This window comes from Anolis sagrei, chromosome 2, assembly GCF_037176765.1.
Source record: "Anolis sagrei isolate rAnoSag1 chromosome 2, rAnoSag1.mat, whole genome shotgun sequence".
In the NCBI taxonomy this organism is placed as follows: Eukaryota; Metazoa; Chordata; class Lepidosauria; order Squamata; family Dactyloidae; genus Anolis; species Anolis sagrei.
In genome coordinates, this window is record NC_090022.1 from 222,421,944 (window position 1) to 222,988,515 (window position 566,572).

Here is a 566,572-nt window from a genome sequence, read left to right on the forward strand (position 1 = left end):
GAGCAAAATTTGCACAGAAACTTTATTTGCTCTGCTGTCTACTATGGAACCGCAAGATAGTGTGATGGAAGAGAAGGAAAAATCTATATTAATTAAAAAGGATACTTTATTGGTGGAACATTGACGGGGGAATTCACAAAGGCATGGAACTCAGAAAAGTGACTGTTTTGTATTATAACTCTAGCCAAGATTTGAGAATTCAAATATAAAAGTAACTTTCCCAAGCTATGGATGATGGAAGGGAAGAAATGGGATTTCCAAACTATTTAAACTATGTTTAAAAATGTATTGCCATCTTATGCGGCTACTGTATTTATTATTGTATTTAATATGGAGGCAGCAAGACTGGAATGAAATGGAAATCCATGCAAACCTGCAAATACTTCTTGGTAGGTTTCCCTGTTGTAGTCTTATCTAAATGAGGTCTGACTGTGATTGGCAGCATTCTGGATATTCATGATAAGAGTCCTCTGTCCTGACATAATCGGATGGCAATTTGAGGCAAAAATGATTGTTTCACTCTTCTGTCTCCTTCTTCCCTTTCTCCAGTAGGACCAAAACAGCTTGTATTTCTTACTTTTTGTTCGTAGGTACAAATTGCATACAAAAAGATGAGCTAGGAAGTGTCTATAGCGTGTCTCAAAATAAAGTGATTTCCCCTCTCACTTGCTATGGGAGTCCAGATGATGGATGGATGGGTTCACAGCAGAAGCACTGTATCTAGCTGTTAATGCAGCTCAAGAGGAAACCAGATATATTCAGGAGCTTCCTCATGAAAAGTGTGGCCAGTCACAGCTCAACAGTGGCAGACAAAACAGTTATAGCATTTCATCCCTTTAATATTGCCCTGACACGACAAATAAATATCCCTGTAATATTGAATTTACTTACACATAGCTGCCATAATCGAATATAATATATAATATATTGTATATACATATAATATTAATAATATTATAATGTAATACAATACAATACTACTAATAATATGATATTATAATTATATATATTTATATTACATGTAATATTACTAATAATACACAGTATAATGGTATAGTGCAATATAGTAATATATAATACTAATATTGTACTACGGTAATAATATAATATACTGTATTTATTTACATATTACTTGCAAGCTACTCTGAATCCCCTTCAGGGTGAGAAGGGCGGCATATAAATGTCGTAAATAAATAAATAATCTGCAGCATTTTAAGAATTAATACACAAAGATTATATGCATATCTGTTCTACCTTAAAGTAACTATTAGGCATGTGCAATCCAAAAAAATTGGTTCTTAACCATGCTCTGGTGCTTCACTTCTAAAGTCCTTTCTGAATTTTGGGGGTAAAAATTTCAAAACTTTATGAAAATTCTGAATCTTTGTACATACCTCATTAACAGTGGTTGCGCATGCACATTAAGGAAAACATTATTGTCAGTGGGGAAACTTGAGGGACTTCTCTCCCCCTCATTTTTGAGCCATCCTGAACACATTTACTACAGTTAGCTCATCAAATTTCAGAATGCTTGATTTATCTACAGATTTTTGATGAATTTTTGAAGTTTTTATAAAAAACAATTTTTAATAATAAAGAAAATTTGTTCCTGGTTTGAAAGTGTTATTTCCTGTTTCATTGTGTGGTCTTTACTTTGAAAGTAGTTGTTCTACTCCAGAAACTTGGTTTTTGTGGCAGAAACTGTGCTAAATTGGTGGAGCCTCAACAAAGCAAAATGTGCGGCTTTGTTCCTTGAGCAAAGACAAAATTTTTCCAGTCTAATAAACTTTCACCATGTTTTTATGACAGAACCAATTAGAAAATGACATTTACAGTCCAGGAACAGAAATCATACTACAGACACCATCAAGGGACATCTAGACCAGGAATGGGCAAACGTCAGCCCTCCAGGTGTTTTGTGGAGTTGAAGTCCAAAACACCAGGAGGGCAAATTCTTAATATATTTTTTTTGGGGGGGGGGGGGGCAGTAAGCAGGCATGTTGGAATTCGCTTCAAAATTGATAAATATCCAAACTAGATCTGAATCAAGGATATTTCCATATCAAACACACAAGTCTAGTAACCATGCCCCCTTCCACACAGATGAATGAAATCCCACCTTATTTGCTTTGAACTGGACTATATAGCACTGTGGACTCAGATAACCCAGTTCAAAGCAGATATTATGGGGTTTTCTGCCTTGAGATTCTGAGATATAGGGCTGTGTGGAAGGGCTCTATCTTTCAGTTGTTGTAGAAACTTTGGCTGAGCATCAGTGTGAGTTAAACCGGATCACAGAAAAGTTTGGAAATTTCCTAACTGTGTAAATTAAACCAGTTTGACTATCAAAAAGTAACCTTTTAAAACTTTAAAACATTCCTGTAACCCTTGGCATACAGTGCTTCTGCTTGCCTCTAAAGGTACAGCTCATAGGAAAGATGCCTGCCACGAAAAGGAGTTGGTTGGTTAGATATGTATTTATTTTTCTTTTTTCTCACTCTAGCATCTAAATTAGCTTACTCTTTGTTTCCTACCTTTGGGCAAAATCTTACAAAAGCATCTGAGTAATTAATGTCAGGCTATTCTGAACAATAAAAGTCAAGAAGATGTGGGAGTTCATAGGTTGAATTTTCTAGATCAAACTTAGAAGGAACAACAGAATACCGTTATTAAAGCTGGAAGCTTCTGGTTACCCAGAACATTAGCTGGATAAAATCTTTGGCTGAATGTATCATGTGGAATCCTACTGAAATCTGCTGGATTAAGGCTGCAAAAGCATTTTCTGAATCCAAGCATCCAGGGACCAGTGAGTCAAAAATATCAAAACACTTCTAACAACCTTTGTCCAAGCTCGTGTGTGGGTATTATGACTGGGGAGAGTATTGTTCCCTTAGACTTCCCTTTGCTATAATTAAACTGACGGAGAAGTAAGGGAGTGGGGGTGGGGGTGCTTTCAAGTGGAGAATAGCAATTCTGCTCCTAGGGCAAAAAGTCAGCTAATTCGCTGACCTTGATCTCACATCCATGCGCACCCATGTGTGTGTATTTTTCTAATGTAGATATAGCAGCCTTTTGACTAGTTCGGGGACTGAGAGTGTCTCTATTGTAGAGTTGCTGCTGCTGAGCTCATGTTGTTGATCTTGTTTTACAGCTGGCCTGCCTGTTGTGCAGAGAACAGAATGTTCTCTTCAGTGAACTGAGGTTGAACTTCTCCAGCCCACTTTGTCTCAGGAACCACACAGTTACAGGGAAAAGGAAAGAGACACACAGAGAAAGATTGATTATTGGGGGTTCCTTTTTAAAAGAGAGCCGTATAGGATTTGATCCCAGCCACTTAGCATCATTTCTGCATCCTTTACAAGGAAACGCAAATACACATTTGCCATACAGGCAAACGTAATGCTTCACAGTCATGCAAGCTGCTAACGTAACCTACTTGCGGCACAGAAATGGAATTGGGCGTTTGCTTTGCTTCTTTCCCACATTCAGGCAGAGCTGAGCACTGCACATTTCTTTTATTTTCTCACATTTTCCCACTAGGTCAACTGTTTTGTAGCCAAAGCTAGGATTTCAAAGGAAAGTCAAATTCATAAGTAAATGGCACCAGAAGAGGGGGAGCTTAACCTCTCCCTCTGAGCCATATCGGAGTGCAAAGACAGCAACAGTGGGATAAAGGGATTCGAGTCGTTGTAGCTCTATTTTGGGATCATCAAAACAAACTTACAGAAGTGGTTTGCAGCATAGGCGTTTCCTTTTGCCGGCATACCCATCTTGTGCCGAAACAGTGACTGGTGCACAGTTGCTGTTTTCGCCAATTCGCTGGTGCAGCAAGTTGCTAGGGAAGCAGGAGGATTTTGGGGGCAGTACTAAAATCTTAAAGATGTGCTTCTATGGGCCAGGATATTTTTCACTGTATTGGAAGCTGAGAGAATACAGTAACATTTTATAAGCATTATAAAAAGAACTTGAGAAATCAAAGAGGCATGCTACAGAAATACAGGACATAATAATAAAGGGCAGAGTCCATGATCCCTTGAATTGGCCAGATAAATATTGGCTCAGATTATGACAACAAAATCAATAAGGCTTTCTCAAGAAGAAGAGCAGTTAACAGTGGAATCTACAAGGAGGAAGCAATCTATTTAAGCCCAAAAGATGCTCATGATCTAGCAGAATGCTCACTTTATTACAGGGTTTGGTTATATGCTCTTGGTTAATTCAGACAAGTGCTCAACACCACTTTTGTGGTTTCATCTCTATGAGAATAAAACATAAAAAAGCCACCACAGAATGGCTGAGTCAGGTGCAACATGAGCTCCAATGGCCAACGTGTCATATACAAATATGTGTAGCTCACTCCGACAGAGCTTGGAAGAAATTCCTTTTTTCTAGACTACAACTCCTAGAATCCTCCAGCCAGTGTATAATTATTTCCACACCTTTTTCCTACAGCCTTTCTTTTGGAAAAAGCAGCTGGGGGGGGGGGGGGAATGATGTGATGCGTATAAATGGCACTGTATGCCTGGCTGAAACCTTTCCTCACATTTTCTTTGCTCCAAATTGCCAACCCCTCCAAGCTATTATGAGCAAATCCAGTGTGGTTCTAAATGACTGTCTGCAAGCAGATGAGACCCTCCCTCTATTCCTTTTATAAGGATGTCCATGCTTGTATCTTTGTTATTTGATTTTCATTTACCAGGAATTAACCTTCATTGAAATGAACAGGATTCCTGGGCTGACATGTGCAGGACTGCATTGTTAAAGTATGCCTAGATCTTATCCACTTGTTCTATTATTTTCAGGCCTTGGGAGCAATTAATGTTTACCAGCAGAGTTTCTCACTTAAAATTAAATGTAATGGGACCTGCAGTGGAAGATTCAGCCATTCAGTGTAGACCACTGTGAAGAATTTTTCTTCTTCCTCTCCCATGCCATATCAAGGAGTAGTGGTGGTGCAATGGGTTAAACCCTTGTGCTGGCTGAACTGCTGACTTGAAGGTCAGTGATTCGAATCCACGAGATGGAGTGAGCGCCCATCTGTCAGCTCCAGCTTCTCATGCAGGGACACGAGAGAAGCCTCCCACAGGATGGTAAAACATCTGGACGTCCCCTGGGCAATGTCCTCGCAGACGGCCAATTCTCTCACACCAGAAGTGACTTGCAGTTTCTCAAGTCGCTCCTGATACACACATACAAAAAAGGCCATATCACTAAATTTGGAATTATTTTTCCATATAGGAAAATGGAAGTTTTTTTTCTTCCTCTCATGGTGCAAATAATAGTTTCTGGCAGTTGTAACTGGGAAGCTAATACTAGTTGAGATCCTGCATTGCACTGGCAAAGTGTAATGTTCTGCCACCACAGTTCTTCTGGGCTTTGCCCAGCATGGGGTTGAATTTGCTACAGTCATTTAGCAGCCAATGAATGATGGGTATGTGAGTGCTTAGAGCCATCGTGCTGTAGTTCTTTAACTTGGTGGGGGAGGGATCGTGGATGATAAAAGGTCTGAGAACCAAGCCTCATGAGGAATGACCGAGGAGACTGAGTGAGAGCAGACATGATAGCTATCTTTAGACAGCTAAAGGGATGTCATGTAGAAGATGGAGCCAGCTTGTTTTCTGGTGCTCCAGAGAGTAGAACACAAATCAAGGGCCTCAGATTACAAGAAAAGATATTCCACTGAAACATTATGAAGAACCTTTTAGTGTAAGAGAGTTTGACAGAAGAGTAGATTATCTCGGAGGGTGGTGAATTCTTCGTCTTTGGAGGTCTTTAAACAGCAGTTGGATGGTCATTTTTTACAAGTGCTTTAATTGTGTACTCCTACATGGCAGGAGCTTGGACTAATGGCACTTGCAATCCAACCCTAAGATTCTATTATTCTATAACACCTTTCTCTGAAATCTCCAGAGGGTATTCTGGGCATGATCTTTCCCTCTTCCTCAAACTCTCCCTCTCTTGATTTGAATCATTCCTTCCCATGGGTACTCTTTACATTTTAAAAAAGAGAGTAGTGGAATTGCCACATTAAATCTACTCTGGCCCTTCACATTTTGGGTCATGTGAAAACATAATTCTATGGTTTTCACTGATTTGTTTTAACAGCCATTTTAATTTAAATGCACAGGTTATGGCTATTATATTGTGCTGAACTGAACTATGCACCTGGATATTAGCTTTTCAGCCATTTATTTCCATGGTTACAAACCCTGCATGGTAGAATTAGGATGTGTATGAAGAGGTAAATACTATTTAACTGAATCAGGAATGTAAAGAACTTTGCCTTCCAGCAACATCTCTAACACTGCTTTGGTTTTGTATTTTTGTGTATTAACTGTATGCTAATATTATTTTTATGTTGTTTACTTCTATAGAGAAATCATGGACTCCACAAAAATACAGTAAAATGTTCCTTATACTAACAAGTGCTGTCGAAATGGTTGATGGTTAAATCCTCCTAAAAGTCTGATGATTTGGAGAATAGTTACTTTCACATGACACCCACTTTTTTTTGTGTCACAACCACCTTTTTGCCACATGTCTCTTCTTGCTTATGTCATTTATTGGCCTTTCAATTCTCTCATCGCTTGGCATCTGTGGACACATATACTCACTGAGAGTGTGCTTGTGCTGGCAATTTATCAGGGCTTTGGCACACAGCTTATCTACAGGATGCTTCTGCTGTCTAACTGTAGCTTTCCATAAGATCATAAGATGGATCAACCCAAATGCCAGCCACTCCTGCATTCTGTTCCCACAAAAAGAGAATGACCAATGCCCACAGGTTGTCTACAAGCAAGAAATAAATCCTACAATGCCCATTTTCTCATGCTCACTCAGTATTAGTGTAGAAACACGTATTGTCTCTAGTATGGGAGGTAATAAACAGCCATTATTAACTAGTACCTATTCATAGTCACTACCTCCATGAATTTGTCAAATTATCTTGACATCCAAGTTGGTAACCATCATGAAATCTTGAGGGAATGAATTTTAGAACTTATCTAAGTACTGAATGAACAAATATTTCTTTTCATGGATGGGGACTCTGCTGATGCTAAGTTTCATTCAATGTTTGGTTACATTTCTTTCCGGGCCAGTCATCACTGGATCACATCAACATAGAGAACAGTACCTATATTTGCAGGCAATATGTTCCTGAACTTCACATGGATAGAAGAAATTACGGAAAACTATTAACTCTATTGAAATGAAGAGTAGGATTACCACAGAGTCACACTGGGAGGACAGTTGTGGATAAATGGAACCATAGATATGCATCCACAGATATGGGAGCCATACCATATATGCAACATTGGGATTTGTTTTTCCAAATATACATTTTTTCAGACCTGTTTACGGTGATTAGCATTTTCTATTTTCATGTCCATATACCCAGAAGGAGCTCTTGTGGAACCCTTCACTGTCCAAGTTTGTCTTAACTGACCTAAATAATTATGTGTCACTGGTAAACAAAGCCTTATGCATTCTAATAGGAAATTAATTAGCTCATAAGCAACAAGAGAGTATTATGCATAATGGACATTAAAAGCCACATAATCAAAGGAATGCAATAAAAATCTTCAAATCAGACTTCAGTAAGTGGAAATCAGATTTGACAGCACAATAATTTATAGGGAAACAGACTGGAGAAGGTTGTGCTTCAGATTCAGAGGAAGACCTAGGTCAGGACTAAGCATGCTAAGGCCTTTGGAAGAAGTAAAGAAAAAGCAGAGGAGTGTGGATAAAAGGATTTCACAGTGCTTTGTCTGCATCCTGAGTCAAGTCGCAGTATCAAATACTGTGTCTGGGGCAAAAGGGACAGCTAAGCTAAGCACACACCCACACCCAGTTTCCAGAGCTTAGTGTTGTGCTTGGCTCCTTGGACACAATGTTCTTGTTTTCCTCTCTTCCACTGAAACCTAAGACTCTAGATTTGTGATATGACAATGTCTTCTAAAAGAGTTTGACTTGACAACATGGACCTGGAATGGAATGTTGGAGTGATTTCCCAATTATGGAAAGCTTGGATCCAAATCTTTTTTTAAAAAACCAAACAGCAATAGGAGTAATGACCACAACAATGACACATCTCTTCAAATCCTCATTTGGACAAAAGAGTGAGCAAACTAATGGGTCCTTATGTATACAGAAGCAGCTTCCTGAAGATAGAAAGGACAAAGCTGCAAGATACCTTTCCTGCCATTTCATTAGGTCCCTTCTGAACACATGGCTGAAGTGTGAGAAACCTCTTATAAATACAGAAGGTAATGAGAGCCAGCATGGTTTAGTGGTTTGAATGTTGGAGATCTGGAGATCAGGGATCGAATCCCTGCTCAGCCATGGAAACCTGATCCTAACCAACACTGAGGATCTGGTCAATGGAGTGGAAGTGATGGGATCCTTAGGTGGGAATAACCATGTGCTCCTAGAATTTGTGATACAAAAGAAGGGTGAAATTAAGAGAAGTCAAACATGCATTTTAGACCTCTGGAAATTTAAGGAAATACTGAGTTTGATTCCTTGGACAGGGATACTAAAAGGGAAGGGAATTAATGATGAATGGGAGTTTCTTAAAAGTGAGATACTGAAGGGACAATTGCAAACAGTGCTAGCAAGGAGGAAAAAAAAAAAACCAGAGAGGCGTAAAACAACCAGAATGGATGGCCAAATAACTTTTAACTAAGCTAAAATTTAAAAGAGACATGCACAAGAAATGAAAATAGGGGTGAGGGAATCACCAAAGAGACATAGTAGAAATTGGGGACTTCAACTACTCTGATATTTGTTGGAAAACAAACTTTGCCAAGAGTACAAAGTCCAACAAATTCCTCACATGCCTATGTCTCTTCTTTCTGCAGGTTGATCATCTGGTCAAGGAAGGCTTCACCCATTTCTTCCGCCTGGCTTGGAGGTCTGTAGTAAAACTCCACAACTACATCTATAACAGTCCTTGTTCCCTTAATTCTTACCCATATGAGTTCAACCTGGTTTCTAGGACTGAGGTCTTGCATCTCTTTACAGGTGCAAATATTTTTGACATATAATGTTACTCCACCCCCTCTCACCAATGGTATATTTTCATTCTGGAAATAAGTGACTAGTGGAGTGCCATAGGGTTCAGTCCTAGGCCCAGTTCTGTTCAACATCTTTATTAATGACTTGGATGAAGGTTTAGCAGGCATGCTTATCAGGTTTGCAGATGACATCAAATTAGGAGGGATAGCTCCAAATTAGGAGGACAGAATCAGAATTCAAAATGATCATAACAGATTAGAGAGCTGGGCCACAACTAACAAAATGAATTTCAACAAGAACAATGTAAGATACAACACATAGGAAGAAAAAAGGAAATGCAGAGATACAGGATGGGTGATGCCTGGCTCAACAACAATCCATGTGAGAAAGATCTTGAAGTCTTTGTGGACAACAAGTTGAACATGAGTCAACAGTGTGATGCAGTAGCTAAAAAAGCCAATGCGATTTTGGCCTGCATCAAAAGTAGTGTCTAGATTGAGGGAAGTCATGGTGCCTTTGTATTCTGCAGGCTAAATATACCCAGACCTCACCTGGAATACTGTGTCCAATTCTGAGCACCACAGTTCAAAAGAGATATTGACAAGCTGGAAGGTGTTCAGAGGAGGGTGACTAAAATGACCAAAGGTCTGGAGACTATGCCCTATGAGGAGCGTCTTAAAAAACAGTGTATGTTTAGCCTGCAGAAGAGAAGGTTGAGAGGAGACATAATAGCCATGTATAAATATGTGAAAAGGCATCATAAGGAAGAGGGAGCAGACTTGTTTTCTATTGCCATTGAAACTATGACTCGGGGCAATGGGTTCAAATTGCAGGAAAGGAGATTCCATCTGAACATTAAAAAGAACTTCCTGACCATATGAGCTGTTCAACAGTGGAACCCTCTGCCTCTGAGTATGGTGGAAGCTCCTTCCTTGGAAACTTTTAAACAGAGGCTGGATGGCCATCTGTCAGGGATACTTTGATGGTGTTTTCCTGCATGGCAGGGGTTTGGACTAGATGGCCCATGTGCTTTCTTCCAACTCTATTATTCTGTGATTCTATGATTTTATTTAGAAAAGTAAGGAGCAGTAGGCATTCATCACTGCAACCGTCTTAAAAGAACCTACACTGCCATAAGTAGACATTATGCAGGTATAGGGCATCTATAGGATTCTTTGTTGAATTTCCAAAAAAGATAAAATAGTCAGGGTGAGTGACATGGCTTATATAGTAAAGTGGATAACATTAATGGGAATCTGAAAAGAGGGACAAGGGACTTTAAAAAGAAAAAAAATAATATTTTGCACTATTTGCTGACAACATTCAAAATAAAACTTGATTTTAAAAATAAATGTTTGACTGCAGTGTAAACTACTTGGAAACAATGGGCAAAACTTATTTGTTTGCTTATATAGTACAACCCCTGTATCTGTGGGAGATAAGTTACTGGGTTTTTGAATATGTGAAACTATGTATAATAGCAAACCCTATTCTCATAGAGACCCTTGGGCCCAAGGATACCGTAGAATTGCACTGGGAGAACCAGAAAATACCTAGAGAGGCCATATTTTGTCAGAGGTGGATAAATTAAACCACAAGTACTGATCCTGTGGGTACAGTGGTCATACTGTCTGTCAAGATCAATTACAATGCATTAAAATATTTAGAAAAGTAGCAGAAGATATTTACCATTGCTTTGGTAAAGTAGTGTTCTCACTAGCAATGTTATTTTTGAAATGTGACTTTGTTATACCTTTTGTTATCATGAAAAGTGCTTGTTAGAAGTAACTGTGTTGGCATGTAACTTGTTATATGCAAGCTGGGTGAAGAGCAATCTTTAAGAGGCTCTTTGGCAAACATCCCAGGTTCTGTGGTAGAATTCAGGAAAGCAAATCATTTCAGTGGTTTCATAGTAATTTCAGCTAAGATTTGGTGCTAGGTGCGGGCACCTTGGGCTTTGGACAGGCTTGGCAAAACACAGTAGAACAGGATCATCAAAACCAGGCCCTTGGAGAGCAGCCAAAATAATTAAACCAAAGTTGAGTGATATTACTATACATCAACATGCTATTAAATAGGAGCCCCTAGTGGCGCAGTGGGTTAAACCCTTGAGCTGGCAGGACTGAAGGCCAACAGGTCAGAGGTTCGAATCCGGGGAGAGTGCAGATGAGCTCCCTCTATCAGCTCCAGCTCTCCATGTGGGGGCATGAGAGAAGTTTCCCACAAGGGTGGTAAAACATCAAAACATCCAGGCATCCCCTGGGCAATGTCCTTGCAGACAGCCGATTCTCTCACACCAGAAGCAACTTGCAGTTTCTCAAGTTGCTCCTAACACGACAAAAAATGCTATTAAATAAGCTCAACACTGTGAACCAAGAAATAAATATATATCCAGAAAGGACACAAACTATCTGGTACAATCAATGGACAACCCACCTATATTCTGGAGGAACAGGCTGGATGGCCAAGGCTGCAGGTGTGAGCAGAATGCTGGGCAGAATGGCAACAAGAGATCAATCACTGGGCAGCTGAAGCCCTTGACTTTAAAGTGATTTTTGACTAAAGCAGACAGGCTTCAGAAATATTAACTTTCTAAAGGAGATTTTGATTTTACTAAAGCAAAATGTGTCTTGCTGGAGACCCCTAGATGGGGTGGTGTGTGGTTTGCCACTGTTGCATAGAGCATCCAAAAGATTATATAGGCACAAGGATTGAGGAGGAAGACAATCCCTATCCTGGTCACTCTCCCAGTTATGTCATCCTGAAGGCAGGAACGGTGGAAAGAGAAACAGTAGAAAGGGAGTTACAGGGATTTAGTGCGATGCTGGCTGGGAACCAGAAAGGAGATGTGATGAACTGGTCAATAGAACCCTCATGGGGCTGGTGTATTGACCCATTTTATAATGTATATTCTACCAGAAAACCATTGTCTCTGTTCAGCCCTCTATTGATGAAATAATTTGTGGATATATTCCAATTACCATTCATATGGTTACCTACTCACTTTGGCTTTAGGAAACATCTTTCCTCCTGCCTTTGTCCCCTAACTTTGTTGCCTCATTACCATATTCACAAGTTTAAGATTTCTATTGCACTGGGACAAACTATTCCCTTCCCTTGCACTGATCATGGTGAGGGAATAGAGTTTATTGCAAACCCTGGAGCACACCCCAAATTTGCCAAAAGTGGGGCAAAATTGTGTTAAAGCCTGAGAACCGAGGATGCTCACCTGAAGTCTCCCTGCATTAGAGAGACAGCCAGCGGTGGATCTGAGGTGAGTCTATTATTTTTATTACTGTAGAAAATCCCGCAGTCTGCAAAAACATATGGACCTAATTTTGCTAGTCTTCAACGTGCTACAAGATCCTTTTGCATACTGATATCCCAGATTAATATGGCTATGTCTTTGAATTCTAACCACATCCTGAAGGGACAAATCCTCATGGGATTTACATAAGGTGTACAAAGGGAAAGAGACACACCTCGTTTTGGTGGGGCAACCAGAGTTATAGCATAATGTCTTTGGGAGACTATCCCTTGAGAGATAGGTGCATTCTTACTGAATGCCTGAAGTACGTATTCCTTATGGTGTTTAATTAGCATTATATTGCTGAAACTTATTGTATGTAAACATTTTAACTGTGTTGATCTTTCAGATACAAAACAACAAGAAGCATCATGGCATCTTATAGGCTAGCAAGAAATCAGAAGAAAACGAAGACTTGGAAGGGCAACCATGAAGGAAGTAGATAAGGTAAATCCCCAAAGGTAAACCACATATCATTAAACACTAAAGTCAAATTTGTCCATGACATAATATTTCTGATTTCCGTTAATGGTTGCAAAGGCTAGACAATGAAGAAGGCAGACAGGAAAAAGATCAACTCTTCTGAAATGTGATGTAGGAGGAGATACTGTGGATCACTAGAAAGAGAAATAAGTGGGCCCTTGAGCAAACCAAGCCTAAATAAGCTAAGATGACTAATCTTGGGACGTATTATGAAAAGAGATGACTCACTGGAAAAGACAATAGTGCTTGGCAAGGTAGAAGGCAGCAGGAAAGACCTCATTACAGGTGGATTGATTCAATCAAGGAAATCATAGCCCCAACTTTGCAAGACCCGAGCAAGACAATTGATTCTGAGCAAAGCGGGGCTCCTGGACTTTGTTAATTAAAAAACTCAACGCAAGTTGACTGGTCAGCAAATAACACATTTTGTATTATTTGGTATGCATTTTTAAAAAAAGATTACAACCCACTTTATCAGGTGTATGGAGTGTAACCTTTATAGGTGGATCATTTTATAAAAATGCAGGGGTGGGTGAGTGGATCGAAGACAGAATCAGTGGAATTAGAGGGATTAGAAATGCAAAAAAGTTGCAATTAAAAATGATAATACAGAATTTCTGTCAAAGGCAAAGTAGTTAACACATATGTTGTGATTAAAAGCCCTTGTCCCTATGAAAGTCACAAGGGATAGAGTTGATTAGTTCATGGAGATATATGAATTGTAATCAGTCAATCAAGGGACAATCGTAAGGCAACAAACTAAGTGATAACTGAGTTGCCGTGAGTTTTCCGGGCTGTATGGCCATGTTCCAGAAGCATTCTTTCCTGACTTTATAACTACTTTATAGTGATATATAAGTGATATAGAAATTATAACTACTTTAGTTGTGGCCTACAAATTGTCGATGTAAATGCAGGGATCTCTGTGTTGTTGAGCTCATTAATAAACCACAGCTAAGAATATATCACCAACAGAATTATAGTTATAGGAGATAAGAAGACTTTGTCAATAATCAAGCCTCAGGACATGGAGTTGAATCCTGATGACTTCTTGTTTGTTGGCTTCTCAGCTCCACCCCAAAATTGTCCTTAATGGAAAATAGCTGCACAGTAGTTCACCAAGAGGTTAAACTCTATTAATTGTGGCTTAATTCAATGTGATTTCAAAGGATTCTCAATTCAACAAAGGCTACCCTCATTGTCATACTTGCTTGAGACACCATGCTGCGTAGATTGCGCTGCTCTTCTGGATTTATTTATTTACTTTACTTTACTTATATACCGCTGTTCTCAGCCCGAAGGCTGATGTCCTAAACCAGAGTTTCTCAAATTCTGCTCCTCCAGATATTTTGGACTTCAGCTCCCACAATTCCCAACAGCTGGGAAAAAGGCTGGGATTTCTGGGGGCTGAAGTCCAAAAGTCACACATCTAAAAAAAGCTGCATCAGATACACAAATAGTTATATCTGAAATATAACAGTAGTATCTTCAGCGTCATGTGATCTCTCTGTACTATATACCAGTTTAATTTCAAGATTAGAAAAAATTAAATACACACATATTAATGTACATTTAATTTTAATTTTAATGTTTAACTTAAGTGTATTTCAACTGTTTGTTGTCCAAAGGCATTGAATAATTGCCACATGTAAAGCCACCTTGAGTCCCCTTTGGGATACAAATAGAGTAAACAAATAAATAAAACACCTAGAGGAGCACAGTTTGAGAAACACTGTCCTAAACCAAAACTGATGTGCTTTAGATTTCCCATGGCCAGAAGGTAGAAGTTCTTCAAAACTTTTGCAAAGCGTTAATTCCTTTTACAATGTCAGATTAATTTGCTACAGTGAATGGTTTTGACCTGTTTACTTCCTTATAACTCAGATCAATTATATTATAATTTTATATGTTTGTTAAATACACCGATATTGCCAAATGAAATATTTTACTATTTATTTATTTACAGTATTTATATTCCGCCCTTCTCACCCTGCAGGGGACTCAGGGCATATTGCAATGCACATATATATATGGCAAACATTCAATGCCATTAGACATACAACATATATAGACAGACACAGAGGCAATTTAACATTCCAGCTTTCCAGTTTCATGAGGGTATGCTCGATTCCAGCCACAGGGGGAGCTGCCACTTCAGCGTCCACTTGTGACATCAAGTTCTCCATGGAGTACTTCCTCATTCTTATGCACACTGCTGGAAGGTTTTATGGTGTTGTAAATTAGTTAAATTAATCTCCTCGCATGAAGTGGTACCTAAATTTCCTACTTGACAGATGCAACTGTCTTTTGGGCTGCATAGGTCAACAGCAAGCTAGACTATTAATGGTTGGGAGCTCACCCCAACCCAGGTTGGTTTCGAACTCATGACCTCTCAGTCAATAATCCAGCTGGCTACTAACTAGCTGCGCCACAGCCTGGTCTTACTAGGTATTTAAAAAAGTTACAGGGAAACATTTTCCCCATATAAAAGCTTGGTATGGGATAGATTCTTGACTGTTGTGTCAGCAAGACAGTCTCCAAATTCACAAGAAAATTCAATCTATTTAAAATGTATTATTAATTTGTAAAGCACATAAGATTGCCTTATAATGGGAAGTAAATCAATTATTAGACTTCAATTAATTCAACAAAAGCTGGGAAGAACAGCTAACTTTCTCAAGCCTGACAAAACTGGTTTTGTTTCCCAAACTTTCACTAAGAATGCAGTGTCATTCTGAAATCACCTAGCAACAGCATGTCACACATGACACCAATAGGTTATGAAACGTTGTCCGCACTGTTGTCCCAGGGCCACAACATTCCCCAGTTTGCCATCAAACGGGAGCTCTAAGATGGACATGTGTGTGTTTTACTTGTTTTGTTGGAATCCATAACAACCAAATCAGTTTAATCAAAAATACACTTTCACTTTGATTGTTGCTATGGTGATCATAAGCTGATCATGTCACTGGAAGAATGGTTAAGAGTTGAGATGTGTGTTGCCACTTGTTAAAACGATTCATTGTAAAGCCACTGCCTGATTCACAAACTTGAAAGCAGGGGTGGGTGATGTGTGGGCCTCTCTGCATTGCTGGAGTGCTATTGGCCACGCAACTCTCATAATCATAGCCAAAGGTGAGAAATCATAGGAGCTGCAGTCCAGCAACACATGGAAAGCTCCATATTCTCTATCCCTGAAAACGAATCTTACAATACCCACCTGCTGCTCTGTTCACTTTACATAAGTTTTTTTTAATTGTTGGAATCCAATTGCTAACATACACTGGTACAAGGATCCTTATATGCCCATCATTCAACTTTTTGGCTTGTGGCACAATGGACATAGTCTATTCCTGGTTGAGCGAGAAGAATTTTGCTGACCTAACTGTTAAGTATGTTTTTTAAATGGTTACGCAACTGTGTCTCCTAGTGTAAATGGAAAATTTATGCTGTGTCATCTCTCTGTAATAGGGCCTAATTACCCAAAGGCATCAGACCTTGTCTGGTATTTGAAGTTAAGCAGGGGCAGCACTGGCTTGTACTTGGATGGGGGGCTGTCAATGAATGCCAGTGCTGTGGGAAGGAACTGGCAAATCCACCTCTGAGTATTTCTTGTTGAAGAAAACCCCACTTAATTCATAGGGTCTCCATAGGTGAACTGAAGGCACATTACACAAACACATATTTCTAGTAAAGCATGCATAGCCATGGTTCAGGACATGTGACTGAACATGCAGCTGGTGTGTATAGGAACAATGAAATCTGAGCTATATAGAATCATAGAATCCTAGAGTTGGAAGAAACCTCATGGGCCATCCAGTCCAACCCTCTGCCAAGAGGCAGGAAAATTGCATTCAAAGCACCCTCGAAAGCCTATGTTTAAAAGCTTCCAAAGAAAGAGCCTCCACCACACTCCGGGGCAGAGAGTTCCACTGCTGAACAGCTCTCACAGTCAGGAAGCTGTTCCTAATGTTCAGATGAAATCTCCTTTCTTGTAGTTTGAAGCCATTGTACCGCATCCTAGTCTCCGGGGCAGCAGAAAAAAAGGTTGCTCCCTCCTCCCTACGACTTCCTCTCACATACTTATACATGGCTATCATGTCTCCTCTCAGTCTTCTCTTCTTCAGGCTAAACATGCCCAGCTCTTCTCATAGGGCTTGTTCTCCAGATCCTTGGTCATTTTAGTTGCCCTCCTTTGGACACAATCCAGCTTGTAAACATCTCCCTTCAATTGTGGTGCCCAGAATTGGACTCAGTATTCCAGGTGTGGTCTAACTAAGGCAGAATAGAGGGGTAGCATGACTCCCCTGGATCTAGACACTATACTCCTATTTATGCATGCCAAAATCCCATTTTTAAAAATAATTGCACTTTTTAAAATAATTGCACCACTGTAAATTTATGGTATTCCTTTGCTCTTTTGGCTCTCTTGGGAAGAAATAAAGTTCAGGGCTGCAACATATGGGAAAGAGGGCTCCTCCCACACAACGGTCCTGACAAATATCACCCTGCAGAGTCGTTATTATTCCACACGGGAGAGGTTTTCAATAATGGCAATGGCAGAGTGGTTTGTTGAGAGGATGCCATATTTTTAAAAGTCTCATCTTTATTGGATCCTCAAACACAGTGCCTGTTTTTAAGGGAAAACATAGTTTCACAAGTGCAAGCACACCTTTCTGGGGCTGGCGGGGTGATGGGCAGGGCATGGTAGCTATCTTAGCCTGTTGTTTCAAAAACAATTTATTGGCATTACATTGACATAGGCTTTTATTGACAGACGCATAGGTATCCATGGACTGCAGTCCTTCAGATACTGGTATTGTTTACACTTGTCCTATCCTCAGGGTCTAAAAAAGATGTAATGGCTGTACAATCAGCCCTCAAAAGGCGAGGCAAGGCGACATGATAGCCATGTATAAATATCTGAGGGGAAGTCATAGGGAGGAGGGAGCAGGCTTGTATTCTGCTGGTCTGGAGACTAGGACGTGGAACAATGGCTTCAAACTGCAAGAATGGAGATTCCATCTGAACATTAGGAAAAGCTTCCTGACTGTGAGAGCTGTTCAGCAGTGAAACTCTCTGCCTCAGAGTGTGGTGGAGGCGCCTTCTTTGGAGGCTTTTAAACAGAGGCTGGATGGCTATCTGGCAGGGGTGCTTTGAATGCAATTTTTCTGCTTCTTGGCAGGGGGTTTGACTGGATGGCCCATGAGGTCTCTACCAACTCTGTGATTCTATGATTCTATGAATCCTGCTGTCACCTTTGATTGCAACATCGACAATCCATACTTTGTTTTTTAACACAGTCGTGAGGTCAGGAGTGTTGTTTTCCAAAACTCTGTCTGAATTCGGAAGTCCCAGAGTAGCTTGACGTGTTCATTTTCTGTAACCTTTTCAGGCTTGTGATTCCACCAGTTCTTTGTCACAGGCAGATGGTATTTGTGGCATAAGTTCCAATGAATCATCTGAGCAATGGTATTATGCCTCTGCTTGTAGTCTGTCTGCGCAATCTTCTTGCAGCAGCTGAGGACGTGATCTATTGTTTCATCCCCTTCCTTGCAGAGTCTACATTTGGGATCTGTCGTCAACTTTTCAATTCTGGCTTTGATGGCATTTCTTCTAATGGCTTGTTCTTGGGCTGCAAGAATCAGGCCCTTCGTCTCCTTTTTCAAAGTTCCATTTGTGAGCCACAGCCATATTTTTTCTTTATCAATTTGGCTCTCAATTTTTCCCAGGAACTGTCCATGGAGAGCCTTCTTTCGACAGTTTTCTCTTCTGCTCTGGATTGTGTTTTTACGGTATTATTATTATTGCAAAGGCTAGATGGCCCCTGGGGTCTTCCACTGAAATACTGTTAAGTTTATGTTAGTTAAAATTGTTTTTCATGTTAAATATGTATTGTTCTTTCTTTCTTTCTTTTTGCACTTCAAACAAGCTATGTGCAGTGTGCACAGGGACTGGTTTATGTTTCTTTCAATTAGTTCACAGAAACATTCTCCATCTATCTGCCACTGGCCCGGTCCATCTGTGAAATTTTAAAATGCAATGTGACTGCTGTGTCCACAAGTTTCTTGTGGCTCCACGAAAAACTTGTCCTTCAAAAAGGGCTCTGTGACTTTAAAAGTTTGAGAACCCCTGTTGTAATGTAAGCACACCTGTTGGGTAAGTGAATTTGTTGCTCTAATGTACCCTTTGTATTTTCATTCAGCACTGAATAACAGAACATTTGTAAAGGGCCTATTACAATCAAATACTTTAGGTAACTTATTGATAAAGTGGCATCAAGGACAATCCTATTATTGGGCAGAGTGAAGCAGCTGATTTAAACCAACACATGGTTAGTTGCTTACTTTATTATTGCTCTGTTTTCTCTCTCCCCCAGGAATGGTGAAATGTAAATCTAGGAGTTTCTGCTTCTGGTGCCAAAATAACTGAAGTGATTCCTGAATTCTCAGTGTCTTGATAAGCTGGCAGTCATAGTAGCCTGCCAACTGGTCAAAAACTTTGTTGGGCCACCCCTGAAGAAGAACATGTTTCAGCTAGTTTCCACAAGGTCTCCCTTTTTATCACTCAAAGCAGCTGTTAGTGGCTTCTGATAAGAGTGGGAGCTCAGCAAAGGGGGTGGAGTAGGGAAAGGGCTGTTAAACTCACTTGCTAGCAGACATGGGTCCAAGATTGCCTCAGCTGTTTCTCTCTCTGAGACAAAAGATACGGAGACACGTTGTTCCACCCAGTGCAGTGCACAGAACTCAGGCCAATTCACCCAGAGTCTGCTTTGAGAGATTATGCAAATACGGGTAATACTGCGCCACACCTTTGCTCCACCGTGGCCTGAGTGACCTACCTGAGAAGAAAAATGGTGAAAATGAAAAGCCTACATGCGTAATGCAATTATGAGTGACTAGCTTCCATAACACCATTTCAGACAAAACAAAAATCGCTCTGCAAGGTATTTTCAGAACTTGGAGTATAATGTGATAGCAACACTAAGGATACACTAAGGATACAGAATTAGTTCCCAGTGGTATTTTCTGTTATTTCTTTCAGCTGTTATTTTCTGTGGATAGGTCCTATATACAGACAGGTTCATCTGCCTCACTCTCAGAGACGTCTATGAGTCTGGGTTTAAATCTCCCGTGACTAAACTTTGCTGCTACAATCTCTTCAATACTTTTTTAAAAGTCATGTTTCCCAGTGGCCGCACACTCCATCAATGGAACATGAACATGCCTTTATTGTTAGGTTTACTCATTTTACTTAGCTTTATCTCAAAGTTATAGGACAAAGGCCAGACAAGTCATGCCTCTGTATGGATGTCAATGTATAGGTTGAGCATCCCTTATTCAGAATTCTGAAATCCAAAAGGCTCCAAAATTGTCCATATGGGTGACTGAGATAGTGCACCTTTGCTTTCTGATGGTTGAATGTACAGTTTGTTTCATGTGCAGATTAGTAAAAATATTCTATAATCTTTCCTTCAGGCTGTATGTATAGGATATATATAAAACAAACATGAATTTTGTGTTTAGACTTGCATCCCATCTTAAAGATGTGCACAAATACAGGCATTCCAAGATCTGAGATAATTTGAAATCCTAACGAACTCTGGGCCCAAGCATTTAGGATTAGGAGTGTTCTACCTGTGTGTACTAGATTGTAAAAAGAGAGCCTTTCTCAACAGGGAGTTGGGACCTGGGGGGGGGGGGGGCAGATTGCGAGGGGGTGTCAGAGGGGTTGTCAAAGGCCATCAGAAAACACAGTATTTTCTATTGGTCATGGGGGTTCTGTGTGGGAAGTTTGACCCTATTCTGTTGATGGGATTCAGAATGCTCTTTGATTATAGATGAACTATAAATTCTAGCAACTACAACTCAAGGTTTATTTCCCCCAAACTCCACCAGTGTTCACATTTGGTCATACTGAGGTTTTGTGCCAGATCCATCATTGTTTGAGTCCACAGTGATCTCTGGATATAGGTGAATTACAACCCCTAAATTCAAGGTCAATGCCCACCAAACCCTTCAAGTATTTTCTGTTGTTCATGGGAGTTCTGTGTGCCAAGATTGGTTCAGTTCTATCATTGGTGAAGTTCAAAATGCTCTTTGATTGTAGGTGGACTATAAATCCCAGCAACTACAACTCCCAAATGACAAAATCAATCCCCCCCAACATCACCAGTACTCAAATTTGGTCATATCGGGTATTTGTGCCAAATTTGATCCAGTGAATGAAAATACATCCTGCATGTCGAATATTTACATTATGATTCATAACAGTAGCAAAATTACAGTTATGAAGTAAAAACAAAAATTATTTTATGGCTGGGGGTCACCACAACACGAGGAACTGTATTAAGTGGTCGTGGCATTAGGAGGGTTGAGAACCACTGCTGTACCGTGTTTTAAAATCTGTTAATCGGTCTCTATGTCTTTTTCCTACCTCTAGTTTAAGTCCACCAGTAAGGAGTTGCTGTCTGTGTATTATCTGATATTTCACAGATGAAAAAGAGGACACATTTGTCCACCTAATATTAGTGTGTGGTCAAGATTGCAATGGTTCTTAATGAAGAACAGACAAACTGGGAGATGTTGCAGCAGTTTGCTTTTGTTGAAGCTTCAGGGAAAGCCAAGATTCAGTCCCATCCTACTCTTGAGGAACTGAATCTTGGCTCCTCTTCTCTATAGCTTAAGTCAATTGAATGAGAACAAATTTGTGCTTTGAACTCAAGTTTACAGTAACTACTGAAATCAGCTGATCACAAAGAGGGAAAGTAGAAGCAGGAGAGATAAACTGGGATGTTTTAAAAGGATATGAAAACATAGGATGACAAGATTAATTGGTATTATCCCTGCCAAACTTGGACAGTTGAAAGGTATGTGGAAATAATGGTTGAAGGCATGTGGGGAGTGAATGCACCTCAGGAAAACAACAGCCACCTTTCCTTTTTTTGTTATTTCTTCTGTAGCCCTTCCAGTGAACTGTTCACTGGACTGGCAGGCCTCCATCTCTTGACTTCTGTGGCCTGTGATTCAATTTCTTGTAAAGTGAATTTACCATCAGAATCCCTTCCCCCTTTGGACCAGGGCATGAGAAACAGCAATACACACACAGTACAACTCCCATATCTGTGGGGGATATGTTCCCAGACTTTGTGTGGATACACAATAGTGAACCCTATTATTTTCAATGGGGCAAATACCAGGGGTATCAGGAAGAAGGTGTACTTTGTACAGGAGGCTCTAACTGAATAACCGAAATCATGGATAAGTAAAACTGCATTACATCAGTTCCACAGATATCTGGGTTGTACTCTGTGCGTGTGCACATGTGCGCGTGTGTACACACACATGATTTAAAAGCATTTTCTCATTGCTCTCCCACTCTGAATGTGCCTTTGGACTGCTATTTCCCCAACATAACATGGGCGTATGGGGGCAGAGGGAGGGAAGGAAGGAAGAAAGGGCAAATGCTGGAATTCCATACTCTCCAACTGCCTAAATTAACAGAAACAGTCCTTGTATTGTCAAAGGCTTTCATGGCCCGTATCACTAGGCTACTGTGAGTTTTCCAGGCTGTATGACCATGTTCCAGAAGCATTTTCTCCTGACGTTTCACCCACATCTGTGGCAGGCATCCTCAAAAGTTGTGAAATCTGACCTCACAACCTCTGAGGATGCCTGCCATAGATGTGGGTGAAACGTCAGGGGAGAATACTTCTGGAACATGATCATACAGCCAGGAAAACTCAAAGCAACCCAGAAACAGTTCTGATTAGTCTTTTACCATTTGTATCGCATAGGTAAAAGGGAAAGGTTTTCCCTGACATTAAGCCCAGTCATGTCTGACTCTGGGGGTTGGTGTTCATCTCCATTTCTAAGCCAAAGAGCCAGCGTTGATCGTAGACACCTCCAAGGTCATGTGGCCGGCATGACTGCATGGGGCACTGTTACCTTCCCAACAGAGCGGTACCTATTGATCTACTCACATTTTTATGTTTGGGAACTGCTAGGTTGGCAGAAGCTGGGGCTGACAGTGGAAGCTCATGCCACTCCCCGCATTTGAACCTGCGATCTTTCAGTCAACAAGCTCAGCGGTTTAACTCACTGCACCACCAGGGGCTCCATAACGCATAATGTCTTTGTAAACATGAGCGGGTTGTCATACCTTCAAGTGCTATGATTTAATAAGTGGGAATAATTCCTCAATTTATGCAGACTACAAGTATTTTGTTCATAGTTGCAGAGGTGAATCTTCAGGTGATGAATCTCTCTAGTTAGGTAGATTGGACCATGCATGGAGGACTGAATCTTTCACCAGGGCAGCACTCAAAAACTTGGTCAAACTTGCCAGAGCTTATACTGCCCTCGCATTACCTTTCAGCTCCCGAAGTTGTGTCCACACCATGACACAGGGGAGTAGGACATTATGGAATGATATATAGCTCAGAAAATCTTTTAGTCTCTATTTTATTGTGTTTTCTAAATCCCATTTGCTTCCTTGTTTCGACTTTGATTTGTATCCATTTATAAAACATTGTTTTTTCTTCTTGCAAGGCAATTTAGTTCTTTTTTTAAAAAAAGTATGCATTGAAATACTTCTGCCCCATTTCTGCAGATTTTACAGTTCTATATTATTTTTGGATATTCTCATTTCCAAAATGTGTTTTATTTCTTTGAAACTTGCTGTAAATCTCATAAGCATGCGAATTTCAGAGGCAATACTTCCCTGTGCCTCTGGAAATGTGGAATGAATACTTCTCCATAGAGAAGTAAATTATTTTCCACCCCTAGTTACAATATGGGGTGGAGGGAAGGGCATATTCCATGTGCAGAAAATTTCAACCTCTCTTCAAGGGCTGAAGATGCCAGCCTGACTGGGACAAAAGCCTTTATCTTAAGAGAGCAGCTAAAGCAACTTGACCTGAGGCCTACTTGATAAGCCCATAACTTATGGAGGTCTAGGCAGGAGAGAGGCCTTCGGGCTGAGTATTATTGAAGGAAAGATTCCAGCTGAAAGAAGACACAGCAGCTGCAAGGAAGCGGCTCAGGGACATCATCATCCCGGGTGGAATTCAGTGAAGAAGAAAGCCTTGACTGTGCCGAATAGTCTTTCTCCTTAGTGTTTTTCTACACTCCATTGGAAGAATGTTTTCCCATTTTACATACTTTTGTTTGAATGTTTATGTGAAAACCACTGCTTTCAATCTAAAAGACTGCAAATCTGTCAGTTTGTTATTAAAAATGCTAATCTAGCAAATGCTATCACATGAAAGTAGAAAACTGATACAGAACAGAACCATCACCTATGGTGACGATGCTGTGTGCAACCTATTTCCAGTCTGTCACTTTCCTGCAACAATATATCCCCCTGCTATTGACAGGAAAAAACTCATCAATAGCCCCTCATCGTGTGCCATGATGCCACAATTTACCTGGTGCAATAATAATAATAGTAATAATAATAATAATACACATTTTTAAAAACCCCTTCAAAGCAGTGGAACTGTTGCTGTCTGGGAGTGTGGCCACAGGATAACAGATCTACATAATTCAGCAGCACAAAGCTTTCAAAATTTTATGTCGCGACACAATAGTATCATGGTATCATTTTAGGTGTGTTGCTTTCAGTCTGAGGAGTGGTTGGGGTTCCAGGGTGGTGGTGGGCGCATCTGCTGAGGCATCTGCTGAGCCTGGGAGGCATCCCTCCTTCCCTGAATAAGGCACAGCATTTCTTCACTCGTGCCTTCCTGCTCAATTCAGTGTCTCTTCCATCCCCTTCCACTTGTAGCCCTGCTCTTTGCCTTCTTTGGTTATGGGTTTGCATGCCCATCATGCTTGCCCCTTTCTCCCTAAGCGATATGCCCCAGAAAGTTTGCATGTTGGGACTAATTCAACAAAGGTAGAGCCTCTCGCAATGGTCTGAACTGTGTGCCCGCCACCCAGTCCTTTCTTGCTGTTGGGTTTGCCGGAACGGGATGACTGGGCCAGGCAAGCTGGAAGCATCTCCCCATCTGGCAAAGTTTGAACCCACTTCTGTGCCCCCTTTTCCCAATGAGCCTAGCTTTCGCCCCTCCTGAGAGGCTTATGGGGTCTGTTGCCCATTGCTATGGAAATACAGAAGGGATGCCCTGGAGGGGGCTCACAATGGACATATTTTAAGCCGGGGGGGGGGGCAGGGAGGGAATGAGTTTTTACCAAGTATTTGGTTTGAGAGAGAAAGGCTTGCTAATAAAACCAAATCACTGTGTCACAAAATGCCGAATGTGTTAAAGCTGCTGTTATACCTAGTTCTGGAAATGCCATGAGATAGCCTCTTCATCCAATAGTGTCTTAGAATGTGTGTGTGTGTGTCTTTAAGTCACCTGTTGACTTACAGTGACTCTGTGCATTTCACAGGTTTTTCTTAGACAAGGCACTGCAGAGCTGGTTTTGCCAGTTACTTTCTCTGAAATATAGCCTAAAGCTTACTTACTTAGGTGATCCCTCATTGTCAGGGCATGATGGCCTTCCAAGTGTAGAATCTTGGTGGTGGATACATAGGTGACTGGAGCCACTTGCATGTTCTTCCGCAGTGAGGGCATCAGTTTCCAGGTGGAAGGCAGTCTCTGTCAGGGTTGGCTTGAAGTGCCTTCCTCTTGGCACGTTTCTCCCTTTCGCCCTCCATTCGTGCCTCTTTCAATTCTGCAGCACTGCTGGTCACAACTGACCTCCAGTTAGAATGCTCAAGTGCCAGGGCTTCCGAGTTCTTGGTGTCTATGCCACAGTTTTTAGGGTTCGTTTTAAGCACCTGACACTTGTTGAAGGTCTACCATCCAAGTACTCACCAGGGCTGACCCGTCTTCATTTCCAAGATTGGATGAGACCTGGTGCCACTTAGGTATTCAGGCCTTATACTATCCCTGATCCAGAGCTTGGAAAAATTACTTTTTGTTTTAACCATAGTTCCCTGAATCACCTTTAGGGACTTCTACAGTAACTTATCCAAATTCAGCTCTAGATGCATTGTATGGAAGGTGTTCTTAAGTAACCTCCTTCTATCCAAGAATGATATTACACTAGGAACTATTTTGAACGGACAGAGAATCAGGTAAAGTGAATTTCACAGAGGAAATAGTGACATCTTGTGGACAGATTTATGCAACACCATACGATTTAAAACAAAACTTTCAAAAGTTAACTTGAGACAGAAGAGGGACACAACCAATGCAAATGGGTAACACAGGATTTTCCCCTTGTGGACAGGCACTGAAATGCAGGTACAAAGACTAGTGCCAGTTAAAGATCACAAATACATGTTCTTCAATGAACCTATAATTATATAATTCTAGCCACTGCAATCTATATAAAAGGTCCACGATAAAGTTCAATTCATTACAGAGAAGATACAGATCTGAACTACTGAAAATAAGAGATTGAAAATACAGTTCTGAGAATATTTGTTTTAAATGGTGACCAAAGTGTGTGGTTTTTAGCTGTCTCCACAGGGAGAAAGGCAGGAAATAAATAAATAAATAAATAAATAATAGAAAGTATTTCAAAGTAAAGATGCTAATACATTTCTTTATAATGGTTGAACATCCTTGGGTACCTTCCTCAATGTTAGACTGGCAATCTGATGTCAAAATGGAATATATATAGGCCTTGACTGAGTAACATAGATGGTCAGGTGATGTTATGATGTTTTATAGAAGGAAGAGATTTGTGGTTGAAAATTTAGTGTTATGGAGGCCACTGAAAATAATTAATTGTACTGGGATCACCCACAAGTATGAGTAAAGTCTGTCATATATGCATCTGTATACAATGCTTGGAAGTGCTTACCATGTAGAATTGTCTTATGGGAAAATATTCTCCCTATCAGTGCCTCTGGAATGTATAGGAGAGGTGCAGAGACTTTCGATAAGGGTTGACCTATTCCCCAACCACACTGCAGGGTTATAACAATTTGATAACATGTTTACTATCATAGCTCCATTCTATAGATTCTTGTACAGTGCTTTGTCGTGTGAACATAGCTCATCAATTGAAAAGGCCAACTATTTAACAAAACTACAAATCCCAGAATTCCATCACATTGAGCCATGACAGTTAATGTGATACCAAATTTCTATAATTCTGCAGTGTGGATGCAGCCTGAGTCAGTTAATAAGTCCTTGACAATAGACACAGAACAAGTTTGCTGGCTTCCATCTGACATTACTTGTCTTCAGGGAATGAATGGATATGAGCAAGCACATTAAGGCTTATTTGAAGAAAATGAAGGTAGTGTTGGACAGCCGAGAATTCAAATGTGGGGATGGTAAAACTTTTGTCACTGGAACAGCACACAATAAAAGATCAGTTCTGCAGCTCAAGAGTTTTCCTTCATCTGATGCTGTTTCTGGCAGTTCAGGTGTCAGCAGTATTCAGAAGTGTCCTCTGCTCAGCTTTACTTGGAATGGCAGCTGTATCCTTTCATTATGGAAGAGGCTTTGACTGTAGTGGCCCAAATCTCTATTGCTTGTCACTCCTCTGCTAGAATATATCAATAGCCTTTGCGCAAGTGTTGACTCACCATTCAGCAATTGATGCAGTAGGTCTACTCTAGGAGAGACTATCTATAGGATGTAGGCCAATGACTCAGCTCTCATTTAATCAGCTCTCATTGATATTATTTTAATATGTTCTATGTAGTGTTTGAGAAAGGTTAAGAAATTATACTTACTGCAGAGTGCAGTGGTTATACTGTAGTAAGGGCAGCACTTTTCAAAATATATAACATTGGTGTTTGACCTACTTCACTGGCTTCAGAAATCTGTAGAAGACTAGGGACACATCTATAAGGAGACTTTATACTAAAGAGGGGGCAAATCAACTACGTGACACATACAGCTGATTTGGATTAATGCGGGACAAGGCAATTAACACAGCCTTGAACCATGTTAACAAAAGTTACAGGTAGCACTAAATTTCCCTCTAGAATTGGGAGCAAACTGTAACTTTGGGCCTATGTAAACAATTGTGGTGGTTCTGAGATGGATTCGGTTGCAACTGTTTACATGGCTATACGATATTCCCCAGCTTGGGCAGCCTGAGGACATGGGATGGCACTTACTGTCCCCTTGCTGTACCCATCGTAGTAGTGGCCTCTGGGTGCAACATGTGTTGGCTTCTTGTTGCTTGGAGTCATGGGGTCATGGGGGCGATTGGAGAAGAAAGGGGGGAAAGGAGGGGGCATCTCCAACTTTTCCCCTTTCCACATTGATTTGGTGCCCCGGCTGATGTCACTCTAGGCCAGTGGTTCTCAACCTTCCTAATACCGTGACCCCTTAATACAGTTCCTTGTATTGTGGTGACCCCCAACCATAACATTATTTTTGTTGCTACTTCTTAACAGTAATTTTGCCACTGTTATGAATCGTAATGTAAATATCCAATATGAAGGATGTATTTTCATTCACTGGATGAGATTTGGTACAAATACCCGATACCCGGGTTTGGTAGGCATTGACCTTGAGTTTTGGAGTTGTAGTTCACCTGCATGCAGAGAGCACTGTGGACTCAAACAATGGTGGATCTGGACCAAACTTGGCAGAAATGCTCAATATGCCCAAATGTGAGCACCGGTGGAGTTTGGGGAAAATAGACTTTGACACTTGGGAGTTGTAGTTGCTGGGATTTATAGTTCACCTACAATCAAGAGCATTTTGAACCCCACCAATGATAGAATTGGGCCAAACCTTCCACACAGAACCCACATGACCAACAGAAAGGACTGTGTTTCTGATTATCTTTTCTGACCCCTCTGACACCCCTTCATGACCCTCCCAGTGGTCCCGACTCCCAGGTTGAGAAACGCTGCTCTAGGCAATGAGTGAAGACACCAGCCAAGTTGCTCCCACAGGTGGCTGCTATGATAAAAACAGGAGAGGTTGGTAAGGATTCAGCAACTGGGTTTGGCATTACTGGACTGTGAGGGTTTTATCCTCCCTCCGTAACAGCCCGAGGGCTCAGAAATGAATAAATCAACGAAGATTATCCTTTCAGCTAGTAATCACTATCCCTTAATGATTACAAACATGGTATCAGTTCAGTTCCAAACATATCTGAACCATGGCTTCCCTTTCAGTTCTGATCTTGTTGATGTTATGTGCCTTCAAGTTATATGGTGATGCTGTCATTGTTTTTTCTGAGGCAGAGAATGTATGATTTACTGAGGAAAACCCAATGGGTTTCCATGACCGAGCAGGGATTTGAACCCTGGTCTCCATAGTTGTAGTCCAATGTTCATGCTAAAACTATTTTATAATCATTAGGAGCCCTTCAGTTGATTAATAATGGGAAATATTACCTTATTAGAATTAATGGACTTCTTAGGGGGAACATGTCACCTTCTGGTATTGCTGGACTGCAGTTTCCATTATCCCTCAACAGTAGCTATACTAGCAGGGCTCATGGGAGCTGCAATCCAACAATACCAGCAATCCAACAATATCAGCATTGTGTACCCTTGACTTATATAAATACTATATAGGAGAAAGAAGCCTGAAATTACAATGCCATATCTACTTAAGCTCAGTGTGACTTTCCTTTTGAATCATCATGCATAGGGTTTCATTGCCCACCCCTGTATAGAGCAACATATATTGCAGAATGTGCAGTGGTGGGGGTATGTAACCCTGAAGTGTCTCCAAGTACCTTCATGTTATTTTGGTCTGCAACTCCTGCCACTTTCTGGAATGACCATTTGTCACCATGGAGAAAAGCTGGTTCGTTGTATTCCCAGCCCTGGAAATAACAGTAACTTAAAGATACCCTGTGAAAGGATGTCAATACGGTCTTCAGTAAGAATAACGGAGTTCACCCTCTAGCAATCTACAACAGACAGATTTTGTGACATGAATCCCTAGGAAATTTGTACTGGGTTTTAAAACTATAATCGCATAACATCAAAATGGAATTTAGAGGTAATATTGTCAAAAGAAAAGAAAAGGCACCAAATCTTTGTGTGAATATGTTATAATAGAATCCGTTGTTGTACGGTCCCAGACAGTTGAACAAATGTCCTTTCTCATAACGCTGCTCATCTTTCCACTGGCATCACTAGCACCACTAACCACAGGAAAATGAACTGTTTATTGTTCATACGAGGCTGAGCAGTGTCTCAGCTTATAAAGAACACTGGAGCAATAGGTCCTCTTCAGTATTCCCCTAGTGAGGCATTCATTCAAGGCCTTTAAACACATTCTGTGAATAGCCTTCTTTACTGGCTATATCCTATTTTGAATTTTGTAAAAAGAAGAGTTAACTACCATTTTTAATTTTTCAAAAAAACAGTTTTTCACACTGGATCAATTTCTGAGCATTTGAGCTTTTCTCCCACCTTCTGCTTAATCACAGATCCTTAATTTATGTGGCTGTTCTTGTTGGTGGTGGTTCTCTATCACTTTTCTTGAGTGTCAAGCCATTGTTGTTGCACAAAGAAATATGGGAATATAGTTTACTGGTTGAGTAGGCCTGACTGTCTCACTGTTAAGATGGAGAGGAGAAAAAAATGAAGAATACAGAAGAAACAAATTACTTGTTTTTCTCAAAAGTAAAAAAAATCAAATGGAAAGATGTGGAAGTATGTGTGTGTATGTGCCTTCAAGTTCTCTGCTGATGACATGAATTTTATAGGGTTTTCTTAGGCAAGACATATTCAGAGGGGATTTTGCAGTAGCATGATGCTCTGAGAGGTGCAATAGTGAGGATCATCATATCAGTAAATTATCACTGTCCATGATTGCGGGAATGCCATGGGCTAGTGGCTTCATGTGATAAAGAGCTTTATCACATAGCCCAGGTGAAGCATCCTGTTTCATCTGCTTTCACCAAAAAAAGGAGGGGCAGCTGGGCGAATATGTCGCCCTGCATGCAGCTTCCTTTTAGTCACACATGAGGAGTATTGCTTGAGCCCCAAGGATCCGTGCTGGCTCTATAGGAACCAGCACAACATAGGCACATTCCTATATTGGGAGGGAAGCGTTGTATGATGCTTTCACTCTGCTTGTGGGTGGGGCCATCACAGGAAGTCCAGTGATGTCTTGGGATGGGTAATGTGCCCATCTGTTGCTGGACTGCGGGTGAAATGTCCTACAACACTTAAAAAGCCCCACATGATGAGATTGAGTCTTTGAATTACTGTGTCATGAAATGATGAATGTGTAAAAGGCTGCTGCTGTACCTAGTTATGAGAATGCCATGGGACAGCTGCTTCATGCAATAAAGTCTTAGAACATGTGTGTATATATGCCTTCAAGTCACCTCTCAACTTATGATGACCCCATGAATTTCATAGGGCTTTCTTAGGCAAGGAAGACTCAGAGGTTGTTTTCCCAGTTCCTTCCTCTGAAATATAACCTACAGCACCAGCACTCATTGGTGGTCTACCATCCAAGTACTCACCAGGGCTCCGATCATTTCCAAGATAAGATTTGACTGATTATGACTCCATGAATTTCATAGGTTTTTCTTAGGCAAGGCAGTTTGGCTAGTTCTTTCTTCTGAAGTATAATTCAGAGAACTCGTTTCTCATTGGCAGTCTCCCATTCCAGCACTATCCAGTATGATCCTACTTAGCTTCCAAGATTAGACAGGATGTGCAGCCTAGGGTATTTAAACTAGGGCTTCTTAAACTTTTCCATCCGCAACCCCTTTGGCCTGAGATGTTTGCATGATCCCGGATATATAGATACATAAAATAGGTATAAAAATCAAACTAACTGATGACAAAACATCATTTGCAAAGCTTGCTAAATAGGCCAATTTCCCCCTTTTTTGAAGCATTTTTGGAAGAGCCTTGGATATCGTTGCTAACAGATTTGTGTAAACCTTTTATTGTTGCCAAATTTTTCATGATCTCAACATTGAGCTAAACCCGCATTTGGAGTTGGGACCCACAGTTTAGGGAAGTAGTGACTTAGACAGTGCAGGCTGTGAAATTTTTACATGGGGTGGATTTATATGAGGAGAAACAGACTTGGGGAGGACAGTAAAATACATATCTTGCCTGATGGAAAGTAGACCAAGGCTGTGAACCAATAATACCCTATTGGAGTATACAGCTTTATCAGTGAACCAACGTTAAGTTCTAGTTTCCATATCTAGCAGAACATAATTTTGTGGTGCTGCGGGTGAAGGGATTGCTATGACCAGGGGCATGACCAAGGAAGTTTGGGGTGGAGTGGTGCCTGGAATTAGGGTATTTAACCAGTAGAAAGGGATACTGAGATATTGTATTTCTGACAAAGGGAAAGGAAAATTGGAACAGCAGTGTTAAGCATTGTGAAACTCTAAATTGGAGAACAAAATGAGGCAAAGAACAATAACCTCTTACCTTTTAAATGGATAAGCAGGGCTTCATTTATGCAAGAGTTTCTCACACCTTAAAATAGCTTCTTATCTTCACCCACTGATTGGAGATAACAATAGAAGCAATCTGTGAGCCAGAGAGTGATCCCCTGACAACCACACGCTTGCCATCATTGTTTCAATCTAGGGTTAGGAATTGTGTAGCTGTGTATTATCCTTTGGCGTGTCAAATGCAGCCCTAGGACCCCCCCCCCCCAAAAAAAAACAACAAACCAAAACCTCATGTTGCCTTCTGTTTCAAAAGAGCTGGAAATGCAGTTTCAGGAGTCTGTTCTGAACCTCAGGAACCCCCTTAAGACTCCAAATGCCACCTCCAAACACAGAGGTAAAATGGCGTGGAGTTCCAGAGTTCTGGAGGCACCCAAAATGGCGCAATGCCTGTAGCCAGGCTCCAGAGCATGCCACCCTTATTTCACAGGGTGGCTATTCTATTTTAGTCTTTGTGAGAGGGAAAATATCTTTCATGAAAACTAACTTGGAGTCTGATCCCACGTGTTACCTGTAGGTGTGTTGAGATGTGGACCTGCTCAGATAATCACTTATTTCCTGTATTGCTCCCATGGCCACACTCAGCTTTTAGGAAGAGACATGATGGAAAAGGACCGAGAGCTGAATGCTGTCATATGTTTATATTTCGGTTCAAGGATGTTCAAGCTTACTTTGGTAAAAAAAATCAATTGGAGTATAAATTGGCTTGAGATGGAATGTAGAACACCGAAACACAGATCTTTCCCTTATTTTACATTTGAGTAGACCAAGCCATGAACCACTAGTACCCTAGTACATCTTTGTCAGTGAATTTATGCTGGGTTCCAGTTTCCATATCCAACACTACATATATTTATGGTGCCGGGGGGGGGGGGGGGGTTCTGTAATCAATTAGTGGTTGAACAAGAAAAGATGGAATATCTGCAAAATGCCTTTAAGACTGGAGAGCCCCCCATCTCGAGTGCTTCATCAATGCCAGCTCTTCAGAAAACCAAGGAGTTGGATTGACTCTGCACAGCGAGAGGGGACGTTCAGGGGCAATCATGTGTTATAGAGATCCACCAGGGATTCGACAGGATTACCAGCTATCATGACAGACAGATTCACAAGAGACACCAGGAGTCCTTCTGGATCCATAAGTCTCCTGGGGCGGACCATCTTAATAGGTTCTCCACCACTGCGGAGGTTAGAGATAACAGATAGTCCAAAACTGACCAGATAATGGTTGGTCCATGACAATGGAATTTTTTTTTGCTCTTCCACACTGTTATCTCAGTTCATCACAAATACTAGGTTTAAAGTATGCCCTGCCTGATGAGTAGGCCGCGATATCATTTGGGACAGGTCCGTGGTCATCATGGTAACCTTGAAGTCCTGAGCTGCACCAGACAAGGTGGCCTTAGCATAAATGTTGAAATCTCCCAAGACCACCAATAGAGACCACCTCAACAAGCTCAGGCAGAGAGACTGCCATGTCGTGGGGCGATTGAGACAGGAGCAGAATCCCCAACCTGTCCTGGTTAGCCACTTTCATGGCATCAATCCTATCTCATCAGCCAAAAGCAGGCCCACACTTCCCGTTGAAATACTAATAGGTTTATATTTGTTAAAATTGTTCTTCATTTTAATTATTGTATTTTAAGTGTTTTTGCATTACAAATAAGATATGTGCAATGTGCATAGGAATTCATTCATTTTTTTTCCAAATTATAATCTGGCACTTCAACAGTTTGAGGGACTGTGACCTGGCCCTCTGTTTAAAATGTTTGTGGACCCCTGATCTACTGTATCTGCATTACCGTATATTCTGGCATATAAGACTACATTTTAATCCAAGAAAATCTTCTCAAAAGTCAGGGGTCGTCTTATATGCGGGAGTCGTCTTATACACTGGAGTCGTCTTATACACTGGAGTAGCCTTATGCATGGGAGTTGTCTTATACGCCGGGAGTCATCTTATATGCCGGGAGTCGTCTTATAGAGCAGGTGCTGAAACTTCCAATCCGGATTGGAGAATCTGTGGTTGCTGCATATTGTGGGGGGAACTAAAAAATGGCAGTAGCCGTGTCCCTGCCGTATGCAGCAACTGTATGAAAGCATTAAGGGTGATGCTGTACAAGTACTGTAGAAGAAAATCCATTCATCAGGATTCGTGGACTTAATGCAATTCCAATGGTGAGGTGAAGGGGCACCTCACTGGGAAGGTGTAAGTGAAGGGCGGAGCAAGCTGCAGGCATCCAGGGTGCCCGGAGTATGGAAAAAAGAGGTAGAGTGGCTCTGGGCCCAGAAAACACAAGACTTTTACCTGTCTGGCCCGCCCTTGTATCCTATTACCGTACCCCCTCCTCTGCCTCTCAGATCTCGCTCCTCAAGACTGCAGTGAAGTGGTGCAGGTGCGCATGTGCGAGATCTGAGAGGCAGAGGAGGTACAGTAATAGGAAAATTACCATATTGAAATCAAATCTGATGCTTTTAAAATTTTTATTTGATGTGCGTTGGAAGAGGGGTAGTCTTATACGGTGAGTATATCCCAAACTCCATATTTTAACTGGAAAAGTTGGATGTCGTCTTATACGCACAGTTATCTTATATGCCGGAATATACAGTAATTGGAAATACTCCACAGAGTGAGCTTGAGCAATTCCCACTGTCCTGATCGACATAACAGTTTTGCCCTTTGTTAGTGAGCACCATTATTTGGTAATTATTTGAAACATGATAAGACAAAATGCAAGGGCAACTTAATGTCATGCTTAATGGAGAAATATCAATTTTAATTTTTAAAATTTCAATGTATTTTTTCTTGAACACCTGGTGAGATCAGCTGTTTTGTGTAACTCAGCTCAGAATGACAGTGTGAGTATAATTATTAGCAACCATTTCACAACTGTGTGAATGAGAAGAAATGGGGATTGTCAATTGCAGTACTGGATAGAAATTTTCAAATGCAGACCATGTATCCATACGAATTAATAATGCTAGGGGCAATCACAAATAAATTAAGAGTGGCAGTGTGGGATTGATAGAAATAGTAACATGCATGGTTGATTTGGACATTGAAAGCTGACTGCAAATAAAGGTACCAGGGATCTGTAGGCATGTTTTCAACTACATCCCTTTTTATTGCAAAACATTGGTTACAGAAATTTCAAAAGTCCTACTGCAGCAATTGCCAACTTCTGTTTTTTCTTACATTGCTAAGTATACAGTCTAAAAGTGCATTGTGAATCCAGTCAAACTTGAAAGGACATTCCTCTAGGTATTTATTTATCTATATATTTTATGGGTGAACAAATAAATATTTCCAGGAAGTTATTCAGAAATCACATTTTTATTTGTTGATTTTAAATAGGTTTTTTAAAAGGTAATGTTCGCAAATCATAATCTTTCTAATACATAATCTATAATGTTTGGGATATGTTCCAACATATTGTTCCAGACAGCAATAGCAGCATCAACATTCCCCTTCAAGAGGATTGCTACAATGATGAAAGAAAAACATTCCTTTAATGCCTCTCACTGTTGAATACACATACTCAATGTATTTCAGTTACGGAGTATTGCTAACATCTAAAATAAAATATTGTATTTTGACAGTTCTTCCAATGTTTATACACAATTCTTTTCAAGGGATAAGATTTTTTTTTTGTCCTGCTATCAAGCACATGCACATGTCTTCCCTTTCAATTTGTTGGACAGGTCTAACATGGAGGCTTCTAATGCTGATCTCAGTTGAATAAAGCTGGTTTTATTCAAATGGCTAATTCCATAAGGTGCCTTTCCAGATTCAGTTATAGGTGCAATCTTCTGCATGTTTTGGAAGAAAAGGTTCCAACGTGCTCAATAAAATGGGATTTACTTCCATGTCATTGTGCACAAAATGTCAACTTCTCTTTATCTAAGAGTACATGCTCCCATTTTCACACCATTAAAGCCGGGCAGAGCTGAACAGTTGGGTTCTAGAAGGAGAGTTTGGAAACATTTTGGGACAACAGTGTCCAGAACCTCACTACCTCTGAGGATGCTTGCCATAGATGCAGGCGAAACGTCAGGGGGAAAATTGCCTCCAGAACATGGCGATATAGCCCGGAAAAACCTACAACAACCCAGTGATTCCAGCCATGAAAGCCTTCAACAATACAGTGTCCAGAATGCAATTGTGTTTCTGCAAGTAACTTCTCCAAGCTCTGCCCCAAAGTTTTGCAACTCTACTGAAGGGCATTCAAATTATTGACCATGATCAGCTATGTGCTTCAACTGGAGAACACACAGATACTGTATTTCACTGAGCCTAAGGCCCAAATCTAAGGCGCACCTTTTCTTTTTGGCAAAAAGTATTTTTTTAGAATATCTTTTAGATTTTTTCTCTGCATGCACAATACCTTTTTTGTTTCAGTGTGGTTTGCAGTACAATATTTCCTGTGGGATGAGGAGGGAGTGTGAAGAAGCCTGCAAGTCATTTGTCTGCATGAGTCCATATTATTAAGTCTTTGACCCTATTGGTGAGGCAGTGGGAAGAGGAAGCAGAGGACAATATGGGTGGGGGCATGAAGAGCCATTGCAACTGGGGTTCTTCCTCCTCTCTCTCAGAGGTATTTATTTGTCGTGTCAGGGCAACCAGTCTCTCAGAGGTAAAACAGTTTTACAAAAAAACCAAAACCCAGTGAATCTAAGGTGCCATCAAATCTAAGACGCACCACATTTTTGAAACCACTGAAACAGGAAAAGTGCACCTTAGAATCAGTGAAATACGGTATTTCCATAACCCAACAGGGCTGCCCTAAGACATTTTGTTGCCTGAAGTGGAGCACCACATGATGCCCCGCACTTCAGTATGCCCCAATCATGCTGCCCAGTACTCGGGCTACTAATGTTACTTTGACACATGAGCAGAAATCCCCAAAAGCATTTCTGACAATAAAACAGCAACAAATGAATTCATTATATCTTGCCTTTTAATGAGGAAGTGACGGCTCACTATATTGAGTTGTGGGACCTGTCCTGAGCTACACTAATTTTTGTTCATATTGATAGCTGCACATATAAAAGGAAATCTGTATTGGGGTATATATCTTTTAAAGATGTTGAACTTGTTGTACTTGGACACCTAAAGAAAATTATTCTTCCAGAGAAATAAAAGACAGGCACAGACTGATTTCCAGAATGCTCTTATGAAAAAGTAAAAAATCAGAAAACTAAACCAAACATGTCACAAAAGCAGACCTCAATATAGTCATGCTTTTGGTAGGTATGAAAAGTTTGAACATTGTGATTTCTAATGAAGAGGAAGAAGATAAGGGATAGTTAAGACTCATGACATATTACTTCATTGTCATCTACATATTTTTTTTGAGATGGAGAATCAGTAATGCCAGGAAAAATACATTAATTTAAAAGAAAAATAAGCTAAGGGACACTTTGTAGCTTTGGATTATTTTCTTTGGAGTGTTTTGTGAGGTGTGATGTATCGGGGCTTCAACGGCCCTATTAATTTAAGGGCACCTGAAAGCTTGGGCTTCCAAAATTGATCCTGTGTGGATGCTTTAGAAGAGTTCAGAGCTTTCTGTAAATTAGATTAATACCAGAGCTTTTGAACATTTCATTTTTTGAACTACAACTATTAGAAATTAGAATGAGGGATATTGAATGGTGAAATTACAGAAATTACTGTTTCCAAGATCTGATATTAAATGGTAATATAATCTTTAGATTAAAAGTATATATTTCTCTGTTTTCAAATGAGTGTGTTTGTGCAAATATGCCCCCCCCCACCCACCAAATATTAGATTTGTTAGAGATTACTAAACCCTTTCACTCCAAAAACCTGGCATCATAACTATTAGAAACCAAGAAGGCATTTGCCATTTTCTTGTTCCGATTTCTGAATCACTGAAAGCAATAACCTGAGAATATAGAATACACGTGTATTTTGCTCACCCAAAAGCTTGCATTGTTTCCATAACATTTTTATTCTTTCTCACTGGGCTGTATTCAACTTCACAGGCTGTTCATCTTTCATTTGGGGAGACAGATGGGTAAATGTGAATGGAAACCTCATCCTCTCTTTCCAGATGCAGGAATGAGATGTCTTTATCTTCAACCATCTTCTCCCAGAACAGTTCCCTTAATATTTTTTTTGGGGGGGGGGGGGGAGGGGGAGGAGGAGGATCTCTCTCTAAAATTATTATTCTGGAGATCCCATCCATGCTGTGATCCTAACAATTTGTACCAACACTGATCCCTGTAAAGCCATTGTGCTCTTCCTCTGTCCTTGATACAACATTGGGTTTTCTTGATGTAGACAATGTTAGGATCAGTTTTTAAGGCTCTGTGTGGTGCAAGTGCCCACTTTACTACATGAACACTGGCTTGCAAAGTTGAGTTACATCAAGAAATGGGTAGCTGCACAATCTAAAGTACTATCTTGCTTTCTCTCCTACAATTATGTTCCCTAAGCCACTTAAACCCTGAGAAAGAAGCACTTATCCCAATACCCAGATACAAAGATGCATCCCCAAATGCCAAAAATCATATGAAAGTTTACTTTCCAGACTCTTCAGCAATTTTGCTTATATGGATTTATGGGTTTTATTTTCTTACTGACAATTCTTATAACTTCAGCGATTTGCAACTTGCTGTTACTTGTTAACAGACCTTGGCTAAAACCAGTAATAAAGTACCTTATTTCCAATATATATATATATTATTTCAGTTAGAAATGCTATAGGTTCAAGACCTATGTTGTTCAGTACTTCATTCCATGTAATATTAAAGTGCTTTTAAAAATCAATTTCATTAAAACGAACACATTGGAAAAGAATGTACAAGTCCAAAATTGTTAATTCATTCTAACTGGATTCATTGTAACAGGCAGGCAATATTGAAATGTTAAACTCCATAATAGTCCAAAGGAATTAATGGAACAATGCATGCATTTTTATCGGCACAAAATAAGACTGAACTTTAAGAAAGAAGAAACTATTTCAACCATTATCACACTATTACTGTGAAATAATAATGTGCTATCATTCCATATTAAGGACATGTATATACCCAAGTATAGAGTAGCATCACTTAAACTGGAAACAACAGAATGAATCACTATATGAAAATATTTTAAAAATACTGTACACTGCTTCCTTAATTGTCCAGCATATGTAAACAAACAGCTAACTCAACTGAGTTTTAAAATATTACTTTGAAGTTAATTATCTTATCTTTTGCATAACATGCCAGTTTTTTCTTTCACACTATCACAACGCACCTATCACAGCTCACAGTGGCTCATTAGAGATTTATATGCCAGTTCACAGACATTGACAGTGGAGCTATATGGAAAAAAGTGAAACATACAGCAGCTACATACTGATGGTGACTCCTTGCCCAAGGAATGCATATTATTTTATATCTATATATCTATAGGCTGGCAATGTAGCTGCCAAAGCCTATTGTTCAGTGTAACATGTGCTGTATTATTGAACGTTATACACCGTATAAACATTTGACTAGATTGTGCCAAGTCAGATGCTATTCTATAACATTCACTAATACAATCACATATCATTACGATATTGGATTATGCACGGGATGTAATATTTTTATAATATAGCACTCAATACATACAATAGTGGGACTCCCCATCAAGAAGTAGAAAAACCTGATTATTCAAACTTATTTGTGCTCTTCCATTTCTTCTCATGATAGTGTGGCTTTTCTGTTAATTTGAATGTTGGATCAGTAATTATAAAGCCCATATTGTAATGGTTTAAGATTATAGGCAATAAATCAAAATTGATTCGTCTAGATGTTTAGAATCTTTCCCTAATTGACTATATAAAGTTGTACTTGTGTAGAAGAAGCTATGGTGAGATAAATGTGTGCCATCATTTGGAAAGCAAATACAGTGTTCCCTCACTACTTCGCGGTTCACTTTTAGCGGACTCGCTGTTTCGTGGGTTTTTGAAAATATTAATAAAAATTATAAAATATTAAATATTTACATCCAGTGGTGGCCTGAGGCACGGCAGGGAAGGCCTGCCTCCCTGGCCTCCACAGACACCGGAAGTGCAGTGGTCTGAGGCGCGGTGGGGAAGGCCTGCTTTCCTGGCCTGCTGCTGCCTGCGTGGCTCTGGAGGCTCTGCAGAGGCCAGGGAGGCAGGCAGGTGCCCTTGGGATGGGCTGGGAAGCGGGTAAGGAAGCGCAGGTAAGAAAATAATATATATAAAATAATGTATAAATATTAAAATTAATATGGTGTCCCTACTTCACAGATTTTTACTTATCACGGGAGGTCCTCATATGGAACCCCCATGATAAGTGAGGGAACACTGTACAGTGGATTGCCTCAAATAACCAAAATGATTTGTCATAGATAGCAAAATTTGAAGTACAGGATGTGTTCCTAACAGGCATCAGAGAGGCAGCATGGTGTCAAGAAAACCAAAGTAGTTCCTGGAAATTTGTGTTTCATAAACACATAACTGCTTTCAAAAATATATTTTCTGTGTGCTCAAGTACTTATCACCATCTCAGATTTTTTTTAAAAAGTGTACTTCTACTTCTATACTCCCCAAAGAAGTTTACTCACTTTATTTACTCCCTAATGCCGGCAATATGGACAAAAAATATATTAATTGCTTAACCACTGCCTCAATTAATTACCGCTGTTTGATATTACAGAGAAGAATAAACCCAAAATTTTCTGCTCTGTGTAACGGGAGTTCAAGATCAAGTTTATTAAGTGGCTATATTTGAATTATTATAGGGCTTCAGAGTCTGGTAATATTTTAAGAATTGGTGGATGGACTCACTGCATACTGTACTTTTTCTGTAATGAAGAGTCAAGGGGAAATGACAGAAGGTCCATTTGCAGTTGTGCTGATTGAAGTGTGTACCCACATTGGGTGTTAAAACGGTTTCAAAAGTGATATGAATATAATTTTGTCCCCAACATTTTGAAACATGTATACAGGGTTGATATTATATGTAAAAATGAGCAAGACTAATTTTTAAGTTGGCTAATAATTACTAGAAAGGAATTATCTAGGGAATGCCAGTTTTCTTGTTCCTGTACAAATTGAGACCAGACAGATACTAAACTACATATAGCAAAGGTGTTAAGGAACTACAGCTAAAGAATTGTGAAGATGTGTAATGGGACACTGGCAATGGTGTCCTGTTGTGTATTGGTTCCTTTGTGCATCGGTCCATTTGCTAGATTCCCAATGTAGCAATGGAATTATTGCTCCTTGATTTATATGGATATTATGAAACCGCTTAATTCCTGTGGTGCTGACTTCCAGTGGGATGAGATGTTCAGACATTTTGAGCATGTGATCGATTCCAGAAATGACTTAAGCAGTGATAATTGAGCAGGAGTGAGCCATGACTGTGGAAATTTCATTCTGAACAGAGGAGGAAATGTGGGATCAGCCAAATCAGCCAAACTAAGGTCTTCATAAGGAGATCACCAGAAGGGGCAATTGGCAATAAAAAATGTTGCCCAGCTGTGAGAAAGAAGTTGTTTTTTAAATGGACTGTAGGATAATTTGCTTCATCTCTTAAACTTTCTTTTTAATTATCTGGATTAATTAAGCAAGCTATTTTTTCCTTGGAATGAAAAGAAGCCCAGGTAAGTCCCCTGATTCTATTAACAAGACCGAGTATCCTGGAGAGGAGGAAAAGAGGGGACAAATATGCCGTGATTTCAAAAAAAATAAAATAAAAATTAAAAGAGTTGTTTTTAATAATTTTTATTGGGAGTCAAAGGGGATATAAGATTAATGACTTGGCAGATTTTTTGGAGAAAGAAATAGGGGAAATGTGTTATAAAACATACACTGTTTATAGAATAGAGTATATTGGCTAAGGCAATAAACTTGCCAAGAGATGTAATTGTTTTTTCCCTCAAAAAGACTATGATGGATTCAATCTTCACAAAATTGAAGGTGAATGGAAGAGAGATAATAGGTTTGAAGAGGATTCTAACAAGAATTTTAGGCAAGAGAAAAGATTCTGGGGGTTTTTGACAGCAAAAGCAGAGGATGGAAAAACCTTGAAGGGCTGAGTTTTAAAATCTTTACATTTCTAAGATCTGTTGAAAAAAACAAACAAGCTATTTAGTGAGAAAATATAAAAATGTAAGGGAACTAAGAAGATAAGAAGGATTTGATGTTTAAAGAATAGAAGCACAGAGAAGAGCAGGAGAAGCAGATGTCTTCAGATGTTGGAGACCCAGGACTTTAGTATATCCCCCCCCATCCCATTTTGTCAGCAAGTGTGGCGAACAGGCAGCCATCTGAGGTAATGTCGCTTCCCTCATCAATCAGGGGAAATGTTGCCCAACTGGGGCAGAAGTGTGTTGGCTCCATTGGAGCCAGCACAACACAGGAGCCTTCCTGTGTTGATAAGGAAGTGTTCCAAGATGCTTCCACACTGGTTGGAGGCAGTGCCTCCATTGGAAGTTGTGGGATGTCATGTGATGGGCTGTATGCCCATCCGTCCCTCAACTGGCTGACAGGCATTTTAGGATGCTTAAATTGGTAAGTGCTATGAGGTCTCCAATACTGCATAAACAACATCCATCAGACACTGAAGAGGATTTTGTGACACCAGGCACCAATAATGGGGACTCACCTGACTAAATTGCATAAAATGGGATAAAAATGTTTTTCTAGGAACATAAATGGAGCCAGCACTCCACAGAAGAGATCTTTTTTTTACTCTTAAGACAATTTAATTTGGATATAATTGATCTACAAGAGATCCACAAAAGTATGATATAAAACATTTGGCACATAAAGAATTGAGACAAGAATAAATTTTCTCAGGCCAGAAGAAAAGAAAATTGGTTGGTGTTGTATATTAATCCTATTTTGGGTTGAGAACTAGTATTAGCAAGTGAGAAAAATTGGTATGCGGGGAACCAGAGTAATTTACCAGGGATTGAAACTTTGGTAGTGGGGGTGTGTACTCTGAGTAAAGGTAGGGTATCCTTTCTTTTAAAAAATGTTGGGGATTAATTATTAGCTCTGTAATATAACAGTTGGTGCTTATTCTATTTTCCCCAAAGATAGAACCTCAGATAAAAGATTATTTTTTTCAAGATAAATTACAAAAGTATTAAGCGTTCCAATTTAATGGTCACTCTGGAACTAATCATTGAGATATAAAAATAGAGAGATAAAGGATTACACTTACTTCTCTGAAAGACAGAGCTGATTTGGGGTTTCAAACCTTTAAAGACACTAGTACAAAAAAGTCGAGCTATTATCAAAGACTTTGGCATAGCAAAACCATGTGTTACTCATTCTTAAAAGAATAAGGGAAAATTTAGATGGGGACTGAATGAGCAGCTATAGCAATTGTTAGAGAGCTGTCTAAACCATGTGTGATACAAAAAGGAATTAGACAAGGATGTCTGTTGTCACCATTGCTGTTTATTTTAGCACTTAAAGTTTTGAACAGAGACATTATTTAAACTGAAAAGATTACAGGCATTAAGATTAAAAAGGAATTGTACAAACTGAGGGCATTTGCAGATGATCTGATGATTACCCTGATAAATCCACTCAAAAGCATGGAAAGGCTGATGGTAGCATTAAAAAAATTGGGGGTTGGAATATTTTAAAATTAACAAACAAAAGTCTGTAATATTGACTGTAAATATGAAGATGAAAGATCAAACAGAATTGATGGAAAAAACTGGCTACAGAATCAGAAAAAAGTGAAATATCTAGATATTACAATGACTATTTCAAATTTTATGTAATATTTATTTATTTATTTACTTACTTACTGTATTTGTATACCTCCTTTCTCAGTCATATCGGTGACTCAAGGCAATATTAACATTCTTATGTTAAGATGTGGAATAAAATCAAGGATGTTCAGAGATGGAAGAATTGAAACCTATCCTTACTGAGGAGAATTTTAGTAGTAAAAATTAACATGTTAACTAGAATGCTGTTTTTGTTTCAAACAGTAATATTTTAAAAGATATATTTTAAAACACTTGCTGGAGGATTTGTCAAGTTTTTTTTGGCAAATGACAAAATATTGCAAGGAGGTCAATATGAAATTCTATTTTGTGGCATATTGCTTCGTGTGGGTAAAGGAATGGATATTGTTGACTTTTTAGAAATGGAAGGTAATGACCTTAAGAAGATATTTATTGTGCTATATGATTAAAGTGAATGTAGATTTTAATAATTGTTATGTGAGATGTGTTCTACTGGGAATATGGATGGAATTCAAACCTTTAATATGTTTAGATGAAGGTGAGGAGGGGGGTAGAATAGTGATTGTTTTGTTTTGTGTTTGAGGGATTAGAATTTTCTGTATTTTTTTCTTTTTCCTTTCCTAATGCTCCTCGCGGAGGTACCAAACCCAGGTTAGAGCTATCTTACAATATTATACTGTAGTCTTAATACTGCTTAGTGTGGAATGATTGTTGTAAATATGAAAGTAGGCTTTAGAAGTGGCATTATCAGTTAAAACGTACTGGAGAATTCCTAGATACAAGAGTTAACTATATTGCATGCTAATAAACAAGGCTGAATTTGGGGATTGCTAAGCTTAGTTTTGATTTTTTTTTAAAAAAAGAATGCATCATGAAATACATATCTGAAATTCCCTGGGCAGTGTGTGTGTGTCTTTGTGTGTATATGTGAAAGAAATTTGTTGGGCAAGTTGGAGTGGAAAAAGTGTACCACTCTGAAATGTTCTTCCTCTTCCTAAAGGAGCTCTTCTAAAATCCACAACAAAATTTTGAAGCGAAGCAGACTGGCAAAGAAAATTTGCTTTTTTCTTGGTATTCATAAAAACAACACATCTTAAGACACAGGTACATACATTCAAACAAGTCAACACACTACTGAACAGCTGGGTAAACTGTTAGAAGAATAGTTGGGTTGATAGAAGGGATGGAATGTACAACAGAATCAAATGATTGTGTAATTGAAATCAGCACAGTGTTTTTTCTTTGCCCCTACTTTATTAGGACCTCATAAGATGGTTTTTGAGCTCTGATTCAATGTGCTATGGAAACAGTCACATGGAGGCCATCAGACAATGTAAGGGCACTTCTGGTGGGACTCCGTGGGGCTCCGTTTCCGCAGCTTGTGGAAATGGAGCCCAAAAACAGCTACCTGACTCCTGAATGCAGGGGAAAGTGGGGAAAAGACGGGGAAGATGCAAAAAGAACACGGGCCATCCCACAAAACAGGGAAAGATAGGAGGGAATAGGGTAACATGGTTCCCTATGCTCTCCCCCTCTTAATGTGATGAGGTCCTTAGTATCAGATAAAACTAAATTCACATTGATTATGAGTGCTGTGTACTTATACCAGTGTTCCTTGTGCCTTCTCTGAGAGCCTCAGTAACACCTGACAATTAGCCCTATCAGCTGAGCCTGTTGGAAGCTGTAGCCCAAAATTTCTGGATAGGATCAGGTTAGACCTTCTTGCCCTTCGATCTTTGTGCTTGCATGTAAATGTTCGGGCTGAGATGGTTAAAACTTTCAAAAGGGATTGTGACCATTTGAGAGTGCAGAATTTTTTTAAAAAAGGAAATGTACCCTATATATTATCAGCAACAAAGGACAGTGATGCATATATTACTATATATCTAGCTATCCCATATGATTAAGTAAGGATTAATTATTTCTCTAAAATGTTCCACGATAAGATTTCCTTCTTCTGGGGGACACTGTGACTTATCTGCTATATTATCCTATTGTTAGTGTGAACCACCTTCAGAGTAATAGTGTGAAATACTTCGAGTTCTTGCAACCCTCAAGAGTTCCTGCAAACACTGATGTATCGTAGGCTTGCAGAGTAGTGAGATGGAGCTGGCTCTTACATTCCAGGGCACAGTATTAATGTCTCACTATTTTGAATCTCTATACAATGGAAGCATAGTTAAAAGAATGGCTTTTGCAATGATCATGATCCTAATTTCACTTTGGCAGTTTAAGTCTTTGTTTTGTCAGAGAACATCATTCAGCATCTTCTGTTCTGTACTCCTTCAATATCAGACCATATAATAAACATACAGTACTATAAATATTGTAATGTTCTGGTACAATATGTTCTAAAATAAAATGATGGTGGCTAAATGAAGGAACAGTTATAAGAACATGGCAAAGACAAAAAGAAGTAAAGCTGCAGTAGATGCAAATACTAAAAAATAATGAAATGAAAACATAGCACGGAACAGAGCACATAATATCAGTTCTGCTCTTATTTGCACCCTCTCACCAGGATATTTTAACAGAGTTCCACAACATACCTTCTAAACCGATGACGTGTGTGCTTAAAAAAATAAATATTTACTATTCCACTTAATTACATTCATCCTGAGCTTGCTCAACTGTGCTAAAAAGCCTGTTTAATAACAGGAAACCATGTGACTACTTATTAAATAAATTGTTCCCTTTTCCTCATGCTGCTATACAAAAGGCATCTCTTTTCTTCCCTTCTTGAAAATATAAACATTTGTGGCACTATAAGTTAATACAAAAAAGAGACCGGTGAACTGTGAGAGTATTCAGCTAATTTCTCCTTACCATGATTAAAGAGAAATACAGAGATGTGAACAGGCTGGGGAAAGTTAAGGACTGGTTTGCTTTTGGTTTCCATATAATAATACAAAGGTGTATTTCATCAGCCATCACAAAGATGGCACTGGTGCAAAAGCCAACGAAATCAAAATTCAAATACCATCTTTGTATGCAAGTGATTTTGTTTCCCTTTAAAAAACCCACAATCTATCCTTATGTCAAAGGCAGATTTCTTAATCTATTCACCCATTTATGCATTATATCATAAAGGTTTTTAAAAAATAACATCTCTATCATTTTTCCGCCCACCCCCTACCCCCATTAAGTGCAATTGTCAACTAGGTCAAGATACAGAAGCCCAGTGCTTGACACTGAGATTACAAAGTGCTAACTTGACGGGTGGCAGATGCCAGCTGTTGCTGACATATCACGGTCTGAGGTTACTTCATTCTGCTAAAGAAAAGAGCTGGAGAGCAGACAATTCTCAGACATATCTTGTCATATGCTTGCTATCTCTAACTGTGCTTGCTCTCAAAGCTATGGAAGGCACCTGTTCTAGAGAGTTTTCTCATTGACAAGGTGTCCCCTCTGTTCTCTGGTTTCGATGACTTGCTCCTCTGGAACGTATTTCGGAGGCTTGCCGCATTGCGTTGTCTATCAAGTTTATCACTGATGGAGAAACTTTTCCTGGTGTGTGCATACAGTGAGTTGGATTCATCTGCTGAATAACTGTTGGCCCGTTCAATTTTGGGAAGAGGGATATTGTTAGGCAGTGTTCTAGATGTATTGCTATCTTGAGATGATAAGGAAACCACTTTCTTGTCTTTGGCTTCAGCATCCTCATTATCAGAGCTTGGGTGACTAAGTTCTGCCTCCCTTTCAGGGTGGCAGCATCCTATGTCCTCCATTTTCTCTCCATGGATCCCAGGAAAGCTGGATCTTTCTTCAATGGTTTGAGGAGCACTGACACACCTTGTGTCTATGCAGTCTGTGATACTCGTGTACTCTGCTGTTTTCACTGGCACGCCAAGGCTGCTGAAGTAGCTCCGAGAAGGCGAGAACATGAAACTGTGAGATTTGACAATGGGTGCTTCATCCAAAAGAAATGGAGATGTAGCCAGATATCGACTGCTTTTAGACCGCTCTAAGGTTTGGTACAAGGGAGGGTCAGATTCCCATGGGTTTTGGCTTTCTGTGAGTTGTGAGTAGTCTGAAGAAAACACCCTTGTTTCTATTGAAGAGGGGTCTTCATAATCAATACTCCTACCTGAAATTCTGTCAGCAGGAGAACCACTGATGTAAGCACTACTTGAGAGGATGCTGGAAGCCATCTGACCTTGGAGAGCTGGGTCTCCTGTCCCCAGGATATTTATTGAACTGTCAAGGGGTTCTATTACAGACTCCAGCTCATCCATGGCAGAGACATAAATGTCTATGCAAGAGGAAGGCCTTCTGGAGTCTGGGGCAATAGACAGAGCACTTGTAGGCACTAAAGGTACTTTTTGCTCTTTTGAGACAGAATGGGAACTACTTGCACGATGGAGGCTGAGAGACCTTTCTTTAAAAATGCTTTCAAGTTTGTCAAACCCACACTTGTCCTTCATATTCACTGCATAAAAGGAGTGACTTCGCAAGCGGGGTGTTATCGTTGGAGAGGTTGGTGACATTGACTCCTCCCCTGTGGGATCAATACTCTCTTGAAGTTTGTAAGTGTTTCCTTCTTGGCTGTTGAAGCTACTCTGTCTCACAATGTAGGCTGTGTCAGTACAATCAGAGGATGTTCGAGAGCGTACCTTAGTGATCTCTCCTCTGTCTAGGCCAGTTAGCTTATCTAATGCTGTAGCCATTCTCCCTATCATATCTTCCAGTTGAGCAAGACGGATGTCTACAGTCTGAAGTGATGCCTTCATACAATGTTCCCGTTCATTTACTTCTTCTAATCGCATGGCCATATTCTCTACCCTATTAAAGGAAAGAGAAACAAGAGAAAAGTGGAATTAGTTTTACACATGGCAAACAGGTTAATTAGATGTTTTGCTAATCAAGCCCACTAACTGTGAACTGTTGGTAATCTAGGAGTTGTACTTGTCATACCAATGATAATCAAGGTACATGTGTGTGTGAAAGACACAAACTAACATGTTTCTTTAGTTTTGAATGATCTCTGCAGAGATTATCAGCCTACTCGAATAATATAGCCACTTAGTGGAAATATCTCAGGCTACCTCATAACAACATTTTTTTAAAAAAAATGGATTGTGCTCCTAATAATTAATATTTTTCTATAGAATTCTGCAAATGTTCTGCTATACTGGCACACACACACACACACACTATCTTTGCAGTGTATGGAAATACATTTTTTTTAAAAAAGAACACAGATAATATAGAAAAAAATCAGTAGATTTATCTTGGTTTATGAAATAGCTTTTTTATTTAGATGTATGTGTTTTTATTTTTGGAAAAAATATGTCTTCTAAGAAACATATCTGAATTATATTGGAAAAAAATTAAATTGTACTTTCACATTTAGATTCTGAATATAAGCATTTCTGAAGCTTTTAGGTGTAAATGATACAAGTATTGTTTTCTCTATTTTTATGGATTAAAACAAGGGGTCTTCCAGATGTTGCATGAGGTCTGAGAGAAGCTGTAGTCTGACATCTGGAGAGATAGTTATCACTCCTTGAAAAGGTCAGATCTGTGAAAGGCAATAGTAACTTGCTTAATTAAAGTATATTCTGTTAGCTGCCTTGGATCCCATATTGGAAGAAAGATGAGGTATAAAATAAATACATAAAACCTATAATTTTATACGATTGCACAGCTATCTAATATCTCATTGTTTAACAGCCCCAAACCAAACATTAGCCACTGAGGGCAATAAGAAAGCTCACTCAACGTTTGTCCTCCTTTGACAGCAGTCTCCCTCCAGGACTTCCACCATCCATGGTGGAAATCATGTATAGTTACATGAGCAGAACCTAATGATTTGCAAGCATCAAAGAGATGCTTGGTCTAAATTTGCAAGTCATATTGAAGTGTTGAGATATATGTAAAGGCAAAGGAGATGTTTACTCACAAGGTAGCATAACATGGATTTAGTTTTCCCTTTCATAATTACAGCTGTGTTGGGAGGTGGGGTGGAGACTTACAAAGAGAGATGGGGTGGAGACTTACAAAGAGTAGCCATATCTCATTTTTCCCTTGGGCAATCAGAGCAAGCTGCATCACCACTCCTATAAGACTGAAATGCTTAGGAAAAAAAGTCTTCATTGGCACTAATGGGAAAAATTCCCCTAAGTTTGCTAGCTGTGGGCACAGGGGAGATTTTAGCTGTAATCACACTAGAGGTGAGAAGGTAATCCTTCTGTCACCAAAAGTCTTTGTTCCTAAATGACCCAACCATTAAATGTGGAAAAATGGGATACTACATTAAACAAACATCTAGTTTGTCTCTGGAACATGCTTTGTAGAATTATATCCTAAAACTTTTATTTCGACACGTATTAGTTAAAAATATCCATCCTTTAATGATATAAGTAATGTAGCTTTTGTAACATTTTCATGGAATGGCTACCAACATTTGATTACTTCTAGACAATACTGTATAATTTGTGGGCAGTCAATAACTGGGGCTCATTATCAAGAGAGGTCTACCCCTCTGTTTAAGGAGCTCCACTGGCTGCCATTTATTTTCCGAGCCCAATTCAAGGTGCAGGTGCTTACCTACAAAGCCCTAAACGGTTTGGGACCATCCTACCTGCGCGACCGCATCTCCATCTACGAACCCTCACGTTCACTTCGATCATCTGGGGAGGCCCTGCTCGTGATCCCACCTACGTCACAAGCGCGCTTGGTGGGGACACGGGACAGGGCTTTCTCTGTGGTGGCCCCCCGACTTTGGAATGCCCTCCCAAGAGATCTCCGACAGGCCCCTACCTCAGCAGTTTTCAGGAGGAATTTAAAAACTTGGCTGTTCCGCTGTGCCTTCCCAGAATAGGAATCCCCATCCCAAGCCTTAGTAGCACTTTAATCACAACTAATGTTGTTGCACACTGCACTTTTATCCTACGTTCCTCCTACCACTTCAGCACTTTTAACCCTGTACCCCATCGCACCGGCCGAACCAGTTTTAATATTGTCTTGATGTATTGCCATTGTTGTTGTTTTGCTTAACTGTTTTGATTTGCTTGTTTATTGTTGTGTTATGTTTTTATTGTATTGTTTTGAGGCCTCGGCCTGTGTAAGCCGCATCGAGTCCTTCGGGAGATGCTAGCGGGGTACAAATAAAGTTAATAATAATAATAATAATAATAATATATTTTACTGTCTAGTTTCTACATAGTACAATGTTATCTTCATATCATTATCCATTAGCTGTCATCATAATTGACTGTTTTATCTAGTCTGTAGACAGTAATAAATTAGAGGACATTTTAAAAGCTTTCTCCTCACAGAATGAAAGATACAGATATTCTAAGACAGACAGGACTCAAAACATATATATGTCTAAGAAACCAAAGGCTGACCACCTTTCAGAGGTAACGCGGATTCTTTCATCATTGGAAGAATTGAATCTATCCTCTTTTTCTCTGAAATATTCTTCTATGCATTGTTCTTCAAAATCATGAACCTTCTTCAGTTCATCATCTGTTATAAAAAGCTCTATACAAGACATATGAGAAAATGACAAAGAAGCAGTTAAAAACAATTAACTATCTTTTAAAAGAACTGCCAATTTTGTGAGTTTAAAATGCATCACCCATCCCTCATCTGATAGGGTCATTTCAATTATTTCCATATTTATAGCCACACACATACATAAGGGTTATGTTATATGCATGAAACTATGGCTTTCATTTTATGTTACACTCTGAAAAACAGGTTTTTATCAACTGTTTGGGTTTCTGTTCCATACTCTGTTTGAGATGGTGAATTAAGAATTCTTTGGGGGTCATTTGAAATCACTAACAGCTAATGTTTCCCAATTGGTCTTGGATTTGTTATCTTTTAAATGAATGTTTTAATCTTTTGTTTAGTTAATGTTTAATTGTGATTTTATTGCTACTGTTTGTGTGGCATCTAATGATTGCTGGTTGTAAGCTGCCCTGTGTCCCCCATCGAGGGTAAGAAGAGCAGGATATAAATGTTCAAAATAAATAAATAAATATTTATTTAACAACTGCAGTTGTTGTGATTTTATTTATGCTGTCATTTTATAGCTATTTTGATGTTCTTTTTAATTTCATTGAAGAGGGTTCAGTGTTAGAGTATATGTCTTGAATGCAGAAGATCCTTTCCATCATGACACAACTCTCTTTCACATTATCCAGTTGTAGCACTCTGATAAAAATTTAACTCCTAAGATCCCATCCTATGGACTCCTGGAATGTGTAGTTTCTTGAGGTATTTAGAATTCTCTTCCAGAGAGTCCTAGTACCTTGGGTGTGTATGTAACTTCAAGTTGCCTGCCTATTTATGATGACCCCCATGAATTTCATAGGGTATTTAAAGGCAAGGAATGTCCAGATATGGTTTTTCACAGTTTTTTTCTGGTATTCATTAATGATCTCTGATAGAAATACTAGCCAGGGTAGACCCTATTTTGTTTCCAAGATCTGATGGCATCTGGTGCCTTTAGGGCATGTAGGTCCCACCTTATGAAGTCACAAATCTCGAGATTTCATAAGATACAGCCATGGCAGTTAAAGGGCATCAAAATGCTGTAGTTGTATAATGTGAATGTGATCATAGAAGGGTCAGGTGATAGGTAAATATTTTCTTGTGAGATCCCAGAGGTAGCTGAAGTCAGTCAAAGTAGTGGATATCAATCCAGAGTGAGAATTAATCTAACTTGCCATGAAGCAGCTTTCTTGGGGTCTTGATAAATGTCTAAATCAGAGGAAACTTACTCAACCCATAGTCTGTCTCATCTGGGTCACTGTCGTGTTTCCGCCATCTGCAGCATATGTGTTGAAATATCATTGTCATGTGACTGAAGATGATGAGTGGAGGCGGCAAGACTGGTCTTTCATGGAAAGTCATGATGAGCTGATACCTCTGAAACTTCCAAACTTGGTTAGATATTGATTTAACTTCAAAGAAGGTGTTGCTGAAACAGGAAAAGAGGAAGAAATTGACATCTGATTTTAGGTATCATTTGTCTGCAATACTAAAACCATTGCTTCCATTACACAGAAGCAAACCTAAGTGTGTATGTAGTATGGAATAGCAACCAGTCTGCCTCTGAGAGATATTCAAATACTTCTTTGTATCATTCATGAGTTACATCTTTAATTGAAAACTTAAACACTAAGGGATGCATCTAAAAATATGATACAATGGGTCTTTGGTATCTGCTGCAGCTTGGTTTGAGGAAACCTCATGTGGATATCAAAATCCATGGATGCTGATGTCCCATTATATACAGTGATGTGTATTAGTATCAGAATAAATGAATCAGAAGAACAAGAAGAATTCATTTTTTTCAAATGTAACTATCTACCCTCAAATACATTACGGTAATTTATCAATTCACATTTTCTTATTAATATGGGAGTTAGAACAGGACTGCTCCCTGCCATGTCAATAAGGGCTCTTTTACAAGATTCAGTTATAGAAACATGATTCCACTTTAACTTTGCAACAATTTAATGGAATCTGGAATTTGTCATTTGGTGAGACAATACAGGCCTCTGGCTGAGAACTAAGTATACCTATTCCTAAACTACAGGTTCCAGGATCCCATAGGATGGAACTGTGGTGATCAAAGTGGTATCATCGTGCTATATCTTTGTAGTGTGAAAAGGCACTAAAGTAGCATGTGTCTTCTGGAGTATGTAAGACAAACAGAGAACTTGGAAAAAGCATGTTAGAGCTAGTCTTAGGAAAAGCTCAAGTCTTAGATCTATCATGCCACAAATAACAGTTTTACAGTACTTAAAACAAGTTACTGTTTTGATATAATAAGAAAATGTAGATATTCCTGCTGCAAAGCGATATCATTATTATAAGCATCATTTTTGGGATAATGTTTATGTACTACATGACAAATGACTGTTATCAGTAATCACATTACATTTGCTTATTATAGCATTACCTTGTCTTGTTGCTTATTACTTGGGAATGCATTGTGTTACACATTAGTAACTTGCTGCTAACATGTTTTTAGATCTTTTTATAAAAAAATCAGAAGATATAAAAGAGTTTCAATCTCCCAAAGTACATTCAAATATAAATACAATCATGATTTAAATTGGGTGATAGTTAATCAGTTTCCTAGATCAAACCTATGTCTACCTACAGTAAGAAGAATTGGACAGAGTACTTTCTGAATTATTCAGAAACAAACAAACAAACAAAAACCAACCAGCCCTCCACAGTTGCTGGGGTTAGGGACTCACGATAAGTTTGAGAGTGAAAAAACTAAATTAAAAGGCCTCCCACTTTATATGTGCAACAACATCTCTCCAGGAATCTTTAGGTCTTTCAGTACAATGGGCTGAAGAACATAGAGAGACCTTAATTTATGAATAATCAAATTTGCAAATATGGAGAGTTGACTGCAATCCCATTTTTATCGATTCACGTGTTTCTTTCCTGAATGAGCCCAGAATAAATCTGGGCTGTTGTAAGTCATGCCAATGGGTCACTAACCCAGAAGGCTTACTTGGCAGGGACTTAATACTAGATATGAAAAGGTATCACTTACCTCTTCTTTGAAGCCTCCCAGTGTTTCTGTAGTTATTGATATTTTGTCAGGTAAAATAGTAACTGACCAAAAATGCATGGGCTCGGATTGCTAATCTTATCAGAGTGGTTCACACAAGGAAAAAGCAACAATTCTTGTGCTGTTATTTATATTATGACACTTAATTTCTATGCTATTCTATGCCAAGTCCACACACAAAGGACTTCATCACATGATGCAGGGCTCCTTCTGGCGGGGATTTGTCTTGGAAATGTCCTAGGATGGAGCTCAGAGAACACAGGAGGCTTCCCATGTTCTCACTGCTTATAATGGGGCTAGTGCAGGGGGAAGCCTGGCGGGGATGCTTTCCCGCATGTGATGGGGAAAGCAGCGATGCAGGTGATGTTGGGCATGGAGTGACGGTTTCTCCTGCTGCCCCCATGGATTTGCCATGCTGCCCACTTTCACCCGCATATTGGACCTCAGTGTGATGAAGTTCAAAGAGGCCCTATTATGAGAACTGCTCCCAAACATTACCATCTCAATCTTCATTATTCATTATCGTTACTGAATTTTTATACAAACAGATATACATATAAAGTTATGAAACTCACTTAAACACAGCAATCAGCAAATTCACCAGAAGGATGTTTGCAACCAACAAGTAGCAAGCCATTATGGCTGGAACAATCCATGCTCCTGTTTTGCAGGGAGGCAGCTGGATTATTTTACCATCCTCTCTAGTTTCATTTTGACCACAAGGAGCTAGAGAGAAACAAGAAATAAGAAGGAAAAATTATTTCTAATTTTTTAAATCTTTAATAGAGATTATTAAATATTTAAGAATATAATCTATTTCAGAAGTTTAATAACCCCTAAGGGAGTTACTCATTACACCTCCCTGCACAAAACATTTGATCACCAAGATCAAGCACTTTGAAATTCTTTGACACAATTCCTATTCCTTTGGGTACTGAATCATAGTTCTTTATGTAGTTATTTAAACCAGTTTGCTGAGTAATATATAGATGTCTTCAGAACGAATGTCATCACAAAGGTCAGGTGAAGTGTTCTGCTTTGGCTGGCACTGAGGCGAAAAGAGAGGGGCAGTGGAGCAGATCTGTGGCCCTATGCACAGCTCCCTCTTGGCTACACTTTCCCTACCACATGGAGAAAGTGTTGCCCTCCCAGCGAGGCCCCATTCTGGCTCCATTGGAGCTAGCACAACACAGGAAGTCACCCCGGTTGGAGGTGGGGCCTCTGCTGGAAGTCACATGATGTTGTGAGATGGCGGTGTGAGGGTCCATACATTAGATGGAGTGAAAGATTCCTGGGATGCTAAGGCCTTCCCATCTGATGAGGGTATCAATGTGCATTTCTGTTTTTAGATATTTATTGCAAATTATCAAAGTGCCTTCAACAAAACATAACATGAATTGATTAAAACACTTGTGAAAAATGTATTTGCTGTGTTAATGTTTGTGGTTTTGATAACAAGTAGTTAGTGCAGGGGATACCATCAAACATGTACAGTATAGAAAAAGAGGGTATCATTTCAGTATGCAACAGTAAGATTTATAGAAGCATTGCATAATTTTATTGCCATACTATTTCCATACTGTTAAAGAATTTTGTCAATGAAAAAATGTTAGGCCAAGGATGATACAATAAGATATTTATAGAATTTGTTTCATGTAGATATTTGACTTTATTTTGCATTGGTGTATTCATTTGGAAGGGATAATTGACGAACACGGCAAGGCTATAGAGTTCTCCATTTCACTGGTTTATTTTAATGAAGTACATCTTCCTTTCAGCTGAAATCTTATATAATGAACCCCACCATCATCATAGAGTGCAAGCAGATCAAACGAATAAGGAAACTAGTGCTTAAGATACTTGTAAAACACAGAACCCATTTGATAAAACCCAGCTGTTGGAGCAGGCATGCTACATGAAAGGAAGTACAACTTCCTCCTGAATAGACGATAATATCAACTCTACCCTCCAGTTTGGAGGAATCTCCTTGGTATAGATATAAAATCACAATTAAGCCAAACAGTCCTCTCCACAAGCCAGATAGCATTAAAATAAACAAAGAAATAGGTGCCACACCAAGGAATGATCGGAAAAGTATGCGATATGCAAGGAAAGACAGGCACACTGATCAGGTCTTAAAGTCAAATCTGCAGTACAATGCAAAATTATTATTATTATTTAATTACATTTTTATTATAGTTTCCGATAGATAAGATAAAAAGTCATGAAGTAATGAGTATCACTAATAGAAAAAAAAGAAAAAGAAAAGAGAGAAAGAAAGAAAGAAAGAAGAGTGGTAATAAAAATGATAAAAGTAATAACAAACCAAAACAAAAAAAGTACTTCCAATCTTTTCCCTTGCTGGATTTAACTGTAATCTTCAAAAGTCTTTGATTTTATCATTTTATCCTCATGTTTATGTCCTGTTAGCGTGGACATCTAATAATTGAATTGGCTATATTATTAATGTTCTCTTCTCTTTTTGCATATAAGTTCTAAATGGTTGCCAGTCTGTCTTTTTTATTTTATTTTCCTTAATGTTTTGTTAAGAGTTGGGTCAATTACGTTCATCATTTTAATTATTAATTGCTCCTTTGTAGGGATTTCATTTTGTCTTTGCATCTTGGAGTATATTATTCTCGCTGCCCTAATTATGTAGTTCAGAAGCACTTCTTTATTAAAGTCCATCTTCACATCTATTAATCCTAGTAAAAAGTATTCAGGCTTTATTTCTAATTTGATATCTAAGATTTTCTGTAATTCTTCATGAATTATTTTCCCTTTTTCTGCTTTGTTACACAACCACCACATATGATAAAAAGTTCCTTCTTGGTGTTCACATTTCCAGTAATTATTATTTAAATTTTTGTAATATATTCATAATTTATATGGGGTGATATACCACCGATGCATCATTTCAAGCCAATTTTCTTTTAGATCATATGAATATGTTTGTTTCAGTTTATTATTCCAAATATTTTCCCACTCCTCCAATCTAATTTATGGCCCATTTTATCAGACATTCTTTGATCTGTTCACTCTCTGTCGACCATTCTAGGAGCTTCTTGTATATTTTGGTAATTATCTTCTTGTTTGATTTCAGTATTTTATCCCAGAAGGTTTCTTCATCTGAAAACCCGTTTGATTTATCCTTATTATAATATTCCTTTAGCTGCCTGTATTGGAACCAGGAAATATTTCCAAATCTTTTCTTAATTTCTTCTTGTGATTTCATCTCAAAAATATTGTTTTTCTTCATCAAAATGTTTCGATAAGTTGGCCATTCTTTCCAACCTAACAATCTTCTCTGGCCTGCTTCTAATGGTGATATCCAAAGGGTGTTTTGGTATTTATATTTATCCCAAATTTTTATTAAATAATTTCTGAAATTCTTCTTTGTTGTAGATTTCTCATACGAAATATATCCATGCAAGTTGACTTAAGAGTACAATGCAAAATTATTAAATCTGCTTTAGAAAAGGGGTTAATAGAGTGTTATTTTCCCTGTTTCCTCTTTACTATGTTTTTTTAATTTGATTTTTTATTGATCAGATGTAAGCCATTTTGGGAGCTTTTTAGCTGAAGACTAGATTAGAAAGACGCTGAATGACTAAAAAAATAAGTAAAGCAAGTCTGAAGCAAGAACAAACCTAGCAGAACATCATGTAATTAAAACAAATAAACTCCCATCAGGGGAAATCTTTACTTCTGCACTGGAGGCATATCAAAATCAAATAGAGGGGAATTTTTGACTCCATACATTTGTCTATTAGTCTTTGCCATAGCTCCCAGAAAATAAAGCCTAGCCAATTCCTATTTCCAATTATTGTACAGATACTGAATTAGTGGGAATTTGATTAGCAACCTCTTCACATGTCCGGTGGCAGGAGGCAGCGGTGCTCAACTTTGCTGCGAGGCTTGGGGAATCTGGCGCCCCATGCCTCGCCTGCTTCGCTCACTGGCAGGATGGTCACATGGGGGAAGTGTGGAGTGTGCGTGGTGTGTGCAACTTCCCCTCCTCCTCCATAGATTGGGCAACACAGAAAGCCTCTTATGTTGCCTAGGTAGTGGTGGCATGCCAGTTCTGCCTTTCTGCATACATAGAGCTGGCACGACGTCATGTGAACAGAGGTGGCCAGATCCGTGGGTGACCAGGGCTAGATTGGTGCTTGCCACCAAATCTAGCCCCATATGATGAGGTCATAAATCACTACGATTCTAAGGATCTCATAGCATTGATGAGGTCTGGCATCATGGTTCATCACCCTTCATGGCGAATCTGGGTGGCATTGGGGTGGCATCAGGGCAATCCCAGTGTTCCAGCCACCAGTTGACGCTTTCCCATTCTACGCTGAAAAGTGTCACCACTATGCCAAAGCCCTGCTGTTCCTAATGGAAAATGGGGTGGTTTCTGTGTTGGTGGTGGCAGTGTCCCACCAGTTCACCCACGAAGCCCTACGGGAACTCATCCTGGGTTGTATGATGGGCGGAATGGGACTTCATGGGTGAACTGGGACAGAAGCATCCTAGGATGCTTCTTCTACCAATACAGAGCATGATTCTGGCTAATGGCTGAAACAAAGTCATTGTAACTAAATGGCATTTTGTCTCTTATAGGCAAACCCATGGTAAAGCAATTCATTCAAGCAGTATCACACTAACAACGCTATCACACCAGGGCTTTAAATTGGGAAGCCCCACATTTCTGCCACCTGCAAAATTCTGAGAAATGTAGTTTAAGACAGGGCCTTTTGTATTCTCAGCTGTAAGGAGTTCTTGCTTTCCCAAACTACATTTCCCAGGATTCTGCAGGTGGCAGAAATGTGGGGCTGCTCATTTTAAAGCCCTGACGTATGAATGATAGCATCAGTATAGATGATGCCACCTGAAAGCAGTAAATTAACTCATCTGCAGAGATGGTCTTACCATTAGACAAAGTAAGGCTTCCACTTCAGGCAGTAGCAGATTTGAGGCAGCTACCTCAGTGAATAGCAGGGTTGCCAAAATTCTTTACCATATATATCCATGTATAGGTTGAGGGCTTATTTTGGGGCCAAAATTATGGATTTTAATATGGCTCATATTTGTCAAGGATCATACTGTGGAGTTGGGGAAGAGCCATTGTTGGCCTAATGGGCTAGCTGCTCCTGGTTGTCATTGTCATTTCCCTGCCCAGGCATTTTTTAAAAAAAAACAGAAGTGGCACCATGTTGGAGAAATTAGAGGGGGTCAGTGCTCTTGTATTTTACCATTCTACTCAGAGAAGGGGATGGTTTTTCCCCCGATAAGAGCTAAGGTACAGTACTCTAAGTGACCCATGGATAAGTCGGCCCAGGGTTTTTGGATTGATTTATTTTGGCCAAATGTTAGGAAGTCTGGGTGAGCATGGAGATACCTGTGAAGTTTTTATTTTATTTTATTGCCTATGGTGCAAAAATAACTTGGTTAGCACATGTTACCGGGCATCTTGACTTGATGGCTGCAGAGGCTGAGAAGGGGAGGCAACATTCTTTTAGCTGTTCTATCTCAGGCGGCAGAAAGCTTGTCATCCAGTCTGCCCTTATATATCAGGTAGAGGAGCCTGTGATCGATGTGTGTGGAAGAAAATGTACTTGCTAACTTTAACATGCCCCACAAGAAAATTAAGGAAATTCTCTATAGAGATGCAATTCTTCAAATGGCATTTTATTGCACATTAGTTGAATTAGTTTCCTATTTCAGATTGCTTTAGTGTTTCAAAGTGTAGTTTCATTTTGGGAATCCAAGTCTCTGGTCTTATGATCAGCCTAATAAACCATGGGAAGGTGTTTAGTCAGCCTTCAAATTAACAATTTTTGAGGAGGTATCGTATTTCACAAGATACATCCGTATTAGAATTATTTTTCTTGAATACACTATGTGGAAAAATCCCAATTTTGTTGTAGTTTAGTGTTTTTCAGTCATAGTAGTCAATATTTCTGAATCACAGACAATACAACCTTTTTTTTTTTTAAAAAAAACCCCAATGGGAGCAAAAAGATTAAAAGGAAAGGCTGACTTTCCATACTGTGACAGAGTAAGAACATTATTGAAATGTATTTATTACATTAAAATCCTGGCTTTCCTCCAAGGATCTCACTTAAGGCATTCCTGTCACCACAGTTGTATTCTTACATGAAACCTACAGAGAATATATGAGAAACAGTGAGTAACTTATGGTCACCCACTTGGCTTTAGGGTTGAAGTGCCTTATTTGAACATAGATTGCTTGGTCATAGTTAAAACATGCTAACTCTTTGAACACTATGATGCTCAAAGAAGCCCATCTTCCGATGTTCTGAGCAACTCAATTGCCTACCTTGGTTGTATCTCTGCACTGGAAAAGATTATGAGAATTGTCTCAACTCAAGACCAGTGATGGTTGATAGACCCCTCCCCTCCAGTAGCATGATGAATCCATTCTGGGTTTAGGAGAACTTTAAAAGAACCAAACTAAAACTATTTGGAGAGGATTCCTTTAAATCCTCAGGCTATTATCATAAAGCAAAGACAGACCTTTAGAATTGGGCTCTTCATTGTAAAGGATATAAAGAATAGTCACAACTTGCATTGACCCTTTGGAAAAAAATTCCAAATATCTTTATCATTCTTCAATAAGAGTATGGAAAAACACTTTCTTGATTTCAATTTCAATGGGTTTTTTGCCTCTCTTCCCGGGTTCTTACAAGGAAACCACTGGTTTTTGTCCCAGGACACTACTTTGGCACAAACACACAAAACCAACAATGTATTTCAATACAATAATGGTTTATAATGGGAAAATGTACAGTAAACTTTTAATTTTGCACATGGGAGTAAAGTAGCCAAAATGTTCATCTCTGCTGGATAACAAGGGAGGCTGTCAAACATGGTAGGTCTCTGATCTGGAAGGGGATTCTTTGGGATCACATATATCTTCATTTTTAAAATTCCTCATGGAAATTCGCCCTTTCATGGTGTTTAGTATGCACCAGCAAAACAGAGCTTGGCATCTGCTGAAACAGACCATTGGAATTTTGCACATGAAACACAAAACAAAAGCATAGTATTTTGACTCAGCCCAAACTTTGGCGTTTCCTCCCTTAAAACGATAAAAAGCAGAATAGCTACAGCAATTAATCAAAAGCACATTTTTGGATATGGAACAGGATCACGAATCACTTTCACCCATCTACTTTCTCACTTTTTAAGGATTTGAAATTCTACTAGAAATGATTGCTAGCCGAGGAGGATTCAGCGTTCATTTGAATAGATAGCCTCTCACAAAAGAATCAAAATGGAATTATTTCAGGTTCTTTGATGAACACAGTGCACTAGCATGGAAATAATTTCTCAACCCTTCTATCCAAAACTGTTAATAAGCCTTTGGCAACTCCCATCCCAATCCTGATCTTGTTCAGATTTCATCAGCTATCCTATTCCTTCTCTCATGATTCCTTTAGTGTTTCAACTGCTGATATATACATGGAATGTTATGTATTACACTGCTTGCCAATGTAATTATTTAAACTTTGTTACATTTAAAAGTTATGGGGCTCTGGTGTTTTGTTAAAAATTATAGCAGAATTTATAATTTGTCAGTGCTTTAAAACTTACAATTATTTTAATGAGTTTTTTATTGGCTAGTTAAAAATTATATATCCCATCTACATTTCCAAATTGTGTGGATTACATAGAGTATAACCTGTTGCCTGACCAGCTGATTGGAACAGGAAAATCAAAGGTTATGCTCGCCCAGTGCAGGCAATGACCATGGTTTCTTAAACAAATAATGAATGTTTATTCCACATAAACAGTTGTTCTTTCTCCCCCAACAATTGAATACATAACTTTGTTGTCAGTATGTTGATGATACTCAGCTCTATTAACCCTTTACACCTACAGCGTCATCAGAAAGGCTAAGTGAAGTGCCCTGCTTTGCCTGACTTCCACGAGAAAAGAGAGGGGCAGCGAGGTGAATCTGTCATCCTGCATATAGCTCTATCTTGGTGACCCTTGTTGGGAAGAGCGGGGAAACTATCTTACCCCGTTATCTCCTGGCAAGGTCTGTTTTTTGGGGATGGCCAGCCATCTCATGACCTTTCCCCATCTTCTTTTTGCTTTCCCTTCCCCTCCACTTCTTGGAATCAGGAGTCAGGTAACACCCAACTCCTGAGAATAGAATCTTCTCTCCCTTGTAGCATCCTGGCAAGATGGAGTCCCACAGGCAGCCACCAGAAGGGGCTATGCATCATGGAAAGGCCTCCATGGGACTCCATTTTCCCAGTGTGCAAACACAGAGAAAAAGGGGAGGATCCATGTGATGGGGTCCTTACACTTGTATTGAATATTTTGCATAGTTTATGTTTTATATAGGTTTAAATATACTGTTAGCTGCCTCAAATCTCATTATTGAGAAAAAGGCAGAATCTAAATTGAGAGAAAAGCAGAATCAAATTCTGGGGTGTGTAAAATTGAAGGAATGATGTGGCTTTCCAGATGTTGGTAAGGAGCTGTTGTGGTATAGTGCTTTGAGTATTGGGCTGTGATTCTGGAGCCCAGGGCTCGAATACCTACTTGGCCATGGAAACCCATTGGGTGACCATAGGTAAGTTAAACTCTCTCATCCTCAGATAAGCCAAAGGTTAACCCCTCTTGCCATGGAAATCCTATAATAGTTTTTATCATAGAATTGCCACAAATAAAAAATGTCTTGAAGACACAAAACACACCTGATGCTGACTATAATCTTCAGCATTTTTCACTATTGTGTGTTATGACTATAGCTACTAGAACTACCATCCAATACCATTTGTAAGACCACAGGATTCTCAGCCTTGGGATAAATCCAATTGCTAGACTCAATTTGATTAGAACCCCTGAATCATTGGGGGTTACCTAAGTGTTGAATTACTGTGTAGCTATTGATTCAACAGGACTACTCAGCTTATAGCTAATAATTTAATTTAGCCCTATCTCTGATTACAAACCAGATTATCAGGTTTTTAAGTGGAATAAATCACAATGTGTTAGTTTGAACATAATGGGAATTGGCAACTAAAAACTCTAAACATTTGTATTATACAAAATAAGGAAAGAAGAGAAAATGGGAAAGATCGAATATAAAGATTCAGTGCCTGCTTTTCACTAATAAATGTGGTTTACTAGAACAAACTAGTAACATCTAAACTAGGTCATAGAAAAGAAGCTATGTACTAAAGATCATGTTAAGGGCCAGTCTTAAACCAGTGGAATTACTGACTTTCCTTTGAAGAGCAGATTGGCATGCCGATCACCAGCTGCTTTGACCATGTGGCACGAAGGGTTACACTCTGAGAAAAATACATCTAAAATCCTTTTGCCCTCATACAACTGATTTGTGTTCCGAGCCACTGTTTATAGGTAAAACCAATAGATTGTCTAGAAGGGATGTTTGGACACTACTTTTGTATCTACGTGTAGAAAAGCCTCTAGAATCTTATTATAGAGTCTGTTAGTATGAAGAAGGAACAATAGCTTAAAAACTGACTTCTGTATCTTTCCTCCCTCTACAGTCGGTATAGCATGTTGTTCTACAATCTATAGGCACAGTGCTGTTGTAATAAGCAAATGTGAAAGAGACATGAACAGGAACAATGGAAAACATGGTTTCTATCCAATTCTTCTCCGTTTCACCTTTGTTTCCATGTGGGGACTAGGGAGAGAGAGTAAAAAAAAATCAACCCCACTGACAATAGAAAGGTATTGTCGAAGGCTTTCATGGCCGGAATCACTGGGTTGTTGTAGGTTTTTTCGGGCTGTATGGCCATGGTCTAGAGGCATTCTCTCCTGACGTTTCACCTGCATCTATGGCAAGCATCCTCAGAGGTAGTGAGGTCTATTGGAACTAGGAAAAAGGGTTTATATATCTGTGGAATGACCAGGATGAGACAAAGGACTCTTGTCTGCTGGAGCTAGGTGTGAATGTTTCAACTGACCACCTTGATTAGCATACAATGGGCTGACTGTGCCTGGAGGAAATTTTTGTTGAGAGGTAATTAGATGTCCCTGCCTGCTTCCTCTCTGTTGTTGTTGTATTGCAATTTTAGAGTTTTTTAATACTGGTAGCCAGATTTTATTCATTTTCATGGTTTCATCCTTACTGTTGAAATTGTCCACATGAAATGATCAATAGAAAAGTAATCTCAGTTGAGATCCTGGCTGATCCATAAGATCTAGGGATATTCTGGATCTCAAGGGAAGTTACTCTTCTGTTGCTAATGTTATTGCCCATCTCTTATTGCCCTATGTCTACAGTCTCTGGGTGGCCAAGAAGGGGTGATTGTGGCCACTGCCCGCACTGAGATCCTTCCAGACTATCTTAACTGTCAACAGAAGTAACCTGAGACAAAATGTAGGCCTGTGATTCTAACACTATTATTTTTCTTCTGCATTATTTCAACATCTTTGCCTGATGAAGAAGCCAATTAAGCTTTGAGAACTTGCATGGTGTATTTTGGTTGGCCAACAAAGTATCATTGTAATTTTGTTGTATTTTGCTCCATGTTCAACATGGCTGAATATATTTCATGGGTAAACGAGTATGTGAAGTGCTAATGAGAATGAACTGTTGTAGCTTCAGCCATTTTCAATGTTGTCTACCAACCCTACAGTTTATGTCCTCAACGGGTTTCCATGAAGGCAATGTAACCCTGTATTGTGGACTAAAGAGGGATAAAAGCTTTGTAGTAATTTAGCAGCATAAGTATAGCCAACTAGGCTGAGGTGCCAAAGAAGAAACCATAGGTAGGCCCCAAGAAGAACTGTAATGTTGAATGATAAACACACTGAAACCCTGCTCCCTTTGTCAGAGGGGTGCTACACTAAATTAAAGAAGATAATAAGAAAATGTGAAATGATCATTGTTTTTGTGACTCTTGACAACATTAGATGCACTTCAGTCAGCACAGGCTAGGTAATTCATTGTGTGAACCAACATTTCATATTATATTAAATATCTATGGAAGGTGATATGGGTAGATGATGCGTAAAAGACTTGCAACACCAATTCTGACTGGCAGCACCAATTTAAGATGTCAATCATTGACTTTTCCCAAAGTATCTTCACTACCTAAAGACCCTTCTAGCTATAGATACCAGGAACTGAACCTGGTCATTCTGTATATAATGCAGATGATCTACCACTAAACTATAGTTTCTTCCAAAGCCAGGCCAGAAGCATAGAATAATAAAACACCACTTATTTCAAATAATTATGAATGTACACTTTCTATAATAAATTACATTCCTTAAACCAAATCTATAGTATAAAGAATATTCATGCATATACAATTTTCTCCAATCAGAAAGAATTCAGGCATATATTTACTGACACCCAACCACAACCAGAATTACACAATGAACATGCAGTAGCTTGGGGATCATCTTTGTTTTAGGTAGGTTAAACTCGACAAGAAATACATACATTGATTGGAGAGGCTGCCAGTTGATGGAGGTGGACAGTTAACTTGGGCAGCCTATTGTCATGCACAGTAACAAAACAAAATAAAACTAAAACAACTGAAACAACCCTTTTATTTTAAACATGCGTACAGTATTTGTCAATTTCTCAAATTCAGTAAAGCATTTTATAACATTTAGATCTGATACATACTGAGTGACATGTGGGGTTTTTTTTTTAAAAAAAAAGATCCAGAATTTGTTGCTAGCAAGATGTTGTATAAATAATTGGAACTAAGAACAAAAGAACACTAAAACAGCCCGTTGTCTAATTAATTTAAAATAATTAACATATGCTTCTTTAATGTATCGACTGATATTTGAGAAAGTACAAATACTCCAGAGTACACTGAACAATAAATTGTGGCTGATTTTGCTTAGGCCAGTGAGGAGATATAGGGTCATACATTTCAGAATTGTGTCAAAATGAACAGTGCCAAAAATTAATATATACAGTGTTCAGTTTAACAGATCTATGTGAGTTTTCTTTGGGGTGTGGTTCACCAATGACATTGTTTAATATTTTTGAGACATTTTACTTTTCCATCGTTTGAGGACTCATATCCAGTTTAATAATTCAATAAGAAAATGCTAGACTTAAAATTCCCAACATAAACATAGTATTAGAAGGATTTTCATAAAGAACTTCATCTATTTAACTTCTGCTTTCTCAAGGCAATTCCAGACTTTCCCTTCCAGTATACAAAAGTATGCTGTGAACAGTCAGATGCCTGCTCTACATGTATCACAAACATGACAACATGGTTGTTCTGCCAAGTAATTAGCCAAAAATCATGGCAATTTAATAAATCCTTCCAAAATTTGCATAACAGAATTGCTGGCAAACTCTGTGTAAAATGGTGACATTTAAAACAGCATAGGGACTCTTTAATCTCCGACAAACATCAAGTTTGCTTACAACTTCATTAGCCATAATACAATGACCTGGTTATACAATAATTCCTTTTTGCAGATGAATGCGAAGTTCAGTCATTAATAATAATGATCAGTAACAATGATAAAAGTGGTAACTCTTTCCTGTGTTGGGCAATCGCATCTGACACCATGTAAAAAGGCATGAGCAGCCGCATTCATTGTTCAACCCTTTCTCTTCACTTGTATGGTTCTAAACTTCAATCAGCACACCACAAGAAATAAAAAAGCAATCTTCCCCCAAATTGCCATGGGATGCGTTGCACTATGGCAAATTCTTAGTACAACATCAATAAATGGCCACTTGTAGAGGAACAGACATATATGAAAGGAAGCCCTAACTTTGGTGACTTTCCTCTTTCCCCACCCTTCCTTTCAGTATTCTAGCTATGATCCTCCTGTACCCCCAAAAGGATTTTGAAATACAGAAAAAAAGATGGAACAAAGCAGAAAGCTAAACTCAGGAACAAAATTCAATGATAGCCAGTTTTTGTATGTTTGCTTGCACGTAAACCCTGCTATCGTTGAGAACAGAAAGGAAGGCTAATCTTCAACAAATACAGGTTGAGTATCCTTTATCTTATGGGACCAGAGGTTTTTTAGATTTTGGAATGCCTATATTTGCATACATGTGCATAATGAAGATCTTGGAGATGGAATCCTAGTCTAATCATAAAAGTTATTTTTCACATATACCATCTTGTACACATATTTTTTCATAATTTTGTGCATGAAACCATCAGAAAACAGAAGTGTCACTATAACAGCCAACTATGTTGACAATCTTAAATTTTGGAGTATTGTGGATTTCAGAATTTATGGTAAGAGAGGCTCAACCTGCATCTTTTCTAAGAGTAGTATGCTTTTGTAAAAAGCATCCATATGGAGTTTTAGTACATTTCTGTCAATGGGAGAATATTAAGCAGAAGGTTCAAGTGAACACTAGTGAAAACGAATTCATGATGATGCCGATGTGAACAACTGGGAGGACCAAACTGTCTCTCTTTTTTACATTCATCTCTTTGAATTCTGTATAAGGATGGGTTGTGCCACTGATGTAGACATTCCTTGAGGATGCACCTAATGCCACGTTGCATCTACAAGTATGGATGGAATGGTTTCTTTCTAACCAACATGGGAAGAACTTCTCTCTTTTAAATGCCACCCATATACATTGAAGTAAAACCATGAGCTAACAAAAAAATCCTCCTGCCCGCCCCTCTGTATTAAGGATGGCATTCTCACTCTCATTGTTGCTTTTCTGCAACTGCCTGACTTCATACTAGCAGTGATTTACTCTGAGTAGCACCAGAAGGATTCGTTAAAATAAAACACTGATGTTTGCAGGTGGCCAGGCACATGAATTCTTAGGACAACATATATGGAAACAGGTGTTAGATTTGGAGCAGTTAGTAATACAATTTTACAATATTACAATATTCCTAGGTGCCCAAAGCACTTAGCATATACCAGCTGGTGATAATTCTTACAAGATCCCTGCTATATCAATTAGGAGCATTATCCACTCTATTGCAGACTGAGTAACTGAGAATGGGAGAAATGGTTGCCTACCCAGAACCCTTAGTGCATTAATGACAGAGGTGAGATTTGAACCAGTGACTTTCTGAGTTACAACTGAGTATTTTGGCCAGCACCCTGTAGCAGCAATGAACAATCTAAAATGAGATCTACAGTTGGTCTTTCACATTTGCAGGGTTGACTTTTACAGTTTTGATTATTCAGGGATTCAATTCAAATGCTCTCTCTAGGAATTTGTAGCTCTTCCAGCATAGCAATATGATCAATTACTGTTGGAAGTTCGCCACAGAGTCATAGTGGAAGACCTAGAGATTTCTAGAGAAGTATTATCTCAGGTAAAATCATTGCCTTTAAAAATAGTTTTTTACACCGTCATAAGCATCCTATGCCATAACCCCAGTAAATGTGTGTGGTTGACTGTATTCTTCTTACATTACTACTTAAAATGGATCATGATCTTTGAATGACTTTTATTTCACCAGTGTACCACTAGTAACAACCAATATGTGCCAATTGCAGTAAACAATCAGGAAATTTATTAATTTCACAACAATTATGGTATCACTGGCATATCCAGTTCAGTCATTTTGAGAATTGAATACTTAGTAGCAGACTGGCTTTGATGTGTATGTCCCAAAATCAAACTAATGGATGGTAAAAATGAAGCACTGGTATAATCTACACTAGAAGGTGACATTTAACGGCCATCCCCTCTTTCCAGGAAATCACAGTTCTGGGGGGAGTGCTTGGGGACTCAAAACATTATAAGCACCCACACAAAAACTATAATTCCCAAGATTTTTTGGGGGTGATCATTATGACAGTAAAACTGATAGCAGAAAAAATACCAAATAAATATTTAACGTGTAGATATACCTTATATTTTGATGTGCAATTGAACACAATGTGGATATCTTAGATAATCTTCATAATGGAAATAATAAATGTCCCAGTGTTAATGTGATTTATATGTACCGCAAAGAAAAAAATAGCTAGGTAAGGGCATGATTCTTTTCATTAGGAAATGCTGTTGATATTACCTGCTAAGACAGTTTAAGTGGCAAAAATTAACAGATTTTGTTTCACCGTTATACTTCCCTGTGATGTTTGAGCCTCTATCCTGAGCCATTTATTGAGAGTGTCAAAAATGATCTTGTAAGACATCACCTGATCAAAGTTTGATACCTGACTTTGGAGTATGAGAATCATAAACTTGCTTACGGTCTATCTGGTCTGCAAACACTTCCCCATAGATCATCCAATATGGCATGTAAAAAATATTTTTTGCCAGTTTCCATGAGGGCTCTTCATTGGGAAAGAGTATTGCCTGCCTTGCAACACCAAAGCTCATCAGAACAACCAACATAATTATGACAAAATACATCATGTCTATCATCTGAAAGAAAAGAAAAGAAGAGAGAGACAGAGATAGAGAAGAATATCTACTTTGTCCTGTAAAATCAGTGAAAATGTAAAACATAAGAATCAAATTATTAAAACATGTTCATCTCAACCTGTCACAGCCACTTGCAGTCAAAACATGTTTAGGATATTTACATTAACCTCTCCTTGATTATACCAGACTTTGGCTGTGAAAGTATTATAAAATGTCTTCATCTTTTAATATCAATTTGTTTATATCCCATTTGGACTGCTTAAATGACTATTTCTCCTATTTTCTTAGGAGAGCATTTTCCTTTCTTCGTCTAAGTCCCTTCCATGCTAATCTATACTATCTCCTTTCCATCCCTACACCCTTCTACAAAATTAGTGCAATAGTTCTCAGATCTATCTGAATATTGTATATTGTTTATATTTAGCAATGTTCTATGAGCTATATTCTAATGTTGGGCTCTGTTTTTGTTACTGATCTCCTGTTGTAAAAAAAAACAACAAAAACCCAGGTTTAAGGTCTATTGTTTTGCCTCACTTGGGAATCCTGGATCTAGACCAGTGGTTCTCAACCTGTGGGTTCCCAGATGCTTTGGCCTTCAGCTCACAGAAATCCTAACAGCTGGTAAACTGACTGAGATATCTGCGAGTTGTAAGTCAAAACATTTGGGGACCCATAGATTGAGAACCACTGATCTAGACTAAGAAACCTAATGACATATATTCCTTTTGTTCATATGAACATTGCATATGTTCATGAATGAGGACATGTATGAAGACATGCATGAAGACATATCGTAACAAATGTGGATGAAAGATTAAAATATGATGGCTTATTCATAGCTATAAAGCAAGCGCTGCACATTATGTTTGTCGACTGTCATCTAAGCCACCCAATAAGAGTTGGTCTAATAGTTGAAGACATGTTAAACTTTGCACCCCATTCCATACTACATATTACGGCTGATGGAAAGGGCTCAATTTGATATACAAATTGTTTAATTACTAGACATCAGTAAGTAGAGCCGATTTTACCAAGCATTTTCTGTTTTCTTTAGGGCTACTCCACTGTCCTTGACAGCTACTTCCTTCCAGTTCCAAGCTCAAAATAGAATGTGACTGTTACCATTTCATTCACAATGTCTCAAGGTGTGAATGGAACATAAAAATATACATAGAATGATCTGAGTTCTTTTTACAGAGTCACAAACAACTTCTGCCTATAGTCTTTCATCAGACAATTTAAATGTATTAGTTATTTTTACCCTTTGCTTTAGTATTATTTTTGACTGCATCGAGGACTTCATCTTAAATAAATAAATAACAGAAACCCCCAAAACCTTGGAACAGAACATTTCTGTGAAGATGCTGGTGGTGAAGCATAAAATTCTGCTATAAGGAAGTGGAGAGACATAGTACAGAGGAGGACAGATGAAAGGCATGTGTATTGATAGATAGGTGCAAGGGTTTTGAGTTGCCTATAGCCAGGTTTAGCATCAGATTCAGAAGTTGCAAGAAACAAGTGTCACTTTCTATTCAACAGAATAGAACATTGTTTCAGTTATAACATGCAAAACAGAAAAGAAAGATGGGAAACTCTTTCTTACCATTTTCCCAATCATCATTACATATGGCCCCAAATATTTGTTCACCCCGAAGATATCAAGCAATCGGATATACCAGTAAATGATGTTGACACAGTATATAACACGGCCATCACTCCTGAGTGGCAGATCCTGAAGGCGAAGTATCATACCCACAGAAAACAGGAGAATAGCAATGAGATCGGTAACATTCCAGTATTCTTGAAGCCATACTTTGACCTTCTGCAGCAGCTTCCCAGGTTCTGACATTAATATCTAGGGAACATGAAAAAAGGATACACCATAGATGGAGGAAACATATAAACCAACAGTGGTGGAAAGCATATAAGATACAGATTAAAAAATCCCCGCATAAACTCTTTTCAGTTTAGGCATGATTCAGCAATTCAACATATGGACTGGGAATCAGAAGTGCCCACTCACATGCTGACTTCTGCAACATCACAAAGCAAGTCATGTATAGAACTGTAAGAATGAAAAACAGGTCAGCTCCTGTACCTTTAATGATTGTATAGAAAAGGGAATTTTAATAAATGTTGTTTATTACCCAATGGCTCGACAAGCAGCATCTGCTGAAACTCAGTCTTCAATATAACCAGCAAAGATACAACATTAGACATATCTTGGCCTTATGTGGCTCAACAACTTACCCAACCAGCCTACATTTTATAGAGTACGACAGAATTGTAAGGGCTAGGTCATGCTGTTCACAGTGGCATCAATAACTTTTAAATAGTTTCAGGCTCCTGGGTTATAGAGATCCAGCTGGCCACTTTTAGCCCATGGGATCTCTAAATCAACTATGACAGTGGGATAGGCTGCAGCACAGTGGGAGAGAACAGGCTTTGCAAGCAGAAGTTCCTTGTTCGATTTTTTACATCTCCACATCTCCAGATAGGACTAGAAAAGAAATCCTGCTGCCAGTCAGTCTACAATACCACGCTACCCTGACTGCCTCAGTGGTCAAACTCAGTGTAGGACAATTTCTGACAACATTTTCTGTTAGTCTATGACAGTGATTCCATAGTCACGATAATCATGGACAATATCTGAGATGTGATGTGTGTCTCAGATATGAAATCTCACAGGACCTTCCTTGCAACATTGTTTTGTCTAGATCTTCCCTACAGACAGTGCCTAGAGTTTGGGATATCTGCATGAGGTAAGGGAGTAATAACGTAGCATGACGAATCCCTCTTTGAAGGTGAGAGGGTCGGTATATAAAACCTCGAAATAAATAAATAAATAAATAAATAGTGGCAAGTATGTTCTGTGTAGTTCACATCTTTGAGAGTGACATCTGGCAAATAAAGCACCTGAAGATGCAATGGGCTTGGTTACGTCACCACACTGTAACATTTCAATGAACTTTATGGGCCTGGATCATCTTCTTATTCCTACTTTGCTGAATATATTGACTTAGTTTTAGTATTTTCCAAAAAATCACCCAATTCAGCAAGTGAATATCTCCTATCACAATATGCAAATATGCTTTTAAATGTATGAAATTGGGTTTGTACTTCTGTTTTGATTTAATTTTGAATGCAGTTTCCAAATATTGAATTCTGAAGCTGCAAAATATATTAATTAAGCAACTTTTTTGGCTTTCATATTACCCCAGGAAGAAGTTTATAACATTAACTGCAATTTTCAAATAATGTATAGTTATGATTTCTATTTTTTTAAAATGGTGGGTATCCATTATTTATATCATATTCAATGTTAAGTTTTATAATATTGATTTTTTTACAGGATTTATATTACATGTGTTCACCTGGATTCCAGAAATGCAAAATGCCTACACGATTACTTTTAGAGTTATATTCTGTGAATATACTTAGATAGGCACTGTCAATATAAAATTACTTCCAGGCGGAATACAATAAACTATAAGGAAGGCAATAATACATGGAATAAAGTAGTTCTTTGAAAAAAAGCAGAATCTCTTATCACATTCAATAATGAGCTCAACTTCATGGAATCCTTTAGTGATGCTGAAGAGCCCTCTTGTGGTTGTAGGAAATATATTTCCTTCAGTGTTCATCGCTATCTTCACATCATTTTGATTAAGTGTGATTATAGAATGACTTGGAGAGGCCAGAGAACTGGACGAGGACTCTAGCGACACCAGGTTTGAATCCCAGCTATGCTATGGAAACCCACTGGGTGACTTTGAGCAAGGAAGGAAAGCCAAATCGCCTCTGAACAAAACTTGCCAAGAAAAAACTGGTGACAGAATTGCACTACAGTTGCCATAAGTTGGAAACAACCCAAAGAAACACTACAGCAATATCATGATTTCAGCAGTTACAAGTAAAATACTTCCGAAAAAAACATTTTTGATCAATGTCTTAAGATTACATTTTTATTTTCAATCATTGTTTTCTGCAGGAAGCTGTAGACTCACAGAGTCAAAGAGTTTGAAGAGACCACAAGAGCCATTCAGTTCAATGAATTTACACCAGCAATGGGAAAGGGCAACTGTGACCTACAAACATTCCGAAGCTGTTTTTGGGGCCCTCAGATCCCCCACTAAAACTGCTAGAGATGGAGGGGATGTTGTGGCCTGGTCAGATTCTGAGTGCTTAGATGAGGAGGAAGGGAATTCTGGGAGAGATTAAGAGGGCCCAGAGGAGGCTGGAAGCAGCCCAGAGTAGGATGTTTTGGAATATCCTGACAGTTCCCAAGAGAAAGATGAAGGCAGTCTCCATACTCATGGGAATCTGCCAGAAGTGCAGACTGAGGGAAATGTGGGAGACTAATGTTTGTCAAGATCAAAGAGATTGGAGTTGAGGAAACAGGACCTGCAATTAAGACAGGATCACTTTTCTAAGGTAAGGAACAGGAGGCAGGTGCAAGAGAAATAATCTCATGGGAGGGATTCTGGCTTTTAAAAAGAGGTTCATGCTGGCATAATCGTTGTGAGATCAACTCTGCATTCAGGTGAAAAGCTCCCAGTTTCATGGGCCCTGTGATTCATGTATTCAAGTTTTCAACCTGTTGTTGTGTTCCAGTCTTGTGAGGAATAGTTTTGCCTGCCTTGGATATATGTAACTTCTGGAATATTTCAGTGGAATTGTTTTATAGACTTTAGTTGAATGGAATTTTGGACCTTTGGCTTTTATGGATTCCCTTTTTTATATGTGCTTGCTTTTCATATATTTAGCTTTTATTATACTTAGTTTTCAATAAACTCTTACATTGGATCAACTGGACTATGTGTGGTTTGTGGTGAAAAGAGGCTTCAGGGCTTTGGTGCAACAGGAGGGTACGCAGGTCCACTAGAATTAAAAATCAAGGGGTCCTATGTAATCTCCTCATCTCTAGCAGTTGGTTGACCCTGAGTTACATGTTTAACATATGAGCCTTGAGGAAATGAAGGGCCACCCCTACCTCATCTTTGAGGCACTGCCAGCCTGGATCACCATCATTTGGAATGATGTGTACCTCAAGTTGGAGAAAAGTGTTGATTTCAACATTGTCAAGACTGGCCAAAAATGAAGAGGAAACTATTTGAAGCAACAAGGTAGGGTGGGTGTATAAGAATACAGAACAGTGAAGGAATGGCAAGGGTCTAGTTAAGACTGACACAATGACCGGATCTTCCTGGAGAGTTTTACCCACACTTTTGGATTTGCCTCCCTTTTAGAACAGATGCAGCAATAAAAGCCTGACATAAGTAAATTCCTCAAGTCAGGGATTTGGGACATACCTGTCTGTGTTTATGTGCATCTATGAGCAGATGTTACTTCATCAAGTATCATTCATGATAATACTGTGGATTTACACTTAGAAATAAGTAAGAATTGCGTTTGTGCAGTAATATCTGTGATCTCATGATACAGCTGGTCTTGTGAGGCAGGGAGCCTGTACTGAGGAGTTTCTATTATGTTTAAGAGCATCGTATGAAATCAGGATGACAGTACTGGGGAATATTAAGTGCCCAAACTGCAATTTTCCTGATTAAATTTGCCCTGATTAAATTTGCCCAAAACTATTATTTGCCCAGTGAAATAAACATACATGTACTGTATAGAAATGTGGGGATTTTTAAAAAAATGTATATAAATATTTCTTTACAATGTATAAATGTTGTTTTATATATAAAAAGAAAAAAGTCTTTTTTTAAATCATAAATGTCCTTACCACAAGCAAAAAAGTTTTCATTCTGAAACAGGTTCTTGTAAGTGAACAGGGGAAGCAATTCTAACCATTTCCCCTCTCTTGTAATTTTACCATAAAGTTGGATTAAATGTATGGAGAAATGAAAGACCTTCAAGAATCCCCAAGAGCAAAGCATGTTTACACTAAAGTGCAGCTTTTTCATAAATTCAAGACCCTTGATTTTATGAGTGGCCTAAGAAACTTAAGGAAAAAGGGGAATTCAGCAGTCCTGATGTATGGACACTCTTAGTTCAGTCAGCAAAGGAAGGGGACAGGATTCAAGCCGTTATTAATAGCCCTATCAATAGCACATTGAACTTAAGCCGCAGACAGAACTACATAAAAAGTCATTCCTTTACTAGATAATTCCAAAAAATATTACCTCTCTCATTTTCTCTATTCCCATTGTAAAAATATAAGCGATAACTATCCATTCTTGCGTGGAAGGCCAGCGTTCCATCTTCACCAATACAATATAATTGAATAACATCAGGTATCCAACATATGCCATCTGTGTTTTGAAAAAAATGTAAAAATATTCAGGATGCATGTAATACTTAATTCAGTTGCAATTTGGTGTTTATCAATAAAAAAACCCATTCTTCTCGGTCATGCAATATTTGGATAAACTATCACAAAATACCACTACACCTTTCCACATTTATTTCAGTAATGTAGACCATTCTTTTTGTAAGGTGAAGCAAGGAGGTTCCCAATTTCTTGAGGTGGTTTTCAAAATGCCAGTTCATACTACAGTTCACGACCAAGTTTATTTATTTATTTATTATCAGAGTGCATCTATATAATAGCATTTATATTATTTTGCTTTCACTAACAGTCACCGAAATCCAACTTATGTTTTAAAACTTGCTATAAACATTTTGGAAATGCAAAGACCATCAATTGGACTACTCCATTTGTGTGAACAGGGTGAAAATGTTAGAACCACCCCTTAGTTGCTCCCACTAAGTTAGCATTTTTTTTAAAAAAAAAATGGCCACTGAATTCTAGATATTATTAAATTGCATATATATAGACTCAAGTACTTATCTTCATATAAATTATGTATGATTTTATTTGCATGGTCATCTATACTTATCCAAACTTAGTGATAAAATGGGCCTTTTCAAATTTTTATCATTAGAAAAAGATCGCAAAATGATAGTTGCTTCTTACAGTATAGAACCAAAATTTAACAATTGGGGCATTGTAGAATTCATAGATCTTGCGTCCAAAGGGAATCCATCTGTGTCTAGTCTGAACTTCTTCCTCCTCCTTCTTTCGTGATGACGACTCTCCATTGCTACGTCCCAACATTGCCTACAGTGGGAAAGAATGAGTGAAAAAGCAAACACAATCAGATATGTTCCCTCAACCTCCAGATGCCAAATCTACCTTCACATGACTATTGGATGGGACAACATTCAATAAAATTATAGGCATTGACTTTTCCATCCAACAACAACAATCTAGAGACCTTTGTCCAGTAAAGTTCTAAGAAAACAGTAACACTTTCAAATGTCAAATTGCTGTTTGTAATAAAGATTTTATCACTGCTACTTCAATAGATACTGTAATTATAAATGTAATTCATGTATAAGTGTTTTTTAATTATTATGACACATGTGGCCTACATGACTATTTTGAATTCCCTGTTGCACTCCATTTTCCCCATTAAACTTGAATAAATTTATCATGCCTCACTAGTGTTAGGTGGAGCAATTCTGTCTCTGTTTTCACCACCTAGGCATTTAGATGTTTTTTTTTTAAAAAAAACAAATTGGAAGTTGACTGCTGGACAGCGGATGCTTCCCTCCATAGGATGGGGGAAAGGGGAAGCCGGGTGTGAGGGATGTCGGCCAACAAGTTCCCCCCACTCCCAATCAGGCCACAATGGATTTGCCATAATGCATGGCAAATCCCATAAGCAATGTGATGTCGTTGCAAATGTCCTACTGATTTAATCCTAGGCAAATGAGTATATAGCCTCAGCCTTCTTTTAAGAAGACTTTTTTTTAGACATTTAAATCAATATATTAAATATACAATATATTAAATATACTAAATATACAATATATTAAATATACAATTCAAAATTATGAATACTGGTTAGGAGCCAGACGTAAGCACATGGCCTATTTATTTATTTATATTTATTTTCCAGCCTTTCTCCTGACATAGGGACTCAAGGCAGCTAACATCAAATATGACACAATATAAATTAAAATCAAAACAAATGAATGTAGGTATGATTTGGCCCAATTCGAGGCTTGTGACCCATGTAGATAGGGCAATAGAATAATGACCAACTTTATTTATTTATTTATTTTATTATTTATTTACAGTATTTATATTCCACCCTTCTCACCTCAAAGAGGACTCAGGGCAGATCACAATGCACACATAAATGGCAAACATTCAATGTCATTTTCTAGTCAGGCTGACAGACAGAGGAATTTTTGGCATTTCCACTTTGGTGCCTGGAGGTTTGCTCGATTCCAACCACCTGGGGGACGGGGCGGGGCGGGGGAGTTGACACTTCATCCACTATGACACTGAGTCATTTTGATCATATTTCTTTCTTGCTCTTTGACCGCTGGCATTTTTATGGTGTCGTACCTCCTGCTTTAAGTGGTCCCTAACTTCTCTACTCATAGCTCAGCTGTTCTCAAACTGCTTAAGTGGGCGGTAAGCTAGGCTGAACAGTGGGTTCTCAATCTGACTCGGTCTTTGAGCATGTCACCTTCTGGTTGGCAGTAATCAATTGCAGCTGGTGATTAACCAGCTGTGCTAATGTCTGGCTCTTTTGTCCTATTGATTTCAGTGGGTTTTTAAAAGTATATCTGAGACCGCATCTACACTGACTATTTAATGTGGCTTGGAGATGAGTTGAAACTGCTTCAAAACGCATGCTGCCAATGTGCACTGCAGGGTAGAACAAAGTGGGAGGGAAGTCCACAATAAGCGCTTTAATGTGCTGTAGGAGATCCCAGATTGTAGGACAAATTTGGCTCCGTAAATTGCAGAGCACATTGTAGACACCTGGCCTTACTGAAGTGCTTTGTAGGATTTGGAATGTGGAATGAGGGGCTGCTGGAAAAATGGTTCAAGGGCATGGCTGACTAGCAGCAGGCTAATTGGTCCCTGGGAGGTGTAATTGATTACCATCAGTCCTAATGGTGATTCCTTTTTCCTACCTTCTATTTCTCTGGAGCACCAATGCACATCTTTCCTAGAAATTGGAAAAAAACCCCAATATAGCAGGAAAATGGCAATATCCTGTCCCTGATATAGAGAGAATACAATGAAAGATGGCAGATGGAATAGGAAAGGAGCTGAATTATTATTTATTTTATTTATTTACAGTATTTGTATACCGCTTTTCTCACCCCGAGGGGGACTGAAGGCTCAGAATGATGTAATGTGGGATGGGACCTCATGCTTATGTAGCCACATTTGGATTTTTAAAATGTACATGCTAACTATGTTAATCTGTCAATAACTTCAATTAGGATGATTGATAAAAGAACATATAAAGCACCTATCAATAGTGATTTATGGAAAGACCAATCTTCTTTCTGGAAGGCCTACCTGACATTTTGTTTGGGTCTTGGTACAATAATCCTGATGAAAGTACACAAGCCTATTTACAACATGGAAAGAGGCAATGCTGAAGGAATACTGTACAAATCCTGTCTACTCGTTACATCTTTCTTGTCGGTCTACTCTTTCCTGCTTCCTTTATAGCCTGCCTCTCAGCCTCCACGGTTGCTTAGCAAATGTTTCTCCCCACTTTCCCCTTCTTCCTATCCATTTCTCCTTTTCTTCTCAAGTATGTCAACTTTTAATAAATTGTTAGAATAGGAAAATCATTTATACCTCTGTAGGCTGTGAAACAGTAACATCACAACATCTAAAAGTACTACACTTTTTTCCTGCTACGGTTCCCCAAGGTCCCTTCTCTGTCAACTGCATAAAGCTTGCTCACATCCAGGATACTTTGGGACATAAACCTTTTTTTGTTTAAAAGCTTAACATTTGGTAGAGGGAAAAGACCACAGGAAGACACAAAGGACACTGTCAGAGGATAGAGAAGAGGGGCCATGGAAAACTATGTTATTACTGTATACACAAGACCAGGCATCACTGCAGCCTGTGCTTCTACATTGTAAAACCAGGAGAAAACATGGTATTTGGGGAAAAACGGAAAGGGGCTGGACAATCACACAGGGCAATTACGATTCACTGCACGGTCACCCCATGAAACAAGCTGTGCTTATTAGATCTGAATAAGCACTTCATTTATTGATCAGAAGCCAGCAATAATTAACTATACTTAAAGCGGAACAAGCTTGTTTCAGAGGAAAGCAACCTGTCAGTCTTATGCTGGCTTAAGGTATTTTCTTCTTTTTCCCCCAGTGTCCAGTCTTGCCTGTATATGGCTCTTGTAAGTTGATCTCGTGCCTAGGGTCTTCTGCTTCCCTGATTTTAGGTTCTTGTAGGCAGTGCCTTCTTCTTGCGCACAGGCAAGATCATGGGGGCAGCTTTTGCTGAGGGCCTGCAGGAAACAGCCTCATTTTTGACAAAATGTAATAACGCAAAGCTACTTAAAAAAATGTATTTCAAAATTGTATATGGACACTTCGAGACCTGTCCATAGCAGTGGTGCTTTAAGTGGCTATAAAGTCTTAGGCAGCAGTGAAATGGGAGGATATTTTTTTTAGTACCAAAGACTTTTAAATGGCCTGATTTTCTCTTTTGCATCCCATATATTCATTTAAAATTAGCATTTAAATTAGTTTGGCAAAGTCTCAAAGAGACTTCTCATTGATGTTAAAGTGTTTGCCATCATCGGCAATTGTCAAAGAATGTGTATTCTAATGCTGTAAAGGGAATGGGGTGTGGGAGAATCAATCAGCAGTGATACTAAAAGGAGCCAACTTAATATTGTAAATTGATCTCTAGGTACCAAAAGTAAGTACAAGTTTCAATAGACTCTGAAAGATTTCAAAAGAGTCACTTTCCAGCTTCCAACCAAAATCCTGATTATCTTAAAGCTAGCCTAACAAGTAGTTCCTTAATCTATCTGCAAAACCCACATAGAAATAGTTTCCACGTTGTTTCATGGCCACTTTTGATACTATACATATTTTTAAGATTTTTAAATAATCAATTTCTGAAATAATACATTCACAGCTATTATAAACTGAAATGCTTTGTATTGGTACCTCGCAACAATTTACATTTTTTCCAGTATAATTAATTTGAGATAACTTCCTGGAGACTTGAAAAAGCCTGAGGCCAAGAACGTCTCATCTGAGCAATTTTAGGGGCTTCTCCGTGTGTGGCTAGAAATAAATGATCAATGGTCAAGAATATAATCACATAATATTTCAGTCTGATTTTATTTGGAGATGATATGTTTTATGAGATATATGGATCAGAATGCTTGGATGGGAATGAAATGCAAAATACGATGTGTTTGGAATAAAAGCTGTAACTGGAGTTCTGTTTCCTACACTCATCGACTAAATTGAATGGAATATTATACACTCTTTTTTACTATGTTATGACAGTAGGCATATTTAAGAGACTAATGCGATAAGCACTTTTTCATTACTAATCATTTTACTGATGATAAATGACATATAAATTATTATTTTGACATCACTCTGAGTATTTGATCACTCATATACTATGCCCAAGCTTACATTTCAGTTAGATACTAAGGTATTAATAACAAGTAATCTTGTGTTTTGTTACAGCCTGGACTTTCCATAATTCTCCTTTCCTTGATTTTTTTTCTTCGTATCAGGAGCAACTTGAGAAACTGTTTCTTGTGTGAGAAAATTGGCTATCTGCAAGGGCATTGCCAAGGGGATGCCTGGATGTTTTACCATCCTGTGGGAGGCTTCTTTCATGTCTACTCACGAGAAGCTGGAGCTGACAAACAGAAGCTCACCCTGCTCCCCAGATTCGAACCACTGACCTTTCGGTCAACAGTCCTGCCGGAGCAAGGGTTTAACCCATTGCACCACTGGGGGTGCCTTTCCTTTCCCTGATCACAAAATATGTATCCATTATACAAGTACAATACACCATTAAAGCATACACATGCATTATTCTGAATTCATTACTAATTTATTATTATTATTTATTTAATATCCTATATTGTAATACCTTTCACCAGTTTACAAAAATCTCTTTAATTTTAAACCATAAAAATAATGTAAACTTTCCAAAAACAAACAAAACAATTTCAACTCTTTTTACTTTTTAAACCATTAAAACAATTTGAAATCACATATGTGTGCATATTGGCATAAAATCATCAGGCTCTCTAAAGATCTCTTCTTATGCTGTAATAATACATCAATATCATGCTGCCTTTTTAAAAATTAAACAAGCAACAGTTTTTGGATGAATTACAAATTAGACTTAACCTATCACAGCATGGCTATTGGGGTATTGTAAAGGTCAGAAGAACCAAAATACTTCCACAACATCTCACTTTTTCTCAGTTGCAGTTTTTCAAAGCCAGCCATTTCCTGGTCAGTGGAGAGCAGAGGGAGCATCAGATAAATGTCCAACTTTTTCCTAGGTCTCCAAGGGATCTCTAGGGGTACTTCTTGCAGACACGTATATCATTACTGCTCTCAGCTATAGAAAAATAGAAGGACCTTGTCTGCTGCTCACCTGTCACTTTCCATTGACTAGAAGATGGCTAGGTTTTGGAGGGCAGGCAGCTGACAGAAGTTTGGTTGGATGGATGGGGTTGATGGGATGTTAGAGTAGATTTGGCTTGTAGCTACATCTCCTGGTGCAGAATCATAACCCCAAATTTTATCTTGGATGTATCCAGTGACTGAATCAAGTGAGCCTGAAAATATAATTATTGTATGACCACTTCATACCCTCATACCCATGGGACCCGCTTCTTTTGGAAGTTATTATAGAGTCGTGCAGACAAATTCCTAGAAAGAATATATCTCTAGGAATTTTCTAGGTCCTCCAGTGTGACTCAGTGGTAACTACTGGTCCATTTCAATAGGGTTTGCTATTATCCATTATGTCTTGTGTCCACAGTAAGTAATTTCAGGAACAGATCCCCCATGGACACAAGGGTTGTATTATATAAATTATAAATTAATGAAGATAGCTACCATATATACTCATGTTTATGTTGATGTTGTGTGTAAATTAAGGGCAGATTTTGAAGCAAAAGTTATGGACTTTTATATGAACCATGGCTAAGTCGACAGTCATTCCGCAGAGAGGACAAAGCACCAACGCTGCCTCAGGAAGCTGGCTACCCCTGGTTGCTGCCATTTTCCCATTCAGTCATTCAAAAAGACCAGAAGTAGTGCTATAGTGGAGAGAGTAGAAGGGATCAGGGCTACTTTTAGGTACTCTCAGGATGAACTAAGCTCTTGCCTTTCACCACTTTACTCAGATAAGGGGATGGTTCCTTTTTTTGACAAGAGTTAAGGTACCGTACTCACATTGATTTGAGAGTAAATCTACCCAGGTTCTTTTGGGCTGATTTCTAACACAAATTTCTAGACTTATACACAAGTACATAATATATACACGCTTTCTCAAAATGGGAGTGCTGTAAGTAGAAGCGAATTGAAATTCCGAAATTCCAACTGAGCCACTGAACGTTGTTTATTTTAATCGATAGATAACTTCTGTAGTGGGTGCCAGGAGAAGTATTTGAAGGGTAGTGCTCCTTTAATGCATTGTGCTCCCTTATACATACAGACATGGCAACAGGAAAAAGGAATAATAATAACTCTTCCACTACTGTTTTCTCCTTACTGTGAGTTCCATGTCTTCCTCTTCCTTTTCTTTCACTGGTTTTTCGGGTTCTTCTGGCTCTTTCTCTTGAACTTGGACCTCCTGAGCTTGGGACATGTAAGGCATGTCATCTTTGTTTTTGAACTCCAAGCTGAGAATTGAAGGAGGAAGTAGAATTCCTAGAATTACCTAAAGCAATAATAATGATACAATAATCATCACAATTAACAGGTTAGGGTTATGCCAATTGCTCATTTAGATCCAAATTACACATGCTCTTTTGAACCATTCAGAAACTTGATATTTGTGCACATGAGTTTCAAAATGACTAGCACAGCCAATGTATGGACAATGAGAGGGATGGAAGAGGCAGGAACTGGTCATATAGTGCTCCCTACAAACCGAGTCACTCTTTAAGATGGAAAATATACAGTGCATCAGTTCTTACTAGTAACAAGACATAATCAAGACTTTACTAAACCATGTTATACTTATGTGGTGCAATCTTTTCCTCAAGTACAAACATTAATTCAATTTTAAAACAGCCCTGACCTTTAGACTTGAGTTTTTACGCATCCGGAGCCTCCCCATCCACATATCTGTGAGCAGCATTTGGCTGCAAGTGTGGGCAATGAAATCTCGATGCTTGGCTGCCACTGCCAGTTGTAGGCACGTGGCATTGCTCCAGTTCTTCAGCTCATAGGTCAACAGTTTCATTGCCAGTTGTTCATCCTGCTTGTAAGACTGGTCCAGCAGCTCCACTGCCAGCTGGCCAAAATCTCTGCAATACAGGGTGGTTTGGTTAGCTTGTAGAATCTGTTACATAGAAGGTAAATGTCTGATAACAGCTTCTCCTGAGGCTAGGACACTCTCCGACACATTTGACCTGAGAGGAATTTCAAATACTTGCTGTGTTTTCTGTGTAACTTATGGAGGCCCCAGGGTGAAGCGATCATGGGATTTTCTGAGGCTGAGCATGTGAATTGCCCAAAGACACCCAGTTTGTTTCCATGGCAGAAAGGGAAATCAAACTCTGGTCTCCAGAGACAGATCAATGCTCCAACCACTACAGCATGCTGGGGATTCAGTTTTAGGACCTCTTCACTAATCGCCAGTGAAAGGGAAGGCGTGCAGGGCGGCACGTGGAGCCCTCTGCATTCTCCTTCCTCCCCTCATCACAAAGTCATTTTGAAATAGTCTGAGGAATAAGATTGGTTCCACCTCTAAAGATTATAACTCTTGTGAACCATTATGGTGTACTGACTAAAACACGAGGTTTGACTGTGGGTGAGTAGTCTTTAATATCTTTCCGAGTTAAGTCCACCAAAGTGATGAATCTTTTCCTGGGTGATGCCAATTCAGTCTGGAGGTGGGAAACTTATCAGAGAAAATCCAAAAGAGAACAAAGTGGAAGAAATATGGCCAAATAAAATTAGCATCTCAGGGAGTCTAGGGACCTCTTCACATGGCCCTTTGGGGCTGTGCTGTTGTGCCAGCAATCACTGGTGAAAGGAAAGGCGTGCAGGGTGTCTTGTGGTGTCCGGCGCGCCCTCCATCCTCTCCTCATCACATGGAGGGGACGGGAGAGGGTGCTTTGGCACCCTTTCCATTCCCTCACCAGGTGGCAGAAAGGGCAGCAACACACATTGCCCTGCCACCCTTTCTGCCATCACATGGGGAAATTGAAGAGAAAGTCGGATCTACCCAAATGACACATTTCTCCACTTGGGAGGAAAGTGGTCAGGGCCTGCTGCGCATCGTGTGATGGTGCATAGCACACCCTGTCCTTGCTGTGATTAAAAGTGGCAAAATAGGCCAAAATGCCCTGTGTGAAGAGGTCCTTAAATACCTACATACATTTCTTTTTTTCTTTAACAACATTTTTTTTTGCTAAGCATTAGCTTTCACTGTCTTCTTTCTTCTCCTTACTATGTGCCTGCCATTATTATACCTGAACTAACCTGTTTCATATTACATTCTTGTGAGAGAATCAAATTCAGTAAGCTGTAACATGTAATTTTTAAATGGGCAATATGACCATATAAAGCTGCAGAATTCAATGTTAATAGCATTCTTTCTCTTTTTTATTTAACCTAGGCGAAATGCAGTGTTTGGTTGTGATGGGGGGGACTTAACTCAGATGAACTGACTGAGCAATTTTAGGGGCAAAAATTACATCCTAGTATGGGTAGCCCACAAAGAGCACATTATACCCACACTATATCATCTGCAGTGACTTTCTGGTGCTTTCTGGGCAGAAATTAAGATGCTATTTTCTGCCAATAAATCTCTGGTCTTTTACAAAAACCTAAAAGTCACAATTTCTTTCATATATACAAGGACAAACCTTCTCTTCTGTACCACCTAGGTATCACATTCTGACAGCAGGCACACAGGAGTGTCCCTGATGGTTATCTTATGGCTATAGAAATCCTTAACCTATTGAGGTAAATGGATTACTTCTTTTGGGAAGCATGCTAAGATCTATTGTTTAGCTTGGTTTTTAACAGAGTAGTTTTAGAAATCTTTTAGATCTGAATAGGGTTGCTTCTCCATATCCACAGATCCTATATCCATGGATTCAACTATTCATAGCTTGAAAATATCACATACACATACCCCAAAACTTCACAAAAGGAAGCCTTGGTTTTGCCATATTATACAAGGGACCCCATTTTAGCATGACATTATACATAATAGGACTTGGGAGGGAGGGGATCCTGCAACCAAACTCTAGCAGCAATCAAGAGTCTACTTCGGGTTATATAAACTGTAATATCAAGTTATAAATGATTAAACCTGGAGTTGTGATTTAGTTCCTGAGATATGTCATCCACCATATCATTCTCAGATGCTTCGTGGGCCATGGCTTTGCAGAGTTTACAGGCCACCAGAGCCTTAGCCATGGCTTCCTCTCCATGCTGCCAGAAGAAGAGGGCCATCTTCTGTCGCTTCATCAATACAGCCCACACCATTAACTCATGAAAGGGGAAAGGAAAATGATTAATCTCAGGATCATCCAAATCAATATCCACTTCCTCCTCTCGCTTCGTGGTGGTTTTTCTTCCCCTTCGCATTGGAACGTCTTCCTGTTAAACATGGGAAAATGCCATTAGACCAAAACAGCTTCAATCACATCTTCTTTTACTCAAAAGACATGAAACTGCCATGCCACAGCAATACTTGTTCCTTATCAGCTTATTTCTTTTAGTTTACCCCAATCTAACCAGTCTGATCCATTGCCTAAGAGTTAGATTTTGTCATAATGATAATTCAGATTTCTGTATTTAGTAAAAGGATCAGCATCTTAATCGTGTCCTGAGAGAAGGGTGTGATAATACTTACTGAATTATTGGATACCACCAAAGCCCCAAGTTTGGAAAACTTGGCCATACTGATTGAAATTATACTTCAATTTATCTGAACAATAATTAGAGGCATATAAACATCAGTTTGACACTAAAAATGAAATAGAATATTGATGGACAAGCATTTCTAACATTCTCAGTGCCTGCTACACGAATACTACATGCTCTATATTTACTTATAAATATAGAAATCTCAATGAAGTAAATTAGGCCACAAGGCTGCCAAAAAATTGAAAAAGGTTTCACAAGAAAGACCTCAATTGTTTATCTCCTTCCTTTCCTCCCCCTTCTTGCCTTTTTCTCCCCTCCCCCTTTAAACATCTTTCTTTCTTTCTTTCTTTCTTTCTTTCTCTGACTTGTTTCTTTTGGATTTCTGTTATGTATTCCAACATTAGAGCTTGCAATGAAATGCAGAATTTAATGAGGGGTCTTCTACTTGTAAATTTGCCATGATTTTGCTACCGCTTCTATCTTTTTCCTCAGCACAAATCTCTTCTAAAAACAAAGAGCAGCCACTTAGGATCCTTTGACTGTTACTCCCGGGTGTCCTATGCCTGGAAGCACACTGTATGTTCCTTCTGATCTCTGCTTTTCTCCAAATATTGTTATTTCACATGCCATTTTTGTATGCTCTATCAACAGATCTTTAGCCATTCCACTCCAGTGCTGGTTTCATTACTTTCCCACACATAGTAGGTGGAAAGTTTATAAGGGAGAGCCTCTGCTGTCCATGGATATTCTTCATGTGAGTTTGACTCTTAGTCCATGGATAGTGGGGATTCTTTGTCTTGAGATGTGTGCTTCGTGTGCATGCCAATAATAATATGAGATAAGTTCAGGGTCATTCTGTGGACAGGGGAAAGTACAAGTGCTACTGACACCACCCTTTCCCCACCCAAGCACCCCAAAAGGCCAGAAGCAATGTCATAAGACTGGGTGGAGAAGGAGTCAATTCTTCTTTTAGGTTCTCTTGAATGGATTAAGCCAGGGGTGTCAAAAGCATTTTCACTGAGGGCCTCATGGTTGCCTTCAAAGGGCAATTTGTAATTGTAAGACTGTATAAATGTAACTAAACATAGTTACATATATGATAAAATATCAATTAAAATAAGTAAAATCAAATTAATGGAGTTTTTGGATTAATGAATTTTATTATGAAATACAGTCAGTCATAAAATATTTGTAGGTAAAAGCTTATGAAAATGGTTTGAAGGCACTTACCTCCATCCCCAGAAGTTTCAGTGCCTTAGGCTGGAGACAGAAAGGGAAAAAGAAAAATTATATATAGTCATAGAGATAGATAGATAGATAAACACACACACACACACCCAGAGCCAAACCATTCTCTAACTGTATTAAAACAAAACAACTAATAAAAATAGTATTATTGTTTATGAAATAATGAAATCACAGCACATTGGTCAGAGAAGCTTCTGGATACTGCTAGCTCATCCTAAATGACCACGGTCATATGCAGTTGAGTCTAAAAAAGGAATTCTTCTTTTCATGTGCTCTCGTTTTTGATGTTATCTTTGAAAATTGTGGCACCCTTGGAAGAAGTTTTTTCTGTGCCTTTATATCAGGGTAGTACCCTAAAGGCACCCAATCCCTTCTGATCCTGGGAGTTAAGCAGAGTCAGCACTGGTTAGTACTTGTATGGGAAACTTCCAATGAACACCAGGTACTATAGTTATATTTCAGGGGAAGGATCTGGCAAACCATTTTTGAGCATTCCTTGCCTAATAAAGCCCTATAAAAGTCTTGGGGTCACCATAAGTGTGTGCTTTTATGAAACAGTTTTTTAAAAAATGAACAGAAACCATTCTTACTCTCTTGGGACCAAACAGGTTGTGATAGAGAGTTCGGAAGCGTTTTCGAGTATAATTACAGCGATAAGCTCCTCCCATCAGGTATTCAATCACGAGGCCAATATCAATGAGGCTTATCCTATAGTCTGGTGGTAGATTTCCCTATTTTTTCCCCAGTGGAAAAAAGAGACATATAGAACAAGGGTTTGGGGGTGGGGAAGAAAGAAAGATAAAGCTGATTATCATGCCTATGAAACTCTTACATAACTATGAGAGGTTTAAAAAACATTAAGAAAACATAAGAATATATTATTATGCTGGTTAATTAATTCACCTTAAAATAGATCCAACCGAAACCTGGATATTCACGCTTGGAGAGAAGACATAAATTAAATAAGAAGTTGCATTAAAAAGTCACAGTAACAGAAGACAACAAAGTCTCAGAACACAGGATTCAGACTCTTCTGAGCTGGAAAACGGGAGACACCGCTGCAGAACAAAAAAAGCATGAGGGCAAAGCATTTTCTAAAGTGTTTTCAGAACATAGACAAAGTGTTTCCTATGTCAGCCTATACCAGGTTTGTTTCCCTTTGAATGTGTGTAGACTCTAACAAGGGTTTCATCTCTCCCCGCCCCTCGTCAAACCATTAGGATTATTTCCCCATTATTTATTCCTTAGGAAGAAGAAGGTAATTCATATAATCTGCTAAGCACCTTAAATTCATGCTCTGCACTTTGAGTGCATATAATTCTCAAGTGCTCCTGAGCTTGTAAAGTCAAGAACTGGAAAGTTCTCTCTCTGTTCCTGCCTAAATGTAGGTTCTACTTTTACTTCTTGGAGGGATGACGGTGTTTAAAAAAATAATAATAATCAAAGAACTAGCAATAAACTAGCAGTCAACAGTGAGCAAAGGAAAGCTTTTTGCTATTCATGGTCATTGCAGATCATCCACTTATAAAACTGGGGTGGTCACCAGGTGGTTCTGGGATGTAGTCAGTTATGGAGTTGTGAAAAAGAAAATTAAAAACAAACCCTGTATACCTTCCTACACCCACAGCTCATGTCAATTCCACTTTAAATAATAATTTATTTCTAGTGCCAAATTGTATTAACATTTTAACTTACTATAAAGTACTAGCTGAGCCAAAACAAATTACCACTGATTCACTTCTGAGAACATGTCCCAATCTCTCTGACCTCTCCTAAGACTGAAGTTGTCATGTTTCCATGTTGTCTTTGCAACAGAAACTCACTTGAAAGAAAAAAATGGCTCAAATGTACAGAGATCTTTAACTATCTTCCTATTGACCCATGTGTGTGACTTTAACTATGTTACTACAACATACCCACTGGAGCAGCTTATACACCTTTCAGGCAGTAGATTGTTTCTGGCCCATTTTCATGGCTCACAAGCATTTCTGAGCCACTCTGTTTCCATTTCCATAAAAAAACAATTCCTTGTAACCCTGGCAGCCTCCACATGCCAGTCTTGTGTTCTAGCAAATTGTAGGCACCCCAATACCCTCCTCACTTAAGGGCAAAATTAGAGGGCGACTTCCAGTCACTTCCCCTCGATCTGGCCTGGATATGTAAGGCTTCTGATTCTAAACAAAAGGGAATGCATGTGTATAATCTGATATACTCTCACCTAACCTTGGTATTTGAGATATATTGGACTGCAGTCCCCATGTTTTCTAGCTGACATGCTGGAGATGGCACCTTACTGAGAAAGAGTGGCACATGCCTCTAATTAAAATATTTGGAAAAGATTTATCAGGGCAACCTCCTGTTCCAAGTTTTACTTGTGTGCAGTTGATAGACCTATTGTGAAATAGAGTCAGAACCAGCCTTTAGACCAGGCATGCACAAACTTTGGACCTCCAGGTGTTTTGGACTTCAACTCCCACAATTAATAACTGTTAAGGAATGGTGGGAGTTGAAGTCCAAAACACCTGGAGGGCCCAAGTTTGTCCATGCCCGCTTTAGACTGATTACTTTTTACTTTTTATAATAGTCATTTTAGTTTCAAAAATGTTGGATCCACCATTGAAGCAAATACACTGTATATTTCTTCTTAACCAGAAGATCTACATATCCCTATTACCTAGTTTTCCTTTGACACACACAATAGATACCCACACCCATCCAATTTCCAGCATTTGCTGGACTACGGTTTTAAATTATAGCTACATTTTGTTGATGTTGCTCCCACTGTAATTCTAAAACATACTATTTGGAAAGCAATTCCTGCTAAAATCACTTTGCATACTGAAGATAGAGGACCAAAATTAAATATGTCAACAGTAGTATTGGTGCTAAGTTGTTAAACACTCAGAAATACAGTGCCTTGCAACTAGATAGTGGACAAAAGATTATCTACGTTCTAGTCATCTCCAGATGACTGAAACAAAACAAAAAACAAGAAGCTGAAATATTTGTTATATGAACATTAGAGGGCACTCTTTATCCATCAAACTCTCAATTTCTTTTTCCTTTTGTTTAGTTTGAGTGATCATTAAAATGATGATATGGGTTCTCATTACAGGTCAAATACTTTCCCAACATAATAATTTGAGGCCACCAATATTCATATATGAGGAGGATTGTCTTTATTAAGTAAATTGGGGGGGGGGGGGGTGGGGTTAAAAGGGGAATTGCTATTCTGTCATATAAACTAATTAGAATAACCTACGACTGATAATGGATGTAGATTGAATCCAAGGTCTACCCCAGAAAAATTAGTAAGTGACAAACTCTGTCAAGGTTAGTCACTTGCTTTTTCTTTCTCCTTGTAGAGGAATATTTTCTGGGGCTCCCTTTTTATTTAGTTATTTGAATGTTGCACATTTTCAATATCTATAAGTGGAGCATATAAAAAAGGGAAACAAGATTGCCATCTATTCAGTTAGAAAATATGTGGGGCAAGTGTGACTTGTGAACAGCATATATTACCCAAAGACCATTTTTGAGACTCCCAATTTTTGTGAAAAATAATGGGAGGAAGTTGGCTAAAACTTTCTTCCCTACAACTTCCTCATGTTTTTGTCTTTCACTGTCCCCCAATTTTTTTAGACCACAGAAACCTAAATAAATAAATAAATAAGTAAATAAGTAAAGAAATAAATGTCTATTATGCTTTACAGCAAAATATTTCAGGATTATATCCAAGGAATCAATGTACGCAAATTAAAATAGCCATATGGCAGTGCCCATTGAAGAACTGAGGTCCTGAGTCATTTATCTAACCCAGAAGGAAAGCAAAAATTCTAATTTACTTCTTTGTTAAAGGTTGACCTTTCATAGATCCAAAACAGCCAAATGAGGCCAAAAGGCTGGTGTGGGATGTTTACATTCAAACACATACACATACTATTTTGATACTAAAGTATGAAAAATTTTGAATTGTTCAAAAGTCTTTGTTTTGAGCTTCTTGAAGCTTCATGGGGTTTTTGTGTGTGTCAGGAGCAATTTGAGAAATTGCAAGTCACTTCTGGACTGAGAGAATTGGCTGTCTGCAAGGATGTTGTCCAGGGGACACCTGGATGTTTTACCATTCTGTGGAAGGCTTCTCTCATGTCCCTGCATGAGAAGCTGGAGCTGACAGATGGGAGCTCACCCTGCTTCCTGGACTTGAATTGCCAATCTTTTGGTTAGCAGTTTTGCCAGCACAAGGATTTAACCAATTGTACACTGGGGACTCCTCAGCTTCACAGGTGCCACTTAAATAGTTTATGCTTTCAATTTTTGACAGCTGTATTTGCAAGTATTGCAAAATTCCACAAAGAGGGACATATTCTAAACTTCAGGTTTAATGTGTGAGCTACTGTTCAGTGAAATTAAGGAGAGAGTAACATTTTATGCCTATTGAATAGGTAATACTTCAGGCTTGGCATCCTTGGTCCCAGGTGATTACCGTAAAATTGAAAATGTGCCTATCAGGCTCTGAAATGCATGTGAATTAGAGTGCCTGCTTCAGAACAGTCATCTATCTCTGTCATGCACAGTGAACCATTTGACTGTCACAATAATGGTATGTACTATTAAGAGGTTATTTTCTAGATGCCATGTCATTTAAATCAATGTCAAGCTCTCTGATGGATTGACTGAGGAGGAACATATTTCATTCTCAGTATGGGACTGCTATAAGTGATCCAATATATTGTAGCCCAGCAGTCTTCTCCCTCACTATTTATAAAATGAAAACCATGGTTCTTGATGTGGAGCCATGGGAATAAGACAAAGGGAATACTGTTCTTATTACTGAATTTGAAGATGTCTTCTTTGAAGCTGGCAGAGTGCTAAGTTCCATTAGCATACTTACATGGAGGTCTGGGATGGAACTGTAGCAGGCAAATAAAAGTTACTGGCTTTGTAAGTCATGAACCCTTCCGGACTGGCCTCATATCCCAGGGTCTGGTCACAGGTTTTCTGTTTATCCCAGATTATCTGGCAATGTGGACTCATATAATCCAGTTTTAAGCAGAAAACTTGGGATCAGATCCTGGGATATAGAGCCTGTCTGGAAGGGCCCATGGTTGTGGAGCATTTCACAGTGAGTTGGTCCATTAACTTGGCAGGAGAAGGCAGATATTATGTCGCGAAGGCAACTACTGGGTGGTAGGTACTGCAAGGGAACTTCTCAAGTGCTCTCTCCGTATGGCTAGTAAGTGCTATTTGAATCAAGTTGCTTCTGAATGCCATTCAGCCACTATTTCACCCTTGGTGGCAGCAGGGGACGTGCTGCCCAAGGAAATATTGGTGAGTTCTTTGCAAAATTTAAGAAAAATATTAGCTATGCTAGCATAAGTTCAAGATCCAGTAGTTTAAAAAGGTTCCATTCACACCTTCAAGGATCCCATTACTACTAAATATATATATAAAGGTATATATAGAAAAGCTTCTAATAACAACTTTAAGAAACATATCTTGCATGGAAAGATGTATTTGTAGTCTATAGGATGCCTGAAAATTATCTTTGTGAAGATACTTTTGGGCACTTTGTACTTTAGTTTCATTGCTATTGTCTCATTAGCTGATCTGGAACAAAAGGGATTTGACATATTTTTTTTAAAAGGCGTTCTCCTCAAACAGAATAGAAATAGAAAATAATGATGTTGCCAAAATAATAAATGGCAAAAAATGTTCATGTACTTATTCTTTTTACAAAAAATGTACTACTTCTTTGCAGCTCACAGAGAAAGAAAAAAGAAGCAGCAGAAAGCATTATGCCTGAGTAATGGTATATGTCCAAAGAATTTATATTCACACACAATTGTGGGATACAAAGAAACTTTCCAACTTTCCACTTGATATTCTAGTTAATTTTTAAAACTTCATATGTGATAGCATAAAGGTAGCTCTCAACAAATCCATTTTACCTTATCATATTTAAATATTTTTCACCACCTTCCTCACCAATACCTGAATGGGTTCTTCTGTACCTATATACCTGTCCTTCCTCTTTTTAAATATAATTCAGATTTTACTTAAGAAAAGAACAGTATTGTGTTTGGTTTGTTGTTCTGTATGATTCTGTGTAAGTTTTCAGATAAAAGTGTACCCAAATTGAAAACTAGAGTTATGGAGAGATCTGAATATTTGGTGCATGTTTTCAGGATGCAAACCTTATTCTGTTATATAGAAGCATGGTCAGATGTAGAAGGACAACAATAAGATGCCAAATACCACCACCACTGTTTTTACAACTCTTTTTAGAGTTTTATTGCCCTCACATTGTTGTGTGTTGTCATATATGGCTGGATGTTTGTGCCTTCTTGTTTTTTTTTTAGGGTGGGGGGGTGGGGAAGAACAGATTCCATTTAATTTTAACTTCAATAAGGATTTGACCTATTACATTGTCCTCACCCCCTGATCTCATTATTCCTACATGAAGCAAAGATAAGCCCATCCGGATCATTGTCTCGCATGTGTTCCCATCCCCATCCTTCCACATATTGGGAGGGGGGGGGTGTACTTTTGCAGTGAATAAGTTTTTTTGTACTTTCCTTCTATTCAAGTAGGTTTGCCCCATAGCTTAGAACCTTAATCTTCCTGGGATTTTAAACTGTATGTGGAACATATTCATGTAGAAAATGCTCACAGCTACAGTACATGTAGCTGTGAGCATAGAAGGATGGCTAAAGGAATGGAGGTGGGCCTCCTCTTTGTGGAGGAGGAGAGATTGAGGTGGGCCACCATGTTCATCAGTGCTGTCCCTTCATGGGATGGGGATAGGGGAAAGTCAAAGTTTTACCTATCCTGTACGGGATACAACTTTTTCCTTAACTCATCTTTAAAAACTGGCTTTCTTTTGCAACTCATATTTTAAATTGTTCCTTCATCTACAAACTCAAGTTTTGAATTCTGATACTAGGACGGAGACAAAAGTGCGTCCTTATTAAACTATACTGATTGTTTTCTAAATGGACGTGAGGATTTTTGATACACACAGAACATAATGAAACTGATAATATTGATATGAGTCAAGATCCAGCATTATATAATTTGCATTGTTCAGGACTGGCCCACAATATGGAAATCGGCATCCAAAACAGTGGTGGGAATTAAAAAAAAAGAGAAGCTAATAGCATAAGTCCACACTGCATGAAAAACACCTACAATTCTGCTAGCGAAGCACTCTACCCAAAGCATCTAAAATCACTGAGAGAGCAGCCCAGTAAGTAGTGAACTACATTGTACACAGAAAGTTGAGAGTCAATACAAGCACACATTGCACAAGTGAAACGGCAGAAGACAGGAGAAGGCTCTTACTGAAAGCTCATGCAAAACAAGGGCTGCCTCTAATGACAAGAAGCTGCCACAACATTACCTTCAGGCTACTGTCCATCTGTTGGACTCATACCTTTTTGACGTCTCTGACAAGATGATACAAAGTGTTGGATGGTCCATGTCTCTGAAAATGATCAAAAACAGAAAAAAATCAAAATGTTTTGAACTTTCTCAAGAAGTCAAAAACATAGTCATGTTATTCTGGAATATCACTAAAAAAGGTTCTTGTAGTACTTTAAAAACTAACTGAGGCTTCATCTACATAGGCACTATAATCCACGATGAAGCTAGTTTGGGGTTGGGGTGTCTGAGAAATGTACACCCCATCCGACTTCCAATACACATCCAGCCAGAAGTAGTGTATTAAAAACTCACTGGAAAGTTTGAAATGACCAAGAAAAGCCCACTGAAGCCAAGCAGTGTTATGGCTGCTGCAGAGCAGGCATTCAGGATCAATATGCACAGGGTTAGTGCTAGAACATTTGGATGCAGGAACCAGATACACAGCTCAGCCAGAAGGTAAACAAAACCTTCCCCTCAAAGAGGAAACCACTTTTCTCTTCCTGTTTTGCCTTAAATTGCTGTATGCTGATCCTTATTAGATAGGCTGCCTCTTTGCAGTGCATCTTGCCAGAAGAGGTAGGAAACAATATTTCTTGCATCAGATTAATATACAATCTATGGATCTGTATGGACTCTGTCCCAGCTTCCAGCCAATTTCCAGGGTGCCTGTGTAGGCCCTCTGGAGTGAACTGGATCTCTTTGATCGACATCCTGACTTCAATTAAATGGTTGTGTGGAAGCAGTGTAAAATAATGGAATTGGTAGAATGAGCTTTCATAGACTAAGGGTGCATATATACAGTCGAATTAATGCACCTTGACACCACTTTAACTGCCATGGCTGAATGCTATGGCATTTTGAGTAGAGTGTGGAGAACATGACTGGCTCTAATGCAAACTGGTCCGTTATCCACACTAGTTGATTCCATAGGGAAAGGGGATGGATCAGATCTGTATCAGCCACATATCTTTCCCTCCTTCTAGCTGGTAACATGGGCACCTTTCCTAATGGCCAGGAGCTCTCTAGGAGCTGTACAGGTCTTTGGCAATGGGGAAAGAGACAGGAAAAGGAAAATAGCAGCTGAACTGGTTTCAGCCTGGCTGGACCATGTAGATTCCACCACATCAGTGCTGTTACTGCTGGGTGGCCATTTTCTAAGATCAGATTGGAGTACAGTATTGCTGCTCTGGACTGGATACAGAGTAAGTAGCCTGTATAGCCTAAAGTGGAGTCAAACTGCATTAATTTTACAATGTAGATGCATCTTCTGTCTACTTCCCTCGATGCATCTATGAAAACTTATGTCACCAACTCCATTGTCTCACTTTAGTCTCTAAGGTGCTACAAGATTCCTTTGCACATTACCTCAAGCAAGTTCTTCAAAACCAAGCACAGGATATGTTAAACACCTCAAATCTTAGTGCATGGCTCCTTAGCACCCCATTTTCCAACAAGCAAACCATTGATACCATGACAACTGCTTATTTCAGCTGTCTTTTACAACAAGATCAGTTTTTCCCCTTATTACATGCCACCATTTTTTCTAATATGACACCACTGTTATTCTTAAGTAAATCAATTTGAATACTGTCACACAGTCTAGTTTTAGAGGTCATGGTCTAAAGCAACATTAGCCAAAGGGAAGAGACATTGAGGGTGCATCTACACTGTTTTGCACCACTTTAACATCCATGGCTCAATGCTATACAATCATAGGATCTGTAGTTTGGTGAGGCACCAGCACTACAACTTCTATGATTTCATAGCATTGATCTGTGATAATCAGAATCAGAAAGTCATGGTTCAGTTTACCAGGTGCCCAAAGTATCTTCATAATTGTGAAGCAATATAGATCAGTGGTTCGCAACCTGTGGGTCCCTAAGTATTTTGGCCTACAACTCCCAGAAATCTCAGCGAGTTTGCCAGCTGTTAAGTTTTCTGGGAGTTGAAGGCCAAAACATCTGGGGACCCACAGATTGAGAACCACACGTATAGATGTTCCTTCCTTCATAATGTTTAATTAGTATATGTTACAGATGAATCACAAAGTGGCAAGTTACTGCAAACGTTAATAATAGGATACAAGTTTTCATGTGTAAAATGTCTACATAATTTATTTCTCTCTCTTTCTAGAGACCTCCAGCAATGATGGTTTTATAACTGAATAAAGCACACAGACTCTCAACCATCCCAAGCATCGAAACTAGAAGTAGAAATACAGTCATCAAAGTTTCAGATATTTAATTATTTTTCTTCCATTATTCTACTTGGCTTCATAGTGGGTTCTTGCCCCCTAGATCAACTGAAGTTGCCCCACTCTGCTACACAGACAATGCCCTTACTTACATGATTCTTTTTTTTAAGGGTGTACGTATTTGTGTATGCACATTGTCAGAGTTTTATGTTATGTAGATCATTTCTTAAGTGAAAAATGGATAAGTGGTTGCAGGAATCATGTCCAGTCATTGTATGACCAGCACCTGTGAGAGCTTAGCTACTACAAATTGAGAGAAGAAACAGAGTAGAGTGGAGACGAGACGAGAGTGGAGAGGGGAAAGAGAAGAGCATGAGCAGAGAATGCTGATGATGGTGATGAGAGCAAGGAAAAGGAATAGATTCCTGTAAAAGCTCAAGGAAGGTTTGCTGGAGTATTGGGATGGACTGAAACTGTTATTTGTTACTGTGGCATAAACATTTACTTTATTTGAAGAAAGTTTGTCTTCTGTGGATTGCATTATTTTCTCAACGGGGCGCAGCTTCCAAGAAGGTGGTTTGAATGTTTGAATACAACTCCAGCTATAAAGCAGCAACACCATAGCTGCGACATACATGCATATGAATAGGTTGGTGAAAATACTACCTCTATATTACTCTGCGCATGTTGCACTGTTCCCTTCCTTACCAGTGGCAAACATTTATGCCATTTTCAAAAAACCATAATTGCAACTTGAAAGGGACTTCTTCCACTAAAACAAGGCACCATTCAACATGAGTATTTACTTTTATCCTACAAAACGACAGAAGTACTAGGAAGTATTGTCATACTGTTAACTTTCAAACAGACTACTTTAAGAGCAGAAAATTAATGGTGACATTTTAATAACAGAAATTACAAAGGGCAGTGTTACAATTTGCACTGGGAGCAAATAATTAACAGTAGTCTAACTATAAAACTATGCAGCTGATAGGTCCTGGAACTTTTTTAATGCTGAAAATTGCATTTTCATAACTCTTATAGGATGCAGACAAAGATTAACTAGGTGATTCATAGTGAGCTTTTCCTAAATAATGCTTTAAGGCAATCATAACACTAACTTATTTTAGTAAAAGTTTTGTTGGGTGAATTTCTGTGCACCATTCTAATGGCTGAAGGAAGGTGAAACAAACAAACATAAAATTTATTTTAGCTTGGCCCTACCGTATTGTACAATTCCTCTAGTCTGGAGATGGTGAGAAAACGATGCATGCTTACTCCATTCTCTATGAGTAATTTCACAAAATCCACTCTGTCCAATACCAAGGCATCCAACATTGCTTGTTCAAGGGATCCCACCTGACAAGAAAAAAAGGTAGTTAGATTGTAATCATGGCTCCATATGATTTCCTCCATAACTGCAGGAAAACTGAGCTTTAGTACCTTTACCTAATGGCATAACGGAGGGAGATGCCATTTAAAAAGTAATAATACTAATAATAATAATAGAAATAAAACTTTATTTCTAGACTGCCATCTCTCCCCGATGGGACTTAGGGTGGTTTACACACACACACAAAGGCAAGCATTCAATCACTCAGGTGAACACAATCGTATAAAAATAATACATAAGAAAGCACAGTAATGATGAAGAATTAAGCATTATGATGAAAAATAAACCAATCCAATAAGACATAGTTAACTAAACCATAAGTGGACATTACAACAAATATCCTAAAAGGCAATTTGAAATACAATTATATTAAAAATGGCTGGTGCCAGTGTTCATTTTAAAATGTATCATGGTAATAATACAAGTGGGACTAGCCAGCATCCCAAGTAGTTAAAGTGCCTTAGTCCCCCTACCCTCCATACGCTAAAGTGCATAGGTGCATTTTTAGAAGTTTCTTAAAGGAGAGGAGGGTGGGGGTGTTTTTTCTTCTTTAGGGAGGGAGTTCAAGAGATGGGGAGCAATCACAGAGAAGGCTCCTCTCTCCTTCCCACCAGCCGAGCTTGTGACGGAGGTGGGGCCAAGACAAGGGCCTCCTCCATTGACCATAGTGCACTGGATGGTCTCTACAGGGAGATGCAATTCGACAAATAGCCTGGATCCAAACCATTTAGGGCTTTACAGGTAAGGAAAAGCACTTTGTATTTAGCCTGGAAGAGGACCAGCAACCAGTGGAACTATTGCGGCATGGGAGTCATCCTCTCACTATACGGTGCTCCAGTTAGCAATCTGGCCACTGTTTTCTGCACTAATTGAAGTTTCTGAACTATCCTCAAAGGCAGCCCCATGTAGAGAGCCAGTGGCAGCGAGAGGAGCTGACGTAACAGGCTGTTGTATGCTCTCTATACGCCACTCCAGTGAGCAATCTGGCTCCCACCCACTGTACCACTTGGAGCTTCCGAACACTCTTCAAAGGCAGCCCCATGTGGAGTGCATTGAAGTAGCCTACTCAAGATGTAACAAGAGTGTGGACTATTATGGCCAAGTCTGCACTGATTATTTTATGCTGTTCAAAGCTAGTTTCCAACTGTGGCAGCCAGACAACAAACTCCCACAAAAGGGCACAATAGAAAAATCTTAATGTGCATCCAGTGCTTTGTGGTTTGTGTAATCGCCACCTGAGCCTCAAACTGGTTCCAGGATTTCCTATGTAATCATCTGCACAGTGAAACCACTTTCTTCAATATCGGATTGAAACTGCATTAAATGGTCAGTGTAGATGGGGTCTCCAGTGAAGACTGCCACAAAGAATTCATAGAGTTTCAATGATCTCTTCCTATCTCTGTAATTCCACAACACATCACTCTGGCTTGTTTCCTGCTTCCAACCACTATGCAGTTCTCACTAATTTTAAGCATTACAAAATGTATTTGGAGTTATTTCAAACTTCAGTTCCTTATCTCATGCATCCTCTTTTACAAGCCACCATTGACCTTCCTAAAGGGTCATCTCACCTGATACATTATCTACAATATTTTTTCAGTCTCTTCATCTTTTACCTTATCCTGGAATTTCTACCATGGTTTTACATCTAGCCAAATTGTGAGTATTTTTCCTTTCCCAGAAATGGGGATGGAAACTGTTTTGGCTTCTGAGTAACTGACCCTGATCTGTTAACAGTGTAAAGTGTGCACTGTTGAAATACAGTTTGCTACACAAAAGCTTCTGTCATAACAATTTCTCTAGTTTCTCCACAAAACTTTGTTTTCTACAAAGGAAAGCAGATTCCTGACCTGTTATGATGAACTTTCTTGAGGCCACTAGATGGCAATATTTCCTTTAAGAACACTGACATTAAAACTTGTTTACCTCACTTGACTCAGTATGTGGAAAACCCTCTTTCATGATTATGAAATACCTTCCTTTCCACAATATATTGAACATTATGCTTGAAGTGGTGTGGATACAGTACCGGCCATTGTTGCCCATAAATAAAAATCTGGCTGCGTGCGATGTCTACTCTGTTCCAGGCTAATGCCAGACTCAGTTGATCCGGAGCAGAAGCATTCGCTCCTGTGCAGAGAGATAGGAAGTAATAAAAACATTTTATTAAGTAATAGGCAGTGAAATACATACTCAGGAGAAATGGTGGAGGGAAGGTAAATACATAATGCTTATAAAAAAATCACAATATTTGTGGCTTTAAAAACATAACTAAATGAAATGTGAATAAATCTGGACTCTTAATATCTAAATGTTTCTTTTGGAAGTCTCATTTTGGAATGAGAAGTATTATTAGACACAAGTTAAACCATTGTGCCAGCAGGACTGCAGCCCAAAAGGCCAGTGGTTTGAATCCGGGGAGCTGGGTGAGCTCCCATCTGTCAGCTCCAGCTTCTCATGCGGGGACATGAGAGAAGCCTCCCACTGGATGGTAAAACATCCAGGTGTCCTCTGGCCAATTTTCTAACACCAGAAGTGACTTGTAGTATCTCAAGTTGCTCTGACACCCCCCCCCCCCCCACAAACGCACACACCCAGAATAGTGCCTAATATATATACCTTTCAAGCATTTTCTTTAGATAATACATATTTATGTTATTTTCACATTTTACTTTGTACTTTACTCATCATGGAAATATTTCTTTGCCTGGAGCATTACCCAGGAAATTTAAAGAAGCATGATGCTCAAAGGTAGCAGTGGCAGTTCACTTTATATATTAGTTTTGAAAGTCTGAATTGCATAGGCTCACACCAAAATGTGAACCATGTTCCTCTTATTCCCTAACTCTGTGAGTTTAAACTAGACTGAGAATCAGGACTTTTAGAGTGCCTCACTCCTCTGTTTATTCCTTCTCAAGATAACAAGTGTATGGCAGATGGGTGAAAGCTGAAATAAATAGTGTCTTCCTTTCTAAAAATGAAAAACCATGTTTCCACTCTCTTTTCTTTCACCATCAGAAATTCTTAAACACATGTGTGCACGTATGCATGTGAACCATTCTACTTTTATATCTAAATATCATACTAATTACCTTCACTAAATTCCAAACTAAATGTTTGGATCGCAGAAATTGGCCACATCATCAAATGTAGACATTGGAACCTCCCCCTTTTACTTGCCTAACATAATGAAAAACCTACTATAAGCTGCACATGTGCAGACATGCCCAAACAGCTTCATTATGATACTTCTTTTGGTTTATGACTCCCAGCATCTCTGGCTGCTAGGGAGTTCTAGGGGCTAATAGTCTAACTGGCTAAAAAAGTCACATTTCCAAACTCTGTACAAGCCCTGGGCTTGAGGATCCAGAAGGAGAAGCCGATGGGAAACATGGAAAGATTATTTCAGGCCAACAAGGGATCAAAAAGTGAAATCAAATGAAAGATGACAAGAGTGTTGATGTGGATAGAGTATCAGTCATTGCACTATAAAGAGACGATGTCAAATGTCCAGTATTTCTAAAATAATTACATTTCTTCAATGGGCTGTATAAAAGAGTTGAACTTCCAAGACACAAAATATGTGTTTTTAGATAACTATAGTAAAAAACAACAACAAATAAACAGAACTTGAGAGAAATAAGCAAGGAAATAAAGGAATAGCCTACTTTGCCTGCTACAGCGGAATAATAATGAAATGGTAAAAGTACAGCCTCAATCTGTTAAGTCTTCAAGAATCAAATTGAGCATTGTTATAAAGGAAGAAAAAGCACTGAAAAAAATATTGCGAGAAAAAAAAGCTAATTTATTTATTTATTTATTTATTTACTTTATTTGTATACTGCACTCTCTCAGCCCGTAGGCGACTCAGTGCGGTTTACAACCAGGAGCTAAATTACAAAGGTTACTTGGATTACTTTTTAGACTATAGCTCTCAAAATCAAAATGCAATTCTTTCAGGTTCTTTTAAATTGTAACAAAGAATCCTTTATTAATCCATTTTTTATATAAGAAATATTGTTTCAGAAGTGATCCATGACTCAAGACCTAGAAGCTAGGCAAACATTTAGGGGGAGATAAACAACAGGGGTGTTATTGTGGAGTCTGTTACAGACCCTCATGCCACACTGAAGATCCGGATGATGCCTCCAAGAACAGATGATCAAATATTCAGAAAGGAGATATATAGTAATGAGAGATTTTAACTATTTTGATATTCAGCCAAGAATATATGGTACAGCAAATTACTCCCTTGCCTTGCAGACAATTTCATTGTCCAGAAGATAGAAAAAGCAACAAGGGGATCAGCTATTTTACAATTCATCCTAATCAACAGTTTATTTCCGTGTCAGGAGCAACTTGAGAAACTGCAAGTTGCTTCTGGTGTGAGAGAATTGGCTGTCTGCGAGGATGTTGTCCAGAGGATGCCTGGATGTTTTGATGTTTTACCATCCTTGTGGGAGGCTTCTCTCATGTCCACCCAAGGGGAGCTGGAGCTGACAGAGAGTGCTCATCCATGCTGTCCCTGGATTCGAACCTCCAACCTGTTGGTTTTCAGTCCTGCTGGCACAACCAACAGTGACATCCTGGTAAATGAGATGAAAGTGCTGGGTTCTTTAGGTGGCAGTGACCATGCTCTTCTATAGCTTATTATATAGAAAAGGGAAGCTAAGCACAGTCAGACATGTATTCTACATTTTAAGAAAATTTATTTCACTCAACTTAGAGAAACACTGGTTGTGATCCCATAGCCATGAATACTAAAAGTGAAGGGAGTTCATGATGGATTGGAGTTTCTTAAAATGAGATAAGAAATATTGTTCCAGAAGCAGAGGTGGCCCTAGGTAATTTTCAACGGTAACCAAAAAGTATTTTGGTGCCCCTCCCCAACCAATCATTGATATATATTTTCTGTTCATCGTGGGAGTTCTGTGTGCCATATTTGGTTCAATTCCATCATTGGTGGAGTTCAGAATGCTCTTTGATTGTAGGTGAACTATACATCCCAGTAACTACACTTGCCGCACTTGCTCCCTTGCCTGACCCGCTTTGGGTCCGGAGGCGTGCCTGAAGAACGCGGCGTGTGCACCAAAAGTCACCTCTTCTCCTGACTTTCTCCTCAGCCATTGGGAAAAAGAGAGAAAGAGACAGAGGTGGAGATGCCCACCTTTCCTGAAGGTAGGCGCAATAACAAAGGAGGGAGCGGAGGTGGGAGATACCTCCAGCCGGAGGGGTTCTCTCTCTCTCTTGGTCCCAATGGCTGAAGAGAAAGTCAGGAGAAGAGGCAACTTTTGGTGCGCATGCTGGGCTCTTCAGACATGCCTCTGGACCCGAAGCGGGCCAGGAGTGGTGGCTCCGCCCCTTGGCCCACCCGCGGATTGGGGACAGGAGAGGAGGTGGGTGGAGCGCCGGGGGATTGGGGAGGGGGGCTGGTCGTGGGGAAGGGATTGAATGCGGAGAACGATTGAGTGCCGGCTCTGCTCGTGCACCCGGTGGCCGGGTGGAGCAGGAACGAGAGGGGCTAGGCGAGGCTCAAGGGCCCGGCCCCTTTGGGAAGAGGATCGCCCGGCACCAAGGCAAGAAAGCCGAGGCTCCCCCGGACTGCTAGGGCTGTTGTGAGCTGAGGGGGCGCTCCTCAAGTGACGGTCGAGGGGCATTTACAGAGGCGCCTCTGCGCCCCTGGCAAAAAAAAGTGTTCTGCGACTGCTTACTTCGCGTAATGGACGAGCCGTCCAGAAGTCAAAGTCAAGAAGTATTTTTCCATTATATGTCAAGGATGTTTACACCTGTGAAGGCACAGAAGGCACGACTGCATGGAGTGCCGTTACCTTCCCGCTGAAGCGATATCTATTGATCTACTCATACTTCCATGTTTTTGAACTGCAAGGTTGGCAGAAGCTGGCCTTAACAGCAGGAGCTCATCCTGCTCCCTGGATTTGAAGTGCCACCTTTTCAGTCAATAAATTCAGCAGCTCAGCAGTTTAACCCGCTGTGCCACCATGGGTCCCTAAGCAGAGAGATAGTGACTTAATATTTGTACTGAAGAAGGTTTTCATGCCCAGAATCACTGGGTTGTTGTAGATTTTTCAGGCTATATGGCCATGTTCTAGAAGCATTCTCTCTTGGCGTTTCACCTGCATCTATGGCAGGCATCCTCAGAGGTTGTGAAGTCTGTTGGAAATTAGGAAAATTGGGTTTATATATCTGTGGAAAGTCCAGGGTGGGAGAAAGAACTCTTGTCTGTTGGAGGTAGGTGTGTATGTTGCAATTAGCCCCCTTGATTAGCATTTGATGGCCAGGCAGTTTTTAGGTGTGGCTTGTTGCTGCCTGGGGAAATCCTTTGTTAAGAGGTGATTAGCTGTTCCTGATTGTTTCTTGTCTGGAGTTCCCCTGTGTTTGAGAAAATATTTAAATATTTTTAAATATTTGCTCAACCACTTCATGGCTGAGTGGGGATGTGAACGTAGCTTTTCTGATTCCTAGTCCAGCGCTTATAGAAACCTGATTGGTTCCTAGAACAGCTGAAATCTAAATATTTCTTTCGCTGTCCTGGTCTCTGTGTGTCAGAGAGAATATCTGAAGCAATCACATTAATAACCTGAAGGGGAATGCCAAGAAATTAATACAGAACATCATTGAAATTAAAAGAAAGAAATGTCCATCAACTGACATTTGAATGCGCAATTTATGTTGCAAAACTAAATTCCTCTACCTATTTTTATCTAAAATTGGTTGTCCAAACAAACAAATAAACAAACCAGCAAAGCAAGCTACTAAAGACTTGCTATAGAAATGTAGCATGTGGCAGCAGAGCACGTATGTCTTCTTCAATGTATTGCATATGCTACTCTATGATATCTAGTTTAAAGCAGGATTTTTACAGATATCATTTCTACTTCATTTTGCCTCTTCTTATTTAAATGAATCAATCAGCTATGAATTCGGGTGGACAGGAGGCCTTTTGGTATCCTCGTCTATGTTCCCTTTAGATTTCAAGATTAAGGCAGAAGAGCTGCTCTGAGAACTATCACATGGTTTCTGTGTTGTTGCTAGGATACTCGGTTCATTTGTCTATCTGAGTTAGAAAGCTGCCTTTCCTATCCTGTAACTCCTGGATGGATTTACATCACACTACTTTTACATCACAGAAAAGCAAATTTTGCTGCATTTTTTTCAAATGGGTACATTTGAGCTCAGTTGCTGGCTTAACCCACACCTACAGTCAAAGAGCATTCTGAACCCCACCAATGATGGAATTGAACCAAATATGGCACACAGAACTTCCACAATGAACAGAAAATATATATCAGTGATTGGTTGGGGTAGGGGGGAATACTATTTGCTTACCATTGAAAATTACCTAGGGCCGCCTCTGTGTATATGTTTAGGTTGGAGAAAAGAAGGCTGAGAGGGGACATGATAGCCATGCTTAAATATTTAAAAGGATTTCTGCTACTCTGGAGACTTGGGCATGAAGCAGTAGATTAAAATTGCAAAAGAAGATTCCACCTCAACCATAAGAGCTCTTTGGTAGTGGAACATGCTGCATCAGAGCATGGTGGAGTCCCCTTCTCTGGACGTTTTTAAGCAGATGCTGGATTGCCATCTGTCAGGGGTGCTTTGATAGTGTGTTCCTGCATGGCAGGGGGTTGGACTGAATGGCCTTTGGGGTCTTTTCCAACTCTGATTCTATGATAGGTTCAATTTAGTGATTCTATGATAGGTTCAATTTAGTTTTATCTAGGATATAAGATGGAAAATATAATCTGCCTACCCCCTTACTAGTGACCAGCATCTATGTAGAGTGAGAAGATATATAAGTGCAGCACAGAGTATCTACTTCAATATTCTATTAGGCTAGCTTAAAAACAAACAGTGAAAGAAACTAATATTGAAAATGCCTATCAAACAGCTTCCACACCTGCTAGTATCCATCTGCCAGATAATTTCTTTGCCAGTTTCTCTAGATTTAATCCTTCCACCTGTTTCCCCCCTGTGCAATGTAATGGTATGTGGGTGGGAGAAGGCCTGATGTCTTTCCTGCTTCAGGCAAGTTTAACAGAACTTGCATTCACAAAGTGTCCACCTCTTAGTGAAACATAATACATTATGCTATATTCCCACATTTTCATTTCAAACCGAATGTAACAACCATTTCATGGTTGACACTCACTGCCCTATGCACTGGAGGACAGGAGCAACATTGTTCAGCAGCTGCTGGACGAATGCTTGCTGAGCATGAGTCACGCCACATTTACAAGCTAGAAGGAACTCTGAGGCATCCGGCTCAGGTAAGCTTAGCAATATGCTTCATTGAATGCAACGATGGCTTAGGAAGCAGCAATGGAAGTGGATATATATCGCCCGCCATGCTTCATTCAAGAGATTAAGTGCATAGACACACTACAAGGGATTTTAGCAGCTCTTCAAGTCCTATTTGGACTGAAAAATAAATAGGTCACCTGGAATGGCAGCCTCTTTGTGAATCAGCTGGCTTTAACATCCACTACCCACTGAACCTAAAATCTTGGTATGTACGAGTCTACATATTGTGGGTCCCCAGATGTTTTGACCTTCAACTCCCAGAAATCCTAACAGCTGGTAAACTGGCTGGGATTTCTGGGAGTTATAGGCCAAAACACCTGGGGACCCACAGGTTGAGAACCACAGGTATACATCCTCCCATCATCTGGCCACAGTAAAGACCTGGGATGGTGTCCTACTATTCTCATTTACTGATGGAGAAATGAGACAAGGAAAGCAATTGAGATAATTGAGAAGCAGCTGATTTTGATCTGGTTGTGGGGAACAGAAATGATAATATGCTATCAAATAAAGTGTACCTGCCTTTTCCTTCTCCAAGTTACTCAGATCTTTATGCTTTGAACTTTTCTCCCACAACATCTCCATGTTTAAGCAAAAGCTGCAGGGGTTCCTCATGAGGCTTTGAGAGCTGTAGGCTGTGAAAGGCTTTGACTGGAATGCAAGGGCAAGTGAGTAGCCCTCTGTGTCCTCTCCAAAAAAAAGACTGACATATGTGTAATTTACTAACAGGATGCAAGCTCCATATTATGTTGTGAAGACCAAAAGGTCTCACATTATGCACTAATAGCACAATCCCATACAAACCTCTTAAACAGTAAACACTATAAATTTCAGTGGATATACAACATCGAGGTAAGGGTCATGCTAATAGGACTGTAGGGAATTCCAAGAGATTTTTCCTTTGAGACCAATAATTCTTGGTAGTTATGAGCTAAGATACTAAAAATCAAAGCAATAAAAACCTCAGGGATAAAGATACTATCAGTTGGTTAATAAACCAGTCAGTGACTTTATTTATGCCCACCTTTCCTTTCCAAGACCCAGACACAAAGTCTCCTATGTATAAAAGAAATACAAGTAAATCTTAAAACTTTTAATAATTAAAAATATTTGAAAATTAAAATAGTATTAATAACTGTAGAGTAGCAACCATTGAAAACATTAAAACCATAGAATCAAAGTACTGCACACAATTTTTTTTAGAAAGGTCTGTAACAATCAGTTTTCTAACACTTACAGGACTTGGGCTATCCTCAAGAGCTGATCAGGATAGGGTGACTTAAAAGTCTGTCATTCATAGAGGCACCATAAGTTGAAGTCAACTTACAGGCTTCGACTTATAGTGACTTATGGCAACTTAAACTGGAAGATTAAAAAATAGAGATAGCGGGTAACTGGCCTAACTTTTCTTGGAAGGAATTCCCACAGTCTGAGAGTAGCCACAGACATCTTATTTTGGTCACATATCAAGTGTGCCTATGAAGTAGTGGGATAAAGAGAAGCATCTCTCTTTGAAGATCACAGCTCTTGGGAAGACTTGGCTAGGAAGCTACAGGATGCAAACAGATCTTATAGCACACTTGAGAATAACAGAAAATGAAATTGGTACCATATTTTTTCATAGACTAACTCTACTTTGGATTGCATCTGAGGAAACTGACTTAGGTCCCATATACACTACCTATTTAGGTCAGTGTGATGTCAGCTCAGCCCTCAAGTAGCTATATAATGCATGGGGTTGATCCAGCTTAAACCGAGGAGGCCGGGTTATGTTAATACAGGGGAAAATCTAACTCCTGAAGCAGGAGTTGGGTTCTCTTTTTGGGGAGATGGGCGGGATGTAAATAAAGCTATTATTATTATAAAACTATTATTATTCTCTTCCAAGTTAGGACCTATCCTAAGCAGAACTGGTGGCTGCAGCTGTCCTGAAATATACTCCATGCTCCATGGGCTCAGATGACCCAGGAACGTGGGATGTCTGTCCCCTCTGCCCACTCCCCTTGTATCACTGCTGATAACAGTACCGAGAAGGATGCCTATGTGATGCTTGCCCCCCCCCCCCTTCCTTCTTCCACATTACTTGACTCATGAAGAAAGTTGGGAGGAAGGAAAGGAAGATTCGCCCTCCCTCCTCCTTCCAGCCACGTTAGTGGGTCACTTGATATGGAAGAAGGAAGACAGGCCACTTACGATCACATAGGTGAAATGTCTTGTTGATGTAGCTAGTAGTAACATGGGGAGAGATGTGTGTGGGAGGTGGGCACCTGCCCAGCAGTGTTGGATTGGGTTCAGTGCAGCTGGGCAAAGGGAACTCCCTGCAACTGCCAAGACAGCTTGGGTAGTCTCTGTTGGTCACAAAGCAGTCTGGAACTGGCATCTCAGATACCATTTCCAGACTGCTTTGTTTGTCTATGGATATGAAAGTTTAAGCCTTGTCTTACACACCTGTGTTTTTGAATTCTATCCCCATGGGTAACGATAGTTCATCAATATACTGGACTAGACTGGATCCTTTTCTCCCCCTGGGAGAGACATATTAGAAAGTCTCTGTTTGGGATCAGAATTTGTTTTGGAAGGGGAATTTTGGGTGGAAAATGAATGATAGATAAGCGGTTAATTCATCCCCATTCATGCTTTGAAGCTGATTTTGGCTTATATAAAACACATGTCAGCACAACCAAGAGGGAAGTCCATTTAATATGTAGCTTGAGCTGAAGACATCAAATGAAGCCTTTAATTTTCCTGACACATGGATCATGTCTAACAAAATATTATTTACACCTGCAATAACATTTTTTCTACCTCTGCTTTCAAAGATAGGAGAATGGAGGTTGCAGTATAGCATAGCTACTAACTAGATTTTATTTATTTATTTACCCTATTTATATCCTGCCTTTCTCAACCCAGAAGGGGACTCAGGGTGGCTTTACATATAGGCAACTATTCAATGCCTTGAAACAACATACAATTAAAATAAACACATTAGTTAAACATTTAAATTAATGCACATTAACATTGCATTCACTATTAAAAATTAGATTACTTGCCACACTGCTTTGCGAGAGCCTGTGTTTGATATAGTAGTGTTGTGCTTGAAAACAGAAAACTATTAAGTTATTGTACTCACTCCCTATTGTTCAAACAGTGGGTACTTTTGAAAAAAAAACCTTTCATTTAAAAAGCCTTTAATATGCAGGTTGAGAAAATATTCTATGGTCAGCATATAGAAAGAAAAGGAGAAATATTCAGGTTCAGGAAATAAAGGGAAACTTTGGTGGGTCAGAAATGACTAGGTGTCTTGCATTGTCTATTCCACTTCTCATAGGTTAAACTGACAATAAAAAATGACAACGTACCTAAAATAGCAAGTTCTATGTCATCTTGTCTTAATGTTGAAAAGAGAAACCTTAGATCTTTCATTATCATGATGGCACATGATTGACATGATTATGAGTCAGGTTCTGCAAAGCAGCTACCCCCATTGTCCAGGGAATGTTTAATGGAGGATTGGCTGCTCTAGATATCCAAAATGTGAGTCAGACCCATCTTCTAAGTATAACACTGAAACCATTCCCCTGGATAAAGATCATATGGTTCTCGAATGGAAAGACATGTTAGGTTGTTGCCGTAAAAGCAGAAAAACACCTGTTGCAGTTTAAAGATTGCCACTTTCACAGAATATACCCCACTTCATTAGTACTCATACTCACAAATTTTGTAATCTGCTTGTTTGTTTTGCTCTGTTAGAAATGTAATATAATTTCACTGGTTGTTCTGACACGACAAATAAATAAATAAATATTAGTAGTAGTAAGTATGTAAGCATACTTATTAGAAAGCAGACATATTAGAAAGTCGCTGTTTGGGATCAGAATATGGAAATAGGAGGTATCTCAATTATTATTGCTATAGATATGTTTCTTGTAAATTCATAACGCGCAAATGAACAATTTTGGCTTTAGAAAGTTAAAGAGGAATGTCTGAAGTCTTGAGAAAGACATTAACATTATTGTCAGCATGCTTCAATTTAAGGAGGTCAGCAACACTGAGATGAAGATAACAATTCTGCATCCAGAGAATAGATATCTTGAGACTTTTTCAGTTAATAAAACATATTCTTGTTGTGAATTATTATCTACTACAAGGGAGTTAAGGCATCTGATTTATTGGGACAAATAGTAATAAAAGAACATTGTGAACCAAGGGAGCATAGAATACTGGATATGTTGTCCTTGTTCGCTACAACTCAAAAATACTTCATACGTTTAGATAAATATACAAGGAAAGATATTGAATGATGTTATGGGAAGTACATAGGGATACAAAATCTGAATCTGTCTTTTATATATATCTGAACTGAATTAATTAGTTGATAATCTACTAAAACTGGATCAAAAGGTAAAGAATAAAACCTTTTTCTAACAATGTAATGAAGAAATGTTTGTCCTGCTTGTCTAGTGCTGATGGATTTGTACATTTTCCATTTGTACACCCCAAGGATGTGAACAGAATCCTTGCAGAGCTGAGAACTACCACATGTCTTCTAGATCCTTGCCCCTCTTGGCTGATCAAACAGACTACAGGGAACTGTTGAAGGGGTGAAGGGTGTGGTCAGTGCTTTCTTAGAATGTCCTAAAGGAGGCAGTTGTGAGGCTACTTGACAGACCATATCTCCCAGTACAAACCTGCCCAGGTCCTGATAGCCTCAGGAGAGGCCCTCCTCTTAGTCTCACATCCATCTCAAGCATGGTTGGTGGGGACGCAAGAGATGGTCTTCTTGGTGGCTGTCCCTAATCATTGGAACTCTTTGCCATCATAAGTCATTTTTTATTTATGACGATCCTAATCGAAACCACCATAGGGTTTTCTTTGAAATATTTGTTCTGAGCAGGATTACCTTTGTCCTCCTATGAAACTATGACTGTGTGACTTGCCCAAGGTCACCCAGTGGTTTTCCATGGCTAAATGGTCTGCAGGTCCATAGCCAGGATTTTGATTCGAGGGGGGGGGGGTGTGAGTTTGTTTCGGGGGGGGGGGCTGAGTTTGAGTGAAAGAGGGTCTACCCTAGCAAACCTTTTGTATCATTACCCCAATACCCCCATGCATATGGGATATATTGAGTAGGGTGATCAGATCATGATATGAATAAACATAACAGTTTAAATAATGCACCAGTAAGGCCAAGGCCTTTTCGCGAACCACCATGAGAATTTCGGGGGGGGGGGGTGAAGCCCCCCAAGCCCCCCCCCCCCCCCCGGCTACATGCCTGATGGTCTGTATTCTTATCGGCAGCCTCCAGTCCACTGTAGAACCAAGAGAGAGTCCCAACCATACAGCGTCACTGAACCCCTTACTTTGATGGGGCAGAAGGGAGCAGGAAGGAAGGCATTGCCCCTTCCTTTCCCCATCCCTTCTCCCCTATTGCTCCACTGCCTCAGCTAACATCATGTGTATCACCAAGGGAGGACCACCATCCATTTCAAGGCTGGGGGCACAGCACTAGATTGGTTGGCTGGAGGAAGCTAAGAGTGGTCATCCAGTGTTTCCCTTCTCCCTCTGCAATGTCCTAGGCAGTATTCTGTGTCCCTGGGCCAAACTGCCAGGGAACAAGGGATGGCTATGAAAACAGCTGTGGCTGGTTCCTTCTTGGAACTGACCCAACTGTTTACATGGCCCTGAAGTCATGGTTTGCTTCAGCGTCTCCAGAGCAATCTAGAACATTTCTTAATGTGGTTCATGGCCACGCTGATCCAAATGAGCTCCATTCGTCATATTGCTGCCATGTAGCTGATTCCCCGCCCTCCCCACAGCCCTCTTGGGGATAAGATGTGCCCATTATCTTCTGGGAAACAATCTGTAACAATAGAGCATTTAGTGGGGTAATAGTTCTATTATGACTCTTTGCTAGTAACAATAGGTCATGTCACATTTGGTCCAGAACTGAAAAATACAGGATGGGAATGTATGAAAGAGAGGGAGAGAAATTAACCCAAATTCATACAGGCTTCCTAGACAGAAAATTACCTTTCAGCAATGCTGTCAAAATAGCCAGATCAATGTCTTGATGTCCTTCTGATCCCATGCGAAACACTGTAATCTGAAATACAAAAATCAATTATATTTTTGGAGACAGTTTTCCTCACAGTATAGTACTTAAAATATAAGCACAATGCCATTGGATCAGTGAAGAAAATACAGCCAGCCCTTCACATTTGCAGGTTTGGCTTCGGTAGATTTGACTATAATGTTTTCTCTAGAAATCTCTAGGTCTTCCAGATGAAGTTGAGTGCAAAGCCATGCAGGAGGACCTAGAGATTCTTAGGGAGGTGTTCGCTCACATTAAAAAAAGCTTTTTTAATCATGGTTTTTCCACATCCACGTCGGTCCTAAATTCCTAATCCAAGGGATTACAAAGAGCTAAATGCATAGTCATTTCGGTATAATCCAGAAGTTATTTTTGGACTTTTTTTGTCATGTCAGGAGCAACTTGAGAAACTGCAAGTCGCTTCTGGTGTGAGAGAATTGGCTGTCTGCAAGGATGTTGCCCAGGGGATGCCCGGAAATTTTTGATGTTTTTAAATCATTCTTGTGGGAGGCTTCGCTCATGTCCCCACATGAGGAGCTGGAGCTGATAGAGCATGGGTCCTCAAACTTTTTAAACAGAGGGCCAGGTCACAGTCCCTCAAATGGTTGGAGGGCCGAATTATAATTTGAAAAAATCATAAATTAATTCCTATGCACATTGCATATATCTTATTTGTAGTGCAAAAAAACCCCCCTAGTTTAAAACAATACAATAATTAAAATGAAGAACAAGTTTAACAAATATAAACTTATTAGTATTTCAATGGGAAGTGTGGGCCTGCTTTTGGCTGATGAGATAGGATTGTTGTTGTCCTTGTTGTGTGCTTTCAAGTCCTTTCAGACTTAGGTTGACCTTGAGTGAGGGCCGGGTAAATGACCTTAGGGGGCCATATCCGGCCCCCGGGCCTTAGTTTGAGGACCCCTGTGATAGAGGGAGCTCATCCGAGCTCTCCCTGGATTTGAACCTGTGACCTGTTGGTCTTCAGTCCTGCCGGCACAGGGGTTTAATCCTCTGCACCACCGGGGGAGGGGGGGCCGCTCCTATTTTTGGGACTGCAAATAAGGGAATCCTGCAACAGATCAGGGCAATTACCATGCTGACTGTGTGATCCCTGAAGTGGCAAAGTAACTTTTCTAATCTCTGATGCAATGTCGAGGCTTGAAGGGTGCTTAAACAGGGACATGTTGAGGACAAACAGAATTGTGTAGAATTAACGTAACTTAGAATTTCAAGGCTGGATATTGCAGCAAGGATGGGAGAAGCAAGCAGACCAGGAATAAAGATACAATGGAGCCAGAGGAGTTTGAAGTTTCAGAACTGAAAAGGAATATTTATTTGTCTATTTTCAGTCCTGCTTTCCTACCGCAATAAGGAATAAACTATTATGGTGCTTAACTCAGAGGGATTCCCTTTCCTTAGCAATTCTAGAGAGCAAGTGGTTAAAAAACAGTGCATTCCGTCTCAGGAAGCCACTAACAGGGCAGTGACCTAATTTTGCTGTGAAAATGTCATCATGATTTGCATCCCTTGTTGCCAATTAGGAAATAATTTATTGCTGCTGCCCATCTCTTCCAACACTATAAAAGTAACATTTTCCATTTGAAAAAATGCATTATTTAAGCCTCTGTAAAGAACAATAGAATTGCAACTGATGACAAAAAACTGGAAAGCTATGGGAAAAATTATCAGGTACATATTGTTCTGTCATTGCTGAACAAATGAATATATGCCAAATAATCCCCTAAGGAGACAGCATGCATCTTTGAGTCGGAGGCTGCCAAGCCTGAAAACACAGGATAATTATTACCTAGTACGATAACAGGAATGAAATATTGGAATTGTATGTTACTATAAACCGCTTTGGTGATGGTTAGCAGCCACCTAGAATTAAGCCTGTTCACACAGGATCAACAGAATTGCCATGGCAACCAGCCTGATATTAATATTTTCTGCTTTGTCATCAACCAGCTCAAAACTGGCAAGGGATTTGCAAGATATGCAGATAAAAGACATGGTCTCCCTGACAAAAGCCTCCAGCCCCTCTTTCTTGTTGGTGTTTGTGTTACAGCAGGAAAAGTTTAGTGAATGGCTGACCTCAATAACCATTTATCAATCATCTGTATAAACAGATAATCATACTCTATACACACTGTACATAAAAGGAAAAGATCTTAAACCAAGTTTCATTATTCTGATACAGCTTTTTTTTTTGCTGGAAGACATTCGATAGCCAAACAAGCTGTCAGAATTTAAAATAGAATTAAAAACCTATCTCTTCTGACAAGCCTATCCAGTCAATTTTAAACTATGAATTTTAAATGCACATTTATGGGTATGCATTATTATAATGTTTTAAAATCTTATGTCTTTTAATATATGCATTTCAATAGTTGTGCACGCGCACGTGTGTGTATGAATATACGAAGGTCTAGTCATGTCCAACTAGACCTTCGTGGTGCTCATCTCCATTACTAAGCCGAAGAGCCGGCATTGTCCATAGACACCTCCAAGATTATATGACTGCATGGAGCACTGCTACTGTCCCACAGAAGCGTTGCCTATTGATCTATTCACATTTGCATGTTTTCAAACTGCTAGGCTGGGAGAAGCTGGGACTCACAATGGGAGCTCACTCCTGCTCCCAGATTCGAACCACCAACCTTTTGGTCAGCAAGTTCAGCAGCTCAGTGGTTTAACTGTGCCACCAGGGGGGCTACATTATAGTTAGATAGATAGATAGATAGATAGGTAAAACATGCCATTTATTATTATTATTATTTTACTGACACAGAAACACAGTATGACACAGCAAATGATATATATATGCTGGATTTTGTATCACAAAATCACAAGTCAAACACTTCCCAAGCATTTAGGACTGTGTGATGCTGCCGCTGCTGCTGCTGCTGCTGCTGATGATGATGATTATTATTGATATTTAGTTTTGTAGTAGTAAGGGATTGAGATGGGGGGAATACCGGATTAAATGTACCGAACAGCATGCAAAAATAAGTTATGGACTGGGGTGAAAGTTGATCTCCCTGATGAATGTATCAAGAGCTTCACTATATATATGCATCCCTCCTCTTTTTAGATCTAAAAAGGACTTTAAATGGCATTTCCAGGACCTTATAACTGTATTATATTATTTTGTATGGTGCTCTGGTCAGCAGTTCAGCTGTTGCATTTTGCATTAACTATAGTTTTTCAGATGTCTTAAAGGCCAGTCCTACATAAAATTTACTATGGTAGTTTGAGAAGTTACCAATACATTTCAATGGAATCATGGAACACACACACATCCTGAAAGACAACATAATAATTTACTGTACCATAAGTGAATTAGAGGTTGCACTGAATTGCAAGTTTCTCTCCCCCCCCCCCCCCCCCGGTACAATTTATACCAAAGAGCAGATGATAATTCAAATATAATTTCATTTTATACTCTTTTACAGCTGATATCCTTTGTTACAGTAAGCCAATCGATATTTAATTGTGGATTAAACGACTGAAAGATAAATAATGGTTCATAACAGTAGGAAACAATATTATTCAGTCATATTCAGATGGATCTGGACACTATTGTACAACTATATTAACATGGATCCTCAACAAAAATAATACATTGGATTGATTGTGCTTGTAATAATGTGGCTTGAGCTGCAGATTATATATCTATATCTGTATCTATATCTATATCTGTGTGTGTGTGTATAAACAGTAGTATAATTTCATTTGGCAACCAGAAGTTCATCCACAGGAGATGTTTGCATTGGTTTGGTGCTACTTAATTAACTGTATTTTTTCCTATTGATTCTAAGGGCAGATCCACACAGCATGCAGAGCGCGCATACTCCTGGATATTCGTAAAGGGCATCCAAATGATGACCCACGAAATCCTCAGTACTTTTGCCACAAAACAGAAAAACTCTGCTTTGTGGTGAGATTACTTGTCAGTGGGTTTATTCCGCGCCTTCTTGGAAGGTACAGGGTAAACCCACTATGGCCGCTGTCTGGACTGGACAATCAGAAGTCCTGGGACTTCTGAAGGGCCCATTTGCACAGCCGTCTCACATTTTCCAGGCTGAATCAGACCCAGGAAATGTGAGAGGGCTCTAACTCCCTCCTCAAACACCTTTAAAAAGCGTTAAAAAAAATCAAAATTACTTACGGGGCTGACATTTCCCTTCTGGCATCTTGTCTCTCTCCTGGTGTTTAGGAATGATGCGCCAGGAGAAGGGGAGGAGGAGGAAGATCACTCTTGCCCCCCCCCCCCTTTTCTGGTACTTCATTTCTAAGCACCAGGAGAAGAATGGGCAGAAGGGAAATGTTGGCCCCATAAGTGATTTTCTTTTTTAAATGCTTTAAAAAGGTGTTTGGGGAGGGAGTGGGGGTTGTCTCCCTGTTCTCCTGGTAAAGGTAAAGGTAGTCCCCTGACATTAAGTCCAGTCATGTCTGACTCTGGGGTGTGGTGCTCATCTCCATTTCTAAGCCGAAGAGCCAGCGTTGTCCATAGACACCTCCAGGTCATGTGGCCGGCATGACTGCATGGAGCGCCGTTATCTTCCCGCCGGAGCGGTACCTATTGATCTACTCACATTTTTGCATGTTTTCGAACTGCTAGGTTGGCAGAAGCTAGGGCTGACAGTGGAAGCTCACGCCGCTCCCCGGAATCTAACCTGCGACCTTTCGATCAACAAGCTCAGCAGCTCAGTGCTTTAACCCACTGCGCCACCGGGGGCTCCTCTGTAGGTACCAGGAAAACATGTAGAAAATGCCCTGGGTTGGCGCAGACTTTCCCGCTGTGTGGAACCGTCCTCAGTCACCTTGAGTGTTATTCTTGGGAGAAAGTTGGGATTTTGTTATATTATATTGCCTTCTTCTATTCTAAACAATACTCAATACAGCACAATTCCATAAGAACCAGTTTCCTTGAGCAGTCAGTTTTGAAAGGTCTACCAGAAGAAACAAGTTTTAACCGGGATGATTCAATATAAAAGTCTTAACCTGCCAGATATACATTCAGTACAGAATGAAAGAATCAAATGTGTGTTCCAGCTTGATCTCCACAAACAACTTGCTTGTAAGCTTAGATGGAACATGAAAAAATATAGAAGCTGATTGTTTTTTGTTCCTTTCATTCTAACTCTATGAATTTTTATTTCCACTTTTAATGTAATTTCTCAAAGGATTAGAGTGAGTGAACACCCAGAGAAATAATTAGCTACTTATTCAAACACTTTTCTTGTGTTTACTGAAGCTTCAATGCAATACTTAGGGTGAGTTACTTAAGAAATTTGGCCTAAATCCAATAGCTGGAATATAAAATAAACACAGAGAATTGTCTCCCATTTCTACTGTGTAGTATCCTGCCCCAATTTACTGCCACGTGCACCTCCATCAGTTTTGAAAGCCACATGGACCTCCATTAAGTAATTACATGATAGTGGGTTGCTGTGAGTTTTTTGGGCCTTATGGCCATACAGCCTGAATAACTCACAGCAACCCAACCATTCAGGCCATGAAAGCCTTTTACAACACATAGTTACATGATATCATCCTATGGAAAAGGGGAGAGAGCAAGGAGGGAAAAGTCCTAATTCCCCTTTAGGAACCTGTCTCCTACCACAAGCTGAAGCAAAGGGGACTGTTGGGGTGCAAAGCAAACTGAAAAAGCCTGCAGATCTGCCCCTGTCAACTGCCCCACCAAGTCTGCTCTCCTTCATGAGGGCCTTCAAATTTCCCCCTGCACCTTAGGTTTTGTCTTCCAGTTGCAGGTAGGCCAGCTTGGTTGCTTTCACTATATCGGCTAGTGCTACTATTGCAATGTAAATTGGTGGCAATAGCAGTGTGAATAAATCGTCAAGGTAGGCAATAGCAGTGTGAATAAACTGTCAAGATTTGGTTGAGATAGTGCTTGCAGTTCTGGAGGGACTCTTAATTTTTACTTCTCATAGACTTAGTATGGGGATTTGAGTAACCAGTTAAAATTCTTGAGTAAACCAGGTTTTTTAAAAAACTTGAGAAAAATTCGGTAGTGGTTTGAACACCTCAACACCCCCCCCCCCCGGGCTACAGATCTGCTCATAAGTAAATCCCACTGAGTTCAATAATGTTTACTCCCAGAAAAGTATTCATAAGCAAGTTCTAGCACATTCCATAGTGCCCAGGTAAGTAGGCATAGGACTGAAGACATTGGGTACTTCCCGGGACATGTCTACTCATAGGCAAGTCCCACTGGGTTCAATAGGGCCTATTTCTAGGAAAATTGTATAGTGATTGCTTCATATGTATCATGTTACTACCATACTACTCAAAACGAGATCTAAAGACAAGCAAAGTTTCCAATTTCAGAGTGGAAAATAACAACAACAACATCAACATCATCATAATGGTGCTGTCTTTCTTGGCTTCCATGTAGTGCAGATGGGTCTCCTGATACTTGCAGTCCCCACTCTGCCCCAATTTTCTCCCATCCCAATTCTGTCTGCAAGACACACCAGAAAAAAAAGTTCAGACATTTAAAAGATCGGATTACATGGTAGGCCAAGACTGAGATGGGTAAAACTGGATTATCTCCTTGTGTTGATTCAGCCTGATTTAACTGGTGAATCTAAAAATGCAAAATGAACATGTGTGTAAATCCCATTTATTCAATGGCTCTGAAATTAGACCTCAGCCAATATGTTTAATGAGGCTTAATCCTAGATAAGCTCGTCCAGGATTGCAGTCTTTACTATGTTTTCCTGTCTCTCTCTTTCCCCACGTCCACCTGTTGATTAACTTTCTGAAATGCTGCTTCCCAAATCCCCAGGTAATGGCAGACCATTGTGTTCAAGGCAAAAGCGTCTTTAGAAAGCAATCAGAAATGATTCATTGATGGAGGAAAAGTGATCTGTAAATGTAACTTAATATGCTGAACTCTTCAAGAACAAGTCATATGCACACACCTGTACACTGGCAGCATCTGTCTCTACACAGTCTAAACTAAGAATTTATGTGGAGGAGGAAAATCAGCAAAAAATACAAACTATCATAATTTAGGGAGCAAAACCAAGGGTACAACTTGATGTTCCATTTTCTGAGCAGGGGTGCAAGATCAGATCCATGGTCAGTATATGAGGCATGGAGTTGATCTGGGTTAACATGGACCAATGCCTCTTAATAATGCCTTGACCTGCATTACCTGAAGTCACTGGAAAATCCAGAGCTTTGCCAAAACTCCAGATTATCCAGCAACTATGGGACTGTGTAATGAATTGTGCTGCATCCTATGATTCTATGCCATCCAGCTTTCCGTGGGCTAAGTGCAAAGGGATGGTATCTATCTTGCTCCCTTCAAACATATCTTAGTGGTGCCCATCAGATAGCAAAATGAAAAAAGGTAGCACTTCTTGAAACATGGAATGACAATATCCAGTGCACTGACATTGGGAGAGGAGAGGTGGATTCCTCTTCTTACCACTCCCCTGACTACTCAGTGTACTGGATATCATCTTTCCAGGTGCCAAACCATTGTGCGACACCATCTTGGTGCCTGGTGGGCATCGCTAAGATAAGTTAGAGAGGGGCAAAGTCTCCTGCCTCAAAAGAAATCCAAAGGCTTTGTAGCCTTAACATAGCAATTTTCCCATTTAATTTTCTTTTTCCAACAGTTTGCTCATAAAAGGAGTAGATATGAATTACATTCCGATGTCTTTCTGAAAGGACAAGGAGTGATAATGTATCATGGTAAAGCATACAAGTACACTACAAGGCATTTTCTTCTATTTGTCCCAAGAGGGCAAGCCTAAAGGAAACAAATTAATTCTTCAAGACCAAGATGGATGGAGTCTGCTGTCAACAAAACAGCAATCTAAAGACTCGGGATAAGGCACAGAAGCAATGGCAATCAGGCAAAACTACTGCCTGTTCAAAGAGTGAATCTTAAGGCACTGCAGGTGCTCTATCAGCCCCTTTGGCGTATCTTTTGCTATTGCTTCCTCACTCCACTTTAGAAAAGCTAGAGGCATTTAGAATGAACAAATGCTTGACTCAGAATTATAATTGTTCATGTTTATTTAACATCTGTTGATTATTTTGCAGGTGTCTCATCAATGTAAAACTGCTTTTACATTACCAATAGAAACTGCTCATGCAGGGTAAGTATCTTCTGTTCTTGGGCAGACTTATTAATACATTATGGTTCTCTTAGCAGAAGAGCTTCTACTCCAGAATGCCTTAACATTTATAATTCAGCTGCGTATGGCTGAATATTTTAGTGAAAAAATTTCCCCTGGCACCCAAATAAAAAAGAGAATGAGAATGTGAGCGAAAAAGAGATGACAGAGAGAAGAGAAGAGAGGGAATGTCTGCGCATCAAATGATGAAGGATGATCTGTTTATAAGGAAAATGTAGTACATAGACATTTGATTGCAGAACATTATGCAGATGTTATGAGTACATTTATTATTTTCACCAGGAATGAGAACTCCAGTGGCCACACTGAAGCACTTTGTTTCTTTTGGATAGGAAGACAATGGAAACTTATGGCATACATCCCAGGATACAGCCTGCACATGTTGGTGAAATATCCTGAAACATCAGAATTAACAGACTGGAATTACAATGAAAACAAACTGGGATTATTCAATAGCATGTGAGGGCTAAATATACCAAACATACAGCATTTTAAACATTTGCTTGGAATTTTTCCAGTTTGTACAATTTTGTTTCATTATATTCAGAAGGCAGCTACAAATGGATTTCTCCAACTCATTTTGATAATGGTCATACAATGAGTATGTTTTGCCCAAGGTCAGCCAGTTGCAATGACATTTTTGCTCTTTTGGAGTGTAGCTTATGTGGATATGGGCAGTGGGGATTTCCTGGCAGGTCAGAGAAACCTTATTATACTGTCAAACAGACCCAATCAGTTGTCCAGGACACCAGATTGACTCTGCTTCACTTGTGCAACTGTCCAGGAAACAAAATCTCTAGACAGACCTACACATGTGACTAAGGTGATGAACACACGATCTTATATAAAGTCATGCTTTAAATACACATTTGTATGACCACTTAAACTGATTGAACATAAAAATGAACAAAATCTGGCTACCAGTATTAAAAAAAAACCCTCTAAAATCAGGACAGTAAATAAAGAGGAACACTCCAAAATCAGGGAAATTCCAGAGAAGAATAAATCAGGGCCAGCTAACACCTCCCAACAAGGATCCCCAGGAAGCAATCAGCCAGGCTTTGAAGTTACAAGGCCATTAAATACTAATCAAGATGGCCAATTGCAACATTCACGCTTGCCTCAAGCAGATAAGAGTTCTTTCTCCCACCCTGGACATTCCACAGATATATAAACCTCACTTGCTCAGTTTGCAACAGACCTCACAACCTCCGAGGATGCCTGCTCATAGATGTGGGTGAAATGTCAGGAGAGAATGCTTCTGGAACATGGTCAAACAGCCCAGAAAACTCACAGCAACCCACTGATTGAACCTGGCTATATGCTTCTATGCTTTTCCATTTTGTCCAGCTGATCTACCATACATTTACAGGTTGTTTGAAAAAGATGGACCTGATTTGAAATCAGAATATCTCTGCAACCACAAACAAACCATGAATGAAACTTTTACTGCTTCAAAGATTGGGGCATCGAGTTTCAAAGGAATACTGGTAGATGCCTCTCCCAGAGCACAAACAGCTGCTAGCCTGTGGTTGAGAACACTCTGGTCGAATCCCATTGTGGTAGTCTTCATTGCCACAGCAGAATGCAAAGCTCAAGGTACACCACCAGCCAGCATCATATGATTTTTGGCCATTTAGCAAGACCACATCCTACAAAAGTAATTTTTAAACCATGCAGATACGCTGCAAAAAAAAAAAAAAAAGGCTGATCATTGTGATGTGTTTGTCTTTATTATGGGAAGGGGAAAATAAGTAGTTAAGACTAATTACTGCCAAGCTTTGCCAAAATGTCACATCAGTGGAAGAATTCTAGTGCTTCTAAGGCAGGCATGGGCAAACTTTCTAACTTGGGGGCTGCACGCTACTCTCCCTGCTAGGCTTCCCGGTGATGATAAGAAATAAGGGAAGGACAAAGGAAAGAGAGAAGGAAGGAAGGACCAAAAGGAGGAAATGAAGGATGGGAGGAGAAAGAGGGAGAGAGGGAAGGAGGGAGGAAAGAGGGAAGGAAAGAGAAGGAAGGAAGGACAAAAAAGAGGGAAGGAGGAAAGGCTGGAAGGGAAGGATGTAAGGAGAAAGAGGGAGAGAGGGAGGAAGGAGGGAAGGAATGAAGGACAAAAGGGTGGAAGGGAAGGATGGAAGGAGAAAGGGAGGGGAAGGGAGGAAGGGAAGGAGGAAGGAAAGAGAGAAGGAAGGAAGGAAGGACGAAAAGGTGGCAGGTAGGAAAGAGAGAAGGAAGGAAAGAAAAAAGGGAAGGAAGGAAGGAGAAAGAGGGAGAAAAGGAAGGAAGGACGAAATGGTGGAAGGGAAGAAAGGATGGAAGGGAAAGAAGGAGGTAAGGAAGGGACAGAGGGAGGGGAGGAAGAAGGAAAAGGAGACAGGAAGGAAGAATGAAAGGGTGGAAGGGAAGGAGAAAGAGGGAGGGAAGGAAAGAGGGAAGGAAGGATAGGATGGTGAGAGAGAGGATGGCTTGAGAAAAGAGCCTGAGGGGCCATATCTGGCCCCTGGGCCTGGGTTTGCCCATACCTGTTCTAAGGTGTGGGGCAGGAATCCCTAAACAGCCTTTAATGCGGCTTCTTTACAAATGTGCTGGCAGCAATTACAGGGATGTTTCTCTTTCTAGAATAAGCGTTGCAACAGGTGGTCTCCAGAGAGTTAGTAATCTGCAATGTTTTTACCTAGAATCCAGGTTGACATTCAAAAGGTACTGATTCAATGTTTTATTCAATATGCCACTCAGTTTCTCTTTTGCTATTAACCTACTTAAGTCAGTTTTTGTGTGAAGGGAGAAGTGCAAAGGAAGCTCGATCCTACAGTGAAAACATCTAAGACACTCTGTTTATTTCAAACGTAGTAGCTTTGTTCTGCATTTAAAATATTCAGTGAGGCCACATTTATTAGTCACATTCCTCTTAGTGAATTAATCTGAAACCTTATCAGTATTTCACATCCATCCAAGTGGTTCTGAGGATGAAGGACCACGTTCTCACTGTTATCTTTCCCAAACACCAACAGCTTCATCTGTGTCAAGATGCTTTAACCTTATCACCACAAGTCAGCTCACGTGATTTGCCTTCCTTTCCTTGTGGATCCATTTATAGGGTGCATTTCTTGTCAGATGCCCAGGGGACATAGACTCATTTATACTGCTAAATTGCTACTTTGAGCCCTCAGGAAAAAAGTGGAAGAGAAATAGACATAATAAATAAATAACATGCATATATTCTAGGGTAAATTCAGGTTAACTCCAAAATGAAGTGATAAGAAATGGCAGCTAGTAAAGAATAAAATTATTCTCTGCCACAGAAAAAGCTACATGGCTCTGTGTGCAAGTAGCAGATTGAAAGCACACATGATACTCCTGAGCAAATAGAGATTTTGCTACCGACTGTGGAGAACAGTGAGTGATCACTGTATCACAAAACCATGCGTTTGAATAACTATGGTTGGTTCTACACTGTCATATAATCCAGTACCTAATCCTAGGACTGGATCTACACTGTCATATAATTCTGATTATCAAAGCAGATAATCAAGGTTATCTGCTTTGAACTGGGTTACAGGATATGAGTTTACACTACTATATAATTCAGTTCAAAGCACATAATCTAGATTTTTATATGGCAGAGTAGAGGAGGTCTGAGTTATTTTCTTTGAACTGGATTAATTGTATCTTCACTGCCATATAATCCAGTTCAAAGCAGATAATCCAGGATCAGATACTGGATTATATGGTGGTATAGAAGGAGCCCAAGAAGCTACCTCTTATGCAATTGAGATTCCACGAAAATTTGCAACCAGGCTAACTATAACCAGAATAATATGTTGTAGTTATCTTCACAAAGAACATGAGAGTTCCTCAGAAGCTTATCAGAGTGTTCTCGTGACTCTTTGTTTACTTATATATTTTGATTTGCCTCCTGTGTCTCTTCCAGAAATAAGATCCAGGGCAGATGGTTCCCAACATGGTTTTAAAAAATGTTCAAATATGAATGTGATATATTATTAAAAGCATAAAAGGAAATAGGGAGGGGAAAGGGGAATTGAGTAGAACTTTATTTAATTGGTTAATTTCAGTGGTTCCCAATTGTTTATTGACCAGGGACCACTTGACCAGGGACCATTTGAGCAGGAACCACTTTGACCAGAGACACCACTGACCAGGGACCACTTTGACCAAGGACCACTCTCCAACTTTAGTACCAAAAGGGTTAAAAATCAGTTTTTGGTCAACTTTAGATTTGGTTTGGTTATTTGGGGTGCTGATTCAGAAAATTGCATTGGAGTGACCACATCAGCTCTAGTTTCTGATACAGAATGTATGCCATCCAGTAGTCACCATCTGCTCACTCACAAAAAACCATATTTAATAATCTTCGGCACTATAAAAGGGTTTTGCAAGACCAGTCACTATTGTTGCAATGGTGCAGTAATGGTGAGGTTGCGGACCATATTTTAGTTCTTGTGGACCACTGGTTGGGAACCACTGGTTTATTTTAACATGAGCTTTTGTGTTTCTCATAAGGTATTCAAATTCTCATGATTTTGTTCATCTACATCCCTACACGTTTACAAAGAAACAGAGAAGAAATGTGAATAATGAGTGGAGTGACCTCTTGATACATAATTAGAGAAATCTATTTTATGCTATCTATTTTGAAATGACTTAGCAGTAGGTCTTCCAAATATTGAACCAGAAGCTCTCTCAGTTTGGTAGGAGATGCAAAAACTAAGCCTGGGGCATTTTGTTCTGTCAATGAGCAGTGTCCCTCCCCTTGATTATAAAATACATTTTTACATAAGAGAGGGTTATTAACTATAAAATTTTATTTTCAAAAACAGTCACTTCCATTAAGCATGGTTATGTGAATAATGGCAATAGGACAGCTTGGCTGTGGGTCTGCTTCAGGAAATCAATTCAGTAGGTTACATTTTATATTGAAGGACACACTATTTGAGGAAAAACCTTCCTGAATTGGGTTGTCATTTGTGTCTCATTAAGCGCATTCAGCATCCTTAAAATCTGATTATGTAGGGGTTATTTACTACATCAATTATCCTGGGAAAATAGCCATTTTAACTTCATGGCAGGCTCTTATTTGCTTACACACTGAAGAGATGAATCACAGTTTGAAGTCAAGTAAAAGAGGAAAAGGAGTTATTGTAAAACCATCACTGTACAACTAACCAAAAAAGCAATAACAATGAATAGAATGTAGGACTTTCTGTAAACTAAATTGAAAAGCAGTAGATTTGAAATTGTGCACTGTTTTCCAGGTCAAGCATAGTGTGTGATAATTGCTGGAAAGACAACAAAAACTGTGTTTTCCAGGACACTCATGCCCAGTGTTGTGTGGTTTAACCAAAGGGATCATAAAGTTATCTTCTAGACCAGAGGTTCTCAAACTTTTCCACCACAAAGCCCTTTCTGAAGCAGAAGTTTATTGTGGAGCCATACAAAGTTTAGTATATTATATTATATGCATATATATCAGACATGGGCAAAGTTTTTGACCAACATAAACTTAACTGTATTTCAGTGGAAGACCTCAGGGGCCATCTAGTCCAACCCCCTTCTGCCATGCAGGAAAAGCATAATCAAAGCACCCCCAAAAGATGGCCATCCAGCCTTTGTAGTAATAACAATAATAATAAAAATACTTACTTACTTACTTACTTACTGAGGCGATCCCTCGCTTTCCGAGGATGATTGTCTTCCAATATTCTTGTGGGTCTGTATGTGGCTGTGGAGCCCTATTCTTGCTCTGCATCTTCTTCCGCAGTGAGGGCATTGGTTTCCAGGTGGAAGGCGGTCTCGGCCGGGGTTGGCTTGACGCGCCTTCCTCTTGGCACATTTCTCTTTTTCACCCTCCACTCGTGCCTCCTCAAATTCTGCAGCACTGCTGGTCACAGCTGACCTCCAGCTGGAGCGGTCAAGGGCCAGGGCTTCCCAGTTCTCAGTGTCTATGCCAGAGTTTTTAAGGTTGGCTTTGAGCCCATCTTTAAATCTCTTTTCTTGCCCTCCAACATTCCGTTTTCCATTCTTGAGTTCGGAGTAGAGCAGCTGTTTTGGGAGACGGTGGTCGGGCATCCGGACAACATGGCCGGTCCAGCGGAGTTGGTGGCGGAGGACCATCGCTTCAATGCTGGTGGTCTTTGCTTCTTCCAGCACGCTGACGTTTGTCCGCTTGTCTTCCCAAGAGATTTGCAGGATTTTCCAGAGGCAGCGCTGATGGAATCGTTCCAGGAGTTGCATGTGACGTCTGTAGACAGTCCACGTCTCACAGGCATGGAGCAGGGTTGGGAGGACAATAACAATTTATCTATATGGGCTTATATATCAGTTACTCTTAATCAGAAACATCACTTGCTTAAAATAGCAGTTCTTTCTTTTCTGACTTCATTATCTTATCATAGTCTCTTCACAAGCACAATAATCCTCTTATGTTCCTATAATAAAAAAGAAGCACTGAATTTCTTGGAGGTCTTATCTTCAATTGACAAAACCCAGTCATTTTTCAAATCCTGGTTTCTTTGAATGTTGACATCTAAATAAATGTTCAAATAGTTGAAAAGATTTCAGCATGTCGAAAGGAGAAACAAACTAATCAGGTTCTTCTAGCAAAAATAATGCAGTCTTTCTTTCCACAGGTCTCTCTCACTCATCTTGTTGCCTACATGGGCCAAATAAAATGTATTTAGCTTGAATCCGCAGCAGCCAGTCCATATGATATATGTTTGGTTCTGCAGCAGAAGTGTTGCTTCTAGATATTAATTTGGAGAAGAAAAACCACAGGTTACCCCAGAGCTTCCCAGAAACTCCAGAGTGTTTGCATGTTTAAGGTATGAATTGGGCTGGATCTGGGGCAATCCAGTGTACACAAGTCAAAAAGACTTGTGGCTGTTTTGCCAGTCAGAAGAGCTCCCCAGAAGAACCTTGCTGGCAACAACATTTCTGGTGGGTGCCCTGTTGTGACCTCACCACAAGTAAAGTCACCACAAGGTCTCTGGTCCTGTGGGTGATGACCAATGCCAATGCACTGTTAGCTTGGTCAACTGTGTGAATTCCAAAAGGGCTTTGGGAAGCATCCATGTCAGTATGTGTGGGCCCTCCACACTGTATCTAGGATAGCTTTGGAGCAGACTACTTCACAGACTACTGGTGTAGATGCAGCCTCTGTCTCTCCCCCTTTAAAAAATAAGGGGTTATTATTGAATGTATGTGACATTTCACTTGAAAAAAATCTCCTCTCCATGGAAATTAGGGTTATTCACCATCCTCAAAAAGGTTTCTTGGACTACGATAAGATCTGGTGTATTGATCCAATGGAAACATCTGAACAAGGTATGATTTGTAGATAGCCATAGAGGATGACAGAAGGACATGGGAAGGGATGGGAGTGAAAAGAGAAATAACTTGGATCTACAACCTGCTTATAATCTTTTGTTTCATTAGCAAATGTGAGCAGAGAATGAAGCAGATTATCATCTCTGATGTGTGTTTTCAATATGTCAGAATCCTCAAAGACAGAAGTACTATTTCTATAGGCTTGAGACACATTTCTAACAGGGAGCCCATCTCTTTTTCTCCAGTACCCTTGTCTGTTTTGAAAGACTAACAAGAAAGAACTTACCTGTTTTGAAAAAAAAGAAACAAAGAATTGATTGGTTTTTCTCCCTCCCACCCCCTGTTGTTTTTAGCTTCCACTGTTTTTGCTCCTTAGACTTCTCACTTTGTGATTTGAGTTTATAGCCAGACATAAAATTATGAATGCATATATATTAATATTAATAATTTTCTACCTAGAGAAAGGTGGGGTATTAAGTAAATAAATATTCTGTGTATAAAGTGTGGTTTTCTGTACACCTTGTATCTGAAGCTTAATTTTGTTGTTATGTGCCTTCAAGTCATTTTCACCCTATGGTGACCTTATCACAGAGTTTTCTTGGCAAGGTTTGTTCAGAAGAAGATTGCCATTGCTCTCCTCTGATGTTCAGACAGTGTATCTTGCTCAAGGTGGGTCTCATGGTTGAGTGGGAATCTGAACCCTAGTCTCCACAGTCACAGTTCAGTGCTCAATCTCCTAAACCACACTGGCCTCAGATTTCTCGCCACGTCCCCTAGGACCTATAATCCCTACTGGCAGTGCTGATTCCCATTGATCTGATATCTCAATGACTCTGATGTGAGCCATTGATGAGGATAATATACTCTTTGCTGGCATGGGAACTCCGTGAGGCATTTTTCATACTTATCAACCTGATATTCTATGAACTAGAGATAATGCATGACTGTTTCTGGAGGGAGAGGATGATTTTGGGGGGGGGGGGGGGGACAATGGAAAAGGAAATAGGGGATGAGGGCAATTACTTATAAAATCCTCTGCTCTCTTTTTTGAGAAATTGTAAAAATATACATACTGTATTAACTCTCTCAGGAGGAAATGTGACTATGTTATACTCTACTTGTTTGATCCTAATAAAAAGAAAAATCCCCCCCCCCCCCCGAGCTACCAGGGACTACAGCTCAAACAGTCTGCACAAAAGGCATATACTCTGCCATCTCTTTGCAGATGGCACACAACTCTACTACTCTTTTCCACCGTAATCCAAGGAAGCTCTCTGGATTCTGGATTGGTGCCTGGTAGCTGTGATGGACTGGATGAGGGCCAACAAGCTGAGACTCAATCCAGACAAGACTGAGGTCTTCCTGGTCAGTCGTGAAGCCAATCAGGGTATAGGGTGGCAACCTGTGCTCAATGAGGACACAGGTCTGCAATTTAGGTGTCCTTCTGGACTCATAGTTAACACCTGAAGCTCAGGTGGAGGCAGTGATTGACAGGACCTTCACACAGTTAAAACTTGTGCGCCAGCTGCGCCCATACCTCGAAAAGCCTGATTTGGCCGCAGTGGTCTATGCCTTAGTTATATCCAGAATGGACTACTGTAATGCACTCTATGTGGGGCTGCCTTTGAAGATGGTTCAGAAACTACCGTTAATGCAAAGGTTGGTTGCCAGATTACTAACTGAGGCTAGCTATAGGGAACATAGTATCCCCCTACTAAAATAGCTCCATTGATTTGTGACAAGTTTTCAGGCTCAATTCAAAGTGCAGGTAATTATATGCTCCAGGTCCAACTTATCTTTGAGACTGCATCTCTTTCTATGAATTGGCACGGGCTTTGAGATCAGCAGGGGAGGCCCTTCTTTTGCTCCCACCACTGTCTTGAGGGCAATTGGTGGGGATGAGAGAGAGGACCTTCTCTGTGGTGGTTCTCTGGCTCTGGAATACCCTCCAAAAAGAGATTAGATTAGCCCCCACCCTTGAATCCTTTCAAGTTAGCCTAAAAACATGAATTTTAAAGCAGGCTTTTGATCTTGAGTAGGCTGAAATGGGCCTACATGAGGTTGACACTCTGGTACTTTAGTTGTGAATTGATGGCAGCTAGTTTTAATTACAGATGGTCTGCGTTTTTAAAATTGTGTTATCTTATTTTTATGTGTTGATAGTGGTTGTTTTTTTTAATATAATTTTATGTGATATTATTTTATTCTCATGTACCGGCTATGTTGTGCTGAACCTCTGAGTACCTTGTCAGTCACCCCGAGTCCCTTTTAGAAGATGGTGCCAGGATATTAATAAAGTTTATTCTTTTGTATTATTATTCATGAAGCAATGGCCCACTCCAATTAAAATAGTAATTGTCACTCCTTCTTGTTATTAGTCCTCAGTGTCCCACTTATTATGCCACATGTCCTTCTCTCTGGAGTGGTGATTTTTCCTTTGGATTATGGTTGGAGTAAGAAGGGTTATACCTTCCTTCTTACATGCGGAGATCCCAATGGAATTCAGCCTGTCTTGTGCTGCTGTTAATTACAACAAGCTATTTCCCCTACATTTACTAGAGGCTTCCAAGTGACACATTTAACATCATGTTTAGTATGCCCTTGAGTTTCAGACACCTTGGGGTCAAATGAGAAAAATCAATACAAATAAAACAAAAGTCTCTTGTCCCTTTTCTCATGTCTTCTTGATCAGTATAGCTATACTCCTGGAACAACTACAGGAACGCATGAGCACGTTTTCATTTTGGAGTGGGTTTATGTAACAAGACCACATAAATCTCTACCATCAAAATATTCTAATGTAAACACACCACTATCAACTAGATTTTCTCAGCAAAGAGAGTAAATAAAAAGCTAGCAGGCAGAGGGGGTGGGGGACTGCTTTGTTTCTATCATGCATGCCAAACAGAGATGGGATTTTCTTGTATCCTTTTAGCTACAACTAATTAAACGTTTTTCCTTGCTTCTTTAATATGGAACATGGGCTCCCGGGATTCAATAGTCATCTTTCATGGAGCAGTAGTTTGCACCCATCTGCCATCTAAATTCCCGTCCTTATATGACCATAACTAACGTAGCAGAATAGTCTTCCTAAAGCCACTGGCACTATAGTAAAAAGAACACATAACCACTACTTAAGGTCTGGTCATGTTTATTTTGAGAGTGCTTAGGCATGTTTACCTAACCCCCCTCGATGGACTGTCACCTTGTCGTGGTGAGGGGGCTTGCGTGTTCCGATGAACCTGTAGGCACAACAACTGGAGTCGTGCACTCCCAGGAGTGGCTGCGGGGGAAGTTCCAGACCAAGCACAGTCTGAAGACCCAAAGACCTCAACGGCGGAGCAGGCGGAGGATAACATGGTACATGTTACAACGGCTGCGAAGGCGGAAGAAGGCTGCAACAGACTGAGAAGCCACGGTCATTGTGTTAAACTACATCACCAGTGGAACCTCACTCTGTGAAGTCTGTGTGTTGATCAGTTGTGCACTGACCTCCACACATTAAAAAAATCCACGCACAGGCGTCTTCCAAAGAAAATAAAAACCAACCAACCAAAGTCCCATGGCGATCAGCGAGTGGCGACGGGGGCAGGACTGTGAAATCTGGAAGCCCCTAGTCACAGACTGGCACATGGGCGGTGGGTACGGACTCAGTCGTTCTACCTCAAGGTCCGAGGCAGTTGAGTAGTTCGGCAGCTGTATCCGCGACTGAGCAGCCCTTTTTAGGACCCACTCTGCTCACCCCACACGGGGAGGGGGCTAGAAAAGGTGCCCTAAACATAGTCTGCCTCACTTATCCCTGACTGGACTGCCGCGTCCAGTGGGGTCACCATCCTGCGGCCAAAAAAGAAAAATGAACTTCGGTACGTGGAACGTACGGACTCTGATGGACAACAGTGGCAGTGAACGCCCCGAACGCAGAACTGCCATCATTGCAAGGGAGCTGGGACGCTTCAACATCGACATAGCAGCCCTTCAGGAGACCCGGAGAGCAGGAGAGGGACAGCTGAAGGAAGAAAAAGGAGGCTACACCTTCTTCTGGAAGGGACTGCCCGAAAAAGACCAAAGAATGCACGGAGTTGGCTTCGCCATCAGAAATGATCTGATGAAACATCTGTCCGAAGCACCCACTGGCATCAACGAACGACTCTCAACCCTCCGAATCGATCTTGCCAAAAACCAACGGGCAACCATCATAAGTGCCTATGCACCAACACTAGATGCTGACGAAGACATCAAGGAGAAATTCTACTGTCAGCTGGACACCGTCCTATCGGGGATACCTAAGGAGGACAAAATCATCCTCCTGGGGGACTTCAATGCAAGAGTCGGGTGAGACTTCGACCTGTGGCCAGGGACCATTGGAAAAGACGGGGTTGGAAACAGCAACTCAAATGGCATCCTGCTTCTCACCAAATGTGCGGAGCACAACCTTGTCATCACCAACACGCTCTTCCGCCAGAAAAACAAGTTCAAGACATCATGGAAGCACCCCCGGTCAAAGCATTGGCACCTCTTAGACTATGTAATCACACGCGCCAGAGACCGCCGTGACGTGCTCCTCACAAGAGCCATGATAGGTGCTGACGACTGCTGGACTGACCACAGGCTAATTCGATCCTCGATGGCTATCAAGATCGCCCCCAAGCGCAGACTCCAAGGAAGGAAGACAAGGCGCAAAATGAACACCCAAGCCCTTCAGGAGCCCTCCAGGTGAGCCCATCTCCAAACAGCACTCAAGGACCATCTACCCACAGAACACCCCGAAAATGTTGAGGAACATTGGAACAAACTGAAGACCTCCATCATCCAAGCCTGCGAAGAAACTATTGGATACCAAACCAAGAAACATCAAGACTGGTTTGATGAAAATGACATCGAGATCCAACAGCTAATTGACAAGAAAAGGAAAGCCTTCCAAGCATGGCAGAGAGACATCAACTGTGCTGCTAAGAAAAAGATCTATGCTAGTGCAAAAGCTGAGGTCCAAAGAAGGACAAGAGAACTCAAGAACATCTGGTGGACAAAGAAGGCCAAAGAAATCCAACACCTGGCAGATACCCATAATGCTCAGGGATTCTTCAAAGCCACAAAGGTAATCTATGGACCAAGAAACCATGGCATACAGCCTCTACGCTCATCAGATGGAACCAAACTCCTGAAGGACCAAAACTCAATCGCACTACGTTGGAAAGAACACTACCAAAGCCTCCTGAACCGCAGCTCCAATGTGGCCGAAGAGGTCCTCTCACAAATCCCACAACAACAAACCAGGGATGAGCTTGCAGCACTGCCTAGTTTGGAAGAAGTCAGCAATGCCATCAGCCAACAGAGGAATAACAAAGCCAGTGGACCAGATGGGATCCCTGCTGAAATCTTTAAAGAGGGAGGACCTGAGCTAACACACCAACTCCACCAGCTCGTAGAAAAAGTGTGGGTGACCGAGAAAATCCCAGCAGATTTCAAGGATGCCACCATCATCACCCTCTTCAAAAAAGGGGAAAGAACAGACTGCGGAAACTATCGAGGTATCTCCCTTCTAACCTCCGCTGGGAAAATCCTCGCAAGAATCCTTGCAAACCGCCTTCTGCCCCTCTCAGAAGACACCCTCCCAGAATCCCAGAACGGCTTCCGCCCCTCCAGAGGAACTGCGGACATGATCTTCACTGCACGACAACTCCAAGAAAAATGCAGGGAACAAAACCAACCCCTGTACATGGCATTCATCGACCTTGCAAAGGCATTTGACACAGTGAATCGCAGCGCTCTCTGGACCATCCTCCACAAAATCGGGTGCCCTAACAAATTTGTGAACATCCTGCGGCTCCTCCATGATGACATGATGGCAACAGTTTTGGACAGCAGTGGCTCCCAAAGTGACCCATTTAAGGTGGAATCCGGTGTCAAACAGGGATGTGTTATCGCCCCAACTCTATTCTCCATCTTCATCGCTATGATACTTCACCTTGTTGATGGGAAGCTTCCCACCGGAGTGGAAATAATCTATCGGACAGATGGCAAGCTATTCAACCTCAGCAGACTGAAAGCCAAAACCAAGGTTACAACAACATCTGTTATAGAACTCCAGTATGCTGATGACAATGTCGTCTGTGCGCATTCAGAAGAAGATCTACAAGCCACTCTAAACACCTTCGCAGAAGCATACGAGAAGCTCGGCCTGTCACTGAACATTGAGAAAACCAAGGTGCTGTTCCAGCAGTCACAAGCCAATCCCTCTCCAATGCCAGTAATACAGCTTAATGGTGTAACATTAGAAAATGTGGACCATTTCCGCTACCTTGGCAGCCACCTCTCCACCAAAGTCAACATCGACGTCGAAATACAACACCGCCTGAGCTCTGCAAGTGCAGCATTTTCCAGAATGAAGCAGAGAGTGTTTGAGGACCGGGACATCCGTAGGGAGACCAAGGGGCTTGTCTATAAAGCCATTGTCCTCCCAACCCTGCTATATGCCTGTGAGACGTGGACAGTCTACAGACGTCATATGCAACTCCTGGAACGATTCCATCAGCGCTGCCTCCGGAAAATCCTGCAAATCTCCTGGGAAGACAAGCGGACAAACGTCAGTGTGCTGGAAGAAGCAAAGACCACCAGCATTGAAGCGATGGTCCTCCAACATCAACTCCGCTGGGCCGGCCACGTTGTCCGGATGCCTGACCACCGTCTCCCAAAGCAGTTGCTCTACTCCGAACTTAAGAACGGAAAACGGAACGTTGGTGAACAGGAAAAGAGATTTAAAGATGGGCTGAAAGCCAACCTTAAAAACTCTGGCATAGACACTGAGAACTGGGAAGCCCTGGCCCTTGAGCGCTCCAGCTGGAGGACAGCTGTGACCAGCAGTGCTGCAGAATTCGAGGAGGCACGAGTGGAGGGTGAAAGAGAGAAACGTGCCAGGAGGAAGGCGCGTCAAGCCAACCCCGACCGGGAACGCCTTCCACCTGGAAACCAATGCCCTCACTGCGGAAGAAGATGCAGAGCAAGAATAGGGCTCCACAGCCACATACGGACCCACAAGGAAATCCATAATGGAAGACCATCTTACTCGTCCAACGAGGGATCGCCTAAGTAAGTAAGTAAGTAAGTTTACCTAACAGCTTTATCACACTAGCTCATTGTCCTGCAGTAATTATGTTATTTAAGCAAATTGGAACATGTTGTTGTTTATTCATTCAGTTGCTTCCGACTCTTCGTGACCTCATGGACCAGCCCATGCCAGAGCTGGTCCATGTTATGGAAACATAACAGTATGGAAACAATCAGTTTCACACCTTTTCTCCAATAGTGCTAGCGTAGTGCTTTGGTGAGATATGTTCCTCCAATCAGTCTTCTGCACTACTTCACTGCACCCTGCCATTCTATTCATGTTTGCCTTGCATAGTACATGCTCACTGTTTAATTTTAATTTTTATGCCATAATTGCAAAATGGTACAGTTTTGCAAATGAACTGTACTACAATTTTTTCAAATAATTTGCCTAATTGCAGCATACTGCTGATCCCCTTCCCCCGGGCAGTAAAAGTTTGCATTTATAACAAAACAATTTTTAAAAGATACAATAATTCCCAGGGAACAGAGTGACATCACGCTGCCGAGAGACAGAGAAGAAGAGACCTAGGCCCATTCATACCACATGATTCCTGGAATAGCTGTATGGTAGTGGAATAAAATTGTCACATCAGAAACAATAGTTGAACACCAGCGATATTGGAGCCATTGAAAAGTTCATCCTGCCAATGAAAAGATGAGATCCAATAGAGATAGAAATGCAATTTAACCATGGGAGGGTCATGATGTCCTAGGATAAGGAGCTAACCAAGTGCAATCAGACAAGAAATCTATTACGTGATAAACTCCTAAATGTCAAGTAAGTAACTTTTGATGATTTGAAGTTCTGGGTTTTTAATCTCACTTACAACAGTTGCTTAATAGTATTTTGGTATTGTGGCCATTTATTGAAACCAAATATATTTCTTTTAGTCACTCAGTGGTTGCTTTGACAGAATCATTGGAAGCTGATGGCTGTCAGAAATGGCAGCTCCCTCCCCTCCTCATATTGGCACTTACGTATCATTTTATGAGCCCTGACCAATTAATTTTGTAATGGACCTTTTCAAAAGAGTGGATAAAAAGAAATTAAGCATCTAATCATCTTAAATTGACTCTAATATTGCAGAAGGTTATTGGGACTTGCTAACTAATGGTGGCTTTGGTGACTCAAACTGTATCCTGCTGCTTTTCTTACCATTTCAGCTTTCATCATGTGTACGTTACATAATCAGCAACCTTTCATATACTGCAGCTTCCCAAGTTAATTATGATAGCTTTCTCTTTCTTACTGTCACCCCTTAAAAGAAATTCTGCAACAGTCTAAAAACTTATCCATGCTGAAATATTTTTAAAAGGCATTTACTTTAGACCTTTGCTTTCACCTTTCAACTTTTGTTCACTGCAAGAACAAATTGGTTGAATTAATTAGGATGCCTGTATGAAAGTATTGTTTAAAGTGCTAACCTCATTTATTGTGGCAGTGGTTGTAAATTCTTGGGTACATCTTCGTTTCGCTTCTTTTTGTTGTACAGAGCATTACTGTACACCTGTTGTTGTTAAATAAATGCTTACTTACTCATTTAACAAACAACCAAAACCTTTTAAATTCATTTTAGCAGGAAGAAGATATTCCTGCAAATGAAACTTGCAACCTGGGTTGGACTACAGGAGTCTCTGAGTTAAATTATCCCATGATGTTGGCTATAAAAATGCCACCTTTTATGGTCACAACTATCATTTCCTTGCCTTCTGCTATGTTGCTTCCTGTAATAAAAAATGTCACACTCCATGTCAGGTCACCCCTCAATATATTTTTGACCAATCTGAAGTTTTTCCTGAACTACTTTCAGGTTTATCTTACCTGTTACGAGGCTTGCCTCTCATTATCAATCCCCCATGCATATGGGATATATTAAGTATGGTGATCAGATCATGATAGAATAAACACAACAGTTTAAATAATGCACCAGTAAGGCCTTTTCGCGAACCACCATGAGAATTTTTTTGGGGGGGGGCGCTGAAGCCCCTCAAGCCCCCCCCCCCCCCCGGCTACATACCTGCTAAGTAGACAGACACTGATAGAGATAGACATGTCACAACAGCATGGTTGATAAATAGGATTTCCTAGAGCTTTCATTTTAAGGCTCTTTTCTTGTTAATATTTGAGCCCCTAGTGGTGCACTGAGCTGCTGAATTTGCTGACTGAAATGTCAGTGGTTCAAATCCAGGGAGCAGGAAGAGCTCCTGCTGTTAGCCCCAGCTTCTGCCAACCTAGCAGTTCAAAAACATGCAAATGTGAGTTGATCAATAGTTATTGCTTCGGCGGGAAGGTAATGGTGCTCCATGCAGTCATGCCGGTCACATGACCATGGAGGTGTCTATGGACAATGCTGGCTCTTTGTCTTAGTGTCTCATCAAACTACAAATTCCAAGATCCTGTAGGATAAAACAGCGGTTGTTAAAGAGGTATCAAATAGCTGTAATTATGTATTGTGCTTCAGCGGAAAGAACAGACAATGTGCTGGCCCTGAGCTGATTTCAGCAATACAAACATTTCATAGTGAAATTCATTCTAAATATATTGAAAAAGAGGAGTAAACAATTCGATTTTTTTTAAAAAAAATCTGTTTGTTGCTACATTTAACATATTGTTGCACTGCAAAGTGAACAGAATTTTTCAGAGCTCTTAGGCATATAGAAATTGTTAAACTATTTGGAAAATGTCACTTTGGATTGTGAGTCCAGCAGAGACATAACATTTTTAATTGTCATTTCCTCCTCCTGTGGATGGATTTCCTGTCACTTCTATGGCTTGCTCTTGTATACTACGTAACAATTTTTTAAAAAAAATCTGTTCCTAGTTTGAAAGTGTTATTCTAATTGTGCGGTACTTACTTTGAAAGTAGCTGTTATACTCCAGAAACTTTGTTTTTGTGACTGCCACAAACTATGTTGAATTGGCTGAGTCTCATTTAGGTATTTATTGAAAAACTATAACAAAATGTGCTGCAGGATGCCCCACAAAAACAAGGTTTTTCTGATTTAATAAACTTTTCTCATGCTTTTATGATAGAACCAATTAGAAAATGACATTTATAACCCAGAAACAAAAATAGTGTTACATAGCGTTATCATTACATTGGTACTGATACTAAATTTGGGCAAGCCATACTGGCATTGGCTAAAACTAGTTTGTAAGCTCATTTTAGACCTATATTTCCAATAATTAATTTGAGCCAATCTAAGTTAGCTTGATGCATGGATTGTGTGAAGCAGTCTCAAGGAATAACATCTGGAAAGGAGGAAGAGGAGAAAATACAAGATGCAAACTGAGGTCACAATACTACTTATGCACCAGATCAATACAGCATCGTCCCCTTAGTTTTGTGTCTAGTGAATATTTTTGCATACCAGTTCTTTCTTCTTCATGCATTCCATGAGGATTATGAAGAGATGCTGTGCCTGAGTCCTGGTGTAGGTGAAAGTCTTCTGGATTGTGACAAGCAATTGATCCCTCAGAGATTCATTGATAAGTCTGAAATGCAAAGTGAAAAAAGTTTAAAGAAACTAGGATCACAAAAATGTCTGTTATGGAACAATGTTCAGACACGAGATATCCTAAACATTTTACCATACAAATATATATATACAAAGAACTGTGTTCACCACAAAATAAATACAGGGTTTGTTTTTCCTTGCATACTAGATTCTTTAATATTTCTTTCTTTGCCTGATTCAGTCTGTTCCTTCAGCTGTGGGAAGGGAGGAGGGGGGAGGAAAAGAAGTCACTGAATACCCATCAGTGGGTTACTAATGGGAATTACTTTCACTACTTCTGGAGATCTTTGTTTCGGCCAATTCCCAGGATCCTGCAGTCAGTGTGATAATGACTTCATTTGGTTGTTTATGGGATTATAGGGCACCCCCTACCCCAATATATAAATCACTCGAACTCTCTGAGACTTTACTATCAAATATGGCCCATGTCCTTTCTGCATCAAAGTAAATTTCAGTAAATTGCAAGTTGGTCTATTAGAGAAACAAAAGGCAAGGATTTATCCAGGCCTAAAATGCAGTGCTTGAAAAAACGAGATCCTGTTTCATAGAGAATCGGTGTTAAATTTCAGCATTATCGCTTGCAAGCATACGACTACTAGGTGGTTCTCAATTAATTTAGCCTCCAGTTGACAATGTATTCTTTACAACACTTCTATGTGCTGAGCACCAACTCCTAGAGGCAGGTAATTAGGATGAATGGAGGGGTTCATTTATTGTGGAGACATTGCAGCTTATGCGTATTTGATTTTAATTGGCAGGCTTGCTAATGCTTTTAACAATTAATTAGTTACCCCATCCATCCCTAAAAAGTTAATTAAACCAATGCAGAAATTATTTTCAGACAGTGCGTTTTTCTGATGTTGCCACATTTTTAGAAATTTAAAAAAATCTCGCTTGCAGTGCCAGAAATTTATCTTGCACAAGATTCTTATAGACCATCTCATATGTGTAGAAAATTATATATAAAATGTTAAAAGCAGCAGAATCACACAATTTCCTCAAACACAACACCACCAAAGCAGCAGAATGAAACCAGTTTCAAACATGTTTTAATAATAATAATAATAATAATAATAATAATAAATGTTCTTCACATGACACCCAACACATGGGAGCAAGTGGACAGCAAGCACCATAAGCCAGTGAATTCCAAAGGAAGGTCACCACAACAAACAAAGTACTCTCACCAATTATGACTTCATCATCTGGGGCTTTTCCCTATTCTAGGATGTTGCCAGGATGTAGCCAGGACTACTTCTGGAAGGGCTCCATCCTGATGGGGTGTTCAGAGGCTGTCCTGAGAAAATGAGTGACAACCCTTGTTCTTGTTCAAGAAGCTGGGACAGTGTGGGATGAAACCGGGGGCAGAAGGGAAATCCCATGTGATGGTAAGGGGGCAATGCGGGGTGCTGCCAGAGGCGGCCGTAGGTAATTTTCAACGGTAAGCAAACAGTATTTTGCCCCCCCCCCCAAACCAATCATTGATATATATTTTCTGTTAGTCATGGGAGTTCTGTGTGCCATATTTGGTTCAATTCCATCATCGGTGGAGTTCAGAATGCTCTTTGATTTTAGGTGAACTATACATCCCAGTAACTACAACTCGCATATGTCAAGGTCTATTTTCCCCCAAGAGCGTCTCAAGAGCGCCCCTGGGCAAAATCAACTATACTGCAAATGCTTACTTTGCATAATGGGTTGAGCCACCCCTAGGTGCTGCTCAATGGCTTCTTCCACTGCCCCATGGATTCCCCCACGGTCCCCTGTCTATGGACCTCCATCTTATATAAGGTCCCTGTGAAAAAAACAACTGTTCTAGATTCATCCTGGCCAAGGGCTGCAGATGCCCTAGAAATGGATTGTGATGGAAAGTGCAGATGGACCCATTGGCCAGCACCTATTTCTGGGCCAGAGAGAATAGAAAAGATCTATGGGGGATAACTGGGAGCACCTCTCTCTCCAGCCACTTTACTAAAAAATGTAAAGTGTGCCGATAGCTAGAAAAGCATTCGGGATATCTGCTTTTACAGGGGTCTTGTGTAAGCAGATTTCTCCCTCTCTTTTCCCTCTTCTCTTTTTCCTGTGAAATTTCTGACAGCAGTGCAGGGAAGGATGCTTGAGGAAAAACTCAGTGGGTGCTGAGCATATGACCAGCCTTCATTTCTCTTTTTCTGATGAACTTTGTATATGCAAATGTAAGCATTCCAAAATAAAGAAAAAAATAAATCCAAAATCCAAAAAACATCTGGCCTCAAACATTTTAGATAAGGGAAACTCGATTGTCCTATCTACAAGTATTGTTGCATTTTAAACATTTCAGAAATTGCTGAATTTCAACATTTTTGGTTTATGTGATGTGATGGAATACAGGTTATATGGCAGGGCATCACTTCAGCGATAGAAACTACGAAGAGCAGTCTAACATGTTGCACTCAACTTTTCATATATATACAAAATAATACAACCAGATCAGGTAAGCCTTGCATAAGTAAGCATAAACAATAAATAAATAAAATAAAATAACATTTATATTCTTCTAGAGATTTCTTGAATGCTGGTTCCAAAATGGATCCTGGGATGATTTTATTCTCCAACAGCCACTACATTCCTTACATTCTCCATTTTGGTGGCAAAATTGGTAGATCTATGCCTTTTCATCATTCTAGCTGGCAAGGCAGGCTACTCTGCTTTCTCCTTTACTTTATGTTTGTTCTTCACACAATAAATGATTCTGGATGCAGCTGTTTAGCTTCCCTGTTGTAGGTAAGCACAGCCAGAGTATAGTTCTTTCCCAGGTTAATAAGCATTGCTCACTGCAGACATGCAGCTGAGATCCAACACTAAAGGTCTGTATTTCTCCATCATCTTTTCAGTTTTGGTGCAGATGTGGCCTATGTGATAAATGATCTCCTTAGATTGCCAACTTAAAACTGCATCATGCAACAAGGACTTTAAAGATGATGTTTTATATTTGTCTCGTATAATGTTCCTAAGGTTTTGATTTATCTAAAATTGTTATCACATAGGTTGCCAAATACATGCACCACCACTTGTGTGTCACATTGTGTTTGCCAAGCATAAGTAACATCTTGGTCTACCAACTTCAGACATTTCTTAATGTTAACATTAACAATGATTACTCGTTGACAAAATGACAAAACATCCCTTTTTTATCAGTTGCAAAATTTACATTTAAGACAGATTTTTCCTGGAATATGCTTTTTGTATGAGAATATCCAGTGAAAATATTGAATTTTGAAAGGAAACCATTCAAAATTTGGAAGTCCACTTCATTGTTTGATTTATTCAAGAGTTTCAATACATATTTATTTGAATGAAGAGTTTTCCTCCACAGAACAAAATATTTAACAAAGTATCCAATTTGGTTCCTGATTTCCAGACAGTGGAATGACCAGTCACTGAAACTACCCATTTATATGCCTCAGCACAGCAATGCAATTCAGAAGGCATTATGTTGGATTTAACAATTTAGATAAATATGCATCCTTTCAAGTATGAAAGCTTTCATACTGTGATAGTTGTTTTCTCATCTAAAATAAACTTAGCATAGGTTTGCTTAAATGAATCACATTTTAAAAAGGAAGACAAGGTAATCAAATATGGAATATAATCCACTCTAGCTGTTAAGAAAAGATTCTCATCCTGACAAAAACTATGTCTGGTATTAACTTTCCTGCCAGGTGCATTTCTCCTTTTTTTCTCAAAAGATCTTGTAAACCACCACAAACAAAGTTTAACTCAAACTCTTCAAACATAGTCTTAATATTATCTTTCATAAGGTAAACATTAGATTAATGTGACAATAAGAAATCCATTAGAAAACCACCAGTCATTTTGGCAATCAAAATATCTCTTTCATGGCTTTCCAACTAACAGGGGCGAGACAAGGGCCTACATTTCCATCCAGAATAGTATGTGAGGAAAAGGATAAACAATTGTCCCTAGGAGCAATGCTGAAATAAATTATATTTCATTATCCTTATTTTTAAAAAGATATGTGAGATAATAATCCCTGCAGCTACCGTCAGCTCTAGCCAGTTAGCTAATAGTGATCGCCGATGGGAAATGTAGTTCAGCAATTGGAAGGCCATATGGTTCCCAACACTATAGCAACTTTTCTCTGTTTGCAAGACAGGTGAAACACATTGTTTCACCTGTCTTGCAAACACCCACAATGATTTGTAAACTGACCAAGAATTCATGTTGCCATTTCAAACTCTTGTCAGGATCATTGGGGTTCTTCATAAGCTTAGCATCTTCATTGGCCATGAAACAATGAGACATGGCACACATGTTGACTGAAAGAAAGCTTGTCTACTAGTGTTAATCTCCCCTTGCTGAACACAGCCATAGGGGACTGTTGGGGTCATCTGGGGATGCATTTGAGGACACTCTATCAGTTTGCACATGGGGATTGCTGCATGCAACAGCCCTGTTCTGTGTCCTCATACAGACTGCAGCTGTTCATCAGCAGACAATTGCAGGACATTTGTAAAACTACCAATTTAATGGAATGCCATGGTGATAAATTTTGAAGGGCAGGCACTCATCAGAATAACCTCTAGAAATGTTCTCAAGGAGAATCTTAAAATGCAGGCAGATATGTTAAGCCATCTCCCCCTCTCCCTGCCTTTTTGTTTTACACACAGCAGCAGGACATAGCATAGTACCCAATATCCAGTGACTTACTAGCATTGACTGATAATAATAAAATAATGATCCGGAAAAAGGGAGTGTAGTGTACTGATTGGTATATTGGACTCTGGTTGGGTTCACAACAAAAGCCAGCTACTTCTGGCAGCTTATTCCATTAGCCCACTTCAGTTGAGATTGAATGTTTACTTTTAAACTTTTTATTGAATTTATATTTGAATTGTTCAATTGATATGGCATGTTTATTATTGTATGTTTAAATTAATATGTCATGTTTATTATTGTATGTTTAAATTAATATGTCATGTTTATTATTATATAATGCGGCATTGTATGCCATGGTCTGTAAGCTGCCCTGAGTCTCCTACTGGGTGAGAAAGGCGGGGTATAAATGTAGTATAATAATAATAATAATAATAATAATAATAATAATAATAATAGATAAAGAGTATGTAATATCATTTCCACAGTAAAGTGATAGTTTGTCATCTTTTATGTGTGGATAGGATGTCTCCTGATTCTTGATGGGTTGACATAGGATTGTATCTTGGAAACAATAGGATGAACTTTCTCTTTTGAATATTCATGATCTAGAGAACAACATACTGTATACAGAATCATATCTAGTTACATGATCCATCAACTCACCACCAACCAAGACATAGCCATATTCATGTGTGTGCATTTGCAGCTGTAAAATTTGGTCTGGAGAATATTTTGGTTATTGCATGGTTGGTAGAGTACTCCAAGCTTCGCAATGACCAAAAATACAAGTCACAATGCTCTAAATCCAATTTAAGACATTATAGTTCACCAACAGGATGCTAGCTAAAGCAGCCTCGTTTTAATTGGGATTGGCACCTGATTGGACATCCACAATCTGCCACAGTTAAGCATCTGCGACTGGATGATGAAACATCTACTTGGTAAAGGGATTCTTTCCCCCGACTCACAAAAATAGGCTGTGATTAGTTTTGCACTCTTTGGCAGATGCATGAAAAAACAAAACAAACAAAACAAAACAAATCACAAACAATATTCAGAGGCAGAGAAAATATTTGTGGAACATGTCTATCTATTTGAATTCAATGCTACTTTTAATCAAGTATATGGAGCGTTAAAATATATTAGGCTGGAAACCTTCACTCCTGAGGGAAGCTTTGACAGATAAGATTCTATAATATAGACAATTTAAAAATTAAAACATTACAAAATGTCCAGAAGGCTGGAAATGCAGAGAAGGCAGTAATAAAAAATGTGTTTGAAAAATATGAAATGTTCTTTAAGCACCACTGCATTTTAGTACATGGTGAGGAAGCTGGATGTGACAGGCTTGTTCTTCTGTTATGCAAATGGTTGCTTCTAGATTTCTTGGTCCTTCTTGATGTTGGAAAATGGGCCACTTGAATTGGTCTTTTGCCTCAAAGGCCACTTTAAAAAGTATGCCCCTTGACTGACTGAGTTCTTAATATGCTAATTTACAACACACAGAAGAGGAGACATCATGCTTGAATTTGACCTGTGATGGGGTTTGGGGAATTGATGATTTGGGCCTCTTATAGTGCAACAATGAAACTGTCACTCAAGCTGTATTGCTAACAAGCAACTTTGCCTATCTGCTTTTATGCTATCTGCTAAGCTTTTATTTAGACAGATTCCATAAGGTCTCCTATGCATCTTCTTCCAAAGAAAATGACCCATAAAGACACCCTAGAACTTGTGCTGCTTGGTGAAGGGACAAATGTAAAACAAATTGTGGTATGCTATGCTGACCGAAAGGTTGCAGGTTCAAATCCAGGGAGCAGCGTGAGCTCCTGTGGTTAGGCCCAGCTTCTGTCAACCTAGCAGTTTGAAAACACGCATATGTGAGTAGATCAATAGCTACAGCTCTGGTGGGAAGGTAACGGCGCTCCATGTAGTCGTGCCAGCCACATGACCTTGGAGGTGTCTACGGGCCACACCAGCTTTTTTGACTTAGAAATGGAGATGAGCACCAACCCCAAGAGTCGGACATGACTGGACTTAATGTCAGGGGAAAACCTTTACCTTTCCTATGGAATCAAGCAACAGAGACATCTATAATCCAGTGGTCTTCAGACTGTTTCTTCTATCACACCGGTCTATTGGCCTCTTTGGATAGTGATTATGGGAACAGTAGTTCATAACATCTAGTCTCTCTCTTTCTGCATTTGTGTAAGATGTTCAGGAAGATAACTGAGGTACATTTTGAAGATATGACATTTCAGTGATGAATCATGTTCCATTAAAGAGTTAAATATGATTCTTCAAAGCAATATTCATTGTGCAGTCATTCTATAGTGAATCTAAGGTCATGCCAGGTAATTTTTATTTTTGCTCTACCTTTCCCCTTTGATTAATTGGAGATTCCTGTTAATAAAATTGCATTGCATAGAGAGAGAGCTGCTTTCCCGTAAGCAGGTCATTTGCATAATTTGTTATGTGACTTGTCACTTAGTTTTTAGCCTTCATGAAATACAGTCAGTTTATAATGTGATGCTTCTAAGCCACTGGCAAGACCTGGTATTTTTCAGTGCCATTTCTTGGTGATTCAATATAGCAGAAATATTTGTAACCAGAACAGAATGGCAAATAACCTGTGTTATTAAAAAATTAAAATAAAACACGCTTAACAAATGCACAATGCTTCTAATCATTGACCATGAGATCCAGGGGTAAGTCAGCACCCCACAAAAAAAATCATTGCAAGGGGGAGATGCACAGAACCATTGGCAAAATAAGTAGCAGCTACAAGAAGATGGCTTCCCTTATCCTGGCAGAAAGAGCACTTATCCAAGTGCCAATTACACTGGGATTTCTGGCAAGGATTTTTCTGGCTTCTGTCATTAGACAGGAGACAGAAATAAATTGCATTCTGTATTTGCTTTCTTCCCTCCTTTTGTCAGACTTGGAACGCAAGGAATTTTACCAAAAAGATCTAAAATATACAAATAACTATTCCAGTCAGTTATTCTCCTGACTGCAGAAAACTATTTTAAATTCCCACCTTTGGCACAGTTCAGTTTTTTAATAGTCAGTATGGAATGATCCCCATCCAAAACCATTATGTTATGATGCTTATTTATTTATTTAAAGCATTTATATTCCGTCCTTCTCACCCCAAAGGGGACTCAGGGCGGAGCACAACATATAAACGACAAACATTCAATGCCGAAACATATTAGACCATACACATACAAAAGCATTAAAATCACATATCCCGACATTAAAATCCACTAGTTAAAACTGTCTCAACAACCATATCGAATTTAGTTGGCATACTAAGGGTTCCTATAGTTGCCTCATTGCACAGTCCCAAAGGCTCGGTCCCACAGCCATGTTTTTATCATCCTTCTAAAGGACATGAGGGAGGGGGCTGACCTGATCTCATTAGGAAGGGAGTTCCATAGCTGAGGGGCAATTACTGAGAAGGTCCTGTCTCTTGTCCCCGCCAAACACGTCTGTGATGGTGGTGGGACTGAGAGCAGGGCCTCCCCAGAAGATCTTAATCTCCACGGTGGTTCATAGGGGGAAGATGCGTTTGGACAGATAAATTGGGCTGGGGCCGTTTGGGGCTTTATAGGCCAAAGCCAGCACTTTGAATTGTGCCTGGTAGCAAACTGGCAGCCAGTGGAGCTGGCGTAATTGATTCTTACCTATGTTAAACCAGCACAGAGATGTTAAAGAAGGAGAAAGCAGGTTGCTACAGGGATATGTTGCCAGTAAAGCAATTCTCTCTCTCCCCCCCAATCCCTCCCTCCTCTTTTTCTCTTTCTCTCTCTGTATGAATACATTCTCTTGGCAGGTGCATCAGCAAAGTGATGATCAAATCAACAATTATTTTTTGAAGTGTTTAATTTGACATTTCCCCATTATAACAATTATGGTTGAGGGGCAGAGAAGTGTACTGGTTTAAGTGTTGGACTTCAGATTTTGAGATGAGGGTTCAAATCCCTACCCAACCAAGGAAATCTTCTGGTGAACCCTCTCACATTCTGTCAGCCTCAGAGGAAGGTAAAACGCCAATCTTGAGCCAATTCTTCCATGAAAATCGAGTGATAGAGTTGCTTTAAGGTTGCCATAAGATTGAAATGGATTGAAGGTACACAATAACATCAATTACAAAGGCTATTGGTGATCTAATACTTTGCATCCCATGAAATAGCGCACTGGAGAAAAACATGGAGATGTGCCCATCCATCAGAACAACAGAATTTAGGAAATGCCTTGTTGGATCAAAGCAAGATGCGTATATTACATTCTTTGTTTCCCCAGAATGTTCCGCAAAACACATCTAGATACTTGTACACAGGAAACAAAGGCAGTCAGCATCTCGTGCTCTCCGTTTCCAGCCTATGAAATGCAGAGATATTCATTGAATGCATTTGTCCAGTCTGGCCGAGTCTTGAAAAATCTTGTTGTAATTGTAGAACAGGCTGCATGTTATACTCATTGCTGATTCAATGGATGGTATTTATGTGGGAAACAGGTAGTAGTTCTGGATGATGGCATGGTGGGCATGATTATGTATCTGTTCAGAAGTGCTACCACAGTAGGAAAGGTTTTTATAATGACAAATCTCTGGCAAAATAGTACACAATTCTCAAACTTTGGAAGCTTCTATTTATGTGCAAGCAATTTATTGAGTTTTTGCTATTTTGTACACCGAACTGGGCAATTTATTTACTGCTACATGCAACGTGAAGCTTCCATCTCACATTTAATCTCAAGTGTTTAAGAGATTTATGGCCACTTTATTGGCTGCATGGGCACATTTTAATACTCCTCCTCTGATATAATGTGACGACTACAATATAATACTAAAAGAAAAGGTACTTTAAATACTAAAAGATGATTTGAGTCCTGGGAAGAAAATACACTGAACTAAATCAAAGAAAGTGAAGAGTCATACATTAATTCTTTGTAATAAAGAAATAGTTACTTCATTTTTAATGTTATGCAAGATGCCCCTATGTGAAACACTAGCCACCTAATAATGATACTAACATTTCCTTCATTTCTTCGGCCCATTTCTTCAGGCCCATAAGCTTCCCACTTTTCTAGGATTTTTCAAGTTTTCCTCACAATGGCCAGAATTCACTTAGAGACATGGTAGTCAAGGGTTACCTCCCCCCCCCCAATAAAAGATAGTTTATAATCAGGGAATTCACATTTTTGCCAAGGACACCAGTCTGGAATGATATAATAAGAGTTACGTTTTGGCCAGTCTGTAAAGGGGCCATCAACCACATCCAGAAATTTTTCTCATATTAAATCTGTATAAATTTGACCAAGGTTCTATATTCTATTGTTATTGTTCATTCGTTCAGTCATTTCCGGCTCTTTGTGATCTCATGGACCAGTCCACATCAGAGCTCCCTGTCGGCCATCACCAGGGCCGTAGCCAGAAAAAAATTTCGGGAGGGGTTGAAATTTTTTTTGGGGGGGGGTTTAAATTTTCGGGGGGGGGGGGGGGGTTGAAACCTGCCTTCTAGCTCACGCTGAAGCAAAGAGCACAGCAGGGGGCAGAGCAGCCTTCCATAGCCAGCAGCTCCTCCCCTGTCAACCACCTCCACCAAGTCTAGCCTCCTTAATGAGAGCATTCAACACACACACACCCAACTTGGCTGCTTCACTACATCGGCTATTGCTGCAAGTAATGACAGTGTGAATAAATTGTCAATATTTAAGGCCTTGCATGGTCTGGGGCCGATGTACCTGAGGGACCGCCTCACCCCCTACGAACCCCAGAGATCCCTTCGTTCTGAGGAACAAGATCTATTGGAAATTCCCAGTGTCAAGACCTTGCGTCTAACAGCAACCAGACGCAGAGCCTTTACAGCAGTGGCACCATCACTCTGGAATACTCTGCCACCTGAAGTCCGTGCCTTGCGGGACTTATCAGCTTCCCGCAGGGCATGTACGACATATCTGTTTCGATGGGATTTTGATCTCTGATATTGCTGTTTTTAAATTGTTTTAAATTGTTTTAAAATTTTAGCCTGTTCTTGTAAGTTGCTCCAAGCCCCAGGGGAGTGGCAGCATATAAGTTCGAATCATTAATAAATAAATAAATAAATAAATATTTGCTTGAGATAGTGTTTGCAGTTCTGGAGGGACTCTTAATTTTTTGCATCTCATAGACTTAGCATGGGGATTTGGTTAACCAGTTCAAATTCATGAGTAAACTGGGTTTTTTTAAAAAAATCTGAAACATTTCGGGGGGGGGGTTGAACCCCTAACCCCCCCTCGCTACAGGCCTGCCCATCACCACCCCCAGCTCCTTCAAGGTCAATCCAGTCACTTCAAGGATCCCATCCATCCATCTTGCCCTTGGTCGACCACTCTTCCTTTTTCCTTCCATTTTCCGCAGCAGAATTGTCTTCTCTAAGCTTCTCTAAACCATATCCTACCAAAATACACATAAACACATGGTCTTTCAAAAAATATCCCAAGCCCCATTTTGCTTCTGTTTCCCTTTGCCATTTATTTCCACTCTCTTCCATCAAGTAACTACCTAACCCACAATTCCCTATCAATTCCCATGGTGTTGATCCTAACTGTGATGTTTGGACCCCAGGTTGGGTCATGGGATCCCTGGGATCCCCAGCTACCCACTGATCCCCTGTGTATGTTCCCCAGAGCCCATGGGCCTAACAGAACCCATTCCACCCTTGTGTTTATGTCCCCACTTCCCCTATTTCCCATACTTTCAGCTTATTCCCCCCCCCCCATGGGTAGTGTGAGGGAGGTTGGAGCCCCTCGAGAACCCATGGATTCCAATCTGTGTGTATGCCCTCCAACTTGAGGGGGCCAAGCCTCCAGAACTGGGTACCACTGCAACCACAGCCCTTCATGTGTGTATCTGTATAATCTTTGTATCACTTTATGAAATTATTGGAGAAGTCACCAGCTGAAGTCTTGCGATGACCTTTTGCCTGCACTTCCTTGTCCTGGAATTTTTTTTTCAATATCTTGCCAGGCTGCATTTGCATTTGATTGAATCCATCAGCTACCTCAATGGAACCCATACAACTTGAGGCAACACAAAGGATAGCAGGAGCCGGATGGTCCACCCTTCTTTTTTCTCACTGCTTGGGCAATACATGACATTTGCCACCCCAGCATGAGGTTTTCAGCCAAGGGATAATCATGCCACTGTCTTTGGAAAGGCTATTCTCCTCCTTTGTTATTCCCAGCCATTGGACATTTCTATGGACAATATTTTCTTTTGGAATTCTGGTGGTCAGGCCATTGGGCCTAATCAGGAGCTGGAATCAAAAGGGGCAATAAAAGTATTGGGAAACCCATCAGGGTAATTGTGCCCACATATAAGGGATATTTAATCCCACCATCAGTCATAATTTCATCCATTGTTATAAGACCTGCCAGCCCCTCTGCAACCATTGGACAAAGGGAAATTTACATCAAAGGCAGGCCCTGCTCTCCCATTGATTGGGCTGTGCTGGACTCCCACCTCCACTATGAGACCTCATTGACATTATTCAGGCTTGGCCAACCACAACCAAGCCAGGTCCAGCTGGGGGGTGGTGGGAATGTTGAACCTGAAGAGTGTATAAAAGTGCATGTTTTACTGTGTTATGTATCTCAGCTTATTTTGGTGGCGGATTACTGCAACCTGGCATCATTTTCAGCTGAAATTAAATAGATACCTCGGTGGCTTCTGCTTTAACTTGGTGAGATTTATTCTAGAATATTGCCTTCTCTTTCTCACCAGGATAAACCCATAGCAGCTTGGATCTCACTATCCACTGCCATTCTAAATTGCTTGATAACAACATATGCAAGAATTAGCCATGCTGTGAAGAAAGAGTCGAAAAGTCACAATTGCCCAATGGATGTATTCTTCTGATAGTAGTGGAAGTGGAGATGAATGAGATGCATGTTTGCCCATGCTTTGCCTTTGCAAATTACACAACATGCTTCTGTTTGTGCTTTCTATGCTTTGCATTGTGACTGAGCATTCTCAACTTTACACTGAGATTGTGCATCGTGTATTGTCCATTGCACAATGGCACCCAGCCACTAACATATGTTATACAATCTTCCCATTGTGCATAAGGATTGTGTAGTGGTGCTGTGGTGTATATCCACATGTAAAACTAAAGAAATGTTGGATTGCATCCCATGTGAGATTATATTTCTAGATGTGTGTATTTGGACAGAGGTGATGGCATCTGTTTGCAACAAAAATGCATTATTTTGGTAGAAACAGTAAACTTAGATCACAAATGATGCCTGGATAAGCAGAAGGGATTTCATGCCACATTGGTTCCAGGGGGTCATATACAATTATATATGAGTTCACAGAGTTGGAGGGGCACATTAGTTGTAAACAAGGATAGGACATGAAAAGCATTTTCTGTTTATAAGTAAAATGAATGTTATTAAAGTGTTCTTGGAACCAGCAATATAATGAATCAGGGAGTCTTTGGAACATACTAAGGCTCCTTCTACACTGCCATATAATCCAGATTATCAAAGCAGATAATCCACATTACCTGCTTTGAACTGGATTAGATGAATATACACTGCCATGTAATCCAGTTCAAAGCAGATAATCTGGATTTTATATGGCAGTGTAGAAGGGACATAAATGAAATCCTCAGGTGGTGATTCTAGCTGTTACTGAAACAGATACTGACATACTTAGAAGTTTGTTCCAACAAAGTCACTTTCCAGCACAAACAATATTTGTAGAACTGGTGCCCAAATGAGTTCATTCTCTCATTTGGCAGTCTCCTTGCATGCCAAACACACCAGAGACCAAAATTCCCAGCAGAATGACTTCTTTCTTTGCTCTGGCAGGTCCAGTAGAGACAGATGACAGGGTCTTGGCATTCCCTGCCTGACATGGAAATCTCTTTTGAACTGATGCCCTGTGTCAGAGAGGATAATGCACACAGTGCTAAATTGCATTGCGGTCTTTCAGCTGTGAAGCCTGTTACACTGCACTGAACAGATGAGTTCCAGGATCTGGTCCGTAGCCAAGTCTAAATTATTGAGTGGGTTGTCAACAGATCACTTCTGTTTTGTTTGATAAAGTTTGGGGGTAAATACTAGCTAAAACCAGTGCTAACCAGCTATTCACAGTTCTTTTGATACCACTTCCCCATGTCTCTCTATCCTGCTGTTATTTATCTGCACCTCTGTAACGAATCCTTTAAATCCACCACATGAACCCTTTCTTCAAAAACCTCAGGAGCTGAATTGCTTGCACTGAAATAGAAACTATATAACTATGAGTTTCCTTTGTTATTTTGGTACTATAACAAAGGGAAATGTTATAAGAAAATTAGCCGAAAGGGGACATAATAACTGAAACTAAACTGTGCATGTAGACTGAGCTCTTCCTCTCCCCGATCTTCATTTAAAATACTGCATTACAAATATATTGGTGGAAATGTACACATTTTTAATTTTCTCCTTCATATTTTGCTTAATTGTTCCTTTAGGATTCTTTGAAGAGTTAGAATGTATTTTTTAAAAATGAGGATTGGAAAAAAGCCAAACCACACATGAGTTCAGCCGTCTTCCCTTAGCTAAAGGGCTGCATTTCGTATCAGAGAAGCGCTTGTGTGTGTGTATGTTGTAGTGTTGGGTGAATTCCAAAGAAGAAATGATGGAACTAAAATCACCAGAATACTTTAGATCACTTCTCTTAGGGCCAGTAATGAAAGCCTTTAATTCTTTAGAAAGGAAAAGCCACCAATGCCAGGAAATGACCTAATGATGGTGTCATGGAAAGGGCGCTAATGTGATTTCGAAACACCCAAAAGGTTGCCCTGAAATTCAAGGAAAACAGGAGCCTAGAGCAGCAGTTCCCAAAGTGGTTCTGAGAACTGTAGGGTTCTAGAAAAGCATTGTTGGGATTCCTAATCTTAAAAATGAAATTTAATATAGATTTTAAAATAAAGCCATATGAGGCCAAAAATTTGATTTATAGTCTCCTTTATAGCTATTTTTGTGCTACAACTATTGCTATCATGTATTTATGGCTACACATCTCAACATTTTACAATAAGAGTGATTCACATGTAGCTGATTTTTCACTCTGATTTCACATTTCATTTCTCTCTCTCTATTGTACAGCTTTTGAGATGAAAAACATATGGAATACTGGAACATTATTCATAAAATATCAAGAGAAAAAACTAGACATTATATAGGAAATTGAGGGACACATCTGAATTACTGTATAATGATCCAAACTATATCGGAGTGTGGTAGAGTTACCTTCTTTTAACAGAAGCTGGATGTCCAACTGCGAGGAGGATTTAGATAGTGTTTTCTTGCATGGCTAAATGGAGTTTGGCTGGATAGCCTTTGAGGGCACCTTCCAACTCCAAGATTTTATGATATTTTGATTAAACAAATCAGGAATAGAGAAAACAAATGATCAAAAAAGTTTGGGAACCCCTGGCCTAGAGTTCCCCAGTCTTGCTTACCTGGATCATAAAATCTAATATGTCAACAGTGCCATAAGCCTACTGGCATATGTTCAACACATCCCCATGCTATTCACAACTGACTATTGTGAGGTAGCTATCACAAGAAGCAAATGCTGGGGTGTGGAAGGAAGATTCAGCAAGATACAATTGTCTGGTACCCCTCCATACAGTATAAGATGGCGTCTCAAACTCCAAAGATCTTCAGTGACCAGTAAATATGCAACTGCTGGTCCAGTTGGCTTCTGGAAATGGGAGGAAGCATGATAGTGCTGATAATTTCTTTCTTTCTTTTTTTACCCTATTTATGCCCCACTTTTCTGTACCCTGAAGAAGACTCAAGGCAGCTTACATATAGGCAATTATTTAATGCCTAACAACGCATACAAAACATTAAGCTTAAAATAAATTAAAATTAATACACATTAAACATTTAAAAACAATACATTCAATATTAAAATCACGCTATCCAGAAATCATAGTCCAACCCATTCCATGGTCATTACACATATTCCAAATTTGTTATTGCACCGCATTATTCTCAGAAAACCTGATCCCAAAGCCAAATTTTTACTTTTCTTCTGAAGGCTAGGACAACATTGTCAGGAGATGAAAATGGCAATGGCTGCCCTTGCATGCTGGGGTATCTCAGTATAGTTGTAGGCCTAGCATTAGTCTGAGCCACCATCATAGCAATCATCCCTTTAAAGACATTTCCTCACAATACAAGCTCTATTCTTATTTAACTATAGGCCCTGCGTGGCTGTATTTTGTTCCAAGAAGTCATTTAAGGTATTGAAATGAACAGCTTGAGTTTATCGATTCTAAGCAGAGAAACCACTATTGCTGCTGTGAACACACTGTACTCTGAACAGACAACCAGTGCATGTCAATTAGAAAATGGGAGTTGTCTTGGTGGTGTCTTAAAAACGAAATACCTGTAGAATTTTCCTTTACAAAAATGAGTCAAGAGATAATGCCCAGATCTATACATTTATCAGAATTCAGCAATGAAACAGCATGATGAAGAAGCATTACTATCCGAAAACTCCCTTCCTCTCTCTAAATAATGAAATGCCAGTTAATAGATTAAAAAAAGGTGAACTGATGTCTTATTTCAGGCAGGCACCTTTACAAATGTTAGTAAAAATCTCTGCAATATCTATAAGAATGTGTTAACTCATATGACATTATGCTGTGATTAAGGTGGCTTGAACCATCATAGCCAATAACTACGTGGTGTGCAAATGACATGAAAGAAGCACAGAAAGAAAAAGGCTATCTTTAATCATAATATTTTTGCCAATCTGTGTTTAAATGTTTGGTTTCTTTGTGGATAACTCAATAGTTCATTTCCTTTTATGCCTATATGATCTGTTTTTCTAACTTATAAACATGTCAAAGGAATAGACATACATTCTTGAATTTTCAAATATTTAGATGCAGCAAATGGCAATGAAGATGAGCCAGACTATAGAAGTAAGCATTTTGCACAATTGGGACTTGTGCGCCAACTGTGACCGTACCTCACAAAGGCTGATCTGGCTGGGGTGGTCCATGCCTTGGTCACCTCTAGACTGGACTACTGTAATGCGCTCTACGTGGGGCTGCCCTTGAAAACGGCTCAGAAGTTTCAACTGGTTCAACGGCCAGCGGCCAGGATGTTATCTGGAGCTCCCTACAGAGAGAGGTCAACCCTCCTGTTCAAGGAGCTCCACTGGCTGCCGTTTATTTTCCGAGCCCAATTTAAGGTGCAGGTGCTTACCTACAAAGCCCTAAACGGTTTGGGACCATCCTACCTACGTGACCGCATCTCCGTGTATGAACCCACGCGCTCACTTCGTTCATCCGGAGAGGCCCTGCTTGCGATCCTGCCAGCGTTGCAGGCGCGTCTGGTGGGGACGCAAGACAGGGCCTTTTCTGTGGTGGCCCCCCAACTCTGGAACACCCTCTCCAAAGATCTGAGACAGGCCCCTACGTTGGCAGTCTTTAGGAAGAACTTGAAGACCTGGCTGTTCCGATGTGCCTTTCCAGAATAGGAAAACTCCAACAACAAGTCCCATAAGCACTTTATTAGAAATTAAGATTGTTGGCACATTGCACATTGCACTTACCCTATAATCCCACATATCACCTGTCACATCAGCACTTTTAATCTGTACCCATTACTCTGGCCGGCCCAGTTTTATTGTGTCTTGGTGTATTTTTTTATTGCTGTTGTTTAATATTGCTTTAACTGTTTTTAATTTGCTTTAGGTTATGTACTATTACATTGTGTTTTGAGACCTTGGCCTTTGAGTCCTTCGGGAGATGCTAGCAGGGTACAAATAAAGTTAATAATAATAATAATAATAATAATAATAGTAATAATAGTATTAATAGTAATAATAGACTGACAAAAAGGAATAGAAGGGGGATGACTTGAACTCTGTTTTGTGCCAACAACTAGAATCATAGAATCATAGAATCATAGAGTTGGAAGAGACCTCGTGGCCATCCAGTCCAACCCCCTGCCAAGAAGCAGGAAAATCACATTCAAAGCACCCCCGACAGATGCCCTTCCAGCCTCTGTTTAAAAGCCTCCAAAGAAGGAGCATCCACCACACTTGGGAAGAGTTCCATTCCTGAACAGCTCTCACAGTCAGGAAGTTCTTCCTAATGTTCAGGTGGAATCTCCTTACCTGTAGTTTGAAGCCATTGCTCTGCGTCCTAGTCTCCAGGGCAGCAGAAAACAAGCGTGCTCCATCCTCCCTATGACTTCCCCTCACAGGGAGGAGGGATCAAGCTTGTTTTCTGCTGCTCTGGGCACTAGGAAGGTATTTAAGTAGAATTTTGTTATTTCAGGGATTATAGTATCCAGTGTTTACTAGCATAAATCTTTAGGCTCTCTCAAAACCAGAACCTGGAGGCAACCAGCTAAAAACCAGTTAAAACCAGAAAAAGAGGTACTTCTTCATATGGTGCATCATTAAAGTGTGGGCAACATTAAAAGGGGATTAGATAAATTCATAGAGGTTAGGACCATGATTACAAGTCAGGACAACTGTGTAGCATCTCTCATACTACAGGCAATATGCTTCAATTGGTTGAAAAAACAAGGCGATATTGCTTCAATGAAGTTCTACTGTTGGGCTTCCCAGAGGCTTCTATGAAAAGAACACTGGGCTAGACAGATACTTTTTCACTAGTTGGCTCTTCTACTCTTTTACAGTATCTACAGGTCTTTGGTGACATTTTAGTACAACCTTTCCATGTGTGTGTGTGTGTGTGTGTGTGTGTGTGTTCTTACTTTAGAAATTAGACATTCAGAGAGATCTTGAAAGTACAAATTAAATCATGCAGAAAAAATGCAGTATTCATTAGTAAACAGAGCAAGATGTAGCATTTGTTCAAACAAAGCCGCAATGTGATACTATCATGGCAGTAAGCTACAGGAGCATCATATAGCCTACACAGTTTGATCATGTACTAACTATGTCCTTCAGTTAACAAAGCTGTATTAGCAACATGTAGTAGTCTTTGGATATGAGACAAATAAGACAAAATATGAAAGGATTTTTAAAAGCAGGATTTTTTGTGTGAGAACTGCCTTGAGCCAGGAAAACGATGATCTGTATTCAGTTTCATTGCTGCATTCTCTGCTTAGGAATACAGTGAAAGTGTTAAGCACTTTCAACTGAGAAATGTGGTACAAGCCATTCTCTTATTGTTTTTTTATTATTCATATTTACTCAAAGCATTTCCTTCCACACACCATCATCACAGGTAAAGGAAGTCCTGAAGATAGCCTTGGTAGCCATGGGTACTCTTTTTGAAAAAAGCAACAACATGGGAATCACAGTTAAACTCCCCAGTCCAAAAACATTTCCAAGCTCTGCCATATTCCCAGAGTCCATGCTGTATAGTACAATCCCCAAATATTGAATGCTATTCTGTTTCCTTATAAATACATACATACACTAAAGGGCACCAGTGTGCAACAGGTCACTTTATAAAGAAAACAAGATCATCTATCAATTATGAAACAGTGAGCTGGCAAGGGATACTGCATTGGTTACCATATTGAGGTACAGCTTGAGATATGCGTGCTATGATTCACAAGGTTTACTGGGTGGATCCAGACTATTCAATGCCCATGCTTTCTAACAGAAGGATCACCCACTAGGCCAAACCTGGCCTTCAAAATCTGTGCTTGTAGATGATGTTCTTGGTCCCTCATGTTTCGGTCCTGCTGCACTTCTGGCCCCTTATGATGTCCTCAGGGATTCAATTCAACTCAAGAAATGCACGTATGGGATTAACTCTTTCAATAAGAATGCTGTGGAGTCTTGTTCATGACCAAACTCCATATATAGTGGCAACTGTGGAATCTTGATTGCTATTCGCAGTAATGGTTATAATTACTGCAGCACAGTTCTACTTGTGTCTGAAATGAGCAAATATTGAATGGCAAAGCTTGCAAAGAAGGACTAATCTCAACAAATGATTCTGTCAATAGACTCACCCTCCTTCTTCTGAATATTTGTGACCAAATGCAAGGATGTCTGATGCCCGGCCGCTGCCATCACACACTACAACAGGAACTGGCGGAGTGTCACGTAAATATTCCAAGACAATAGAAATTACATTGGGTCCTCCTTCCACAATGAGAGCCACCACTGGCACTCCTTGCCCGATTCCTAGAGTGAAACATATAAAAGAAAAAAGAAAGAAAAGAGAAAGAGGCCAGCAAATCAAACAAAAACACACAAGAAGGAGGAAACACACTGAAATTTTGGTACACACTCTTTGGTTAAACCAGTAAGAAAAGACCATTTTGTAAATGCTATGATCCACCTCAAGCCATGAGGACAGGCAGGAAATAAATAATAATTTTCTATATCTCAAAAAATCTCCTGCAGAGGATATAGCCTGTACCCACATGAAGAATAATTGGTTAACTAAGTAAAACAAAAATAGTAATTTCCATATTTTTAAGGGGCATTTAAAAACACACAAGATGAAGCAAATCGTGACTAAAAATAGATGCCGGTATATGCCACCTACATAGTAGCAGGATATGTTAGAGCAGTGAAAGATGATGTCAGCTATATTACAGCAAAGCCCTAGCAAATTATTTCTTCTACTTTAAGACTGCAATACAGTGCAATTTTTAAAATCCTTGTACTGTTTTAATTGCTTCCATTTGTTTAATACTTCAGGAGCCCCCACGGACTGGGAAGCAATATAGAGAGATTAATAAACAAATAGCTTCATTTCTGTTATGTATCCCAATTCAGTACCAATTTGTCACCTAATGCAGGAACCCCAAGATGTATATGGAATTCTCATCAGCATAATGGCTTCTATTCATTTCAGTGGGATGACCATTTTAGGACATAGGATAAATAGGAAAGCGCCTTTTCTACCAAATACTTTTCCAACATTAACTACTAACTAGTTATTTCTAATAACGGCAATATATCAAAGGATGCATATACACTTTAGAATTGAAGCAGTTTGGCAGTAATTTTAACTGCCATGGTTAAATGCTGTGGAATCCTCGAAGTTTTAGGTGTGGTGAGTCACCGTCACTCTTTGGAAGAGAATGCTAAAGATTTTACAAAACTATAACTCCCATGATTGCAGAGGATTGAGTCGTGGCAGAAAAATGCAGTGACATCCAACTGCATTATTTCTACAGTGTAGATACAACCAAAATTTGTCTTAAGTTTTTATTATGTACAACACTACCTGCAAGTGTGTTGTATAGGATCCACAGGCAAAAGAAGAAACAGGGTTTCACATGCTTAATAATAGTTGGATTTCATTCATGAAACACTTTTTTGTTATGCTGTTTTATAAAAATACCAACTCCAGAAATTTCTGTTGTTAGATTGAATGTGTAGCCCCTGAAGTCCAATCCATAAACTAAGGACCAAAACACACTGAGCTTTTTATAAAAATGGAAGACAAACAAACCGAAGAAGAAGAAGAAGAAGAAAATAATAATAATAATAATAATAATAATAATAATAATATGTACAGCCATCAATAAGCACATGATGGCCTTTCCCTGTGAAATCTGAAAGGAAACCATATCTGGACAAAATCTTCTTCTTGGGAAAGTCTGTGTTCCTTCAACCTCATGTCACTATCTTTATCTGAAATCAAAAACGCATTTCCCCATCATCTACTTTAATGACTGTCAATCTACTGTCACAGGGCATCTCTCACTCTGAGGTAGCATCAAGCAATATGACATTCCCAGAATGACTTTCCTATGATCACTTTTTTTATTCTGTAATATGCACTAATGGAGTGCCATAACACTACACATCTTATTGTGTTGCCCTATATTGCGCTACTGGGTGCTGGCTGTGAATCCTAAGGGCTGCTACATTAGTAGAAAATATAATTATTCATAACACAGGGGCAACTGCTGCATGTTATAGAGGAAAAAGCAGAGATGCTCTTTCCAGCAGTGAACTACTGTCCTCTTAGTGCAGCTGTGCCTTCATTAGCAATCTATGAAGTAAAAATTTCATTGTAGCACATAAAGTAACGTTTCTGAATTTTCCCATATTATAGCAATATATATGAAGATGTGTTTGTGTGAGTTGAGTGCCTTCAAGTCATTTCCAGCTTATGGTCACCCCATCATGGTTTTCTTGATAAGATTTGCTCAGAAAGAATTTGTCTTTGTCTTCTTCCAAGGTTGAAAGAGCATCCAGTGGGTTTCCTTATCTGTTCAAGGCACTGGTCTCCAGGGTCACAGTCCAGCACTCACACTGGTTCTCTATGAAGCTGGGAATAGTGAACTATGATTTTGATTATGTTCATGGCTTTTAAACAATAAGGCAACTCTTACTAGAAAGCACAAGGTGAATGGAAATATTTTTCTGTTATATAAAAGCATTACATAACACCAGCTTCTCTTTATTCATATATTCTGTAATGTCAAAAGTGCCACTTGAAGGGAGGAACTGTAATTCAATATTGTGAAGACTTTTTTTCTCCATATTTTTTCTCACTATCCACTTCTAGTATTATTAAATCCCTTCTGACCTTTGGTTTTATGCCTTTTGCCTATCTGTTAATCTCTGCAAAGACAGCTTTTGCATGCATTTTATTAGCATCCTTAAAACATGGTCAGCAGTTGGAACAAGACAGTTCCCTTTCCTCATCCACGAGTCATTTGCAATTAAGTGTCCTGCACTGAGGCTGCCTATTCCACGATATGCTTCAGCTCCCAGGTATTCAATCTACACCTCTGCAATGCGAATTAATTGCAATGTTGACAGCAGGATTGGCTGGGTTTTTGCCCCACTGGGCTTTTGGAAACTTGGCCCCACGGCCAATGCTCAGAATGAAAAACCAGGCATAAATGAGTTTGAGAGTTTGTGGCTCTGTGCCTTTTAACAATGAGCCATTTGTTTGCAGAACTCGCAAAGGCAAAATTTGTTTATCCACTCTGCTATTAGACAACTGCATGAGTCCCCAGGAAAACATGGATGTGAAAAAGGGAGGCATGCAGGAGCCTCGGGTAGCCTTGATCTCACAGGAAACTTAAGCCTGTTTCCAAGATGAATCAGGATGCTTAAGGGAAGATGTTTCCATGTTCTGAATTCCTGATATTTATTTGTTTTACAGCAGCATATTTTGCTGAATGACTGCCCTTTATTGTGCTGTAAGAAAGAAACGTTGTGGCTAAAGGTTGTTGTTTTGCAATTGTCCTTGAGATAAAATAGAACTGAACGTCTCATACCAATGACACTGCAGAGGACACAAACAAATTCATCACATATTTTAGTTGTTACATCTGGCACAGCATTAAATCAGCAATGAGTTGGAAGATGTCTCTGAAGGGCAGAGTTCTAGGATGCTATATGGAGTAGGATGAAATGTCTGAGATAATTCTTTTGTACAAAAGGTTTGCCTTGAATGCCTAGCTGTTTGCTCGCTAGAGTTCAAATCCTTTTGGATTGCAGGCAGAGTGGGTCAAAATGTCCAGGAACAAGAAAATTTAAATTTGGCAACCTTGAAACATTAGGAAATTTGCTATTTAAAAGAAAAGTCTCATGGGCATTTCCTTGACTGCCACAGATGCAATACATTTCTTGAATAACATTAGAGATATATGTCAAAACAAATTCTTTGGTAAATTATTTGACCACACCCTGCAGAAAAAGCTGATCAAAATTTTATCTGTTTATTCTTCTATCAAAATGCTAGAACATTCTTTCAATGGTCATATTAAAGTGAGGAGGAATGAGACAAATTAACAAGTGCAAATATTTTTTTACCTAGATTCTTGAATTTAATTATTTACCTTTTTTCCGGATTTCATTATTTAACACCCAAACATCAAGCCCAAAATTACAATATGATCCCTGTATCTATTTCAATGGATTCTTGGAACTGTGGATAATAGCAAACATGATACTTTGACTACTTGGGTTAGAAGCACACCATTGAACTGTACTGGGGTTTTCTTCTATTTATTATTATTATTATTATTATTATTATTATTATTATTTTATTATTATTATTATGCCAAGGCTGGATCTGTTGGAGGTGCTTTGATTATGTTTTTCCTGTATGGCAAAAGGGGGTTGGACTGTATGTCCCCAGGGGTCTTCCACTGAAATACTGTTAGGTTTATGTTGGCTTAAATTGTTCTTCATTTTAAATATTGTAATTTTTTTGTACTCTCCATCCATCTGCCACTGGCCTGGCCCATGCCGGATATATAAAGGTTATACATACTATAGTATGTAATATAATACATAAACATTTTTGGGGCTTCATGAGAAACTTTTGCTTCAAGGGCTTTACAGCTGAAAAAGTTTGAGAACCCCTATTTTGGAGTGTAGGTGAATGAAATTGTTGATATCAAGTTTATGGATAAGCGTGGTTGTACAGAGCAGCATAATAGGCAAATGATAAAAAGTGGGCAGAGAGAAAAAAAGAGAATACTCACCCAGTGTCTTTGATTTCATAAAGGTACTGATATAAGTTACTGAAATAGCTTAAATACCGTACTTGCAAATATTCTGGCTTGATTCCAGATTTTTATTTTCTCAATGAGAGCATCTATGAGTGAAATTCTAACCAGGAAATTGCCACAATAGAAAGAAGGAGAGGCAACAAATTTTGAAAATTTTCCCTGCCTCTGCAGCCCCCCGCTTCACCTCCTTTGATGTTGTGGGGAACATCCTCACAACCTTCTACAGCAGGGGTCCTCAAATGTTTTAAACAGAGGGCCAGGTCACAGTCCCTCAAACCGTTGGAGGGCCGGATTATAATTTGAAAAAAGAATGAATGAATTCCTATGCACACTGCACATATCTTATTTGTAGTGGAAAAAACACTTAAAAACAATAAAATGAAGAAAATTTTAACAAATATAAACTTATTAGTATTTCAATGGGAAATGTGGGCGTGCTTTTGGCTGATGAGTCAGGATTGTTGTTGTTGTTGTTGTTGTTGTTGTGTGCTTTCAAGTCATTTCAGACTTAGGTTGACCCTGAGCGAGGGCTGGGTAAATGACCTTGGAGAGCCGTATTCGGCCCTCGGGCCTTAGTTTGTATAGCATTTGTTCAAAGAACATTGGTAATCATAGAAATCAGCAAAGATTACTGTCTCCATTCAGCCAGTAGATGATCTTCTTTGGCTCAAAAGCCTACCACTGATGGAAGGAAGAAACTCTTTCGTTTGTAGAAGGACATTGCTTAAGCCACCCCATTGTATAAATAACCTATACATACAATTAATTGTAAAACAAAAAGCCCATGGTACACAATTATATTGGAATTGTATTTAAGAGTTCCAGATTCAGCAATCATGCTGGGAATAGCAGAAATTTAATATTTTCTACAAAGCAGAAGTGCCTAAAGCAAAATGAACTCAAGAGTAGCAATGCCTTATTACTGTAAGGTGACCTAACCAACTTGCTTGTCACGACTTACGTTGTCTCTAGATTCAGCTTGGTTACCCATATTCTGCTCCTGCTACAATCAGAAACCAAGGAATTGCCACAGAGTATAGAAATGCATTAATTACAGAGCACAATGTGAAAGGAAGATCAGGACATAAGTAAATGAGCATTCCAATGCATTTGATGATGGTGCAATGATCAGAGAAGATGCTGATGATGACAACTGAACGTCCCTTTGCCTTCCCAGCCCCCTTCATATATTCTCAGGCATAGGATGACAAAGGGAAGTCCACAGGTCACATGAATAGGTACTGCAGACGCTTCGCAACATTAGAATTTGTCACTCAACTTCAGCCTTCCCTACATTCTTCTCCAGTTCATTTTTACCTTTCTGGAAGAATAAATTTAGCTCTGAAAATCTAAGATGGAGTATAAAGTCTATATATTCTATACTAAAATCATATCAAAGACATAGCTCTTATTCCCAAATTCATAAAGGTTGACTATCCTGAAGTTCACTTGACTTTGGGAAACTAACACCAGCTATTTAATTCAGTGCACATACTTACATACTTACATGACTGAGAAAGACTGTTCAGAAAAAAGGCATGGGGTGGTCTATATATTTTTAGATGAATCAGTAGGCATCTAACCCCCCCTGCTAATAGGTAGTAGCCTGAATAATTCAATCTACAATCTGGAACTTTTTAAAAGAGTAAATCAATCATGTGACTGCAATTTCAATGTGTGGAAATATCAGAAAGAAAGCAAAATACCCTGAACAATACAGAACGGTAGAATACAATTACAAATACTGCTTCTTAGAAGTTGTTTTGTGACTCAATCCATTGTTTTAAAACAGATGGGAGAAATTTCTGAGCATGTCTTCCTGAATGCCTAGAGGGCTTCATCCCTTGCTATCAACAGGTTTGCTGCCAAACCTCTGCCTTTCACCACCACCTCAGCAACACAGTAACTACAAACCCTTGATTGTTTCATTAAAACAAAGTGCGTAGTGAGCATAACCCTGTGTTAGGGATTATTCATATTATTGGCAGTATACAGGTATAATTGGTGGGAGATTTGGGTAGCTGCATAAGACTAGAAATGGAACCATATGTGGCTAGCAGATCTGTGGTGCCTATTCCTGTTTGAAAGTGGTAGTGAAATATTTTTTACTTCAAGAATAATTTCAAAGGAAGACTGAAGCTTATTGCAGTACTATAGTAGAAATATATGCACCTGAAAGATCTGTATTGGAACAATCTGGGCTTTTCTTGCATGACCTATGTAAATGTGTGCCCTGTAAAATATATGTACTTTGTCTCCAAAAGTACACTGTTTATTCTCTTTTTATTTTCTTTCTGCCAATTTCAATAAAGGACAACTTGTACTTCTGACTTCTAAGGTTGTAAGCATTCCTCACAAACTTCTGAATCTTAAGAATGAGAGATTTGAAATAGAAGTTGATGTTTCCAGATCTTGAAGCCTGAGCCCAGTACCAAATTCTGCAGTCATGCAGTGAGTGATGTAGATTATGGAGTTATGGAATTAACACATTCCTGGTTAAAAGTAACATATTCTGTTATTTTAGGAGAATCTTCTAGCCATGAAATGGCACCATGCAGATTTGTTAGAAATGATCAGGATTTGACGAAGTTATACTGCAAAAAACAGAACAAAAACAAAACAACAAAAACAAAATACCACCCCTCCTCATGCATCCCTGCTAGGCCCAGAGCCAGAAAAAATGGCGAGGGGTGGGGTGAGATTGGAGACATTTTTTAAAGCAAATTATGAAGAGTAGGTCCACAACACAACATAATTTAAATTCTATGACTCATTCTATATTTTTATAGAGACTTAATCAAATTGAATTTCTATTTTAGCGACTAAGTTTCAAGTCTAACCCCCCAAATGACTTTTAATTGGTAATTTAGTGGTTAGAAAAGAATACCATGTTGGAAACACTTGAAAACTGTGTCAATACACTTTGACAGAAATCAGGCTCTATCGATAAGCTTAGGTGAACACTCAAGAGTACAGGTCCACTCAGTCTTTCTTGACCAGCTGTGGCTTTTTTGTATGTTTTCAAACATTTAAGAGTTGAAAATGACTTTTCATTTGTAGCTTTTGACACTGGCAATGTTACAAAAATCTGAAGAGGCTTTTTCACATTCAGAAAAAACTGTCTACCACAGACAAGATATGCTTCCAGTGTGCTTGATGGTTTTTCTGCATGTGCAATCTTTCCCCATTTTCTACACCACAGGTCAAACTCTTCCATCAGTGTGTCAGTATCTTGAAAGCATTAATTGTAAAGTTCTGTGCTCTTGTTCAAGTTGCATGTGTAAATGATCACAATTAATAAGGAGGAACACTTGCACTTCTTGAACTACTTCCCTGTGCCTTGTAAATTTTTCTTGAAGCTGACTGCAGAAAAAGTCCTGAAATGGGATGTTCAGATGTGAGGCATCCTAACTTCTCCACTCATAGACTCCACACTGATTTTGCGGTGCCAAATATCTCCTGAAATTCTTTCACAGATTATGTGCGCATCTCCCTGGCATCATGTCACTCTATCCAACAGATTGTTTGCTCTTCATTCAGGGAAACAGTCCTTTATATTTTTCTTCAACAGTTGCAGTCTGATGGACAATGTTCTGAAGAAATTGCACACATATGAGATTGTTCCATGTAATTTCTGACAGGTGGAATGATGTGAGTCTTTGCTAAAGCTAGATTAAGTGAGTGAGCACTGGATACTTCTGGAACATAATTGCCCATGCACCATTAATATGACCACTCATATTAGCACCTCCATCATAACCCTCTTCATACAAGTATTGCAAGTTCAGCCCATTTTTCCAATGTTTTCAAAATAATGCCTCTACTTATCATATCACTTATCTTCACAAAGCCTATAAAGTCTTCCCTTATTCCTGAAGCTTCGACATCAACATACCTTATCAAGAGTGATAACTGTTATGAGGTACTCACATCCAAAGTTTCCTCTGCCAAAACAGAGAAACACTGTGATGTATTGCATCTTTCAACAACTTCTGGATTATCTTGTTACCACAAATGCCTTTTTGTTCATTCTGTACTTGAGGACTACTACACTGGGCATTCATAGCTGCATTTTTAGATGACTTTTCAGGTCAGTGTCTCCTGATCTAGCACGAGATCTCAAAAAGGTCCTGAAAGGTTTTTCACAGGTAATAGGTAATCATTGCTCCCTCTTAAAGCCAGTTCTTGTTAGCCATAAAGACAATGGTTTCCACAATTGACAGAAGTTTATTTCTGTTTTCTTCTGCTTTCTTCTTATCTCCTTTATCATAATGATGGGTTACATTATGATATTTTCCACTCTGAATTAGCAAGAAGTTTTCAGTCAAGCACAAGTTATTTTGATGGTACTGTTTTTTATATCCATAGAAGACTTGTATTGCATCTTTAAATTGCAGAAATGCTTTAGCAACCAATGCTCCATGCTGCTGATGACCACCTTTCTCCCCAACTTCTCTAAACACCATGCTTACTTACAGAGTGCACCTTGTACATGAAATGAGGAGGCTAACCAGGGAAATCTGTTGAACCATTTGGGTTGCAAACTTAGAAGCCTCTTCTTATCCACAGGAAATACATATTCTGGTAGTGGATTTTGCACTAATAGAGCTTTCACTTGGTCATCAGAAACAGTCTTGTTCATATAAAATCCAAGGTCTAACAATGGCACAGCTTCTTGTCTTTGCAACTGTTCCTTGGTTTCTTTTGTAGGACTTCAATTAGATGAACCAGTGGCAGATACTTAAGTTTCTACAGTTTCTTCAGTTTTTACTTGCAATCCAGGTGTGCATGTTCTGGGGTAGTCACCAATACCAGCTATTGCAATGGTTCTCAACCTGCTACCTTTTTAGTCTTCAATATTTGGGTTTTTCTTTTTTGCCATGAACTAAAAAATGCTCTATTGCTTTGATAAACAATTAGGCATCTTCTGGAGTCAGGTGGATGAAAGGAAATATTAACAACAACTAACAGGGCTTTAGCAGATGTAAGAGAGAGCTCTGAAAGGGGAAGAGCAAGAGATCAGTGACTTGACTACTTTCAGTTGTTTTTTTAAAAAAGATTTCAAAAACTATTAAAGATAATGACATGGGGTAAAAGGAAAATAGAATGACATGATAAAGTCCACAATTGTGTTCAAATTTTTACGAAAAATGTTGATTAGAACCAGAGCTACAGCATTCTAAAAGTTCTCTTATTCAAATATTTTCACTTTAAATTGGAATATCTAAAAATCAAGATGTGTGACCCAAACATATTATTACATTTTTAGAAACTATATAAAATACCTTTAATCCGGTACCTAATTATTAAAAAACTCGATAGTTTAAGAGAAATTAGAGTATAAACTTTTAAAGCAAGCACAAAATATCATAGTTGTTATATACCTGGAAAAATCATAAAATGCATTTAAACTTAAGTTTTTCTTATGGAGTTTAACCTGGGGAGTCCAATTCTGATATCCATTTCAGTGGATTACATTGTTTTCATGTCAAAAATGTTGGTTAAACATCCACAATTCCACTATGTTGGCTATTGCAGATATTGCAATGTAAATTGTTGGAAAGGTAAGTAATGATAATGTGAATAAATTATCAAAATTGATTGAGATAGTTCTCGCAGTTCTGGAGAAACTCTATTTTTTGCTTCTCAAATATCATGAGGATTTGGTTAACCAGTTAAAATTCATGAGTAAACCAGTTTTTTTTTTAAAAAAAACTTGAAATATTTCAGGGTGGATGGGTAGGGTTGAACCCGTAACCCCCTTCCCCTTGGCCATGGCTTGATCCCCACTACAAATACCTTCATTTGGGGGATTTTAGGAAAAGAAGATTTCAAGGACAAAGGGTTTCTTGATAGAGTGTGTAATTGCTCATCTTAGACATTTTCAAAACTGACTGGGCATTCATCAGGCATGTCTGAGATCAAGACATCAAAAACTCTGAAATCCATGACTGTGAATCACCTGGAGACTTAGTGGCAGAAGTTGTGGAAGCCAATTAGCAATAACCAACTGGACAGTTTGACACTATCCAGTTGCAGATGGATGTGCTTTGATTTCTCATAGAGCACTTTGACAATGGCACATGCTTTTTCAAGGTTACTTTGTTCCCTTCTTTCAATTTATGCCACAACTGTATGAAGACATCACTTTTTTAAAAAAGTACTATTTGTTCTTTATTTTCTCAGTGGGCTTACTGTGTTCTACCAGCTGTTCTAAAGAGTCCCATAATAGCTACTTTCTACTGAGAACAAAGAATAGCATTCACATAAGAAAACAGCAAGACTTAAACAACAGTTTGATTCTTAGCTATGGTGATTAGAGTTAGATACTAGAAATATACGATCCACAAATTTAGCCCCCCGGGATTGTGAGACATACATATAGTTCCTCTATACAGGCTCCTATATTTTTACTCTTGCTACAGAGGAAGAAATCAATGCATATATAAATTATTATATATTTAATGGATCAATCCTATGAAGTATTGAGCTACTGAAACAAAGTTTTTCTTCCCAGGAGGAAGAGGATGTGTTAACCAGTAGACAAGGGGAAAAATACTATGCCAATTTTATGTCACCCTGCAAGCCTCATCACCCTCCAATGAGACTACTGTGAGAACATATTTAGGATCATGTTTTATTGGACCCTGAAATGACTGAACCCATCCTACTAATAAATTGCCATGTCAGATCTAAATGCCAAAGAGCAGCTGTCCAGCCTAATTTAAACACTGTATCCCTAATGATTTGATTCCACATTATGCAAAGAAGTCAAGTTTCAAGCAGTACAGGCTGGACATTATGTAACTAGGATTCCAATACTGATTTGCAAAACAACAAAAGGCAATTCAAGTGAGCATTAATTTTTTTTAAAAAAGACTGATACAATCATAAATATTGGAAACATTATATGTATGCCTCACAGGCACGCCTGGCGGGGACAAGAGAGCGGGCCTTCTCGGTGGTGGCCCCCCGGCTGTGGAACTCCCTCCCTGCTGAAATCAGACAGGCGCCTTCCCTCATGGCCTTCCGCAAGGGCCTGAAAACCTGGCTCTTTGAGAAGGCCTTCAACTAAGTGCTATGTTTTTGGAATGACCACCGGAATGGACCATGACTACGAGATTGATTATGACCCTAAACAAGACGAAGCGGATTTTTAGTTAAGTAGCTGTGTATTAGTAATATGTGTGTTGTGGTCCTGATTTATTGTAACCTGTTGTCCTTTGTGTTCTATGTTCTGTACACCGCCACGAGTCGCCTTCGGGCTTGAGAGTGGCGGTTAACAAGTGCAAATAATAAATAAATAAATAAATAATATGCTGTATTTTGTGGTTGTCTTGAAAATTTTAAGTCAGTATTATTTCTATAACTTTTGATACTGTGTGCCATTTACAACTTATTGTGACCCTAATGCAGCCCCTGTCACTTGATTTTCTTGTCAAGACTTGTTCAGAGAGGGTTTGCCATTGTCCTTCTCTGATCCTGCAAGAATGCGACTTGCCCAAAACTGTCCAGTAGATTGCCTTGGAACCAGAGTCACATTCAAACTCTGGCTCTCTATAAACCTATTATATATAGTATATATTTTATATTACATGTATATCCTTACTGTAGGAGAAGTTGCATGGCTATTCATATGTTAGAAGGACGATGTTGTGCCATGAGCCATGGGGAATCAGATCCTTAAGAATGTCCAGGAAAGAAACAAACAGTTGTAGTTGGTGGCAACAAATATTATGCCTGTGCCTGGCACCCGAGGGAAGAAAACCCTCCTGGTCCCCTATTTCATATATCTCAAGAAGTGCTGCTTTTATTCTATATAATTATAAGGTTGTATTCCACTTTGAATGCCATGGCAACATCTCATGGGACCCTGGGGTTTTAGTCTGTTGAGACAGTAGAGCTTTCTCACTAAAAATTATCCATTCACTTTCCTAAACTACAACTCTCATGATACCAGAGGATGGAAACATGGCAGTTAAAGTGGAATCATAGTTCTATAGTTGTGTAGTGTGAAAGGGGCCCTGGATAAGGAGGCCGCTGACATCTCTTAGAATAAACTGTGAGTCTTCACTATTCTTTGTTCCGGGTGGGCACAACTCTGACCCACTACATGATATGAGGCAGCAACTGGTCAGGGGCTAACATTTATCTAGCTTGCTTAGCAGATGGCGGAACTATTCAGAACTGGTTTTGCTTTTGTTATCCAGTGATCTGAAGTAAACCTTGTGTGGCCTCATTGTTGTACTAGCAGAAATCCATACTAGTTGGATTGCTCATTCCAAAGTTTCATGTATGTTTTGAGCTAGAACTTGGAAAAGTTACGCCTTTGGAAAAATTACTGGAATCCTCCAACTAGCCTTTGGCCCATTTACCTACCTCCACAGAAATCAGTTAAAATTATTATGAGTCTAGCTGCTGGGCAAACCAAACCATGGAGGCCAAATACAATGTGAGAACTACAGGGGATCCTGCCCAAAATCTGGAGCTGTTGTCATCATCTTACCAAACAATCAAGAGACATGTTTGGTTGTGAGATTATGCAATGTTACAGTGAAATTATTTTTGCACTGGTGCAGTTACACTACTATTTGTATCAGATTGCTTATTTGCTTTCTGATATTGTGAACCTTTTCATATTTTGCTAGAAATGTTAGGAGATTTGATTTTAAAGAGTCCTTTTCAATAAACAAACAAACAAATAAATAACTTGGGGGGGGGGGAGAAATACCACTCAAAACTAGAAAAATGCCTTCTATCTAAGCAGGACAGTGTTGTTAAAATTGTAATTTTATGACGGTCATGCATTCATTCACTTGTTTTTATAATAATGCCAAAAGAAAAACTTGAAAATAAAAATGATCACTAAGTGAAATCTCAACTACATTTATATTTAAACAACAATGGTTGGGTGGCTATATTTCCTACTTGTTTCAGAGATATAATTCCATAATTAAGATAAGATTAATATTTTCTAGCCAAGTCTCTAGAGTCTAGCATGATCATTCAGAATGAAATAAATGTATAGACTGAAAAGATTTGGTTCTGACTTTAAAAAGGAAATGTGACTAGCAAGCACAATATAGAAACATATGGTCCTTATAATTACACCAAGCTTGTTCCCATACAACATTTAATAATAAAAGTAATGTTCTTAGCAGAATAACAGTAATGTATCTGATAGATGAGTGGCATGACCACACTTCAAGTTTCTTGAATTATACAGCTTGATGCCACATTATTGGACTTTAGCAATTGCCACAAGCATATATTTTACTAAGGTAAAGTACTAATAGAATGTATACTGTTAGCATTTCTTTACTCAACTGATTTCCTCATTGATGTGACACACAGAGTCTTTTCTTTGTCTTAATGTTTTCACTATGTTCAACTATATTTATTTTTAAATCTGTTTATATATATATATATATATACACACACACACACATTCAAGCTGTAGAAAGACAGTTGAGAGTGTTAGCATTAATGTAATTCTGAAGGCTATTAGTCAAGACTAGACAATCCTTTCAGCGACACTTGGCTGATTTAAGTTATAACAATAGAATTTTCTACCATGGTCCATTGATGATATATGTATTTAGCTGTGAAATGGTCTGCAAAATTAGGCATCTCAAGCTGAGCCAGGAAATATACTTGAACTTTATAGTATTATCATCTTTCAAGAGCAAATGCAGTATAATCTAAACTCAGCCAATTTGTTTCTAGAACTGTGAGGAGAATGATGAATCAACAGTGTCATACTTTGGGAACTGAAATAAGGGGATTTGTTTTCAACAGTTTGGAGTGTGGTAGATGCCAAAAAGCAACCTACAGTGATATCATGTTCACTCTTGGCAATAGGTCCCCAGCTGTACACTATTCAAATCTTCTGAATCAAAACATACAGCAATTTTATCTAGTGAAGCAATATCCTTTTATAGTGACAACTAGAGATTACATAATAATTAAATGGTACAGACTCAGTGAGGTCATTTTGAGGCACCCCAGACATGAATGGAAGTGCTTATCACTGCACTATATCATTGTAGAGTCACTCCAAACCAGTCCAATTCATATTGAAGGAATACTTTTCAAAAAAAACAGGGAACTCTCATTTCTAGGCAGCTGAAAGCACTTTGAATCTTTGTTGAAAGCACTTTGAATTATGCTCAAAGTGATTTCTAGTTGTGTGGTAATCCAAAAGCACTTCTGCAATGCATTTGGGCACAGTGACATTTCAAGATGGGTTTGCAACACCAGGATACAGTTTTGAAGTCTTGGCAGTAACGTCCTAAAATGAAAATGAACTAAAATAGAGAAGATATTATTATACTTCAACAGTATACTTCATTACTGAAAGGCAAGACAACCATGAGTTCAGATCCTGATAACTCTGGTTATAGTTCTTTACAGTGCCAGTACCATGGCAGTGGTTCCCAACCTTTGGTCCTCCAGGTGTTTTGGATTTCAACTTCCAGAAATCCCAGCCAACTTGCAAGCTGTTAGGAATTGTGGGAGCTGAAGTAGAAAACACCTGGAGGTCCAAAGGTTGGGAACTACTGCAGAGGGTTTGTCAACCCCTGGGACATGGTTTAGGATACAATGGCAGCTACAGAAAGGAGATGGACTGTTGATTCCGGTGGAAGTAGAACTAAGCAGCTGTAGCACACCACTGAATGTTGGCAAGAGACTAGCAAAAGACTGTGATGAACACAGTGTTGGGGAAACTTTTCTGTAATTTGCTAAAAAGCTTTGCCGCTGTCTTTCAAAACTGCAGGAAAGAGACAAAGCTATAGAACTCTCCAAACATCATCTTTGATGTAGTCATTATGTGGCAACCTTTTTCCAATTTTTGTTTGTGTGCATACATGGTAAACTGCTGTTTCGATTATGCCTTCTTGACTCTGTTTTCCCAAAGTGGAGCCAATGCTGCAGTTATTAGAGCACCTGCAGGAGATAAATTCCTTGTCACAATTTGCTGAAAGTGATAGGCTCCATTAAACATGTTTAGGATAGTTCCACTGAAACAAACAGCACAATCTAGACTAACCGAAGCCCTAATGATTTCAGGGGGATAAATTCAATGACAGCCCCCAATTAGAGCAGACTCACTGAAATGAATTAGACTTATTAGTCACAAACCATGTAATTGATTTGAAGGAGTCTGTTCCTAATGGGGCAAACATTGGATTTATCTCAATGGGTCTGCACTAAGAAAGATTCCAGGTTGAATATCTGGATCTAACCCAGAACCCATTTCTCTCTTTCTCCCCTTAATTCCTGCATGAAGAGTATAATAACTCTCACATAAATTACAGGAAACTGGCAAATTTATACTGCTATACTATAAATGTATATTCTATAACTGAATTACCAAGCTAATAAAGTGTCATGCAAAATGTAATCTACCCATAAAATCCTCCCTGGTTTCTCTTTTCTTTTTTATAGTAAGTTAGTTTTACTAAATACATCACACATCTAACGTAATATATGCCATTATTGCTAACGATGTGAATTGTTTCAAGCTGCTTAGTGTGCACATGACAATCTTAAATCAATTGGGTTTTTAAAAGCATTTTGTTTTACATCATTGTTGGGAGAAAAAAAGCTGGTATCATTGACAGTGTGGAACAGCGGGAAAGAGGGGAGGAAATGAAAGGGGTTAGCCCTGTGTGAACTGGCTTTCCAGCTAATTTAAAATCCCCTTTTTAAAAAAAGCACTAACGGAATGCATAAGTCCTTCAAAAGATCAAGATTACAATGAAGGAGGCCTCTGCTGGAGAATCCACTTTGTAGATCTCCACATGAATCTTGACAAATCAGCCCCTAAGCAATGGGGAACCTCACAACTGACTCATGATGCAGCAGGAGGAGTTGATGGAAAGGAAGAACAGGAAGGACACAGAGAGCACAGACAGTTTGCGCATTTCTACAGTTCTTGTTTTGCATCTTGGCCACTGTCATTCAAAGTCAGTTGCTTCAACAGAATTTGACTCAGTTTTCCATCAAATATACTTTGGTCTGCCATCTAGCCTTAACATACATATTACATCGCTTTCTACCCCATCTCGAAAGCTAGTGGCCTTCTGCCTGTTTTCCCTGGCTCTTGGGACTCTTTAGAATTCTCATTATGAACTTTCTCCCTTCCAGGTGTGCAAGGCAATTTGTGGACGGATTATTTAATGTGGCCAGCTCTTCACTGGTATATACAGATGTACAACAAATTAATGTAATTTAAACAATGGTATTAAATGATTGTGTATTTGATAATGGATAAATCCATGGGATCTGAAGTAAACTGACTGCAAATTGTACATACCCTGGAGCACATCACCTAATGTTTGCATCCATCCCTCCCTCCCTTATACTTTTCCCCCCCTATCATCTCATAACTGGGAAAAGGAAATCTTTCTTAAAGCAGCGTTTCAATCTGGACTTTTCTAAAAAGCATATTGCGCATTTACTAAGACCATTATTTAGTTTTGCAGCTATAATTCTAGAAAGACATAGAGTGTAAACCGCTCACGTGTATTTATCTTCTGGAGTGAGATGTGCTTTTCCAACTGTCTGCGAAGTTTAACTTCTGCACCATATTTTCCTGTGGTCCCATTATCAGCCAAGATAAAATGAGAATGCATGCTGTTGAGTACTGTCAGTTTACTCATTGGGTTGGACATGGTTTGGTACGGCCGGACCACCTGCATAAGAGAGAAAAGTAAAGAATGCCACCATAGGGAAAAACAGTGTGGAATAGCTAATAAAAGACTAGAGATAATAAGCTGATAGCAAGGTGTCAAAATTGTTCTTACTTGCTAAATCCAAGTACTACTGGGAAGTTTCAAATACAAATAAATCTGTAAGTCAAATTCCAGTTTCCTTTTTTCGCATTTCAAAGGGAAGAATATTTATATTAACTCCTTCACTACATATATATATGTATGTATGTTTGTATATGTATATATATTTGTTTGGAAATCAGTAAATGAGCACAGAATTATGTTTATAATAGTACACTATGCATTCTAAATGCATTTTTAGCATTGGTAAAAAACCCCTCAACATTTGGAGGCCTTTCTATTTAAATCTCCCCCACTCACTAGGTTACATACTTTACTCCCCATTAATCTTACTCCTGGTGTGCCAATTTAGTCGAGCAGAAAAGTATTGATTGATTATGTTTTTTGATAATGTTGAATTTTGGATTATTTTATACTGTGTCTTATATTTTGCACCTTGTTTTTTGCTATGTTGTACACCGCAGTGAGTCGCCCCTGGGTTGAGAACTGCGGTATATAAGCGAAGTAAATAAATAAATAAATAAATAAATAAATAAAGGAATAGCAACAGAATATGCATCATTTCCTCTTTAGGAGTCCCATTTTGGTTGAAAAAGTTAGAGCTGTTTACTCTGCCCCATCTAGTTTTATTTTGGACTTTTTTTTAGCATGCCAGGGAAAGCATTCTATTATTCGCATACATGTGTAAGTATGGATTATGTGCATGTATGTATTTCTTTGAATCAGGTGTATGGAGATATTCTATAGACCTTTGTGCTTCATCAAAAATCACCTCTCAGGGGCTGTTAAGTTTTGGGAAGGGTGCTCTGATTGCTTATTGATGTTGGATACTGTTTATGACAAGACTATAATACAGATGGGGGGTGGTTACAAAAACTTTGCAAAATAGATTTTCTTATATTTCATCCAAAAGTTGCTCTTTTTAAGACAGTATGAATGTAGCAATACAAGGAACAGCAACATCCTTTTTGCATTACTAATTTGGACATCCTTTTAAGAATTGATGAAAGCAGTCAGTAGAAAACAACTTTAAAAAAATGGAACTTTGTTTTTGTGTTAAATCAAAAGAACATATATCTATTTAAAAAGCACTTGTTTGCAAATATAATCGCTTGGCAAAAATTCCATAACGCTGAACCATCTTTCTTTGTTCTTTAGATGTCAGCACTTGCTGAGCATTTGTTTGTCCTTTATAGATAAAACAAAACTTTCACATTCTTCTGTTTTTCTTGAAATATGCCATCATACAGGGCAGAACAAAAAGACTTAAACATTTGCCAGAAAAAGAGAATAATCAACTTTGAAAATAATAAGCAGACAACTTGCAAAAACTCTGTAATGGCAGTACTGGCCAGTACTGCAGAAACAAGACTGGATGTAGCAAAAGTAAGTTCATTCTCTATTATGTTAGCAAAATGTAAATATTAATAAAGAATTATTTTATATGGGAAAATTCATAGTAGCTGCTGGTTTCTTCACTGTTTTCCATGTCTAGCTGTTGGATATGTGTACTGAATTCCATTATGTGAATCTGTGGTGAGATGACTTAGTGCCAATTAGTTGTCTGCAATGTGAAAGAATCCACTCTTTTCCTTATCATTGGTGATTGCCTTGGAAGATGTGAGGTGGTTTTTGTCTCAAGATCACTTCCTCAGTAAAGAGTGCTAAAACACCTTGTGATCCCTCCAAGAGATCAGTCTAGGACAGTGGTTCTTAACCTGTGAGTCCCCAGATGTTTTGGCCTTCAACTCCAGAGATCCTAACAGCTGGTAAACTGGCTGGGATTTCTGGGAGTTGTAGGCCAAAACACCTGAGAACCCACAGGTTGAGAACCACTGGTCTACGCTGAACTGCAGAGTCCTATAATGAGGTTCCGAGTCTAGAAGTCAACCAGTTGGAAGACCTGGCTTACATAGGTTGACAAATCCAATCTGTGCCTGCATGTCCACGTTGTTTGCAGATTCCTGTAGTTAATAAAGTTGTGGCAAGATTCATTTCTGACATTGGTTTCTCACACTTATTGAAGCACCCAGAAACAGGCAACTGTCAGGTACTTTATTTCCAGGAACAGTATGAGATTGAATGAGAAGGTTGTTGTGGTCCTTGTTTACAAGACAAATTTAGCTGCTGGCAGATCTAGTCATTTTCTATACTGTATTGAAAACCTACATGTCAGTTTCACTTTCTAACTGAAAGGTAATGTTCCTTCCAATTATTATCCTCAGACAAGAAAACCACAGAAGAAAGGAGTTATAGTTCATTATACAGACATGACTGTTACAATGTCAAATACATTTTAAACATTGTGTCTGGAGGTTCAGTACTGATTTTAATTTTTAAGGATACATGCTTCCAGCACAGTCTATGGGACATTCCACACTGCCATATAACCCAGAATATCAAGGCAGAGTATCAAGGCAGAAAATCCCACAATATCTGCTTTGAACTGGGTTATCTGAGTCCACACTGCCATACATTCCAGTTCAAAGCAGAAAATGTGGGATTTTATTCAGCTGTGTGGATCAAGCCTTAGTTAGTGAGATATAACATACAGCTTAACACATATGTGTGCCTGTATGACAGGGAGTCAATTAGATATGGGTCTCAGAATGTAAACATGTTAGAACATTGTTCTTCATGGTTCTAAAAAGTAAAGGCTAAATGACCCTATGATTAAAAGAGAGCTGGTACCACCATATCTATAGGTCACTACCTCTCACTAAATCCACATTGCACATGGACATTTCACTAACACTTTCTCCTCTCCATGACATGACCCCCAACTTATACACAGGTCATACCAAAATTCATAAATATGGCCTCAAGACCTGACCTCTATGCATGAGGTCAATATATACAGAGTACTTATTTAAAAAGTGGTTTATGATCTGACAGTGAGTACCACAGCAACACTACCACCCCAGCCATTTTATATATATGCATACACACAAATATTTTGTACAGTTTTACAAAATATCAATCTGTTGTACAAAACAGCCTTAACAGTTCTTTATGTGTTATTTGATATTTGATTTTTTTAATGTAAAAATTTTACATTTCTTCATAACTAGCTGAAAATGGAAATCTGGGCAATCACACCCCTAAATAAAAAGCACAAGGTTCTCTACCTTCAGAAGGCTATCTAGGAAAACTCGGTTTAGGAAGTTAAAGAAAGGTCATTGGTGAAAAAGCAAGAATGGGGAAGCTGACAAGTGGAGATCGAATAGTAAGTAAGTATTGTACTAAATTTCTGTGTCTCTTAGAGTACAAATATACTTCCAATTGGGTGAAGCTGGAGCAGGGGAGAAAGCTATCTGCACACCTGTTTATTACATTTTTATTACAGCTGGGCTTGTGTGATGCAAGATGGATAATAAATAACATAATTCAATTAATTTAAAATAAATAATTACCTATTCTGTATTGTATTTATTTATAAACCCTTTCCTATTGGAGGGGTCTATGAAACTTTGCTTCAGATAGCACTCTCTTCCATGTGTTATCGAAGGCTTTCATGGCCGGAATCACTGGGTTGTTGTAGGTTTTTCAGGCTGTATGGCCATGTTCTAGAAGTATTCTCTCCTGACGTTTTGCCTGCATCTATGGCAGGCATCCTCAGAAGTAGTGAGGTCAGAACTAACAATCTCTGAGGATGGCTGCCATAGATGCAGGCAAAACATCAGGAGAGAATACTTCTAGAACATGGCCATACAGCCCGAAAAACCTACAACAATCCAGTCTCTCTTCCCTTTCATCAGCATGTTTTTATTGCACCTTCATTGTTAATCTTAAAGTATTTTATAACTTGATAGAGTAGTACTGGTTGAATATTCCTTATCTGGGATGATCTGGATCATCCCTTATCTGGGATGATCTGGACTGATCTGTATTTCAGATTTAAAAAAAAATGAAATATTTGTATATACGTAATGAGATACCATGGAAGCAGTACCCAAATTTAAACTTGTAATTTGTTTATCTTTCCTATACACCTTATAACACAGAGCCTGGTGATAATTCTAGGCCCACTATTTTGAATAAAATTTGTACATGGAACAAAATTTGTGTGTATTGAACAATTGCAAAGCAAAGGTGTCACTATTTCAGGCTTCAGTGTACTTTGGTTTTTGGAATTCCAGATAAGAGGTACTTAAATATCTTCCGTCAGTTTTAGAAATGTATCCATAGCAGGCATAACACTCACACCTGTTTTGAATGCTTGCACTTAGTTCTGTGCCACATATAGAAAAAAAACCATAGTCTGAACATTAGATGAACTAAGGAAATGCAGGAAATGAAGCCTGAAGTCTTACTAGAAGCTGACTAAACAGAAATTTCCATACTTCAATATTTAATATTTCCATACATATTGTGAGACTCACTGGAAAGAACAATAAGGTTGGAAAAAGTAGAAGGCAGTAGAAAAAAAAGGAAGATTGCATTTAAAGTGGAGAATTCAAAGAAAGCAATGTACAACAAGATCTTATGGCACTTTAGAGACTACAGATGAAGTTTGTAGCATAAACTTTCATATACTACCTACTTCCCCAGATGCATGGATGAGCAGGATAGTTGATGACCTTGCAGATCTCTCAGTCATAGAGTTACCATAATAACAGCAACGACCCACTCACAAGCTATAGTAGGGTCCCTTAGCTTCCCTTTCCTGAAGTGTGACAGTTTCTGGAGATTTGTCAACATTCTTTCTAAGTGTCCACAAGAATTCTTAAGACTTTGAAAGTCACCCAAAAGCAAATGACTGCAAAATTATTGTTGCTGAACACAGATGTAGAACTAATCAGTTACACTGTAGAACATAAATAGATACAGGCAGAAACAGAGCAGGAGTCTCATCTCTGGAATTGCCATTGTGAGGCATTGGTGAGTCCTTTGGGCTGAAAGCAATGAGAGATTCCTAGTCAACTATGCATTTCACTTGGTTATCTTTGGTCATTCACCACCTCATCTTAACCTACCTCAAAGGGCCACTCTGAGAATAAAGGAGAGAAATTATGCATACTGCCCAGAGATAGGTGAAGGAAGGACAAGATAAATATGTAACAAAAATACATTCTGCACACAAAGGGAATGTTTTGACAGTTTTTCTGTTTTGATGGTAACTTAACTAGACACTCAGAGCCCACTTATGGTGTTACAAGAGTGATCTGAATTTGAGAAGTCTTTTACTGTACTTTGTTTTAATCCAAAAAATTCATTTTTGCACAGGCACTTCTTTCACTGTATGCTTGGTCACTGCTTTTCAACTGAATTAATTTATTTGTTACTATAACACAGAGGTCCCAACCTTTGGGCTGCAAGGTGTTTTGGACTTCAACTCCCAGAAATCCCAGCCAGTTTACCAGCTATTAGGAACTGTGGGAGCTAACATCCAAAACACCTAGAGACCCAAAGGTTGGGAACCACTGCATAACATAATGTCTCTTCTTGTTTCCTATTTTGCAAATAGCAGAAAATTTACCAAATGCAGAATTAAATCTATTGAACATTTGCAAAAATATTATATTTAAATACTGAAAACAAATGAGACCTAGGAGAAAATTTTAAAGACCTAAGTTCCATAAACTGTTTTTATGCCACCCTAAAATGATCTAAGGTGGCACAGGACTTGCATTTTGATTTGGTATAATCAACTGTTGCTGCTGCTACTATTGTGCACCTTCAGGTCATGTCTAACTTATGGCAACCCAAACATGTGATTTTCTGAGGCTAAGAGTTTGATTTGCCCAAGGTCACCTAGTGGATTTTCATGTCCAAGTGGTATTTGAATGCTGTTCTCTATAGTATATTGCTCAAGCTTCTATGCCACACTGGCTCTGAAGTAACATGGTTAATTCCTTGAAATTTCTCACCACAAAGTAATATGTGGGTGTGTTTTCTAGGAATAGTTTTAAAAGCAATAAAAAACCTTTATGCAAACTTCACAATATAGTTGTTACAAATGTAAAATGCACCAGCTCAGTCTTTGTCACCAAGGAAGTACAAGTGACTCATTACAAAAGGCTGCCAGGAAAAATTAATGTTACTGTTGAGATCACTTCTACTCCTTTTCATAAAACTGAGCTTGTGTTGTGATGACACCATCTCACAAAGTTTCCTGCTCTTGGTTTACAGCCATTGACAGTGCTGTTGCTGACATGAGTAAGGAATTCTACAAGGTGACATGAGATGTGTCCAATATGTTGTGTTTCAAGAAAATGCAAAATAATAGTGTCACACATAGATAGGAAATGTGCAGGGCAGAGGTATGAGGAAAGACAATAATTAGATTATATGCTGTGAAGCTATCCTTAAATGTTGTTATTCTTAATTTCCTTGCATTTCATAATTTTCACAAAGCCAAAGTCACTGTTCTGTATTGCTCTGCATATTATAATCTGTTTTAATCTTGCCTATTATTCCTGAAAAGATCAACACCAAGAAAATATTGACAAAACAATATGTTGTAGATAAGCCAGAGACTTACATCTTTTCCAACCAGATCCTCTTGGTTTTCTACAATTCCCCAGGGAGCTATTCCAATAGTGCAGATCTTCCCTCTAGACTTTGAGGCATGGTCTTTCAGTGCATCCCCAACATGACGAATGACTCCTGGATGGAAAAAAAAGACATCCAAGGACATGGTAGTGCCTAAGATGTCAAATATACAATACCTGTTGCAGTTTCCTCTTTTACACAACAATTAAAGGGACAATGACCTCAATCCTGGATTTCACCTGGTGATCCTAATTCAGTCAATGCTGCTTTAATTTACATACCTCCCAAAAATGAATAATTAAATTCTGTTTTGTATCTGAATCCAAAGTATATCCTTATTCAAGCCTACTTTTGCCCATAGAGACAACATCTGTGGCATGGTTTTCTTTTTAAAAGAATAAGATGTGACTTCTGGATTATTTCCTGTTGTAAAAATGCCCCTTTTTGAGTGTTGCAGGGCATTTGGGATCAGTGTATCCCAGTTTTCCTGTTGTGACAGTGCAACAAGGGGACTTCTATCCTTTAAGGCAAAGCTTTCTGAACATTAATGTTGTTGACTCACCCTTTTAGATATGCATCATTTTGCGACACAGTAATTGAGTTTTACTAGCAACCCCTTGTAAGAGATACACACACACACTGTAATAATGAAATGTATGGGAACAAAACATATCTCATGAAAACCTTTCATTTTTTAAAAAATATGATTGATTGCTTATTTCATATAGACTCACAGGTTTCTCCTTACATCCACATGATGCACCTACACACTTGAGTTGACACATTAATGTGTCATGACACACAGTTTGGAAAGCTCTGCTCTAGGCAGGGGAGTTATGTGAGTTCATAAACCCCAGTAGTTGTTCACTTCTGATTGTGTAGAAGAACGTATTTAAGCAGGTTGTGCTTGCAGACTTTTTAATTAGTCCCTCTGTATATTCTACAATCACCTAGGGCTGCATTAAACCAACCTCATATTCACAGCTTCCTGCTCTTTCCAGCAACTCTCTATAGCTCCAACCAGAGAATAATCAAACAAATCAGATGTGTATCAGTTCTGTACTGAGAGTATAAACCTTTGTACTGAGATTGGAGACTATGTCATTGATGCCACTTTCTTCTGAGTAAAATTACACATTGTTCAATGCATTTTTGCATTCAACATGCACATTTTTAAATATTCAGATAGGCATGGTGGTAAGACTGAACAGAATTCGAACAATGACAAGCAGTTTAACACCTCTCCATTCTATCAATATTGCTACTAGGAGCTTTCCCCCCCAATGCAAACACAAACCTTTCAAAAGGTTACCACTACCTTTACCTGCTGTGGTTAGCTTTTTATAAAATTATGCATATCAAATGAAAAGCTTAATAAAACATTTAGACTGAAAGGTCAGGACAGAAATATAATATGCAGCTATAATGTCACTGATTTCCTTGAATGCAAGTTCTATCACGGATCTTGTAAACATCTATACAAATACTGCAAGAATATCTCCCGCCAGACTGCTGTTACCTGTGTTTACTCCTCCAGTGAATATCCACGCTCCTGTTGTCATGGCTGCTTTAATGAGGCCTTTCCCAAAGACTTGCTTGAGTTTTGGCTGAAGTTCAAAATTCTGGAGCCCTCCATGCACAGAGATGAGGAGTTTGGGAAGTTCAAGCTGCCATTCCTTGGTCATCAAGTGTAGAAGAAGATCAGGTTTTGTGTCAAAAGACACACGCACATACTACAGGAAGAACATGGTAGTTCAAAACAAATGGAAGAAAAAGTGAAGAAAAGGGTAATAAAAATTATTCCCATCTTCTCTAACTCTTAGCAACATTGGTGCATTTTTGCTTGTATTTTTGCTGTCAACAGCCTTACCTAAAATTATGTTTTCTAACTTTACTAAATTTTTGTACAACAGATCTTGTTCAGAAGCTAATATAGAACTACAGCTCAGATATATTAGTATGAACGACACATCAGCAAATATATAGTCTGCCAGCAGAGGAAAGTGAACAAATTAAAATAGAAATGTTGATTTAAAGAGAGTAGGATGCTTTTACAATCTGATTTTCTATGAAATTGTTACATAATATGGCAACCAAAGAACTTCAAAACTAACTCAACTGTCAGCAAAATTTGAATCACTCATTTTAAAATGGCACCCACACAGCAAACTGGTGTTGAACTCTCGAAAAATTGCAAGGCTATGGAATCGGTATCTTGTTGTGATGAGTTGCCTTAAGCAAGTCATTGGTTGCATATGAATACAAATATAAAATAAAGTACCATTTTATGAAGTGTTATAATTGAGCCTTGCATTCATTTCCTACCCCTACCCTCTTGCTCATTTCTGTGGAGAAGATAAGAAGACTTTGTTCTGGTTTTCAATATTTATTTATTTATTGATTGCATTTCTATGTTGCCTTTCTCAGCCTGAAGGTGACTCAAGGCGATTTACACTGGGACAATTAGATTTCACAATGAACATAAACAAAATTGGGTTCTTGTAGGTTTTTTTGGGCTATATGGCCCGAAAAAAAATAAACAAAATTAAAACAAAATTTAAAACGATTAACACACATTATAAAAACGCTGTAAAACATTAAAAGCACAAAACACCAGTAACTTCCTATTAGCTCATCTTCCAAATACATTGTCAAGCTGTTCCATGCTCATTGTTTCCTGGGTTCCATATTCATTCATATTCACCCATTACACTGTGTTTTCCAAGGCTTGTTCAAAAAGCCAGGTTTTTAATTTTTTTGGAATGTCAGTAGGGAGGGGGGCAATCTAATATCCCTAGGGAGGGAGTTCCATAGCTGAGGAGCCATCACTGAAAAGGCCCTGGGACATGGCCTTCTCAGTGGTGGCTCCTCGGCTATGGAACTCCCTCCCTAGGAATATATCCAAATCCAAACTATGGCAAGTCTTAGCCAAATTTTGTTAAAACAGGAAAATTCAAATACTGGTTTAGGGAGTTGCCTTGTTTCAATTCAGATGCATCTATACTGCAGAATTAATACCATTTGATACCATTTTAACTGCTATGGCTCAATGCAATGGAATTGAAGGGCCCTTCCAGAAAGGTCCTATATCTCAGTATTTGATGCCAGGTTTTTTGCTTGAAACTGGATTATATGAGTCTGCACTGGCAGATAATCTGGGATAAACAGAAAACCTGGGATCAGATCCTGGGATATAGAGCCTGTCTGGAAGGGACCTTAGTGTAGTTTGGTGAAGTACCAGTACTCTAAATAGTGAATACCATGTAAAATTACAACTCACATGATTCCATAGCTTTGAGCTATAGCAGTTAAAGTGCTGTTAAACTGCAGTCATTCATGAATTGTACACTCATGTCCTGTGTTTTGGTCTCTGTCCTGTTTGATCAATGTGTATTTTATAGAAATGCTTTGATATGTAGGTTGTTTATGACCTATGGCAATCCTAAAGCTATCTGAAGATTTTCTTGGCAAAATTGATTCAGAAACAGATTGCTGTTTGCCATCCTTTGAAGCTGAAAAGTGTGGCTTTTCCCAAGGTCACCCAGGGGGTTTTGTGGCCAAGGAGGGATTCAATCCCTAGTCTCCAGAGTCACAGCCCAGTGCAGAAACCACAACACCATGCTGGCTCCTTCTTAATGTCTGCAGGACTTCAATTAAAAGCGATAGGTAGTTGGAGACGCTGGCATAGAATTATCAAGTTGAATAAATTTCATTAGAATCAAAGGGTTGCTGTATAGTTTTGACATGTAAGAAAACCATGTTTCTTATTATTGTAGTATTTCATGACAAACTTTTGACTTTGAGGAATTTGGATTTTTAAAGCTCAAGTATAATTTTATAATTTTGGAATTGAAAGAAAGACTTTTGAGAGTGGTAATACAGTACTTGGGCAAATCCCAGTTACCTTTCTAGTTCAATATTTACCTTATAAGTAGTTGACATCAAATTCTTGTTTAAGTCAACATATTTATGGACATTAAAGGGGCTCATTACTTTAATCAATTAACAAAGCATCACAAGCATTGTTTTAATGCCAAGAAAATCTGAGCAGAAAGTTGTAGTGTGGTGATAAAACTACTGTATAGGAAAATACAGTGTGTTTATTATGCGTTCAATTTATTAATGTATATAAAATATATTTATGATGCTCTCAAGTAAAGCTATCACAGCAGTGTGGTGAAGAATGTCATTGATATAGGACTACAATTAAATAGAGCACAGAGAAGGTCCACAGCTTAAACATACAGAACAGCAGACTTTTTCAAGCAGCCAGTTTTCAAAATATGCAGTTCTAAGTTACTTTAACATTTTACAGTTGTAAAAAGATGCCCTGATTTTTGTCCCCAGATAGAAGTGGGCAGATGCTTAAAACTGGCAAGATACATTCCAGGTATGTTAATTTTGCAATATAATCTAACTATAGACTTTATGACTATATCATTGGTATGATATTTATTAGGCTTGTGCACAGATTCAATTTGGCTGGTTCCTTTCAGCTAATTCGGCTGGTCCAGCTTGTTTGGATGGCCATAATGGCAAAGGCTCAGCCTTCATGTCTTTTTGGCTGCAATAGAACAGTGGCTGTTGAAAACCAGCTGCCTTCGGTTACAAGTAGAGTGCGGGAGGAAGGAAACCACTAGAAGGAAAAGTGCAAAGGGGGGGGGGGGAGGCACCACTTCAGGGCCTGCAAATCAAGAGAAAGGGGAGGGCTTTTAAAAGGAAACTCAGGGTAGGATAGATCGAGATTGATCACCCTTCCTTCCCTAGGAAGTGGGGAAGCCTCCTTAAAATGCCTTGGAAAGCTGTGTGGAGAGAACACTACACGCACCTGCAGTGACTGTCTCCTCTAGAGTAGAGACAGCTTTAACTGAGCATTAAACCCAGTCTCCTCTACAGACAAAAGGGAAAGGATCACAGAAAGAGTGATATCTTAACTTTGATGCTTTTAATCCAGGTCTTAATGAAGGATATAAGGACAAACAATGCCTAAAATGAAGGGAAGGGGAACTTGGAAAGTCTCCCCATAATGGGCCAGATAGAAAATGAATCTTTCAACTCTCCTCCCGAATTTGGTAGGCTCCTGAAAAATGGATTGGGACTCCCACCAAAGTCAGGACCCCAAAACAGATCTCAGTTTACCGTGATTGCATAAGCCAAATATTTATTACTTTTTTGTTCTCCGTTTTTTCTCCAACCCTCCTTTTAACAAAGATTCTAATTATGAGGAATTCAGAATCTTGCACATTGCAAACTAATTGGGATGTTTTGTTTTAACATAATGAAGTGAATACTCAACTGTGAATTTTGTAATTTTGTCTTATGAACCAAGTTGTCCTTGTTTGCTCTGTGTATGGAAGAAAAGTGCCTCTAATAATTAAACAACATGCAGGAAACAGAATGTTATGTGCAGAAAATAACATTATCTGGGTGGAAAATAGTATTTCAACACAGAAGTATAAACTCGTTTTCAGAAAATGCTATAATTTCAGATTTGTACTGCATAAAATTTGCACATGGTTAATTGGCACAGAAAACTCAATTTTCTGCACAGAAAACTGTTTATTTTTCAGCAGGAATTAATATTTCTGTGTCAAATTATTTAATGCAGATTTTATTTTCTGTGGAAACAACCACAAGTCATTTTTCAAATGGAAAACAACTACATGCCTGGTTTTCAAACATGTTTTTACAATGGGAAGAAAATTTATGAAGTTAATTGTCACTACTTTTGAGAAGAAACTTAGTTTACATTCACAGTGTTGTAAGCTACTGACATCCTTATTACAATCGTGCTATAGATATATTCACTCTGCAGTATTTTATGTTCAGTTTAATTCTGGATTCAGTGACAATCTGTTTCCTATTTACTTACATCTCCAACCAAATGTTTGCAAGATCAGAAATGGTTAAAGGTTATGGAGAGCTAGTTATACACAATATTATACACAGGGATGTGCAGGTATTTGCATTTTACATGATCTATAAGTCTAAAAGGTATGGCCTTCCTCAATAAAAAAAGTCAAGAGTTACTTCACATGCTTAGGAATCCCACAGTTTGTACTTTTGTGAGGCATTAGTGGAGAATCCTAAATATCAATCCATAAACTGCAAATAGAGAAACAGTGTGACATAGTAGCTTCAATTCTCTACTCAGACACTGAAACTACTGGGTGACTTTGGGCACGTTACATGCTCCTAGCCTCAAAGAACGGCAAAGGCAAACCCCTTCTAAATAAATTTTGTCAAGAAAAACTCATGAAAGGGTCAGAAAGGTCATGAACACACACAAAAACAACAAATAGCAAACTCCAGGGTTCTGAGGGATGGAATCTGACAAAGTGGAATCATGGAATTATAATTATATTATATAGCTTCAGTTCTACTATCTATGACACAACTTTCACCTGCTGTTGATGCTATTCCCAGCAACACAGCCCAAGTCCATCTGTTTCTACTATTCATGAAGCACTGTGTCCCTCTTCTCCCGAGCTGGTCATTGACTGTAATAAAGTGAACTTGAACTTAAACTTGAACTACTATTCATGAATGACAAGGGATGACATGTTTATTTCCAGTTATATTCCCCCACCCCTCAAAAGTTGGCATATTTTGTTAGAATGTGTCTGAGAGGAAGTTAGAAAGGATGTAAAGAACACAGTTGACTTGCTGGGCTAAGGTAGCTAGGTAAAAGGTATGATGTTTGCTGACATATACCGTGTTCAGGGAAAGCAATGTGCTGGAGAGCCTTAAACTGGGCCAAACATAACAAAAGGGAAAGGGTCACTAGGCTTGAGGAAGTGTGGCATTTTACTGTCAACACTAAATCGACTTTTTTGGCTCTGTAGAAGGGTTCCCTGCAGCAGAAATATGCTTCATTGAAAAAGGACTGATGCATTGTATTTTGGAATCAGACAATTAAATTGTATCAGTTCATGTATGCATTTTGTTGAATAAGCAAACTGGTTGTGCTGATAAAAAATATAATTCAATCTTCTCAAAACAGTGTATCTTTCTGTGGCAAGAATAAATTACTTTTTCTATGATAAGCAGAAAGTCTCAGAAATCACACATGGAAAACCACATTCATTTTCAAAGTTACATCAGTATCTAATAGAGCATGGTTTTTTTTTCTTGGATGCTTGACAGGCTGAAGTCTTTCCTTCTCCTTTAATAAATACAAAACACTGCATTGCAGAAAGAACTTGGTTGTTTTATATTAAAGAACATATATTCAATAAAGAGTTTTGTTACATTTCCCTCCTTTTGCCTGTGGAAAGCAGTGGGGGTTGATCTGCCTAGTCAACTCTCATGAAATGAACAAAACATATTAGAGGATTTTTATCTGCAGTGAGTTTCATTTTTGCAGTAATATCTGTATCTCACTCTCTTTGGCCACATTATTTCCTGGCACCAGGCTCAAACTGATTGAAGAAAAGGTTCATTTACAATGAGCAATACACTCTAATATTTAGCAAGGGCATGAACATGGAGCTAAATGTAAAATGGAGCAGATTCCCTTCTGCGCTATTAGCACTTGCCTTACAATTTTAGAAAATATTGGAAACAGGGTGAATGGCTCATTTGAGGTGAACAGATCAGAAGGCAGAAACAATGCAATGCTGCCAAAAATACTAACTATGCAGATTTCTGTTGTCCCTTTATTCTAAAATATACATAGTATAACTTACCTCATACCCAGGTATTATGATAACCAATCCCATCTTCCCATCTACAATTGCTCTCATTATCACTTCAACCAACTATGAAGTACATTGAGAAAGCATCCAACAATGTCACCAGGCTTCTGTAATTGCTAAAGGCAATCCCTCCATTTTCTACAGCTCTCCCATGGGGCAAGTGCCCCCCAAAGGGCTCCTGATTTGGGAAAAGAGTGGAGAGGCCAAAAACGAACCAATGTTTCTGGAAACAATGCACTGGATTGAGGAAGTTCTCTAATATCAAGTCAGACCACTAGCCAACTTATCTCAGTACTGTTGACACTACTGTCAATGGCTCTCAGGCAATTCAGGCTAGAACCTTTTCTTGACCTACATGGAATTTGTGGATATTTAGCCTGCAGTCATTTGCATACGACGCACAACCTTTATGTATTTTATGGTCTTGGTGCCAACTGTAAACCATCCCGAGTTGCCTGCGGGCTGAGAGGGACGGTATATAAATGCAGTAAATAATTAAATAAATAAATTTATTTCTCATATTTTTCTTGCTACACCTGTTGTTTTCCACATTAGCTATTGCAGGTTAAGCTCCTTGGATTCAAGAATTATCAACATTGCCCATGTAAGACATCATATTGAATAGTGTTCTGTGGAATAACCATGATAGTTGTAAATAAAATAAGAGTTTTTGGAAAATGTGTCAAATACTAATGCATTTATTACCATGTACCATGAGGTTTCCCACTTCATCTACAGCATGGATTGTTGCTCTAACCATTAACAAAATTGCAGGAAGAGTATTGTGAATAACTATTGTTAATAGTGTAATTGTCACTGTCAGTTTTTTATGCATTTAGTTTTCCCCTGGCTTCATTGTCCATACATTCATCCCAGAAAACTATAATAACACACATATACAGAAGATGATGGAGAAAAGTTATATTCTGACACAATATATTTAATTACCATGGCTTTATTCGAGTGACCTCCACCTTGAAACTCAATGGTTCCGAAGGCATCAGTGGGGCTGAGTTGTGTGTGCTTGCTGATTGACCACTTCTCTGACTGGACATCATTCCGAGAGAGCCGTCCTTCATTTTTCTCATTCTGAATGATGGTGATACTTGGGGTGAGCCCCACATGTTGACCTATTAGTCGTCCACAGCAACACCTATGAAATTAAGCACAATCACTTGAATTTCTAGGCATAATAGAAGCCTAAACTAGATTTTGCCAAACCTTGTAGGCAATAATTTCAGCCTCTAAATTATTATTTTTACCTATAAACTAAGGTATATTTATAAATCCAATATATGGGCCACATATGAAGGTGTGGGCCCTTGCTAATGTAACAGAGAAGCCTTTAGAACTCATTTTCCAGACATCTTGCTTAACCCTTGTATGCCAGGGTTAAAACACAATAATAATGATAAATGTTTTGTGACTTGTGAAGTATTTTCTGATCCCAGTGATAATTCCAGCATGTTTCATATTTGGGCTAGGATTTAAAGGATGCCTCATTCCCAAAGAGAATGCCAGTGTCTTCCCAATGAAGGATATTTCTCCTGAAATGGCTTAATTGAATGACAACCAGATGACTTCTTTTTTGGGACTCCTGTGGAGAAATGCAGGCTCCAAGACACAAATTCACCCGCAGGCTGGGCCTTGTTTAGACCAAAATAAGCACAAAAGGCAATCAGGATTGAACCCAGAAATGATATAACCATGTGCTTCAGGTTGAGAATAAGCCAGAATGTAGTGTCAAACAGAACTATCTTACGTCTATATCTCCTAGATATTAGATACCTAGGAGGCACTTGCTGCATGGTTGGCTACTAATAGACCGCATCTTCTTAGGTCTGTGTTTAAAATTTGGGGAAACTGTTTAGAACTATTGGGGTAACAACACCACAGAATACCTGTACTGCAGATCTAATTCTGTGTGAATTCTGCAACAAAACACTACTGAAATATCCTATCCTGGGAAATGAGGGTTAAAGAAAGCTGCATGTCCTGCAACTCTCTGGAATTTAGGATCCAGACGATGAGTCTGTTTTCCACAGTTCTGTTTTGTCCTGGTGGTAAGTTATTATTACAAGCAATCAGCCATATGAAATACACTCAAAGCCAATCAGGGTGCACAATAGCCAACAGGAGAAGATTTTGCATGTCAGCTCACATTTAACTGACTTGAAATCACGGCACTATAGCCTTTTCATGTCTTCTTAGAGTTGATGTGAAAAGACAATATTGCTGTGACTTCCAGCAGGTCAAATGTGAGCGGACACATCCAAACTCACTGATAATAGCAGCTGGTTGTGTTATATCAGGATGACAGATTTCTAAAGTATTTCCAATTCCATGAGAGTTTTTTTTAAAAACCCTTTGTTTTTCAATAGAAAACAGTAATAAAAGGTAATTTCAACATTGCCTCATGTTGTGCTCAAAGGCTATATTAAACTAAACATATTGGGTTGTATCCAGCTGTGTCTACCTGCCAGTGGAATGAACAGTGGATAAAATTGGTGGAATAAATTCCCTTCCCCATCTGCAGTTCCTGCTGACAAATCTGTTCCAGAGACTACAGATAAGATTTTGCTTGTACAGGAGGAGTGTGGAGGGCATCCTTTGCCTCATACAGAAGTCTTCATATGTTTGATATCACTGATTCATCTTGAAATGAAATTATTGAACTCATTATGCAGAGTAAATTCAAATAATTGAAATGAAGCTGTCATTTTAATATCAGATTTTAGGAGAATAGAAGACCTTTCATATTAAATGCTGAAGCTGCAAAAAGGTTAAGCACAGCCCAATATCACTGACAAAAACCAATGCCATTACCTATGGGGGTCTTTGGTGCTGGGTATGATGTGAACACACTCCCTTTTGCAAAATGCCCTTTCTATCCATGACTTCTGAGCCTGAAAAAGAAAAAAGTAGAACATGAATAAAATAAATTCTACAACATAACTTAACTGTTCAATCCTAGTTTTTAAAGAACCATGAAGCATTTTAACAAAAGACATCCTGGTGCTGCAGAACTCAGGGACGATGTTCTCTTCTAGTCGGCACTTCTGGGAGTTCCTGCCAGGTTTGATGGATGACCTATAGCATTCATATTAACAAAATCAATAAAATATAACAAATGGAAAGAGGTAATACACCAAGTTTCTTAAAATGGTAGGGGAAATCCTTGGCGATACTATTCTTTTTTCTACTTCTTATGAAATTGCTTTTGATCATGTTGTATATTGATCACTACACACTTCTGATTTTTATTTTTAAGTCAAGGCCTCACAAAATTAGGTCTGATGCATTATTTCTAACACGAAGCAGGAAAGTATAAGGTATCACACACAATTCAAAACTTCTGAAAATGAGGAGTGCAGTTATATGGAGGAGTGATAAAGGCAGAGCAAGAACAGCTGTACTTTTTTTTTTGTAAAGGTAGAGAAAGGATTCTAGTGCTTGGCAACCAGATTTTTTTTACCATGTTTTCTCAAAAGGTTCAATTTTTTTTTAAAAAAAATACTGGACACAGCTTTTAAAAATCTAGAGTAGGTATTATGCATTCTGATAACTTCTTCAAACTTGAGTTTGATGAGACATTACAATTCTAACCCGTAAGATGGAATAAAAATGTGTGAAAAGAAGATTCACCTGCTAGAGATGATGTTTATTATCTTTGTCCAATTCTTGGGCCTAAATACAACCAGTAGTTCAAACTAAAGTAGAGCTGTTGAACCAGTCAGATTGATAAGTCAACACTGACATAATTCCCATTGATTGTAAGCCTCCCTGAGTCCTTTTGTGGAGATGGGGAGGGATACAAATAAAGTTTTTTCGAAGGCTTTCATGGCCGGAATCACTGGGTTGTTGTAGGTATTTTTTGGGCTATATGGCCATGTTCTAGAACATGGCCACATAGCCCAAAAAAACCCTACAACAACCCACAAATGAAGTTGTTGTTGTTGTTATTATTATTATTATTATTATTATTATTATTATTGAATAGGACTATTCTGAGACTAACATTTGGAGTTAAGCCTTACCCGATTGTGGCAGGGTCTACACTGCCATATAATGCAGTTTTAACTGTATTACTTGGCAGAATAGATCCAGCCTGAGATACAGAATGTAGTGGATTGTATGTTGGACTATGACACTGGAGACCAGGGTTTGATTCCCTGCTCAGGCATGGAAATCAATGAGTAAGTTGCATATTCTCAGCCCCAGAAAATCCTGAGAGAAAACCGTAGGGTTGCTGTAAGTTTTTTGGGCTGTATGGCCATGTTCCAGTAGCATTCTCTCCTGATGTTTCACCTGTATCTATGGCAGGCATCCTCAGAGGTTGTGAGGTCTGTTGGAAACTAGGAAAATAGGGTTTATATACCTGTGGAATGTCCAGGGTGAGAGAAAGAATTCTTGTCCATTGGAGGTAGCTGTGAATGTTTCAATTGGCCAATTGGGGTTTCCGTAAGACAGAAACAACTTAAGGTACGCATCATTATCAACAACACCAACAATGGCAACAACCTGCCTGCCTGCTTGTCTCCCCTCTATCCCTATATTCTATTCATTTCCAATAAAAATATAATAATGATAAAAAAATAACTGCTATCTTTGAATGTTAGCTGCCCTGTTAGTTTGATGTTAGCTGCCCTGAGTCCCTATGTCAGGAGAAAAGCATAATAAAAATAAATAAAATAAGTAAATATTTACATCAGTATTAACAGTGGCATTATAAAGAGGAAGTGACATATGAATCACCACACTAGAGCAGGTACATACATCTTAATAGAAGTCTAATTGCGCCTCAAATATAATAATGTGCAAAATGCATTGAGTATCAGTGACCTTAAACTAGATTGCCTTTTGAACTTTGTAATAGTGCGTGTGTGTCTTTCTTGAAACACTATAAAATTATTTAAAGTAAACTCTCCATTAGATTAATGTGCGAGAAACAGAAAACAGTTATTACCTCTTATTCCACATTAAAGAATTATTCAAGCAAAATTGTAGCTGGCTTTCCATCTCTATAAGCCAAGAACTGTTGGACAAACTGCAGCCATTCTGAGCAGACTGATTGCTAACAAAGGCACGGATTTCCAAGTACAATGGAGACAGGCTGAGATGGGTGAGGGGTGAATAGTGAATATGCCATCTTTAGAATTTGGTGTAACATTATTAGCTTTATAATTAGCTAATTTAGAGTCAGGCTCTCCCTCTCTCAGATTACATAGAGCACAAAAATGAGATCAACTTTAGCCATTAGAGGTGCATTTTTTCTATTGTCCTTTCTGCTTGTGGCTAGAATGAAAAATAAATTGCTAAGTGAGAGACAGAAAAGAAAAATAAAACAGTATGCATTTAACACAATCACAATTAAAATTGCTAAAATTTAGGAATCATGTACTAGTGTAAGCCTCTCTGAACACAGTTTTTTTATTATGTCAGAAGCAAATTGAGGATATACTGCAAGTTGCTTCTGGTGTGAGAGAATTGGCCATCTGCAAAGATGTTGCTCAGGGGATGACTGGGTGTGTTACTATTCTGTGGGAGGCTTCGCTCATGTCCCCGCATGGGAAGCAGGGGCTGACAGATGGGAGCTCACCCCATCTTGTGGATTCAAACTGCCAGCCTTCAGGTCCACAGTTCAGCCGGCACAAGTTCAGCCATTGCAACACTGCAGCTCCCATTCTGATCACAGTGGGATATAGTTTATGGGAAATAGGATTGTATTGTGTTTTGTACCATCAATATATTTTAAAAATTCACTAGATTGCTAGAGAAATTAAATTAAATACTATTTATAAATCACACATCCCCTTATTCTTCCTGTCGCTTTATACCACTTTGCATCATTTCCTGAAACATCTGTGTTTTTGAAATTAACTGCCATGCTCATTTCCTTCACTTGAAGGAACACTTTTTGTGTGTGCATAAAAGTACTTCAGGCTATATATGAATTTTTTACAGGGTTTTCAAATGTACTTTTCTCCTTAAATATTAGCGGAACTCTGGAGATAACAAAATTGTTTTAGAACTGACATATTTTAACATTCCCTCTTGACTGGAATCCAGTGGTGCAACTCTGATGGATCTAATGGAATCATCAAGAATGGTCAGCCTAGAAAAAGGGTTTTGCCACCAGAGTGGGGTAGAGGGTGTACGTGTCCTTTTACTGCTCATACTGGATTCTGACTTATAAGACTGTATTTTGATGGATGGATTGATTGATTCATTCATTTGTGTAACTAGAAAACCAAAGATAAGTAGCCATGACATAGATGACTCTCTGTAAGTCAAATCACAAGTCAAAATATAATTTCAAAATTAATTATCAGCAAAATTCTACTATGAAATTTGTATGCTTTGTAGCATTGTTTAACACAAAAGTAAACTCTGAATTTGTGGAATCTTGTAAGAACTATTTAACAAGTATTTAAAATGGCAAACTAAATGTAATGAGAACCAGCATAGTATTGGACTATGATTCTGGAGACCATGTTTCAAATCCTCACTTGACCATGGAAACCCATTGGGTGACCTTCGGCAAGTCACATTCTCTCAGCCTCAGAGTACACAAAAGCAACCTCCCTTCCCTCCAAAAATTCTGCCAAGAAAACCCCGTGATAGGTTAGCCTTAGGGATGCCATAGGTCAGAAACGACTTGTAGTCGCACAATAACAACAAAAATGCATGATATTATACTTCGCATTTGGTCATATATCTGAGTATTCTTCACCCAGAAAATAACATTATCAAACTTTAATTAATATCTAGGTTTGCCTCCAACTGGCCTATCTTATAATGTATTACATTTTGTGAAGTTCTGTAAGCTCTGAAGATCCTAGAAACATTAATTGTATTCACTATGAAAAATACTTATTTTAGCTCAGTGGGATTTTATTCCAAACTAAAGGAAGAAACACACAGGATTGCTCATTTATAGAGAATATGTCATGGGAACCATTACATAGTATTAGTTGATAGCATTTAAAATGACATAATAAATATAATAATAATAATAATAATATCACATAATAAATAGCAGTTGACAAACATTTTGGTTTCCGCAGTGGGTTTTTACAAAAATCACTTAAGATCTACATTATTTAGGATTAAGTCTAATTGATCACACACTAAGTGTGACTTACGGTGCATCTACATTGTAGAATTAATGCTGTTTGACACCACTTTAACTACCATGGCTCAATACTATAATGGGATTTGTAGTTTGTTGAGGCACCAGCACTCTTTGGCAGAAAAGGCTAAGTACTCTTAGTCTGAATTTAACTCATACTGTGCTATTACTATATTACAGTACAAATAAGTGATAGCTGGGATTCTTAAAAACATGTATTGCTCGTTCTCATTGGGTGAATAGTCCTATGAAAGGATTAACACTAATGATTATTCACTTAAAAATTCTTAAAATGTAAAGATCCTCTTGTTTTATTGAATATTATCTGTTCACTCATATAGTTTAATATTTAGTTGGCTGAAATGTTTAGAGCTGTTTTCCCCTCCATAAACACAAAATTACATTTGTTAGTTAAATTTCCTTGGATATATGCCTAAACAATTTTCGAGGTACTCAGAAGCTGTTACCTTATCTAAACTGACGGATCCTCCTAAATTCATTTTAGTGCACATATGAGATTTTATGGAAATTACTTTAAGTTGTCTGTGGTGAATTTGCTGATTAGATATTCTTGGAGAACTGCCTGTAAAATGGAATGTAGATGAATTTATTTGTTGGGCTAGGAAAACTAAATTTAAAAGTAAAATATGAAATGCTGTTGTAAGAAGAAATGGCTGGTTAGTTCAAACAGCGATCTTACAGAGCCGAGTTTTTGTTTCTAATACAGATTGATGCCCCCTAGGACTTCAAAATGTGACTTATGTAAAATCTATGAAACTTTCAAAAAGAAAGAGAGAGAAATATGTTTAAAAATCCACTGAGAAGTAAATAACCCTTTGTACCGCCTCCATTTGAAATTAGTAAGTACTTTGGGCATTAGTTCAAAAGAATAAAAGGGAATGGTATTGACATAGAAATACTAATAATTAAATTTGATTGCACTGTTTCTTTAAATGTTAATTGAATGAAAAAGGCAAATCAGAGAAATCTGACACAGTCTTTGTTGCTATAAGAATGCATGTTAAAAATTCAGATGTATAATTTAATTCAGTCCCAAATTGTAACATTGTACAACCTACCTTGTTTTTAGATTGTGGTACTTATCTTTTTATCCTCAAATGTATTTCTACTGGCATATTAATTATTCCAATTTCAGCTTTCACAATAATCTACTATATGAGCTAAACAAGCAGTTAACTCATATAGTAGATTATAAGTTATAAGGACCATTTGGAATGAAATACAGCATATGGACACTAACTTAGTTTGAAATCATCAGACCCTATTGAATGAAGGCGTAAGAATAAAAAACATTATGGCTTAATGACATTGACATAATAAAATATTTCAGGCTGGATACAAGCAATTCCTGTGAGTAATGTTGTATTAAGCTGTTCTCTTATGCATTTCATATTTGCTTTTCATTATTCCATGTTGCATTCTTATGTTATGTTGTTTGCCAGTAATGTTTAACCCAAAGAAAGTTACATCCAATACATACATCATTACTGACTGCACATTTGCTTTAAAATTAATTTCCAGAAATAAATATTTACTCATACACATCTTCAACAATTACTATTACAGTTATTATTTACCTGAGCATCCGCATGTGAATCTGTCTAATGCTCTCTGTGGTCAGTTTGTGCTGTCCACCGCTGATCAGTCACTCTAACTAAGCACAATGCACTCATGACTGACCATCAGACAAGTCATTCATTCCATTTTTGACCAGGAGATGTTAAAGTAAGCAATGAACTTGCGCCCATTAGCTACTTGGAATGTGCTGCCATGGGATTAGCCTCATTAAGAGTTCTATAGACATTCACTCCCAGCCCCAAAACACTACTTCATTTGAACATCTAATCTGACGCCAAAAGAAAAACAAATCCCCTGAGAGCTTGGATTTAATTGGCACAAGCCCTGACAGGCTGTGGATTTTTTTTTATGTTTTTACAAAAAAAATAATGTCTGAAAAGAAGGTCTTGTGAAAGTGTGATAAGGTGTTCTGAGCTCCGAAAGTTCAACTCGGGAAATGAAATCCTTCAAAAGAAACAGTGTATTAAAGCGGCAAAGGCCCGAACACACATGAGATATTTTTAATCTCCAAAGAATGAAAGCAGTGTGTTTGTCCGACAACCGCTGGGAATTTGTACGCACTTAAATATATATTTTACCATTCCTCAACAATAGCATATATCAAAAGTCCTACATTTGCAATATGATCTTTAAATACAATCTTGACATCTAATAAATGTATTAACTGGCAAGACAGAACTGGAAACTTTTGATGTACAAACACAGAGCCCATAGGAAGCTGGAAGTTACGAGTTGCCTAGCTGAGTGCAACTTGGGTCACAAAGTGGTGGAGATGTGAGCATCACAAATAGTCAGACACAAACGGATGAGACATAGGGCCACCTTCTGCACAACGTTTTGTGGATTCAAACACCTAGAAAATAGTAGGAATAAACTTCCTTTGGTAAGTGCCTGGTGCTAGCAGAAAGTTCTGCTCTTATGAAACTTAAAATCCTTTCACCCCTTGACAATGTTTGCCAGTTCTAACTCTCTGACACATGGACAACATTTTTTCCAGAAGACCCCCCCCCCCCCCCAGTTCTTAAGAGAGTAGCTTTTCAGATGGCATGGGGAGCTACACCAAGTGGGACTGGAGAGAACTTGCTCCTTTGCCCAAGTCGAAAGTTTTTCTGCTGGTGCGAAGACATCACTGGATATAACACAGTGATTTTCTTAGTGCACCCATTTTGGAAAACCTTTGCCTTACTCTTGATCTCGATAATACTCACCACATATTTTAGAACATGGAAAACAAAACTTCACATGACATCTTCAAAGAAAAGTTAGATGTTAAAATCTCCTGGAACTACAGAGAACCATGTTACTTTAAAGAAACATTAACTACTTAACCGATACAGGGCTAACACTGTTTTCTTGTTCTCTGGAGAGAAAATTTAGGAAGGCTCAACTGCTCCTTCTATCATTTTCCACAACATGATGTCTTTTGCGATCTGCTCAAACTGAGCCCTATCTCTTAAAGGCATCAAACAAAACATGGATAAACCCATCCCATGTTTTTTTTTTCAAACCAAGAACCTTGCAGATTTGTGTTCAAATGTTCCAGCGTATTGCTGTGCCTATATCTGGTGTGTGTGTGTATTATGCATTTCATTCATTTCATGTTTTCTTCTAGTGATGCTCTCATATAATGAATAGTGTGTTTGTGTGTCTCTATCTATCTATCTATCTATCTATCTATCTATCTATCTATCTATCATCTATGCCACATGTCAAACTCAAGGCCTGTGGGCAGAATCTGGCTTGCTGTGTTACTTTATGTGGCCTTCCAGATACTGGACTACAACTTCTGTATTCCTCATTATTAGACACAATGACTAGAGCTGATGGGAGTTGTGATACAGTAACATCTGGAAGGCTGCAATTTGTTTTGTTTAGTCAGGATAGCGGGGTTTGAATTTAGATATAAAGCTTGTTGATATGATGTCTGAGTTTAAAATTTCCTTTCACTTTTTCCCAACCTCAGAGTCACAAGGGCTGTTGAGCTACAATTCCCCTAATCCCCAGTCTGCATGGAGGATAATCAAAAGTGATGGGAGTTGTTGTTCAATAACTTTCGGGGAACCAAATTGGGTAAAAACTAAACAGCACCAACCACTATATAAAAATATAGTTGATACCCTCTATCCATGAATTCAACAGCCTTTTGAAGGCAACAATGAGGCTGATGTGGCAATTGGTGAAAGTGAGTTTGGCATCCCTGATCTAGATAGATAGATAGGCAGATACATACATATATATAGTAATACCCCATAACTGCAAGACCCATATTCACAGTTTTACTTAATCACACCCAAGGGATGCATCCAAATCAACTCCATGAAATGCTGGGACTGGGAATCAGGTAATTTAACAGCGTCTGATCATGTCTACAGTTTTAGGTAACCACAATTTGCCCAGGAATGTATCCCACATGGATACAGGGCTTTTATATATCAATTACACTATTTAATCTTTGGGAGCATCACTTGAAGAAATCACAAAATACATTAAAATTATGCACAGTGTACAAACACTTGTGTGTTTATAGCAGAAGGTAATAATCAGTAGACAATGTTGTGTCAGAACAACAATTAAGAAAATGCCTCTAAATTATGTTGAGAGTAAATCAAAGTTGTTTGTTGACAACATGTCTAACAGTTGGGATTTTGCAGTGCTTCTGTGATAATAGGTACCTCCTGGCAGCACCTTTTAACTTGAAGATTTTCAATTTACATAAAAAGGACAGCAATTGCATATAGCTAAACAGTGGGTTTGTTGTTGCACTCAGTGACTAGAACAAGGTGTATTTAAAAAAGGCGATAGAACATGGAAACAACCTGGATAAGCTGTTTATTTTCATGCAGGACATGTACAGGATAATGCCACACAAAATTGGTGAAAGGATAACATGATTCTCATGTCAGTAACAACTATAACAAAAGCCACATAGTTTTCCAAGAGGAAAATATCAAAGTACATCTAAAAATGAGAAACTAGGACAACAACAAAGACAAGAGGCTTCACACAATTGAGGTTATGTATGAAGAAAGCAGTGTGAATGAAATTAGACGTTTATGACGGGTGTCACTGATTGTTCTTATTACTCCTTTCCCTGTTCCTCCAGTGCTTTCTCACATGGGGATCCAATGTTCCAATTTTGTTTTTGTAAAGAGTGTCAGTCATTGTTTAGCAATGTGCTGCTAGATATATAAAATGTTGAGAATTGCAGTCTTGTGCAATTTATTTAATAGAGAGAAGGACTAGGTGTGCAGCAAGGAGTTGATCATGGCTACCCCAAATATCTGTCCTTGGGTGCATCCACATTAGAGCATTAAATTTGACACCGTTTCAATGGCCATGGCTCAATGCAATTGAGTCATGAGATTTGTAGTTGGTAAAGATGGTGAAAGACCTTGTAAAACTACAATTCCCATTATTCAATAGCATCAAGCCATGGCAGTTAAAGTGGCATCAAACTGCCTTAATTCTACATGTAGATGTGACCCTAGTCCTCTAATGCTAGAATGTTAAGATTGCACATGAATTATTCTCATAATTGCCAGGTTGTCTGGCATTTGTTGGGGGTGCTTTGAGTCTGTTTTTCTGCATTGGACTGGATGGGCCTTGTGATCTATTTCAACTCTATGAATCTTTGACAGTATTTCCTATTTAAAGTTTATGTTTTGAAGTAAAAAAGAGAAATACAGCACTTTTATCTTTCTGTAAAGGGGTTATTCTCTCCTCCACTCCACTGCAACATCATTTCACAAAAACAAAGGCTTTGCTATAGGAGACGGACATCTTCTCTCACAGTCCGGTCTTCCCAGAACACATAGGTTTAATCTGAGCCAAGTCTAAATTCCATAGTGATGTGATTTCAATGCCAAATTGAGTCCCTAGTAATAAAATATCTCAGAGCTCTCTAAGTGAGGAATGGAAATCACGTGCCCCGTGGGTTGCATGAAATTTCCTCTACGCATTCTTTCATTCCTTTGCTTCTCCTACTCTGAACACATTTAGAACTCAGCCTCCCTGACTCTTGAGTAAATTGATATGGACCTAAACATTAGGTCAAATTAAATAGTATAGTTTCCAGGACAGATACTTTGATAATTCCAGCCTATGAAATATGCACGATTTCTTTCCTTATACAGGGAGATTATGTTTATAGGTTTCTCTGGAAAAAATGGTTTGAAAAGACCTTAAGAATTATTTATTGTGCCAATTCCATACCTATGGTTAATGTTTCAGTTCCTTCCAATTTAAATTTGTGTTCTTGTTGCTGTTTTTATTAAATTGTATATATTCACCTGCCTCCTCTGAAAGAATGGGTGCACATTTGAACACACAAATTTGGCTAATTGTAGAAATCAGTACAATGGATGTTTGGGTTATTGAGTCCAGACACTGGATAAAACCCAGCTGATTAGGTAATGAGCAGCCCAGAATCAAGTGGAAAAGGTTGGGAGAGAGAAAAATATGCACCCCATAGCAGTGCTTCTTAGAACTTGCATCTCATTTGGACTTATCGACCACGCACGTGAGTTTTCTCAGGCTCATCAATACTTCTGGGGATAGTGGAAGTCTATGGAGAATATTTTCTTAGGTCCTGCAGTCCTCTTACAAAGGCTGGTGCAAAAAATAAGCTTATGGTGCAAAGACTGGCATTCTATGCTTGGCCTTCCTCTCGGCTGTGGAACTCCCTCCCTAATGAGGATAGATCTGCCCCCTCTCTCCTGACCTTTCGGAAGAAACTTAAATCCTGGTTTGTAGAATAGGCTGTCTTACTGAAGAAAATATTTTATTGAAATGCATTTGGACTGATTTGGATGATGATTTTAACCTGGGGGACTGTTTTAATGTATATTTATAATTATTTGAATGTATATGGCTGTATTTTATTACGTGTTTGGTGTTGTCTTGGCATTGAATTGTTGCCGGTTTGGAAGCCATCCTGAATCCCTCCTCGGAAGTTGAGAAGGACGGGGGACAAATGTTCTAAATAAATAAATAAATAAATAAATAAATAGCACACTTAGCCATCATGCACCCCCTCTCTAATTCCACCCCTTACCTCTCTTGAAGGGTGTGTGCACATGGCCATTGGCTGAATAAATACAGCCAACCTCTTTGTTCTGGTCTAGACAGCCATGGTGTAAATGGGCATTAGTTGAAATGGGTACCCAAATTTTGACCCTATTACATAGCTTGCTTTGCAAAATTTGTTCAGAGAGTTTTTGACCTTGCCTTCCACTCAGAGCAACTTGCCCAAGATCATCCAATAGTTTTTCTTTTGAACCCTGGTCATCAAAGTCATAATGGAACGCTCAAATCACTACATAATTTTTAGTAAGCATGCATGTACTGTTTCAGTGTGCCAAGCTTAGGTTGCTTGGTGAAGTTTCAAGGAACTACTGTGATTCTCTGGATTTTCAGGCAGGGAGACAAATCTCAGGATAAGCAGAGGAGAAGGAAGAGGTGTGACTTTATATGTGAAGTGCCTTCAAGGCCAAAACAATTGAGTTTAGGTGTTTTGAGCAACATGTGGGTGGCTAGGGTAGCTAAATGAAATATAAGTGTGTTTGTGTGTGTATGTCCTTCCCAATCACTTGTTGACTTATGAAAACCCCATGAATTTCATAGGGTTTTCTTAGGCAGTACCCAGAGATGGTTTTCCAGTTTCTTCCTCTGAAATAGAGTCTATGGCACTTTATACTTGTTGATGATTCCCCTTGCCATTCAATGGATTCAAATATACAACCAGGAAATCAATATGTTTGGAGATAAGGCGAGTAGAAATTTAGAAGATAACTGTCCTGTGAGATGTGCTATATTTCTATTCCATAATTCTACCAATAGGTGTTCCAATGACCAATGTGACTGCAAAAAAATATGAGGTACATGAAGAAGAAACACTTTGAACATTCAGACCTGCAATCTGTAGCATCTACTTTTGATACATCAGCACCTACTTCAGTTGTGAACATATATGTTGCTGCAAAGACAACGGTACTTGTAATGTTAAATAAAATGTCTTGGATTCATCAGCTTTGAATCTAATAAAGAAGAAAAGATAGTCGAAATCCCAACTGGTAGTTTAGAGTATCATAAAATGCCCCTGGATTGTAAAGATCAAGAACTTGATAACAGCTCTTAGTATATCAGGAAAAATGAAAGGTGCTCAGGCCTTCATCATGCCACAAAATGAATGAATGCTGTGCATTCTCCATGTGGCTACTAATCACTGTTTTTTGTGGGGTTCATGTTGCTGCAACCTGTATGGAAACATACATTTTTATTGTGTTCACTAAGTTTTGTGTTTTGCAGGGCTACTCCTATGAGATGGAAGGTTATAAGAAAGAGGATATGCTGCCCACTCCATTCTCAAGTCAGCCATATACAGGAGGATTCATGCTGCGGCTGCCTATTCACTCACAAAGCATCTCCCAGGGATTCTCAAAACACTTGAATGTGCTCTTGATTTAAACTTGACACAAGGAATACAGTCACAACTACAAGCACTAAAAAGATACTTCAGTTCATTTGTATGCTTTTCGATAGCTATCTTCTGATACAAAGTTGTTTCGGATATTGAAGGCAGAAACATGAGTATAAAGCCAGATAAATGTCTCTTAAATGAAAGGCATCTCTCACTGCTGACATGATGGAAGAAATATAACAGCTTCAAGATCAGTGGCCCCAAATTCTACAGAAGCCTATTTTGTTGTAGAAGTCATGGGGATTTGGGGCTCAATTGCACATGAAGAGAGGAATTAAATGTAAACTACCTCCTTTTATGACAAGATTTCTGAGATGGAGGCATCACAGCTCCGATGACCCCGAGACTTTATTCAGAACTATGCTTTGATACATTTATGCTGTGTGTAATATTGTCCACAAAGCAACCAACAACATTTGTTTTATGCATTATTCCAGCGTTTCTCAACCTGGGGGTCGGTACCCCTGGGCGGGTCATGAGGTGGTGTCAGAGGGGTCAGCAAAGACCATCTGAAAATACAGTATTTTCTGTTGGTCATGGGGATTCTGTGTGGAAAGTTTGGCCCATTTGTATCATTGATGGGGTTCAGAATGTCTTTGATTGTAGGTGAACTATAAATCCCAGCAAGGACAACTCCCAAATATCAAGGTCTATTTTCCCCAAACTCCATCAGTGTTTATATTTGGGCATGTTGAGTATTCATACCAAATTTGGTCCAGATGCATCACTGTCTGAGTCCGCAGTGCTCTCTGGATGTAGGTGAACGACAACTCCAAAACTCAAAGTCAATGGCCATCAAACCATTCCAGTATTTTCTGTTGGTCATGGGAGTTCTGTGTGCCAAGATTGGTTCAATTCCATCATTGGTGGAGTTCAGAATGCTCTTTGATTGCGGTTTAACTTTATATCCCACCAACTACAACTCCCAAATGACAAAATCAATCCCTCACAAGCCCACCAGTATTCAAATTTGGGCATATCAAATATTTGTGCCAAATTTGGTCCAGTGAATGAAAATACATAACAGGAGCAAAATTACAGTTATGAAGTAGCAGCAGAAATAATTTTATGGTTGGGGGTCACCACAACATGAGGAGCTGTAGTAAGGGGTCACAGCATCAGGAAGGTTAAGAATCATTGCACTATTCAGTCCTAAACAAATGTGAGACTAGAGGCTAAGGGGTGCTTGAAGAAGCTTCTAAAACCTTCTTGGACTTCACAAGTACCCCACAGTGCTTTCTGAGATTTTTTTCCCTTATGAATGTTGCACCTAAAAAAAAAATCTTGAAAAAGGTCAAGTAAACAACTCAAATTAAATGTGATTTACAAGAAACAAGAATTGCAGTTTTGGCTCTGAAGCAGAAAAAGGGTGATCAGAGCCAAGTCAACGACAAGAGTTCCTTGGGAAATTTTCCTTGCTATTTATCAGTAGATCTTAAGTCCTCAAGGAGATAGAAACTCAGGTGGGTTCAAATCACACTTCGACCTTAATAAGTCAAGCACTGAATTCTTGGGTGGTTGTATTAAGAATTAATAATGCTGGAAGTGATCACCTTTTGTAGTCAGAGCTGTGGGAAGGCTAGATTTAACTAACAGTGTCATAACCTTACTAATCTCTTCAGTACAAAGATTAACTTCATTGTGAAGGGGGAAAAAACAGGGTTAGGCTGTTCTTTTCTGAATAATAGAACAGTATAGATAAAAGAATGTTTCCCAAGTGACATGAATTGTATGTCTTTTATTAGAAGCAGAATAGTATTTCTGGTTATGGTTTCTGGAGAAAAAAAAGACAAATACTGTGAATGATATCAACTGAACAATGCAGAAACATTCCCTTTCGTCATCTCAATAAAATTTGTACAGGTGCTCGACACACTTCATCTTATGATTTTCCAAGCGATGTCTCTACAATATTTTTTGAAGCAGGTGCTTGACTCCAGGCAATAATGTATCTAAGGACACATCCAGAGAAAGTGACTCTCCTTTGTTGGAGATTGTTAAACAGAAGCAGGGTGGCTGTCTGTTAGAAATGCTTCAGATATGAAATTCATGCTTTACTGTCAAGGGACTGGATGAGATGTTCTTTGGGAATATGTGCTGACTCTAGGCTTCTATTATTTTATCTCTGTATAAAAAGGACTTTAAAAAAGGAAAAGGGCTATCAAACATTTAGTTTTCCATTGTTTTCTAAATAAAGAATATAACAGATGTAAGAATAAAACAATGACTTTAATCCCTATAAGAAAAATAAGACTTCACCATGCAACTAGGAATCCTTAGTCCCTTCCTATTAAGCTACATGTGCCCAACAAAAACCACTTCTGAGGGTCAAGGAAGCTTGTAAAATAGTGTGGAAGAAGTCATAGAGAATTGTATTATGACAGAATTCAGTGGGGCTGTAATGCACAACTACAAGGACCTTTCAAAACCTGATTGAGCCAGATGATATTAACAATATCCCCAAGAACCTTTAGAGCTTGTGTCAAACTCGATGCCTGTGGGCTGAATCCAGCTTGCCATGCCATTTTATGTGCCCCTCCAGATGCTGGACTACAACTTCTGTATTCCTCATTAGACATCATGGCTACAGCTGATGGGACCTGTGATACAGTAACAACTGGAAGGCTGCAGCTTCTTCTGTTTAGTCAGGATAGTGGGGTCTGGATTTAGACGCAAGGCTTGTGAATATGATGTCTGAATTTAAAATGTCCTTTAACTTTTCCTTATGCTCAGAACTACAAGGGCTGTTGGGCTGCAGTTTCTGTTATTTCTAGTTCACATGATGGGTAATCAAAAGTGATGGGAGTTGTTGCTTATTAACATCTAGGGACCCAAAATGGATCAAAAGTAAAGAGCACCAAGCACAATGTTAAAAAAATTATATGTATAGTTGGTCATCTGTCTCCACGGATTCTTTGTTCATGGATTCAACAGCACTTTGATGGCAACCATAAGGCTGATGTGGCTCTCGATGATAAAGGACTTAATCCTAGAGGATATTAACATAGAATTTGCCAAATATTCTCTGCTTTCAAACTGCATGTTTGTAATAAAGAATTTCAGTGTGACCCTATCTAGCACAGGCTGAATCTCTATTCCCTGATCGGTCTCCTAACTAACCAGTATCAGCTCTTTCCTGTCTGGGTTAAGTTCCAATTTGTTCACTCCTAACCAGTCCACTACAGACAGCAGACACTAGTTTGGTATGATCAGTGGTATCAAAAGCTCATGATAGTTCCAGAAGAATCAAAAGGAACATATTTGTCCAATACAGGGGATCCACCAAGGTGATCCAAACTGTCTAAGGACCTCATCACATTGAGGACAGTAAGTAAGATGATAATTCACTATGGATCATGGTAAATCTGGTGTGGGGTGTGGGAAACCAGCTTCTCCTTGTTATTCTCACGACAGTTTCACCTCAGTTCAGGGATGGGGGGTTGCGTCCCTGAACTGAGGTGAAACTGAGTGATGAAGTCATAAGTTCCATAGCCAGTCTGAAGCCAGAATGAAATGTATCAGCACTATAAGAACAATATAATAATTACTATTTGATTATTATTACAATCTTTTCCATCAGTGAAACACATTTAAAATGATTAAATAAAATATATAGTTGTCTGGTTATACAGCAAAAGGCTATAGCTATGATACAGCTGTAGTAGCATGTACACACAGTGTTAATGCACAGCTAGTTTTAATAGAGTGCTAACATAATGCCCATTCAAATATACCGTATATTCCGGGGTATTACACAACTGGGGCTATAAGACGATCCCCCAACTTTAGCACACAAAATAGAGAGTTGGGGATATACTCGTCATTTAAGACGACTCCGCATTTTCTGTTCTCTATGCCAGGTGGTTTCTGTCCTCTACACCTGGTGTGCAGTTGCCCTTGGGCCTCTGGGCGGCTTCCTGCGCCGCCTCCAGTCTCCCGCGCTACTCAGGCCGCTCTCCTTTCTGCCGCAATGACATCTCTGTCTCCCAGCCCCGTCAAGCCTCATGAGAAGTGCCTCTTCTCCTGCGAGACAAAGTTGTCTCGTGGGTGAAGAGGCACGTCTCGCGAGGCCTGGCCAGGAAGAAGGAGAGTGGCCTGAGCAGAAGGGCCTCCCGCGCTGGTCAGGCCGCTCTCCTTCTTCCTGACTAGGACTCGCGAGAAGCTCCTCTTCTCCCGTGAGACAATGTTGTCTTGAGGGAGAAGAAGCGCTTCTCGTGAGGCCTGGCCAGAAAGAAGGAGAGCGGCCTGACCCGTGCGGCAGCCAGGAAGACGGGAAGGACAGGGAGCCTGCCCGGAAGGCTGCCATGAGCCAAAGCAGCAGAGGAGGAGGGGAGCCCATGACCAAGGCCCTCCACACCAAGAGGCTCTACTGGTAATTTTATTCTTATTTTAATTTTATATCTGGGGTACTAGACAACCTCCCAAATTTTATAATGTTTTACATGCCTAAAAAGTCATCTAGTACCCTGGAATATACAGTACATTAGAATGTGCAAATATGCTGTGTATCTGAACACAAAGCATTTTCAGGCTCTTGGGTACTGATTTAACAAGTAAGAATCAGTGAGAAATAGTAGTTTATGCTGAATGGGATGATAAGGAATGTGCGTTTGAATCCACTCAGTCATGTAAACTGACAATGACTGGCCTTGAACAAATCACATTCTTTCAGCCATAGAAGAAGGCAATGGCAAACCTCCTCTGAATAAACTTGCCAATAAAAACTTATGATGGGTTTGCCATAGTCAACCTGAAGGAACATATGGACAACAAAGAATATGTATATCTCTATAGGTATTAGCTGGATCCATGAGCAGGTTAGCTATTCATAGTTGACATCTCCAGAAAAAACACTGACTCATACAATCATTCTACCAGATGGGACAGATCAAGATGGATACTTCAACATTTAATATACCTTTGCAGCTGATGACTAATATATACATATGTCTGTTTGCCCATTGCAGTTCCTCCTGGAGATGTGGTACTGAAGGCAACGGAAAAACATTCAATAGAAACTGGAAAATATCCTTGTATTTTCTTGGCACTATAATGCTTAAATATTACAGCAGCAAAAAGAATCAAACCTTTATCCCTTATCATTGACATTTCTGAAGCATTCTGTTCATTCTGTATTATTTGATACTATGAAAAGAAAACATTTGAGCCCTTCCAGAAACAATCTTCAATTGTTATCTGTATCCAAATGCATAACAGGAAGAAATGATATGTAATACTTTATTATCGTTCTACATTATTTCAGAAAGAGGAACATAGCTTATTTGATACAACTTGCTGAATTGCCTGAAAAACAAGAAGCAAATTATAAACAACCTGAAACAAGATTCACAAGATTCTTCAGTTGTGAATAACCCTGTATCCATTTTCCTGCCTGAGATTCAGTGATGACATTTTCAGTTTGACAATGCCAGTGTGAAAATTCTAGTACTGCTATTGCAAAGTCATTTTATCCATATGAGGTGAGTGCAAAGATGTCAAAATACTGTGCAAGCTTCCAAGTATGTCATATTTTTCCCTTATTCAAGTTGATGGAATCTCCATTTTTCAAAATATTAAACCCAGCTCTTACTAGGAAACTTCTCCATCCTTTAAAGATAGACAGATTCGCTGGTTAGTGGAAAACAGAACAGAGAGAAACTAGACATTGTGTATGTGTGTATTTGTATGAAACCAATTTGCTTAACTTGATATATATTATTGAATATATACACAACTGTAGTTAATTTTAGAGGATGCATAAAGGGGATCAAAAGAATTTAAGAGAAATCATTCTGGATCAGACCAAAACACCCATCTAAACCAACATCCTGTTCAATCAGTTGCCTACGGGAGCAGGAGTGCAATAGCACTCTCCCATTTCTGTTTTCCAACAGAAAACAATATTGCAGTTAATCCACAGCTATTATAATTGCTAGCCTTATCCATCTCATTTTAAAGCCATCCACATTGGCAACAATCTCTACATTATATGGCAGTGGTGTTTTGTAGTCAAGTCATCACCAGCTTGGATTCCCAACATCATGAAGTTTGTAATTATTTGCCTTAATATGCATCACTTGACACGTGCATAAAAAGAAACCACTTTAACGTCAGTTCTTCTAGTATGAAATGATTGTTTTGAAACCTGGTCCTTTCCAACCATTCTGAATAACTTAATATCATCATAATATATAACACATCCTTTCTTTTGAGATAATTGGTTATTCCTATTTTCTGCTCTAAAGATCTGACCTATTGACTTTCTACAATTATGTGAATGTGTAATTTTGTTTACAAACAATTGGCTCTTTAATAATTTATAGGTTCCTTAAAAAGTTCTCTTCTTATTTTATGATTACTATGTTTGTCAAAGTTTTTTAAAATTTTTAAAATCACCTACTCTGTTTTGTCACAAAATGGATTTTGAAATCTGCATCATGACCAGAATGGCTACCTCTATTTTTTGCATAACTTGGAAAATACCAAATTTGACAGATCAGAAATGGGACTCTACACTGGAAGAAGAGTGCTTTATATTACATGAATCTGGAGGTTCAAATATTGCTCAAATAAGTAAACTTATCCAGTTTAGTTACAAATCAAGTTTCTTACTCTAATCCATTTTCTAAAATAATTTCCATTCTTGTATAAAAGCTACCTAAAGATCTTTTTTTGTATGTACATAAAATAAAAAATGTATGTGTGGTATTTTCAATATGTGGACTTTATTTCCAAAATGTACCAAATCCAAAAAGGGGAAAAATGAATTATAGGTAGCAGTACATTGTTGGCTAGGAGTAGAATACAGGGTTAGTCAAAATGCATAGGCCAATAAGCCATTCAATTGAATGGCTTATTGGCCTATGCATTTTGACTAACCCTGTATTATGTGCAGATCAAAACTATCAACATGCAACAAGTCACTTCAGTGTAGGATTTGGAAAGTTGCATTTTATACCAAAAGAATGCATATTCTAAGCATGTTTCCTCCCTGATTCCTGTAAAAATTTGTTCAGATGGATTTGGTACCTTTTGGAAATTAGCTCCACAAACGAGGAACCAGCTTTAACCTTTATTTTCCCGACTCCCAGCAAAAACAGGGTTCTTTGGTGCACTTTTCAATTAACCCAGCTTCACAGTCTCCAGACCCATTCTCACATGGCATGCAGACATCTCCCCCTTTCCTGTATGATGAAGGTTTCTGGAAGTCTTGGCCATTTGTACAAATGTTGATGCCTTTTTGGTTGGCTTAATAAAGATATTATCACAGTGTGGATCATGCAAACAATGGCAACCAGATTATTCCTCTCCACATGCTTACTGGCACTCTCAAAGAGCTCTAGAAGATTAACGGGACAGGAATTACCTTTGCAGAAGCCACATTTATACTTCTCCAGCAGGGATTGCCCCCTATAGGCTTGACCGTTTTGTCTAGCATAACACCTGTCCTCCCAGTTTAACTGAAACAGGTGCTAAAATTGCTCGCCTGTCATTTCCTGGATCCCCCTAGGATCCCTTTTTGAAAAACTGATGTTACATTGGCCACCTGCCAGTCCTCTGATACAGAGTCTGCTATAAGGGACACAGTGCATATTTATGTTAGAAGACCTGCAATTTCACATCTAAGACCATAAAAAACCCTCTCAAACAGATATTATCTCGATTGGGTGAATTGTTTCTCTTTATTTTGGGAGGTTTAACTCAATTTCTTGTGAACACTATTTAACTTCCCACGTTATCTTCCTGAAAATATCTGCCATGAAGATCTGATTGACATCTTTTGTAGTGAAAACAGGTGAAAATAATTCATTTGTCATATTTGCATATATTCCCTTCTTCATCCAGTGTTCTGACTGCCTCATTTGTTATTTCTTGATGTAGTTAAATAATTATTTATTATTGATCCTATTACTATTACAGATATAGTCCTCAAATTCCTTTTAAGCCTACCTTGTTGACTTTTCTCAGTTAGATGAATTAGTATTGGTGTTTATCATCGTATGCTCACACACAGTTTGAAATCACGTATATGTTCAAACATTTCCACACACTTGTGAATTTGATTTTTTAAAATATTGATCAATCTGAGATTTTAATACTCTGTATGGAATAGACAGTGTCAAACTTGACATTTACAACACAAAACTAATTTCATCTCTCACCCTTCAAAAGTCAATATTATTAATGTCTTCAGCAGAGGAGCAAAGTTGTGATTATTCATGTCTTGGTGTTTATCTACACATAATAGTAAATGCTTCTTTGTTTTTCCTGTGTGCCTTCAAGTTGATTCTGACTTATAGTGATTCTGTCTTGGGCTTTCTTAGCAATATTTGTTTATATGTTTTCTATTACTTAACTATTGGTTTTTTGTTTTTGTTTTTGTCATGTCAGGAGCGACCTGAGAAACTGCAAGTCGCTCCTGTTGTGAGAGAATTGGCCATCTGCAAAGACGTTGCCCAGAGGACGCCCAGATGATTTTGATGTTTTATCATCCTTGTGGGAGGCTTCTCTCATGTCCCCGCATGAGGAGCTGGAGCTGGAGCTGATAGAGGGAGCTTATCTGCCTCTCCCCGGATTCGAACCTGTGACCTGTCGGTCTTCAGTCCTGCCGGCACAGGGCTTTAACCCACTGCACCACCGGCCGCACTATTGGTTGAGAGTGTGTGACATGCCCATTGAGTTTCCATGGCTGAACCTTGTTCTTCCAGAGTTCCTGTTCAATATCCAAACTACTATACTACATTGGCTGTATGATGATAAACAATGATTGTTAAATCCATGTAATGATCAATAAATAATTGTAATCAGTGATGGTTATGATAGTTATATAGTTAAAAATTGTTCCTGACCCGTCTTAATTTTTATCAAGATTTTTCTTCACTAGATTTTAACATGGACATTCACATATTTTCCTTCCTTCCTCATTTAAAATAAAGGTTGAGTCACTAGGAAACAGATTTGTTTTGCTTGTTGAAACATTATCAAAATCAAGATCATACACTAGGCTAACATATGGTATTTTAAATGGCATATGGTAAGCAAAGGAGCAATGTGACCATGACTACTCTGTGTGCCTTAAATAAGATCCTTCTTCGTATGAAACAGAATCTACAAAGTTGTTCATTTCTATACAATCTATATGGGAGCCATGCTAAACCATAGTTATTGCATAGAATTGAAATCTATGCCAAAAATGCTTTTTCTTTTTTTACAGCTTTTTGGTTTTTTTGTACAACTGTATATACTGACTGCTCTCTAGATGTGATCATCCTTCCCTGTCTATGTGTATTAAGTTTACAAAATGAATGACTGACATGGGAGTCTGATGTAAATAATCCACATAATTCATTTTTACTGCCTCCAGTAGAAATGAATTAATTTGGAATATTTCGTTATTCTGAACTAATTAAATGCCCCATTAGATACGGGCGTTCCTGAAAGGCCTGGGTCTAATGGTGTATTGGGCCTCTGTGAACTCACTCCCAGGTAGTTCTAGTACCAGCTGGAACTAACCAGGAGTGAGTCCTCACAGCCATTTTGTACCCTTTGGGCTCCTGGAGTCTAAAGGTGTGGGATGGCACCCACTCCCTCCCCCCAAGCCCCTCAAAACAACCTCCCCGCCCCCTATCTGAAAGACCTCTTCAATGGCAGTCTGGTGAGGTTTTTTTTAATTATAAGGTTTTTTTGGGGGGTGGGGTAGAGCTGGCTGGATGCCAACCCGGTAGTTAATGGAATCTAGATGCCCCCCCCCCGAAAGCCTGGGTTTTTTTTGGGTGGAGTGGGCATTTAAATGGGTGCCAAAATGGGTTTTTTAAACCTGCTTTGGCTGCGTTTATGTGTAGTGTAGAAGCGCCATGAGATTCTGTGGGAAAACATGATATAGAATTTCCTCCAAAAGACCTAAATGGTTTTGCATCACATTTCTTGAAAGCATATCCCAGTGCAAGGAATGGTTTTGGGGTGGCTGGGTCCCAGGTTTTTTGGGGCTGGGGATGGAGACTTAAATGCGTGCTGAAGTGGGTTTTTGAAGTGTAGTGTGGAAATGCCCTGAGATTCTGTTGTAAAACATGATATAGTTTTTCTTCCAAAAGACTTAAATAGTTTTGCATTACATTTGTTGAAAGCATATTCCAGTGCAAGGGGTGGTAGCCTTAAGATCTTGGGTTATTGATCTCTACAAAGTTTTGAGGGTTTTTTTTTCTGGCATTGATTTACTACCTAATATTGTGATTGCTCTGGTTATTAAATTGTATTCATTTTCATTGCTGTTAAGAAATGCTTATTTTTCTCTATTATGTCAAAGTTAACCAATTAAGGATATGTTGCTCAGGCTAAAAGAATTTATTAATAAAATGATAGTCACATACACTGATGCAGCTGTGATTTTGGCAACTGACTTTAAAACCACACTGGGGACAAATGGCAAAGTGATTTTGGAAAATATCCCACAAGCAGAAAGCAAGACATCTGAGATGTGTTAGGCAATACAAGGATAAGATATGTAATTTTTCTGGTTTGTGCCTTTTACAAATTATAAATAACTTAGATTCAATTATATTCAATGACGAGGATTTGGGAGATAAATATGGTTAATTTGCATTCACATCTGGCACCGGGGCATCAACAACTGATTACAGTTTCTTGAATTTGGTGTTAAGTTTCAGGGTTGCTGCACATACTTAAGTGATTATTTTCCTTTAATTGCAATTTTAAATCTTGAGACACAAGGTTTCAATGCTGAATTTGGGTTAAAATTAGAAGCCCCTTTAAGGTTTCCTTGTGTTAAATGGACTGTAAAATTAGAACAGGCCTCAATCAATCTGCTACACTCAGAAAGCTGCCTTAGATTAAGAGATTCCCTAAATATCTATAAAATCATCAGAAAAATGTTTTATGCTCGTGTCAGCATCTAATTGTATATTTGCAAAATTGTGTACTAGACAACATACTCGATGTTTAAAGCTTGTTTTGACCAAGAATTCTTAAATAGGAAGAAATCTCTTGTTGAGAAATATAATTCATACAGGAAGTATGATACGACATTTTGCCTGTAGAATGGCTGTTGCTAAAGAAGAAATATAAAAAATAATTAAGAAATAAAGCATGCAGGTACTGAGAATGAACTGTCAGAAGTTATTTGCCTCATCCAGGACTGATGATTTAGCTACTTTCTGGAAAATAGTGTCTAGAAGTTGGCAATAAAATTTACGCAGATTAGATTGTCATATGAATAACTTGTCAGCACTATATATGTAAGGATATCATCACATTGCTAAATTTCTCCATCCTATAGCAGTTTGCAGATGCAGCCAGCACAGAGCCGGCTGGATCACATTACATAATGCACAGCTACTTCTGGTGGGGCTCCATGCTGGCTGCATCAGTGAACTGTTCTAAGATGAGGGACTCTGAACATGGGAGACTACCCATGTTCAGATTGAAAATGTTGGGGATAGCACAGGAACAAGCCAGAAAGGTACACTTTCTGGTGTGCGATGTGCAAGTGAGTGATGTGGGAGATGTGGGGTGCTAGAAAATGGATTCACCCTGCTGCACCACATTTTACCCTGCTGCCCTATGGATTCCCTTGCATTAATGACCTCCATGTGATGAGGTCCTAAGTAGACAACCTAAGTACGTCTTTCTGATTGTTTCCCTGTTGTATCATCTGAAATTGGCAATCTCATATCTGAACCCAGGAAATAATTACATACCTTCTCCCAACAGCTTCAGTTAAATTTAGAATGCTGGTCACCAGTTTTAGCAGCTTGGTTTAAAAGTATTGATCAGCAATAATAATCCCAAGCTACAAAAAAGGGAGATCAGATCTTGCCATGTACAGACCAATTAATCTTTTAAGTGTCATCAGAAAGTTGTATGCTAGTAATCTTCTAGAGACACTACCATGTTGGATAAATGAGTGAAATTTCCAGGAGGAAGAGCAGGTAGTTTTTAGGTTTGAGTACACGTATGTTGACCAAGGATTATTACCATAATGGGAGGAATATAACATAGCTTTTATAGACTTTAAGACTGCTTCTGACATGGCCCCAAGAGATAGAGTATGACATAAACCTGAGGCCATCAACACTGACAGCTGCCTGCTGAGTTTTATTTGCAGTATTTAAAATGAAATGTATTTGTAAATGAGATGTCATTTGTCTAGAGACTCTAGACTAATACCAATACATACTGGAGTGAAACAAGTGTTTTTGCCTCTGCTTTGTTCAAAATTTATATTAATTACTTGGTTAAGACACTTTCTGAAATAAATTGCCATCCACCTTAAGATTAATATCCATTTTTCTGTATGCAGCTGATACAGTGCTTCTGTCAATGTCTTGTGTAAGTTTGAGACAGCTATTAAAACAGTGTTGAAAGACAAATCTTCCAGAACAATTAGACACAATTTTATTGTATTTTAAACAATCAAAAAAGTATTGGGTCTTAACAGGTATTGACAATTAAAATAAACCCCTTTTTATATTTCTGCTTGAGTTTGGAAAATTAACAATATAAGTGGAAAATGTCAAATAAAACAAAAAAATATATATTTAAGGATGTTTTCTAATTTTTAATTGGTTATCCTGGAGTCAGTGAAACAGAATGTATCAAAGAATAAAGTACAGTCACAAGAGTTGTAAATTTAAGCATTATATATGTTTATCTAATTGTTAAGGTCAATATTCAAGAATATGGCTATGTGATGCCTATTTATGTGTATATGCACCAGATGGAATCAATTGTAAATAATATAACTAAAAGTTGAAATAAAAGTTAAATAAAAAGAGAAGGTTTTTTTAAACACAGATTACACTTTATCTAACAAGATAACTAGTTTTTGTTGAGTAGAAATAGCTTGTTAGCATAGGATACTGTCTTAGTATTAAAAGTATTACCACATTATGTTTTCCCCCTGTAAAATACTTTAATTTTAACCTAGTTTTTAATTATATGGTTAATATTATATTCTAATGCACTACACTGGATTTCTCATATTTTATCTTGTTCCTTTTTTCTCCTACTGGTCATTAAATGAAATGAAGACACACACACAAAAGCTATAACACAGTTCCTCTAATTCTACAGAGCCTGTCCAATAAATACCAGGCTCAATGGCATTAAAAACTATTGAGAGATCAAGCAAAAGTCTTTCCTATGGAGTAGGTTGTCTGTCAGAAAACTGTAGGCTGTTTTATCAGTATACCATCATCAGAAATTTGATTTAAATTGTCCAGATAACCTGTTTCCTCCAGAAACATCTGAAGTACCAGTTACTATACACTTGCGCAGAAAGAGGACATTAAGCAGTCAATAGGTTTTACATATGTCTACGTCAAGTGAGGGCACAACACTATTCAATGTGGCAGTCACCTCCCCGTGACTGAATGGGGAAGTTACCATCTTCACCCAAGCTACACTACTCTTAATAATAAAATTTAGCTCTTCTTAGTATTTATCTTGTATTTTGTCTCTATACTAGAGTACAAAATACAAGATAAATACTGTATATTATATTGTAATAAAATTAATGGATGCATAATTTGTTATGTATATGAGCTGGGCTTTAGCACAGCTGGTAAATCACCAGCAATAAGATCTACCAACCATCACCTCCCAACTGTCTGCCCAGCTTACTGTTCACCTAAGCAGTTTGAAAACTGCTTGAGCATTAAGTAGAGAAATTAAGTATCGCTAAAGAAACAGATCATAAGAAACAGATTAGAAAATGCCTGGTGACCAAAAGGAAGAAGGAAGTCCTAATGGCTCTTCATCATAGAGGATGGAGTGTGAACACCCCCCGTGGCTGGATTTGAGCACAACCTCCAAGACGACAAAAATGCTGGATGTCGACACAACATACCTCTTTTCTGTTCTGTCTGTCTTAGTCCAAAATGGCATTGAATGTTTGCCATGTATGTGTACTATGATCCACTCTGAGTCACCTTGGGGAGATAGGGGGGAATATAAATAAAGTGTTATTATTATGTTAATGTGTGTTTTTGAGGTGGAAGTCTATAGCCTTTATTTCAAAAGGGTTCAATAGTCCAGAAAGCTTGAGAACCAAGAGTCTATGGCAATGTAAGACTGTTACAGATACTAAATTTAGGAATACAATCTGCAGAGATGTCTTCAACTTGACTACAGAAATGGTTTTCACAAAAGTCAGAGAGGAGCCAAACAGATGCCTTACAGACTTCAAAAAATCACATGAACTACTTTGATGGTTTCTTTATCAAACATTCAACACTAGGAGTTGGCACTCTAGATCTTCCCGCCCATTATGTTATTCTTTTGTCCAAGCATGCCTGGTGTGTCCAATTTCTTCTCCCAGCACTACCTTGCCTCTCTTGGCAGAATTTGCCACACCATCTAATTTGATAAACTGTTGTTATAATTGTTCTGTCTAACTAGAGTCCTACAACATTTCTCATATTAGGCACCTTATTTAGGCACCTTAAACATTGTTACAGGCACATATTTCTGGCGGCACAAAAATATTCACACTGCTGGGTATTATAATGAAGGGATAAAGTATGAAGATTAGTAATATGAAAATGCTTTGATCTGATACTCATTTTTCTTGATTTTCGAATCATGTGCTCTGAATATTAAGGAGAAAGCAAAGCCATACTCTATATGGTTGCTGTGTGATATGCAGGCCAGGTTTGACATTATTGGGGCTATTCAAGGTTATTAGAAACAGATTGGGTCTGCCTGCCAAAAATGCTCATTTTCTGCTTTAGCATGCAAGTTTGCATATTAATGGATCTTTCACAGAAGAAATAGCCATACAGAGATTTCTATAACATATTTCTACTACAGAAAAATGCTTCAAAACTGAATTTTTAAAGAACTTTGTACACACACTGGGGTCTTAAAACTTGATAAAAGACCAAATTAAGCATGAAACAAAAAAACCTGGGAAAGAGAAAGGAAGAAAGAGCATTATAAAATACTGCCCTCAGCATACCTACAGGGCATCATCCTACAAAGAAAACCGAAGCAAATGTCAGCTGCTAGAATATGTTCTTGCCAAAGCTCTGAAATAATCCCTTTGGCTTGAAATGATCCAGAAAATGTAGAGTAATAGTTGCAATGCTTAAACTGATTTTTGTTCTCCTCAGCTGAATGTAAGAAAAAAAATATTAAAAGCTACCAATTTCCAAACTACCAGATGTATTCATATAGAAGTCAATCTCATATATAAATTGAGGACAGGTTTTGGGGCCAAAATTATGAATTTTGATGTGACTTGTGGCTAAATTGAGGGTCATTTTACATAGAGGGGAAAGGACCGAGACCGTCTCGATAGGGCAGTTTGGGAGTCCTCCTGGTCTCAGCTCTGATCCTGGAGGCCCAGGTTTCTACAGTGTCCATGAGTGCCTTTCCACAATTAAAACTTGTGCACCAACTGTTCCTGTTCCTTATCACATTGGACCTGGCCATGGTGATACATGCCTTAGGACCTCATCACGAACACCAATTTAAGCATCCTAGAACGCTTGCCAGCCAGTTGGAAGATGGGTAGGTACACAATCCATCACATGACATCCCTCAACTTGGGATGGATTGGATGTTTTGAAATCCATTTTAATATTTGTGGTATTTTAACTGTATTTTGTAACCTAATATAGACAATACTGTTTAAATTGTAATTTTTATTTGCTTTGTTTTAAAATTGATTGAAGTTTGTGACTGTTAGGTGCCTTGTGTCCGCTTGGGGAGGAAGGCGGGATAAAAATAAAGTAAGTAAGTAAATCAATAAATCTACATTTAATTCTCTTGTAATGTTTATAGTCTTTAGGTTTTAAACTGTATATTGTATTGTTTTTATCACTGTTCACTGCTTTGTATCTCTGTAAGAGAGAAAAAGTAGTTTATAAATAAGACTGAGTGAATCTTATACAGAAATTATGAACCCTATGTATACCTTATACTCATGTATAAATCTAGAAAGTAAAATATTTCAAACCCCCCAAAACTGAATCAATGTATTTTGAGTACTGTACCTTAATTCCTATCAAAAAGTGAACCATCCCCTTCTCTGAGTACAGTGTTAAAAGGTGTTTAGTTTTCCTTGCTATGGGATTTACAAAGAATTATATGGAGGCTGTCACCATTGACTCCTTATGGTACATGTTAATATTGGCTCTTTAAAACATATAATTTTTCTTATTTCAGAGTTGTCTTTAACCAACCTAGATCTTTTCCTCAGATGGACTATAATGCCCCTTACAGAATTATTCTGCTGGGATGGTGAGAGTCCAACACATTGGAAACTGTGGCTGGAGCTACACTGACATATAAGTCAGTTTCTGATCCCAGATTATCTGCTTTGAACTGGATGAGGGGTTAACCATACCTCCTCCTCCTCTGAGATGGGGATGAGAAATTAGTTGTGAAAGGATGATGAAACAAGCACCAGCTGAGACTTAAGACAAAGTGCCCTGAGAAGAGTGTTCTTGGTGACAACCAACATTGTATTCTTGTTCTGGACCCTGGTTCTGCTGCCACTTAGTTTGTTTTCAAGACCTTCTGGTGCTTGACTTCCAAGCAGATGGTATTTCTGACTTTTGGACCCTGAAATTGGCTTTGTTGTTACCCTTGTATTGAAAATTAGCCCTGCTGCTTTTCCGACTACTATTCCTGACTCCGGATTGTGACCTTAGCAAATGTCATTGTATCTTGGCTTGGAACTTGACTCTGCTGCTTTTTAGACTGCTGGCATTTCTGACCCTGGAGTATGACCTTGGCTTTGTCTGCTCCTGGCTTGACTTTGTTGCTTCTCTGACCTGACTGAGCCTAATTGGACATTGGAACTTGGCATTGGCTCACCCTTATCGGCTTACAGCTTGTACCTTTGTTATTCTGGCTGGACTTTCAAACCAGAAAAGAGAGAAAGAAAATTAAAGTAGAGAATGCTTCTGGAACATGGCCATACACCCTGGAAAACTCACAGCAACCCAAAATTAAACTTATTTGCCAGAAAGATTCCAGCAATTTCCACACAAGGCAATTGATGGGAAGACATGAGCCTTCAGCTGTAAAGGTGTGAACATACTGAATGGGCCATGGTTACCCCCCCCCCCCCCCGCAACTTATTCAATCTCTTCATTCAAGAAAAAGACTATGCAATAAATTTCTTCTAATTCCAAGCCTTTTTTTCTGGTACAGAGAGAGCCCTCTATCACCAAGGAATTACAAAGGCTTGGACAATTAGTTTATCAAAATATAGAGTTAACTATGAGGTTAATTAGAAAATGTAAGCAGAACACAATAATAACAACAATATTTTTTTGTGTGTGTCAGGAGCGACTTGAGAAACTGTAAGTTGCTTTTAGTATGAGAGAATTGGCTGTCTGCAAGGATGTTGCCCAGGGGACACCCAGATGTGTTACCATCCTGTAGGAGGCTTCTCTCATTTTCCCATATGGGAAGCTAGAGCTGACATACAGGAGCTCATTCTGCTCCCCAAATTCAAACCACTGACCTTTCAGTCAGCAGTCCTGCCAGCACAAGGGTTTAACTCACTGCATCACTGGGAGCTCCAATAACAACAACAACAACAACAACAAGATTTATTTTTATCCTATCCTCTCTCCTTGGAGTGGCTTACAACAAAACAAAACAAAACAAAAACAAAAAACAAATGAAATAAATAATATAACCCAATAAGACAATAATCATACATCACTAATAAAACACTATAACTCCATACTGTAAAACATAAATAAGTAAGCAATTTAAAATACAGTGAGGTCCTCTAATGGCCATATTAGGAGAGAAACCTAGCAAATTAATCATTTATAAATTAATAAATGATATTCCCCAGGTTCTGTTCTGTTGTTCTGGAAAACATTTTGAGAGTCTGGAAGAGCTGCCACATAGAAGTCATTTTCTATTAGCTGCATTTCATGTGCTTACCTCTGGACTGAATTCAGCTTAGAGTGACTATGTAGTGGCCAAGGACATAAATAGTCAAATTTAACTTGTCAAAAGTCACTTCACAATTATGTTTGAAGAGGCAACTGAAGAGGTCACTGCTTTTCATCACTCACTGAAAGACGAGGTGGTAATTTAAGCTCTTCTGAACCAAAGTTTCTCTCTTCATCTCCATTTATAATTGCTGAAGTACACGACAGTGACAGTGTAGTGTTACAATATGCCAACCATGATTTTATTTTCCATCCTATCCTGTGACATATACTTTTGAACAGTAAAGTTGTTAAAACAAGGCTTTCTCATCTTGGTGTACATAGTCTTTTTGATCCATGTGTTGGTAAGAAAGTATACTTGCTGGATCGAACCAATCTCTTATTAAAGCTCTTGAAGTTTTGCCATGCCTTTAACAGAGAAAGTTGTACATTTTATTTTTTTGTAAAGAATATCATATTCACTACCATGCATTTTCAATGGAAAGACAACCAACGTATTCAGTTTGCATTCATAGTTTGAAGGCTGGCTCCTGTTTGTTAGCTTATATTGGAAATTCCACAATGTATTGGAATTAATCATAACCTTATTGAAAAGGTAAAAATGATGTCTCTTCTGTTTGGCAAATGTGAATCACCATGAACATGTGGAGACCACCTTTTGAAAACCACTTGTCAAGAAAAGCATGACCTTGTTAGAAGTCAACTCTTTGAACAAGTGATATTCATAAGCATTCATGTAATGTCACACAGGTAACTCAGCTGTTAAACTGAGGAACCATGTCTTTAAACTGCCAAGGATAAAGCCATGCCACTACAAAAATATATTGGGTTAACAGAGGATAGTTGTTTCTTTGAAGCTGAAATTTGCAGTTGTAATTGCCCAAAAGATATACACTCCCTTGAAAAATCTTAGTTAAAATATGCACTCAGAGATAAAAAAACAAAGTAGTCTTCTTTAAAAATAACATCTCAGGTTTACTAACAAACTACTTGTATTATTTAGCATACAGGCAGATTTCTTATAATCCAGTTATAGATACGTTTTTTAGTTTCACTGTGTTGTGAACACAGGGCTTCACTCTTAATACCAATAGTCCATAGTCCAAACTGTATAACTGTACTCACTGAAGTCTGAAAGGAGACAATCTACATCCACCTCCATTGAAGTCTATCCATTAAAGTCCAAACAGCAACATGCATCTGATGCAAACTAAACACAAAAAGGAGTCCTGTGTCTGAAGCCCCTCCCACACCAAAGAGGTACAGTAAAAATGACAAACCAAAATGCACATACAATATAGGTTAACAATTATACACATTTACAGTTAGTGGAGGCTTGGAAGGTTGCTATTTCCAAAAGCTTCAGGCTTAAATGATGTGTAGTGTACCATTAGAAAAATTTTAAAAAAAATTCTGTACATGACTGTTGTATACTAAATTGTGCCCATTGTTGTCTTATTGCTTGGAATATTCTATAGCATTTTATAGAATATACTAGCTGTACCTGCCACGTGTTGCTATGGCCAACCTTCCCTCCCTCTTTCTCTCTTTCTTTCCTTCTTTCTCTCCTTCCTTCCCTCCCTCTTTTTCTTTCCCTTCTTCTTTCTTCCTTCTCTGTTTTTTTCCTTGCTTCTTTCGCTCTTTGGTTCCATCCTTCCTTGTCTCTTTCCTTCCCTCACTCTTTCTCTTTCGTTCCTTCTCTCCTTCCTTCCTTCCTTCCCTCTCTCTTTCCTTCCTTCTTTCACTTTTTTCCTTCTCTCCTTCCTTCCTTCTCTACCTTTCTTTCCTTCTTTCCCTCTTTCTCTCCCCCTTCTCTTCTCTTCTCTTCTCTTCTCTTCTCTTCTCTTCTCTTCTCTTCTCTTCTCTTCTCTCCTCTCCTCTCCTCTCCTCTCCTCTCCTCTCCTCTCCTTCCTTCCTTCCTTCCTTCCCTCCCCCTTTCTGTGTATGTGTTGTGTGTGTGTATATATGCATATATGTGTATATATATTTGTGTATATGTATATATATGTATGCTTGTGTATATATGTGGTTTTGCTCATGTGTTGTAATGTATTTTTTGGGTTTCTTTTTGCTTTTTAAGTCTCTTCTTCTGCTGTTTTTCAGTGTTTTTATGAGTGATGGTCACTTGTTGGCCTGACAGGTGTATTGTGTCCAAATTTGGTGTCAATTCATTCAGTGGTTTTTGAGTTATCTTAATCCCACAAATGAAAATTACATTTTTATTTATATAGATATGCATTTCCTTTGGATTAAATTCAGAATTCAACTGATGAACATCTGCATACTATGGTGCTTGAAAGCTGCTTTGGAGGTCCAGCTCTCCAGAGTGGCGTTTTGTGGGGCGTGGGGACAGGGACAATTTTCTCTTCCCAGTTCTGCTGGATTCTGCATTCTGATCAGCAACCCCCAATTGCCATTTCTCAATAAGAGGTTTTCTTTTAATATGCAATTTATATAAAATAGAAATAGATATCCATATGCATACAATATCTCACAGCAAAATAATAGGGCTATTCGTACTATTTTAAAAAAGAATTTGCATTGCATTGGTATTTGAAAGTAGAGTGCTTAAAAAAGCTTAAAATAACTTGCATGATTTAACTTGTTTTGGAGTACCGATTTAACTGCTTTGGTGTATTATAAACCTTACATATGCAGGATCTTTCTCATTCAGCTATGAGAAAAAACAACTTATAAAAGCCTCAAACATGTTCTGATATTTATTTGCTCTAAATCTTGGTGGAATTTGATTATCCAATGCATTCCACCTATTTGCCACAATAAGGCCCTGTTTTCAAATTGCTGATTATTACTTAAACATTGTTTCAGTGTGATTTGTTGAAGGATTTCATTAATACAGATTAGTACCTTTATTAAGCTGTGGTTAATTGAAGTCTCTGAGCTGCGTTAAGTACTTTCAGTGAAGTGGATTAGTTGGTTTAATTTTATGTTCCCTCACAGGAGAAAAAAAAAAGGCTGAGCAAAGTAATTACTTTTCCCTGTTGGACTAAACGGGGGAAAAGATGAGTGCATGGTTTTTACTTATATAAAGTATATGTATCTGGCAAAGTATCTTCTAGATCAAAGCCTCTAAAGTAATTCTTGTCATTGGTTCCAAAATGATTGCAAGCTCTAGGTTTGGACAGATGATGAACTATAGGAATATAGTTCATCTTGCTGCTCTATGTGCATTCTATAAATTGATAGACCACATGCGCTCAAAACAAAATGTGTTTATAGGATTGGCCCAATCATTAGATAGAATGATGCAGCTGCCTCGGATTTAGTTACACACACACACACACACACACACACACAAAAGCTTTTGTCTGTACTAGAAAGGCTATTGCCAGGCCAAGTGGCCCTTTGTGATGTTACTGGATTTGCTGTTGCTAGGGGAGTAGTTGGTTGTTGCTAGGTAAAGTGGTCCTCTGTAATGTCATTAGAAAAGAAAAGTAACATGTATGAAGGAAGAAAAAGAAGTGAGGTAGGGAGGGAGGGAGGGAAGAAAGAAAGAAAGAAAGAAAGAAAGAAAGAAAGAAAAAGGAAGGAAGGAAGGTAAAGGAAAGGGGAAAATGTATGAGATGAGGGAGGGGAGGGCAGAAGGAGAAAGAAGGGATGAAAGCAGGGAGCAGCAACCCCTCCGATACCAGGGCAATGTCGGGTATGCATGCTAGTTCAGGTCTGCACAACCTATGGCCCTCCAGAGGTTCAGGACTCCAACTCTCAGAAGCCCTAGAGAGCTTGGCCAATGGTCAAGAATTCTGGAAGCTGAAGTCCAAAACACATGGAGGGCCACAAGTTGTGCAAGCCTGCACTAATTTATTATAACAGTTCAATGAAGGTGAAGAGATGTGTGCGAGATTTTCCACATCAAGGGCCAGAAGAGGAACATAAAGGATCACAGAGTTGGATGAGAACTCGTGGGCTATCCAGTGCAACCCACTGCCAAGAAGTGGTTAAGTTCAAAACTCTCCTGAGATAAGAGTGACTTAGCAGTAACTTATCAGTCTGTTGTTAGTATTCCTCCCTGATTGTGCTGCTCAGAAGATTAGGGAGAAGATTAGGCCACCATCTTCCCTCCATTAGATAATTCTGCCAAGAAGCAGGAAAATCGCATTCAAAGCACCCCTGACAGATGGCCATCCAGGCTCTGTTTAAAAGCTTCCGAAGAAGGAGCCTCCACCATACTCCAGGGCAGAGAGTTCCACTGCTGAACAGCTCTCACAGACAGGAAGTTCTTCCTAATGTTCAGGTGGAATCTCCTTTCCTGTAATTTGAAGCCATTGTTCCACATCCTAGTCTTCAGGGCAGCAGAAAACAAGCTTGGTCCCTCCTTCCTATGATTTCACCTCACATATTTATACACAGCCCTCATTATGTCTCCTCTCAGCCTTCTCTTCTGCAGGCTAAACATGCTCAGCTCTTTAAGCTGCTCCTCACAGGGCTTGTTCTTCAGACCCCCAATCATTTTAGTTGCCCTCTTCTTGACACATTCCAGTTTGTCCTCAAATTTCATGTTGTGGTCTAGGCAGCAAAATTTTGTCCCAGCCCTCTGTATCAGTTTCGGTTCCAAACTGTTTTTGTTAAAGTTACCTTTCCACATTCTAAGTATACCACTGTCAAAACTAGATGGAGAATTCTGAAAGCTGCAATCCAAAAAAGATAACGTTTCCAAATTCTGAACAAAATATCTTTTTTTTTCTCAACAAACAAAAGGAAAACATGATCAGTACTCCAACAATATCTTTCATTGTTTAAACCAAAACATTAAAAAAATATTCTAATCTTGACTGGCTGACTATTGGAAGTCAATGCTATGGAGCTGTAGGAATTGTAATTTTATAATATCCTTAGCCCTCTCTACCAAAGAAAGCTGGCGCCTCACCACACTACAACTCCCAGTATTCCATAACATTGATCCATGGCAGTTCAAGTGGTCTCAAACCACATTAATTCTACAGTGTAGATGCACCCTAGGATTCTGTGAAATACACAACAGTAGACTATTATAACTGAGATACAGTTTTGAAGTGATGGCTGATCAGTAATTGCCCTTAAAAATACAAGTCAGTTAATACAGTAGAGTCTCATCCAACCTGTGCTCATCCAATGTTCTGTATTATCCAACACAGTCTGCCTCCTGTCTGAATCCACAGCTGTTTCAATACATTGCAATGTTTTGGTGCTAAATTCGTAAATACAGTAATTACTACATGACATTGCCTGCCCATCCCCGAAATAAAGAGACAACACACCATAATTTGGATTAAATTATGGGCAACTTTATTTAAATGTTACCTATTTAATTTTTGCCTTAACCTAAATTAACAGGGGTAATGAACTTGAGTACGAAGCCGAAGAGATATCCCAGCCGGGTATACCCCTCGGCTAACCGGGGCGAAAACCTAGGTCCCTGGTAACCATACCCGGGCAACCTCTAAGGGAAACGTGAAAGGGGTCTTTCTCAAACTTGTTGAGACCAGACTCTCCCATTTCTGTGCCATCCAATTTCACCTCACCGAATAACTTAACTTTCAGGTGAGTGTTTTAGCAAATGGCCCACACCCCTAAAAGGAGGGTGCCTTGTGTGAACCGAAACTTTTGTGTTTCCCTAACTATTTTTCACTAAGCCTATTTATAGACAAAACCCAACCATACTATCTAGCCCCTAAACAGTATAGGGTAGGCAAAAATCCCTCCCAGAACATGAGAGGGGTAAAAATTCCTACCTGGTCCCAAAAAGGCAACCAGTGAATATACTGTTAATGGGCGGGTGTGGTGAGTCGACGCTCAGGTCCTGAGTGAGGACCACGAGGCAGGCCAGGCCTATTGCTGGCCATGCCCCCTTTTCTGGATGGTTCCATTTGGAACCATCCATTCTTTTCTTCGGGGGAGGTGAGGCAAATTCCTCTCTCTCCCTCACTTTGTTAGGGAGAGAAATTATCTTACCATGTATTAAACTGCTTTTTCTGTTGTAAAACATGATGTTTTGGAGCTTAATTTGTAAAATCATAACATAATTTGATGTTTTATAGGTTTTTCCTTAATTCCTCCTTATTATCCAACATTTTCACTTATCCAACATTCTGCCCTCCCGTTTATGTTTCACTTATCCAACATTCTGCCCTCCCGTTTATGTTTCACTTATCCAACATTCTGCCCTCCCGTTTATATTATAGAGTGAGACTCTATAATATACTTAATGAAGTACTTTAGCTCGTGTTATCCAAAAGAAAAACACTGTGAACAGATGGCAAAGGCATCTAAATGTATCTTTTGCTCAAGTCTCTGAATCAGTCTCTGAATTCACTGAAAATATTATACCTGCAACATATTCTGTTGCCAGAACAGAACTATCACCCATGCTGTGAAAACATATTTGTGTACTTTAGCTGTCATATTTGCTAGAGTCAATCACCATTAGGGTACATTTTTTTACTGTTCTGCAATCTCCAAAAGGGAAGGAAAAGGACATTCTTCTAAATGGGAAACATAACAGATTTCAAGAACATCATAGATTTCACAGCAGGAGAAGAGGATCTAACACCAACAAGCAAAGAAATCACAGCTATAACCTTGTAGAAGAAATTCAGAATTTTAAATCATATGCTGTATGGCTCTTTACTCTTTTCATGCCATTTGCTGTGACTTTGCATTTGCAGCAGCAAGTGTGAAGGAACTGTTACTTCCTGTATTCAGCAGGGTACAGGAAAAAAGAGAGGATAAAGCCAATATACAGTTTGCCAAGGCAAGACATTTTGGTGCCTGAAATAGAGCACCGTATGGACTTCCTTCTAGCAATGACAGCCCACACTTTCAAGTTTGCTTTATATTCTTCCACTGGATAGGTAGTCTGCAAGTCACTGCTGGCACTCATTGCCAGCCACACAACAGCCTAAGAGTACCTGGACATAATAGTCATTGTCTGCTGAGGTCAGAATAGGGAAACTGCACAATCAGCAAGAAGAAAGGGTTCTCTATGCTCCCACCTTGCTGGTCATGCAAAGATGCCCCATTACGACCTCAGCAGATATGTTAGATAGTGGCCAAGGGCTTGCAGGGGACTCTGTGGCTGGTGAGAAGTGCATCAGCAACAGGTGGATAAGAGAATGGGCCAATAAGAAGACAGGCTGGACTCTCTGAACACATGACTCCAGATAAAGCACAAGTACATGCTTGATCTGAGATAGCCCCAGGGCATAAATTATCCGGATTAACCAGCCCTGTGTAGACACATCCACAATCTCTCACTTCCTTCCGTTTCCCCTTTTCATCCTCCATTCATTTATTTCTTTTATTATTTCTTTCCTTTATTTATACCCTGCCTTTCTCCCAGAGGGGACTCAATTGTTAACAAACAACCAGACACAATGATCAATTTAAAATCCAGTGAATACAAACGTTAGAAAACAATTAAATAGTATTGTATGTGTCAGGCTAAAATACAGTTTAAATATAATAACAATGCATTTTAAAACACCCCCCCCCCCAAAAAAAATCAGCATGCCCCTTATTCTTCTCCAAATGCCTGCTGGAAGACAGTCTTTACCTGCTTGTGGAAGGCCTTCCTCGCTTAAACTGATGCAAACTGAGTTCCTTATGCATGAACTTCCCAGTCAACTCACGCAAAAGTCTGAAATACTTAGTTATCTCACACCCTCATACAATAACCATTGGAATGACTTAACTCTTAATCACATACATTCATTATGTAGAGGAAAGTAGTATTTACTTTCTTCTTCATGCACTATCAATATGTGCATGGGGCCTATATGAATAAAAACCTCATTAGAATCACAAAATAATAGAGTTGGAAGATACCACATGGAGAAATTCTGGGAAATGTAGTTTGGGAAGGAAAGGACCCCTATGCCAAAGAATTCAAAAGGGCCCACCCTAAGCTACATTTCCCAGAATTCAGCTTGTTTTAGAATACTGGGGGTGCTCACATCAAAGCCTCAATGTGATGGCCTCTGCCTGTCACTCTATGGGTTGGCAATGTGCCGGAGGGGCTTCTTCCTTGCCTGGCCACCTAGCCAAGCATACTTCCCCTCCTCCTGCTTATCCAGGTTCCCTTCACTGCCTCCTTTGGGGAATAAGTGGGGCTTCTCCCTCCACTCCGAGCCTTGCCATCCTCCTTGGGGCCGTTTGGGGGAACCAAACCCAGCCCTTTTGGGGGAGAAGTGACACCTGTGACCCACTTATGAGCCTTACATAACTCTTCCAAAAAGTCTACTTTCGTTAACGTATGTGTGCAGAAGTCATTGATACTATGTATATGTTTAACTGTTAGAGTATATGTTTGTGTGGTAACAGTAGCTAAAAGAGTTAACTGGTTTGAATCTACAGTGAGCGTTGCCAAGGAGACCAGGCAGGAGAGTGAGAAGTGGGCGGAGCCAAGCAAGAAGAAGTTATGTGGGGCAGTTGGCAGTTGAGGGGCAGTTGGCAGTTGGCAGTTGGCAGTGGAGAGTGGAGAGTTGAGAGTTAGTTGAGAGTGGAGGCTTGAAAAGCCTGAGAGAGCAGTGTGTGTGAATAGCTGAAGGTTTTTCAGTCTAGGAGGGTTGAAGGGAGAAACCTAACCAGTTTCTTTAGTCAGAGAAGACTAAAGGAAGCTTGTTAAGATCACTAGTCAGGGAAGGACTAGAGATCAGATATTTGATCAAGGAAAGATCAAATTGGAAGGCTATTCATATTAGGAAACATCGTTCATTAAAGTGCTTCACCTCAGTAAAAGTTAATCACGAGTTGTGTCATCTAGAAGAGTGGACTGTATTACAAACCGAGTTACATTCAAAGTTCTATAAGTTATTCAAAGTTATTTAACAGCCTGCAACCATACGCTTTGTACATAATAAACTTGTTAACTTTTGTTGAAGACCATCTCATCTCCATTAATCTGCGTCTGTAGAGCCAGATCTCATCGGTGGTACCTCCAATACCTCACGTTGGTGGCAGTTACCTTAATTTACAAGTAATAACTGGCCTCCCCTATAATGAATTCTTATATACAATTGAGGCCTGAGATTAATTCCCTCCATAGTTATCCACACCTGTACAATTGGTGGCAGAATTTAGAAACGTCTCTACAGTATGATATAATCATTAATGACCATACAACACCACACTATAATTCTTGTAATCATAGGACAATAAGCTGGTTTGGTTTTGTTGGTATATAAAAAGACAAACTAATAAAGTGCATACAACTATAATAGTCTTCCGGTTTTGCCAAAAACGAATTCATTGTAGCAGAAAAGATTTGGAATGTCTGTCACAATACTTTGAAAGGTCCCTGTGATGATAATATAGGTTTCTGGATTTCTGCATTATATAACACAAACACCCTGTACAACACAGAGTACTACTACATGCACAATAGCAACTGTTAGCTTCAAGGATAAGCCTCCTGGGATCTGCAGGTATATGGGGAAAAATCCTCCATATGCCAACCATTCATGTTGAGTAACAGCAGCAGAAGGTTTAGAGAGGTAAGATATAAATACAGAACAGGAAGCAATGCAAAATGTGTTAAATCAAGTTAGGTATATTGTAATATGACTCTTACAAAATGGATCTTTGTTATTAATACATTCAAAACTTCAGCTGTACTACCCCTGTATAGAATACAAAATCGGGACAGCAGCAATAACACAATAGAGTTTTAAAAACAATGTGTTCATGCTTGGTGGACTCTCTGAAACAGATGAGGAGAGTAACAGAATCGAAACAGTCCATTAAATTTGAAGGCAGTAGAGTACTGCACCATAACTGCTCTAATGTAAATGTGCCCAGAGATGAATGTATGTGTGTCTGTGCATATTCGTGTATTCTGGATGTCTGTTTCTTAATCCTCATATTGGCAGATGTCACATTTTGGTCCCCAAGATTCACATATTTTTGTTGAATTGATACAGAAGAAGTTCTACAAAGTTGATATCTTATAACCTGAAGGTCTAAACAATTTCCTACCTTTCAGCAATCTGTCTTGTACAGAAGTTTTTGTTTTCTGCTGTACCGTCAAAAGCAGCATTCTTTTAAAACTCAGAAGCTGTTTGAGTTACTTTAAAAAAAAGTCTGACAACAACTTAAAACAAGTTTTCTACTAAACACTTCTGATTTTGCTTGTTTGAGCATTATGGGATAACCTTGATTCTGACCCCACAAATATCCTCTGTTGTTTATCCCCTGCTGTACATTGGGGATCTTCTTAGCTTAAGTCACTCAGGGGTTGTGTTTATATTGGCATGGATGAAGATTTGAGAAGGTATTTTTACAAGTAAGTATTCTCCACAAATGAAAAAAAAAATTCTTCCATGTGTGGAAGGTTTAGATATCATACAATCTTTTACAGAACATCTGTTAGCAAAAGATCTCACCCTTTGGTCTACTAACCAAAGGTCTTATTGAAAATGGTCTTACACAACATCTCACTGTGTGTGTTTGTACAATGTTCACATTATACAAAGACTTCTTGAGTATCAGGTTGAGAATCAGTATCATCAAATATTTCAGCCACATCTTTGTTATCTACTTAGATTTTTTCATACTTTTGTCATATTGCTGCCCCCAATCAAATAACAATAACAAAATATTACCCGCCCCACCTTGCAGCTCGAGGCAGGGCACAACAGGATTGAAACAGAGTAATAAAACGCAACACTATTAAACTACATATAAAAATACACACAAGACCACAGCAACAACTTGTAGATTAACATTCACAAGTTAAAATGGACTAGGTAGGACTGCTAGAAGATATAGATCTTGAATTCTGAGAGCTGATTCAGCTGTTGAAACTCGTTCATCCCACAGTGATGGGGTGGCCGATGAAAAGGTCATCTGGGTGATGGTTGCCCGTTAGGTTCAGGCTGGCTGGAGTAGCCATCCCTCAGAGGATCTAAGTGTCCAGGGCAGACTATACAGAAGTAGGTGATCTTGTAGGTAATGTGGGCCCAAAGCATGTAGGGCTTTAAAGGTAAAAAAAAACAACACTTTGCCTGGAAACTAATTGGCAATCAATGGAGTGACTTAAGTATAGGAGTGATGTGTTCACCCTTAAATGTTCTTGTAGTTAGCCTGGCTGCTGTGTTTTGAACTAATTGGGCTTTCTGAACTTGGTACAGAGGTAGCCCAATGTAAAGTGCATTGCAGAAGTCCAACCTTGAGGTTACCAGTGCATTCAGTCAAAGCTCTGGGGGACATTTCATAACTGTGGTAGGTTGCAAGGACAGCACTATTCCTTGTAAATAACTGTTGATGTTATTATTTAAAGGCAACAATGTCAAACTTAACTTTAGCACTAGGAATGAACTAATTGTGTTTCACTGATCTCACTGAGAATTATAGTATGGTTCAGGTTAAAAAATGCCCCTAAAGAATGTTTATGTGTGCAGAATCAAGGGTATTCTGCCAAGAGATGAAAATAAATTAGAAAAAAAAAGGTAAAATTGCATTTTGGAGATATTTCCTCATTTCAGTAAGAATTTCCAATATATAACATTGACTGGGATAAAGAAGTACTAGATTCCTTGAGGCTTTTAGTTTCTTTACTTGCCTGTGGAGGACAGAGGGGCAAGTGGCCAAAAATGGGGTGGGATGTTATAAACATGGGCCCATCTACATGGGCACATAAATCCAGGATCGGTCTGGAACATTGCTGCTTAGGAATAGCCTCAAATTCTGCTAAAATGTTTGCATGTTCAGCTCCCAAACTCTGGCAGCGATGGGAGAACAGTCCTGAGTACAACTTCTAAACTCAGGCAGTGGTGGGAGTTAGGCTGAACACCTTATCTTTGTTCTTTGTCACTGCAGCAGTGGCCATAGAGCTCCAGCTGTTGCTGGGCAATTCTGCTGATTTCAGCAAAGGGGCCTGTAATACCTGGGGAAAGAGAGGCAAAAGAGAAAGAAGAAACACAGAGAAAATGGGATGGTGGCACTCGCCCATGTGAATAATTTGACTGGTTCAAATCAGAAGCAGCCAACCTGAAAGTGCAGGGCTGTTCCAGAATTTCTGAGAAGCTCTGAAGTGGTTCCCAACCTTTGGGCCTCCAGGTGTTTTGGACTTCAAGTCCCAGAAACCCCAGCCAGCTTACCCGCTGTTAGGGACTGTGGGACCTGAAGACCAAAACACCCGGAGGCTCAAAGGTTGGGAACCATTGTGAACATTCCTTGACTTTTGCTAATGTAGGATAAAATTTGGGTAACCAGAATTATCCTATGATAGGGGCTAGGATTCCATAGACATCATGTGGATGTCCAGGAGCAGCTTTTGGCATGATTTAGGGTTTGTGTACTATGCAGTTCCTAGAGGGAAGAAAGATTTGAGATGAGGGGTTCTTCCTAAGAGAATGACTGCAAGATCTACAGGCAGCTGCCTGTCATCCTCTCTGCTTTCTCAACAAGGCAGTTCAAGAGAAGGCGATAGGAGACCAACTTGCAGACTGGCTTTCCCTTGGCTCATTTAACTTGTCACGGCTATGTTGCCACGTTCCACTGAAATGTTTACAGAGGAGCTCTTACAGTAAAAGCTTGCTTTCAGCAGTTAATGTGTCACACATTGGGCAATTTCAGTAATTTACTCAAATTAACTTGTCTCCATTCACCTCCACAGCTACTTGCTTTTTCGCCATGTTATACAACATCTATTATGTCTGCTATTAATCTTAACCCAATACACACACCGAGAACAGAAAGTCTGTGCAGCTGCTTCCCAACAACACCTCTGCAGCAGCTGCAAATGACATTTGCATTAGTATGATTTACAACCTGCAATACTAGATATAGAGAACTAAGTTGCTGAAAATCATTAGGAACATTAAAAGAGAAGTTGTTTCTCTTCAGAAGTGCCACATAATGAAGACTGGAGACAGATGTAAGATGAAAGAGAACACCACCATGCTTTGATATCACTTTAACTACCAGAACTATGGAATCCCAAGACTGGGGCATTTGGAATTCTCTGCAAAATTGCTAATCTTAACCCAAGGAATCCTTAAGATGCTACCGTGGAATTTAAAATGCTATCAAAGTGCTATAGTTTGTGTTGTGTAAAAGATTTTGTTTCACATGTGTCCCTTTGCAGACTTTTGCCTTTTTATGTGAAAGTCAAAGGGAAGGGCCAACCATATTGCCTCTCATCCTTTTTCTCCATATTTTACTATATATCTGCAGAATGCCTGAACTTTCTACAGAAACAGAGTAAACTTTCATTACACTTTGACTCATATAAATAACACGATGGGCAGTTATGTGCCAGACCTCGTACTAAATGGGATGGTTATGGCACTCCATTTTTAGAAAATGGAGTGACATAACCTATGCCTTGCTGGAGTTAAATGTGTAGTTTGCTAAGGGTAAGTATGAGAAGGGATGGGCCATATCACAAGCTGTTAGAGATGTAACAGTTGTTATATTCAGAACACTTCCAAGCATAGTGACAGTCTCAGTGACTCTATAAAAGCTGATACACAAGAAAAGAGTGAAGTGTTCCAATGCTAAGGAGCAAAGCAACAAAGTTGACAAATCTGATTACTTTATCTTGAAATCATCATAATCCCACACACACCCATCATCACTGTGTATGTATGTGCTTTCAAGTTGCCTGTGAACTTATGATGACCCCATTAATTTCACAGAGTTTTCTTATGCAATGAAAATTCCAAGGCAGTTTTGCTAGTTTTTCCCTCTGAAATATAGCTCACAGCAACTGGTATTCATTGGCAGTGTCTTATCCAGGTACTAAGAAGAGGTAACACTGATTAGTTTTGAGGGTCAGATGGGATCTGATGTTTTTAGGGCATAACAGCCTAACACTACAAGTGACAAACCCCCTACAACTGTTGAACTGTGTTGATTAATTGGGAGATTTAATAGTGTGTGTGTTTTAAAGTTGGCTATATGTTTGAAAAGCTATCCAGCATGTGTGGAGTTAAAAGATCACAGAAGTTTAAACGGACTTGTATCATCACATTGGAATTTTCGAGGTGTGCCTTTCACTGATAAGGGAGACTGTAATCACCTTTACGGAGATGTTCCTGAATGAGTACGGACGTGTTCATTTAAGCTGTGTGCTATGTTGTTTCTTGTGTATATAGTGTAAATAAACTACTTAATGGCTGCAATAAACCTTTATTGCATTGATAACAACACCAATAGTCCCTAATCAATGCTACCAATGCAATTCCACAACTTTTCTTTTGCAGTTTGTTCAGCTGTTGAGAACTAGAAGTTTTCTTTTGTTAACAAGCCACAATGGGCTATGAACTAAAGCCACTCCTAGTAAATAATTTCCACCATAATTTTCACACAGTTTTTTTTTCTGATGAAGGGTGCACTGCAAAATGAATGTAGTTGGACACTACTTTAACTGTCATAGGTCAATGGAATGGAATTGTTCTGCCCCCACACTATCTCAACTACTTGGAAGGTGAACTGGCTGCACAGGGAACAGATCAGAGACTATATAGTTGAATCAAACAAGAATTTATTAACTTACAAGAATTTTAGACTTTCTCTCCTTCTGAGTCTCACTACAAAGTCTTTATGAGGAAAGGTAAAGTCTTTGAGAGACAGACACAGTTCTGGTCGAACTGAGGCTCTTGAATCTTTATTTCTTCCTATTGTCTCTTTCTTGTATGGTATTCAACTGTCTCTAAGATGGTCCCAATATTTAACTCTGACTGAACTTGAATACAACTCATACAGCTCCAACTGGACGTACTATTTATAGACCTTCACCTTCCATTCATAAAAAGGCTGACTCTTCCAAGAACCAGAAGTGTCTTGCCAGAAGCTCCATCCCTGAGGGGATTCTTAAAGGAGCGGGGCAACAGAGGCTTCAAATGCAACAAGGCTATCTAGACTGACCCCCCAGAAACTGTACATAAAATATTAATCCCTCTAACTAAAAAGGTTGACTAGGGATAAACGGTGAGGGTCTTCGTGGGCACATCAGTAATCCTTGCAGCACATTAAAAAACTGGGCTGCAAATTTTCTCTAAGGATGCATACGAGATGGAGGTAGACAGAACTATAATAGAAATGGTTTTCATGGCAAAGAAATATGTTGTCAATTAAAATATTCTTTTACAGTCACATATTATGGGATCATAACTTCTAAGCATCTCTCAGAAGATATTCTTAAATATAGGAATATGAATGATTGACAACTGAGGGAGAAACCGTGGAGGCTGTGACAGACTTTGTATTTCTAGGTGCAAAGATTACTGCAGATGCAGACTGTGGCCAGGAAATCAGAAGACGCTTACTTCTTGGGAGGAGAGCAATGTCCAGTCTCGATAAAATAGTGAAGAGTAGAGACATCAGACTGGCAACAAAGATCCGCCTAGTCAAAGCCATGGTATTCCCTGTAGTCACCTACGGATGTGAGAGCTGGACCTTAGGGAAGGCTGAGCGAAGGAAGATCGATGCTTTTGAGCTGTGGTGTTGGAGGAAAGTGCTGAGAGTGCCTTGGACTGCGAGAGGATCCAACCAGTCCATCCTCCAGGAAATAAAACCCGACTGTTCACTGGAGGGAAAGATACTAGAGACAAAGTTGAAGTACTTTGGCCACATCATGAGGAGACAGGAAAGCCTAGAGAAGACAATTATGCTGGGGAAAGTGGAAGGCAAAAGGAAGAGGGGCCGACCAAGGGCAAGATGGATGGATGGCATCCTTGAAGTGACTGGACTGACCTTGAGGGAGCTGGGGGTGGTAACGGCCGACAGGGAGCTCTGGCGTGGGCTGGTCCATGAGGTCACGAAGAGTCGGAGACGACTGAACGAATGAACAACAACAACAAGGAATATGAACAAAGAATTTTGATTGTAGCTTAGTACTATATATCAAGAGGGCAAAGTCTCCAACTACAGTACTTCTTGAAATGGGAAAATTACCAGCTAAGATTATTATTATTATATTTATTAACTTTACTTATATTTTCATTTTCAGCCAGAATTGTGACTCAGCTAACAACATTCAATTAAATATAATAAAAATAAAAGCATACAAAATACTTGCATTCAAATTATCAATAACATTAAAGACAATTTAAGACAGATTAAAATCTTATTATGTATGCTATTATACTTTTAATCTCCTAGACAGTTATGTTCTTGCAGTGATGAATGGTCTCATTACTGACACAATTTTCTTCTTAAGCTCAGCTATAGCACTGCTATTCAACAAGGTGCCCATTGACTGTCAGTCCCTGGTAAATTTCCAAGAAAGGAAGGAAGGAATTAAAACAATGTTGGTCAATGGGAACAAAATGGTACGTTCACTGCAAAGATTTTTTTTGTGCTGGTCCTCCATATCGGGTAGTTTGAGGAGTACTGAGCAAAAATACATTATCAATGTATGAATCCTTTGGCATTCTGCCCCCACAACCCAAAGTGGTTACAGTTGAACATCCTTTATGTGGAATTCTGAAATCCTAAATAATCCAAAACGGTTTATGTGAATGACTGGGATAGTGACATTTTTGCTTTCTGATGGTTTAAACACAATCTTTATTTCACACACAAAATTATTAAGATTATAAAAATATTGTACATAAACATACCCTTAGGTTAAGTGTATATGAAACATAAGTGAATTTTCTATTCACCTTTGGACCCTATCTCCAAGATATCTCATGTTTGTAGCTATATCCTAATGTATAAATCTAGACATTTTAGTCAAAAATCAACCTCTCCAAAAGTAGGTTGACTTATCCATGGGTCATCTCAAAATCCATACTTTTAGCCCCAAACAAGGTGCTAATGGGCACCTTTGTTTAGTGATTTATATATGAGATTGACTTAAAAAAATCTTCTGGCTCTAAGGTTGTATTAAAAGATTATATTTTACACAGCATTATGGCTTTTTTCTTTGAGTCAAGATAATAAAAAACAGTCTGAAATTTTTTGCAATCACTGAATCGAACATGAATCCTAATTGAGATACTGGAGCAGTGGGATGAGCCCAGGGTTTTGTAACAGCGTACATCATGACAATACAAAACATTCAATTGTTTCCTATACATTGCCTTACAGATGGCTATATAAAATTACCTCTGGCACAGATTTCAAGTTCCATGCCCCAAATGTAATGATGCTAATTTCATTTGAGTATAAAAATGTTTGCGACTGATTTCCCCCCCATAAATTTTAATGAGACTTTCAAGGCATATTTAGTGCACATTAAGGACTTAATAGTGTTTGATTTAAAATGGATGAATGGCTATACTTCTGTGAGTTTTCAGTATGTGCTTACCACTAAAGTCAACAAAAATGGGAAACCAATATTTCAGATTTCTTATCATATGAGGAATTTTATTGGTATAACAATTTGGAGCTTTTGGCATTTAAAGTGCTAATGTTGTCAACCAGTTTTCCCATCTAGAACTACTTTAAATCCTGAATAAATCCTGCCCTATGTTCACAAACCATGAGTGAAAGGAAATCCTTCCGCTCATTTAAATAAAGCACATTTATACATTAATAACTCTAAAGGCCTCTCTGTCTCATCCTTGAGGTACAGGGCAGAGAACAGAAAGATTAAATTGCAGGACAGTTCGCAAAGTGGGAACCTATAATTCACCAACAGAAACTGATGAGATTTAGTTCCAAGAGGAAGCTAACAGCCAAGAGGAATTTCAGTTGAGAAACCCTATTGGGAAGTACAACAGGTCACCAAGACAAATAAGTACATGTATGTATGTGTATATGTGTGTGCATGTGTGTGTGCACATGTATGTTATGCAGTTTTCTCCAGGCATTCCTGTACTGAAATGTTGAAGAATTATCCTGTTGAGAAAAAATGGGCTTTTTGTGCAACCCCATTTCTCTGTCCAGAAAAAAGTTTGTGTACAGAAAACATTGTTTCCTGTTTTGTGCACATACTAACCCCTTATTCCCTTCAGAATAATTCCTTCAAAACTATATTGGATAGTCAAATATGAGGAGAACACTGTACAGGGATCTGCATTTTATCCCAAAGCAATAAGAAAATGTCCTTAATTGTTTGTCTCCACAAACAAGAACTGAATAGTTGAGTATTTACATCCGTATTTGCCAATGTGCCTGAAATACCTGTGTCACTTTCAGAATTGGACACATTACTTTTTCAGATGTCTTTTGTAGCATGACATTAAAATTAAATGTATAGCTAGTACTGCCAGAATTTGGAGAATTGTAGTAGAACCCCCAGTGGTGCAGTGGGTTACACCACTGAGCTGCTAAACTTGCTGTCCAAAAGATTGGTGGTTCGAATCTGCGGAGCAGGATGAGCTCCGACTGTTAGCCCCAGCTTCTGCCAACTTAGCAGTTTGAAAACATGCAAATGTGAGTAGATGAATAGGTACAACTCTGAAAGGAAGGTAATGATGCTCCATGAACTCATGCCAGCCACATGACCTTGGAAGTGTCTACAGGCAACATCGGCTCTTCTGCTTAGAAATGGAGATGAGCACCAACCCCCAGATGGGACACGACTAGACCTAATGTCAGGGAATAACCTTTACCTGTTACCTAATAGAGTTGAACTGTGATGCTAGCTGGGAACTGTAATTCAGAGCACTACTTTTTCTTAACCTTGGCAACATAGTAATCTCATGAATTTTCTTTAGATAGAAAAGCAGTCTGTCAGACGTGAATGCAGTGACTACTGACAAAATATTGCTGTTTTTGCTGTCAGGAAAAAACCATGTTGGTGTTCTGGGGAAAACTTAGGTTGACACGATATGTGGTGTTGTGTACTTCGAACTTCTTATTTCCAGTTATTTCTACTTGAGAACGTTTCTTTTGTCATACAACCTCATCACACTCACCAAAAAAAAAGCATCCTAGGACACTTTCACCCTGGACGGAGCCCCACACCAGCTATCACATGATGCTGTGTGACTTCCAGCAGGAGTCCTGCTCCCAACCAGAGTGAAAGCATCACTGAAGGCTTCCCTCACAACATGGGAAGCTTCCGCAAAATGATGACGCTTCCCCTGTTTGATGGGGAAAGGGTAACCAAGAGGAGGCTGTGCGCAGGGTGACAAATTCACTCCACTGTTCCTCTCCTTTCTCCCTGAAGTCAGGTGAAACAGGATGCTTTGCTTGGCCTTTGTGATGAGGCCCTAAGTCTCCCTATTCAGGGGCTTTCCCAACCAGTGCAATTTCTTCTTGGACCGTGCTTAACTTTTAACTTTATTTTTGTTTTTCAAAAATGATTACTTTACTTTAAAATTAATAGTATTTTAATATGATGTTTATTTGTATCTTAATATGTACTTATTTTATTAACAATAACCTTTTAAAAGATATATATTTTTTAGCTTTTGTAAGAATCCTGGTGTTCCAATTCAGGAGAAAGGTCACATAAAATAAATAAATAAGTATTTTAAATCTGTCTTTGTCTTGTACAGTGCATTAAAATCTCCATGTCTATTTAAGAAGACAGGCTAGAATATTCTTAACACCACATAAACAACAGATACAAAAATTCTTCAAGGAATGCCTTAAGTGTTCAGAATGCCTCAAGCCTGATTACAAGCTTTTGTAGTTGAAATGCCTTCAGGGAAGTTAAGAGTCATCTTTTCCTACTCTCAAGCACCTTCTTCTTAGGGAGCCCAAGTCTTACAAGCCATATTTGTCAGTACTTTACTGTATATGACATGAAAATCTGAATATTAGTGGCATAAACAGAGAAAATAAGATCAGGAGTTTTTTGCTGCCCTCTTGATTACAGTGTCTCCATGGAGTTTTCAGTTTTGTAACTCAAAATGTGGTCTCTTGATGCAGAAACACTTGGTGCAGAAATTGATGGCTTTGGAGTCACTGCACTGTTAGCTTCACATAGATAAGCACCTGTGAATGCAGACCTTGACTCTATAGGTGTGGCTACAACATCCATCCAGCTCATATAAAACTATGGGTGTCATTCTGTTGATTAGTCCTAAATACTGTAGATCTATTCAATGAATTGCTGAATGCAGTCAACTTATAGATAAATCTAATTGATTGCATGGGTCTAATTTATTCAGAAAGAAAGAATATTTAGGTCTTATTAGATTATTATAGAGGTAAATGAAAAGTATGGAACCAATGAACTCAGCACTTCAATGCTACTAGACAATGGGGCTGTTCCGTTGAAAAATGTCCCTGTTTAACTTCTAGTAGTAACATCAGCAACCTAGATACTGAGCATATAACAAATAAAAGCACATCCATTGCATATATGCCTGAACATACCTAAGGTGCATCTACATTGCAGAATTAATGCAGTTTTAACTGTCATAGGTCTATGCTATGGAATCCTGGGGACTGCCAAAGAGTGCTAGTGCCTCACAAAACGACACGCTCCAGGATCCCATAAACTTGAGTCATAGCAGCTAAAGTGGTGTCAAATAATATAGAAGCACCCCTAGTTTTTAATTAATGATCTTTACAGAATATATACTATGCTCTTCAAAAACTTCAGTCATTTTATTCATTCATTCATTCATTTGCAGTATTTATATTTCATTCTTCTCACCCCGAAAGGGACTCAGGGCAGAATACATATACGGCAAACATTCAATGCCAATTATACAATGACAAAACACACAACAGATAGAGGTATATATAGGCTTTTCCCCATCTTTTGGTATCTTTGGAGGCTGTGCTTGGTTCCAGTCACAGGGGGTGCTATCACTCTATCTCCTTGCTAAAGAGCTTTCTTTGCTTGTAAAATTTCCTCCTTTTTCTGATCGGAACATCGTGCCTAAAATACCTCCCTGCTTAATGCAGTTCCTATTTAACTACTCACATTCCTGTTTTCGATTCGCTAGGTGGGAGGGAAGCTGGGTTGAAGGTCAGGAGGTCACCCTGACCGGCTTCAAACTGTCAACCCTTCAGATGCCAAGATTTACTGCAGCTCCAGCTGCAGCTGCTGAGCTAAAGCTGGCCCTTACTATAAAGCACTGGCCTGGTACTATCTTTATAATTACATTCCTCCCACTTCTATTGAACTCATTCTCAAGGTATTTTACAACCATGTAAATAATGGAAGGGGGAAACTGGGAAGTCTAAGGATCTTTTGCACCCCCCCCCCCCATCCCCGGCACTTGAATATAATATCAAAAGCAAGTATTTCCCCTACATCGGGATATCCAATATGCACTGCATTGGGTCCCATGTTGCATCTTAAACCATTGTGTGAAAAAATGGAAAGAAATGGTTCCTCACTAATGGAACATTTATAAATGTTGAGGTGCCATCACTGCCTCACTCCCTGGCCACCTACCCAGTTATCCTATAAAACAGAGCTTTTTGAACTTCTTTGGATTAGCATCAAATCTTTGACAGAATGGCTAGTAATTACCTTCTGACCTCTATGCTTTAATAAGATGAAAACTGGAAACCTTTTCTAGATAATGCCACAATAGTTTTAATGCCAGGAATGTAGGACAGCAAAGAGCTATTTACCACAGGAAATACAATCATATCTCTAAATGGATGAGAAATCTCAGATGTGACTTTTTCTTCCCCTCCATATACATAAGAAATGCATACTCTTCTCTTAAAAATAAATGGAAGAAGGACAGTAGGAAGAAGGAGCTATGCCTGCCAAAGGACATTTTCTTGCTTTCCCCAGACATGCATTAGCATATGCAATGTATTAGATGAAAACTTATGAACATTGATGGGATTTTTCTTGCTTTAGAGCAAAGACCTTCATCTAAAGCAATTGCTTGGGATTTAAGATGTCCAGACACATACTTTTAACATAGCCCTCATGGCCCCCACAGCCTTGTGATGAGAGTACTTCAACGGCCTAATTGCCCGTTGCCAGCCATAGCAGCACTCCTGGGCGGGGTGACTCCATGGCCCCCACAGCCTCGCTGTGAGAATACTTCAATGGCCTAATTGCCCACTGCCAGCCGTAGCAATACCTGCACGAAGCCAATGCAATGCATCTTTGGCCCTGCTGCCTTACAACAGTTTCATTGTACTTATATTTTAACTGTTCAAATTGATATGTTGTATTTATTGTTGTATAAGTATTTATTTATTTATTTATTTATTTATTTATTTATTTATTTATTTGTAGCTTTTATAACCCGGTCTTCTCAACCTCTGAAGAGGGACTCAGGCCAGCTAACAACAGAAAACCCATATACAATAAACTAGTAACATAATAACATCATAATACATTAAAATGCATTAAAATACAAACCAAATAAATACATAAAGCCAAATCATCAAGATAATGTAATGTAGCTTTGAATTTGATATGGTCTGTAAGCCACCCCTAGGGGTGAGAAGGGTGGGGTATAAATGTAGTATAATAATAATAATAATAATAATAATAATATCTGTGAGTGGGAAGCAGGATTGTGCCTGCTGGCCATTTCCCTAATCACTGTTCATTTGCTGGTAAGACAGAGGACAACTACACAACTAAATTACATTTTCAAACCTTTCCGAGGCATGTAGAAAGAAGAACCTATGGTGGGATGTCCCTCAGAATATGTGAAGTATGATGAAATTTCTCTCTGAATATATGAAGCTGGGGTGATGAAACTGACCACAATTCTGACCCCCCCTCCCTGGTCTTGTGTTAATAGATTTCTCAACCTCTGAAGAGGTCTTGTGTCATTTAAAAGACTACTTTCTTTATATACCGCTCTAAGTTTCAAACCCTCTAGCAATCACCAGAGATCCATATTTTAAGTTGTAGCTAAACGTCAATTGGGAAAAGGGAATAAAATGAGCAGCAAGGAGTCTCATGTAAAAATGAAAGCATGTTAACAGAGATAAGTATCTAAATGTGAAATATTTTGAGTTTATTACTCATTCATCAGCTGAGTCATTATGTCTTGCTAAGAGAAAAGCAGGTTGCACTTTTTTCTGTAGTGAACGCTTAACCCTTACATTGAAAATGATACAGAATCCATGTAATCTGTGATAAGTTTTAAAGTTCCAATGTTGGCTTAGTAGTTTCGTTTCTACCTCCAGAGATAACTGTTCATGTGCTACGTAAGTAAGGCAATGCATCTGTACAAAGCTAGTGCAAATGGCAAAGATGAATCCCTCAAACAGTTTTCCAATATAAAACCATGAAGCTGAGGGAGTCACAAAAATTCATGTGAGAGTTAAAAAAAAAGAAGAAGTAAAAAGAAGAGTTCCAAATCATTGAGATGCATGACAGTAACCCCCTCCAACCTGTTACATTCACCAGTTGACAAATCCTATCCTTCTTAGATCAGGAACTTGCAAAAGCTCTGTTCTATGTATTGATGAATATACCTCAATGTGCCTTATCTATAAAGGTATTCCCTTAGCATTAGAATTTGAATTCAATATCTGGCATCCACATTACCAGACAAGATATTAAGGATAAAAGAAAGCAAATCACAATGGTATTTCTGTATTTCTGGCATCCCTCTGCAATATTTTCCTATCTCTGTATTTCTGGCATCCCTCAGCAATGCTAGAAATACAGCTTAATGGTGTAACATTAGAAAATGTTGACCATTTCCGCTACCCTGGCAGCTGCCTCTCTACAAAAGTCAACATTGACACTGAAATAACACTGCCAGAGCTCTGCGAGTGCAGCATTCCTCTGAATGAAGCAGAGAGTGTTTGAGGACTGGGACATCCGTAGGAAGACCAAGGTGCTTGTTTGCAAAGCCATTGTCCTCCCAACCCTGCTATACGTCAGCAAAACATGGACTGTCTACAGATGTCACACGCAACTCCTGGAGCAATTCCATCATTGTTGCCTCTGAAAAATCCTGCAAATCTATTGGGAAGAGAGGCAAACAAATGTAAGCGTGGTGGAAGGCAAAGGCCATCAGCACTGAAGCAATACTCCAACGTCATCAACTCCGCTGAACTGGCCATATTGTCACAATGCCCAATCACCATCTCCCAAAGCAGTTACTATACTCCCAATTCAAGAACAGGAAATGGAATGTTGGTGGACAGGAAAATAAATTTAAAGATGGGCTTAAAGCTAACCTTAAAAACTGTGGCATAGACACTGAGAACTAGGAAGCTTTGGCCCTTGACTGCTCTAACTGGAGGTCAGCTGTGACCAGCAGTGCTGCAGAATTTGAAGAGGCATGAATGGAGGGTGAAAGAGATAAATGTGCCAAGAAGAAGGCGCATCAAGCCAACCCTGACTGGGACTGTCTTCCACCTGGAAACCGATGTCCTCACTGCCACCTATGTACCCACCACCAAGACAATACACTTGGAGGACTATCATCCTTGGGCTACCAGTGATTGCCTAAACAGAATAAGCTGATACTGTACTGGCATGGTACAATTATATTCCACCACTTCCATGGATAAGAATTCATACGATGGAAGCCTTATTTTCTTAAAACACTAAATGACTTCATTCAGATTCTAAACCAAATACTGGACATACTGTGATATCATATTTTGATCAGTTTCCTGCATGGAAAATCCGACCCTTTCATGTCTTTGTTTAAGTATGTAATGTTGCTGTCACCACTTGCAAAACAATGGGAAAGGCATGAATGCCGTCTGTAGCAGAGCTGAGCTTTGCTCTTGACAACATTTTTCCAAGACCCTTTTGGCTGTGTGAATGGTGTCCATTTGTTATCAGACTGGCTTAATTCTCCTTCCATTAATACAAAGAAAAATGATTGATGCATCTAGTTATTGGGATTATAGCCATTGTATGTACCTGACAATTCAGCACCATCATAGAAAGTCCAATAAAATAAACACTCTGCTGAAATAGTACTAGCACCCCAACAAGTGCTGGTTTGTTTTTCTTTTCCTAGCCACACTGCCTAGATAGAAAAATATGAATTACTAACAATTCATGTGGTTTTTAGCAAAGTAAAAGCAAGACTAACGCCAGTCAGTGCTGCACAGTTCTAGACAGGGATGTCCAAAAGCTTTCCATGTTTGTCTTGGGGATTATTTCTATCTAAACTCTTCTTTTAAAAATGAAGCCATTTGGATAACCAGCTGCTCAGAGGAATCATATCACTGAAAGCATGCCTCAACAACATTTCAGTCATTAGGTGGCACTCCCGCAACTATATTTTCTGCAACCATTGGGTGACAAACCATTTTCAAGTCACAGAAAAAGAAAGGAAAGGTTTATTTTGCTGCAGATCACTACTGTATTTACAAACATGGGTTGCAAAGTATGATATTTTCAGAATGGTACAGTATGTGCACCATTGCTTAATATGACTGAAAAGAAAGAGAACTAATGAAATGAATTTCATGGAAGAAAAATTCAAATGTATGTACATCTGTGTCATTATGGAAAAAACTGTTACGGGTGCTAATGAACTTTGCTATGTTGGAGGATTCTAAGAAGACCTGCATGTGAACATTGAACCACTATTGCCAAACCTAAATTGAGGAGGAGGTTAGACTAGGTTACCCTAGATCAATGCTTCTTAAACTGTTGGGGATCCAAATTTCTTTTTCCTGAACATCATTTAATGGCCGTTTTAGACATTTATATGAAACTGTTGTGTAGTGTGTACAGCAGACTCTGCAGAAGGTGATTCAGCCATACTTCATAAAAAGGAAGATCAATCTATTTAGTAAGCTTTGCAAATGCTGATTTATTTTAAATGCTTGTTTTTTATACTACACACACACACACACACACACACAGGGTCATGTAAAAAAAATTCAGGTCATAAATGCAAAAGTTTAAGAAGCTATACCCTTAATTATTCTAAAATACCATGCCATAAAATCTTCCAATACTGTTACCTATCTACAATATGTAGTGAGTTTTTGTAAAATTCAAACCCTTCCTTTCCTGCAATACATTTTATGGAAGAAAAAGCATGGAAATGGTGGACCACATTGATTTTTTTCCATATCAAGAGCGACTTGAGAAACTGCAAGTCGCTTCTGGTGTGAGAGAATTGGCTATCTGCAAGGATGCTGTTCAGGGACCACCATGATGTTTTGATGTTTTACTATCCTTTTGGGAGACTTCTCTCATGTCCTTGCATGAGAAGCTGGAGCTGACAGAGGGAGCTCATCAATGCTGTCCCTGGATCCATACCTCTGACCTGTTGGTCTTCAGTCCTGCTGGCACAAGGGTTTAACCCATTGCGCCATCCGGGGCTCTGGACTGCATATGATAATCCAAGCCAAACCTAAACAGAAGCAAGTCACCCTGAGTCACCCTAGAGTAAGTATGCATAGGTCGGAATCCTTGGTGAACAACAAACTCATTGTGTAGTACATTCCTCAGTAACTGTTGCATTAAAGAAAGAAAAGATGAAGCAAAAGACAAATTGCTGTTAATTTTTTTATTTTGAAATTATGGTATTTATATGTTGCATGTTAGAGTAGCAGGGGTGTCCCCACCGAAAAAACATTGCATTTTCTTCATAGTTTTGAAAACTGAACAATGCACTGTGGCTTAGACAGCTGTTGAGCTGCTACAGCAGCACTATAACAATGTATAATTCATTTATTGGGAATGTGGGACTTTCTCCCAACACGTTGTTGGGTTCCAATTATTTTTCAGCAGGTGGCACTAGAGTCTCAGTGTTGCAATTTGCAGGAAAACAATTTTCAATCAAACATGAGACAATGCTACCAGGAAACACTGATATTTTCTGATTCTTCATAATGCACAGCAGAAGATACTACAATGTTCTTGATGTTACTCAGGCAAGATGGATTTTTTTCCTTGTTGATCCTGATCAGACTGATATATTGCAAAGGACATTACAATTTCTGATCAAGCTATCTCAGTTCCATGGGACAAAGATTTGCTTTGAATTTCTATAGAAATATTAAGGCAGGCCAATTAAGGCAGAATATTGTTTTCAAGAATAAGAATAGAAATAAAAAGGTAACTGCACATAACTCTCTCATATGGTAAACAGGAAAAAAAGATAGGTGATATGAGAGGGTGTTCAAGTCAAACCAGGATTTTTAATTTTACAGGTATAAAAATGGATGTTAGCATGGCAGTAATGCACACAGTAGTAAGTGGCTAGTGTGTCCTATTGCTGATATGTGATGCACATGCTGTAGGCCAGTCCAGAGACAGTTAATCAGAAAACAACGTGCAATTATGAAGTTTCTTGTTTTTTTTTGTTTTTTGTTGTTGTTGTGTCAGAAGCAAGTTGAGAATATACTGCAAATCGCTTCTGATGTTTCTTATGAAAGAAGACATAAAACCCACGGATATCTACAGAAGACTTAAAGCACAGTACTGTGATAAAACTCTCAGTCATAGTAAGACATTTGAATGGTGGAAATATTTCAAAGGTGGCCATACATCTGTCACTGACAATCCTGGCCATGGTGGTTCCTGTGAACATTCAGGTTGTGGAATGTCAATGATCTTGGATCATTGACACTTGGATCATTGACACATAACCTGTTGTGAAAGTGCACAAGAGACTAATCTTTCTATGGGAGTGGTGAACACAATTATTCAAGAACATTTGCATTTTCAAAAAGGTACCAAGAAAGCTTAGTAAAAGTGTTCTTCAGAGGGCATCCTTTCAGCACTGACATGCAAAGCAGGCTATTCTAGGATGGTTCAGGTGTACTGACAAATCTTTCTATTATGAAGCTTTCCAGGCATTTGTTGTCTCCTCAATTTTCTCTTCCAGACTTTCCTTAACTAACATCTACCAAAGGTTTGGGACTGCAACTTCAATTATTTCCTAAATATTGGCCATGTATGGGAAGTTGGATGGAAGATGTCATCAAAAACACTTTTTGTAGAAGCCTAGTTAATTTGAATTGTATGCTGTTTGCACATAGGGTTCTGTATATGGTTTACTTTGGAAACTTTGTAAAGTACCATCAGGTCATGTTATTATTAGTAGCAGTAATTCAAAAGCATGTGGAAAAGATGACATCTAGCTGTATATATCCCTGCCTAGTTTTACCAGCTGAAATTAATATTACTACTGATTTCCACAAACATATATAAATGAAAGTTACAAATAAGACAACATTTTTACTCTAAGAAGAAATGTGTGTATATATATATGTGCCTTAAAAATTACTTATTGACATATGGTGAACACATGAATTTCAAAGTTTTTCCTTAGGCAAGAAATACTCAAAAGATATTTTTTTCCAGGATGGAAGCCTGTAAAAACTGAGAAATGTAATGATCTCACTCTTCATGTTCATTTTGAACATTCATTCATTCATTCATTTTAAACATTAGTATAGCCTTAATCAACCAGTGTGGATTTTAGGTTAGTGAAGAGCAAGGTATACATATTAAATTATCAATACCTTTACACAATAACAACCATATCAATAACTAAGGCCAAAATCTCTAAAGCAGATGTAAGTTGTTAACACAGATAAAACTGAGTAATTAAATATTAAAAACTGACACTGAAATATTTGTAATATAACACCCGGTGATGGTTGTCTATTCCTGGGATGCTACTCTGAAAAAGTCCTCCCATTTAGGGATGGAAAGAATATTAACTGGTTTCCCAACCTGGTTTGAAAGAATAACACAGAAGTGAGAACGTTATGCTCTTTCCATGTTTAGTTTTGGGGAAACACATTTTGATGAAAAATTATGTTTCTGGAAATGGATTAAATTTTGTTTTAAAAAACTAGTGCTTTTACATGCAAAAAATGCTTTCCATTAAAAACATATATTTAACGTAGAAAACACTCACCCAATGGCTAGAATTCTATTGCTTAGTTTAAACTCAGATTCTGAATAGTTGTTGCATGTTGAAACAAATGATAAGAAAATCCACATTGGCTCAGTTCTATTTGGAACTAAATAGTTTTTAGGTAAGTAATTTTTGTGTGAATTTTTTTTAAGACACAACAACACATTTTTGTACAAAACCCCATTTCAAGAAGCCAGTTCCTACAGATTTCTGGAAACGGATTTCCCCATGAAGAAGTTCAGAAACCCTTACACTTATTAAGCAAAAATGGCCCATACAAAAATGGCCCATGGCAAAAAATACAAATAAATATACCGTAAGGGAGAATGTAACTGTAAGAAACAGAGAAGGCCTTACACAGAAAAAGGTAGTGCAAATGAGGATAACCTCAAGGTTGGATTTCTGCAATGTGCTTGTCATTGGGCTACCTCTGTACCAAGTTCAGAAAATCCAATTAGTTCAAAACATGGCAGCCAGACTAGTTACAGGAACAACCAGGAGTGAGTATATTACACCTATACCATAGTCACTTCACTGGTTGCCAATTAATTTCCTGGCAAAGAACAGCATTGATTTTGACCTTTAAAACCATGCATGGCTTGGGTCTACATTACTTACAGGATTGCCTTCTGCCATACAATCTACCCCTTAGACCAGGGGTCAGGAACCTTCGGCCCTCCAGGTGTGGTGGACTTCAACTCCCACAATTCCTTGAGGCTTGGCATTCGCCCCAAAGGCTTACCTTGGCCTCAAGGAATTGTGGGAGTTGAAGTCCACCACACCTGGAGGGCCGAAGGTTCCCCATGCCTGCCTTAGACACTCAGATATTCTGAGGGGCAGCTACTCCAACCAGGCAGAATCCGACTGGTAGCCGTCACCTAGATGACCTTTTCATCAGGTGCTCCAAGACTGTGGAATGACCTGCTGGAGAAGCTCTGACAGCTAAATGAGCTGTCATCTTTCCAGTCAATGTGTAACTTTTCAATTTTAACCTGCATTTTCTTGATAGTTTTAATTTGTATTTTACCTGTTTAAATTTGTCATGTGTATTTTAATACTGTTCTATTATGTTGTATTCCACCTCGTTCTGTGAGGAGAGGCTGGCAAGAAAAATAATAATAATACAATAATAATGCTATTCAGGTAGATAATCTGTTAAGTGTGATTGTATAACTATAGGGTTGTAGGTTTTTTCGGGCTATATGGCCATGTTCTAGAGAGCTTCTCACCTGATGTTTCGCCTGCATCTATGGCAAGCATCCTTAGAGGTACTGAGGTCTGACTTGTAACAACACCAGAACAAATGTAACTATTAAAAAAGTCTGATGTTATAAATGTCACTACAGCACTTGAAGTGATGCTACAATGGCATCTAGCCATCATTCATTTACACTAAGTAGTAACACATAACAGCTTCTTACATTGCACAGAAAAGAGAACCAAGGAACAGGAATTATACAAAATCATGATTGGGGCAGAGATGGGTTTTCCTGCTTGTCCTTACAACATAGTGTAAACAATATGTCAATGGATCATCTACATCACTGCATGAATCTGTTAGTAACAACATGCACTGTTTACAATAGACTGCAGAAAATGCTTCAGCTGCACTTCATGAAAAAGAAAATCAGCCTGTTTAGCAAGCCTTGCAAATGCTGATGTATTATTAGTAAATGTTTGGTTTTTAAACCCATTTTGTATACCTATATGCCCAGGGTCACATAACAAAAAAATCTTTGGTGGAAAGGGGTCATGAGTGGAAAAAGTTTAAGATGCCCTGCTCTACATGACCAGGGAATTTTATTTGAACTAGATTTAATGACTCTGGAGGTAGAGGTATGAGAAATCCCTAGGTTTTCTGGATAGCCACAAATGTAGCATTTGCATCATAAGGCTGTAGTTCAGTGACAGATGCCCTGCTCTGCACAACATTCTGAGTTCAATTGCTAGTATTTCAAAACAGCACAGGAAAAAATCTCACATAAAACACTATAAAATATTTGCCAGTCAGTATCCACAATATTATGCTGCTTCAGTATAAAGAATTTTCATATTCCTCTGTGTTGAGGGGCCTCAGATACAATCTATATGCCAAATGTAATCTGAGATTAAATAAGTATTATACTATTAAATTTTATGGGATGTTTATTTGGTGTCTTCTTTAGCATCTATTTGGAGTCATCTTATTTTATTGCTTATTTTATTCCTCTGTTTAACTTCGTCTTCTTATGGCCTTGTTCTTATTCTTTAAAATACTCTGATAATTTCTACAAAGTTCAAATATGAAAAACAGACAGGTTCAATAATAGACAGATCGACATTCTTCTCAGTTGAATTTGCCCAATAAAATTGTAGATATAAAGCATGCATCATAGTAAGAAAGGGGCATTCATCCATGCACACCTTTCTATGCCCTATGGGAAGCCTACCTCTAGATGTGGACATCTGCCAGGGTTAGAGATAGGGCATGTTTGCTCAGCATTGCTTCTGCATTACTGTGAAGCTTCTATTTGCTCTGAAGTTAATGTGAAATCAGACTCAGATGACTAAAGAAATAGTAAGTAACATGCTGACTTGTCCTAAACTAAATCTTATTATTTTGGCCCAATGCCTATTACTGCCCCATCATTATGAGTATTTCCGTTGGACATTTTCCCAGTTCCATGAGCACATATGAGCTTTCAGGATAGTATGTATTTAACATGATAGAACATACATTTAAAATCACTGAGCAAGAGTGGCTTAGAACTGCTTTCTTTCATAGGGATGAGTAGTCCAAGCAACTGATTGCCAGGCAAGTATGTAAAGACTACATGCTCTGTGAGATTTTTCACATTTCTGGATTTGCTCAAAACTCCTATGAAAAATAATTGGAAAAAGTTCAAAAATACTTGTAAAATTGCCAAATGTAATATTTGAAATGATTGCATAAATGAATATGTGAGGAGTTACATGAAGAACCATATATCTCTATGGTCAGGCATACTTAACCAATGAACAACATAGGTCTGGGACTGTTCCCTGAGTTTAACTCCATGATAGTGTCATCCTAGCATCACCAGAAGTCAGGAACTATGTCACAACAACAGCAACAACAGAGTATAATCTAACAGTTAAAAGGTCCCTTTGTGTCAAGATTCTTGAAGGCTGTCTAATATGTATTAGTTTTACCAGTCTTATACCAGTAGGTTGCTGTAAGTTTTTCGAGCTGTATGGCCATGTTCCAGAAGCATTATCTCCTGACATTCCACCTGCATCTATGGCAGACATCCTTGGAGGTTGTGAGATATATCAGTATCTTTGCTTACTATTGAAGTGTGTCACTGAACAACAAAAATAGAAATCATATAGAGGAAAGAGATATTTGTATTTATGGATCATAGCTTCTGAACATGATAGTTAGGAAGATGGCTAAATTATACTGCTAAGTCAGTTAGTGTAATTGCCAACAAGTTCAACAGATGTCACTGAACAGCTTTAGGTTTCAGAGATTAAGGGAGAGGAAATAACAGAAATCCGGGAGTCTTTGATGTGGAAATGTAATTAAAACTTCCATATCAAATTAATCGTTGTTTACTAATTTAGTGTGTAAAGAGTTCATTATTCCTGGAACTACATGAGAAAAATAATAACATTGTCAACAGAAGAATTTATTAATAAGGTATTCAATTTTCAAAGCCAATGTAATGGAATCATTAACATTTTTTGTTGTTAGATACGATTATTCTTTTTTAAAAAATTAAATAAATTCTGTGAAGAAAAGAAAATCCGGAGTTAAATGTCACAACACTGAAAAGGAAAAATCCACTGTAGAAGACAACTTGCTATTATGAATCTCTCTTACATGGAATATTTCCATATTAGTACAAATTAAGACAGTTATAAATATACACTGCATTAAAAGTTTGCCACACTTTTCTCTAGCTGAGAATAAGAACAAACCAAACTAATTAAGATACAGATCTTATAAAGTTGCTATTATTATTCAAAGCAATGGCACTCAGGAGAGTCTAACATTTTACTTTAACATGTTTGTGTGTTTCTTCATTAAATCTTTTTTTAATCTTTCAGCTCTTGAAGGTGAATACAGTTTTTCTATGCACACCTGATTGAATAAGTAAATGAACAGCTACTCTGTTCAATTTTTGGAAATACCTTGCAACTCTTGGTCAGCTGTAATGTATATCCCACTAATAAAAAGTTCAGCAGTGAGTAATTGTGCAATTGAAGTATCATGGTTTAGAAGCTATACTATTTTGGGCCCCTTCCACAAAGCTGTATAAAATCCACATTGAACTGGATTATATGGCAATGTGGACTCATATTGTGGATTGTCTTCCTTGATATTCTGGGTTATATGGCTGTGTGGAAGGCCCTTAGTTTTTTTTCTTTTGATTCTGCTCTTTCCCTTCTTGTCTCCCATGTATATAGGGATATTAAACATTGTCTCTAAAATTGGACTGGAGGGCTGAAGTGTGAATTTTCTGAACAAAGCTAAGAGACAAATTTCTTTCCCCTTATTTCTCTAGAAGTTAAGCCCCACTAAGAGGTCTACTGGATGTATGCCTACCAGCAAGTAAAGGGACTTCAGGGCAAAAGCTGCCTAGTAGTATTGTGCAGAGATTTTCTGTTGAGTTATTGCTTCCTTGAGCAAGAAATAGCTGTACAGGAAGCCTCCAAATCAGAGCTATTCTTACTTCAGGCAAAACACTGGCTCATAGCTCCAGAGCTTCATGGTGAGAGATAGAGGAAAAAAAGGCAATGGCAGAATGGCTGATTGGACATAAGCTTGTGGACTTGACCCAGGGACTTAATTCTGAATAAATGCACACAAGCTTGCTCGAATAAAAATGTAAAATTTTGGAAGCTGTCTGCATGAGTAGAAATTCCTCATTTATTATACACATTGCCTAGCATTTTCTACTAGTGCTTTATCCTTACAGTACTGCCAATACTCCACATTCTCCATAGTTGAGGGTACACGAGCCCCATAAAAATGGAACAAATTTGATTAAAATGTTATTTTTTTAACCCGAGATAACACCTCTCTACAAATCACTAGGTTCAACAGTGTGACCACAGAGTTGTGCTGTGGAGTTTGAAGAGGCACGAATGGAGGGTAAAAGAGAGAAACGTACCAAGAGGAAGGCACATCAAGCCAACCCCGATCGGGACCACCTTCCACCTAGAAACCAATGCCCTCACTGCAGGAGAAGATGCAGAACAAGAATTGAGTTCCACAGTCATCTACGGACCCACCAACAGAATACCGACCTTGAAGGACCATTATCCTCGGACTACAAGGGATCGCCTAAGTAAGTAAAGTAAGCTGGAGCAGCTAGAGATTCTGAGGGAAGTGATCATTCTAGGAATTTCTAGGTTCTACAGCATAACTTTATGGGTAATATTTTGCAGAAATTGTCCAAAAAGTCACACTGGGACCTAGTGTTTTCTAGAAATACAGTATTATTCTAATCCATGAATAATGAAATCTACAAAAGTTAAACCTGCAAGCATGGAGGGGAACTATATATTTATTTTCCATCACCAACAGTGGCTATTTTTCATTAGCTTTTAGTACAATCATCATTGATTTTTTTAAAAAAGGAATCCTGTACCTATCCGCAGAGTGCGGATTTTGCTTATTCCAGCCACGTTGATTTACAATCACCAAGAGCTAAGACTGACAAGAAGGGCGAGGAAGTTATGAAAAAGTAACAAAGCTAGCTCCTGTGTATAAGGGGAGAGGAGTTATGTATTGATCTCCGTCAACAGGCTCAAACAATAGTCTTACTCATACTCTTGAATGAGGTGCCATGGCTCAATAGAACCCCATTGTCCTGCCTTAAAAAGAGATGTATCTGGAAGCATTCCAGTTTCTCCAGGTGTACGCAACCCACTCTGATCGCAATTGTGTTCCATAAAGGAAACCAAAATGGTCTTTCTTCTTAAGTGCCAATCTTTACTGCATTTTATGAGCATCATTTTGTTAAATAAGGAAAATTACCTGTGATGTGCTAGCTGATGCCCCAGTTTAAATTCAACCAAGTTTCTTGGTTAACACTTGCATTCCTGTCTTCAGTGTGTGTATATAAATGAAAGCAGGATACTTCTGAATATGGAAGACAAAGGAAACGCTCATTCATACCAATCAACTAATCACTTTCGGGCAGCAGAATGGTGAAGACCAAAGCAAATATGATGAGCTTGAAATACTATTTTAATTCCCAGAATCCCCCAGCTAGCTTATTATTCAAAAAAGGTAACTTTTCCAAGCTTGGGACAGAACAAGTAAGAATTCAACAGGAGCAGTAACGGCTATTTTCACCATCGCCAGTTTGTCAGTCAGTGAAATATATTGCTTTTTTACTTATTCTGAACTTCTTTCAGCAGTAGGAATGTGATACCCTCCAGATCCTATAGGTCAACAGTCCAAAATTAGAGAATTTGTAATACAAAACATCTGGATGGGATCAGGTGCACTATCCTTATCTAGACAACTCTTCTCTGGGCAACCGATTTCTCCCTTGAATCAGCAGCTGCTCTACAGTTATTTCATGGCCCTGGGACACTGGAAACAACATATTTTCTCTTTGCCCCATGCTGTTTGAAAATGCTGTCAACACACTCACTATTTTCTTGAAAGAAAGAAAAGGTTTTTTCCCCTTTCCCAATGTGTTTAAAAATGTATTCCATGAATGTGTAAATTGTTTTGTAACAAAATACAGCAATATATTTTGTCACAGTTACAAAATTGATTTTACCATGATATTTATCTAGAGGTTTTGACAGGAAAGATGAATTCTGTCGGCACTTGCAAAAACACAAGAAGCATGTTCATCTTTGCTCATTCATTTTTTTTGGCTGTAGATTTTTTGGCTCTTTACAAAAATTCCATAGAATCTATATACATAAAAATGTAATGTTCGTTTGTGGGATTAACAGAACTCAAAAACCAGTGGGCCAATTGACACCAAATTTGGACAGCATACACCTAACAACCCAATGTATGTCCTTCACTCAAACTTTTTGATTTTGTCATTTGGGAGCTGTAGTTGCTGGGATTTATAGTTCACCTACAATCAAAGAGCATTCTGAACTACACCAATTATGGCATTGAACCAAACGTGGCATACAAGACTCCCATGACCAACAGAAAACACTAAAAAGGTTTGGTGGGCATTGACCTTTTGGGAGTTGTAGTTCACCAACATCCAGAGAGCACCGTGGACTCAAACAATGATGAATCTGGACCAAACTTGGCACAAATATTCCATATGCCCAAATATGAACACGGAGTTTGGGGGAAATAGACCTTGACATTTGGGATTTGTAGTTACTGGGATTTATAGTTCACCACAATCAAAGAGCATTCTGAATCCCACAAATGACAGAATTGGGCCAAACTTCCCACACAGAACCCCTATGACCAACAGAAAATACTTAAGGCCATCCAGTCCAACTCTCTTCACTAGGGCAAGAAAATGTAATCAGAGCCCTCCTGACAAAGAGCCATCCAGCCATAGATATAGATAGATGGATATGATTCACACACACACACAGATATAGTATCATAGATTTGAAAGGGACCCCTAAAGAAGGACTATGATATGTTGCATATTCCAGAGTAGGTGAACCAGACACACTCCACATCAACACTGACAAAGAAACAGCAAGAAATACTGTTTACCCACAAGCATAAAGAAATTACATAGATTAGAAACCAACACTTTCTCATTACTTTATTTTCCAGATCACCAGACTGGGCCACAGCAATGCCTGGCAGGGGACGGCTAGTAAATTATAAAAAAACTGCCCTCTTAACTACAGTTCTCTTTAAAGCAGGCATGGGCAAACTTTGGCCCTCGAGGTGTTTTGGACTTCAACTCCCCCCGGCTGTTAGGAATTGTGGGAGTTGAAGTCCAATACCTTTTGGAGGACTAAAGTTTGCCCATGCCTGCTTTAAAGTCATAGAGCATTTATGCCTAATGTGCTACTGAATTCCTGTTTACTGACATATCTCCATATAAGGCTTGTCACACACAATGTCTTTCTATAGTTCCTCGTAGTTCCTTCCTTAAGTTCCTATACCGGAAGCTATGTTTGGAGAAACTAGGGGCACATCCATACAGAGTGGAAAATGCATGCCTTCCCAGGTTTTTACCTGGGGCATCCAAACAACACCTCAGGCAAAACTGAATTCCTTTGGTACAAAGCAGGAAAACCCTGCTTCCTGTTGAAGCGATTTGACAGCTAGAAAGACTCGGGTCTTTCAAAAGACCCGGATCCTTCCAGATGTGAGTGCTGTGTGGATTCTGGTCCACTTCTAGTCCCAATCCACACAGTTGTCTCGGGATTTTTGGCCTCCTGGAGCCCAAAAACCCAAGACAGCTCCCCACCCCTTCCCATCCCCTTCCCAGAAAACCCTTTAAAAAAGTAAAAAATGACTTACCCAGCCAGCATTTTCCTGCTGCTGGCCCTCTCCTGGCACATAGAAATGACATGCCAGGAGAAGGAAGGGAGAGGAGGAAAATCACTCTTCCGCCCCTTCTTTTGGCACATCATTTCTATGCACCAGGATAAGGATGACAGCAGGAAAATGCCAGTCAGGTATTTTTTCTTTTAAGACTTTTCTGGGTTTTTTTTTCTTTTGTGTCTGGGAGCCCTGCTGGAAGGTCTGGCAGAGCATGTGGACCCCCCCCCCCCTCTGAAAAGCACGAGCATTCTGAGGTGTGTGTGGACTGCAATGTGGGCCGAATTGGGTTTTTAAACACGATTGGGTGCACATTAAGGTTCTGTCTGGAACTTCCCTGAGTTAAGAGCTTTGAATGGCAGAACCTGTATGTACGCTGCTTGCTCACTGTAAGGTTCTGGCTGAAATTTCATACATGCACCATCAATGCAGATAATGCAACTTCAACATCAATACACATCCGAACAAAAATATGTAATCCAACAGTACATTCACAAACATTATCTTGCAATTAGAAAAATCAGTGCTATAATTTAAAGTGTATTGCTGGATCTACACTGGCCTATATCCCAGGATCTGATTCCAGATTGACAGTTTTGAACTCAATTATATGAGGCTACACTGCCAGATTATAATCTGGGTAAGCAGATAATCTGGGATCAGATCCTGGGATATAGGGCAGTGTAGATCCAGCCTACATCTTTCAAAACCCACAACCACACTACTTTTTCATGGTGATGGGATTATATGCCCCTGAGACACATGCTGCTGGTAGGCTCTCTATGACATCAGGCTTTTACTGAGGAGCCGGACTAAACGTGTCAAACAGCTAGTAGTGAGGACTGATACTGGCACTGAACCTCTCAGGTCCAATCTACAGTGTCATATAAAATCCAAATTATCTGCTTTGAACTTGGTTATATGGCAGTGTGGACTCAAATAATCCAGCCTGTTGCAATAGAAATTATCTTTATCCCATGGTTTTTGCAGCTGCAGAAATAAATAATAAATGCAAAAAAATTGTCCACTTATTATTACTTTGATACTAAAATATGCTGAATAAATAATTTGAATTAAAACTAATCAAATATAAATCCACCTGATAAAAATAATTTAATAGCATAAGAGTTTGTTGATTAGAGGTGAGTATAAATAAGCAAAAAAATCCCATACTGGCATCAAAGCTTTGCAACTTCCTGCAAAAATCCAGAGTTTTACTGCTTGACCCAACCAGAAAGCAATGTTGGAGGATGCACCATAGTTTGTAGGAAACTCCAGAGCTTGTCAGCCATGTTTGAGTCCATTTCAGCCTGACCCATTTGTCCACCTGCACACACCTCCGCTATCACCTTTTTCCTGTGTTGATGAGTGCAAGGAAGGGGATGGGTTATCCTTGTATCACTGACAGCACTCCTCATTGACAAGCTCTGGGAAAGCTTAGCCATCACCTGTCATGTCTGCCGAAGTCAGAATGAAATGTTCAGCACACAATCTCCTCCTTTTTGATCAGACAGGCATCTTATTATGGCTTCAGTAGATGTGGCAGGTAATAACCAGGCTTTCCTAGAGCTGCTGGCTGGTGAGGAGCAATAGTAGAGACAAAAGACAAGAAGATAGATCAGCTATGAACAGATTGGATTCTCCAGTGACATAGCTACTATTCAACAGGTATATATTGAAACCAAGCAGCTCTGAGGGCATAAATCCCTTAGATAAACTTGTCCCAAGTAGATATGTCCCAAAGCTATGTCATGAGACGCATTGAGAGCAATGCCCAGGGACAGACCTTTAAAGCTCTGAAGGAGCATATACAAAATGTTAGTCTCAAAGGTGCTACAATATCCCTTTACATACTGATCTAGACTAACATGACTATATGTTTAAATCCATGAATTCAGGAGAGCCAGTTTTGAGGTTTAGGGGTTTGACTGTTGAGCTAAGATTCTGGAAGACTAGGGTTCAAGTTCCTGCTTAGCCATAGAAATTTCCTGAGTGAGCTTGGACAAGTCATACTCTCAGCCTTAAAGGGAGGCAATGACAAATTCCCTCCGGGCAAATCTTGCCAAGAAAACCCCATGACAAGTTTTCCCTGGGGTGCCATGAGTTGGAAATGCCTTTAAGGCAAACAACAACAACATTTCAACAATACCAAAGGAAACAGTATTTATGATTCTCATATATAATACCTGCAAGTTAATATAAACAAAATTAGATTGTAATTCATTTTGTGACTTGGACACTGCAATGATAGTTTGTAAATACTGTATGCAATTTCCATTAGCAACAGAATTATTGTCCCTTCCACTCACTGATACTAATGTTTTATGGATATTAATATTTTAATATGTTCCCTGCCTGCTCTTCGTTGCTTACAATCCCCCAGCTGTTCCACAGCACATTTCAACAGCATCAATTTCTTATTAGCAACTGCTTTTATCCAGCTATACAAGTCGACATTCTGAACACAAAATAGAAGGAGGCTGCACAATACAATGAGTAGATTTTTGGTGATGAAATGATTTGATAAAACATAACTCAGAGTTTGCCATATCTCGCACATACCTTCCTGGATCATAAAATTATCTTTTGAGTCCCTTTAGGCACTATTGTTAAAAGTTGTGTTGCTCTGTTATGGAATATCTCCAGAGAAGCCTGCCTATTTATTTATCTTGCATGGCTTCTTGTGCTGAGGAAGGTGCTTTATTTTTTGCTGGTCTTTAAAGACTTAAGAAAGACTCGTTTTTTTTTTAATTAAAGGTTGTATTTGTTGAAGCATGCAAGGAATCTGTTAATGTGTGTGTGTCAACTGTAAAATAAGATGCATGAAATTGATTGATCAGGCAATGACCAGGGAGCAGGCTGAGCCTGGGACTTTTTGATAGTGTTACATTTTTTTCAGGCTTGAGCAATGCAGGTGTTTGAAGAGAGAAGCAGGGAGAGGGAGAGACAGGGTTTTGGAGTGTGCACTCACTTTATGGGATGTTGAAGGTGTTCATCCACATAGACAAAAGAAAGACCATTTTTTATCACTCATAAAAGGACATTATGTGAGTTGGTGCAACTGATCATATTTTACATATGTTGTTCTGAACTATGAAGAGTAAACTACTTGTTCTTTACTGTTCACCTGCATGACATATTTTCTTTCTCTGACAAGGCTTATTTTACATTATGCCACAGCATTCTCTCTTTAGAGCCTATTTGTATATCGAGATCTGATGGGGAACCCCTTCTCTGTCCCACCACTCTCGTGGGTACCTCTGGTGGGAAGAATGTAGAAAGTCTGCTCAGTGGCTGCCCCCCCCCCCCCCAGGGCTCTTGAATTCCATTCTCTGAGGGGTCAGACTGGCATCCTCCCGCCCTTTTTCTGTAGACTGGTGAAGTCTTTTCTATTTTGAATTGATTATGAGGATAGGGTGGATTCCATCCAGTCTCATTTTCTGTTCATACCTCCAATAGACACACCATGGCATCACTGTCAACAAGTAGCTCCCTGCCAGAGATTTCCTGGTGCTGTCACTTCTGGTAAAGATGCAGGGAGTTGCTTGGTGATGGTGACACAGCGGTGGCGGCAGCCCTAGTGTGTCTTCAGCTTGGCTGGCCATGTGAATAGCCAACAGGTCCTGGGGAGACTCCTAAGCTGTATTGGAACAGCTCCAGAATGCTTTAGCCTATATTGAGTCTGCAAAACTGATGGGTCTCAGGTGTTTGGGAGCCAGACTCCCAGAAGCCCTAGGCAGTTTGTGTAATCATCAAGAATTCTGGAAGTCCAAAACACCTGGAGAGCCACAGGTTTTGCAGGCCTGACATAGATTAGTCGGGTAAATGGCCAGACTGTCTCTGCAATGCTACCTACAGTATCTTTCAGAACTAGAATGCTGATTTTTAACCTTTAGCAATCCAGATATGTATGGATTTTGAAATATTTTTTTATTATTGGCGATTGGTCAGTCCTATCCATCTGGAATCCAGATGGATAGGACTGACAATGTGCGGAAAATAGAACCTAAACTATGAGTCTGTTAAACGCTGACCAGCAATGAGGTTTGTATTGCTTTTATTGTTTTAATCGCTTTTATGGATTTTTTGGATGTTTTGCCAATAATAATGATTGCTTATGTTAATTGTTATCATTGCTATAATTGCTATTGTTATTGATGTTATGTTTTTGTTGTCATGTAATGCGGGCATCGAATTGTGCCTTGTTGTGTAAGCCGCCCTGAGTCCCCCTCGGGGTGAGAAGGGCGGGGTATAAGCGACTGTAATAAATAAATAAATAAATAAATAAATACTGGTTAGGGTTTTGACAGTTAAAATCTAAAACATCTGGAAAATAAAAAGTTGAGAATTAAGCTGGAGTTTTTCAGTTATCAAAACACTTCTATCATGGGGCAATAAATCTCAACATTGAGGACAGCAGAAATGCCTACTGTCTTCTTAGGTAAAAACTATACATCATTCTTGCAGCTATATGAGAAGCTCATCATATATGGAATTCTGCCAGGCCATAAATTCTGCCATAAATTCATTCACTCATTCAAAAATGTAGATGCACAAAACTACAATCAGAAATACATGAAATTGAATTCAAATCTGGTATCAAAACTTCCACTCTCCTTTGTATAAAAGATATTAGGAACTTTTAAATTTCTCTGATTTTAGAGAGGGACTTATTCACATCAGATGTATGATTCCACATGCAAGCCAATGGAATGGATAGTTACTTAATTCTGGCTTTATCAGATCTTTTTGGCAGAAATCCTAGAGTGGGCTGATATCCTTTGGCTGCATGTTTTTTGCTGAATAACTTGGATTAATCTGTCTGTCAGTTTGCAATTAATTGTCAGCTGTTTCATCCTGGAATTTATTATGGGATTAAATGCAGGCTAATGAAGTTCTCTCTTCCTTTCAGGTCACTTCAGTTTTAACAATTTATTAATTATATGGATAGAGCAAGTGGGAAGCATGAAACACCTTCTCTAGCTCCCTGCATTCCTCATCATTGCAATACTGGCTAACACTGATGGGACCATGCCCAGAAATAAGGGAACAAACTCTGCAGGGTAGTTTGAGGTGAAGCTCCATGCTCATTGCAACCATCAACCAGTTCCAGACCTGTCAATCTAATCACATGTGCAGTAAAACCAGTTCCTCCCAACTTGGTTCCAAGCTGCATTATTGTGACAGCGTAGATGCGCCTTATGAGTTTCACCCCTAATGTAGACAAAGTAAGGTACTTTCATTTAAAATTCTCTCTGTGGTTCATCTACCTACCTATAAGAGAAAAGCAGGATGTAGGGCCATCAGAAAGACTTAGGGCACATCCATACTTGAGCACTTGATGTAGAACAAAAATGGGAAAGGCAGAAGCAAAGCAAATGTATACCTGATCACACACGAAGTGTAGGCTTGAATGATGCTTGTAGGCAATGGAGAGTTGAATTGTGACCTGGTTCCAAGATCCGCAGGATCTGCGGCTTCAAGGCCATGAAGGATTTAGGTCCCCCCCCCCAATGCACATGTACATATACACATTGCTAGAGCACCCATCCCTTAATTGGTTTTGCTGTATCATGTGGTTTACACCCAGAGGCGGCCCTAGGCAATTTTAAACGGTAAGCAAATAGTATTTTGGCGCCCCCCCTCCCCCCCAACTAATCACTGATATATATTTTCTGTTCGTCATGGGAGTTCTGTGTGCCATATTTGGTTCATTTCCATCATTGATGGAGTTCAGAATGCTCTTTGATTGTAGGTGAACTATACATCCCAGTAACTACAACTCACATATGTCAAGGTCTATTTTCCCCCAAGAGCGCCTCAAGAGGGCCCCCGGGAAAAATCAACTATACTGCAAATGCTTACTTTGCGTAATGGGTTGAGCCGCCCCTGTTTACACCTATGCATGCGGATGCGCTTTATAAACCATATTTTGGAGTAGTCCCCCAGTGTTACTTATCTTTGTTTAGGGATTCTAAAGTGTTTTCCTATGTGTTTTTGAGCTGCCTTCAATCCATATTAAGTGATCACTATAGATGTGTCCATAGCTGAATTTTGTGCATAAACCCAAATGTTTGCTATCTCACTGAGCAGGAATATGGACATCTGCAATTCTTCTTGTTTGGTGCAATCCAGATCCCATGCTCTGTTTAACAGAACAGCCAAAGTCATTTGGGACTTGATAATAAAAATAGCTTGGTATTAATTGTCTTCCTTTAAGAAAGGAAGAAATCATATCTCTCTAAGAAGAGATTCTTTTACAAGAGAAATAATATATCTCTAAGAATGGATGTGTTTATTAGTAAAAAAACAGTAACAACAAAGACATATTTTTTGTAATTCAAGCCATTCTTTTCTGTCTCTGATTTAAGAACTGAGATTTTCAGCTTCATGGTGCTGGGCAGCCATCTATTGGTAGAATATTATCTGAGCAAGTTCTAGTAAAAAGGCTACATTGTGCTGCTTATGCCACAGTTTGATGGAATAAATACCTGAATCACCATGCAAGTGTTGGGAATATTTAAGAGGGAAGCACTATCATGTCACACATAAGCCAAGTACACAAAAAACCAATTTTCTGGACACACAGAAGTTTGGGCAAACTAGATGCATTGAACAGGCTGTACTCTGGCACCACAAAATGCAGAGCTAACCTCAAGAAATGGGGCTACAAAGTGGAATCCACGACATGCAAGTGTGGAGAAGAACAAACCACAAACCACCTATTACAATGCAACCTGAGCCCTGCTACATGCACAATGGAGGACCTTCTCACAGTGACACCAGAGGTACTCCAAGTGGCCAGCTTCTGGCCAGGTACATTTAGCATAACACCAAGTTTTTAAAACTTTGTGTTTTAAAATGCATTTTAACTGTACCTTCAACTTGCTTCTGACATGATAAATAAATAAATAAATAAATAAATAACGGAAAAACCACTGCAGTGCAAAGGTGTTGCATATGATTTAACTCAATGCATTTTGAACCATAAATATTCCTCTTCAGATCACAGATATACGATTATAATCTCTGCTCAAAAGTAACCCCCTTCCCTTTCCAGTCACATCACAACACTGATCCACTGCAAAAGAAACTGTGCAATTTGCTAAATTCAGCTACTAAAGAAAATCATAAGAGAGAGGAGAATACATGAACTGCTGCTTTTTGTTAGCTCTTGAGAGGGTGGAAACAATCCCAAAACACCAGCAGGTGTTCATTGAAATGTTTTAAGCGTTCTGTAGAGAAAACTATCAAGGCTTCTAAAAGGTGAGGTTACATTTTTTTGTGATTTATTTTCAAAGGATATGGGATGTACAGTATACCACATGTAGACATCTAGATAAATGGTAATTTAGTAGGATGAGAATGAGTCAAACTGGACCTTGGGTTCACATACTTCTCCCCTCCCCTTTTCTTCATTTGGTGCAAGCAGGATGGGTTTTTATGTCTGCTGTAGATTCACTGTAGCTTGTGTTAACTACAAGTATACAAGTCAACCTTATGTATAAATTGCTGGCAGATATGGAGCCAAAATTATAGGATTTTGTATGACCCAATGATAAGTTGAGGGTTATTCTGCAGAGAGGGGAAAGCATCAATGCTGCTTCAGCGGACCAGCCATCTTTAGTGACTGCTGCTATTTTCTTTCCCAGAAATTTGAAAAGGTCAGAAGTGATGGCATAGCGGTGAGATTAGAAGAGGTCAGTGCTTTTAGGCACTCCTGGGAGGGACTTAGTTCTCACCTTTTGCCACTATTCAGAAAAAGGGATAGTTGCTTTTCATATATACTGTATTTCGTATTTCTTTAATTCTAAGACACACACTTTCTTTCATACAGGCATGTAGCCGGGGGGGGGGGGGGCACTCGGGGGGCTTCAGACCCCCCCCCCCCGAAATTCTCATGGTGGTTCGCGAAAAGGCCTTACTGGTGCATTATTTAAACTGTTATGTTTATTCATATCATGATCTGATAACTATACTCATCCCATATGCATGAGGGTATTGGGGTAATGATACAAAAGGTTTGCTAGGCTAGACCCTCTTTCACTCAGACTCAGCCCCCCCGAAACTCAGCCCCCCCCCGAGCCCCCATGAAAAAAATTCAGCCCCCCCCCCCCCCCCGAAACGAAATCCTGGCTACAGGCCTGCTTCCATATAAACATCTCTAAATGGGATGCATCTTAGAACTGTGGAATATAGATAGAGGTATTTTCTGTTGATGGTATTGAAATTAGTGTGCATCTAACAATTGATAGCATCTTAGAACTGAAGAAATACACTGCAATAGTTACACTACAGTACTTACATTGACCCATGGAAAAGCTGACCCAGTTTAGTATAAGCCTAAGAAAAATTATATAAGTCTAGAAAAATTCTAGACTTAAACAATAGTATATACCCTAATTTCAGCACAGCAGCGTCAAACCATGGGTGATGAAGCTACCTTGTTTAGCAAAGTGCAGTGAGCATTAACCCATAGTGTACAGTATACAGTTCAGATGCTAAATTATGGTTAGTTGAAATGAGATCTGAAAGAGTTTGAATGCACCATACATTTATTTCTGCATTAGTGTTTTTTTTTAAAGTGAAAGACATTGAGAAATTGTGCAAATGTTTTCATTTTTATCCCCCAGTGGGATTACACATTTATTTCTGCATTAGTGGCCACGGTGGTCCACGCTCTTGTCACATCCCGGCTGGATTACTGCAACGCACTCTACGTGGGGTTGCCTTTGAAGACTGCTCGGAAACTACAACTAGTCCAGCGAGAAGCAGCCAGATTGCTCACTGGAGCGACGTACAGGGAGCATACAACCCCCCTGTTGCGTCAGCTCCACTGGCTGCCGATCCAATTCCGAGCACAATTCAAAGTGCTGGTTTTGACCTACAAAACCCTATACGGTTCCGGCCCAGTGTATTTGTCTGAACAGATCTCCCTCTACGTCCCACCTCGAAGCTTAAGATCTTCTGGGGAGGCCCTGCTCTCGACCCCGCCACTGTCACAAGTGAGGCTGGCGGGGACGAGGAGCAGGGCCTTCTCAGTGGTGGCCCCCCACCTGTGGAACTCACTCCCCGGGGAGATTAGATCGTCATCTTCCCTTTTGGCATTTAGGAAAAAACTGAAGACCTGGATCTGGGATCAAGCCTTTGGTCATTCTGACAGCTAACTGAAGGATCTGATGATAGACAAGGACAAATGGAATGGAATGGATATATGGACTCTGAACCCTGAGCATGAGACTGTTTTTATTATTTTATTATGTACTGATGTTTTTAATTAATTGTTGAATTGTTTGTATTTGTATTGCTTGTGAATTGTTTTGGGCATCTAATTGTGTCCCCACTGTAAGCCGCCCTGAGTCCCCCCCGGGGTGAGAAGGGCGGGGTATAAGTAAATGAAATAAATAAATAAATACACATATGAAAATTTCATTCTCTTGTTTGGGAATGTAAATCTTACTGCATTTAATCATCATTCTGCAAGAACATTTAACATTAAGCACCAGGCATGTAGCCGGGGGGGGGGGGGGGAAGCTTGGGGGGCTTCAGCACCCCCCCCCGGAAATTATCATGGTGGTCCACAAGAAGGCCTTACTGGTACATTTTTTAAACTGTTATGTTTATTCATATCATGATCTGATCACCATGCTCAATTTATCCCATATGCATGGGGGTATTGGGGTAACAATACAAAGGGTTTGCTAGGGTAGACCCTCTTTCACTCAGACTCAGCCCCCCTCCCCCGAAACAAAATCCTGGCTACGGGCCTGCTAAGCACTATTAGTATACTGAGAATCTCAACACTTCCATTAAAAACTAATTAAAGTCATGACAAGCTTAAATCACTTATTACAGGCAAGCTGACTTTGAAAAGAAGTCTTGATGTATTTTTCCATGTTTGTAAACTCAAGGCATCAAATAAAATATGGTAGGAAAAATACCAGGTGGAAACATTGAGAGATAAATGAGGGGGACCTTATAAGCTGATGATAACTTTTGGGCCACACCTTTTGCTGTAAGAAGGCCTTTCCTGCCCCCCCCCCCCCAACATAGTGGAAATGTCTCCCACTTCCTCTAGAGAAGTCTTTCTCAACCTGTGGGTCCCCAGATGTTTTGGTCTTCAACTCCCAGAAATCCTAAGAGCTGGTAAGCTGGCTGGGATTTCTGGGAGTTGTAGGCCAAAACACCTGGGGACCCACAGGTTGGGAACCACTGCTCTAGAGGGTTCCCCAGAGCATTGGGGAGCAATCCTCTCCCATTTTTTTTGCAGAGAGGTCAGTTGGGGTCTCTTAGGGTAATGTGTCAATGTGGCCCCTAAGCTCTGAGAGTTGCCCAACTCTGATGTATAGTTGGATGTGATCTTATATCTTGTGATAAAGTTATATGAAGAGAAAAAGGATACTCCACCAAATTTTTTAATCTTTCAAAATATCATGCCCTGTTCCCCAATTTATAGCTACAAATGTTATGATGTAGATCTGGAAGTGTTTTAGCCTTACACAGCACAATGTGAGTAGCACTTTGGGTATACAAGCAGCATTTTCCTGCTTTTAAACTCTATACTCCTGGGGCTTGAGAAAAGATGCAATTTGATTCCAAACACAAGTTGTCTTGGTTTCTGAACTAAAGAAATTGGATTTTTTTGTTCTTGGCCTTATTAATAATGATCTAGGGTTCCACATAGCCCTTTAACATGGTAGCAATTGGGTTTGTTAACTTCGATTGTGCCCGGGTTTAAATCCACACATGCCCCAGAAAGCAATTGCTTTTCTGGGGCAGTGTCCACATGCCCTCCCAGAACCTTCCGGGAGGACAGGTAGACACTCACATCCCCTCTCAAAAACCCTTAAAAATGAGGGAAAAAGTAAAATAACTTACCCAGCTGTCATTAAATTAGTTCCAGAGCTCTCCTGGTGCATAGAAAAGGGGGGGGGGGGCGAGGAGCTATTTTCTGCCTTCCCTCTTCTCCTGGCATGTAGAAATGTTTTTCTCCTGTTTTTAAGGGGTTTTGGGGTGGGGGTTAGAACCCTCTTGGGTATTCTGGGCTGATTCAGCCTGGAAAACACAAGAGGGTTGTGCGAAAGTCCCAGAACTTCAGAGGGGGCAATCCAGACAACAACCATACTGGATTCAACCTGTATCTTTCAGGAAGACCCAGGTCTTTCCCGTGTCAAATTAATTTGAGCCTAATGCATTTGCTTTGGGTGCTTGCACTTTTAAGGGGCTGTCTGGATGTGTCCCTAGGATTAGGGAGAAGAGCATACATAAAACAAAGCTGCATAAAATATTTGTTTAGAAGTCAAATTCTCACATATTTTCTTATGCTGTTCTCTTTAAATATCAATCCCCCCTCCTCCTTCCTTCTTTTTAGCAGTCGTATAAATCCATTTTCATTTACCTCAGTATGTCTTCTGTCTTGTTGAAGGCAAGGTGTTTATCCTTGGTTTCTAAACAGGAAGATGAAGAGGTTTTGTGACTGTTCAGCTGTTATCTGCCTTTAAATACACCCTGACTTACCTACCTCTATCACAGAGTGCATGGGTTTGGGGCAAGAGATTGCTATTGTCTTCCTCTGAAGCTGAGAGACTGTAACTCACTCAAAGTCACACTGTGTATTTCCTTGGCTGAGTAGGGATTTCAACCTCAATTCTGTAGAACAGGCACCCTCAAATTGTGCCCCACCAGCTATTTTGGGCTCTAACTGCCAGAAGCCCTATCCAGTTAATTGAGTGGTTGGGAATTCTGGGAGTTGGAGGGGCAAAGTTTGAGGCCGCCTGATTTAAAATTAACTCCAAAACTCCAACCACTATGCAACATTGTCAAAATTAAAGTATAACAGAGGACCTTTTTACACATGTTGTAAAACCCAGAAATAACAGGGTTAATAGCCAAAGTGTGGGAGAGATCGGGTTAAAAGGTAAAAAACATGTGTTAAAAAGGTGTGCTTATAACCTGACTCTGATGGAAAATGGGTACCTTCGCATGACTGTATATCCCTGGAGTCATTCACAACACATGCTTTCCTTCCTTTCCCCCTATGTAAGCTGCTCCAGCACACCTGCACTTTTAAAAAGCTTGAAATAGCTGATCAGTTGATCGGGCTATCAAACAAACATACAGATGGTTCAAGGGAAGCACAAATGGAAAGCAGTTAGAACTCTTTGAAACTCTTTATTTTATACTTTATAATCTTAAACAGAGGTTGAATTAAGAATTGGGGGTAGACAGAAATCTGACAGAAGTTTTTTTAAAAAATCTCTCTGTTATGCACAGGATCTCATATGTGCGCATGCGAATCTGCTTAATTTATATTAATATATTTTCATGTGCGCATATATGGTCCAGCTCTAATGGAGTGATTTTTTTTTTAAAAAAAACCTTCCATTTGTTGCTCCTCCATCTTGATCCACCAGATGTCTCCTGTCCGCCCTCCATCTTAATGTGTGGGTTGCAGGGAAAACAATCCCGGGACTGACTGGTCTGTGCACGGACCTGCTACCAGGTACCAGGATTTTTAAACCCACTTTTAAAATGCGGATTTTGGTGCTGTCTGAAAGCATCCTTCATAAAACAAACTAGAGCAAGAAAACCAACAGACTCTCTAATAGAAGAGTTGGAAAGCTTTGAATGCCATAGCTTGTGTAGGTTTCACCAGTGCTTATGAGAAAAACCATGCTGACTGGCTTCAATTTGAGCACTGTGCTTATGAGGGCAGCTGCAACTCTGAAGCAGAGAGCAATTCTCTTGCCTGCTGTTCTTCTTACCAAGAGGCATCTGCAATTGTTTTCACAGACATCAATAGGAACTCCCCTTCCATCCTCTTGATTACCATGTTCTGTTTTGTTATTAGCACTTTCTGTTTATGCCATTATGATGCCTGAGCCTTCCTTTAGTGGGAAATGAAGTTGCATCCAAAAGCAACATGAAAGGGTAGTAGTACCTCTAATTGGCAATTATTAATTCTTGTTAATGTGTCTCAAACTCTGAACCATTAAAAGACTGCTGGCTGAAGAACAAATAGTGAAAAATTAATGAGCATTCTAAGTATTTGTGTGTATGGAGGAGGGGAAGGGAGGGAGAGGGGAGGATAGTAGTTTTTTTTTTTTTTAGTATAGCTGTTTGATGCTCTGAAGTCGCCAAGATGTGATTGGTCCCAGGTTCTCTAGTGACTAACTTTAAGGAGGAAGAAGAGAGATGTTTTACAGAACAGAACAGAATCAGTTCAAAGAGGGTGAAGATAATATTTACACTTTTTTCTATGAACTAGTTTTATTTTTTAATTTGGTCTCTTCTCTCTAAGTTTATACTCTAGATCAGGGGTCCTCAAACTATTTAACCAGAGGGCCACATCACAGTCCCTCAAACAGGTGGAGGGCCGGAATTTAATTTTTAAAAAACATGAATGATTTCCTATGCACTCTGAACATATCTTATTTGTAGTGCAAAAAACACTTAAAGACAATACAATAATTAAAATGAAGAATAATTTTAACAAATATAACCTTATTGGTATTTCAATGGGAAGTATGGGCCTGCTTTTGGCTGATGAGATAGGATTGTTGTTGTATGCTTTCAAGTCATTTCAGACTTAGGTTGATCCTGAGTGAGGGCCGGTAAATGGCCTTGGAGGGCCGTATCTGGCCCCCGGGCCTTAGTCTGAGGACCCCTGCTCTAGATTAATTCCATAGGATAGAGAGCAATTGATATGCAAATTGGAATAAGGATAAAATTTTGCAAAAAATGGGCAATAGCTCTTGGAAATGATATGAAATTGTCACAACTTCACTTTGATCCTACTGTCTACCATGAAACTTGAATTACAAAAATGCAACTGGTATTACCAGCCATTACAAGTAGAAATGGCTGCATCAGGGCCACTTGGGATTTAAAATAGTGCAGTGGTTCTCAATCTGTGGGTCCCCAGATCTTTTGGCCTACAGCTCCCAGAAATCCCAGCCACTTTACTAGCTGTTAGGATTTCCGGGAGTTGAAGGCCAAAACATCTGGGGACCCACAGGTTGAGAATTGCCCTGTCCCACTTGGATGCAAAACCCTACAATTGAAGCATTTTAAAAGGGATCTAGTATTTTCTAAAATTTAACCTGTTTCTTTTTTAATTTCTGGTATGTTTCATTATCTATTGCAAGTTGGTGAAAACCCGTCTTCTCAATTTGACATTATCAAACAATAATTAAAGTTACACTGACAATCATCAGCCAGCATAACTGTGAGTTAATGTGGCTCAAGTATGATGAAACAAAATAATATCAAAGTATTTATCAATATTCATGAGGCACTGATGTTTTTGTATATGTGATGTTCTGTGCATTGCGATAACTATAGCCAATGAGCTTTGGCACTAAAGACAAATTGTTTAATATTATTAAAATGCCTGAAGAGATGAAAAAAATCCAGCCTATAATTTGCACAATTTGGAAAAGTATTTCATCTATTTAGTAAGCTAACAAAGTCATTAGGTAAGCCATGATACAAACTGCTTATTATGTAAATGTGGTATTCTCTGTTTGGGCTTTTGCCTAAATTTGAAAAAATGTCTGTCAGTGAAATTTAATTTTCCACATATTTATGCATAATTAAGAGAAGAGTTATGAAACTATGCTGCCTAGATGTTTTATTCTTTTAAATACTTTGGCAGTTTTAATTTTTAACATTAAAAAATAATCTTAGGAAATTAAATTTAAAATGAAAGATGATAGAACAATTAGGCTGGCTATATAGGACTTAGTAATATACCTCAACTGACTGTGGAAAGAAGAAGGTCTCTCCCAATCAACCAGTTCCCATTAAACTAGGCCACCTCATATTCCAGAAATACATCACATGACTCATGCTACCTGGGGCATTATGATAGATATTATCCAGCAGTAACTTTTCACAGCTTTACACATTTGTGGATGCATTTATAAAGTAGATGAGTCACTTCATGATTACATTTAACTACACAGCAGCTTTGTGTAGATGCCGTCTGGTTCTCTGAATGCTAGAGGACTGAGGAACGTTCCATGGGTTTGTATGCTCCATGCCTTCTTTCTTTCTTCTCTCCTTTATCTCGAGTACTTTATTGTGTGGGCAGGGTGATCGACCATCCTCCACCTGTTCTCCCTGAACAAATAGATGACCACACGGTGTAGGGATAACCAAAGGCCACAACTTGTTTATTGGTTACAATGAAAACAGGGTTGACAGCCATGCATGGGTTCTGGATCTTGAATCAGACAGCCCGCTGCTGACTGATTCCACAAAACAGTCTATTTTCTGACCATCCTGGGACACTGGTACTCCTGCACCCCTAATAAGCCACCTGGATGATTCCCCTTTCTAATAAAGGGGGAGGTACACAAATCCCGGGCCCATGCCAAATGCCAAAAAGGGGAGAGACCCCCTCATCGCCAACTCTGACAGTTGTAGCCCAACAATAATAAATACTGTAGCTAACAGCCAGTTTCAAATTATGTTATCTACTTATTTATTATAGCTCCATAGAATTTGACTAGAAATTGAGTCTGAATCCTTAGGTCTTCCTGCATTCCTGTAGTTAGGCTGATTCAGTGATATGGGGGCCTGGCACCAGCTGTAGCATGTGTCAAGCAAGTACAGAAAGGCCGACCTGGGAATGCTACGTTACAAGCAACATTGTGGTGGCCCAAGGGAGCCTGGAGTTCTTTTTATGTAACTATCTGCTTTCCTGCAGCTTAAACATACCAGGTTTAGAGGGAAGTAACTTGTAGCCAGGTAGGCCCACTGCACTTGGCATTTGTGGGGGTCTCCCATCCAAGTGCTTACCAGGCCTGTGTCTGCTTAGCTTCCAACCTCAAAGGGGGGCCTCTGGTGCCTTTTGGGTATTTGGCCAATCAGTCTAGGAAACCAGGAGGTGACCCACCATAGTCTCTAGAGAGGCTTTTTAGCTGAGGCAGCACAACATACATGGGCCCTTAAGGGCTTTGGCTGGGGCCCAGGTGTTACCAGAAGCCCTAGAGTGAGAAACGTTGTTGAGCGCCTGCACCTCAGAGGCCTGGTCCATCTCTCCAAATCTTCTGTGGCACATCGAGACTGGCATGTGGGTAGCCAATCAGGGCTCAGGGCAGAATTTGGCCCATGATTGGCTGTGAACCTGAGAGGTGCCAAAGTGAGCAGGGCACAAGGGGCTCCTGGGAAGGAGAAGCCCCTGGAGAAGGTGGTGGGTGGGGGAGTGCCCACTACAGCATTTTTGCTTTGAGTTACAATTTAATGCCCTGACCACAGAATTATAAACCTGCCTCTGTAACTGTGACTGCAAATTCTGATTTGATACTAATTCTGGTTAGCATCAACATATTGCTACCCACAGTTTGCTTACCAAGTAAAAAAAAAGAATAGCAAATATAATGTAAGTGGAGAGGAAAGGAGCAGAGGAAAATAATATGTAAGTATATGTGGCACTTCTGAAGATCAGGCAGTAGTTTTATGTCAGCACACAGCCACAGAACATAATTTAACAACATAAAGTAGGAGATGCTCTGCTTTGTTGCTGTGTTTCTCAATTATGGTGAACTTCTTGTGTTTTCTTTCTTACAGAATTTGTTCTGAGCAGCTTAGCTTTTGCCTTCCTTTGAGCTGAGTGTCACTTGTCCAAGGTCACACAGTAGGTTTCCACTGCAAAGTAGAGATTAGAATGTTGGTCTCCTAGTCCAATACTTCTAGTTTAGTACTCAAACCACTTCAGGAAAATCGCAGGAGGCTTTTAAACAGAGGCTGGATGGCCCTCTGTCGGAGGGCTTTGAATGCAATTTTCCTGCTACTTGGCAGGAGGTTGGACTGGATGGCCTACAAGGTCTCTTCCAACTCTATGATTCTATGATTCACCATTTTGACTCTCAGATTTTGCTTAGTTTCTTTTAAACCAATGCAGTGAAAGCTGAGATAATAAATGATTTAAAGATTTTTGCCTTTATTGTGCATCAAAATGTAAAATTCGATTACCTGTGGATGTCTCCAAAATCTGAGATAGTCTTTGTTTTGTCTGGCTTGCAGATCATTTATTTTTAAAATAGTTTTTGTTTGAATATATTATTAAAAACATAGATAAGGAAATATGTAGTTGATTATTTGTATATCAGATACAAGCTCAGACTAGCTCTTTATCTAATTCTATTTTATGTTGTATTTTTAGGAAGATGTGTTTGATGCTTCATAGAAAAACAAATATATTCAGATTGGCAATTAGCTTCACTGTCCATTGCTTTAAAACCTGTTAAATGTTGCATTGTTACATGACTAAGGGTTTTCTGAAGGATTTATTTATTTAGTACCAAAAAGATTGCATTAATTACTATAAAACTGATAAAATAGAAGGAGTACAAGTGGCTAAATTTCTTTTGACCAAAAACAGACAACAGCAACCACATTGTATGTAGCGTCCAACAACTCTTCCTCTGTACACGAGGCAGGACATTGTGGACAAGCATACAGATACAGAGTTCCAAACTCAAAAGCATTGCTTTTAAACATTTTATGTATGCTAAAAGGAGAGATGTCCAACTCTTCTAATCTGGGATGCATGGTTTATCTTGAAACTATCTACCAGTTGCCTGTGTGAGAGAGGGCATCATGTTTATTATGATCGGAGCCACAACAGCATTGCTTTGTCACTATTAAAAATTAACGTGCAGCCTGCCAGATATTGTTAGACCACAACTCAAATAATCAATCCCTATCACAATGACATGTGCACCCAGCACGTGTTTCCCTGTTATTTAGTGATTATTCTTTCCATGTATTTTTAAAAAATACAATCAACCATCATATCTGCTTTTTGATATGCAATACTTTATTGCATGCTTTCCATACGTGGATTCTTTCTTCTTCAGTTTCTAGTCTCTCCCCTCCTACACTAGATGCAGACATTCTCATTATTCCTGAAATGATGATAATCAGACATTAATATGGGCTATTCAAGCTTTTAGTCACATAATAGTTCACCACAAAATGGCCTATTTGGTCCCAAGCCAGTGGTTAGTTTCAGAATAGACTAATTTAGTCAATGGCTGAACAATAACTCAAACAGTGTATGTAAACCTCTTTGATTCAGTTGTTCTTCTCTAGATGGGATTAGCAACTGGATTTAGGCCTTTATTTCTTGTATCTTGAGTCCTTCAATAGGGAGATATTTTACATATTATGTGAAGTAAAATCATATGTGGTTAAGTCTATTATAATGTGATAATGTGCTCTTAATCCATCAAATTCTAAAAGAAATAAGGCAAATTGTATGGTGCAAAGTATAGTATATATTATTTTGCCCTACTTTAGTTTCAACTGTACCTTTCCTTAAGGAATTCAGAAAGACAGTATCACTATAGAAAATACAATGGTAAAGTTTTTTAAAAAAAATGTGCAGTAAGATTTCCATCGAAGTGTAGTATTTATATATTTTGAAAAGTTAATACCATACCCATTATAGGAAAGCTAACAACAAGAGGAAATAAGATTTTTCTGCGATATAAATTGTTGTGTGCTGGATTTAATGCTTGGCAGTACAATCCTTTACAGGTTGGCTCAAATGGAAGCCTCATTGAGTTCATAGAGCTTTTTGCTGGGTAGATGAGTTTAGGATTGCAGTCTATATCTATAATCCGAACAGTGGAAGTAGCTTTATCATTTCCTCCAACTCTCCTAATTTGATAGGGACCAGGGATACTCCTGATTTATCATTCCATTTTTCAGATGTTCTAAAAATGTTCCAGTTTCTCTCTCCTCTCCTCACTTTCCCTATTTATTCTCAAGTTATATCATTTGCTATATACTGAGCTCAAAGTGCAAAAGTGTGCTCAAATGTGCTCCATTAACTCAGCAGGAGAGAGGTCTTGCCTTTCCTAGAAAGGTCCGGCAAAAGAAAAAGCTCCAGACTCTCTTAGCTTGTGTGTTTGTCCTCATTAGTAACTTTTGCCGTTTGGGTGTCATTTGGCCACACATGTTCCTGTTTTCATTTGTGAAATGTGCACAGTACATTAGCTTTTTCGATCAGGCAAAGAAAATGAAGAAGCATGAAAGGTAAGAAAAGCGATAGTAAGAATATCAGTCACACAGATTTACTTCTTCTGTCATGTGTGTGAGAAAAATCTCAAGAAACATGAAAGCCAGCCATGTGTGCCAATATATATGGTTATGTTATACTCATGTAAAGTGACATAATATATATAATGCACATTAGTATTGTGTATTAAGAAATTAAAATGAAACTAAAAAGTCCCCCAGGATAACCCTAGCACATCATGTTAATGTGCTATATATAAAGAATGATGTGTGAGAAAAAGGCAATATAATTTTGAATCCAACAGGCATCATGCCGTTTTAGTACTGAACACAATTAGCCTTCAATGTTCTTGACAAAAGAGACCATATTGGGCTCTGACTGCTACATTTTTGTGTTGCTTGTTTCATAGAATGTCAGTAGAATTGATCATTGGTAATTGGATCTGGAGTACTCCTTGCTGACAACATGTTTACTACTATCCTGCAGATATATTTAAAAATGATTGGACGTTGCATTCAAATATGTATGTGCCTTAAATAGAACATATAAGAGCCCATTAAAAAGAAATCACTATAAACAGTTGCAGGATGGAAGAAATGGATTATCGAACTGGTCTTTCAAAATTGTGCATAAGTTCTACTCCACTATGACTTCTTTTAGCCCTTTTTGGAAATCTTCTGCCAATAAAGATTTTCTACAATATTATATGAGTTTTTTTAATTTGGTTTGCATGCTGCAAGTCGCTTCTGGTTGCTTCTGGAGCGAGAGAATCAGCCGTCTACGAAGACGTTGCCCAGGGGACGCCCGGATGTCTTGCAATCCTGTGAGGAGGCTTCTCTCATGTTTATTTGGTGTAGCGGTTTGAGCACTACACAATGACTCTTGTCAAATTGCCACTCAGGTTTGGGACCTTATCATGTTGGGATATGATCTGTTTCTGAGACCCGTTGAATGTGATTCTGAATGGGCTATATCATAACGTTGCTCCTGTTCCATTGGAATCTATCTGCCAAACACCACAGAAAATGAGTAATTGCACATGAGATTCTAATCATGTTTTTTGATTTAATACAATTTTATACATTGGTAAGGTGCTGTTTTTACACCTGCTGTTTTTTTATTATTATTATTGGAAAATCATTATGCATTTCATCAGCGAAAATCTCATGGGAATGGTAATTTGAGACTTCCGGGCTATATCACTGCACAATATTGAGGGGGGGGGGGAGTGATGTAAGGAGGCATTTGAATGGATTGGGAAGAGCCAGCCTTCCATGATGTGATGAAACAAAGTGAAGAATTTTCAAATTGTTATAATCGGATGTGATGGGGTCAGTATGCATCCAGTCCTTAAAAGGTATGGGATGCATACTGATATAAACGGATTACATCTCAATGTGATTTAAGTCCACTGGGTGACTTTGGATACATCGTACATTCTCAACCTCAGAAAAAGTTATTTTACACTTGATTTATTTTATTTTACTGTGATGTTTGCTTTATGCTTTTTATGTTACTGCATTGTAATTCACTTCTGGGCTTGGCCTCATGTAAGCCGCCCAAGTCCCCTTCAGGGGGATGGTGGTGGGGTATAAATAAAGTATTATTATTATTATTATTATTATTATTATTATTATTATTATTATTTCGGTTATATCTATTCCTGCTTTTACATGATATACAGAAAACCCATACAGAAAGTGAACTCCAACACTACATTAAAAGCTAGCATTAAAAAGTAATTCCCTATGCCAGATGGTAAACAGGGCATTCAATGATCAAATTCGTAAAGACATGCTGAAAAGAAAAGCATTAGCTGCTACTGAAAGGTGAGTAGTGATGGGATTCCTTGTGAAAAGATATTCCCTGTAGAGGTAGTTGATACCCTGCGACGGAGGGGTGGGTCAGGACAGGGTCAGGGTAAGCACCACGAAATCACTGCCATTGACTCCTTTTTGTAGTGCACCCTCCTCACTGCCAATTGCTTTGCCTACACCTCCCTAATGTCTTATTTCAGACTCTTCTCTTTCTACCAATCCTTGGGATGAGAGACTGGGTTTATTACTCTGGACAGTCACTCAGTTTCTGAAAACCTGCCAGAATACAAAAATCTTTGCATGCCAGTGCCAAAGATAACAGGGCAACAATGTGTGTTTGAGACACAGAGATATAAACATGTTTTAATATTATCAACTCTGTTATTTACATAAACATCTTCTTGAAAGCATGGGAAATGAATTTATTTTGTAAATTACACTATGTAACAACATTTGAAAAAAAATATGTTCCAGGTTTGAAAGTGTTATTCATGTTTAATTGCATGGTGCTTACTTTGAAAGTAGTTCTTACACTCCAAAAACTTTGTTTTTATGGCTGCCACAAACTATGTTGAATTGGTTGAGAGAGATTCCCTGAGATTTTCATTGAATAACTATAGAAAAATGTGCTGCAGGATGTCCTGCAAAAACAATGTTTTTGCAGTTTAATAAACCTTTTCTGTGTTTTTATGATAGAACCAATTGGGAAATCACATTTATAACCTAGTGTTATTTATGCAGTGGGCTTTCTGTATCCATGTGTTCCGCATTTATAGATAAAAACCACCCACAGTTTGAAAATATTTGTAAAGAAAATCTTCCAGAACTCATTTGAGTTGTTCATCATTTCATATAAGTGATGCTATTTTACGACACCACTGTATATGATGAGATTTGAGTATCCATGGATTTTTGTATCCATGAGGGCATCCTGGAATCAAATCCTACTAATGCCTCCTCACACTAAAGCCTGAATCCACTTTAAATCGAGTTGCTGTCTCCTGTAGCATTCTTGGGTTTGTAGTTCAGTGAGGCCTAGGACCTGTCTCGCTGAGCATTTTAAAGGCTCCTCCCCTAAACTACAAGCTCCAGAATGCTGCAGGAGGCAGCAACCAGATTTAAAGTGGATCCATGCTCTAGTGTGATGAACTCCCTGCTAGTGGTTATCAAGTAGCTTCTGTTGAAATAGTAGACCCTTGGTGTCCACTAGTAAACAAATGGATCCCAAATCCTAGATTCATAGAATTGGAAGGGTTACTAAAGTCATTTGATCTAACGCACTGCAGGAATACACAACTAAAGCACTCCTGAGAGATACCCGTCCAACATCTGTAAATAAAGCATATGAATAAGCAAAGAGATGTACAGGACTTAAAGCAGTGGTTCTCAACTTGTGGGTCCCCAGATGTTTTGGCCTTCAACTCCCAGAAATCTTAACAGCTAGTAAACTGGCAGGGATTTCTGGGAGTTGTAGGCCAAAACATCTGGGGACCCGCAGGTTGAGAACCACTGATTTAAAGGTTTCCAGGTCAAGAACATGTCAAACTCTGAGATTCTGAGGCTAAACCCGGAAACTTAGGGACGTATCCCTGGTGATGTTATGGGAATGGGGCCTCGTGATCTAATTATTATGGATAAAACAGTAACCACAGTTGCTCACAACTTGTTAATCAAATACTCATAGAGAGAAAGGGTGGCAGATATATTTATTTTTTCTGCTTGGAAATAAAGTATCTTTGCAAATTTCATTACCAGAGTTATACAATGAACCTTTGCAAAGTACAACAAACTGTATAACCACTAGAAAGCTCCCAGACTGACTGTAGGTCTGCATGCAGTTTTATCTTTTGCTCAGATCTAATCCCACAAAAACTGGAGGTTTTATTTTACCCAAGGATCTTTCTGGTGGTATAGTGGTTGCTGCAGTATCTGCTAGGGTTTAGTTCCAGGATGTGGCTCATTTTAAATCTGTGGTGTTTTCTGAACCCTTTAAGAATTCAATTATATTTCAAGTATAAAAATGGGTCACATCCATAGCAATGTTAGTGGGTACAGAATCAATGATATTTCAGATACTGAGAATCAGAAGATGCAGGTTCACAATAGGTGAAACATTTGTTTTGAGTTGCTATCTATCTTTCTTTTTAGCAAAAATCTTGAAACAACCACAATGTCTGAATCTCTTTTTTTCTATAAAAACAAACATCACACACCAATGAATATGTATGGTAGATGGTTGAAACTCAGGAACATTGTTTGTGACATTTCAGGTTACAATGTTGGAAAATGCCTACTTTTTAGATCTAGTTCTGTTTGAAGTGTGGAAAATAAAAAGTGATTCTAGATTACTCAAATGTTCCATCTGCCATGGTTAAGCAAAAAAAAGGATCTATAAGCATGTAAAACTTTGCTTTCAGATTTAAGAAAACACTAGGAATTGAATTTCTTCACTCAACAGAAAAAGCAAAAAAGGAGAGGTGTAGAGCCGATGAAACTAAAGTTTTCTTTGGATACTAAAGAAAAATCTTAGGTATTACTACAAAGAAAAATGCAAAGAGCACAAAGTACGGAATGTATAGAAATAGTTTCACACAGTGGATTCCCTCTTCTAAATGAAACATACGGACATTATAGTAATATTTGTAGCAGTTTCCTTGATGCTGCTACATCAGAAGTTAACACACTGAATGTCTATGACTGTCTAGCATAAAAACATCAGAGAGGTATAAAAGGAAGGGACAAGACAAAAGAACAAATGTCAGAAGGTTTTGAGAGGAAAGAAAGAGCACAAGGCTTAGCACATAGAAAAGACTTGGTAAGTGACACTTAAGAAATGTCCCTTTTGGACCAAACTTAAGAGAATCCTCCAGCTAGCATTTTTTTTTTTAAAAAAATAGACCATTAGAAGGCATCTTTCAACAACAACAACAACAAAAGCTTGTGATATTTTTAAAAAAGAGATTTCTTTTAGCATGGAAATTGCAATTCACTTCCTCAATAAAAAATCCCCCCAAAACTAAGAGGTAGATCCATGTTGACCACAAAACATTTTTTTTTAAAAAAAACACACACACATTGTAGTGGTATATTTAGTAGGCCATTCAAAAGTCTCAAAATATACATCATACTAGCTTTCAAACTTCAATGCCTTTTTCATCATGTAAAAAAAAATATGAATGTAGTGGGGAGAAAAATGGTGGTGTTGCAATGACAGATAAACCCTAACTTTTTTTATCTGTATAGGCCTTGCCTCAAAGTCATCTTAAATAAGCAAATACTCCAAACAAGATGAAGATCTGTGATTCTAATATTATTCCTACTTGTTGGCAGCTCATGTGAAGCTGCTCTTTGAGACATAGGGTCTCATCCCCTGAAAGCAGGGAAAGGAGGAGGAAATTGTTCCCAACAAAGCATATTGGGTTTCAGGAATGGCAGTCATCCCACATCCTTTGCACAATTCCATCTGGCTTCTCTCTAGCTTCTGTCGTTGGGAGTCAGGTAACATCTGACTCCTGAAAATGGTGCCTTCCCTTTCTTTCCCTGTGCTTTCCCCTTCTTTCCCACAGCAGAGTCCCATGAGCAACTGCCAGAAGTGGCTTGCGTCCTGTGATAGTCTTCATGAGACTTTGTTTTGGTTGCACGGAGAAATTGAGGAAAGATGAAAAGAAGACTGTGTGGGATGAAGTCCTAGATTTGAAAAAACTTCTGCAAATGTTGATGCACCTGTGCATACATTAAAAGGGCTATGTTTTCCCAACCATTTGCAAATTCGATGCAGTGTTTAAAATCAGTTATTCTGGTAGATCTTCCAGAGACATCTAGGATTATATTCCAGACCTGACAGAGCTCAGAATGGTTTTGACAAACTATGAAAAACTGCTTTCATCTTAAGAAATTTAGTGTTTAGCTCTTTCAAAGCTTTTTACAAGGTGAAAAGAAATGATGTTAGAAAATGGTGCAGTTTTTGCTTTCAAGAGTGTAAAACCCTGATAGTTGTCAGATTTGGTGAAATACATTACAAAGCAACTGCTTCTCTTGGACACATTATCACAGGAATTGCCAAAAGTGAAAGACTGGCTGTTATAATGGATTACTTTTTCTAGAACTAAATTAGACTGAATTATTTAGAACCAACACGGCCATGGGAGTGCCAAATGTTACAAGCCAAAAATTAACTTTCTCAAGTTTTACTTTCCCAAGAACTACATTAAATTCTAGCCATGCCCTCCTTTCTTTAAATTCATACGTCAGCAGAGTGGCTTAGTTCCTACCAGTTACTAAGAACAAATTAGGTTAGAATAGTACTGGTAAACCTTGGAGAAAGATAAGCCAAGTTTAACTTTCCGGAGAAAGATATGAATTGAGCAATTTAAATGAAAATGGAAACTGGCAACAAAAATGAATGTTAAGAAAGGACCCATGACACACAGTCCTCTGCATTTTTATTTAGCACTCAATGGGAGTTAAAAGCACAGTAAGTCTGACTCATATTCCAATTTTTAAGTTCATGGGGGAGGGAATGCTGAAAAAGTCATGGTCAATTTGAAAACATGATCAATATAATAATCAAAATCTCGGGGACTCAAATCTAAAGCAAGATGAATTGTTGCTTTGTTTGCTGCTGTGTGTCTTTGTCTTTTCTGACTTATGACAATTACATAATAGGGTTTTCTCAGCAAGACTGATACAGGGAGGTTTGTTGTTCCTTTCCTTAAAAGCTGGAACAGCTTAAAGTCAGCTGATGGGTTTACATGGCTCATGTAGTATTCAAACCCTGGCCTTCCATAATCCAACACCATTCAGACTACTACAAATTGGAACTTGGAGGTGAGCTTCCCCTGACCCCCGGGATGGTAACAGACACAGACACATGCAAATATATTTAACAGGAACCTCTCCTGGTCCAGCATTCCCCAAACCTGACAGAAACATACTTCAGCCCTACTTTGATTGCGAGCAGAAAGAACTGCCCTCTCCCTGTACAACTGATTCCCAGTAAAATAGCTTGTGGGAGCAGGATTTCTAATCACAGCAATGGTGTAACAATCATGACTGAATTGCAATTGTGAATAAAAAAGCAGTTACCTAGATTTTCTATTCTGGTCACTAACCAGTAATTAGTAACATTATTCACCTTACTTTCCCATGCATCAGCTACAGAGGAAGAGGAGATACATTCTGCCTGTGATTGGAGTAGGGGTGAATAATGTTTGAGGCCAGTTTGTGGGAGAGTCAGGTGAGGTACAATATTCCATCCTGGTTTATTTTAGATGTCAGTGTGTGTCTGTGTCTTCAAGTTGCCTGTCAACATATGGAAATCTCATTAATTGATAGGGTTTTTGCCAATTCCTTCCTCTGAAATGTAGCTCATAGCACTTGGTATTGTTCATTGTCTCCCATCCAAGAACTAACCAGGGCCAGCTCTGCTTAACTTCCAAGATCAGACAGAAGCTCATGCCTTAGAGTATTTTGCTCCTTTTAATTATTGGTGCTGATAGATGAATAACAACATATCGCAAACCCCTCACATTTATAAATGTTATGCCAGAAATAATCTACTGAGGACTGATTAAGCCAGGTCTGCCCATAAGCAGTAGTAGTCAAGTAGGATAATGCTTATTATGCTTTTTTCTTCTTGGTATGTACTTTTTTTTGTCTCTCTAGTTAAGGGCATAGTAGTGATTTTGCTTTGGTTAATTGGAAAGCTGACATAAACTTGACTCCTAAAATGTTTTTTTTATTCAGAGACTTTGTTTTGAAAACCAGACTGTAAAAATATTTGTTAAATGGGTTTTAAAGTTTGCACATAAAATAATCTTGGCTTTTCTAAAAAGCAGTAATTCATCTTTGCCAATTTGGATGCTTTCCCACCTTTGCCTCCTATCCATCTGCACTTGATGCAAATATTTATGAAAAAATTAAAAGTAGGATGACTACCCAAAGAAACCAGTACATATAATAAGAACTATCAGCAGCATCTGTCATTATCTTTAAAAGACTGCTGAATCTCACATACAGTGGATGCTTACAATAACAGTACAAATATCCTGTTAATTCTTGTGAAAGTGCAAAAATATTTGAATCTGGGGAGAGTAGGTTGAGCTCCCTCTGTCAGCTCCAGCTCCCCATGCAGGGACCTGAGAGAAGCCTCCCACAAGGATGGTAAAACATCAAACATCTGGGCGCCCCTGGGCAGCATCCTTGCAGATGGCCAATTCTCTCACGCCAGAAGTGACTTGCAGTTTTTCAAGTCACTCCTGACACAAACCAAAAATGTAATTATTAATTATGGTGTTTTTTGAGTCTACCAAATGATTAGATTGAGTGACTTGCAAGCTTTGACTTTACTCCAGAGCAATATGTTTTGTTGTGAACTACGGTAGTTTGCTTCTTGTAATATGTGACTCTCAAAGGTGGATGGAAAATGAAAAATAAAATTTCATGAGTGTAGAGATTTCAATATATTTTAAAAGATATATCTCTTACGTTTGTCATTGTAAGTAGTTAAATTGTATATAAATTGTGCAATTAGTCATTTTTGCCCACTCACACCCACATTATAGTATCCAGATGACTAGCGCCATGTTTCATAGTACTGGCAAAGAATGCATTATGTAGGAAAAAATGCAGAGCAACCATTTGTTCCATTTTAGATATTTATTTTATGCACCTGTTGAAATGGCATGCAAATAACTAAGAGGTTCATGCATTTATTCATTGGCTGTTCAGCAGGCAACTAAAATAGATTAAACATACTTTTGTTTTGAAGATGTAAATTAAGAATAACATATTTATATAACTAAAGTGTTTACACAGTTTGGTGAGTATTACGTAGAAGCAAATTGCATTTCTACTGATCCTCCCCATTGCCATCTGCCACATTTTCTCATTGGATCAACAGCATGGAGCATTTGTTTTGTTTTCAAATTCTTAAGCCCAAGTGTTATGTCATTTCATTTTTTAAAAATTCCTCAGCTCTGATAGGTCTTTCTCTGGCGTAGAAATACAATATTACTTTAATTTCAGCTTCATGTGTAAGCAGAATTTGCTGCCTCTTACGCAATATCTACATTTGTAATCTATTCTCTAATTTTATTCTTAACATCAGTAGGACTCTCTTGAATTTAAACATATATAGGGGGAAAGAAGAAGACGAAAGCTAAAATCTTCATTCTACATTAATTTGTTGCATTTCCCATCTTCATACTTCATCCGTTTTACCTATCCTGAGAAGAGCTGATCAAGTGGTTCAGAAAATGGCACAGAGCAAGACGCTACCATGCATTTCCTTTTCACAATAATAGTATTGTTTCTGATCTATGGTAACACCACAAATGAGTTACCACCAAGAACCCCAGCCACCCACTGTCCAATGGGTGAGAGCAGGGGTATCCTCCATTTGGTAGAATCAATCCACCTGTAATATTTATTTATTTATTTTGCTTATTTATATCCTGCTTTTTCTCTCCATATGGAGGCTCAAAGCAATTCACAACAAAAGTGTTTCAATACAACTTAAAATATACAAATATTAAAGCAGTATTAAACAACATTCATATTTAAACAATCCAGGTGAACTATGGCCTTCCTCTTTTCTTACTGTCTTGAACATTATTGAGCACTATTGACTTTTGGTTATGTGATGTCATGATTTAAGCCCCAGCTAACTTATCTGAGAAGTCAGGCTTAATTTGATTTTGGGCCCATTTGTTTTTGGGCATTCCATGATATTTATAGAACTCTCCTCCAGCACCACCTTTTGAATGGGTTTAATTTCTTCTTGCCAGCTTTCTTTACTGTTTAACTATCACAACTAGCTATAGAAACTGCAAATACTACATCATGGAACATTGTGACTTTGGCATCAAATGAAATACATTTGCAGTTGAGGGTCTTACCTAGTTCCTTCAAAGCTTCTAAATTGTTACCTTCTTTTGATGCAATTGTACCATCACAGTTAATTTGGCAGGGAGAAAACTTTCCCAAAGTGCTGTCAAAGGCTTTCATGGCCAGAATCACCAGGTTGCTGTGTTTCCCGGGCTGTATGACCATGCTCCAGAAGCATTCTCTCCTGACGTTTCATCCACATCTATGGCAGGCATCCTCTACCACTGAGGAGTATGGCCATACAGCCTGGAAAACTCACAGCAAACTTGTCCAAAGTTACATATGAATTAATGGTGGTAGGGTGTGATCTAAATGCATATGCTACAAACTTGACTCAACTGAAAAATGGTGCCTTATTGGTGTACTAAATTATCTTACTACTTGAATTAAGAACAAAGGGAATAGGAACCCATATGTAATGAGTGATGTCAAACGTCAGTCTGAAACAAGAGAAGGCAGTCCTGAACTACATGCTAAAACATGCATTCAGTATTGCAATGAAATGCAAATAACTGCATAATCCACTGCATATGATGTTCAGAAGATGCTTTAAAAACCTCTGAAGAGTCTGAAAACTAACATAATCTAAGGAGGAAACCCAATTAATTTAACATGTTTTACAACTGAACTTCCCATGACAGTGAAAACCTGAATGATTTCCAATACAACTACATTTTTATAACATAGTATGATTTGCATGGAAATAGATTGCTGAGTTATCTCTTTCATCATTTTGTATAATAATGTTACAAATGAAACTGTGCAAAGTAAGAAAGCTAACATTTAATAAAAGAAATGAAATTGCTACCTATCATAGCTGCACCCGAAATAAAATACATAGCATGTCTTTTCCCTTTTGTTTGCTCATTATTGATATCTGCTACTGATAATGATTCTTTCTTCATCTCTTTCAGCTTAAGCTGTCAGGCTGCCTGAGTAGTAAAAATGCATCAGCTTCCAGAACCAACATTTTAAACTTTCTATCATAGCAAGTCTATTTATAAATTAAACTTTTAAATGCCTTCCCTATTTCTGCAAGGCAAGAATTACAAACACCACAAAACACTCCCTGTTGTTTCATTGTCTATTAATATAGGAAGATTTATACATAAACCCCAAAGATTGTCCCCATAATGCAGATTTCACAATGGTGTTTGAGGGTTAAAATGGGAGGGAAAATATTCTGTTCCTTTATTCAGTTAAAAGGGCTAGTTGGAGACTAGCAAACAAGACTTGTTTGGAAGAAACAGTCAGAATTTCTGCTGTTTATGTTTTACTCTTACTTGAATTCATAGTAACTGTATTGGGCTAAACCAATTTGCTAATTCTGCCTAAAGTAGAGCAATTAAATCACTAAGACTTGAGTTGTTTACATAGTTTCCATTCATTCCACAAGTGTATTCTAGCTGGGATGAACAATGATATTTCTTGCCTGACATACGAGTACACAAAACCTTACTTAATGAACACTGCATTCTGCAACCACAATGGAAGATTCCCATCTATTGGTGCTAAGTGCATTCTCTAACCCAGTGGTTCTCAACCCGTGGGTCTCCAGGTATTTTAGCCCACAACTCCCAGAAATTCCAACCAGTTTACCAGCTGTTAGGAAGTTGAAAGCCAAAACATCTGGGGACCTACAAGTTGAGAACCAGTGCTCTAACCCAATGGTTCTCAAAGTGTGTTCCGCAGAGCCCTTAGGGCTCAGCAAAACATACACAGGGGCTCCATGGTTCCCTCCTCCTCCAAGCTTTCCCTCCTCTTTCCTGTTCCTCACCCTCCCCCATCCTTTTCCCTTCACCTTCTTTGCTTCCAAAACCCTATTTCGCTCCCACCACTCAGGTGGTGCTTTGATTGTGCCTCTGCATGGTTTCTTTCCAGCAATTGAATGTTTGCCTTACATGTTGGAAACTGCCCTGAGTCATTTTGGAGAGTTTATTTAAGTAATTAATCAATTATTAAGAGGGTTGGACTACATGTCTCCTTGGGTTTCTGCTACTACTACTACTACTACTACTACTATTATTGCTGGGTGGTCTTCTGTTGGATGTACTTCGTGCATTTCCTGTTTGGCAGAAGGGGGTTGGATTGGATGACCCTGAGGTCTTCTACTAAAATCAGTTAGGTTTAAATTGGTGAAAATTGTTCTTCATTTTAAATATTGTATTGTTCTTTTTTTCTTTTTTGTTGCACTATAAATGAGATATGTGGAGTATGTATAGGAATTTGTTCATTTTTTCCAATTAGTTCACACAAACACTCTCTATCCATCTGCCACTGGCCTGGCCTGTCTGTCAAATTTTAAGCCACAATGCATCAAAACAATTGCCTATGCCTGATATATATGCATTAATTAGAATATGATATAATGTAATATAATAACATTTCTTGGTCCTCCACGAGAAACTTTTGCTCTGAAAAGGGCTCCACAGCTCAAACAGTTTGTGAACCACTCCTCTAACCCATTGCACCCACAGTCCATATATTAAAAAGCAATTGAGCTCTTATATCCAAAGCTCCTGACCTACATGTAGCTTGACTGATTAACCACTTGAATGCTAACTTCATGACTTATTTTGACTGATGAGTATGAAATACTTAATTTGTAGAGTTTCTCTCAAGAATAATTTTTATTCATCTAATTGTGGTATCAAACTCTCTCTATACAGAATTCAAGAGTTTGCAAGACCTGAACAGTACTGTTGAGGCTAGGTTGACTTTGTCAAGCATCAAAGTTCACCTGAAGGCAGTTAACAATGAATTTCAGAAAAAGTCTGAAGTGCAGCAAATTTAAACTCGCACTTGAATACCCCTTTGCCAGCTTTAAGAGTCATTTATCATAGAGACATCAAACATTAAACTTAACTACAGTTTTATAGCCATTCCTGAAGGCTTGCCAGAAGACCTGTAGGAAGATGTGTTGGAATTTAACAATTCAAGAGTTTTATATGACAGAGCCACTTATTTATATGACTGAAGTATTGATATTTGTCATAATGAGCACCAATGTTGCCAGTGACAAGAGAAATTGCTGGGCTTTGTGACACTATATCAGATTCCTACAATTCAAGCTGGAATTATTCATCCAGTTATTTTAAAACATCATGACAAAAGAATTCAGCAAAGGTTTTTAAAATGTTATTTTATAGACTATTTGCAAAGCTTCCAAGGGGTCCTTGTCACGGACCAGCAGCATCGTATTGCACAATGACAAGGGAAAGTTATTTCCTTTCTGTGTCTTCTTCCATAAATACCAATTAGAAGTCTTTTATTTTTCTGGTGTCTATTGTCATACTGGCCTCCAAACTCCATAGATCTCAGGTGTGTTTGTTAGGTTCTGTGAGATGACTATTAGCTATACGGTCAGTAACAAATTGTAAGATAACAAGCTTTACAGTTTACTGATGGAAAACATTATTTGGAAAAGATTCTGGATAAATGAACATAGGGGCACCATGATAATCTATGCACTGACCAGAATTTAATACATTTCTGATGATGTGCTTCAACACTGAAACCTCCAGCTAACTCAGTAGTACAAGAAAAGTGGACTTGTAAATCATACTTGAAAAACAAACATTTCAATATGAAAGTGGTATTTAGTTGGTAAATCACACTAAGTACTGTTTTAAGGTTAACTGTTAACTATTGTCCAAACATTCAGTGATTAAGCTTTGCTGTACTGCATGTTCTTAAATGTCAAAACACTGATTATATTGAATGTATTGATAAATATAAGTTTATTTCATTGATGATTTTACATTTTTATTCCTGTGACTGGTTGTGTAGATGGTGGCCAGTACAACTTTGCTTGAGGGTCTGTAATGCTGTTAAAACTGTCCTTCTCTTGGGTAAGATGCTCTTTGATGTTACCTCTAAATATGTTCCTGTTAATCTCTCAAAAGCTTCACCATGACAGGAAGGAATAGGTAGTATTACAAACAACAGCAGGAATAGACAGTGAGTTCTAGCTGCCTAGTGTTTCTTTAAATGTTGAAAAGGAAAACAGCTGTAGCCACCAACGTTCATAATTCTGCATACTATGATAGAGTCCAAATAATATGGTGAAAATAGTGACTATTTTTTCTCCACAATGTGTACTATTTAAAAAAGGAGAAACAGAGGACAGCATCAACTGTAGTAGATCCTTGTGTCTTTGCTTTCTTTCCTCCTAAAAAGAGGTTGCTCAAATTTTCCAGCACCAAAGGTTGCAGTCAATGGCAATGAAACCAAGTGACAACAGATGTGGGTTAGATATGCTACAATACACATATGTGTTTCCCCAACACACACACATCAAGGGTGAAGCTACACAGTTGAATGAAATGAGGGCATTGCTGCTTCATAAAAATTCTGCCCTCCCCAGTTGAAATTTGACTTCATTTCCCACAGACATCAAAATAATTCTAACTGAAACTTTTTAATTTACTGCCTTCATATCCTTTTGGTTATGTTGCCTGTTCAATTGATGTTTTAAGTTACTACATTGGTAAAAATTCTGTGAATGAAGGAAACTTTCAGGGGAAGAAGAAGTAGGATTTTTATTTGCAGGGATTGGTGCTCATTTTGCCCCCCCCCCTTTAGACACACACTAAGAGGGACACACACACATATCTTGATCCTCACACATGCCAGCTTCCACACACCCTCTCTCTGAATGTACTAATGTGGATCTACTTCTAGCATTTGTGATTTTGGAAGCAAAGGAACAGGGCTGGCCCCCCATCAGTTGAGCTGTGAGGAAAAGCAGTTACGGGCTGCACAGGAGTGTCATCTTACAGCTGTGGATGTTCAAAGCTGCCTGATAGGAACAGAAATTGGTCAAATGTAAGATATTATTATCTGTCTTTTCCTGAGATTTATAGAACAGATAGCCAGGAGAAATAGTTTAACACATTCACAAGATCCATATTAGCTTCATGAGGGCACCAATAACAATTACATAAATAGATGTGAGCAAGATATTACAAAGTAGCCTTCGTCTCAGCGTTAAGATTATAGATCAACGAATAGATTTGAAATAGGCGTTGTCTATCCATTAAATGGTTCCCTTGAGACCTATTGGGCTAAATTCAACTGTTAATCACAATAAAAGTAAATCAATGTAATTTCCAGACATATTACCCTACCAAGCGCTCATTTTTCCACTTTATTTGAGACATCTGCAGATACAGCAATGCAACCAAGAAGGAGGGGTGATCATTCCCTCCTTCTTTCTATTCACATTGACACCCGATTTTGATGTCAGCAGAGGTGCCTGCAACATTGACCAGGAGGTTGAATGGAGCTCCATGGCCAGCTAGGGGTGGCACTGGTGACAGTGAGAAGGTGAGATGCAGATCGCCACAGTAGAGCAGATGTGTTTCCAGGTTGTCTGAACAACAACCCTAGCTACAGCATCAACTTGCTGGATCTGGGGCTGCTCTGGGGCATAGGGTTCATTTACACTGGGCTAAGCTGAGCAGTGTAAATTAGTGAGTTGTTGTAGGCAGGCATGTAGCCGGGGGGGGGTGTGCTTTGGGGGCCCCCAAAGCACCCCCCCCCCCAAATTCTCATGGTGGTCCGTGAAAAGGCCTTACTGGTACATTATTTAAACTGTTATGTTTATTCATATCATGATCTGATCATCATGCTCAATATATCTCATATGCATGGAGGTATTGGGGCAATGATACAAAAGGTTTGCTAGGGTAGACCCTCTTTCACTCAGACTCAGCCCCCCCCCCCCCCCGAATCAAAATCCTGCCTACGGGCCTGGTTGTAGGTTTTTCGGGCTATATAGCCATGTTCTAGAAGCATGCTTCTAGAACATGGCCATATAGCCCGAAAAACCTACAACAACCTACAACCCTGGCCATGAAACCCTTCGACAATATAGTGTAAATTAGTCCTAAGTGCATAGCTTGCTGAAACCAAAATCCTATTTGTTCCAGTAATCTGCACCCATGGTGGCAAACTGCATATTTACAGAAGGCTGCAAATAAATCATAATTGTAATAATACTTTCTAATTCACATTCCTTAATAACTGGTATTCCTAGGCATACTATCTCTGATACTAGAGTAATGCATAGTCCTCAGGATTAATAGTGATCAGTAGCCCTGTCCCCCACGTGACCCAGCTGTCCTGCACTGCATTTGCGACTAATAGCCTAATGATTCAAGAGAGCCGTGGTTATATGTAGAGTTTAAAAGCATTTTTCTTCACTAGGACATTTCCATTTTCAGATCAAATAGGAGAAATGATGTTTTATGTACCTATACAGAATGACATCTTTTAAAAAACAGTTGCATAATTCTAAAGCATTGTTTGACTGAACAATTTTGTCTTCCAGTGTCATCCAGTGTAATTCCCATGACCTTTTCTGGTTTCACTCATTCAGCATGCATGAGCAGATTCTCCTGAGAAGCAAGTTAATAAAATCATTGCCTCCCTGCTGACAGAAAATGATGACAACATGGATAAATGGAAGGAAAATAGATTCACTCTTTGACTTGAACATCTGCTCAGGAAGTACCAATAAACACAGTTCTGGCAGTTTGGATCAGTACATCTGATAATTTGCCATACCTTTATTTATTTATTATAATTGATGATATGTATATAAAAAACACAGGAATAACACATTTTCACGTTCATGCTAGTAGGGAAAAGCATTCATTACAAAGCTGGACACTATAAAAATATATGGAATCGGGCCACAATGAAATTATGTCAGAATTCAAGCTTTTAATTATATAGCAATATACAGATAAACATATGGTAGGGGCAAAATCTATTTGATACTTTTGATGCTTTTAAACTCCACCAAAAGTCCCGATTTCATTAACATGGAAATATCTTAATTGTGAATGAATCTTGGAGATATGATAAGTGATATTCATGTGATAGGCACGTATGAATAAATAATGAGTAAACCTCCGTCTACTCAATATGTACCTTCTGCTATAAATGGAACTCCCCTCCCAGAGAAGTTTGATTGGGACACTTTACTATCCTTTTGAAGACAAGTACAGTCTCTTCTATTCTGACAGGCATTTGATGAGTGACTGTATATTTCACAGTGAACTAGATATTTCTAATTAGTTTGCTGATGTGCATAATCTAGTAATAATTTTTGATTATTTAATCTTGTTTTAAACTTTCAAATCTTGTGTATCTTAAACAATGTCTTTTGTAATTATTGTAAGCAGCTTTGAGTTCTGATCTCGGGAAAAACAGTATTAATAAGTAAAACGGCTTAGGGTTCTCTGTTAAAAATTACTGATGTTAAAGAATATTGAGGATTACATAACCTAATTCTTCATCTATATAAAAAAGTAATGCTACTTCTAATGCAAGCAATCGTTTGCTATCAGTGCTAAAAATCATAAGTGATATGTAGATATGTAAAGGCACTGGCTACACTTTCAGTAACTGGCTATCTTATTCATCAACCCACAAAACTTCTTATGTGCTTACATCAATGGTTCCCAACCTTTGGCCCTCCAGGTGTTTTGGACTTCAGCTCTCACAGTTCCTCACAGCTGGTAAGCTGGCTGGGATTTCTGGGAGTTGAAGTCCAAAACAAAGGTTGGGAACCACTGGCTTACATCCTAACTTCCACCAAACATCTCAAAAATAGTTTAATACATGGGGCAGATATTCATAGAACATCTGTGACTTTCTGATAGTTGATCAAAAATTCCCTACAGTACAAGAGGTAAAACTTCAGTTCTCTTGATATTATTGGACTTCAACCCCATGAGCCCTAAACAGAATATGCAGAGGTGAAAAATAAAGAGAGTTGCAGTACAACATATGGAGAGCCTTAAATTACACATCTCCATCATAGAATTAGCCTAAAAATGTTTACTGATTCAGTAGTATTCAACCTACAGACATGGAAGAACTTATCTTCCTAGCAAATAAACTCAAGAGAGTGATGCCCCACAGTTTAATCCAACACCCTACTCAGAGGGTTGCCAGGATAGATCTAGGATGGGTCCACTTAAGCTTTAATCCTGAACAGATCATGGGCAGAACAAAGTATCATAAAGCTCTTTCAAGCCAGATGAAGGTAACTATCCTTCCAGCTCCAACCCCACATATTCAACTTGGAAATATAACTTTTGTGGACTGTTACTTCCATAATTCCTCATCCAGAGTGCCCTGAAAGTTGTAACTAAAAAGTAAGTCTTCCAAACTTTGAATATATTATAATAATTGTAACAATAAATGAATGTAGAAAAACACCCCTTGAGAGCCCCAATAGTTAGGTCATCAAAGAGAACTCATGATCATGGATGTGAAAATGAGTAAACATTTTTGGTATGGCCCAAGTTGATAATAGATTTGATTATCATTTGATTGAAACAAATATAAATTGTATCACCTAATTCTTAAAACCGCTATCATATCAAGTCCCATGCACAATGGACCCAATCAGTGGATCCCAAATCCACTGTCAGCATAGGTCTGGATACCAGGTTTTGTTAAAACTGGTTCATAAACATGGATTCCAAAGGAAAAATACAGAAATCCCTAGGGTTTCTTTAGGGGATACCTCAAATGGTGGGAAATTTGGTCCTAAATCTTAAGTTAAAACACAGAGAGAATCTGTACAGTGTAATAGGCAGATAGAAAGAACAAATTATTGTATAATTTATTTATATTCGACTTTTCTATTACTTTTGTTCATTTTTCTCTTGTGTTTTGTAATGGAATTTTAAACAAGAGGATTATTTTTCAATATAGAATGTTTTTTTTAAAAAATGAGAGAATGAAATCCTGATTTGAATTTGGGATTGGCAGCAAGTTGACTTTGGTCAAAATTGGTGTGAATTGAGATAAGCAATCTGAATTGTCCGATTAGAAACTGAATGGAGGATAGGGCTTTCAGCAATACAACACTAGATTTAGTAATATCTCTATATACCAGATGCTTGTAAATGTTAGACATAGCATGTGGTTCTATGCCTGTTGTGCTGGGGTATTTCCAGAGACAACATTCAGCCTAGTGTAGGCTGAATGCTGAACTATATATAGGCCTTTAGGCTGATGCAACATGCCTGATTACTCATTCACCTACCAGAACAAAGGACATGGCCATCAATTATTCTGGCACTCTGGCAGATGACTTCATCATTAATGTTCTAAAGAAACCCAAGATTTCTGCTACCTTTCCCTCTGTATTGCACAAGTGCCTGAAGGTCAAATGCAGTCAGACCAGTAAGACCTCAGTTTTTCCTTGGAACAATCAGGTCAAGCCTCAGAGAGGGATTAAAGAATCTGGCCTGAATGGCTGCTTTAGCTTTCAGCCTTGGAGAAAATACATTAAATCAAGAGGAGTTACCTTTTATTCTTGTCTTACTACTATTTATAATATCAGTTCATGTCTGAATGATGTTGAATCAAAATTCCACAATAGGGGAAAATAATGAAGATTTAAATTGGTTTGGAGTAAAGCTTGGGAAAGTTATCTTGTAACACTAAAGTTTCTGGAGTTCCACAACCTCATGGCCACTGGCTCAACCCTTTGGCAACTTGGGACTTGCCATTTAGGAAGGAATATTTAGAATTCTAATGCCTCTCATGAAACTACAAGCCCCAGTATTTCAAAAGGATGCAACAATTGTAACTTAAATGGGATCAGAATGCTATAACTGTGTAGTGTGAAAGGGCTCCTGGGGAAGCCTACTTTCTGTGCACAATCCCAGGCCGCTCCATTAGCCATGATAGTTCAAGAGTTCCAAGGATAACTTTTCTAAGCTTTGTTTGTAGGGCCAAAGAAATGTAACTATCATATTCATCCCAGAAAATGCATAGAAAATAGCTTGTTTTACCGAAATACATCTTCTTTGTATGATAGCTGATGAGCTATATATTTTGATAGTAAATATTTAATAACAAGAAGGAAGAGGTGAGTCATATTTATTTTTTCCAAGATTACATGTCAGGCATTTCAGTATGACAAGCAGCTCTTGCATACTTTTTCATGTATAAATTTCATGCAATAAAGATTCACAAGATGATACCTGCAAGAGTCATAGAAAAAAATTAACAATTATTATCTTGTCCTGCATCATGGCTGCATTGAGGACATGTTGTTAAATGATGATAATTCCTTATTTAGGAAATTTCAACACTAACTCTGCTTTAAACTTGCACAATTAGTGACAACCTTGAAACTCCATTCTTCAAAGATGGGGATTGTAGTGGCTAGAATATGTAATTGCCAATTCAAACATAGTTCATTAGTCTTCCATTAGGATATTTCAGTAAGTTCTGGTGAAGTCCAGAGTTGACTTTCCATTCTCTTGATTTCTAAGCATCTGCAGAACAGTAATATTGGTCATTAATATGCTCAAGTATCTATATTGGGCATGGGTAAACTCTGGCCCTCCAGGTGTTTTGAACAACTCCCACAATTCCTAAAAGTTGGTAAGCTAGCTTGGATTTCTGTGGGTTAAAATCCAAAACACCTGGAGGACCCAATTTTGCCCATGCCGGATCTATGTACTAATTCAATCAAACAATGTTTCTGTCACACAGTTCATATGGCACAACATATAGTATTCAGATGGGCCATTGACCCTTTAGAGACAGTTTGAGGTGAAAAAGAGGAAAGTGAAAAATTGTTTATATGATCTCTCTTCTGCTCATGCAGCAATATATATATAAAACCCAGATGTTATCAGTTGCAGATTAATCAATTTGTCGAAATAAGAACATAAAAGGTAAAGTGGCAAGGGGCAGGTGGGACCCCAGGGCAATTGTTTGCTAGTGCAAAACACTGTCTAGCCATTGGTAGGGGTGATTGGAGGTTACTTTACCTTGAGCGCAAAGCAGGAGGAGATATACCTTTACTTTATTAAAACAAGGATTTTCAGTTATTAGATGAATTGTTCTAATATTTGTCACTGTACTCACGCTAGCATCCAACACACCAACTCAGACCGACAATTAAAATGGATGACAGCAGTGGGAAAAACAAGGGCTGCAGCAAGCTTTTTGGATTTTTGCTGAATCTCAGTGACATTCACAAGTGACAGTCAACATTAGCTAACTTAGCCGATGAGAAGGACTCAGTGATGGGGAAATATCCCGTCTCATGAAATATGGAGACAAGTTACAATATGTCCACAGAGGGCTTAAACTATTATTGATGAAGTATATCAAAATAATCTGTGAAAAGGATTTGACATAAATCAAACCCAAGTGATATGTCTGTGTAGATAAATTCCTGGTGTATATTCATGCAGGTGGTGAAGTTGACTGGAAGATGCAATTAAACATAATCTGAGCCTTTATTTCATCAATATATAGAGAATAGATATGGTTAGGTTCAGCTGGAATCGTTATAATTTGGAATAAATTCAAAAAGATTTGCTTTCTGAAGCGATTTTGAACTTTTTAAGGAAACCGGAAGTCCCTTTGCCCTACCGAAGCTTTTTCCTCCATTTCAGTAACAAAGCGGTAAGTGAGTCGGAAAATAATTCAGCGTGAGGGAGCAAAGTGGGTGCCTTTGCTCCCTCCCTTTCCCCCTCGGAGCCTGCATAGCATTCTTAAACCCAGTGGGTGCCTTTGCTCCCTCCCTTCCCCCTCTTAGAGCCTGCATAGCGGTTTTAAACCCAGTGGGTGACTTTGCTCCCTTTACTCCCTCCCCCTTTCTGGAGTAAAACAACTACTTTCAAAGTAAAGACCACCCAATGAAACAGGAAATAAAACTTTCAAACCATTAAGGAAGGATTCGGAAAGTCTCGGAAGTTTGGAAAAGTTTTGAACTTTTTTTCTGTGAAAATTGGAATTGACTTTAGAATTGAACCACCAGCACCACCTACATCCGAAACGAGTTTTGAACCCTTTTTTAAAAAATCAAACAAGCCTAATAGAGAAGTGTTCTGGGTCACTCGGACAAATGAGCACTTCTCACTGTTTATTTTGTATTTTGAATACTTCTAGATATTTTGCATTCTCCTTCCTCTTTTCATGTCTTAGCTGAAGATGCCTGGATTGTTTACTAGTTGTATTCAATGTGTTTTGACAGAAAATAAACGAACACACAGCACTGTAAAATACCTAAGAAATGCATGGCATGTGCTAGATGTAGATGGAGCAGAGAACTCCAGATCTAGATTTCCCATTTAAATTTTGTTCATTGATACTTTTCTCAGCAATATTTGAATACTGTGTACAGACCATTCTTAAACCACTGATGCCAGCATATTAATTGGTTTGTTATTCTCTGTTTATAACACTTGGAAGGTAATCTTATTTTCAGACATTTTGCACCAATTTTGTTGATCTATCTATCTGTTACAGCAAAACCAAAATAGAGTTTGTCGTACCTTAAAGAAAAAAACAATTTTATTTTGGATAAATTAATCTCCTCCCTCTTCCTTCTATCATTCCTTTTTCCTTTTATGCAATGTCTTAATAATAATAATACTAGCTTTATTTTTTGCCCACCTCTTCTCACGGCTCAAGGTGGGTTACAGCATTACTAAAACATAAACAAACACATAATCATGAGACTAATTTCTGATATTGCAGTGGACTGTGCTGGGGATGCTCCTAACTAATAGTGGCTGTTTATATCCAAGGTTTTCCCTGTTTAACTTTTAATAATGCTGTATTTACTTGGTTTTATCTGCTTTTTAGTTATGCAGGTGCTAGTCCATGCAGTATCTTATGTGGTATTTTAAGGGTGTATCTCACCATTGATATATGTAGCATTTTAATGATTTATATAAGATTTTAATGGTGTGTTTTGTATTGTATTTAACAATCTGTTTTTCATATATTTGTTTGCCTTATATGTGAAAGAGCACCAAATAACTTGACTTGACACAATCATTTTAAAACATTCCATAAAATACAAATATTAAAACATATCTCCATAAGATACGTATCAAAAAAAAAAAACACAAAACAAGGCATACAGACAATTTTTTATTTCTATTGTAAGCCTGATGGCAGGGAGCTGTCAAATTAACAATTTGTAAACCACTCTGAGAGCTGTTGTGGCTGAAAAGCAGGGTATAAATATTCTAAACAAACAAACAAATGTAAGAAAAAATGACTTCCATTCAGGAGAGCAGGTCAACAAGTTGCGTTTCTTGTTGTTGAGGAGTGGGGAAACATGAATTCTGCATAAGCTAACTAAAACCATCCTCTCTGCAAAGATTCTCGGGATTCCAGTTGTGTCACTATTATTGTGATAACTATGAAAAGCAAGGCATTAATTTCAAAACATCTTTCTGAGGAAAACAACATGCTTCTGTTTAGCCCCGAAGTAATGTTCTATCAAGGTTATTCACGAAACACTTCTTGCTTCAGCTAAGTATATCTTAATGCTTGAAAGCAGTGATCCTCTCTCTCATTTCCTCATTTTGCCTTGCCTACCAGGCTTATATAACACAATACACAATCAGCATAAAGTTTGTCATCTGTCTTCCCTCTCATCTTGCTGACCTGGTTTCATACCAGGATATCATAGGAATAACTATGTGCAAGTTGTGCTTCATCGTGGTGCTTCACTTTTAACACTTTATCACATTAGTCACTGGAATCACCAGACATTGTGGTGAATCCAGAAGAGTCCAGTAGGGGGCACAGGAAACCCATTGCACCATGCCCCACATTGCCCGGCTTACACTTAACCTCATCCCACGAGGGAAGCATCCGGTGCCTGGCTCCCCCCCCCCCCACTCCATTGCTGCTAATGCAACACAGGAAGCTTTCTGTGTTGCCCCCACAGTGACATACACCAGTTCTTCACCATTTGTGCAACAGAACCCTGTCAGAAATAGCTCTACATCATGAGATGGGGCTGGCAGGCTCCATGGTGCAAATAGAGAGGAATTGGTGTATTCCATTGAAATTAACTCATCTGATGGGTTAATTTCCACCATCTGCTCTGTCTTTTGTGTCCTGTTGACAAGTGGCTTCCATGTTAGGGAATCTGCTTGAGACTGCAGTCTCAACTTGAAAGCAACTATCTGATATGATGAATCTTATCTTCAAAATAGGTTCAGCACTTTGGATGGCTTTTTAAAAATATGTAGTGCTATTTGGTGGATTCACTATGCCTCTAATATGGAAACCAGAAGCTTCTCTACCCCTCCCCCATCTTTGTGCATGTGTTGGGAAAACAGCACAATCCAGTAACTGAGATGAATGAAGAAGCCATAAGCCGCCCCACAGTAGTTTAATTGGTTCAGTGAAACAGCACAGAGTGCATACAAGACTGATCATAAAATATGCTTATCTGAATTCATTTAGCTCTAGGCCACAATATCACTGAATGCAAGCTGGCATCACTTGTTTGCTATCCAATGCACATTTATAAGGGAGCAAGGAATATGGAACGGAGTGCACAGGGTCAGACTATATCTTTACATCTTTTGAAGAAGCTCTTGACCCCTCACTCCCAGTGTCACAGCCAATACAAATTCTTAATAGGATTCTCAAAAATCTGCCTGTTGTGTTTCAGTCATACCAATTTGTTGTTTTTTTTTAATTTAGTGCTCCATTAAGTTCCTCACTCTCTTTTCCTTGATTATAACAGCCCTAAGGTTGTGAATTATTCAGAAATGTAGAAATGCCAGCTAATGGCTAAATCTTGCTCCAAAGGAGACATGATTGTGGTCGTTATCGTCATGATGAAATGATAAAGCACTTGTGTGAGAAAGATTTAATACCAAATCTAAAACTGAAATCCTTGAAAGAACTACAAGAGCAAGAAAGAAAAAATAATTTTTGAAATCTTGATTTTAGTTCAGTCACGGCTGATCCATAATACTTGTCTCTTGAAGAATCAAGAAAAGTATCCCAGTTCCACCCATGGGAAAAGTATCCCATTACTGCCTGGAGTAATTTTTCTACCATTCTACCTGTAGAAATGGCTGGTGGCTGAATTTTACTTGAAGACATATGAAAGGACAGTGTTCTTCACTTAACCTGAGTATAACAAGGTTTAGGGGAGCAGGACAATCTGAGTGAAGGGAGGAGAAAGTTGGGAGCTCAGGAATAAGGCTGAAGGGCTGATAATAATGATTCCTAGCATATGATTCATGGGAAAATTGTGGTTAAATGAACTGACTAAACAAACAAACAAACCAATAGATTAAAAGTTATATCCTGAAAAGGGAGCACCAAAAGCAAGTTCTAGTTTCTTGAGCTGATCAGGTGGCTTAGTTATAATCCTGCTAGATTTTTTTAAAAATCAAAAATTTCAAGCAATGTTGAAGTAATATGTGCTGAAGGGATCCTGCTAACCAGAGGAAAATTAAGCATTTATCACATCAATAATATATATTTCAGCTTTCTAGGTCAACGTTTAAACCTGCTGTGTCTGTCTTTGCACTATAATTTCATTCAGCGTGTCACACTTCAAAACAAAAAAAATATATAGTATAGAAGATTGATCATCTATGCAATAAAGGAATCCAGGAAACTTTCAGACTATGATGCATTTCTTTTAAACGTTTCTGTCTAGTTTGTCCTACAGAATGAATATTGGCAGAAGACAGAAAAGAAACCACAGAAATGTCACCAAATATGCAGCTTATCTGCCTGAAAAATGCATTTGAGCCTGTTATATTAGGCTCTGCAAACAAACAGGAGGAATTTACAAATTAAAAATGTACTTCACATTTTTTTTGTATGCGTTACTTAAAATGAGCTGAATTCTTATTGCATATTGAGGTCCTCATGCAAGAAGAAAAAATAGGCGCTGAGTCATAATCAGCAATCAATTTACTAACAATATAACAACCAAGATGAAAAGGATATTTTCAACTCAACAAAATATTGCCCTACATATATCACAAGTATGGGAAACAGTGACAGGCTTGGGAGCTACAGTTACCAAAATTAGGCCACCTTGAAAATAGTCCACTTCTGATTTTGAAAACAAAAACTGGGTTCAAAAAATGTTAAATGGTGCAGGTACCCTATCAAACCATTTAAAAGGCAAGTTGTCATACCTGGAATCATTATCGTCATCGTCTTTATTTATATCCCACCCCCTCTCCAAAGGGCTCAGGGTGGCTGGCAGAACCTGGTGGAAGAGGTACTTCAGTATTTTTGGGGCCAGAAAAAAGAGTAATTTGGAGTCTCTGGAGGGTCTGAATGTCTGTAAATGGAGCCTGCAAGGAGCTGCACTTTGTACACTCCCAAATTATTTATTTGTTGGATCCCAGAATGGGATTCAAGGTGTCTTACAAAAGATAGTGTTAAATTAATTTATAAGAGTTGAAAAGAACATAAATATGCTAAATTATATAAAAGTGTACTTCCAATTAAATATCAAAACATTTAACAAATATCCCATAATTAGAAATTCAAGATCCAAAAACCCACCTAAATACAAATGCTGGTAAAAAGAGAACAGGGAATGGGCCAAAGAGACCTCTCACAGAAGGGAGTTCCACTGAGAGCAGCTGTGGAGAAGACTCTTCTTTATCCACACCTGCAAATGTGGTGGGGTTGAGTGAAAGCCCTCCCCTACAGATCTGAACACTCATGCTGGGGACATATGGCTGACCCAAGTCATTATGCGCTTTAAAGGTCAAAAACAGCACACTGAATTCTGCAAGGAAATGGACTGGTAGCCAATGCAGCTATTTCAGCAGGGGTGGGTAAGGACTTAATTCCTGTAACCAGCCCTGGTCAATAGCCTGGCCACAACATTTTGGATCCACTGAAAAGTCTAAACAGTTTCCAAAGGCATCCCCATGTAGAGTATGCTAGAGTAGTTTAAACTGGATACAATCAAGGTGTGTGCCACCATAGCTAGACATGATTTCACTAAGAATATGAGCAATTTGCACACTAGCTTTAATTGTATACTCCTGGTCACAGCCAAAATCTGAGCATCCAGATTCAGATCTGAGTCCAGGAATATATCCAAAATGTGAACCTGAGATTGAAGGTGTAACCCCATCTAGTGCAGGTTGAATTAATTAAGTGGCTTTCTGACTGACCAAGAACACCTCATCCTGTTCTGACCTGAGTTTCAATTTGTTCACCTTCAAGTTAAGAAACAGCTTTCTTGGAGTTGAATGGGAAGGAGAGATAGAGTTGTGTGTTGTCAGCATATACTACTTACACCAAACCCTTAAACGCCAGATGATCTCTCTCAACAGTGTCATGTAGATGTTAAATACCATGGAGGACAGAACCAGGCCCTGAGGATAGTGGCCAGGATGTTGGGTAGGCATTTCACAGCACCACCTTCTGATTACACCCTTCAAAACACTTTGGAGGGACAATAAAATAGTACCCCTGTGGCCCACCCCAGAAGGGTGACCCAGAGTGATGGTTTTTAAATCATGAGAGGTCCAGCAGAACCTGTAGGGACACATTCCTCCTGTTCAGTCACTACACATGTCATCTACCAAGGTGACCAAAGCTATCTCTGTCCCATAGTCAGACTTGAAGTCAAATTGAAATAGACCTAGTTAATCCGCTTCATCCAGGAAAGCCTGGAGCTATTTGGCCATCTTATGTTTCAGTATTTTGCTCCAACAAGGGATATAAGAGATTGGTCAATAGTTATCTAATATGGTGGGTTTCATGGAGAATTCTTTTGAATAGTGGTCTCACCAAAACCTCTTTAACATCGGATGAAGCCTGCCTTGCTGTAGTGAAACATTTATCTATCTAAGGAACATTGAGTTGGAGAATATAGCAAATTATCCAGAGGGTTGACTATTGAATAATTAGATGTTTACATTCCATTGAGAAAAAGGATTTTATATGCAAGACATGAAAGGAAAAGCTGAAAACAAGTAAGTTCAGATCAAGATCAAACTAAAACACAATTAGCTATCAGCCCTGAGGCTTTCCCTTAGCAGCAACAATATATGCTAGAAATTGTATGGTACCCAGAGCTGTCTCTGACTTGTCTGCTAACAAAAACCCATCTTGTGAATTAAACTCCTTGGCACTCAGTCTCCCATCTATTTGGCGCCAGGCAAAAGTCTCATTATTTTCCCAGGCTTTTTCTACAATTATGATAGAGTGCATAATTTTTTAAAATCATTGCTGTTTTAATGTTGATATTTTAATTATGCTGTCACTGACATTTGATTGTATTATATTAATAGTGATTTTACTCTGAAAGCTATGTTCATAATGTGAAGAGTTTTAAAAAAACATAAATAAAACTACATTTCTTATTCAGTGTGGTCACCCAAGGATCTTTATTTGGACTCGTGCTATATAATTTATTCATAAACCATCTGGATCGTGGTGAGCTGTAAGGCAGCCAAGTTTGTGAATGACACCAATGATGTACAGACAGGATGATGAAATTTAATGCATTCTGTGAAGAAATCCAAATGCATCTCCCAAGCTAAATCCATTGGCAACAAAATAGCAATTGAAATTCAATAAGCGCAAAAGCAATTAAGAAAATATACCTAACATTATATGCATTTGATGATGGGGCTGGAATTGCCTCTGACTGCCCAAAGAAGGAGATCATGGTTTTATGCCAAACTGCCCAGGGCATAATATGATATGTTTAATGAAGTATGACATTTATTAGGCTCACTTGGATTTCACAATAAAGAATTCTGACTTACTGAGAACACGCCAGAGTACCTGCAAGGCTCCTTCAAGGGGGAATCAGCTACACCAACTACAGAATTTCCATCTGTGGTTTATCATGACATAAAAAGCAAAATTACAATTTGTTCCTCCCTGCAACAAGGCAAAATAATAAACCATGGCTTATTCTTGCCTTATGACACTAGCCTGGGAATTAAAATAGCAGGGTTCCTATAATGTGCGCGCGCGCGCGCACACACACACACACACACACACATCTATATATATATTCAAATAAGTATTGTAACCTGCCCTACATGAATAGATCTTAGGGTGACATATAATCTGTAAAAAATTAGTTAAATTTACTTAAACATTTCCAGTGTTGTAGCAATTCAAAAGGAACACAATCAGCAAATGGATAAAGCACGGGAAAAAACAGTAAGGTTTTAACTTTGTGCTGAAATGTGGCAATTTTGGCGTAAGTCAGACCTCCATTGAGAAGGTATTTCACAAGTAGGCACTAAGCAAACCATGGAGGGCAAATATATCATTTGTTTACCTGCTCACATTTGCAGTAGGTGGTTTCTTTTTTTGTCGTGTCAGGAGCAACCATTCCTGTTGTGAGAGAATTGGCCATCTGCAAGGACGTTGCCCAGGGGACACCTGGATGATTTTTGATGTTTTCTCATCCTTGTGGGAGGCTTCTCTCATGTCCCCGCATGAGGAGCTGGAGCTAATAGAGGGAGCTCATCCGCCTCTCCCCAGATTCGAACCTGCGACCTGTCGGTCTTCAGTCCTGCCGGCACAGTGCTTTAACCCATTGCGCCACCGGGGGCTGCACAAAATATATTAGCGCAGGGCTCATAAAGTTTACTTCAATTGCTGCGAAACAAGTTCAATGTGCAAGAGTAGTTTGTACTCAATCAACTCAGTTTTGGGTGGGGGGAGAGAAGAGGGTGGCATCTTAATCTTCATAGTAAACCCAAGCAAAAGCAACCTTATGCAGCCATGTTCTTCCTTTCTAATAATTTCCCCATCTTAACCGCACTCTGATGTTCCTTGACCACAGATGTCCTGTTGTTTAACTGGTGAAATGTTGGATAATATGAATACTTCCTTTTAAATACATTTTTGTTACTCCAGGTGTCAGTAAAAAAAAGGCAGGCATACTGTTCCAAATATCTGTTTAAAGTGTTAAACTACTGCATTGTGATGCTTTTTTATAATTCTGTTTTTAAAAAGATGAATACGATCGCTCTGTGAGAAATCCCAAATCCTGCTCTTAGCTGACTAAGCATCAACAATCCATGGATAATTAATAAGCAATCCAGGGAACTAATCACTGATCCCTTTCCTTAACACTCTTTCTCTCTCTTTTTCTTGGAATGCATCTACATCAGGGGTGAGGAATATCTGGCTCGGGAGCCGTATACGGCCCCTGAGATCATTTGATCTGGCCATTGGTCTCCCAGCCAAATACTAACCAACTACTAACACAGATCACAATCCTAGCAAAAAATGAATCTTAGATGAAGATTCATGAAATTACAGCAGAAAAGACCTAAAGAGCAGGTGATATTAATACAGAATTAGAACAGTGATCAAGGCAATTCACATGACAAACTGAAGGTGTGGCTGCCTTGGGTGAGGGAGCATCTTTGATGGCCTTCCTGGATGGAGACCAAGGTTAAAGTGCTCAGGCAGGAAACAGGGAGAGTGGGGCCAAAGGTTTTGTAAGTCCTGGCCATCCTCCTCTGGCCCGCTTTCTGCTCTTTTCAAGGATGGATCAGGGGTACTGCTGCATTGCTCCACAGAAACCCTGGCTGTTATTTGTGTGGCTCCTTTATGCCTGGTTTACTGTGGTTGCAGAGTTGGCATGGGGATGATGGTGGACTATTAAATTGGAAGCACAGCAGGAGGTGGGAGGCAGGTTGCTATTTTTGAATTAAGTTGTATAATTTATAATAATGTAACAATATATAATGTGGTAATTGTTTATTTACAATAAAATTAATTAATAAAGGTGCAGCCCACAAATGATACTATACGTATCCAAATGGTCCTTGGCAGAAAAAAGGTTCATCACACCTGATTTATACTGTAGAACTTCAACTGTCTTGGCTCAATGCTAAGGAGTCATGCAAATTGTAATTCTACATTTTTAACTTTCTCTGCCAAAGACTGTTAGAGCCTAAGCCAAGCAGAACTCCCATCCTTCCATAGAATGAAGTCATGGCAGTTCAAGCAGTGTCATATTGCATCAATTTGACAGTAAATATGGACTTTTGTTTTTCCGGGAAAAACCAAGGTGCTGACCAACTGCTTTTCACCACACAACATGACTTCTCTTTCCCCTGCTTCATTTCCATTCTCTGAGAATTGCTCGCCTTTAACTATATTGCAGAATTATAGCAATCTGGCACCGCTAACTGCCATGGCTCAAGGCTATGGACTTCTGGGATTTGTAGTTTTGTGAGATATTTGCCCATCTTTGTCAGAGAGCTATGGTTGCAGCAAACTTCAAATCCCAGGATCCCATAGGATGAAGTATGGAAGTTAAAGTGGTGTCGAAGTGCTATTCTTTTATCATTTGTATGGAATGCTAGTCTCCCATTGCTTACCTTAATTATGTTGCTTTGTACAAATAAATGATCCTTAATAACTTTTGCATTTGCATTCCTCTTTGACCTGACACTAAGGACATGGGAGAGCTTACAACAACAGAATTCTTTTGAGGCATTTTAATGTGTCTTCCAGAATAAATAAAAGTAGGTGTGTAGCTAGCTAAAATAATCTAATTTTGAGACTGGTCTCTTCCAACTCTCTTATTCTATAACTCTATATTTTGCCAAACTATACTGTGACAGGGTTGCTGTAAGTTTTCCAGGCTGTATGGCCATGTTTCAGAAGCATTCTCTCCTGACATTTTGCCCGCATTTCTGGCAGACATCCTCAGAGGTCTGTTAGAAACTAGGCAAGTGACCTCACAACCTCTGAGGATGCCTGCTATAGATGTGGGCAAAACATCAGGAGATAATGCTTCTGGAACATGGCCATACAGCCCAGAAAAATCACAGTAACCCAGTGATTCCAGCCATGAAAGTTTTTGACACCACACTATTCTGTGAGAAGTGCCTTATTAAGGTTGCCCCTGCAATCCCCAGTGTTGACTGCCTGCCACTCTTACAGGATGCTGTTGAGAATAGACTTTCCTAATACTGCAATTAGCTAATTTTATTTTGGAGAAGCAACACAGATTTTAATTTAGAAGTGTGTCCCCTTTTTGTTTTCAAACCAAAGTGCCTCTGTCTTACTGAATAACTCACTTTGAAACTTTCCTTTTTAGATAAATTACAAGAGAAAAGGAATGTGCTGAGGTTTGTCAACAGCCTACTTCAATTCTCACCTGCCTTTATGCATATAACGTAACTGCTCAAGGACAGAATCAAATCACCCTGCATTGTAACTAAAGGCTGAACCTTTCTACTTAAGTTTTTCTCCTGTGATGGCACCATAACTTTGACTGTGAGAACTAAACTAATCTTTATCTGCACGTGCTATGAATGTTGTATGAAGTCACTGTAGTCCAAATAGTGCCCCCTCTTCCTCAAGAACAATTGGACTGCATGTTCTTTATGGGTGGGGGTGTGTGCCTTTGATCAAAGTTTAGGTATCTTTCCAAGCTTATTCAGAGTCCATCCACAATCCATGTATCCACCAGGTGATATCCAGCATGTATCCACCAGGTGATATCCAGCAGGTCTAATGATTTAGATCTATCCAATGCTCTCACTCTGCCCTATTTGGTGCCCCTATAAAATCCCTCCTTGGATTTGAGACTTGGTGCAGCTAAGTTCATTTTAAACATTGTTTCTTTGATGATAAGCATAATCACTCCTTGGTTTGGTGTCAAGTCGGCTAGAGCCAGCTTTAAAAGTTGACCATAATAGTTCAACTTTATTACACCAGACCGAATAATTGATTGTTTGAATAGTTCCAGTGGCCAGTTACAAAACATTCTCACTTCCAAGTGATTGTCCTCAAAGACTTTCCCAATTGCAACCAATTCAGGACACTTCCAGACAGGGCTTAAACCTATGCCGAAGTGGGTTTAAGAGCACAATTCAAACTGCTGGCTTTAGCTTCTAAAGCTTTAAATGGTTCCAGCCCAGCTTGCCTGTTCAAACTCATCTCCCTCTATGAACCATCTCAGAGGTAAAGATCTTCTGGGGAGGCCCTGCTCATGGTCCTGCCTCCTTTGAAGGTATAGTTGGCAGGGACGAGAGACAGGGTCTTTTCAGTAGTGGCCCTTAAAAGAAATAAAAACTTACCGGGCCGCCATGATGGTCCTCTGGCAGGCCTCCTGGTGTGTAGAAATGACGTGCCAGGATGCGGGGAGTGGGGGAGAATGATTTTCCTCCCCCCCCCCCCAACCTCCTGGCATGTCAAAACCAAGAGGGCTGTGGGGAATGATCCCTGGGAGTCAGTAGCCCACAGGCCCAATACCCCATTAGACCGGGCCTTTCAGCAAGGCCCGGGTCTAATGGGGTATTGAATTAAATTGGGATAAAGCAGGGCTTACCTGTTTTGTCCTGAATTAATTCTCTTCTACTAGTGGCATCCTTCGGATGCCTCCGGTAAAGGCCAGACAGACCCCGCATTTTGGGATCTGTCTGGAAGGGCCCTCACTCTCCTGTCCAGAGACATTTACCCTTTTGCATTTTTTCTCTACCTTATCTCAGAGTTGTTGTCTCTTCTGGACTTGGGTGCCTTCAGTTATTCCCAAGCATTGCTTAACACCTTCTCTTCCAATTCATGTTAAAAGAACTAGGTGTCAAATTCTGAACATGACTTTGGATCTAAAACCCCTCTTGGTTATCTCACATGTAGCATTACAAGAATGTAATTTGTTTGACAATAGTAAGACTGAAGTAGATGGAATCACTTTTGGAGAAGAGATGTGCTCCTGATAAGTACCACTTTTATCTCCTACTCTGCAGGAAAGGGGGAAAAAGCAACCCATAGCTATCAAGCTGATCATATATAACAAATATGTGTTACTATTTTCTGGTATTTAGTTATCACTAGAGAAAACAATGACTTTTTAAGTCAGAGTGATTATGATCATTGCCTGATGCATATCCTATAAAGATGATTGAAGATGTTAATTATCTCAATAAACGCAACTGCTGAAGTAAATTCCATTTACTCCCAAAATGCACTTTGAATATTCAGTTCAAGACTGTCTGTCGGGGAACCATTTCAAATAGAAAATTGAATTTCAAGCTTTGATGCTTGATCTTCTGGAGTTATGTCTGATTTGGCATGTAAAGGCAGCTTCAATCTTCCAATCTCACTGTTTCTTTTAAACTGCAATTAGTTACAGAGATTGATGGCTTAGTCAAAAGAATCTCTCCCATATCTCCAGTAACGTTCATTTTGAAAGCCAATGTGTACTGTGCATTTTTATTACAGGAAGCACTGCAGTCTTGCTTGACATCTGTGGCATATATTCACACTGATTTCCAAAGGGGATTCCATCAGGTCTCAGAGGAAGAATGCTGCAGATGCTGAAAAATAAAGCAGATCTCCAGAAGGGCGTGCATATGTGTATGTCTCTAAATGAAGAGTAGATGAATCACCTGACACCTAGGTGTCGGCATTTTAGGGCAGCTGGCTACCAAAAGAGAATTAATACAAAAATTAAATGGAAGTTAAGAGGACTAAAGAGAATGAATGAATGAATGAATAAGAACAATAAATTATAAAGAAGACTGAAAAGAATTAATCAAAAAGAATATACAAGAAGCCAGGTGGGGAGAGACAGCAAGGTTTGGAGCCAGCAGCACAGGAAGCAAAGCTCAGGGAGACTAGCAGCTAATCATGTCAGTGCGCCCATCCCAAGTAGATGTTTCAAGGAAAAAGAGAGAGAGGAATAACTGCTGAAAGGGAAATGATTTGTAGTTGTTGTCCCTAATGTGTAGAGTGTTTGTTTTCTTGCTGAAAAACCTCATCAGGTATGCTCACAGCAAATACAAATTGATAGTGTTATTGGAGAATAAAGACTTCATCCTAACCAAGAGGGAGTAGTTTGTCACTGGAATCAAAGTACTAGTCAGCAATGTAGGAGGAAATGGCATGTAATGCTAGAATTTGCAATTGTGAGGCAGAATGGAGAAGAGTATAGTCAAACTGACATCTTCAATTTTAGGAAATCTGATTTTAACAGGATCATAGAAATGTGGGTGGAATCCCATGGATTTTTTTTTTATTGTGTGAGGAGCAACTTGAGAAACTGCAAGTCGCTTCTGGTATGAGTATCTGGTATGAGTATCTGGTATGAGTGGATAGATACTATAGAAAAAAGACACCCATTAAGAGTGGGCGTTCTTGAAGGAAGAGCTGCAAAAACCATAATAAAAAACAGTCTCATGGAAGAAGAAAAATGGGAAATATCTGAAAAGCTAATGTGGTTGCACAGCAAACTCAAGGGGGAAATGGGGAAAAGAGTATGTATAAGGAATGGACAGAAATTGACAGAATCCCAAGGAAAACTGGAGCTCTGTAGCTGAAACTGGCAGAAATAGTATAAAGAAAACTACAACTCATAAGGAGCTGAGACTAGCTAGGTAAGCAAAAAGCAAACAAACCTCATCACAAAGGGCTAAATTTTGTGACACGTGCCGTTTTAGCCCAGGTCACCCACCAGCTCCCATGATACGACACTGCCATGGCTCTGTGGGTAAAGGAGGGCAGAGCCACCACATGCCACCATGTTGCCACCGGAATCCATGGGGAGAGGCCATGCACTCCATGCTTCCTCCCATGGGATCAGCTGGAAGAGGAGTGAGGTCATGCAGGGCATGGGGCGCCAGGTTACCCATGCCCTCCAATGAAGCAGAGAGACTCTGGCGGCCATGTGACAAGGTCATGAGACCTTTCAGATACATCCAAGGCAAGATAACGACCCTAGGGAGAATGAAGCTGCTATTCAATGAAGGTGGTAATTTCTAACTGATCACAATGAAAAAGCAGAACTACTCAATACTTACATGTTACAGTTTTTTTAAACCAGAAACATAGCATGCAACAGAAGAGATCTTGGCAAGGGATCTGGACTGAAAATCAAGATCGATAGGAGTTACTCAGGCATCGGCAACTGACCTAAATGAGTTTGAATCTTCAGGGCCAGATAAACTGCATTACATTCCAAATTAAGTCTTATCCTATATTCAGGTGACACTAACCAGTATTTTAACAAATGCTGCTGTCAAATTAGCTTCTAAACATACTATTCAACTGGGATGTTTCTATCTTTGTAAATAAAATGCTTCAGCACAAGCAACATGCTTTTCAGTGAAATTCTTGATCAATGTTCTGCTATAGAAACATACTTTCTTAAGGATAGCAATTGTAATCTGACCACAAATTAGCTGAAATGGCATACTTTCCTTTCAAAAATACTATTTGGGGGGGGGGGAGGATGCTCAAGTTAGGCTTTAAAAACACTTGTGTGCAGTGTGCAGTGTTCTTTTCCAGATTAATATGACACTAAAACAAAAATGAACTAAACTAGCAAGGATGTATTGCACAGGGTTAGAAAACTCTCGTATTAGCATTCCTTAACAAGATTTCAAATTTGAAATTGTTTTTGATGTCATCAGAATCCACTCCCCCCTTCCTTATTTTTAAATTAAATTCGGATACTATCTGTGGTATTCCATACCTAGGGTACACATCTACACTCTAGAATTACCAGTAATGCAGTTTGACACCACTTTAACTCTCATGGCTCAATGCTATGAAATCGTTGAATTTGTAGTTTGGTGAGGCACTAGCCGTCTTCAACAGTGATGTCTAAAGAACTTTCAACTCCCAGTATTGAACCATGGCAGTGAAAGTGGGATCAAACTATATTAATTCTACAAGGTAGATAGATGCACCCTTAGAGATCTAAATCTTATTCTATTCTAATGAGTCTAAATTTTCAGATTTTCAGGTTGAAAATGTCCTCTTGGATATACTTTGCCAAGTGGGGAGGCACTGTGGTGAAGTATGCTGGTGCCTGCTCATGGCCGAATTGCCTGCTGAGCCATGTTGGGTGGCTTTTCAATGCTGCATACATCTAGCCATTGCAAGACCAGTATGTATGCATGTATATATGTGTGCAAAATTCTCATAAGAAGGCCTTTTCTCACAAGATTTCTGGGGCCTTAATATAGACCTACACCATGTGTCTACTATCTCTTACTTGCTGTATACATTCTTCTATAATAAGTTGTGTTTAAAGCAAAACTACAGGGTGTTTGTACCCCCCTCTCTCACCTCAATATTAAAATTAAAGTGGGCACAAATATCAACTCAGAAGGTGAAGGAGATCGTACTGGGGCCCTACAGTTTTGGAACAACTAGGAACAGTTTTCCAGGGCTGACCCACTTCCCACTCTTCCAATCAAGTGAAATGTAGTTTGTCATAGAGCCTAGTGCAGCCTGGTTGGACACAAATTTGAAGGGAGCTGGACTAATCCTCTCTTTGCCTGTAAATATTGTCTGGTTTTGATATAGAGAAGATATTGTTAATAAAAGTTGTGGCTGGTTATATTGCAATAAGTACATCTAGGTGTTTTTTGACAGAATCATATTATTATTATTATTTGGCAGAATCATAACTTTCTAATAAGAGTGTCTATGTGCAAAAGACATTCAAACTATTAAAACACTGGTTTCTTATTAACAGTGTTTTTATTAGCAGCCAGACTTGTGTTCTTATTAGCAGCCAGACTTTGACCCTAAAATCTTAAATGGCTGATTTTGTTATGCTGAATTTTAATGAGTCATCTCCTTGAAGACCTAGATTAGTAGTCTCTCAAGTCAAAATATGTTCAAGATGTGATGAGAGACATTAACTCTATGTTGTTGCATCTTAGGACAGAAAATGAATCTATTGAATCTCTCTTTTCAAAACAAACGAACAGAAAACAACCTGGAGGTACAATGATGTTTCTTCCACTTACTTACATATATTACTCAAAGACAGTATATAATGCTAATCTGAAATATCATCATGAAGGGAATCTTGTTGCATTTTAGGGATTAACCAAGAGAAGTAGATTAGTAGCATGACCTTTTGTAGACTAAATCTTTTTCATCAAATGCATGAAGTACCCAGGAATACTCCAGACGAATGTGGCTTCTCTTAGCCAATGTAACACATTTCCTTCTGCTTCTCAGCCAGCATCAGGCTATGTCTAAATAACTCCCTTCACCATTCATATGTTTATCTTCTCATATCAGCTTTGGGCAGCATAATTTATCCTGCCTTAGTCCCCTAACTGAACTTATTACCTTTACTATAGCCACATGTTTTGCATTTCTATGGCTAGTGTCACACAAGTCTGCTATAAAGGTATGTTCTAAAGGTAGTTGTGTACCTAAGGAATAGACTTGGCCTATGAAAACATATGCTATCGATTTCTTTCTCTTACGACCTTATCAGGCAATGCTTTTTTTGGTGGCATACATGGTTCAGCTATAGTTTAGCCATAGAGCCCACTGGCTCCCATTCCATGATGTAGAGGAACTTCTGGTGGGGGCCCATGGCTAAACTACAATGGAACTGGTGTATGCCATGGTGGCAACAACACAGGAGGCTTCCCATGTGGTACCAGCAACAATACAGGGAAGCCAGATTCTTCTCCACGTGGGATGGACTTTCTGGTAGGCGAGGCGATGCAGGGGGACAGACACCGCCGGATTTGCTACAGTGGACAATATGATAAGGTCTTTGGTTAGTCTCTAGGGTGCTGCAAGATCTCTTTGCATACTTGCATACATCACATATTTGTTTACTCCTAGAAACAAAAAAAAGCAGGGTCTATGTGAATATAATTTAAGCATTATATAAGCACATGCATAAAAATTAAGGACACAGTAAGTGTGTACAGGAATATTACTCTCTTGGGTATTTCTCGTGTTCTTTTAACATATAGTGAGAGAGTACATTCATACCTGACATCCCATATGAATTCATATAATGTCAGGTGCCTACATGGGTTATATTAAATATGGAGAATTTCCTTCATGTTATAAGAAAAACTCCATTTTCAGGGTTCTTCAGTTGTGTTGAGAAAGTTACACTTTTATAGACTTTAGTCTATTCAGACCTTGAAAGGGTTCCATGAAGGTTGGAAATGGGGAAATGTGCACAGTTTTACTTTTCTCCCTCCACATATTGCCACCTGAAAAGGGGCTTGTGTACTGTATGTGCTCTTGTGGTAACATAAAGAAGCAAGAAACAGGTTTATCCACTAAAATATAATGGCAGGACTAATATCCTTTACATAAATCTAGAAAACCTCTTTTTTAATTGCTTCCTCAACACTTGTAGGAGAGACTACAACAGCAAAGAAATTAGGCTACTTCAATACCTATAAAGCTACCACAGATCTTTAGTTTTACTATGAGAATGCATTTTTAATGATAATCTACAGACACATTTATATATGGACTACTTATCAGGGTATAGCAAGTACAGTAATATGCAGACTCATTGCATTTTTTTAAATACATGCAACAGCTTGCTTATAAATGCATGATGTGAATATTAAACATAATACTGTAGCTTCTCGTAATACTTTCTAAAAGTGGTTCTGCATTCCATATGACATGCAAAATGAAGAAATACAGTGTAGAAGTAGCAGGCTAGGATCTCCCAAATAAAAATGGGTTACCAAATTTTGTCTTTTGGTTATATCATCTGAGCAGCAGATGTTTTCTATTTCCTCTCGGAGCATCTCCAATTTATAGGACAGAATGAAGCATCTAGCCATTTAATGCGATATGTTGCTAAGTCAAATGTTCTTTCTGCTGCTCACGTATTGGAAAGCTACAGCACAGCAAAACAGTTTTGAAAATGATTTTGGCCTCAGACTCAAGTCAATGCAATGACATTAAACACCCTAGTGCACTGTGGTGTACTGCTGGTTTCTAGAGCAAATTAGGAAATGTACTCTCTCTACTTTTAAGCGTAACCACAGAGAACATAAAGGATGCAATACTGATGTGGTAGAGCTTGGCAATGAGAAATACCTCCCATTTTCAAAGCAGCCAAATATTTCAAAGTAATCGGTGGCTAGCTCTCCTCTGACACCTCCCTTTAATGTATGGTATTTTTCAGGGACACTGAATGTGACAGAATCCAGGAGTTTTATCTCCAGCAAAGGTAACCATACTGTTCTCAGGAACTCTGACATTGTGAAAATAAATAAGGTGCAAAATAATATGAAAGCAAATACTGTCTTTGTAACTGAGGCAAGTAACAGCATGAATATTTTGCACTTATACCACTTTGAATTTGCTTTTCAAAAGTCTTAGGCTGGAGGAAGTTCACCATAGTGTTACACTGGAGGATCTTAAGATTACAAGAGAGAACATTTTAAATCAAATCTGTGAATAATCAAATTCACAACAATAAAAAAAAAACAAATGTGGAGGGACAACTGTAGATATATGTAACATTGGTTTCAAACAGAACAAAAATGCAAATAAGTTCCTTCACTGTTAGACAATAATGGCTCTTGGGTCAGGTATTGACTTTGACGATGCTGTAGAAGTAATGAACATAGAGATGGCCAACTCTTAGAAAATTCCTATTTAAAGTAATACCATATATCCTATATAATGAAGAGTTATGAGCAACACATATACATATCAAAGCACTGCCTTATTAGCAAACAAAGGCAATATGTGTATAATTGAAGCCTAGTCAGATGTATAACTCATCCATACATATCTTTCACTTTATGTTCTCAACACTCATTTTAGAAATACATTGGGAACATGAAAAAAGGGATAGGTTTGCAGCTGTGATGAGACAAAAAAGCATCCTATAAACATAATTAGTTTGGTACAGTATAATTGTTTCATCGACAGCCAGCATAGTGTAGTTATTTGAGTGATGGACTAGGGCTGTGAGGAACTAGGATTGAATCCCTGGTGAGCCATGGAAACCCACTGAGTGACTTTGGCAAAGCATATTCTTTCAGCCTTGGAAGAAGGAAAAGGCAAACCAATTCTGAGTAAAACTTGCCAAGAAAGCTCTATGACATGTTGTAGGGTTGCCATAATGCAGAACCAATTTGAAGGAACATAACAAAGCTGTTTTGAAAGCTTGTGCCTACAGATGAACAACCATGACTTTTCAGGGATTATTATTTTATCTGGAATTGTTAAAATATGTATCTTGCCACAAGGGTTTTAGCTTTTCTTAATTGGGAATGGAATATACAGCCCTAGAAAGACAATAGTAAGTTCTTGCTGTAACTTATAGAGTGCCAAGGTCTTGAAAAAAGAGGCTATACATGTGGGAACTAAGTTCTAAATTGAAGGCATGGTAACCATCTTCATAGGTATGGCTGGGTATGGGGAGGAATGCTAAAGTAGTGTCATTGTTTTCTCTCAGACAAAATTTTGACATCTAAAGGGGCATCCAAATTATATTCTTCACTTAATTTGTCTTTCTGAAAGGCAGATTGGACTAAATTCTCAAAAATGTTAGATGACAAGATCATATTGGTCACCCCAATCCCTGAGGAATACTTAATTTGTCCATCTAACCTATAATGCAGGCGCATAGTCTACCTTTTTGAAATAATAATGAGTTCTATAAAACTACAAAATTTGCATCATTTTTAAACTAATGTGCAGTGATATTCAGAGACTTAGGTCATGCCATTTTTGTACCTATGTACATGTACGGCTGAATAAGTATATGGCACTTATACAGTCATGTATTAACAAAAGGGAGCTTTTCAATAACTATTGGGCCATGTGATATTCAGTATGCATGTGCATGTCACAGCCAAATGAATAGCTAGACATGTTATGACAGAAAATGGCTTGTTATATTAGATGAAATAAAATCATCATAAAGTCATTTATATTCAATTATTAGTTCGGACATTTTTTCACAAAACTGAGGGCACAATATTGCCTAAAGATATTAGGTCCAGACTAATCTTGGAAGTAATGCAGAGTCAGTCTTGATTTAGTATTTGGATGGGAGACCATCATGAAATAGCAGGTTATACTTCAGAGGAAAAAAAAAAACCCAGAAGACTTGTGAATATTCACAAACATATGAAGTGATAAGTCTACATCTGCAACACACAGAAGTAATACAGAAATTTGGACATACAATGCTTAAAATAATATTGGTTCTTAATTTAATAAACATGTACATTGAATAAAATTGCTTCAGGTTATTGTATCTAATTCTGGGATGCTGTGTGTCACAAGAGCCTGTACACCTGTGTCTCATATTCAGTATTTCTAAAAACAACAACCTCATGGCCAGGACCCAAAGAGTGCATCTGCTGACAGAATTGCTCTCATTGGTAGACTCAAGGAGAATTACTGGTTGTCCTCTCTCCTCTTTGGAAGAACTTTATAAGTCCTGCAGCCTTAAGAAAGCTCAGAACAATCTTAAGGAACCATCTTGCCCAACATATTCCTTTTTTGAATTCTTACAATCTGGCAGATGGAACAGGGTGACAAAGACAGGGATAAACAGACTTTTACTCTATTGCTGTGACTGTATTGAAGTCCATGGTTTTGCACTGATGTGGCATTGGGGGCTGTGGTGATGGTTGAAGTGTGGAGGGATGGGTGTGTTGTTTTTGTGATGTGTGCTGGGGGAAGCATTTAATTTCATTGTACAATGTACAATAACAATAAAGTTATTCTATTCTATTTTTAAAAACTTATTTCTTCATATTGAGGTTCAGACTATTCCCTTTTTGCCTAAGGGGAGGTATCCTGTCCCACTGGCCAGTCTTGTACTATTCAAAGCCAGTGCAATCCCTCTCTACTTGTTTCCTTCTGGAAGCAGTAACACGAAGCAGGAAGTGTGACCAACAGGCAACTGTCCTAAAGCTATAACTCTATTGAACTCTATGGTTTCACACTGATGTGGCACTGGGGGCTGTGTGGTGGTGGTTGGGAGTGTGGAGAGATGAGTGTGTTGTTTTTGTGATGTGTGCTGAGGAAAGCATTTAATTTCATTTACAAGTGTAATAACAATAAAGTTATTCTATTCTGTTTTTTTAAAACTTATTTCTTCATTTTGGGGTTTAGACTGTTCCCTTTTTGCCTAAGGGGAGCATCCTGTCCCACTGGCCAGTCTTGTGATACTCAAAGCCAGTGCAATCCCACTCTACTTGTTTCCTTGTGGAAGCAGCAACACGATGCAGAAAGTGTGACCAACAGGCAACTGACCTTACTGTACCACCAAAAATATCAACTTGCCAAGACTCTCCAGGAAATAAAGCTGACAGTACATAGCCCAAAACTCCTGCACCCATTTGCTTAGTATTTGTCAGGTTTCATTCCCCTCAGGAGGAGTGCTGTGCCTGCTAATTTCTTTCAGTTCTATCAAAAGGTAAAAATACTACACCTCTTTGTTCTTTCACCCATGCCCATCAGCTGGGAAACTAAGTCTTGCATTTTCCAAAGCAAAACTTAGCTTTGATTTAAGGCAAAGTGGGCGGTGATCAAAGAGATCTGAGTCCAACTGGCCCAATTTCCAGCTGAACTGAATCTTCCCTTTGTTGCACACCATCCATAATCATTTGATCTGAAGGCAAAGCATTCTGCTGTTTGTATTCCACCCTCTGTTTCACACTGCTCATGTCACATTTTTCCAGTAGCAAAATTAGTGATATTATCATGCCCTCCAACATTTTGCAGATAAAAACTAGAACATGTGTAGCCAAAGAGCATCAGAGAACACACAAGCTGAAAGAAGTTGTAGCAGTTTGCTCCTGCTTGAGCCTCCTGGAAAGGAGGAGCTTTCTTTCATCTCCTCCCTCTCATTTCCTTCCTGCTGAGTTAATTGAGTGCAAACGACTTTTGGACTTAGAACCCAGTTTGCACCCATTTAAGTACATGGACAATGAAGGGGAAGAGTGAATAGAAAATGGCTATTTCAAAAAACTAAAGAAGTGGAATGAGAGAGACATTCTGCCAAATCAAAAACTCAGCTCTCAGAATTACTCTTTAAAATTGCACCTCAAACCTGCAACTTCTCTTTTGCTCCTTTTCACAAGCACATGACGCTCTTCAGCAGACATCTTTGTAAGATGAGCTATTTCATCCTTCTCAAATTTCTGATGGATTTATTTCAAACTATTACAAATTTTCAGTATCAAGAAATCAACTTTAGCAATTTGTTTTTAAAAATTCAAATTCCTAAACAGTATTTCTATTGGGAATAACCAATGTCCTCCCGGAACAAGGGTTTAACTCACTGCACCACTGGGGGCTCTATAACTGTATAAGCGAAACATTCAGATTAAAGGAAAAATAAAATGAAGTGTAAAAATCAGGGTGCATGCAAAGATTAGGGGTAAAATCCTCGTATTTGTTCTAGGATAGAGTCTGAATAATGGTCTACTCTTGAATCATCTTTGGGTATTCCCACACATCCATTTGAACCACTCCAATGTTACTTTGGTCACCCACCCATCCCAGTCCCAGCTCTCTTCCCCCCTTGAAACAGATCAATTTCTGGATTTGATCAGTATTTGGCTCCATCCATATTGTCCTCACCATGAGTAGTTTCTTGGTCTTTGCTGAAGAAACTGCATCCCACAACTATGTGTCGCTATGGCCATACAGTTATCAGAACAATGAGGTGCTTTACACCGCACAACACCATAACAGCCAATGTTGGTTTTTTCAGACCAGAGAGTTTTTGCTGTGTCTACCACATGCCATTAGCAAACTCCAAATGGTCTTAGATATAGCTGTGTTTCAGGAGTGGCTTTCCTCTTGCCTTGGACTGCCAGAGTGAAAACTGGATAAAGCTTCTGTCCCATTAATGCATGTATAGACAAGCAAATATCAGCAGATGCTGCTTGTTATTTGGTTTGATGATGAGCAAAACCTGATGAAATTATCTCCTCTACTCAACTATTAAAGAACCAGTTTTAAATTTGGTATTCTTCCAGAAAGCAGGGTATTTTTTGGGGGGAGGGGAGGTTGTGTTGTGTGGTGTATCTGGTTGATAGTCATAAAACTGAGTTTCTCTTATCTTAGCTGCTGATCTTGCCATCTCCTACAGAGCTATAACAGGCTTTAGGATTACTCAGGAGCAAGCCACTGAGGTTTGGTGGACAGACTTCTCGAGGTTGAGTCTTTCTGTTTTGCACTAATTGAATTAACAGATTTTGAGGAAATGCTCACAATTTTAGATTTTTAAAGTCTAACCTAACTTTGATTGTTGCTTCTATGTAACTTTATCCCTTGGCCTTCATGATGTTTTCCAGTGAACTTCCAGAAATAAGTGTGTTTAATATGATATAATGTGGCATTTGAACTCCACCCAGGTGGACTGTATTCAAGTACTTTTAGGATTTCTGGTAGTAGATTCCACCTGACTTTATTTAGACAGATCAGAGCAAAAAATGTGACTACCTCTGCGAGTAATGAATTTCAGTTTGCTTTGGGTTTACTTTTGTATCACAGCAAAAAAATATTTGGCAACATCACACTGTTGAATATTTTGTTCATCAAGACAAGTGGTAATAATTGCAATTAAGTCAATTTGCATTCCAGGTTGCAACAAAGATAAATGTGGAAAAGTGAAAGAGGAGAAAACATTTCTACAAGGCACTATATTATTGGCATTCTTAGTGGTGACACACACTTTATGAAATGCTTTCCACTACATGGTCTGGGAAGATAAGATTCAATTCATTTTTAACTGCCAACTATAAGCCTATCTGTTTATTACATACTTTTCTTTGTTGGTGATAAGTATCTTTTTATGGAATGTTTTAAAATATGTATAATACTTTAAAACTGATATTAATGGTTTTGTTTTTTATATTATAAACTAGCCTTCCCCTGCCACTCGTTACTGTGGCCCAGTTAGTGATCTGGAAAATAAAGTAATGAGAAAGTGTTGGTTTTTAAGCTATGTAATTTCTTTATGCTTGTGGGTAAACAGTATTTTTTGTTGTTTCTTTGTCAGTGTTGATGTGGAGATTGTTTGGTTTGCCTACTCTGGAACATGCAATATATAATTGTCCTTCTTTAGGGGTCCCTTTCAAATCTATGATACTATATCTCTCTCTGTGTGAATCATATATATATATATATATGGATGGCTCTTTGTCAGGAGGGCTTTGATTACGTTTTCTTGCCCTGGTGAAGGGAGTTGGACTGGATGGCTTTAAGTATTTTCTGTTAGTCATGGGGATTCTGTGTGGGAAGTTTGCCACAATTCTATCGTTGGTGGAGTTCAGAATGCTCTTTGATTGTAGATGAACTATAAATCCCAGTAATGACAATTCCCAATTGTCAAGGTCTATTTTCCCTAAACTCCATCTGTGTTCATATTTGGGCATATGGAATATTCGTGCCAAGTTTGGTCCAGATCCATCATTGTTTGAGTCCACAGTGCTCTCTGGGTGTAGGTGAACTACAAGTCCCAAACTCAAGATCAATGACCACCAAACCCTTCCAGTATTTTCTGTTGGTCATGGGAGTCCTGTGTGCCACGTTTGGTTCAATTCCATCATTGGTGGAGTTCAGAATGCTCTTTGATTGTAGGTGAACTATCAATCCCATATAAAACTACACCTCCCAAATGACAAAATCAATTTTTGAGTGATGGTCACTCCTTGGGTTAGTAGAAGATTACATTCATTCAAAATGTGTTGGAAAATATTTCATACTACTTAAATATCTTTTTCTTTATAGAATATAAGACTTTGAATGGTAGCCACCCCACCCAATAATAATAAAACTTTATTTATACCCCGCTACCATCTCCCTAAGGGACTCGGTGCGGCTTACATGAGGCCAAGCCCACAATACATCAGCAAAAACAACAACAGCAATACAAAACAATATGAAACTCATAAACAAAAAACAGCAGTAAACATTAACAATAGCACAACAACTCATTAAAAACCTATGGCTGGGCCAAATGTAATAATTCAATATTTTTTAAAATAATGCTGAGCATGACCAGATGAAATATATAACTAGGATAGAATTTCGGAGAGGAAAGGGTGTGCAGACAATCCTAAATCATTGATAAAGTGCATTTAGGGACATATTGCTAGGAGTTTCCTTATTCCTTATACCACCCAAGGTCTGGTTTTAAAATGTGTATATACTAAATGTGGCAATGTTATTTGGGGGATTCAGAAAGTTGCATTCTAAAATGTAACATTCCAAAGTTATGCCCAAAACTAATACAAATTGTAATCAGAGGCAATGACAGAGAGTTAAACTCAAGAATTAAAGGATTCGCAATTTTGTTGTTTTCCAGTTCTCCTTATTCAAACAGATTACTGTAGTATATATCACCATCTGTTAAAGATTAAGACTTGGGCTGTTCTGAGTCCAGAACTGATTAGTTCTTTCAGCTTCAGAAGCAAACATTCATCCATTTATTGAGGGTATTTATTGCCAGGAAGTTTAATTACATGTGTATTTGGCAAAGCGGCACTCTCTTTCTCTATAAGAATACTATGAAGAGATAATCATAATGGGTACTTTTTAAAAATTGTCATTTTTCTCCTTAATTGTATGCATTTACGGTAAGTGTTAAGAACAGCTTTTGAAGCTAAGAGGCTGGGAATCTGAACATCAATAACTAATGGGATATTACAATGCTAATCTAATTCATAACATTTGCACCCAGCTAAACCACTTTGCCACAGGAGAACTGGAAGGAGGAAAGATGACTTTTCAGCAGGTCCTGCATCATAACACAGCATCCTCATTACTTGTCAAGGCCCCACCAGAGTCTATTGCTGAGGTCTATTTTGGAAATCCCTTTAAATATGCTCCCTCTAGTGCAATGGTTCTTAACCTGGGGTCCCCAGGTGTTTTTAGCCTACAACTCCCAGAAATCCCAGTCAGTTTACCAGCTGTTAGGATTTCTGGGAGTTGAAGGCCAAAAACATCTAGGGACCCCAGGTTGAGAACCACTGATCTGCAAGAAGAGCTGTGCTGTGTCTTCCTATGTGATCCAATAGTTTGGTTTTACTTTCAATCCTTTGTGGTGTGGTTGTATAATTTTACTGCCTATATTCAAGACAAGGGCTTCTTTTTCCACTCCTGATCCCTTTCTGCCAAAGAAATTGTTGCATGATACAGAGGTATATAAAATAGGTATAAAAATAAAATATTTACTGATAATAAAGAAGCTAAACTGGCTGATTTTCCTTTTTCTGTAAGATTGCTGAAGCATTTTCTGTAGAGTCCACTGTAAACTTCACATTGTTAATAATTCATGCAAATGAGTGGCTTTCAGAAAACTTTTACTGTTGCCAATTTTTTCAGGAACCCAACACTGAGCTAAGGGACCTGATTTGGGTTTGGAACCCACAGTTTAAGGACCTCTTCACACGTTCCCTGGGGCTGCACCATGCACCCTACCTCCATCCGCCATTAGATGGGGCAACAAAAGACACATTGGCGACCTATCTCTGTCTCCATTAGATGGGAGAAAGGGCAGCAACACTCATTGCCCTTTCCCCCATCACATGGGGGAAAGAGCCCAAAAATGTGGGTAGCTCCATTGGAGTTCCCCCAAAAACCACTTACTTTTCCATAGTTGCCGAGAAGGCATCTTACAGTGCTTCCTTGGCACCTGGAGGTTAAATGGAATGGAGCCTGTTGAGTGTAACGTTATGGCACTTGATAGACCCTGTCCCCAAAGTGCTTCAAAGGGGCAAAATGCCACAGTGTGATGAAGTGGTAAAAAGCAGCATTGTAGACATTATCTTTTTGGACTGCAATGCTCAGGTCATCCCAACTAGCACAAATAAATGCTGGAGTAATTTGGGAGTTTCAGTCCAAAAAGTAATGTTCTTTTCTCTGTAGGCAATGAAGCCAATTAATTCAATCATTTCTGAGGCAATATAAGAGGTATGTGTGTTTGCATGTGACTTCAAGTAGCCTGCTGACTTACGGTGATCTCATGAAATACATAGGATTTTCGTAGACAAGGAATACTCAAAGGTGGTTTTGCCAGTCCTTCCTCTGAAGTATAGTTCACAGCATCTAGTTTTATGAGTTCTTTAACCTACTTTACAGAAGATTACTGGTGTCTCACCAAATGAAACTTCCCATGGTTCCATAGCATTGAGCCATGGCAACTGAAGTGGTGTCAAACGGCATTAAACCTATAGTGTAAGTGTATCCTAAGATGTTGGTTAAATCCTTTATAGATGAGACAATAATGCAAATTTTGTAGATGATATAATGGACAGAATTTTTCAAAAAACACTCCCTAGTTAGTTGCCTCAGTTAGAACTCAATATCAAAAGAAATATTTAGACCTAGAAATTGAGTCTGGCTGCAGAAACGGAAAGAGAAATGAAATTGAAGTGAAATACAGTCAAGAAACTGACTAGGCTTCAATCAGAAATGAATTTACTTTATAATTAAGGATACAACCTGACATTTGGTTAGATTATAACATGCTTTTAAAGTGAATATGCTAAACTTTATTAAGCAAGACTACTAATTGCTTGAAACAAAAATTACATCTTTATGTTGTACCTTTGTAAACTCAGAGTCAGGATGATTCTTGCATGTCATTTTTCATTTCCTTCTGGCCAGAAGCTACATTATTTGTAAGTTGCTGTGTTTAATTTCAGTTTGGTTGAATGAACTGCAGCTGCACAAGGCTGAATCACGGATCCCTTTCCTTCATTGGACAAAGCTCCTCTGGACCCAGCCCAGCCAGAGTACAAAATGAGGATGTTTATCTGACAATAATCAGTTTAATTATATGTGAGCACAAGTTATCATTTCAGCCATTACAATATATTTACTTAGATCCCACACAAGCTAGGTGAATTAATTATGGATTCTCATTAATGAATGAATGCTGATTTCTTCAACAGAAACCAATGCTTACCATGTTATATTGTTTTGCAGATTTATTGTGGTCTTAAATCTCTTGCTGCCAGGAGCAGGAAGCTCTTCGAAAGGAGCTCGGCATGCAGTAAAACATCAGCAACAAAATAAAAACACGCTGTGTCCCAAATGTAAGCTTACTCCCTGAAAACAATGTAAACCTTCCATTCATTTTTCACTGACCTGTCCCTTATGTTAGCTGGGAGGTAAATATTTTATGAAGAACTGAACACATTTATTTTTATTGCTATTTCAATAGGAGAAATGGATTGCTTTGCATTTCATACTGACCTTTTGTTCTGCCACAATGTGTATTTTTTTAAAAACATATCCTGCCGTTTAATGATTATAGACTGGAGGACATGTTCATAAGATAACACTCTCAATTGATTCCTAAAAATATAAATTGGCCTTCCTTGGGAGTAGCATTCATCTCTATGGAAATATGAACCACTTCTAGAGAAGGGCAACCAAAATGATCAAAGGTTTGTAAGCCAAGCCCTATGAGAAGCAGCTTAGGAAGCCCAGTGTGTTTAGCTTAGAGAAGAAAGGGTTGAGAAGGGAATTGACAGCCACGTTTAAACATTTGAAAGGATGTCATATTGAGGAGTGGACAAGCTTGTTTTCAGCTGTTCTCTAGAGACTAGGACATGGCGCAAACTACAAGAAAATACCTGAACACCTAAATATTAGCAAGAATTTCTGGACAATAAAAGCCGGGTGGCAGAGTGTCCTTCTCTGAAAAGTTTTGAGGCAGAGGCTGGATGCCCATTTGTTGGGAGTGATTTGGTTGTATTTTCCTTCATGGCAGGGGGTTTGACTAGGTGACTGATGTGGTCTCTTCCAGCTGTTATGATTATAGCATCTTTTCTAAGTAATTTCCCCCTGTAAGCCTTGATTCAGCCAGGAGGTAGACCTGCACAAATATTCCAGGATCATACATAGTAATGGTTATTAATGAATGACTAGAAATAATATTGAGAACAGGTGTGCCATTTATTAGTCCATATTTAGACTGTGTTGTCGAAGGCTTTCATGGCCTTTCATGGCTTATATAGAAAAGATGTTGCATGCTGTACATTGCAAGTACATTGATCTCTCCATTAGATAACAGTCATTGATGGGAAAGTAGGCAAAACAATATGACATTTCACCATGCACTTAGTTTACTTAACATTATGATGACAGGGAAGAAAGAAATGAAAAATGGTAGCAGTTTCTTACAATTTAATTACACCCTTTCAATTTATTTTAGTTGGATGTGAATTGCCATCATGTGTTGTGATGCAGAGAGCCACTTACAGTTCAGTAAATATACACTATTAATTTAATGATGACAGTAGATTCATACAATATTTTTTTCCACTGAAACGAGGAGGTTGATTAGGGAATTTTCAATGTACAATGTAGAGGTAGGCTTTCAAAATCCTTGAATCACATTTTTGGTTTTTTTTTTATTAGTATCTTTTTTTTACAATGATTGTTACAAAAGCATTCTGATTTTCAACTCACATATGTAAAAGAAACCAAATGGTCCAGGAAACACATGGACATTCATAATATTAAATTGCTAACTAGTGGTAGAATTTTGTGTTCAAAAGAACTGCTGTATATAAAATAAGAGAATATAGAATAAGCCTGTTAGAATAGAAGAATATAATATAGAAGAATAATCAAATAATACAAAACCTGTAGCCTTAGAAAAAAGATTTGCTTCAAACAATTCCCTCAACTGAAAAATTTAATTACTTCTCCACACTTGATAGAAAGTTTTAGTGCAAAACATTATTAATGTTTCTTCAAGTAGTTACATTTCTTCACTTTTATTTTAGTTGAGCAGTTTCTTTGGAGCTCAGCTTTCAGAAACCTCTCCTCCCAGGTGCATCAAGATAACCCATGGGCAGGAGGAACAAGAAGTGAGTGTTGGATTCAGCCTGTGATTGTGTTTAAGGATCAGGGTGCTTTGGATGTGTGGAATGATGACAATGAGGTTCATGTGGGTAATGGTGTTTCCAATGATATTTATGCAGAGCATGATCAAGATATCCCTGTTCAAAGTGTATTTTCTCATAAGAATGTTCCTGAAGGGTGTGGGGATGATGGTGTACTCCCTGAATTGCTTCCAGAGAATTCCCATAGTTTAGAGCCTGAGAATAGCTTGGCAGCTGGCCCAGCTGCAGTAATTAATGAGCAAATAGATAGACGGGATGTTATCAATCAGAATAGGAAAGCAGATCAGTCTCTTAGGCGTTCCGCCAGGCTTAAAGAAAGAATGATAAGGGATTCAAGGCTAAAACGAAATCCATTTCTGGCTGCTTGGGACATAGTATAATGAGAAGATAAAAGTCCCAAGTACATGATGACCAAAAAAGAACAGAGGGAGTAAAGAGGAAGGAATCTATTCAACTCAGCTTGGGTTACACACACAGTCATAATCATCCACAGTAAGAAAAGATATTTGAAGGAGGTGATGGTAAGGGAAAATGTTAATAACCACTGATTTAGACTAGGCTAAGGAATAATCCACTGGATAATGGAGAAAGGCAGGGAGTTTCAGAAAAACATCTACTTCTGCTTCATTGACTATTCTAAAGCCTTTGACTGTGTGGATCATAATAAATTGTGGCAAGTTCTTGGTGGGATGGGCATACCAAGCCACCTTGTCTCTCTCCTGAGGAATCTGTACAAGGACCAAGTAGCAACAGTCAGAACTGACCACGGAACAACAGACTGGTTCAAGATTGGGAAAGGCGTACGGCAAGGCTGCATACTCTCACCCAACCTCTTTAACTTGTATGCAGAACACATCATGCGATGTGCAGGGCTTGATGAATGCAAGGCTGGGGTGAAAATTGCTGGAAGAAACATTAACAAACTCAGAGATGCAGATGACACCACTCTGATGGCCGAAAGCGAGGAGGAGCTGAGGAGCCTTCTAATCAAGGTGAAAGAAGAAAGCGCAAAAGCCGGGTTGCAGCTAAACATCAAAAAAACCAAGATTATGGCAACAAGAATGATTGACAACTGGAAAATAGAGGGAGAAAATGTGGAGGCTGTGACAGACTTTGTATTTCTAGGTGCAAAGATTACTGCAGATGCAGACTGTGGCCAGGAAATCAGAAGACGCTTACTTCTTTGGAGGAGAGCAATGTCCAGTCTCGATAAAATAGTAAAGAGTAGAGACATCAGACTGGCAACAAAGATCCGCCTAGTCAAAGCCATGGTATTCCCTGTAGTAACCTACGGATGTGAGAGCTGGACCTTAGGGAAGGCTGAGCGAAGGAAGATAGATGCTTTTGAGCGGTGGTGTTGGAGGAGAGTTCTGAGAGTGCCTTGGACTGTGAGAAGATCCAACCAGTCCATCCTCCAGGAAATAAAGCCCGACTGCTCACTGGAGGGAAGGATACTAGAGACAAAGTTGAAGTACTTTGGCCACATCATGAGGAGACAGCAAAGCCTAGAGAAGACAATTATGCTGGGGAAAGTGGAAGGCAAAAGGACGAGGGGCCGACCAAGGGCAAGATGGATGGATGGCATCCTTGAAGTGACTGGACTGACCTTGAAGGAGCTGGGGGTGGTGACGGCTGACAGGGAGCTCTGGCGTGGGCTGGTCCATGAGGTCACGAAGAGTCGGAAGCGACTGAACGAATGAACAACAACAAGGAATAATCTCAGACTGAAACAGACATGAGGGGTGGGGTATGTGTGTAATGGAGTCTACATATTTAAAATAAACTTAAAAGTTTAAGCTGGAGAGGATTCTGTTTTTTTTTCTTACAGGAATAGCAAAACTGTTAGGCAGCCATAGCCTGGGTACATCCTGACATCCTTTCTTCATCTACATAAGGAAATGTTTTACCTGTGCAGGAAAATGCATATACAAAACAAGCCTTCAGAGGGTTTGGGTTACAAACACTGTATCCTCAGAACATTTGTTCACCTTGTCTAGGGCTCATGGGATCTATAGTCCAAAATATAAGGAAGAGACCAGATGGGGAAGACTGCTTTATGGGAAATGGGCAAGGTCTCTCAAATAGGCTTACATTGCCCCACTCCCGATGCTTATAGACAGCAGAATTTTAAAAAGCTATAATAATGAAAGTACATCATATTAAAATATTCACTGCCATTATCTGATGTACGTATTTTGTTAAATGGGTTGAATGAATATATAATCATATATTACACGTTGTCATCTCATTGTGAAATTAATATGTAAGAACAAATAATTACCTTGCTTTCTGTTATACATTTAGATGGATTCTCCTTGCAAACAGAAAACTATATAGCACAAATTTTCTCCCTCTTATCAGATCCACTTCCTGGGTATAAGAGACCATCATATTTCCCATGTGGATGCCTATCATTTATAGTAGATATTAAGCATTTATAGATCATTTAACCAACTACATATACAGTTTAGAATCTCAGGTCTTAAAGATTAAGACAGATTTCATTTCTGTGTTGGAAAAAGCAAAAATACAGCCTCATGTGTGGCATATATTGGCACAATACAAGAGTTTACCCCCAAGTTGCCCTGAATGTTGTTTGTTGCCATTGTCTTAGTTCCTGTGCTAGTTCTTAATCATAGTGTTTGTAGGGAAGAGGCAATAACAATGTGAGTTTTCATATAGTCATTAAAAGATAATCACTTAACAGGCACAAAACATTTATAAGGTAATACTATGGGAAGAAAATGATGTGACATAAAGAATGAGACAGACATTGGGATGCTGCCTGTTGGGATGCTGCTTGTGATGTCAAAATGGTAAGCCTCGTTTGTTAACTGATTCAATGTGTCAGAGCAGATGCTTAAATTGGGCTGTTTCTGTGCATAGCTCATGAACTGCCTATATATCTAGTACCACACTGCCAGTGCTGACAAAATAACCCACCTACAGCAGAACCGAGAAGAAGTCAATGGGGTTAGGGAGAAACCACAATCCTGAACCTTTAGCAATTCCAACCCAAGACAGAAATATTCAGAATGTACTCAAAACCAAGTTTATGTCCTAACTGTCAACAGAAAAGCAGGCTGGATGACTCAAATGCTGAAAAGATTCAAAATCAGTGGTTCCCAACTTTTTTTTTGACCAGGGACCACTTGACCAGAGACCACTCTCCAACATTAGTACTAAAAGGTTACAAATCAGTTTTTGGTCAACTTTAGATTTGGTTTGGTTATTTGGGGTGCTGATTCAGAAAGCTGCATTGGGTAGACCACATCAGCTCTAGTTTGTGATACAGATCACATGCCATCCAATAGTCGCCATCTACTTGCCCAAAGTAAACTATATTTAATAAGTCTTGGCACTATAAGAGGGCTTTGCGAGATCACTTGCAATCGTTGTAATGTTGTTGTAACTATGAGACTGTGAACCACATTTTAATTCTTGTGGACCACTGGTGGTCCACAGACCACAGTTTGGGAACCAGTATTCTAAATTGTAAAGTTCCACTTTCTCTTCTAGGACAAGATCCTCAGTATATTTTGTTTCTTACTAATAACCCATATATTCTAGAGCAGTGATAACTGAAGTGCATTGTGTATTAATGATACTGGGAATGAAAGTGTCATTTTACCAATCTTACTCTTATTAATTCAAGTAATGAGTATGAATATCTACCCTTCCTACCATTTTATACAGTCATCTGTCATACACAGAAATAACACAGATGTAGCCTAGTTACAGCGAGCAATCTCTCATATTTAATTAAGCAGAGCAGCATCTCTAAGCCATTATTCATTTTTCTTCACTTGACAACCTTTTCCTACAAGGCAGAACTAGAAAAGGTGCTTCTGATATATAAAATAAAATGTCAAGCAAAGAGTTTTCATTAATGCAAAAAGTAACTTTGATATCAAAATTTCAAGATAAAGCAATGTCATATTATACAGCCCATGGCAGCTACTACGTTTGTTTTGGAATATTCATATTTTATAATGGCGTGTTTTTGTTTGCATCATGAGTCAAAATGTTATCTATTCAAATGTATAGCAACAGACTGATAAAAATTCAGGACCATATACAAGGTCCCTACCAGCAAACAACATGACCTTACTATTAGAGAGGGGAATTAGCTTCATTTCAGTTCATAAGTGAATTATCCCTCCCACTGTGCTTTCCCAGAGAGATCTTGAAAGTAGTTCAGGTTACTCCTAAAGTTCTCTTTTGACTTCTGTTTTTAGTACTCAAGCACTGTCAGTACCTCTCGTGGATGTGCATTGCCTCAATGTCTCCTGGGCTTTGCAGTGTGGTTTCTAAAATGTTTTATTATACGCATAACAAAAATGGAAGTAGGGAGGAGAATGAGGACAAGCAGAAGAATTAAACAGGAGCAAATTATAGTTTGAAATCCCTCTTGCCAATCTGACCATGGCGATACACGCCTAAGCCCCTTCTACACAGCTGAATAAAATCCCACATTATTTGATTTGAACTGGAATATATGGCAGTGTGGACTCAGATAACCCAGTTCAAAGCAGATATTGTGGTATTTTCTGCTTGGATATTCTGGATTATATGGCTGTGTGGAAGGGCCCTATATTTGGAATGCTGTAATGCATTTTACCTCTGAAGAGTGCTTGGATACTTCAGCTGGCCCAAAGAGCTGCAACCAGGTTGCTCACTGGGGCTGGCTTTAGGGAGCAATCGATCCCCCTGTTGAAGCAGCTCCACTGACTGCCAGTCTGTTTCTGGGCACAATGGCACAATTCAAAGTGCGAGTTATGACCTTTAAAGCCCTAGATGGTTCAGATCCAGGCTATTTAGCTGATTGCATCCCCTTGCATGAACCTGCCCGGGTCCTGAGATCTTCAGGAGTGGCCCTTCTCTCAGTCCCACCTCTACCACAAGCTTGGTTGGTGGGAACAAGAGAGTGGGCCTTCTCGATACCTTCCCCTCTACTCTGGAATGCCCTGCTTAGGGAAACCAGAATGGGCACCTCCTTGATATCCTTTCGGCAGCAGGCTAAAACCTTTTTATTTAGGCAGGGTTTTAAAGAAGACGATTTTTAAGATCATCAGAAGCTGCTGTGATTTTATATGGTTTAAATGATGATTAATACTGTTTTAATACTTTCATATTGTATATTTTAAGTAATATTACTATGCCGTTTAAGTCTCTGTATGGAGAGAAAAAGTGATATACAAATAAACACAATAAACATAATAATGATGACAATAATATATTTCCTTGCTAAAATCACCTTTCAAAGACCTTTGCCAACATTTTCCTTTTCCCCAGACCACCAATCTCGCCACCTGAGCCTTCCCTGTGCTGGAGTCCCAGAGCACTGTACCTGGGAACCTTATGGAAAGTTTATATCCACTGGGATTTGATTCCAGGAAACCCCCTCCATGGATATCAAAATCTGTGGATGCTCAAGTCCCATGATACAAAATGATGTAATGAAATAGTATAAGTTTTTAAAACATTTTCAAGCTGTGGTTGTGTAATTCATGGATATGGAAATCCAATTATAGTTGTTAAAGCTGCGTGACAACCACAGTAAATATAATAGGCATAATTGGTTATGAAAACATTGATTTTCTGGGTATATAGTTTCCATCTTTAGTGGAGAAATCTTAAGGGAAAAAGAAAGAAAGGGCAAAATACAGTTCACCTTAATATTTTCAGAGCTTGTGCTAAATATCTCATTACTCAAAATGAATTCCTCTTGTAATAATTTCATTCATTTTGCTGTGTACCCATTACACTATTTAACACGGTTTTTGTTCCTGGGTTATACATTTCATTTCCTAATTGGTTCTATCATAAAAAACATGGGAAAAGGTTTATTAAACTACAAAAAAAACTTTTTTTGTGGGATACCCTGCAGAAAATTTTGCTGTAGTTTTTCAGTGAATATGTCATAGAATCTCAAGCACTTTGTGCCAGCCACTAAAACTAAGTTTCTGGAGTATCCAAGTAATCATGGCACAATTAAACAGGAAATAACACTTTCAAACCAGGAACAGAATTCTTTTCAAATTTTGTTACATAGTGTTATTTTCAAGTTACTATTATTTTACAGAGATGCTGCTTCATTAAATTGTGGTGGAGTAATATTAAGTTCAGGTGCTAAAAAGTGCTGTACCTTAAACTTTGCTGTGTGAGAGATTAAAACAAAGTAAATCAGGGGAGGTTGTTTACATAGGCTAGTTTCTTGTAGCGGTCCAATTCTCTCCAAGTAACTAAAAGGAATGATTTTAGTAGCTCTTATGTAAATAGAGAGTAAATATTTCCAAAAACAATTGTGGGCTCCAGGCATTAACTGTACCAAATTTCTTACTTAAAAGTAATGCTTCTAGTTCTGAGTATCTTAAATCTGGAACTGCTAGAGATGTGGAAGAAGAAGAATGATCTGGAGAATACAAACTGGAACATTTGGTCCTATGTTCAAGGCTAATACACTGTGATAAAGAAGTCACAATTTCTTGAAATCAGTTAATGAACTTCTTTTTTCTTTTTATACTTCAGCTACAAAACCCACCAAGAATTACTAATTTACATAACAGGTGATTTACATGACATTAAATGCGGACAATGAAGATACTGAAAAGTTAAAACATTTTAAGGTAGTGGCTCAGTCATTAATCAGGATTGGGACTGCAGGCTTGGATTTAGACAGCTCTGAAGGAATTAGATAATATTTTCCAGTGTAAAATATCACTGAATACCAAAGTCAGGATCACCCATGTCATAGTAGTTATGATTTCTATGTAGGGTTATGAAAGCAGGTTAGGTGAGAAAGCTGATAGGAAGAAAATCAACTTTGAGTCCCCTTGGAGAGATAGGGCAGAATATAAATAAAGAATTATTATTATTATTATTATTATTATTATTAAACACACTAATAAATGGGTCCTAGAAGAAACCAACCCTGAACGCTCCCTAGTAGCTGCAGCTATCATACTTCAAAAATATCATGAGATGACATGCTTCATTAGAAATGACAATGATATTTGGCAAAAGTAGGAGCAAATAGGGAAAAGAAGAAAATCACATTTCAGGTATATAGGTTCATTTAAGGAAATTGTAGCCCTGAGCAAATGCTGTTAATAAACAGGTACTCTAGAGAGTCTCTCATTCATAGGGTTGCCATAAGTTGAAGTTGACTGCATGGCAAATAACAACAAATGAGTCTCTTTTACTCTTGTTTTGTTGGCAAAGAAAAATTGAATTCTTGATTACTGCTTATTTATTTTTGTGTCAAAAGCATCGCATAAATCAATATTTTTACTACTGATAAAATAAAGGACTCACAAGCAGCTACCTAGTTTTAGACTGAAAAAAAGCAACAGTGACTGCATTGTCTGTAGCAGTTTAAACAGCTCTTCCTCTGTATATGAGTCAGGGCATTGTGGGCAAGCATACAGATGTTGAATTGTTTATTCTGCTCCACAGTCACACAAGGTGATGGGTTCTTCTAGGTAGAGCCATTTTGCCAGGTTGTCTTTTGATCTGCCAACTCCATTTCTGAGTCTGTTCAGGGACTTCCAAGTTGCTCATTCTTGGTTTGTCCCTGGAGGACGACCCTTGTGGGGGGGGGGGGGGCATCCAGTTGGAATTGCCTGATTTTGCTGTCCTCAGGGATATTCTTGCTGTTGCTGGAGGAACATTTTGAGGAGTGGTGGTTCTAATCAAAATTTTCTTTGATTTAAGACTACTGGGACGAAGCTGATAGCCATACAGTGGGTGGCTTTCACAGTGTTCAACCCTATTTTTCTCGCAATTGGCAGCAACTTCCCATATTAATGCTTACAAATGACTTGTGTCCCCCCTCTCCAATCCTTTCTACTCTTCCGCTAACAGGTTTCTCATAATGATTTATACAAGATTAATATCAATAAATGAAATTATATAGCCCTGGAATTGTGATTTAGTAGTTCTAGGAATATAAAATAGTTTCTCTCTGATACTGAAAAGAAAATACTAATGCCAGGCACATCTTCCTGTCCAATTATCCAGATGCTAATCACTACTTGCATCACCTTTGATGACAGGGAAAAACAGGAGACCTCAACAGGAATGGAAACACCAGGAAGAAAAGAATAAGAAAAGAAGTTGATTGCATTTGTAGGGAGGACTACAGGAGTAATTTAATAAACATAAGACCATATTTTATGAGACTTGGTTCCATGAGTGAAAAAGTATATGCCATTTGTAAAGCTGGGGAATTTCTTCTCCATATAATAGCCTTTGGGACCAGAATGATTTTAGGTAAATGCCTGCTCAATTGTAATATCTTGAAAATGTCAGCTCTAGTCACAGAAAGTGCACTGCCTTGATTTTCTGGGATTTCCCCTTCCACAATTTATACTACTCATTAGAATACCAAACCCATGAGAGAAGATTTTTGGGAAGATTTTTAAGAGAGATGGGAAATAATTTCCATTTGCCCTTGTGGCACTTGGATCTTTAGATGTGTCTATGAGTACAGTATAAGTTTCCCTTTCAAAATCTGATCAAAGATGCCATCAGTTATGCCGTTATGAAATTCTGTTTTGTAGATGAAAAGGTGTTATCCTCAGCTATTTCAATATACATACAAGCATTTTATATTCATAGGCTCCTATAATTATTGGCCCAATTGCTTTAAATGGGCCACATATTACAATTGATATGTGAACCATAGAAATGTAGATTTGGAAGACCACAGAGCCATCTAGTCATTATTGATAGCCTGTTAAATCTTTGCTGGCCAGAACCAGACACAGTTCTCTAAGTGTAGCAAAGCAGAATAAAGTGGTGCACAATATTGTTTTGCTGATGCAGCACTGAAGATGTATCATTTGATAAAAGGATGAGTAATTTGTTGTTGGCAGCACTCATAATTGTCACTTCTAAATCTAGCATCATGAAACAGCTCAGAAATAAAACTTAAGCCCAGTGCCATCATATTTCCGTAATTTTGATAGGGCATTGTGTTACTTTATATTAACATTTATATATTCTCACTTATAACTTATTCAAAAATTCTTGACTTTGGTTACCAAGGATATTCTTAAATTTAATAGGTCACTAATTAGATTTCCCTTCTGCCAGTTCTGAAGTGAAAGGGTAGAAAAATTGCAGAGTTTATCAAAAGTATTTTCTAGGCAGGCGATACCTTCCTGAATTAAAAATGATCCATAGTCAATCTGATTGTTATTAGCATAATAATCTAAGCAATACTTTACACTGTAAGTTAGGTTTGCTGAGGGCCATTTATGCCAAACTGCTTTGTGTCACTATTTTTTCAGAGGAAAGGAATTTTTTTCTATAAAGTGACTTTATTTCATGCTTTATTACAGAGTTTGACACAAATTTTCACTGAGTCCTAAGGGCATCTCCCATTGCATTGTAGCCCAGTCTGTTTTGCAGTTGAAGTGGAAGAAAATTACTCCATTTCACTTTATAATCCTTTGGCCTGAACAGCTTACTGGGCTCTCATTTCAGAAGAGGCATATACCACCTCACAGATGTAGAATTTTCTAATGCAAATTGGTATGTATGGCCCCACATTTCTAGAATGTTTGTCCAGATATATGAAAAAGCAAGGATTGCATTTCAACGATGTTTGATAGTCCTAATATCTAACCTGCACTTAGAACAAGAGATTACCGGGGGTGGGGGGGGGGGGTGGGGGGGGGAGTGTGAATTTTCTCCGGGTTTTAGTCTAAGTTTATATATCTAAGGTACAAAAACACCATAAATAGCTCCTTTAGAATTTGAACTAAACTTAAAGTTGATTTTTGGCTAACTAATGTGGAAACCACGTGTCAGTACAGATCCCAGCCAAAACGAACAATGAGCAGGGATTTTGGGAACTAAAGTCTAAAGAAATCTGAAAGGAATTGACTTGGAGGTTACTTGAGACTTGTTTACTGGTACGGTCACATAGAAAACCCTTTTTTTCCAGGCCAGGAAATTGAACAGATACTTCCCCATATATGTCCAACCAGCCACTAAGATTTTCAGCTTAAATGTTATATGTTGTTTTGAAATCTGTGTAATGCCATCAGGCAACGTGAAGAATGTGGGCATTCCTAGAAGGTGCATGCCTTTTGGAACTCTTTTCCCTGTATAGTTCAAGAGGCAGAAATGATTTGGGGTACAAATTCCACTGCTGAAAATAGATCAGTTTGTACCTCCATCCATTTATATCTCCAGTCAGATATTCCCACTGCAGATGCTCTCTCCATTATTTATTCTACTTTTTCTTTGTATTTCCCTGTGAAATGTTATAAATGGGAAAATTGTGGAGAAAATTCACGGGAGACGTACTGTTTTCATGGGTGCTGTGATGTCTCGGCCTGTTTATTTCCCTGGAGTTAGACTGTTCCATTCTGTTAAGTTTTAGAGTAGGAGTTTAGGATCCCCCTAGAGGCCGAACTCAGTTGGTTCAGCCCATTCTGGCTCAGAGCTTGGCAGAAAGACTTTTTATTCCATTCCTTTTGGTCATAGTTTATAGATAGTTAGCCAGATAGTGTCTGGTCTGGCCTAGCAATTTGAACAGGCCATCCTTATCACATATTTGCCTTATAGATAGATAGTTCATAGATAACACATGTTTCATAGAATAGTTATATTTGCCAAAGTTTATAGATTATAGATTAGAATGTATTTGCCTTAGAGTTTATAGTAGATGTTATAAAGAACAGATCATATATGCTTCATAGAATTCTTAGAATATACATCCCCCAATAGTTAATAGTTATATATGCCATAGTTATAGCACACACTTGCCATAGTTTATAGAAGACTTACCTCATAGAAATTATAGTTTGTTACCTCAGAGTTTATATTTCACTGTTCTAACACCATCATAATCAAACTGTACTTTTATACCTTGATTATTCAGTAAACAATTGTTGAACTTAATCTTGTTTTTAGAGTTTTATTTTTGGGGGCATTAAAGTAATTTAGGGCATACCGATGGTTACTGGGAAAATAGCCAGACACATCTAGTTTCTCATTAGATCTTCCTGGTGTGCCATCATAGGTGCTTTAGGGTAGTTCAGGTAATGCTGTGTTAGAATGAGAAGCTAAGCTTGTTCTCTTGTTCCTGGTTCAAGTCAAGCCTTAGTTTTGAATTTAATATATCCTGGAAGTTTTCTATGTTCCTGTTCATGTACTCCTGTTCAGGTTTTATAAAGCTATACCTTCTTGCTTGTGGAGTTATGCTGTATCTGTTATTTCTGGCCGTTCCTGGACTTTGTGACCTCTGGAACTTTATGTGACATTTGGATTATTGTTTGATTATCACCTACTGCTAAACCTTTTTGGATTATATATTTTCCTTTCTTATTCCTGCTTTTTAATATGCTTTTTATGTGTTTTACAATAAACTGCTTATATTTCTGGACTTTTGTGTGGTGCAGTGGTCATAGGTGTTTCCAGTCTTGGAGTGCAACAGCCAGCCAGCATTACTCAGGATGCACATAAATTTGATATGGTTTTAAAATAACAATCAGCGCCAACAAATTCTTCTCTTCTTCTCCTCTTGTAGTTACACATGAGCATCCAAAGATATGAGGTGGAATCAGAAATAAGCATATTGTATCCTATGGTTAGTTTAAATCATTTTGCTGCATTTATCCATGGATCATTATTTATGCAGCCTGATCATATTTGTTTTATTTGCTCAGAACTAAGTGCTTTCCAATAAGGATTGTTTACAGACTCTGGCTATGCCACAAGCACCAATCAAGAAGAGCAAATATATAATGCAAACAGAGATACCATTAATGAATGCACAGACAGGAGTCACAATTCATACAAAACAGATCACACTAGGTCAGAGCAAGGTGAAGAGAAACCATATTTGCTTTAAAAAATAAAGTATTTACTTTAATACTGAACAACCTCTGAAGATGTCAGCCATAGATGCAGGTGGTATGTCAGGAGAAAATGCTGCTAGAGCATGGCCATACAGTCACATAATACTCTGACCTATATGATTGTATTCATGAGGCATATGAATTCTGGTAGGCAATTATAAATTTGGGAGAAAATGTAATCCAATGTTCAGAACAACTAGAAAACGCTGGCTCCACCATCCATAACAGAAAATTTCATAGCAAATTCATTTTAGTATAATGAACACTATTTTGGGGAAAGACAAGGTGAATTCCATACAGAGATATTTACTCATTTATGCCTTTTCCTCCAATTTGAGATTCAAGGCAGTTTACAAGAGTTAAAACAAACACAAGGGGTACATGCACTGTGGAAATGATGCAGTTTTACACTACTTTAACTGCCACGGCTGAATGCTGTGGAATCCTGGGATAACTAATTTGGTGAGGCACCATCACTCTTTAGTGGAGAAGGCTAAGGGTCTTCTTCACTACAACTCCCATGATTCCATTGCATGGAGCCCTGGCAGTTAAAGTGGGTGTCAAACTGCATTTAAGTCTGCACTGTAGATGTACTAAAAATCTGCAGCAAAAGTTTTAAAATGTAATCAAACTATTGAATAATAAAATCTTGTTAAAAACATAAACATTGAAAAAAAATAGTCAGACAATCCCACTAAACAATCAATTCTAAAAGATGTGCTGAAACAAAAAGGTCTTCTGCCTACAGAAAGACAGCAAGGAGGATCCTAGTCTAACCTCTCTGGGGAAAGAGTTTTAGCAACCACTAAGAAGGCCCTCACATCTGTCCCATGCAGGACGGTGTGACAGAGGGCCCTTCTACACATCGCAGAAACTCGGGAGGAAGCATATTAGAATCACTCACTTCCTCCTAAAATCCCCACAGCCCTGGGCTTTCCCTGGGGGATGGGTGGCTAGCTGCTATCCTGGGTCAACCAGGAGTGGTGGGTGCCCTCTTGCTCCTTTGGGCTCCAGGATCCCCCAGAACCAGGATGGCTATGAGGATTGACCCCAGAGTCAATCTTCACAGGGCCCACACCTGAAAGATCTGGACCCATAAGGTCTGGATCTTTTCAGGTATTTAATTAATGCAGTTTTCTCTGTATTGATTTTTCTTTTACCTGAGGCATCATTTGAAGGCCTCAGGTAAAAGTGAGAGGTTCTGTATTGACTCACCTTTCAAAAACCATGTATATGCCTAGTGCAGTTGGGACTAACCAGCAGAAATCAGGCAATTAAGTTTTTAACTATGGTTATGAGTTGTGTCTTGTGGTTCTCTACTGAGCTGCCAATGAATTTGTTACTTTTTGACCCTAACACACTTCCCTCCTTTTCTCTTGTATTATTTATCTTGATCCTTCACTTTCTTCCTCTTCTTTTCTCTCTTGCCATCTCATCATCTCGATCACATTGTACAATGCATACATCTATCATCCATTACCATTCCATATTTTCAGGCTGTAAAACAGTTTAAATTCTTTTCACCCACATGCCATAGCCTCAAAGGAAACTTTCTACCCTTTTGCTCCTTCAAGAGAGAATGGATGATAAAGAGCAGACAGCTCAGAGTCGATGAAGAGAAGGAACAGAAAAGGGCACAGAGGTACAAAGGGAACAGGCAAATACACCAAATGAGATGTAGAGAAGATATAAAACATGTAAAGAGGAATTAAGACATGTGTGTAGAAAAGGGAAAGATGAGTTGAGGTGGCTTGGTCAGCTAGCTAGAGAAAATGAAAAGCCCAAGGAAAACCAAACTTATATGCAGATCTTGTGGTAGTTTGGAGAATTGCTGAAGGCAATGTGTTTTGGGGCTAAACCCCTTCTCCCTGCGATGAGCCAGTTGTGGTTGGTGGATTCTGTGCTATGGCAACAGTGAATCTACTCTAGGTTTCACTGTTGCTCCAAGTTGAAGGGGAGCTCTCCCAATGTTAGATCTTATTTATTTACATCGTTTCTATTCTACTCTTCTCACCCCACAGGGTACTCAGAACGGTGTATAACTTACATCTAGGCAAGAAATTCAATGCCTCATTATACAAACCAAATAAAACATAACATAATATCACTAGAAACAATAGACATACAATTACAATTTAAAACCATTAAACATATTAGAACATAATAACCCATATACAAATAACACATGGCACCAATCCCTTAATCATAATTCAGATGCTTCATTTCTAACTGTGTCATGATAAGATGTTAGACAGCATTTCTTTCACACATCAAACTTGTTTCTACTCTCGAGTCTCTTGGTCGAGTAGCAGCATTACAATACACCCTACTAGGTCCTCTTCCTGTTATGATCTTAAGGTCTTCTTTGGCTTAGGCGTCTTCTACACTTCCATGTAAAATCCAGATTATATGCTTTGAACTGGATTATATTGCAGTGTAAACTCACATAATCCAATTCAAAGCAGACATACTGGATTATCTGTTTTGATAATCTGGATTATATGACAGCATAGAAAGGGGCGTTAGTTTGATATCAGTTGAGCTCACAGCAGGTGCAGGAAGATTAAAATCCTGAGAGAATTTATTAGAAAATCCTAGTGGGAATGGGCTGGCAGCCTGATTTGATGGAAGATCTGAAATAGCACCCTAGGTGAGTGTCTAGCCTTCTTTCAGGATAGTGACAGCCACAGCAAGTGCCTTCTAAAAGACATGAAATGCCACAGCAGGAAGCTGAGGAAGGCCCACCTTATTGCCTGTCAAATAACTGCTAGTCCTCCCCAGGGTCTGAAATGCAGAAGGGCATGTCAAGAGAATACTTCCGAATCCTCCTTCTTCATTCAAGTATGTACAAAAAATATTTTGAGTTGTGAGTGTGGATAGGTAGGATAGAGGAAAGGATTTTTTTTTCTTATTTGGTGCATTCTGACTCATGACAGACCTGACCCTCTCTTAAATAAGTGGAAACAGTGAATCTACTTTGCAAGAATAAAGGCTGACTTTCTACACCCACCCACTTGCACAAATGAAAACATCTGAATTTTTAATGCTTAAAAGCTTGGTGTGATCAGAGATGAGGATCTTAATTGTAAGGAGTGCAGGAAGTCAACATGTTTTAACAGTAAGTTGGCACACTATTTTCCTAGGGTTATTCCCCTAATATTCAATGCTCTGCATGATTTGATCTATACATGTAATTCATCTCTGTAACAGTTACATCTCCTCCATTTGACATCTGCATCTCTGCAACATTTACACTGTAAATTAATAACCGACTCTGCAATTTAAGAGGATATTTTTAAATTATGAATTGTCGAATGAGCAGGAAACATTTTTACATCATGGACTCTGATTTGTAAAAAGCTCAAGAAAGTATGCAGAGGATGGAGTGGATTGAGGACACGACTGCTGGAAATAGCTGAGGACATGTAAAGCTTTGTAGCAACATGTACTTGGTGACATGTTTGTGGGGAGGACAAGCAGTAGAAAAATGACTGCAGAAAGAAGCTGACATGTGCAGATAATGGCCAAGACTGCATATAATGTTTGCAGTTATGATTAGTTTTCTTTCCCAGGGTAACAGGGAAATGAATAGATTATGCACTGCCTGAAGCACTGAGCAAGTAAAACGGCAAGAAACCTATGCTGTTATGTAATTTGAATGTGTTGGATAAAATCACCATTGGATCTGGAAATATTTTATCATGGAGCATTGTGTGACCCTAACTGATGGTAAGAATTTACCCACCCCAAAATCTGAGGACCTTTAAAGAGGGTGAAAATGTGGAACAACCACATTTGTGCTTTCTCCTGTTTACTGTTGCCATTTTATTTATTTACTAGCCATCATCTGCCACACGTTGCTGTGGCCAGACATGTAGCCGGGGGGGGGGGGGCTCGGGGGGCTTCAGCACCCCCCCCGAAATTCTCATGGTGGTTCGCGAAAAGGCCTTACTGGTGTATTATTTAAACTGTTATGTTTATTCATATCATGATCTGATCACCATACTCAATATATCCCATATGCATGGGGGTATTGGGGTAATGATACAAAAGGTTTGCTAGGCTAGACCCTCTTTCACTCAGACTCAGCCCCCCCGAAACTCAGCCCCCCTGAACCCCCCCCCCCCGAAAAAAATCAGCCCCCCTCCCGAAACGAAATCCTGGCTACGGGCCTGGCTGTGGCCAAGTCTGGTGATCTGGAAAATAAAGTAGTGAGAAAGTGTTGGTTTATAATATATGTAATTTCTTTATGCCTGTGAGTGTTGATGTAGAGATTGTCTGGTTTACCTACTCTGGAACATGCAACATTGTCCTTCTTTAGGGGTCCCTTTGAATCTAGGATACTATATCTGTCATATAGTGACAGATGTGTGAATCATATCTATCTATCTATCCATCCATCCATCCATCCATCCATCCATCCATCCATCCATCCATCCATCTATCTATCTATCTATCTATCTATCTATCTATCTATCTATCTATCTATCTATCTATCTCTATGGCTGGATGGCTCTTTGTCAGGAAGGCTTTGATTATGGTTTTGTGCCCTGCTGAAGGGAATTGGACTGGATGGCCTTAAAGCAGCATTTCTCAACCTGGGGGTCATGAGGGGGTGTCAGAAGGGTCCCAAATGTCAAGGTCTATTTCCCGCAAACTCCATCTGTGTTCATATTTGGGCATAGAATGCTCTTTGATTGTAGGTGAACTATAAATCCCAGCAACTACAACTCCCAAATGACAAAATCAATTTTTTGAGTGATTGTCACTCTTTGGGTTAGTAGGTATCTTGTGGCCAAATTTCGCGGCAATTCATCCACCAGATTTTGAGTTATAATGTCACTCAAAATGAAAAGGTCATTTAGATAGATAGATAGATAGATAGATAGATATTTAGATATTGAAACAGACATACGTTTGTAAGTGTTTGTTGCATACATTGCAATATTTTCCAGCTATTTGTATTCCATAATCATTTCTAAGATAATATATTTTCTTTAAGGGGCCATAGTCTTCTATCTGAATAGTACATACAAATGCATCATAGGCTCTAAATTAGTATCCGCTTCCTCCTTGTCTAGAATCTTATAGGATCCTCTGTGTACATTTTTAGTTTAATTTTACATTGATATGCTGAATAACTGGTTGCCAGTCATCAACAAAATTCTCTAATAGTTCTCCTCTCAAGAGTACTGTTATTTTGTCCATTATTAGTGAATTTCTAATGTACTTTCCCCATTCTTCTAAAGGGGTGGGGTACCTTTGAGGTTTTCCAATATTTTTAATATTTTTAATGTGATATGTACATTGACTACACATGTTTGCCTGTTTTTAAAATATAAAATTCATATCATTGGGGAAAGAAGGGCAGAAATGGATGGTGGCCACATTTTTCAAGTAATCAGAGAACACTAAATGTGCATCATTTTCTTTATTTGCTATTGAGCTCAACACAGTTTTAATCCTTTCACACAATGATGGACTAGAACAGCTTATATGTGACTAGGAGGTTGTGTTCCCCAGGTTACAGTTAAGATTTAACTCTACCTATAGGTGTCCTTCAGTTATGCATAGATTCAATAAATAGTTTGTTGAGGACTGTGTTCTAGGACAATGTTGCTTGAGCTTTCAGATGTGAAAATTAGAAAATTGTCAGGAACCAATGATCCAGGAACTAGAACTGATCCATTGACCATTATTTTGAGTAGAACTCAACTAGAACAAGTGTTCTCAATGTTGGTTGTCTATATATTTTGGATTTCCTACATCCAGAATCCCAATCAACATTGCCAATGGTTGGAGACTCTGAAGGTTGAAGTCCAAAAATAGCTGTAGGGCCAAAGGCTAACACTTCTCTGAACTGTAATGACCATTGAAATTACCAAAGAAGATGTAACCTTAGACTTAAATTCTAAGTGGAACACAGGACCTAGTGTGATATGTGACTGTTGCTGAATTGATTGGAACCTCTGACCACATTTACAATCATATTAAATATAATCTTAAGGACAGGCAGTAATACCAGTGTAAATGTAATTATTACAGAAGTAAAGGGTTACCAAGGAAAGCAAACACATTTGCATTTAAATTCAAAACAGGGCATTTTGATGAAAACATGAAATCAGTTTTGTGCTAGGATTGTTATACGGAAGTGAAAATTAAACCAAAGTATTATAATGTTGTTATAAAAATTTCTGGTGCAATACCACTCAAAATACCATACATCACTGCACCTCAAAAAGGATATTCTGGGACACAAAAGGTATACAAAAGGGCAATTAAATTATCAAGGCACTGGAGAAAAATTCTGGGTCTATTCAGCATAAGGAACAGACAAATAAGAGGAGACATGAGACAATAGTAGTATGAAATTATGAACATTGTGGAGAAAATTGCAGGGATAAAGTTCCTCTTTCTTATTCCTAAATTCTTCTGCCATCCAAAAAAGCTGTGTTGTTCAAGATTCAAAAGAGTTCAATAAAATACTTCTTCACACAACCCATAGTGGAACTATGGTATTTCCTATCACAAGTGGCAACAAATCTTGATGGTTTATAATGAAATATTAGAACATAGTAAAGGAGGATACGGCTATTAATGGTGGATAGTCATGAAGGCAATTACTTTCCATATCAGAGATATTATACCTATCAATATTATCTGACAGGAGAGAACTGAACAGGAGAGACTTGCACTGATGTCCTGTTTATTGACCTGGGCTGCGTAGGAACCAAATGCAAGACAAGACAATATATATCAGTATATTTCAACAGGACTCTTCTTAGGATCTGATGTAATAAATGGCAGAATTTGGAAGTGTAGGTGGTAGAAAGTGCTGCTTTATTGATTGGGCAGATTGCCAAGCTTCTGGTATTTATACTAGCTTGGTCAGTCCAAAAGTTTCACATTGACAACCTTCTAATAGTAAATGAATTGCACTGAATTGCAAGCATATTTATAGACAGAGATGTGACTTTATTTCCCTCCCAATCTAAAGTCACTGCTACTTAATCCCAGAATTTGAATGAATAATGTGCATCATCTCTATTTTACCAATTTGATTTGCAGTAATAGTTCAATCCCCAGAACACAAAACTTCCTTGCTATTGTGGTAGGAAAAGTTTGACCTCATAGGCCCCTTCCACACAGCTGAATAAAACCCCACATTATTTGCTTTGAACTGGAATATATGGCAGTGTGGACTCAGATAACACAGTTGAAAGCAGATATTGTAGGATTTTCTGCCTTAATATTTTGGGTTATATAACTGTGTGTGAAGACCCTTTGTTGCATGTGTTTAGAAATCCTCACTTTGTAGTCCTTTACATTCCCAACTGAAACCCCAGACACACCAGATCCTTAGTGATTTGGCAGTAAATTCTGGTTTCAAATCTGGCTATAAGGACCTAAAATTCTTGTATTACCTCTTGTTTTATTTATTTTGCTTAAATGTATGTTATAAGTCATTCTGGGATTCAATATTGGGATATAGGTGGGGTAATAAGTAAGGAAATACTTAGTTGCAAATGCAACCGTTCTCCCACTGCCAGAACATCACAAAACTCTGAAAACAAAACGCAAAACAAACAAAGAAAATGAAGTGAAAATTGACTCAAATGGAAGCTGAAAGTGATATAACAGGTCTTCTGGTGCACCTGATATGCAACAATGAGTCTTGGGAACGGATTATGCAGTGATTACACATTTTCTCCCATCTCTGCCTCCACTATAGTAGTTACCTCTGAACTTTAACAAGTCTCTTCACAATCAGGATTCCTCAGACAAAAACTCTTATGGTGTAACATCTGTAATATAAATGGAGCTAGGAAATTTTAGTTTTGGCATTACACAATCCCCCAGCTAGGAAATACTTGGAACTGGAGTCCAAAAAGTAACATTTCCAAATTCTGAATATAACTGTAAGTTGCAGAAGCTGCTTTGAAAGCACTCTGCCTTAAAGGCTGGATATACATTTCTTAAACAAATCTAACTACAGTAGAGTCCCAAGGCAAGTACAGTTGCATTTTGTTTGTTCAATTGCATTTTGTTTGCATTCATAGAACTCACTGGTCCTCTTCATTAATGCTTTGCACTTTGTAAACATATGTAAGCTACAGGAGCTGATGCCAAACCCCCAGCCCTTAGGATGCTGTTTTAGAGGATAATGGACAATTGATGTGATGACAAGAAAGGTTTAGCTTCCATCACTAAAGATTGATAAGAACACAGCCTGGACATTGGATTCATTTTCTCCATTAATATAGCTTCACACAACAGAATACATAACTGGGATTCAGTTAGCTCAAGTATTTATAGGTTGTTCTTGTTGTGTGCCTTTAAGTCATTTAGTGACCCTAAGGTGAACCTATCATGGAGTTTTTAAAGGGCCGGGAGTGTGCGATTTGCCCAGTGTCACTCAGTGAGTTTCTGTAGTCAAATGGAAAAACAAACCCTGATCTCTAGAGTCATGATTCAGTGCTTCAAAGTACTCCACAGCACTGGCCCTTGAGTTAATGTTCTTGAAGTTTATGTTCATATTAATTTAGGCAATAAAGCCCAACTGCTCATTTATGTTCATATTAACTTCAGGAAATAAAGCCCGACTGTTCATTGGAGGGAAGAATATTAGAGGCAAAGATGAAGTACTTTGGCTGCATCATGAAAAGTCAGGAAAGCTTAGAGAAGACAATGATGCTGGGGAAAATGGAAGGAAAAAGAAAGAGGGGCTGACCAAGGGCAAAATGGATGGATGGTATCCTTGAAGTGACTGGCTTGACTCTAAAGGAGCTGGGGGTGGTGACGGCCAACAGGGAGCTCTGGCGTAGGTTGGTCCATGAGGTCACAAAGAGTTGGAAGTGACTGAATGAATAAATAACAATTCAGGAAAAAGAGTTAAGAGGCCCAAGAACAATATAGAGCAAACAGAGTATGGTCATTCTTAGTTAAAGGTCACTTTAACAGAACTTCACTTACTATATCTAGTATTTAAAAGCTAGCATATTTCTAGAGAAAGCATAATGAATTGAAAACTAGCTTATTTTTTAAAAATTCATAGTTCCTTCTTCATTTTGTGCATATTTCATTCCTTATGAAAGAAGTTCCTTGTTATTTTTTAAAAATGTAATATTTGTAATCTTTCTTAAGTTCATAAGTCTTCTAAGTGTAGCTTCTCTGATTTTGGAACTCACTTCTTTTCAAAAAATTCATTAGCATTTCCATCTGGCTTTTGTTTCCCCAGCTGGTACATACACTCCAGAATGTCTCTTGTTTGGCTACAGTGCTGAGACCCAGACATGAACTTTAAATGTGGATGCAAATTTCAACTACCTCATATAAAACAGTTTTTGAAAATTTGGATAGAAAATCAGCAAAAGTTGGATTTTGATGTAATGTGCAACAAGCTGTGAGCATTGTCACTTCAGTAAGCACTACTAATTGCAGGAAAATTGAAAGGCTATGTAGAAATAAAGAAGCACACCAAAGAAGTAAAATCTGAAGGGCCACAGCTGGAAACCTGTGTTTGAAAGGCAGCCTTAATTTCATTAGTGATAATTAACAATATGATGTGAGTGCAGAACTGTTTGAGCTTCATGAGGATACATAAAAAGGGGAGACTTAAGTAATCTTTTTGATTAAAAAGGGGAGACTTAAGCAATCTTCTTAAGTAATCTTCTTGACCAAATGAAAGAGAGGACCTAGAGAATATGAGCACTGTAAGAATTATCTGTGAAATGTTCAAATTTCAGAGAGTTGTCCCATGGGAAAAACAAGGGGCATGGCCACAACATGTAGTATCATCAGGTTTTTAGACAAAGTGCTGGTGGCCTTCTTCCACCTTGCAATTTGGCTAGGGACTTGGGTCAGTTCCTCCCTCGGCTCCTCCCATGCAGATAAATGGAAAGAACAGTGAAATACCATCATCTGCCACATGCAAACACCTCTTCCTTAAAAGAAAAAAGAGGAGAGAAAAAAGAAAAGAAAAAGTGAGAAATTTATTTATTTATTTATTTGTCGTAGTTATATACCACCTTTCTCAGCCCGAAGGCAACTATTCTCAACCACAGGCTTGTACTACCAGTGATCTCCGGGTGTTTTGGACTTCAGGTCCAGAATTCTTAACTATTGGGCAAGCTGGCTAGAGTTTCTGGAAATTGGGAGAGCCACAGGTTGTACAAGCTTGCTCTACCACTTCTTGTCATAACAGGCATTCAGTCAAGCCTCCAGAAGTAAGATTTGAGTGATAAGAAGAGCCCACAAAGAGGGCTTTTGAGGGATCTCAACAGGCTGGTTGGTAAATCTCTGTGAGTTGGATTAATCTCACAGGCCAGGGTCCACATCCCCTGATTTAGATTATTTTACGATTGTGTTGGACTCAATGCAAGAAGTAACCACAGTAAGAAACAGTCCTATAGGTTTTCTTACTTAGAATTGTCTGGTTTCATCCTTGATTTGTCAGAAGTCTGTTTCAGAAAGATCCGTTTGAGAGGACAAAAAAGAGTAACTGGTACTTGGATAGTCATGATCCTCCACTGATGAGAGTCCTAAAATATCAGTAACTGAAAACATTAAAACAAAAGGTGAGGAATTTGTGAACTCCACCTGAGAAAAGTTCCAAACTCCAGAATCAAGATTAGGTACGCTGAATCTGGCTCTTAATACCCTAAAGACACAACATCTGTCTGATCTTGGAAACTAAGCAGAGTAGGCTGTGGTTAGTATTTGGATGGAAGATTGCCAAGGAATCCCAGAAGATCTAGGATATTTCAGAGGAAGGAACTGGCAAAATGACATCTAAATATTCCTTGCCTAAGAAAACTCTATTATTTGTTGGGTCACCATAAGTCAACAGGTGACTAAAAAGCACCTACATATACATGATGAATCTTTTCCTGATGGCTTCTTATTTGGACAGCTCCCCTGCTGCTTCATCAAGCATTCTCATTCTCTTGTGCTGCTGGACAGCTCCTCCCCTTTTGCAGGGAAATCAAATCACTGAAGCTTGTACATTGCCTAGGCATCAGAAGTCAAGGGCTTGCACTAAAAATGTTCAGGTCCTAAAATCAGATGTCTAATTGTTTGTGAAATGTGGCTTATGTACAGATATCATACTGTCTTCCAGTTGCAGACCTCAAAAGCCACATACTAATGTTTACTTTTATGCTTGAAGAAACTGTATCACATTCTCAAAGCATGAGACTGAGACCCAACCTAGGAAATTTCTAAATTGGGTCTCAGTGTCATACTATGATGGTCTGGGTTCAAGCGTTTGATCTACTGAGAAATTAATTAGCTCAAATATTTCAATCCATCTTTGAAATACATAAATAACTCTATACATTGGCTAGTTCATCAGTATTCTCTGCTTGTCTGCTAATGACATGGAACAGTAAAAGAAACAGGATTGTACAACCTTTGCTAAACACTGAGGGTATTAATGAAGTAGGTTGAACAGGATAGGTTTGCCTGGGATGAAACATAGGAAATAGAGTTGGAGGGAGTCCAGCTTGTCAGCATCTGTGAACGCTGCTTTCTTAGTTAAATAAAAATCAGGCCACTGTGTCCCATATCTTATCCTCTGTCAGTTCATGTAACTGAGAGGGATATGACAGTTTCATGCAATATACAAATAATTAACCTAGAGAATCCCCTGTTCCATACTAAGTTATTAATTTTGGGAACTCCTATGGGCGTAGGGCTCTGTCATAACATAGGTAGGATATTAATGTAGCAGTTCAGGGATTTAAGACAAAATAGGTTTGCAAATGAACTGTTATACAGAAGATGAAAAATGCAGGTACTATTGCATTGCATTACCACTGGTATAATTTGTAAAACAGATGGAAGAAAACCTATTTGATTATGGGGATGTTAATAGAATACTATTTGGGGGGAGTTGGGCACTCAATGAAAAGATCTAGATTTTGAACATTCAGTACATCAGGCAGCATGATGGTCTGGCAATAGGCCAGAAGAACTGCAGGAAATACCATATGCTAGTATCAATGAAATAAAATGGTATTAACAAAAATGGTTCAGAATTTTCCCATGATAAACCCAGTGTTCCTGTCATGTTTACTTGACTTTTGACTTTCTCTTTTTGTTCAAACAGCAGCTGTGAGTCCTGCAATGCTGTATTATAAATAGCTTCTCAAATTCCCCTAAGTTTCAAAAGCACTTTGCAATAGTGCAAGCCTTTATTGTAGAAACTGAAAAGAGGGGAAGCTCTGATCTTTTATAAACCCCCTCAGCTCCCTGTCTCTTCCTCCTCCCTTTCAAATGATGAATTGCTGCTACTAAGGTAATAGATTTTTTTAAAATCCCTGATGGGCACACAAAAGTGACCATGCAGCTCTCCACATTGCAGATTTTTTGGGTTTTTTTTGAATTGTACATTTTCCTTGAATATTTGGCTACAGTGTGCTAACACACTGAACAATATTACTATCTGACAGATAATCGTAAGAAAGATGTGATCCTGCCTGCTCTAAAATCTAGTGAATATTATATCCCAGCTGTACTTATTTAGTAGGTTGGGGCTTTCTATGATGTGTATCTGTGCAAAACCTTCTAAAGCAGCTCAGTATTTTTTTTTAAAAAAAGATAACAGTGGTTCTCAACCTTTGGGTCCCCAGGTGTTTTGGCATACAACTCCCGGAAATCTCAGCCAGTTTACCAGCTGTTGGGATTTCTGGGAGTTGAAGGCCAAAACATCTGGGGACCTACAGGTTGAGAGCCTGATTTAGAACAACCCTGCTCAGCAAAGCTCTTCAAGAATCACCTCCTCTTTCCCCTGCTTCCCTTAAACTCTCACATTCATGTGTGGTGTCAGCAGGAGGATAGAAAAATAATCAAAGAGCTTCTTAAAATCTCAGGACTAGACTTTCTCCTAACCTTCTGCAAGGAACACTTGCAACACATGTTCACATGATCATTAGAGGAATCATATTTTTCTGACTTGCCCAAAGTCACCCGGTGGGTTTTCATGACTGAGTGGGGAATCAAACCCTGGTCTCCAGAACTGCAATTCAGTGCTTAAACCATTTCACCACACTGGTTCTTCTTCCATCTCCTAATAAATCTATTGAGAAAAATATTAAAATAACCACCAATTCTTAGAACTGCAACTTCCTAGATTGAAGAATGTCAGATCAAGTATGTTCAGAAGTCTTCACTGAAGAATAAAGATTCTCAGAAACAACCTTGCTCCTTTTATATCGTTGTCAGCATAATCATAATCTGCACTACCACCACCCTCTTTCCTCTCTCCCTCCTTCTCATCCCAAGCCAATGAGTCATGAAGGATAAAAAATCCCTAATATTCTTAAGAGATTACGTCAGCAGGAGCAGCTTAGGGTGGTCACAGCTTTTAGCTTTAGCCTTTCTTCCTACCTCCTGGGCCACAAATTCATAATAGTTTGGGAAATGGTGAAGATAGAAGGAAAGTAGTAGTTGAAACTAGTTCTGAATCACATTTTGGGATTGAATTAATGAGCCATAGTTTTTCTTCTAGAGCATTCTCACTCCACCCCCATTTTCAACAGCCTTTATTCTTCATAGTAAGAATTAACTTCCCTTGTGTAGTGGTTTGCGTGTTGAATTACAACTCTGGAGGCCAGGGTTCGAATCACCACTTGGCCATGAAACCCCACTGAGTCATCTTGGGCAAGTCACACACTCTCAGTCCCATAAAGCCTCTTGTGGTGATCCTAAAGAGTCACTTTAGGATCACCATAAGTCAGAAATGACTTGAAGGCACATAACACAGCAAGGTAGCTAAAACTTCTGCTTGTTAGAACAAAGCTTTCTCCTCACACAACATCAGCTTCTGATTCAACCTATTTGAAAACTAAAGCTGGTGTTATATTTTTCTTACCTCTAAAATCAAGGGGAAAGCCATTTATATGGATCATTGCTCCCATTATGCAGAACAGCCCCATCCAATAGCTCTTGGGTTACAGTATTTGTAGTTGTTAGTTCAAAATCTCTTTCACTTTCTTACACTGAAAAAGTCCTTTGTAGAATGCTCATGTGATACATGAACATTCACCCCAGCAGAGCCTAAGACATCATATGCTCTCATCTTAAATTCCTATTATACCTCTGTGGATGTTTTGCTTCAATAGGTAGTTTAGAAACTTTTAAAAAAGAAAAGTGAAGAAGAAAATAATTGGTTTTGTATTGGCTATTCCTAAATATTTATGATGTTGCTGTGACTTACAGACTAAGGGTGTATCTACACTGTAGAATGAATGCAGTTTACATCCGTTTGACTGCCATGGTTTAATGGTATGGAATCCTGGGAGGTGCAGTTTTACAACAATTTTAGGTTTCTCTACCCAAGAGTCCTGGTGCCTCACCAAATTACAGTTCCCAAGATTCCACAGTATTGAGCCATGGCAGTTAAAGTTGTATCAATCTGCATTAATTCTACAATGGAGATGTACCCTAAGATACAACACAATATCACTACTTCATCATGTGCTACCAGATCCCTTTGGATATGGAACCCTTTAAGCATATTTAGTGTTTTTTTTCCCCCCCTGCATACCTCAGACCTGTTCTAGGACCCTGCCTCTTTTCCATTCCTTGTAGAATAGCTTGTGCTCTTGGCAATACAGAGAAGGAAACTGCTCTTGCATAACCCTAATGTTTATTAGCATCCCAGCAATGGATGGATGCTTCTACCTAACCTTAGATGCATCCTAAGCCACAATATAATATCACTCCTTCACCGTGTCCTACCAGATCCCTGTAAACCCTTTAACCATATATTGTGTACATTTTTTCTGCATAGCTCAAGATTATTCTAGGAACCAAAAACTCCACCTCATTTCCATTCCCTGTATTAAGGTTTGTGCTCTCAGCAATGCAGAGAAGGGAACTTTTTAATGAGCACCCTACCTATGGATGGACATCCTTTCCTCACTTCTGGTACATTACAAGAAAACAGAGTTATATCTATTGTTTTTTTCTTATAGAAGTTTGTGCTCTTAAATAACAAATATGTGCTTCTGGTTCTTTATTAAGGTGAGCTTAAAAGTCTTTATTAAAACAAGCTTGAGGTTGGATCTACACTGCCATATAATTCAGTATCTGATCCCAGATTATCTGCTTTGAAGTGGGTTATATGAGTCTACACTGCTATATAATCCAGTTCAAAGCAAATAAACTGGGTTATATGGCAGTATACATGGGGCCTATGATTATTTTAGACAGTAAATTGGTTTCCTATGTCACATTTTATTCATTCCTTGAACTTTTTAATGCTTAGAGGTTAACATTTTATAAACTCTTATTGGAATGACTTCTAGGGAACTCAGAGGGACTTAATCTCAAATAGTCCTATATAGGACTATGAGCTTTGCTTGTGATATAGATCCCTTCCACCCAACCTGCTTTAATTTTGAAGTAACATTCTATATCACACAGGCTACTAATTCGATGTATGTTAATATTTCATCATATTCCCATTCAGAATAATTTACATTTGAATCTGCTATTTTATTTTGCTAACAGAAAAATGGCTTGTGCTTCTAAACATTCAAACCAAAAAGAAGAAAAAAGTGGAGGGGGACAATATGAAAAAGGAGACATTTTTCTAGACAATTTTCTTTTGTACAGTTAACATCTCCCACAGTTCAACTGCAGTAGCACCTCCAGCCTTTTTGCTGCAATACCTAAGGAAAACTAGACTAAAAACTCAGCTATTACACAACCATCCTTTTATATTTTTGTTTGAAATAAACTATATATAATTAACTGTTAGTACAAACATTTATATGAAATATAAACAATAAAATGTTTGGAATGTTTCAGTTCAAAGTTGAGGTTGCAGTTCATCCCAAGCAGAATGGCTTCATGAATCTGAAGGTCACATTATGGATTGACTATGTAAAGAGAGTACACATCTACACAAGGAAGGCACACAATCACATTCAAAGTAATTAAAACATTTTTTTCCAAAAACACAAAGAGTTTTAATGAACTGTGATTCCCAGGCACATATCCAGAATTCATATGTCAGATACCTCAAATGCCATGGTATCCTATTGTATCCATATGTCGTGTGCAATCTCCATATGTTGTTCAAAAACAACAGCCAAAAAAGCATCAAACTGTACAAAACCTAGAGTGATATGATTCTTTGTCCCAACATTTTTTTTGCCCTTTTTTGTTTTACTGGGGGAAAAGTCTTAGATTGACAAGGAGAGCACCAGTGGGAAGGACTGCTCAACCTTTTCGTGCCATTTGTCTGTAGGTGGAGAAGTGGGGGAGGCAGTTTGAAACAGAGCAATCTCTTATTAAAGGAAGGAAAAATGCCTGCTTGCCAGTTTTCTTGCTCTTCACTGTAGCCTCCAGACTGCTTTTCCATTCATTAGGTACACACACAGGTAAGAATCATGTGGGAAAGACATGTAAAGTATGGTTTGGCTGAATTCCTATATACCAATCTAGGTTTATGCCTCTGTAAGTTCAGCGGGATTTCCTTCAGGGTTAAAGTACATAGGCTCACACTACAAAGCTAATAAGAACACAGCTTTAAAAACACATCCAAAGATGTTTACAGCTCATCACATCCTGCTGAGGTGCCTTTTTCAAATCTACCGAACTAGGGTAGGATGCATCATGACAGATTAGTACATGGTTATATTCAAAGAGGAATCCTATGCTCAGCATATTCTCTCAAAGAAAGACTCCTTCAAATAAATTAAATTTATGCCACTGGGATTCAATAAAAGGCACAATCTAATCCTTAGAGAACAGGAACTGAAATGCTTGCTGCATTTAGAAGATTATTCAATCAGAAAGTTTTCCTCCCAGCTAGAGGCTGACCTGAGATCATCATGTGAACACCTTAAACCAGTATTTACATCAACAACATAAAGAAATAAGCAGAAGGTGAACATCAATTGGGAATGTGTCCACTGGTGTCTCTGGTGAGTTCATAAGTAACTGAAACTGACAGTCGGTAAGACTTCTCACAATTCATGACATAACCAGCGCCTGTTTTCTTTGCTATAGCAAGCATCCTTTCCTTCACAGTAACACTGCATACCTCACAATGCCAGTGCTAAATGTGCCATCCAGTATGGCATATGTACTTTTCTTATCTGTATGAGGGGCAACAGAATTTCCACAATGATAGGATAAAAAGAAGCATCCCGTAAGTGGACTATAGAAAGTCATTGTGGATTTTTGCCACTCTTGCAGAAGCCAGAAACAAACAAAGAACTGATAGCAAAAGGCAATGTTTTACAGTACCTTAAGTAGTCTGACAGATGGGAGGAAGGCAGCATGGCACAGCTTCCGAATGGTCCAGTTTAGTGGCCGGGGAGCATCACTTTGACTCATGACCCCCAACAATTCCACAGGAATAACGAAGCCCAAACCTCGCCAATGCCTACAAAACAAGTGCTCCTCCACGTTTGTGATATTCCATACCCGCTGGGTGTCCACACTTGCAATTCCATAAGACAGATGCCTCCTACAACTTGGCTGAAAGGCTGGCAAAGTGGATTTGCTTTAGCTACCGATCCTCCTTAAGAAAACACCCTCCCAGCTTGGAACAGTAGTGCTCATGCATACCAAATGTGCTTCAATGTGAGCAATCGGGCTGCTTGCTTCAGCTCAGGGGAGGGCTGCACCGTATTACAAGGAAGGGACAGCCCGGAGATGCTCTCTCTCTCTGTATGTGTGTATGCGTGCGCCTGTGTGTGGTTAGTCAAAAAGCCTGCAGTAAGAGCAGTGTGCTCCGGCTTTCATTCCCTCTCTTTCTCCCTTTGGAGCACAAGCCATTTGTTTTGGTTTCTTTTCATCACAGCAAGGAGGCAAGGGAATATATAGATCAAGCCGAGGGAAGGGTAGTCCCCGGTTTTCTCTTGTGGAACATTGTGAGATGAAGCTTTGAAAGAGGGTGAAGCACAGGAGAAAGGAGATGTGGTCAGAACTGTTAAAAATGAAAATCCCTGATTACTCTTTGATTTACAGTAAAGGGTTTAAGCTGCAGCTTCCTTCCCATACTATACACATTTTATGAGCACCAACTGAACAGGGTTTCCTCCTGGCATGTTGCTGTGTTAATGAAAAAATAAAAATAAAACTGAAGATGCTTTTAGATGCATGCCACCCCCATCTCCTCCAAGGAGACCATGTGAAACCTACAGATCAATGGCTTGCATAAGGCTGAGGAAGCTTTACTTTAAAGGGCATCTCCAGGTGAATTAAGATAAAGAAACACACATTGACCATTCTCTTTAGTACTACTCCCAGGGCCCTTGCACACAGCCCTATATCCTGGGATATCAAGACAGAAAATCCCACAATATCTGCTTTGAACTGGGCCCTTCCACACAGCCCTATATCCCAGAATATCAAGGCAGAAAATCCCACATTATCTGGGTGTGGATTCAGATAACCCAATTCAAAGCAGACATTGTGGGATTTTCTGTCTTGATATTCTGGGATATAGGGCTGTGTGGAAGGGTCCTGGCTTATCTGAGTCCACACTCAGGTAATGTGGGATTTTCTGCCTTGATATTCTGGGATATAGGGCTGGGTGGAAGGGCCCTCAGTCTTGCAACTGCACTAAGGGTAGTCCTAGGGCTCTTCCACACAGTCATATATCCCAGAATATCAAGTCAGAAAATCCCACAGTATCTGCTTTGAAGTGGGTTATTTGAGTCCACACTCAAATAATGAGGGATTTTCTGCCTTGATATTCTGGGATATAGGGCTGTTTGGAAGGGTCCTCAATTGTAGCTATTGCTTTTCTCTGGGTAGTATGTGTATTTGAATACTAAGGGCCTTTCCACATAGTCATATAACCCAGAATATCAAGGCAGAAAATCCCACAATATCTACTTTGAACTGGGATATCTGAGTCCACACTGCCATATATTCCAGTTCAAAGAGGATAGGGCCATGATGAAGGAAATAGTTGTATTTAAGTTAGAAGTATTTTTTTAAAAGCACTGCAGCGAATGTGGAGAAATGCATTGACTTCAAAGAAGTTTATCCTGTTTAAAAACTGTTGGAGGTAATCAAGACTATATGGGCACTGTCAAGCTTGAAAGGGAATGCATAGAGCCAAAGCTTCCTTTTGAAAAAAACAGTCAACACTGTCAACATTGGACTGAGGGATGATTGTGGTGCTTGTCACTAATGATAATATATAGTTCAACACAATGTGTGCCCTATTAGCACTCACAGTTAGCATCCTATTTGCGATGGGAAGGAGAAGAGGAAGAATTTCATAAAATATGTAATTTAGCCTGAGAAACCAACAGGGGCACTATTTTGTATACAAGCTTGCATGGATCATGTCCATTTTGTCAAATTAATGGAAGTGTTATCTCACATTGGCAAATCTATCTGCACATTCTTGAGTAGGTGCAGATTGCAAACAGTGACATCAGAAGGAATAAAAATGAAGAAATGACAGAAGATGGTAATTACCATTATAACATTACAGTGGCCTTTCACAAATCAGTACTTGGATTGTAACACAGATAGCTTTGCGCAGATCAACTGATTAACACATGTAGTGTGAGAAACAGCCGTTGTCACTGAAGACAGAACTGAACCCCTGGTTGAAGTCTTGTTCAGTTATTTCATACTGGGGCTTTTGCACATTCATTTCTTTAGCTTAGTGACTGGCGGTAGAGCTCTGGTGGAAGTGATAAGATATCACATTGGAAAGCAAGCAGTTGCGTGAGCCCCTGATAATGTGGATTACATCCTGAGATTTTGTGTTATCAGAATAGACACCAGGAAAACACTGGGGTTACCACAATTTGGTTCCTATGTCTGTATCTCAGTTATGAATACATATTGCAGTCTGAAAAATGCCTGGTTTAAATTTCTGAACTGGAAATCTGTCTGAAATCCAACTTGTAATGATATCTTTATTGGGTCAACTAAAAGGTGCAGAACATATCACACTAATTTTTGAAGCTTAATAGGCTGCTTCATCAGGCAAAGATTGTAAAATACCATGCAAGAGAAGGAAAGTGACAGTATTGTGCTCACAGCAGCAACATTTTGTCTTGAGATGTTATAGGAAAAGTGTGTACATGAAAAATGAAAACCCTCCCATGGCTGTAAGCTGAGTGGGAACAGAGGGACCAAAAACAAAAACAGAAGAATTTAGCTTTCCTCTATGAAAGTTACAAAGACCACACCCAGACTATTTGCACTTATTCAGTGACACAACTGTGGTTCTTTCATCCCTATATCATATAGAAAACTGAAAGTTCTTTTTCCAACACATGTTAGTTTATATCTAGTTGGATTTCGTGGAATTTGCTATTTTGGTTACCTAGGCTCCCAGTGTTGTAAATTGTATTTACCATTTCTATGTATGGTTGTGAAAACCTGGACAGTGAAGAAAACTGATAGGATAAATACTAATTCAATTGAATTGTGGTACTGGAGAAGAGTTCTATGGATAACTGAGAAGACAAATAAATGGGCCTTCAATCAAACTCAATCAAACTTTATTTATATCCTGCCCCATCTCCCTATGGGGACTCAGGATGGCCTTAGGGCAAATCAAGCCTGGAGTCTCCCTAGAAACCAAAATGACTAAACTGAGACTGTTGTAATTTGAGCATATTGTAAGAAAACCTGACTCATGAGATAAGATAGTAATGTTTGGGAAGGTAGAAGGCAGCAGAAAGAGAGGGAAAGCGCATTGCAGGTGGACAAATTCAGTCAAGGAAGTCATATTCCTTGAGTATGCAAGACTTTAACAGGGCTGCTGATGATAGTGACATGACTCAGAGGTCCTTCATTCATATGGTCACCCTAAGATGAAGTCCAATTGACAGCAATTGTGGTAACAGTAACAATATAATATTATACTATTATGATTTTAATTTGTTTTTCAAAATGTTTATTGTTTGGTTTTAAGTGAAGATTTTTTGTAACTAACATCAACTCTTTCTTTGGGAGAAAAGTGGCAAATAAATAAAACAAATGACTCAATAAATATCAAATGGATACAGTTAAAGACAGTGGAAGAAATGAGATCGTACTGGCCCTCACTAGCAAAGAAGCTCAATGTTTCAATTCCATGTAAATGTTACTATTCATTACTCCCTGGTTGCCTACAATCAGATTACACCAGCCCACTTACAAGCATCAAACTTAAGAATCGGATATTGTACCCATGTTTGGTTGTATACATTGTATGCTGGCTGGTCATTTGAATGCTTTCTCTTGCAAGTTGCCCTCCTCCATTTCTTTGTACAAGAGAGGCATGCACACAAGTATTTTAGACCTTAACAGACATACATTTTCTTTTTATCTTTAGTCTATAGATTTCTGGGAGTTAAACTTTGCAAAATATGTATCTAAGTCCAATTAAAAGCAGTACCTGAGAAACAGACACTTTAACTAGCTGTGCTAATCCATTACAGGATACTGTGATCACATACTAGATTGCCATGTAATATATAGGTGGATGGACTGAAGGACATGTCCTGTGAAGGAACATCAGCTAGTTCAGGGTGCTCACATAGCTTTGAAAGACAAGACAATTCTATACATTTATTTACCCTTGCAGGGTTCGTTCTTCCTTTTCATGGTAGATTCATGATATGCTATATCTCTACTGACTACATACTAGAAAATACACACAAGAAGCTGCCACTACTTTCCCATAGTCAGACAGGAGGGACTACAATACATTTATCACATAGCAGGGCTTGTAGGGTATCAGACCTAGGACTTTTTGATTGGCAAGACACATGGTACCATCTGCTCCACTTGTGTTTCCCTTTTTTCTTTCTGTGTTTAGTTGCAATTCCTGCTGAATGGGGAAAAGATTTTCAAAGCAATGTTGCATTGTTATGAACTTTATAACCTGTGTGGTCCTGATAATTAATTAAACTGTAAGAACGTGTTTTGGATCCACACAGCCACTGAACTTATGAACTTTCCAAAATTTACTACTGGTCCTACTTAAGTCCATCCTTTTAAGATCCTAAAAATCACTACCTATCATTTTTGCAGTCCCAAATCTGTGATGAAAGTGGGAAAGAAAGAAATATAATAGCATGGCTATTACTTAGAAATTATTTTTACCCTACATTAATGATATCTCATTCCAGCTATTAATTTCCCATGGCTACAAAAATAATAATCCCAACATGGTATTCTGGTGACAAAAAAGTAAAATAATGCAAGCCAGACAAAGATCCACAGATAACCCATCACCAGTATAACAGCTATTACTTGAAGTGGTAGATATAGCAGGAGGTAAGACTTGGATGGGATACTGAGAATGAACACTATATTTCATGCAGAAGATGTAATTGGCAAACCACCTCTGAGTATTCCTTGCCTGAGAAAACCCTGTTGTAAGCAGGCTTCTAAGAGAGACAGATCGAGCTCCAGTCTGCTGGTAATCTAAATTATCAGTGCTTGCAGCTCTGCACTGCTTAACTTTCACTTGATGCAAGCTTTAAATGTGGGGTAGAGATATCTTGCTATTTCTAAAGCTGCCACAAAATGCAGAGGTAATTTATACACACATACGCACACATATACAAGAATTGCTAATGCTCCTTCAGGTGGTGTGACTCCCCCTGAAAGAAGTGTTTTCAAAGGGTGCCTTAACCCAGCTTAACTGAAAGGGTGTTGAGGAGAAGTGATTCCAGAAAGAGTGATTTCTTAAGTCTGATGCCTTAAACTGAGGTGTTATTGAAGGATCTGAGGAGAAACGATGCTAGAAAAGATGGTTTTTCAAGTCTGTTGCCTTAAGCCCTGGTGTTATTGAAGGATATAAGGAGAAAGGATCCCAGAAAGGATGGGTTTTTTTAAGTCTGATGCTTTAAACCCAGGTCTTATTGAAGGATAGAAGGGGAAAAGATGCCAGAAAAGGTAGTTTCTTAAGTCGAATGCCTTGATCCAAGTTCTTATGGAAGAATCTGACAAGAAATGATTCCAGAAAAGGTGGTTTATTAAGACTGATGCCCTAAAAAGGGAGCCTGGGAAGTTCCCCCATTGCCATCAATGGGCCAGTGCAAAAACATTCAGCTGCCAGATTAAAAAAAAAAACTAACAGATTTTTGCCTGACCAAATTTGGGAGGCTTCCAAAAAATGGATGGGGGGAGGGGGAATACTGAAATAAGGACACCGAAAATGGCATAGGGATTAGCCAAATTGCACACCCCTAATACACAGGACAATTTCAAAGCTTGGAGAATGTGTTTCCTTTTCTAGTACAAACATTCCTGGAGTTACAAATATCTGACTTGCAAATGACTTATAGTTAAGAACTGGGGTGAGACAACAGAAAGTGAGAGAAGTCGACCCCTAGGAAGAGAAATTGCCTGCTGAAAGGGTTATCATGGGGAGACAGTGTCTCAACTGAAGCTTTTTTTTTTTTTACGTATTCTTGTTTCCACAAGCCAAATGTTTCAAAATCCCATTATCACAGGGACAGAAATGAGGTGAGAGGGCACAGACGGAAAAACAAACACCACATGGGTGTTAATCCTTTCCTAGAATATCCAAAGCTAATCTACAGTAGAACCTCTATGTACAAATGTCCCAACGTACGTACTTTTAAACATATGAATTGTCACTAAGCCTAGAGTGACGTTTTGACATCTGAATACAATTTTGACGTATGAACAGCGGTATCAGTGAGGTCATAGTCCATTTGCTTGTCAAGGATTCTTTTATCTGGTTTTAATGTTATTTAAATGTTAATTTAATATGTTATTGTATATTGTAATGGACAATGAATGTCTGCCTTGTTTTGGAAGCTGCCCTGAGTCCCCTTGGGGAGAGAATATGGGTTAGGAATAAAACTATTGTTGTTGTTGTTGTTGTTTGAACAGCACCATGCTTGCCTCAGTGCTTCCCAAACTCCTTGTGGCAAATGTAGCGCTCATGCCAAAAGAAGCACTCGCATCACAAGCACTACGAGAGTATGTTGTGACAAATTGAGTACTTGCATTCAAAGGAGTGCTCGTGCTGGAAGCACCACAACAGTACAGAACTTCCAGCAGACTGAAGCAGCCTCTGAACCTCATGGCTCAGTGCCTTAGCCTGTGTGCCTTTGTCTGCTTGCCTTGTACTTTTCTCCACCTTGGGAGATTACTGTCCATCATGGAAGGTGGACAGTAATCACTTTAGTTCACTTTGTGTGCTTTTTATTCCTGGTTCTGTATGTTTTGCTTCAAGAAGGGGGGGGGGGGACAGCAAGAGAGAGGGGAAGGGAGGGAGGCTGGAATTAGTACTGTCTGTACAGTACAGAATAGAAGAAAATTATGCTGTTTTACCTTGATGTTACACTGGCCAACACACATTTTGTTGCCTCAAATGTGGTTGCTTGCCACAATTTTGTGCTTCAACCATGTTAAATTTGATATTTCTTTGTTTACAGTTGCATGTGCATTTATACATTGTTTGTTATTTATAAAGTACATATTCTTCTTTAAAAGCACGTGACAAAAACCCTGGATCAATAGCCTTTCTATGCATTTCAGTGGGAAAATTCGATTTGAAATAAGAATATTTTGATGTCAGAGCAGTCACGGAATGAATTAAATTCACTATATAATATATATTCGGCTGGAGTTACACTTAAACATGTATGTATTCCAACTTACATACAAATTCAACTTAAGAACAAGCCTACAGAACCGAGCACATTCATAACTTCGGGACTGCCTGTAAACCTGTCATTCTTGAGATATACAGATCAACTAGGTCACTCAAGACTGTAGCTTTTTCATTATGCTCCTGAAACTCTACTTTAGAATTCCATGCCCTGAAGCTATGATGGTTTCCTTAATCATGCCAAAATTATCATGCTGCATATCTTTAAATGGCATAATATAGATTAGTCTTTCTTAGTTTTAAGAATGGGTTTGTGTGGGTGGGTATGCCTAATTAAATCGTCTACCCTTGTTCTTTCCAATTTCCAATTTTACATTTTAATATGAAGTGTTTCCAAGCTTTGTTTTACGCATTTAAATATAGAAGGTTTTGTTTTCCCACAGTTCAGTCTTAGACCTCCCCTGACCCAGATGCTAAACTGAGCAATTCTGTATTAGTTACCTGTGCATAGGTCTTATTTTAATAGAAGGCAAGAATGAAAAAATTAGCATAGAATAGCTTCTTTAGAGAAATTTGATGCAATCATAAAGTCTCCATGGGAGAGCACATAGAATTTTGTTCATAATAATTAAACATGAAATAAGAACTAAACATTGGGCAATGGAGATTAAAATAGAGGAAAGCCACTTTAATTATAACACTCCTTGAGAGGAAACCTCAAAGATCCAGTTTTATCCATTTTCATTGCACTCCAGACAGTCATATTGGTGCTGTGAAAGCTGCATCTTGTGCTAAAATTACCCAACATACGTGTCCTCATTTGCCACTGTCTTTTACCTTTTAGCAGCTGCCTTTCCTCTCAAATACATGGAATTAGCTTTTACAGAAACCCAAATCATCCTGGCTGCTTAATTTAAAGGGAAAATATTTAATATTGGCACACAAATTCACATGAGACACAACCTTTTCTAATAGTGCAATACAGGAAATTGGGAAGACATTTAGAAGACAGTGGCTAAATCTACGCTGCAGTTAAACTTTACTATATATACTATGGTTTACTCTAACCATATAATGGTTTACTCTAACCATATAATGCAGTTTCAAAGTGCATAATATGGCAATGTGGATCCAGCCTATGATTCCTGCTTTGAGGCAAATTATTCCCAGTAGATATATATCCAGCATTTTCATTGTGTTAGATGCTGCCTGTGCAGGCTATAAACAGATGGTACTTTTTCAAGATCTGAACGAAAGTAGCATTATAATTCATAAATATTACATACTTGGTTTTTGGTATTCTTCCATGGTCTGTGTTTTTAAAGGTTCTGAAAGAAGTTCATACTCAATGAGAGTTGACTTAAAATAGTGATGACCTCCCAATGTTAAGAGAAAGTGGGATATAACTGAAGATGAGTAGGAAAACGTAACTTTGTTATGCAAACTTGTGTAGCAAACACTGATTTAACAGAATCCATGGTAAATAAAAATATTATTTCCAAGTCCTGGAACTTCTAAAGTCATTTTTTAAAAGATAAATACAAGATGGAAAATGAGAGACTCTGCAGGAAGTCAAATTTCTTCTCAAACAGGAAACTACAAATTTGATTGAACCAGAAACTGCAACAAACTGACCAAATTGATTTCACACTTATACACTGTTTGAAAAAGCATCACAAGCATCTGATAATATGAGCTGAAAGCATACAGAACTATTGCCTAGAAAACAGGAGTGTAGGCATAGCTATATTGCAAAATCAGAGAATATGTGGCTCCTAGATTAAGTTCTGTAGGACACCAGAAGCAGTGATGAGGGATGATGAAGGTTGCAGTCCAATGAGATCTGGATGTTTGCATCTACCTCATACTACACTATAGCCAGATTTTTTAGTCCTTCAGTATGTATGGAACTTTGAATTGTAAGCAATCCTCTCTATCTAAATCTTCATAGCTCTCAAGGTCGGATAGCTTGTTAGGTGCCTGAGAATCGTCAGGCTGGAAGCCATCCTCCTCAATCTGCACCTGGCTAGTTTCACTAACATCAGAAACATCATCTGAAACATTCCTTGCCATGGGAAACTGAATCTCCTCAGATTCTTCTTCAAAAACAACAGGAACATCTTCATGAATCTGAATCCCATCATCTTCTGCCTGTGGTTCCAGGAGAGCCACAACATAGACTGCTACTGAACTAGGGGTGCTATAGACACTTTCTACTGTCTTTCCCTGCACTTGGAGAATATGATAGGGTCAGTACAAACAAAGCAGGCATCCAACTGCATTTCCAGGTGATATTATTACTGAGACTACATCAATTCTATCCACATACAGTATGAAGGAAAAAGCATGTGAAGCCTAAAATGTACAAATCAAGCACAGAATGGTGAGAGAAAGGAAGATATATCAAATAGTAAGATCATGGTGATATAGAGGTGCACCTGCATACACTGTAGAATTAATGTAGATTGATACCACAGCCATGGCCGTGGGATTGGTAATTTGGTGAGATGCTAGCACTTTCTGGCTGATAAGGCTAAAGACCATGGAAAACTACAACTCACATGACCTCATAGCATTGAGACATGGTAATTAAAGTAGTATAAAACTGCAGTAACTCAGAGGTGCATGCACCCTGGGAAAAGGATCAGGGACTTCTTCACATAGCTCTTTCGGATCGTGCCGTCGTGCAAGCAATCTCTGGCAAAAGGGAAGGCGTACGGGGCAGCCCATAGCACCCCATGCACCCTCACTCCTCTCCTCATCACATGGAGAGAATGGGAGAAGGTGCTTTGGCACTTTCCCCCACCCCTCATCAGATGGCAGAAAGAGCGGCAATGCACTGCAATACACATTGCCCCATCGTCCTTTCTGCCATCACACAGGGAAATTGAAGGAAAGGTGTAGAGCTACCTTTTGTAGCTACCCAAACTACATTTTCCTCCCATAGTGGAGGAGAAAGCACCTTTTGTGATGGCGCATGACAGGCCCTGTCCTTGCCATGATCAAAAGCGGCAAAAGAGGGCAAAAATGCCCCGTGTGAAGAGGTCCCAAGAAGAAGCAGCCAGTTTTAACATAAGCTCAAATCCAACACAAACCTCTTCAATTCACATATGAGCTCACTTACCAATTTTTCATTGATTCAATGAGTCTACTTTTTTAAATTAATGCTTGCTTTGACCGCACATTGCACCATCTCCCATGAAAAGCATGCAGCTTATTTGTCAGCCAAATGCAACCATGCTACTGTCCCACCCCTCATTCTTAATAGAAGATATCACTAGTGTCATTTTCAGTAAAAGAAGATCGTTCTAAGGTAGATTTTTTTTGTACCTTGGTTTCCTAAGTAAGACAAAATCCACAGTGATGTTTCCTTGAAGTAAACATGTATTGTGTTAGAATAGTCAAACCAAGGAGGAATAAGCAAAAAGGTAAGTTACAAAACAAAAATGAAAGAGCTGCCATAGGGTAGTTGTGGGAGTATTGGAGTGGGAGGTCAGGGTTGAATTCCCTGCTGAACCATGGAAACCCACCAGGGACCTTGGGAAAGTCACAATTTACTAGCCTGAGAGAAAGGCAATGGCAAACCACTGGATTAATCTTGCCAAGAAAGACCCAGTCACCATAAATCAAAGATGACTTGAAGGCACATAACCCCAGGAACAACAATGAAATTATAATATTACACACTATTTGAAAAGAAGTGCTATACATTGATATACATGGAAACTGAAATGGGCTTCTTTACACCACCACTTTCACACATTGACTTGCATCTTTTTGTGTCGTACTAAATAATGTGAAATGAGTATTTATGGAGTCTCAGGGTAACTCAAAATTTGCCCAGTTGCCCAAATTGACATACTTTCCTTGAGGACAAGAAAGCTTGACTATAAGGAACAACATAATATTCTTTTTTTCCTGTTTGCAACTCTTCATAGAGAGAAACATCCAAAAGAATGAAACTAGCAATATATTCCGAACAAAGTAATCTGAAGTGCTGCTGTATGCTTTATCTCTCAGATCTTATATTTCATTTGTACTGTGTTATTTTATTGAACTTTACATTCAAATTCTAACAATATTTACTCAGCAATATGGATGGGAGTAAATCTGATTTTTTAAATGTGCATTTCCATTTCTGCTAGAGCTAAAAAAAAGCATGGAATGGAGGATTTGCAGAACATTTATAATTGCAGACAATCTGGCAGAAAGAAAGGATGGATAACCTTTCTTCTACCCTTAACTTTTGTGTACCAATCGCATACACACAAATGCTGTCACCATTCTCTCTTCAACTAGGATTACTTCTATGGTAAAGTGAAAAATGAACTAGGATTACAGCTAAGTTGTTTTCTTTGGCTTAGCTCAGGTGGCTTATGTATTTTATAGAATGCCCTTCACAAATTAGTCATGGCCTCAGAAACATAGGGTGTATCAGAATTAAAGCAGTTGGACACCACTTTAATTGTGCAATGGAATACCCTGGGATTTGCAGTTTTTTCATACATCAGCCATTTTTGACAACCCCCACAATTCCAAAGCATTGCCCCTATCCAATTAAAGTGGTGTCAAGCTGCATTAATTGTACACAAGTTTTTCTCAAACTGTGCTCTTTCAAGTGTTTGAACTTCAGCTCCCAGAAATCCCAGGGCAGTTCTAGATAGCACTTTATCCCAGGAGCATCTGTGTTTAAAAAATGCAGATGTTCCTGGAGGACTGTCTACACCCACCCCAGAAAGTGCGCACTTTCTGGGGTGGATGTCCAGATGTTCTGCCACCCCAGAAAGCACACACAGCCCCCAAATCCCTTTAAAAATAAAAAAACTTACCTGGCCTTCAAATCACTCCTCCCCCGCTTACCTGGTGCGTCATTTCTATGTGTCGGGAGAGCTCCAGCAAGACTATAATGGTGGCCAGGTAAGTTTATTTTACTTTTAAAAGAGGGTTGGGGGCTGTGGGGAAAGGGGGCGGGGTGGGATTCCCACAGTTTTCCAGATTAATTTAGTTCAAAAACTGTGGATATAGTGTTTGGACTACTGTTCAGACACTGGAAGCAGTGAGTTTATCCCGTGCCTTTCAAGAAGGCATGGAATAAATCCACTATCAAATTAATTTGCCACAAACCAGGGTTTTCCTGGTTTGTGGTGTAATAATTTGGGATTGTCCAGAACATTGCCTGGACAGCCCCCTTTTTATTGCAGAAGTTTTTGCAATAAAGGTACTGTCTTGTTGGGGCCCCGGCCATCTTACCAGCCGTTAGGAATTGTGGAAGCTGAAGCCCACAACATCTGGAGGAGCACAGTTTGAGAAACTCTGTTGTACACTATTGGATGCACCCATGGTTAACTATGTTCTGTACACTCCATAACAAGTGTTTGCATGAAGTTTTCACTTTAGTTCACATATAAAGGCACATCTGAAAATTGTTCAGAAGCTTCAGTTAGTGAAGTAATCTGCATTCTCATTTACCCTATTTAGATGGAGCATATTTACTATTTGCAAGCAAACTTTACTGATTGCTACCTTGTTTTCACCCAGGAAATGACTTTTGAAGGAATGCTTCACTTTATACCAACTTCCCATATGCTAACTCAATGCCATTCTCCAATACCACCTCTATCAGTTGCAACAAGAGAGAAAACTCTTGTCCCAACAATGGAGTGCCTACTATCCCAGCCTGGAAAAACTGTAATTGTAATAGGATAAAAATATTTTTAGTACCTTAAGTATTTAAATTCAGTGAATCCTAATTATGTTTTAATTGCTTTTGCATATATTTATAGTTTTCCTCTTATTTTAATTGTTACATATCACCTCAAAATCACTACTGAAATTCGGTACATAAATTAAAGATACATGAGCACATATATATCTAGACATAGATAGATATCACTATATACTAAAAATAAAATGTTAGACTCATAATAAATTTATAAAGAAAGCTTCCCCCTGTTTGTATCCATGACAACACAGATTTATTTTCTGGAAGCTCCAGATATTTGTTTCAATATAGCTCAGATAAATAACTTTGAATGATACAGTAATATAAAATAGTTTTATATTACAGCTAATTATTTGGGCATTCTGAAATAGATTCCTGTTCTTCAAATGTGTGTAAGATGTCTATAGCTTGCAATAACTTGAAGTAATTGGTCTTTTAAAAAGAGAATAAGAAAAGAATAAAAAAGAACATGTAGATATTAAGTTATTCCTTTTGATTTTCCCAAAATGTTTATTTAGTGAGTTCAAATGTGACCAGGTGGGCTAGATGCCTGAGTTCAGTTATTTTGTATTATCCATAAAGCAAAAGTGACCTTCCTTGTTTTTCACACAAGCTCACTGCCCCATGGGAAAAAAAGAACAATGTTTTTCCTTATTTGAAAAGATTATACTCGTAGGAGGACAATGCTAGCTTTTGTGCCATCACTGCAATGCAGTGCCACTTCCATAGAATTCCATTCCATACCCTTCAATTGCTCCAATTTGGCAGCTGGCACTCCTGATGAATCCACCTTTTGCCTGCTTCTAAAATGTCTGTTTCTTCCTCTGTCACCTACATTATTCATTTTTGTCCTCAGCTTATTTTAATACTGCAAACTGAGTTCAAAGTGCAAAAGAAGTTTAAAATTCAGGGAGAGGGGGATGGCAAGGGCGCAGTCTTGCCCTTCCCAATAAACCAGGCAAAAGCATACTGCTGCAGCCTCTCCTGACTTGTGTATTCTTCTTCATTAATATAATCTTTGACATCTTGATCACACTCAAATGTTGTTTGTTTATAGAGATCCTGATTTTCATCTATAAAATATTGTAGGGTATTGCATTTACCTTTTCACATTCTGGTAGCTTTGACCCTATATACTTACCTACAATTGTTGATGGACAGTGAACTTTGTGCATTTGTACACAGTTTTTAAAAAAAATCTCCAGGGTACTCTTACTTTAGGCTTCACCTATATCCTGCATATTCTATATGTGCTTTGATTAAATTTTGGGATCTTTGCCACCCCTGCTTTTTTATTGGTCATTTTTATTTTTGTATCTATATTTTTTTTCACTGTGACACAATTAAAGGATAATAACGGGTTAAATTGCTGAGCTGCTGAACTTGATGACCAAAAGGTCATCAGTTCGAGTCTGCCAGCTTCTGCCAACCTAGCAGTTTGAAAACATGCAAGTGTGAGTAGATCAATAGGTTCTGTTTTGGTGGGAAGGTAACGGCACTTCATGCAGTAATGCCTATCACATAACTTTGGAGGCATCTATGGACAATACTGGCTCTTCATCTTAGAAATGAAGATGAGCACCCCCCCCCCCCCCCCAGGGTCGGACACAACTAGACTTAATGCCGGGGAAAACCTTTATATCTTAACATTTTGATTTCTATCCATTGGGGGAAGGGGTGGTTATCTGTGCTATTTGAGGTGGCACTTGCACATTCAGACTGTTGCCCTTGCTAGTATTGTGGTATCTCAAAAAGATATTACAAAAGGATCCCGTGAACTTAAGCTTATCTGGCTGGTATACCTAAAGCCAATATTATACTATTCTGTATGTGTGTACGTGTATGTGTGTACGTGTATGTGTGTAAATACCATATTGGTGGATGGGGAAGGAAAGGAAAGATCAGAATCATTTTCTTGGGAATCTTTCTTAGCTGTGACTCCAGTTGGTGTCTTCCTTTCCAAACCACTGGAAGATAGCACTGAGTCTGGCCTGACGTGGAAGCCTAAGGGGGGTGGACCACCTAAAGCCCCTCTACATTAACCATTTAATGCCGTTTCAAATCGGTATTGAAAAAAATTGGCTTCACTGTACAGATGATGACATAAGAAATCCTGGAACCAGTGTGAGCCCCAGATGGTGATCACACAAACCACAGAAGGTTGATGAACAACAAGAGCTTGCTTTTGTGGGACTTTGTTGTCTGACCACTGCAGTTTGAAAGTACCTCTGAACTGCATTAAATGGCCAGTATAGACAGATTCCAAGTCACACTATAAAGCATACCCAAACAATATCATCTAGTCACCCAGTGAATCAGAATGACACATTGTACCAGAAATGGTAACCAAACATTATCAGGATATGAGGACATTAGCAATCTATTTTCAGTCAAAAAAAGCAGTGTTGCCCCAACAATCTCCTACTGGAAAAACACTAGATAAATGATGCCATGTGAGAAGCCCCAGCCAAAACTGGAATTTATTCAGTGCAATTGCAGCATTAGAGCCTCCTATGATAAGCATGTTAGTATCGGCTGTTGGTAGGAAAGAAGCTTTGAGGTGATAATTTTTAAATGGCTGATAGAAGACATTGCCTTTGTTTGTGGATTGTCCTACTAGAAAGGTTTGGGGAAGGGCTTCAACAGATGTGACTCATTATTAGAAGGTCCATCGATATTGTCTGCCTCAAGTAACATGTTGACGTATGGTGACCCCATGAATTTCATATGATTTTCTTAGTAAGGGAATACTCAGAGGTGGTTTTACCAGTTCCTTCCTCTGACATATTGCCTCCAGCACCTGGTATTAGTAGTCACTTAATGAAGACCAATAGACACAATAAGAACATGATTTGTCAGGGGTGCTGGCTGGAAGATAATAAAAGGCTAGTCAAGGTCATTCAGTTACAGTTAAAGCAAATGTTAGGGGCCATGCATCCTAGCAAAGTCCACCTGTGCTGATGCAACAACTGATACCATAGGAGGGAGAACTTGAGGCCAGACAGTTATTTCTGCTTGACATTTCTTTTAAATGTCACAGATTAAATGTCACCTCCTATCTTTTTCTGCTACCAAGTTTTCACACTAGTCCCTTGGCAGTAAATTATTAAGCCCCTATACACATGTACATACATATACAGTATATATAACTATTAGATATGTGCATGTAAGAGTCATTTGAGATATGTGCATGACAGCTCATAGCTCTCCCCTGTCTAATTCAGTTCAGAGAACAGAAATATTAAAGTGGCAGCACAAAGGATTAGGCTCAGTTCAAAAGTATGGAGGTGCTGTTAGATGAGTGTGTCATCTACCCATATGACTGGTACTTATCCAGTTAGGGATGGGGCCATAATCTCCTGAAGCAATAGATTAACAGAGTGGGCATTCTCCTTCTTTTGAAGGCACATGTTTCCTCCATGGTGTGGTACAGCCTTCAGTGGATGCACTCAGTCGGTTTCCAGGCTTAATTTGAAGTGCTACTCCTGAGCTTTAGTACTTCATAACCCAATATGTCAATGTGCCTGATTGTGCTGTCGATCTCGACATATGTTTCCCTATTCTTTGAGATTATCAGAGGTTCTTTTTAGCGTTATTCTGCCATATGAGCCTCAGTGAGTGGTTATCAAGGAGTGTGATTTTTCAGTGACAGCATCAAGATTTGGAATAGTCCTCATAGAAAATGTTCACTATTATATCTTTGATTATTTTCTTTAGTCCAGTTTATAGATTTGCTTTACTCCAGTATATACATGTGATGTTGTTTGATGTGTACAAGTGTAAGAGAATTACACTTATCAATCATATAAGGGAGATTTCTTTTCAAATTTGGCCACCTGAGTGTGGATGACCAAAATCTAGAACAACAATGTAAGCTTGATTTTGTAAAGTTTTGAAAACATTCCATTCTTTAGCATACATTTTTCTTGCTTCATTCACCACATATATTTTGTCTTATATGATCAGTGTTAATTTACATAGAAATGGGAAAATGACTATTCTACATATTAATGCACACTCAATGAAAACTGTATGCAAGTTTATAATTCCTAAAATTAAATAACATTTCAATGATATGACAATGGTTTCTTGGGGAGGGAAAGTGAATACTATGATCACATCCCTCACTCCATCCCTCTGCAGACTCAGTGGAGACATCTCAGGGTGTTAAAATAGCTTCACCTTGAAGTCCAAATAAACACGTCCTGCAAAGCAAGGCTGAAATTCCTAAGATATTTTTATTATGACATTTATTTCCATTAATAATAGAAAGGTATAACAGAAGACAAATTGTGTAGTACAGAATCTATATTAATTATAATATACTCCATTATAAATGATGGATATCAGATTTTTTTTCCTAGCAATAAATCTGATACAAACCTAACCTTCTGTAATGGGCTCTTGCCAATGAGTTGCACAGCTATCACAGAACTAGAATTACTGGGTATAATTGCATTGGGCTAACATGCCTCAATATACCTGAATATTACATGACAGTGTTTCTCAACCTGGGGGTCGGGACTCCTGGGGGGTTACGAGGGGGTTTCAGAGGTATCACCAAAGACCATCAGAAAACACAGTATTTTATGTTGGTCATGAGGGTTCTGTGTGGGAAGTTAGGCCCAATTCTATCATTGGTGGGGTTCCAAATGGTCTTTGATTGTAGGAGACTTATAAATCCCAGCAACTACAACTCCTAAGTGACAAGGTCTATTTTCCCCAAACTCCACCAGTGTTCACATTTGGGCATTTTGAGTATTCATGCCATGTTTGATCCAGATCTATCACTGTTTGAGTCCACAGTGCTCTCTGGATGTAGGTGAACTACAACTCCAAAACTCAAAGTTAATGTCCACCAAACCCTTCCAGCATTTTCTGTTGGTCATGGGAGTTCTGTGTGGGAAGTTTGGTTCAATTCCATTATTGCTGGAGTCCAGAATGCTCTTTGATTGTAGGTGAACTATAAAACCCAACAACTACAGCTCCCAAATGACAAAATCAGTCCTCTCCCCAACCCCACCAGTATTCAAATTTGGGTGTATTGAGTATTTCTGCCAAATTTGGTCCAGTGAATGAAAATACATCCTGCATATCAGATATTTACATTACAATTCATAACAGTAGCAAAATTACAGTTATGAAGTAGCAAGGAAAATAAGTTTATGGTGGGGGGGGGGGGGGTCACCACAACATGAAGAACTGTATTAAGGGGTTGTGACATTAGAAAGGTTGAGAAACACTGTTAAATGGGCTTTTGATTTAAGAATTTGATATAACAGAACAAACTCCTAGCCCACTCACATTACTGTTCAGCTGATTTACAGCTCCAATGTAAAATGTTCTATTTTCAGCCTTGTAGAACAAAATCTCCATCTGTGCCATCCTGACACCATTTCATACAGAAGTCACAACAGATTCTTGTTCATTTTCAACAGCCTGGAGTTATTTGTTTTCCATATTTTTTCATTAATTTTATATATATCCTTATAAGTCTCACTCAGAAAATAGAATCTATCACTAGAAGAGAAAGCTATTGAGCAATTTGTTTAGAAGGAGCTGTTGCTTAAATTTAAACATAGTTGTTCCTAATATAATGATATATGAATTTTATGTGTTTCTATCACATATTTAGTCACCTAACTATATTTAGTCACCATATTATCACACATAATTGTATGTCTCCAGAGTTGATGAAAGATATCTTTTATTTGTCTTTCCTTGTGGAAAAAAAGTGAGAGATTTAGCGGGAATGCACTGATGGTTGACAAGTAGTGGATTCCCCCGATTAATCTAATATTGTATCAGAGGAAATAACTGAATAACTAAACTCAAGCACAGCTCATGAAAAATCAAAGCAAGAACCTCATGTTATTTTTTTCCAGATGAAAATGAAATAAGAAATGTATATAAACTAAGATGCACTCACAAGGGTTTATTGTATTGACACAGTCAACAGTAAGGGCAAGCATTATTTCCCACAAGATTCAAGTTAATAAACAATATAGTTATCCTCTCATTTTTCTTTACATTTTATCAATGGTACTAAAGCATAGATCAAGCTTTAATTCCACCTCTGCCCTTTTCCCCTTCAAGCCAGGAAAGGAGTGGAAATGTGGAGAAGTGTTATTAAATCCATTCCACATTAGGAGGAAAATGGACCTCATTCTGCTATGACTGTTTGGATTTAGCAAGAATGAGTTAAATGGTAGACAGTTTTAGTGTTCTCATAATGCAGACAATATTTATATTCTAATGCATGATCGTTTTTAATTTTTTTAAGTTCTATGTTGCTTAGTTTGGAAAAAACCTGTATGGAATTGGGTTTCTATGTCATGTTATTTATCTGTAAGTTCTATTGATTTCAATATCATTTATTAATGATGTACAGTAGAGTCTCACTTATCCAACATAAAAGGACTGGCAGAACGTTGCATAAGCGAAAATGTTGGTTAATAAGGAGAGATTAAGGGAAAACCTATTAAACATTACATTACGTTATGATTTTACAAATTAAGAACCAAAACCCCATGTTTTACAACAAATCAACAGAAAAAACAGTTCAATACGCAGTGACGTTTTGAATTCATATTTATGAATTTAGCACCAAAACATCAAGGGTTCTTTCTTTCTCCCACCCTGGATATTATTCCACGGGTAAATATACACTCCACTTCCCTTGCCTGTGGATCCGGGCGGGAGGCAGACTGTGTTGGATAATACAGAACTTTGGATGAGCAAAGGTTGGATAAGCGAGACTCTACTGTACCATTTATTTGCAATGACTAGTATGAGGATCATTCAAATATACTAATCGAATAATTGTTCATGACATTGAAAGGACTGTGACAGTAGACAGATTGGGTGCAATAATTAATCATTACATTGTCCCATTTTGTGGACTGGTTTCAGTTTTAAAAACCTAAAGATGTGGACTGAACTGTCTCACATTTGTGCAAACACCACATTCCCTCCTAACAGAAGCCCATTGTGCCTTCTTCAAGCTAGCTATGGGTGGCCTATCAGGGAATTAATAAATGCAACATTGCATGAAGGAGAGGTCCCTGACATGTTGAAGGAAGTGATGGTGTGTTGACTCCTCAAAATGCAAAGATCTATCCTAAATATAACCTGTGGAGTTTTTAGAGAACAAGGTGCTAAAGGGCCATACTAAATTATCTGCAGCTGTTCTTGGATGAGAATAGCAACCTTGACCCATTCCTGTCCAGGTTTGATGGCTTGTTTGATGATCCATGATCATCGTGATGAATGACATTATCCTGAAATTGGGTGTGTGCTCCCGTTACTATTTCCTGATGTTTTGTGGATTTTGATACCATTGATCATATTTTTTCTGGACTGCCACAGTAATCACTCTTACTAATCGGATCATTTCTGGACAATAACAGTGGGTAACTTTGTTTTGGCTGCTTGGAATTTGAATTTAAAGGTATCCCAGGGCACTATCTTATCTGCAATGTTTACAAATGTAAGTGAAAATGCTGGAAGTGATCGCTGAAAATAATACAAGAAGGGAAGATGCTAACATATAGGAACATATATGAATGCTACAAGCATCTTCATTAATATATATTTGATACTTGAAGATAACATTTTTCAGTGACAATATATTTTTTAGAACTACGAGAACAGCAAGAGCTCTCTCTCTCTCTTTGCCTTTCATCCCATAGAACTTTAATTTTGTCTTAATATACCTTAGAGAGTATAGAACCAATTTAGTAAGTTATTGAAACAAACTCTGAAATTGGATTTCCCCCTAAATTAAATCCCTTCAATGGTCTGAAAGGAACCGACATGCTCAACATTGTGCAAAACTCATGAAATTTCTATATAGCATGTTCCAGGAAGAATTTAGAGTTCCTCCTCATAGGTATTAGTTGAAAGGAGTAAGCAGATGCCATATCTAATTATTAATTTTTATCATTACCACCTCCTTGGCACATAAGAAATCTCAATGTATTTCATTGCATTTGAAACTAATTTCTACATTTCATTGTGCAAGACAATCTAAAATGCATTATATCAAGAAATATCTGCGTGAATTAAAATTAAATAAAATAGGAACTCAAACAGTGTAAAATTCAAGCTATTTTCATGTTCTAGCTTCACAGAAATGAACCAGTTCACACCTGAATACCAGAAAATTGACAAGAAAGAGATTTTTTTAAAAAGACCTCATATAGTTTTTTCTAATAAAAAGAGTATGGAAACAGTAGAGGAACTGACATGAATTACAATACTAACAGGACAATATTTTTGGGTGAGATCAAAGGTCTTCTAACTGTAGGGAACTAAGCTACTCTAGTCCACAAGCAGAAGACAGCTCATCCCAAGTCACTGGCATTTGGTGTCATTCTGCCCTTGAATATGGTTTGGTATACCTATAAGTGCCATTTTTCTATGAATGGGACTAACCCTCTTTCCAATGCAGGCCACTCTGCAGAGTCCTCCCGATGCTTGGAAATGACATATCAGGAGGTGTGTGTGTGTGGGGGGGGGGGGGAGGGAGGTAGTTGGGATTTGCCTCCCTCCCCTTCCTCCTGGCACATCACTTCCAAGCATTTAGGCCCCCTCAGATAAGTTTTGAGGGAGGAATGGTGGGGGGGCTGGAAGCTGCCTGGATTTCATCCAGGGTCAACCTGGGATGGCATCTATCTACCTGCTGGGGGAAAGCCTGGGGTTGTGGGAGAGGGTGGGAACTCAAATCCAGGAGGAAGCAGGTTATTTTAACCCACTTCCTTCTGGGTTTTTGAAAGTGTGGAAGGGCTCCAGAACGGTTTAGTATTCTCTTTGTGGCTGCACCGTAGAGTCAAAATCATGTTATGATAATTTTGTGTTTTTTGTTTTCTTTTTCTACTGATGCCTAATATGATTTTCACCTTTATTTCATATCATACATAGAGGGAGGAGGCTGATCTACCTATAACATTTGCAAGATTTCCTTCCTGGATGGTCAGCACTATATGAGACATATTCACATAGTTATGCATAATTAGCTTTAAGTGTTTTTTTTTCCAGATAGCATCATGTTACACTTACAGTGAACCATATTTTCCATTTTCCTTCTCACATGCAAGGTGAGACTCCCCTTGGAGCTTCCTCACTTGCCTTATAATGTTGATAGCTTACACCAATGTGATTTCCTACTGCCAGATAATGCATAAAGAAAAACCCAGTGACACAAATTGTAATAACAATTTTTTTATTTACTCCCTTCCATTGCAATATTTTATTTCCATTTATGATATACGTTCTTCCAGCCTTCAGCATGATCCCTTGTGACCTTCAAAAGCCATCTGCAGGCTATCAGTTTATATCCATCTTAGGAGCATTTTGTCTCTGCCCATAAGCTTCAAGTATTCTCATACCACTTTCAATATATCACATGTGTTGAACGCAAGTCAATGGGTCCAATTCGGGCCACCACATTATTCTACGTGGCCCGTGAGGCTTTCAATGCCAGAACAGTATAGTTATATTTATACAGTCTTACGATTATAAATGGCCCTTTAAAGGCAACCATAAGATGGATGTAGCCCTTGACAAAAATAGAGTTTGACACTCCTGAAATATATTGTTCCCTGATGCAAAGGTCTTTGATATGTGCATTTTCTTCTATGGGCCTTCAGCTCTTTTAAGCCCACTGAATGGTTCTGAGTCACATTCATTATCATGTTCTACATTATCTCCATTTGGGTGACCTGCAACATATGCACCCTTGTTTCTTGTGGATATGTTTTTCCTGAATTGGATGCTACCCAGCTTCTGTCAGCTTTTCCCCAGAAGCTTTGAAATGTAATCTGTGAGGTTTTTGATATTAACCACTAAATTCTGATTCCACTGTGGCTGAATTTAAAAGGAGGAAAAGGAACAGAACATTTTACATTATGAAAGAAGAATTCTTATTTACTCTTTCATCTCAAAACCAGCTGTGGTCATTTTTCTCCCTCTACTGAACTTCTATGGGGTGAAACAAACATGGGCTAGAATGATTTCAGATTTCAATGTTCACTATTATAAACATGGCACAAACACCTCAGTTTGTGACAGCTGTGTGAAGAATAGGTGGAACAGTCGCTGCAGGCAAGCAGCTTGTGACTGGAACATACCATATGCTGTTAGCGTGCAAAGAAAAATGAGCCTGCATCATAAGAGTAAAGATTCAGTAAGCTACTGCATGTCTTTTGCACTTTTAACCAAGTCTTGCCTAGAGTGAAGAACATGAAAATCTTATTTACCAAGATCGATGCAAGTGCTATGATTCTAGGGAATTCGTCTCAGAATGAAAAATAGAACAGAAAATATTCTTACAATTGAACATATTTGTGTGGTTTTCCCTAAGGTTTCTTTTGCTCTGCCAAATTGAAAATGGTTAGTGTGCAAAACAGTGAAAGTGAATGTGTGCAATTAGAACCTTATGTTCTCCTTTCTTTGTGGTTTCCTAAACATTTCCATGACATGTTTTGCGAAATGCTGCTCTCTAGAAAAAAACACCCCAAAACACCACTGTGGCCACTGTTTCCCAATCAGGGTAGCCAGGGTAGAACTGAGTAATGTTAAGAAAGTTATGGACATTACATGCACCACTTTATTTTTCCAATTCCTTCCTCCTTAAATTTCTTGTGGAAGGAGGAAATGAGGTTAATGTTTCTGAGATTAACTGACAGGGAAACATTGATCCAAGGATTCACTTTTTTATTAAGAATAATCTGCCACTTCTAGGAACAGTATATATGTAGACTTCTCAATTTTACTGAGCAATATTATGCAGGCCACAATTGCCTAGAAGGGAAGAGGCAACACTACGGGGTTCAGGTTCTTTGAATTAAAAATGCTACAGTCATCATATCCTTGTAAAATCTGTTTTACTTAACCATTATACAACTAGTGTATAGAGGAAACAAACCATAACTTGAGGAAACAATATGGCTATTCCAGATCTCAAAAGGAACAGTGTGGACCTGCAGCTAAGTCCAGACAAATATTTACTGCTTTCTATGTAAAAATCAAACTTATTTCAAATTACTTCTTTGTCCCATTCACTGAAGTATAACTCTGTGTAAAGGCAGAGGAAAATTTCCAGCCATAAAGAAACACTGGTATTTTTTCTGTAATTAGAAAAAAAAGGCATAAAAAAGCCTGAAAATCTGAACAGCACATGTGGCAGATTAACTGGATAGGTGAAAGGCTTTTAGTGGGGAAACTGTCCTTGCTTGAAAGAGAAAGGGCATCAAACGTGTTGGGGAGCAGAATGAATATTTGAAGGGAAAGAATTCCCAAGCCAAGGCACAGCCTCTAAAAAGGCATTTCATCTGTTCCCACCAGACCTGCTTTTGAAATGGGTAGAACTGAGGCCCGTTCTACACTGCAATATAATCAAGATTATCATAGCAGATAATCCACATTATCTGCTTTTAACTGGATTGTATGAGTCTATACTGCCATATAATCCAGTTCAAAGCAGATAATCTGGATTTTATATGGTAGTGTACAAGGGGCATGAAAGAAGAGTTGTTTTTCTGGAAGAACTGAATATATGACTAGACAATCCTTAAGTCATTTAAGAGCTTTATAGGTCACGACACACTGAAGTAATTGCATTCCAAAGAAAATGTAAAAAAGACACCTTCAAAATAGAAAATAATAAACATAAACAAAGAAATCCTGTAAACATGAAATAAATCACAAAAGAAAGATGTGTGTGTGTGTGTGCTCACAGTCTTATGAAGAGAGATTGAAAAAGACAGAATGTAGATGGGAACAAATAAATGATCTTAGATGTATTATAACTTGGATTGTTCCTATTTATTTAGGGCGAGATGTTAATTTTAGCAGGATTGCCTACTGTGAAATGAATGTTCTATTTCAACAAAGAACTGTTCAAAGAAGGTTTTTTTTTGTTTGGAGGCTCAGACCACTTCTGCTTTATACTTCAGTTCTTGGTTCACTTTCTATGGAAGGCCAACATGAGGATCCCTTTCCCAAGTCATATGACTTAAAGTGAGGTCACTGCTCCCAGGCCAGAGCCAAGGGAAGCCTCCTCCTCCCCCATCCTCAGTTACATGACCAAAATAGGCAGGTCCATAGCCCTCTTTTTCACCAAAAGGATGCCATAGGGATTCACTGAATTTCACCTCTTTCACCACTTCTTGCTAAGTGAATACCTCTTTTTACCTCTACCATAGGCTAACTGTCACAGTCCTCAAGCGCAAAACAAAACCAAAACAAACAAACAAACAAAAAGCACTAATGGAAAGGGTGAAGAAATCCAACCTGGCTCCAAAGAAATCAGCCAAGATTCCAGCAGACCTCACAACCTCTGAGGATGCCTGCCATAATTGCAGGCAAAATGTCAGGTGATAATGCTTCTGGAACATGGCCATACAGCCTGAAAAAACTTACAACAACCCAGTGATTTCGGCCATGAAAGCCTTCGACAATACAAGATTGCACTGTTTCAGAGCAGATGAATGGGTCAACGTCAACAAGTCAAAGATGAAGTGGAACTGTCTGAAACCTGCATCACCTCCCCATGGAGACAAAAAGGCATATCCACATCAACAGAGTTCCACTAAGCAGGCTAGGAAATGAATAATTTCAATATTCCTCAATTGTTCTCATACTTTAAAAAGGTTGGATACTCTTACCACTATCTCTTTCAGGCCCGGTGGAACAATAATAGCACATAATTAAGTATTATTAACTTCTATTGTATTCATGATAAACCCATTTGTACTATTTACATGGATGACAACACATGAAATATACAACCCAGAACTTTCACAAGATAACACAATATACTATTGCCAGGTTAAATGAACTGTTAAAAACCTCTGTCTTATTTTCCTTTGTTATGCTGTACTGACAAAGAAACCTTTTAGTTATTTCAGTGAATTTCTTGCTGTAAAAGCAATCTAATTAATCTATTTGATACCCTTCAGTGACCTGCCTGAGGCCATCATATCTAGGTAGTATAAACCAATTTTAGTCTTCATTTTTGTCCTATTTTAGCTGCTTGATTGCCAGTGTAAGTTTTTTAAAATGACACTCTAAATTATGTTTGTCAATCATTTATTTCAATCTTGAGATACTCAAAAGTTAAGTTTTAAAGGTTGAGAGCAATTCAGTTAAATGCAGCAGCCTAAATGACAAGGAGATGCAAACAAATGTATCTATTTTTATTTGAATTCCTATCCTACCATGTGGCTTACACCTGTTCATTGCACAGATAGTTAAAAGTAAGAATCTGTTGCTAACCTTTTGGGCTCATGAGTCTATAAGGATATTAGACTTTCCAAATACACAATTATAGCATTACAATTGTGCTTTAGCCGCCATGGCAACATTCCATGGAAGAAACATTTTGAATTCTAAGGCACATTGCTCTAGTTCCTCAGCAAACCACAAAACCCAGAACTCCATAGGCTGCATTCATAACAGTTAAAATGAAATCATAGTGCTATCATTGTGCAGTCTGGAAAGGCACCAGGAATTACAAAATTGATGACTGGGTCACCACTGAGCTGTCATTTCTTAAGCCCCTGATGCCTTTTGGTATGGCCATTCATATACTCCTGGAAGGCACAGAAGGAATGAGAAACCACTCTGTTTGCAAAGTGTGTTGTGGTTTTGACCTACGAAGCCCTATATGGCTCTGGTTGGAGTTATCAGAAGGACCATATTTCTGTACAGGCATGTAGCTTCAGCCCCCCCCCCCCCCCAATTCTCATGGTGGTCCGTGAGAAGGCCTTACTGGTATATTATTTAAACTGTTATGTTTATTCATATCATGATCTGATCACCATGCTCAATATATCCCATATGTATGGGGGTATTGGGATAACGATACAAAAGGTTTGCTAGGGTAGACCCTCTTTCACTCAGACTCAGCCCCCCCCCCCCCCTGAATCAAACTCAGCTCCCCCCAAAACAAAATCCTGGCTACGGGCCTGTTTCTGTAGAACTCCCTCCCAGGAGAGACAGGGATGGCCTCATCCCTGCTGGCCTTCTGCAGGTTGGTCAAGACCTTCATCTGCCAGCAGACATTTGGAGAAGGATAAGTGGCATGTTGCTGGGGAAATGTGGGCAGTATTTGGGGTGGGGGTGGGGAGGGAGGTCTGTGAGTTTTAAAGGCTATTTTAAGTGTATTTATTATATTTTAATCTGTTTCTTAATCTTAATCCACACGGTGCTATTTAATTGGGTTTTTTTAAAAAAATTGTATTGTGCTTTTAAAATTATGTAGGATTGTTAGCCACCTTGAGTTCACACAGGGAGAAAGGCAGGGTATAAATAAAGTTGTTAATAATAATAATAATAATAATAATAATAATAGAGCAGTGGTTCTCAACCTTCCTAAAGTCGCAATCCCTTAATACAGTTCCTCATGTTGTGGTGACCCCCAACATTGAGAGTTGGGGGTCACCATACGCTACTTCATAACTGTAATTTTTCTACTGTTATGAATTGTAACATAAATATCTGATATGCAGGATGTATTTTCATTCACTGGACCGAATTTGGCACAAATACCCGAGATGCCCAAATTTGAATACTGGTGGGATTAGGAGGAATTGATTTTGTCAGTTGCTGGGATTTATAGTTCACCTACAAAACAAAGAGCATTCTGAATTACACTAATGATGGAATTGAACCAAACTTGGCACACAGAACTCTCATGGCCAACAGAAAATACTGGAAGGGTTTTGGTATTTTGGAGTTGTAGTTCACCTACATCTACTATGGACTCAAACAATGATGGATCTGGACCAAACTTGGCACAAATACTCAATATGCCTGAATGTGAACACTGATTGAGTTTGAGAAAAATAGACCTTGACATTTGGGAGGTGTAGTTGCTGGGATTTATAATTCTCCTACAATCAAAGAGCATTCTGAACTCGGTGTGGGAACTGGGCCAAACTTCCCACACTGAACCCCCATGACTAATAGAAAATACTATGTTTTCTGATGATCTTTGGTGACTCCTCTGACTCCCCCCTTGCAACCCTCCCAGGCGTTCCGACCCCCAGGTTGAGAAATGCTGTAATAGAGGTTCCTAAAACTCCATGGTTACTATTTCATCAAGTAAATGTATCACAGACAATAATGTCTTCTTTCCTTTCTCCTTCCTACACCTTGTTTCAGTGTCCCCCAAAGTTCTCCCTAGAGGTGATATATCAGCTGTGATTTGATTTGGGAAGGCCTCTAAAGAAACTGAGCACAAGTGCACTGTGGGTTGGCTTAGCATGCATGTGTATGAACACACTGTATTTGTTAACTGAAAGTCATCAGTTTAACAAAATACAGTTGTTTAAAATATGCAAGTCCATTCCTAATTTACAGCCACAAAATACCAAGCACAAATGCAAAAACAAAATGTTTAACCAGCATCAGGTGAATTTACAATCCACTAATAACAACAGAACCCAATCTTAATTACCTTCCTTTTGTTCCTTCATGTTTTGATGATGCCGACGAATTTTAATAATAATCTATCATATGGAGACTATTGACTTAACCACCATTAGAGCACTAGTCAAATTAAAAATGGAGCTATAAAGTCTGATTTGTAATAAGAATATCAGTATATCATTTTATCTCCAATCTCTTTTGTCTACTAGATACTGTGCTATTAATTTTTGTCTTGGGCAGTTGTATAAACAGCGTTGAAGCACTCTATGTTCCATGATTCCTCAATACAAATCATTTACAGGGAATTATATTAATTCTTGCCAAGGCAATTACGGCAATTCTTGCCAAGGCAAATTCTGAAGTTTGAATGTATATGTCAGATCATATCTGATGGAAGAGTCTTCAATAAATGAGTGTACATATTCTTCATGCATTAATTTTAGCCAGCAATTAATGGAAGTGTAAATCCATAATGCATTGTTTTACAAGATAAATTGCATTCTTTTCATCTTGCAGCAATACAATTTCAGGTACAAATCCAATGTTTGCAGTTAAATTATGATCTGATTTGACCCATCCACAAACTGGAATTTAGCTTAGAAAGTTTCTTGCCTAGTCCAATATATCTTATTAATTAGGTTAACTTTGGTATATTGGTTTCAGCTCCCAATAAAGGGAACAGCATGCTATTTCATTACCGAAATACAGTTTTGTTCTTAAATATTAGTTTTGCAGATCCAATATTGTCCCAGAGTTGATCTTCAAAAAGTGGCTGGCCCACTGCTTTTGCATGATAAACTTTACTAATTGGGCTCCTTTGCCATTGTGAAATTTAAACATAAGTTTAATTGTATGACCTACATTTTCTCTAGCTGACTCAACATAGGTTTGAAATGACCTGAACTGGAAAAGGTAATTTCTAGACATTTAAACTGTTTAACCTAGTCAATTTGATGGCACTAATAGTCTATCTGTCATATTTTTGATCTTTCCCAAAAGCCACGATATGTGCTTTATCATAGTTGATAGTTAATAATTCAGATTTACAATTATTTACAATAATTACAAAAGCTCCTCCTTCTCCTTCTTATACCCACTTATTAAAAAAACATGACAGATGATCATAGAACAGAAGAGAGACCATTATTTCTCCCAAGATCAGTGAAATATAAACAATATTGTGAGAGGGTGCTACAGACATTTATCTACATGTTAAATAATAGGGGGACCCCTAGATAACCTTGCTGTATCTACATTGCAGATGACCTAGGAAGGCTGGGCTTACTCATCATTCAAATTCTACATTTGCTGCTGATTATCATGGTAAACTTCCTTTGCAATTTTTGATGCCCCTCTACTATGTCCAACCTTTTTTCTTCACTATCTCAAAGTCCAATTTGTAGCTACAGTTCCCTTTTCATCTTACTTTCATTTGCCTGCTGACATGGCTGTTGTTGTGTACTTTTTGACATAAGCCAACATTAAGGGGAACTTATAATAGGTTTTTTTTCAGCAAGATTTATTCACAGAAAATTTTCCAATGGCTTCATCTGATGCTGAGTGTGACTTAGCCACGTTCATTCAGTGGGTTTCTATGGCTGCATATTAATTTGGACCGTGGACTCTCAAAGTCAAACACATAAAACATTGAATCAGGCTTCCACCTATTTCTCAAACTGTGGATCCCCAGATGTTTTGGTCTTCAACTTCCAGAAATCCTAACAGCTGTTAAACTGACTGGGATTCATGGGAGTTGTATGCCAAAACACCTGGAGACCCATAGGTTGAGAACCACTGGCCTATTTAGTTTCCAACAATCCCATGATTGCTCCCCATCTCTTCTCATCTAGCAGGTGTCCAGAAGAGGATTGAAGATGTTGTCTCTTCCTCTATGTTAACATCAAATCAGAAAGGAAAGGGTGGTGCACATGTGTGCTTACACACGCATGTGTACATGCACCCAAAAGTAGGTTTGTAAGAATCAGGAGGAACTAAACCCTGAATACTTATTTATGTGGGTTTGTGTTGTATTCATAACCTTGAGTCCTCAAAGTGGTACCAAAAAAAGGGTCTACTCTGTTCATGTCCTTGTACACTGCTTTGGAATAGAAGCATCAGTTCCGAGTGTTTGTATTTTTTTTATTATTGCCCTCTTCAATGATTGGGATTTAAATACCACCACCCCACCCCCAATGGAAATGCTTACGGGGGTTTTTTGTGGTGGAAGAAGGAAATACTTGTTGCCTTACTTGTCACTAATGTGACATATATAATCATACTTGAAACATATTCTTTTACATATTAATTTATTTTGAAATATCTTAAATATGATAAATAACCAAGGCATCTGAACCAGACCATCCAACTTTGATTTCATGGATGGATAGTGGTCAAAGAACATCAATATGTCGTCAAAATGGTGGAACATATTAACGAAGAACATGCATAGCAAATAGAGATTGCAGCAGTGTGCTTTTGCCATAAGTCTTCAAGAGAGGGTGAAAATCTACCTGCCCCTGCTGACTAGGGCCCCATCTACACTGTCTGCTTTGAACTGGATTATATTAGTCTACACTCATATAATCCAATTCACATAATATAATTTGGATTTTATATGGCAGTGTAGATGGGGCCTTAACTGAATTTAAACTACTTTTGTACTTTGAACTCAGTCTACAGCAACTGATGTAACCTGAGAACAAATAAAGTGGAAAAAGAGAGAAAAGCAGACCTTTTTTTTTTTGTTTTTTTGTTTTTGTTTTTTTGGAGAAAATGAAAAGGTGGTGCATCAGAAGATTAATTCAGACTTAGTCTGACAAATAGAGGAGTTATGCTGAATACTTCTGCAGACTCATACAAAAAGGAGGTTTCCTTGAATATATTCATATTGAAATCCGGGACGAAATGCCTAAGAAAACCCAATGAAATTCATGGGGTTGTCATAAGTCCATAGGCTGTTTGAAGGAACATAAACATACATAAGCTAGATTCCTATTGGTGAATTCCAGCTAAATTAAATCATTGGAATCAATTATAGACTCAGTTGATATCTCAGTGGCCCTTATGGTTAAATTCTGAATCTAAGATGTTAATAACGTATAACTCATTTTTATTTTTAAATATACACAACCTTTCTGATTATTTATAAAGACCATTTGGTACTCATATACTGTCATCTTTTCTGTTTTCATGTAAATGTAGCAGAAATTAGTATTTGAACAGAAGTGTGTAGGAAATGGTGCTAATTAAAGGATTGTGAAAATTATTAGCATCAGAATTCAAACTCCTACTAAAAAATCAAAACAATAACTTATCCAGAAGAACTTTAATACCTATGCTGTTCATTTCAAGCCTTATTTAAACTGGGTCAAGAAATTAATCTTTATAAAAAGCAGTCACAATCATATAATTACTAACATTATGACTCCAGCTATAATTTGATTGCAAACTTTAATGTGACTGTGATTGCAATGTGGCTCCCATAACAAATAAGTGAACACGAAGGGCTCATCTACATTAGTTGTTGCTATTCCGGAGCAATAATGGCAGCCACACACTTTGTTTTCAATCTGTGGCAGCAGCAGGACAGAGTATATACAGTCCAGCTGGGCTGAGACCAGCTTTGGCCCCTCTGGACCATCAGCTTACCATCTTTGTTGCTGTTGTCACTGCCAGCTGGCAGCATAGCTGACAGAGCCCCTGCCCTTCTTCCTGGCCATGTAGGTGCCTCTGCTGGTGTCAGCATTGTACGTCCTTGATGACCAGGAGCTCTCTGTGAGCTTTGCAGTCATGAGGCAGTGGTGAAGGCTGTGACACAGGCCAGATTTTTCCCCTGTACTGGAAAAGGGTATGGTGGTGGCAGCTCATATGGATCAGTTCTCATTGGACGTGGTTGTTCTATCAAATTATGGAGCATTCCTTGACTTTCTTAAGGATTGGTTAAACCAGTTTAAGCTGGTTTACCCTACAATAAATATTGAAAATCCCTGGATATCATGAAGATAGGTAGGAGTGAATTCTAGGTGAGTATGGGCTGCCAAGCCTATGTAGATGAGCTCTAATGGGCTGATGTTTTCAAAGTACCAAAATGGGAAGTTTCTAAAAACTATACTTAAAGAGAGCTATTTATTTCCATTCATAGATTGTGACCTAGATAATGCAGAACAGGAAAACTAACGCAAGTGTAAGGTTATAAAAGTAGGGCCTATGATCAACTTGAAATTGCTCTGGGGGGAAAACAACAACATCTGCAATTATTTTCCAGAACAACCTGAGACAATCTGAAAATAACCATTTTTTTCTGTTCCCTAAAGAGCAATTTATGTCAGCCTCCCCATCCCTTCAGGACATTACATGCCATGACATTATATAGTTAGGTGGATAATTTTAAATTATCTGTTACAGTATAGGTGAATGGGCTCAACAAATTGTAGTTACTCAAGAAATTATCCATCCCAGGATACCAGAGAATGGACCCACAGATATGGTATCAAATTACTATACATATTTATTTATTTATTTATTATTTAAACTTATATGCCGCCACTCCCCTGTGGCTCAGAGCGGCTTACAAGAATAGCTAAAATCTGACAAAGTTTAAAAGCAATTTAAAACAATTTAAAAACAACAGTATCAAACATTAAAAGCCTGTCGGAACAGGTATGTCTTACATGCCCTGCGGAAAGCTGGTAAGTCCCGCAGGGCACGAACCTCAGGTGGCAGAGCATTTCAGACTGATGGTGCCACTGCTGTGAAGGCTCTGTGTCTGGTTGCCGCTAGACGCAAGGTCTTGACACTGGGGACCTCCAATAGATCTTGGTCCTCAGAACAGAGGGATCTCTGGGGTTGGTAGGGGGTGATATGTATCATAAGCTCTTAAGTGTTCTGGGCTGCTGCTCTACCTCATATGGACACAATGTTAAAAGTTTTTAATGAGGAAGAAAAGACAATTGAAGAGAGGCTGCATTTTGCTTTTGCCTGAGCCCTGCTCTCCATCCCACTCTTCTCAGTTTGCACTTTGAACTCAGTTTACACCAATTTAGGTAAATTACAAAGGAAGGGAGAATGTGGAGGAGAAAAGATAAAGTGGGATGTTTTAAAAGCAACTCAAAATGTAGAATGACAGAGGATTGATAGTGAGTTTCATTGCCAAAACAGGATAGTTGGAGGGTATGCGGACTGGAGTAGGGCCAGGATTTTAATGTACGTTGGGGGAAAATTGGGAGGTCATAAGAACTTGATTCTCATTTGAGACAAAGTTTTAAAAGTCCCTAAAGCCATTTCCAGTCCTGGCCTAATAAGAGGCCAGGACCCCAAAAAGATTTCTTCATAATACAATGCTTTTCATCTTGGTAGAGACTCACAGATGCCCACTTTCTTCCAAAGAACAGTTGGTCAGTTTGGATGTTGTGTGAAAAATCAAAAAGATATGCTTTACTGCTAGGTGTAATCTGATTATATACAAAACCCTTTTTACGAAAAAAAAAGTTCTTTTTTGATATGTTTTCTTTATAACTGTGCATTACTTTCAAGATTAGCATTTATATTACTTAATGTTTTAGCCATAAAAAGAGATTTACTTCTTCAAATGTATGTGTCAAATCAATTCCTGTTTTGCTAATATCTCTCCCTAGATGAAGACATTTTTGCAAGAATAAATATAAATATATGGCAGGAACTGCATTGCCTGAGGAAAATATAAATGTGTATCCAACTGCAGATGAAATAATTTACCTAATTAAAACCAATTAATTTTAAAAGGCTATTAACATTTGTAATAAGAAATCTGCTAACCTAGGTTTACACTCACTTCTCTTGTATTTTTATTTATCAAATCACTTTCATTATAATAATATTTCCTTTTTTAAATGTTTCTCTGTTTTGAGAAAGGATTTGGATTTTACTTCATGGGGGTTCTCTCTTTTTCTCTTGTCTCTCTATGACTGTACTGGTAGGTGGAATAACTCCACAAAAACTTATAGGTGCCTCTGTGAGATGTATACAGTCACATATAACTCTTGCCAATGACTAGTTATTTCAACTCAGAACATTAAAACCATTTTTATTTTACCCTCTTTGGTGTTGAGATGTCTTTCCCTTCAAGGTGCTTTGAATGCAGTTTTCCTGCTTCTTGGCAGGGTTTGGACTGGAGGGCCCACAAGGTCTCTTCTATGATTCTAAGCACTTTGGATAATGGGCAGAACTTCTGGATTTATAGAATTAAGACACCCACTTCAACCATCATGTTGAAGTGGATGTTAAAAATGGATGTTTTAAATTGGTACAGTTAACATGACCACATTCCACTTCATGATGATAAATTCACATCTAATGTGCAATTTCATTTTATAAATAAACTTCAACTTTTAAAAAATTAGTAAATGTACCAAATAAATTGATAAATGTATGACTATTCAACTGCAGCACTCTTCAACATGCATACACACAAAAACCTTGCAAAAACCACTCAGCTGAGGAAAGGAGGGAATTAGCACAAGAGAATATAACCTGTTGGAAACAACACTACTCTTGAGGGACTGGGATAGGGCTCTCACACTGTTTGCATTTTTGCATTTTACTTTTCTAACATCTTTCTTTTATTGTTCACTAGCTAGCTTATAGCAAAGCACCTTAAGGGTGACATATAAATCCTTACAGCTTAGTGTGCTGAAAGGATGGGTAATGTGCAGAGAAAGGAATTAAAATCATTGTGTTTATTGTGCTGCTTACTGTGGGGCTGCCTCTGAAGAGTGCTTGCAAACTTTAACTGGTCCAAACAGCTGCAGTCAAGTTGCTAACTGGGCTGGTGACAGGGAGTGGGCAACGCCCTGTTGCAGCAGCTCTACTGGCTGCCACTTTGTTTCCAGGCACAAGTCAATGTGCTGATTATGATCTTTAAAGCCCTAGATGTCTCAGGTTCAGGCTGAAAACATCTTCTTACATGAACCTGCCCAGGTGCTGAGATCTTCAGGATAGGCCCTTCTCTCGGTCCCAACTCCATTTCAAACTTGGATGGTCAGAATGAGAGAGAAGGTCTTTTCAGTGGCTGCCTCTCAACTCCATGCCTAGGGAAGCCAGAATGGCCCCTCCCTGCTGTCTTTCTGATGGCAGACTAAAACCTTTTTATTCAGGCAGGCTTTTAAAGACAGAAGTATTAAAGATCAAATTGGGCTGATGTGGTTTTCAGTTTTTAATATGTTTTTTATGGATTTTAACTGAATTTTAAAAATACTAATGGTATTTAATCATATTTTAATGTTTGTATATTTGTACATTTTAAATTGTATTGAAATGCTTTTAATGTAAGCTGCTTTGAGTCTCCTTGTGGAGAGAAAAGGTGGGGTTTAAATAAACATAATAATAATAATAATAATAATAATAATAATAATAATAATGGGTGTTCAAATTCCTACTTCTCTCTCCCAATTACTTCAAATGAAAAAGGAACAAGTGACTGCTAAGCCCTCTTTCTCCACCAGGCTGAGCAAAGAGGCTTTCAATTCATGTTGTAGGTCTGTGAGCAATAACAGATTACCTGCCTCCGATAGGTAAGTGCCATCAGCCTTAGCATGTGCAATAGCACCCCAGCCCCTTCAACAAGGCATTCTGAATTCCTCTAGTCATCCTTCTCTGGACTCTTATCAATGCAACCATACATTTCAGGACAAAATGGCAGACCACATTAAGGAAACCCCAAGTCACTTGGACTACATAATACCCATGTTGTGAATTGCCTGAATAATCAGAGCCTTGTTCTTGAACCCACTATACATACTTTGTGATCAACTAGCCAAAACTACAGACTTAATAACTGGACTAACTGACTTAATGCTATTTTCTGCCTTCTAGTTGCTTTAGAATAATTTCTCTCCTATCTGAAACCTGAAACAAAATAGAAGATGCTGCAGTTCCCCCAAGTGACTTATGTTGGTGTCATTTTGACAGTAATCACACCATGGCTTTTTATTAAAAATCTTAGATACAATTCATTTTGTACAGGTTCAACATGTATTATGTTTGCTGCTATTTTTAATTATTTTAAGTAGCTTTAAATTGTCTCATAAATTATACTTAATTTTATTCTTTTAAAAGTATTGCCATTAATGGCTTTGAACAGATTTTATTGTAAACCACCTTGAGATATTCAGATCTAGGACAGGGTATAATATTTAATTCAAACAAGCAAGTGATTTTAAACATATTTAAAAACCATATATTATCACTTGGAACTTGTTCATAGTTAGAAAAAATCTAGTTTTCTGTTGTTGATGTACTGTGGGTGCTTATTTTTGATGAGAGCATAATGAAATCCAGTCACAATCAAGCCAAAACCCCCTGGATATCTTCATTGTATTACAACAGGCACTTCTTAGCTCTCTACTGAAGGACTGGTATTTAATGTGAACCTCAAAGATACCACTTCAAACAAATGTCTCTAGAACTTCAGTATTCCTTGTTCCAAAAGGTCCAACGGCTATTTCTTGAGATGCTGCTCCCCCCCCCCCCCGCCCAAGATAGTGGAGTTGTTTCCTTCAACACTCCTGTAAAGTACTTCCTGTATACTAAGGAAATATACAAGCAACACTAGCTAATTTTTGTAGTGCAAAATTGATTTGCAGTCATTTACCTTAATTTGCTTATTTGTACTCATTTACTCTTGTCTGTTATTAAGCTGAACGCTGTTCCACAATTTTAAGATTACATGTAAAATTCAATAAATGTGTTGCTGGAGTTTATCAGAACTAGGCTTTCCTGTAATTTTATGCATTAATAAATAATAATGCCTTAATTGCTGGAATCTGGCAGTAAGTACTGCCTTTCCCTTTTAATGGGAGTCACAGAAACACATAAAGAGCTAAACAGTTCAAGAGCATGTGTATTACTCTATGCAAGAGCTTTGTTTTTGTTTTGGAAATAACTACCAGGGATAGCTTCAGTTTCCAATGGGTTATATTGGGTTACGAGATCTCAGGGATTGGCCCTGAGTTTCCAGTTTTTAAGGATCATCTTTAGGCAGGAGACAAGGATGCAAATTTCCCATTTTGGGGAGGGTATGCTCCAGGCAAAAGGAAAAGATTGTGTGTAAATAATATCCATCTTAATTATACAAGTATCAGCTTGCTACAATGTGCATGGCTTAATTGATTTGCTGTTGCAGCTTGGAAAGGACTCTCCAGAGGGTTTCTGTATTTGCTTAGCTTCTTCTTTTGCTCCTGTCATTGCAGGGCCTGTTCCCACCTTCATCTTTATCATGCTTCCAGCTACTGTCTAGAGATGTAAGGATAGATTAAATGCTCCTTATTTCATTTTTCTAGAGAGAAATAATCAACCCTTTCATTCTACCATGATTTGAGAGCAGCTCCTTTAGCAAAGATTTTTGTTTTAATTTCCAAACAGAAAAATGCCCCCCCCCCCCCAAGCTGTGAACAACTATGGTGAGCACTTGATTCATAACAAGGACATCACCAGTCAGAGTCCCTAGGTTTCAGGGGCCTGGAAACTTCCCCAAGTGCCAACATTAATATTCTGCATTATACCACATAACATAGTAATCATTTTTTTAACAAAAGATTATTTTTAACCATGAAATCTTTTCCTCAGAATGTAGCTTCTCTAAAGATTTTTTTTCATGTCAGGAGTGACTTGAGAAACTGCAAGTTGCTTCTGTGTGAGAGAATTGGCCATCTGCAAGGACGTTGCCCAGGGGACACTCGGATGTTTGATGTTCTGCTTCCTTGGAGACTAGGACGCGGAACAATGGCTTCAAACTACAAGAGAGGAGATTCCATCTGAACATTAGGAAGAACTTCCTGACTGTGAGAGCCGTTCAGCAGTGGAACTCTCTGCCCCGGAGTGTGGTGGAGGCTCCTTCTTTGGAGGCTTTTAAGCAGAGGCTGGATGACCATTTGTCAGGGGTGATTTGAATGCAATATTCCTGCTTCTTGGCAGGGGGTTGGACTGGATGGCCTATGAGGTCTCTTCCAACTCTTTGATTCTATGATTCTATGTTTTACCATCCTTGTGGGAGGCTTCTCTCATGTCCCCTCATGGGGAGCTGGAGCTGATAGAGGGAGCTCATCTATGCTCTCTCCGGATTCGAACCTACAACCTGTCGGTCCTCAGTCCTGCCGGCACAAGGGTTTAACCCATTGCGCCACCGGGGGCTCCCTCTAAAGAAATGAATAGCATTAAATGAATGAATGAATAGCACCAAATTTGCAGTCTAAATACCCGAAAGATACTATATCCTATCTGAAATTGGAAGCCAAGCAGCATTAGCTCTCGTACTTGGGTAGGAGACAAGCAACTGGAAAAACCATGACCCTCTGCTTAAGAAAATCGTATTAAATTCATAATGTTTGTTTTGTCTTCTCCCTTTCTCCCTTTCACATTAATATTTTGTTACATTAATGTCACTCTGATATTGCTGGACACATGCGTCCCAGGGCCCATCCAGATAGGTCCTAAAACGCACACTCTCCCACTTCTTCAAGTGGGTCATCCAGATGATGTCCCACAAAAAAGCAATTGCATTTGCCACTAAACAGGAAAACCCTGATTTGAAGTGAATTAATTTGATAGCCATTGAACACATGCTTTTGTGAAAGGCCTGAGTCTCATGGGCTATGGCTCTGTGTGGACAGGCCCATGAGGAGTCCTGGGACTTCCCTGCGGCCTATCCAAACACCCATCCCACACCTTCTGAGCTCCTGGGAGACAGCCCCCACCCCCTCCCAAAGCCCCTTAAAATGAGGGGGGGGTGAGTGAAAATACCTTACTGGGTTCCATTAAGCCTCACAGCATAGTTCCTGGAATGTACTATTATGTGCAAAAAACGTGAGGGGGAAGCAGAAACTATTTGTCGTTGTCCCCCAACTCGGTTCCTCGGCATAATTAGTACATCCCCAGAAGTATGCTGTGAGGCCTAATGGAGGCATTTAAGTTATTTTTACACACACACACACACACACACACTAATTTTTAAGAGGTTTTGAGAGGGGTGGGGGCTGTCTCCCTGTCATCCTGAAAGGTTTTGGCAGAGTAAAATGTGAAAGTTCCTGGGCCTAGAACCTGGGAACTTTCACATTTTTAAAATGCAGTTCCTGGGTTAAACTGCTGTCTGGGATGCCCCCCCCCCCCCAGTTTTTATATGTGAAAAGTTTGGGGGATATGTGAAAAGTCTTTATTAATCTTTCATAAGACAGGTGACCAAGACAAACCTTTCTTTATGATAACCAGAACTTGCTTTCATTACCAACCTTCATACATTAGTCATTTGAAGTAAAAAAAAATTCTTCCTAGGAAAACAGGAACTATACATTATAATGGTGGTGATATACTTGAGGATCTTTTTTGATCTCTGATCCCCTGAATAAATATTAATATGACACAGTATTCTACAGCAGGATTTTATGATTCACTGTTGGTCATTAGATTTCCATCTTTGGTGACCTTTCCTCTTTCACTAACTTGATACTATTGACCTCTTCTTTTTAACTGTTTATAAACCTGATGTCTAACTAATCTGCCTCTCAGAGATTTTGTTGGAACCAGATCACTAAAAAACAACTGTCAGATAAGTGACATGTTACTGCAGGGGGATGGATGGAATCTCTTAAGCTTTTGGAATAAATGCATTTTCATATATGTACATGGTAAGATACCTTGGAGATGTGGCCCAAGTTTATACATAATATTCATTTATGTTTCATTTACATCTTATATATATAGCCTGAAATATTTTTTATTGTTATGCAATGAACCATCAGAAAGCAAAGGCATTACTATCTCAACCACCCATTGGGCGATTTCAGATTTTGCAGTATTTTGCATTTTGAAATTCCAGAGAAGGGATTCTCAACATCTACAGATCTTAAAGTAGTTCCTTGTTAAAAACAAACCAAGGAAAATGCTGGTGTTCATTTTTTCTCATTCAGTAGTTATGGAACTGTGACAGCCTCTGCACTGGAAAACAGCTTGTTTTCTGGACATTTTAGGGTTTTTGTTGTTGTTGTTGCCAAGGGAATCAGATAACAGCGTGAGATATAAATTTATAAACAAAAAACAGAAGGAGGGAGGTAGATTATGAGCAAAAAAACAAGGCACAAGCTTTTGTGCGATGGATTTGATTTGGAAGTGGTCACACTGCAAATGGGCCAAACACAATTTCTCTTTCCAGCAACCAGCTTTCATTTACAGTTGAATTGATTTATGGACAACAATGTTTGTACCTGTGCTGTCATAAGACCGCCTGCTCGCTCCCAAAGCTGTGTATAATTTTTTTATTAATGGGAGCTTCAGTCCAATGATATGCATCTTCAACATGTTGCCCACTTTATTTAAATAAACAATCATATATGTGGGGGTTTTGTGAAAATACAAAAGGGCATGTGGTCTGACCAAAAAAAAAAAAAAAAGGTTACATACAATACTGTCAGATAAAAAAGTTTTGTGTCAATTGTTTCAGTTGCAAAGCTATAGTATGTCTAACTTTGGGCAGCCACTATCAAATTCTCTTCTTGGGTTTCTTCCATCCTTGCTGCAAAGGAACTTGGAAGTTAAGAAAATCCCAGGTTATCATATTCATGCACTAAGTGTTTTTTTTCCATACTAGGCATCCTCCTTAAACACTTTATCATATTGGGGAATTACAACCACATTCCAGTTTGGAAAGGAGCTGGTTCCATTTGAATATGGAAACCAGTTCTATCTCCTGAGAGTGGCCATAAAGTTCAGTGAAGATAAAACTCTGTAGTAAATCCTTACCTTCAAAGCAACGTTGAACACTTTCACAATCTCGGGGTTTCTATTTAAAGTAAATAAATAAAACAATGGACTAATGAGAAAGGTGACCTGGAAAACAAAAACTCAGCTAGGCTGGCTGTATTCCCTCTCATTCTCTCTCACTCTCTCTCTCTGTGTTTAATCTAAAGGAATGGTACACTAGGAACAGAAGGAACTGCAATGCATTATTTAATCCTTCCAACGCTAGAGCCAGTTACCTTTATGTACATCTCCTAAGCCAGATTTCTGGGTCTGTTCAACTTACTAGCTATGGCAAGACAGGGGAAAGAAGGTATATTACTGAGCTGACTATTTATATGAACTAAATATGGCTGAAATAATGTGCAATGCAATGCTTTCATTGCTGTATGTATTTAGTAAGGTTGCTAACAAACTACACCAAAAAGGCTAAGGGCACTTTCACACAGCACCTATAGTTTGAGAGAGAACATGCTAAAAAGGGTGTGCATGATCCTGATGACATTTGTGCTAAATAAACACTCAATCATAACAATGGAGGTCCTCCTTTATCCTGGTTCCAGGGAGAAAAAGCAGGTTTCTCTATGACTGTGGGACCCTGCAGCCATGTAAACTTTGGGATTTCCTTCTTTAGTCCCTGTGGAGACTGTTTCCCACCCATTCCAGATTTTAAAAGCCTGAAATAGCTAGTCAGCTGTTTGGACTCCCACAACTGATTTCCAGCTGGTTGCAAGAGAGGAGAAGCAGAGAGCCATTAAACATCTCTAAAAGTGTTTATTTTAAACTTTATAATATTAAATAAGCAATTGGGGAAAGAGGGAAACCCAGCAACATTTTTTTAAAAATTCCCGATGTTATGCGCTGGTGCGTGGATGCACACATTAGAACCTCAACGTATTTGTATTAGGATGTTTGCATGTGTGCATATAAGCATCAGTGCATAATTGAGTGATATATATATATTTTAAAAAAAACAACTGCCAGGGGATGTCCCTCACCCACCCTCCATTATATCCCAAGACACAGAAAAGCTGTGAGGATGGTGGGGGAAGAAAGCCTGGGATGGGCAGGTCTGTGTGATGACCTGTTCTGAGTTTGTTTATCCTGCATATTAATCCTGCATTTTGGCACTGTTTGGAAGCGCTCTAAATGAAGTTAACTTCCTCTTGCACACTGGATCCTTCCATTTCCATTAGTATTGTAACTCTTAAAATGTCATTCGTCATGCACAGAAGCATGCTGGACAGTGACAATATGTGGTAGGAGCCAAATACAATTCACTTGCCCTCAAGAGCAGAATGAAATCTGCCCACTGCACCTAAAGATTCTTCCTTCACTCAGGCATTGACTAGTTTTGTGGTAGCTGCTGTGCCATGCCACTTAATACCAGCTTCCTAAACCATCTGTTTGCCCCTTATATACAGCACATGTACAATCAGGAATCTTATTGAGGAATGTGCAGCAAGAACTCTGCATGGGTCAACCATATGAGCACACATTTTATATTCATAGAAGAAATACATATAGCTTCATAAACTGTCACCGCAATTCCACTCCGTTGCTTCATTGATGTATTTTGTGAACAGTATTAAAATAGCCATAAGCCAGGTAATCAAAACTGTATATTTGTGTATTTAATCATGCTTAATACTTTGATTGCTATGATACATGTCTGCTCCATCACCTACAATTCAGTTCACTCTGGGTTAATTTGTAGTTTGGCCAATGCATATTGAAAAGCATATTCTGATTGCTTTCCTGTTGTGCCACAGTTGTGCTCTGACTTTGTTCAGTCTGTAGAGGATGGTGTGATATATGATGGCTAAGGACTGCCAGGCACACACAGTATCTGCACAGTTTGAACTCTGATGGAAAGGTGGCATACAAATGCAACGAATATACACACACATATATATATATACTGTTCCTTGGTGCATGCAGGGTGCACCCACTCTGGGCTCCATCTGAGGACTGATGTATGTATTTATTTCATTTCAGGAACTGATAATGCTGTTCCTCATTTTATCTGCACTCTTACTGAACAAAACCTGCAATGCAGTTGAATTAGAAAACAGGAAAAACCCTCTAAGTGCTCAATTGAAGCACACATTTGCTCAGTCCCATGAGACCTGCTATTCACAGCAGTCTATGGGAAATAAACCTCCTCAATAATTTGAAAACATTTACTGAACTGCCAATCCTAATAGAACAGTAAATACAAACCTTAAAATCCAGCCTGCTTCCTACTTCAACAAAACACAGTGTAGTATTCATAAAACAAACAACCCACATCTCTTTAGTCAGTGGGTTGATGCTGTACACAATGTTTGGGGTTCATTTTTTAGGACTCAAAATCACCCTGGATCTTTAGCTGCCTGCTTGCCTTGACTCCCATATTTTCTTGGATGGGAAAATGTGCCAGCTAGCCAACCATGGCAATGTACAATATGTTCCATAGCAGGCACAAGGACTGTTTTGAGAATTTTCATCAAGGATTATAAAAACATTGCAGCAACATCAAAAGATTATTTGCTGCGATGATCAAAAATTCCTTGTTGTATGTAATTGGCCACAGGAATACATCAAAACAGTTAACATTACTTCAATGTTCCTTGCCTCCCCAGTGGCAGTGTATTTCATTATGGGCAGTACATTAAATCCAATATATATGTACTGCTAGCAATTTCAGTTTGCAATCTGCAAACACAAAATTTCCCCTGGCTGCCTCTCGAGAACTGCCCTCTTCCAGACTGAGGGCTCTTACAACGCTCCATTCTGTCAGATATTATGTCTCCATATTTCCAAATTCACCTAAGTGATTGTGGTTGCATATTTTTCATCCTTTCCACATAGAAAGAATAAGTCATGAATGTGAATAGGAGGCAAGCTGTATGTCAAATTTTAAAATGGAGAGATGTAAAAACATCATATTTGTCAGCCCTTTCTGCCTGTCAGAATATCTTAGACTATACATATGATGCATTTTACCTATCTGTTCAGAAGATAACAGATGCCTGACAAAAATCAAATGACTACAGGAATCTGGAGAAAGGGGAGATCTTTGGGGAATATGCTTTTTCTTCAAAAAAATGTATTTATCCCATAGCTTGGTGAACATGTGGCCCTTCAAATGTTTGAGACTATAACTCATCTACATACTTCAGCTGTCTGGATTTGTCATGGACAGTCCTTCCTTTCTCTGCCATACCACCTTTCAGCTGTTTTTAAAATGTCACACTTTATTTTACACACCAGTTTCTTCCTTTCTCCTCAGCTGACATTAGCTGCTGTAAACTGAGTTTAAAGTCAAAAAGTAGTTTACACTCAGTTAACTTGGAGAGAAGAGAGGGTGGAAGTTCACAATAGATTCAGGCAAAAGTAAACTGGCATACTCTTCTATCTTGTGTGTTTTCCCTCATTAAAAACATCTGCCATCTTGATGTTGCTTAACTACAGGTGCCTAACCCTGCCAAGATACAAGTTTGTGCTTTCCACCAATGTAACCATGAAGCCAACAGGAAATTGAAAGTTACCTGGGAACGCCGAGAGCTCAAACACTGTTCCCATCCTAAATATCTTGGCGTCACCTTAGATCAAAGACTAACATTTAGGAAACACTGTATAAACACCAAGCACAAAGTAGCTGTATGCAGTAACATCATGCAGAAACTTACTGATAGTGCATGGGTTGCAGATCCAAAATTAATAAGAACATCAACCGTGGCCTTGTCTTACTCAACTGCTGAATATGCCTGCCCTACTTGGCACAAGCCTGCCTACGCGAAGCAGGTGAATATTGCATTGAACAAAACATGTAGAATAATCACAGGATGCCTCAAATCTAAACCTGTTGATAGATTCTATCAGCTAGCTGGTATTGACCACTCTGATGTATGGTGGGAAGTTGTTGCCAAGTGTGAAAGAAATAAGGCTGAACACTGTGAAAGCCATCCACTGCATACTTATCAGCCTCCTTCCAGTAGACTCAAAGCAAGGAAAAGTTTCATGAGAACCACCACGCCTCTTAATGTTCTTCTAGCAACAGCAAGGGTATCCCCATGGGCAGCTAAACCAGGAAATCCCAAATGGTTGGCCGCCACAAGGGTCTGCCTCCAGGGGCAAACCAAGAATGGGCAACTTGGAATTCCCTGAACAGACTCAGAAGTGGAGTTGGGAGATCAAAAGACAACCAGGCTAAATGGCACTGCCTAGAACAGTGGTTCTCAACCTGTGAATCCCTAAGTGTTTTGGCCTACAACTGCCAGAAATCCCAGCCTGTTTACTAGCTGTTAGGATGGCTAGGAGTTGAAGGTCAAAACATCTGGGGACCCACAGATTGAGACTCACTGACCTAGAAGAATCCTCCACCTTGTGCGACTGTGGAGCAGAATAAACAATTCAGCATCTGTATGCTTGCTCACAATGCCTGGCTCATGCATAGAGGAAGAACTGTTTAAAGCTACAGACAATGCAGTTGCTGTTACCCATTTTTGGTCCAAAATTATTTAGCTGCTTGTGTTCCCTCTATTTTATCAGTTTTATACTTGTTTATTTATGCAATGCTTTTGACATGAAATAAATAAATAAACTACAGGTATTCAAGTTTTCATGAGTGAAAAGTTGGAGAGCATATTTACTGCACAGGGTTGAAATTTCAGTCCTACTTTATCCTCCCAGATGGGCCATGAGTTAAAATGAGCCCAGTAACTGAGGAGGAAGACAGACAACAAACAATATCCTTGGCCAAAATGATATACCAGCACTGCTTATAAAACTGGCAGAGACTGATAAATTGTCTTCCAAGGATCAGTATTTTATAGAACATTAGAGTTACGCAGACAAAGTGTGCATGAACAGTATTTAATGCATACATGATGATCCTTATTCGAGATCTATGTCACCAGCACAGAATGTAGTTGGGGATTGAGTGTTGCTTACAAGGATGTTCTAAGGGTATATAGCACTGTATGTTACCATATCTTCTGGTTGTTGGCCCCGACATGTAATATTGTGGTCATAGCATTTCTAGCATAGCACAAATGACAGGGGCCACCAAAGTAATGTCAGCAATTCTCAATATTGAGTTGTTCAGATTCACAAAAACAGATTGGCACACAGCTTATTCTTATTTTACATAAATGCTTATCTTTGCCATTAAGTTTTTTCCCTATCTCTTGTTAGTAATCTTCATCTGAATCAATGCACAATACACTGTTAAAATCTTGAACATGACTGAGAAATTAGCATTAATTCATTTAGTCATAAAGGCAACACAATTTTAATCTTCAAGAACAAAGATGAGTTTGTCAGCTAAGACTTGAGTTTCAACTAAATTTCAGAATGCCATTTACTTGTGAATAGGAATACTCAACATAAGATAGATAAGCTCTCAGTAAACCTTAAACACTCATAAGGCTTAAGAGGTCACTGCAAGAGAACGTTAAATCAACATTGGTTTTATTTTTTAAAGTAAAACTAAATCAAACATTTCATTAAGTTAGTTAAATAACACTCTTTATTCGGGTAGCCAAATTGCAGTGGTTACTCTACTGGATAGATTGGTAACACTTGAACTCAGATGTAATTAATTTAAAATTTGAACTAGGAAAGTGTTTCTATACTTCAGCAAAGCTAAATAGGATAAGTCTCAATGAGTCATCCAGATTATGTCAAGATTATACTGTATCAATTCAACCATTTTAGAACCCAATCTGTAATGCTAACTATTATATTTTTCAAACAGTGTAAGTTTCTATGTCTTGTCTTCACCATGGCTACTTTGGGTTCTCTTGGTATCTATATATCTTTTACTTTATTTTATTTTTACACAGCCACCCTAGGAAGGAAGTACCAGAATCTGAAAGTCTGACTTTTTTTTTTGGACTCTAAAAACGAGGAGCATTTTCCAAATTGTCCTTTAAAAAGAAAGCCAACAAAACAATTGTCTAACAAGTCTGTTGTGATTATTTGCTCTCTCCATTGAGTGAAAACTCTTGAGAAGTTTTTTTTTAAAAAAAAAATGCTGCCAAGAAAAGGAGAGGGGAAGGAAGTGAGGGCAGGAGATAACCATTACATTAACCTGGATCTAATTGTTTTTTCAAATTTAGGTGGTACATGAAATCTCAGCTTACTGCTTCTAATGTCTAATACATGAGAGTTTTTTTCAAAAATGTTATATGCATATTGTGGAGTTTTTCTCTTGTCGCAGGGGGAAAATAATGCTGACATGTGGTATATCACTCTGAGCTCTCTTTTTCTTTTAGCATCCTAGGACACTTCCCCGCCAGTCCAGTGATGGATGGGTATAGTGTCATTGGACTTCTGGAGGAGGCCCCACTGACAATTGGAGCGGAAGCTTCTCTTCAAACACAGGAGCCTGCCTGTGGTGTGCTGGCTCCAATGGGGCCAGCACAGATCTGTGCCACTTCAGAGATGCTTCCCCAGTGTGAAGAATGAAGTGTCGCCATGATCCCTATCATTTCTCCATGAAGGCTGGTGAAACAGCACGGAGGTCGAGGAGTCTCCTGTGTGATGAAGTCCTTAGAGAAAATAGCCTCATAGGAATATTCTTCCCAGGTATTTTTCCCCCTGTGGATTTTCCTCTACCCACTTTTTGATGTTGTACAGAATCTATCTATGAAGGAGGTAGAACTGAGAGCAGGGCCTCCCCAGTAGATTTTAACGTTCATCCTGATTCATAGGGGGAGATGTATTCAGACAGGTAAGCTGGGCTGGAACCATTCAGGGCTTTATAGGCTAAAGCCAGCACTTTGAATAGTGCTCAGAAGCAAATTGGCAACCAGTGGAGCCACATAACAGGGGGGTTGTGTGCTCCCTGTATTTATCCCTGTCTCATGCACCATCAAATCTAATGTGTACCTTAACTTTCAAAGCTCTGAAACCAAAAAAGGAATATTTGTTGAAAAATGTAACACACAACCACAAAAGGTGCACTCTTTGTAATGTGGCCATTACAATTGCTGCCTGCTTAGAATTCCTTCTTTAAAAACAAAGTGTTAGAGCACCAAGCCTTTCAGCAATGAGAAGGAAAACTTGGGGTGTATCATTCTAGGCTGTAAAATGAATTCACTTTAATTGCCTTGGCTCAATGCTATGGAGTCATGGGGGGCTGTAGCTTTAAAAGGCATTGAGCCTTCTCTGCCAAAGAGTGCAGATGCCTCACCAAACTACAAATCCCAGGATTATATTGCACTGAACCATGATAATTAAATTACAGATGATATCCCTCAAATAGGAGCTCCAGGTGCTCCTGAAGCAGCTTCACATATTTTTTGGCTCATCACTAAGATTACTATATTATGAGAATCTTACGTTCATCCTAATTCTGACAAGGTGATTTAGCTTTTAAAAAGGTGAGCATTACATTCGAGTAAATGCAGTATTATGAAACTGTAGTAGTTACTGCCCAGATTACAAGACATGCTCTTGGTTAAAGCTCCTCATGGAGTCTTCCAGCATTTCTTTCACATTCACTATATTTCCACCTATGACTAGCACTCTACTAGTGCCACAATCATAGAATCATAGAATCATAGAATCAAAGAGTTGGAAGAGACCTCATGGGCCATCCAGTCCAACCCCCTGCCAAGAAGCAGGAATATTGCATTCAAATCATCCCTGACAGATGGCCATCCAGCCCCTGTTTAAAAGCTTCCAAAGAAGGAGCCTCCACCACACTCCGGGGCAGAGAGTTCCACTGCTGAATGGCTATCACAGTCAGGAAGTTCTTCCTCATGTTCAGATGGAATCTCCTCTCTTGTAGTTTGGAGCCATAGTCTCCAAGGAAGCTGTGCAATTATAACTAAACTCAAATATCTGTAATAACACATTTTCCTCTGTTTTCACATCATTTGATTGTGAGTGTGTTAGTTCAGGGACTTTTTTTACTGACACTATTTAAGTATCTCTGCTCATCTTTTATTTCTCTTCTATCTTCTATTGCAGGAGTTGGCAATGTATAATTCTTCCAATATTGTGCTTACAATTTCTATAAACCCCTAGTCAGAATAGTTAATGGTGAGGGATCATAACAAATGACTCCAGTTTACCTATGGAATCCCCCCCCCCCCCCCAATATAATCTGTCCCATACACTGAGGTCCTCTGGAAGATGTTTAATTGAGCTGTCCAGGACTAACTTGGCAACTATTACCCAGAGGTCTAGACTGCGAAACAAACTGCTGGAAGGAATTTGGCAGTATTCAAAACAGCATTAAAGATCAGTAGCTTTTGGCAGGCCCATCCAGATTATTTTTAAATGATGAATTTTAAAAGTATATGTTGATTGGCTTATTATGTATTGGTCTAATATGTTTGTTTACATTTCTGTTATGTGTTTTAATGAATGTATGCATTACATTATGTGTTAATGTTGAACACATTATAGGTTAAAATACATAAGGGCCTCCTGGGTGCACAGTGGGTTAAACTGCTGAGCTGAACTTGCTGACCGAAAGGTCGGCAGTTCAAATCCAGGGAGCGGGGTGAGCTATTAGCCCCAACTTCTGCCAACCTAACAATTTAAAAACATTTAAATGGCGCTCCATGCAGTCATGCTGACCACATGACTTTGGAGATGTCTATGGACAATGCCGACTCTTCGGCTTAGAAATGGAGATGAGCACCAACCCCCAGAGAAGGACACGACTAAACGTAATGTCAGGGAAACCTTTACCTTTATTTATGCACTTTAAACTGACATTGTGTGTTTAATGGATGTCATCTGTTGCATTTAATCTGTTATTCTCCATATAAATTAGCGAGGAATGTGTCATCATCATCTACCAACATCTGGAGTTCCCTGCATAAACCTCATCTCTAGATGGTGGTCTCTTGCTTCCATACTTTATTTAGATGGCTTTAAATTGTGTCAATATACCTACCACCACACATCACATACAACCTACAGATAATACGGCTGTTGTAACTAGTCAGGTCCCTTCTACATTGCCATATAAAATCCACATTATCTGTTTTGAACTGGGTTGTATGGCAGTGTAGACTAATATAATCCACTTCAAAGCTAGATAATGTGAATTATCCACTTTTGAAAATCTGAAAATTTTATGGCAGTGTAGAAGGGGCCTCAGTGCATGTAAGTCTACTAGAGGTAGAGCTGGAATTTTCCAGTTTCTCAGTCATCTCTGAAATTTCAGTATGTTTCTGAAAATAAGTACTTCCATCCTACACTGATATATGTCAGAAGAGATCCATGTGTAATAACATGCCATACCATAAACTGCCTCTCAGTTTCCAGTTGTGCAATATCAGCATAATTCTTGATAACTTCAAAGACAAACCATGTATATTCAATGTTCCTTTTGTTTAAGGCTCAGTGCTCAAAATTATTTAGCAATAAATCACATTTTGTACACTCTTTAGTGAAAACATTCTGAGCACTATCTTTCCCTAAAATTACAAAATGATTATGCCTCCTTGAGAGCATTATGAGCGGCATAATCTGTCTGGATTCTCTTCAAAACCTTGAGAGAAATAAAATGCAAAAGCTTTCCTTTTATGTTGCAGCAAAAAGGCTTCATATAAAAGGGTGTTAAAATGCAGTGAAGCATTAGGAAGAATCAGTTCCAGTTTGGATTCCTTTTTTTTTTAAAGGATTGGGGGGGGGGGGGGAATCCCTTGAAAGCAACAGAAGACTGCCATCAAGTGGCCAAAAACAACACACAAAATGGATGCAATCCAGTTACTGTACACTGTTAGGATTAGAGGAAAGACAAGGATGAGGGTGCCTTAGAAGGAATATGTTCAGTTTTGGATGCAACATTGAAGTGTGTATATTGTGTGTGCATTTGTCCATGCGCAGACATAAAACATTACTGAGCAGTAATTTGGAAATGAAGTTACGTAACTTTTCTTTTTATCATGGCAACCAAGAGTAAAAAGCCAAGTATAGATGTTTTCATAGGGTACTCCATGAAAGAGGATGCAATATTTTATTAAAAACCAACATACGGGGAAAAGGATTTTTGATTAACCATATTCAGTAGGAGTTACATTAATATATAAATCATTCACTAACAAGAGAGAGACAACAGCTAGACATAGCAGCCATCTCACGAGATAATGATAACTTAAAACAGAAAAAACAACATTTGCCAGTTTTTCAGCTACAATATTTATCAGTGTGAGTCAGGAGAGGAGCTACTGGTATAACGTAATCAGAATCAATACTAAGAATCCCCTCAAAGAGGCAACCTTAATACTTGGAGGTAACAAGCCAGAAGTACCATAGCCATGGGTTATAGAGGTAAGAATGGCATATATAAATCACATTTAAAAGGTAATATAGTGCTTGAGGACCACATTGCTTTTTGATGGAATGTAGAATGTTTTTAAATGTTTTTAAAAGACATTTTAGACATATTTTGATTGGAATTTTTCAAGTTTTACATCATTTTCTTATCAATTTGAAGTATTTCAACCTAAGAAAAAATACGCATAACAGATGGCACAATCAGAAACTTAGAAAGTTGTCTATTACCATTGCAATGAATAATACCAACATGCAGAAGGAACACAAATCACTAGCAGAATAAAAATTCTTTTGGGTCGTGGTACCACAGTGGGTTAAACTGCTAGCTGCAGGAAAGCTGCTAACCGGAAGGTTAGCAGTTCAAAGACACGAGTCGGGGTGAGCTCTTGACTGTCAGCCCTAGCTCCTGCCATCCTAGCAGTTTGAAAGAATGCAATGCCAGTAGATCATAGGTACTGCCTCCGCGAGAAAGTAAACAAGCACCCCATGCAGATATGCAGACATGCTGGCAACACAATTAGAAATGTCCATGGATAACAAGCTTCTTAGCATGGAAAATGGAATAAGAGCACCTCCTCATGGCCAGAGTTGAACATCGCCTCCAGACGCTAGAGATGGAAAAAAGAGAAGCCCTTTACCTTTGTGTCTATTGTATGTCATTGGTCGCTATATGTGTAAAAAAAAGCATTGAATGTGTATATGTGTATTGTAATCCACTCTTGAGTTCCTCCAGGGAGATAAAGTGGAATATAAATGAAGTTAATTGTTGATGTTGTTGTTCCTTCCATTAATGTGCCGGTTTATACTGCTGCACAAGGGATTGCACAAGCTGTATACATTCACTTACACACAAATTGTGCTGAACACCACTCTGAAAGACCAATCGTGCTCTGCCCACACAGTTCTATGTCCTCTTCTCACGGCAGCTCTTAGTGGGAGTGGGAGGCAACTCAGACCACAAAGAAGCAGCTGGGATCAAATTGAGAGTGGAGGAGAAAGAACATATGCTCACAAATGGAGTGTACCTTCCTTTTCCTTCCCTGGAAGCTTAGGACAGCTTATCTTCATGGTTTGAATTGTCTGCTATAGTGAAGATGTCCCATCCATTAGGGATATCCCACCAGGTGCCACCAATTATAACAAACTGCCCTCAATTGTAACAAACAACGGGCAGAATTTGCCTCAGGCATAACCAATGCACAAGATGGAGGACAAAAGGCCAACAACAAGGCTTGGCCCAAGGCAAGGCCATGAGGGAACCAGTGCACACACACCCTCACTCACACAAAGTCAGACAGTGGGAAATCTCCACTGTATTTTTTTTTTTGCCTTGACCACTTCCAATTATTTAAGATTTCTTTTGCTGCCACCAATTTATTATTTTCTTAGGCCACTTCCTTTAATGGGATTTTCATAAAGCCACACAAATACTTCAGTTGGAATAAAACAGGAAATGTTGTTTATTTTGAACACTCAATACATGTATTTATTATTTATTTACAGTATTTATATTCCACCCTTCTCACCCTGCAGGGGACTCAGGGCAGATCACAACGTACATATACATGGCAAACATTCAATGCCATAAACACACAACATATATAGACAGACACACAGAGGCTATTTCACTTTCCAGCTTCGTGAGGGTATGCCTTGAATTCCGGCCACCGGAGGAGCTGTTGCTTCACCATCCACTTGTGATACTGATGGAGTACTTCCTCATTCTTTTGCATGCTGCTGGAGAGTTTTATGGTGTCGTAAATTAGTTAAATTAGCCTCCCCGCATAAGCTGTACCTAAATTTCCTACTTGAGAGATGCAACTGTCTTTCGGGCTGCAAAGGTCGACAGCAAGCTAGACAAATGATTGGGAGCTTACTCCGACCCGAGCTGGCTTCGAACTCATGACCTTTTGGTCAGTAGTGATTTTAATGCAGCTGACTCCCAACCAGCTGCTCCACAACCCAGTCTAGTAAGCATAATGGTTGCAGATAACTTGTCAGGCTGTTGTGGTTACAGAGAATGGTACTTCTATCTTGAGTTCCTTTAAAACAAAGTTCTACACACAGAAATCCAAACAGGAATCTTTTAAAACCTTTTGAAATCTCCCTTCCTTCAGCACTCTAAAACACTTTAGAGGCCTATTAACTACTCATATTATTCCACAAGAGGTGTTTTTCATATAACAAAACAGTTCCCAATTATCTTCCTTCCTTCCCTTCCTCCCCCCTTCACAACTCCTCGTCCTTCCTCTTCACTTCCAAAACCCTAACTCCTCCTTCTTCCATCCTAATCTCCTAACTGAACTTAAAATGGTTACTTCATCTTCTTCCCTTTGCCTCAGGCTCAGCTCTGCTTAGTTTCAGCAAGCTGGGCTTGACTTCTGCCTTTTACACTAACCCTTTACACACCAACCCTTCAGGGTAAGCCAGTCTATTACATCTCTTTCTCCCTCCTCTTCCTACCATTAAAATGTAGCTGTAGTGCATCTTGATAGCTACCTGGGAAGGTGCTTTGAGGTTGGAGCCCAAAGGGAAGAGAGTAGTCCCATTTGCCCAGTCCAAGAAGTGACATATACATAAACATGCCCCTTACAGGATGCTGACCAAAGTGTGCAAATCCTAGCACTAAACACAAGGACACAAATCCATACAGATCACTGTCTCCAGAGGCTCACAACATAATTATCTGTTTTATAGGACTGTTGCAAGGAACATGTTTTAACACATTCGTATTAGTAGTGAGCAGAGAAGGGAAAAAAAGTCAGATGCATTCAGGCTTGATTATAACAATCACATTTGAGTTTTCTATTCACAGCTCATTCCAATATTTCCTAAGATGGATTTCTTTTTTAAAAAACCATATGCAGTGAGATTTAATTACACCTTTTTTATGGTAGAAGCACATTATATGTCAAGCTGGCTCTTATTTAAAGAATCTAATCAATGCAAATATTTGAGGTGAAAATAATGACAGAAAATAGATTAAATCCAATGTATTGTCGAAGGCTTTCACGGCCAGAATCACTGGGTTGCTGTAAGTTTTTTCGGGCTGTATGGCCATGGTCTAGAGGCATTCTCTCCTGACGTTTCGCTTGCATCTATGGCAAGCATCCTCAGAGGATGCCTGCCATAGATGCAGGCAAAACGTCAGGAGAGAATGCCTCTAGACCGTGGTCATACAATCCGAAAAAACCTACAACAATCCAGATTAAATCCAGTTTGTGGGGTAGACATCACACTAAAACCGAAAGCATGTTCTTCACTACATTTCAAAGTGAATGTTTCTCCTGTTAGATTAATATAATTAGGAGATTTCTGCATCGATGTATAGCCATCTGTCCCATGTTATGCAAGACAACAGCTACAGCTAAGCCCTGGCAGATTCTCCTAATTATTTCTAACTCACTGGATAGGAGTAGCCTTGTCAGGACTAACACAGAGGCGTGTACAGTTGTTTATCACGTGGCGCTGAGAAATGTAGGCTATGCAACAATTCTTGATTGCAGGTATCAATCTAAGGTACTGAATTAATAATCATAACTACTTAATTGTCTTTAATGTGTTACAAAGCAATATATTGACACAAGGTTAAATAAAAAAGGAAGGAAGGAAGAAAACCTTTACAATGAAAATAAGTTTTTAAAAATCTGGGTATGATTTCTTGAGTGTGTAGGTGTTTCTTTTCTTATACATACTTAGAATAGACAGTTAACATCCAGTTACAAGACCTTTAGACAAAGCCCCAAATGCAGTTTGTGCAGTAAGACAATCTGTACTTTCAAGTTAAGGTGAAACACCTACTTAAATGTACTCAAATGCAAATTTAAGGACTGTATGACTAACATGATTTTCTTTTAGGCCATGAAAGGCTTATCCTCAATTGCTGTATTAACTGTACTTTTGTGGTATGATTTGCTCGACAGGTTGTCATATGAATTTATGTATTTCATCTGTTAAAGTATGAAAATAATTAAATGATTCATTTTAAAATAAATAAATAAAACACTCTGAAAATAAATAACTAAACTGGGCTATGGTTTAAACAACTTGCACTGAAGGATCCAAAAGTATTGCTGGGAGGAAGGGAGGGGGATCATGAAGTTCTCATGAATATGCAGATTTTTTTTCTCATTATGTAAACCCCATACCAATCTCCATACTAGTGTTGCTACAATGAAATTTTTTGCCTAAGAGGTAAGGTCTGAAATATTGGAAGGGCCTTCTGTTGCTTGTCGACAGTGGAGAGACATTCAGAGCATGATTTAGCAGCAAAACCCAGCTTGATGGGAAAGAGAAACAAGGCAGCACACATGGTTGGACATGCCATAAGAAAGAGGAAGCAGGCTTGTTTTCTGCTGCGCTGGAGACTAGGGACCTTGTCACATAGAGGTCCTGAAGTGTGGAACAGCAGGGGTATTTGTTGGGCGGCAGGGCAAATCTGGTGGGCACACCACACCCTGCATCACCCCCTTTTTGATCCCATGAAGAGAAGTGTCACTGCCCGACTTCTCCCCATGCTGTCCCCATTCTATGTAATGAGAATATGGGAAGCTTCCCATGTTCTCTGGTAGGATGCTACCAGGACACTTCCTTTATAGAGCCCTGCTGGAAGTAGTTGTGCATTGTTTGATGGGATCTGGTGTGTTCCATCAAGGGAGTATCATAGAAGTGTCTTAGGACACTTCCCAAAGACAATGTGATGGTGTCCTAGGACTTGGAGCAACTGGTTGAAATTACAGGAATGAGATTCCACCTGAACATTGGGAAGAATTTCCTGACCGTAAAAGCTGTTCAACAGTGGAACTCTTTGCCGTGGAGTGGTAGATGCTTTTTCCTTGGAGGCTTTTAAACAGAAGCTGGATATCCATCCTTGAGGGTGCTTTGATTGTGCTTTTCCTGCATGGCAGTGGGTTGGACCAGATGGATCATATGGTTCTCTTATTCCTTCGAGGAGCTCAGAGCAGCTATATAAGTCATGAGACCTAATCACATTGAGGACCTGAAGCTGGGTGATAGTGGGGGAATGTGTGGGGCAGCATGGCAAATCCATTGGGCAGCATAGGAAATCGTCACTTCATGCCTCTCATAGCCTACATTGCCCCATTCCCTATCATATGGGGGAAACTTTGCTGCCCCCCCCCCCCCACACACTATCCTTGTTTTACACAGATGCCTTCTGGCAGGCTCCGTAAGGCTCTGTGTTGAAAGAGTTCTACGATGGGGCAAAAGTCCCATGTGATGAGGTCCATAATTTGAATTACCTACCTCCTTCCCCTTCCCAGTGGTAAGTAATAGCAGTTTCAAACTTTTTTGTTCTAGATTCGTATTTGCAGCAGCAGACCCCTGTCCCAAAATGAGGTGAAGGAACCTGGAGTGACCTCAGAATTAGGGGTGATATCTTGCTAAGAATTCTTCCCAGCTGAAAAATTGAATATTCAGGCCAAAAATTAGCTGCAGACCACAAGTGCATCTGTCAATCACTGGCAAAATTGAGTAAACATAACCTGCATTAACAACATTTGCACATGGCTCAGGTAGTGAAAAGGAGACTTATTTCTTTGAGGAATATGTGAATACTTTCCAAGTAAATGTTTCAGCACATCTTTCCCATTCAGATTTATGACCTGGAAGTGAAAGCAAAAATATTCATAAAGCAAAGATATTCATAAACCATTTATGCTAGAATACTTGATAGATTTTTTGCTTTAAAGGGTAAAAAAAGAATCTATGTTAAGCAAAGGGATTAAAGAAAATCCAAACACAGATATGGGGTGTAATATGGCTTATCTGCTTTTTCAAATAATCCCTGAAAAACAAGTAGAACCCTACAGCTAAATGAAAGAGCAAGGGAATAAAAACACAGTCTTTAGTCTATTGGCACACCAATATGGTAATCAGGCCCGTAGCCAGGATTTCATTTCGGGGGGGGGGGGGGCTGAATTTTTTTCAGAGGGGTTTTTTGGGGGGCTGAGTTTCGGGGGGGGGCTGAGTCTGAGTGAAAGAGGGTCTAGCCTAGCAAACCTTTTGTACAATTGCCCCAATACCCCCATGCATATGGGATATATTGATGGTGATCAGATCATGATATGAATAAACATAACAGTTTAAATAATGCACCAATAAGGCCTTTTCGCGAACCACCATGAGAATTTTTTTTGGGGGGGGGCTGAAGCCCCTCAAACCCCCACCCCCACCCCGGCTACATGCCTGATGGTAATAGTAAAGCTTTGTGTGTGTGTGTGTGTGTGTCGCAAATACTGCGACTTCATTAGTACACTTTTTTTAAAAAGCTATATATGCCATACATATTTCAGCACGCTTAACCACATCACTAATATCACCAACATCTACACAACACCAAAACTTCAAAATTATAATATATTTAAAACCCATGTAGTTTATATACATTTAACATTTCATGCCACTAGATGTCCCTAGCTACATTTATTATCAAGATGCTGATCAGAACACAAGGTACTGTTAAAACCTTAAAAAAATTACCAGTCATATTGAACCATCTGTTGGTTTGATTCAGAATTTTGTGTGACAAACTGGGCTAATATTCCCATAATCAGAGAAACGAAGTGTTTAGGTCAGTTTACTTTATACTCTGTGGTTCTCCCAATATCATGGAGTGACACAAAAGGATCTGAATTTCTTCTCTACTTTGCTAATAACCTCACCTTTTTGCTTCTGAGTCCCAGCCCCTTCCTGGGGACTGTTGTAGGGTACACCTATACTGAAGAATCAATCCAGTTTGGCATTACTTTAAATGCCACGCTCAATATTGTAGTATTCCGAGAGTTGTAGTTTTACAAAGTCTTTAGACTTCTATGACAGTTAAAGTAGTGTCAAACTACATTAATTCTACAATGTAGCTGCATTCGTAGTAGTGCTTCAGTATGCGACAAAGTGTGTTAAATAATAAATCACCAAGAAATACTAAAAGAGCTTTTCTTGCTAAGTCTTCACAGGAATAATAAAGGCTATCCCAAGCATAGCAACTTGGAAATAAATAAGTTAGAATGCATGGAGGACACCACTACATATTAGACTTGTACATGGATCCATTTTAGCAGTTTTACTTCAGCCAAACTGGCTTCTTTGGCTCTACCAGATGGCCATAATAGCAAGGACCCAGCCATCAGGTTTTCCTATCTGTAACGGGACCATGTTGCAACCAATCATGCTCCTCCTCCCCTATTGAGCATCACAGTTGTGTCTTGGCTTCGGTGTATATTTTGGCTTGGCCTCTCTCTTGAATCTTTTTGATTTCCTATATTTTTTATTCTTTTTATTTAGTGGGACTGACTGGGAGTTGGGAATGTACAGGATGTGTGGGTGGGGTACATGCACACGTTTGGGGGCTGGGAGAGTCACCCTTTTAGCTTCTTTTTCTCCTTCAGAAAACTTCTAATAGATAATAATAATTAATAATAATCTACCCTAGCAAACCTTTTCTATTGTTATCCCAATACCCCCATGAATATGGGATATATTGAGCATGGTGATCAGATCATGATATGAATAAACATAACAGTGCAAATAATGTATCAGTAAGGCCTTCTCATGGACTACCCTGAGAATTTCGGGGTGGGGCTGAAGCCCCTCAAGGCCCCCCCTTCCACTACATGCCTGACAGAGGCATGTTTTTCCTGAGACAAAGTAAGAAAGGATAAGTGTAACATTGAGCTTTGTATACTCAAAGATTCTAGCTTACTAACAACTGTTAGGTAAGCAGTGACGAATGATATGACAAATTCTGTCAAACCAATGGAATTACCATGAAGCTGAAAAAGATTATCTGCACAAAAGAGATAGAACTACAAAAAGAGTTGAAATTTGTGGATATAGATGCATGGATAAAATAGAAATTACAGATACTGGTCTTCACTGAGTTCTTTGCAGGAGAAAGGTGGGACAGAATTAATATAGACAAGTCTTTCTCATTCACTTCTTTCATCTCAACAACTCAGATTTTTCTGTGGATCTCCACATATGCAAAATTCCAATTATGTCTGGTATTCATATTAATTAGCCATTCCTAATAGCTTTTAATTATTAAATCAACATGTGTCAGCTGAACATCTCAAACTCTAATTAAAAATAAACTTCATCAGATTTATTCACACCTCACAGCGTTGTTTAGTTTATTCATTAAAGCCACTTCAGTTCACAATAATATTTGCATATACAATGGTTGTCAGAGGGTTTGCACTATAAGAATGCAAGAATTAGTGAAATAAATAATGAAGGAGCACTAAATACATTTAGATGCATAAAACATTTATTAATATCTGAAATTTGTTTTGCATATTTGAACAATTCAGATGTATTTTTAATCTAACATTTTAGTACCCATTTGACTTTTTGTTATAATATTTAGGTTTAAACCAATTGCTGGTTTCCACTAGAGTATAACCATTAAACCAATGGAAGTAACTTCAGATTGTGTTAATTTATGATGAAACAATCTTCTCTTGCTTAGCAACTGGATTTCTTAGGTTCCAAGCATGTTTTTTATTCCTACATCCAGCAATCAAAAGAAATTCAATTTTAGCATTTCAGTAATAGATAACAATTTGAAGTGGTTCTATGAAAACTGGAAATAGTATCAGACTGCTTCAAACTAGCAATTTATCCAACTTCTCATTTCTACTCAACAGTAATCCTGTTTAAGAGATTTTCCTGCACAGCTATTTGCAACAAGAGGTTCTTCCCAGCTACTTTGGTAAAGATTAAATGTTCCTATTATATCCTTTTATGTTTTTTTTTGTTTTGATATTTAGTAATTTTCTTTTTTCTTTCTTTTTGTACTTACATTTCTCCCAATGTGGTCATGCAGACAACTCTCATTTGATAAAAAAAACTAAACAGTCATACATATAAATTAACTTGTGGTATCAAGACAGCTGGACCATTTCCTAACTGGAACTGACAAATGCTGCCAGGATTGTAGTCCCTTACTGTCACTCCCATTTCACAGTTGTTCCCAAGCATGTGTCACCTACCTGCCTTATCTGGGGCAGTGTGCCTGCCTTCAGTGAGACTGTGGCCTTGTGAAGGAGGCTGGGTGGGGAAGGAAGAGTGCACAGGCTAGCTGATGTTAGCCAGTGCACCCAAAGAGAGGAGTAGGTGGGTGTGTCGTAGATGGCAATAGTTTCAACATGGGGGAAGGGGTGTCACTTAGGATGGCTACCCTGATTAAATCTCTGTTTGGCACTACTGGGCAGTGAGGACTCCCTGCTACCTCTGAGGCAGCTGAGGGAAGTCCCTATTGGGCTGCCAAGTAGGCTCAATCCAGCACGCAGGATACTGGATCACTTTTGGGGCCAGTGTAGAACTAGAAAAGACCATTATGTGTAAATTTGAAATGCCATTAAATAGTCAGAATCATTCAGGTCACAGTATTTCTTATTTATTTTTATAGGAGTGAAAGTTGCACAGTGAAAAAAACAAACAAGAAAATCTACTCTTGAAATTTGTTACTGGATAATTGGTCGAATGCTGTCTGCCAAAAACAAACAAATCAATGGATCCTAGATCAAACCAAAGCTGACCTACTAGAGGCCATTTTTGCTAAACTGAGGTCGTTGTACTTTGGACATATAATGAGAAAAAAAGTTGATGATACTCAATAAAATCAAAAGCAAGAGGAAAAAAAGGTGGAAGATTGCCCTACAAGTATATCGATTCAACCAGGAATCTTGGATGTGTCTCATTCATGGGTCACTATAACTTGAAGTTGACATGCCAGCAAATAACAACAAATCTTTATCAATAAAAACATCTAAAGATACCACAGGTATAAATTCAGGTCTGGGGAGTCTTTGACCTAAACAAAGGAGATAATTTCAGAAGTCATAATTTCTCACTTGCATTCAGTGAGAATTTGTAAGATTCAAATTCTGTTAAGTGCAGGAGAATTTTTCATAATAAGCACTAACCATTCTTAAATTTTAGATTATTATGTTTTAAAAATGCCAAAGATGAATAGCTTCATCTAAAAATTAAGTCTGAGCTGTCATGTTCATATTCATGGTAATAAAAATGTCAATTCCTTGATTAAAGGCTTAAGGAAAAGCCAAAACATCATGGCAAGAAGACATTTATTGCTGACTTAACCGCCAGATTATTTCAATTGTAGTGAGGCTTACTATCAAGAGTTGACATGTTATATAATAAAAGACCAGCTCACATGTAATATTTATGGAAAGGGGTTCAGTTTGGCATAGAAACAAAAACAGCATTTGGAACATGGTTGTAACCACTTGAAGCCTTTCAGTTATTGTTGAACAACTGTATATACTCATGTATAAGTCAACTTCCTAAACAAGTTGAGGGCCAGTTTTGAGGCAAAATTGTGGATTTTTATATGACCTGTGGATAAGTTGAAGTCATTTCACAGAGAGGGAAAAGCAGGAATACTGCCTTGTGGGGCCAGCTGCCTCTGACTACCACCACCTCAATTTCCACATCCAGGCATTAAAAAAAGGCTAGAAGCAGCATTACAGCTGGAAGATTTGAGGAAGTCTGTGATTATTTTAGGTTTTTCTGCAATTGACTAAGGTCTTTCCTTTCACCATTCTACTCAGAGAAGGGGATGTTTCCATTTTAGATATAAATTAGGGTATAGTAGTCATATTGACAGTGAATAAGTCAACCCAGGATTTTTTGAGTTGACATTTTGACTAAAATTGCTAGATTTATACATGAGTATATAGAGTACTATTTCAAGTAATCATTGTTTACATTGACAATGATATAAAATGGCAACATTACAGAATGAATAATTTTAATTAAAATAATTGAAGAAGATAGATAGTAAATATTGACATTTTAATATTTCATTGCCTACTCTAATAAAATTGTTATAAGCAATAAATTATGTCTTTCTGGTATCCAAAGAAGACCTGTCTGAACTATTATTAAATCATAGAAATGTATGCTCATAAGCAATACAAGCATGCCTGCACATACATCTCTATAAAAAATATATTTGCCTGCAATGGTCATTATGTTTGTGTGAGCTGTCACTGTTAAGATTGCCCTATAACACAAACTTCTTGCCTTAGGAAACTAAGATTTTAGGACGGAATGATATTTGACAGTTACAACAAATTAGACAATAGTGGAAGTGTAGATTTGACAAGTTCCAAGTCTTCAAGCTTGTGTTGTCAGCTCATGAGCAATGGAGATTGTCTTCAACATAGGAAATTCAGAAAAAGTGACAGGTATTTTTAAAAGTAAAGAAAGGTAGAAATAAAAAATGTCAGTAAAGAGATTTAACATTTTGAAAGGAGGGAGTTATCCTGAAATCATCATAATTCTCAACCAAGAAATGAAAAATTTGAAAAAGTATATTGGAAAAGTAACATGCATGAAACTTTGACCATTTGTAGAAACAGTTCTCAGCGACTAGTGGACACATGGTGGTTGCTCAAAATTCTACACATGTTTTCTCTATGTGGTGAATAATAGCACCTGATACTAAATGCAAGATGCAAATTTTGACATGTACAGTCAGCCCTACACATTTGCTAAGGTTACAAGCACAGGATGCTTTGAAAGTAAAAAAAAAATGAATAAAAAATGTCAATTTTTAACCACCTCTAGGAATGTTTTCAATGAAGTCTAGAGGACCTAGAGATTCCTAGAGAGATTTCTAGAGATTCCTAGAGAGATTTCTAGAGATTCCTAGAAATCTTAAGGCATTCCAGTATGACTGTATGATCAACTTCCAGTGGATGTTGTGCATAGAATCACACTGAAGAACTTAGAGATTTCTAGAGAGAACATTTAACAACCATATCAGATTGGGCTTTTTCCAGTGGCATGCGCTGCTTAAGCCCTAGATTATCCATAGAGTCCACTGGCTCCTATCTCATGACACAGAGGAACTTCCAGTGGGGCTCCATGGGTCAACTTGAGCAGAACTGGTGTACGCTGCAATGGTGGCAAAATGGGAGGCTTCCCGTGTTGTACAGGAAGCAATGGGGAGAAGCTGTGCCGTCAACACTCCCCACCCCCTGGGATCAGGTTCCTGTTGAGTTGGGTGATGCGGGGCATGGGGCAACAGGACACACCCCAATGACTGTTGCCAGATTTGCCATGATGTGTGGTATTCCAGCAGCCTATATGACTAGGATGTTAATCAAATCCATGAATAATAAAATATGCAAAAGCCAAACCCTGAAATAGGATGGTACTTTTTAAAATAAAAGTTAAGACAGTACTCACATTGAGCCATGTACGTATAAGTTGATCTAAGTTTGGGGGAGTGTTTTTTCACTAAATTGTCTAGACTTATACATGCATATAAGTAAGTAAACCACACCCACATACAACCACGCCCATAAGTAAGTAAACCACACCCATTAATGTTGATAGGAATTTATTAAACCATCCTCCTTGAGTTTACTGCTGCCAGAGGAACGGGGAAGGTGCTCTGTCCTGCCTGTCCTGGTTTCCACAAACTGGGATGTCCCAAAGGAATGCAGTGGATTGTTGTCGCTACTGCCCTACCAGATGATAAGTCCTGTCTCTATCCCTCTATTAGAGTGAGAGAAGTATAATCAAGCAGAACTCCATCCTGCCTTGGCCCTGGGAGCAGAGGAAAGAACAGACAGTATCTGATGGACTTAATGCACTCTCTCACTGCCATTGCCTTTCCTTATGTTTTGGTTCTTATTTAGATAGTATGCTTGAGGCCAGGAGCTGTCAAATCAACATTTTGTAAGCTGTTCTGGAAGCCACTCTGGCTAAAGGGCATGGCATAAATGTTCTAAATAAATAAATACATAACTATTCACCATGATACCATAAAAGCTGGCATTTAGTCATCCTAATGGTTGTTTTGTGAGTCAGGTTAATTATTTCTGGCTTTACAGATGAAGAGATCTTAGTCCAAGTCCTACTGTGCACTCTAATTTGTTATGGACTCATTTCTTTATCTGCACAACTTCGACTGGTGAGTGATAAGTCTTGACAAATGCTTATCATTGCTTTTATATGTATTTTACACATTAATTTCTGTTTGTTGAATCCCCTAAAAGCAGCCAGCAATGTGGGCTCTGTTTGTTTCATTACAAGTTTCCTTTGGTCCCAGAAGAATATATATATATACTGGTTGAATAACCCTTACTCAAAAATCTGAAATGCTACAAAATCCAAAATTGACTACAAGGATACTTGAGATACTGACAGTTTTACTTTCTGCTTGTTCAACGTACATAAACTTTGTTTCATGTACAAAATTATTTAAAATATTGTATATAAATGTATTTAGGTTATGTGTATGTGGAATATAAACTAATTTCATGTTTCCATTTACTTCAGAAATGTATCAAAACTGTAATATTAGTGCATTTTGAATTTTAAAATACTTATATGTTAGTCATACAACATTCTTTAGATTATGAATTGTAACACCTTGGCAGTTTACCTCAGAGACACAATCACTGTTACATTGCATTTGTCACAAATAACTAGCAGTTTGTCAAATTTAGCATAACTTTCATTTTTCCCAAGGAAATCACTACAAGCTATATACATATTTTTTCAATTTATATCCCTCCACTTTCTCTACCTTAGACCCAAGTCAGCTCATAGCAAAGTACACCTTGAAAGCACAGCAAAGTACAGCTTAAAAACACAGACTCATCTCAAATTCACTTCCTGCAGGTTCCACCATTTTCATTGACTTTCAATGAGTACTGCTAATTTTTCAGTGAAACACAATTTGCCACACTTTGGGTGAATTTGGGGGATATTCCAGAGTTTGCTGGAACCTCCAATGTATCTTATACCCTTGGGGCAGTCTAGACAATAGAATTATTCCAATTAAGACCTCCCAAAATAGAGATGAGGCACTTGTGTCATCAGGCTTCCCAGGCAGTAATCAGTGCAAGTTCCTTGAAATGGTTAGTGTGTCTGGTATCAACAAAAGTATGACCAGGAAGAAGGAGATATCACCCTCTTCTTTCTGCTCATGCAGATGCCTCCATTGATGTCAAACTGATGTATTCCCAATGGTCAGGAGCTCACATGGAACCCTATGGCTAGCTGGGAGAAGCAGTGGTGACACAGAGAGTGAATTGATGGTCCAGCAGAGTCAATGCAGTTTGTCCCAGCTAAACCATCTGAAAGCCAACAAGGCACCAAAGCTGATTTGACTGTGTACATTTTGCTGCATCCAGAGCCAGGATGGATCATTTATGATTTGGACTGGCCTGAATTTAGCAGTCAGTGTAGACTTGTCCCTGAAGAAGTAAAGACAGAAGTAAAGACAGTAAAGAAGTAAAGACAGAAGTAAAGAAGGGATCTGTCTCTGTGGGAAGGAACTCCACAGCCAGGGAGCAACCACCAAGAAAGCCCTCTCACACATCCCTACCACACAGGCCTCTCACAGTGGTAGTATTGAGAGAAAGCCCTCCTTTAGAGTAGTGGTTCCCAAATTATGTTATGTGGAACCCTAGGCGTTCTGTAAAAAATCCTAAAGATATATTTTTAGTCTGTGCCAAAGTATCTTATTGAACTTCAGTGTACCTGTGCTTTCAAAATGAAATTTGAACCTGCCATTGAGTTACTACGGGGCAGGACTGAGAGGTATAGCTGTCACTCCTGCCCAATGGTCCTACCTAGAAAGGCTCAGCAAGCGATGCTCTCATTCATATCCATCTATCAATACAAATCAGGCTTTTTAGTTTATTCTTACAAAAAAAAAAACACACACACACATTTAGAAGTAACTTGAAAAGAAGCTCCTTCCTTGGAAACTTCTAAACAGAGGCTGGGTGGCCATCTGTCAGGGGTGCTTTGATTGTGCTTTTCCTGCATGGCAGAGGGTTGAACTAGCTGGCATTTCCAAATACAGTGTAATAAACATAGGAAAATGGAATAGTTGAATGATGATTGGACAATGTTTTACTAGCAGACCCTAATGTTTATGTTTTTATTGATTCTGTTATGGTTTTATTATCTGATTGTTTTTATTGTATTGAAATTGTATTTTATGGTCTGGGCACCAATTGTAAACTGCCCCAAGTCGCCTGCAGGCTGAGAGGGATGGTATAGAAATATAGTAAATAAATAAATAGATGGCCCATGTGGTTTCTCCCAATTCTATTATTCTATCATTCTAGGATGCTGCCATGAATTTACATATTCAGTTCTTGGATATAAAGCTCAATTTAAAAACTATTTTAAGAACAAAAATGAAACAAACTCATTCATCATTTTAGGTGTGAATCCAATATTTTTCTATACCAAAATAAAGGTTTGTGGGTATATTTAAAATGTTTTCTCTTTGTTTCCAATTATTTTTGTATACAAGACATTCAGGCAATAGGAGAAGATAAAAAAGGAAGAACTTTGTGGGTTCACAATTCTTAGGGTCATAACTGGGGTTCTGCAAGAAAATCAAGAACAAAGTCAGGATTTCACAGAAAGAAAATGTCTTCTGGAGAGTTCTATGATCAAAAAAGTTTGGAATCTACTGCTTTAGAGAGTTAACTCTCAATATTAGTTGTTTTTCTACTACATAGTGGTTTGAAAAAAATTAGAGGCTGTGATTAGAGAACATGCTGTATACACACATTGGCTCTTATGTTTAGGTCACTGGACTACCAGTTATGGAAGTGTTGAAAGGTTTTTGATTAGAGGATGCTTGTTATAAAACACAAGGGGATAAATATGTGAAATAAATAAATAATGACTAGTCACTTGTCATTAAAAGTAGAAGTAAGAAATGTATAATTATATTAGTTGATTAATGTAACTTAACTTTATAGCATAAATGTAAATTTCAATTACTGCAAAAGATAGTTAAGAAAATGCAATATTTGACTACTTATGAGGAGTAAGATTCCTTCAACATTTGGTGATTCCTGAAGAGAATATTTCCATAAATGGTGGAATGTCAGAAAGATAACAATGCAATAACAAAACCTTGGTTGAAAAATTTTGTAAACTCTAAATTTGTTGATTATATTTTGGGACTCAGTAAAACCTAGGGTAAATTCTTTGTAAGGAAAAGTAATGCCCAAAACACTTGGATGAATTGGACATCATTACAAACAAAGTTTTCAAATTTAAAAATGTTAAATGTTATTAATGCTTACAAGACATCCAAAACAGAATAAATGGGCACATTCCCGATTAGGTCCAAATCAAATCCATTAGAAGCCACTAAACCTTCACAGAAACTACATTCTATAATTTTTTTCCTCACTATAACATTAAAATAAAATAAATCCATATAATGAAAAACAGGCTAGTAATCAGTCAGGACTAGAAGAGGAAAATACAGCAATTCACAATTTTTCCCTGAAACAATAATCTGGCACCTGTTCTAACTTCTACAACACAAAGTTCCCTCATCTCTCCCCCCCCCCCCTTGTCTTTGTTTAAAAAACTTGCACATCTGTGGAGTTGGAAATGAATCTTTCTTCTTTTGTGCTAGTGAAAATGTGCAGATACTCATGCTGGACAGATTGGCTGACAGAACAGTGTAATTAAAAGAAGGCAATCTCTTTCTACTGCTGCTGTCTGTTTCCCAAACCTGCTCAAGAGTCTGCAAAAATTTGCAGAGATGGTTTTGGGATACCTCCAAAAGCTGCAGCGGGGAAAGGAGATTGCTATGTGCGATGTGCTATGTTACAACAATTTCATTAAAATTATTATGAACTCCTTGGGATAGGCACATAAATGCTTCCTTCACAATTGCCAAAGTTGCCTTTTGAGAAGGTTTCTGATAGGCTACTGTCATCAGAAATTAAAGAAAATACAATGCCTTTCTGATATTTTGAGGGACTTAGCATTGTTTCAAAACCATCTGGCCACTAACTCTATCCCACAATATTAAAGTCTTTTAATACTTTATTTTTATGTTTTAGACTATAATGTGATGTAAATATCATGAAGTAAAAAAAAAGTCTTTCTGTTTTTGTGTGTCCTTGTGGTTCAGGGGAAGTCAAATTAATGTTGACGAGATATCAGGGAAAAAATTGTTGATTCATTTCTTAGAGCTTGTCTAATGTCTACACTTCAGACCTGAACATCAAGGTGGCATACAGGGACTTCTAGTCTGTAATGCAAGTTAAATCCAGTTAATCCAGTTAGCTCATATGACACAAAATTGGATGATGCTCTGGAGTTTCGGCAAATCTCAGGTGCAATCCCACAATTCAGGGTTTGTGTCTTTGGCTTAGTGAAGACTATGAGGAGTGAAATCAGAACACCAGATTGATTTTATAAGGGAAAGGGGAAAGGAGGAGACAATTCTTCCTCCCCCCCCCCCCCCTCTTTCAATTGCTTTGTTGCTCCGGACAGCATCAGTGAACGCAAGAAGGGGTGATGACCAGCAAATCGATTATTCACAGATTTTATTGTTTATTGATTTTATTTTAAATGTTCTTTATAGAAATCTCCAGGTCCTTCTGTGTGACTTTATAGTCAACACCCCTCAATCTTGCTAGAATTTTCAAAAGAGTACATCTGTCTAGGAATGTCTTAGCCTTCTAGTGCAATTCAGTGTGTAGCTTTCAAAACACATTTATTTATTTATTTAAAACAGTATTAACTGCTGTATCACCATTCCAGTCAAATTCCATATCCAAAGCGCTATTTATGCCTGCTGTCCAAAAGCCTGGTCCCAGAACCACGATTTCAATTTCTTCCTAAAAGACAGGAGGGATGAAGCTGATCTTATCTCATTGGGAAGCGATTTCCACAGGCGGGGGGCTACAGCCGAGAAGGCCCTGTCTCTCGTCCCCACTAGACGTATTTGCAATGCTGGTGGAAGTGAGAGCAGGGTTTCCCCAGATGATCTTAAACTGCAAGGCGGGACATAGTGGGAGATGCGTACAGACAAGTAAGCTGGGCCAGAACCATATAGAGCTTTATAGGTCAAAACCAGCACTTCGAATTGAGTTCGGAAGTGGATCGGCAGCCAGTGGAGCTGACAGAACAAGGGGGTGGTGTGCTCCCTGTATGTCACTCCAGTTAGTAATCTGGCTGCAGCCCATTGGACTAGTTGAAGTTTCCAAACATTGACCATAGAATCAGTATAGAAAAGCTAGAAATTCTTATAGGAGTGTTCAATCAGATGAAAAAAATAGCAATTGCTCTCTTCATGTTGTTGGTTTTTTTTTACTTTCATGGGGTCTTGTGTCCTTAACCCCAGTGAATGGGTGAGTGGGTCTGACTGTATGTTCATGATTTTACAGTTGTGTGGTCATGTGCAACTAGAGTCTCTAGCCAGCAAACCCAAACCCAAGTATGAGACACAAACTGTGTTGGGATAACCAATGGTCACAACTTGTTTATTGCTTACAGAAGAGACCCAGGGTTGGCAGTCATGCATGGGTCCTGGATTTGGGGATTGGGCAGCCTGCTGCTATCCAATACTGCTTAACCACTCCAGGGGGTGCTGCTGTTACCAACCGGCACAATACCGGGATCCCGACATTACTGCACCCCTGGGGAACCATCGGACCTTCCCCCAACACCAATTGGGGGGGGGGGTTAAGCAAGCCAGATCCAGGGCCCATGCCCTTCTCTCCTGATTTTTAGAAAGCTGGTGAAATCTTGGCTTTAGAATATGGCATATGATGATTGACTCAATAACTCTTGTCCACACTGACGGGTGGTGATGAATTGTGATTTCACTCTGATGACCTGGCCTTATGTAATTATATGATTGTATTTTTAATGTAGTTTATGGATTAGTGTATTATGAGGTTGTGATGCTTTTATACTATTATGTATGAATCTTCTGTTGTGAACCGGCCTGAGTCCCTCTTCGGAGGTCGAGAAGACCGGGTTATAAAAGCTCTAAATAAATAAATAAATAAATAAATAAATGCCACGCATCATAAAATTGTGACAAAGGAACAATGCTCAACAATACTACGGAACTTATAAAGGGTGGTTGGGATGGGGAATAGGAAAGATGTGCTGCAATGCACGGTCTTTTGCAGCCTTCATAAGGCTTCCAAAGCTCTTGAGGGTGGCCGCCCCAGCCAATCAGGCGGCAAGCAGGGGCTGCTTTTGATTGGCCAGCCACCCAGTCAGTGGGAACTTCTCCCACTGCCGAGGGTGCTTCGGGGAAGAAGTCCCCTCTGACACCATGGCAGATGGGAGGACACTCTGCCACCACAACTTCACCTGCTAAGTCGGGCAGAGCATTTTCTAATCATGTGAGGCACATCTGTGGTGCTATGTGGTGATTTCCATTATGCCATGCTATTCATTATAAGAACCAAGGACACTAAAAAGCAGGCACTACCTTTCCCTTTGGTGGGCCATATGTTCAGTTCAAACAATGACTGAGTAGGTGAAGGACCTTTTAGTTATAATTGTGCAGATTCCACACAGTGCCTTTGTGTGCATCAAATCAAAGACATCTATGCAAGCACAACATATTAGGCCCTCTCTCAGGGGCAAACTCAATGGGATATTAAATGTGTCTTTGCATTTAATGTGCAGTTTTTTCAAAAACAAACCACATCATCTGGGGAGGCAGATAATTATCTCCCACTATTAGTGCTTAGTGTACTAATGAACATTCCGAACTTTATATTAAGCAAGAAAAATGCATTTCATGAAATATGATATTGCTAATAGTTGCATGTAGCTCCTATGAACATCCAGAGGTTTATCATGGAAAATTCAACCTTACTCCAAAGTGTTTCTTTAGCTCTCCCACCAAGTAGAAAAAAACGCTGTTAGTCATTAAGAAATATTTAATGTGTGCTGAATCCCTAACTACTCATTTGTTGCCTGGTGATAGGCAGTAATCTAGATGGCCAAACTCGTAACACCATCCGCCATGCAAAAGAAGGTCGGTTCCCCAGACAAATGCTGAATAACATCTACAGGTCATACAGGAATAGGATTATCAAAATGAATATAAGTTTATCCTTTGTCAAAAACTTGCTACGTACAACCTTTTCCTACATTTGAGCAATCATTTTCATTCTCACCAGTGAAATGATCATCTATTTGACCACATAACAGAAGTATTTATTATGAAAGAATACTCTAAATAAAAATGTTTTAACCCCCCCCCCCACCAGAATAGCTTTTGTTTATCATTCTGTGTCATAAGTATGGCAATTTCAAGTTCAAACAAATACCATTAACAAACAAATAAAATGCCTTTACCCAAATCCATCAGCCATTCTCTAGTACCCACTTGTACAGAAATTGCTTCTTATAAACCCTCTTATACAGAACAATTATTTGTCCTAGTGCTCTCACGCTTCAATTCCAGGCAGAGAACATAATGCTGAGTGTTAATACATATGACTAATTGTGGCCATTACAAAAAGATATATCTCACTTTAAAGAAATAAGGCAGAAAACTCACATATTCCTCTGTTATTTCAGAAGCTTCTGATTGGTTTTAAGCAATGCAGGATGACTCATTAATTATAGTTTTGGTCTTAGGGTGTTAAGATTTGTGGTAATTTCCCCCTTGATCGAAAACTTACAAGGAGCATCAATTCATCAATGCCACCCAAAAAGTAGGCTATATATACCATAAGCATGGAAATATACCATATAGTAACTATTACATATAGAGTGAATAAAAAGAAACCTATAGAAAATAACTATCCTTTCTTAAAACAGCTTTGCATTAATTAATCTGATGGTGTGTTCATTTTTGGAAGATGCAATCCAATAAAGTTATAACTGTGCTAGGCAACCTTCATATCTTCAGCAGCATGGCTAATTTTATTTATTAAGATAACTTATTTTCTGCTATCTACTAATTAAAATATCTCTGCAAGTGGCTATCAAGGAATGCTGTTCAGTCATAGATAAGTAAAACAATTTAAAAATGCTGAAAGAACTTCAATATGATAGAATAAAAAAACTTTCATCCGTTGACTGCTTCATATAAGCCAACATATACAAAAGACTTTCCATCAGATTTTAGGGTGTGGACCTTGTAGCACCTTAAATTCAAATTATCTATAGCTTTTTATAAAATAACCAGCACATAACAGAGTCAAAAATGTCTTACTAACCCGTAAAGCTGTTCTAATATAAATATAATATGCTCACTAACGTTTGGTTTTGTGAGTACTTTACTTGCTACATTCTAGACCAGGCATGGGCAAACTTCGGCCCTCCAGGTGTTTTGGACTCCCACAATTCCTAACAGCCTACTAGCTGTTAGGAATTTTGGGAGTTGAAGTCCAAATACCTAGATGGCCCAAGTTTGTCCATGTCTGTTCTAGATTAACTGAAGCTTCCAAAACTTTTCAAAGGCAGCCCCATATAGACCATATTTCAGAAGTCCACTCTTGACAAAGCTGTTTTTCACTATCTAGGTACAATTTCTCCAGAAAGACAGTTGGCACAATTGATAAGACTCCCAGAACAATAGCCACAATGCAGACAAAACAAGCTAAAATTCCATAAGAAGCAGAAATAAGCCAACATCTCACATAGAAAGTAACAGCTGTGTTAAGCTACGATTTATCTTCACCCTTAACCATACTACTACTACCCCAGTATAAAATGCAATCTTCATGGTAATTCAGTGGAAAGCAGGGAGACATGCCTGCCATCTGCATATGAATAACAAAACATACTTAGTTTCTGGATAAACATCCTAAACCATTTCAGATAGAAGTTAAATAATCTAAGCTACAAGGACATGGCCTCACAAGATAATTCAACATTTTGAAAGTGCAAAATTTGCTTTAGCATGGGTTGATAATCCAGTTTACAAAAATCAATCTGCTGTCTTTTGAATCTTGTATACATGCAAAGACAGAGCACTTAATTAGGTTGTGACGGAATGCAAAAAAAGACTTGGTCTACACTGTTCTATGAGGACAGTGCTGGGAAAAGGGGTGATTTGTTTCTTTACCATATTCATTTTCATTGTGGTCAGGGAATTGTCAAATCAACAATTTGAAAACTACTCTGAGAGCCTCTGTGGTTGAAGCATGGGGTATAAATACTCTAACTAAATAACACAATTTGCTTTCTTGAAGCCTTAATAGTATTAGTTGAAGGACATGAGGTACCACAGTAGCCATATCCCCATTGTGGGGAGACATATTTCAGTTGGGGGAAGACATAAGCCAAGATACATTTAGGTACTCACTTTGGTGGAAAGCAGTTCCAAGAAGAACAGTTTCCCATCTGCACCAGCTGATTACCACCACAGTAGTGTCTGTCCAGGATGTTTTGGGGAAAATGTTCAAAGCAGATGAAAGAGGAGTGGAGGCTCAAGGGAGAGAAGGATAATATCTTCTTATGGGCCCCATGTCTTCCTGGATCTGTTGAAGGATCTTCTTTAACCAGCATAAGTATCTAACTGGATGCTGACCATACATCTGAGGTAATACATCTCATGTCTAATGCTATGGCAAAGGAGTCTCTGAAGCTGGGACACTGCACAGCAAGCTCAAGGAGAGCAGCATAGCATACTACTACCCACTACTCATAGGAAAGCTAGCAGTGATTAAATGAAATTTCAATAACTATTTAAATTAGTATCTGTGGGCTGTGGTTGGGTGTGTTTCTGGATACAACAAATTCTTATTAAGAGCATAGCTACCTGTAAAACCAACACAGCTGTGCTGTCTAATTAGAGAGTTGTAATGGCCATTTGTCGAAAACAATAAAAAATTACTCTATTGCACTGGAATGGATGGTTAACCCAAATACAAGGTGGCATTTGCACAGTAGGATTTGTAGAAGAAGGAAATTGCTTAATGCCTTTTCATCCATTAACATTATTTGATTATTTAATAAAGTATATCCCTTCTATGATAAAAAAAAATAGAAGGGGTAAAGAAGAAGGGGGGGGGGGAATGAGAACATACATATATACATACATGCACCTGCTGAATTGTGGACTAACTGATGACTTTTACAGGCAGACCTCTAAGGATCATATTTCATCAGTCCAAACTAGTTGTGATAAGAGTATGTGTCACCAAAGGTAGATCAAACATCTCAATTTTTCTACAGCAACTGCCTATTTTCTACAAAGCAATCTTTTCTGCTGTTGGGCTCTTTTCATTCTTGGGTCAAGAAAAGAGCCAAAAATATAACAAACAAGAAACCCACTCCAAACAAAGAAAAACAAAAACATGAAGAAGAAAGTTAAAGAATGGCAAGAGAGTTTAGGTCTTTCACCTCAGAAGTGATTGTAGCAGGTACATCCTTCAGCAACTTTTCACTGTGTAGAAAGAAATATACAGAACATTGTTTTTGAAGAAATTGCACTTGCTACTAAGTTCCAGCCCAAAGTCAAGCTGCTGTTACTAAAACTTAAAGGTCTGAACAGTGTAACACGTCTGTGTTTGGAGGTGTTTCAGGTGCTATAAAAACCTAATTAAGAACTGAGATTTGATGGAGGAGCATTTCTTTGATAAATCCAAGCTCTGTTACATTGTTATATCTTATGGAACCACCTCAATGTTGTGTCTACCTTTCTCTCATGTACAATCAAATGTTTCTGTAACAAGAATATTCCTGTACTAAATTGGATCATTTTTGCTGAACCAATGTAAACTCCAGTGCACTCACAATTCAGCAGTCACCAGTGCTTGAATGCCACTGGCCAAGAAATGCTCCCTATAACACTGTTATTTCTTCAAGGTTTTCCAGTTTGTGGCAGTTTGCTTCTGTACCTAAGGGCTGAAAAGAGGTACATCTATTTTTGCTTCCACCTTCCACGGTAATGGTGTTTCTACAAATGACAGAGAAAAAGAATCCTTTTATTGTATCTTTTCACCAGTTTTGTGAACCAGAAAAAATTGAACTTGTAATATTAAACTATGTTCCAGGTGACGGAACACTGTGATGTTCTACTGCTTTGCATAGTTCATTATTTTGGAAGGGATGTGTCTGAACATGAGCCGCTAACATGTCTTCAGTTCTTTTTCATCTGAAATAATAATAATATATAGTAGATCTTTTATCTGAAATAAAGCCCAGAGTTTTTTGTCTATTAAAAGGTGACTAATGCTAGGTAGAAAGAATGAAATTAGTATAGAAACTTTTTAATGTTACTCAATTGCACAAATGTTCTTTGACCTGAATGCTAAAGATACAGCACATCTGTGATGCCAAAAGTCAACTTGAACCGGTTTATTATTTATTTAAGCACAATTACTGGAGGCATTTGTCTATATAAGTCATAATGCCAAGTAAAGGTTTGGTACCATGTGAATTAATCAAGGACCACAATTCTTAACACCCTAAGACCAGGGTGAGGCATAAAGTCTGATTACTGCTAGATGCCTCTCCCAGTGCACAAACAGTCCTTAGGCACAGTAATTTGCAAGTTAAGAACACAAAAGGCCTTATGTGGCAGAGTCACCATCTTGCGAATGACTTAGTCTAGGAGCTGTTTGTCCAGTGGGAGAAGTATCTAGCGGTTATCAAACTTTATGCCTCATCCTTTCTTTAATTCATTTGTATACCACTTTTCTCACCATGCCGGGGGGGGGGGGGGAGAGAATGGGAAGACTTAAAGTGGTTTCCAACAAGTGGTATGAGTTTCATTCATGGATGACTCATGGTTTCAGAGATATAACCATTTCCAATCCAATTCAACTGTATGAAACATCCTGCTGCACTGTGATCTCTGTTCTTTACCCAGACAGCATAGTGTGGGAAGATTTAATTACAAGTTTCTGAGTGTTCTTTACCAGTGATCAGATGCTCCCAACTTGCCAGCAATATTGGTGATCAAAATCTATTAAGAATGAATCACTAGTGCATTGATCGACCCTTTCAATTACCTTTATCCATAACCTACATGTCTCTTCATGTGATTTCATTTCAAAACATGCCCTTGTGGAACTCAAAATCATTCTCCACTTGTTGTGTCAAAGGGGTCTTCCATTAAGTATTTCATATTCTGAGAACTCTGTTCCATTATTCCTTTTTTTTAAAAATCCTTTAATTGGGCTTTTAAAATGTTCAAAAACTCCAGAAAGGTGATTCTTGAGGTAATATGGGATGTCAAGAATGCATTTTTAGATTCTCCCCATTTTGTCTCAAGACGTTTGGGTGGGTTTTTTTTAATGTGATTTTTAAAGTATAATGATAAAGAAAATAGAAAAAGGAACAGAAAAATAGGAAAGGGAAGTACATATGCTATCAATATGGGATAGGCAGATATATTAACATTAGTTGATCGTATCTCCAGACTACATTTTTTCAAAGTTGGCTATAAAATGCACATTTGTGCATAGCCGAAGTACAGAACAACTTACGAACTCTTGAGGGATATGTTCCTGGACACTACCTAAATACATAACACTGTGGATAATAGTGACTGTATTGAAATGAAAAATGTTTGATCCAAGAATAACATAGAGTTGTGTCATAAGACCTATGAGTGGTTGCTGATAAGTCTTTTGTTTTACCCAGAAAGAAACAAGATATGAAGATGAAACTTTACATTTATTCCAGATACTCTCCACTGATATCAACACACTTCTTACATTGGTATTCCAAGTTCTGTAAGTCTTGAAAAAGAATGATTTTGGTTGCGCCTTAAACCAGTCATCTGTAGCAGCCATGACATCAGAAATGGTGTGAAATTTGGTACCCTTGAGGTACCAAATTTCAGGTTTGGAAACAGATGATAGTTGGAAGGAGCTATGCGTATAACAATAGCATAACTATATTTGAAATGAAGGTTAGCTTATTTAATGCAAATTAGTAATCACCTATGATGTACAAGAAGCCCCCAGTGGTGCAGTGGGTTAAACCACTGAGCTGCTGAACTTGCTGACTGAAAGGCCACAGGTTCAAATCCGGGGAACAGCATAAGCTCCCACTGTTAGCCCAAGCTTCTGCCAACCTGGCAGTTCAAAAACATGAAAATGTGAATAGATCCATAGGTATCGCTCTGGCAGGAAGATAACGGCGCTCCATGCAGTCATGCCAGCCACATGACCTTGGAGGTATCTATGGACAATGCCAGCTCTTTGGCGTAGAAATGGAGATGAGCACCAACCCCAGAGTTGGACACGACTGGACTTAATGTCAGGGGAAAGCCTTTACCTATGATGTACAATTATCAGGAGCAGGTTGTAAAGCTGAGATGGCTTCACTTTAATGTTAACATAACTGACTCCTGTACAAACATGATTCTTAAAGTTCATGGAAGTGAAAAAAGACTGTATTAGAAACAAAACAGGCATTTGGGATACACCAAAAGCAAGTACTGTACAAATCACTACAGTTAACCTTATCAATGAGGATAAGCACCAGGACTGTGATGCAGCTAGCTGGGAGTCAGCTGAGTTAATATCACTACTGACCAAAAGGCCACGAGTTCGAAGCCAGCCCAGGTTGGAGTGAGCTTCTGACCAATTTGTGTAGCTTGCTGTTGACCTTTGTAGCCCAAAAGACAGCTGCATCTGTCAAGTAGGGAATTTAGGTACCACTTATGCAGAGAGGCTAATTTATGATGCCATAAAATCTCCAGCAAGCATGCAAAGAATGAGGAAGTACTTCATCAGTGTCACAAATGGACAGTGAAGCAACAGCTCCCCTTGTGGCCATAATACTCTCATGAAAAAAAGCTAGAATGTTAAATAGCCTCTGTGTGTCTGTCTATATATGTTGTGTGTCTATGGCATTGAATGTTTGCCATGTATATGCACATTGTAATCTGCCCTGAATCCCCTGCAGGGTGAGAAGGGTGGAATATAAATACGGTAAATAAATAAATAAGCAATAGGAAATATTTTTGCCAACAGATTCTTATCTAAACCAACTATATTCCTGTTTCATTACAAATACAAGCAGACCCCAAATTATGAACAAAATAGGTTATGTAGGTTGTTTCCTAAGTTGAATTTATATATAAATCAGAACAGCTACATTTTTAATTGTAACACTTTGGATAGTATAGGGATAGGGTTAACACCCTTCTTGGTATGTTTTGCTGTCTGTGCCTCTGTTCAGAAGATTTCACTGCACTTTCTGCCCCTGTAATCATTGGCTTTTGAAAAATGTGGGTTGTGAAAACAAAATTTGGTGAAAAAACTTCAGTGGAGACACCTTTTCCCCATGATAAGTCTTTCAGAATTGCCTTTCCCTTCCGAGGGGCAGATTTCTTCCACTTCCTCTTGTCTCAACCCTGTTCTTAACAAGGGGTCATTTGTAAGTCAGATGTTTGTAATTTAGGCTCCTTCTACATTGCCATATACAATCCAGATTATCCACTTTGAACTGGGTTATATGGAAGTATAGGCTCATATAATCCAGTTTAAAGCAGATAATGTGGATTAGCTGCTTTAATAATCTTGATTATATGGTAGCGTAGAAGAGGCCTCGGGGACTTTACATGAGTCTTTAAACCTGTTATTTAGACCAACACAGCATCTAAACATTGTTCTTGTTTATCCTGGTGAGGGCCTCTCCTCTTTTAAAAACTTCTAGCAAGATGTGGTTCACACAAAATTCCTGCTTGCAAATCTAAGCTTCCAAAGAGAAAACTGGCCAGATAATGATGCTGGAAGTTTTGTAGACTTCAATTAATCAAGGCATCTAGTCTGTGTCAAATTACTGTCTGTTCTTGGAAGGCTACTGTGTTCAAGTCATTACCAGTTGACAGGGTCTCTTATAAAAAAAGTTGAGGGAGATAGTTTGGCAGGTGGAGGGGAGTTTCCTATCTTTTACTTTTCTGTTAATGACACTGAGCTTGACCCATACTAGAGACATTCATTTAAAATTCCACCAAGTATTACAGAAGAAAAGAATCATACATGCTTCAAAAATACATTTTTCTTCCTGCTGATATTGTGTTTTTCCCACTGCTTTTTTTTTTTTTTTTTTTTTTTTGCCAAAACGCTTACTATAAAATTGCGGTGATATCCAAAGAATGGAGGATGAAATACAAGAAATCAGCCAAAGTACCTCAAGGCTGAGAGTGTACTGAATATAAAAACTGCTTTTAAACAGAACTGGCGTCTTTACTGGTTGCTTTTCATAGTTTCCTATTCAGTTTATCCTTATGAACCCTGTATCTTGACAGTCAAGATTCTTTGTATTTGTAAATGCTGTGTATAATATACAATGCCAAGGTAGCACAAATTGTTTGCTTGATTAAACTTCAACAGGTGCTGACAGAAGATAGGATGTCTTCCCCTATGTATGGGTTCTCTGCAGAGATTTCATGTCTCAAGAAATAATGATACCAAGAATTATAACTGTGCCAGAAACATACTCCTCTCCAGCAAAAGGTTTGGCTTTCAATGAGAAATATATTTCAGACATAAATAATGTGATGCAATGAATTAGGATTTTTTCCTTCCCTGTAAATTGTTTACTTTTATGGTTTGTATGCTTACAGAATGTAACCTCTGAACCATGGTATTTTAATCCATTTAACTCAATTTTAAGCCAAATCAATTGTACAACATTTCATTCTTCTATTTCATTTCATTCTCCTTCTATGTCCCACCTCAGAGTTTAAGATCTTCTGGGGAGGCCCACTCTCGGCCCCGGCTCTATCACAAGTGAGGCTGGTGGGGACGAGGGACAGGGCCTTCTCAGTGGTGGCCCCCCGCCTGTGGAATTCACTCCCCGGGGAAATTAGGTCATCAACATCCCTCCTCTCCTTCAGAAGGAAGCTGAAAACATGGATATGGGACCAGGCCTTTGGGTAATCTGGCAGACTAACAAGGTAATGATGACCAGAATTTGGAAAGGACTATGGGCAATGCTGAAATGGACTTACGGAATTTAGAACTCGGTGAACGTTGGCCACTAGATTGGCTTTTAGTGTTATTGTATTAATTGAATGTTTTTAACTTGTGGTTATTGTTGTTATGTATTTTATCTGTTGAATTGTTGGCATCAAATTGTGCCGGTTGTAAGCTGCCCTGAGTCCCCCCTAGGGGGTTGAGAAGGGCGGGGTAGAAGCGCCTGAAATAAATAAATAATAAATAATTCTTTTCTAACTCTGTGAAGTCTGGGTGTCAACATAAGAAGGTTTTGAGAAAGGATGGTTAATCATTCCCTTTCTTAGAAAAAAAGTATAGTTTTGTGACAACAAGAATCATCTGCCTCTATGCGATTAACTAGACTGCCTTTAGAAAGCATAGTAAGACCAAATTAAGATTCAAAATGGACAAAATCTTATTTATCTGGTTAGGTCTACACTGCCAAGCAATGCAGTTTGAATTGCATTATAAGGTCAATGTAGAACCATATAATGGATCCAAAACTATGTTATTTGGTAGTGTAGGTCCAGACTCTGTTTGTATTCTGAAGACATAGGTCATGTCTACTCATGCCAAATAAAATGAAGTCTGTTGAACTAGCTGCAAGCAGTCCAAGTGCTTTATATAGCTGGTTCCGTAGCAGAAGCATAACTTCCAGCTGTTAATTTGACACAAGAAGTGCTACAGATTACTTTGAAACTTCCAGGAAACTCCAGAGCATCACTTGTACTGTTAACATATGAACAGCTGGATCTGGGGCAATCCAATGTCCACATGTCAACAAGATCCACTGCTGCTTCACTGGTGGGAAATAGTTCTAAAGCAGAGCCTTACTAGCAATTTCACTTGAAGTGATCACATTGCTAGGTATTATATTGTGATTTTATCAGAAGTGACACTGCCATAGAGGTTCTGCCAAGGAACTGCTTTTGGCCAATAGTACAGTGGTGGTATCCAAGAGAATAGGTCACTGGTGCCAATGAGCTATCAATCTAGCTTGCCTTGTGGACTGCAAAAGAGCTTCAGGGTGCTTTGATTCCGGTATGTCTGAGCATACCTGGAGTAATTCCAAAGTAGACTACTTTTGAGTATTTCACCTAGTGAAGGCAGTCTTACTTCGCTAAATTACAATATATTTGTTTGACTTAGAAAAATGCTATTACATCCAATTTCTGGATCTTTGAAGAACCAATCTCTTCTTTTAGAGGCAAAATTGGCCAATTTTAATGCGTTTTCTTAAAGCAAATTGTGCTGCATTTCTCCTATTGCAACATCTGTTCCATTCCCCCCAGTTGAACGAAAAAATGATTTTATTGATTAGCCAATTGCCCTTATCAAAACAGACAATATAAACACAACATACAGTATACCTCTAGTCTGAGCAAAATTATAAATATACAAGTACACAGAAAAAAAGTGAGGATGGCCAACTTATAACCAAATGTACCTTATTTATTTATTTAGGACATTTATATCCCATCCTATCTCAACCTCCGCAGAGGGACTCAGGACAGCTAACAACAACAAAAAAGGTATACATATAAAGTAAAAACAGTATAAAACATTATAAAAACATTAAAACAATTGCCAATTTAAGTAATCGTCCTAAGAGCAGTCCATCAAGGGCCATTAATCTTAGGTATACTATATACATCAGATGTCCTCATTCCCCTTACACTATATACCTATCTGATCAATATTATATGCGTACTCTGAAGTTCAATGGGAACAAATGCAAGATACTCCACTTACGCAGAAAAAAATGAAATGCAGAGATACTTGCTCAGGAGCAGTACGTGTGAAAAAGATCTTGGAGTCTTCATGGACAACAAGTTAAACATGAGCCAACAATGTGATGCTGCAGCTAAAAAAGCCAATGGGATTTTGTCCTGCATAAATAAGGGTATAGTGTCTAGCTCCAGGGAAGTCATGCTACCCCTCTTTTCTGCCTTGATTAGACCACACCTGGAATACTGTGTCCAACTCTGAGCACCACAATTGAAGAGAGATATTGACAAGCTGGAATGTGTCCAGAGGAAGGGCAACTAAAATGATCAGGGGTCTGGAGAACAAGCTCTATGAGGAGCAGCTTAAAGAGCTGGGCATGTGTAGCCTGAAGAAGAGAAGACTAAGAGGAGATATGATAACCATGTATAAATATGTGAGGGCAAATCATAGGGAGGAAGGAGCAAGCTTGTTTTCTGCTGCCCTGGGGACTAGGATGCAGAGCAATGGCTTCAAACGACAAGAAGGGAGATTCCACCTGAACATGAGGAAGAACTTCCTGACTGTGAGAACTATTCAGTAGTGGAACTCTCTGCACCAGAGCATGGCAGAGGCTCCTTCTTTGGAGGCTTTTAAACAGAGGTTGGATGGCCATCTGTTGGGGATGCTTTGAATGAAATTTTCCTGCTTCTTGGCAGGGGGTTGGACTGGATTACCCATGAGGTTTCTTCCAGCTCTATGTTTCTATGACTCTATGATCTTCTTTTTGATGCTTTAAACAGATAAGGGGCAACTTTTGTTGTTACAATTGGGGTTTTTTTGGTCGTGTCAGGAGCAACCGCTCCTGTTGTGAGAGAATTGGCCATCTGCAAGGACGTTGCCCAGGGGACGCCTGGATGGTTTTTGTTGTTTTATCATCCTTGTGGGAGGTTTCTCTCATGTCCCCGCAATTGGTTTATAACCAACTAGTAAAAATGTGCTTTTGGCTGTTGTATCCCAGCTTGTTTTATTACAGATAAAAGGCAATAAATGTGGTTTCTTTTCTTTTTCATACAAACTGCATTTATGTAATATGTGCTTCAGATTTTCCACTTCAGGTGTGCCACAGATACAGAATCTTTCTTCAGATGGTATATGATTTAATCTACCGTGTCTGTCCATGGACTCCATTTGTTCCAATCTGGCCTTTGTAAAAGCGATTCTTAAATATCTTGGCATATCAACTTTTAAGTAAAGTGCCTGCTGGAATTTTTGTTTAAAATGACCTAACCACTTCAAGAAGCCTGTATTTGACAGAGTGGTTATATATCCTTCTGTGTTTCAAATTCTAAATTCCTTTGAAATCCTATCCTTTTCTCATTGTCCCTGTTATAACCTAAGGAAGAGATTTGTAATCCACAAGTTCATAGGAACCTTACTAATTGTCTGGCCAGGAAGCTTAGGTTAAAGCAAATTGTAGTATACTTATGATCTTATTATGGCTATTTACATTATCTCACAACCCACATTTTATTTTTATTCTATTTTTAGGGGGAAACCTCTTTTGAATGCAGAATGACGCACACTGATGAAAGGTAACCAAACTCATGACTTAGTAAATCGAGAGAAAATAATTTGCAGGGGTCACGACCTTCACAAAGCATGCCTCTTTCCATATCCATCAAGAATTTTTAGTGAGAAGTCAGTGCATAACCAGAAACAAGAAATATCACGGAAGAGTAGACGCTGGCAGTGTAAGCTACATATTTGTGGACTGATTAAATCCTACAGACTTTGTTAAAACTAAGAAAGATTTAAAAGATCAGAAATATGCCAAACAGGAGATAAAATTCCAAGCAAAGAACCAAAGGGAGTCACAAGTAAAGAAAGTAGATCTGCTTTTATATACCTGTAGCCCATGCTCTGCATTTTATCACAATTGTTTTTTCTGCTCTTTTCAGAAAAGTAATCATAAAAGTTTTACTGTACAGTTCACATAGAATATGCTCTCTCTCTCTCTCTCTCTCTCTCTCAGCTTCCTCATTTTAAAAACCGTAATGTCTAAGTTTCCCTTACATTTGCCAATACTGGAAACTGCCCTTCTGAGAATCACAATAGTTCCCTGAAATCCAACCACCTGTATATTAAATGTCTATTTACAAAAACAAAAAACCCAAAAACTAGAAACTAGAAGAAGCCAGATGGTGAACGCTTCTTCCCATGGGGTGGGGTAATGGTTAAGTCAGGTGATGTGGAGTGTGGGGAGATGGCTCACCCCTGCTGGGTCCCAATAGATTTGCCATGATATGTGGTGAATCCCATAGTTAATGTGATTAGTTCCTTTGCAACATTCAACTCCCCCTCGTTAAAAACCCAGTTGATGAATGTCCTATATGGCTTAGGTCCAGACCACCTGAAGACTGTTATCTGCTATACGACTCTGTCTGGGGCCTGAGATCTTTTGGAAGTTTTGCCCCATCAACTTAAATAGACATGCCACCCTCCTCACAAACTGGTGGGAATGCGAGAGCAAACGTAACAATGGCTATTGACATAGCTACTGGGAATGGGTGCCTGTGAAAAAGGAAGGAGTTGAGGGGATGGTAGGTACTAGAAAGAGTAAAAGAGATGGTCCTATAAGTCCTCATACCATTTCTGTACATTGAAACATTCACAGTAAGGACCTCATCCCATGAGCGCTGGGAAAGTGGAGGAAAGCAGAAGGAACTGTCTTACCCCGTTCCCTCCAATCTTTCCCTGTCTTCTGGGATGGCCAGCTACCCCACATCCTTTCACCATCTACTCCCATCTTTCCCCCCACTTTACTCTGTTTTCTTTATCTATCAGGAGTCAATTGACACACGGCTCCTGACAAAGATATTCAGCCTCCATTTCCATGCACTTGGGAAGCAGAGCACCATGGAGTCCCACTGGAAGTGTGCTTACATTGTCTGATGACCTCCCTGCAGCTTCCATGGGGATCCATTTCCAAAGTGCATGGAAATAATGACCAAAGACTGTCTGATAAGGTTTTAAATGTGCATCCTCTAATATGACCAATTACACATCAAGTATTAGCCAGTTTATTAAATGTTTTATAATGTCATTATATGTGTGTGTGATTGTAATTTCATTGTTTTATCATTTTTAGATTTAAGTATTGTTTATATGTGTCACTTCACTGTACTTTGTTAGCTGCCCCAAGTCCATTAGGGGAGATGGTGGAGGGGTAGAAATAAAATTTATTATAATTATTTGTATAACTTTCATTTACTTCTAGTTTTAATTTCTTGTTCATCGAGCATTGCCCCTGCAGTGTTTCAGGAATTCATAGCTTTTTGACTAAATTATGTTCATGGGAAAAAATAAGACCTTTGAAAAAGAAATAATTGACATACCACGTGTACCCAATGTACACCTGTCAAAAATGAAGAATTATGTTTTCACACCTGCTCCTCTGCAGTATGACAAGGGGCACAAAATATGGAAGCAATGCCATGTAAGAAGAACAGGTGTGTTTGCTAGGACTGCAGATAATGTTGGCCTTCTTTGTGGGCAAAGCCTAACAAACACTTCATTTCCCAGTAGGAGGTATAAAAACCTCCAAACATATGCTACTGTTCTAGTCTAGTCTAAAGGAACATTTAATAAGCTTAGATTTCCATCCCCCAATGAGTTCTTTCACATTATCATTACTAATTTCTCTGGACCAAAAAATGGAATTTCTTTTTATTTCTTCATGGATTTTTTCTCCACTTTTTTCACTCCCCTTGCAATGCATGAGCAGCACAGAAATCACAGGTGTCTTTTCTACTTTGTATCATATTGGCTGTGTGTTTGTAACTCATGATGTAGTCTACAGTTCTCCAGCAAAGCCACCAAGGATATTAAGTGAGGCCACCAAGATATTTTTCTTTGCTCTGTAAGTCAAGGAGATAATTTTGACCACTGACCTATAGGGAGGAGAAGAAACTACAGAAAACCAATTGGGAGAGAATTTGAATCTCATCGATTCTGAGATGAATATCACCTAGGGAAGATAGTAGGATAGTCCAGAGTTGCATATCAAACAGCCTGATCAATTTTAGTGAGATAAGAACAGGCAGCAGGACTTCCGGTTGGTGGCCGCATATGGAGGGCACGCTCTGAGTTGCTTCGGTAGAAGCAGCTCGGAATCGCCAGGTATTGTCTAGTCAGGGAAACATATCCCTCCTCCGCTGATGGTTTGAGGTCGCGGGGGCAAGATCCTAAGGTGCCATCGGCCGACGGCGTCTAAGAGGTATCCAAAGACGCCCGGCAACGGGGCACATCTGGGTGGACGCAAGCCTAGGCAGGAAGCAACTGCTTCCTACTCTCCATTGGCCATCAGCACAATGAAAAGAGAAGAGAATCAACATCGGACTTGAAAGCAAATAGTTCCTCTGAGAACCACAACCGATGGTACACACGGAAATAGACAACCACAAGACAGAAGTCAAGCTTGAACGTCGAACAACAAAGGAACCTATCCAATCAACAATAAAGCAAGGTAACCCAGGAAAAAGGGTAAGAAAAGGTGGGCCAGACACAGCAAGGAACAGAGGATATGGGGGGCAAGAAGGGAAAAGAGAGAGAACGAAAGAAGGAAAGAAGATAGAGCTAGGATAAATAAAACCCAACGTAGCCAAACAAAATCGCCTCAGCTGGGTAGAGCCCTAGTCAAGTTGGACATGACTAGACTTAATATCACGGGAAACATTTACCTTTACCTTACCTTTCTGCACCATTTGGTGGTCTAGATTTACAGCTTGCATTTCTAAAAAAATGAAATATTTACTTAAAGAACCAAATATAGAGCTTAATGTGGTAAATAAGAGGAATAATAGCAGGGGAATGTTTAACTCGGCAATAATTTGCATAACTAGCACACCTTTTTGCATAACAATTGAGGTCTGGGTTTCAAAGATTGAACTACATCCTTCTACCTACTCAGTAGTAGTTCCATACTTCGAAGTGTGACTGTAATTCAAAGGATTATTTCACATTTTGTGGTCATGTTGTGCATGTCGGGTCATAGATTAACATTGCAATCATACTGGTCACTTACTTTAGTTGTACTTATCAGCAAAGCACAATGTACCTGCAGTTTTATGTCTACAGTTATGTTGTGTAGTATTATACAAATATTTTGCAGTGAGTGGTTTTTATATTGAACTATTTATTGTTATATATTTGAGTTTTAGAAAAGAAAAAAACAAAGAGACCTTGATATTTTAATAGCAGCAAAATGGACAGTCCAAAATGTCATGTATTTGTTTTAATACAAGCAGTCTCCTACCATTTCAGCATTTATATCAATGGGTATTTGCTAGAGCTCATTTTCCAGGCATTTGATATAGGTGAATAGTTGTTCTGGGACTATTTTCTGTAGCAGTATGGGAAGGTGGAAATTTGCTTGTCACAGAAATGGGGGACAAGTATATCTTCCTGTCTTATTTTCCTTGAATCCTGGTTAATTTCTTAAAACTGGCCCGGAAGTCACAAAATGAGTAATGTTTTCATTATTCAGACTATTTGCCAGGCTGCTAGAGCACACTAACTAAATTTATAAAATGTCATCTTCAAATTTACCACTTATCAATATTTTAGTGTATAAACCACAAACTGAAATGTGATTGGCACTAAGCAAAAAGTGTTATTTTGCTAGACATTTCAATTTGCTGTAAACCTTTTTCATTGATACAGATGTTTTTATACATTTTCTTGAAGATGCTTTATGGTGTTATTGTTTTGCAATATAGCTGATCACACACTACCTTGAAATTCTGATGGGATTCTATAGGGTAATATATAAAAGCATAAAGTAGCATCAGTAGCAGACAAAATATCATTTCTTAGGCAATGCCTTTCTGTAGACCTGGAACAAATTGTCACGGTTTCCAAGAGTTCCTCTGTCAGATAGGATTTCAAAATAGAGTCATTTCCATATATGCAAACAGGTAAAGACATTGCTGTGCCAGCAGGCAATTATGGGGGGATGAGGGGCATGCTTCTGGGGATATTGTGGGTGGGGGTTTGTGGGCGGTGAATTTAATATGTATTTATTATATTTTAATAGCCTTTTCACTTTATAACCACACATTATTTTTACTTTTTAATTTTTTATATTTACTTTGTTTTACATTGTCATTAAATTGTGTGATTGTTAGTTGCCTTGAGTCCTATGGAGAAAAAGGTGGGTTATAAATAAAGTTAATACTATTGCTAATAATATCAATAATATCAATAATATCAATAATAATAATAATAATAATAATAATAATAATAAATGGGGTCTAGCAACTCCAGAAAATTAAATGATTCACCTAGGTACTGGGTTGCTGTGAGTTTTCTGGACTGTATGGCCATGTTCCAGAAGCATTCTCTCCTGATGTTTCACGCACATCTATGGGAGCATCCTCAGAAGTTGTGAGATATGGTGGAATCTAGGCAAGTGAGGTTTATATATCAATGGAATGTCCAGGGTGAGAGAAAGAACTCTTGTCTACTTGAGGCTGGTTTGCATGTTGTAACTGGCCACCTTGATTAGCACTGAATGACCTTGCAGCTTCAAAGCCTGGCTGCTTCCTGCCCAGGGGATCTTTTTTTTTTTTTGGGAGGTGTTGGCTGACCCTGATTGTTTCTTCTCTGGAATTCCCTTGTTTTCTGAGTGTAGTTCTTTATTTACTGCACTGATTTTAGAGTTTTTTTTTAATACTGGTAGCCAGATTTTGTTCATTTTTGTGGTTTCTTCCTTTCTGTTGAAATTGTCCACATGCCTGTGTATTTCAATGGCTTCTCTGTGTAGCCTGACATGGTGGTTGTTAGAGTCAGGCCTGTAGCGAGGGGGTGGTTTTAGGGGTTCAAACCCTCCCCGAAATGTTTCAGATTTTTTTAAAAAAACCTGGTTTACTCATGAATTTTAACTGGTTAACCAAGTCCCCATGCTAAGTCTATGAGATGCAAAAATCAAGAGTCCCTCCAGAACTGAAAGCACTATCTCTAGCAAATATTGACAATTTATTCACACTGTCATTACTTGCAGCAATAGCCAATGTAGTGAAGCAACCAAGTTGGGGATGTGTGTGTTGAATGCTCTCATTAAGGAGGCCAGACTTGGTGGAGGTGGTTGACAGAGGTGGAGCTGCAGGCTATTGAAGGTTGCTCTGCCCCCTGCTGTGCTCTTTGCTTCAGCGTGAGCTAGGAGGCAGGGTTCAACCCCACCCCCCCAATTTTTCAACCCCCCCCCCAAATTTTCAAACCCCCCCCCAAATGTTCAACCCCCCCTCCCAAATTGTCAACCCTCCCCAAATTTTTTTTCTGGCTACGGCCCTGGTTAGAGTGATCCTAGGTATTGTTTCAACAATTTCCTTAGTTGAAGTATTCCAACATACTGCCAAGCTTGAATCTCTGGTCTTGCTTCACCTTAGGTTATCACTACAGCAAAGGTTTTACATCGTGTCAAATTGAAAGGCCAATGAAGAACTAACAAGTCCTCAAAGATCCTACCCAAACACACACACACACACACACACAAAGAATTGTTCCAAAATGGCTAATGGGAAAAAGGTATAACAAGTGGCAGTTAAGGGAACATTTTCATACATTCATGTTTTGAGTGTGTGCAGTAGTGCAACATCAAGGACCACAACACAACAAGGACCAAGTACCAAAAGCACAATAATCCCAATTAAACAGCTCAAGGGAAGATCTCAGGGGCTCACATGTCTTTACACTAATGCACAGAGCATGGGAAATAAACAAGACGAACTCCAACTTTTAGCACAACACCACAAATATGATATCATAGGGATCACTGAAACCTGGTGGGATGACTCCTATCGCTGGAATGTAGATATCGAGGGGTATAACCTCTTTCACAGAAACCGAACAAAGGGGAGAGGAGGCGGAGTAGCCTTATATGTCAAAAACTCTTATGCTGCAGAAGAGATTCAAGACAGCAATCTGGGAAACCAGCTTGAAATCATCTGGATAAGAATCAAGGGAACTGGGACTCAAAAAGATGTCATTGTAGGCATCTACTACAGACCCCCAAGCCAGGAGGAAGAACTTGATGAAGTCTTCTGCCAACAGTTGACCAAACAGGCACAGAGAAGAGATGTAGTAGTCATGGGCGATTTCAACTATCCCGATATTTGCTGGAAAACAAACTCGGCCAAGAGTACAAGGTCCAACAAATTCCTCGCTTGCCTTGCAGACAATTTCATGGTCCAGAAGGTAGAAGAGGCAACAAGGGGATTGGCTACTCTTGATCTCATCCTAACAAATGCGGAGGACCTGATCGATGCGGTCGAAGTGGTAGGATCCTTAGGGGCAAGTGACCATGTGCTCCTGCAATTTGAGGTACAAAGGAAGGCCGAAACTAAGACAAGTCAAACCCGCATTTTGGACTTTAGGAGAGCTGATTTCCAAAAAATGAAGGAAACGCTGAGCAGCATTCCGTGGACACAGATACTAAAAGACAAGGGAGTTACGGATGGATGGGAATTTCTCAAGAGTGAAATACTCAAGGCGCAATTGCAAACCGTGCCAACAAAGAGAAAAAATAGGACAAGTGCAAAGAAGCCAGAATGGATGTCCAAAGAACTTCTAACTGTGCTAAGACACAAAAGAGACATGCACAAGAAGTGGAAAAAGGGAGAAATCACCAAAGAAGAATTCAAATAAATAGCCAACACCTGTAGGGAAAAGGTCCGCAAGGCTAAAGCAAAAAACGAGCTCAGATTTGCCAGGGACATTAAAAACAATAAAAAGGGCTTCTATTCTTATGTCAGTAGAAAAAGGAAAAACAAGGAGGCGATAGGACCTCTTCGAGGAGAAGATGGGGCAATGCTGACAGGGGATAGGGAAAAGGCAGAACTACTTAATGCCTTCTTTGCCTCGGTCTTCTCACAAAAAGAGAGTCTTCAACCTCAGCAAGATGGAGTGGATGAGGGATTGGAGGACATCCAACCCCAAATTGGGAAAGAAGTCGTCCAGGAATACCTGACCGCTCTTAATGAGTTCAAGTCCCCAGGGCCAGATCAACTACACCCCAGAGTATTGAAGGAACTAGCGGAAGTCATTTCGGAACCATTGGCAACCATCTTTGAGAGTTCTTGGAGAACGGGAGAAGTTCCAGCAGATTGGAGGAGGGCCAATGTGGTCCCAATCTTCAAGAAGGGAAAAAAGGATGACCCAAACAACTACCGTCCGGTCAGCCTCATGTCGATACCGGGCAAGATTCTGGAAAAGATTGTTAAGGAAGCGGTCTGCAAACACTTAGAAACAAATGCAGTCATTGCTAATAGTCAACATGGATTTATCAAAAACAAGTCATGCCAGACTAATCTGATCTCTTTCTTTGATAGAGCTACAAGCTGGGTAGATGCGGGGAATGCCGTGGATGTAGCGTACCTGGATTTCAGTAAGGCCTTCGACAAGGTCCCCCATGACCTTCTAGCAAGGAAACTAGTCCAATGTGGGCTAGGCAAAACTATGGTGAGGTGGATCTGTAATTGGTTAAGTGGACGAACACAGAGAGTGCTCACTAACGCTTCCTCTTCATCTTGGAAAGAAGTGACAAGTGGAGTGCCGCAGGGTTCCGTCCTGGGCCCGGTCCTGTTCAACATCTTTATTAATGACTTAGATGAAGGGCTAGAAGGCATGATCATCAAGTTTGCAGACGACACCAAATTGGGAGGGATAGCCAATACTCCAGAGGACAGGAGCAGAATTCAAAACGATCTTGACAGATTAGAGAGATGGGCCAAAACTAACAAAATGAAGTTCAACAGTGACAAATGTAAGATACTCCACTTTGGCAGAAAAAATGAAATGCAAAGATACAGAATGGGTGACGCCTGGCTCGAGAGCAGTACGTGTGAAAAAGATCTTGGAGTCCTCATGGACAACAAGTTAAACATGAGCCAACAATGTGATGTGGCGGCAAAAAAAGCCAATGGGATTTTGGCCTGCATCAATAGGAGCATAGTGCCTAGATCTAAGGAAGTAATGCTACCTCTCTATTCTGCTTTGGTTAGACCACATCTGGAATATTGTGTCCAATTCTGGGCACCACAATTCAAGAGAGATATTGACAAGCTGGAATGTGTCCAGAGGAGGGCGACTAAAATGATCAAGGGTCTGGAGAACAAGCCCTATGAGGAGCAGCTTAGGGAACTGGGCATGTTTAGCCTGAAGAAGAGAAGGCTGAGAGGAGATATGATAGCCATGTATAAATATGTGAGAGGAAGCCACAGGGAGGAGGGAGCAAGCTTGTTTTCTGCTTCCTTGGAGACTAGGACGCGGAACAATGGCTTCAAACTACAAGAGAGGAGATTCCATCTGAACATTAGGAAGAACTTCCTGACTGTGAGAGCCGTTCAGCAGTGGAACTCTCTGCCCCAGAGTGTGATGGAGGCTCCTTCTTTGGAAGCTTTTAAGCAGAGGCTGGATGGCCATTTGTCAGGGGTGATTTGAATGCAATATTCCTGCTTCTTGGCAGGGGGTTGGACTAGATGGCCCATGAGGTCTCTTCCAACTCTTTGATTCTATGATTCTATGATTCTATGATCTTCTGATGAAATTACTTCTAAACAGATCTTTTATAAAGACATAGAAAGCGGCAATTGAACATACATTTTGACAGCTTTATCTCTTTGTTCCAAGCACCAACCTCAACAGATCAGGTGAAGAAAGGGGTGGATCAAAAACAGAAGAGAGGGGAAGAAAAGCCAAAGTAAAATAAAAGAAGCAATTAAGGAAAAACTTTTTATTGAATTATTCATGAGGAAGGAGTACATGGTAAAGAAAGAAAAGGGGTTCACTGCAGTCACCCAAATAATATTACATAATAATGTATAAAATATAATACAAGAGAAACTATTCAACAATATAATTAATTTTTTAAAAGTACCATGTAACCCTTTATCCCAGAAAGGCTTAAAATACCTTTCAGTACTTTAGGAAGGCACATATATTATCGACAATGCCAAAAATCAGAAGCAAAGGGGATTCTAGGTGTGTGTGTGTGTGTGTGCGTGCATGTGCATGCACGCACACACACACACATACAAATACACAGATGCAGCTGGAATAAGAATCTGTATACAGATCACAGGGATCAGAACAAGTATATCAACAAAAACAGTGATTATGACAAATAGCTATGCATCAATGAATATGGGCCCTTCCACACAGCTCTATATCCCAGAATATTAAGGAAGAAAAACCCACATTATCTGAGTGTGGACAGTTCAAAGCAGATTATGTGGGATTTTCTGCCTTGATATTCTGGGATAGAGGGCTGTGTGGAAGGGCCCTATGAGGCAAATACAGTTGGTCCAAGGCTTTAAAGTACCGGTATTCAAAATAAATTTCCAAAAGATAGGCTTTGGTTTTGCCATTTTATATAACGGATACGATTTTACCATGCCACTGTATAGAAAGGAATTTGAATATCCATAGTTTTTTTTTGTATCCAAGGGGTCAAGGAACCAAACCACATGGGATATCAAAGAGCCCACTGTATGGATAATGTATAAGATGGATTTCTAGTTAACTTCAAGATCTTTCAACGTGAAGATCTTCTTCAGATTACCATGAATACATACAAAAATATTCTAAGGTTAAGCCTTTATCCCAAATAGATATAAACCCTATTGATTCCTTAGGAGCAAATATTTCATCAAAAGGAGTGTTACAAGTAGATAGCACAATAATTAAATAACAAGGGCAAAAAAGAAAATAAAAGAAGAGGAAAGTGATCAAGAAAAAACAGTATGTCTCATATATACAAATAAGACAACATGGAACGCTCCCGTACAGTGATGCCCAATAAATCTTCAGATGCATATAGTCAGCCTGATAGCACATCTCATGAAGAAGACACAGATACTGGAGTATACAGTTCATAGTTTAAACACCTCACAGCAATCTCAAACAAACAAGACAGAGAGGAGTAGATAATGTACAGCACTAATTGTCCACAGTAGTGATAAATTGATCATATACTTAGGCACGGAAATTGATCTTCCTGTGTATTATAGGAACATAGCACTGGATAAAATATAAAATCCAACAACTACCTTGGGTGCAGCATTTGGAAGAAAGGAGGGCTGTAATAAAAATAAATGAATGAATAATAAATAACACTGCAATGTGACCTTCCCTTCTATGGTCTCCACTGCAGTTTCCCCCTCAACATCTGCTTTGGAAGTGGACCCTATCTGCTTGAGGATAAAATCTATCCATTTGGCACAAGCATAGAGAATGTATACTCTGTGTGCCACAGAGAGCCCCCAGTATCCATTTTAATTGTTTGTCAATTTAACCCAAAATACTCCCAAAAGCTCATTAGGGGGGACAATTTTAACCCTCCTTGGGACTTTTAGAAAGCATGCTTTCTCGTAGAAAGTGAGCTATAAATTGGTTATCGGGTAACTTTTTCCTGTAAAAAAATATCTCTACTGAGACTAAAGTGACTTTAGGAAAAACATGGTGAAATTGTTTCCTACATCCTCTATGAGGCATTAGGGAACAATACTTATATTTTGCACAGATTGTACTGTTGTTCACCAAGCCCCCAACGTCTGCCCATTCCAGGTTAAATGGGTAATATCCCATGTCCTAAGAAAATAAATAGATTTGCCTCATTCTCTTTATTTCCAACCACAGAATAGACTCATCATCCCACTTCTTGTGGGATTTAAGATCAATGTTATGGTGACCAATTTCAGATTGACTATAATCTTTGCCTTCACTTAGGCCCTTTCATATTGCCATATAATCCAGATTATAAAAGTAGATAATCCACATTATTTCCTTTGGATTATATCACTCTACACTGCCATATAATCCAGTGCAAAACAGATAATATGGCAGTGTAGAAGGGGCCTTAGAGGCAAGGTGATCTTCAGAGCCCATTCAGACAGGCCCCAAAACTGGGGTCTGTTTTGGTTTTACCAAAGGCAAAACAACGCCTCTGGTAAAACCAAATTAATTTGGTTTGTTCCAAATTAATTAAGGACCTGGTAAGATCTGGATCTTATGGTAAAATTCGAGTCTTACCAGATGTGAGCCCTGTATAGATTGGGTCTGGAGACTATATCACACATTCCCCGTGATATAGCCACCCTCCAAGGGAAAGCCTGGGTTTTTTGTTTTTTTTTTTGTGGTAGTGGGGACAAAAATCCAAACCAAAGCAGGTAGTGGATTTTTGTCCCCACTACCACCAAAAAACCCCAGGCTTTCCCTTGGAGGGTGGCTACATGCCATCCCAATAACAATTGGGTTGCTTTGACACATATTTTTGGGCTGTGTGGAAGCGTCCTCAGAAACCAAAAGCTTTGATCTTAAGGATTTTTACAGATGGAAGGATCCTCACACTACTAACAAGGAAATATTGTACAGCCATCTATTTTTTTCTCCTTTCTTCATGGGAAAAGGTGAAGTAAGCAATAAAAAGACAAAGAAGGATTACATGTGAAGAATGATGTTATGTGAATGCACTGTAAAATTCAGTGAATGAGACTTGGTGATAGATGATGTGATAAAAACCTCACCTAGAGCTAAATGTGTTTGTTTTGTAATAGTTCTGTCTGGCCAAAGAAATTTTGCTGCCTGAAGTAGCACATCACACCTTCCTAAATGGAGATGCAGTTTCCAAAGATAGCCAATTTATTCTGGCCCATGAGGCAGAAAGACCTGCAAGGACATTTCGTTGACTCTGCCAATAAAAACACCTCAGTAAGAAACTAAACAACTGTTATGGGGTTTTTTTTTACCCTTTCATAACACCCAGAATTCATGGCATTCCATCTAAAAGGTGGGTTAGCCCTAATTCCACTGATTTTGCAGTCTGATTTAAATATTACCATTGAGTTTAAACAGATTTCTTCCTCGGTAAAGATGTCTAGGGTTTTAGAGAAACAAATTACGTGAGAGAAAGAAATGAAGAAAGGGTGAATATCAAAGTAATTTGCTGCTACTGGTGAACTTGTGGCAGTTGCAGAGGAAGCACTGAACTGAATAAGAAGAATTTCACAGAGAGGGAAAGCCTATATGCCAGACAGATGCAAGCAATCTAGACACGCTTGGGTGCTTACATTTACTTGATAAAAGGGTAGCTTGCAAAGCACAACAGCGATTAGTGCTGTATGATAGCAATCAGAAATAGGAAGAACGGTGATGTAGAAATAAAACAAGAATCGAGAATTGTAGAGAGCCAAACTATCTAAGAAGGGGATTGAGAACACGATCTTCGCTGCCTTCAAAGAGCTTTAAGTCAGCGAATTCATTTTGTGGCCCTAAATATGCAACTCCAATATTAAGAGGAGCAAAAATTGTACCTGAGTTGGCTTTCACATGGAAGAGGGAACAACTGGATCTCCTTTCCTCAGGTTTTCCTCAAAACAAATTCCCCTCCCAAGCTGCTTGTTTTTCCCAAATGAGAAAACACCATGGCCCCAATTCAGTCCCCATCTTAAGGGTACAATAATATGCGTGTCTTCTCAGAAGTAAATTGTACTGTGCAGAATGGAGCATACTTCTAAGGCTCCTTCTATACTGCCATATAATTTAGATTATCAAAGCAGATAATCCATATTATCTGTTTTGAACTGGATTATATGAGTCTACACTGACATACAATCCAGTTCAAAGCAGATAATATTGATTTTATATAGCAGTGTAGAGTAAAGTAACTAGCAATGGAATTGAATCAGTGAACTTGTGGTGGTACTATTGCTGTCATCCAGATTGAAGCAGTTTTTTTATAAAGCATTGCAACCAATAATTCTAGTTAAAGATAGGATGCACAGATTTTGCTCTTAAAATGACTTGAATTCTAGTGAATGGTAATGTATGCTGTGCTTATTTTGCACAAGTCAACATTTGAATATAGATCTAGGTAAAGATAAAGGTTTCTCCTTGACATTAAGTCTAATTGTGTCTGACTCTGGGGGGTGGTGCTCATCTCCATTTCTAAGCCGAAGAGCTAGCGTTATCCGTAGACAAGGTCATGTGGCCAGCATGACTGCATGGAGTGCCGTTACCTTCCCACCAGATTGGTCCCTACTGATCTACTCATATTTGTATGTTTTCAAACTGCTAGGTTGACAGAAGTTGGGGCTAACTGCTGGAGCTCACCCTGCTCCCCAGATTTGAAATGCCAACTTTTCAGTCAGCAAGTTCAGCAGCTCAGTGGTTTAACCCGCTGCGCCACTGCTAATATAGATCTATTAGCAATGAAACTGAATTTCAGAGGCACATTTCATTATTTTTGAATGTATATTTTCTGGTTGCATGATAGATTGTTTGTGTTAAATAATTAATAAAATAATTTCCAGTAAATATTTTGGGATAAAGGCAATCTGCTTGAAACAATATCCTGGGAGGAAATTTCTATTAAATAGTACAAGGAACAGGAAAGAATGCATGAATGTGACAAAGACCTTACTGCACACAGACTAATCTAATGTGGAGGAAGAGGAGCTCAATTATGTTTCATGACAGTGGTCAACTTTGCTCTTAGATACATCATGCTACTTATCGTTCTATTACTTTCCTCAAATGCTTTGATATTTATTTGATTGGAAGAATTGAAAATCGTAGTACTTTACAAACTTAAAACAAATACAAAATAAGTAAAACTGTACAAACTGTTGCCATTAAAATGCCATTATATTAGCTATAACATTAAAATCACTTATTGTATTGTATTGCGCTTAAGCATTCATTTGCAATTTTTAAAAACCTCAGTACAGAACACTGTTTTTTCTTTAAAACTGCTAATTCCCAAAACCTTGATATTTGGCTTATAATGGAAACCTTTCTGGAAGAAAGTTACAGTCTAGGATGAGCATTTGGCAATTTATATTCTGCTTTCAAACTTCAAAGGAAAAAAAATCTGTCCCCCTAAAGTCACATTAGTTCTCCTCCTTACCTTTGTGTTTCAACATTTTTCTTTTACAGGTTGTCATTTTCAGAGGAACATGTGGAGAGTAGAGATAGCCCTTCTACACACATCTTACAACCTATGGCTGTTTTTCCCCCCATTCAGTTCAGAATCTTTGTTTAGAAAACACTACAGCTCTTATATTGTAATTTATAGGTTATCTGCTAATGTTACGGAGTGTACTGAATTTTGGCGTTTTTCAGCTATACTGTAAAATTGTAGTTTAGATGCTTCCTCATGTATGACAAATGGGTTTAGGGGCAAAACACATTTAACATGCAAAAAATACAATTCTGTTTCATCAATTTGTATCAATACCAAGTCGCTTCCCCAGATTTTGGTTGTCATGACATCCACTCTATATCAAGTTTCCCCTTTTACCTTTTTATCTTCTCATTCCTCTCCTATTGCAACCTGTTGGTGTTTTTCCATCCAGAAAAACACTGAATTCACTGGGAACTTCAAAGTCAAACATAGTCTTTGTATAACTGAGAACACTGATTTCATTGAACCAAATTAAGTAGAAAGCACAGTTTATTCAGAACACATCCCTCCTCCTTCCTGTTCCAGGTATGCTTCTCTGAATGACAACAGACAACCTATACACTAGAGTTTCTCAACCTTTGGTTCTCCAGATGCTTTGGACTTCAACTTCCAGAATCCTTGACCATTGGACATGCTGGCTTGGGTTTCTGGAAGCTGAAGTCCAAACCATCTGGAGGCTGAGAACAAATGTTTACGTGTCACCCATTTTCACAGATAAACCATTGTTATTCCAGTGGGTTAGTGCCCTAAATATTCCATAATTTTACAGATAAATAAGAGTTTTCCAAGAACAATTATTCTGTTGGGGAAGGACATCAATGCAGCTCTATACATTCACATGTTTGTTTCAATGGGATAGAAAACAACAACAAAATCAGCAAACAGCAGACTGAATGGGTCTGTCTCATTTTACAAGACCGAGAGGAAAATGCGACAGTTCCAAAATTTGGGGATTGAGATGTCAAGTAAAAGCAGTTTTAGTATACTGCCCTGTATTCATCTATCCATATAAATCTTGTTCAATAATCACAGACAGCTTGGAAAAACAAAATACAAAACAGTATCTCATCTTAGACTGGATCTACACTGCACTGTATCCCAGGATCTGATCCCAGATCTGCTTTGGACTGGATTAGATGAGTCAACACTGCCAGATAATCCAGGATAAGCAGATAATCTGGGATCAGATCCTGGAATATAGGGCTGTGTGGATTCAGCTTTAGAGCCCTCCCAGACCTTCATAATTTGAAATGAAGAAGTGGGGCAAAAATCGCAGTACCTGAAAGCAAGTTCAAACCTGGAGTTGTCAGTCCTGGCAAATAGTCCCTTTGCATCCTGAAAGGTTTGTTTGTAGCAGATTTTAGAAATCCACAAAACGGACGCGGGACAGCCACTGGAAGTTTTCTTTTCATTTTTAATATTGACAGTCCAAGATGCACTGGACCTCATAAGAGCTGATGCAGGTATACAAATACGCACACAAGCAGGTTTCTTGTCTCTCCTCACCCTCCTGCTGCCTTTCTTGCCTGCCATGGTGGTGCCCACTTTGTAAATTCAAGTTCTGCATAGTTTCATAAATATGAGAACTGAGAAATCGTTGCAGAGAGTTTTCAGGGGAATTGCTTTCCATTTGTGCTTCCATTTAGCCACCCATGTGACTGTGGCTCCATTTGTTTATAGCCCTCATCAGGTGTTTTGGGATTTTAAAATGCACTGAAACAGTCCACCATCACCGTATAAGAGTGACATCACGTGTTTTCATAGACTGCAGAGATATAATGATGCAAATATGAACATTAGGAAGAACTTCCTAACTGTGAGAGCCATTCAGCAGTGGAACTCTCTGCCCCGGAGTGTGGCGGAGGCTCCTTTGGAAGCTTTTAAACAGAGGCTGGATGGCCATCTGTCAGGGGTGCTTTGAATGTAATTTTCCTGCTTCTTGGCAGGGGGTTGGACTGGATGGCCCATGAGGTCTCTTCCAACTCTGTGATTCTATGATTTTTGTCCTCAGATTTTAAGCTCACCTTTTAAACCTGTGTTTTCCAGCTGAAGATGCAATTCAGTGCACATTTTTGGCAAGCACCATCTAGTCATCTCTCTTTCTATCCCAGTTTCTTTCGGATTTTAGGGCCTGTGAGGAAGGGCCCTTAGTGAGCAACTTAAATGAGAATATGAGGGTGTTTTTTCCCTCATATTTAAAGCAACAGATGGTTTTCACTGCTCTCTGCTTGTAGTCAACTATAAAGTTTGGACACAGTCTTCATGAAGAGGCCTGTTTTATCCCTTTGTGCAATGTCTCATATTGAAGACATCAAAAGATTGTACACAACTTTCAGGAGTTAGTAGTCCTTCCAACATTCACTAACACCTGCATTACAGCCAACGGTAATACCGGGCTGAGCAAAAGCATGGGGATGATTGACTTGCAGAGGGATGATAGCAGACATGTCTCCAATATAGTGGAAGGCAATTGAGACATACTCTCATGCCAATTTCAATAGGTCAAGGGAGGAAAGATGAGTTCCCTGACTGGAGATGATGTTTTGATTGGCTCCAACTACTTCCCCATCTGATTATTCCTCCTCTCAGGGCTGGATTAACCATTGAGCAAAATAAGCCAGTGCTCGGGGCATTGAGGGAAGGGGATACCACAGAAATTGTCCACTGCTGAATTCATCATGGACCATGTGGTACAAAACTGCAATGGTGAAGCTCTCACAATACAAGACTTGGCAATTGGAAAAAAGTGGGAGAAAAGTTTTCAAATATAAAGAAAGTGGAAGTGTACCCTCCAAAATCAGCATTATTTTCCATCTCAAGGTTTTGTTTTGAAAAATAAAAGTTTATTCTCAAATTAATTATTGTTTCTATTTCAAATGAGATACATAAGTGGGCACCAAAACCTTTTAAGGGTCTTAATCCGACAAGATCAATTTAAACCTTAAGAAATGGGGCTACTAAGGGCCTCATCACACTAGAGAGAAAAAATCCATTTAAAATTTGGTTTCTATCTCCTGCAGAATTCTAAGTTTTGTAGTTTAGGGAAGAGTCTTTAACAGCCTCACTAAACTACAAACCCCAGATTCCTGCAAGAGGCAGAAACCAGATTTTAAGTGGATTTTTTTCTTTACTGTGATGAAGTAGTTGGTCTACAACATGCGAGTGTGGAGAAGAGCAAACCACAGACCATTTACTACAATGCAGTCTGAGCCCTGCCACAAGCTGGAATGTGTCCAGAGAAGGGCAACTAAAATGATCAAGGGTCTGGAGAACAAGCCCTATAAGGAGCGGCTAAAAGAGCTGGGCATGATTAGCCTGAAGAAGAGAAGACTGAGAGGAGACAGCCATGTATAAGTATGTGTGAGGAAGTCATAGGGAGGAGGGATCAAGCTTGTTTTCTGCTGCCCTGGAAACTAAGGCACAGAACAATGGCTACAAACTACATGAAATGATATTCCATCTGAGCATTAGGAAGAACTTCCAGACTGAGAGCCGTTCAGCAGTGGAACTCTCTGCCCCGGAATGTGGTGGAGGCTCCTTCTTTGGAGGCTTTTAAACAGAGGCTGGATGGCCATCTGTCCGGGGTGCTTTGAATGCAATTTTCCTGCTTCTTGGCAGGGGGTTGGACTGGATGGCCCATGAGGTCTCTTCTAACTCTATGATTCAATGTGCCTCCTTATAGCAACAGAGGCACTCCAAGTGGCCAGTTACTGGTCAAAGGACATTTAGTATAATGACAAGGTTTTTTTAACTTTGTGATTTGAAATACATTACATTTGAACCCTTGGTTCACTTCTGACAGGATAAATAAATAAATAGTCCAGCAAGAGGGCAGGTGGGAAGGAAGACACCTGTTTCAGGGTTCAATCAATGCAGTTGGAGTGCCAAGGCTCAATGCTATGGGATCGTGGGATTTGTTGTTTGGATCCTCCTCAATCTACAATTCCCAGGATCCCATAGTTATGAGCCTTGGCAGTTCAAAGTGGTGCCCCACCAACCTCGGCTCCTCCACCTTCCCTCAGATTCAACACAAGCCAAGGCAGAAGGCGGGAAGAGAATCCCCAGGCACACAAGCAGGCCCCAAAGAGCGGGAGTTCAGCCTGACTCTTCCACAGGAGCCCCTTCCTCGCGCTTGGATCCTGCTTCAGATCACCCCAACGCCTGCCTTTTCTCCCCTAGTCAGCCTCAAAGTAGGCGGTTTCCCTCCGAGGGCGACGCTGGCTTCAAATGACACCCCTTTCTCACGTTTCCTCATAGTGGAGGTCCTGCTCCTGGGTCCACAGACACGGGATACAAATAATTCCAAAGGGGCTTGGCGCCCCCCCCCCCCCCCCGCCTTCTAAACCAGGACAAAAAAACCCCACAACGAAACCTCCTCAAAGGGTGCATTTCCTCGGCGGATATAAGGCAGTTCTGACACCAATTGAACTGCCACGGTGTAGTCTAGTAAGGCACCAGCCCTCTTTGAAAGAGAAGGCTCATGACCGTGTAAAACCACAACTCCCATTATAGATGCGCCAAAAGCACCGGTTCCTTGTTCTTTTTCTGATTATTATTATTATTATTATTATTATTATTATTATTGGGACTATTCTTTGCCTTATTCCCACTTAGAATAATAGAATCATAGAATTGGAAAGAGACCTCATGGGCCATCCAGTCCAACCCCCTGCCAAGAAGCAGGAAAATTGCATTCAAAGCACTCCCGACAGATGGCCATCCAGCTTCTGTTTAAAAGCTTCCAAAGAAGGAGCCTCCACCACACTCCGGGGCAGAGAGTTCCACTGCTGAATGGCTCTCACAGTCAGGAAGTTCTTCCTCATGTTCAGGTGGAATCTCCTTTCCTGTAGTTTGTAGCCATTGTTCCGCGTCCTAGTTTCCAGGGCAGCAGAAAACAAGCTTGCTCCCTCCTCCCTATGACTTCCCCTCACATATTTATGCATGGCTATCATGTCTCCTCCCAGCCTTCTCTTCTTCAGGCTAAACATACCCAGCTCGTTAAGTCGCTCCTCATAGGGCTTGTTCTCCAGACTTTGCCTCGAGTTCTGGAGTCCCATTTCCTCTCAGGAGAAGTCCTTGACCTGAAGGAACAAGGCACTTGGACATTTGTTGTTGCTGTTGCTTGAAACCCTGACAAATAGTGCCTCTTATACCAGGACTGGGCAAACTTAGGCCTTCCAGGTGTTTTAGACTTCAACTCTCACAGCTTAAGCGACCGAGGGAGGAAAAGGAAAGGGCCTGAGGCAGTTAGGAATGGTGGGAGTTGAAGTCCAAAACACCTGGAGGGAGGGCCCAAGTTTGGCTGTGCCTGATCTAAACTGTGGAATAACCAAAGCAGTTTGACACCTGCTCTGGCTCAATGCTATGGAACCATTGACACTGCCCTCTATCCCAAGATCTAATCGTTATCATCTTATCCCAGATTATATGACAGTGTGACAGTGTGGACTCCTATAATCCAGTTCAAACAGATCATCAGGGATCAAATCCTGGGATATACAGCAGTGTAGATCCAGCTTCAGTTGTAGTTTTACAGTCTTTAACAGGCATGGGCAAACTTCGGCCCTCCAGGTGTTTTGGACTCCAACACCCACCATTCCTAACAGACTCATGAGTTCGGGGGGGGGGGTGTGTGAGTGTGTCAGGAGCTACTTGAGAACCTGCAAGTCGCTTCTGGTGTGAGAGAATTGGCCGTCTGCAAGGACGTTGCCCAGGAGACGCCTGGATGTTTTTGATGTTTTACCATCCTTGTGGGAGGCTTCTCTCATGTCCCCGAATGAGGAGCTGGAGCTGACAGAGGGAGCTCATCCGCGCTCTCTCCGGATTCGAACCTCCGACCTGTCGGTCTTCAGTCCTGCCGGCGTAAGGGTTTAAACCATTGTGCCACTGGGGAATTAAAGTAATGCCAAACTGCATTCGTTCTACAGTGTGGATGCGCTCAAAGAAATCTCGGTTTCTTACTAAGCAGCATCAAGTAGTTATTTCCTGGAGGAGGAGACGAAAAAATCTTGCAAAACCGCGAATCCCACTATCCTATTGCCTTGAGCAGCTTGGCTATCGTCAAACAGCGTTAATTGTACGGTGTGGATGCCCCCAAAGAAGCCCAGCAGCCCCAAGTGGTGCCTCTTCCCTGGGGATGCCTCCCTGCCTTGGGCATTTGAGGCAGATCCCGCGCTCGCTCCTTAGGCAAAGGGAGACTTACCGGCGGCGCCTGGGAGGCGATCCCGGAGCGTTTGGCGGAGCCTCTCCGGGAGCTGAGCCTCTTCCAGGACTCGGCGAACCTGCCTCGGCTGGCGCTTCGGCTCCTCCGCCGCTGCCCCGCGTCCTCCTCTTTCTCCTTCTCCTTCTCCTTCTCCGGGGCGCCCCTCTCCGCCTCGCCGGGGCCCCGCCACTTCTGAGCCATCGCCCCGCAGCAGCGAGGAAGGAGAAGAAAAGTTGGGTCCGGCGCAAAGCGGGCGGAGAAGGCGCCCAACGCCTCCCTGCCTTCTCCGCTTCCTCCGCTTTCTTCTCCGCGCCTGCTGCCTCTGAGCGAGAGGAAGGAGGGCGGCACTCGCTGGGTGACAGCCCGAGCCCGAGGAGGTGGTCTCAGAGACCCGGATCCACCGGCAGCAGAAGGGGCTCACTCAGGAGGAGAAGGCGCCTCGGGACCACAGGCAGGAGAAAGAAGGCTCCGGGGGGGACAAGTGACGCACGCTGGGGTTCCGAGGCAAAAGGATGCTCCTCTGGTGCCAAGAGGCACCACACACCCGCATCCACAGGCAGGAGAAGGAGCCTCTCTGGGTGCCTCCAGTACACATACAGGAGAAGAATATCTCTGGTGCTCACACACAGGTATCCACAGCCAGGAGAAGGAAAGGTGTAGGCATGAGAGGACAGTATTTGTGGGACTAAGAGATTTTTTGTCATGTCAGGAGCGACTGAAGAAACTGCAAGTTGCTTCTGGTGTGAGAGAACTGGCCGTCTGCAAGGACATTGCCCAGGGGACATCCGGATATTTTGATGTTTTATCATCCTTGTGGGAGGCTTCTCTCGTGTCCCCGCATGAGGAGCTGGGGCTGATAGAGGGAGCTCATCCACACTTTCCCCGGATTCGAACCTGCAACCTGTTGGTCTTCAGTCCTGCTGGCACAGGGGTTTAACCCACTGCGCCACCGGGGGCTAATAATGCAAGACAAGAAGAACATTCTTCTGTGCCGTTTCTCAAGCCGCACCTGACACAACAAAATAATAATAATAATAATAGGGATCACGCATTGGTACCCACAGGCAAGAGAAGGAAGGGTCTAGTTCTAGGTATGCACAGGGAGATGAAGACAGTATCTGTACTACTACTACTACTACTACTTATTATTATTATTATTATTATTATTATTATCATCACATCCTCAGCTGCTGCAAGAAGATCCTGCAGACAGACTACAAGCAGAGGCATAACACTATTGCTCAGAAGATCCATTGGAACTTGTGCCACAAATACCATCTGTCTGTGACAAAGAACTGGTGGGATCACAAGCCAGAAAATGTTACAGAGAGTGAACACGTTAAGCTACTCTGGGACTTCCAGGTTCAGACAGACAGAGTTTTGTAGCACAAAACTCCTGACCTCACAATCGTGTTAAAAAAAAAAAACAAAGTATGGATTGTTGATGTTGCAATCCCAGGTGACAGCAGGATTGAAGAGAAACAACTGGAAAAGCTGACACAATATAAGGATTTAAAGATTGAACTGCAAAGACTCTGGCACAAGCCAGTCAAGGTGGTCCCAGTGGTGATCGGCACACTGAGTGCAATGCCTAAAGACCTTGGCCTGCACTTAAACACAATTGGCGCTGACAAGATTACCATCTGCCAGCTGCAAAAGGCCACCTTACTGGGATCTGCACGGATTATTCACCGATACATCACACAGTCCTAGACACTTGGGAAGTGTCCAACAGAGTGTCTGCTGTGGACTCATCTTGTTGTGTTTCTAATAATAATAATCATCATCATCATCATCATCTTTATTTATACCCCGCCACCATCTCCCCACAGGGGACTCAGGGCAGCTAACATGAGGCTAAGCCCCAAAATAATACAGCAAAGTTAAACACAAAATAACAGAAAAATTACATCACAACAAAATACATGAAGTAACAAAATAAAATAAACAGTGCAAAATAACATAATAAAAATCAGACACAAAGGGTGGGCCAAATGTGCAAGATAACATGTTAAAATGTTAAAACGTTAAAACCCTGGGTGAGATAGGAATAGAAGAAAGTGTATTTATGAGGAAGGAGCCCAAGAAGGAGGCGCAGTGGGGCATGGCCTTCATTAAGGACAGGGATAAGTGCATCACTATAGGTGGAAACAAACAAAAAGGGATAAATGGTCACTTCCCGAAGGCACATCGGAAGATCCAAGTTTTATATCTTTCTTAAAGGCTACTAGAGTGGGGGCATGCCACCAGGTAGCGAGTTCCAAAGCCGGGGGGGGGGGGGCACAACGGAAAAGGTTATCTCCCTTGTTCCCATAAGCCATGCCTGTGATAGAGGAAGGGGTGAAAGGAGGGGCTAAATGACCCCACATATAGGAGAAGGGGTGTCTCAGGGGCAACAATGTAGTAATTATGAAGCCAAAGACCATATTTTCATTCTTTTGGATCACTGGTGGTCTGCGGACCACAGGTTGGGAACCACTGTTCTAAATGATCCCACTGACTGGAATCCACGAGCTGGGAAAATAAGGATCTCTGGTACTAATACATGAGAAGAAAGTGTCTGTGGTGCTAACAGATATCACACACTGGTACCCACAGAGAGATAAAGGAAGTGCTTTTGGTACTAATGCAGGAGAAGAAGCACTTGCGGTTCTGATAGGTGACACAGACCAGTATCCACAGACAGGAGAGGAAGCTACTAATGCAAGAAAAGTGCCTGTGGTGCCAATAGTTAACACACAGTGATATCCACAGGGAATGGCCTTATTCTTCCTACCAATTACCCAGGTCACTTCCTCTAATAGGCCCCAGAAATGAACAGCCATAGACCCGTACCTATTATTGTTGTTGCCTGCTATAGTACTGCACTTAATTCCCGGGGCCCCTAGAATTTTTGAGCTTGCACTAATCTTGCCCCACCTTTTCAATTGCCTTGAACAGGCAGGATTACTTTTAATATACATATGTTATGGTGACAATTTTATGCTTATATTGTTTTGTTAATCTTATGGTTATGTTGTTTACTCTGTATGTACTGATGATGTTTTTTGGAAACCACTCTGAGTCCCCTTGGGGAGATAGAGCGGTATATAAATAAAGTTTTATTATTATTAATGAAGGTTGTGTCTGTGGTACTAACACAGGTGCCAATAAGTACCCCACACCGGTACCCACAGGTAGGAGAAGGAAGTGCCTGTGGTTCAGAGCATGCACAGGGAGATGAAGACAGAATTTATAGTACTAAATGATCCCACAGACAGAAGAAGTGGGTGTCTCCAGTACAAATACAGGAGAAGACTATCTCTGGTGCTCACAGGTTCCACACACAGGAATCCACATGCAGGAGAAAGAAAGGTGTGTGGTACTAATGCAAGAGAAGGAAGGGTCTGTAGTGCTAATAGGTTTATTTATTTATCGTGTCAGAAGCAAATTGAGAATACAGTGAAAATGTATATAAAACCACAAACAAAGTGAAAAACTTGGCATTATAGTAAATGTCCTTTGACCAGAAGCTGGCCAGTTGGAGTGCCTATGGTGTCGCTGTGAGAAGATCCTCCATTGTGCATATGGCAGGGTTCAGGTTGCATTGTAGTAGGTGGCAAGTGGTTTGCTCTTCTCCACATTCACAAGTTGTGGATTCCACTTTGTAGCCCCATTTCTTAAAATTGGCTCTGCATCTCATGATGCCAGAGCTCAGTCTGTTCAGCAACTTCCAAGTCGCCCAATCTTCTATGTGCCCAGGAGGGAGTTTCTCATCTGATATCAGCCACTGATTCAGATTCCAGATTGTAGCCTGCGACATTTGAACTCTTACTTGCTGAGTTCCTGCAAGTATATCTGTAGATCTTAGGGAGCTAATTTGTGATTTAAGGCATTTGGCATGCTGACTGATATCTATGTAATATGGTGCTAATAAGTACCATACATTGGCATCCAGAGGCTGGAGAAGGAAGGGTCTGTAGTCCTAAATGATTCCACTGACTGTAATCCACAGACTGGAGAAATAAGCATCTCTGTTATTAATGCAAGAGAATGAAGTGTCCATGGTGCTCACAGATACCACACACCAGTACCCACAGAGAGATGAAGGAAGTGTCTGTGGTACTAATGCATGTCACAGTCCTGCCCAGCTCATCTCTGCAAAGCAGCCAAGCCCAAAAACATAGTCCAGGGCCAGCTCGAGGTTGACACAGTAATCAATCAGCCAAGCAAGGATGAGAAAAGGGGGAATCTGTAAGTCCATTCCAGTATTCCAAGTTATCTCACCAACACAGTTTCCAGATGTACTGCACAATCCATGATCCAAGATACCTCCATCTTTCTAGGGTTCAAGGAACAAGATAAAATGCTGAAGGGTGCAACTCAATAACTGATGTTGCTATCAGCGGCTAGCTATTATAGACTTCAGCTATTTATTTAGTTCTCTCACCCGCTGGCCCTCTTCTCAGGCAAATGACTAGATCTCCACACTTGAATCTCATCTGTCCTTACATCTAACCAGTCTGGAATACTTAACCCCTGGTCCCCCAACTTAAGGTCCCTAACCCGCCCTTGTTGTGAGCCCAGAAGAGTGTTAAGTCTTTAATTATCTAGCTAGGGTTTCTGTTGTTCCAAAGTAGTGACCTCTTGGGTCTATGGCTGCACCTGCTCTTGCTCTATATTTGAGCCTAACGCAAAGGCTAGGAGAAGCAATCCTTCCTTCAGCTCCTCATTGTTGCTATTGGCCATGACAATGCAAGAGAAAGAAGTAGTGATATCCACTACTGATATCCACAGGGAGATGAAGACAGTATTTATAGTACCAAATGACTCCACAGACCTGTATACACAGGCAAGAGAAGGGAATGATCCCAGTTCTAATACAGAAGAAGAGTCTGTAGTGCGAAGTAACACACACTGGTATTCATAGGTAAAAGGAAATGTCTATGGTGCCAATATGCATCACATCAAGTATCCACAGGGAGATGAAGGAAGGGTCTGTGGTACTAAATGATCCCACAGACCAATATCCACAGGCAGGGGAAGGATGTGTTGTGGTTCCAAACGTACCACAGGTCAGCATCCACAGACAAGAGAAGGAAGCGTCTGAGTTCTTAACAAGTCACACAGACTGGTGTTCACAGACAGAAGGAAGTATTTGTGGTACAGTACTAATAAATACCACGGACTGGTATCACAGGCAGGAGAAGGAATAGAACTTATTGCTTATTGATGGTTGTATTTTCTTCTTTAAATAGAATTTTTGTTGTGGTGGTTATTCTGGGCTTTTTATAAACCCAAAAGATCAGTTTAAATAATAAAATACAACCAACACAGAATATACAAAGATACACTGCTTCTCCCCCTCCCCCTCCCCCTCCCCCGTGGATACGAATAATTATTCTTAATTATTTTCAAAACATGGTGTTGCCAAGAGAGATGGGGATGCAGAGGATGTGGAGGGAGACCCTATTCATTATCTCTCTTTACCTGGTCTACTACACTCTTCGGGTGTTTTGTGGTAACCAATAACCAGAGCCACAAAAGACACCTGTCACAGCTAAAGGAGGAAGCTACTCTTAAAGAGGGTGCCACATTTGTACCAAGGATGTTCAGCAATGGCTAGGACATTTCATAGACACATTTCCTCAGATCAAGAGGTAAAGGAGTATCACTGTTACACAGGGCCATGAGGAATGAACGTTTTTCTATACTGGAACTGTTTTTAATGAGATTTTGTGTGCTGAATTTTACCATTAAAATGTCATACTTTACACCGTTCTTTTATCATTTTGATTTTTTAATCAATTGATTTGGCTTCATTTTTCCCTGTACAAATGAATTAATAGAATTTTGATGAAGTGAAAATGTCCCAGTGCAATTTTTTTTAGTGATTTTGAACATATTTTGTGTTACATGTCAGCATTTTTAAACAAAAAATCTTTAATCTTATTCAAGGCCCTTCCACACAGTATGTAACTCAGAATATCGAGGCAGAAAATCCCACAACATCTGCTTTGAACTGGATTATCTGAGTCCACACTGCCATATATTCCAGTTCAAATCACAGCACGTGAGATTTTCTGTCCCTGGTGATGCAGCTGGTTAAACTGCTGAGCTGCTGAACTTGCTGACCGAAAGGCAGGCTGTTTGAATCTGGGGAGTGGGGTAAGCTAACAGTTCTGCCAACCTAACAGTTCGAAAACATGCAAATGGCACAGCTTCTGCCAACCTAACAGTTCGAAAACATGCAAATGTGAGTAGATCAATAGGTACCGCTCCGGCAGGAAGGCAATGGTGCTTCATGCAGTCATGCTGGCTACATGACCTTGGAGGTGTCCATGGGCAACGATGGCTCCTTGGCTTAGAAATGAAGATGAGCACCACCCCGCAGAGTCAGACATGACTGGACTTAATGTCAGGGGAGGCCTTTACCTTTTTATGGTTGTGTGGAAGGGTCACACAACCATAAACAAAATGAAAATATCAAAGCAAATTGTGGAGAGTGGGATTTTTGTGATAGAGCAGATTTTTTTTTTTATTTTAAACACTAAATTCCTATAAAAGCAGCATACCTCTTTTTTAAAAGTTTCTATGACCCTCCTGTGACAAGTGAAGCTTTTATTCTCTGAGGTCCAGTATTGAGGATGGAGAGCTCTGGACAGAACTTAATTTCCAGTTAAAATGCACTTGGCATGTTAAAGTCCAGAGTTTCAGAATATAAAAGTAAATAACTGTGTGCTACCCTAAGAATAATCATGTGCTGAAGGTGTGAAATAAAGATAAAGAATATGCCAAAATGTATCATGGTATGCGATGTGTAGAAGGAAGACCCCTTGAGTACCTTATGAAACTGTTCACAAATTCAGAGATCAATCACAACATTTTCATGCTACAGAAATCAATTTGTTTTATTCAAGGTCTGTCAACAGTTGTGTACATTGGTAGTTGCGGCAGAAGATCTCACTGTCTACTCTGGCAATGAGATATACAATATTTATTTATTTAATACCTTGTTTTTCTCCTGGATAGGGACTTACAGTAGCTTCCAAAAACTGAAAAAAATGAGGTCTAGCTAAAATTATTTTTACCAAAGTTAAAAGGCAATTGAGGATAGACTCATAGAATTATAGAGTTGACAGAGTCCTCATGGGCCATCCAGTTCAACCCCCTGCCAAGAAGCAAGAAAATCTCACTTAAAGCACTCCCAACAGATGGCCATCCAGCCTCTGTTTAAAAACCTCCAGAGAAGGAGCCTCCATCACACTCTGGGGCAGAGAGTTCCACTGCTGAACAGCTCTCACAGTCAGGAAATTCTTTCTAATGTTCAGGTGGAATCTCCTTGCCTGTGGTTTGAAGCCATTGTTCAATGACCTAGTCTCCAGAGCAGCAAAAAACAAACTTTCTCCCTCCTCCCTATGACTTTCCCCTCATGTATTTATACATGGCCATCATGTCTCCTCTCAGCCTTTTCTTCTGCAGAATTCAATTAAGAAGGACAGATGAAATAGTTTACAATACATTTAAAATATACAGACATAATTAAAAGATAAAACAACAACCTGAACCTTTCCTGAATAAATTAAAATAAATAAATAAGATGAGTTAGCCACTCTGCTGAATAAGAGGTCATTCTCTGATAAAATTCATGACCCTGGGGTGGAAGAAAGTATTTCTTTATACATCATATAATGGTGGAATGTACTACTGTAAAACCTAGTGCTGGGTACTTAGCTCAGATAGATTAAGAAGAGATTGGGCAAGTTATTGAAATATATAAATACAGTTCCCTTACTCCATCTCTTCATCATTGTATGGTAGTGACCCAAGGCTATGCCAGCCAAACTAGAGCACTGGCAAATCCTACCAATGGGATAAGGCTTTGAGTTTGGCCTCTGCAATAGTGTGACTGCCAACCAAAGACCAGCCTGGCAATGCACAAAGAAGCTTATCAGCAGAAGGTTGGCCAACTGGACATACAAACCTTTCTATTGACATGATGGGGACATAGAAAAAATGCTGTCTATAGAAGGACTGCTGAAACTGATAAAATCAAATATATTCAATGTGTATACCATTTTCAATAGGTACTAGTACTGGTAAATAAAACCGCTGTGTTTAGAGACAACATATATTAAAATACCTCTAACTTGTGTGGACTGGTGAGGGCAGGCTGTTGCCCAACAAGTCTTCTTTGTTGACTTGTTTGAGGTATCTACTCAACTTCTACAAAAACAGAGTATTGGTCTTTGGGGAGCACTGAGTCCCCTTCTACACTTCCATATAAGATCCAGATTATCTACTTTGAACTGGATTATATGGCATTGTAGACCCATATAATCCAGTTAAGATAATGTGGATGTCTGATTTGATAATCTGGATTATATGACAGTATAGAAGGGCCTAATATAGTAAGGCAATATTCCGTTTTGGTTTTTTTAAGCCATGTTGTTTTTTAAGAAATAGCACAATGAAATCTGCTCTGAAACACCGATTCCTTGCAAAGCACAAAGCTGTTGTTTTCTGACTATAAATATATGTATTGTTATGTGTATTTATATCCTGTCTTTTTCTCACTCTGGGACTCAAGGCAGCTTGCAAAGGTTAACTTGGTTCTGCAATGTTGGTTTCTCTAATGAAGCGATCTGACTAGTTGCTCTGTATTTTAACTGTATTTTATTTTTATTTCTATTATCTATGTCTTTCTCTTTGTACAGTGCTAATTAAGTAACATGTTTACTTGTGGATAAACTGTTAATATATATTGGGACTTACTTCCAAGCTGAAATGTACAAGATCTGGCTGTTATGCAGCAGCAAACTTGGAGGCTGAGGAATTATGTATGCTTTGCTTACACTTGTTGCAAAAGACTGTTGTGACAGCCGGATCATCTCTAACCGTGGTACAGAGATTTTCTAATGACACTGAAGCACTAGTGAAATAGTTGTTGCCATTGCTGCTGTTGTTGTTTGCTTTCAAACTGACTACAACTTATGATAATGACAAACCTCCATCAACTACTCTGCTCAGACTTTGCAGAGTTTGAACCATGGCTTCCTTGACTGCATCAATTCATCTGTATTAGAATGTTCCTCTTTTCTTACTGCCTTCTAATTTCCTAGGCATTATTATTTTTTCCAATGACTCAATTTATTTCTCGACATGTCCAATAATACAATACAATATGAAACGTCATTATGGTCACTGGCCAGTTCAATCAAAATTCTTAAGATCAGTTCTACAGGTTCTCAGATGTGTCTCTAATGTCCCCCTGTGATTGGATACAGGTTTTGTGAAAGTGGAGGCAAGAATATGGACAGTCATTCTTAACTACTGACATGTCCAAAGTACTACAGCCTCAATTTGGTTATTCTTCATCTTTGTTAAAAGGATGGGTCATTATTATCCATAAAAAAGCTATACTGCCGCAGGGCTTTTAAATCAATCTTGTTTTTTGTATGTTTTAAGTGCTTTTGCAAGGTTCATGGGGCATGTAGTCAATAAGAATAACTCATGCCTAAAAAAATAAAAGAAATAGCAGTAATAGTGACTGTGGTTTTGTTGATGATAATTCCTCCCCCACTCCCTGCTTGTTAGACACCATAGAATCATAGAATCATACATTTGGAAGAGACCTCATGGGTCATTTATTTATTTATTTATTTACTTATTTACAGCATTTATATGCCGCCCTTCTCACCCTGAAGGGGACTCAAAGTGGTTTACAATATATATTTTCATATAATATATTGTATTATTAGCATAGTACAATATTAGTATATATTACTATATTGCACTATACTATTATATTGTAATATTATTAGTAACATTACATGTAATTAAATATATAATTATAATTATAATATTGAATTATTATTACTAGTATTATATTGTATTACATTACAATATTATAAATATTATATGTATATACAATATACTATATTATATTATTAGTAAAGACAAGATGGAAATGTCTTCTGCTCCCTTCTGTCTTCTCTCTAGCCAGAGCAGCCATTGGTCATGCAGTCCAACCCCTTGCCAAGAAGCATTCAAAGCGCCTATTTAAAAGCCTTCAAAAGGGAAGTGTCCCCCACACTCTGGAGCAAAGAGTTCCATGGCTGAACAGCTCTCATAGTTAGAAAGTCCTTCCTAATGTTCAGGTGGAATTTCCTTTCCTGCAGTTTGAAGCCGTTGTTCCACATCCTAGTCTCCATTGCAGTAGAAAACAAACTTGCTCCCTCCTTCTATGACTCCCCCTCACATATTTATATATGGCCATCATGTCTCCTCTCGGCCTTCTCTTCTGCAGGCTAAACATGCCCAGTTCTTTCAGCTGTTCCTCATAGGGCTTGTTCTCCAGACCCCTGATAATTTTAGTCACCATCCTCTGGTCACATTCCAGCTTGCCAACATCTCTCTTCAGTTGTGGTTCCCAGAATTGGGCACAGTATTCTAGATGTGGTCTGACCAAGGCAGAATAGAGGGCTAGCATAACTTCCCTGGATTTTGACACTAGACTCCTGTTTATGCAGGCAAAAATCCCATTGGCTTTTTTAGCCACTGCATGACATTGTTGGCTCATGTTCTAATAGCCTCTGTAAAGAAATATTTTTTCAAAATAGTGAAACAGCATCACATGGAGGTGATGCTGTTGTGTCTTGACTTAAGGATGAGTGATAAAGACAGTAGCAGGGGTGCTTACTGGCTAGTTGGAATCACAACAGACAAAGTATGGCAAAACCATTCCAGGAATTCTCAGGAGCTTTGATAATACAATAGAAAGTGCTGGCTAGAATATCCTCACACCAAAAGAGCTTTTATTCTTTCAGAAGAAGAATTCTGAGACCTTCTGAATATTGATATGGGCACTTCTTTCTCTGGGCTCTACCTCTACCTCTGCTTTATGATAACCTGTCTATGTTGTTAAAAACATTACCCAAATGGCAGGGTCAGAATTGCATTTCCACTATGAGGAGACTTTCAAAACTAAATCCACAGCCCAGAGTCCTACAGTGGTACATAAGAGCTCTCTGAGGGGCACTTTCTGTGTTTACCTCCAAGTTAAGGAACAGTGGCAGCTGCTGGTTTCTAAAATCATTGGCGTAATGAATCTACTGTAGGTTTTATTCTAAATTGCCATGCTGCTCTCCAAGGTGCTGAATCTATTTGGAGGCTAAGAATTTAGCACTGTGGATAGCTCCATTACATTTTAAGTTAACACTCAGGGCAGATTCTATGTCCAGCTGCCAAGAAAACCACCAGCTGCTACATCTGGAGGACATGACATACAGATCATCTCACAGGCGGCTGTTTTCCCTGAAGCTCTTAAGGCACTATTTAAATAGCGTACATATTCAGTGTCTTTTTGAATGATTCAAAGGATCAAGTAGATTGTAAGCCCGAGGGCAAGGAACAGTTTTGTTGTTCTGCCATTTTTCAAGTGCTGTGTACAGTGATGGCACTATATAAATAAATGATGTTGATGATGATAAGTAAACTGTGGTAAGGGATGTGTAAATGATATTTTGAACTTGTAGAAATAATGATGAGATAACAGGGAATAGCCAAGCATCATTAATGTTTGTGTCGGATGCCTTAATTGTATCAAATTATGATATAGCCTGTTATTTCCCCCTTTCTCTCTTCGTATGCCCCTGTTTTATTAAACTTGCTCTGTTTTATTAATCTTTGTCCTTAGGGGGCTGAAGAGCGCTGAGGAAAAACTGCAGTCTAATCTGACCTGATAAATGCGGTGTGAAGTATTCTGTAGTAAGGACTCATTTTAAACAAGAAATGACAGAAAGCAATTAAGCTATAATATTTTGACATCATATTTCTCATTTCCAGTTCACAGCCAGTGAATTTAACAAGCCGCTTTTCATATTTATCCTCTGAACTAGTTGGGGGCCAATCATGTTGCAAGATGGGGTGTGTTAACATATCTCTCCAAGTTTAAAGCCACCATTAAAGTTGGAAAACTGTCATGTAACTCACATGAAATCACACTTTCCCAGTTCACTAAATGAAAACTGCAACAAAACAGGATTGTTAACACCCACTTGCAGTGATGTGACTATTTGGCCCAGCAAACCCTTATTTAATCCTTGTACTGTTTTAGACTTTGTTTTATTATGTTATTGTCATTTTTTATTGCATTACCATGTTATTGTTTAGCATTTTTACTTGATGTTATTGTCTATTTTGTGTGTATTTTATTTTGCCTTATTGTAACTGCCTGGGCTTAGCCCCATGTTAGCCGCCCCGAGTTCCTTCGGGGAGATGGTGGTGGGATATAGATGAAGTTATTATTATTATTATTATTATTATTATTATTATTTATTGTACAACAATGTTAAAAAGAAACTTGTTGAATTAAGCACCTCTCTTAAATTCAAGACATTCTAAAAATCCACATTCTGCTAATATGGGACCCAAATAATTGCCAAAGCATATTGTAATATACATCTGCTGAGGGCACAACAGTCCTCATCTGTCAAAAACCTGCAACTTTGAATGGATAATTTGTCTAAGTGATATCTGTTTCATGGCAGATACACCTAAAACCTCACAGCATAACAAGTCTGCTTTATATTGTTGCCTTTTGTTCAAACAGGGAGCTGGAAGGAAAAAGCTAGGCACACCTTTGACCCATTTTTTCCTCCTGGAAGCTTCTTTACAGATTGTTGTCAGTAGAACTTTTTATTTTCTTCTTCTAATATGCTGGCTTCATTTTACCTAAAGCACAAAGACCTCACTATTACTGTGTGTGTTCTAGTAACCTTGAGAATTTATCACTCAGAAGTGAAACCTGATGTGTGAAATGCTTCTGGACACTTTCCAGTTAAGGAGGTTTTGAAGAATTTATTCCACATTTATGCAGTGGCCACTGCAACTGAACTTGTACGTACCTTTCAAGATGGTTTGACCTTTCTAGTCCAAACGTATCTAAGCATTACTTCCTTCCACGTGAACCAAGTTTTTCTGAGAAGACCATGAGAGGTGATTTAGAAATGAAATCACACTTCAGATGTCAAAATAAACAGTTCATGAGGTGCCTCCATAGTTGTAAATGAAGTGTTCTTTTGCTAGGATGGAAAAAAATATTTACTTTTCAGACAGAAAGAATACAGCTGCATAGCAACTGAAAGATTCTTTGTGCTTCAAGCAGTATTTATCTGTGCACATGGTTTTCCTGCATAAAGATGCGTTTTCTTCAGAGAAAAACTGTGTGTGTTTCTGCAGGTGTACTCCTGTCCATGAAGCATAGTTTTTTTTTGTATAGAAAATATGCTTGTGTGCAGGAAAAAGCTATCTGTTTCCATGCACATAGGGAAATCCTTCCTGAAACATGATCAGAAACTGTAAATAAATCTTTGTGTTCTTTTCCACAATAAGGGGAATAGTATAAGAATTATTCAATCTTGCTTGCAAAGATGCAGAACAAGAAGGCATCCAGCTCTACCTTTCCCAATTCTTCCTTTCTTGTGTAGTCTTCAGTGGCGCTAGATAAAGGATTATGCTGAAATAATGTGGTTAGTTTTTAAGGAACTAGAAGAAGTTGTTCCAGGGAGTTGGAATGCCATCATGGGATACTGAAAAGCTTTCCTTTGTCTAACAGGAATTTCTTCTGTTTGTGGAAAGACATGGCTTGATGGGAAATGTATTGTGAGGCTGGGGATGGACAGAAGAAATAAAGAGTAAATAAAGAGCAACACTCAAAAAAACAGGGGAATTCCAGACATGAAACAATCAAGGCCAGCTAACACCTCCCAAAAAAGGATTCCCCCAGACAAGAAGCAACCAGTCTTTGAAGCTGCAAGGCCATTCAATGCTAATCAAGGTGGCCAACTGCAATATTCACATTTGCCTCAAGCAAACAAGAGTTCTTTCTCCCACCCTGGACATTCCACAGATATATCAACCTCACTTGCCTATTTCCAACAGACCTCACAACCTCTGAGGATGCCTGCCATAGATGTGGGTGAAATGTCAGGAGAGAATGCTTCTGGAACATGGCCATACAGCCTGGAAAACTTACAGCAACCCAGAAGAAAGGATTAAAATTTGGGACACCAGTTTGGTTTGATGCATCCCTTTATTAGGCAAATAAAGTTGATATGTTGTCATGTGAACTATTTTTTTTCTTTGGGGTATTTTCTAAATATGAAGAATGTGAGGAGGAAGGATCACCTCTGCTCTCAAGCTAAGGAACAATGTGACAGAGGAATTTAAGCCTTGTAAGAATCTGGCAGTTTTCTTGCTAATTTAATGTGGGATCAGTAACTGTCATATGTGTTTTGGAGTGTTTAGGTTGGGGCTATTCTTCTGCTGAAACTGTATATTTATAAATAAGTGCATATCGCAAAATACCAATAAACCTCTGGTGACTTACTTTCAACACTACCCACCCCGCACGCACACGCATACTTTCAAATAGAAGAGGCGAACACAAAACTTATCACAATGCAATCTTTTCCTTGAATATTAGTCAGTCACATTCAGGCTACACATAGGGTCTATGACACATACTGATTTATTAGGCAGAGCCTACATCTATAGAGGTTGCATATAGACAGGCTGTTAGAGTTTCAGATCAACACACACCTTCCTGTTCTCTCTCCTGTCCCTCATCCATCCACTGATATTACCAAATATGTGTATAACTGCACGTATACATGCTTCACAATGAAAAGTGTTCTTGAGAATTCATGAGAGGATATAAACAACAACAACTATACAACATTTGAAGAAAAATGCATTTGCTCATCTTTGAATTTGTTTCCAGGAAGGATATAAAACTCAACACAGTGTAGTAATTTGTTTAAAAAATATTATGCAGTTAGATTATGAAACCCATCTCAACACCTACACTGTTGTTAGCAAAGAGATGAATAGAATAATATAAACTGACATGTTTCTGAAACACGAAAACAGCAAATTAAAATGTGATGCCATGTATATTCAGGACACCATTCTTTATTTGAAAAAATTACTTCAGCTTGTTCTTTTGTATGCATTAGGTCAAGAAATATCAAAATACAATCTGCCTTGGAAATTAGATTTTGAGTTCACATTTATGTGTATGATCTGAATGTCATGCAATAACCAGGATTTATTTTTAAATGGAAAGAATAATTCAAAAGCATAACAACTTTGATACCTAAAGGAAAGTCTCTAAACCCCTGTAGATAATCTATTCACTATGGTAGGGTAGTTTTTTTAGTAGATCAGGTATTCTTTGGTACTGACGAGGTAAATGATAGGTCACTAGAGGCAAAACCAAGCTTGGAAACCCACCGCCCAAAGCATGGAAAAGGTAATTGAAACATATTACCAGTGATGCCAAAAAAGGAGCCTCTGGTGGCTCAACAGGTTAAAACTTGTGCCAGCAGGACTGCTGACTGATAGGTCAGGGGTTTGAATCCGGAGAGAGCAGGTTGAGCTCCCTCTGTCAGCTCCAGCTCCTCATGTGGGGAAATGAAAAAAGCCTCCCACAAGGATGGTAAAACATCAAACATCCGGGTGGCCCCTGTTCAACATCCTTGCAGATGGCCAATTCTCTCATACCAGAAATGACTTGCAGTTTCTCAAGTCACTCCTGACATGAAAACAATGCCATAAAAGCAGAGTGCAAGTAGGAGGAATAACCTCTGAGCAATACAGAAAAGCAGTCTTTGCAATTCCAGAATCCAGCAACTTTCTCATCACAAAAAAACTTTAAGTACCACTAGTCTCCACACTCTGCTACAATCTATTGAAGAAGGAAAGGAAATGTGAGGCACACAGTTTAATGTAAAGATTGGGAGTGCAAAACCAATTTTTGAATCATTTTAAAAGAAAAAAAATAGCCTAAGGCAAAGAGAAATATTTTTTAAAAATAAACTACTGAGTGTAGATAGAGCTCATGCCAAGATATTTTTTTGAAAAAATAGACCACAGAGCTTAAACCACGCTTTAAAAACTAAATAACTTCCTGGTGAAAGTTACTATCTGGATTAAGCTGATTGGCTAGTAACTGCTATATTGATGACCCTATCTCTCTCTTACAAATTCACAGGCATAGATTAATTCAATCATTCACACCTATACACTCATTCAACTCACTGCTAAAACATAAAAGGTTTTCCTCCAATCTTCTATCAAGCTTCCAGACAACCCCGTTTTCCCCCTTGTTGGCTTTCTCCCAGATGTCCTGTTTTTATACTTAGTGTAGGTACAATTATGAAAACATATGCCCTGGGGATTGGCTGCGGTTGATATCCTTGTTGCCCATATTCCTGACTTAAGCCCTCAGTTAAAAGGATGGAAATGAAGAGCTGATGATGCCCACATATGGGAGGCAGGCAGTTAGTGTATTTATTTATTTACTATATTTCTACCCTGCTCTTTCTCACCCCGCAGGAGACTCAGAGTGGTTTAACAACCTGCACTGCATGTTTGAACAGTCTGAGACTGCACTCTCTTCTATGGAAGAAGAGAAGGACGTTTAAAGCAAGAATATACATCACTTCAGCACCGTGCAAATATCTGTCAGAAAAGTTATATTAGGGAGCTCCCATACAGAAGACAATGTCCCTGGATCAATGGTAAGTGGACATGACTGGCAACCCATTGTGTCATTTCAGTATTCAATGTGGAAAGACAATGCAGGGAGGCAGCGCACATTCACATGTTACTCTGTGTACTTGGGCAACACCACTTATGCCCAGTGTGCAATTCCATCTAAGCCCCCTCACCTGGATATCACTATTGTTCCTTCTCCCCTGCTCAAATAAACACATTCATAGTGTAACTGATGTCACTAATAGGATGCCAGCTTTAGTGCAAGGGCAGGGAGAAGCAATTGTGGACATATGAAAATTGTCTAAGGAGTAGGGTTGGCAGCAGAGTGCAATATCGATAGTGTTTTGCTCCTGAATTTAATGGGCCCTTCTGTTTCAATCCTTATTTTTATCTTTAATAATCTTTGATTTTTTTAAAGGATTTTTGTATTATAGTGATTAACATATATAATGCCTGGTGCCCTTTTTGGACGTCTTTCCACTGCAAAGGATGTTAATTTATTATTCCCTCATACTCGTGTCATAAGCACTCCCCATAACTGAAAAATTCTGTAAGCATTCTTGAGCTAGGGCATACAACAAAAGCTCTTTACAATGTGGACTTGATATTCTCTTTAATGTAGTTTAACAACCCTGAGCGATCTAGTTACCAACGTTTTGCTGTGCAAATGTTGTGTTTACAATCATTCAGTGAGAAAAACCTGAGATATGGATTCACTCTGTTAAATTAGGGAGTTTCATTATCATTGTGTTAATTGCTACAGAGTAATGGTGTACCTTTTGGTTATACAAAATGTGATTAGTAATGAGTTAAACTGTTGACCTGCTGAACTTTGCTGACCAAAAGGTCAGCAGTTCGAATCCGGGTAGGGGGGTGAGCTCCTGCTGTTAGGCCCAGCTTCTGCCAACCTAGCAGTTTGAAAACATGCAAATGTGAGTAGATCAATAGGTATAGCTCCAGTGGGAAGGTAATGGCACTCCATGCAGTCATGCAGCCACATGACCTAGGAGGTGTCTATGGACAACACCAGCTTTTTGGCTTAGAAATGGAGATGAGCACCACCTCCCAGAGTTGGAGAAGACTAGACTAGACTCGGCTGGCGGGGACGAGAGATAGGGCCTTCTCGGTGGTGGCTCCTCGGCTGTGGAACGCCCTTCCTACGGACATTAGACTAGCACCATCTCTAATGGTATTCCGCAAAAAGGTGAAGACCTGGATGTTTGTGCAGGCGTTTGAGTAATTTAGTGCAATCTGGTAATGGAACATAGGAATGGAACAATGGACGACGAACCTGGACTACGCTTGGATGATGAGAAGATTGGGTACAGTTGTTTTTTGTAATAATTGTGCATTGTAATTGCTTATTGGTAATTTATGGATAATGTGTTAAGTCAATTGTTATATGTTGTATGGAACCACTGCTGTTTCTACTGTTTTTACTGTTTGTGAACCGCTGTGAGTTGCCTTCGGGCTTGAGATACAGCGGTATATAAGCAAAGTAAATAAATAAATAAATAAATAAATAAATAAATAGACTTAATGCCAAGGGGAAATCTTTACCTTTGTGCAATTCCTTTTTTATGTGTTACTTCCAAGCTCAGGAATCGCTAAGATAGAGGGAGTGGGGCAGCACAATCAGACATCAGAGATTGTGGAAGAAAGTGGTGTATTTTTTAAGATAAATTATCCATCCTTAAAATAGGTTCCCAATGGTGAGCTCCCATCCAAAAGGTCAATCAGTCAAACCCACTTTAGTACCACACGTAATTTAAATTATTCATTGCTCGCATAGATATCTTAATACTGCCTCCTTCATAGTGTGCCTGGTTCTGTGGATGAGTCTTGATTATACTCTTCTGTAAAAGCCCATCATGATTGAGTGATTCTACTTATACATTCTTTTTTAACTAATCTGAATTTCAAACATGTTTGGCAAAGATTTACCCTGGCAGTGGATTATAATTACATCTCTCTTTGGTGCCTTTAATTACTGCATATTCTTCCTCTGTTTGCTTGGCCAACTATATTTAAATATTTTTAAACAAAATCTGTTATGTGGCTAGACTTGCATTTATGGGATCAATCTCACACTGTTTCTGAATTATGTAAGGGAGCCTGTTAAGGTGACTGAGCATTCATTCTGGCATTTATCTAATATGGCATTAAGCCCTGTTGAACTCAATGAGACTTACCCCTGAGTTGACGTGTACAGAATTGCATGACAAATGAAATAGGAAAATTTACCTATTAAAGCAGTCCAATAGAACCCGTGATGATCAAACATATAGATCAAACATCTCATCATTCTAGAAACATAAATTTGCTGTTTTGCTTGTGTAAACAAGTACGTGTATATTTTCCTCCTAAAAAGAATTGTTTTGCTTATGTATGATCTCTCTCTCTCTCTCTCTCTCTCTCTCTCTATATATATATATATATATATATATATATGAATCAATGTGTTGCCGAAGGCTTTCATAGCTGGAATCACTGGGTTGCTGTATGGCCATATTCTAGACTTGCATTTATGGAATCAATCTCACACTGTTTCTGAATTATGTAAGGGAGCCTGTTAAGGTGACTGAGCATTCTCTCCTGACCTCACAACCTCTGAGGATGCCTGCCATAGATGTGGGTGAAATGTCAGGAGAGAAAACTTCTGGAACGTGGCATTACAGCCCAGAAAACTCACAACACAAACCAAGAATCATTTGCCCCTTATAAATCTTTGCATACCTCCAACCTTTCATATAGATAAAACTATCCAAGCAACTTAAGCATACTTTAGATTGTTTCACAAATAATAACTTTTCCTATTTTATTTTTTATGAATTTCAAAGGTTCAAAATAAAAGGGAAGGATGCTAGATGAGACAAATCAGTTATATCTACGAGAAAAAATATCTGAAACAAAATTAATCATCCCTGTTGACTGAAATAGTTACTGGTAGACAGCCGATGAGTCAGTGGAATCAAAGCAATAAGGGAAAGGGAGCAGTCCTGAGTGGACGAAATACAATTACGAGACTTTTTCTTTTATCATTTTTTCACTACTGCCATATTTTTAATAACTCTTCTTCTTCTTCAGATGCTTCCAAGGAATTTTTAAAATTACAACTGTTATCCATCAGATGACTATGGTGCCTGGAGGATTCAACAAGCTATAATCTAAAAAGTAACTTTTCCAGGTTCTGCAAAGGTTATTGAGGTTGCCATGTCAGAGTCAAACATTTCCATATTTATCCTATTTGTTAATATTCTTTATAATATTATTTTTTTCCTGATATTATCCAGCATTCTAAGCATTAATATGACATCCTGTTTTGTTTCATTGTGAAGATTTTACAAGTTGTAAATCTTGTAAATCATTCCAAAATTGTTTTACATTTGCTCTATTTATTGACAATATTGTGTTTTGTGAGATTTTAAGGCAATGTTCCCAACAAAGCTGATTATTTTCCAAAGAAAGATAATAAAGAATACTTTTTTTGGAATGACCAAAAAAGATGAACAAAATTTGCAAACCTCAAAGAATTGCATGACAAATGAAATGCATGACAAATGATAATGTCCTTCCATTTGGTTTTTTAAACATTCTAGAATCCAAAAAGAGTGTATTAAATGTTTGCTACTTGACTAATGTTTTTATTTTTATTTTTGTAAGTGTGAAAGCTGCATATAAGCTGTATCTATCTACCTCTAAAGAAAAATCTTAAGAAAACATTTTCTATTCATCACAGATCTCTCAATTTTGTTTCAGATTTATTTATTTATTTGAAGATGGTTCAGAAACTGCAGCTAGTGCAAAGGTCGGCTACCAGTTTTCCAACTGGAGCTTGTTACAGGGAACATACCACACCCCTGTGGAAGCAGTTCCACTGGCTTCTGACAAGTTTCCAGGCTCAATTCAAGGTGCAGGTAATTACCTATAAATCCCTATATGCTTCGGGTCCAACCCGTCTTCGTGATCACATCTCTTTCTACAAACTGGTGTGGACTTTGAGATTGACAGAGGAGGCTCTTCTCTCAGTCCCTCCAACATCTCAACCACAGTTGGTAGGGATGAGAGGGCCTTCTCTGAGGTGGCCCCCCAGCTCTGGAATACTCTCTCAAAAAAGATTAGATTAGCCCCCACCCTTCATTCCATTCCAACCTGAAAACATGGATGTTCAGACAGGCCTTTCACTTTGAGTAGGCTGAATGGGCCCATATGAAGCTGACACTTAGCACCTTGTGAATTGATGTCAGTTAGTTTTATCTACTGTTGTTTTAAAATTGCATTATTTTGATTTTATGCTAAATGTGTTGACAGGAGTTATTGTTATGATTTTATGTGACTTGTTTTATACCTTTGTACCATTTTTACCTGTTGTATGTTATATGTGCACCCTGGAGTGCCTGGTAAGCCACCCCAAGGCCCTTCGGGGAAATGGTGGCAGGATATAAACAATTGTTATTGTTGTTGTTATTGTTGTTGTTTATTGTTGTTATCACATATATAATAACAACACAGAATTTTAGCATAGATGTTCTCACTTCACTGCAGCAGGATTTTATATATTTGTTCTAATGAATGTACATCTGTTAGATCCAGTTATGCATGCAGAAGAAATTAAATCCTATGTCATGCATTCATTGTATCAAGATCCATGATAATTGAGCACATATAAGCAGGCTATATTAGGCAATCTAGTGTTGTATAGTTGTTTGAGTCACAACTTCAAGGTACTGGTTTGATCCCTTGGGAAATCATTGCTTTGGCAAATAAGTCAGGTTTTACCAGAAAAAGGGAAGGTGACCCTCTTCAGGCTCTGCTGATATAACAGCTAAGGACAGCTATATTTTTACAGTATACTGTAATGGCCTACGCCAGTGGTTCTCATCCTGTGGGTCCCCAGGTATTTTGGCCTACAATTCCCAGAAATCCCAGCCAGTTTGCCAGCTGTTAGGATTTCTGGGAGTTGAAGGCCAAAACATCTGGGGACCCACAGGTTGAGAACCACTGGCCTAAGCCAAAACATAAACATATTACTTGACAATGACAATAACAATTAATAAATAAACATCTAGACAGGAAACTTGTTGAGGACTAGGATATAAGGATATGAGTTATATTACTCTCCTACATGTTCTACCATTGAGAAATAACAACACCAAATGTTTATGCTTTTGCTCCCATAAAAGCCAAGATATGGTGCTCTTCTATCTTTTTCCCAGAAGGTGATATCTGATGGCTTATAAACACGTGGAATGAAACTGAAGTAGCTAAAAAATAAAATAAAATAATGGTTAATTTATCTGTTTCTCAATATGGGGCCCAAAGCAAATAAAGTCTTCCATTTGTCAGTGAGTTTGTTTTCACTTATAATGTCTTTCCTCTTTCATAAAGTTATAGGTTAGTGGAAGAATCTTTTAATATTTAAAGTGCAAGGCTAGTTAAAAGGAAAATGCTTGCCCAGGATAGTAACTTAAAATAAATTATCTCCTCAATTACTTTGTTTTTCCATGTCAGCCTTATGTTGGTCATCAATTCAAGGTGCAGGTTATCACCTATAAAGCCCTAAACGATTCGGGACTGTCCTATCTTTGCGACTGCATCTTCCCCTATGAACCTGCACAATCTCTACGATCTTCTGGTGAGGCTCTCCTCTCACTTCCACCCCGTCACAAACATGGTTGGTGGGGATAAGAGAGAGGACCTTCTTGGTGGTGGTCACCCAGCTCTGGAACAAGGGAGATTAGGCTGGCACCCACCCTGTCCACATTCCATAAAGATCTGAAAATGTGGATGTTTCACTGTGCTTCTGGTTAGACAGTTCCCCAGATAATTTTGCCCCTCAGCTATGACCCAAAATCTAGTTTTTGCACTTTACTATTGTTCTTTACTCAGAGACACAATGCTCTATTTCATATAGCCCTCCATTCCTAATTTTTGTCATCTAGATTTTGCACTTTATGCATCAGCCCTGTCCTCACAATTGGTTTGCACCAGCCCTCTCGCACCAGCCCAGAAACCATTTATTACTCAGGCCATTGGTTGTTTTCTCAATTGTTGTTTACACTGTGTTATGTTGTTATTTGTTTTATATTATTTCATGGTGATTTTTATGTAGTTTTAGCGTGTTATATTTTAACTGTGTTGATCGGGCTTGTCCCCACGTAAGCTTCCCTGACTCCCTTTGGGGTACAAAAATAAAGTTATTGTTCTCATTATTATTATTATTAAAGTTGTTTTTCTCACCAATTCCTAGTCCTGTAGCCTTAGGTTAATTTTCACATTTATGTTAGCATTGGAGAGTATTTGCCTATCCTTCATCCCAGTATGATTTTCTAGGTGCAATCTGATCCTGTACACTTACTGGAGAATCTGTAGTCTTCAAGTTGGAACAGCCGACCCATGGCCACAATATCTGTCTCATTGTTTGAACTTTTCTGTTTCTTCTATCTCCTACTTTTTTGCTATTACCTAGCCTGATGAAGAGTTGTGGAGAACTCAGAAGCTTACATAATAAAGGTATTGCTCAACTGTGGAATTTAATGTATTCCAGTGGCTGAGGAAATATAACATTGTTTTGCATTTTATACACTTTCTGTGCCCGTTAAAATGAGTATAGGTAATGAGTTTGGTTCATTCTTTAAATATAGAATGGTCTCTTGAACAGACACATCCTTTTTTTATTCTGATATTATAGTCCCCTAGGGGAATGTTCATTATATCGTATTTTCTTTTAAACTTCTCCTTGAAAATAGGTTTGGAAGACAAGCAGAAGCTCCTGCTTTGAAACTCATGACATTGTTCTGAACCTGCAGAGCTTCTCATTTCAATATCCCAGAACTGAGGATGGGTATTACATTATGCTGGTCACCCCCCCTCCCCCCACCAAAAAAAATCTTTAACATATTTCATATTTCTTCTCCTTGAGGAAATGAGTGTGGTGGATAAAGTGGGTATTTGAACATTACATGTAGAATTTCTACCTTGAATGTTTGCATCAAATTTCACTACTGTATCTTAAATCCTCAAAAGGATAGTTGCATTAAACAGACAAACTGTCAAATTAGCCAGTTTTTTTTAAAAAAAACTAATTTTCCTCAGCCAGTTAGCATTTATTTGTCATATTTATAAGCTTAAAATAACAATGGGAATTTTAATGATTAAGTAGCAATGGTAAGAACAGACCACGGAACAACACACTGGTTCAAGATTGGGAAAGGAGTATGGCAGGGCTGTATACTCTTACCCAACCTATTCAACTTATATGCAGTACACATCATGTGATGTGTAGGGCTTGAGGAATCCATGGCCGGAGTTAAAATTCCTGAATGAAACATTAACAACCTTATAGATGTGCAGATGATACCACTTTGATTGCTGAAAGCAAGGAGGAGCTGAGGAGCCTTATAACCAAAGTGAAAGAAAAAAGTGCAAATGCTGGGTTGCAGTTAAAAATAAAAAACCAAGATATGGCAGCCAGACAGATTGATAAGTAGGAAACAGAAGGAGAAAACATGGAGACAGTGGCAGACTTTGTACTCTAAGTGTGAAGATTATTACAGACACAGACTGCAGCCAGGATATTAGGAGACGTTTACTTCTTGGGAGGAGAGCAATGACCAATCTCAATAAAATAGTAAAAAGCAGAGACATCACACTGGCAATGAAGGTCCACATAGTTGAAAGGGGCCCCTAAAGAAGGACAATTTGCATGTTGCATGCTCCAGAGTAGGCGAACCATACAATCTCTACATCAACACTGACAAAGAAACAGCAAGAAATACTGTTTACCCAAAAGCATAAAGAAATTACATATATTAGAAACCAACACTTTCTCATTACTTTATTTTCCATATAACCAGATTGGGCCACAGCAACGTGTGGCAGGGGATGGCTAGTGTGTGTGTGTGTGTGTATATATATATATATATATATATATTCAGAGGGACCTGCAATAGAGGAATAAGAATCAGACTGAATTTCATCCATTGCAATCACATTGCTGATTATGAATAAATGCCCTGAATATATATATATATATATATATATATATATATATATATATATATATATAAACAAGAGTGCAAAATTCTTACTGTATAATCGTTAGGTTAAATATCAGCCACAGATTAAAACCCTTGTTTAATATCATACTTTTGGCCCTAGCATTTTTGAATGCCGATGAGGTTAACTTTTACCATTTTTCTTTCAGTAGTTGGCCAAAACATCTTCTTGTAATCTGCTTTAAAAGCCTTACTCACATTAGATTCCTGTTTTATTGAGCCACCTACAGTGGCAGTGCCTGGCTCCAGAAAAGCAATTATTTTCCAGTAACGAGGGATTTCTGTGACATACAAACTCCCTTTCTGACAGATGTTTTTAACAAGCCTTTTAACACATTCATGTTACACTGTATAATTTTTTTAATATGTGTATGAGTAGGAAGTGTTTTGTTGTATCAAACTTGCAAAAAAAATATTTCAGGCACAAAGTGTGTAGGTGGTACAAAAAATCTAGTTGAACATAAATCAAGATGGTTTAACTTTTTAAAATTCTGTATTTTTTATTACCTTCACATTGAGGTTTGAAGGATGAAACAATATTTATGTTGTGGTAGATGGTAGAACATGAATTTTTAATGAGATATTGAGTTCAATTATTTTTTGGTAAATATTTTAAAATAAGGACTCAAAATGTACAGAACAGGTTAGCAAGAGTGAAGAATATATATATCAAGAACTATTAAAACAAAAACAAATGTTTGTGCCAAGCAGGTATTGAAAATGTATAGCCTGTAATTTGCAGCCTACTTTTGCAACTCCCAAAGTCCTTTCCATCCCTCAAAGCTTCCCCTTTTTTAAAAAAAATTGCAGTTCTGGGGTTTTTTTAACCAAAAATAAAAGGATGCCTAAACATACGTTAAAACACAAAGACAATTTCACCTGCACAAACATAGTGCTATCCGATCTCACAGCATCCTGAAATACTTCTGTTTTCTTCGATGTCCATTCCCAAATGTCAATCAGAAGTTATGTGAATCACTTTCATTTGCCATTTTGGGAAAGACTTGGACAACCATGGAGGAAGGACACAAGACAATAAATACACGATGTCTTGGAAGATGGTGAAATATGCTGCGTTCATTCCACATAACAGTGTCATTCCAAGTATAGGTCTTCCAGTCCTGATAGAAAGGATAAATATGGGAACCTGACTCAGTAAATCTTCAGCAAATCTTTTTTAAAAAATCCTTTGCTCATCTATCCAGATGTAAATCAAAATGAAGTTCTTTTCAAATGAAATAGGTATTTGATTACATTCATCAACATAGGTACTATTTTCTGTCATTCACTTTGAAACATATAGACTGGAATGCAATTAGTGACATGTACATACATAGCTCAGAGTAACTAGCCCTTTGTGCACCATCCAAAACCTTGTCCACCTCACCCTGAAGGCATCTGTCAAGCCTTTGTTAAATTATGTATGTTCACTGGCCAAAGGGTAATGAGGGGGAAGGTGACACAGGGGACCAACAAACACCCATCACAGTTACAAATGCAACCAAAAGAAGTGACACAACATTGCTCTCCTGGATGCCTTTAATTTCCACAAGATGAATAGAGTCTTGTTTGCTTCCCTTTTCCAGTCTCATGGACAGTGGACCACCACAATAGCAACCTCTTCTATGGGCTTGACAGCTGCCTGAAGAGAAAGTTGGGAAACTCTGTGTACAGAGCATTACTTCACACATGTGCAATGCAAGATCTTAGCCTCCATGTTGCTAAATGTATTTCCTTATATTAAAAAAATTATATATGGAAGAGGAGATGTATTCATTCACATAAAAAAGGATTGTTGTATTGTCATCACACACACAACTGCTGGCTCCTCCAATAATACTTGTTGGTCTGCTTGTTTAGAGAACAAAGTGCTTGCAATGTTGTAGAGGGGCAAATAACTATATTCTTTCCTTAATACTTTAGCCTCCCACTCAGTGACAACACCAGAGATAAGGCTGGATGAAATAAGACCATACTTGATTAACTTCATGAGTCTGCAACACATCAGCCAACTTTATGAATGTTGCACTTGGTAGCACTCTTTACTGAGGAAATAATCTTGGGACAGGAATCCCTCTCACATCTAAATGGTTTGGGTCCGGCATATCTTTGAGACCATATCTCCCTCTATGAACTGGTGCAAGTGCTAAGATCTGTCAGGGAGGTCTTTCTCTCACTCCCACCTCCGTCACAAGTGCATGGTTGGTGGGGATGAGAGAGAGGACCTTCTCAGTGGTGGCCCCCCAGCTCTAGAACTCTCTCCCCAGGGAAATTAGATTAGTCCCCACCCTGTCCACCTTCTGGAAAGACCTGAAAACTTGGATGTTCCAATGTGCCTTTGAATAATAGTTAGCTACTGATCAAGTTCGCCTAGCCCTAATCTTTTATTTGGAACTCCAGCACTTTATTTCCAGCCTGGCCCTACAGTTTTACATTTTCACAAGATCTCAGCCTGTCTAACCAGTCTCACATCTGCATATGCCCACTTTTTCGACTACTGATTGTTTGTTGTGTGGTTCATGTTTTATGTTGTTTTATATTTTATTGGTTTTTACTGTTTCTAATATAATTGACTGTTATATGTTTTAACTGTGTTACTCTGTAATCTTTGATTATATTGGGCTTGGTCCCCATGTAAGCCACCCTGAGTTCCTTCAGGGAGATGGAGGCAGGATATAAAAATAAAGTTAGTATTATTATTATTATTATTATTATTATTATTATTATTATTTCCCCTCATAGGGAAATGGGTGATTTTCTTTTTCATCTTATGGTGCCACTGGAAGGCTACAAAGACAACCCCCCCTCCTCCCAAATGTGTCTTAAAAAGAACCTGGTTTACTTGTGAATTTTAACTGGTTAACCAATTCATGAGCAAAAAAGTTTTTTCAAGGGGTTTTTGAACACATTTCAAGGGGATTTTGAACTTTAACCACCACCACCACCCTGGCTACTGCCCTGATAGCAATCAACCAACTAACCAAATAATCTAAAGCCAACACTATATAGCAAGAAATAGGTAAATAAAGAATGGCCAATGGGCAAATGTGGCATGAAAAAAATCATGTTCAGTCCTGGATGCTCCAAGAAATGTCCATGCTACACAGAGGCAGTTGGGTGGGAAACAGGAACAGCAAAGGGACCTGAATATGACCACATAGCCCAGTGCTGCCTGGCTTGGCAGTAGCATCACAATGACTTCTGACATTACATTTGGTCAAAAGCTTGGGGAGGGAAAAACCACTCCTATCATATGACTGTGGTAGCATACTTGTAGTTAAATTAAACAGAAAAATTATCTTGTGTCTTCAGGTTGAGCATCCAATTTTTATTGGATTGTCGGATGGAAAATAGTGTTATTTTAAAGGAGCTTAGTCTAACTACTCCATAGTGGAGGGGCTCCTTTTGGAGCAACCTACTTGTTTGGATATATGCGTACACGCATGAGAGGTGTGTGCCGATGTGACAGCCAACACAATTCTCACCCTGTCCCTTGCTTTGCAATCCTGTTAGCTAACGTGATGCTAATTAAAGATGGGGAAGTCTGAGAAGCACTGCTTCCTTCCTATATATAATACATATATGAGTGGATAAGATAAAGGCTGTTATCCTGTGAAAACAGGATTCATTCACGCAGTTTGATCTTATTTCCATTTCAAGGCACTCATCTTTGATTAGCTAATGTCCAATTATAGATTGGCTACTAATCTGTTCTCGTAATCTACAATAGTGATTCCAAACATTTGGTCCTCTAGATGTTTTGGACTCCATCTCCCAGGTGCCCCAGTCAGCTTGACCAATTGTCAGGAATTCTGGTAGTCCAAAACATCAAAGGAATAAAGTTGGGAATCAGTTATATAGAAGCAAAGTCATATAATCATAGAATCTCCTTTCCTGTAGTTTGAAGCCATTGTTCCATGGCCTAGTCTCCATTGCAGCAGAAAACAAGCTTGCTCCCTCCTCCCTACGACTCCCCCTCACATATTTATACATGTCCATCTTGTCTCCTCTCAGCCTTCTCTTCTGAAGGCTAAACATGTCCAGATCTTTAAGCCACTCCTCACAGGGCTTGTTCTCCAGACCCTTGATCATTTTCTCTGGACACATTCAAGCTTGTCAACATCTCCTTTCGATTAAGGTGCCCAGAACTGGACACAGTATTCCAGGTGTGGTCTGGCCAAGGCAGAATAGAGGAGTAGCATGACTTCCCTGGATCTACACACTAGACTCCTATTTATGCAGGCCAAAATCTCATTGGCTTTTTTAGCTGCCACATGACACTGTTGGATAATGTTTAACTTGTCCATGAGGACTCCAAGTCATGCAATTCTTTTTCTATGTGTTATTTGGATGCAAAATGGCCAGGTTCTCATGTATTGTAACAGTGTGAAACCTCTGCATTAAAAACAATAGGCACTTTGACAGCCCTTTTTGTGTAATGGTTTGCACTCAAAGTTGTGGGGCCATTATTCCTCAAAGTCATTGCACCAACTGAAATTATAGGTTGAAAATAGGTACAATCTCCTGGACATTAGAACAAATTTGGATATAATTTGTTTTTGTTTTACAAGACTTGGAATATCTACTGCAGTGTTTCTCACACTGTGCTCCTCCAGATGTTTTGGCCTTCAGCGTCCAGAAATCCCAACCAGCTTACCAGTTGTTAGTAACTGTGGAAGTTGAAGCCCAAAACATCTGGAGGAGCAGAGTTTGAGAAATACTGCTTTACTGTATCAGAAATGTTCTGCAGAAAAATAAAGTAGAGAAAAATTGTAGAGAACAGGTACTCAGAAAAGATCAGAGGTGTTAAATGCATTCTTTAGAACTGGAAGAACATGTACTATTGAAATCTGATTGTTTCTTGACTTCAAACTAGTTTTGTTACCAAGAAAGCATGGTGACACCATAAAATGTCAAAAACAGAACTTTCATTTACACTGGCCTGGGTTTTAAATTCAAGTTTCATCAAATTACAAGAAAAGGAAGTAAACACAGAATATCCACACAGAATAGCAATCACAAAATGTTATCATTCTGTAAGAAGCAAAAAAAAAAAAAAAAAAAAGGTCTGAAGCACAATAGTACACCATGCACCTTTGTTAACCTTTTAAAGGTATGTGTTTAGACTTTTAATGCAATATCCATTGAATCAGGTTATAAGCAAAGACTGGACAAAGTGCAACTTGTGGTTTGCATTCTGTCCCCAAGGTCTGTGAAGAGACAAGTTATGTCCCTCATCACTAAAAGAAAATGTGAAAAAATGAGAAGGTACCTATTGAGACTGGCATAAGGAAAGCCCACCTGAAATCAGGAAGGAAGGAATAAATAAAGAATAAATATCAAAAACAAAAGCAGTCATACAGTCACAAACATTTTTGACACCCCAAGCACATACTTTCCAATCATTTTTGGCCATCTGTAGACTTCTTGAGTAAAAAATTTGCTTCTAGCCCCACCTTGCAGACTGAGGCCCCTTCTACACTACACTGCCATATAAAACCCAGTTTGTCTGATTTGAACTGGATTATATGGCAGTGTGGATTAATATAATCCAATTCAAATCAGATAATGTGGATTATATGGCAGTGTAGTATGGGTCTAAGGAAACAATCCGAACTGTCAATCAAGGAAATCTTCAAATAACTGTAGTTACATGAAACAAAGAAAAATTGTTTCTATCAGCAAAATTCATGTAAATATTCATTTTCTTCTATGAAACGAGAAGAAGATGCTCAATCAATAAAGTTCATTGACATGGTTCTTAAATGAAAGGAGGAAATAGCACACAACAATACATTTCATGCCACATTAGTTTGCATACAATTGAAGATGTTGAAAAGCCAGATACAAGACAATATAAGACAATTTAGAATTATGATCAGGTTCTTGTGAAGAACCATTTCCTCCCATATAGACATGCCTAGAAAAAGAGGCCAGAGGCCATGAGCCTTGCAGTGGGACATGGCATTCATATTTTGTTGTCATTTGCACACATTTTAACAAAAACATAATTTGAAATTGAATGTCCTTATCAAATGTCTAAATGAAGAGCCGAGATAGGTAATTCTTTTACATGTGAGACATCCAAGTGCCAGTGATATTTATTGCTGTTTTTCGATATGTACAGTATAATCATTTTAAAGTCATATAATACATATATATGCAAAACGTTTATTGAAGTTAAAATTATTGGCATTTTTACACAATTAAGACTTCTCACATTCAGCTCCTGTATTTGTGAAGGATTGAGATGAGAAAAGTGGCAAAGTTTTATGAAACCTAATTATGTAATGTTTAAGACAGCTAATGGGCACATATGCGACAGTGCAAAATAGAAATGGATACCAGTAGGTGACATGTTAACTAAGTGCATTCTTAGCAGTGATTTCATAATCAGCCATATGATTATCAGCAACTAAGCAAAGATTTGTTTTTAGAGCTTTGCTATGGAGATATTTTTACCCTCTCTTATGCTATTTCAAACCATGAGGAAAAAACCAATTATACTGGGTGTTTCAAAAAGATGGATCTGATTTGAAATCACTATATCTCTGCAACCAAGAACCACCATGAATGAAACTCTTACATCTTAAAAGGGTGGAGCACAAGAGTTTCAAAGAATTACTTCTGGATGCCTCTTCCAAGCACAAACATCCCCAGCTTCAGTCATTTGCAAGATGGCAATCCTGCAACATCGAGGCTTAATGAGATTAAACTATTTGTAATTGTTTAAACAACTGGATCATGTTGCTTTCATACCACTTTGAAATTGGATCCATCATTTTAAAATACCCGTACTATAAGGGTCTGGAATTTTGGGGCCATGTAAAAAGTGGATCTGGTTCTGAGACAGAACTATCTGCAACTGTTTACATGGATGTCCCATATTTCCCAGGCTTGGGTGACCCAAGGGCATGGGATAGCACTTACAATCCCCCTCCCGTTCTCACTTTAGGTGAAGCCACTGGTCGCAACATGGTTAGTGTCCATCGCTCTTTGACTGGAGTGACAGAAAGGGGCAGTAAAAATGGCTGTCCTTCACAGAGGCATGAAATAGTGGTGGTAAAAATAATCAGATCCAGAATTTGACACTTCAGATTGGCCTTGGGATAAAGTGTCTGTGTAGAATTGCCCAGAGAATTGCAGTGGCCAAAGACCTGACAGCCTTTGGCCTCTCCCAGCCTATATCAGGACTTTCTGGCCACTAGCACTGATGGGGACATTGCTAGCAGTTTCTTGGTACTTCTGGAACTTTCCCCTTCAGAAATGGAATGGAAGAGATGAAGATACCAACCCCACTGATTGAAGTTATCTCCGCCTGCTGCTTGCTCTACAGGCATGGGCAAACTTCGGCCCTCCAGGTGTTTTGGACTTCAACTTCCAGAAATCCCAGGCAGCTTACTGGCTATTAGGAATTGTGGGAGTTGAAGCCCAACACTCTTGGAGGGCCAAAATCTGCCCAAGCCTGCACTAATGGGAGCAGCAGTCCCCAAGTTACAGGTGGTCCCCAAGTTACGGACAAAATAGGTATGTAGGTTTGTTCTTAAGTTCAATTTGTGTGTAAGTCAGAACAGGTACATTTTTAAAGTGTAACTCCACCCAACAATATATCTAGTTTACCTCTGGATAGCATAGGAAAAGATTAACACCCTGTTGTGCTTGTTTTCCTATCAGTTCAGGAGATTTCACCTCACTTACTGGCACTGTGATAATTGGATTTTGAAAATATGGCTGGTTGTTGTGGAAACAAAAATTGATGTGATAACCCCATGATAACTCTTCCAGGAGTGAATTTCCTTTCCCAGAAGTAGATTTCTCTCAATTCCTACTGTCTCATCCCTGTTTGTAACTATAAGTCATTTGTAAGTCAGATGTCTATGACTCAGGGACTGCCTGTATTAATATTTTAAAGGGTCTTTCCTTCAAAAATTGTATTTCCTATTTTGATTGTAATTTTTCTATCGATTGAAAGAAAACAAAGTTCTGGAAAGAGGTACATATACTTAAAGCAATAAATATATTCATACATATTCCACATGTGCTTTTAAAAGTATATAATTCTTCCCAAAAGGCACGTACTGGAACAAATTGTGACTAGAGTTTTCTCAGGGACAAATAACCTAAAGGCAGGGCTGTTCTTGTTACAATGTGACAATTGCTGTATGCCTGTTCTTATGAAAGCATAGGGGGAAAATAAATGGCAATGGCACAAGAATCATAAATGCATGGTTAAATGTAGATTATCCACACAACAGTAAACTAAGCATATTTGCAGATATCACAAAATCCCATGTATTATTTGTTAGGGAAAGGAATACCAGTAGGTTCGTTCTGACAGATGGTTACCATAAAAAGTTCCAGTAGCTTGTTCAGTAGAATGAATATTACCGCCCACTTGCCATACATTATAGCAAGACATATATTGGTTCATATATCTTCAAAAATTATCAAAACTATGTAATAATAATTTGGGAGAGAAAGTCTGAATATAAATAAGGTCATGGAGACAGAGAGTTGCTTCCCATTCCCAAATTAACTTGTAGGGCAAATAATAAATATTAATATAAGTATGTATTCCAAATGCAAAACTTTACAAATTGTGTGCCACAGCCTATGTATAGACATTGAACATTAACCAAACATAAAATTATGGGGAAAATGGGAATAGATAATAATAATAATAATAATAATAATAATAATTTATTTGTATACTACCCTACCTCCCCAAGGGGACTCAGGGCGGTTTTCAACATATAAGGCAAAACATTCAATTGCCAAAAAGGAAAACCATAGAGACAAATTAAAATAATCATAATTCCTACTAATATATATATAATTAAAAAAACAGACAACAACTTTTTTTTTGTCATGTCAGTAGCAACCGCTCCTGTTGTGAGAGAATTGGCTGTCTGCAAGGACGTTGCCCAGGGGACGCCCGGATGATTTTTTGATGTTTTGTCATCCTTGTGGGAGGCTTCTCTCTTGTCCCCACATGAGGAGCTGGAGCCGATAGAGGGAGCTCATCCGCCTCCCCCGGGATTCGAACCTGCGACCTGTCTTCAGTCCTGCCAGCACAGGACTTTAACCCACTGCGCCACCGGGAGCTCCTTAGACAACAACTTAATCATTGTAACAACTGAAACAGCACTTAAAGTTCTGTATCATTTGGAGGAATTATCTTTTTCTCTCTCTAGAGCAGGCATGGGCAAACTTTGGCTGAAAGTTTGCCCTTTATTTATTTAGTATAAAAAGCATTGCATAAATTAATATAAAACTGATAAAAATAGAAGAAGCACAAGGGGCTAAATATCTTTTGACCAAAAACGGGCAACAGCAACAACATTGTCTGTAGCCTTTAACAATTCTTCCTCTGTACATGAGGCAGGGCATAGTGGACAAGCATACAGATGTCTGTTCCACTCCACAGTCACACAAGGTGGGAGATTCTTTTAGGTAGTGCCATTTCGCCAGGTTGTCTTTTGATCTGCCCACTCCATTTCTGAGTCTGTTCAGGGATTTCCTTGTTGCCCATTTTTGCTTTGCCCCTGGATATCATTACATTTTAGGGTTTTATGCAGTTCCTTCCCATCTGCCCTTCAAGTCTTAGTTGTCTTCTGATTTTATAACTACATTTTGATCAATGATTGAGTTAAGATACAGAAAATCTTTAACTAGTTTGTGCCTTTACTGTTCATTTTAAAAGTTATGCTAGTCTTCCCTGATCATTATGAAATGTTAATTGAGAACAAATGAAGGGTAATGTTTTTTTGTCTGTGTTCTTTGCACAACAGTATCAAGACATGGGCTAATTATGAGTTTTGGATACTAAGTGAAAGTGTGGAAAGAAAATTGTCAGTGAAACAAAAGGACAAAAAGCTTTCTGTCCTAATTAAGTTATCCAGTAAGGCACAGTTCTTAAAGCATATCTATTTAGAGAAATGACAGGATTTGCAGTCATTTGAGAATGAGCAAAAGACTATGGTATTCTGGAGACTGAATTTTATTCATCTTTTCACCCCAGCATTCTGATATCAGAGACTAAATAACATCAAAAATTAGTTATAATTGGGATGGGGCAATGTTCATATTCAGTTTGTGTATCTTTTTTCCAGCTTCAGAGACTACATCTAGAACTGTAAATTCCTAATAAGTAGAACCCTTGTATGTTTTTAAGTTAGTTTTTTTTACAGAGACTGTTCCTCAAGGTGCAAGCCTTTTCTTTTCATGCAACATATTACTGATGTGTAGATGCTTCCTTCTGTGCAATGGTTGGTACTCAGTCAGGACAAACCTTTCATTAGCTAGGATGGTGAATTGTGGTGGAATAATGGGTTGTTGTAGGTTTTTTAAATGGGGTCTAGCAACTCCAGAAAATTAAATGATTCACCTAGGTACTGGGTTGCTGTGAGTTTTCTGGACTGTATGGTCATGTTCTAGAAGCATTCTCTCTTGATGTTTCACCTGCATCTGTGGCAAGCATCCTCAGAGGTTGTGAGGATGCTTGCCACAGATGCAGGTGAAACATCAGGAGAGAATGCTTCTAGAACATGGCCATACAGCCCAAAAAACCTACAACAACCCAGTGATTCCAGCCATGAAAGCCTTCAACAATACATGTGGTGGAATACTGATGAACATTTCAACAGATCATGAATGAAAAACAAAGACTACCAACCACCAAGGCCCAAGGGCAGATAAGACTTTTCCTGAAGAAGAGAGTTAAGCTAAGGAGTTAGGAGCTTGGAGTGAAGAAGAGATTAGTGAGACAGGCCTAAAGTGGTCAGTTAGCTAGCAGAGCTAGGTAGTGAGAAGATTACAGCTATTAGGGAAGATAGCTGGGGAAATAGAGAGATAGATCCAGGAACAGACTATCTGTGGTGGAGTTTGGGATTACTTTCAGAGAAGAAATCCTGTCAGTAATCTCTGGAAGGAGAAAGGAGTGTTATTTGTAACTATGTTGGAACTGCTTAAAGAAACCACACACTTTTAAGACAATATTTCAAACCAACTAAGCTTAATGCCTATTTTGTTCAAGTTCTCTTAAATAAACATCATTGTTTTATTGTTCACAACATCTGCCTCATGTGTGCCTCTGTGTAGGAAGCTTTAAAAGCAATTTACTGAAGAAGTAAAAGGTTTAATGGTGGCGGCGTACATTCTAAAGGAGAACTCTCTCCAGTGTTACCTCAGAGTAAAGCCTGAGTGTGAATCCAGCACATTTTAGCTAAAAAAATACCTCAAGGAAGCCGGAGGCTTAATATTGCTTTTAAGTTTGGTGGGTGCCAGAGTTTTTCAAAGGGTTTTCCGGCCAGAAGAAAGTTCCAGCTTCATTACAGCTTTTTATTTTGGGTTTTAATTAAAGAAGACACATTCATTTATAATTGGTGTTCAGCGTTTGGGGATTTATACACCCCAAATAAAGCTTCCATCCATCATATTTGGTTTGCAGCAGTTGGGATTTGTTCACAAATAAATCCTTAACCATTATACCATACCATAGAAAAACAATAGGGTTTTATTGCCACAGGTGGGTATCTAGCCTTCCTTTGAAAATAGTTGCAGCAGTTTAACCAATAAACAGTCCAAAGTTTTTAAAAAAAAGAAACAGAAGATTTGACTCAAGGTTTGGGAAGTTAAGAGTACCAGAAAAAGAGGGGTGATCATGTTAATTTGGATAGAAGACCTTAATTATTTCATAACAGAAAATAAGCATTACAGTGAGCTTCATCTGGAAACAAGCCAAAGAAATGAAGGGGCATGAGAGCAATTTGCAGAAGAAAACAAAGAAGCCGGCATTTAGAAAAGAACAGTGAGACTATGAATGAAAAAGGCAATAAAAAGACATAGGATGAGCTACTGCAGTTAGAATTAAAGGTTTCCATCACTTTCAATCACATGAAGGTCTTGGGTCTTCTGCCTTTGAAAAGAGTCTGATTAGCTAAAGGCACTCATCTTTTTACAGCTTCACCAAAAAAACAATTCAGCTTGTACAGGAAGAGATGACACAAATCTATTCCTTTAACAATAGTTCAGCACCTCTCAGCTGTTCAACAGTTATAGGAATTGAATATGGGAAACAGCAAACATTGTTGTCATGGAAATTCTAAATGTTTGGGGTTTAGTGTCGTTATGGGGCATCTTTCCACAAAAATACTGAATACTAATTAAACATATCAATACACTAATTACTTATAATAGATTGAGTTATTGCTATATATTTTTATTTTTTAAAAAACAAGGTCTAGATAACAGCAAACTAAATTCATGACATAACGTTTTCATCGAGTAACTGTTGTGAGCAAACAAATAGTTCAAAAGGCTGCATTGCTGAAGCTTGCAAGAAGATGGTAATGCCTATTTAATGGCAGTGTTGATTCAATTCAAACTAAAAACAATGCTTTAGAGATGATAGTTGTCTACAGTCAATTTTTTATTTGAATGTTGGGATTTGGAAAATGCAGAGTTCACTTTGTAAATTTCAGAAAATGGTATTTACAAATAAATGTAACAGGAGAGGGGTTTTTTTGTCATGTCAGGAGTGACTTGAGAAGCTGCAAGTCACTTCTGGTGTGAGAGAATTGGCCGTCTGCAAGGACGTTGCCCTGGGGATGCCCGGATGATTTTTTTGATGTTTTTATCATCCTTGTGGGAGGCTTCTCTCATATCCCCGCATAAGGGAGCTGGAGCTGATAGAGGGCGTTCATCTGCCTCTCCCCGTATTTGAACCTGCGACCTGTCGGTCTTCAGTCCTGCTGGCACAGGGGTTTAACCCACTGCGCCACCAGGGGCTCCTAACAGGAGAGGTAATATATCTACAATGATTTTCCCAAAACATTTCCAACATACACCATTATATATACACACAAACAGTAGGCTTCCCAGTTTTGGTGGCATGAGAAAACATGATTTTAAAAACAGCTCTCTCTCTCTCTCTTTTTTTTTTACCTGAGAGAACATTCCCTGGGTATCTCTAGGTTTTCTAGTATGACTCTCTGGTCATCTTCTGGCAGAAGTTGACTATAGAGTTCCCCTAGAGGGCCTAGAGATTTCTAGACATAATATATTAATTAATTCTGCAAATAATCAAATCCGTCTAAGTTAAACTTCTAAATGTGGAGAATCAATTTAATACTGCTTTTATATAGTTACATGTGTATAATACCTGTTCCCTGGTGGCCGCTAAATGGTTTTCTTCCATCCTTTATCTTCTCAAGTATCCTATGAGCTAGGTCAAAGAGAGAGAGATTGTGCCAAAGTCACCCAGTGAATGTCATTGTTTAATGAGGACAAGAACCTGTATTGCCAACACTCTCAACACTCCAAGATAAACCCAGAATATCACTGAATCTTCATTATTTACAGTGGCTTGTTCTGTCACTGTCCAGTTTCAGCAGCATTTTAGCATTATTTCTATGCACATTTAGTATGTTAGCTTTTATTGATGTTTTTGCGAATAGATGCACAGAGGGTCATGTTAGTAGGCCACAGTTGTCAGTTTACTTAATTTGATCCAGTGAACTGTCTGGGATTTATTTCTGAATAACTATGAATTTGGATGCAAATAAAGCACGCCTGTCTTCCTGTATTGGTACATAGATTGGGAGACACCTTTACAGGCAGTTCAGTTGTAATCTTTATAAACCCCAGCTCTGAATTTTAATCTTTCCTTTAATCTTTGTAAGCTATTTCATTTGTGTCAGTAAAAAGACCTCACTCGCTAGCTAAAAAAACATATTTCTGAGGAAAGAAATAACAATATCAAATTCCATTACAAAATTGCTTGCAGATAAATTGGTACATAGAGAAAGATGTCAAATTAAAAATGAAAATAATGTTTCTCTACAAGAAAATGCCCCAAACACCTGCCTGTCGACTACTATCAACATGAAGTTTTATTCAACAGTTGCATAGTACGTACACATTAGTGTATAATATACGTTCTTAGGTGTTTGTATCACATAGACAGGAACAAAGCCAACTTAAATGGAGCCCAAAACCTTATACATTCAAAAATGTCTATCATATAATCATTCAGACCAGATAACTTGGCTATTTATGGAATAATCTCATTGCTGGACATGTCTGTGTTTCAGGTTGAAGTCTATGATACTCCCACAGTTGCAGCTATTGTTTTTGTGATTCCACACTGGAATTATTGGTCTAAATTCAATTGCTAGTTGCAACTAGATGTAGTAAATCAATTGCTTTATTCTAAAGTAATAATTGCCTAAATTGACTATTCTAGTTGAGACTAGCAATTGACTTCAGTCCATTATTGCTGAATAGTAGTACCTTTTAATCATGTGCGCAAAATTGGTTTCTCCCATTTCATTCATTTTTTCGTTTCTTTTGTTCATTCGGAGTCATGGAATGGGAAGGTCCCTCCTGGTACAAAAATAAACTTGACATGAAAGCAGGCAAGAGAAGCTAGCAGCTCCAACTGCGATGCTTTTCGGCATCACAGTTATAGAGGAGAGGAGAGGGATTGCACTCAAGATGAAAACTAGCCAACTCCGCTGCCATTTCTTGTTGCTTTCCCCCCCTTCACTCTAAGGAGAGTGTGTGTGTGGCATGCAGACCCAGAAAGCACCCACATCTGCCAGTGCCTTTCTGGGCCTGCATGGTTGCAGAGCAAGGCCACCAGCAAACGCGATGGAGGGCAAGCCCTGTCAAGCTGCCAACAAACTTGGTGCATCCGAGCCCTGCACCAAGGATCCCACTGTGGATCCACTCTAGTTCTAATGAAGAGACCTCAGCAGTGGCACAAGGTAGGTTTCCTGATTGAATGGGGAAACGGCAGTGAGAAATGGTGAAAGAAATGGCTAGTTTTTCACTCTGTCTTGGGAGTGTCTTCAGCTCTAGCCAGAGAGCCCTTTGACTCCTCAGATGAAGGTGAGGCAAACCCCGATAAAAAGCCTCCTTAAAGCACACACTTGGGTGGGAAGCCCCCCCCCCCCTCCCAACCAAATAATGGCCCAAAAGAAAGCAGATATTTCAGCACCAAAAAGTGAAAACAGCTATCTGCCCTCCTGATTTCAGGAGGCTCTGTAAAACTGGATTGGGACCCCCAGTGAAAGCCGGGACACAGAACAGATCAAGGTTTACCCTGAATTCACAAGACTGGTACCTATAGCACGCAAAGGTATGCTGCCTTAGATATCACCTCCAGTTTAATTTCATTCCCAGGCAGGGAATATTTCAGGGCTGACTTTGGCATTGTTTGGGGCTTAGACATGAGAGAGCTTTATACATCTCTGGCAACTGGAAGCCCTGAATCATCTACAAAGGACCTAAGAGAGGCTATTAAGAACTGTGTCACCAAGGGAGGAGCTTTGGACATTACAAGAGTGAAATCGCAAGCACTCACCCATTATATGATAGACACTAAGCAAAGGGTGGGAATCATGTGGGCCTCCAGGTATTGGAGGAATGTAATATCTAGCCTTTTCACATTTGAGTTTTAGGGCTGCTGAGAAGTGAAGGCTAGCAACATCTGTAGGATCACATGATTCTCACTACTGCATTAAAGAAATATTGAAAGGAACCAGGGCTGTAGCCAGAAATTTTTTTTGGGAGGGGTTGAAAATTTCAGGGAGGGGGTTTAAAATTTTGCAGGGGGGTTGAAACCTGCCTCCTAGCTCACGCTGAAGCAAAGAGCACAGCAGGGGGCAGAGCACCCTTCAATAGCCTGCAGCTCCACCCCTGTCAACCACCTCCACCAAGTGATTTGAACCCCTAACCCCCCCCCCCCCCCCGCCCTGGCTACAGGCCTGGAAGGAGCCCTTAGGAGGCCTCTAAGAGTCAGCACAAGACATCTTGCTGCAGAATCAAGGGATAAGTAAATCTGCTTCCAATTCCACCTACATAAGCTAACTCCACTGACAATGTATTCATTATTTTGATTTATATCTCCACTTCTCCCAAAAGTGAGACTGAAGGTAGTTCAAAACAACAACAAAATTAAAGTAGGGATCACACAAAAATGTATCTTGTACACAGAAGGTTCAAAAACATATCATTATAATATTAAAAGATGTTTGAATTGAAAACAAATTTTGAAGCATATCAATGAAAAGAAAAGGACCTTTCATTTAAAGCCAGTGTGAAAAATTCATCTGAGTAAAAAAAAAAAAAAAGTGTGCCAGTGGAGGGACACATGTGCTTTAGGATAACTTAGCCTTTCTGAATCCCCTTAGGGAGCTGGGGCGGGATATAAATATATTTATTTATTTATTTATTTATTTATTTATTTATTATTCTTTCAAGGACATTTCCTTTCAAGAAGGAACAGAACCACTGTCAAACAGTGCCTCAGGTTCCATCCCAGCAATGTGACCCAGAAGAATACCATGGCTGATGGTGCAGAAATTTGCCAAGGTGTCTATCAGAGCCAACAGAGACATGCTTCTCTGTTCTTGCACCTGATGTAGGTCACCCACCAAAGTGACCAAACCAGACCTGAAACCAGGTTGAAATTGATCTAAATAATCAATCTCATTGAGAAACTTCTGAGCTGTGAAGCTACCACAGCTTCTAGAGCCTTCTCAGCAAATTGAATGCTTAAGAATGGCCAATAATTATCCACTGCTTTATTTTTTTTATAATGGCCTCCTTCAGGAAATTTGGGATTAACCTTGTTTCAGCAAAGCATTAACCATTATCTTTACCCACTCAGCCAGTGTCCTTTTGCTTTTTAAAAATAATTCAGGAAGAGCGAGGTTCTAACCTTACCTCTCCAAAACAAACAAACAAACAAACAAAACAAAACAAAAGATAACATTTCATACCCTGATGTTGCACAAACTACTGAAAGGTATATATTGTCATTGTATAAGCAGGAGCCAAAGTTATGTCCATTGTATCTGTATCAATTATAGTATGCAAACGAGAATGTATCTGAGTGGTTTCATCTGCAAAGAGTTGAGTAAGGTGTTCACAGTGGGGGTTGGGCATGTATGTAATATACCCCATATCACTCTATTGGCTGGCACTTTTCAGATGCCACAGAGGAAGAAAATAATATATTTGCTTTTTCTGTCCATAATTAGTACAGAATGAGTCCTCATCTAAACTTTAGCTTGCATTTGATTGGACCTGCTCCACATTTTCTGCATCATTTTAGTCATCTTCTCATTTGTTTCCTTGCCACCAGACATACCGAGTCACACCTGGTGGTGGGCCTGAGTTTACAGAAAAGTAGATGTAGAAGTAGATCCCCCTTCTGCCACACACACACAATTCCACAGGTAGAGCACAGGCAGACAGCAGCAACAAAAGCAATAGCTAGATGGGAGATGTTTGCCTTTTTCTGGTGTTTGCCTTTTTCTGACTCTCTTGAGAAGACTTTCCTAGGGCTTCTTCGGTTGGAACGTAAGACTTACACAAAAGTTTAAATCTTTGACAAACCATCGGTTTTTCCAATGAAGTAGATTTTTTTAAGATGTCAACAGAAGCGTAAAAGAGAAACCCTTTTAAAATCCTATTTCAAATTGCATTTATGCTCCTAAAGTACCTTGGTGATTCGTTTTGCAACTCACTGCATCAAAGACTTAACAATGGGAATACTATTATGTGCCAACCCATAATTAAAAATAGATTTATCTACAATGAATGCCAGAGAGTCAAGGTATGGCATATCGGATGTGTGCAAAAGTATTTTAGTCTCAACTAGCTCAATTCTTTAAACTCTCTTTCTTCATACTGCCTTTAATGGACTACTAAAGTGAAATTTGAATAAAAATGACACTAATCTGTGTTTTGTTATTGAAAATGTATGCAGAAAATGTGGAGGGATAGATGAATATGCTAGATACAGTACTCTACAACAACTTAGAACCTAAAGTTAGCTGAAAAAAGAAAGCTGTGAAAAGAGCTCCTTTTGGGCTGAAAAGACAGAAGGAATTTGAAGCCTTATTAGCTACTTATTAGTTACTTAGGCAATTCAGAAAATGAAATAATAAGCAAGAGGTCAATATCTAATGAACTAGCTCTTCTAGGGATTCACACAATTTATTTACTGAGTTATTTTATGCAAGAGAAGCATAATGCAAGGCAGGGAACACACAAGTATATTTTAAGTACACCATAATCTTCCATAGTTGAAACTTTCCACTGTAGTTTTTCACCTCTAGCAGAAGTGATCTTCCATATTTGCAATTGTTCCATGCATTTCATACCACATGAATACAGCACTGTGCTACCTACCCAATTTTTTAAACTTCTTGAGAGTGAAGCACTCAATAACAAGATAAAATGTAGACATTTGGTAAGCCAAAGCAACTAAAATGGAATCTGCATATTTTATGTGGTTTACTTATATATCTAACTTCTCTCCCTTCAATGGAAATTCCTTATCAGACCGAGATAATTTTCCCCCTCACCTTTCTAGGGACCTTGTCACATGTGCCACCGGAATCCGCCAGTCTCACCACATTTCAGCACCACCTGCACAAGCCCCACGCCCCACTCCATCTCAGCTTCTCCTCATCACATGTGGAAGGAAGGAGAACCAGGAAGGTGTCTTGCTATGCTTTGGCCCCAGAGTCCTGTGTGGATGGCAGCCCCTCACCATACACACATGTCAAGGACTCTTCCTTCCTTCCTTCCTTCCTTCCTTCCTTCCTTCCTTCCTTCCTTCCTTCCTTTGTGGTGCAGGTCCTCCTGTGTTTCCTCTTTTCCCATCAGCTGCTGACCCCAGTCTTCCTGGAGGGCAAGGTGACAAGAAGACAGGCAATAGATGGCCCTCTCATCTCTGGATCTGGGCCCCCACCGCCATCATGGGGCCGCTCTCCACCTCTTTGGAAGGGAGAGGATGAGGGGAATGGCATTTGAGAAAGTGGAAACCCCTTTCTCTCTCTCTTTGGCTGTGGTGAAGGGATGAGAAGACAGGAAGACACCCAGTGCACCAGGAGCAATGGAGAGCTGCAACCTCACACTCCTGGTACACAGGGTTTCCTCCTGTCTCTCTCCACTCACTTAAGATAAGATTAAGCTTACGATAAGGCATAACTTCCACTGCAATAGTAGCCAAGACAGGTCACTCAAGATTTTGACAAAGATTAAGATGATGATAATAATAATTTATTAGTTTTAATGAAATGTTTTATGACCCTGCTTTTAAAATTAAAATGCTCTTTCAGAAAGCACAGCATGGATGTTGGATTCAGATGCATAAGCTTAAACTGCAAAAAAAAAAAAAATAGTGGGGTTTAGGTGTAACTAACAAAAATATTATTGTAGTTATAAAAGTTACTAATTCCCATTGAAAAGCCAACACAGTAAAAGTAACTCTGTTTGCATATTTTAAATAGGTTACTTCAATATGGCAATTTACATAAAACTCCTACCAGAAATCAGTATATATTAGTCTTCTTATTGCATATCTCCTTTAGATCAGAGTGGGAACCTCTGGTTCTCTGGATGTGGTTGGACTGCAATTCACACCAAGCTTACTAACATAGACAATGGGGAGAAATGCCGGGTATAAATAAAGTTTACTACTACTACTACTACTACTACTACTTCAGTATGGCAGTTTACCTGAAAAAACCCCATTTTCAAACATTGGATATTTTAATCTGTGGACACAGAATCCATAGATGCAGAAGACCAGCTGTATAGTTTAATGAATTTTTAACTATAAGGCTCTCCACCGGGAAATCATTTCTAAAGCTCTAGATGGGAAAGCAGAGGCTAATTGCAAGAAGACATAGTCCTGTCTCTATTTCTTTTTAGCATTAATAGCTTTAAAAGATTAGGTTTGAAGAAGCCTCCCTCACTTTAGTCCTCCCTCCAAACCATGTTTCTCACCTGTTGCCCTTCCCCTCCCTGCCCTTTCTTTTATAATGGCACTGCTGCTATTCAGGTGAAGTACCTTAAAGTTGCAGCTGATCTCACCTTCAGATCAGTATGGTTGAGGCAAAGTAAAAACATTTCTCCTACGCACAAGGTCAATTTAGCTCAAAAAGAAAAAAATTCTATGCACTAACCAGTGACCCCTTTTTTCCAAGCACACTGTGGATAAGTGGTGTTGAGCCAGAGATGGTACATAGGCCAGCTGAGGGCAAAATGGCTATAAAGCATCCCATTCCATGTGCTCCCTTAACTCTCTCATTGAGTTGAAGAGGGGAGGAAAATAACAAAGAATAAGAGACAATCATAGGGTTGGATGAAAGCTCAAGGACCCTCTTGTGTCCTCCCCCCATCATTGCAGAAATCCACACTCCTCAGAGACAGCCATCCAACTTCTGTTTAAACATCTCCCGTGTAGAATCTGACACCACTACTCATACAAGTCTCTCTCTCTTTTTGGGGGAGGGGGTGGGACAAAAATAACCTGCATTTCTATAAAAAAAAAACCTGGACTGTCAGTCATATTGTTTTAGTAATTTCTCATATTATAAAATAAGTATATTGGTTTATTTAGTAACTAATTTTAATCTTGACAGCCAGATATGAGCTGGTCTTATTATTTAATGTTCCTCACTGGTGATTACAACACTCCTGTGTATATTCACAGTATTGCACAGTTCTTCAGTGTATGCTTTTAGGTAATTACCTATGCTGTGCATTCTTTTTACATTTGCTCTTTATTGCCAACTCGCTTGTGTTTCCATATTTTATAACATCATCTCAACAGCTTTAAAAATGCTCCTTGCTATTTGATTTGTAGGTTTAGATGTGTGAATAAGTACCAAGTTTATGAAAACTGTTAGCACATGGTTAAGTATAACTCTAAAAAAGATCACTGTCTAATCTTATGAATAATTTACTAAATTAACCACTAGCAATTTTTCATCTCTTGCCGTCTTTCTTGTCCCAGACAGAGACATCATAAGTGCTAAACTCTAATTAAAGTTCTTTTGATTTTAGTAGTTGCTTCATTTGAAATACACATTCAGATTTCATATTAAGGGTGTAAGTGGTAAACATACAGATTTGGGAATTCCTTCTGATGACACTAGCTTTTCCAAATAAACCTTGTTTGTATATATCATTTTCATGAAGCCCCATTTATTTCCATTATACTTTAGATTTAGGTCAGAATTACTTTTGATTTAATTCCATTATACTTAAGTTTCCTTTCAGCTACTGTAGGAATTCAGTTCCTGTCAAACCCAGTCTTTGGTGAGGGATGTGGATAGCCCGCTCAGTATCAGATGCAGGAAACAACTCCTGCTAAATGGTAATGCCTCTCCCACCACATAATGCCTCTCCCACCACATAAAGTACCAGAATTTCCTCTTAAGCCAAGCCCATAGACTCAGATTGGAATCCAGATTCAAACAAAAAGCATGCCGATGCCATGGAAATACAATGGATTCTGTGCAATGGAATCCTACGCCCATTATCATGGCACTGCTGACTTTTGTCTCATCAAGGAAATCTCTTCCCAGAATCACTCAAACCCGAAAGGGATGAGTGACCATTCATCCTCCCAATACCTATTTCCTTTCCAAAAAGCCCCTGGATGGCCAAATGGAAATGCCACAGATACAGAGATGGACTCAGGATTCATCCAATAAAGATTTTATTATGTTTGCTTCCATGCACACACTTTATACCAATCATGAACTGTAAAACATGACAAGAATGAATGTACTGTGAACCAATAAGACGGCAGATTGTAACTTGTACCTATCAGAGCAATGTCAATTATTTTCAAATGTCTATAAAATGTCAATGTCTGCAAATAGGAAACATGTCAGATCAGAAAAATTCTTGCTGTTATAGGAAGAAGAGTGTAAAGATGCAATTCTGTAGAGAATAAGGCACTATATATTGGAGATAGCAATCTTCTCCATGCCTCCTATATAGTTATTTGTTATGTATATAATTCAGATTGCTTACTATAGTGTATATGCATGTGTACTGGTATGCAGTTTAACTCTATGTTGCTTGAGGTTGTGGGAAGGTCTGCAGACCATATGATCAGATCTGGGACAATTCAGACTGAGACTCCATTTTAGAAGTCAGTGTTCAATCAGTATTGTATTGTGTAGTCAGTGTTCATTAATCATTAAGCATTAGACATAAGACAGAAAAGAAACTGTAACAGAATGCCTTAGAGAACTTACTGTTTAAACTTTCAGCTGATAAGCAATGTACCTGTCTGCTGAATACATGAAATCTGTAAGTAAACCAACTATGTTACTTTTAACAAAGACTACTTATTTTTGTCTCTTGAGAGCACGATTTAAAACCAAATATATTTTATGGGAGAGTAGATGTTTTTTGAGCAACTGAAACAACACTTCTGAAGATCTGCTATATATTTTGTACATTGGCATAAATCTTTGTACCTAACAGTTCAAAGAGAGAACCAGGTATATCCGTCTACCAGCTGAGAAACCTAATTTGCCTTGCATGAATACTAGTGTATATATACCATTAAAAAGAAGATTCACTCAAATGAGTTTTTGGCTCTTCTCAGTAAGCTCATATGTTACAAAAAGGTTATGATTATTCCAAATGTTGTGAATGCCAATTAATCTCTAAAGGTCACACTTTCAAAAGGCTTTGGAGATTCTGGTTTTCCAAAAGGTTATGATCTCAAAGGTCATCCTTTCCCCAAAACTATAATTCCAAAAGTGGTCCAGAATCACAGACCAACATGATTGTACTAGCAATCATATTTCTCTACCTTGTGGATGTCCAAGTTTTGGTGTGATCCAGAGCAAACAATGCTGTTTGCCATTCTCCACCTGGACACAAAAGCATCCATAGAACTACTATCATAAAGACTTTGACATAAGCAAAGGAAACTTCAGATTTCATTTTAAAATTGCCCTGCAGCATATATTGATTTGAATGCTTTTTGGTGGAATAATACACTTAAGAGCTTAAAATGGGAGGAAATTAGTAAATAACAGAGGTGCAAGGAGACATCTGCCTTTACTACCCCATCCCCAAAAAATAGCAGCTGCGGAAGTATTTCAAACTGAAATCATGATATGAAAGGACATTGTTTTTTTAAACCCTTTCCCTGCACCATTTCACTTGTGAGGACCTATCTACAGAAATTAATATTTGTCCCAATAATGGGAGGAAATGTAGCTGTGTCGCTATCATGTTGTGATTGTATGTTTTACAATAATGCTGAATCAGATGAGAGTTGCTAGCAACAGTTTCTTGAAGGCCCTTGGAATTAGCTGGGGCTTGGCTCCAGAACTCCTTATGGATAACAAGTTTCATGAATGCCAAAGCCCAACTATATACAATGTAAACGTCAAGATTTCCGTTTTGAATTTTTTTAAATATAGCTTTTTCAAACTCTGGATTGTACTTCACCTTGAGTCCTTAAGTTTGAACTGGCAGATTTAAATGTAGCAAGCATATAATGAGCAGTACAAATAATGATTTTTTAATGCAGAATTCCTTAATCTCTGAACCTCTTCAAGATTTAGATGGATTTTATATTAAATTAATTGTATATTTCACCTAGAGCCTATAAAACATTTGAATGTAGACTACTTACATTTTCCATAGTACACAATTTACTGTCCATCAGAAAAGCAATCAACTCAATTCAGAAGTGATAAGTAGGATTTCAAAATCAGCATCCTCCTCATGTCTTTTTCCTCACAGGAAGCCATATCCATTCTATATAGCTAGCTCTCCTTTTCCTGCTGATTGGAAAAACACCCAGATAGGGTTTCAGTGAAACATTTAGCGGGTTATGCTCCCTTCCCATTAGCGAGTGTAGGAGTAAGCAGTTCAAAGGAAACTGTTGCTTCAGGCAATATCATGCTTTCCTATCTCCTGCAATATAACAGAGTGTATCTGGGCCAAATAAAATTCTTCCCCTGAGTCTGCAAGTGCAAGTCCACATAATTTGAAAAGTAGATTCAGTAAGTAGATTCAGACTGAATTCCAATATTGACAATCTTGCTGGTTTGTCTAGATAATCCTTTGCCTTCAGTCAAAAGGTACCAAGTCTCTTAGGAACCATTGCACAGTGCTGCTCATATATATGTATATGTATATGTATATGTATATGTATATGTATATGTATTATTCTTTATTTGAATCATATCCTACTTTTCTTCCAAGCAAGTCTCTCATTTCAGCTACTTTCCCATCTACCCTCCCTTTAGGTAAAGTACTTTTCTTGTTTTTTTAACACATGCTCCGTGGTTTTTACAGTCAGCCCTCCACATTCACTGGGTTAATAACACTCACATGAAAGTGAAAAACCATGAATAAAGTTTTAGTTTTAAAATATATTGGTTGCTGGTAAAATGGAGAATGGTAAAAGAGATAACAAGGAAGTAATTGGGTTGTTGTGTGTTTTTGGGCTATATGGCCATGTTCTAGAAGCATTCTCTCCTGATGTTTTGCCTACATCTATGGCAGGCATCCTCAGAGGTTGTGAGGTCTTATAACCTCTGAGGATGTCTGCCATAGATGCAGGTGAAATGTCAGGAGAGAATGCTTCTGGAACATGGCCATGCAGCCCAGAAAACACACAACAACCCAGTGATTCTGGCCAGGAAAGCCTTAGACCAGTGCTTCTCAACCTGGGGTCCCCAGATGTTTTTGGCCTACAACTCCCAGAAATCCCAGCCAGTTTACTAGCTGTTAGGATTTCTGGGATTTGAAGGCCAAAAACATCTGGGGACCCCAGGTTGAGAACCACTGCCTTAGACAATACAAGGAAGTAATTGTCGGGGAACATCAAGATATAAGAAGACTTCAGTAGTAAGGTCCTATGACAGCAGCATACACTGAAGTCACAGAAAACATACTTTGTACAGATTTTCTCCCAGTTCTTAAATCACCATTAGTAGATGGGCCGAGGCAATTTGCACTTCCCTTTGACGGGGAAAAAAATCACATGGCCCTCCAGATGTTGTTGGATTGTAGCTCCCAGCAACCTTTGTCAGCATAGCCAATGGTAAAGAATGCAAATAAGTTCAGCCCAACAGCATATTGGAGGTTGCATAAATCCTCTTCCTCAATATTGAGCAAAAAAGAAGTATAGCTATCCAAAGAAAAAGATGAAACCCCCTTCTTATTACTGACATAAAACTTCTAAAATTAAGAAATGAACTGAAAAGTAAATTAATGGAGAATAACCTTTTTGGGCTATGACTCCGAGAGACAAGGGTTCAAATCCCTTCTCAGCCACCGAAGCTTGTTGAATTACTTTAAGCAAATCTTATTCCCTTAATTAAAAATCTGAAGAAATCTTATAGAAAAACCTTCTTGAGTTCATCCTGGGATTACCAAAGTCAGAATCAATTTGAAGGCACATGGCCTGAAAATATGCAACAATAGCATCCCACCACTGCCAGCAGCAGCAACAACATCAACAAACCTGTGGTGCTGATCAGCAAATAAAGATAGCAACAAAACCACTTCAACGGAGTCTGCATCTTCACTTACCAAAATAATCTGAACTGCTGTGGTATCGAACTGCATTGAATGCAGTGTGGACCCCAGATGTTTTCATTCCTCGACCTTGCTTATGAAACTCATGGCATGGAGGTGTTCTGGTGTCTTGAACACACCAGATACTGATCCATGACAGCAGCACAGGAGTGTCCCCACAGCCCTTTGGTGTTTAGGTGGCCAGCTGGACAGAGCTTGAGGATTCTGTTGCTATCTTGTCAACTAGAAGTATCGCTCTTGTTGAAACTTGCTGGCAATGTTGCTTGCTCGTCACAAGATTGGGCATCCTGTTATGACTTTATCAGAAGTGATGTCACCAGCAGTGCTGAGGCACAGTGGTGAATCTGTTGATCTGGACCTGATCCAGATGTGTGGTCTTCAAAAACACTGGAATCATTCTGGATTTCCCCAGAAGTTTGGAGTAGATTCTGTTTCCACTTGTTCCAGATTAATACCTGGAAGCAGTGTTTTTGCTGTGAATCCAGCTGTACACTCCACAGAAGTTGCAAGGTGAATCTACTTTATGTGGCTCATGTAGACACAGTCCAAATCAAGACGCATTTTATGTTATTTCCAGAGGGGTGTCTCATCCCAAAACAAGGAGTTAAGACATCTCCACTATTCCTACTGCAAGCTAATCCTGAAATCAAATATGTTTATGTGTTTTAAAGAATGATCAGTAACACTAAAATCAAAAAGAATAATAATGGGATTAGGGTGGGAAGGAATGTAAAACTCTACTACCAAAACAAAAACACTGCCAACATATTTGTATGCAAATACATACAGCTCGCTTTTCATCTAACAGCCTAGTTCATTTCATATTCTGTACACAATGACAACTGTCTATAGAATTTTTGTAGCTAGGATGTGTGCTTTGATTAATTTCTAACCAATTGTCGTCAACATAAGATTGAATGATTAAACTGAAGAAAGTGCAACCCCAATATCAACAAAGCTGAAAATGTCAGATTAATTTATGCGCAGTATAATTTCGCTCAGATAGTGTTAAAAAGGTAGGCTTCCTTTCATGCAAATTACAGCAGAAGAGTGCAAACAGGAATTCAAGAGGGAATTTTTTCAACAATACAATAACTAACCTGGACATTTGAAGGAAGGAATTAATTCCATCATATAGAAACAAGAGAGCTCAAGTATGTATCTGTGTATGATAGATTTTTTTTAAAGCAAAACAGTTCTTTATTTCTAGAAGTCTCATTGACTATTGAAGAACCATTCCCAGGAAACTGCAAATAAAGGATTGCAGCCTTTATTTTCCAACAATGTATCCACTTCATAAATAAACTGGGACTATTTCAGCACTGTTTGCTTATTATTGTCTCCACATTATGACTGGAACACCAATAGGCTTGTTGTTTTGTCGATAAATGCCACCTTCATTTTTTTCTCTCTTGTAAGATTCTAACATTGATTCTGTCTTGAAAATTCAAAATATTAATCAAGAGACTTCTATAATGCTGGAATACTAGCATTCCTAGGGGAAAACAAAACAAAAATTCAGATATTTTTATATGTGCATATGGAACCACAGTACTGTGCTGTGACTGTTGGGTTTCTGGAACGGGATGGATTGCACCTCACAGAAGTTAGAAAGAATGCTTTGCTGAGAGACTTGCAAACTTGATCAGGTGAACTTTAAATTGAGTTGTGTGTCAGATGGTGATAATATTCTTGGGGACAGTACTTTATCAAGCCATAGACCAGTGGTTCTCAACCTGTGGGTCTCCAGGTGTTTTGGCCTACAACTCCCAGAAATCCCAGCCAGTTTACCAGCTGTTAGGATTTCTGGGAGTTGAAGGCCAAAACATCTGGGGACCCACAGGTTGAGAACCACTGCCCTAGACAAAACAGCCCAAAGGCTAAAGAGAGAGTTGGACAAACAAAACAAATACCAAGCAGCGAGAGGACAGTAATCTCAAATATCCAGCTAGAGGAAATGTCCCATTGGCTTCGATGTCTCTTTACACTAATGCACAGAGCATAGGAAATAAACAAGATGAACTGGAACTCTTAGCACAACAAACAAATACAATGTAATAGACATCACTGAAACCTGGTGGGACTCATCCCTATAATTGGAATATAGTAATGGAGGGGTAGAACTTATTTCAGAGAAATAGACTGAATAGGAGAGGGTGTGTGTGTGTAGCATTATATGTAAAAGATGTTTACACCCATGAAGAGATACAGGACTTCAGTCCTGACAATCAGGTTGAAAGTATCTGGAAAAAAATTAAGGGAGCAAGAACTGAAAAAGATGTAGTTGTGGGGTCTACTACAAATCTCCAAGTCAGACTGAAGACCTGGATGAAGTATTCCCCGAGCAGATGAGCAAATATGCAGAAAGAAGAGATATAGTAATAATGGGAGATTTCAACTATTCTGATATTTGTTGAAAAATAAGCCCTGACAAGAGTACATAGTCCAACAAATTTTTAGTACAAAGTCCAATAAACATGAAAATCCCCTGTTAAAATGCCTTTTGAAACACCCATAAAAAGTAGCATCTGAAAGTAAATAGAAACCATGACTTTGTAACACCATCCTTGTTTCTTAGATTATTCTTGAAATGTAACTTTGTTACACCTCATTACCCCAAAGCAACTAATTACAAGGAAGCTTATTGTAACTATCCATAATCTGATACTTTGTGAGCTGCAGATTGGGCAGAAGTGTAATAATAGGTTATGCTCCCAACAGTCTAGCATTTAGTATAAAATTAAAAACACTATAAATATGCCTAGGCCTAGGGCAAACATACCTGGTTGTACATCCAAGCAAGCATGCATGGGACAAACTGAATAACTCCATATTTTGACCCTGTCTTACTGTCAGAGTAGAATCATAGACTTGGACAAGACCATAAGGGCCATCCAGTCCAACCCTCTGCCATGCAGCAACACACAAACAAAGCATCCCTGTGCTTCTTTTTGTATTCTGCATTATGTCAAACTAAACACTGATACTGGTAATTTATTTGACATAAACCTTCAGGGCATAGAGTTCACTTTATCCAATGCATTAATTTATCATCCAGGCTAGTAAGCAAACACTGTAAACACTGCTATTGATACTAAGAATCTAAGCACATCACAACCACCATCACTGTAAGACCAGAACCAGTGATTTGTAGATGGTTTATGAATTTAAACAAGAAAAATGTTTTTAGTGATTCCACTGGTCCCTACATCTGAGGATAACCAGCTACAGTGAAACACTCCTGCCCCCTTCAGAGTAGCATTAAAACTGAAAATTAGAAGGGATTTCTCCATGTCCACATGAGAAGATACAACTGTTACAATCCTGTTTTGTTTCTACTCAGCAAAAGTATCTGAAGTTGGGCCCATTCAGTATGGTCTGAGCTATTTGGTCATTTGAAAATACTTGCTATTCTGTTATGTTGGATATCTACTTAGGGAGAAGAAAGCGATCCTTATTTTGTTCACCTTTTTTAATGGTTCCATCTCAGCTACAATGCTTTTGATATTTCATATGTGGACTACCCCATATTTCAAGCCACTGAAATGCCACTCTGTAGTCAGCCAAACAGGAATGAATGAAAAGCAATGATTTCAATATTGCGAAGAATGCTGACAAAACAACCATCACAATGTCACATATCCATTAGCTAGCAAACAAATATTAGATCTGTTTTGTACCCTTTCAATATAACATATGACATTCACAGAGTGTGTTTAGTTCAAGAGGAAAAATCTGACACATCCTCTCCTATATATTATAGCAGTTATAGAAATGTCCTACTGGGTTCAAGGTCAGAAAAAGATACTTTGCTAATTCATACAAAGATGTAATCAACCCATTCCACATCGAGACTTATAGTTTGTTTCACAATGCAACACATTTTTGTTCCTTGGTTATAAATGTCATTTCCTAATTGTTTCTATAATAAAACATGGGGAAAGTTTATTAAAGTGCACATTAAAAGGTTAAAATGTCATTTTTTTATTAAGGAAAATTACAAATTTTGGGTTTCAGGTAATAGAAGGTTAAAAAACAACATTATATATCAAACCAACCATATATTTTAACCAAAATGCTACAAATGGATGAAAAAGAACCTGGAAGTGTGTAGTTTTGTGGGATTTGTGAGGGTATGTCGGATCACTTTCAAGGATTAGTCCCCAAATGTAGCCCCCCCCCCATCGTGTTTTCATTGCAGTTTCCTTGGTAGCTATGTTCAAATTGTAGGATGTCTTGATGAAAGCACTCTCCTTGCTCCTCTGAATAGGCACCCATGTTCTCTTTAAATCTACCAAGATGAGCATCAAGGATATGTAGTTTTAAAGACTCCCTGAAGACCATTTTGCTATAGTTTCTCACTAGAGTCTCAACCAATTCAACACAATTTTCAGCTTATGATTTCCAAGCCTTTAACCCAAGCATGGGCAAACTTCAGCCCTCCAGGTGTTTTGGATTTCAATTCCCACAATTCCTAACAGCCTACCAGCTGAGTTGTTGTAGGTTTTTCGCGCTATATAGCCATGTTCTAGAAGCACTCTCTCCTTAGGATGGCTAGTTGAAACATTCACACCTAGCTCCAACAGACAAGAGTTCTTTGTCCCATCCTGGACATTCCACAGATATATAAACACACTTTCCTAGTTCCAACAGACCTCACAACCTTTGAGGATGCTTGCCATAGATGCAGGCAAAACGTCAGGAGGGAATGCCTCTAGAACATGGCCATATAGCCTGAAAAACCTACAACAACCCAGTGATTCTAGCCATAGAAGCCTTTGACAATACAGCGTACCAGCTGTTAACAAATGTGGAAGTCCAAAACATCTGGCGGACCAAAATTTGCCCATGCCTGCTTTACCCACTTTAACAAAACTGGTCCATGCCTTGAGAAGGGTAGGAAACTCTTGACATCAATAACTTTCTTGATTTGAGGTACAACAAAAACAAAGTTTCTGTGGTATAACAATTGGGGTATAACAACTATCACAGAATTAAGCAGGAAATACTTTCAAACCAGTAACAGAAAATATTTCAAATTTTGTTACATAATTATTTGACACCAGTGATATGAAAACATCCTATATTGTATCTGAGGACTGCTGACTAAACTTGCAGGACAAACTACTTGGAATATACCTTTCTGTCTTCCAAGAGAGGACAACTGTTCACCAGTAGTCCCATTGTACTATCCAGTTTTTGTTGCCTTACATGGCACTTCTATTCACCTAAGGATACAATTGACCTTGGTTAGAAGGAGTGTCTACTACTTCTTTGACATTGCAGTTAATGAAGATTTCCCTTGCACTGAATCTATTTATAAAACATCAGGGCAGAAGACACTGTTTTCTAGGTTAATCGGGACTGAATCATTCAGGGTTAAGATGCAGTTGTGGAATATTAGGGAAGAAGGTAAACCTAAAGAAACATATTAATTTGCATCTATCCAGGCAACTAAATTGTTATTGGGGACTGAATTGTTGTTGAAATCTTTCATAGGTATAGAACCATAGTATGTGTGCAAACATGCACAGGTTGTTTTGTATCTAGGAGAGAATCATTTTACATTACATTACTGCTTTGTACTCCTTATCTTACTTCCCTAATATATCAGACATAGACATAGTATTTTATTATATGCTTTGCATCTTTAAATATTTAACTTTGAATACTTAAGTGCTTTAATCTGATATCTTTCTCTGCTGTAAAGTATGACAAAGTGGGAAAGAGAATGAAACAACAACAAAAAGGATAGTCCTGATTTATTCAAAATAATCACTATACTTCAATGCATCGACTGTACTTACAGGTACAATGTTTTGTGGTGCTCAGCGCATGATTTTATATTAGTTTTAAACTTCCTTACCATACACAGTAAATATGCTTCTTTTGAAATAGATACAGATGCTTATTTATTTTTTTTAAATGATTTGGGTTCCTATCTGGAGATTTTTATTTTGTTGCAATTTAAGGATAGTGCTAATAATGCAAATTATATAATCACAGCATTAGGGTACATACACAGTATACGCAAACTTCAATTTTTTATATTACAGATTTGATTATCACTCACTCATACTTCATGGAGAAAATATCTTTTTGTACACTTTGGTAATAAGGTTTGCATACATTTGGTCCGCTAAATTCATTTACTTTCAGTATAAACTTTCAAGGTTTATACTTAATTTATACAAAAAGCCTGATATTTTCAATATCTGGCAGGAAATATAAATGAGAACATAAGAATATTTTCATTTAAATGTGATCCACATTTTAGAAGGCATTAATGGAAAATAGATAAGGAAAATGCTTGACAATATAACTAAACTAAATTTCTCAAGAGACAAATCCATCATCAATATTTTTTGGGTAAATGTTTTCCTTTTATCATTTTTTTTCTTTGAGAAAGTCATGTGAGAACATAACATTTGTTGCTTACTATGCTGCTGGTGTATGCTTTCCAATTAAGCAATCTGCTATTTATGATATTACAAATTTCTGTCAAGATAACCAAGGTATCAAAAGAAGCAATAAGAGCAGGATTCCTAATCACTCAGTATTAAGCTAATATCTGTATCAATAGAAAATGTAATGAATTGTGCAAAAAAGCTTCAAAAGTTAATGATTAGTAAGACAGTTTTGTATTGTATTTATTTATAAATTGTATTTAAAACGACATGTGCTCTTTTCACATGAAATTTCCATTTGTGTCAGTACTGATCTGAGCATTGCTACTTACAGCTATACTGTTCCACAATATGGCCTTTTAAACAAATTACTCTTGAGTTGCATCCAGATTTAATTATGCTTACAGTACATCCTTTCATTTCAGTGGTGTTTATGTTAATCATGGCTCATTTAAATTAGATTGATTTCAATGGGTCTGATTAAAACTTGGATCCACTGCTGTAACCATGTATAGGAAAATTACTGTTTGAGCCCCCAGATTTATACTTAAGAGATAAATGAATTATGAAATTAACACACAAGGTATTTTCCAATGATAATAAATGCAGCCAGGATTGTGAAAAAAACCCTTGAAAATATTCAAGTATATTATCCTTTTTACATAATTTGAAATTAATAATAACGAAGTCATTTTCTGCTTTAAGTATTCCCTTACAAATGTGATCGATTCTGATATATAACAAAGAAATATTTTGTGCCAACTTGCCTTTCAAGTTGATGATTTTAAAGCACTGATATATTAACATACAAAAATGGGAAGCATCAATCAAACATATTTATGGAACATTGTATTATCAACAAATCAATAACCAGAAAGCTGATGTTTATAAATATATCAAGGTTCAGACTTACCTGTGTGTAGTTTTGATGTCCCCAAATTAACTTCAGATCAGATTTATAATAATATCAAATAAAATATCAGATCAAACAAGATAAAAGATAACATTGATCATCCACCTACCCTTTACCATAATTTGCACTAATTTTACTAATAAATGTCATGTTAATGGAAAATATTTCAAGAATTTTAGTAATTTCACAAAAAGAAAGTAACAGAAGATTAGGGGAGCACAACTTTGGCAAAATTAAGCAAATTAAAATTCCACAGATGTACAGAGTAAGCAGTTTATTTAACTTTATTACAGGTTGAACATCTCTTATCTGAAATGCTTGGATTTCAGTTTTGCTCAGATTTTATAATATTTGTATTTGTTTTTGAGATGGAAGAAAAGTCTAAACATGAAATTTATTGGTGTTTCATATAAATTTTAGACACATTATCTGAAGGTAATGTTGTACATAATATTTTTTTAAAATGCATGATGCCAACTTTGGATACATTGAACTACCAGAATGCAAAGGACTCAACGTTTCAGCCCCCTGCATGGACAGTTTTGGATGTTGGGGCATTTCAGATTTTGGAATTCCAGATTAAAGAATACTCAGTCTGATTTATGAATTACCGTGTTAGCAATGTCCTAATTTGCACTGGGTTATGACTTTATATTTTAACTGCTTTAGAACAATTAATGAGTGGTCATGTCATTTACTATTTTAAATAACTATAAGACAAGTTTCAAGCAAACCAAGTCTTTGTAGTTGAACAAGTGATATTTTTGATTGCAAAGAGCTCCTCTTAGTTCAAAATGTATACAAACATATTCTTGAAATACAATGCACAGCAATAGAGCAGTCATAAAAATAGAACTGTGTTTTACTATGGCATCAAAGGTTCTTTCAGACAGTGGTAAAATTATTAATAGATATATGTACTTATTTATATATATATTAAAATGAGATTAATTATGTGTTTAGGGTACAATACACTGGCTATCTCTGGAATGTAACATAATGATTTATTCCACTATAGATCATGCATGGTTTAATACTTCAAAATAATCATGGATACAATTTAATTTCTATGAATAATAATTATATGTTTTGATAATGCATCATATTCTAATATAGCTTAACACTATTCTATTTCCCTCAATCTGTAAAGAAAACTATTACAAATATATGAAAGCAAAGAAGTTTGCCTTTCCTCCCTTCCAACTTTCATCATTGAGAATTAAGTGCACTTTATAATCATACCATGGTGATAAATGGCACAATTTCCAAACATTAATTGATAACATGATCACCAGCTTTGCAAAGAGACCCTTATTTCAGATGTCATTTGCAAATAGCTTAAGATATTTGCATTTTCTGTAGATTTAGGGTTAGCAGTTTAAGTCTAGGAGATAACTTAAACAGCTGAGTCAAACAAAAATTGTATCAAGTGCAACTTCTGTAGCCAGAGAGCTATAATTCCAAAACTGTAATTCCAAGCCAGCAATTAAAGATCTTGAGATCTTGTGCCACATTGGTTTTGACAGCCCTTGAGGGAAATTATGTACATCAAATGTCAAGAGAAATCCAAGACTCACCAAATTGGCTGGTTTATTCTTCATTGGGACAGGTGGGCTTTTTTTAATAGTTCAACCTCTGTGAATCCCCTTCTCTGCTTTTCATTCTGTGAAGTCTAGCTACAGCAAAAGTAGTGTCTGAGCCAGCAGATCTTGGCTCAGGACTAAGGAGGAATGCTTTAAGACTTCTGGAGTGTTGCTTCGGCCACAGGTTGGAGCGATTGGCTTTGGCTGATCCTTTCTTCTCTGACATTGCTGCCTATCGGGCTGCAGATGTGCAAATGAAGACTAATCACCTTGCGCCTTAAGCCAGCTCCTCCAGTTAAACCCCAGTGTTTTGTCAACTGTGGAGATAATAAATTCATAAGAGAGGAGGGAGGGGAAAGGAAAGGGCCATCTGTCACCTGAGGTAACACGATCAATTTCATCATCTGGGTGCTTAGATTGTCTTTAAAACGAGGTGATAATTATCTCAGCTGTCTTTTAAAGTGCCCTGTGAACTAGACAATTTATGAATAATGGTGTGAAATGCTTTCTGACATAGGAATGCTTTGGGTTGGGGTCTATTTATAGTCTTGAACGTTGCTGGATTTGTACAGAAAGAGAAATTTCCCCTAGAGTTTTGCAGTGCTTTCTTCTCCACAGAGAGCAAGCTGTTACTAGCAAGAAAAAGTGTAATGTCTGACAGTTGAGATTTTGCAGGGTGGGGGATGTACTAGTAAAATATCATCAATGGTAGAAAAACTTACATAACCAACAGTTTCATGTATTTATTTCTCAACTCATAGCCACTGAAAAGTGACAGCTATATCAACATTGCATAAGTTGGATCAGGTGAGGTGTTGTTCTTTAGATGCTTTTGCCATCAAACTGTAGCAAACCTACCTTTTGTTCTAATGGGTTTTGTTTTTTTTTAGGGAAGGGGGTGGTACTATTCTAGGGATGAAAACATGGACATCTTAGTTTAGTCCTTTTCATTAATTGGTATAGGTAAGTTAGATACAAATTATATATAGAAACAAAGCTTCATAAATAATTCTCTGGTTAACATCAAAAATATTTAAACCCAACATCCCACAAGCAGCTGCCCACTAGTGCAACATGACTTTTCAATCTGCTTTACACTAACCGACCTTTTACTTATATAACAGCCTTTTTTGAAGAGCTCTCTAGCCATTTCAAACAGATGTTGAGGTGATAAAGAGAAACAGACTGGTAGAGGACTACCAATGCCACTGTTAGTGAAACAACCCAGTAAGTTACCACCCATTGTCTGCTGGAATGGGTAGAAGACTAAATGAATTTGTGGTTCTATTATGGCCAGTCATTTTGCAGTCAAGAGTTATTGGTCTTCTTATCACAACCAGCTAGGAGCCCCTGGTGGCGCAGTGGGTTAAAGCACTGTGCCGGCAGACTGACAGGTCGCAGGTTTGAATCTGGGGAGAGGCGGATGAGCTCCCTCTATTAGGTCCAGCTCCTCATGCGGGGACATGAGAGAAGCCTCCCACAAGGATGATAAAACATCAAAAATCATCCAGCCGTCCCCTGGGCAATGTCCTTGCAGACGGCCAATTCTCTCACAACAGGAGCGGTTGCTCCTGACACGACAAAAAAAAAAATCACAACCAGCTGGCATGAAGATACATTCTAAGGATTTCATCACATAGATGTTTTCCCCCATTTTCACACACTAGTAAAATGGAGTCTCAGGGAGGCCATCCCATGATGCATGGCCACTTCTGGTGGCCATCTGTCGGAATCTGTCTTGCCAACATGCTACAATGAAGAGAAAACTCAGTTCTCGGGAGTTGTGCGATGGATCTTACTGGGAGAGAATGGAGTAAGACAGTTTCCCTTACTTTTCTCCTGCCCATCTGATGAAGTCCAAAGACAGGAAGAGCTCAAAATAGCTGGTCTCTCAGCTGAGTAAAAAAAAAATACTTTACCAAGGAATGTAAGAGACAGGTTTATCTAACCCAGCATTGTCACGTCTGCAGTGGCTCTCCTGCATTTCAGGCGTGATTTTTCTTAGCCTTACTGGTGATACTCCAAATATTACTCAGAATTGTCACTGTTTAGTTTCTGAAATAAGATGAGATTAGATGTGTTCAGGGCACTATATACTTCATTCCACCCTGATTGCTACAAGAATGGGAAATAAGTGACTCCTTGGGTGTTGAACTGCAGCTCTCATAATACATTGGTTTTGCTAGTTTAGGGATTATGAAAATTTGACAACAGAAGAAGAAATCAATAATGGTGGTTCCACTTTCTATTCTGGCTGGTGGAAAAGATTGCCACTGCCAGCTTTCTAGATCAGTGTTTCTAAAACTCTGCTCCTCCAGATGTTTTGTACTTCAGCTCCCGCTATTCCTAATAGCTGATAAGATGGCTGGGATTTCTGGGAGCTGGAATCCAAAACTTAATCCAACCTCCCTTCCCATATCAACACCTCTCTGCAGTTTGAATCATAACTTTATCCCATAGTGGTGTACTGACGAAAATATTTTTTACTTGCTTCTATATAAAATTGAGTCAAATGATAGCACATACAGAAGCTGCACATACAGTATTAGTACAAGTAGTAACTGCAAGGAAAATATTTGTCAAAGATCCACCAGCTGACTGATGAATATTTGTTGGATAACTGAGGAAAGGGGTCTAATATAAAAAATAAAGTTGGATAGTGGATCTTCCAGAAAGTATGAGCCACTAGTTTGTCCTCCTAAAAATAAATTGGATTATTATTGGAACATGTAGCACATTTAACAGTATGTTCAAAAAGTAAAGAAGTTTTAACATCACTGTTTTATTTCAAAAGGAACATAGCCATTACTTTTCCCCTCTCCATTTGTAGATGAACATTAATTAACATGAAACATTTGATGGTTATGTTGCTTGCAGAAGCCAGATCTTTTTTCAGGCTCTAATTGGTTATAGTAAACAAATACATGAGATAGAAAGAAATGAGGCAAAATCCACAAACATTGATGCTAAAAGAATGTTCATATGGAAATAGTTTTATTAGTGAAAATAATGTCTTCCCAAGGAAACTGATAATAATTTTAAGGGAGCAAAGGAAGCAGAATTCTCTTTTCATCATGGGAAGGATTGAGTAGGTAGTGTCCATTTCAGAAGAAAACATGGACTCGCTTTTACTTTCCCCGCAGAAGAAGACCATTTTTCAGGATACAGTTCCCAAAGATTATGGTGGTGGGTTCTTTTTTGGGGGGGGGGGGATTTTGGGGGTTGCAGTACAAACAACTCACATTTCCAAAATCTACCCTTTTCTTGAAATAAGAAGCATGAACAAGCTAGACTGGCCATACAATAATTCTTACCCTAACCGTAACCCTAACCTGTAACCATCAAACCAATATCTATGGTTTTACCTGCCTACACCTGAAAGATGATTAACTATATCTATCTGGGAACTTTCAGGATCCTCCAGGGGAATCCATGGGATGCTTCCCATGGATGTTTCCATAGACTTACATTGGAGAACATAGAAGATTTCTTGATATGATACATCACTAGGGGCCTCTGGGTCCTCCAATTCAACCCTATGGTATGCTAAGACCAGAAATCGGGTAATTCAATGGCATTTGGTCATATTTATGGTTTCAGGAAATCACAGTCCAGCTGAGAATGTATCCTCTATGACTATAGAAATCTTACATGTTTTAAAGTCAGTGGACATTTGGAGACTTTTGCACTATTCTGATTCATTAATTACTTTGAAATTACCTTGCTCTAGTGTGGTACAAAGATCTACTGAATTAATACATTATTTCTATGATTTCAGTTTGCAACACATATTGCAGAATGGTATGGATTTTCTTTGACATTGATGAGGTGTAATATGTATGTGTATTTTTTCATGTCAGGAGTGACTTGAGAAATTGCAAGTCGCTTCTGGTGTGAGAGACTTGGCCATCTACAATGATGTTGTCCACAGGACGCCCAGATGTTTTTAATGTTTTACCATTCTCGTGGGAGGCTTCTTTCATGTCCTCACATGGGAAGCTGGAGCTGACAGAGGTTATGTGTATTAATCAGACTTTGGTCACTTTTTGGAGTATAACTCTCAAGATGTCCTGCTAGCATGGCCATCTTGTTAGCTTTGGTCAGAGCTTGGAAGAATTACTGGGGTGGGATGGGTTATAACTTTCAAAATCTGCACAGTAGCATCGCCAGAAGCTGTCCTGGTTCAGGAGATCTGGGGTTTATAGGTCAACAATAATTTTTCGAGCTGACTGCAATCTTCGCATGAGCATCCCCAAACGATTCTGTCTTTACAAGAAACAATATACAGCACCAACAGCTTCCCTTCAAAGAGCTCCCTGTTCTCAAGGCACAGAGATTGGTGTTCCAAATGACTTTCTTTTTTATGCTTCAGCAAAGATCTGCTTCTATATGAGATGGCCCATAAACATCTTATTAGTTGTAGCTTACATGGAAATGCCACATGAAAAAAATAGGGAAGAGGGAATTTAATCATGTATTTCCAACACAACCAGCAATACTGGTAAAAAGATTTTGTGCTATACAGCTGTCTCTGTTTCAGCTGGCAATTCTACATGGAAATCACAAAACATTGGAACACCCTGAACCCTTTCAGTCGACTGCAAAAATACTTCTGCAAAACATGTCTGTTTGAATTTTATTTTGGTATACTGTTGCCTTGGGCAAACATTTTCATTCATTCTCCTTTTACTGTCTCGTATTTAACTGCATTAGTTTGAAGGAGGGAAGTTGCATTTGTTTTCCTAATGGGCGTCTATTGCACCAACAGTCCTGCTGCTCCGAATGTCTGCTAACATTATTTTCTATGCCACACACATTTCTTTACACCAGCTAGGTTCCAGTTCAGCCAAAGGCCACTGTAAAAACAAAAAAGGGTGAGAATTTGTTGGCAGAATATAAAAACCCATGTATAGAAATACCATAAAAAAATAACATTCCCCTTCTAGAAACAATTTTATTCCAATTTGTAAAATGACAAAATCAATTATCTAAATCAGAATCTTGTTGGCTGATGGACCGAACAATTATAAATTATAAAATATAATATACAGCCAGAGCCAGCATGGCATAGTGGTTTGAGAGTTGGACCATGACTCTGGAGACTAGGGTTTAAATCCCTGCTCAGCAAGAAAACCCACTGGGGGACCTTGTGCAAATCACACTCTTTCAGTGTCAGAGGAAGGCAACGGCAAACCTCTTCTGAACAAATGCCAAGAAACTCTTGTGATACATTCATTATATAGGAAGAAAAACTACATGAAGGCACACAACAAAAGCAGCATCAGCAGCAACCAGGGGTATCACATTCATTATGACTAAAACACATAAAAATGGTCTCTCACACCTGAATGGAGCACTTCATTCAGTGGAATAAAAAAAGAGGCAAAAAATGGGCTGGATGCCGCCCTCCAAGGTCATTTACCTGACCTCCCACCCTAAACTTTAGACTTAGGGTTGCCCTAAGTCTGAAACAACTTGAATTATTATTATTATTATTATTATTATTATTATTATTATTATTATTATTTACTTTATTTATGCCTCACCTTTCTCCTCGTGGGGACTCAAGGCAGCTAATAATCCCACACTTTGATCATAGTTTTGAAAGTGCAATACACAAATTAAATAACAATTAAATAATACAGTGTAGATTAAGGTAAAACAGATTAAAATATAATACACCTAAAATAGATTTTAAAACTCACCCCCCTCCCAAATCCCACCCACACTTCCCCAGCAGCATGACCCTTATCCTTCTCCAAATGTCTGCTGGCAGAAAGAAGTCTTGACCTCCTTGTGGAAGGCCAGCAGGGATGAAGACCGCTTGGTTTCTCTTGGGAAGGAGTTCCACAGTCTGGGAGTAGCCACTGAAGAGGCCTTTGTCTGTGTTTCCACCAACAGGTGGGACAGAGAGAAGCCTTTCTCAATAGATCACTGGTGTCTATCGGTTCATAGAAAGAGATGAAGGCACAAAATAACAACAATCTAAATTAACTTGACTATCTCATCGGCCAAAAGCAGGCCCGCACTTCCCATTGAAATATTGTTAAGTTTATAATGGTTCAAATTGTTCATTTTAAATATTGCATTATTATTATTATTATTATTATTATTATTATTATTATTATTATTATTATTATTAACAACACAACAAGATGAGTCCACAGCAGACAAGTTCACTCTGCTGGCTGTTGTATTGGATCACACGTCGGATACTTCCCAAGTGTCTAGGACTGTGTGATGTATCGGCGAATGATGCGTGCAGATCCCAGTAAGGTGGCCTTCTGCAGCTGGCAGATGGTAATTTTGTCAGCGCTGATTGTGTTTAAGTGCAGGCCAAGGCCGTTAGGCACTGCACCCAGTGTACTGATCACCACCTTTACTGGCTTGTGCCAGTCTTTGCAGTTCAATCTTTAAATCCTCATATCATGTCAGCTTTTCCAGTTGTTTCTTTTCAATCTTGCTGTCACCTGGGATTGCGACATCGACAATCCATACTTTGATTTATTAAAATCCATACATTATTATTATTATTATTATTATTTGTATTAAAATAATATATGTGCACTGTGTATAGGAATTTTTTTCAAACTATAGCCCGCCCACCCCCAATAGTCTTTAAAAGTTTGAGGACCCCTGTCCTAGTGGAAGTCTGCTAGAACAATGTTAGATTTAACATAGAGTAATTTTTTAAATGACACCTAATAAAATAAGCTTTCCAAAAATAAAGTCAACCAATGTATTTTTAAGACTGTGTTTGGATATAGTTCTCAGCTGGCTGCATAGTAATGAAATGGTTTTCTCGTCCATGAAGTCTGAAAACATGCTGGTTTTCATCAGCAAAAGAGGAACACGGTATGCGTAATTGCTGGTTCATGGGTTGCCACATGCCCTGGGTGGGTTACTGCATATGCCCAAGCCAACTAGCCCTCAGCCTCTGCCATCCAAAACATTGGTACTTATCTGCTGCTTATAGTAATGTTAGAGGGTGATAGAAAACCAAATCTGAAGCTACTCCGACTGCTGCTTTCCTTTACACTCCACCAGCCCTGTAAGCAATCCCTGTGATGGAAATTAGGCTAATACCTCCCCCATGCATAAACACAAAATGCATACCCAGAACATTGGATCTGGCCCCCAGGACCAAAAAGGCTCTCCATCTTTGCCAAGTTGCTTCGATAAATATCTAAAATTGCCTCCCCTATCACTGAGAAATGAAAGTCTATGGGAGAAGCAGAAGTGCAGTTGCCATAGTGATGAAGTTCTAGACAACTGTGTTTTGATGGCCTACATATGGGATTGCAGTGCGGAAAGGAAATGAGGCAAAGTTTGTTTTCCCCCGGACAGCAGGAGTAGCTCATGCAACTGTAGCAAATGAGCCAAAGTATCACAAACTAACTGCCAGTTGAAAATGGGCAATGATGAGGGAGGAAGTGCCTAGAGATTAAACAGTCCAATGAACAACATCAGAACAATACATTCATATTGTCTACTTTGTTGACTGTTTTAAGGATATGAACATGAGAGAGGGGAAAAACAAAAGAAGCTGAGAGTATTCTTCATTCACGTATGCATCCTGAGTGTCCTTGATGCCTGATAGGGTTTTCCTCAATTAGATATATACTGTTCTGCCTCATTGTCTTAAGAGTATAAGCACCAGGATGATATGCCACAGCTAGAAAAGTCTACAACACAACAGAAAAAGAGCTTGAGGTACCAGCTGCCAGCTCTACTCTGGAAACACCAGATTGTGTGCATACACAGTGGCAGCGGGGAAACTGCCCTACACATCAGATGTGTGGTGAAGTTTCCCAGCTGCCACTGTGTATGCACACAATCTATTTCAGCTGTTGAGATTTAGAATAAAGTACTATTTTTTTCACCTTGTTCCTTAGTCTTAACATTCCATTGCTTCCAGCTTGATATTGATTGTGCTTTTCCTGCAAGGCAGGAGATCAGACTAATGGCCCACGTGGTCTCTTCCATCTATGATTCTATGGTATCCTTGCAACCTAATCGTGATACATTTCTCTGAATGCTTTTTTGGTCACTCTTCACTCAGTAGATTTCTGTTATATGAGTTTCACTTATGTTCTTACTATTACTTTTTCAGCTCCTTTAGACTGCTTTGACAAAGTCCCGCTACTTACACTGATCTGACTTCATCTGTTGACACCTCAAAACTTTTGATATTCCTGGCATATTCCTCAACCTTGTTGGGTACCTTCAACCATGAATTAGAATATATGCCTAGGGCAGTGCAAGGAATCTAAAGTCAGCTGTGATGTAATCATCATCGGTGATCGCTCGTGCCTGAGTATGATTGGCTTCCAAGTGTAGTGTCTTGGTGGTGAGTCCATAGGTGACTGTAGAGACCTGTTCTTGATCTGCGTGTTCTTTCACAATGATGACATCCATTTTCAGGTGGAAGGCGATCCCAGTCAGGGTTGGCTTGACACACTTTCTTCTTGACATGTTTCTCCCTTTCATCCTCCATTTGTGCCTTTTCGAATTCCACAGCACTGTTGGTCACAGCTGACCTCCAGTTAGAACACTCAAGGACCACAGCTTACCAGTTCTCAGTGTCTATGCCACAGTTTTTAAGTTTGGCTTTAAGCCAATCTTTAAATCTCTTTTCCTGTCCACCAGCATTCTGCTGACTAACTCCAAATTAGGCAGCGCTGAAGCTCATCGCTGGTTTGTAATTGTAGGATTTGTGAGAGAACCTCTTTGGTCATGTTGGAGTTGCAGTTAAGGAGATTGTGATAGTGCTCTTTCCGACATATCTGTGATGTATCACAGATATTTTTCAGTGATTTCCTTCTTTACTGTCTTTTGGATGACAGATAAACATATGGTAGTTAGTCATATTAATTTCCATGTTCCTAGTTTGCTCTCCATGTTCCTAGTTTGCTTTCACTTTCACAAGTTTGCTTTCACTTGTAAACTTGCTTTCACCTACACACGTTTATATAGTTGTAAGTACAATATGCCAAGTGAGTTTCTGTTTTGTTCTGAACAGAACTATAGGCCCCTTCTATACTGCCACATAAAATCCAGATTATCTGCTTTGAACTATATTGTATGGCAGTGTTAGTCCAATTAAAAGCAGATCATGTGGATTATTTGCTTTAATAATGTGAATTATATGGCTGTGTAGAAGGAGCCATACTTCTCCTAAATCAGAGGTGGGCTACAGACAGCCCTTGAATCGCTACATCATGCCTTCCATCACCAAATTAGCTACCCAATTTGCTGTTGCTTCAAGTTGCCCATGTTACTGTTATCGTAACCATTCAAATGTCTGGCTGTTCTTTTTCTGCTTGTTCATAGCCCCTAACTAGTTAGAAAGGTCTTCTCCCTCACTTCCATCCAACCCTCAGTCCAGGCTGGTAAGTATCTTTCCTAGTTGTTTAAAATCTGCCCCCACATGTCCCATAGAGCCATCAAAGAAAGATACCGTTCCCAAACATTCTAAAGGATTGGTCTAAGTGGCATCCATCTAATCATCATCATCCATGGCAAGTAGTCTTTTTATCACCAGTTAAACTGGGTTCATTACCTATGGACTCTGAGAACCTCTAGATTAAATTTCTGTAATATATGTTAAGGCTGCTTTTGAAAACTAGGAATAGGAGCTTGTGGTCTTCCAAATGTTGTTGGACTTCAGCTCTTATCGGCCTTAGCCAGGATCACTAGAGAGGAGGGACTGGGAGCCAAAGTACTACAATATCAAGAATGTCACAACTGCCCATCCTGATCTAACAAAATCAGAATCCAGATAGCAAACCATTTCATTATCAAGCTTTGCAGTACTTTCTGTTCTAATACCAACCTCTCTTTTAGATTAGAACAGGAAGATAATAAACACACAGACAAATGCAGCAACCACTGCCCAGGGCTGGTTTTCATGCATATGTAGCCTGACATTAAGCCACCACCCTACACTGTACATTAGCATGCTGTGAATATTCCCAGCGGTGGGTCAAATCCTCCATGGTAACGCTCTTCGGGGAGCTCTGGAAACTATTTAATTATTAAAATGAATAATTCCTACCAACACATTTAATTGGGAAATATTATATGTTCAGATGAGCCCTAATGGAACAGCTCAGAGAATCTAACAATGTAATAGCGTATGCTGTTTGAAGCTGAATTCTCGCAATATTTCTCGGCCAATAACATCATGCATTATTTATCTCCTCCCCTTTTCACTCTATCCGAGGGGCTGTACGGAGATGGAATCAGTGGAACCAAAGGGATAAAAATGCAAATCTGAGAATAACCCCCTGGAAGCCTGAACCAAACACTTCTTTAGTTCACAATCTTCCTTCCTGTCCCCCGTCTCACAAAGAAATGGTTTATTTCTGCAATAAAAAGCTAAAGCTTGCACTTTCTTCTCAACTGGTGGGAGACCAATTCAGAATGACTTGTGCAAGGAACCAATCAACTCAAGGTAGAAGTGGAGTTTCATGCTTAGCTTAGAGCAATAAAGAAATAGTTAAACTTCACAGGATGTTGTGAATCAAGGAACATGAATAATAATTGGAGGATCTGCAATAGAAAAAGTGGCAATACAGAGATCTTTACATTTATATTGAACCAGAAGAAACAGATTGCATTTGCTCCCAAGTAGGACTTTATGCAAACATAAGCTTGCTTATAGAAAAACATACAACCACAGCAATGTGCATGTTTATCCTGTATGTGTGATTTGTATAAGAAAATATTAGCAGAATATCACATGTTAACTCTGATGTATTTACACTTAAAATCTCTGGTGGTTTTAAAAGGACTACTTGTTCCCATGAAAATAGTTTGCTATCTTAAAGCATAAACATTGCAATTGATTTTCATTTTAGAGTGTCAGTATTTAATAGTAATAAATGGAACCATATTCCCTAGAGTCTTCAGATATATGCACGCACACATACATACAAAGATTTGCTAGATTCAGAATAAAGTAAATGATGGAAGACATTAATCTTTAAGACTCCCAAAGTGCCACACAGACTATTACTCATTGTAAGATATTATTTGTGACAACATTTGCATTATCACCCATCCTTTTCCATTATGAATCTATAGATCTTTGAAGCAGTGCTTCTAATTGTCTACAACTAAACCCTGCAATAAAAATAATGAGGAAACCTCTCACGCTCCTATGAAAACACATTTTAAAGGAGCAGTTAAATAGCCTGAGAATGTAAAAAAAACAAAACAAAAAACAAAAACTCACACACCCTGGACTTCTTTTCCATGTGTGTGTGTAGGAAAAACGAAAGGTTTATTGGAAGTTGATTTGTCAGATGACTATGAATAATATTAATCTAGGACCTCTTTCAGAGGCAGGCTTGGTAATGGTGAAGGAGAAAATATTTTGGGTGCATCTACACTGAAGAATTAATGCAGTTTAAAACCACTTTTACTGCCATGGCTCAATGTTATGGAATTATGTGATTTGTAGTTTTTCAAGATCTTTAGCCTTCAAATAATATTGTCTTATCAAATTGCAAGTTCCATGATTCTATAGCATTGAGCCACTACACATAAAGTGGTGTCAAAGTGCATAATTCTATAGTAAAGATGCATCCTTGGTGGTTGCTCCTAGAGTCCTAGGCATCATATTTTCTTGGAGGGGAGGGGAACCCTTGGAGACATATAATTCATTTGGAATGTATAAATAACTTGTTTGTTTCCTTTGGTTAAAATGTTGTCTTGGATCTTAAGGGAGAATAACACAAGCCAACAAATATTTTTCATCAGCTATAATTTCAGGCCATTCTTATCAAGTTCTTTTGTGCACAATTCACATCTGTGTTTATTTTTTTTCTATCACATGTAATTTTTGCAATGAAGCTAATTGAATAATTAATGCATCTATGTACTATATCAATAGAATGTAATTGATATCAATCCATAAATGCATTAATTATTCAATTCACCTCATCACAAAAACTATATGTGATAGAGAAAAAATAAACACAGATCTGAATTCAGTGTGAAACTCTCTATAAGAATGACCAAAAATTATATTTGATGAAAAATACTTGTTGGCTTGTGTTACGTGAATATGATGTGAAATGTGCAGACTTTATGGTAGTCCACTGTAATGTACCATCCATCATATTTTAAAAAGTTGATGTGATGGGAAAAAATAAAGGCATATTTAAAATCAGCATAAAGAACATTTAAACTGTACTACTCTCATTTCTGACGATTACAAAAATGTTTGATTTTGTTAGTTTGTGTAATTTCACACAACAGTTCATTTGTTCATGATGAGATACTGGAGAGAGAGCTATATCAGAAGAGTATTTGGAATTTGATGTATCAAATAAAGAGCTCAGCAACAACTCCAGAGGACTTTGTTCAAGTTATTCTCTTGATTGGAGGAGTGATCAAGGCCATTGAACTTGGCATCCATTTGCACATGAAAATATGCTTGCATGCACACAAACACACCAAGAGTCATTCTTTTTCCACCTTGGACTGAAATCTATTCCCCTGGTCTGGATATTGAACAAGAGAGAGAATGAGGAATTCCAGTCTCAAATCCAGCTTGCTTGGTTGTCTTTCTTCACTAACATCCATGTTGCTACACAGACATGTCTGATTTGCCCTTTTATCTTAATTTGCCTTTTATACCTTCTTCGGTAGCTCCTGGCTCAGACCCAACAATGACTGACAAAAGGACATAGTTTACCCAACACATAGATACTTTGAGGATTCATCCCCACAAGGTGTAGTGATAGCAACAAATGTAGATAATACAGAATTACAGATTCGTGGACAGTAAATCTGTAAAAGGACTTTTAATCATGGTAGTTAAATGGAGGCAAGTTTTCTTGAGCATGGGGAGACTTCTAAGAAAATACACATGGGGTTATGCTGATTTAAAAGAGTCTTCTTCACTTTGCAGCAAAAAACTGGATGTGTATTTTCAACAAATTTCGTAAGTCTATTTTGAAAGAATTTATATATCGATTTTATTTCGGCAAAAAAAAAAAACCCCTTTCACTCATCTCTGCAAACAATACTGGCTTCAGTAATAGAAAGAAACCCAACTTAACAGGATCTGCAATAAGCAATGTATGATATGCTGTAAATCCAGTGGTGTATAGGTAGTTGCATTTTTGCAGGTATTTGATTTTAACTGTTTGAGCATCCCTTATGTTGAAATGCTGCAAAATCCAAAAGTTGTCCACATAAATGGCTGAGATAGTGACATCTGCTTGTTCACAGTACACAAACTTTGTTTCATGCACAAAATCGGGGGGGGGGGGGGGAGGTTGCCAAACTCAAAAATACTTTTGGGCCCAAGCATTTCTGATAAATCTGAGAATCTGCATGGTGAAACTATTTTGCTCTCAATACAAAAAGTGTATAGAGGTTTTAAGCAATGCTCTATGTACCATTTTCTCTCACATACACACACCAAGCCCATCCAGAATTATATAAGTTACTCCAAGAGAGGGAAGAAGGACTATTTTTCAATGAGGGGAATTTGGCTACAAGCCATGGACATCCCACATTCCTTATGTTGCTAGTCCTCAGGATAGAACATTTATTATGAAAAGCTCTATCAAAAAACCCAGAAATGACCCCCACCTCCACTTCTAATTCAGTACCAAGCAGCTGAGGCTTCAAAAATGTATCTAGTGATCTTGCTTTTTTTTCTGCAGTTGATGTTTTAGATTGATTCATTTTTGTGGGAAAACTGTGAAACCATTTTTAAAAATATAAATGAAGTTCTCATAATTTTAAATTGTGCAATAAAATTTGTAGCTGTATTCCTGGGATAAAAAAATTGCATTTTTATGCTGTCCTTAGCAAGAACCACCATAGTGTAGCAGTTTCATGATTACTCTGGAGACTTGGCCATGACAAAACCACTAGATGACCTTGGGAAAACAGTACCCCCCCCCCCTAAAGAATTTATAGTCAAGCCAGAGAAGCAACAAAGTCAAATCTGGAACAAATAAAAGCCAAGATCACAGTCTGGAGTTAGAAATGTTGGTAGTTCAAAGCAGTAGGGCCAGATTTCAAGACAAGAAACAATGTTAGTAAAAGTCACAATCCAGCATCAAAAATGCCAGGAGTCAGAAGAGTTGGAAATGCTATTTGTCAGTGACCTGAGGCTGAAAACCAGAGTCCTTGAAAACAAGCCAAGGAGTAGCAGAGCCAGCATCTAGAACAAGAACACAATGTTGTCTGCCACTGAGAGCCACTCCTTGGAGAGCTAGTACTTGTTTTATCATCCTTCACAGGTAATTTCTGAAACCTGTGATACCTTCTCTGTTCTAGAGAAGAAGGTATGGTTAACTCTTCATTAGCTTTCTTGAAATACTGATGAGCTTCTGTATCCGCTTCTGTTGAAGGCTCACACTAGGTGAGCTAGGCCAGACAGACTGTTGAGAGCTGCTGGCTATGACAGCATCAATCTATGCTTCATTGGATCGATTTAGATTGATACAGAACTATCTATATTTTGAGTGCCATGCAATGCTTGGATTATGAATGAAAACTTCATAGTCATAATGCCCACAGCAAGTTAAACAGCACAATTACAAAAATGAGTAGTTTTCCTCATGCAAATGCAATTATACTTCCTGCTAAACTCTTCCTTCATGTTTTTACCCAATTACAGATTGCTTATGCTGGCCTTTTTCCTTTGCTTACTTTGTCCAGATAACTCCCTCTTCCAACTAGGATTTCTTAAGTTCCTACTTCCCTCCATTGTTACCATAAAATCTCTTATTATAATATAAATTGTATGTTCTTGTTTTGGTTCCCTTTGGGAACTAACAGATACATGCTGCTAACCATTTGTTTGGTTTTTCAAAAATGAATGTAATATCCCTTCCCTCACAGTGTTTTAAGATAATGGATTTCAATTAAAAAAATTAAAAAGCACTTAAATATGAAGTCTACACATATATCAAATGACATCATCAGATTATAGTAGGGCTAAGAGGAACTCCAATACCTCAAAGCTTTCTTTCTTTCTTTCTTTCTTTCTTTCTTTCTTTCTTTCTTTCTTTCAAAAACAGTTAGGTTCTCCTAAAAAACAATCAAGAGGGAAGCCATATGCATCAACTGGCCACATGCATCACCCTAGGAAAAAAGTTCCATGCTGATTGGGCCAGCACATAAAGGCCTTGCTTCTGTTACTCACAAGTAAAGCAGCATTTGCTGAAGGTCCAAGGAACAAGGGCACACAAGCTAATGACAAACCTCAGGTAAAATGGTTTGGGTGCAGGTTTAAGTATGATAATTTCATGATCTGGTAAATTTTGATAATCTGGCCACAATGTCATGTTTTCAGGCTAAAATCAACTTTTAAAATATGTCAATAAGGCTAAAATATCAGATACTCACTCCCTATCAGCCTCCAGATTTATATCTATCCTATTTACTTATGTATAAGTCTAGAAATTTTGGTCAACCCCCCCCCCCCAAACCCTGAGTTGATTTATCCATGAGTGAGTACTATAACTTGAATTCTATATATCTACATAAATAAAAATGTAATGTTAGTTGTGGGATTATCATAACTCAAAAACCACTGGACGAATTGACACCAAATTTGGACACAATACACCTATCAAGCCAACGAGTGACCATCACTCATAAAAACACTGGATGGGACTTAAAAGGCAAAAAAAAAACCATTACAACGCATGCACAAAACCACATATATACACATATACACATATATATACACACAAAACACATATACACAGACTGGGCCATAGCAATGCATGGCAAGAGATGGCTAGTATGTGTGTATGTATGTATGCATGTATGTGTGTGTGTGTATATATATATATATATAGAGAGAGAGAGAGAGAGAGAGAGAGAATTCATACATACATACATATAGAACGGTCCATTCTCTGAGTAGAAAGATGAAAGCTGATTACTTAATCTGTCGTAGGAGAATCTACACTCTCTCCACTGACCTTTCTGAATGCCTGAATGGAGAAATTGTGGTGGTGGCTGGGAGTCATTAGCTCTCTGAGATCACACTGGTGTGTTCTCCTCTCTGCAGAATGATCCTCAGCGTATCCACAGGTTGTATCAAAATCCAGAAATGAGCCCAAAAACCTGCCCTAACACTGATTTATACATGAGTATATACCATAATACAGATAAATAATGTATCTACATTGTAGAATGAAAACAGGTAGACACCACTTTATCTGCCATGGCTCAATGCTATGGAATCGTAGAAGTTGTAGCTTGGTGAGGCACTAACACACTTTGTCCTAAATCTGGCACTGCCTTCTGGAATAGTCATTCCGCACAATAAGGTGTGAATTGCTGTAGCATAATATTACGTTATTTTTCCACTAAGTCAATGTGATCATAATTTTCAACCCCCTGACCCCTCCCCCAGTGTCCACACCAAAAAGCTTTGCATTAAAGAGTGATATTTCTCTTGACAGTGTTGCATTTGGCCTCACATATTTTTGTCCTCTTACAAGCATCTGGTTTCCCCCATGGTGAACATCTTGCTGCATATTATTAGCTTGTTTCAGTGGAGACTGGTTTACTGATGTGTGATATGCTTAAGCCCTTTTCAAAGCAAAATAATGAAGTGCTATGCCAAGAAAAAGCCTTAAATTAGTGGCAGAGTGTTCAAGAGTAAAGTCCGTGCTGCAGCTGATTAATTAGTTCCATATATTTTGAAATGGCAGACAAGAGCATTGACAGAGCAGGAGTATTTGTGAAGCCAAAGGAAATGCAGACTTTTCTTTTCATGAAATTCAAGGCATGGCAGTGAAAAGGAATGATGACCTAAACTGTACAAATTAATGTGTAGGATGGCTGCTAACTAGCTGTTCACTCACACAATATCTGTGTAGATGCATCCAGATGGCAGCTTACTTCAAATATAGGCTGAAACACAAGATGTATTGGCTCCAGCAAATCTTGGCCTGGATATTGACATAGGAAGAAACTAGTTGATTGGCTTGTTAAATTATTAATTGCTAGATTTCTCCTTGTGTGGCTTAACTTACTTCATTTCATGATTAATGATGAAGTTAAGTGTGTGCTTGATTTTAGATAATTAGAATTCATAATGGTAAGTAGACCTTCTCTCTGATTGATTCTGAAGAAGACCTGAGTCGAAGATGGATCAGGACTTGAAGAGATGCATTTTATGGCTCTGTTGCCAGGTGAGCTAATCTATTTCTTGTATTCTGCCTTTCTTTCTAGTAAAGAAGAGACAGAGAAATTTCTGGACCACAGGAGCAGAAAAAGGAGAGAAGAAATTTAAGAGCTGAAATTAGGAAGCAACTGAAGAAGAAAGGAGAGGCAGAAAAAAATGAATCCTTGGCTCAGGCATGTAGCCAAGGGGGGGAGGCTTGAGGGGCTTCAGCCCCCCCCCCCCCGAAATTCTCATGGTGGTCCGCGAGAAGGCCTTACTGGTGCATTATTTAAACTGTTACGTTTATTCATATCATGATCTGATCACCATGCTCAATATATCCCATATGCATGGGGGTATTGGGGTAACGATACAAAAGGTTTGCTAGGGGAGACCCTCTTTCACTCAGACTCAGCCCCCCTGAATCAAACTCAGCCCTCCCCCCCCCCCAATCAAAATCCTGGCTATGGACCTGCCCTGGCTGGAATGGAAGGATGAAATTATGAGGTTGGCAGAATCATTTTTATATTTAGCTAGAGCCCCAAACCAGCCAGTGTTCTTTTAAGAGGCCCTATAGTATGCTCTTTAATTGTAGGTGAACTATAAATCCCAGTAACTACAACTCCCAAATGTCAAAGTCTATTTCCCTCAAAATCAATTTGTCTGCATATTTGAGCATATGGAATATTCGTGCCAAGTGTGGTCCAGATCCATCATTGTTTGAGTCCGCAGCGTTCCCTGGATGTAGGTGAACTACAACTCCCAAACTCAAGGTCAATGCCCATGTTGGTCATGGGAGTCCTGTGTGCCAGTTTTGGGTCAGTTCCAGCATTGGTGGAATTCAGACTGCTCTGATTGTAGATGAACTATAAGTCTCAGCAACTACAACTCCCAAATGACAAAATCAATTTTTAGTGATGGTCACTCCTTGGGTTAGTATGTGTCTTGTGTCCAAATTTGGTGTCAATTCGCCCAGTGGTTTTTGAGTTATGTTATGTTAATCCCACAAATGAACATTACATTTTTATTTATATAGACTAGCCATCCCCTGCCATGTGTTGCTGTGGCCCAGTCTGTATATATGTGTTTTGTGTGTGTGTGTGTGTATGTGTTTAGATATTTGTGTATCTGTGTATATATGTGTGTGTTTGTGTGTGTGTGTAGATATATATAGATATAGATAGAGATTACATGTGTATATGTGTGTGTTTGTCTATATGCATATTTATGTTTATATATGTGTGCATGTATGTGTGCATGTGTATATTTTTGTGTGCATGTGTATATGTATATATATGTGTGTGTGTAGATGTACATGTGTATTTTTGGTGTATTTTGGGGTTTTTTAAGTCTGTTCTGCTGGATTTTTGTTGTTGTTGTTTTGTAATTTTAGGGGTGATGAACACTAATTGGTGTGTTAGGGGTGTACTGTCCAAATTTCGTGTCAATCCATCCAGTGGTTTTTGAGTTATGTTAATCCCAGAAATCAACATTACATTTTTATTTATATAGATCTACAATCTACATTTATGGGATGATCTCTCTGGGCTCAGTGGGAGACTGCTTGCTGAAGCTTTTCCCCATCCCCTGGTGTTTGTGTGGGATGAGAGAGATCCACAGACTGTTGCTGGTTGGGGCTGGGGGAGAGACCCACAGTGCTGGTTAATGCTGGGGAACAGAAACTTTACTGGTGTTTTTGGGGGGTGAGAGAGACCCACAGACCGTTACTGGTTGGTGCTGTGGGAAAGACCCACAGTGATGAGTAAAACGGCAACCGCAGCTGTACTTCTTCCCCCTGAGGACACACAATACCTAAAGCAGAGCATCCTGCTCCTCACTTCACTGAGATTTTTTTACTTTCACTTTCGGTATCTCCCTATATGGCTCAGCTTGCAACACACACAGAACAACTGGGACCTGACAGAGGGAGTTGACCTTCTACGCTGCATAGCCACACCTATCACTATGTCTTATTTTGAGGTCATGGCTTATATTGCGCAAATGCTTAGAAATCATACTATGGTTTATTTTATGGGTATGTTTTATTTTTGGGGAAACAGGGTATGTATTATTGTCTGGGCTGGGCTACAGTGAACTCCTTTGTAATCCATTAATGTGCATATTAGTACTCATACAGTGCTAAGCAGTGGGATGATGTATTTCTCTCTTTCTATCCTTGATGCAAATTTCCTCCTGTCTTGGCTTCGTTCTCTCCCTTTCTCCACCTCCTTCTCTTCCCTTGTTAATTTGGGGGTTTGGCTGCAGCTATTTAAGTCATTTTTAAGGTCATGCTACAAGATGGAATCTTTATTGCTTGATGGGACTGCTGTTGATATTCTTGGCTGTCCTAGAAATTATATCTATCTGTCTCTTGACAGATACATACATTCCTTCTAAAACCTTTACTGGCTGGCTTCTGCAGCTAACCAGTTATGATCCCATTGTGGGATTTTAAAATATAGAGGTTGACCTAGTCATCCATGTGCTGATCATTTCCCAGTTAACTACTTCAATCTACTCTGTGTGAGATTGTCCTTGAAGAAAACTCAGAAGTTACAGCTAGTGCAAAATCCAGGTGATGAGACTACTAACATGGAACTCATACAACACTGATCTTGAAGGAATTTCACTGGCTCTCAGGATTCTTCTGGCCTGAATTCAAGACGCTTGCCATAATATTTAAAGTCTCAAAGCCCTCTCTATATATACACTTGAATACTGCAGAGCCTTCCTATATGTCCCACTAGCTGGAGAAAAACACTATGGGAGGTTGTGGGAGAGGGTTTTCTCTGCAGTGGTAATGTGGCTGTAGACTGCTCTCACAACAGACACCCAACTGGTGACATCATTTCTTGTTATTCTGACATCAAGTGAAATATACCTTTTTCACACAAACCTTTGTTGGCTTAACTGATTTCAATGAATTCAATGTGCCTGATTCAAAACTGTTTGATTTTAAACTGTCTTGTTTTAACTTGGTAAATTGTTTAATACTAATTTAGTCTATTTTATTTTTTAATTTTTTTAATTGTTTAAATTAATTTTATTGTACATGATTAGAGATTCTCAGGTCATGATGATGGCGACGACTGTGAGGATGATGATCACCATCATAATCCAATGTTCTGAACTTTGGGGAAGGATCAACAACATCACATTAAGTAATCCCTCTTTCAGCCATTTGAACAAGCATGAACCAGACTGGAATTAAGCCTTTGTGGCTCAAAAATGATGAATATAGATGGAAAGTATTACATTTTGGATTGCATCTCCCAGAACCTCCAAACCAGCATGATCAAGAGTTGTAGTGCCAAAAAGTAATTTTCTCAATATCTGGAGTGGAGTACATTGAACCAGTGTGTCTGTCTGAACTTCGAAAAATCTTTAGTGTAGGTTCCCAGATTCTATGGATAGGGCTTTACATTGAATAGAAAAGCAATTGGATGAAATATTTTGGCTGTTGTAGAAATATGGTTGTAGACGTGTGGTTGGGCTTTTATAATGCTTCTGTTAATGTTGCATCTGGAGAGAAAAAATAGGATGAAACATGGCATAATTCCAAAAAGTTTCAAAAAGATCCAGTCATCCATTGATTTTTTTTCTTCATTGTTGAAGCAATATTATCTCTCTTTCAGGGTGATGGGGGCTGAGTGTAGCCATATTTGCTGCATCACATGGTTTGCCTCAGCCAACCACAGGCTGGTTTTCCTCTCCATTGTCCTGGACTTCAAGTCCCAGATTTCCCTGTTTTTTGTCCTGTAAGTTGTCTCCTCTCAGTAGGAGAGAGAGAAAAAAAATCTAAGAATCAGTGGATTACCATTTTTATCCTTTTTTTCACCAAAAAAAACAACAACAACAAAACAAAACAAAACAGAGAAGGGTTGTGACTATTATGTGATGAAAAAAAATCTGCCAGTTTTATTTTCCAATAAAATAACATTATTAAACCAGGATTTCAATCACTGCTCAAGCTTGAAATTTGTTGGGTTTCCTTGAATATGTATCTTATCTACCTAAACCTGCCTCAAAGCTTACTGTTTGCTGGGGAGGGGGGAGAGATAGAATGGATAGTTGAAAATGACTTGAGAAAAGTTTACAAGAGTGCACACCAAGTTTACAAGAGTGCACACCTTCACATAAAACTGCCTTCCTGCAGTGCTGTTTCCATGCTATTCAGCAAAGCAATCACTTTCAGCTTTAAACCTGCTAAATAGCTTTTATATTTACCTCCTTTTCATGATCAGAAATAAATAATCATGCAGGGCAGTGCTAGCAGATAAGATGACCAACATGCAGTGTGAAAAAAGATTTCTCACTGTAAACAGTCAACTAGCAGCTCGTAGTCTTCACTTCCACTTGTCTGGCTGCCCTAAACAGCTTTACCAGCACTTCATTCACTCACCCATCCTCTTTCAGGTATGGAACTTCATCCAGCTGCATGAAGTGCCATGTCTGAAAGGGAAGCGGGTGTGCAGGCAAGTGAAGTGGCATTTCGTTCAATCACTAGTTCGCCTGTGCATTGCACTACCCTTTCAGGCATGGTATTTCATGCAACTGAATGAAGTGCCGTGCCTGAAAGGGGATGGGCAAGTGAGTGAGTGAGCAAATTAAATGTTAGTAAGGCTGTTTAAGGCAGCAAGACATATGGATGGGAAGCCTAGCTTCTACTAAACTGTTCACACCTGGGAGGCTGTCTCCCTCTACACTGTGTGCTGATTGTTTCTTCCACATGCTGTACATTGCAAATCAAGGATGTAACTATTCTGTGGGGGGAAAATACTAATTTTGCCACCCAAAAAATGGAGGTGTGACTATTACATGGTGGTGACCATTATGCGATGAAAAACAGTAGTCCTACTTTGAATAAGCCATAGAAAACTGCAAGTTATTATTAGTCATGTTTAATTAACATGCATCAATTTGGGTGGATATAATCAAAATAAAATGATGATGATGATGATGATGATGATGATGATGATGATGAAAAAATAAAAATAATAGGTTATTTCTTGTCCCCCCCACCCTCCCCAAGGCTCAAAGTGGGTTACATTAAAGTATGCTGGATAAAAGCATAAAATCATTTATCCACATAGATTAAAATATGTAGACATACATTTAAAACACATGGTCAAATCAATCAAATCAATAAAATGTCAATTTAAAATGTATAGTTTAAAACTGAGTGGTTAGTATGAGTAAATCTGGATACAACCCACTGAGTTAGTGGACTTTAACCTCAGGGAATAAGGTATAAGATTGCAATTACATTACACTTCTGGGTAAATAAATGTAGCAATCACTGTGACTTGGATATAAAAAGTATAAAGGTACAAACACTTCTAAAAAGTGTTCTTCAAATGAAAATGTAGCAATTTATTAATCACATACTAAGTTTGTTGGTGCCATGGAATTAAGCCATAGTGGTTGTTAAAAAACTTCATTGCTTGTTAAAAGCTGTTTTATGTCTCCAGTTTAAAGGTTAGTTTTGTTAAGAGATTCAGACCCATTCCACATTTCATTTTTTTTAAAAAATGTTCTCCTACCCATTATTTTTCAACAGCTAAGCCTGACACTTGCACTGATTCAATTTAAAGATATAGCTGTTTGGTGCAAAACTTCACAACCAAAAGGCATTGCTGTCCACGACTCAAGCCCCATCCAAAAAGCCAGCTCATTTCATATTTTTTTATCTTTGTAGGTGTGTCAGCATCTCAGGGCTCTTAAATGTGCTAAGACAGTTTTGAATACAGTTGCTGTGGCAACCTTTCTCCAACGCCTTGGGTATCTTTTAAGCTAGGGTGAATATTCACTTCTGATAAGGTCATTCCACAGACAATCACACCAGAACACAGCAGGAGGAATCCAGCCTTTATTATTTTCATGACCTGCCAGGAGGCTGTTAAACTGAGTTTGGGGTGACTTAGTCATTAGAACATTGAACTTTAACATCTTCACTTCATGCTGACAACAGTGTCATCAGAAAAGGTTTACTTGATTCCAGAAAGAACAACTTTACAAAGAAAAGGCATGAACTGAATGGTCAAAAAGAAGTATCTACAATTTCAGGAATGTAAGGGCTAGATCCGGTTATGAAGCTGAAGCCCACCTGATAACATCACAAAATCAAATCAAATCAAATCAAAGGGAACTTGGTAATTGGGAACTTCTATTTACTTATGTAAATAGAAGTGATTTAATGGGTCTTTTCTAAATAAGACCCAAAAATCTATTTAACTCCAAGCCTTAAGTAAAAATGGTAACAGCCTATATATAAAGAAAGCTTTCAGACTGAAAGCTATAGCTATAGATATCATTGTTTAATATCTATAAATTCCATCCCAAAGGTGACTAAAAAGGCAAATAACTGGTGATACTTATGTTCCTTTACAGTATTTGCAATTAGTACAAAGGCTGGCTGCCTGGTTACTAACTGCTGTGAACTATAGGGAACATACCACACCCTTATTAAAGCTGTTCCACTGGCTCCCAACAAGTTTATGGGCCCAATTGAAAGTACAGCTTATTATCTATAAAGCCCTATATGCTTCGGGTCCAACCTATCTTCGAGACCGCTTCTCCTTCTATGAACCAGTGCAGGTCTTGAGATCTGCTGGGGAGGCCCTTCACAGTTCCACCACCATCACAGACAATTAGTTATGACTTGATTTTTTTCATTTAAATCTAGTGAGCAATTATTGAAATCAATCCAATTGACAAGAATGACTACTCCTACCATGTTTTCATAGGTGTGATTCTTACAAAGCATCTTTAGATCGTTTTTGTCAGTGAGACTGTTTCTCTCTAGAGACCCAAATGACAGAATGAAAGCAGTAAAGCTTGGCTCTTTTGTGCTGAAAACCCAAAGAGAAGCAACAAGAGCCTTGCTTCAATGGGAAAGGGAATGCCATTATCTCCAGATTGTTATGAAAAACTGTTCTACCATCTCCTCCTTATCAAAGAGACAGAAAAATAACCAGAACCTTGAAGCTGTACAACATGCTGAACATATCCAGGGGATAAGATTCAGCACCTTAGACAGCTCCTCTAAAATCTTGACTAAAACTCGGTGGATTTCTACCCCACTGACATGCAACCAATAAGCCAGGACAGTTAGAAGTGATACTTAAAATAGACTTTAGAATTGCTTAGTGTAGACTCTAAAATTGTTGATTTCATAATAATGAAGGTAGAAATATTTCAAGAACTACAATGAATGTTGAAAGTGACATTTAACCCATATTTGTTTAGTTTAATTAATTGTTGTTATTATAATAGTAGCGTTTAAATGTTGGTTATGATGGGAGGAGGATTAGATAGAAATGTTGAATGTGTTCCAAGTGTCAATTTTCTTTTCTTTTCCACTTATATGTAATTTTATGTAACTAAAATTATATGCTAATAAAATATTTTTACATAAAGCATAACACAAACAAAAACACTCATTAAAAGCTGCTGCTCATCATCATCATCATCATCATCATCATCGTTATTATTATCCTGCTTTATTTCTCTAAAAAGGAGCCCCAAACTGGCTAACTTGTAAACTCAATACAATATATAATTTAAAATCTAAAAGTATACAAACATTAAAATTGAATTGAACATCAAAATATTATACATAGTTAAAACCAATAAAACCTCTGCTGCAACAAATTACAAACTAAAGGTCTTCTCTAAATAAAAATAACTTTGCCTGCCAGCAGAATGTCAGCAAGGAAGAGGCCAACCAAACCCCATGTGAAAGGTAAATATATCCAGTAGATGGTGTTAAATGGTTCTTCTGCCATCAGAAACTATTTTGGCTGCTGGAACCAGGATGTTGTGCTTTTTCTTCTGCCATCCCCCAAGTAGTCTAAAATCCCCATTCTAGAGATTTGGGGAGACCTTGAAAACAGGCCATGGTGGTTCATGCTCTTGTTTTAAATCTCAAATAGATTACTGCAATGCACTCTACATTGGGTTACCTTTGAAGACTGTTCTGAAGCTTCAAGTAGTCCAATGAGTGGCAGCCAGATTTCTCACCGGAGCTGCATACAGAAAGCACAAACCCTCCTGTTATGCCAGCTCAACTGGCTGCCAGTCTGCTACCAAGTACAATTCAAAGTACTCACTTTAGCCTATAAAGCCCTAAACAATTCTGGCCCAGCTTGACTGTCCGAATGTATCTCTCTCTAGGAACCACCTCGGAGCTTAAGATCTTCTGGGGAGGCCCTGCCCTCAACCCCACTTCCTTCGCAGGTGTGGTTGGTGGAGATGAGAGACAGGGCATTCTCAGCGGTGGCCCCTCAGCTGTAGAACTACCTTCCCAGTGAAATTATATCAGCTCCCTCCCTTCTGACCTTTAGAAAGAAATTAAAAACTTGGCTGTGGGTTCAAGCCTTTCGATAGTAATTCAGTGCAATAAGTGGATATGAAATAAGTGCAACATGATTGGAATGGCTCTTGGACTATATCTTTGGATCTGTGTGGTTTTAATAATTGATTTTAATGTATTGATGTTATAATTTTTAACTTTTATGGTTTTTAAGGTACACTTATTATATTTATATGTTTGTTTGTATGGCATTTAATTGTTGCCACTTTGGAAGCCGCTGTGAGTCCCCTTTGGGGTGAAAGAGGACAAGGTAAAAATATAGTAAATAAATCAATAAACAGATTTCCAGTGCAGCAAATGTGGTGGGGAGAAAGTACAACTGTTACTTCTAGCATCATGTTGAATTTTGTCCATTGTGCATCTGTTTCTTCTTTCTTCTTACTTCCCCCCTCCCCCCGCCCGCCCTCCCTCCATGATAAGAAATATGGCTGTAGAAATTATGGGGAAACACAAGAGGGTTACAAATGAAATCAGGTGACATTTGAACCTTTCTTCGAATCAGGACAGTTACAAGATGAAAATAAAAATATTGGCTGGAAGCATCCTAAGCATCCTAACACCCGCAAAGTAGGATAGGAGCAGAAGAGGGCGGGGTCCATCCTTGTTTATTCCAAATGAGATGTATGGGAAGAAATTCAGTAGCTACCATTTATTTCTACACTGCATTAGCACAAGGTACAGGCAAAATGGAAATGTCTCACTCACTACTGCAATAGTTATGTATTTCTGCTACATTGTGAACAGTTTCTTTCTTCCTTGCATTTGGGAAACAAAGAGGGGGGAAAAACAACAGTTGAACTTGGAGGAAAACCTCCCACAATTGTAAAGGAAGCCATTGTAATAAATACTATTATTTTCTGGTTCTCCTGTCTTTTATAAATAGTCACATGTAGATGCACTTTCATTTAATGGAAGGCTTATCCTGCTGCGAACATTGACTGAAAAACCAAATGTTTCACTTTGTGACACACAACCTCTCCCCAATTTGGTGTTTATTCCCCCTTTCATAAGCATCAGCTGTATAATTAGTCCATTTCCTTGTAAGGAGACAGTAATTTCTCTTCAGCGGGTTAGCTTTTGTTGCCAATGTGGCAGAGAAGACATTAATCTTACCAAACTGGTAACAACAAGCAAGCTGCGTTAATACATGACTCTGACTTGTAATGGCAAAAATAGAATTATTATGTTTTCTACAAAAATATAGTGTACAATTTCACAATGATCAGCCTATCTCTGTTCATTTTCTTTCATTGCTGTTGGTTTTTTAAAAAATCTACAACTAACAACTTCTTACAGATGGAACATTGTTTGGTAAAGATTTGCCACTTTGCTTATTAAAAACAATCTTGTTTCTAAATTACTATTTCAACTCAAGGTTAATCTGCTTCTGCCATCTTGTGGCCAGGCCATAGTTAATTCTGTTCTCTTGTTTCCCTTCTCCTTTTCTATTCATTTGACCATGTTTCTTGACTTACCTTAGATTGGTTCAAGTACAAGTGACTTGCACTTTGGAGAGTATAGGATATCTTAGCAGTCCATTTTTCAGACTCTCCTTGAAAATATTATTGGCATTCTTAATACTACTTGTTGATAAATAGAAGTTTTAAGTGCTATTAAGTGCTCTTGTATTCTTTGTGGGCTTTCCAGAGGTATCTGGTGGGTCAAAGAAAAAAATCAATAACACCAGCTTTATAGTCAAGAGATAAATCTGCAAAGATTAAAGATGTGATCACAGGGAAAATCAAATATTGTAAGCATTAGTATAATTCAAGAAGCAGAATGATTGTTCACTTGGCTAGCAATGCCTTTTTCATAGTCCTTTTAAGTACAATAAATGCACCCTGGAATAGCCCAGTTTATATTCTGCCATTAAAAGGATAATGGGATTAATTGGGATCATGAAATACCATACAATATAAGAATTACATGTTTTAGTTTAACTCACTTTTATTCCAGCTTCTGATTTGTTCGTCTGAGTTTTTTTTGCATGAAAGTCACTTGATCCTGTATGAACACTCCTTCAGATAGAAAATACAATGCAAACAGGGCTAATAGTAGTATCTTTTTAAATCATAGTGAAGTAGTGTTGACACATATTAAGCTTCATCAGAGCCTCTCCTTTCATGATGGGTCTCCTTGGAGGTTGCTTCCAGGCTGTGGAGCCTTCTGCCAAAGGAGGCCATGATAGCTCTATCTCTGTTGTTCATCTTCTGATAAACATTTTGTCAAAGATGCTTTTGGCAACTAAAATAACTTTCCATAATGTAGGTTTTGATCTTATGAATCCTGTGAATAATTATCATATTATTGTATTTTTGTTGGACAGGTTTTCAGTTTGATAACTCTTTAGGCCTTAAACATGCCTTTATTATTATTTCTTTCTTTGTTTTATTGGCTGCTTTATGTACTCTTTAAGTAGAAATGCAGGGCATGAGTATACATACATGTGTGAGTAGCTATGATAAATAAATATCCTTGGATCAGATGTCATTGCATTTCTTGACTCAGCTATGTTCTAGTATTGTGAGAAGGGAAGGAAAAAATCTCAATCAGACTAGCAATACATTTTCTTAACTTGTGTTATGTTTCCTCCACCTGTCTTTCTCTCAACTAAAAATTTCTCTTTAAGCCTTTCACTACTAAAGTTGAAGGCACTTTTAAGCAAGGAAACTGACTGAGCTTTCCCACAGTTTTATGGTAACAGTGCCCTCTGCTGAAATAAGGAGGTCTCAATATGGAAAGCTATACAATTCAGTAATTCTGTTCAACATTTAAATCTGTTTGAACAGGCTGAACTTCTGCCAACTTTGTTCTTACATTTATATAGTGCTATTTAGCAAACAATAACATGCTTGAATTCAGATTTATTTTAATGCAAGAATTCATCTCCAGAAGGAAGATACATAACATTGTAAGAGAGCAGATAAATTACTCCAAATACATACCTACATATAGATGCAAAATCTTTGAACCCTATTCTGATGTTTATGACAATACACAATAAGGAAGGATGAGTATGAACCAGATAGGACTACCTTTAGCTTTTGCATTCATTATATTCAGACTAGCTATCTGAAGTAGAGAACATCAGGCCTGTAGGTGGGGGGGGGGGGTGTTAGGGGTTCAACCCCTCCCCCTGAAATTTTTCAGTTTAAAAAAACCTGGTTTACTCATGAATTTTAACTGGTTAACCAAATCCCCATGCTAAGTCTATGAGATGCAAAAAAATAAGAGTCCCTCCAAAACTGCAAGCACTATCTCAAGCAAATATTGACAATTTATTCACAGTGTCTTTACTTGCAGCAATAGTCAATGTAGTGAAGCAACCAAGTTGGTGGGGGGGGGGGGTGTTGAATGCTCTCATTAAGGAGGCCAGACTTGGTGGAGGTGGTTGACAGGGGCAGAGCTGCAGGCTATTGAAGGCTGCTCTGCCCCCTGCTGTGCTCTTTGCTTCAGCGTGAGCTAGGAGGCACGTTTCAACCCCCCGTGAAATTTTCAACCCCCCCCCCCCCCAAATTGTCAACCCTTTCCAAAAAATTTTTCTGGCTATGGCCCTGGAGAACATCTACCCATGTGGGTTATCATTGAAGAAATTTTGGGAGCTTCTTGGGAAACATCAAATGCTTTTCCAGGGTTTGGAAAATTTACATTTCTGGACTAGAATTTCCAGAAACCACTTGAGCAAAATATGTTAACCATGCTGATTTTGAGATATCCCAAGAGTTTTAGTCCCAAAGAGTAACTAAATTTCATTTTATACAGATACACTTCATTTTTCTGAACTAATCTCTTAGGTATATCTATGATTCCACTCCCCAACATAACAGGAACAACAATTCCAAAATGTTCATTACCTTACCCAACTGCAAAATGAATCCCATGTCTAAGGGCAAGAGAATTGGGCAAAGGTCTATCTTTTCCTGTTCTATGTATTTCGTCCCTGCAAATATTGCAGATTTATTCAGCTTTGGAAGGGAAGGAAAGATATAATATTCACTGGGATCCTGAAGACAACAATTCATAGAAAATATATTCAGTGCTTCAAAAAAATTCTTCTTTGGACTATAATCACTTACTCTCTCAGTAAGGGATACAGAACATTGTTCAAAGTAGTGGTCTAAAAACTAATATTTTCAATTTTTTCTGGTATATACCTATGTATTTTCTCATCAGGGATGGGAAATTACTTAGAGCTTGCAAGCTGGGAGGGTGTCCAAACCTGGATGTTTTCCAACCAAAGAGCTAGCTATATGTGGAAAGGTGTCCAGTGTGTATAAAGCTGGATGAAAACTGGTTGTTTAGAGTTTAAATAGCTTCCTGCATGATTTCGTTTGGGTGGGAAGCGGAGAAAGAAGAACTAAATCTCCTTTTTATCCATCTATTTGAATTTTCAATGGTGCTTCTGTGATGAAAAAACATTGTCTCAGATCATGACATAATTTCCAGTAAAAATCAATAAGATGAAATAGTAATGGTTGTTGTTGCTTTGTGTGTCACACCATCACTTCTGCAAAAATCCCATTTGCAATGCACTGAAAAATATCATTTTGCTTGATGAAGAATTTAGTCAAATGGAAAATTGCTACTGCTCCTATAGTAACATAAGCACCCCTGCTATTCAGCTCCACCACATCTATTCGTAGAATTATGCCCAGCAGTTACTGTGGGTGCATAGGTTGCACTGCTATCATAAAGAAAAGCCAGAAAAAATATATTAAATAAATCAGCTGAAATATTCCAAGTACTCATACACTAACAATATTTAATAATAATAATAATAATAATAATAATAATAATAATAATAACTTTATTCTTGTTTTCCACCACCATCTTCCCAAAGGGACTTGGGGTGGCTTACAAAACATAAAATAAAGCACAATATAAAATACAATTGAACAAAACATACAGGCATATAAAACAACAACTTAAAACTCAGTTAAAACAGTGCTCATCAAACAAATGGCAGTAAGCTATTATAAGACATGGCCAAGCTGTAAACAATAGGACAAGGGAATGAGATAAGTACAGAGTTGTAACTATAGCATGAGGACATGGGATGAAGTGCAAGGCTGCATAACTATTGAGTAGAACAAATAGGGACTAGGCATAATCGAAAGCATTTTTAAACAACCAGGCCCTGCATCATCCATTATGCACTGAATTTGCCCAAAACAGATTTACTAAAAACTCATCCAAGATAACAAAACTTTGACTTGGATATGTTGTTTAAAGAATGAAAGAAAGAAAAAAGAAGGAAGGAAGGAAGGAAAGGAAGAGAGAAGGTAAAGAAGAAGAAAAAAGGAAAGTAGTACAGTTCCAAGTGTAACAGGATATATGTTTTATAAGTTGCATTAGCTACTAAAATTAAAAAGTGGATATATATACCACAAATTCTAATTAATTGAATTGATCTGAAAAAATCTACTCTGCACTTTAACTATATACAACAAGCTTAATAAACAGAAAACCAGGTCTACTTCTACTTAGTGGTGCAGCACCAAGTCTCTAGTAGGCCTCCTCTTCCTGTCAGATCACCCAGAAAAATATAAGAGCAGAAGAAAAAAGGCATTACTTCCCTCGTAAATGAAGACTGATGATGCTAAACCTTCTCAAATGCATAGGTTCCCTTTGATGAGGCACATCCCCTGAAAAATTCACAATGAAGATTACATTTGGGTATTAATTCTCCAGAGTCAGTGCTACAGAAATTGAAAACATCTTATACAAAATCATTTGTAGTGTCTGTTTAAATCCACCTTCTAACCCAGACATTTCTCTGCTGGTAACTATAGCAACAATTCTTTGTGTGCCTTTACCCCAAACTTCTGCAAGAAGTGTTAATTTGGCTGAACTCAAGGTTACTTGAAGACCCATTCTCATTATGGTTTCAAATTAGCGGCATGTATTAGCTTTAATGATTAAAATGACCTTTCATGAGGAAGGCGTCACCTTAATCAGTGAGAATGATGGGTAGTCCTGTTGTTCAGATCTCATTGTCCTCTAGAGATTTCTTAACTTAGATGGCAGCCCCTTTTGGAGAAATGCCAAGACAAACTGCAATGGGAAAACCTTGTAGGTCCTGGTCTGTGTTACATTACTCCCCCCAGTATGTCCAATGCTGTCCAGATGTGTTGGATTACATCAGGGATCCTCAAACTTTTAAAGCCAAGGGCTGGTTAACTGTTGGGGGGTTGGACCATAGTTTGAAAAAAACACTAACAATTCCTGTGCACACTACACATACCTTGTGCAAAAGAATTGAAAGAACAATGCAATATTTAAAATGAAGAACAATGTTGACAATATAAGTATTTCATGGGAAGTGTGGGCCTGCTTTTGGATAATAAGATTGTTAATTGGGGCTATTATTGTTGTGTGTTTTCTGTATGAGTCAAAAATGCCTGAACAACTCAAGGCTAAGATCTGCATTACAGTTGTTCACCCAGTAGCCCTCTATGTGGCAGAGTTCTGGCCTGCAACAAATAAGCCCTTAACACAATGGAAAGGAAAATGCTGAGGGAGACACTTGGCTTGACACTTCTTGACCATGTGCCAAAAGATGACATCCATCAAAGACTAAGAATAAAAGTGATCAGCAAGAAAATGCAGGAAGCAAGACTCATTTCAGACTTAGGGTGACCCTAAGTCTAAGGTTTAGAGCAGGGGTTGGGTAAATGGCCTTGGAGAGTTGCATCCAGCCCATGGATCATAGGTTGGGGACCCCTGAACTACAGCATCCCTATTCAATACACTAATTGATCATGTTGGTTACAGACGGATGGCACCAGGTTGCCAAAACAGAGTCCATAGTACCAATTTCTGTGTATCTGGGCTCCTAAGATCAGAAAACACTATGCCTTTCAGCTAAAACAAGAGACAAGTACACAGTGGCATTCACTTACAGCCATCAATGGGTTTATTCTGTTTTTCATTCAGTTTTTTAAATCAACCATGGAGAGTAGCTTATAGTAAACAATGCAAACCTAAACAGTGCTATGTATGAATTATTAAGGGAAATGCTTGCATAATATGAAGTAATTGTGCAATTGTCGATCAGACAAGAATCGTTAATAAACTATTTTCCAGCGTTAATGTATTTCGAGAACAGCAGAGCAACCCAAGAATTAAGCACACCATGTTTAAATTAAGAAGGATGTTTTTTGTTCCCTTTGTGATAGTTCCTGAGGAAGTGAGACTTCATCACATGGACAAAATTGCCAGTTGTATGACAGTTTGACTTCACTTGAGGCATGGAGAACATGGGGGAGCCAGGCGGTAATGCTTCCCATGTGGGATGAGGTAAGGGGCAATGTGGGTGATGCAAAGCAGTGGGATCCCCATGCTCCCACTGGATTCACCATGATCTATGGTGAATCCCCCTGTATTGCCCGGCATACTGACCTCAATGTGATGAGTTCCATAGTCTTGATAACAATTTACTCCATTGTATCTACTTCTGAAGGTACAAATGGATCAAGAATGTAGATTCAAGAATATTGATGGGCACTTTCCCATTGGATCCTGCAACAGTTGCATGGGATGTCAATTCATGGATTGTCAACTGGAATCAATTCATACCCTAAACAATTATTTATTTATTTATTTCCAACATTTTTAGCCCGTTATTCTCAATCCCTGAAGGGGGACTCAGGGCAGCTTACAACAGCAGCAATTTGATGCCGACAACATACAACATACAAAATACATTACAACAGCATCATTCAAGAAATAAAACATTAGATTAAAATACATTAAAATATTATTATTCATCAAGTAGCCAGATCCAGATCTGATTTAGCAACTGACGACTCAGTCTAAAGCCTGTCTTTGTCAAATCCTAAATGGCTTGGGCCCAGAATGTTTCATAGGCCATCTCTTTGTACATCATCCTATTCAAGCCCTAAGCTTTGCTGTAGAGACCTTTTGTGTTCTGTAAGTTAACATAGAAATGCTGTTAAACAAGTGAGATAGAAAGAGAAGGAGCCTTCTAAAAAGCCATACCTAATTATAAAAAGCAGATGACATTCAGTCCCATGTCTCTTTGCTGATGGACATTGAGGACATTTTTATTCTAGCAGCCATTGTTGGGTGAAGAGCAAAATGGTTTTATCAAATGCCTTTGTGTGTAATGGAACACACTGTAGATTTCTGAAATTATTTTTAAACCCCTCAGAAGTAGCCCTGGGTGGCACATTTTCACTGGAAGAAAAATATAAATATAGAGGGCTGTTTTGCGTTGTCATAGTTGCTACCACATCAGGATACTCTTTGTGGTTTGACCCTATTTAGCAAAAGAGCCACTTCCTTTACAGTAAAAACATTCAGAACATTTTTGTTTGTGATATGCTGTTTCCTCTGTGGAAAGAAACAATCTAATTTCCACCCTCTTTATAGGCATTTCAGGAGGTCTGGTGGCTTTCAACAGCTCATCAATATCACAACTGGTACATTCTGAGAATACATCATTCTCCACAGTTTCCTTTCTGCATTAGCTTTTAGCCATCAGCTAAAAGCAAGTGTCCGATCGTGTCTTGAGGCATTAGAACTGTTCACAGGATTCTGGAAGTTAACTGACAGGGAAAACTTCATTGAAATACTGCTGTGAAAGCAATGATTTGGGAAGTTTAAACTCTGAGAAGTAATGAGCACCAAGTATAACTTGAGAGTGTGGGGTGGGGGACATTTTCAGTGTTTCTTAGCAGCAGCAGATATATAAAATACAGTGAAATGTAGAATATTTCATCCGTTGCATAAGCCCGAACACAAACTGTTATCTATGCCATCTTGGCAAGAGTTGTCATAATTGAAACTCAGTATTCTACTCATTTATTAAACTTTGTTTAATGTTTTCATGTCCCTCGAAGATAACTTTGACTAATGGATACTCTTTCATAGGTATTCTTGCCATGTTGTGTTTTAAAAAGGTCTGTCACTGCCTTCTTTTCGAGGCAAGAGGTGTGACTTCACCAAAGTTATTCAATGTATCCCTATGGCATTGCTGATTCAGATACTGGTCTTCCAGAATCCACAACATCATGCTGGCCACACACAAACTTATGTTTGGTTAATCCACATTTTCTTGATTTCAGTAATATAATTTGGAGCATGGGAATCATGCTGTTATTGGTTTTTTTTCTCCTTCTAAATAGAAAGTGACAGAAAACCAGTCTATTGCAAATCAGTTAGAGAAGCCTAGACCAAGTTTCTGTGCACTTACAAAGAAACACTGCTACAAATCTGTATTAAGAGCCCTGACAAACTTTATAGAAGCCTTTTACTAAATCAGTTATGTTACCTCAACCTGGAAGGTCTGTTCAGTTCTGGTAATAAAACCAAATCCCTGGCTCCAGAATTTTTAATTCTCAAAAGTTAAGGGCTTTTCCGCCAGCCTCTGGAATGGTAAGGAGACAAATTTGCATTAAATCGAATAATAAACAGTTAATTTTCTGAGTCTGAATATTTAAAAGGGATGAGAACCTCCACCAAGAACAGACAGAATCTTGGCTTCTGGCACTTACATGACCTTTTCCAACAATAGCTTTTGTTTCAAGGGTGTGTATACTGTATATCTTGGCAAAGTCCTTGTTTGACCCAGAATTATTCATAGAAACTGTCAGACACTCTGTGTCATTCCCTTTGTTTTAAAGCCTTTCATACTAGCATTACCTAGACAGAAGCTTAAGATTTTCTACTCACCATAGTACGCTATGTTCAAAATGCATTAATGGCATTACATGATAAAGCAAAGAAGAACAATTTCAGCCGCTTGTTTGTGCAGGGGAGTCAAACAATGGCAAATTGTTGCATGCCATCAAGGGACAGGAGAGTGCATACAGTGTTGGTTTGACCCAGAATATGAGTTCCTGTAAGTCATATTTGCTTCCACATGTGGAATTGTACTATAGCTGGTCATTCAACATTTGAAGACTTACAGGTTAACTAGCATAGCACCCATACCTTGGTGGCTGGAGAAACAGAAAATGTCTAGTAATATTCCCATCGCCAGATACAGAATAACTGCATCTTCTGGGGACCATTGCAGTTCTTCATAGATGATGCAATTATTTTGCTTCTGACTATGGGATCAGGCTTGGAGAAGTTGCTAAGGACTTAGGTAAGTATAAGCTTCCTTCTTTACAGGTCACTCAGTCATCTCCACTGATCTCCCACCAAGGAGTTGGCAAAACATTCCGAAGACACCAGGGCTTGAAGAGTCAATGGCCTCAGTCCTATACCACCTTCATGTGGAGTAAATACCTGCTAGGCTGAGCTATACACACCCCTGATATACTGAAAAAGCACTCTTGTGATCATTTAGTGTGGTGGTTCCCAACCAGTTTTTGATCAGAGACCACTTGACCAGGGACCACTTTGACCAGGGACCACTCTCCAACATTAGTACCAAAAGGATCACGAATCAGTTTTTGGTCAACTTTAGATTCGGTTTAGGTACTTGGGGTGCTGATTCAGAAAACTGCATTGGATAGACCACATCAGCTCTAATTTTTGATACAGAACATATGCCATCCAGTAGTCGCCATCTGCTCACCCACAGAAAACCATATTTAATCATCTAGAACTGATGTGATCTATCCAATGCCATTTTCTGAATCAGCATTTTAAATAACCCCAGGAACAGGCCTAACAATGAAGATACCAAGAAAAAAAATAGATGGGCTATGTTATTATCTGTAGTAGTAATGGTGAGCCTGTGAACCATATTTTAGTTCTTGCAGACCACTGGTGGTCCATGGACTACAGGTTGGGAACCACTGCTTTAATGTCTGGCTATGAGGATGTAGCCAAATGCTTCTATGAGCTTGCCTGCTCACATCAGTTGTTGTTGTTGTTGTTAACAACAACAACAACGACAACAACAACGACAACAACAGCAACGATTTATATTCCTCTTTTCTCTCCCAAAGGAGACTCAAAGCAGTTAAGCATGGAATTGCTGTGTGGGGCAGAGTCAGGGGCATTTCAGTGCTGTGGGATGAGTATTGGACACTGAGGTGGGATAAAGGGAAGATAAATCCTCTGGCCCCCATAAAAAGGATATCTGCATGCATATAGGAATCTTACATATGTGAATGACTCTAATAGATTTTCCACTGATTTTCCAGAATTCTTCAGCTAGCATGGCCAATGAGAAGTCTAAGAGTTTGACTATATATATATATATATATATATATATATAGGGAAAGAGAATAACTTCCCTATGTTATTGAGACTCACACTGTGGTTTGTGACATCCTATCCTCCCAAAGCCATGCTGCTTTCATACCCAGATGGCCCCTTTTGTGAACATGCTGCAAGTTAAATGAAGAAATCAAGGCTATTGTTCAGCAGCAGCCCTCTTTCCGCATGCCAGACTGACCAGTTCACCTTCTGCCAATGTATGCTTGCCAAAGTAGAAAAGTCCAAGCATTATTTTACATTTAAAAAAATAATACCCCAGACCTATGAATAGTACAGTTTCTGTATAATTATACTGATCCAAATGGATCTATCACAAAATGTGTAGCTCCTCTCTTTTCATACAAAAGTCTCTTTTGTGGCTTCACCAGACTCGGCCTGTTCAACAGATTTCCAAGAAGTACTGCTAAAAGTTACTCCTTCAGGGATGCTGTTAAGAAAGGGATACGGTGGGGGAGCCTGTACACACACAGGTGTGGGAGAAGCATAATTTATTTTTAAAATGATTAGTTCGTATGCATCATCCTCATGTCAGACATGGTTCAATCTCACTTTGTCAAATAAAAGAAGCAGATGGGATAAGCGGGACCTTTAATAATGCTAACCAACAGCTTGTTCCAAAACAAACAGTTCTGCATTGTAGGCACTTAAGAGGTAAGTGGCATGCACTGTGAGTATATATAGAATCACGCACACGCTCATAGTCACTTGAATACTTTTTTGCTCTAGGTTTTATGACACCCCATAAACAGCATCTGTTAGCACATGCTTATGAATGTTTGTTTAACTTGGTAACCTCTGTTTTGAAGTAGGTTCGTGTGCAAATTTTAACAACGGGTGTCATGAAATTTCTCGTGCTTCTCTTTAAATAGTTCACATTAATTACATAGGTCTGGCAGACAAATGTATAATACACTAGAAGGCCATTGAGAACAAGACCAAGGAACCAATGTTTTCTAAAAGTCAACAGTGCTGTTTATTCTTATTGCCTAGCCGGCACCAAATCACCCCTTTTGTGCTACTCAACAAACTCCCTATTGAAAAATGAAAATGCAGACAGGCATGTCTAGTGGCTATGACAGGAAGCTCAATGTCTAGAATGTTTGATTACTTTCTCAAGTTAATTGACTCTTGTTTGCAGCAGAAATGGTTGGCATCTAATATTCACACTTTTCACTGCTTCATCTTTAAGGAGACTGATTATCAAGGTGGGAGATGGGGTCCATTCAGGGTATGTCTTTGTACTGGTGAAACAGACACTTTTGAATGAAACTACATTTAGCAAGAGTTCCTTTTGCTTCTTTCATGGCCAAAACTGCTATTATGAAGACCATGGAAAAGTTACTCTTCTAGGGACTATAAATCTTGCAATGTTCAACCCAACAGGCCAATGGGATTTTTGCCTGCATAAATAGGAGTCTAGTGTCTAGATCCAGGGAAGTCATGGTACCCATCTGTTCTCCCTTAGTCAGACCACATCTAGAATACTGTGTTCAATTCTGGGCACCACAATTGAAGGAAGATGTTTACACACTGGAATGTGTCCAGAGGAGGGCAACTAAAATGATCAAGGGTCTAGACAACAAGCCCTATGAGGAATGGCTTCAAGGGCTTGGCATGTATAGCCTGAAAAAGAGAAGGCTGAGAGGAGACATGATAGCCATGTATAAATATGTGAGGGCAAGTCATAGGGAGCAGGGAGCAAGCTTGTTTTCTCCTTCCCTAGAGACTAGGACGCAGAACAGTGGCTTCAAACTACAAGAAAGGAGATTCCACCTGAACATTAGAAAGAACTTCCCGACTGTGAGAGCTGTTCAGCAGTGGAACTCTCTGCCCCGGAGAGTGGTGGAGGCTCCTCCTTCAGAGGCTTTTAAACAGAGGTTGGATGGCCACCTGCCAGGGGTGCTTTGATTGTGATTTTCCTGCTTCTTGGCAGGGGGTTGGACTGGATGGCTCACAAGGTCTCTTCCAACTCTATGCTTCTATGATTCTATGACTGGCAATGCTACCTGGTGGGGTGTGAGAGTTGCCATTCAGAAAAATTCATTTTCTATGTTCTACCATGACCAAAGTTATATGGGAGAGAAACGTTGGCTTTAAAAACACATTGTAGTGAGTTACATTAATTACACTGTCTTACAATTATTAATGTCCCCTTGTAGGCAACCATAAGGGTGATGTGGCCCTTGGTCAAAATGAGTTTGACACCCCTTCTCTAGAAGGTTTGGGTACTCGGAAAATTCAAGGTTCGTAACTGAATGGAGGTTTCTTATGTTCGAATGAACATGAAAAAGAAACACCTTTGGACTGCCCTGCCCAATGGCCTGGATAATTGGAAACCAAGCCACGTATATCTGTGCAGACTACACTGGTGCAAAATACTTGTCTTCACATGGTACTTGGAAGAGATGTTCACTGGCATTATGGCTCAGATACCATATTGGTTAGAATATTCTGGGATTTTAGTACATTTTTCTCCAAACTCTGACTCTGCCCTGTTATGGCTCATCCAGTTATAATTCTTTGGGTTTGTTTTTTTTTGTAACACCTCAACAGGCATTTGCCTGCATTCAGATAGATATAATGAGTTATAGGAAATGATCATTCCTAATGTTGTTGAATGCATCTGTTATTTTTATTTTTGTTGTTCTTGTGTACCGTCAGGTCATTTCCAACCTAAGGTGACCCTATCACAGGATCTCTTGGTTAGATTTTTTCAGAAGAGATTTTTACAATGAACTAAATAACTTTTTGAATGTCACCTGTATTGTCCCTAAGCAGAAACAGGGGGAAAGCATATGAGCTGCATTGCCTGGTTTTAAAAAAATCAAACTTATAAATATCATGTAGAATCTATTGTTGTTGATCAAATATTCATTTTAAATGTTTCAGTACCCAATTAACATCTATAAAGCATAAAACCAATTTAACTTATTTGTAAAGATATCTAAAGAATCAAAATTATTACAGCATAAGTATCCCTTATTAAAATGCTTGGGACTAGAAGTGTTTTGGATTTAGGATTTTTTTTCAGATGTTGAAATACTTGTATTTGAGTATATGTGCTAAGTGAGATATTTTAGAGCTGGAATTCAAATCAAAATTCATGTATGCTTCACATATTCTTTAAATATAGATTGAAGGCCATTCTATGCAATATATTTCATACTTTGGTGCATGAAAGTTCCTGTATATTGAACTATCATCAGAAAGCAAAATTCCCACTATCCTAGTCACCCAGATGGACAATTTTGGATTTTGAATGTAGAAATTTGGGATAAGGGATGCAAAACCTGCATTATTATTTATTTTAAAACAACTTTTTGAATATATCAGCATTTTCTTGAGCAGCTTACAATTTCAAGAGAGGACAATCTTATGTTTTTTTAAGGCTTAAATAGAGACTGAAGGCCATGCTATGCAATATATTTAATACTTTTCATGAAAGTTTCTATATATTGAACTATCATCAGAAAGCAAACGTCCCACCATCCTAATCACCCATATGGGCATTTTTAATTATTTTGAATGTAGACATTTGGGATAAGGGATGCAAAACCTGTATTATTTATTTTTTAAACTATTTTGACAGTATCAGCATTTTCTTGAACAGCTTACAATTACAAGAGAGGACAATCTTATGTTTGTTTGTTTTTCCGGAAAAACCAATATGAAACTGGCTCAACAGATAACACATTCCAAAACAAATGTACCATATAAATGTAATCTGCTTGGCAAGATAAGTGCTTACTAAAACAGAAAAAGTTCTAACCACTCTTCTTCCTTTCGAAATACAGTAAAAATAATGAATAGGAAGTGAAGAAATGTGAACAGCTGAAGGAACTTCCTAAAAGGAAATGTAGGTTTATCGGGCAGGAGAGTTTAATGTCATCTAAACCAGGTTGAACAAAGAGAGGGAAAGTTGAGCTGCTCCAGGAGAAAACTGGACTGTGTGAATATTATGTTCTCCATGGAATACCAATACTTACTTTTCTTTTATGAAAGTCTGCTTTAGAAACTTCTGCCCATCATTTTGCCTGTTATTCTCTAGGAGAGAAGAGACATCTCTTAGAGAGGTCATGCAATAAAAGAAAGCTTCAATTTCTAGCTTACTTATTAGGAATACTAGTATCTTAAAAAGCTACCTTGACTTTTTTTTAAGAAAATAAAAAAATAATAACAGGGACACCCTAGTTGACCTGCCAGATAGCTCTTGGAAATCCACCCTATTCCTGAGTACCATACAGTACTGCTTTTCGATATAGGGCAGTCTTGAGCAGCATCCATTATACTGTGTTCTTGAAACTGCTGGTCTCTCATGATTCTTGTAATACTTGTTACAGTGAACATAGTAGTGCTAACTTAGATACACATAGGATTTCCAGGGGTTTCTTTTGTGTGTCAGGAGTGACTTGAGAAACTGCAAGTCGCTTCTGGTGTTGTGTGTCTGCAAAGATGCTACCATCCTTGTGGGAGGCTTCTCTCATGTCCCTGCATAGGGAGCTGGAGCTGAAAGAGGGAGCTCATCCGCACTCTCCCCGTATTCGAACCTCCGGTCTTCAGTCATCCCAGCACAAGGGTTTAACCTACTGCGCCCCCGGGGGCTCCAGCATTTCCATAGTGATATCTGACAATGGCCTCTGTACCTTTAATAGTCGTAGAAAGAAAGGGCTTCAGCATGTGTTGTTGCCTGTTTGCATGACAAACATCTGCTGAAATTCCTTTGTGTATGCAATCATCTAACCTGTGTCTAATTTCCAATTTGGATTCCTAGATGTGGGTGAAGAATGAGTCCACCAACAGCACTCCACTATGAAAGTTAGTCATTTGGCTAGTAGGTTTAGTTAAAGGCCAGCTATAGGCAATCTTCATGTTCTACTATTGGTTAATCAAATCAAGACCAAAGACTTCTAGTAAAATGCAATAAATTATTTTGAAGCTAGAAATGAGCAAGAACCCAAGTCTTCAATAGCAAGACTGTGGGAAATATCACCTCTAATTACAAGTGCTATTTACATATCTGGATCCCATTTGTTACATTTAGACAGTTCCTTATGTCTACATCCCTAAGCATCACAATTTGCCTCCATGAGTGTCCATGAGAATAAACAAAAACCACAAAGCAGTGTTGATCCAAGAAGAAAATGACTGGAATGGATTAGCCATTTATCACCCAGTAAGCTAAACCAATGAAGCTAGAAAAGGGGTCTATAAGATGCAGCTCTCCCAAATTGCATCAACCTCTTCAAATCCCAGAATAAAAAGTCTCAGTGGAAGCCTTGATAGGAGGTTGGCATATCACCAGCAGTCAATTCTTTCAGATCTGCAAGCAAAGCTGATATAATAATTTTAGAATAAGCATAAAACTGAGAAAGGAGATAAAATTTGCTTGCGAAGTTCATTTTCTCAACTTTTGCACTTCCTCCTGTTTTTCTACTTCCACACTTTTGACCCAGCTCTGTTCCTGTTTTTATGAAGGAGGCATGGAATTAGTTGGTGTTTTGCATTCATAAAAATACCATGATGCCAAAGGCTCTCCCAGGCAATTAAAAATCGAATGGCAGGTTCATTGTGGGTTTGGGACACTGAAGGAAAATATCCATGGAAGGGCACATGGCTGCGTTGATTTTGATGAAAAATGTATTAAGAGTCCAAAAGTCTATATAATCCATCACAAGAGCCTATCAGTGTCTATGAGAAATTTCCAAGAAAGAAGAATGCAATACTGCACTCTTGCTCGTGTTCCCCAGCAACTGAGAAACACCGGCCTCTGACATTGGAGGTAATATACAGCCAATATGAATAGTAGCTACTAACAGCCTTAAGCCCCATGTGTTTATCCAATCTACTTTGAAAGCTATCCAAGCAGTTAATGCCATAGGGCTATATGTAATACTTGTAGCATCTTGTAGCTACAAGCTACAAGGGCTTGTAGCATCTTAGAGACTAAGAGAACCAACTTGGTAGCATCTGAGGAAGTAGACTGTCTACAAAAGTTTATGTGACTAACTGCATTCTCTCAGTCTCTTAAGGTGTTGCAAGATCTCTTAGCATATTGATATTCTAGACCAGAGCTTTCCAAACATTCATGTTGGTGACACACTTTGTAGACATGCATCATTTCATGGCACAGTAATTCAGTTTTACTAGGAAACCGGAGCTTAAATCAACTCTTATAAGAGATATGAGCACATACATAAATTGTAATAATGAAATAATAACAAATCCTATGGAGATCTTTCATTTATATATTTTAAAAATATGTGATTTATTGTTTTTTTTACATAGATCCAGCGTGTTTATGCGACACGCTTACACATTGCAAATAGCACACAATTTGGAAAGCTCTGTTTGAGACTGACACAGCCATGTCTATGTAACTGAATTAATTGAGAACTTGCAGCAGATCTAAACAAGGGAGGAAAAAGGAAACGGAAGTATTCTTTTGAAGCCACAGTAGTTATCACATTTCC

At 38.8% G+C, this 566,572-nt stretch overlaps 1 protein-coding gene across 2 annotated transcripts; it reads right to left on the reverse strand.

Moving 5' to 3' along the window:
* Nucleotides 1-35,281: 35,281 nt before the first annotated feature.
* On the reverse strand, nt 35,282-464,728 carry TRPM3 (transient receptor potential cation channel subfamily M member 3). Of its 2 annotated transcripts, none has more exons than XM_060762212.2 (25): nt 464,478-464,728; nt 193,552-193,631; nt 191,674-191,878; nt 184,548-184,761; nt 183,018-183,142; nt 176,263-176,434; nt 159,252-159,426; nt 139,440-139,563; nt 113,373-113,445; nt 101,050-101,150; nt 98,852-98,986; nt 95,444-95,494; nt 88,602-88,742; nt 87,994-88,023; nt 86,204-86,493; nt 83,957-84,185; nt 83,426-83,593; nt 76,781-76,924; nt 75,987-76,115; nt 71,444-71,695; nt 69,666-69,840; nt 55,052-55,202; nt 52,660-52,859; nt 51,280-51,412; nt 35,282-48,706 (listed from the first exon to the last, which is right to left on the reverse strand). In XM_060762212.2, exons 1-25 carry the CDS (start codon nt 464,676-464,678, stop codon nt 47,260-47,262), a joined length of 5,145 nt encoding a protein of 1,714 aa, XP_060618195.2. In that variant the 5' UTR covers nt 464,679-464,728; the 3' UTR covers nt 35,282-47,259. The 2 variants fall into 2 exon arrangements, with proteins under 2 accessions (XP_060618195.2, XP_067320528.1); XM_067464427.1 differs by lacking the exon at nt 464,478-464,728 and adding an exon at nt 360,306-360,488.
* Nucleotides 464,729-566,572: the final 101,844 nt, after the last annotated feature.

What these genes read in the sequence shown, in the direction of transcription:
- TRPM3 (XM_060762212.2), bottom strand. Translation starts at nt 464,678, where the DNA reads ATGGCTCAGAAGTGGCGGGGCCCCGGCGAGGCGGAGAGGGGCGCCCCG. An exon ending in TTAAATTTTGGTTCTATACT is followed by an intron (nt 76,116 to 76,780) that starts GTAAGAAGCAAC and finishes TTCAAAACACAG; the next exon opens with ATGGCATATGTTGGATACCT. An exon ending in GTTTGCAGACCAGATAGACC is followed by an intron (nt 55,203 to 69,665) that starts GTAAGCAAGTTT and finishes GTTTCTCTCTAG; the next exon opens with CTCCTTGTGGTCAAAATGAA.